Source organism: Scyliorhinus torazame, chromosome 6 (genome assembly GCF_047496885.1).
Source record: "Scyliorhinus torazame isolate Kashiwa2021f chromosome 6, sScyTor2.1, whole genome shotgun sequence".
Lineage (NCBI taxonomy): Eukaryota > Metazoa > Chordata > Chondrichthyes > Carcharhiniformes > Scyliorhinidae > Scyliorhinus > Scyliorhinus torazame.
The window spans coordinates 304,262,592-304,790,795 of NC_092712.1; the positions used below are offsets into that span (position 1 = coordinate 304,262,592).

Below are 528,204 nucleotides of genomic sequence, written 5' to 3' on the forward strand. Positions count from 1 at the left end.
ATGCTCAATGACCCTGCCTCTACTGTTCTGGAGTGGACAATTCCACAGATTCATGAGCCTCAAATACTCCTCATCTCTGCCTCAAATGGGAGACCCCTTATTTATAAAACATGTCCCCTCGTTCTGGTCTCCCCCACAAGGGGAAATGTCCTCTCAGCAACCTCTCTGCCAAGTCCCCTCAGTATCTTCTATGTTTCAACGAGATGACCTCTGACTCTCCGTCAGGACCAGTCTGTCACCACAGGACAGCAAAATGGCGGGATGCGTTTCAGAAGAATCGCTCACCATGATAGACAAAAGCATTCAGCAAAGTGTGCACGAATAAAAAGTATGTCGACCAGACACAGGTGGCCTGAACTTACAGAACGTAAACTGTTGCCTGTGTGAATCGTGTCAACGGAAGATCGGTTTCCAAGGTCAGCGATTCCCTTGTGCTCCTGGTGTTCCGTGCATGAGAATTTGCATCACGGTTTTCAAATATCCAGCCCCTGTCACACCACGTTTGACACGGACTTGCTGGAATGCGAGTTAAATTCCGGGCTGCTCAAAACCTCTTTTTGCACCATTCCACCAGCTACCTTCTCTTTGTTTAATGTGTTTTTAATTTAAGCTCCTGCTCTTTTCATTTAATTTGAAGTCTTTACACACTTGGACAAATGGTAACATATTCTCAACACACTTTAAGCAATGTGGCAAAATAACAGGTGACATTTGTCGTGTTGGGTGTTCTGGTCTACAAACAGGTCAACACGGCTGGAGATGGTGTAACTCTATTTTATTAACAACTCAACTGTAATAACATACTGTAAGCTCAGGTACGTGCATTACCAGCTGATCTGTGGACCCTGTCCTATCACTATCTAGGTGAGTCACTCAGCACATGGTGAATGGCTGAGAGGCAGGCTGTGAGCTCTGTGCCCTGAGCTGGCTGCTGCTAGAATGAGCGGGAACTCTGGTGTCCCCTGTCTTTATCGTGCGTGTGCTCTCACTGGTGATTGGCTGCGATGTTGTGTATGCTGGTTGGTCCTACTGTATGTCTATCAGTGTGTCGGTGTGTGTGTGATTGCACCATGATATGTTGATGTATATCATGACATCCCCCCTTTTCGCAAAGAATAGGTGCCTACATGAGAATAAATAAAGTGTAGTGAGTGTGTCTGATCATGTGTGTGCATTATTTACATCAATATGTACATGTGGCAATGCTATATACACGGGAAGGTGCCAGGTGCAGAGGAAAGCTATGTTACACCAAGAACGAAACACATGCTATTAACAAACGATGAAAAACTCTTAAACAGTACGGCAGAACAAGTCAGTGAGTCCAATAGTGCATGGTTTATAAATCAAGTCTTTGGGGTGGGCGACGAATTTGGGTTGACCGTCAGGGTAGCACACCACTCGTCGTCCGGATCAATGCTGAGCACCGACAGCGGCTGGTGCGTTCGCCTCGGGGGCAGCTTGTTCTTGTTGATGACAGCAATGCGGGAAGGCTCCCTGTCCTCAGTGTCACTGGTCTGTTTGATGTCAGGATCGGACTCGGTGAACGTGGGTAGAATTGCCCGAACATTTCTGCGAGGCTGGTTAAACTGTTGCTAGTTGGCAGGCTGAGGTGCTCGACAGCAGGCAGCATAGTGGCCAAGTCTGCCACAGCGTAGGCATTGTCGCGCTTTGGCCGGACATTGCCGCTTTAAATGGGCGGAGCCACAGTTGCCGCACGTCATGACATCAGTGCGTTCGTTGCTTCACCGCGCATGCGCAGTGCGGTCTTGCGTAGTGCGCTCCTGCGCATCTGTTCCTCCGCGTTAATGTCCGTTCTTTTGGCGCGTACAAGCGCGGGAGGCCTTGGAAAGCGCGCGAAACGGCCACCCTCCTCCGGGCTGCGGGCTGGGAGGTACTCGATCGTCTGGACCCGCTCAGCCTTGTGGGGCCCCTGCCGCGCCGTTTCAGCCGCCTGGATGTGTGAGTACCGGCTGGTGGCGTTCTCATGCAGGACGCAGGTCTCGATGTCCGTCACGAGGGTGAGTTGCTTGATTTTAAGGAGCTGCTGGCGCAGGGTGTCCGACATGACCCCGAAAACTATCTGGTCGCGTATCATGGAGTCAGAGGTGGGCCCATAGCCGCAGGACTGCACGAGGATGCGGAGGTGCGTTAAATAAGACTGGAAAGGCTCTTCCTTACCCTGCAGGCGCTGCTGGAACAGGTACCTTTTGAAGCTTTCGTTAACTTCAACGCTGAAGTGTTCATCAAATTTTAGGAGCGCCGTCTTTTATTTGGTTTTGTCCTCGCCGTCCACGAATGTAAGGGAGTTAAAGATGTGGATGGCGTGTTGCCCTGCCGTAGAGAAGAAGGGCAATTTTCCTGGTGTCCGATGCATTCTCCCTGTCTGTGGCCCTTAGGAAGAGCTGGAAGCGCTGATTAAAAAGCTTCCAATTCACCCCAAGATTGCCAGCGATGCATAGCGGCGGCGGCGGGTTGATGTTCTCCATGCTGCAGGATGGCGGATTGCTGATAAGTTGCAGGTCGGTCTCACAGGGACTAGTATGCGTCCACTCCTGGAACCATGTCGTGTTGGGTGTTCCGGTCTACAAACAGGTCAACACGGCTGGAGATGGTGTAACTCTATTTTATTAACAACTCAACTGTAATAACATACTGTAAGCTTGGGTACGTGCATTACCAGCTTATCTGTGGACCCTGTCCTATCACTATCTAGGTGAGGCACTCAGCACATGGTGAATGTCTGTGTTGCAGGCTGTGAGCTCTGTGCTCTGAGCTGGCTGCTGCTAGAATGAGCGGGAACTCTGGTGTCCCCTGTCTTTATAGTGCGTGTGCTCTCACTGGTGATTGGCTGCGATGTTGTGTATGCTGGTTGGTCCTACTGTATGTCCATCAGTGTGTCAGTGTGTGTGTGATTGCTGATGTATATCATGACAACATTTTTGGATGTCGCTGCGGCTGGTAAGGTCGCCACCTATTGCCCATCCCTCGTATTGGAGGAGGTGGTGATGAGTTGCTTTCTTGAACCATCGCACTCTGTGTTAAAGACACATCCACAATGCTGTTAGCCCCAGCTTTGAAGAAACGGCGATATCGCTCTAAGCCAAGAGTGTGTATGCGTGTTGGGGGGGGGGGGGGGGGGGCGTGTAGGTGGTGTTTCCATGTGCCTGCAGCTCTCATTTCATTCGTTTTCATTTCATTTCCTCTCATTTCATTCTTGTCCCATGTTACAGAAGGCTGTGAGCTTGGAAGAATCTGTCAAAGAAACCTTGGTGATTATAATAATCTTTATTAGTGTCACAAGGAGGCTTACATTAACACTGCAATGAAGTTACTGTGAAAACCCCCTAGTCACCGCACTCCGGGTGAATTCAGAATGTCCAATTCACCTAACAAACGGGTCTTTTGGGACTTGTGGGAGGAAACCGGAGTACCCGGAGGAAACCCAGGCCGACACAGGGAGAACGTGCAGACTCCGCACGGGCAGTGACCCAAGCCGGGAATCGAACCTGGGACCCTCGCACTGTGAAGCCACAGTGCTAACCATTGTGCTACCGTGCCGCCCATGAGTTGCTGCAGTGCCTCTTGAGGATGGTACACAGGGCAGACATGATAGAAGGGGTGGCTGTTAATGGTATCAGCAATGCTTCAGCCGTTTAATATTTAAAAGTGGAAATCCAAAGTAGTTTGAGACTTATTATTCTGTAGACTGCAATTCCCAAACTCTAGTGACTCAGGAGAAAGGGCAGCAACTCTGAAATATCAGCTTATTTATAAACAAAATCCAGCCTGAACTAAAAGCAACAGCACCTCCTAATGTAATGAAGTGACGTTGAAATCTAATCATATATCGAACTGCTTGCTGGTAAAATAATGCTCAGCTACTACAGCAGGTGATGGGGAACCTGTGGCCCGGATGGGTCACGTGTGGAAGAACTCCGAACCCACATTTATGTTGACCATTGCCTCCGTGTACAGTTGCCACATTCCACTGGTTTCTGTCGGCATACGTTTTGTTTTTGTTTTTACCATTGGAAGTTGATGACAGCTCTGTTAATATATATAGTACTGAACACGTTATCACTTCCACATGTTCATTTGGAGGTCCACTTTATTTTCATTGGGTAGGTAATGGCGGCACGGGTAGCACAGTGGTTAGCATTGCTGCCTCACGGCACCTCAGGTGACTACCTGTGTGGAGTTTGCACGTTTTCCCAGTGTCTGCATGGGTTGTGGGTGCTCCGGTTTCCTCCCACAGTCCAAAGATGTGCAGGTTAGGTGGACTGGCCATGCTAAATTGCCCCTTAGTGTCCAAAAAGGTTAGGTGGGGTTACGACGATAGGGTGGGGGAGTGGGCCTAGTTGGGCTGCTCCTTAGGAGGGTCAGTACAGACTCGGTGGGCCAAATGACCTCCTTCTGCACTTTAGGGATTCCACGATAAAACTACCACTTTCTATATTTTTGTAATGAAATAGTCGGTGTGCATTATTTTAAAAAAATGTTTTAATACCTTATTGTCACAAGTTGGCTTCAATGAAGTTACTGTGAGAAGCCCCTAGTCGCATTCCGGCGCCTATTCGGGGAGGCTGGAATGGGAATTAAACCCACGCTGCTTATTCTGCATTACAAGCCTGCTATCTTAGCCCACTGTGCTAAACCAGCCCCTATGTATTAAATGTATTTAATCTTATTCAAGGGTCATGGTTAGTGAACAAGCCCCGATTTCAATCTTGCGGCCTGATTTGTTATGTTGTAGGTGTAACATAAGCGGCATCCTTGTGGTGCACTTGACAAAGGAAGGTTCAGACGTGGAGATAACTTCAACACGTTTATTAAACTATTTACACATCTATTACTCGGGTTCGACACTACTGCTAATCCTACTATAGCTACCTAGACTGACTAACCAGTTGCTGCAATCCACGTGGTGGGAGTGATATTGAATCAACCCTGTGTCTCTACTCACTGACTGTCTCCACTGGAAAGAGGCAGATCATGTGTGCTGTGTCCTTTATATATGGGTTGGTGTAATGCCCTCCTGTGGTTGTGTCACCTCTGTATGTATCGTGAATGTCCATTGGTCGTGTCCTATCTAACTTATCTATTGGTTGAATGTGTGTGTGTGATGTCTTTGGTGCTCCCTCTAGTGACTAGCTAGCCTGCATGCATTTACATTGATGCACATCACCACATCCCCCCTTTTTTATATGTTACATATTTTCTGTACACTTTGAAAAAATTGAACAAAGAACAGGTAGATAAGGTAAGGTATATACAAGTCATGGGAACAGTGATTAAACAATAAATCCAAATCATTCGTGTGAGTCCAAAAACCATCAATCATCATGGTCAAATGTCTGTCTTGGTTATGAACGCCATCAACGTCCCTGTGCCACAGGAACCAAGAAGTGGTCAAATAACTTTGCTGTCTGATTTGGAGTCCCTTTCTTTTTCGATGTTCGTGATGGTGCTGTCGGATGGCATCTTGTAGCTGATGAGGTGTTGACGTTGAAGAGGTACCATCAACAGTATCATTCGAGGTCATGGATGTGCCATATGTTGAAGTTGAATAAGACTGTACATACTGGTTCTGGCCACGTGCTGTGCAGGAAGGGTGATCTCGCTGAGAACCGTTGAAGCTTGTCGAATTGGAAACAGAATTGCTGCTCGCATAAATACCTGGTGATGGTGTGAAAATAGAACCTTGTATCTGATAGGAATATGCCGTCTGGCCAGGCTGGGGTGCAGCAAATCCTGGGCTGTAACTAAGGCATCCAGACTGTAGTGCAGATTGCGCTTGCGGTAGCTCCTTCGATCGTGATTCCATTAGTGGGCAATCCGTAGTGCTGGCCTGTTTGAGAATATGCTGCATAGACTGCTGGCTGCTGCATGCCTGAATATTGGGTTTGTCCAGCATGAGCAGTCATTGGCTGCACTGCTGGTGTGGAAAAAATGTGTGGAGATAGCTGTGGTGAATATTGGTGTATTCCTTTTAGACTGTAGCCGCTGCTTTTTATTACTGACCCAGTGTAATTGTTAAGTGATCCATCTCCTGTCGTTGTGGCATCTGCTGTCACCCTGAGCATGCCATCACTGAGGTTGCGGCACTCCCTGTCTGGTGTAAAGTCCGGCTTACGTGAATCAGAGTCGGCGTTTGGTTGCTCCCCATCTGGAGTCTGGTCTGTTTTAATTGAGTCATTGTTGGTTTGTTGATGCTCCCCGTCTGGAGTCTTAGCAGGTTCACTGGAGTCAGCTGAGATTTCTTGAAGCTGCACGTCTGGAGTCGGAACATGCAGGAATGCATTGACTTGTGGAGAGGTTCGAGCGAATGAGGGTGGAAGTATCGTGGTGTCACCGGAGTCACCAGTGGTCTCACAGTGATCGTCGAGTGCCTCTGTACACACTAGCTGAGGTCTGTCACTTTGCACATCTTGCATGGGAAGTGGGATGCTGTCGTCACTCGTCTCACATACCGTGGGTAGAGCCTCAGTAGCTGCTTGTTGTTCTCTTGTGTTGGGTAAATTGTCAGAGTCTTCATCTGGTGGCGCAAACAATGTGGGTTGATTGTCATTGTCTTGCTGTTGTCCTTCATTTGGGCTTGGACTGGCATCGTCGCTTTGTTCTTCACTGTAGCATGATAGACCTTCATGATCGTCCTGCTGTGCACTGGAGCATGGTAGACTGTCATAGTCTTCTTGCTGTTTACTTGAGCATGGCAGACTTGCATTGTCTGCCGCTAGTTGGTCAGAGGAGGTTGCTAGACCCTTGTGGTCTTGTTCCTGCAAGGACTGCGCGTCGGAGTCTTGCATTGCTCCTATCGTGGAGCTGTCCACGAGCTCGCTGTGGAGGCTTGTGACACTGGAGTCACGTCTTGTGTGTACAAGGACTGCGCTCTGAAGTCTTGCGTTTCTTCAATCGTGGAGTCTGTCCATGAGCTCGCTGTGGAGGCTTGTGACACTGGAGTCACTTCTTGTTCATGCAAGGACTGCGGTGTGGAGTCTTGCGTGTCTTCTATCGTGGAGTCGGGAACCCTTAGCGGTGCGTTGACCACGCTCTGTGTGGCAGCAGGCCGCTCTCTGTGGGCTTGTACCGCTCTCTGTCTCTTGGTGTCAGGCCGCAGCATAATCCTGCACTCACAAGTCGGGATGCCATATCTGCTGGGCTGAAGATCCTCAAATCCAAATAATTCGTCAACGGGGTCGGCAATGTGCTGTTCGGATTTGGTACTGGGGTAGCCTCCCAAGGTGAAAGGTTTGTCTGAGTCATTGTCTTCCTAGACCATATCATCACTGTTTGCGTCGGAACTGGCATTGGGCTCGCGAGGTCCAGAGAAAATGTAAAGGTCGGTTTCGAAGTATTCAAGGGTGGAATCATCGGTTTGGGCGTAGGTAACTGCTTGTTGCAGGGTTCTTCGGAGGTTAATTTCATTTCCTGGTTCAATTTGAGGCATTGTGCTGCCATTCCAGGTGAAGGAAGGTTGTTTTACGGCTTTAAAAGATTTTTTCTTTGATTTGGAACGTTTCCCCTTTAAATGGGCGTGGTCCGGGGTCTCTGACATCATGACGCATGTGACATCATACGTAGAAAGCGTTTGCGCATGGGCAAATCGCTGTCCCTGTACCAGTGACCGTTTTCGCGATTGCGCATGCGTGGCATCTCGCGCTTGCGCATACAGACATTCCCGTTCTGTGCGCTTCTCGCGCAACTGCGCAAGTGTAGTCCCTTTAGAAAGATGGCCGCCGATCAAAATTGTTCTCTGCTCCGGGATCTTGGCCTCGTGGTGAGTACTGGCGCTTCTCTTACCTTTTCTTGCTGGTTGGAGTGTGTTTTCCTCACAGTATTTACCAAATTTGTTCAGGACTGCCTGGAAGTCACTCCTGTTTTGCCCCTTGGAGAACTTGAATTTTTAAAAGATTTCTCCTGCTCTGGCACCGGCGATGGTGAGCAGAAGCTCTGTCTTTTCAGCATCGGCCACTTCTTCCAGGTCGGGTGCTACCAGGAAGATTTCAAACTTTTGCCGGAATACACGACAGTTTTCGCGGAGATCGCCGTGGCACTGGAGCTGCTGCAGAACCTGGATCTCGAACATCTTGCCTGGGTATTGTTGGTTGTCACTGTACGCTGAGGTATGGCTATATGGATTGAAACAGTTCACTCCTGGTATCATGATTTGTTATGTTGTAGGTGTAACACAAGCGGCTTCCTTGTGGTGCACTTGACAAAGGAAGGTTCAGACGTGGAGATAACTTCAACACGTTTATTAAACTATTGACACTTCGATTACTCGGGTTCGACACTACTGCTAATCCTACTATAGTTACCCAGACTGACTAACCAGTTGCTGCAATCCACGTGGTGGGAGTGATATTGAATCAACCCTGTGTCTCTACTCACTGACTGTCTCCACTGGAAAGAGGCAGATCATGTGTGTGGTGTCCTTTATATATGGGTTGGTGTAATGCCCTCCTGTGGTTGTGTCACCTCTGTATGTATCGTGAATGTCCATTGGTCGTGTCCTATCTAACTGATCTATTGGTTGAGTGTGTGTGTGTGATGTCTTTGGTGCTCCCTCTAGTGACTAGCTAGCCTGCATGCATTTACATTGATGCACATCACCACATGACCCGCTGAGATGAAGGAGAGCCACTCCTGTGGCTCACCCACTACCCCAGGTTGTCCAGGTCTACATTGGACAGAATTGGCTTAGTCTGTTCTTATCCTGGGCAGAGTTGGGTAAAATGGAAAGACTCCGGCCTATCTTCTTCAACTTGTTGACAACTAGGTGCCACCACCACAGCAAGAAGATTTGCTCGTCTTGAAAGATAAAAATAGTATGTCTTTCATTTACATAGCCTTTCACAACCCCCACACCTCGCTTTACAGCCAGGGAAGTACATCTGAAGCGTAGCCACTGTTGTGATGTAGGAATCGTGACAGACTATTTCTGCACAGCAAGCTCCCACAAACAGCAAATGTGATAATGACCAGGTCATCTGTTTTTGTGATGTTGGTTGTGGGGTAAATATTGGGGTTGTAACGCCGGGGACAACCCCCCCCCCCTCCCTAAATAGCACCAGAATACCTTGTACACCTGAGAGGGCCTCAGTTTAATGTCTCTACTGAAAAGCGGCAGCTTTGACAGTGCTGCACTCCCTCAGTACTGCACCGGAGTGTCAGAATTCTGTGCTCAAGTCAGATTTGAAGCCCCTGCTTTGTGACTCAGCTGAGTGTGCTACCAACTGTGTTCTAAATATTCCATCCCATTATCTACTCGATGAGAATAAAGTGGGTCTCCAAACGAACATGTGGAGGTGCAAAACTATAATGTGTTCAGTACTTTGAGGACGTGTGGTGTCACATTTTCAATCTGAGATGTCCAGGTCCATTGGACGGGTGGGGTGAGGTTTCCAGGTGAACCCACAATGACCACTATCTGCTGTCCGCTAATAAATACGGTTTTGGTAAGTAAAGAGCGTTTTCCTTTTGGTGATGTAGATTGTCCTTTGAGATGTTTGACAGAGGGAATTATTCACTTTTTCAAAGCTTCACTACGTTGGAAGGATGTTGGTTATAGGACGGGGCTGGATTCTCCGGTCTCCCAGCTGCCTGTACCTCAGTCGCGCGCCGTTCGCTGGCGGGCGGATTCTATCTTCCCGCCGCTTGTCTATGGGATTTCCCACTGAAGCCACGTACGCCGTCAGGAAACCTGCAGACAGGGGTGCGCTGTCGGTGGGAAAAGGGAATCACAATGACCGGAGAATTCCGGCCAATGTCTCTTGAAGAAGTGTTTGTAGTCCCCAGTGTGTTAGCGGTAAGTCTTTATTAACAACTAGAACTATTTACACTAGTACAGGCGAGGAGCTAACTCCATGTTTACGTCTTTACGTATCCCTACTCAACACTGGCCCCTGGGTCTGGGTCATGTGCCTTCTTTCATCACTGTGTGGGCGGTACTGAAATCAGTCCCTCATTAACCCTGTAGGTACCAGACACCAATACTACACCTCCCCCCAAGTCTTTATCCAATGGATGTGGGTTTACACCAGTTTATTTCATGTCTTACATTGTTATCAGTCTCATGTATTTACATTGTTGTTACCTTGTTTTGCTATTACTGCGTTCTCATTATTACAACATTCTCACAACCCATCTTCCTCCTTCAAGCGCTTGAATTTACTGGTCTGCAGGCCTTATAACCCTTCCGCATTGTGGGAGCTGGAGGCTTCCAGTAGTAAACAAAAGGAGTTTATTGATGAAAGACGAAGGCAGTTAAGTAACAGGCACAGAACACATTTTAACAGGTCCTTTGACTTCAACTCCCTGGTCCACACTGCCCAGCGTCCTGCTCCCAGGGTCCTGTGCAAACTCCCCATTGGCTAGGAATCGCCCACTCCCACGCGACTGGTCCCGAGCTGGTCATGTGCTCAGTGGCGCTCAACCCCTTAAAGGGGCCACGCTACCACACACATCTCATTCACCGTTCTGTCAGGGGAGTGGTAGCTTCTGTTGGTTCAGGTTCTTTCTGTTGACCCGGAAGTTGGACCATCATTTGCTTTCATTCTTTTCTTCCATCCCTTCATGTTGAAACAATTCTGGTGGGCTCGGCCGTTGTGTTGATGGGTGGTTTCCGCTACTCTAAATCGCTTCTTGCGGGGTGGACGAACACTCGTCTCGGTGTCAGTTCTTGCTTTTCTTCTTTCTCCCTGAAGGCCGTCTCAATGCCCTCTGTGGCTGAGGAAGAGCGTTCCTGTGGCAAGATGAAGATTTAATGGTGCACGGACCTCTGTTTATTGGGTGGGAGACTGGTAAGCATGTTCCAGCGTCCCTGGTGGTCATGGCCCTGCTAGCTGGAGGCTGCAGTGTGTCCTCGGAAGTTGCAGTGTTGATCTGCTGCGCCAATGTTGTAGTTAGAGGTACAGGCTTCTCGGATTGCTGGTCACTCTCTTGTAGGACCTCCGCTGTATCATTATGATTATCTCCCAGGTGATGGGCTGGTCTGAACACAGGGGGGGTTTCAGGATCCTGCTATGAGAATGGGGGCCAACCTGCTCCTCAAAGAGAGAAGAGAGTTCAGAGCTGAAGTCCGAGTCTGAATACTCTTTAGTGTTTTAAGTATTCGGGACTGTGCCATTCTGGTTGGCTAACGATGGTGGCTGTCTTGGCATGCTCTGCCACCTGGCGGAGATCTACGCCAACGTAGGTATCTTTGTTCAGGAGAGAGAGAGGCTAGTTACAGATGTGTACATCCGCTCTAAGTTGTGTTTGCTGCCGTACCTCAGTGGTTCCAGGACCATGCCCTAGTTCAGGCTGTCTAACCACCTGCATTGCCTCGGTCATGGCTAGACCTTCTTTAGCTTGTGGGAGATCAGAGAGTGTACCGCCTGTTACACCCACCACCATTCTGTCCCTGCTGAGTCAGACTTTAAATTTGGATATTCACACCCCCCTGCTATCCTGTATGAAGGAATCAACAGGTTTCCCTGGCAGTTAACGCAGTTATTGAATTTAGCTCTCTCCAGTATTTTATTCCTCGCAAGTCAAAATACATTTCAGAAGATTTTAAAACCTCCTTGGGTTTGGCAGATGCCTCATTAATACTCTGGCTTGCAATGATATTGTCTGCAATTGGGCCTATTGAGTAAAGCGGTGTCTTCACCGTCTCTTCTATAAACCAGAGTGATGCTGTATTTTAAATGTATTTTCCTCCAAATACCCCAATTGTGTGACTGTTCTGGGCCTTGGGTTAGTCCAAAATGAGTTGGAAATGTTGAATTGTGATCCATGTTAAAAAAAATGTAAAGAGCAACTCTAAGAATTTAAAGGCTTTCAAGACTGTGTTGCTATTGACTCCGAGGCAAAGGGATTTTCTGTGCTTGCCAGTTTTGGTGGCATTGGGGTTCTTCTTGAAGAAGACTCTTAGCAATGGCTGATTGGATCGACTGTGTGCTGACTGCTTTCAATCTGCAGTTTACTATGCGGAGTATCGAGGCATTTAAATCTAAAATTATGCTTTCCATTTTCTGAGCTAGACAATTGATGTTCCTGAGAGCTTTAAGTAATTATCTTATCATAGAATCCTTACAATGTAGAAGGAGGCTATTTGGCCCATCGAATCTGCACCGACCCTCTGAAAGAGTACCATACCCCGCCCCCACCCTATCCCCGTAATCCCACCTAACCTTTTGGACACTAAGGGGCAATCCACCTAAGCTGAACATTGTTGGACTGTGGGAGGAAACCCTTGCACCCGGAGACAACCCATGCAGACACGGAGAGAATGTGCAAACTCCACCCAGACAATCACCTAAGGCTGGAATTGAAGCCGGGTCTCTGGTGCTGTGAGGTAGCAGTGCTAACCACTGTGCCACCGTGCTGCCCCTTATCTTAAAAATTCGGAGGCCGCGTGTTGGCGATATGACTGGGAAATCAGATTGTAGCGATGGACTTTCCTTCAAGAACGCCTCTGACACTGAATTAGGGAAAGCGTTCTCATGGCTAGTTGCAGCCTGGAACGTTAAAAGATTTAGCTCACCTTTGCAGGTTATGTGGACTATGTGATCTGAAGTTGGACTTCAAGGAAGATTCAATGGAGTCTTCTGCTGCAGCAAAAATCTCTGCCTTCAGCTTCCAGACCTTTTCAATGGAGTGTTTTATGGTGAAGATTCTCTGCATCATTAGCATCTGTTGGGTGCGTCTCTCAAGGTTAGAATTTTCATTGATTTTTATTGTGGTCTTCCTGCATCTTGGCTTGTTTCAGCATTTTAGCGTGGTTGAGGGTTTTTGATGCCCAGCTGCCACCATGTTGCGTGGGTGTTGGTTACAGATTGGTGTCTCTTAAATATGTTTCTGTAGTCTTCACTGGGTTAACTGTAATCATTTATGAACTACCAGAACGACTTACTCAAGTACAGTAAAGGATACAGACTAGGAGCTATCTCCACACCAAGGTCTTTATACGTCTCTACTCAATACCACACTGACCCCTGGGTTTGGGCCACCTACATCACTGTGGGGGTGGTACTGCACTCAGTCCCACATTAGCGCTGTGTGAGCCAGACCCTTAAACAACGCAGTATTAGTCAGTGGGGTGGAAATTAGTGTTGGCCTGTTGTCAGGTGTGATTCCAGCAATGTGTGCTAACCACATGGGCAGGAGTAGACGGGTAAATTAATTGGAAGCACTTGTTCTAACCAAATAGACAGGCTGACAGCATTAAGCCCCAGCTCACTATTTAAAGGCAGCCTGCACCATTTAAAGGGGTGGTATATTTTGGGCACAGGCAACTTGAAGGCCGGTAAGAGGATGGTAGATGAAGGTGATACTTCAAGGGCCCTTCGCCTTTCTGACATTGCGATGGATGTCCAGGTTGAGGAGGGTGTCCTCTTTCCACCAAGAGCCAAGGATATATTCCACTCTGCAGCTATGGGCCCTGGGATTGGAGGGTCAGCGTCCAGCGTATAAAACCGATGGTCTTGGCTCCAATATCGGAAGAGGTTCAATGGCCTGATCAGGCTCTGAGCAATCGCACGTTGCTGATTTAATGTCAATTTGAAGAGGTAGGAAAGGTTGGAAGATACACAGTGTGAATTTGCTTGATTTTGCTATCGGTTTTCATATTCTTAGTTATGTAGAGAGATGAGGACATTCAAATGGTGAGCAGAAACAATTTGTCGGAGCAACTGTCAGTGTGCTGGGAGATCATTTAGGAAACTCCTTCCTCAAGAACTTGTCGCCTTCCACCTCTGGCAGCAGATGGAAATGCTGTACCTTGGTTTCCCTCGCAATCTTCTTCCCCATCTTTGTGGTTATTACTCCTGTACTGCCTCCTCCCACAGTAGCTGAAGGGCTTGGCCCCCCCAAATGGTTTATTTGTATAGGATGCAGCGAACGATAAAAAATGTGGAGACTCGCTCAGGGTTCTATTGCAGGACTCCACGGAATCGGGTCAGGCGCTCTTTGCATGAAGACATCAATGGTTTGCCCAATGACAGATAATGGGCGGGATTCTCCGTTTCTCAGACTAAGTGTTGACGCTAACGCAGAATCCGTTAACGACAGAAAAGCCGGTGCCGCACCTGGACCGGTTCCGCTACCGTTGAGGGGCTGGCACCGGTGACCCGTGGAACACAATCTATTCAAATGACAAACGGTGCGGGATTCGCCGGGTCCGTGATTGACACTCGGGAGGCTGACGAGCTGCAGACGCAGAGACACATTACACGCCCCATACACACTCATCCCAACCACTGGTTGTGCTGGAGCACGCCCATCCAGTTGATGGGTCAGCTGGGGCCAGAGGGCACCCAGGGGGGATGCCCTGGAGGAACACCTGTACGACCTGGAGCAGTATGTTCACGGTGGCGCCAGTGGTTAGCACGGTTGCCTCACGGCGCCGAGGTCCCGGGTTCGATCCCGGCTCTGGGTCACTGTCCGTGTGGAGTTTGCTCATTCTCCCCGTGTTGGTGTGGGTTTCACCCCCACAACCCAAAGATGTGCAGGCTGGGTGGATTGGCCCCGCTAAATTGCTCCTTAATTGGAAAAAATGAATTGGATACTCTAAATTTATATTAAAAAAAACAACTGTCAGCAAACTATGGCAATGTTGGACACCTTCCGGACCCCCTCTCCCTCCCTCAGCAGCCACCACGCCGGTTTCACGATTTTTGAGAGCACAAGTGAACCGCGCCATCGGGAACTCTGCCCATCGGAGGAGGAGAATCACGGAGGCCCCGGAGATTACTGGGTCGGGCCCGCTAATGACATGCGAACGGTGTTTACTGTACGTGCATTCCGGACCGCACTGACGCCGCTGTCGAGGCCCTGGAGCGTTGCGGTTTGGCATCAAATCGGCGCCTGCCGCAATTTCGCTGTCGGAACCGATTCTCCGGCCAATCGCCTTTCCTGATTTCGGCGTCGGCTAACGGAGAATCCTGCGTGGGGTTTCTGATTGGCTCTGAATGCATCAACACTGAGAACGCCCGGGTTCCTTCCAACGGCCATCAGCCTGGCATGGAGAAGATAGCCAATCCCTCTCCAAGGAGTCAGCCTGATGCTTCTTGGTATGGTTAACAGCAGTGGGGATTGAGGGCGAAGGCATCAAGACTACTTCCAGAGTACCAGGCCCTGACCTGCATTATTTGCTGCCTCGGGTCTCAGCAAAACATTCAATGAACAAAAGCATCCTTGGGGTTACTATTGAGTGGAAACTAGACGATATAAGTACTATGATGGAGAGAAAATCAGATGCTGGGAATTTTGCAGTGTGCAACTCACCTCATGAACCTCCAAAGCTGTTCACGAGTGAAATATGCCCACTTTCCTGGAGGCATACAGCTCAAGACACCAGACATCATCCAAGCCAAAGCAGACTACATGATCGACACCCCATCCTCCATCTTTAAACATTCACTCCCACCATCACCAACACACCATGGCTGCTGTGTGTACCATCTACAAGGTGCACTGCAGCCACTGGCCAAATCTTTTTTTTTAACAAACAATTTTATTGAGGTATTTTAGGCATATAGAAAAAGTGACATTGTACAGTACAAAAAAAAGGAGTCAAGACACAAATTAAAGTCACGAAAACCATAATACCGTCCATCCCCACTATTGGGTCCGATACATATAACAGCAGATCATCTGCGTATAACAAGACTCTATGTTGCACTCTCCCCCGGACCAGCCCTTTCCAGCCCCTAGAAGCTCTCAGTGCAATTGCCAGCAGCTCTATGGCCAGTGCAAACAGCAGTGGGGAGAGAGGGCAGCCCTGTCTTGTCCCACGGTGCAGTTTAAAGTAGTCCGATGTCGTCCTGTTCATCCTAACACCCGCCTCAGGGGCCTGGTACAATAGCCTAACCCAGTCGATGAACCCCGCCCCGAACCCGAACTGTCCTAGTACCTCCCACAGATAATCCCACTCGACCCGGTCAAAAGCCTTTTCAGCATCCATGGCTACCACTATCTCTACCTTCCTACTCTTCGGGGGCATCATAATCACGTTGAGCAGCCTCCTTAGGTTGGCCACCAGCTGCCTCCCCTTTACAAACCTGGTTTGGTCCTCCACAATTACATCCGGTACACAGTCCTCAATTCTAGTCGGCAAGATCTTGACCAGTAACTTGGGGTCTACGTTGATCAAAGAGATCGGCCTGTGTGACCCACAAGCCTCCGGGTCCTTATCCCGTTTCAGAATAAGCGAGATGGTGGCCTGTGACATCGTCGGCAGTAAAGTCCCTCTGTCTCTTGCCTCGTTAAAGACCCTGACCAGCACCGGCCCCACTATCCCGGAATATTTTTTGTAAAACTCCACCGGATGCCCGTCGGGCCCCGGAGCTTTACCCGACTGCATGACCTTCAGGCCCCCCAATACGTCTTCGATCCTGACCAGGGCCCCCAGTCCGTCCACCAACCCCCTCCCCACTCTTGGAAGGACAGTCCGTCCAGGAATCGCCTCATCCCCCCGGGGGGTTCCGAAGTGTACAGCTTCCTATAAAAGTCCCTAAAGGCCTTGGGCGCAATTCTCCCATCGGGAGACTAAGTCCGGGCGCCGGAGTGAAAACCGGAGTGTTTCACTCCGGCGTCGGAGGCCGCTCCCTGTTCCCGGGGGGGGCTAGGAGCAGCGCCGCGTCATTTACGCGCGCTGGGCCTTGCTTTCGCGTAAAAGCGGCGACGCGTAAATGGCGTCACCCGCGCATGCACAGTTACCGCCCTCGCCGCGGCCACCCCGCAAGAAGATGTCGGATGGATCTTGCGGGGCGGAGAAAAGGAGGTCCTCCTTCAGAGAGGCCGGCGTGCCAATCGGTGGGCACCGCTCACGGGCCAGACCCCTTTTGAGTCCCCCCCCCGGTGCAGGAACCCCCCTCCCCCCCCCCCCCCACAGGCCGCCCCCCAGCGTTCCCGCGCTGTTCCCGCCGGCAGCGACCAGGTGTGGACGGCGCCGGTGGGAACCTGTCGTGTTGGGCAGGCCGCTCAGCCCATCCGGGCCGGGGAATCGCCGCTCGCCCGTTACCAACGCGGCGATTCTCCGAGCGCCGGTTTGGGGGGGGGGGTGGGAGAATCGTGTGCCGGGGCGGCGTGGCGGGACTCGCGTGGCGCCCCGGGGATTCTCCCACTCGGCATGGGGGGGTGGGAATTCCGCCTCTTGTTCAGCCTTGCCGGGTCACCCACTAGATTGCCCTCCCCATCCACTACCCTCCCTATTTCCCGAGCCGCTTCCCTCTTCCTCAGTTGCTGCGCAAGCATTCTACTGGCCTTCTCCCCATGCTCACAAATCGCGCCTTTTACCTTTCTAAGCTGCTCCACAGCCTTGCCTGTGGTCAGCACCCCAAATCCGGCCTGACGTGGGAATAGTACGAGAACTCCCTCGCCGTCGGCCAATTTCCATCCCCGTCAGCAGAACGACTCCCCCCCACCCCCACTCCCCTAGCAACACCATCCTATCACCTAACCCCTGCTCTAAACTAGCTATATGCACACCCTCCAGCTCGGCTTCCGTTGATTAGCCCCACTCAGCTAGCCTGGGGGCCGAATCTCCTTTTAACGGCAACTTCCAATACTGGCCTGCTCAGGGATGCCCATGAATGAATTAAGAAAGAATGAAATGCCAGCCTGTATTAAAAACTGGCTGTGTGATGGGCCCTGTGCGCAGTCAAATGTGACCGCGCACCTGGCAAAACGCAGCTACGTAAGACACCCAGAACTTTGTCCTGCTGATGAGCAGTCTGCATTGGGAAGGTGAATGATTGATGCCTTATGCCTATGTTGATGATGTCTATGTTGACATTGATGTTTATCGATGCCACTTACTTCAACCGAGAATAAGCCTGGGCCACAGAGAAGCCTTTGCGGTGATGTGCCTATGCACAGTTTTGTATATAGTTGTCCACTAATGCATCTAGTTAGCGATGCGACCTCCAACCAGCTGGTGCCGACAGAGATCTACCATGTGACTTGAGATATCCAGCAGTTGGTAGTAAGTCGTACAAGAGGATAGTCACACTATCCAGGAGAATTCACTGAATTAATTTATTCGTTACTGTTTGTATCACAATTTGTTAGTTATCTGTCTACGTGTTCATCTTGTGAATAAACCACCTTACTAGTCAAAGAAGTAGATGTTCCGTGTGCATCTGTACTACGGCCATAACACAGAACATAACAGCTTCACGGGAACAGGCTCTTGTCGTTTGCCACTTCCATCTTTACAGGACCTCGAGCAGCCAATGGAGTCAAATAGCACAATCAACAGTCCAAACTCTGACTATCGCCAAACATCACCAAAAACAGGCAGAATTATTCCCAGTAGGCAAAATAAACATCCCAACAACTTGGGCAGGATTCTTCGAAAACCGGCGGGGCGGGTCACTCCGGCAACGAGGAGTGGCGTGAACCACTCCGGCCGTCGGGCCGCCCCAAAGGTGCGGAATCCTCCGCACCTTCAGGGGCTAGGACGGCGGCAGAGTGGTTTGTGCCGTGCCGGCCGGCACGAAAGGGGTTGGCGCCGTGCCAACCGGCGCCGAAGGGCCTCCGCCGGCTGGCGCGAGTTGGCACATCATCCCAGCGTATGCGCAGTGGGGTTCATCTCCGAGTCGGCCATCGCGGGCTGTTCCAGCGGCCGACGCGGAGGAATAGAGTGCTCCCACGGCACAGGCCCGCCCGCGGATCGGTGGGCCCTGATCGCGGGCCAGGCCACCGTGGGGGCACCCCCCTGGGCCAGATCCCCCCCGAGGACCCTGGAGGCCGCCCGTGGAGCCAAGTCCCGCCGGTAAGTACCTACCTTAATTTACGCCGGCGGGACCGGCCTAAAACAGGTGGCCGATCGGCCCATCGCGGGCCGGAGAATTCGGGCGGCCCCAGGGCCCATTGCGCCACGCCGTCCTCCCCATTCTCCGAGGCGGGCAGCGCGATTCACATTGGGGGGGCCGGAGAATTTGGCGGCCGGCGGGGGCAGGATTCACGCTGACCCCCGACGATTCTCCGACTCGGCGGAGGGTCGGAGAATCCCGCCCTTTATCTTTAATGGAGATGAGGCCTCACTTCAAACAGCATTGCTTCAGGCGGCTTCCCAAGTGATGCTGGCATCAGGTTTTGTGGCTGGTGTTACAATCCCAGTTAGTGTTATAACTGAACGGGAAGATCCCAGAGTGGAACTCTAGCTCAAAAGACTGTAACTTTTACCTTTCTATTAGAAAACGTGGAGGAACAAATCACAGGACCGCTAATTGTTTTCAGCAACAATCAACTTTTTCTTTTAATAAACTTGAAAAGTTTGATTATGATATAATACTCCTTTACTCCCCCTGGGCTTCACAAATGCACACAGGTTAATGACACTATATTTCTTAGACTTGTCATGAGAATGGCGCTTTAAGAAATGTTTGGCTGCTCATGTGACTGCAGTGATGTCAGAGTGTGGGTGGAGCTGAGCTCAGGCTCCTGCTTTTTAGTTTCACTTTGAGAAAAGCTTGGGTGTTTTGCAGCTGAAGTCAGACAAAGCAGCTGTACTCCTGTTCTTTCTGCCATAAAGGACTATCTCTTAATCATTTGGTGAATTCAGAATTATAAATGTTTTCAGTATTGAATGTAAACGCTGATGTGCTTCTGTTTAAAGGTTTGTTAAGTCTTTTGGGTGTAAAAGGACAGCATACAGGTTACTTAGTGTTGTATTCTTTGGGGGTTATCTTTGAATTAATGGTTGCTAAGATATTCACTGTTTGTTTTAAAAAGGTTAACTTGAGTTAATAGAATAAACATTGTTTTGTTTTTAAAAATACTGGTCCATTTCTGCTGTACCATACCTGCAGCGTGAGCCGTGTGCTCCCCATACCACAATCTATTAAAAGTTGTGGGTCAGGTGAACTCCATGATACACTTTGGGATTCTCTAAACCCTGACCCATAACAGTCTATAATGGTCTCAATAACACACAATCCTTTTAGACACCCAAGATAGCTGTGGTCAGACACACCACACTGGACCCGAGTGAATTTCTGTGGATTTCTCCTCAAAATCCTCCCAGATAATTCTTGGACTGTGAGCCGCTTTTTCTCAATGAACTCTGATTTCAAATTCTGTCTTCACTTTCAAATCTCCTTTTAAATAATGCTTTCCCTGAACTGCTTCCATCAAAGTTTCACTTCCAGGTTTTACATCACCCCTTTCAGGATTCTTTTGGCTTGACTGTTACAGAAACTCTTCAGAATTGCTTTAACTATCGATTCCCAGACCATATTAAGATGGCACCAAACTTTTGATTTAGCTCTGAAGTCTGCTTCCCACTTTAAATCTGTCTTTTCAATTCCGAACACTTCATCTGCTTTTCCCTTGAATTCTCCTGAAAAGTACCTTGTTCAACTTCTTGTTCTCTGTTCCATTTAACTTCAGTCTCCTGAAGAAATTCCTTCTGTTGCAATTCCCTGGTTGTCTGGACAGTATCTGGTTCTTAGGGAAGTCTGCCTTTTTGCAGCCTTTCCAGCCTTGTGCTGTCCAGCTTTTCTTCTGGCAGATCTGAGAGATGTTCACTCCCGCTTCATATCTTCAACTGCTAATGAATTCAATTAAACTACAATCACGAAAGCCTCCCTACCCTAAAGGTGCCCCCGGTAGCTCAGCAATGACCTCTACTTCTGCAACTCATGTTTACTTTTCATGCTGTAGACCTCTCTAAGCACATCAGCACTTAAAACTACATTTGTTTTCCTGACAGTAGGTTTAAGGCAGCATAAATTACTGGCTTCTAATTAATACACAAGATTCCTATTAACTTTCTTTTAATTTTAAACTTTATTCCTTTCTTAGAGTTATAAAGCCAATGCGCAGGGTGGACAGGACAAGCCCTTAATCCATCTCCTTGCTTGCTCCAAAAACCAATTCAAATTCAATCCAATTCATGGTCTCCACAAGAGAGACATTCAAGATCCCAGCTGACAAAAACAGGCATTGCACCTGATCTCGGGATTGAGCCTACACTTGATCGTAGCCAAAAGGCCGAGAAGAAATTAACATGTTTTTATGAGACCTGTGTTAATTCCCTGTGGTCACCTGGGAGCCCTGCTATATGGTTGCAACAATACAGTGGCGGGCACACTTAAAGGAACGTCTGACGGCAGAATTTCTACATCCAATGCTGAAATTGTGTTTCAAACATTGGCAGTATGCAAAGGAATTTCTACCCAATAGTCGAGCGGCACGGTGGCACAGTGGTTGGCACTGCTGCCACACAGTGGCAGGGACTCAGGATCAATTACGGCCTTGGGTGACTTTGTGGAGTTTATGCATGCTCTCCGTGTCAGTGCGATTTTCCTCCGGGTGCTCCGGTTTCCACCCACAGTCCAAAATGTGCAGGTTAGGTGGATTGGCCAAGCTAAATTGCACCTTAGTGTCCAATGGCGCAGGTTAAGTGGGGTTACGGGGATAGGATGGGAGTGTGGACCGAGGAAGGGTGCGCTTTCAAAGGGTCGGTGCAGTCGAGATGGGCCAAATGGCCTCCTGTACTGTCGGGATTCTTTTGCAAGTGGCGGCAGGTGGGTGACAGATCCCTTTCCTCGTAGCTTTGTGCCAACATTCATATCAGTCCCCACATACTCCCTCTGTGTGTGTATCAGTCCCCACACACTCCTTCTGTGTGTGTGTATCAGTCTCCACATACTCCCTCTGTGTGTGTGTATCAGTCCCCACATACTCCCTCTGTGTGTGTATCAGTCCCCACATACTCCCTCTGTGTGTGTATCAGTCCCCACATACTCCCTCTGTGTGTGTGTATCAGTCTCCACATACTCCCTCTGTGTGTGTGTATCAGTCTCCACATACTCCCTCTGTGTGTGTATCAGTCCCCACATACTCCCTCTGTGTGTGTGTGTATCAGTCTCCACAAACTCCCTCTGTGTGTGTATCAGTCCCCACATACTCCCTCTGTGTGTGTGTATCAGTCTCCACATACTCGCTCTGTGTGTGTATCAGTCTCCACATACTCCCTCTGTGTGTGTATCAGTCCCCACGTACTCCCTCTGTGTGTGTGTATCAGTCCCCACATAGACCCACTGCGTGTGTAGCAGTCTCCACATACTCCCTCTGTGTGTGTGTATCAGTCCCCACATACTCCCTCTGTGTGTGTGTGTATCAGTCTCCACAAACTCCCTCTGTGTGTGTATCAGTCCCCACATACTCCCTCTGTGTTTGTGTATCAGTCTCCACATACTCCCTCTGTGTGGGTATCAGTCCCCACATACTCCCTCTGGGTGTATATCAGTCCCCACATACTCCCTCTGTGTGTGTGTATCAGTCTCCACATACTCCCTCTGTGTGTGTATCAGTCTCCACATACTCCCTCGGTGTGTGTATCAGTCCCCACATTCCCCCTCTGTGTGTATCAGTCCCCACATACTCACCCTGTGTGTGTATCAGTCTCCACATACTCCCTCTGTGTGTGTGTATCAATCCCCACATACTCCCTCTGTGTGTATATCAGCCCCACATACTCCCTCTGTGTGTGTGTATCCGTCTCCACATACTCCCTCTCTGTGTGTAGTAGTCCCCACATACTCCCTCTGTGTGTGTATCAGTCTCCACATACTCCCTCTGTGTGTGTATCAGTCCCCACACACTCCTTCTGTGTGTGTGTATCAGTCTCCACATACTCCCTCTGTGTGTGTGTATCAGTCCCCACATACTCCCTCTGTGTGTGTATCAGTCCCCACATACTCCCTCTGTGTGTGTATCAGTCCCCACATACTCCCTCTGTGTGTGTGTATCAGTCTCCACATACTCCCTCTGTGTGTGTGTATCAGTCTCCACATACTCCCTCTGTGTGTGTGTATCAGTCTCCACATACTCCCTCTGTGTGTGTATCAGTCCCCACATACTCCCTCTGTGTGTGTGTGTATCAGTCTCCACAAACTCCCTCTGTGTGTGTATCAGTCCCCACATACTCCCTCTGTGTGTGTGTATCAGTCTCCACATACTCGCTCTGTGTGTGTATCAGTCTCCACATACTCCCTCTGTGTGTGTATCAGTCCCCACGTACTCCCTCTGTGTGTGTGTATCAGTCCCCACATAGACCCACTGCGTGTGTAGCAGTCTCCACATACTCCCTCTGTGTGTGTGTATCAGTCCCCACATACTCCCTCTGTGTGTGTGTGTATCAGTCTCCACAAACTCCCTCTGTGTGTGTATCAGTCCCCACATACTCCCTCTGTGTTTGTGTATCAGTCTCCACATACTCCCTCTGTGTGGGTATCAGTCCCCACATACTCCCTCTGGGTGTATATCAGTCCCCACATACTCCCTCTGTGTGTGTGTATCAGTCTCCACATACTCCCTCTGTGTGTGTATCAGTCTCCACATACTCCCTCGGTGTGTGTATCAGTCCCCACATTCCCCCTCTGTGTGTATCAGTCCCCACATACTCACCCTGTGTGTGTATCAGTCTCCACATACTCCCTCTGTGTGTGTGTATCAATCCCCACATACTCCCTCTGTGTGTATATCAGCCCCACATACTCCCTCTGTGTGTGTGTATCCGTCTCCACATACTCCCTCTCTGTGTGTAGTAGTCCCCACATACTCCCTCTGTGTGTGTATCAGTCTCCACATACTCCCTCTGTGTGTGTATCAGTCCCCACACACTCCTTCTGTGTGTGTGTATCAGTCTCCACATACTCCCTCTGTGTGTGTGTATCAGTTCCCACATACTCCCTCTGTGTGTGTATCAGTCCCCACATACTCCCTCTGTGTGTGTATCAGTCCCCACATACTCCCTCTGTGTGTGTGTATCAGTCTCCACATACTCCCTCTGTGTGTGTGTATCAGTCTCCACATACTCCCTCTGTGTGTGTAACAGTCCCCACATACTTCCTCTGTGTGTGTGTATCAGTCTCCACATACCCCCTCTGTGTGTGTATCAGTCTCCACATACTCCCTCTGTGTGTGTATCAGTCCCCACGTACTCCCTCTGTGTGTGTGTATCAGTCTCCACATACTCCCTCTGTGTGGGTATCAGTCCCCACATACTCCCACTGTGTGTGTAGCAGTGTCCACATACTCCCTCTGTGTGTGTGTATCAGTCCCCACATACTCCCTCTGTGTGTGTGTGTATCAGTCTCCACATACTCCCTCTGTGTGTGTATCAGTCCCCACATACTCCCTCTGTGTGTGTGTATCAGTCTCCACATACTCCCTCTGTGTGGGTATCAGTCCCCACATACTCCCTCTGGGTGTATATCAGTCCCCACATACTCCCTCTCTGTGTGTGTATCAGTCTCCACATACTCCCTCCGTGTGTGTATCAGTCTCCACATAGTCCCTCTGTGTGTGTATCAGTCCCCACATACCCCCTCTGTGTGTATCAGTCCCCACATACTCACCCTGTGTGTATATCAGTCTCCACATACTCCCTCTGTGTGTGTGTATCAGTCCCCACATACACCCTCTGTGTGTATATCAGCCCCACATACTCCCTCTGTGTGTGTGTATCCGTCTCCACATACTCCCTCTCTGTGTGTAGCAGTCCCCACATACTCCCTCTGTGTGTGTATCAGTCTCCACATACTCCCTCTGTGTGTGTATCAGTCCCCACATACTCCCTCTGTGTGTGTATCGGTACCCACATACTCCCTCTGTGTGTGTGTATCGGTCTCCACATACTCCCCCTGTGTGTGTATCAGTCTCCACATACCCCCTCTGTGTGTGTATCAGTCCCCACATACTCCCTCTGTGTGTGTATCAGTCCCCACATACTCCCTCTGTGTGTGTGTATCAGTCCCCACATACTCCCCCTGTGTGTGTATCAGTCCCCACATACTCCCTCTAAGTGTATATCAGTCCCCACATACTCCCTCTGTGTGCGTATCAGTCCCCACATACTCCTTCTGTGTGTGTGTATCAGTCTCCACATACACCCTCTGTGTGTGTGTATCAGTCTCCACATACTCCCTCTGTGTGTGTATCAGTCCCCACATACTCCCTCTGTGTGTGTGTGTATCAGTCTCCACAAACTCCCTCTGTGTGTGTATCAGTCCCCACATACTCCCTCTGTGTGTGTGTATCAGTCTCCACATACTCGCTCTGTGTGTGTATCAGTCTCCACATACTCCCTCTGTGTGTGTATCAGTCCCCACGTACTCCCTCTGTGTGTGTGTATCAGTCCCCACATAGACCCACTGTGTGTGTAGCAGTCTCCACATACTCCCTCTGTGTGTGTGTATCAGTCCCCACATACTCCCTCTGTGTGTGTGTGTATCAGTCTCCACAAACTCCCTCTGTGTGTGTATCAGTCCCCACATACTCCCTCTGTGTTTGTGTATCAGTCTCCACATACTCCCTCTGTGTGGGTATCAGTCCCCACATACTCCCTTTGGGTGTATATCAGTCCCCACATACTCCCTCTGTGTGTGTGTATCAGTCTCCACATACTCCCTCTGTGTGTGTATCAGTCTCCACATACTCCCTCGGTGTGTGTATCAGTCCCCACATTCCCCCTCTGTGTGTATCAGTCCCCACATACTCACCCTGTGTGTGTATCAGTCTCCACATGCTCCCTCTGTGTGTGTGTATCAATCCCCACATACTCCCTCTGTGTGTATATCAGCCCCACATACTCCCTCTGTGTGTGTGTATCCGTCTCCACATACTCCCTCTCTGTGTGTAGTAGTCCCCACATACTCCCTCTGTGTGTGTATCAGTCTCCACATACTCACTCTGTGTGTGTATCAGTCCCCACACACTCCTTCTGTGTGTGTGTATCAGTCTCCACATACTCCCTCTGTGTGTGTGTATCAGTCCCCACATACTCCCTCTGTGTGTGTATCAGTCCCCACATACTCCCTCTGTGTGTGTATCAGTCCCCACATACTCCCTCTGTGTGTGTGTATCAGTCTCCACATACTCCCTCTGTGTGTGTGTATCAGTCTCCACATACTCCCTCTGTGTGTGTATCAGTCCCCACATACTTCCTCTGTGTGTGTGTATCAGTCTCCACATACCCCCTCTGTGTGTGTATCAGTCTCCACATACTCCCTCTGTGTGTGTATCAGTCCCCACGTACTCCCTCTGTGTGTGTGTATCAGTCTCCACATACTCCCTCTGTGTGGGTATCAGTCCCCACATACTCCCACTGTGTGTGTAGCAGTGTCCACATACTCCCTCTGTGTGTGTGTATCAGTCCCCACATACTCCCTCTGTGTGTGTGTGTATCAATCTCCACATACTCCCTCTGTGTGTGTATCAGTCCCCACATACTCCCTCTGTGTGTGTGTATCAGTCTCCACATACTCCCTCTGTGTGGGTATCAGTCCCCACATACTCCCTCTGGGTGTATATCAGTCCCCACATACTCCCTCTCTGTGTGTGTATCAGTCTCCACATACTCCCTCTGTGTGTGTATCAGTCTCCACATAGTCCCTCTGTGTGTGTATCAGTCCCCACATACCCCCTCTGTGTGTATCAGTCCCCACATACTCACCCTGTGTGTATATCAGTCTCCACATACTCCCTCTGTGTGTGTGTATCAGTCCCCACATACACCCTCTGTGTGTATATCAGCCCCACATACTCCCTCTGTGTGTGTGTATCCGTCTCCACATACTCCCTCTCTGTGTGTAGCAGTCCCCACATACTCCCTCTGTGTGTGTATCAGTCTCCACATACTCCCTCTGTGTGTGTATCAGTCCCCACATACTCCCTCTGTGTGTGTATCGGTACCCACATACTCCCTCTGTGTGTGTGTATCGGTCTCCACATACTCCCCCTGTGTGTGTATCAGTCTCCACATACCCCCTCTGTGTGTGTATCAGTCCCCACATACTCCCTCTGTGTGTGTATCAGTCCCCACATACTCCCTCTGTGTGTGTATCAGTCCCCACATACTCCCTCTGTGTGTGTATCAGTCTCCACATACTCCCCCTGTGTGTGTATCAGTCTCCACATACTCCCTCTGTGTGTGTATCAGTCCCCACATACTCCCTCTGTGTGTGTATCAGTCCCCACATACTCCCTGTGTGTGTGTATCAGTCCCCACATCATCCCTCTGTGTGTGTATCAGTCTCCACATACTCCCTCTTTGTGCGTATCAGTCCCCACATACTCCGTCTGTGTGTGTATCAGTCCCCACATACTCCCTGTGTGTGTATCAGTCTCCACATACTCCCTCTGTGTGTGTGTATCAGTCTCCACAAACTCCCTCTGTGTGTGTATCAGTCCCCACATACTCCCTCTGTGTGTGTATCAGTCCTCACATACTCCCTCTGTGTGTGTGTATCAGTCTCCACAGACTCCCTCTGTGTGTATATCAGTCCCCACATACTCCCTCTGTGTGTATGTATCAGTTTCCACATACTCCCTCTGTGTGTGGATCAGTCCCCACATACTCCCTCTGTGTGTGTGCATCAGTCTCCACATACTCCCTCTGTGTCTGTATCAGTCCCCACATACTCCCTCTCTGTGTGTGTATCAGTCTCCACATACTCCCTCTGTGTGTGTATCAGTCCCCACATACTCCCTCTGTGTGTGTGTATCAGTCCCCACATACTCCCCCTGTGTGTGTATCAGTCCCCACATACTCCCTCTAAGTGTATATCAGTCCCCACATACTCCCTCTGTGTGCGTATCAGTCCCCACATACTCCTTCTGTGTGTGTATCAGTCTCCACATACACCCTCTGTGTGTGTGTATCAGTCTCCACATACTCCGTCTGTGTGTGTATCAGTCTCCACATACTCCCTCTGTGTGTGTGTATCAGTCTCCACATACTCCCTCTGTGTGTATATCAGTCCCCACATACTCCCTCTGTGTGCGTATCAGTCCCAACATACTCCCTCTGTGTGTGTGTATCAGTCTCCACATACTCCCTCTGTGTGTGTATCAGTCCCCACATACTACCTCTGTGTGTGTGTATCAGTCTCCACATACTCCCTCTGTGTCTGTATCAGTCCCCACATACTCCCTCTGTGTGTGTATCAGTCCCCACATACTCCCTCTGTGTGTATATCAGTCCCCACATACTCCCTCTGTGTGCGTATCTGTCTCCACATACTCCCTCTGTGTGTGTGTATCAGACCCCACATACTCGCTCTGTGTGTATATCAGTCCCCACATACTCCCTCTGTGTGTGTGTATCAGACCCCACATACTCGCTCTGTGTGTATATCAATCCCCACATACGCGCTCTGTGTGTGTATCAGTCTCCACATACTCCCACTGTGTGTGTATCAGTCCCCACATACTTCCCCTGTCTGTGTATCAGTCTCCACATACACCCCCTGTGTGTGTAGCAGTCCCCACATACTCCCCCTGTCTGTGTATCAGTCCCCACATACTCCCTCTGTGTGCGTATCAGTCCCCACATACTCCCTCTGTGTGTGTATCAGTCCCCACATACTCCCTCTGTGTTTGTGTATCAGTCTCCACATACTCCCTCTGTGTGGGTATCAGTCCCCACATACTCCCTCTGGGTGTATATCAGTCCCCACATACTCCCTCTGTGTGTGTGTATCAGTCTCCACATACTCCCTCTGTGTGTGTATCAGTCTCCACATACTCCCTCGGTGTGTGTATCAGTCCCCACATTCCCCCTCTGTGTGTATCAGTCCCCACATACTCACCCTGTGTGTGTATCAGTCTCCACATACTCCCTCTGTGTGTGTGTATCAATCCCCACATACTCCCTCTGTGTGTATATCAGCCCCACATACTCCCTCTGTGTGTGTGTATCCGTCTCCACATACTCCCTCTCTGTGTGTAGTAGTCCCCACATACTCCCTCTGTGTGTGTATCAGTCTCCACATACTCCCTCTGTGTGTGTATCAGTCCCCACACACTCCTTCTGTGTGTGTGTATCAGTCTCCACATACTCCCTCTGTGTGTGTGTATCAGTTCCCACATACTCCCTCTGTGTGTGTATCAGTCCCCACATACTCCCTCTGTGTGTGTATCAGTCCCCACATACTCCCTCTGTGTGTGTGTATCAGTCTCCACATACTCCCTCTGTGTGTGTGTATCAGTCTCCACATACTCCCTCTGTGTGTGTAACAGTCCCCACATACTTCCTCTGTGTGTGTGTATCAGTCTCCACATACCCCCTCTGTGTGTGTATCAGTCTCCACATACTCCCTCTGTGTGTGTATCAGTCCCCACGTACTCCCTCTGTGTGTGTGTATCAGTCTCCACATACTCCCTCTGTGTGGGTATCAGTCCCCACATACTCCCACTGTGTGTGTAGCAGTGTCCACATACTCCCTCTGTGTGTGTGTATCAGTCCCCACATACTCCCTCTGTGTGTGTGTGTATCAGTCTCCACATACTCCCTCTGTGTGTGTATCAGTCCCCACATACTCCCTCTGTGTGTGTGTATCAGTCTCCACATACTCCCTCTGTGTGGGTATCAGTCCCCACATACTCCCTCTGGGTGTATATCAGTCCCCACATACTCCCTCTCTGTGTGTGTATCAGTCTCCACATACTCCCTCCGTGTGTGTATCAGTCTCCACATAGTCCCTCTGTGTGTGTATCAGTCCCCACATACCCCCTCTGTGTGTATCAGTCCCCACATACTCACCCTGTGTGTATATCAGTCTCCACATACTCCCTCTGTGTGTGTGTATCAGTCCCCACATACACCCTCTGTGTGTATATCAGCCCCACATACTCCCTCTGTGTGTGTGTATCCGTCTCCACATACTCCCTCTCTGTGTGTAGCAGTCCCCACATACTCCCTCTGTGTGTGTATCAGTCTCCACATACTCCCTCTGTGTGTGTATCAGTCCCCACATACTCCCTCTGTGTGTGTATCGGTACCCACATACTCCCTCTGTGTGTGTGTATCGGTCTCCACATACTCCCCCTGTGTGTGTATCAGTCTCCACATACCCCCTCTGTGTGTGTATCAGTCCCCACATACTCCCTCTGTGTGTGTATCAGTCCCCACATACTCCCTCTGTGTGTGTGTATCAGTCCCCACATACTCCCCCTGTGTGTGTATCAGTCCCCACATACTCCCTCTAAGTGTATATCAGTCCCCACATACTCCCTCTGTGTGCGTATCAGTCCCCACATACTCCTTCTGTGTGTGTATCAGTCTCCACATACACCCTCTGTGTGTGTGTATCAGTCTCCACATACTCCCTCTGTGTGTGTATCAGTCCCCACATACTCCCTCTGTGTGTGTGTGTATCAGTCTCCACAAACTCCCTCTGTGTGTGTATCAGTCCCCACATACTCCCTCTGTGTGTGTGTATCAGTCTCCACATACTCGCTCTGTGTGTGTATCAGTCTCCACATACTCCCTCTGTGTGTGTATCAGTCCCCACGTACTCCCTCTGTGTGTGTGTATCAGTCCCCACATAGACCCACTGTGTGTGTAGCAGTCTCCACATACTCCCTCTGTGTGTGTGTATCAGTCCCCACATACTCCCTCTGTGTGTGTGTGTATCAGTCTCCACAAACTCCCTCTGTGTGTGTATCAGTCCCCACATACTCCCTCTGTGTTTGTGTATCAGTCTCCACATACTCCCTCTGTGTGGGTATCAGTCCCCACATACTCCCTTTGGGTGTATATCAGTCCCCACATACTCCCTCTGTGTGTGTGTATCAGTCTCCACATACTCCCTCTGTGTGTGTATCAGTCTCCACATACTCCCTCGGTGTGTGTATCAGTCCCCACATTCCCCCTCTGTGTGTATCAGTCCCCACATACTCACCCTGTGTGTGTATCAGTCTCCACATGCTCCCTCTGTGTGTGTGTATCAATCCCCACATACTCCCTCTGTGTGTATATCAGCCCCACATACTCCCTCTGTGTGTGTGTATCCGTCTCCACATACTCCCTCTCTGTGTGTAGTAGTCCCCACATACTCCCTCTGTGTGTGTATCAGTCTCCACATACTCACTCTGTGTGTGTATCAGTCCCCACACACTCCTTCTGTGTGTGTGTATCAGTCTCCACATACTCCCTCTGTGTGTGTGTATCAGTCCCCACATACTCCCTCTGTGTGTGTATCAGTCCCCACATACTCCCTCTGTGTGTGTATCAGTCCCCACATACTCCCTCTGTGTGTGTGTATCAGTCTCCACATACTCCCTCTGTGTGTGTGTATCAGTCTCCACATACTCCCTCTGTGTGTGTATCAGTCCCCACATACTTCCTCTGTGTGTGTGTATCAGTCTCCACATACCCCCTCTGTGTGTGTATCAGTCTCCACATACTCCCTCTGTGTGTGTATCAGTCCCCACGTACTCCCTCTGTGTGTGTGTATCAGTCTCCACATACTCCCTCTGTGTGGGTATCAGTCCCCACATACTCCCACTGTGTGTGTAGCAGTGTCCACATACTCCCTCTGTGTGTGTGTATCAGTCCCCACATACTCCCTCTGTGTGTGTGTGTATCAATCTCCACATACTCCCTCTGTGTGTGTATCAGTCCCCACATACTCCCTCTGTGTGTGTGTATCAGTCTCCACATACTCCCTCTGTGTGGGTATCAGTCCCCACATACTCCCTCTGGGTGTATATCAGTCCCCACATACTCCCTCTCTGTGTGTGTATCAGTCTCCACATACTCCCTCTGTGTGTGTATCAGTCTCCACATAGTCCCTCTGTGTGTGTATCAGTCCCCACATACCCCCTCTGTGTGTATCAGTCCCCACATACTCACCCTGTGTGTATATCAGTCTCCACATACTCCCTCTGTGTGTGTGTATCAGTCCCCACATACACCCTCTGTGTGTATATCAGCCCCACATACTCCCTCTGTGTGTGTGTATCCGTCTCCACATACTCCCTCTCTGTGTGTAGCAGTCCCCACATACTCCCTCTGTGTGTGTATCAGTCTCCACATACTCCCTCTGTGTGTGTATCAGTCCCCACATACTCCCTCTGTGTGTGTATCGGTACCCACATACTCCCTCTGTGTGTGTGTATCGGTCTCCACATACTCCCCCTGTGTGTGTATCAGTCTCCACATACCCCCTCTGTGTGTGTATCAGTCCCCACATACTCCCTCTGTGTGTGTATCAGTCCCCACATACTCCCTCTGTGTGTGTATCAGTCCCCACATACTCCCTCTGTGTGTGTATCAGTCTCCACATACTCCCCCTGTGTGTGTATCAGTCTCCACATACTCCCTCTGTGTGTGTATCAGTCCCCACATACTCCCTCTGTGTGTGTATCAGTCCCCACATACTCCCTGTGTGTGTGTATCAGTCCCCACATCATCCCTCTGTGTGTGTATCAGTCTCCACATACTCCCTCTTTGTGCGTATCAGTCCCCACATACTCCGTCTGTGTGTGTATCAGTCCCCACATACTCCCTGTGTGTGTATCAGTCTCCACATACTCCCTCTGTGTGTGTGTATCAGTCTCCACAAACTCCCTCTGTGTGTGTATCAGTCCCCACATACTCCCTCTGTGTGTGTATCAGTCCTCACATACTCCCTCTGTGTGTGTGTATCAGTCTCCACAGACTCCCTCTGTGTGTATATCAGTCCCCACATACTCCCTCTGTGTGTATGTATCAGTTTCCACATACTCCCTCTGTGTGTGGATCAGTCCCCACATACTCCCTCTGTGTGTGTGCATCAGTCTCCACATACTCCCTCTGTGTCTGTATCAGTCCCCACATACTCCCTCTCTGTGTGTGTATCAGTCTCCACATACTCCCTCTGTGTGTGTATCAGTCCCCACATACTCCCTCTGTGTGTGTGTATCAGTCCCCACATACTCCCCCTGTGTGTGTATCAGTCCCCACATACTCCCTCTAAGTGTATATCAGTCCCCACATACTCCCTCTGTGTGCGTATCAGTCCCCACATACTCCTTCTGTGTGTGTATCAGTCTCCACATACACCCTCTGTGTGTGTGTATCAGTCTCCACATACTCCGTCTGTGTGTGTATCAGTCTCCACATACTCCCTCTGTGTGTGTGTATCAGTCTCCACATACTCCCTCTGTGTGTATATCAGTCCCCACATACTCCCTCTGTGTGCGTATCAGTCCCAACATACTCCCTCTGTGTGTGTGTATCAGTCTCCACATACTCCCTCTGTGTGTGTATCAGTCCCCACATACTACCTCTGTGTGTGTGTATCAGTCTCCACATACTCCCTCTGTGTCTGTATCAGTCCCCACATACTCCCTCTGTGTGTGTATCAGTCCCCACATACTCCCTCTGTGTGTATATCAGTCCCCACATACTCCCTCTGTGTGCGTATCTGTCTCCACATACTCCCTCTGTGTGTGTGTATCAGACCCCACATACTCGCTCTGTGTGTATATCAGTCCCCACATACTCCCTCTGTGTGTGTGTATCAGACCCCACATACTCGCTCTGTGTGTATATCAATCCCCACATACGCGCTCTGTGTGTGTATCAGTCTCCACATACTCCCACTGTGTGTGTATCAGTCCCCACATACTTCCCCTGTCTGTGTATCAGTCTCCACATACACCCCCTGTGTGTGTAGCAGTCCCCACATACTCCCCCTGTCTGTGTATCAGTCCCCACATACTCCCTCTGTGTGCGTATCAGTCCCCACATACTCCTTCTGTGTGTGTATCAGTCTCCACATACTCCCTCTGTGTGTGTGTATCAGTCTCCACATACTCCCTCTGTATGTGTATCAGTCTCCACATACTCCCTCTCTGTGTGTGTATCAGTCTCCACGTACTCCCCCTGTGTGTGTAGCAGACCCCACATACTCCCTGTGTGTGTGTGTATCAGTCCACACATACTCCCCCTGTGTGTGTGTATCAGTCTCCACATACTCCCTCTGTGTGCGTATCAGTCCCCACATACTCCCTCTGTGTGCGTATCAGTCTCCACATACTCCCCCTGTCTGTGTATCAGTCTCCACATACTCCCCCTGTGTGTGTAGCAGACCCCACATACTCCCTGTGTGTGTGTGTATCAGTCTCCACATACTCCCTCTGTGTGCGTATCAGTCCCCACATACTCCCTCTGTGTGTGTGTATCAGTCTCCACATACTCCCTCTGTGTGTGGATCAGTCCCCACATACTCCCTCTGTGTGTGTGCATCAGTCTCCACATAGTCCCTCTGTGTGTGTATCAGTCCCCACATCCTCCCTCTCTGTGTGTGTATCAGTTTCCACACACTCCCTCTGTATGTGTACCAGTCCCCACATACTCCCTCTGTGTGTGTGTATCAGTCCACACATACTCCGCCTGTGTGTGTATCAGTCCCCACATACTCCCTCTAAGTGTATATCAGTCCCCACATACTCCTTCTGTGTGTGTATCAGTCTCCACATACTCCCTCTGTGTGTGTGTATCAGTCTCCACATACTCCCTCTGTGTGTGTATCAGTCTCCACATACTCCCTCTGTGTGTGTGTATCAGTCTCCACATACTCCCTCTGTGTGTATATCAGTCCCCACATACTCCCTCTGTGTGCGTCTCAGTCCCCACATACTCCCTCTGTGTGTGTGTATCAGTCTCCACATACTCCCTCTGTGTGTGTGTATCAGTCCCCACATACTCCCTCTGTGTGTATATCAGTCCCCACATACTCCCTCTGTGTGCATATCTGTCTCCACATACTCCGTCTGTGTGCGTGTATCAGTCCCCACATAGTCCCTCTGTGTGTATATCAGTCCCTACATACTCGCTCTGTGTGCGTATCAGTCCCCACATGCTCCCTCTGTGTGGGTATCAGTCTCCACATACTCCCATTGTGTGTGTGTATCAGTCTCCACATACTCCCTCGGTGTGTGTATCAGTCCCCACATACTCCCCCTGTCCGTGTATCAGTCTCCACATACTCCCTCTGTGTGTGTATCAGTCACCACATACTCCCTCTGTGTGTATATCAGTCCACACATATTCACTCTGTGTGTGTGTATCAGTCACCACACACTCCCTCTGTGTGTGTATCAGTCTCCACATACTCCCCCTGTGTGTGTAGCAGTCCCCACATACTCCCTCTGTGTGTGTATCAGTCTCCACATACTCCCTCTGTGTGTGTATCAGCCTCCACATACTCCCACTGTGTGTGTATCAGTCCCCACATACTTCCCCTGTCTGTGTATCAATCTCCACATACTCCCCCTGTGTGTGTAGCAGTCCCCACATACTCCCCCTGTCTGTGTATCAGTCCCCACATACTCCCTCTGTGTGCGTATCAGTCCCCACATACTCCTTCTGTGTGTGTATCAGTCTCCCAATACTCCCTCTCTGTGTGTGTATCAGTCTCCACATACTCCCTCTGTGTGTGTATCAGTCTCCACATACTCCCTCTCTGTGTGTGTATCATTCTCCACATACTCCCTCTGTGTGTATATCAGTCCCCACATACTCCCTCTGTGTGCGTATCAGTCCCCACATACTCCCTCTGTGTGTGTGTATCAGTCTCCACATACTCCCTCTGTGTGTATATCAGACCCCACATACTCGCTCTGTGTGCGTATCAGTCCCCACATACTCCCTCTGTGTGTGTATCAGTCTCCACATACTCCCTCTGTGTGTGTGTCTCAGTCCCCACATACTCCCTCTGTGTGTATATCAGTCCCCACATACTCCCTCTGTGTGCGTATCAGTCCCCACATGCTCCCTCTGTGTGTGTATCAGTCTCCACATACTCCCTCTGTGTGTGTGTATCAGTCTCCACATACACCCTCGGTGTGTGTATCAGTCCCCACATACTCCCCCTGTCCGTGTATCAGTCTCCACATACTCCCTCTGTGTGTGTATCAGTCCCCAAATACTCCCTCTGTGTGTATATCAGTCCCCACATACTCCCTCTGTGTGTGTGTATCAGTCTCCACATACTACCTCTGTGTGTGTCTCAGTCCCCACATACACCCTCTGTGTGTGTGTATCAGTCTCCACATACTCCCCCTGTGTGTGTAGCAGTCCCCACATACTCCCTCTGTGTGTGTATCAGTCTCCACATACTCCCTCTGTGTGTGTATCAGTCTCCACATACTTCCTCTGTGTGTGTGTATCAGTCTCCACATACTCCCCCTGTGTGTATATCAGTCCCCACATACTCCCTCTGTGTGTATATCAGTCCCCACATACTCCCTCTGTGTGCGTATCAGTCGCCACATACTCCCTCTGTGTGTGTGTATCAGTCTCCACATACTCCCTCTGTGTCTGTGTATCAGTCTCCACAAACTCCCTCTGTGTGTATATCAGTCCCCACATACTCCCTCTGTGTGTGTGTATCAGTCTCCACATACTCCCTCTGTGTATGGATCAGTCCCTACATACTCCCTCTGTGTGTGTATCAGTCCCCACATCCTCCCTCTCTGTGTGTGTATCAGTTTCCACACACTCCCTCTGTATGTGTCTATCAGTCCCCACATACTCCCTCTGTGTGTGTATCAGTCCCCACATACTCCCTCTCTGTGTGTGTATCAGTCTCCACATATCCCTCTGTGTGTGTACCAGTCCCCACATACTCCCTCTGTGTGTGTGTATCAGTCCACACATACTCCGCCTGTGTGTGTATCAGTCCCCACATACTCCCTCTAAGTGTATATCAGTCCCCACATACTCCGTCTGTGTGCGTATCAGTCTCCACATACTCCTTCTGTGTGTGTATCAGTCTCCACATACTCCCTCTGTGTGTGTGTATCAGTCTCCACATACTCCCTCTGTGTGTGTATCAGTCTCCACATACTCCCTCTGTGTGTGTGTATCAGTCTCCACATACTCACTCTGTGTGTATATCAGTCCCCACATACTCCCTCTGTGTGCGTATCAGTCCCCACATACTCCCTCTGTGTGTGTATCAGTCTCCACATACTCCCTCTGTGTGTGTGTATCAGTCCCCACATACTCCCTCTGTGTGTATATCAGTCCCCACATACTCCCTCTGTGTGCATATCTGTCTCCACCTACTCCCTCTGTGTGCGTGTATCAGTCCCCACATAGTCCCTCTGTGTGTATATCAGTCCCTACATACTCGCTCTGTGTGCGTATCAGTCCCCACATGCTCCCTCTGTGTGGGTATCAGTCTCCACATACTCCTATTGTGTGTGTGTATCAGTCTCCACATACTCCCTCGGTGTGTGTATCAGTCCCCACATACTCCCCCTGTCCGTGTATCAGTCTCCACATACTCCCTCTGTGTGTGTATCAGTCACCACATACTCCGTCTGTGTGTATATCAGTCCACACATATTCACTCTGTGTGTGTGTATCAGTCTCCACACACTCCCTCTGTGTGTGTATCAGTCCCCACATGCTCCCTCTGTGTGTGTGTATCAGTCTCCACATACTCCCCCTGTGTGTGTAGCAGTCCCCACATACTCCCTCTGTGTGTGTATCAGTCTCCACATACTCCCTCTGTGTGTTTATCAGCCTCCACATACTCCCACTGTGTGTGTATCAGTCCCCACATACTTCCCCTGTCTGTGTATCAGTCCCCACATACTCCCCCTGTGTGTGTAGCAGTCCCCACATACTCCCTCTGTGTGTGTATCAGTCTCCACATACTCCCTCTGTGTGTGTGTCTCAGTCCCCACATACTCCCTCTGTGTGTATATCAGTCCCCACATACTCCCTCTGTGTGCGTATCAGTCCCCACATGCTCCCTCTGTGTGTGTATCAGTCTCCACATACTCCCTCTGTGTGTGTGTATCAGTCTCCACATACACCCTCGGTGTGTGTATCAGTCCCCACATACTCCCCCTGTCCGTGTATCAGTCTCCACATACTCCCTCTGTGTGTGTATCAGTCCCCAAATACTCCCTCTGTGTGTATATCAGTCCCCACATACTCCCTCTGTGTGTGTGTATCAGTCTCCACATACTACCTCTGTGTGTGTCTCAGTCCCCACATACACCCTCTGTGTGTGTGTATCAGTCTCCACATACTCCCCCTGTGTGTGTAGCAGTCCCCACATACTCCCTCTGTGTGTGTATCAGTCTCCACATACTCCCTCTGTGTGTGTATCAGTCTCCACATACTTCCTCTGTGTGTGTGTATCAGTCTCCACATACTCCCCCTGTGTGTATATCAGTCCCCACATACTCCCTCTGTGTGTATATCAGTCCCCACATACTCCCTCTGTGTGCGTATCAGTCGCCACATACTCCCTCTGTGTGTGTGTATCAGTCTCCACATACTCCCTCTGTGTCTGTGTATCAGTCTCCACAAACTCCCTCTGTGTGTATATCAGTCCCCACATACTCCCTCTGTGTGTGTGTATCAGTCTCCACATACTCCCTCTGTGTATGGATCAGTCCCCACATACTCCCTCTGTGTGTGTGCATCAGTCTCCACATACTCCCTCTGTGTGTGTATCAGTCCCCACATCCTCCCTCTCTGTGTGTGTATCAGTTTCCACACACTCCCTCTGTATGTGTCTATCAGTCCCCACATACTCCCTCTGTGTGTGTATCAGTCCCCACATACTCCCTCTCTGTGTGTGTATCAGTCTCCACATATCCCTCTGTGTGTGTACCAGTCCCCACATACTCCCTCTGTGTGTGTGTATCAGTCCACACATACTCCGCCTGTGTGTGTATCAGTCCCCACATACTCCCTCTAAGTGTATATCAGTCCCCACATACTCCGTCTGTGTGCGTATCAGTCTCCACATACTCCTTCTGTGTGTGTATCAGTCTCCACATACTCCCTCTGTGTGTGTGTATCAGTCTCCACATACTCCCTCTGTGTGTGTATCAGTCTCCACATACTCCCTCTGTGTGTGTGTATCAGTCTCCACATACTCACTCTGTGTGTATATCAGTCCCCACATACTCCCTCTGTGTGCGTATCAGTCCCCACATACTCCCTCTGTGTGTGTGTATCAGTCTCCACATACTCCCTCTGTGTGTGTGTATCAGTCCCCACATACTCCCTCTGTGTGTATATCAGTCCCCACATACTCCCTCTGTGTGCATATCTGTCTCCACCTACTCCCTCTGTGTGCGTGTATCAGTCCCCACATAGTCCCTCTGTGTGTATATCAGTCCCTACATACTCGCTCTGTGTGCGTATCAGTCCCCACATGCTCCCTCTGTGTGGGTATCAGTCTCCACATACTCCTATTGTGTGTGTGTATCAGTCTCCACATACTCCCTCGGTGTGTGTATCAGTCCCCACATACTCCCCCTGTCCGTGTATCAGTCTCCACATACTCCCTCTGTGTGTGTATCAGTCACCACATACTCCCTCTGTGTGTATATCAGTCCACACATATTCACTCTGTGTGTGTGTATCAGTCTCCACACACTCCCTCTGTGTGTGTATCAGTCCCCACATGCTCCCTCTGTGTGTGTGTATCAGTCTCCACATACTCCCCCTGTGTGTGTAGCAGTCCCCACATACTCCCTCTGTGTGTGTATCAGTCTCCACATACTCCCTCTGTGTGTTTATCAGCCTCCACATACTCCCACTGTGTGTGTATCAGTCCCCACATACTTCCCCTGTCTGTGTATCAGTCTCCACATACTCCCCCTGTGTGTGTAGCAGTCCCCACATACTCCCCCTGTCTGTGTATCAGTCCCCACAGACTCCCTCTGTGTGCGTATCAGTCCCCACATACTCCTTCTGTGTGTGTATCAGTCTCCACATACTCCCTCTGTGTGTGTGTATCAGTCTCCACATACTCCCTCTGTGTGTGTATCAGTCTCCACATACTCCCTCTCTGTGTGTGTATCATTCTCCACATACTCCCTCTGTGTGTATATCAGTCCCCACATACTCCCTCTGTGTGCGTATCAGTCCCCACATACTCCCTCTGTGTGTGTATCAGTCCCCACATACTCCCTCAGTATGTGTATCAGTCCCCACATACTCCCCCTGTCTGTGTATCAGTCCCCACATACTACCTCTGTGTGTGTATCAGTCCCCACATACTCCCTCTGTGTGTATATCAGTCCCCACATACTCCCTCTGTGTGCGTATCAGTCCCCACATACTCCCTCTGTGTGTGTATCAGTCCCCACATACTCCCTCAGTATGTGTATCAGTCCCCACATACTCCCCCTGTCTGTGTATCAGTCCCCACATACTACCTCTGTGTGTGTATCAGTCCCCACATACTCCCTCTGTGTGTGTATCAGTCCCCACAAACTCCCTCTGTGTGTATCAGTGCCCACATACTCCCCATGTATGTATCAGTCTCCACATGCTCCCCGTGTGTGTGTATCAGTCCCCGCATAATCCCACTCTGTGTGTATCAGTCCCCACATACTCCCCATGTGTGTATCAGTCCCCACATACTCCCCCTGTGTGTGTATCAGTCTCCACATACTCCCCCTGTCTGTGTATCAGTCCCCACATACTCCCTCCATGTGTGTATAAGTCCCCACATACTCCCTCTGTGTATCAGTCCCCACATACTCCCTCTGTTAAATACTGCCGACATTACATCAAAGCTACCTCCAGTGCCTGATGGAACAGTAGGTTTGAAAGTGTTCACAACCAAGTTCCCAAGTTTAGTGTTGAAAGAGCGTTAGTATATTTTGATTTAAAAGTCTGGTAATCGAATTGCGATGTCTGTATCACTTGGAGAAACACTCCTTGCATTTTTAATATTCGATTATTTCCAGCACTTGCAAGTTTTTATTAATCGAAATGATTTGTGCTTTACCAACCCCATCACGGGAATTAACCAAATTCGCCTGACTCAGACCAGTGGCACTGATGAGTTGTTCATCTGTCTTTTCAGATTGTGAGCTGTCCCAAAATTAATTTTCGCCGTTTCATTTCCTGATTTCTCCATTTCACTGAGACGGAACTTCGACCAACAGAAGCACCTTTCACCGGTTGATGATAATAATAACAATCGCTTATTGTCACAAGTAGGCTTCAATGAAATTACTGTGAAAAGCCCATAGTCGCCACATTCCGGCGCCTGTTCGGGGAGGCTGGTACGGGAATTGGACCAGCGCTGCTGCCTTGTTCTGCACTACAAGCCAGCTGTTTAGCCCACTGTGCTAAACCAGCCCCTGATGATTCTGAAGCAAGGCCAGTGTTTTGTTTTGGCATTCTGCGGCAGGAAGTCTGTCCTCTTCGGTCTAAATCCACCATTTCCCTCTCTGGGCTCTGCTCAGGATCTTTATCTTCATCCCGGGTCTCTCTGAGGCCTCGTCATATTGTCAGTGTGCTCCAGGCAGCACACTTCTGGGTACAGTTGGTGAAGTCCACATGTTGTCTTCAAATTGATTTAAAGGTTGTGTTCCCTGTGAGTGAGTTAAGGCTGGAAAGGCGGCAGTACCTCAATGAGCCGTCCGGTGGCTTCCTATACTGTGCCTCAGAGGGAACCAAGCTTTAGGCAGAGGAACAAAGATGGCAGTCTTGTGTACACGAAGAACCAGGGTGTGGGCTGTTGGTAGAAAAATGGGTTAACCTGGTCTCGTGCTAGGCATACAATGGAAAAGTACTGAGAATCCAGAACGATCTGCCATCGAGAGCTTGACACAGCTATTAATAATCTCCCACCAACACAGGTCATTTACATACTGCAAAACTGGACAGGTCTGGTTTAAATGAGGTTAGCCAAAAAGGGGCATGATGCTAGTTATAGGATAGAGTTGTGTGTTTTTTCACACAAGACCGCGACCCACCTTGGATATAAATTCCTCTGGCAGATATCCTACATGGCGAGTTTGTAGACATATTGCTTGCTTGTGGAAAATCTCTTAATGTTCGGCATCTCGCTCAAGTCTATCTGTCGTGTCCAAGCCTCTTATTATTTCAATCTAAATTAAAAAACCAAATGGGGTAGTACTTCTCCTCTTTTTAGTCTGGGGTATGGAGGTGGTGTCTAGTGGAGCGGCTTCCCTCTACAATGGAGGGAACAGTTGTTAGAAGCTCAGGAGAAGGTTGTGGTAGTCGGTATTAGGGGTATTACGGTACCCTGAATAATGCTGTAAGACCATTGGTGTGGGAGGTACCCGAGTCTGCTATTTTCATTGGTGAAGCCTGCCTGCTGGTTCCGCCCAGTAAGGCGGAGTACAAGAGCCCGTGTCTCCCCAGCAGCTGCATTCTGTACCTGCGCTGCTGGGGGGAAACATCTAGTGCAATAAAGTCTTCAATTGTCTCCAATCTCGTCTCAGGAGTTATTGATCGAGCATCAAAGGTCAAATTGACAACTTTAATGTCTATTAAAGCAGCTTGTGTTTTTTCCCTTTTGCCTGCCTGCAAATAAGACACATTAGAAATGAAAGGGGAAATATCCCTAAACGATGCATTCTTCATTAAGTATCCAGACCATTTTTCTTCAAAATTAATGTGCACATTCTCCCCGTGTCTGCAAGGTTTCACCCCAACCCAAAAATGTGGAGATTAGGTGGATTGGCCATGCTAAATTGCCCCTTGCATGGAAAAAAAAATAATTGGGCACTCTAAATTTATTTCTTTTTAAATTAAAGACCTTTTGTTGACAACACGAACCTGACCCCTTAAGACAAATATTGCTTGCCTTAACCAGTCGGTCAGGCAGTACCTTTTGGTACCTGACCTGATCATAGGAGTCAGTTTTGCAGACCCTTCAAACTTTCATTTGCATGCAGGTTATATTTTACTGTGAAGTTTGGGCAGTGAGGTGTCCGAATGCTTAAACGTGGAGTGCAGAACAAGGTAGATAATCGACAACCATTTTCCTTCACATTTCCAATAGGAAAGTCAGTTCGGACCAGCATACTTAGATCCCTGATTTTACTGGTGTTCCATTTTAAGGTATACAAGACAGGTTCAGACCAGTATACTTATATCCCCATTTTAAATGATTTGTCCTTCTGTGTTGGATCAATTTTGAGCCTGAGGACAATTTGTCCTTCGATTTTATTTAGCTTGTAGGTGGAAGTTAGTAGCAAGCTAATAGCTTCTTAAGTTGTTCTAAAATGCGGGGGGGGGGGGGGGGGGGGGGGGGGGGGGCAGAAGGTCCTCAGCCTGAACAAAGCTCTTTAAGACAGAAACAAAATGGCAACACGCATTGTTCGTGAAAACTGGGTGATACTCAGATTTACCAGTTCTGTTGCACCACAAATTTACATATTGGCTAAGTTTGAAGATCTGTCCTGCTACTGCTTGCCCACAGGTGCTCACGTGTTTGTCAGTCTCTAGCAGTCTACTCTAACATTGTGGTTTAATGAGCTACGCACTGAGAGAGCCATCAGTCCTGTGGCTGATAATTTAAATTAACCCAGCTCCACTCGCACACTCTGGACATCCTGCAATCAGTTCCCTGCAGTAGTTTTATTTGCCATTCTTGTCTCAATGACTAAAAGTTGTCATGCTTGACAGAGGAGTTCAATAAAGATCAAAACACTATGTGGTGTTGGGTTCTCTGGTGCACAGATGAGCCAACACAGTTGTATGTAGTACAACTCTATTTTATTTTAACTCTTATCTAGTTCGTTCTGGATACTCTGCACGTGCTGTCTCCCTGAGTGTGTCGTGTAGCAGGTCTGTCCTGGTCCTCCTCTCCAGCTATTACTGACCACCAGGTGTCGTGTTTGTGCTTTTATATCTTTCTGTGATTGGTTGCGGTGTTGTGTGTTCTGATTTGTCTGTTGGTGTGTCTATCATGATGTGTGTGTTTGAATATCATGACATCCCCCCTTTTTACAAAGGTATGTGCCTACGTGGTTATAAATATAATCGTGTCGTGAGTGCATCTAAGAGTGTGTGTGTGTGTTGTGTACAGCGTGTGTATATGATGTAACTATTTACATGGGGCGATGTCGGGTGCGTCACACTAACAAGGTTGTACCATAACAAAACATGAATGCGAGAGAAAAAAAAATTTGAACAGTGGTCCGGCCAGACGATATCTGGAACGATAAACAACAACAGGTTATAATACAGAAGTGTTTGACTTTTTGAACGTATGAACAGCGTTATAAGTCCAGTCTAATGGGTGACCGCCTCAAGAATAGGCTGGTCCTCAAGCCGGTTCAGCTGTGGAGATTTGGGTTCACACTGGTTCACCTTGGACTGTTGGAGGTGATGCTGCTGCCGAAGTCTCTACTTTTCCATTTGTTGTACTTCGTGCAGTGCTTGGTTTTTCATTCGTGCAAATATAACATTCAACATCTTTGTTAGTGTTGCCTTGGCTGTGGTTTGGTTCTGGTGGCGATGGAAGGGGCATGATCCGTGGCATCTCCACGAAGTCATCCTTGGGAACCAGTGGAGGATCCGGCGTGTGCGTACGGTTCAGTTGCGAGCATGGAAGGCGGCGCAAAGCTCGCTGATTGCGCCTACGCACCAATCCATCCGCCCTGCATGCCAGGAACAAGGTGGAGTCTTTTTTCTTTTTATGTTTGTGGTGGACGGCATCTTGTAGCCGATGGGTCGTTGCCATCGAAGAAGAACCATCACTAATATCATGCAAGGCGATGACTGTGCCAGATGTAGAAGTTGGCCGAGACCGTGTACGCTGGTTCCGGCCACCTGCTGTGCCGGAAGGGCGACTCCGCAGAGAAACGTCGAAGCATGTCGCCTTGGAGAGAGAATTGTTGCTCGCATCAACGTCTGGCGATGGCGCGAATTGGTGTGTCCGTCTTGGACCGCCGGTGCTGGTCGCCACTGCCGACCCAGTGGGGCTGCCACGCGATCCATTCCCTGTCGCCATGGCATCCGCCGTCACCCTGAGCATGCCACCACCGAGGCCGCGACACCGCCCGTCCGGAGCAAGGTCTGGCGTGCGCGAATCAGAGTTGGCGCTTGGCTGCTCCCCATCTGGAGTCCGGTCTGCCTTCCGTCGATGCTCCCCGTCCGGAGTCCCAACAGGTTCACTGGAGGCAGCCGAGCTTCCCTGAAGCTGCACTTCTGGAGTCCGAACATGCAGGAATGCACCGACCAGTGGAGAGGCTCGAGCCATCGAGGGTGGAAGCGGTGCGCCGCCACCGCAGTCGTCAGTGGTCCCAGCGTGATCGTCGAGTGCCTCGGTACGCACTAGGCGAGGTCTGTCACCTTGCACCTTTTGCATGGGAAGTGGGATGCTGTCGTCACTCGTCTCACATCCCGTGGATAGATCCTCATTAGCAGCTTGCTGTTCACTAGGGTTGGGTAAATTGTCAGAGTTTACATCTGGTGGTGCACACCATGTCGGTGGACTGTCATTGTCTTGCCATTGTCCTTCATTTGGGCTTTTCTTCTTTGGAATTTTAAATCTTCCCCCAGACATTGCAGAACCTTGTTTATTACCCCCAAATTCTCCCATATGTATGGTCTCGAATATAGGATCCAATGTTTCTATCGACATTGTACTATTTTCCAAAGAACATTCCGTTTCACTTTTCTTCTCAGGTACCTCATATGTATCTTTGTCTAATGTACATGCCTTCATGGTCTCTGGGTCTGATTTTGCTGGGACTGGCATGGTCACAGTCTCTCTTTTACTGTTCTCAATTGCCCACATTATACTCCCCATACATAACTGCTTAATCACTGGGGTTAGTGTGGTACAATGGATAATCGGGTCGACCTTATCTGCATCTTCACCATTAGTGGAAAGCACACTTGGTTCACTTGAAACTGCTGCGGGTTTTAAATTCGTTATCTGGCTACTCGATGTCGGTGTCCTCAGGATTCTTGCTCCAATGTTCTGCTCATTTATCAGTGGAGTGTGTATAGGTTCAATGCAATTAATGTTCCTCTCAAGGTTTGAAGAGTCATTACTGACTAACTGCTGGTCTCCGAAGTTGGGACTTTGCGGCGTTGTGTTGAAGGGAGACATTTGTCCCTGCTGTAGATATGATTCAGGTTGAGTTATTTCCATTACCTGAGGATCAATGTCTTGTCCATTTTTTCGATCCGTACTAAAACACTGGCAATTCTCAGTCTGCTCCTTGCAAGCTAAACATTCAATTAATTTCTTTAGCAAATCCTCAGCATCCTTCTGTGACCGTGCAGCATTATTAATCTCTGTTCGGCTATAATGATCCTGAAGGTCAGCGCATAAACCTTTTTTCTTCGGGCTTGGAAGAGGCGATTCCTTTGGCTTGTCTTCAGTTGGGCTGGAACAGTCTTCAGCGCTGTGCCCTTCATTGTAGCATGAGAGACCGTCATGGTCATGCTGCTGTGTAGTGGAGCATGGTAGGCTGTTATAGCCTTCTTGCTGTTCACGTGAGCATGGCAGACTTGCATCGTCTGCCGCTGGTTGGTCAGGAGAGGTTGCTAGACCCTCATGGTCTTGTTCCTGCAAGGACCGCACATTGGAGTCTTGTGTTGCTTCTATCGTGGAGGCTGTCCACGAGCTCTCTGTGGAGGCTTGTGACACTGGAGTCACTTCTTGTTCGTGCAAGGACTGCGCTCTGGAGTCTTGCGTTGCTTCTATCGTGGAGGCTGTCCACGAGCTCTCTGTGGAGGCTTGTGACACTGGAGTCACTTCTTGTTCGTGCAAGGACTGCGCTCTGGAGTCTTGCGTTTCTGCAATTGTGGAGTCTGTCCACGAGCTTGCTGTGGAGGCTTGTGACTCTGGAGTCACTTCTGGTTCATGCGAGGACTGCGCTCTGGAGTCTTGCATGTCTTCTTTCATAGAGTCGGGAACGTTGAGCGGGACGTGGACCACGCTCTGTGTGGCAGCAGGGCGCTCTCCGTGTGCTTGCACCACTCCCTGTCTGTTAATGTCAGGCTGCAGCATCATCCGGTACTGATAAGTTGGAACGTCATATCTGCTGGATTGAAGATCCTCAAATCCGAAAAATGAATCCGCATCTGCGTCGGATTCAATGTGGGGGCCGCCAATGTGCAACACGAAAGTCATAGTCGTATAGGACCACGGAGCTATCATTGGGCTCGCGAGGTCCGGAAACACTGTAAAGATCATCATCGAAGTATTCGAGGTCGGAATCATCGGCTTGTGCGTAGGTAACTGCTTGTCGGAGGGTTCTTCGGAGGTCAAATTCATCTCCTGGGTCAATTTGCGGCAATGTGCTGTCATTCCAGGTGAGGGAAGGTTGTTTTACAGCTTTAACAGATTTTTGTTTTTTTGATTTGGGACGTTTCCCCTTTAAATTGGTGCGGTCTGGGGCCTCTGACATCCTGACGCTCGGTATGTAGCACGTAGGAAGCGACTGCGCATGCTCAGATCGCTGTTCCTTTACCGATGGCCGTTTTCTTGACTGCGCATGCGCAGCATCTCGCGCATGCGCAAACGAAACTTCCAGTTCTGCGCACTGCTCGCGCAACTGTGCTAGCGTGATACCTTTAGCAAAATGGCCGCCGACCTCAACCCAGCCCTCTCTCAGGCCCGGGATTTCGGCCTCTGGGAATTCGGGCTCCGGGATCCCGGCCACGAGGTGAGTACTGCCACTTTTCTTACCTTTACTTGCCGATTGGATTGCGTTTTCTTCACAGTACTTGGAGAATTTGTCCAGGACTGCCTGGTAATGGTACCTTTGCTGCCTCCTGAAGAACCTGAACCATGTGAATATTTCTCTTGCCCTTGCACCGGCGATGGTGAGGAGAAATTCAATTTTTTCGCTATCATCCAGGTCTTGGAGTTCAGCTGCCACCAGGAACAATTCGAACACTTGCCGGAATCGCCGCCAGTTTTCGCAGAGATCGCCGTGGCACTGGAGCGGCTGCGGAACCGGGAGCTCTATCATTTTGCCTGGGCACTGCTGGTTGTCTGTGTACACTGAGGTATGCCGGCAGGTATCGATCCACTCCTGTACCATGTGGTGTTGGGTTCTCTGGTGCACAGATGAGCCAACACAGTTGTATGTAGTACAACTCTATTTTATTTTAACTCTTATCTACAGTTCGTTCTGGATACTCTGCACGCGCTGTCTCCCTGAGTGTGTCGTGTAGCAGGTCTGTCCTGGTCCTCCTCTCCCGCTAATACTGACCACCAGGTGTCGTGTTTGTGCTTTTATATCTTTCTGTGATTGGTTGTGGTGTTGTGTGTTCTGATTTGTCTGTTGGTGTGTCTATCATGATGTGTGTGTTTGAATATCATGACACACTACTTTCCAAATTCAGCAAATTTGCTCATCCAGTGTGGTTTTTTTAAATTAATAAGGTGGCGCAGTGGTAAGCACTGCTGCCTCACAGCTCCAGGGACCCGGGTTCAATTCCAGCCTCTGGTGACTGTGTGGAGTTTGCACGTTCTCCCCGTGTCTGCGAGCGTTTTCTCCGGGTGCTCGGTTTCCTCTTACAGTCCAAAAATGTGGAGGCTAGGTGGATTGGCCTTACTAAATTGCCCCTTACTATCCAAAAGGTTAGGTGGGGTTACTGGGTTACAAGGATAGGGTGGGGGAGTGGGCACAGGAAGGGTGCTCTTTCGGAGGGTCAGTGTAGACTCGATGGGGCGAATAGCCTCCCTCTGCACTGTAAGGATTCTAAAATGTTAGCAGGCAGTCGTGGATTACTGTTATTGTCTGAGACAGACGGTCCGGGCTTAAACCCACACCTCAAACCTGAGCACACTTAGGCTGATGTTTTAATGCAGTTTTGAGGGAGTGCCGCACTGTTGGAGGTGTTGCCTTTCAAATGTGATCTAAAAGATCCTGTGGTACTGTTGAAAAGAAGCGGGGTTCTCTTTCTCTTTCATATTGCATAACAAATCCAACTTGGGCATTTTAAGTAAAATCTTTGGGCTGAATTTGCCCATGGTTTCTGGGACCAGGCAGGGGTTCTAAGCCCACACGTGCAGGCATCAAAGTGTTCGCAGCAACTGATTGGGATGCAGCTTCCAAATTGATCACCTCTGAGCTGGCTGTTCAATTAAGGATGACGGGTGGGCTCTCGCTGCAGAGCCACGCGCTGCTCAGGCAAACCAGAGACCACAAGGGGTACCTCAACACGGTGCCCCCAATAGTCCGCAAAACAGTGCAGAAATTAACAGCATCAAGGCTGGAAGGTCCATTAGGTTGGCAGGGTGACCCTCCATTGGATTGGGATCAGCCGGGATTGTGGTCTACCATGCTCATGCCTACTGAGGTTGCATGCAGTGTCTGGCTCTGGGTCCTCCAACCTACCACAGAAAGCCCACTGCCACTGAGCTGGTGGCTTCCACATGCGGCATGGGGCCCCTCCACCAGCGGCAAAGTTCCAGGAAGGGCCACTAAATATCCCCTAATTGGGGCCTCAAGCACCTTGAATTAGCTGCCCAACTTCATGGTTCAGACAGCAGGCCGCCCAGGAACCAACCCCAGCAGTAATGCATTGGGAAGCAATCCCAACACGGCTTCTTTCTATTTTCGCGGTTCCACCTCATGGTCGGGAAAAAAATCCAGTCCTTTTAAGTCTGCAACTGGTCCAAAAAATGGGCGACAGGTAGCTGGGCCAATTAGTGGCAGATCCAGTTCAGTATGAACAAATGTAAACAAACGTCTTTGATGAATTGATACCCAACCCTCTACCCCTTACATATTTCTGATATGTAGATGACATGCTTGCTGTATTTGAATCCCAATGTATAATAAAGTTTGTTATGGGCTAGGGTTTAGAGAACACCAAAGTATATCACGGAGTTCACCTGACCCACAACTGTTTATAGATTTTGGTTATGAGAAGCACAAGGGCCTACTCTTCAGGTGTTATTCAATAGAGGCCTTCAGCACTTTAAATCAAAAACAAAACAAAGTTTATTCTACAAAGTCAGTTAACATTTTATAAACACATACATTAAGCATTTTATCAACTACACAAATAAACACCCCACACAGCTACAGTTCTCTATATTTAACCCTTAATAACTTTCCTTTACTGTTTCGCTCAAGTAACAACATCCATAAATCAGACAATCCCTTTTACCACAAAACAGTAGGTTTGAATTCCTTCCAGAACACAGGTATTACTTTGAAGTTATCAAGTGATCTGGAGACACCTTTTTAACATGCAGTGAGAGAGAGACTCCAAGATCCCTGTCTTCTGAATGCAGCTTCCAACTGTCTAAACCGAAAGTAAAACTCAAGAGCCACAAAACAGCTTCCAGCTCAAAACGACAGTAAAAACCAGAGCCACCGCCCAGCTCCACCCACACAACGGCATCACTGCAGCCATTTGAGAAGACAAACAATTCTAAAAGGGACATTCCCATGACAAGTTGAATTCATAAATATATTTGTGTTGAGAAAGGTAAAAATGGTTTCAATTAAATTTTGGTTTTGCTTATAAACCTTGGTGCCTGCGAGTCTGGATAGACTTGTGACCGAAGTTTCAGTTTGAGTTTGTTTGAACATAGACATTTTCAATGAGATCGTACAACCCCTGGAGTTAAAGAGATGGGTCAAAACAGGTTGAAAGTTCAGTGATTCTGGAGACAAAACACAAAGTACATAAGATTTATTGTTGCCTCGCAGCAGTGGTCCAGGGACACAGGCTAGATAAGAGTTGGAAGAGGAGGTGTTCAGAGTGCACATCAGAGAGGGAAGAAAATAACTTTTAACATTTTTGAGAAGAAAAACCACAAGGCTAGTGGGACAGTAGTTAACTGAATAATCAGTTATAGGGAGCGCAGATACTAATGGAAGACTGGGTTTAGGAACTCATCTGTTTGCTATGCAGTTGAAGAAACGGTGAGTTTAGTGCAGATTTTGGGTGTCTAGTGGACAGTGTGATGATCTGCATAAAGCAATTCTGTAGATATTATACACGACCTCCGACAACTAGGTGGCAGTGTGAACCCACCAGGTGACCCTGTGTCTGGGGAGTTGGAAGTGAGTCGTGTTGGAGGACAGACATATTTTGCAGTAGCTCTATAGTAGTTAATTAGTGTTAGTAGTTTATTATTTTATTTATCCTAATATCCCTTTATCATGCAGTTGTTTCATAAGAAATTATTTAAACTAGTTGTTCTGTCGTTCATCGTTCTTATCGGCCAGTCTACAGAACATTACAGACAGATTCAAGTTGGGTGTGAAGCATCAAGTGAATACTCAGGAGTTAACTGGAGGAAAACTGTTTGCAACTGTGCCAATCCCAAGCGTGAAGTCTCTGTGTCAAGCTAGGGGTAACTCTTCACTGGTTTGTGTGTTTGTAAAGACATTGCTGGGGTAAAGGAATCACGGGAATTTGAATCAGCTTCCGGTGTTTGCATTGAAATCTTTCTAACCTTTTTGTCTGGTGTAATATTGTTCACTTTAGTTTCAAGAAATATTTTATTCTTTGTATTAAAAGTTCATCAGCAGACTCCTGGGAATTTGCTCAGTGACTTTCCTCCCCGGTTTCTAAAACAATGTTAGGATCCATCAAGCCAAGTTTCACTTTGGGATCTAACTCGTCCAGTGGTAACATGAACTGGGATCATAACAATTCCTACACGCCATAATGGGCTCCACCCCTGTGCTCAAATTCACCTGAGCAATGAAGCAAATGAACTCCCTTTCCTCAACATACTAGTTGTGAAATCTGCCAATGGGTTCTCTGCTACTGTCTCTCACAAGCCTACTTTCACTGGTCAATATACACATTGGGATTCCTACAGTTCCACATGCTTTAAGATTGGCCCTATCACAAATAGGGCCCAAGCCATTTGCTTACTGTGCAATCTTAATGCTAAAATAGGTCGCATCAAAGCCATCCTATGGGATGATTACTCTGCGGCAAGTAACTCACCTCTTGACTCCCTAAAGCCTGCCCAACATCTACAAGGCACAAGTCAGAAATGTGTTGGAATGCTCTCTACTTGCCTGAATGAGTGCAGCTCCAACAACTCTCAAAGCTCAACACCATCCAGGACAAAGCAGCCCGCTTGAGTGGTACCCTTTCCACAAACATTCAATCCCTCTACCACCAATGAACAGTGGCAACTGTGTGTACCACCCACAAAATTCACTGCAGGAACTCACAAAGACTCCTTAGGCAGAACTGTACAAACCCACAACCACTACCATCTAGGACAAAGGCACCAGGTACCTGGGAACAACGCCACTTGGAAATTCCCCAAGTCACTCACCATCCTGACTTGGAAATTTATCCTTCCTTCATTGTTGCTGGGTCAAAATCCTGGAAGATCCTGAGAGCACTGTGGGTGTACCTCACCTCAGGGATTGCAGTGGTTCAAGGAGGCAGCTCACCACCACCTTCTTGAGGGAAACTAGAGATGGGCAATAAATGCCGGCCTAACCAGTGACGCCACATACCATAAATGAATAAAAATGATCAGACCACGGCTTGCTGTATATTGCGCAACTTCATGGTTGGCCCCAACACCACCACTTTCAGCCCTAAAAAAGGCCTATCTAATCAGATTACCCTGCAAGGGTAAGGTCATTGAGTCATATCGATCTACAGCTTGGAAAAGGCTCTTTGACCCAGTGTCTACGCCGGTCAAAAACAACCACCTAAGTATTCTAATCCCATTTTCCAGCACTTCATCCGTCCATAGCTCCTATGCTTTGGCATCGCAAGTACACATCTAAATACTTTTTAAATGTTATGAGGGTCTCTGCCTCCACCACGTTTTCAGGCAGCGAGTTTCAGACTCCCACCACTTTCTGGGTGAAAGACGTTTTCCTCACATCCCCTCGAAACCTCCTGCCCCTGACCTTAAATCTATGCCCCCTGGTCACTGATCCCTCCACCAAGGGAAAAGTTTCTTCCTGTCTACTTTATCTATGTGCCTCATAATTTTATCCATCTCAATCATGTCCCCCCTCAGTCTCCTCTGTTCCAAGGAAAACAATCCAAGTCTATCCAGTCTCTCTTCATAGCTAAACCCCTCCAGCCCAGGCAACATCCTGGTAAATCTCCTCTGCACCTTTTCCAGTGCTATCACATCCCTCCGAGAATGTGGATTCCAGAACTGCACACAATACTCTTGTTGTGGCCTAACCAACGTTTGATATGGTTCCAGTATAACCCTGCTCTGAAACTCTATGCCTCAGCTAATAAAGCCAAGGGGCTTGTTTAGCCCAGTCTAAACAGCTGGCTTGTAATGCAGAACAATGGCAGCAGCGCGGGTTCAGTTCCCGTACCGGCCTCCCCGAACAGGCACCAGAATGTGGTGACTAGGGGCTTTTCACAGTAACTTCATTGAAGCCCACTTGTGACAATAAATGATTATTATTACTATTATTAAAGGCGAGTATACCATATGCCTTCTTAACCACTGTATCCACCTGTCCTGCTACCTTAAGGGATTGGTGTACAAGCATAACAAGGTCCCTCAGATCTTTGGTGCTTCCAAGGGTCCTGCTGTTTATGTGTCACAAAGATTTGAGAAACCAGTGAAGCTAGCCATTGCAATAGCAACAGGAGTCTCCACTAACAGGATGCTGCATTCAAGCCAAAAAGACATTTTGCCCATCACACAAATGGGTAACGTGGTAAATGAATTTCAGTCCCGGTGTGATACCAGGTTTGTAATCTGTACGTCCCAATGACTGGTGGACAGTAACAGCACATCTCTTCAGCTGTTCATTACAGGCAAAGTACTGACTGTGCCCAACCAGCCTGTGCTTGCAAGACTCAAAATATAATGTCCAACATTAGATGTGATTTTGCAATTGGACAACACCCACTAAACAATCCTGACTGTGCTAAGAATTACACTGAAAGCCAATTTAAGATTATCAGTCAGACTCGCAGTGTGACTCGCTTACACTTGCTAGAAGCCACATATATTCCCACACAGCTGTCCTTCAGACAGGAGCCTATCCACACATTGAGCCTTTTCCAACTAAACAGAAGCTTGGGGGACAGCCATTCCCTGGTTCATTCCCCATGGCAATGCCTTGCCCGATTACAGCTGACCTGTATTTGAATAAAGGCTTGGCAGTTAACTGTTCTTGGCTGCATTCTTCACGGCAACACATCTACAAATCAGAGTCCACTTGCCAACCAATTAGCACTGTAGTCTTAAGACAGTATAAATTGTTGTTCCCTCGATGTTGCTATTTTTTAATTCATCTACAAGATGTGGGCGTCGCTGGTTCGGCCAGCATTTATTTCCCATCCCTAGTTGCCCTTCAGGTGGTGGACAGTTGCCTTCTTGAACTGCTGCAGTCACTTAGGTGTACGTACACCTACTGTGCTGTTAGAGAGGGAGTTCCAGGATTTTGCTTCAGCGACATTGAAGAAACACAATATATTTCCAAGCCAAGGTGGTGACTTGGAGAAGACCTCCAGGTAGTGGGGTTCCCAGGTATCTGCTGCTCTTGTCTTTCTAGATGATAGCGGTCGTGGGTTTGGAAGGTGCTGCCTAAGGAACCTTTGTGAGTTACTGCAGTGTATTTGGTAAATGGTGCACATGGTTGCCGCAGTTCGCCGGTGGGGGAGGGTTTGAATGTTTGTGGAAGGGGGAGCAATCAAGCGGGCTGTTTTGTTCTGAATAGTGTCGAGTTTGTTGAGTGTTGTTGGAGCTGCACTCATCCAGGCAAGTGGAGAGTATTTATCTTGTAAGCTGTCCTGATGAATGCATGATGAAAAGCTTTGTTAACATGTCTCTTTTATCAGTAAATATTCAAGTTCTGTACTATCAACGACTATTTAAATATAAAATAATTAGTATGGGAACAAGAGGCCAAAAGGAAGATTCCTCTGCATATAATAATTTAAACATATGCAACAATAATGTGTTAACTATTTCAATACATCAAACACGTATGCCTAAGAGTGCGTTAAATGGGACCAATTCTTCTTGGTCAGTTGGATGATTGATGTGCAATCTATTGTCTCGTATTGAGAAAGTGACCCAAATAAGAATGCTGCCTATGGACTACATTCTCTCTCCTCTGCAGACACCCTCCCTTACCTAACCCACCACACCTAGGCACAATCTGACAACTGGCAAGCTTTATAAACACTTGCGTTTCTGTCAGGGTTTTACCATCCAAAAAACACCCGCTTTAAAGCATCGAACACTTGCGCAGTGAGGAACACTATTGGGCCAATTGTTTTGCTGGGTTATCGGAAGCAGGATAGAATGTCACCTCCAAGTAACATGTCTGCATCTCCAGGTCCCACTGACAAACAAGGTCAATTTATCAACGATGCCCTGGAAAATTGTGAGCCTGCATGTTCAGAGATTAACACAACCAGGGTTCGTTACCTTGCCATCAGCTTTCCTGCGGCTAACTTGGTCCCTGCGAAAGCCTACTCATCGTCCCTCCCCTACTTCCAGGCAGGTCACTTTTTAAGTGCAACATGGCACAGCATGTTGAACAGATGAAATCCAGAGGTTACATCAGACAAGTCTCTGCTATTGTTGGCATGAGATTTAGCTGGAAAAAACCATGACAGCAGATATGGTGCTGATCTGCATTAACAAGTTACTGGAAGGGTAATTGAAGGGAGCAGGAATGATGGTTTGGAGTACCAAGTTTTAAGATGAAAGGGACTTTACAAAATTCAACTTAAAGCATGTCCAACAGTTTTGTAAATAGCAGCAATTATAAGATAATTCGGTGAGGAAATGTAAAGTGCAAAGAAAAGTCAGGGGATACTGGAAATTGCAATACGCTCTCTTGCAAGGCTATGGATTAAAGACGCAACTGGATGCATTTCAGTTGATAGTGGGATTGAAGAATGTGGTGAGTAGGCGGGAAAGTTGGGGGTTAGTTCTGAAATAGAAAGGGCCTATAAAGACCGTGCAAATCATTCTTTGTCCTGCTGGGGCAGACCTTGAAATGCAGACACAGGTTCATTATAATGCTCCATGCATCATTCCCAGCTTAAGCTCAGCATAGGAAACATTGTACCATGGAGACAACACAGCAGCCTGTCCTCAATTGCAGTAGGATAAGACACAATATTTCCTGCCGCTGATAATAACAACAAAGCAGCTTGTGAAATTCCTAACTTTTTAATATATGTTAAGCTTCATTGGTAAATCAAGATACAAATACTATTTAAAATCCAACTTTGAAATCACAAATATATCCATCAATTAGAGGTATCACTAATTGCTTTATCATAGCAAAATGCCTTAACTTTCAAAAAAGTAAATTAAATATACTGGTCCATAAACAAAGGCTTGCATGACCAATGTAAAAAGATCTAATAAAATCTCTCCAGCACCTATGGCTGTAATCTTACTAGAATTATTCAACATCCTACAAATTAATGTAAAGCAAAGGCAATGTGTTGATGTACGTTTTCAAACTTTGATATTTTAAGCAAGTTTTCTTTTTGTGAGGCAACTTCTGCAAAGTACAGTTATGTGCAAAAGCATTTAGATATTTCAATCAAAATGTAAATGGGCAGAATTTATATTGTGTAAAAGCAGATTATGTCCTATATTTAGATTAAGTACAGTGACAATATTGCATTGAGTCACTTTGCAGTGATAGGTTAATCAAGCCAAAGATTTTCTAATAAATTACAACCATGAAATCCCGACAGGTATTTGGGTGAAATTGTTGTGTTTACCTATATAAGAGAGACTGCATTTCAAAATACTCATTGGATGTGAGGGACATTAGGATGACCCCGAGAATGTGATGAGGTGCTGGGCAAAATTTAATAATGATCATCTTTATTGTCACAAGTAGGCTTACATTAACATTGCAATGAAGTTACTGTGAAAAGCTCCTAGTCGCCACATTCCGGTGCCTGTTCGGGTACACTGAGGGAGAATTCCGAATGTCCAATTTGCCTAACAAGCACATCTTTTGGGACTTATGGGAGGAAACGGGAGCACCCGGAGGAAACCCACGCAGGCACGGGGAGAACGTGCAGACTCCGTACAGACAATGAACCAAGCCGGGAATTGAACCTGGGACCCTGGCGCTGTGAAGCAACATTGCTAACCACTGTGCTAACGTGCCACCTTTCTTAATAGGTGTGTAATATGTACAGTGAGTTTACAATTGACGGAATAATGTGTTCTATTTTGGCTTAATGTCCATGTGATCTGTGGCAACAGAGAGGTGATCGCAGTGATGAATCATCATTGGCTGCCAATTTAATCGAGAAACCAAGGTGATTACAAGGAAATTAAACAAACAGAACATATTTTAAAGGAATGTAATATAATTTTAATTTAAATCAAAATGCTAAAAGAAACAATTCTAAATAAGATAACATAGTTCTCAGACAAGGAGATAATAAAGAATGTAACAAGTCCATTTCTGAAATTTCCTTTCTGGAGCAACTTGACAAAAGCCACATAATGTCCTTAGTCTTCTGCTTCATACCTAATACATTAAACACAAAGTCAGTGTTCAGCCTTCAGTATAAAGGAAAACTATGAAATTTAATTAAAGCAATTTTTAAAAACATTCTAAGAGACAAATTATCTTTGAGGAAATATTTGAAGACTTTCTAACATAGAGCCAGAGAAAAATACTCCCTTTTATGTGAAGTGCCTAAAATTTACAAATATGCATATTAAAATTAACAACATATAAAGAGAAACTGGTCTACCAAGTTTGCCTTATGAAAGAATCATCACTTAATGTGACAGTACCACCCTTTGTAATAACCATCTAATCTTCCAGAAGAGCCAGGAAAACAAGATTTTTTTTTAAACTAGGAAAAATTCAAGGAAAATGTATTGCAGAGAATTCCTTCCACATGTTCCTCAAGGCAATCAAAAATTAGTTCCAAGGAACAATGGTGAATGAGATACACCATCCAACAATTTTGTATACAGCCTTATCAGCATTCTTTGGCTACCCTTTTGATGGACTGCAGAAAATCTGCATCCACTATGAGCCAGCAACCTACTCCAGAGGACGACAAGCCTCTGTGAAAACAACACCCGCCTGACATCTAATACTGTCCTATGCTTATGCAACCTAAATAAATGTCCCCTCCTTCTCCCCCACTATTGTAATTCAAATAATCTGTCCAATTGTTCAAGTCTTTCCTGAACTATATACTTTTCTAGAGTTAAAAGATGCATCTCCCTGAGTGTATCGTGATAACTGAGGGTAGATATGAATCTAGTGGCACTCCTCTGACCTTTTCCAGGAGCTCCACATCTCCCACCATGTGATGGGCTCAGAAATGGAGATAGCGGGCTGGATTCTCCATTTTTGAAACTATGTCCCCCACGCCGGCGTCAAAGCGGCGGAGTTTTACTGTAAAAAAAGCGAATGAATTCATAGCCCTGCAGGGCCTAGCAGGGACCCGGAGTAAATCTCACAGCTTTAGATGCAGATACGGGCCCCCGCACTCCCGGGTCAGAAGCCGCGCTGTGCTCCATGGCGGACTCGGATCACAAAGGTAGATCCCCAAAGGAGAGCCCCCCATCAGACGCGCGCCCGACCCTCAAACTCCAGACATTAATTCCACGGCCGCTTATAAGGCCCCCCCCCCGGCCTCCGATTGTGCGCAGCCGCCACGTGAGCATCCCGACTGGTAATAGCAGGTTAGTTCCACGCCATCGGGAACTTGGCCGGTTGGGTCGGAGAATGTCGGAGCGGGCCTCTGGCAATGGCCCCCCGGCGAACTCCCCAGTGCCCGAGGAATCGCCAAACCGGCACCGGTCATGATTACGATGTCGAACTGGATTCTCCTCCCACGCGCCGGCCGCGATTTCGTTGTCGGGCTGCGGAGAATCCAGCCCAGCATTCCAGACGCGACTATCCAAAGACTTGTACGAGATGTGCTTTGTTTTACATGTAGTTGTCTTAGCTATACATTGTGATATGTTGCTAGCTTTCATTATACCTTTCAGGTGTGGGCTTAAGTGAGGTGCTCTTTCCAAGAGTTGGTGCAGACTCGATGTGCCGAATGGCCTCCTTCTGCACTGTAAATTCTATGTCAAGAAAACTCACTTTTTTCACCCAAAGAATGGTCAACATTTGCAATAGACGTCCAAAGAGGCAAATCCAATAATTTTTTTTTTTTGATTAGATGCTGAATGAGAGGGACTGTTGGGTATTTGTGGATGGAAGGATGAATAAAAACAGACTAAAATGGCCTTGTAATGATATTCTGAAATCAGGACTGGAATCTCTAATCTGGATTGACAGAAATGTGAACTTACTGTGAAAGGCGTTTGCGTAATTCCTTCACTTGCTCGTTCTTCTTTGTTAATATTTCTTTCATGTTGCGATAAGCAGCTGTTTCCTGGAACTTTTTCTCCAGCTCCTGTTGTTAGAATTAGTATTTCATTGAATATTTTGTAGCAGATAAAATGACAATCAATATCCATGACTGGGCAAGGCTTCCCTTCCGGTTGAACATATTTTATCTACAGAAGACCTGCAAGCTGTTCTGTTTTTCACTGGCTGGCTGCTTCTGTTATGACTTTTGGGCAGAACCTTCCACTTGGGCCTAGGCGCAAACCAGGTGGCAGCAGAGTGGCTGCCCATTGTAAACCTCGGTGGCCAATGCCCAACGGTGAAAGTCCTGCCCTTCTTGCAAAGGCCAACTTCAATAGCTTTTACCTTTGCCTCCAATTACAGGCAGCAGTGTGTTCTGCTTTCAGCAGGACAGTACTACGGAGGGAAAAAAGTGAAATTATTTACGACGTGAGGGGGCTGTAGGATTGTGATTTTTAAAAACATGCGTCAAAGAAACAATTGTGGTGAAGGTGGTGTTATTGTTTAACTTCGCCGTCATTGGGCTTCATTGTTCCAGGATGATTTTATATTATTCCCGTTTGCAGACAGCGGGTGTGGCCTGGAATTTTCTTGACACGTGTACTGAAACAACTGCACAAGGCGTAGTCACCTTTTTCACGCAAAATATTTCAGAAATTCATGCTTGACTTATGCTGATATTTATGTTGCACCTGAACCGCCTCCTCATTTAGAGATTCAACGATACCTTGATCGAAACCCGTGAGGCACGATCAATTGAACAAAGACTAGAGTTGGATACAACTGAGGCTTTATTGCTCTAAGATGTGTGGCCTCCCACAGCAGCTGGCAAAATGGCTGCTGAATGGAGGACACGCATATTTATACTCCGCCTACTGGGCGGAGCAAGCAGGCAGGGACTACCGGCGAACCTGTAGTACAAGTTCTACCTTACATCACCTAAAACAGGTGCAACAGTGGTTTACCACATTCACTCCCTGTTAAAATTGAGTCCGGCGGGGTGGTGGAGAATGTTCTATGTTCTATATACAGCAATGAATTTATATTTACAGTATTTGATCAGAAACAAAATGTCTTTTGAAGTCCGGTGCCAGTTAGAGATTTAACCGGTCTGGTGCCTTGATGCTCTGCTGGGACCGACACAGAGGTGGCGGCGATGTTGATGCTGGCCCGATGTCCGGTGACTCCGGGAGCGTGCCAAAATCCTCTTCATCCTCGGGCGTGGGCAGGGGCAGGACGGATGGTCCTGGTGGGGTTAATGCTGGGAGCGCCGGCGGAGGGAGGGTGACGCCGGGCCGGAGAGGTGTGTGTGTGGGGAACCTGCTGGTGCCAGGTCCCTGAGGGAGACAGTATCTTGGCAGACGTCGGGGTACGCCACATAGGCATACTGGGGGTTGGCATGGAGCAATTGCACCCTCTCCACCAACGGGTCCGCCTTTTGGAGGCGGACATGCCTACGTGCCTTCGTAATGCACAAATTGCCCGCAAGAAGTCAAAGAGTTTTGGGTAGCGGAGATATAGAACACAGAACAGTACAGCACAGAACAGGCCCTTCAGCCCTCGATGTTGTGCCGAGCTTTGTCCGAAACCAAGATCATGCTATCCCACTCCCTGTCATTCTGGTGTGCTCCATGTGCCTATCCAATAGCCGCTTGAAAGTTCCTAAAGTGTCCGACTCCACTATCACAGCAGGCAGTCCATTCCACACCCTAACCACTCTCTGAGTAAAGAACCTACCTCGGACATCCCTCCTTTTTCTCCCACCCTGAACCTTACAGTTATGCCCCCTTGTAACAGCTACATCCACCCGAGGAAATAGTCTCTGAACGTCCACGCTATCTATCCCCCTCATCATCTTATAAACCTCTATTAAAGTCGCCTCTCATCCTCCTTCGCTCCAATGAGAAAAGCCCTAGCTCCCTCAACCTTTCCTCATAAGACCTACCCCCCAATCCAGGCAGCATCCTGGTAAATCTCCTTTGCACCCTTTCCAATGCTTCCACATCCTTCCTATAATGAGGTGACCAGAACTGCACACAATACTCCAAATGTGGTCTCACCAGGGTCCTGTACAGTTGCAGCATAACCCCACGGCTCTTAAAACTCAAGCCCCCTGTTAATAAATGCTAACACACTATAGGCCTTCTTCACGGCTCTATCCACTTGAGTGACAACCTTCAGAGATCTGTGGACATGAACCCCAAGATCTCTCTGTTCCTCCACATTCCTCAGAACCCTGCCGTTGACCCTGTAATCCGCATTCAAATTTGTCCTACCAAAACGAATCACCTCGCAGTTATCAGGGTTAAACTCCATCTGCCATTTTTCGGCGGCACTTCCAAGGCACCATTCTCCCAATCCAGAAGGTCAAAAGGTTGCTGAGGTTTTTATGGACGGTGCTTTGTGGTCCTGAGCATGATTACAATGCCTCTACATCCTTGGCCCATGGCAGCTTTCTGACTGCAAGCGAGGGCTAGCATGTTTGGGAACAAATGGACTAAGGGAATATAATGTTCTAGATTATGTGAAAGCAGGACTATGTACACCTATCTGCTTTATTTCTGTTTAGGTAAGCATTAATGAGGTTCAAATACTCGAGAGTGAATATTACTTCCACTACGACTTTGTATAATCAAGCTGATTTTCCTCCTCCTGTACGCCATTCACATTGATCCGGATATTGGTTCACCGTCCATATTCTTGAACTAGTAGAATGCAGAGTATAAAGAGAAAGATGCTGCCAAGTTTGTTACCAGCTCAGCTGCGCCCAATTAACCTCATTTAAAAAGTCACTCCACTTTTCTCTAAAATATGAACTATATATGTTCAAGATAAGGAGTTTGGTGACGGGAATGGTGTCCTCACAGGGAGAAAACGGGAAGAAGTACTATCCAGTTTATTGAGAGAGTCGGTAGGTTTAAAGTAGACATCAGCAAAAGACCCAAAACCGGTGTGAGAGAGAGAGAGAGAGATGAGTCAACCGGAAAAATTACAGTTTGGTGTTCAGTAATGGGGCTGTGATAAGACCATAAAACATAGGAGCAGAATTAGGCCATTCGGCCCATCAGGCCTGCTCCGCCATTCAATCATGGCTGGTATGTTTCTCATCCCCATTCTCCTGCCTTTTCCCCATAACCCCGGATCCCCTTATTAATCAAGAGTCTATCTATCTCTGTCTTAAAGACACTCAGTGATTTGGCCTCCAACGTTTCTGCGGCAAAAAATTCCACAGATTGGCCACCCTCTGGCTGAAGATATTCCTCCTCATCTCAGTTTCAAAGGATCGTCCCTTTGGCCTGAGGCGGTGCCCTGGGGTTCAAGTTTTTCCGACTAGTGAAAACATCCTCTCCACATCCACTCTATCTAGGAATGTTGTCCAGCGGGTTGGTGCTCATATTCAGCAAGCTAGAGTTCCTTATGTCAGACAGAAAGAGCATCCCTTTGTCAACGAGTGTGATAATGACCATCAGGATTGGGCAGGAGAGAACGGTATACTGCAGGTGGAGAGGGAGCTTGACTAAGTGAGAGAATGGATAAAGCCAGCAAGACTGCATCTTTGAACCTTTCTCACTTTGAGTAGCTTTTTGTTTAAACTCCACTCATTCTTAGATAAAAAGGCGCCATGATATGAACCTGCTCGCATTTCAGCAATGCCAATCTAGTTATAAGGTATGTTGATTCGGCTTTGTCAGACTCAAGTCCCTCACTGACCTCTTTTTTTTCTTGACATGTCTCAAACAAAGAGCTCTTTGTTGTTCTTGACATTGAGGAAATGTCATTAATTCTGCATCACATTTTCACTCATCACTTATCTTTGCATGGCTCTTATTTCCTTCATGGGCTTTTCTTTATCTACAGCAATCAAGTTTTCCACTCCTGTCACCTATTACATGTCCACTGATTCCCAAATGCTGGGGAGTAACGCATTCATGCAGTGAGTTATGTGGATTTGTAATGCACTGCCTAAAAAGCTGGCGTCAGCAGACTTCGTAGTTATGTTCAAAAAGTGAACTGGATATATGCTTGAAAAGGAAACGATTTAGTGCTATGGGGAAAGAGTAAGGGAGTTGGACTAATTGAATAGTTCTTTCAAAGTCAAATGGTCTCACTTCTGTGCTTTCTGATTCTGTGATGTATAATTCATGTTACCCAGTGTAGTGTCAGCGAGGCTCCTCCAGGTGATCTGTGGACTGATCCAAAATGCAAGTCACTGACCCTGGTACTCGGCGAGAAAGGTTTCATAGACATTTGCCCCATGTACAGTCGGAGTATGCTGGACTCTTTGGCACAGCTTAGAAGCACTTGCTGTCATTCCCAACAACACATAATTACCAGATTGGATTTTGAACTTTGATGGGGCTGAAAACCAAGAGATGGAACTGGCTGAATGTGGACCCCAGCATAAGGCTGAGTCTCTCCAGCTTGGAACCAGACATGACCTCATTGGTGTCTCATCCAAAGCAGAGCCATTTTCCCCATCATTTCTACAGAGATGTTTTGTGGTGGCAAGTGAAAGGTGGTGGGGTAGGACTGGTGGGTGGGCTGTAAGGGCTTTTTGCCCCACCAAAGTGGTCTGCGGATGTGAAAGTTTGAGAACCACTGCTTTAAGCTAACTGTATTATATTACCTTTGTAAAAAATGTTCATTCTTGGACATTGTTGACTAGATTGGGATTTTGTTGTGCATCCTTAACTGCTCTGTTTTGTACAACCGAATAGCTTGCTAGATCACTTCAGAGGATAGTTTTTTTAAAAAAATATATTTTATTGAAATTTTTTTCCCTGAGCAACATTTTTCCCGCTTACAAAACAAGCGAAACGATAACAGTAACAAAACAGAAATTTTTTAACTTTTTAACAATAATAATAATAGTAGTAATAATATACAAGTAGCAAAACCTCGTACTCTATTGACCTATACTCAACTGCCTCCCCCCTCCCCCCCCCCCCCCCCCCCCTGGGTTGCTGCTGCTGGTCATCCGTCTTCCCTCTAACGTTCCCCTAGGTAGTCGAGAAATGGCTGCCACCGCCTGGTGAACCCTTGAGCCGATCCTCTCTGGGTAAACTTTATCTGCTCCAGTTTAATAAACCCCGCCATATCGTTTACCCAGGCCTCCAGTCCGGGGGGTTTCGCCTCCTTCCACATGAGTAGGATCCTGCGCCGGGCTACGAGGGACGCAAAGGCCACGACATCGGCCTCTTTCGCCTCCTGCACTCCCGGCTCTTCCGCAACTCCAAATAGAGCTAACCCCCAGCCTGGTTTGACCCGGGCCTTCACCACCTGCGAAATCACTCCCGTCACTCCCTTCCAATACCCTTCCAGTGCCGGGCACGCCCAAAACATATGTGCGTGGTTTGCCGGGCTCCCGCCACACCTCCCACATTTGTCCTCCACTCCAAAGAACCTGCTCAATCTTGCCCCCGTTATGTGTGCTCTATGTAGCACCTTAAATTGAATCAGGCTAAGCCTGGCGCATGAGGAAGAGGAATTTACCCAGCTTAGGGCATCAGCCCACATACCCTCCTCTATCTCCTCCCCTAATTCTTCTTCCCACTTTCTTTTTAGTTCGCCCACCGACTCCTCCCCCTCTTCCCTCATCTCTCTATAAATCTCTGACACCTTGCCCTCTCCGACCCACACCCCTGAAAGCACCCTGTCCTGTATCCCCTGTGTCGGGAGCCGCGGAAATTCCCTCACCTGTTGTCTAGTAAACGCCCTCACCTGCATATATCTCAAGAAATTCCCCCGGGGTAACTTATACTTTTCCTCCAGTGCTCCCAAGCTCGCAAAAGTCCCATCTATGAATAAATCTCCCACCTTCCTAATTCCCAACTGGTACCAGCTTTGAAATCCTCCATCCATTCTTCCTGGGGAGAACCTATGGTTGTTCCTGATAGGGGATCCCACCAGGGCTCCCCGCACCCCTCTCTGTCGCCTCCACTGTCCCCATATGTTCAGTGTTGCCGCCACCACCGGGTTCGTGGTGTACTTTTTCAGTGAGAACGGTAGCGGCGCCGTCACCAGCGCCTCTAGACTCGTCCCTTTACAGGACCTTCTCTCCAGCCTTTTCCACGCCGCTCCCTCACCCCCCATCATCCATCTACGTATCATTGCCACATTGGCGGCCCAATAATAATCTCCCAAGTTCGGTAGTGCCAGTCCTCCTCTGTCCCTACTGCGCTGAAGGAACCCCCTCCTTACTCTCGGAACTTTCCCTGCCCACACAAAGCTCGTAATGCTCCTATCTATTTTATTAAAAAAGGTCCTGGTGATTAAAATAGGGAGACATTGAAATACAAATAAGAACCTCGGGAGGACCATCATCTTAATTGCTTGCACCCTGCCCGCCAGCGATAAAGGCTGCATGTCCCACCTCTTAAAGTCCTCCTCCATTTGTTCTACCAGCCATGTCAGATTAAGTCTGTGCAAGGTTCCCCAGCTCCTAGCGATCTGAATCCCCAAGTATCGGAAGTTTCTTTCCACTTCCCTTAGCGGTGAGCCTTCCATCTCTCTACTCTGGTCCCCTGGATGTATCACATATAATTCACTCTTCCCCATGTTTAACCTATACCCCGAAAATTCCCCGAACCTCCTCAAGATTTGCATAACCTCTATCATCCCCCCCGCTGGGTCCGACACGTATAGCAATAGGTCATCCGCGTATAACGAGACTCGGTGTTCTTCTCCCCCTCTAGTCACCCCTCTCCATTTCCTGGAGTCTCTCAGCGCCATGGCCAGAGGTTCAATTGCCAGTGCAAACAACAATGGAGACAGCGGGCATCCCTGTCTTGTTCCCCTATATAATCGGAAATACTCCGATCTATGTCGACCTGTAACTACGCTTGCCGTCGGTGCCCCATAAAGTAGTCTAACCCAGCGAATAAATCCGTTCCCAACCCCAAACCTCCTTAACACTTCCCATAAATACTCCCACTCCACCCTATCAAATGCCTTCTCTGCGTCCATTGCCGCCACTATCTCTGCCTCCCCCTCCACTGAGGGCATCATTATCACCCCTAATAGCCGTCGCACGTTAACATTCAATTGTCTCCCTTTTACGAACCCTGTCTGGTCTTCGTGCACCACCCCTGGGACACAGTCCTCTATCCTCGATGCCAGCACCTTTGCTAGCAGTTTGGCGTCCACGTTCAATAGTGAAATAGGTCTATAGGACCCACACTGCATCGGATCTTTGTCCCTCTTCAAAATTAGCGATATCGTCGCCTCCGCCATTGTCAGGGGTAGTGTCCCCCCTTCCCTGGCCTCATTGAACGTCCTCGCCAACAACGGGGCCAACAAGTCCACATATTTTCTGTAGAATTTCACCGGGAACCCGTCTGGCCCCGGGGCCTTCCCTGCTTCCCAGTCCCTTAATAACCTCGTCCACCTCAATCGGCGCCCCCAGGCCTGCCACCGCCTGCTCCTCCACTTTCGGGAACCTCAACTGGTCCAGGAACTGCCGCATCCCCTCCTCTCCCTCTGGGGGCTAAGACCTATACAGTTCTTCATAAAAGGTCTTAAACACCTCATTTATCTTTCCTGCACTTCGCACGGTGTCTCCCCTTTCATCCCTAATTCCTCCTATCTCCCTCGCTGCTGCCCTCTTTCGCAGTTGGTGCACCAACAGGCGACTAGCCTTTTCTCCATATTCATACCTCCTCCCCTGTGCCTTCCTCCACAGTACATCCGCCTTTCTGGTGGTCAGAAGGTCAAACTCGGTCTGGAGTCGTCTCCTCTCCCTGTACAGCTCCTCCTCCGGGGTCTCTGCAAATTCCCTGTCCACCCTTAAAATCTCCCCCAGTAATCTATCCCTTTCCTTGGCCTCTGTTTTCCTTTTGTGGGCCCCAATAGAAATCAGCTCTCCTCTGACCACCGCTTTTAGTGCTTCCCAGACCACTCCCACAGGGACCTCACCGTCGTCATTGACCTCCAGGTATCTCTCGATGCACCCCCTCACTCTTGCACACACTCCCTCATCCGCCATCAGTCCCACATCTAATCGCCAGAGTGTTCTCTGCTCCCTGTCCTCTCCTACTTCCAGGTCCACCCAATGTGGGGCATGATCCGAAACCGCTATGGCTGAGTATTCAGCTTCTTCCACCCTAGAGATCAACGACCTTCCTAGAACAAAAAAATCTATCCGGGAGTACACTTTATGGACGTGGGAGAAGAAGGAATACTCCCTAGCCCTGGGTCTAAGAAATCGCCATGGATCCACTCCCCCCATTTGGTCCATAAACCCCTTAAGTACCTTGGCCGCTGCCGGCCTTCTTCCAGTCCTTGAGCTGGATCTATCTAGCCCCGGGTCCAGCACCGTATTGAAGTCCCCTCCTAAAATCAAATTTCCTGCCTCCAGGTCCGGAATACGCCCCAGCATCCGTCTCATGAACCCCGCATCGTCCCAATTTGGGGCATACACATTAACCAACACGACCTCCATTCCCTCCAGCCTACCACTCACCATTACATATCTACCTCCACTATCTGCTACGATGTTCTTTGCTTCAAATGCTACCCATTTCCCCACCAAAATGACCACCCCTCTGTTCTTTGCGTCCAGTCCTGAGTGGAACACCTGTCCCACCCATCCTTTCCTTAGCCTAACTTGGTCCGCCACCTTTAGGTGCGTCTCTTGGAGCATAACCACGTCTGCCCTTAGTCCTTTCAAATGCGCGAGCGTCGGGCCCTTTTTATCGGTCCGTTCAGGCCTCTCACGTTCCACGTGATCAGCCTCACTAGGGGGCTACCTGCCCCCCTCCCGTGTCGACTAGCCATTACCTTCTCTAGGCCAGTCCCATATCCCGCCTCCGCGCTCCCGCTCGCTCCCCCAGCGTCGCATTCCGCCCCCGACCACCTTCTCTTTAGCCATTTCCTTTTGGATTTCCGCAGCAGCAACCCAGTTGTCCCCTTCCCCCCTCCCCCCCCCCCCCCCCAGATCCCTATCTAGCTTGATTGCTCCCCCCATATCACTTCCGTAAGTCAGCTGACTTCAACTGACCCCGGCTGCTCCTGCTCGCTCCTCGGCCCCCCCGGTGTGAGGGAACTCCCATCCGCCTTGCGCCTGTTTTCCCGCCTTATTCTTTCTGGCGCGGGAACATCCCTTTACTTGTCCCGCCTCTTATGGCGCAGCTCCCTTTCCCCTCCCCCTCTCCTTCCCCATTCTCTGACTATGTCCCGCCTCTCCCCCCTCACCGGCGCCCACATTTCCCCAGTATCCCCCCCTTCCCTGTTTACTTCTCGCTTAACTTTCACCATCCCATTAACAAAAACAATAATAACAACAATAACAGTTCCCTGCAGCATCAGTCCCTCAGTTCCGGTCCAGTTTCTCTTCATTGAGGAAGGACCATGCTTCCTCCGCCGTCTCGAAATAATAGTGTCTCTCCTGATGCGTGACCCATAGTCTTGCCGGCTGCAGCATCCCAAACTTCACCTTCCTTTTGTGCAAAACCTCTTTGGCTCGGTTGAAGCTCGCCCTCCTTCTCGCCACCTCCGCACTCCAATCCTGGTAGATCCTTACCACCGCATTCTCCCATCTGCTACTCCGCACCTTTTTGGCCCATCTCAGGACCTCTTCTCTGTCCTTAAGGCGGTAGAATCGCACGATTATCGCCCTCGGTGGTTCTCCCGCTTTTGGTCTTCTCGCCGGGATCCGATTTGCCCACTCCACCTCCATGGGGCCTGCAGGGGCCTCAGCACCCATCAGTGAGCTCAGCATCTTACTTGCGTACGCTCCACAGTCCACTCCTTCCACACCCTCCGGGAGACCTAGTATCCTAAGGTTCTTCCTTCGCGCTCCATTTTCAAGGGCCTCAATCCTGTCAGCACACTTTTGATGAAGTGCCTCGTGCGTCTGAGTCTTGACCGCCAGGCCCAGGACCTCGTCCTCAATACCTGACACCTTCTGGTCCACCACGCGAAGTTCCGTCTCCTGGGTCTTTAGAGTCTCCTTAAGCCCCTCAATTGCCTGTAACAACGGGGTCATTACCTCCTTCTTCAGCAGGTCCACGCACCGTCTCACCACCTCGTCCTGCTCAGGCCCCCATGTCACCTGTGGTTTCTCCGCCGCCATTTTGTTTCACTCCCTCTCTCTCTCTCTCTCTGATCTTCTGGCTGCAGATTCTTCGGGCTGCAGCCGCCGCCGCCGGTTTTTCCCTCCGTCTTTCGGGGGGGACTCCCTTCCCTCGCGCCTCGCACCGGGTTTTACGGCCGTCCAAGTCCCTGGTGGGGCTCTTAAAAGAGCCCGAAGTTCCGTCGGAGCTGGAGCCGCCGAAACGTGCGGCTAGCTCATCCCTGCCGCAACCGGAAGTCTCACTTCAGAGGATAGTTAAGAGTGTACCACAATGACGTGGGATTGGAGTCACATATAGGTCAGGCCTGGTATAGGTGACAAGTTTATTTCCCACAAAGGATATTAGTGAACAAGTTAGGTTTCTGTGAAACCATTGTTGTCACACTTACAGAGGCTAGCTTTTTAAGTAAAGCGCAAATTTTCAGTTATTAATCCAGGCCTCTGGATGTCCCGTGCAGTAACATAACTGTTCTGCTCATCCCATTTCTGTACGTTTCGATTCAAACTGGCATCTTCCCCTCCACAAAGTTTGCTCCCTTCCCCACCTGCCCTTTTCCACTCACCAGCCTGATCATTCGACAGGCCACTTTCCGCCAATTCCCAACAAAATCACACCACCAAATAAATCTTCTCCTCCTCCATTCCCTCTGTGACACCCGGTTCATTTTCCACCTCTTCACTTTCCCTTGCAGGGACATAAAAATAATGGCATGTACTTCCTCCAGACTGGTATAATCTATTTGTTGCTCATGGTGTGATCTGCTCTACACCAGGGAGACCAAATTCAGATCAAATGGCTTGTGTGTGAAATAGAATCATAGAATTCCTACAGTGCAGAAGGAGGCCATTCAGCCCATCGAGTCTGCACCGACCCTCTGAAAGATAACCTTACCTTGGCCCACTCCCCCGCCCTATCTCCGTACGCTCATAACCCCACCTAACCTACACATCCTTGGACACCAAGGGCAATTTAGTATGGCCAAGCCACCTAAGCTGTACATCTTTGGGCTGTGGGAGGAAACCGGGGCACCCGGAGGAAACCCACGCAGACACGGAGAGAACGTACAAACTGTACACAGGCACTGTACACAGGCAGTCACCCAGGGCCGGAATTGAACCCGGGCCCTTGGCGCTGTGAGGCAGCAGTGCTAACCACTCTGCTACCGTGTTCTCTCCACATCTGTGACTTTGATCTCTCAGCCACTCCCACTACCCAACCCACATTGACCTCTCAACCTTTGACTCTCTGTATTGTTCCAATAAAGCTCAGTGCATGTTTCATACGCCTCAGACTTCTATTCAGCACAACCCAACCCTCTGGCGTCAATACCAATGTTAATCATTTCAGACCTAACCATAGATTTCACTTTATGTTTAGCAGCAAGTATTAGTTTGGGATGGGTGTGACACTATTTCAGGGGCGGAAGAGGGTGGCAGGAGAGACATTTGTGGTTTAGGGCGAGAACCCTCTAATGGAACACTGCGCTTGCAGAGTAATCTGCACTCTTGCTGCGGAATTGTTATTTAACCTTCCCCCCCTCGTGCTCCTGACCTGCTTTGCTTTGTCAGTTTTTCACACTTTTATTTAAACCACCCTTGTTCCTCTCGACCACTTCAGCTGTACACATTATGCCTTGTAAATGTCTTTAATGGACTTCCGGGTGCGGCGATGACCAGCTGAGTCGCACGTTTCGGCAGCTCCCTGTGAAACGGACTTTTGGGCTCTTGATAGGAGCCCCAACGGCAATTTTAACGGCTAAAAACACCGTGCGGTAAACCAGGAGGGTGTTCCCCCTGGACACGGATGGAAAAAGGAGAGGAAAGTGGCCGGATTGCAGCGGATCCTTTGGAACAACGGCAAGGAAGGCAAGCAAAAACCAAGATGGCGTCGGAAGGTGGCAGTTTCATATGGGGCCCTGAACAACAAGAGTTCTTGAAATGCTGCGTGGAGGAGATAAAAAAGGAAATGAAGAAAGAGTTGTTGGCCCCGATACTACAGGCGATCGAAGGGCTAAAGGAGGAACAAAAGACCCAGGAGCAGGAGCTTCGGGTCGTGAAGGCGAAAGCAGCCGAGAATGAGAACGATATACAGGGCCTGGTGGTGAAGTCGGAGATACAGGAGGCACACCAGAAACGATGTGTGGAGAGGTTGGAGGCACTGGAAAACAACGCAAGGAGGAACAACCTGAGGATTCTTGGCCTTCCTGAAGGTGTGGAGGGGGCGGACGTCGGGGCATATGTGAGCACGATGCTGCATTCGTTAATGGGAGCGGAGGCCCCGACGGGTCCGTTGGAGGTGGAGGGAGCGTACCGAGTTATGGTGCGAGGATCGAGAGCAGGAGAAACTCCCAGAGCCATAGTGGTGAGATTCCTCCGTTTTAAGGATAGAGAAATGGTCCTTAGATGGGCGAAGAAAACTCGGTGCAGTAAATGGGAGAACGCGGTGATCCGCGTTTATCAAGACTGGAGTGCGGAGGTGGCGAGAAGGAGGGCGAGCTTTAATCGGGCCAAGGCGGTACTTCACAAAAGGAAGATAAAATTTGGAATGCTGCAACCGGCAAGACTGTGGGTCACATATCAAGGGAGGCACCACTACTTTGAGACGGCGGATGAAGCGTGGACTTTTATTGTAGAAGAAAAACTGGAATGAGTGGATTATGAAAAAGAACGTTTGGACAAAGTGGTGGGGCGAATGGGGGGGGCGAAGAGGGGTTTTATGTTCTAATCCTGCGGTATGGTAACTTTTCTTTCTCCCACAGGTGGTGATGGGGGGAGGTGGGGAGGGAGAGGAGATGGGGCGTTGGCCATGGGAGGCGGGGCCGAGGGAGAGGCGCGGGCTTGGTTCCCGCGCTATGATAATTATGGCGGGAATAGAGAAGCAGGAAGGAGGGGGCGTCGCACGGTGCGAGCCGTGGTCACGGGGGGAAGCCGAGGTCAGCCAGAGTTTGCTGACTTCTGGGAGCAACATGGGGGGAGTAATTACGCTAGCGGGGGGTCTAGCGGGGGGGGGGTGGGAGGGGGGAATTACTGGGTTGCTGCTGCTGGGGAAAGGGGGGAGTGGGTACGGGAGAGGATGGGCGGGGGGGCACCGCCTGGGGGAGATACAGCTGCGTGGGAACTGGGTGAGAAGTTGGAAAAAGATGATGGCTAACCGGCAAGGGGGGGGGGTGGGAAGCCCCCCAACTCGGCTGATCACGTGGAACGTGAGAGGGCTCAACGGGCCGATAAAGAGGGCACGAGTACTCGCACACCTTAAGAAACTTAAAGCAGATGTGGTTATGTTACAGGAAACGCACCTGAAACTGATAGACCAGGTTAGGCTGCGTAAAGGATGGGTGGGGCAGGTGTTCCATTCGGGGCTGGATGCGAAAAACAGGGGGGTGGCTATATTAGTGGGGAAGCGGGTAATGTTCGAGGCAAAGACTATAGTGGTGGATAACGGGGGCAGATACGTGATGGTGAGTGGCAAATTACAGGGAGAGATGGTGGTTTTGGTAAACGTGTATGCCCCGAACTGGGATGATGCCAACTTAATGAGGCGAATGCTAGGACGCATCCCGGACCTAGAGACGGGAAAGCTGATAATGGGGGGAGACTTTAACACGGTGTTGGAACCAAGGCTGGATAGGTCGAAGTCCAGGACTGGTAGGAGGCCGGCAGCAGCCAAGGTGCTTAAGGATTTTATGGAGCAGATGGGAGGTGTGGACCCGTGGAGATTCAGTAGACCTAGGAGTAAGGAGTTCTCGTTTTTCTCCTATGTCCATAAAGTCTATTCGCGCATAGACTTTTTTGTGTTGGGTAGGGCATTGATCCCGAAGGTGAGGGGAACGGAATATACGGCTATAGCCATTTCAGATCATGCCCCACACTGGGTAGACTTGGAGATAGGGGAGGAAACAGGAGGGCGCCCACCCTGGAGAATGGACATGGGACTAATGGCGGATGATGGGGTGTGCCTAAGGGTGAGGGGATGTATTGAAAAGTACTTGGAACTCAATGACAATGGGGAGGTTCAGGTGGGAGTGGTCTGGGAGGGGTTGAAGGCGGTGGTTAGGGGGGAGCTGATATCAATAAGGACACATAAAGGGAAGCAGGAGAGTAAGGAACGGGAGCGGTTGCTGCAAGAACTTTTGAGGGTGGACAGACAATATGCGGAAGCACCGGAGGAGGGACTGTACAGGGAAAGGCAAAGGCTGCATGTGGAATTTGACTTGCTGACTACAGGCACTGCAGAGGCACAATGGAGGAAGGCGCAGGGTGTACAGTATGAATATGGGGAGAAGGCGAGCAGATTGCTGGCACACCAATTGAGGAAAAGGGGAGCAGCGAGGGAAATAGGGGGAGTGAGGGATGAGGAAGGAGAGATGGAGCGGGGGGCGGAGAGAGTGAATGAAGTGTTCAAGACATTTTATAAAAAATTGTATGAAGCTCAACCCCCGGATGGGAGGGAGAGAATGATGGATTTTTTGGATCGGCTGGAAATTCCCAAGGTGGAAGAGCAGGAAAGGGTGGGACTGGGAGCACAGATCACGGTAGAAGAAGTGGTGAAAGGAATTAGGAACATGCAGACGGGAAAGGCCCCGGGACCGGACGGATTCCCAGTTGAATTTTACAGAAAGTATTTGGACTTGCTCGCCCCGGTACTGACGAGGACCTTTAACGAGGCAAAGGAAAGGGGACAACTGCCCCCGACTATGTCTGAAGCAACGATATCGCTTCTCTTAAAGAAGGAAAAGGATCCGCTACAATGCGGGTCCTACAGACCAATTTCCCTCCTAAATGTGGATGCCAAGGTCCTGGCCAAGGTAATGGCAATGAGAATAGAGGAATGTGTCCCGGGGGTGGTTCACGAGGACCAAACTGGGTTTGTGAAGGGGAGACAGCTGAACACGAATATACGGAGGCTGTTAGGGGTAATGATGATGGCCCCACCAGAGGGTGAAACGGAGATAGTAGTGGCGATGGATGCCGAGAAAGCATTTGATAGAGTGGAATGGGATTATCTGTGGGAGGTGTTGAGGAGATTTGGTTTTGGAGAGGGGTATGTTAGATGGGTGCAGCTGTTGTATAGGGCCCCAGTGGCGAGTGTGGTCACGAATGGACGGGGATCGGCATATTTTCGGCTCCATAGAGGGACAAGGCAGGGATGTCCTCTGTCCCCATTACTGTTTGCACTGGCGATTGAGCCCCTGGCGATAGCGCTGAGAGGTTCCAAGAGATGGAGGGGAATACTTAGGGGAGGAGAAGAACACTTTATATGCGGATGATCTGCTACTATATGTGGCGGATCCGGCGGAGGGGATGCCAGAAATAATGCGGATACTTGGGGAGTTTGGGGATTTTTCAGGGTATAAATTGAACATGGGGAAGAGTGAGCTGTTTGTGGTGCATCCAGGGGAGCAGAGTAGAGAAATAGAAGACCTACCGTTGAGGAAGGTAACAAGAGACTTTCGTTACCTGGGGATCCAGATAGCTAAGAATTGGGGCACATTGCACAGGCTAAATTTAACGCGGTTGGTGGAACAGATGGAGGAAGATTTCAAGAGATGGGATATGGTAGCACTGTCAATGGCAGGGAGGGTGCAGGCGGTTAAGATGGTGGTCCTCCCGAGATTCCTCTTTGTGTTTCAGTGCCTCCCGGTGGTGATCACGAAGGCTTTTTTTAAAAGGATAGAAAAGAGCATCATGGGTTTTGTTTGGGCCGGGAAGACTCCGAGAGTGAGGAAGGGATTCTTACAGCGTAGTAGGGATAGGGGGGGGCTGGCATTACCGAGCCTAAGTGAGTATTATTGGGCCGCTAATATTTCAATGGTGAGTAAGTGGATGGGAGAGGAGGAGGGAGCGGCGTGGAAGAGATTAGAGAGGGCGTCCTGTAGGGGGACCAGCCTGCAGGCTATGGTGACAGCCCCATTGCCGTTCTCACCGAGGAACTACACCACGAGCCCGGTGGTGGTAGCTACATTGAAGATTTGGGGACAGTGGAGACGACATAGGGGAAAGACCGGAGCATTGGGGGGGGTCCCCGATAAGAAACAACCATAGGTTTGCCCCGGGGGGAATGGATGGGGGATATGGAATGTGGCAAAGAGCAGGAATAACGCAACTGAAAGATCTATTTGTGGACGGGAAGTTCGCAAGTCTGGGAGCGCTGACCGAGAAATATGGGTTGCCCCAAGGGAATGCATTCAGGTACATGCAATTGAGGGCTTTTGCGAGGCAACAGGTGAGGGAATTCCCGCAGCTCCCGACACAAGAGGTGCAGGACAGAGTCATCTCAAAGAAATGGGTGGGGGATGGTAAGGTGTCGGATATATATAGGGAAATGAGGGACGAAGGGGAGACTATGGTGGACGAACTAAAAGGGAAATGGGAAGAAGAGCTAGGGGAGGAGATCGAGGAGGGGCTGTGGGCAGATGCCCTAAACAGGGTAAACTCGTCGTCCTCGTGCGCCAGGCTAAGCCTGATTCAGTTTAAGGTATTACACAGAGCACATATGACTGGAACACGGCTCAGTAAATTTTTTGGGGTGGAGGATAGGTGTGCGAGGTGCTCGAGAAGCCCAGCGAATCATACCCATATGTTTTGGTCATGCCCGGCACTACAGGGGTTTTGGGTGGGGGTGACAAAGGCGCTTTCAAAAGTAGTAGGAGTCCGGGTCGAACCAAGCTGGGGGTTGGCTATATTTGGGGTTGCACAAGAGCCGGGAGTGCAGGAGGCGAGAGAGGCCGATGTTTTGGCCTTTGCGTCCCTAGTAGCCCGGCGCAGGATATTGCTAATGTGGAAAGAAGCCAAGCCCCCGGGGGTGGAGACCTGGATAAATGATATGGCGGGGTTCATAAAGCTAGAGCGGATTAAGTTCGTCCTAAGGGGGTCGGCTCAAGGGTTCACCAGGCGGTGGCAACCGTTCGTCGAATATCTTGCGGAAAGATAGATGGGGGAAAAAAGAAGGCAGCAGCAGCAGCCCAGGACTTGGGGGGGGGGGGGGGGGGGGATGGGGGGGGGGGGGGGGGTATAGCCTGTGACAAGGCAGTTGCCAATTAGGGCTAGTTTTCATTTTTGTTATTTAATATTTATTTATTTGTTGTTTTTTGTTTATATAAAAAAGGTCATTATTATCTGTATTGTTATAATGTTGTGTAAAGGATGCACAATGTACTGTGTTGGTTGACCAAAAATTTTCAATAAAATATTTATTAAAAAAAAAAGTAAATGTCTTTAATTTCTCTCTCATTATGTCTCTTATTGTTTCATGTTAATATCACCATTTAACCACTTCATGTTTTCTACTGAAGTTCTATGTCATTCTGTCTTTTTTTCCTCAGAGACGTGTGTGTGTGTTTCTGCTCCTTGTTTTTGCTTGTACTTTTTAAACTGCTGCTCATATCTTCCAATTCCCACACTTGAGCTGTGGATGTCGTCTACATGGACTTTAATAAGGCATTTGACAAGGTTCCTCCTGGCAGACTGGTACAAAAGGTAAAGTCGCATAGGATTCGGGGTGTGCTAGCTTTTTGGGTAAAGAACTGGCTTGGCAACAGGAGACAGAGTAACAGTGGAATGGAGTTTTCCAGAATGGAGATCTGTAACTAGTGGTGTTCCACAGGGATCGGTGCTTGGACCACCGCTGTTTGTAATATATATATAAATGATCTGGAGAAAAATGTAGATGGTCTGATTAGCAAATTTGCAGATGACACTAAGATAGGTGGAGCTGCAGATAGTGAAGGGAACCGTCAGAGAATACAGCAGAATATAGATAGATTGGAGAGTTGGGCAGAGAAATGGCAGATAAGGAGTTCAAATCGGACAAATGCGAGGTGATGCATTTTGGGAGGTCACATTCAGGTGTGAATTATACAGTAAATGGCAGAACCCTTAGGAGCATTGACATACAGAGGGATCTGGGCGTTCATGCCCATAGTTCCATGAAAGTGGCAATGCTGGTGGATAAAGAAGGCATGTTTGCCTTCATCGGCCGGGGCATCGAGTACAAGAGTTGGCAGGTCATGTTACAGTTGTATAAGACTATAGTTAGACCACATTCGGAATATTGCGTGCAGTTCTGGCCGCCACTATCAGATGCTTTGGAGAGAGTGCAAAGAAGGGTTACCAGGATGTTGCCTGGTCTGGAGGGTGTTAGCTATGAGGAGAGGTTGAATAAACTTGGATTGTTTTTGTTGGAAAGACGGAGGCTGAGGGGAGACCTGATTGAGGTCTACAGAATTGCGAGAGGTATAGATGGTGAATAGTCAGAAGCTTTTTCCCAGGTGAAAGACTCAATTACAAGGGGGCACAGGTTGAAGGTGAGAGGGGAAAGGGGAGATGTGCGGGGAAAGTTTCACACAGAGGATGGTGGGTGCCTGGAACACGTTGCCAGTGGAGGTGGTGGAGGCAGGCACGATAGCAACGTTTAAGATGTATCTTAATAGACACATGAACATGCGGGGAATGGAGGGATACAGATCGTATGGGGAATAAGTAGTAGGTTTAAATAAGGAATCTGGATCAGCACAGGCTTGATAGGCTTGATAGGCTTGAAGGGCCTGTTCCTGTGCTGTAATGTTCTTTGTGCTTATTCGTCATCTATCCTCCCCCAGCAACTGACCAATTTGATGACTGGTCCCGGTATTTTCTGTTGTTGAGCATTTCTCAATGACAGTTCATTCAGAAGTCAAGTTGAAAATAGCAGCAACGAGCTTCTAAACCACTTTTTCAACAATGGAGGATTAGCTTAGCAGAACAGTGATGTATCACCCTGAACAAACAGTACAAGGTTTCAATGAAAATCCATTCCCCATACAGATCAAGCAGCCTTTATCCCAAAACCCTTTGGGATAACTGCATTTTGGATTTCAGATAGGGCGCGACCTACTGGCTGTTCACACCGGCGGGATATACCGGTCCCACGTCGGGTTTCCCGGTGACAAGGGGTGCAGTCACGGAAAAATCCCGTTGCCGACGGCAGGGTCAGTAAATCCCGCCCAATACTTTGGTTTCCTGATATCTCTTATGAACTTATCTTGCAATAGCCTAAGCCTGGGCTAGCTATAGTTTAATGCACACTTGGCCAACCTTTTCGTGCGACGGGCCACATTTCAATTTTTTTCTCACTCAAGGGGCCAATGTGCAAATTTCGGAAGATAAGGGGCGTCATTCTCCGACCCCCCGCCGGGTTGGAGAATCGCCGGGGGCTGCCGTGAATCCCGCCCCCGCCGGTTGCCGAAGTCTCCGGTACCGGATATTCGGCGGGGGCGGGAATCGGGCCGCGCCGGTTGGCGGGACCCCCCGCTGGATTCTCCGGCCCGGATGGGCCGACGTCCCGCCGATAAATTGCCTGTCCCGCCGGGGTAAATTAAAGTACCTATTTACCGGCGGGACAAGGTGGCGTGGGCGGGCTCCGGGGTCCTGGGGGGGGCGCATGGCGATCTGACACCGGGGGGTGCCCCCACGGTGGCCTAGCCCGCGATCGGGGCCCACCGATCCGCGGGCAGGCCTGTGCCGTGGGGGCACTCTTTCCCTTCCGCCTCCGCAACGGTCTCCACCATGGCGGAGGCGGAAGAGACTCTCCCCACTGCGCATGCGTGGGAAACTGTCAGCAGCCGCTGACGCTCCCGCGCATGCGCCGCCCCGACATGTCATTTCCGCGCCAGCTGGCGGGGCAACAAAGGCCGTTTCCGCCAGCTGGCGGGGCGAAAATTCCTCCGGCGCCGGCCTAGCCCCTCAATGTTGGGGCTCGGCCCCCAAAGATGCGGAGCATTCCGCACCTTTGGGGCGGCGCGATGCCCGTCTGATTGACGCCGTTTTGGGCGCCAGTCGGCGGACATCGCGCCGTTTGGGGAGAATTTCGCCCAAGGTTTGGCAGATCATTAAACATGAATTTCAATAAAATGTCCAGATGGGAAGAAAATAAATAATTTGCGGATCCGAAGTGAAACACTGTCAAAGCAATAAATGAATAATTTCAAATAATGAATAATTAATAAAGATGACCATTAGAATGTGAGGGCCAGCACTCTCACTCATGCACACTCACTCACGTGCACGCGAGCACTCTCTCGCACATGTGCACTCTCACTCGCTCGCAACCACCTGCTTTCTTGCTCATGCATGTGCACGCACTCGCTCACTCGCTTGCACACTTGTGCACACTCTCTCGCTCGTGCGTGCACACTTTCGCTCACGCACTCTCACTCATGTGCACACTCACTCATGTGCACACACTCTCACGTGTGCACTCTCTTGCTCACACGTACTTTCTCCAGCTCACTCGCGCACACACAAACTCCCTTGCCCATGCGTACACACACACCTCCAGCACACTATAAAGTGTGTGCACTTGCTCATGCGCACACACACGCACTCTCGCTCACGCGCAGGCACACTCGCTCACATGCACATGGTCATGCGCATACATACTCTATTGCGCATGCACGCACTCTCGCTCACATGCACATACTCGCTCACGCGCGCACACACTCTATTGTTCATGTACGAACACACGCTCTCTATCGTTCATCCTCACACACAGACTTTTGCCCAAACACACTACCACTTACGCACACACACTCTCGCTCACAACCGCACACTCTCTCTCATTCACTCTTTCCCACACGTGGACGTGCGCAGTCTTGCTCGCATACTCTCACTCACATGCACTTTCTCCCGCTCACTCCCTCACTTACGCGTACACACACTCGCCACCCCCTCACTCATGTGTGCACACTTGCTCACAGGCGCGCACACACACTATTGCTCACTCGAGTGTGTGCGCACACTCTATCGCTCACGCGAACGCACGCGCACACTCTCTTGCTCACGTGGGCACATGCACATTCTCTTGCTCACGTGGGCAGGTGCGCACTCTCTCAGGCAGGCGTGCTTACTCTCGCTCATACGCACACACTCCTTCGCTCATGCGTGCACTCGATCTCACTCTCACATGCACAATCTCTCTCACGTGCTCACTCTCGCTCACACATGCTCCCTCGCGTTCATGAACACTCGCACACAATCTCTAGCTTACGCGTGCACGCACACACACACTGCTGACAGGCAAACAATCACTCAAAGGCATGCACGCTTTCTCACTTGTGCGTGCGCACGCTATCGCTCACACACGCGCACACTCTCTGCTGCTCACACACGCGCGCACATGCTCTCTGTCGCTCACACACGCGCACACGCTGTTACGCATACACGCACACTCTATGGCTCACACACACACGGTCACTCTGTCGCTCACACACACGCGCTCTCTGTCGCTCACACACACGCGCGCTCTCTATCGCTCACACGCACACGCGCTCTCTATCGCTCACACAGACACGCGCTCTCTATCGCTCACACACACGCACTCTCTATGGCTCACACACAAATGGTCACTCTATGGCTCTCACACACGCGCGCTCTCTATCGCTCTCACACACACGCGCTCTCTATCGCTCACACACACACACGCACTCTATGGCTCACACACACACGCACTCTATGGCTCACACACACACGCGCTCTGTCGCTCACACACACACGGTCACTGTCGCTCACACACATGCGCTCTCTATGGCTCACACACACACGGTCACTCTGTCGCTCACACACGCGCTCTCTATGGCTCACACACACACGCGGTCACTCTATGGCTCACACACACACGTGCTATCGCTCACACACGCGCACTCTGTGGCTCACACACACACGCGCACTGTCGCTCATACACACGCGCACTCTCTACGGCTCACACACACAGGGTCACTCTGTCGCTCACACACACACACACGCACTCTATGGCTCAGACACACACGATCACTCTGTCGCTCACACACACGCGCTCTCTATGGCTCACACACACACGCGCTCTCTATCGCTCACACACACACACGCACACTCTATGGCTCACACGCACACGCGGTCTCTATCGCTCACACACACAGGGTCACTCTGTCGCTCACACACACACGCTCTCTATCGCTCACACGCACACGCACTCTCTATCGCTCACACACACACACGCGCTCTCTATCGCTCACACACACACACGCGCTCTCTATGGCTCGCACACACACGCGCTCTCTATCGCTCACACACACACACACACGCACACTCTATGGCTCACACGCACACGCGGTCTCTATCGCTCACACACACAGGGTCACTCTGTCGCTCACACTCACGCGCTCTCTAGCGCTCACACACACACGCTCTCTATGGCTCACACACACACGCGCTCTCTATCGCTCACACACACACACACTCTATGGCTCACACGCACACGCGGTCTCTATCGCTCACACACACAGGGTCACTCTGTCGCTCACACACACACGCGCTATCGCTCACACGCACACGCACTCTCTATCGCTCACACACACACGCGCTATCGCTCACACACACACACGCACACTCTATGGCTCACACGCACACGCGGTCTCTATCGCTCACACACACAGGGTCACTGTCGCTCACACACACACGCTCGTTCACGCGCGCACTCTCTCTCGTTCACGCGCACATTCTCTCTCGTTCTCGCGCGCACCCTCTCTCGTTCTCGGGCGCTCTCATTCTCGCGCGCACTCTCTCTCGTTCTCGCGCGCACTCTCTCTCGTTCTCACGCGCCCTCTCTCTCGTTCTCGCGCGCCCTCTCTCGTTCTCGCGCGCACTCTTTCTTTCTCGGGCGCACTCTCTTTCTCGGGCGCACTCTCTCTCTTTCTTGGACGCACTCTCTCTCGGTCTCGCGCGCGCACTCTCTCTCGTTCACGCACATAGACCCTCTCTCGTTCACGCACACAACCTCTCTCGTTCATGCACACACTCTCTCGTTCACGCGCACGCACTCTCTCTTGTTCACGCGCACGCACTCTCTCTTGTTCACGCGCACGCACTCTCTCTCGTTCACGCGCACACACTCTCTCTCGTTCACGCGCACTCACTCTCTCTTGTTCATGCACATGCACGCTCTCTCGTTCACGCACACGCACTCTCCCTTGCTCAGCACACGCACTCTCCCTCGTTCACGCACACGCACTCTCTCTCGTTCACGTGGGCGCACTCTCTCTCGTTCACGCGCACGCTCTCTCTCGTTCACGCGCACGCACTCTCTCTCGTTCATGCACACGCACGCTCTCTCATTCACGCACACGCACTCTCCCTCGTTCACACACGCACTCTCCCTTGCTCACGTGCACACACTCTCTCTCGTTCACGCACACGCACACTCTCGTTCACGCACATGCACTCTCTCTCGTTCATGCACACACACACTCTCATTCACACACACAAGTCTCTCCACCACCTAGTATTCGCTCCCTACCCAGCCCCGCAGCAGCCACTCGGGCCCCGCCTGACAGCCTCTTTGGCTCTGCCCTGAAGCTACATTGACTCTTCCCCCACCCTGAATACCTCGCTTACTCCCTCGCCCACCCTGAATACCTTTCTCCCTCCCTCCCCCCCCCACCCTGAATACCTCGCTTACTCCCTCCCCCACCCTGAATACCTCGCTCCCTCCATCCCTCCCCCCCACCCTGGTTACCTCGCTCCCTACCCCCCACCCCGAGTACCTCGCTCCATCCCCCTGCATACCTCGCCCCCTCCCCCCACCCTAAATACCTCGCTCCCTCCCTCCCTCACCCTGAATACCTCGCTCCCACCCTCCCACCCTGAATACTTCGCTCCCTCCCTCCACCCTGAATACCTCGCTCCCTCCCTCCCTCCACCCTGAATATCTCGCTCCCTCCCTCCCCCCACCCTGAATACCTCTCTCCCTCCCCCACCCTGAATACCTCGCTCCCTCCCTCCCCCCCACCCTGAATACCTCGCTCCCTCCCTCCCCCACCCTGAATACCTCGCTCCCTCCCTCCCCCCACTCTGAATACCTCGCTCCCTCCCTCCCCCCACCCTGAATACCTCGCTCCCTCCCACCCTGAATACCTCGCTCCCTCCCACCCTGAATACCTCGCTCCCTCCCGCCCGCCTGCCCTGAATACCTCGCTCCCTCCCTCCCTCCCCCCCACCCTGAATACCTCACTCCCTCCCTCCCTCCCACCCTGAATACCTCGCTCCATCCCTCCCCCCCACCCTGAATACCTCGCTCCCTCCCTCCCCCCCACCCTGAATACCTCGCTCCCTCCCTCCCCCCCACCCTGAATACCTCGCTCCCTCCCAGCAGACCTACCGCAGCCACTGTGCCATATTTTCAACTCTCCGGTTGAAGGAGGCTGTTTCTCCAATCACAGACTGGCTCTCTCCCACATTTGCCTCTGATTGGCTCGCTGGCGATCCTAGCAACAGCAAATGTGGGAGGGAAGCAGCCCGTGATTGGAGGAACATACCTTTGAACAAAATTCAAATTCTCTTGCCGAAATTTTGAAAATGGGGTCTGCAGGCCGGATAGCGACGCCGGGGGGGGGGTAGGGGTTCACGGGCCACGAGTTGGACAAGCCTGATCTAAAAGTCAATAAAATGGCTACGATTTATCACTGAACAATAAACAGGGTACTTGAAAAAGTTTCTTTCTGACATGCTCACCACAAGAAGTGTAGACAACTAGATTTCTTCACACTCGAAAGGTGGCCGAGCTATCAAAATAAGTGTGGTGCTTGGACGTGTCCAGCCTTTTCGTATTTAAAGATAAAGCGTACTTGACCTGCATTTTATGTATCCAAATCGGAAAATTGTTTTTATTTACCACCATACGGAACACTTTCTCTGATACTTTCAATAGTTGAGGGGCATTTACCTACTTCTGCTTGATAACGAGGCTCCCAAAACAAACCTTTTCAGTCAATGAGAGATGTTCCTGTACTTTGAGCAGATCGTGTTTAGTGGAAACAAGATGATCCTGTAACGTCTTCTGCTTCTCAGTACTCATAGTCAGGTTCTTCTCAAAATCGGCTTTCAAAGCCGTCAACGTCTCCTCGAGAGCAGCAACTTCCTGTGTTTTTAATTTGGACTAATAAAAAGACGGAAAATTGTGGTAATTGTTGTACAAGAAAAACAATGAGTAATCAAATTCAGTTGGCTATTATGCACAATTTGTGGTCACACACAGGCATATATAAATCGCTGTGGCCTGTAAACAATACATACCAAAAGGAAGGCAGTCAGGGGGTTTGGGTCTTCCCAACCTGATGTATTATTACTGGGCGGCAAATGTGGAGAAGGTACTGAGCTGGCTCTGAGGGGCTGATTCCCAGTGGGCCAGAGTGGAGGAGAGCTGGTGTAGGAGGTCGGGATTGAAGGCACTAGCAACAGCGCCGCTCCCAACGGCACCGGGGAAATACTCAGGGAGTCCGGTAGTAATAGCTTCGCTGAGAATTTGGAGGCAGTTTCGCCAGCACTTCGGGTTGGGGGCAGGGTCAAGGGAAATGCCGATTTGGGGGAACCATAGATTTGAGCCAGGTACAGCTGGCCTCCACATTGCTGACGACAGGGGGACTGGAGAAGGGGGTAGTGTCGGCGGTTTATGGGGCTATTTTGGAAGAGGAGAAGGCACCGCTGGATGGGATCAAGGCAAAGTGGGAGGAAGAGCTGGGAGAGGGTATGGAGGAGGGCTTCTGGTGTGAGGTGCTCCGGAGGGTGAATGCCTCCACCTCGTGAGCTAAACCAGCCCCTGGGCTAAATCGCTGGCTTCTAAAGCAGACCAAGACAGGCCAGCAGCACAGTTCAATTCCCGTACCAGCCTCCCCGAACAGGCGTCGGAATGTGGTGACTAGGGGCTTTTCACAGTAACTTCATTGAAGCCTACTCGTGACAATAAGCGATTTTCATTTTCATTTCAGGTGGTGCATAGAGCGCACCTCACAAGGGCGAGGATAAGTTGGCTCTTTGAGGGGGTAGAAGATATGTGTGAGCGTTGTGGGGTAGGGGGAGGGGGCGCAAACGATGTTCATATGTTTTGGTCCTGTCCAAAACTGGAGGATTACTGGAAGGAGGTGTTTAGGGTAATCTCTAAAGTGGTGCACGTGAAACTGGACCCGGGCCCTCGGGAGGACATATTCGGGGTGTCGGACCAGCCGGGGTTGGAAACGGGTGTGGAGGTAGATGTTGTAGCCTTCGCCTCGCTGATCGCCCGAAGGCGGATCCTGTTTGGATGGAGAGCAACCTCTCCACCCTGTGCCCTGGTGTGGCGGGGGGACCTGCTGGAATTCTTGACTCTTGAGAAGGACAAATTTGAATTGAGGGGAAGGATGGAGGGGTTCTACAATTCATGGACATTATTCATTATGCACTTTCAAGAATTGTATTACATCGAACATTGGGGGGGTGGGTTGGGAGGGAACAGACTGTGTGTGTTAATGGTGACGATGGGTGATTCCTGATTCCTTTTTGTCATGTGTTTGTGTTAACATGCGAGATAATGTTTGGGGGTTTGGTGGGAGGATGGGATCGTTGTTATTGATATGGGGATTGACATTACATTTGTTACTGATTATTGTTTATTGTTGGTGGGTGTAAATTTGGGAGAAATTGTGAAAAAGGAGGAGAATAAAAATATTTTTTAAAAAAACAATACATACCAAAATGCCATTCAGGAAGGCAGTAGGGAGCAAGTAAATTTTAATTAAAATTTGGCTCTATACCAACATAGACAAAACTAACCAATTTGAACAAAGATTAGTTATTTGGTAACAAGTGGCTCGGAACACGTACTTCAAAATCTAAAACATCCGATGGGCCGGGGTATTCCGGTCCCGTCCTCCATCCCGTCCTCTATCCAAAGTCAGTGGGCCATTGACCGCTCCGTCAAATTTCCTGTCCCACCCACAACAGTTCCCACCATGGGCAGGATGGGGAAACTCCCAGCCACTATAGCAATCTTCAACATCCTGGGGTGAAGTTTGGACAGCAGATCTAACCCTTCAATAAGGACAAAGCTTTTATTTCCAAATTAGAAATTAGGGCTATTTTGTTCCACAACATCAGTGTCCATAATTTCAAAAATGGGAGTTGGGCTCGTATACCATTTCCAACCTTATACCCCACATACAGCATCCTTCCACTTGATCTATCCCGGCGTGCTGGTTGTTGGACACGTTGCTACTTATTAGCTGTGCTGAGAAATAAAGACATGTGTTTTAAAATATATATTGTTAACCCACTAATCAGGGGGGCACGAGTGGGTGGGACATGTTACTTCAGGCTAGGGGTACATCTGTCTGATTCGTGATAATTTGAATGGGACAAAGGGTAGATACTCTGTGGAATGCCTATGCTCTGAGCAGAACAGTGGGAAAGCCATGCTTAAAGCTTTTGCATCGAGAACAAGCAGTTCAAAGGCGGCCAGAGGCATCATTTTACTTCTGCTGCTCAGAATGTGGAAAGGATTTGGAGGAAAATAGGCAAATCCTTCTGAGAAAATACCTTGGTTAGTTTTGCACCTGCAAAGAGAGAGCCTGCATTTATAAAGCACAGTTCACATCCCTGAAGCGTCCCAAAGCACTTGACAACTAATGGCTTACTTTGGAAGTTGCAGTGTTGGCAAACACAGAGGCAGCCTTGAAAATTGACCTGAATATTCATTCTTCAGCACCACCTGCTGTTTGAAGTCATTTTTTTTCAAAACAAGGCCGGGCAACAAAGCAGCTCCATGTAAGAACATGATCATTAATTATATGCTGTCCACCCGAGCTACTGATTTAAACATTATTTTGGGTTAGAACAAAGTTCACGTCAGAACCCAAGATGACAGGAATAGAAGTGCCTGGTCGATTGTTATTACACATATATCACAACATGGAAATAGACTGTTATCGGGTGGCATCAGTGTTGTTTATCCTCCACTTCAACCATAATCCAAAATCTTTGTGCCTCCTATGTGCACACGCCCCTGCAAGCATCTATCCAACTGCTTCTTAAATATTTCGGTGGGGTAGACTTTCATTGGCATCACTAAAATGGTGGGGGGGGGGGGCAAAATATACCAGCTGTTAATGCCATGTGGTTCTAGTGTTCTCTGAAAATAGCCTCTGGAGTCCTTTTTACATTATAGGACACAGATTTAAAGCAGCATACAGTCTGACTCAGACTGGCATTCCTGCCTGCCAGCTATCCAAAGATACCCATCCCAATTTATCAACTTCAGGCAGCTGGACAGTGACCAGAGGCAGACTGTACGTCTTTTTAAATTATAATAATAATAATCTTCATCAGTGTCACAAGTAGGCTTACGTTAAATGAAATGAAAATTGTTTATTGTCACAAGTAGGCTTCAAATGAAGTTACTGTGAAAAGCCCCTAGTCGCCACATTCCGGCGCCTGTTCGGGGAGGCTGGTACGGGATGAACACTGCAATGAAGTTATTGTGAAAAGCCCCTCGCCGCCACACTGCAGCGTCTGTTTGGGTGCTCAGAGGGAGAATTCAGAATGTCCAATTCATCTAACAAGCACGTCTTTCGGGACTTGTGGGATGAAACCGGAGCGCCCAGAGGAAACCCATGTGGATACAGGGAGAACGTGCAGACTCCCCACAGACAGTGGCCCAAGCCAGGGTGCCGCCCATTGATGTCCTGTGACGTAGAAAGGATGCCGACTGTCACTTTATGGGGCTACTGAGAGCAGCACATGGTCTGCAAAGTATCAACTGGACAACTGGCTGAAGAAAAGTTATGCAAGGAAGTTTTAAGTTATTTTTGGAGGGCCCAGAAGAGGAGAAGTGTTCCGCTAAGTTCCACAGAAACAACCTGGGCTGTGACTGACCTGGGCCTTTCCACCTCCTTTCACCCACCAACAGACCTGCCACGGCTGTGAGTCGCAGACTACCTGCTATGCGCCCTCTTATCTGTGTGGACTATTGGGAGCCAGCTGATGTGCCCTGCTGTTTACCTGAAGTCTGCTTCAGGGTCTCTATTGCAATCACTAACTGCACTAATGCATTGCACAGCTGAACAACATATTTGCAATAAACTCTGTTCTCTTTGCTCTAAGTGTCTTAAATTTATGGACTTTTAAATTTCCCTTACCTTTTGGTCCTCTGGAACTTTTTTTAAGTCCTTCAGAAACTTTTCTAATTTGAGCTTTTCCTCCAGTGCACTTGTAGCCTGAAATCCCAGTGATTAAACATTGTCAGACACATATCAAGAAACTTGTGGTTTAATACAGGGAAAACATTTCCCAGTGCGTGAATGATCGTGTTATTACCTGAGTTTCTACAGTTCTGAGTCTGGCCTTTAGCTTGTCATTCTCATCTTGGAGTCTTGTAATTTCCTGTATGTATTAAATTGCAATAATAGTAAAACACATGTAGAGAACAATGGCTTACCTCAGCAATGTCACATATTAAATCAATTTGCAGCAGATTACAGAACAGTGTTTAGAATAGTATTTATTTATTTGAGAAGTTTGTAAAGCGATTCCAGAACAGAAGCTGATTAATCTTTTACAGCACCTGATCTGACTGGGAGAAGGATTCCCATAAAACATATTTGTGATTCCGAAGAGCTGAGTCTCTTCAGGACTGGACTTCACATTAAAGAGGATGATCCTCTTGGTTGAAGGCAACTGAACAAGCATTTCTATGGCCTTGCAGAGGCCCTTTGGCCTCTGTCACCTCCTTCAATCTCTCTCTTCCCCAAGCCCACCAGCCGCACCCAGCGACCTCACTTTCTCTGGCAAACCAGCTATGGCTCCGCTGGTAACATCCTCAGCGGAGTCAGAGGTGGTGCGTTCAAGCTCATGCCAGAGAATGTAGCACAAAAATCGAGGCTGACACTCCTGTCCAGTACCGAGGAAATGTTGTATTGGCGAAGGTGGTGTTAAACCGAGACCCCGTTTGCCCTCTCAGGCTAATGTAAAGGACTAATGGCTTTCAATACGAGAGGGTGAATTATCCCATGTCCTGGCCAATATTTATCTCTCAATTGACATCCCTGAAACAGCAACGTGATAATGACATGGGGAATTAGCTCTTCTAAAGCGCCTTGCATAAATTGGCTGTCACATTTAGTGCAATACAAAAGCACTTTGGGGCATCCGGAAGTCATGAAAGGCACTATACAAATCTTTCCTTATTTCCTCCTTTCCCCTCATCAACACACATCCCACCCACATTTCGGCTTCTCCTGAGAATTTAGCCAGTTTGGTACCTGAAATTTGATCCTCACATTGTGCAACAGAGTGTTTTAAACACTCTTTAGAACAAATGACTAGTTTCCAAGCTTAGTCCTGGGAAACAAAGGTGTGTGAGGGAGGACTATGCAGGCATTAGACTTGGTAAGCAGGCCAGAGTGGCGAGCAGACGAGTGGTCAAGTGTATAAGCAGGACGAGAACAGGTTAGCCCAGAGGTCAAGCAAAATCGAGGATGGACATGTAGCCAGAAGTCGGAGCGAGGGTCCTCGAAGAGAGTGGGCTGGTCAGAACAGGGGAATACGTGTAAAACTAAATACAATCGGGCTGAAGTAAAAGTTAATTGTCAGTGATGGGAAATGGTTACCTAAACAATTGACCCAACATTACAAATAAAGTTCACCTCTAGTGCCACCTTTAGGAAGGAAGCTGAGTGACAGAACATAAGAGAAGCCACCATGAGACTCATCATTGACAGGTCTGGAAAGAAACTACCTGTAACCTCTCCCTTACTGAGGCATGATAATATTGTGACTCAGGAATTGTGTGCAAGATTGTTAATAGAAAACATAAAAGAAATAAAGTAATTTCTTCTAAAACCAAAATGTATCCATACAACCCTCCTGTAATATAGTATTGTTTCTTTCCAAAGGCTATCAGTTTACATTGTTATCAAATTATCTTACTATTCATCACTTTATCCCCAATTCAGTTATCCTAACCCCCTAAAAACTGTTCTACCTATGGGTGAGCAGAATAGTAATAGCTTGAAATCAGTGTCTGGAACAGGGAACTTGTCATAGTTTGGGTTTAAGGACTAGAATTATGCTTGAGGTACATTTATTTTCAGTGTTCCAAAGTGCAGTTGTGCCTTTTTCCAGATGAAGAAAAGTTTGGTGAAAGCAAAATCTACTGAGGAATCTTGTTGACAATATCATTAGTTCTGCGGTCGTGATGGCATGCGCCTCGAGATACTTTAAATTCCACTGAACACTCGTAAATTCACGGGTTAGGTTTTATTCCCATTCAGGAATGTGCAGGGCAGGTGGCAGAATGCCATAAGGCTTACGGGAAACATAGTTGTATCGCTTACATGATGCTTCACAAACTTTTCCTGGTCTCATGTCACATGAGCCACAAAGAAAGTGGATGCTTTGAGAATACTTGGATTTTAAAAGGTGCCAAACAGATGCACAGTGGGCAACCCTGTCTCACTCCCCTGTTCTGAGAGTGAGGCTCAATTTCCCATTTAGATTTCCTTAGATCTTGGAGCCAGAGTACACACCCGGGACTAAATCCTAAATTTGACCCTGTATGTCATGCGTTCCAGAATTGCCCAACGCTTGCTGATCTGACGAATAATTGCAGCAGATATAATTAATTTATAAACTGCTCACCCAAGTAAATACCCAAAGAAAATGTGCAAGTTCAAACAGGTAGAGCTTTTCAGATCTAATTTGGAAGAAAAGAGTAACTAGAGCTAGGGAAGTGCATGACAAGGAATACTTGATCTCCTCACCATTCCTCCGACCTCCTCACACTTCTCTTATTTCAGGGGTTTACTGCAGATGAATGAATATTATTTTGCACCATAGAAATGTTTGTTCAGCTGCCTTCAATCAAGAGGATCATCCTCTTTAATGTGAAGTTTAGTCCAGAAGAGACACAGCTCTTCAGAATCACAAATATGTTTTGGGGAATCCTTCGCCCAGTCAGATCAGGTGCTGTGAAAGGTTAATCAGCTTCTGCTCTGGAATCGCTTTACAAACTGCTCAAATAAATAAATACTACTCTAAACACGGTTCTGTAATCCGCTGCAAACGTCATTTCCAGTTGCAGTATGGACCACTATCTGAATTAGACTTTTCTTTGGAGTTTCCACAAGATCGTGTCTCCAAGTCACGTCACTCTGCAGCTCCTCACTTCAAGAGTAGTAAACAGTTCCTGAAGGTGGGAATCAGGGAGAAGCATCCCCCCCCCCCCCCCCCCCCCCCATGTGATCATTTTCCTCTAAAGTCAATGTCATCAGCAACAGCACAAAGTAGTATCTGCTGGTTGGGGGCCCAGTTTGCATTGGATGAGTAGCATGCGATGACCCGAAGGACTCAAGGCCAACCCGAAATTGGGCCTCGGGCCTCATCAGCACCCTCTTGGCAAGCTGCCTGCGTCAGTTGCACATTCACGGTCTCCACAGATGAAATTAATTTTTGGCTGTCTGCAATAGCACTGGGCTAAATTCCAGAGTGGAATTTCATCTGGTAATGGGAGCGGGGTTTCAATCACCCTGATCATAAAGTATGGGTCAAGAAATTGGAGAGGGGGAAGGGGGTGAGCGACACTGTCGCTCCTCATGGTTTCACGTATATGCTTTTTCTTACCTTTTCTACCTGAAAACCTTGCGGAGGGAAAGCCACTGATTGGAAACAAATTTTGTTTAGGGATCTACCAGAGATGCCTAAAAATTGGTTCCCACAAATTTAATGCTGAGATCATACCTGCACAATACAGCACAGGGTATCACTACTAGGCAGGTTTGCTAAGCGGACAGCTTTCTTACATCAGAACCAAAAGATTATGGAGCTGAAACCTTAACTCCAGAGATGCTGCCGGACCTGCTGAGTGCTTCCAGCATTTCTTGTTTCTATCTCGGATTTCCCACATCTGCAGTATTTTGCTTTTGCGCAGAGATGCGGAGTACCCATTTTAGTGTCAGAAAAATGGCCAACAACATTTTAGAGATTGGATAAAATAAAATGGGGGCAGATTGGAAACATAATACTGTAGCTGCTGATTTGCAAATGGAGTCTGTACATCTGCAACATAACTGTACCCGCTTTCTGTTGCAGCCTTCGTGAGATATAAACCAACATTTGATTAGCCTTTTGAATTAATTGGGCTTTTTTACTTTTTGTATCTGGACGATTACTGAAACCTCCCCCCCCCCACCCCCGGCATATATGCTATTGATTTATTGTCACATGTACCGTAGCACAGTGAAACGTATTTTTCTGCGGCCAAGGGAATGTACACAGTAAACAAAAAGAATAATCAACAGAGTACATTGACAAATGGTACATCACAAACAGTGATTGGTTACAGTGCAGAACAATGGCCAAACAAAGCAAATACATGAGCAAGAGCAGCATAGGGCGTCGTGAATAGTGTTCTTACAGCCAGGGAACAGATCAGTCTGAGTGAGAGTCGTTGAGGAGTCTAGTAGCTATGGGGAAGAAGCTGTTCCTATGTCTGGATGTACGGGTCTTCAGACTTCTGTACCTTCTGCCTGATGGAAGGGTCTGGAAGAAGGCAAAGCCTGGGTGAGAGGGGTCTCTGATAATGCTGTCTGCCTTTTGGTCTGGCCTCAGGGAAACTCTCCACTCCTCCTCCCCCCCCCCCCTCCCGCCCCCCCGTGCGATGGGCTGCTTAGTTTGGGCCAGTGATGACACATTTTGATGGACTTGGCTGACATCAAATAAGCTGTTTTAAATTCCCGGGTCTTGACTAAGACTCAATGCTGATTGGTGCTGATCGTTCCAGAATGTTCCCCACTTTGTAAGACTGTGTGTTGGCTTTCATTTTTGTTTTGATCAAGCAGCTGGAAGGCCAGAGCTCCGACCTCTCTCTCTCTCTCCACCTGATGGATTATTTCTGAAGGTCCAGGATAAAGACCTTTCTTTCTACCGTCAGTTCAACCTGCAGCCGGATCCAGTCCAGCACCAGCTGCAGGCAGAGGAGCTTTTTTGAAAACCCTTTTAAAATTCTCACATGGAAAGTTCTAGTTTTATCTCTGTGAGGCTGATAGTTAATCTGGAGGAGGTGGGAGCAAGTTAGAATTAAACAGACTTTAGGGGGATCTTCTGTGTGAAGGCCCAGGTGAATACAAGTTAAAGTGACTCCCCAGAGAGGATTCCACAGCCTGAGAGTCCTGCCTGAATGCATATGCCACAAGATCTAACCGACTGGTGGTTTCAGTACTTCACGTCCCGGGAAAATTGCCAGCTACAACGATCTCAATATCAGTAACAAGGACACTTATCTCTCTTTCTTCTATTTTAATCCCTATCATTTTATCCCTTTCCCCTGAGTGTGTCTGTCTTGTGTGTGTTTAGGTAGAGGGTGGGACGGTAAAAGTGGGGGGGGGATTAGCATGCCGATATTCTATGATAATCATTGCATGTCTTATCTCTATTGATGTTACAAATAAACAGTTGTATTGGGGTTTCACTTACAAATCAGGGGAGGGATTCTCCGACCCCACGCCGGGTCGGAGAATCGCCGGGGGCTGGTGTGAATCCCGCCCCCGCCGTGTCCCGAAGTCTCCACCACCAGAGATTCGGCGGGGGCGGGAATCGCGCCGCGCCGGTCGGCGGGCCCACCCCCGCCGATTCTCCGGCCTGCGATGGGCCGAAGTCTCGCTGCTGGAATGCCTGTCCCGCCAGCGTGGATTAAACCACCTTTTGAACGGCGGGACAAGGCGGCGCGGGCAGGCTCTGGGGTCCTGGGGGGTGCGCGGGGCGGTCTGGCCTGGCCGGCGTTCGGGGCCCACCAATCTGCGGGCGGGCCTGTGCCGTGGGGGCACTCTTTTTCTTCCGCCTTCGCCATGGTCTTCACTATGGCAGAGGCGGAAGAGACCCCCTCCCCTGCGCATGCGCGGGGATGACGTCAGCAGCCGCTGACGCTCCCGCGCATGCGCCAACCCGCATCGCCTGGCGTAGACCTTTCGGCCCCGGCTGGCGTGGCGCCAAAGGCCTTTCCCACCAGCTGGTGGAGGGCAAACCACTCCGGCTCGGGCCTAGCCCCTCAAGGTGAGGGCTTGGTCCCTAAAGGGCGGCCCGACGCCGGAGTGGTTCCCGCCATTCCATTATGCCGGAACCCCCCGCCCCGCTGGGTAGGGGAGAATCCCGCCCCAGGTGTCCAAGTCATTGGAGCAGTCAAGGGTCAAAGATCTCAGAAACTATATACCGATTATTGGTTAATTCACTTATGTTGGGACTCCAGGGCCTGTGGAGCTGGAATGGACCGCGCACTAATGCAGAGTGTCAGAACACAGTTCACTAGCTTTTGGCAACTTCTGTACTTATGGCACCTAAATCTCTCTGCTCCTCCACAGTCTGAGCTCTTACTACTAGGAAAACACACTGATCCATCCTGGGTCCAATCTGGATGACTGCACACTTCCCCATATTTAATTCCACTGCCAAAGTTTTTCCCACTTAATCTATTTACCTCTCCAACTTTCTACTCCCATTGACACTATTCACTGTGTCACCCAACAGTCAAAAGCTCTTTATTATCTTCATCTAAGTCATCTATAAATATAGTAAATACAGAGTAGATAGGGAGAAACTGTTCCTCCTCGTAAAAGGATAAAGAAAGAGAGGGCACAGATTTAAGACGATTTGCAAAAGAAGAGGCATTCAAAAGGGCATCAGGAGCGGCACGGTGGTACAGTGGTTAGCACTGCTGCCTCACGGCGCTGAGAACCCGGGTTCAATCCCGGCCCCGGGTCACTGTCCATGTAGAGTTTGCACATCCCCCCCCCACCCCCGTGTCTGCGTGGATCTCACCCCCGCAACCCAAAGATGTGCAGGGTAGGTGGATTGGCCACGCTAAGTTGCCCCTTCATTGGAATTTTTTTATTTAGAAAAAGGGCACCAGATGATTATGTGAATAGAAAGAAATATGCTGGCGTATGAAAAAAGCAAGGGGGAAGGCCATGCTGCTCGTTTGGTGAGCCGGTGCAGACACGATGGGCCACACGGCTTCCTTGTGCGCCGTAACAATTCTGTGATTCTGTGACAGTGAAAATCTGAGGCACCAACATAAGTTCCTGGTGGATATCACTCGTCATATCCAGCCCATTTGAGTACGTACTCAATTTCCCTACTCTCAGTCTCTCACCTCCTAATCAGACCCAAGCCTCTCAGTTGCCTCCAATTCCATGCACTCTAGGTTAATAGTCTCTTTTGTCGATTCTTGTGAAATGCCTTCTGCAAGTTGATATGAATAACATCTTCAGACAATCACTTATCTACCACATTTGTTATCTCCTCAAAAATTTCAAAGCCAGGAAGACAATTCCTAAAGATAGAGCAGCTTGTTCCCAATTTCGACTGAAGTTAATGAAGTTGATCACACTGTATTGCTTTTGTTTCAGAATAGTCAAATATAATTATCTTAGCCTCATTTATAGAACCACATACCAATTTCAGCAAGTCTCACCTTACTCAAGAGTTCAGACACTCCTCCTTCATTTAATGGAGCAAGTTTGGGTTTAATGATTTCTGAGTTTACCTGCAGTAAAGGTCGGGAACAGAAATTAATAATAATAATCTTTGTTAGTGTCACAAGTAGGCTTACATTAACACTGCAATGAAGTTACTGTGAAAATCCCCTAGTCGTCACATTCCGGCACCTGTTCGGGTACACCGAGGGAGAATTCAGAATGTCCAATTCACCTAACAGCACATCTTTCGGGACTCGTGGGAGGAAACCGGAGCACCCGGAGGCATGACAGGAAAAGCTATCAGATGTAATCATGCTGGTTTATTGCTAATCTACATTTGACCATTTCTATATTATACCAGAACGTATCAAGGTAGATTTACAAATTTCTTGAGTTTTAAAAAAAATCCAGGGATGGGCTTGAAAGACTAGACTGAGTGAGACTCAATTAAGAAGAACTAGAGGCGAGACTTCCGGTGATGGTGGGGGGGGAGGCAGCCGCACATTGGAGGGCTCCCGCTTGGGAACGGCATTTTCGGGGTCTAACGCCCGGTCCCAGGGGTAACAGAGGCGGCAAAAGCAGGGAGAAGGCACAGTGAAGGAAGATGTCGAAAACAAGTAAAATAAAAACGGCCGTGAAAAAAACAGCTGAAAGTCCGTCGGGGAGTGGAAAGGTCACCGCGGGGACGGCAAGAAAAATGGAGGCTGGGGCACCAGGGGAGGCCGCATTGCCCACGGCTGAAGAAATGACTAAGGTGATGGCCACAGAATTCGAAAGGCAGTTCACAAAACACATGGAGGTGATGAGGAAGGAGATGGGGGTGGTATTGAAAGTGCTGGTGGAGGAGGCGATTGCCCCGGTGAGGGCGGCGGTATTGAACGCAGTGGCGGAGGTACGGGAGCAAGGCGAGGCACTGAAGGAAGTGGAAGAGACATTGTTACAGCACAGCGATCAATTTACCTCGATGGGGAAGGAGATGCGGAAGGTGATAGAGATCAACGAGGGTCTGCGAGCCAAAATGGACGACTTGGAAATCAGGTCCAGGCGACAGAATCTGAGGATTGTGGGTCTTCCCGAAGGAGTGGAAGGCCCGAGGCCAACTGAGTATTTTGCCACGATGTTGGCGATGCTATTGGGGGAGGGTGATGATCCCTCCCGATACGAACTGGATCAGGCTCATCGTTCATGGAGGCCTATACCAAAGGTGAGTGAGCTGTCAAGGGTAGTAACTGTGTGTATCCGTAGGTACAGCGTGAAGAAGAAGGTCCTGTGCTGGGCAAAGCAGAAGCGGGTGGTGCAGTGGGCTGGAGCTGGTATACGCATATATCAGGACTTTATGGTGGAACTGGCGAGGAGGCGGGCTGCCTTCAGCCGGGTGAAGAAGGCGCTGTACATCAGTAAGGTGCGGTGCGGCATAGTATACCCAGCTAAGTTGAGGGTGACCACAAATCCAAGGACTTTTATTTCGGGACGGCGAAAGCAGCGGAGGAGTTTGCGAAGGCAGAAGGACTGTGGCTGAATTGAGAAGTGGTCATGTACTGATGTAGCCTCATGTAACTATATTTTTTCACTGCGACGGGGTATGTGCTAAATGAGCCAACGTTGTTATATACTTGGACAAGGGAAGAGATGGGACTTTCACTTGCAATGATGGTTCTTTGGAGCTTGGGTGTGTATGTGGGGTTTGTGTGCTAAAGGGTATTTCTTGAATTTCCTGGGGCTGGGCAAGGGGGAAAGAGACCCGGGCGGGGGCCTCCACGCTGGCTGGTTTATGCCGGCCAGTGAACGGGAGTGAGGTGGGGGGAGGGGCTGCGGCCATCGGAGCCTGGCAGAATGGGTCCCGATGAGTCTAGCTGGGGTGGAAAGATGGGGGGAAGGAACGGAGGTTGGGGTGAGGATTTTTGTAAGAGGAAGTGGAGGGGAGGAGCTGGGGGGGGGGGGGGGGGCTTGCAATGCATGGGTGTCATCTATGGTACTCTTTCGGGGATTGGATAGCATTGAATGTTAGGGAAGGGGGGGTGGGAGGGACTCTATAGGTTAATGGTGATCATAGGCGATTATTAATTCTTTTCTCTTTTAGTTCTCCTTTGTTTGTGAGGTGGGTCATTGCTTGGGGTGGTGGGAGGATGGGATCATTGTTGTTGATAAGGAAATTGACTTTGTATTTGTTACCATTTACTGCTTGTGGGTGGGGTGTAAATTCTGGAGAAAATGTGGAAATGGAGAATAAAAATATTTTACAAAAAAAAAATGAACTAGAGGCAATAAAATGTCTCTCTTATAGGTACATCAGTAGTAACAAGAATCTGTAAAGGGAGATGGCGGGGAAACCAAAGCTCAACAGTAATTAAGCAAATATATATAATATATAAACAAACAATTACAGTAATTAATTAGATCTAAGGGATAAAATTAAAATTAACTGAATAGATAAAAACCACATTAAAAGTATCTGAATTGCATTTTTTAAAAATGGTATACAGAAATATTAAATAGGAGTAATATGTCCCGAAGATGTTTCTCTCACAATGTTTGCTGATTCTATTCATACGATGTGGAGATGCCGGCGTTGGACTGGGGTGAGCACAGTAAGAAGTCTTACATCACCAGGTTAAAGTCCAACAGGTTTGTTTCGATTCACTGGCTTTCGGAGCGCTGCTCCTTCATCAAGTGTGCTCCGAAAGCCAGTGAATCGAAACAAACCTGTTGGACTTTAACCTGGTGTTGTAAGACTTCTTACTCTATTCATATGGTTCATAATCCCTTTCGGTTCTGAAGCATCTCAACCCATAACATCTGTTCTCTCCAAGGTGCTGAATTATCTGCTGTGCATTTCCATTATTTTCTATTAAGTGTTCCAGTTTTCCATCAACTTACACTGTTTTGCCGTTTAATTACGTGGGGCGAGGGGAGGGGAGTTGGTGTCTACTCACTCGTGTTGCCCGGTGTAGATCGTTGACATTTCTTTGGTACGGGAGGCCAGCCCTCCTGGTCACACTCTCGGAGCTTACAGTCACCGCCATCTCATCCCAGGCAGCACTGGCTGCCCTGGGGCTCACCCTCCTGGACCCTCGGGGGAACAGAACATATCTCCTGCCCTCCACTGCATCTAGCAGCCTCCCCAGGTCCGTATCGCCGAATCTTGGGGCCGGTCTCCTCGGCGTCATTGTTGCGAGCTGGATGGAGTTGGCTGAGCCGGTCTCCTGGGCGCCATTGTTGCGAGCTGGCTGGGGTTGGCTGAGCCGGTCTCCTCGGCGCCATTGTTACGAGCTGGCTGTGGTTGGCTGAGCCGGTCTCCTTGGCGCCATTGTTACGAGCTGGCTGGGGTTGGCTGAGCCGGTCTCCTGGGCGCCATTGTTGCGATGTGGCTGGGGTTGGCTGAGCCGGTCTCCTCGACGTCATTGCTACGAGCTGGCTGGGGTTGGCTGAGCCGGTCTCCTCGACGCCATTGTTACGAGCTGGCTGGGGTTGGCTGAGCCGGTCTCCTGGGCGCCATTGTTACGAGCTGGCTGGGGTTGGCTGAGCCGGTCTCCTCGACGTCATTGCTACGAGCTGGCTGGGGTTGGCTGAGCCGGTCTCCTCGGCGCCATTGTTGCGAGCTGGCTGGGGTTGGCTGAGCCGGTCTCCTGGGCGCCATTGTTACGAGCTGGCTGGGGTTGGCTGAGCCGGTCTCCTCGACGCCATTGTTACGAGCTGGCTGGGGTTGGCTGAGCCAGTCTCCTCGGCACCATTGTTACGAGCTAGCTGGGGTTGGCTGAGCCGGTCTCCTCGACGCCATTGTTACGAGCTGGCTGGGGTTGGCTGAGCCGGTCTCCTCGACGTCATTGTTACGAGCTGGCTGGGGTTGGCTCAGCCGGTCTCCTCGGTGCCATTTTTGCGAGCTGGCTGGGATTGGCTGTGCCGGTCTCCTCGGCGCCATTGTTGCGAGCTGGTTGTGGTTGGCTGAGCCGGTCTCCTCTACACCATTGTTACGAGCTGGCTGGGGTTGGCTGTGCCGGTCTCCTCGGCGCCATTGTTGCGAGCTGGCTGAGGTTGGCTGTGCCGGTCTCCTTGGTGCCATTGTTGCGAGCTGGTTGTGGTTGGCTGAGCCGGTCTCCTCGGCGCCATTGTTGCGAGCTGGCTGAGGTTGGCTGTGCCGGTCTCCTCGGCGCCATTGTTGCGAGCTGGCTGAGGTTGGCTGTGCCGGTCTCCTTGGTGCCATTGTTGCGAGCTGGCTGGGATTGGCTGTGCCGGTCTCCTCGGCGCCATTGTTGCGAGCTGGCTGGGGTTGGCTGTGCCGGTCTCCTCGGCGCCATTGTTGCGAGCTGGCTGGGATTGGCTGTGCCGGTCTCCTCGGCACCATTGTTACGAGCTGGCTGGGGTTGGCTGTGCCGGTCTCCTCGGTGCCATTTTTGCGAGCTGGCTGGGATTGGCTGTGCCGGTCTCCTCGGCGCCATTGTTGCGAGCTGGTTGTGGTTGGCTGAGCCGGTCTCCTCTACACCATTGTTACGAGCTGGCTGGGGTTGGCTGTGCCGGTCTCCTCGGCGCCATTGTTGCGAGCTGGCTGAGGTTGGCTGTGCCGGTCTCCTTGGTGCCATTGTTGCGAGCTGGCTGGGGTTGGCTGTGCCGGTCTCCTCGGCGCCATTGTTACGAGCTGGCTGGGGTTGGCTGTGCCGGTCTCCTGGGCGCCATTGTTACTAGCTGGCTGGGGTTGGCTGAGCCGATCTCCTCGGCGCCATTGTTGCGAGCTGGCTGGGGTTGGCTGAGCCAGTCTCCTCGGCACCATTGTTACGAGCTGGCTGGGGTTGGCTGAGCCGGTCTCCTCGACGCCATTGTTACGAGCTGGCTGGGGTTGGCTCAGCCGGTCTCCTCGACGCCATTGTTACGAGCTGGCTGGGATTGGCTGTGCCGGTCTCCTCGGCGCCATTGTTACGAGCTGGCTGGGGTTGGCTGAGCCGGTCTCCTGGGCTCCATTGTTGCGAGCTGGCTGGGGTTGGCTCAGCCGGTCTCCTCGACGCCATTGTTACGAGCTGGCTGGGATTGGCTGTGCCGGTCTCCTCGGCGCCATTGTTACGAGCTGGCTGGGGTTGGCTGAGCCAGTCTCCTCGGCGCCATTGTTGCGAGCTGGCTGGGATTGGCTCAGCCGGTCTCCTCGACGCCATTGTTACGAGCTGGCTGGGATTGGCTGAGCCGGTCTCCTGGGCTCCATTGTTGCGAGCTGGCTGGGGTTGGCTGAGCCAGTCTCCTCGGCGCCATTGTTGCGAGCTGGCTGGGGTTGGCTGAGCCGGTCTCCTGGGCTCCATTGTTGCAAGCTGGCTGGGATTGGCTGAGCCGGTCTCCTCGGCGCCATTGTTACGTGCTGGCTGGGGCTGGCTGAGCCGATCTCCTCGACGCCATTGTTACGAGCTGGCTGGGGTTGGCTGAGCCGGTCTCCTCGGCGCCATTGTTACGAGCTGGCTGGGGCTGGCTGAGCCGATCTCCTCGGCGCCATTGTTTTTTTTTAATATATTTTATTCAAGATTTTTTGGCCACACATAACAGCACATAGCGTTTCCTTTACACAGCAATAAAACAATATAAATAACAATGGCCAGTTTTAAACAAGTAAATAAATAATATATGAACAAAATCAAAAATAAAACTAAATGGCAACTGCCTTGTCCAAGATAAATACTCTCCAAAAATACAATCCAACAATCCAATATACAATTACATATGCCAAATACCTATACATATACAATAACATCCCTGAGAGTCCTTCTGATTCCACCACCCCCCCCCCCCCCCCCCGGGTTGCTGCTGCTGTCTTCTTCTTTTCCATTCCCTCTATCTTTCTGTGAGGTATTCGACGAACGGTTGCCACCGCCTGGTGAACCCTTGAGCCGACCCCCTGAGAACGAACTTAATCCGTTCCAACTTTATGAACCCTGCCATGTCATTTATCCAGGTCTCCACACCCGGGGGCTTGGCTTCCTTCCACATTAACAATATCCTGCGCCGGGCTACTAGGGACGCAAAGGCCAAAACATCAGCCTCTCTCGCCTCCTGCACTCCCGGCTCTTCTGCAAACCCGAATATTGCCAACCCCCAGCTTGGTTCGACCTGGACCCCCACCACCCTCGAAAGCACCTTTGCCACCCCCACCCAAAACCCCTGTAGTTCCGGGCATGACCAGAACATGTGGGTATGATTCGCTGGGCTTCTCGAGCATCTCGCACACCTATCCTCTACTCCAAAAAATTTACTGAGCCGTGCTCCAGTCATATGCGCCCTGTGTAACACCTTAAATTGTATCAGGCTTAGCCTGGCACACGAGGGCGATGAGTTTACCCTACTTAGGGCATCAGCCCACAGCCCCTCCTCAATCTCCTCCCCCAGCTCTTCTTCCCATTTCCCTTTCAGCTCATCTACCATGATCTCCCCCTCGTCCCTCATTTCCCTATATATGTCTGACACCTTACCGTCCCCCACCCATGTCTCTGAGATCACTCTGTCCTGCACCTCCTGCGTCGGGAGCTGCGGGAATTCCCTCACCTGTTGCCTCGCAAAAGCCCTCAGTTGCATATACCGAAATGCATTCCCTTGGGGCAACCCATATTTTTCCGTCAGCGCTCCCAGACTCACAAACGTCCCATCTACGAACAGATCTCTCAATTGTGTTACCCCTGCTCTTTGCCATGCTCCAAATCCCCCATCCATTCTCCCCGGAACAAACATATGGTTATTTCTTATCGGGGACCGCACCGAGGCTCCAGTCTTTCCCCTATGCCGTCTCCACTGCCCCCAGATTTTCAGTGTAGCCACCACCACCGGGCTTGTGGTGTATTTCTTCGGTGAGAACGGCAACGGCGCCGTCACCATAGCTTGTAGGCTAGTCCCCCTGCAGGACGCCCTCTCCAATCTCTTCCACGCCGCTCCCTCCTCTTCTCCCATCCACTTACACACCATTGAGATATTGGCGACCTAGTAGTACTCACTTAGGCTCGGTAGTGCCAGCCCCCCCCTTGTCCCTACTACGCTGCAAAAATCCCCTCCTCACTCTCGGGGTCTTCCCGGCCCACACAAAACTCATAATACTCTTCTCAATTCTTTTGAAAAAAGCCTTCGTGACCACCACCGGGAGGCACTGAAACACAAAAAGGAATCTCGGGAGGACCACCATTTTAACCGCCTGCACCCTCCCTGCCAATGACAGGGACACCATGTCCCATCTCTTAAAGTCCTCCTCCATCTGTTCCACCAACCGCGTTAAATTTAGCCTATGCAATGTACCCCAATTCTTGGCTATCTGGATCCCCAAGTACCGAAAGTCCCTTGTTACCTTCCTCAACGGTAAGTCGTCTATTTCTCTGCTCTGCTCCCCTGAATGCACCACAAACAACTCACTTTTCCCCATGTTCAATTTATGCCCTGCGAAATCTCCAAACTCCCCCAGTATCCGCATTATCTCTGGCATCCCCTCCGCCGGGTCCGCCACGTATAACAACAAATCATCCGCATACAGAGATACCCGGTGTTCTTCTCCTCCCCTGAGTACTCCCCTCCACTTCCTGGAACCCCTCAATGCTATGGCCAGGGGTTCAATCGCCAGTGTAAACAATAATGGGGACAGAGGACATCCCTGCCTCGTCCCTCTATGGAGCCGAAAATATTCAGACCCCCGTCCATTCGTGACCACGCTCGCCATCGGGGCCCTATACAGCAGCTGTACCCATCTAATATACCCATCTCCAAAGCCAAATCTCCTCAGCACCTCCCACAAATAATCCCACTCCACTCTATCAAATGCTTTCTCGGCATCCATCGCCACCACTATCTCCGCTTCCCCCTCTGGTGGGGGCATCATCATTACCCCTAGCAGCCTCCGTATATTCGTATTCAGCTGTCTCCCCTTCACAAACCCAGTTTGGTCCTCATGGACCACCCCCGGGACACAATCCTCTATCCTCATTGCCATTACTTTGGCCAGAATCTTAGCGTCCACGTTCAGGGGGGAAATAGGCCTATAGGACCCGCATTGCAGCGGGTCTTTTTCCTTCTTTAGGAGGAGCGATATCGTTGCCTCTGACATAGTCGGGGGCAGCTGCCCCCTTTCCCTCGCCTCATTAAAGGTTCTCATCAGTAGCGGGGCCAGCAAGTCCACATATTTCCTATAAAATTCAACTGGGAATCCGTCTGGTCCCGGGGCCTTCCCCGCCTGCATGCTCCGAATTCCTTTCACTACTTCCTCCGTTTCAAACTGTGATCCCAGTCCCACCCTCTCCTGCTCCTCCACCTTAGGAAATTCCAGCTGGTCCAGGAAACACATCATTCTCTCCTTCCCATCCAGGGGCTGAGCTTCATATAATCTTTCATAGAATGCCTTGAACATTCCATTCACCCTCTCCGCTCCCCGCTCCATCTCTCCCTCCTCATCTCTCACTCCACCTATCTCCCTCGCTGCTCCCCTTTTCCTCAGTTGGTGGGCCAGCAACCTGCTCGCCTTCTCCCCATATTCGTACTGTACACCCTGTGCCTTCCTCCACTGTGCCTCCGCATTACCCGTGGTCAGCAAATCAAATTCTACATGCAGCCTTTGCCTTTCCCTGTACAGTCCCTCCTCCGGTGCCTCCGCATATTGCCTGTCCACCCTCAGAAGTTCTTTCAGCAACCGCTCCCGTTCCCTGCCCTCCTGCTTTCCTTTACGTGCCCTGATTGATATCAGCTCCCCTCTAACCACTGCCTTCAGCGCCTCCCAGACCACTCCCACCTGGACCTCCCAATTATCATTGAGTTCCAAGTACCTTTCAATACACCCCCTCACCCTTAGGCACACCCCCTCGTCCGCCAATAGTCCCATGTCCATTCTCCAGGGTGGACGCTGTTCTTTTTCCTCCCCTATCTCCAAGTCCACCCAATGTGGAGCGTGATCCGAAATAGCTATAGCCGTATATCCCGTCCCCGTCACCTTCGGGATCAGCGCCCTTCCCAAAACAAAAAAGTGTATCCGTGAATAAACTTTGTGAACATAGGAGAAAAACGAAAACTCCTTGCTCCTAGGTCTACTAAATCTCCAGGGGTCTACTCCTCCCATCTGCTCCATAAAGTCCTTAAGCACCCTAGCTGCTGCCGGCCTCCTTCCGGTCCTGGACCTCGATCTGTCCAGCCCTGGTTCCAGCACCGTGTTAAAATCTCCACCCATTACCAGCTTCCCCGCCTCTAGGTCCGGGATACGTCCTAGCATGCGCCTCATAAAGTTGGCATCATCCCAGTTCGGGGCATATACGTTCACTAAGACCACCGCCTCCCCTTGCAATTTGCCACTCACCATCACGTATCTGCCCCCACTATCCGCCACTATGGTCTTTGCCTCAAACATTACCCGCTTCCCCACTAGTATGGCCACCCATACTAGATGTTTTTTGCATCTAGCCCCGAATGAAACACCTGCCCCACCCATCCTTTGCGTCGTCTGACCTAGTCTATCAGTTTCAGATGCGTCTCCTGCAGCATAACCACATCTGCCTTAAGTTTCTTTAGGTGTGCGAGTACCCGTGCCCTCTTTATCGGCCCGTTCAGCCCTCTCACATTCCACGTGATCAGCCGGGTTGGGGGGCTCTTTACCCCCCCCCCCCCCGCCCCCTTGTCGACTAGCCATCCCCTTTTTTTATCCAGCTCCTCACCCGGTTCCCACGTAGCTGTGTCCCCCCCAGGCGGCGCCCCCCCGCCCCGCCCACCCACCCCATACCAGCTCCCCCTTCTCCCCAGCAGCAGCAACCCAGTTAACCGCCCCCCACCCCGCTAGATCCCTCACTAGCGTAATTGCACCCCCCATGTTGCTCCCAGAAGTCAGCAAACTCTGGCCGACCTCGGCTTCCCCCCGTGACCTCGGCTCGCACTGTGCGACGTCCCCTCCTTCCTGCTTCCCTGTTCCCGCCATAATTATCATAGCGCGGGAACAAAGCCCGCGCTGCCCTTTTGGCCCCGCCCCCCAATGGCCGACGCCCCCAGCTCCTCCACCTCCCTCCCCCATAACATGGGGAAGAGAGAAAAGATACAGGGTCGCAGGATTAACAACTTAAAAATCATCTCTCCCCCCTTTTCCCCCCTCTTCCCCCCCCATATTCGCCCCACCACTTTGTCTCAAACGTTCTTTTTTATAACCCACTTATTCCAATTTCTCTTCGACAATAAATGTCCATGCCTCATCTGCCGTTTCAAAGTGGTGGTGTCTCCCTTGATGTGTGACCCACAGTCTTGCCGGCTGCAGCATTCCAAATTTGACCTTCCTTTTATGAAGCACCGCCTTGGCCCGATTAAAGCTCGCCCTCCTTCTCGCCACCTCCGCACTCCAATCTTGATATACGCGGATCACCGCGTTCTCCCACCTACTGCTCCGAGTTTTCTTTGCCCATCTGAAGACCATCTCTCTGTCCTTATATCGGAGAAATCTCACCATCATGGCTCGGGGAATTTCTCCAGCCCTCGGTCTTCGCGCCATAACTCGATAGGCTCCCTCCACCTCCAACGGACCCGTCGGGGCCTCCGATCCCATTAACGAGTGCAGCATCGCGCTCACATATGCCCCGACGTCCGCCCCCTCTGCACCCTCGGGAAGACCAAGAATCCTTAAATTCTTCCTCCTCGCATTATTCTCCAGCACCTCCAGCCTTTCCACACACCTTTTATGGTGTGCCTCGTGCATCTCCATCTTCACCACCAGGCCTTGTATATAGTCCTCGTTCTCGGCAGCCTTTGCCTTCACGACCCGAAGCTCCTGCTCCTGGGTCTTTTGCTCATCCTTTAGCCCTTCAATCGCCTGTAATATCGGGGCCAACAGCTCCTTCTTCATCTTCTTTTTAAGTTCTTCCACGCAGCGCTTCAAGAACTCGTGTTGTTCAGGGCCCCATATTAAACTGCCACCTTCCGACGCCATCTTGGTTTGTGCTTGCCTTCCTTTCCACTGCTCTAAAGGATCCACCGCAATCCGGCCACTTTCCTCTCCTTTTTCCATCCGTGTCCGGGGGGGATTCCCTCCTGGTTTACCGCACAGTGTTTTCAGCCGTTAAAATTGCCGTTGGGGCTCCTATCAAGAGCCCAAAAGTGCGTTCCACCGGGAGCTGCCGAAACGTGCGACTTAGCTGGACATCGCCGCACCCGGAGGTCCTCGGCACCATTGTTACGAGCTGACTGGGGTTGGCTGAGCCGGTCTCCTGGGCGCCATTGTTACGAGCTGGCTGGGGTTGGCTGAGCCAGTCTCCTGGGCGCCATTGTTGCAAGCTGGCTGGGGTTGGCTGAGCCGGTCTCCTCGGCGCCATTGTTGCGAGCTGGCTGGGGTTGGCTGTGCCGGTCTCCTGGGCGCCATTGTTGCGAGCTGGCTGGGGTTGGCTGAGCCGGTCTCCTCGGCGCCATTGTTGCAAGCTGGCTGGGGTTGGCTGAGCCGGTCTCCTGGGCACCATTGTTATCAGCTGGCTGGGGTTGGCTGAGCCGGTCTCCTGGGCGCCATTGTTGCGAGCTGGCTGGGGTTGGCTGAGCCGGTCTCCTGGGCGCCATTGTTATCAGCTGGCTGGGGTTGGCTGAGCCGGTCTCCTGGGCACCATTGTTATCAGCTGGCTGGGGTTGGTTGAGCCGGTCTCCTGGGCACCATTGTTATCAGCTGGCTGGGGTTGGCTGAGCCGGTCTCCTGGGCGCCATTGTTGCGAGCTGGCTGGGGTTGGCTGAGCCGGTCTCCTGGGCGCCATTGTTATCAGCTGGCTGGGGTTGGCTGAGCCGGTCTCCTGGGCACCATTGTTATCAGCTGGCTGGGGTTGGTTGAGCCGGTCTCCTGGGCACCATTGTTATCAGCTGGCTGGGGTTGGCTGAGCCGGTCTCCTCGGCGCCATTGTTGCGAGCTGGCTGAGGTTGGCTGAGCCGGTCTCCTGGGCGCCATTGTTGCGAGCTGGCTGGGGTTGGCTGAGCCGATCTCCTCGACGCCATTGTTATCAGCTGGCTGGGGTTGGCTGAGCCGGTCTCCTGGGCGCCATTGTTGCGAGCTGGCTGAGGTTGGCTGAGCCGGTCTCCTGGGCGCCATTGTTACGAGCTGGCTGGGGTTGGCTGAGCCGGTCTCCTGGGCGCCATTGTTGCGAGCTGGCTGGGGTTGGCTGAGCCGGTCTCCTGGGCACCATTGTTATCAGCTAGCTGGGGTTGGCTGAGCCGGTCTCCTCGGCGCCATTGTTATCAGCTGGCTGGTGTTGGCTGAGCAAGTGCAGCTTAAGTGCTGCTCAACCTTGTTAGCCGGGGGGGGCTGGCGAGCGCAGTCCCGGCGAATCGGCTGGCGAGCCTTCATTTGCGGCGAGATGCCCGTGGGCCTTTGTTAAGCGGACCAATTAATGTTGAATAGTGTTGCCGGCCTCACTGGGCTGACGCCGGGAAGCATCGCGGCGATTCCCGCTCGCTACCACACTTAGAAATCTTTCCGGAGAATCGTGTCCTATGTCTTTACTTTGAAGGCTTGAAAATAAATCAGTCTTATGTACAAACTGGCTTCAGAATCATTATTTTCTCAACATACTGATATTGGATTTATCAATTCAGACCACTATTCTGGGTTGTCATCTTTTCACATGCCCTCTCTATATTCTGTGCTCTTGGAGAAATGCAACACTTTTATTCTGAACTATCCGGTGTAATCCTGACTCCATCTCATTTATAGGTCCATTACAACAGCCCGCGATTATTATTGATATGGGCAATAAATGCTGGCTTCGGGAAACAAGCTATCTGCCTTTACTCACTGAAATTAAACAGCACCTGGTATTATACTCTGGTTGGGGAATAATAGCTCAATTTTGACACACAAATCAAATAAATGAAACTTTATTTTGCCAAATTTAAATTAAACTCACTTTCCTTCCTGATGAAGTAAATTCCGTCTTTTCAAATTCTGCCACTTGCTCCAACAGTTCTCTGAAGTGAAATGATTGGGAAAGTACAAGTTAGCAATCAAAATTGTTCTTATAAGTGTGTTTTCAAATGGAGTAGCTGTACTTTTAACAAAAAAGTTATAGCTGATTATTTAAAAAGTCTTTGTATCAGCTTTCAAATATAAATACCTGCCACACACATACACTATGGGGACTAATGATTTACTTTCTTAAAGATAGATGGCTAATGGAACATGGTTTTGATTTTGGAGGATCCCCGGGGTGTAAATAATTTATGACAAATGGTGCTTAGTCCTGGATAAACAGGTCATGGGACATCTTAGTGGGAGGAGACTGAAGAATGCTTTATGATGTAATTAAGAGGTGGAGATAGGACTATCTGTAGTTTTGCAGTTTGCCGCAGGATTTTAGTCTGACATGACAGGGCTGACTCCTGAGAGGTTCTCTCCAAGGTCTTTGCACAAAGTAAAGCAAGTAAACCCAACTGTTAACTTTATTTATAAGTGGTCTTTGAACGAGATTGCTTTGCTCAGTTGGAATATGAAAATCGCTTATTGTCACGAGTAGGCTTCAATGAAGTTACTGTGAAAAGCCCTTAGTCGCCACATTCCGGCGCCTGTTCGGGGAGGCTGGTACGGGAATCGAACCGTGCTGCTGGCCTGCCTTGGCCTGCTTTAAAAGCCAGCGATTTAGCCCAGTGTGCTAAACCAGCCAGTTGCAGGTGTAGGGAGTAAGTTAAAGTTTTTCTTTCCTCACAGTTTTACAAATCGAAAATTGTTGGGTTTCTCGTCAGGGATCCTAAGTAGTTTACAGAGCTTTGATTTGCTATTAAAGTTACTTCTGCCTGAAACATGCAGTTCTCCAGCTGCCCATTGTTAGGATCCCAACTTTAATTTTAATGCATTTACAAATAGGTGGAGCCAGTATCAATCAGCCGAGCCAGCACTCTGGAACCCAAATGACCCCTCAGAAAACGGTGAAAGATTTTTCTACCACCTCTTCCCATTCTCCCAAATATTGGTCAGTCTTCCAGAATTTTCTCCTCTGAACATCATAAAGATCTACAAAAATGTCACAGTTCACAATCACATCATTTAATCTATAAAAGTGTGTTGCTGTTGTTGTTTTACTTCCCACACCTAGTGGTGCACAAGGCAAGCTTTTACCTGTTCCCATAGTAATTTCTGTTTGGACCAGGTCACTAGCCTGTCGCCAGAGGCTTATAGCCTGGGGGGGAGCCACTCTGCATCAAGCATGGCCGACCAGGAGTCTCTCCCCACTCTTACGGCCTGTCATTGGCATGTTGGAAGGGTTTTGAAGGTTGATATTCAACCTGTTTGGTTACGTTTTTGAACGCAACTTCCTTGGCCATCAAGTCCTGGGACGGGTCTCGAACCCGGAGCTTCTTGCTCAGAGATCCACTGCACCACAAGATCGCCTGATATAAATGCGTGTTTGTGCCTGCCGTTAATGATTTTGGGTGCGCAGCCTCAATCAAAAGCCTGAGCTTAAATTTGATGTCTTCCCCGGTATTATATTCTGTCAGCTGAAGGGGATGCCATAGTCTAGGCATATGTAATAAGCACCACTCCTCAGGTTGCTTACCAGGATCCTCAGAGCAATTGGAATAGTGCGATGCATAATGATTTAAAAGGGTTTCTGAGTTTGTTTGAAAGCAAGCTACAGAATTAATTTTTCAGTAAAAGTTTGACATCAACAACATCGTGTTAGTTCAGATAAAGAATATGTTAGTGGACAATTATTTGAAATCAAACAACAGAGTGAACATTTTAAGTCATTTCACGTCAACAATTGTTGAGGGACATAATCGAAACAAAGTCCATGTCCGAGAGAGTTAAACAGGCACATTAAATCAGTTATTCATTTACTGCAAAGCAGAGCCTTAATCAATCGAATCCCTTTCCTTTACTCAGAACCCTTTTGGGTCACCATCAAACAGAAATACAACTGAGCAAAATCTACCAATAAAAAAAACTCACTCAAAATGCTTCTTCAGTCTTCTTACCCAACCATTTTTGATCTATTACTATTTGCCTCGTGAAGCCTACATTCTGTCAGTTAGCTGGAGTTGACTTTCTGTCCCACCCGAATTACCATGTACTGCAGCCGCCCTGTTCCTGGCCAACACTGCTTAGCTCCAGTCCACATGCTCTCTGCCTCTCAAACCAGCATCGAGCGCGCAGGTATCGAAGCAAAGCATGCATTAAACTGTTCTGCTATAGTACTTTCACCACTAACCCAAAATTATACAGTTTCCCCTAAAGTATTTATACAATCCTTTTCTATTTCACTGTGGATATTTTTGCTACACCTGCTTAACTATCATTACATCTCTCTTTATTCCTATTTGCATATTATAGTATTTCTCTTATTATGTTTTGTGCCACTGGCTTTGTCATAGAATCCCCACAGTGCAGAAGGAAGCTATTCTGCCCATCAAGTCCACACTGACCCTCCGAAAGAGCACAACCTAACCTAAACATTTGTGGACACTAAAGAGCAATTTTATTAATTTTATAAATTAAGGGGCAATTTAGTGTGGCCAATCTAACTACCCTGCACATCTTTGGGTTGTGGGGGTGAGATTCACGCAGATACGGGGAGAATGTGCAAATTCCACACGGACAGTGACCCAGGTCCGGGATCGATCCCGGGCCTTCAGCATCGTGAGTATGCAGTGCTAACCACTCCGACACTATGTGGCCCAATCCACCTAACCTGCACATCTTTTGAACTGTGCGAGGAAATCAGAGAACCCGGAGGAAACCCACGCAAGCAGTGGGAGAAAGTGCAAACTCCACACAGTCACCCAAGGCCAGAATTGAACCTGGGTCCCTGGCACTGTGAGGCAGCAGTGCTAACCACTGTGCCACCGTGCCGTCCATTTAATTTGTCATACACATTTTCTGAGCTCATCCAATTGTCCATTCTTAAATTTGAATTACTTTTTTCACACCTATATTAATAGTCTTGCACTTTTGAGAAGTTTAAATGATTCACCTGTTTTCCAGATCAGATATGTCTGTTTGTAACTTCAGGTACCATTTCTCAGCCTGACAGAACAGTTGACGCAAAAGCAGCACATTTGTGTAAGCCGTGTTGATGAGCTCAGACTCCACCTCACTGTGCACCACAATCTTCAGTCCATCCAGCATCTCCGTCACTTCATCCACAGTGAAAGTGTCCTCAGTCAGTCTGGTAGTTACAAAAAAAATTAAGATTAGAATACAGAGTATTTCCAATTCATTAAACATTAAATCTGCTTTTAATTGTATTTTTCTTCTACAACAAAATGTATTTAATTTCCTACTACATTTTAGGACTCCTTCGTAACAATGATCATTATCCAGTTAAGATGATAGGAAAATAGGATGCTTAAAAAAAATATTTAGAGTGCCCAATTCATTTTATCCAATTAAGCGGCAATTTAGTGTGGCCAATGCACCTACTCTGCGCATCTTTGGGTTGTGGGGCTGAAACCCACGCACACACGGAGAGAATGTGAAAACTCCACACAGACAGTGACCCGGGGCAGGGAACAAACCCGGGTCCTCGGTGCGGTGAGGTAGCAGTGCTAACCACTACACCACCGAGCCGCCCATGGGAAAATAGGATGCTGACAGACGTTTTTCAACACCAAGTTTGAGACAGCTATTGGAATATTTGCAGACGCAGATTTGACTTGGTATTTTTGTGCAATAAGACTGAAATCTGGAACTTGCATAGAAGGGGAAATTGTAGTCCTCGGGGGAGGCTGTGCGCCCTGAAGAACCAACACAGGACATATGCACATCCACCATCAGCGTGGATACACACAACTTGGGTGGGGGGGTCTCAAAGGCACATAGCGATGTTGTCACATGGGGAACACACATCACAGTGAACAGGAGCAGGCATTGGCGATAGGAATTCAAAATCCCCGTTGGAAGGTGCCAGACACTCCAAGTTCTGCTAAGCTGGACAAAGCTGCTAAGCCACGGGGTGTCATCCACAAGGATGACAATTTTGGAGCAGCAACAACAAATGTTTAGGGCTCTGTCAGCACTTCCAGAAGCGCTGTTATGCTTGGAGAGAGATTGGAAGAGTCCATCTCTATTATGAGTGCCATGACAACTCAGGCCTTTGCACTGATATCCACCTTCATGCAAAGAATATCCACCTGCATGGAGTTTCAGACATGGCAAGTACATGCTCAAAGAATGCAGTGGAGGAAGGTCCTCACCTTCCTCCTCCTGCAGCCCCATGTTGTGTAAGGTGCAGTGGGCCACGAGACATGCACATCCTAGCTGATACACATCTTCAGGAACCCAATGGCTTGCTCAATGAGTGCTCGTGTTCATGTTGCAGTGGTTGTATGTTTCCTCGCATCCGTGGTAGGGCCCCTCACTAGTGTCAGAAGCTATGTCCTCAGAGGGTCGCTCTTGCCTCAAAGATTCACCACTGACTGAGTGCAGAGGTGTAAAGACCCATGGGCAATGTGAGCTCCAGGATATCTTGCACAGACTGGTGGTCACATACAGCCGCGCATTGATGGTGTGAACGTCCATCCGGTGCAAAAGACTGCTGGTTGATCTGAGGACACCTTGATTGTCACAAGTGTAAAGTCTGTGATTCTCTTGGCACAAAAATGTGCTTTATGGCAAATAATGATTTTTACTTCAGCGGCTGAAAACCCGAGTTGAACTTTTGTTACGACCCTCTGGGCTTGTGCGCGGTCAAATCAGTCCCCACTTGACTTGGAGTGGCAAAACAATTGAAATTAATAAATAATTCTTATCTGGACCCCGCTACGTCATAATCATAGATTTGTGCCGGGCAAGATAGACGGAGGGTTTCAAAGATGGCATAGGGTGGGCATGAAAAGGATGGGGGACCTGTTTATAGTTGGGACTTTTCCTAGCCTGAAGGCGCTAGAGGAGAAATTTAGTCTGCCCCCGGGGAATGCCTTTAGATACCTCCAAGTCTGCGCTTTTCTGAAGAAACAGGTGGTGGCATTCCCACTGCTATCCCCCCCCGCCGCCGCCGCAGGATACAGGACAGGGTGGGCTCTGGCATCTGGGTAGGGGAGGGGAAGGTGTCGGACATATACCAAGAACTGCAGGAGGCAGAGGATGTCTCGGCGGAAGAGCTGAAGGGGCAAGTGGGAGGAGGAGCTGGGCGAGGAGCTGGATGAGGGCCTGTGGGCGGACGCCCTGGGCAGGGTTAATTCCTCCTCATCTTGTGCCAGGCTTAGCCTAATTCAGTTTAAGGTGGTCCACCGGTCACACATGACGACAGTGAGAATGAGCAAGTTCTTTGGGGTGGAGGATTGGTGTGTGCGATGCTTAGGGAGCCCAGCAAACCATGTCCATATGTTCTGGGCATGCCCAGCACTTAAAGAATTCTGGCGAGGCGTTGCAAAGGCTATGTCCAAGGTCTTGGACGCTCGGGTAAAGCCGAGTCCGGTGATAGCGATATTTGGGGTGTCGGAAGATCCGGGAGTGCAGGAAGCGAAGGAGGCCGACGTCCTGGCCTTTCCCTGGTAGCCGGAGATGGATCTTGTTAATGTGGAGGGACTCGAAGCCCCTGAGTGTAGAGACCTGGGTTAGTGTGACATGGCTGGGTTTCTCAGTCTTGAGAGGATAAAGTTTGCCTTGAGAGGGTCCTTGCTGGGGTTCTCCAGGCGATGACAGCCGCTCCTTGACTTTCTGGCAAAACGTTGAAAGGTCAGCAGCAGCAATCCGGGGGGCGGGGGGGGTACTACAATGGAGCAAGAATGGAGTTGGGTCGATTAGACTGGAATGAAAGGTTGGCAGGAAAAGCTGTAGTTGAACAAAGGGCTACCTTCAAAACGGAAATGGTCCAGACACCATCAAGGTGCATTCCCTTAGGGGGCAGCATCGTGGCCCAAGTGGTTAGCCCGGTTGCCTCACGGCACCGAGGTCCCAGGTTTGATCCCAGCTCTGGGTCACTGTCCATGTGGAGTTTGCACATTCTCCCCGTGTTTGCGTGAGTTTCGCCCCCACAACCCAAAAGATGTGCAGGGTAGGTGGATTTGCCACGCTAAATTGCCCCTAATTTGACCCATTAAGGTGGGGGGTCGATGGGGAACTGTGTTTGGAATGTATACTCTTCTTTTGTAAATGGACTATAACCACCTGTTTGTTAAATTTTCTCCTTTTTGTTATTGATTATGTAAAATTTTGTTCAAGAAAAACTTGAATCAAAACAATTTTTAAAAAAAAAATAATAATTCTTAGAAAAACACCCAAAGTTGGACAGCACGGTGGCACAGTGGTTAGCACTGCTGCCTCACAGCTCTGAAACCCGGGTTCGATCCCGGCCCTGAGTCACTGTCGTGTGGAGTTTGCACATCATTCTTTCCCTGCTCAACCTAAAGATCTATGTCCATTGGCAGCACGGTGGTGCAGTGGGTTAGCCCTGTTGCCTCACGGCGCCGAGGTCCCAGGTTCAATCCCGGCTCTGGGTCACTGTCCGTGTGGAGTTTGCACATTCTCCGTGTGTTTGCGTGGGCTTCGCTTCCACAACCCAAAGATGTGCAGGCTAGGTGGATTGGCCATGCTAAATTGCCGTTTAATTGGAAAAAATGAATTGGGCACTCTAAATTTGTTTTTTGTTTTTTAAAAGATCTATGTCCATTGAGCATCCTTGGATCAAAATGATAACAGTGAAAGCAAAGAGGAAATAAGGGAATCAACTGGAAGGACCCCTAGACTTTTTTTTTTAAATGAGACTAACGATGATTTGAGCTCACAGCCAAAGATGGCTATCCAATTTGCATCACTGTATCTTCCACATTCCTATCCATTGAGATTGAGAGACCGCATCTGCAAAGACCAATGAAGGACAGTGACCACGGGAATATGAGGGAACCACATGACCTATTCCCATTAGTAAGGCATCAAGACAATCAATCGAGGTATTCAGCTTGCGATGAACCATTAAACCCAATTGCTTGAACAATGGGACTCTGGCGTTACTGTGAAAAGCCCCTCGTCGCCACACTCCGGCGCCTGTTTGGGTACACAGGGAGAATTCAGAATGTCCAATTCACCTAACAAGCACGTCTTTCGGGATTTGTGGGAGGAAACCGGAGCACCCGGGGAAACCCACGCAGACACGGGGAGAACATGCAGACTCCCACAGACAGTGACCCAAGCCGGGAATCGAACCTGGGACCCTTGCGCTGTGAAGCCACAGTGCTAACCATTGTGCTTCCGTGCCGCCCATGAGTTGCTGCAGTGCCTCTTGAGGATGGTACACAGGGCAGACATGATAGAAGGGGTGGCATATACATGATGTCAGATCATTAATTCACTCATTCTTCTTACCAGCAGCTGATAGAAGTGATACTCACCTACTGTCCTTCAGATCTTGAAAGCAGGAGTCGACAGTTTTCAGCCTTAGAGCCCTTTTTGAACGAGCAAAGCGCATGTAGTTGATGACTGCGTTCTGATGGTGTTCATTTAACCCCAGTTCAGCCTGAGAGAAAAATGCAGGCAATTAACTTAACCAAATTACCAAAGCAAATATTCATTCATTCCTTCTTTCAATGTCAAAATTGAAAACAGAGTTTCAAACCATCAGAAAGAATTATCAACCTGACCGGCAGTTTCCCATCAATGTTATTAATGTTAAGTCAGGAATCCCAATGGGAGCATAATGAATACTGACCGACTGTTTAGCAATTCTAGGAGTGCAAATGACTGAATTCCCTCATAACCATGGGCTCCAAAAATTCTTCTCCCAATTAACTTATCAGTGTTCGTTGTTTGAAAATGTCTTTTTCTAGATCAACAGAAATGGTAAAAGCCGAGTCTGATATTTGGTTTACAGGTTTTCTTTTTTTTTAAAAAAATAATTTTTATTAAAGGTTTTCATAAAATATCAATAACAAAATGAGAAAGAAAAAAGAACCCAACAGGGTTAAGTACAAAACACAATCTAAAAAAGCAACCCCCCAAACCCCTCCCCCTGTACCTAAATAATAAATTAACATTAACACCCCAACTTAAGACAACAGGTGTATACACCCCCTCAGACCCTTCCAGTGTAAATAACATAAACAAAAATAAAGTAAACCCCCCCCGCACCCCCCGAGCTGCTGCTGCCATTGACCAATGTCTATCGTTCTGCCAGAAAGTCTAAGAACGGTTGCCACCGCCTAAAGAGCCCTTGTACCGACCCTCTCAAGGCAAATTTCACCCTCTCCAATTTAATGAACCCTGCCATATCGCTGATCCAGGATTCCACGCTTGGGGGCCTCGCATCTTTCCACTGAAGGAGAATCCTTCGCCGGGCTACCAGGGACGCAAAGGCCAGAATTCCGGCCTCTTTCGCCTCCTGCACTCCCGGCTCCTCTGGATATTGTGAGCCCCCAGCCCGGTTTGACCCTGGATCCTACCACCCTCGACACCGTCCTCGCTACGCCCTTCCAAAATTCCTCCAGCGCTGGGCATGCCCAGAACATATGGGTGTGATTTGCTGGGCTCCCTGAACACCTAACACACCTGTCCTCACCCCCAAAGAACCTGCTCATCCTTGTCCCGGTCATTTGTGCCCTGTGCAGCACCTTAAACTGTATGAGGCTGAGCCTCGCGCATGAAGAGGAAGAGTTCACCCTCCCTAGTGCATCTGCCCATGTCCCCTCTTCGATCTCCTCTCCCAACTCCTCCTCCCACTTACCTTTCAACTCCACCACCAAGGCCTCCTCCTCCTCCTGCATCACCTGGTAAGTTTCCGAGATCTTCCCCACTCCAACCCCCCCCCCCCCCCCCGAGAGCACCCTGTCCTGTACTGTGTGTGGCAGTAGCCGTGGGAATTCCACCACCTGCCGTCTGGCAAACGCCCTTACCTGTAAGTACCTGAAGGTGTTCCCCGGGGGGAGCCCGTACTTCTCCTCCAGCTCACCCAAGCTCGCAAACTTCCCGTCCACAAACAGGTCCCCCAACTTTCGTATGCCAGCCCTGTGCCACCCCGAAAACCCTCCACCTGTTCTTCCTGGGGCGAACCAGTGGTTCCCCCGTAATGGGGTCCACGCCGAGGCCCTAATTTCCCCCCTATGCCGCCTCCACTGCTCCCAGATTTTGAGGGCCGCCACCACCACCGGGCTCGTGGTATACCTCCTTGGAGGGAACGGCAGCGGCGCCGTTGCCAGCGACCCCAGACTCGTACCCACACAGGACGCCGTCTCCAGCCTCTCCCATGCAGCCCCCTCCCCCTCCATCACCCACTTGCGCACCATTGTCGCATTGGCGGCCCAGTAGTACCCACAGAGGTTGGGCAGCGCCAGCCCCCCCCATCTCTACTCCGCTCCAGGAACACCCTTCTCACCCTCAGAGTCCCTCACGCCCACACAAACCCCATTATACTCCTGTTAACCCGCCTGAAAAAAGCCTTTGGGATAAACACGGGGAGGCACTGGAACAGGAACAAAAACCTTGGGAGCACCGTCATTTTGATTGACTGCACCCTACCCGCCAGGGACAGCGGCAACGCGTCCCACCTCTTGAACTCCTCCATTTGCTCCATCAGCCTTGTAAAGTTAAGCCTATGCAGGGCCCCCCAGTTCCTGGCCAACTGGACCCCCAAATGTCTGAAACTCCTCTCCGCCCTTTTTAGTGGGAGCTCGCCAATCCCCCTCTCCTGGTCCCCTAGCTGAACTACGAACAGCTCGCCCTTCCCCATATTGAGCTTGTACCCCGAAAAGTCCCCGAATTCCCTAAGCATCCTCATTACCTCTGGCATTCCTTCCACCGGGTCCGCCACATACAGCAGCAGGTCGTCCGCATAAAGCGACACCCTATGCTCCTCCCCACCGCGCACCAACCCCCTCCAGTTCCTCGACTCTCTCAGTGCCATAGCCAGGGTCTCAGTGCCATAGCCAGGGGTTCAATCACCAGTGCGAAGAGCAGGGGGGACAGGGGACACCCCTGTCTCGTCCCTCGGTGCAACCGAAGTTTACAGGTTTTCTTACCCCTTCGACACTCCTCTCTTCAACTCAGTTCTCAAAACTGAGCACATTGGAATCGGAGTTCATTGGAATTTCAGGAGCATCCCATAGCAAAGGCCAAATATGACCGATATTTGTCAGCATTAGCCATGCGATATCAAAATACATTCTAGTGGCCGCAATACAACCTATGGTGAGACTACTCAACCTGTTAGAGCACGAATCAAAACTGGCTCAGAACTACTGCACCATGAGGTAAAAAAGTAAAATCGTTAAGCTCCAACATTATTTACCTCACTGGGGGGCACGGTGGTGCAGTGGTTAGCACTGCTGCCTCACGGCGCCGAGGACCCTGGTTGAATCCCGGCCCTGGGTCACTGTCCGTGTGGAGTTTGCAAATTCTCCCAGTGTGTGCGTGGGTTTCACCCCCACAACCCAAAGATGTGCAGGTTAGGTGGATTGACATTGCTAAAATGCTCCTTAATTGGAAAAAAATAATTGGGTATTCTAAAATTTACATTAAAAAAAAATTATTTACCTCTCTGGTCACTTAACATAGTATAACACTGTTAATCATAGTGGTTTCTGGGAAAATAGACAACAAATTTGATCATTTATATATACACGTGTTAGTTTTAATCAATCTCATAACTACATTTAGAATGTTTTATTTTGAAATAGGTTTTATTGTTCAGAAATCTCTTTGCCACTTTTTGCCGAATGGAACATGGCCAGCTTTCCAATTGAAAAATGGTAGGTACATTTAACTATGTTAAAATTTATCTGACTTTCATTCATTAATCCATTGTCTCAACTGAATCTCATCAACCTTGGATATGATAGTTGTCTGGCAATATAGTTTAATGTAATTATCCATTTTTATATCAATTTAGCACAGGGCTAAATCGCTGGCTTTGAAAGCAGACCAAGGCAGGCCAGCAGCACGGTTCAATTCCCGTACCAGCCTCCCCGAACAGCCGCAGGAATGTGGCGACTAGGGGCTTTTCACAGTAACGTCATTTGAAGCCTACTTGTGACAATAAGCGATTTTCATTTCATTTCATTGTCATAATAGACAAACTCTCCTCTGAATGGTTCACGAAATAGTGAACAGGGGAAAACCAGGGCCAGCTCTGCCAGATCAACAATGGTCACTTCTGCCCAAAATCAACTGGTGTTTTATATTGCCTCTGCCCATCATCAAGAATTTTCAATACTCTGGCCAATTTTCTGCTAATGGCACACATTTAGAATTCTTCTTTAAAAGGCTGAAATGCATCATTTTGCAGGCTGCTTTCCAAATATCCAAATAAACTGCAACCACGGGACTGCCTTCATGGCTTCATCTAATAATGAATTAACAAGTTGGTCAAAATACATAGTATGGAAAAAGTGAAGTGATACAGTGACATGCCCATGTTTGCGTGGGTCTCAACCCCACTATTGTGTAGGCTAGGAGGATTGGCCAAGCTAAATTGCCTCTTAATTTGAAAAAAGAAATTGGGTACTCTAAATTTATATTTAAAAAATGGATACAGTGGCATGCAACTGGAGACCCTGTATCGGGAAGTGCAAAGAAAGCAAGGGTAACGTCTGTACAAAAGAATTAAACAGAGGGGAATGAGTAAAAACCCCAGGAAAGGGGAAAAGGACAGAAGCATTAAATGCTGTTACAAAGAGGCAGCTTTTGGGTTTAGGAGTTCATTCACTTTTTTTATAGTTAGGAAAAAGTAAAAAGAACCATAGGAAATGCAATAGTCATCTCGGGCAGGCTGTGAAATGGCAATGGGGGAAAATAAAGCAAGCAAAATAGATAATAGAAGAGAACAAAGTGGAACGCTAATGAGAGAAAAAAGAAACAAAAGGTTGAGATTAAGTTTGAAATAGCTAAAGGTTCAAATGAGAGTGCCACAGCATGACCAGGAGGGAAGCCAGACATTTTGACTTAGAATTTGCTGGAGAGGGACACGACGTTTGATTTATTTTCCCTCATCTTTCGGTTCCTAATAATTTTGTGCCGCAAACTGTTGCAAGTGTGAGCTGATCATAGGGAGGTTAATGGGGCTTCAGAAACCTTGATAAATATCATAAACACAAAGTCAACCACTCTAATCAAATGAAATTTAAGAATTGAGAATGAAACTAAGTGAAGAAGGCAATAAGTGAAATAGTGTCAAGTTATATGCAGAAAGCAAAGTAAAAAGAGTGGAAAAAAATGAGACAGAAATAAAAGGAAATGGGGATTTGGGAGGGGTGGGGTGTGGGGAGAATTTTTTTTTTAAACCCTAGGATCAATGTGAGGCCTGCAGGAGGGGGATTCCACAATTTCATTTTTTTAAATTCATTCTTGGAATGTGAGTATCACCGGTGTATGGGCAGCATGGTTACACAGTGGTTAGCACAGCTAACAGTGCTTCACAGCTCCAGGACCCCCGGTTCGATTCCCAGCTTGGGTCACTGTCTGTGCGGAGTCTGCACATTCTCTCCGTGTCTGCGTGGGTTTCCTCCGGGTCCTCCGGTTTCCTCCCACAATTCCCGAAAGATGTGCTGTTAGGTAATTTGGACATTCTGAATTCGCCCTCAGTGTACCCGAACAGGCGCCGGAATGTGGTGACTAGGGGCTTTTCACAGTAACTTCATTGCAGTGTTAATGTAAGCCTACTTGTGACAATAAAGATTATTATATAATGCCAGCATTTATTGCCCATCCTAACTATATTTGAGCAGGTGGTGGTGGTGAGGTACCTACGACGGAGTGGCTTGTTAGGCCATTTCGGGGGCAGTTAAAAGTCAATCACATTGACGCTGGTCCGGAGTCACATGTAGGCCTCATCAGGTAAGGATGGCAGATTTCCTCCCCTGAACGACATTAGTGAATCTTGCATTTGTTCCCTCTTTGGACCTAAAAGTTTGAATAGCATTGCAGGAACATTAAAGAACTCCTTCGGTCTTGAAGTAACAGCCCTAACATTCTGCTGCGAATCTAATGCATTTTTTGGTGAAAATCCAGCTTTTCATGATTAATTTGTGAAGATTCACAACTCACGGCATATCTCTTCCTCATCACAAATTGACGGCTTTCTTTTTTTTAAAACACACTAATAGTGAGCGGCTTTAACTCACCGTTATTTTACCAGCAAATCCTGGTTCAAACCAGCATGAGGGGCTGGTTTAGCACAGTGGGCTAAATTGCTGGCTTTTAAAACAGACCAAGGCAGGCCAGCAGCACGGTTCAATTCCCATACCAGCCTCCCCGAACAGGCGCCGGAATGTAGCAACTAGGGGCTTTTCACAGTAACTTCATTGGAGCCTATTTTGACAATAAGCAATTTTCATTTGGTGCAGCACGGTAGCATTGTGGATAGCACAATTGCTTCACAGCTCCAGGGTCCCAGGTTCGATTACGGCTTGGGTCACTGTCTGTGCGGAGTCTGCACATCCTCCCCGTGTGCGCGTGGGTTTCCTCCGGGTGCTCCGGTTTCCTCCCACAGTCCAAAGATGTGCAGGTTAGGTGGATTGACCATGATAAATTGCCCTTAGTGTCCAAAATTGCCCTTAGTGTTGGGTGGGGTTACTGGGATAGGGTGGAGGTGTTGACCTTGCGTAGCGTGCTCTTTCCAAGAGCCGGTGCAGATTCGATGGGCTGAATGGCCTCCTTCTGCACTGTAAATTCTATGATAATTTGAACTGAAATTTCAATTCAACTTAAGTGGAGAACATAGAAGCTCAAAAATATGCAGTTTCCTACGAGGAGAGGAGGAAAATTCGAAGTGGCAAGTCATAGGATGTCCAGTTCATGGTTGTGGACAAAAGGCAGCTGACTAATCTATATTTGGTCTTCTGATAAATAGGAAGATGCAGTGGGCAAATACTGATTGATTGGCAAAAAACATAAATGACTGTCCAACAAGGGACCATATTATAAAGAAAGAAACGTAATATTGGTTTTAAAGTTTTTTATGCTCGAAAAGGATTTGTTTTCATTGAGAACCTTGGTTAAGGCCCATCGACACAGTTGAGAAATATGGGAAACAAGTAGGTAAATTAAGTAGTAGTTAATTCTCAGAAAAGTTTAGGTTTAAAAAGTTTGCAAGTTGTAGGAGAAAACCCATGGGATTAAAGGAACATTGGTAACATGCACACAAAATTAGCTAAGAGACATAAAGTGATGTGAATTGAGTTTGTTCAGACTGGATTGTACCGTGGTGTCCCCCAGGGGTCAGTATTATGACTTTTTGATAGGGTGAAGCAAGTCTTAATTTCCATCACGAGCATTCAGAGAGGAAAAGGCAAATAGAAAACAAATGTCTGAATTTTAGGACCAAGAGAATACATTCACAGGACACGAGACTACATTATTATTGATAAAATAGATACAAAAAAGCACTAGAGTAGGAGTGGTTGGGTATCAGATAAAGGCGATCCATTATTCACACATCCCTTAAAACCATTTTCAAATTACATTTTCTTTTGTTTTCCAGCTCCGCTTCCTCATCTCTTCCTCATTTAGCTTAACAACTGTCATCGGGAAAATGTTAGAAGCCATTATTGAAGACAATGGGCGAAATTCTCCCCCAACGGCGCGATGTCCGCCGACTGGCGCCAAAAACGGCGCCAATCAGACGGGCATCGCGCCGGCCCAAAGGTGCGGAATGCTCCGCATCTTTGGTGGCCTAGCCCCAACATTGAGGGGCTAGGCCGACGCCGGAGGGATTTCCGCCCCGCCAGCTGGCGGAAATGGCGTTTGTTGCCCCACCAGCTGGCGCGGAAATGCGGCGCATGCGCGGGAGCGTCAGCAGCCGCTGACAGTTTCCCGGCACATGCGCGGGAGCGTCAGTGGCCGCTGAAAGTTTCCCGCACACGCGCAGTGGGGAGAGTCTCTTCTGCCTCCGCCATAGTGGAGGCCGTAGTGGAGGCGGAAGGGAAAGAGTGCCCCCACGGCACAGGCCCGCCCGCGGATCGGTGGGCCCCGATCGCGGGCCAGGCCACAGTGGGGGCACCCCCCGGGGTCAGATCACCCCGCGCCCCCCCCCCCCCCCCCCAAGACCCCGGAGCCCGCCCACGCCGCCTGGTCCCGCCGGTAAATACCAGGTTTGATTTACGCCGGCAGGACAGGCAATTTCTGGGCAGGACTTCGGCCCATCCGGGCCGGAGAATTGAACGGGGGGTCCCGCCAACCGGCGCGGCCCGATTCCCGCCCCCGCCTAATCTCCGGTACCGGAGACTTCGGCGGGGGCGGGATTCACGGCGGCCAACGGCCATTCTCCGACCCGGCGGGGGGTCGGAGAATGACGCCCAATATAGCAGGGCATTTGGAAAAATTCAGGCTAATCGTGAAGAGTCAACATGGTTTTGTGAAAGTGAAATCATGTTTAACCAATTTATTGGAGTTCTTTGAAGAAGCAACATATGCTGCAGATAAAGGGGAACTGGTGGATGTACCGTATTTAGGTTTCCAGAAGGCATTTCATGAGCTGCCAGATCAACGTCTATTGCAGAAAATAAAAGCTCATAAAATAGGGGTAACATATTGCCATGGATGGAAAAGGTTAAATGAGTGGGCAAAGACCTTGAAACTGGAGTATAATGTGAAGTTGTCCATTTTGGCAGGAAGAACAATAAGAAGCATATTATCTAAGTGGTGAGAGATTGCGGAGCTCTGAGATACAGAGGGATCTGGGTGTCCTAGTGCACGAATCACAAAAGGCTAGCATTCAGATACAGCAAATAATTAGGAAAGCTAATAGAATGTTAACATTTATCGTGAAGGAAATTGATTACAAAAGGAAAGAGGTTATGCTTCAGCTGTACATGATACTGGTGAGACCACATCTGGAGTACAGTATTGGTCTCTTATTTAAGCAAGGATGTAAATACATTAGAAGCAGTTCAGAGAAGGTTTTCTAGACTAATTCCAGGAATGGGTGGGTTGTTTTATGAGGAAAGGTTGGACAAGCTAGGTTTGCATCCACTGGAGTTTAGAAGGGTAAAAGGTGACTTGATTGAAACAAAATGATCCAAAGAGGTGTTGACAGGGTGGGTGTGGGGAGAATGTTTCCTCTTGTGGAAGAATCTAGTACAAGGGGCCATTGTTTAAAAATAAGGGTTCGCCCATTAGGGCAGAGATGAGGAGTCTCTGGAACTCTGTTCTTCTGTGGAAGCAGAGTCTTTGCATATTTTTAAGCAGAAGTAGATAGAATTTTGATAAGCAAAGGGGTGAAAGGTTATGGGGGGGGGGAGATGGGAATGTAGAGTTGAGTTAAAAATCAGGTCAGCCATGATCTCATAGAAAGGTGGAGCAGGCACAAAGGGCGAAGTGGCCTACTCCTGTTTCTAGTTCATACATTTATATGCATGTTCATGTGTATATTTGTATCTCACTCCTTTACTCCTGTCTAATTTTGTCTTTTCCTTCATTAATCATTGTTCTCCCATTTCCAGATTACTAGTTGGTTCTGGTGAATGACACAATTCAATGTATCTGTCCCCAATCGTGATTACTTCCATTAAATCAGTTAAATGTTCACCCTTGCCTTCCATTTGTCCTTGAGCTGATTCATTACAATTGGGCTAATTCATAATTGCCACACTCTGATTCCTTGCAGCCACCCTTAGGCTGCAGGTACGTTATTGTAGCGTCAGTACTTTATTCTGCATCAATGTGAAAGCAGAGTGTGCACACAAAATGCCGAATCTAGAGCCAGGCTTCAATCCAACACCACATTTGTGTTAAAAGATAAGGAGTCTCATTCTGCTTTGTGTCAAGAGTCAGGACAGGTTCTGATTTCAATTATACAGCTTGGAACTCCCTCTATGAACACAACCTGGACGTTACATCCAAAAATGCACTGTTCCTGCACCATGTGCCGATGCCAAATTTCCTGTGGAGCAGAGTCCAATGAAAACCCTAAACTCACAGCATATTTCTTCAAGTTTCAATTCATTTATCCATCATCTTTGTCCATTAGATACAACATGTAATAGGAGAAAGTGACTTCAAGGGCAGAATCAATTTAACTAGAGCTCAGGAACAAAAAGGGTGCAATTACATTGCTCGGTGTAGTCTATAGACCACCAACTAGTCAGAAGAATGTAGAACAAATCTTCAATGAGATTACAGCGAGATGCAAGCATTATAGAGCAGTTATAATGGAGGACTTTAATCACCCAAATGTGGACTGGGACCATGGTAGCGTCAAGGGCAAAGAGGAGCAAAAGTTTCTAGACTGTTCAAGAATATTTTCCACTGCAGTATGTCCAGTCCAACAAGGAAGGATGCACTGTTGGACCTGGTTGTTAGAAATCAGGTGGGATAAGTAGATCAAGTGTCAGTGGAGGAACATTTAGGAGACAGTCATAGTTGTATCATGAGCTTTTGGATGATGCTAGATGATGCTCGATCAATAACTCCAGAAACGAGATTGGATGACAATTGAAGGTTTTATTGGACTAGATGTTTCCCCCAGCAGCGCAGGTACAGAATGCGGCTGCTAGGGAGACACAGACTCTTATACTCCACCTTACTGGGCGGAACCAGCAGGCAGGCTTCACCAATGATCTTCATGTCTCAGGTACCTCCCACACCAATGGTCTTACAGCCTCAACCTCGGTACCGTAATACCCCGAATACAGACTACCACATTCACTCCCTGTTAAAAAAGAGTTCGGCGGGGGGGGGTGGTCTCGCTTCATACAGTGGTAGAGGTCATGGTGATAACCGTCGGTGGTACAGTGTTTTGCCTTATTACATGTCACAACTATTTATAGTATTCATTTTCCACGTACATGTCAGAATGAAGCAATTAGTCGATCGGGGGCCCTGGTCGTCCTCTGTGATCGTCGCAGTTTCGGCGGTGATGCAGGCGCCGGCTTGGGCATCCGTGACTCCGGGAGCGTGACTTTGGCTTCTTCGGTAGCTTCATCACCCCTGGGTGGGACCAGTGGAAGAACCGATCCATCTGGAAAGGGGGCAGCCTTGGGGTGCGCCGGTGGGAGGGAGGGTGGGGTTGGTGTGGGCGGGGATCCAGCAGGCACCAGGTCCCATAGGGAGACCGTATCCTGCCGTCCATCGGGGAACGCCACGTAGGCGTACTGAGGGTTAGCGTGAAGGAGGTGGATCCTCTCTACCAAGGGGTCCGACTTGTGCGCCTGCACCTGTTGCGGAGCAGAATGGGTCCAGGAGCTGCCAGCCATGTTGCGAGCGGGGTCCCGGAGGAGGACTTCCTAGGGAAGACAAGGAGACGTTCATGAGGTGTTTCGTTTGTCGTGGTGTACAGCAGTGATCGGATGGAGTGGAGTGCATCGGGAAGGACCTCCTGCCAGCGGAAGACTGGGAGATTCCTGGACCGTAGGGCCAGTAGGACGGTCTTCCAGACCGTTCCGTTCTCCCTCTCTACCTGTCCGTTTCCCCGGGGGTTATAACTGGTCATCCTGCTCGAGGCGATGCCCTTGCTGAGCAGGAATTGACGCAGTTTGTCGCTCATGGCTTTTATGTCAGTGGCTGCGGTCATGTCGGGGCAGAGGATGGCGAATGGGAACCGGGAGTATTCGTCAGGAAGTACGTGTTGTGGTCGGTGGAGGGGAGGGGCTCTTTGAAGTCCATACTGAGGCGTTCAAAGGGACGGGAAGCCTTTATCAGGTGCGCTTTCTCTGGCCTGTAGAAATGCGGCTTGCACTCCGCGTAGATTTGGCAATTCCTGGTGGCGGTTCTGACCTCGATGGAGTAGGGCAGGTTTCAGGTCTTAATGAAATGGAAGAATCGAATGACCCCCGGGTGGCAGAGGTCCTCATGGAGGGCCCGGAGTCGGTCTACTTGTGCGTTGGCACATGTGCCACGGGATAGGGCATCAGGAGGCTCATTTAGCTTCCCGGGACGATACAGAATCTCATAGTTGTAGGTGGAGAGCTCGATCCTCCACCATAAGATCTTATCGTTCTTTATCTTGCCCCGCTGTGCATTATCGAACATGAAAGCTACTGACCGTTGGTCAGTGAGAAGCATGAATCTCCTGCCGGCCAGGTAATGCCTCCAGTGCCGCACAGCTTCTACTATGGCCTGGGTCTCCTTTTCAATGGAGGAATGGCGGATTTATGAAGCATGGAAGGTACGGGAGAAGAAGGCCACGGGCCTGCCCGCTTGGTTGAGGGTGGCCGCCAGACCTACGTCGGACGCGTCGCTCTCGACTTGGAAGGGTAGGGATTCATCGATTGCGTGCATCGTGGACTTTGCGATGTCCGCCTTTATGCGGCTGAAGGCCTGGCAGGCCTCTGCCAACAGGGGGAAAACTGAGGATTGGATTAGTGGGTGGACATTGTCCGCATAATTGGGGACCCACTGGGGTAATATGAAAAAAATCCCAGGCAACGTTTCTGGGCCTTGGAGCATTGGGGGAGGGGAAACTCCATGAGGGGACGCATGCGTTCGGGATCTGGGCCTATGACTCCATCATGCACTACGGAGCCGAGGATGGCGAGACGGTCGGTGCTGAACACGCATTTGTCCTAGTTGTAGGTCAAGTTACGGGTTTTTACGGTATGGAGAAATTTGCGGAGGTTGGTGTTGTGGTCCTGCTGGTCCTGGTCGCAGATGGTGACATTGTCGAGGTACGGAAACGTGGCCCGCAAACCGTACTGGTCAACCATTCGGTCCATCTCCTGTTGGAAGACCAAGGCTCCATTTGTGACACCGAAGGGAACCCTTAGGAAGTGGTAGAGCCGCCCATCTGCTTCGAATGCAGTGTACTTGCGGTCGTCCGGGCGGATGGGGAGCTGGTGGTAGGCGGATTTGAGGTCCACCATGAAAAGATCTTGTATTGTGCAATCTGATTGACCAAATCAGATATGCGGGGGAGAGGGTACGCATCGAGCTGCATATACCTGTTGATGGTCTGACTATAATCGATGACCATCCTGTGCTTCTCCCCGGTCTTTACAACCACTACTTGAGCTCTCCAGGGGCTGTTGCTAGCCTCGATAACACCTTCCTTCAGTAGCCGCTGGACTTCCGACCTAATAAAGGTCCGGTCCTGGGCACTGTACCGTCTGCTCCCGGTGGCGACGGGTTTACAATCCGGGGTGAGGTTCGCAAAAAAGGGAAGGCGGGTCGACCTTGAGGGTCGCGAGGCTGCAGACAGTGAGGGGGGTATAGGGCTGCCGAATTTAAAAGTTAAGCTCTGGAGGTTGCATTGGAAGTCCAACCCCAGGAGCGCTGCAGTGCAGAGGTGAGGGAGGACGTAAAGTCGGAAATTTTTTAATTCACTTCCCTGGACCGAGAGGTTCGCTACGCAGAACCCCTTGATCTCTACAGAGTGAGACCTGGAGGCCAGGGAGATTTTTTGGTTAACTGGGTTTTTGGGAAGACAACAGCGCCTTACCGTGTTGGGGTGTATGAAGCTCTCTGTGCTCCCGGAGTCGATCAGGCAGGATGTTTTGCGTCCGTTGATGAGTACGGTCGTCGTCGCGGTCGAGTGTGTTCGGGGCCGAGACTGGTCCAGGATCACCGAGGCGAGTCGTGGTACAAATTGGCGATTTTCTTCGGGCGGTGTGTGGTCATCCGAATCGGGGTCCTGAGACTCCAGTCAAGATGGCGGCGCCCACGGGTCACACATGGCTGGGGGTGGGCAAGATGGCGGCACCCACGCATCGCACCTGGCTGGGGAAAAAGATGGCGGCGCCCGCGGCCCGAGTTGTGGTGGCGGCCCCGGTTCGCCCCCGGAGACAGCGGCGACCGCCCGGGCCTGGCATACTGCCACGAAATGGCTCTTTTTGCCACATTTGCAGGTGGAGGAGAGGGCCCTGCAGCGCTGCCGCGGGTGCTTGGTTGCCCGCAAAAATAACAGCGGGTCCCCCCGGAGTTGCCTGGTAGCCGCGCGGCACAAGCTTGTGGGGGGATGGGGGATGCATCGGGGTCGGCCGCGGGTGGGTTCCACCCTGCCCAAGGGGCTGCCGCGTGGTCGGGAACGTTCGCGCGGGCGTTTCGGGAGGCCACATCCAGGGAGCTAGCAAGGGCCCGTGCCTCCTTGAGGCCTAGTGTCTCTTTCTCCAGCAGCCGCTGACGGATTTGCGAAGACAGCATACCTGCAACGAATGCGTCCTGGATTAAAAGTTCTGTGTGGTCGCTGGCTGAAACTTGCGGGCAGTCACAGTTCCTACCTAGTACCAGGAGCGGGCGGTAGAATTCATCCAGCGATTCCACCGGGATTTGTCACCATGTCGCTAGCAGATGCCGGGCGTAAACCTGGTTTACTGGGCGAATGTCGTGTCCTTTCAACAGGGCCATCGTGGCCTCGAAATCGTCCGCATCCTCGATGAGGGTGTAGATTTCTTGGCTCACTCTCGAGTGGAGAACTTGTAGTTTCTAGTCCTCCGTGGGTGCAGTCATGGCCGTCTGAGGTACCCTTTGAAGCACGGCAGCCAGTGTTTGAAGGTTGCCGCTGAGTTTGCCGCGTGGGGGTTGAGTTGCAGACACTCCGGCTTGATTCGGAGTTCCATTCTTTAAAATCTAGTCCAATCATTTGTTGCTTGATCAATAACTCCAGAAGCGATATTGGATGACAATTGAAGGCTTTATTGGACTAGATGTTTCCCCCAGCAGCGCAGGTACAGAATGCGGCTGCTAGGGAGATACAGACTCGTATACTCCGCCTAACTGAGCGGAACCAGCAGGCAGGCTTCACCAATGATCTTCATGTCTCAGGTACCTCCCATACCAATGGTCTTACAGCCTCAACCTAGGTACCGTAATACCCCTAATACAGACTACCACACTAGAAAAGTATAATAGGCAATCCAGAGTAAGAATAATTAACTGGGGGGGGGGGGCGACTACAATGGAGCAAGAACGGAGTTGGGCCGGTTCGACTGGAACGAAAGGTTGACAGGAAAAGCTGTAGCTAATGAAAGGGCTACCTTCAAAACAGAAATGGTCCAGACACAATCAAGGTGCATTCCCTTAGGGGGCAGCACAGTGGCGCAAGTTGTTAGCACAGTTGCCTCACAGCACCGAGGTCCTAGGTTCGATCCCGGCTCTGGGTCACTGTCCGTATGGAGTTTGCACATTCTCCCCGTGTTTGCGTGGGTTTCGTCCCCACAACCCAAAAGATGTGCAGGGTAGGTGGATTTGCCACACTAAATTGCCCCTAAATTGACCCACAGACCACAATCAGTAAGAATAAACAACAACATCTCTTCCACATAGTCCTCAATACCGGGGCCCCGCAAGGCTGTGTACTTAGCCCCCTACTCTACTCCCTGTACACACACGACTGCGTGGCAAAATTTTATTCCAACTTCATCTACAAGTTTGCTGACGGTACGACCATAGTGGGCCAGATCTCGAATTACGACGAGTCAGAATACAGGAGGGAGATAGAGAACCTGGTGGAGTGGTGCAGCGACAACAATCTCTCCCTCAATGCCAGCAAAACTAAAGAGCTGGTCATTGACTTCAGGAAGCAAAGTACTGTACACATCCCTGTCAGGCCTCCGAGTTGGGGATGGTTAGAAGTTTCAAATTCCTAGGGATGCACATCTCCAAAAATCTGTCCTGGTCCACCCATGTCGACGCTACCACCAAGAAAGCTCAACAGCGCCTATACTTCCTCAGGAAACTAAGGAAATTCGGCATGTCCACATTAACTCTTACCAACTTTTACAGATGCACCATAGAAAGCATCCTATCTGGCTGCATTACAGCCTGGTATGGCAACTGCTCGGCCCAGGACCGCAAGAAACTTCAGAGAGTCGTGAACACAGCCCAGTCCATCACATAAACCTGCCTCCCATCCACTGACTCCATCTACATCTCCCGCTGTCTGGGGAAAGCGGGCAGCATAATCAAAGACCCCTCCCACCCGGCTTACTCACTTTTCCAACTTCTTCCATCAGACAGGAGATACAGAAGTCTGAGAACACACACGAACAGACTCAAAAACAGCTTTATCCCCGCTGTTACCAGACTTCTAAACAACCCTCTTATGGACTGACCTTATTAACACTACACCCCTGTATGCTTCACCCGTGCTGGTGTTATCTACTTACATTGTGTACCTTGTGTTGCCTTACTATGGATTTTCTTTTATTTCCTTTTCTTTTCATGTACTTAATGATCTGTTGAGCTGCTCGCAGAAAAATATTTTTCACTTTACTTCGGTACACCTGACAATAAACAAATCCAATCCAATTGGAAAAAATGAATTGGATACTCTAAATTTATATTTAAAAAAAGGTGTATTCCCCTAGAAGTGAGGCAAACAAATCTAGAGCCCCCTGGATGAGAAAGGAAATTAAGATCAGGAAGAAAAAGTGTATTTATGACATGCGTCAGGTAGAAAATACAGTTGCGAACCAAGAGGAATATAGAAAGTTCAGAGGGGAGTTGAAAAAACACATTAGAGAAACAAAGAGGGATTATGAAAAAAGACTGGCAGCCAACGTTAGCTTCAAGAAACAATTATGGAAAAATGTGGGTTTATTAGGAAGGGACAGCATGGATTTCTAAAGAGGAAATTATATTTAATTGAATTGCTGGAGTTGTCTCAGGATGTAACAGAAAGGGTCGATGAGGGTAGTGCTGTTGATGTGGTGTACATGGACTTTCAGAAAGCATTTGATACTGTGCCACATAACAGACTTGTGAGTCAAGTTACATCTCATGGAATAAAAGAGCAATAGTAATGTGGATACAAAATTGGCTGAATAATAGGAAACAGCAAGTAATGGTCAATGGATATTTTTCAGACTGGAGGAAGGTTTGTAGTGGTGTTCCCCAGAGGTCAGTATTGGGACCCTTGCTTTTCCTGATATAAATTAATGATCTAGATCTTGGTGTGCAAAGGACAATTTCAAAGTTTGCAGAAGACGCAAAATTTGCAAGTATCGTAAATTGTAAAGAGGACAGTGTAGAACCTCAAAAGGACATAGACAAGTGGTGGAGTGGGCAGATAAAGTTCAACACGAAGAAGGGTGAGGTGATGCATTTTGGAGGAAGAACATGGAGAGACAATATAAAATAAGGGATACAATTCTTAAAGAGGCTCAGGAGCAGAGAGATCTGGGTGTACATGTGCATAGATCATTTACGGTGAAAGGGCAGGTTATGAGAGCAGTTAATAAAGACTATAGTATTCCTTATTAATAGGGGCATAGTGTACAAGAGCAAAGAGGTTATGCTGAGCTTATACAAGATTTTTTAGTTAGGCCTCAGCTGGAATACTGTGTACAGTTCTGGGCGCCACACTATAGAGAGGATGTGAATGTATTGGGGAGAGTGCAGAAAAGGTTAACAAGAGTGTTCCAGGGATGAGAAGCTTTGGTTATGAGAATAGATTGGAGAATGTGGGATCGTTCTCCTTGGAGCGAAGAAGGTTAAAAGGAGATTTGATAAAGGTGTTCAAAATTATGAGGGGGCTGGAGGGAATGGATAGAGAGAAATTGTTCCCAATCATAAAAGGATCAAGAATGAGAGAGGGCAGATTTAAGTGATTTGCCAAAGAAGTAAATGTGATGTGAGAAAAAACATTTGCGCAGAACAAATGGTTCAGTCTGGAAAGCACTGCCTGGGAGTATAGTGGAGGCAGGTTCAATCGAGGCATTCAAGAGGCTATTAGATGATGATTTGAATAGAAACAAGGTGTAGGGGTACAGGGAAAAGGCAGGGGAATGGCACTAAGTAATGATGCTCATTTGGAGAGCCCTATACACCATGGGTCAAATGGTCTCCTGCTGCGTCGTAACAATTCTGTGATTCTGTGCGACTTACATTTCTGCCGTAAAGTGCTTTCAAATAGAAAGTGCAGTGTAGCTGTGAGGAAAATTGTTATTGAAAGCTAGCCTCAGTGATGGTGACCAAGGTGCTTGTTGTAAAAACCCAACTGGCTCACTAATGTCCTTCAGGGAAGGCTTTCTGCCATCCTTACCTGATCTGGCCTCTACGTGCACTGCAAAGTGGTTGACTCTTAAAATCCTCTGAAATAGCCTGGCAAGGCCTGTCATTGAAAAGCAATTTGACTGGTTTTAATTGAAGAGAGCAAGCGTAATCAAAGTATCAGGCTCTGTAAATTGGGGGTGGGGTCATATTATAGGCAAAATTACATTCAGGTTTCTAAAAGCTCAGGAGACCAAAGAAGGTAAATCCAAACAACGATTTATTTTCAGCCAAAAGAAAAGGCCGCAACGCGGCGTACAGCACATAGGTCCCAACCGGGACTACCTATCATGCCGGTCCCAATTCGGGCCGGCTTTTAAGAGGTGATTCTATCAGCCCCAGCAGATGGGTCTCTGCCGATTAACAGCGAGCCCATATACTATGAGCCCCATGGCGAGATCAATCGAGTCATCCCCGTGGGCCTCATGAGGGTAATTACATCCCTCCCTCCCCGAAGTCCGAAGGTCCCCCTGTTACTGGATGAGGAGGGGGTTTCCTTCACTGCTTTTCCCGTGGTTGTGCTTCTGACGGCTGCAGGGCTGGATCGGGGGACGTGTAATGCATTGGGGAGCGTCTTTTGTGTGCCAAACGCCATAGGGGTCCTGTCGGAGGTCAGTCTCTGACAATATTGTCCTCCGAAAGTATTAAGGATCCCGTACCCATGTCTGATGCAGAGTCTTCCATCTCCTGTTGACCTGGGAACAGGTCCTGAGAGATGTGCTCCTTGGCTAACAGATGATAGGTGGAGGGCGGGGGTGAGGGACTGATTCATCCGGTGTGGCTACCTCTGTAGGGGGCTTTGTGCCCCTCAAGTGGTCCACGTGCTTGCGTAGGGTCCGTTCTCTGGTCTTGACCATACAGGAGATTGCCCCCATTTTCCCCACTATGGTCCCCGATTTCCACCAGGCGCCATCCCCACAATTCCAGATGTAGACTGCGTCCCCTGGTTTGAATCCTCTGTCCTGCTTCCGGTGGTCATGACACCTCCTCTGGTGGTTTTGTTTCTTTTCCACCTTCCCGCCAAGGTTGGGAAATGTTAAATTTAGATCGGCCCAGAGCTGCCGACCCATCAGTAGCTCCCCCCGCACTACCCCGGTCGCAACATGTGACATGATTTGATAATTAAATTAAAAACCTGCGGGTTTTGTTTTAACTGACCCCCCCCCCCCTGGTTTTTTTCATGCCCTGCTTAAACGTTTGCACAGGCCATTCGAAGAAGGATGATATGGGATAGTTTGAATGTGTGTCACCCCATTAGTTTGTATAAACCTCTGAAATTCTTCACTTGTGAAAGGGGTATTGTTAACAGTGACAAGCATCTCTGGAACACCGTTGAAAGATTGGCGTAGCTTCTCCATGGTGACACGTATCTGGTGGACATCCATCCACTTTGAGTGGACATCAATCAGTAGCAGAAACATTGACCCCACGAAGGGCCCAGCGAACCTGATGTACAAACGCACTCAAGGGCGTCCTGGCCACTCCCACAGGTGGAGCAAGGCTGAGGGAGGGAGCTTCTGATGCTCTTGGCAAGTGCATACTGTTGTGCCATCTGCTCAATTTCGCCATCGATCCCTGGCCATCACATTTAGTGGCGAGCATTTTCATTTTGGAAACCCCATGATGTCCAATGTGCAAGTCCTGCAAAATGGTTTTCCTGCCTTGCCTCGCAACGACCACAGGAAGATACCGTCCTTTACACTGAGCTCCCACCACTTTGTTGTGAAGGCTCGCAACTCTTCTGGAGGTTTCCCTTGTAGTCCCCCATGTAAGGCGGCGTGACAGTTTTGCAAACATGGGGTCCTTCTGAGTATATGTATGGATTTGTGAGGCTGAGACAAGAAACATGTCCATGAAATTTAGTGCCAACATAACTTAGTTGGCCAACAGCAATGCCCATTGCTGAATCTTGGCCGAAGCTACTGATGGTATCATTTTATCCTCTTAGAAAAGGCTGAGTAAGGGCTTGTGGTCAGTGAGTATCAAAAAATGGTGTCCAGAGACATATTGATGAAACCTTTTAGACTGCAAACATCACGGCCAGTCTTTCCTTTTCAATTTCAGCGTAGCGGTACTCTACCTCAGCCAAGGTTCTCGATGCATAGACTATCGGCTGCTCTGTCCCATCACTCGATGGGACAACACTGTCCTAATGCCATATGCATCACACGTGAGGATGAATGGTTTTGACGGGTCATAATGCGTCAGTGGTCTGGAGGATAATAGCTGCTGCTTTACTCTGGCACATGTTTCTTGTTACTCCACCTTCCACACCCATTTTTGGTACTTCTTTAGGAGCGCTTGCAGAGACACCAATATGATAGCCAGATTGGGAATACATTTTCCATAATAATTGACAAGTACTAGGAATGAACTTAGCTCTGTCGTGTTCTCGGGTGTGGGGTCACGCTTGACAACTCAGACTTTCTCCTCTACCGGGTCCAACCAGTCTTTGTCACTCTGGTATCCCAGGTCCACAACTTCTTTTGCCTGAAAGATGCAACTTGCCTCTCTTCTGGCAGACACCTACTTCTGAGAATCAGGAAGGACTTCTTCCATATTTTCCAGGTGTTCCTTCTCAGTGGTTCCTGTAACGAGTACATCGTCCACGTAGACAGCTCCCCTGGGGTGCCCTAGAAGAATGTCTTCCATTGCCCGTTGGAAACTGCACATGCAGACGGCACCCGAATGGAAGTTGGCTGCACTCATGCAATCTCCTGTGAGTGTTAATGGTGACCTATTTTCTGGACGCCGCGTTTATCTCCAGCTGGAGGCATGGCTCATGTCCAGCTTTGTGAAAGAATGGCCCCCAGACAACAACTTTGTTTAGATCTTCCAAGTTTGGCATTGGGTACCTGTCCATGTGGGAGGCCATGTTGATTGTAATTTGATAGTCTCCACATAAGCAGACAGACTTGGCCTTCCTGGAAGACTTCCCCATATTTTCCCAGGACCTCACACAATCCACCTGTACCCATTCGAAAGATTAGTTGCCAATCCAGGCAGAGTCTCTGTAACCAGTCATGGCCCAGGAGGATGGGTTGGAACCTTGCACCACTACCAGTGGTAACCGGGGTCACCGTAATCCCAATAATTACCAATAATAATCGCTTATTGTCACAACTAGGCTTCAATGAAGTTTCTGTGAAAAGCCCCGAGTCGCCACATTCGGCGCCTGTTCGGGGAGGCTGGTACGGGAATTGAACCCGAGCTGCTGGCCTTGTTCTGCATTACAAGCCAGCTGTTTAGCCCACTGTGCTAAACCATCCCCAATGGCTCCCCGGTATATATATATATATATACATATCGATGATAGGTTCATGGTCACCATTACTGAGACTAGGTTCCAATTACAATAATTATTAAAAGGATATGTATAAGAACATATGAAATAGGGAACAGGCACAGGTCACACCGCATTCTCCATCAGTCAATTAAATCATGGCTGTCCAACCCCCAAATCCCTTAATTCCCTTGTACCCAAAAATCTATTAATCTCAGCCTTGAATATATTCAATGACTCCAGACTCACTGTCCTGCTAGGCCAGAGTTCCAACTATTCGCAACCTTGACAGTGAAGAAATTCCTCCCCCATCTCAGTCTTAAATGGTCACAAATATTCATCACCCTCCCTTTTCAAATACTGCCAAACATTCTCAGCTCTTTTTGGGTTTGAACTTTCAACCTCTGCTACATCATTATTTTCACCAAATCCATACACTTTGAATTCCAAAACAAATGCACACGTAACCTTCCTCCCCGATACCTGCTGGACTCTGTTCTCACAGGTTCGATCCTCATATTGCCATCAGATCTGCTGACAAGGGTGCTTCTGTCTGGTGAACCAGCCGTGACCTTGCAGAGGCCAAATGTCAACTGTGATACCTTCCCCTGCCTCCCACTGTACATGATCTCATCACCGAACATCAAGCCGTTGTATGCAGGTCTGTCACTGTCCTCACCTCCTTTGGAGTTCTTCCCTCCCCAGCCTCAGACTCATTAGTCCCCTAACCCTGGGCTGCACTCAGCTCAATTTTCCACCTTCCTCCCAAGCTGTTGAAATGGAGTTTGATGCCTCATCCATTGAGGAGGCATATTAACCAGACACATTAATTTTAACTATTTCAGGGCGTAATTTCTGCCCTACTTTGTTTCCAACTTCTTTGCAGGTTTCGGTTTTTGTTGCTCTTGCTTTTCAGAAGACAGTTGGTCACCATTCTGCCCATCCTCGAAACACATATTTTTGTTTCTTTACTTGTTCAATTACCGGTCCTTTGGCCTTACACCACAAACTCTTTGTAATTTAATCTCTCCTAATTCCACCCGATCACAGACCTTCCCTTTTTTCCTTCTGCCCCCCTCCTCTCCATCTCCCAACTTTCACTTCCTTAAAACATATTACATTTCTAACTTTTCCCCATTCTGATGAAACATTTGTGATACACACACACATCGACCTGAAACATTAATTCTGCTTCTCTCTCCACAGATGCTGCCTGACCTGAGTATGTCCAGCTCAGTTGCTAGCACTCACACCTCAATCCCAGGTTCAAGTCCCACTCCGGGACTTGAGCACACAAAATCAAGGCAGGCACTCCAGTGTAGTACTGAAGGAGTGCTGCACTGTCGGAGGAGGTGTTGTTTTACAGGTGAGCACAGTACGAAGTCTTACAACACCAGGTTAAAGTCCAACAGGTTTGTTTCGATGTCACGAGCTAATGTCACCGTTTTACAGGTGAGACACTAAATAGAGGTCCTATTCGTCTATTCAGGTGGATTGAAAGATCTCATGGCACTATTTCGAAGAAGAGCAGATGTGCTCTCTCTGGTGTCCTCCTGGCCAATATTTATCCCTCAGTCAACATCACAAAAACCAGATCATGCGGTCATTCACCATCACATCGCTGGTTGCGGGAGTTTGCTGTGCTCAATTCAGCATCACAACAGCAGCTAAACTTTAAAATTGAATCACTGGGTAGAAGGTGCTTTGACGCATGCACTGATCATGAAAAGAACTACATAAATGCAAGTCTTTTTTTCCACCCTGTTGCAGAATTTCTCTCTTGTTCCTTCACTCCGACCTTTCACTAATTTAAAAACCTTGAATTTTCCCAGTTCTGATGAAAGGACGTGAAGCTGAAAAGTTAACTTAGTTTCCCTCTTCATTGATACTGCCAGAGTATTTCCAGCACTTTCTCATTTGATATCAGATTTCTGCAGTATTTTGCTTTTTTTATATAGGGGTATGTGTGTATATATATATATATCACACACTTATACACATTTTATATACATATGTGTATATTTGTGTATGTGTATATAATAATAATCTTGATTGTCACAAGTAAGCTTACATTAACACTGCAATGAAGTTATTGTGAAAATCCCCTAGTCGCCGCATTCCGGCACCTGTTCGGGTACACGGAGGGAGAATTCAGAATGTCCAATTCACCTAACAGCATATCTTTCGGGACTTGTGGGAGGAAACCAGAGCACCCGGAGGAAACCCACCATGACGCAGGGAGAACGTGCAGACTCCACACAGCGCCTGGGACCCTGGCGCTGCGAAGCAATAGTGCTAACCACTGCACTACCCCAGATAGTGGTTAGCACTGCTGCCTCACAACCCCAGGGACCCGGGGTCGATTCTGACCTCGGGTGACTGTCTGCATGTTCACCCCGTGGTCTGCGTGGGTTTCCTGCGGGTGCCTCCCACAAGTCCAAAGATGCGCGGGTTAGGTGGACTGCTAAATTGCACCTTGGGGAGTTGTTGCAGGAATAGAGCCACGGATTGGGCCTGGGTAGGGTGGTCTTTCGATGGGCCGAACGGCCTCCTTCTGCACTGTAGGGATCCTATGCTCTCTGTCTATATATATACACACACACACACACACACATAATTGCATACAAATGTAAGCTTGCATTGTGCATTCCCAGGTGCCTGGAGTTGCTTCAGACAGCACCCACTGCCCTCATTGTAAACCGCAGCCTCCCCCAGGTCAATGGGGGCCTCCTGCAGCTGATCCTGGTCAGTGAGAGAGGCGCTCACGACTCAGACGCTGCGGCCTACACCATTGCCATGGCAGCAGCGCGACCCCGGGCTGTGTTACATGGCGGTGCACTCACCATGTCAGACAACCGTGCAGGCGCCTCTCTCTCCCCCCACGGTCTCCGTCTCCCTCCCGGCGCCGCGCACACGGATCCTCCTCCCGCCGCTTACCCGCCCGTCACCATGGAAACGGCTCTCGCCACTCAGCCCCGCCCGCTCTCTCTAGACCCACACACACACCCCCGTTGCCAACCCTCCCGGGATGGCCCGGGAGTATCCCAGGAATTGGAGGTCCAATCTCCAAAACCCGACTGTGGGCAACCCTGGGCAAAAATCATCGGGGCACATTTTCGTCACTAAGCAATGAGGAAATCAAGCCAAAAAATTTAGAGGCACTTAATGTTTTGCAGCTGACAATGGAATATAAAAGTCAGGAAGTTTTGCTACATTGGCATTGGTGGGACCACATCTGGAGTACTATGTACAGTTTTGGTCTCCTCACTTAAAGGATATAATTGCATTACTTAAAGGATATAAAAGCAGCTCAGAAAAGGTTCACTTGACTGATTCCTGGGAATAAAGAGGTTATCTTACGTGGAAAGGTTGGCGAGGTTGGATAGTATCCATTAGAATTTAGAAGCATGAGAAGTGATCAAACTGAAATATATAAGATTCTGAGGGGGCGTGACAGGGTGGATGCTCAGTAGATGTTTCCTTTTCTGAGAGAGAAGAACGAGAGAACCCTTTTAAAAATAATGGGGATCCCACTTAAGACGGAGATTTTTTAAATCTTATTTTCTATAAATATAGAGTGCCCAATTCTTTTTGTCCAATTAAACGATAGTTTAGCATGGCTAATTCACCTACTGATGCGACCATCAATTCACTCGTGCCAAGAGTAGAAATAAACTGTGGCTATAATCAACTAGACCAGTGCCTGCCTGCGACTGATCTAACACTGAGAACCGCCTACAGGTCGACTGCTCTTTATACCTCCCTTCAAGGGGAGGAGCCATGGGCGGAGCCCATACAGGCCCCAACATGTTCCCTTGTGGATAATGCCATACAATGGCCCATAGGTGGAGCCCACAAGGGCAACAGCATAGCACAGATACAAATACAAAGGCAACAGCATAGCACAGATACAATGGTGGATTATTGATATAACACATTCACCACACCTACCCTCCACATCTTAGGGTTGTGGGGGTAAGGCCCACGCAGACGCAGGGAGAAAGTCCACCCGGACGGTGACCCGGGGCCAGGATCGAACCCGGGTCCTCGGTGCCGTGAGGCAGCAGTGCCGATCACTGCGCCACCGTGCTGCCCTGACTTAAGATAGGGATGAGGAGAATCTTTTTCCCTGAGGAATTATCTTGGCCATTCATCCAATGCTGGCTTTTCCAAATACTACCCATTAGTGTTACCGACGCATGGCCAGCTCTCAAGAGTGGCTGGGCGACTGGATCAAGACCATAACATTTTAAAGTTTTAATTGCCCACTTCCATTCATACAAAAGAACAGAGCCATGCTATTGATATGCAACTAACCTCCCATTGACAGTCAAAGAGGCCATCAGACTCTGTAATGGGCTAATAGCATTAGCATTATTATACTCAGTGTTAGATCAGTCGCAGGCAGAATTAGCTAATTAGAATTAGCATGGGTTCATAAAGAGCAGGTCGTGCCTGACTAATTTAGTGGAATTCTTTGAGGACATTACCAGTGCGGTAGATAACGGAGAGCCAATGGATGTGGTATATCTGGATTTCCAGAAAGCCTTTGACAAGGTGCCACACAAAAGGTTGCTGCATAAGATAAAGATGCATGGCATTAAGGGGAAAGTAGTAGCAAGGATAGAGGATTGGTTAATTAATAGAAAGCAAAGAGTGGGGATTAATGGGTGTTACTCTGGTTGGCAATCAGTAGCTAGTGGTGTCCCTCAGGGATCAGTGTGGGGCCCACAATTGTTCACAATTTACATGGATGATTTTGAGTTGGGGACCAAGGGCAAAGTGTCCAAGTTTGCAGACGACACTAAGATGAGTGGGAAAGCAAAAAGTGCAGAGGATACTGGAAGTCTGCAGAGGGATTTGGATAGGCTAAGTGAATGGGCTAGGGTCTGGCAGATGGAGTACAATGTTGACAAATGTGAGGTTATCCATTTTGGTAGGAATAACAGCAAAAGGGATTATTATTTAAATGATAAAATATTAAAACATGCTGCTGTGCAGAGAGACCTGGGTGTGCTAGTGCATGAGTCACAAAAAGTTGGTTTACAGGTGCAACAGGTGATTAAGAAGGCAAATGGAATTTTGTCCTTCATTGCTAGAGGGATGGAGTTTAAGACTAGGCAGGTTATGCTGCAACTGTATAAGGTGTTAGTGAGGCCACACCTGGAGTATTGTGTTCAGGTTTGGTCTCCTTACTTGAGAAAGGACATACTGGCACTAGAGGGTGTGCAGAGGAGATTCACTAGGTTAATCCCAGAACTGAAGGGGTTGGATTAAGAGGAGAGGTTGAGTAGACTGGGACTGTACTCATTGGAATTTAGAAGGATGAGGGGGGATCTTATAGAAACATATAAAATTATGAAGGGAATAGATAGGATAGATGCGGGCAGGTTGATTCCACTGGCGGGTGAAAGCAGAACTAGGGGGCATAGCCTCAAAATAAGGGGAAGTAGATTTAGGACTGAGTTTAGGAGGAACTTCTTCACCCAAAGGGTTGTGAATCTATGGAATTCCTTGCCCAGTGAAGCAGTAGAGGCTCCTTCATTAATAAAGGGATTAAGGGTTATGGTGATCGGGCCGGAAAGTGGAGCTGAGGTTCACAAAAGATCAGCCATGGTCTCATTGAATGGCGGAGCAGGCTCGAGGGGCCAGATGGCCTACTCCTGCTCTTTGTTCTTATGTTCTTATAAGATGATGAGGGGGATAGATAGAGTGGACGTTCAGATACTATTTCCTTGGGTGGATGTAGCTGTTACAAGGGGGCATAACTATAAGGTTCGGGGTGGGAGATACAGGAGAGATGTCCGAGGTAGGTTCTTTATTCAGAGAGTGGTTAGGGTGTGGAATGGACTGCCTGCTGTGATAGTGGAGTCGGACACTTTAGGAACTTTCAAGCGGTTATTGGATAGGCACATGGAGCACACCAGAATGACAGGGAGTGGGATAGCTTGACTTTGTTTCTGACAAAGCTCGGCACAACGTCGAGGGCCGAAGGGCCTGTTCTGTGCTGTACTGTTCTATGTTCTAATAGTTGGTTAGACAGGAGTGTACCGAAGAAAAATGGACCCGGGGCATCCTGTGTATTCCCACTAAGTCTGACTAGGACAATGTAACTCAGCCAGGTGTGTGAGTAACCCCCTCAGTCTGTTTAACCCCGAAAGTGCCTGCTACATTGGGGTCTTCTTTCTGGACCAAGTTTCCCAATATGTCCGTCGTGTAACAATTAGTCCAACCCCTCCACTCTTTCCCTCTGATCATGCATTGTTTTTTCTTCCTTTCCAGTGTATACCCAATTTACTTTTGAAAGTTACTATTGAATCTGCGTCCACCACCATTTCAGGCAATGTATTCCAGATCCCAGAAACAGACAGTTACAAAGAGTCTCCTCTCTTTTTCTGCTGCTTTGACAATGATCAATAACAGTCTATCCGTGTCCTCTGGTTAGCAGCGATTCTTTCTTCTTACTGTATCAAAACAATTCATGATTGTGAACACCTATGTTGAATATCTCCTGCACTTTCTCCTTAATCTGCTTTCGGGAAAACAATCACAGTTTATCTAATTTCTCTCCATTGTTGCAATCTTGTAGGAGCCTTTAACTTTTCATAGATTATCTTAGAATTTACAGTGCAGAAGGAGGCTATTCGGCCCATCGAGTCTGCACCGGCTCTTGGAAAGAGCACCCCACCCAAGGTCAACACCTCCACCCCATCCCCACAACCCAGCAACCCCACCCAACACTAAGGGCAATTTTGGACAATAAGGGCAATTTATCACGGCCAATCCACCTAACCTGCACATCTTTGGACTGTGGGAGGAAACCAGAGCACCCGGAGGAAACCCACACACACACGGGGAGGATGTGCAGACTCCGCACAGACAGTGACCCAAGCCGTAATCGAACCTGGGACCCTGGAGCTGTGAAGCAATTGTGCTATCCACAATGCTACCGTGCTGCCTTTTTAGAAAGATATTTGAAAACTCAGTTACTGATGGGACAAGATCTCAAGTTTTGAGACTATTGCAATGACAAGCAGGATAAGATCAACTCTTCATAAGCACCATTCAGTAAGCAACTTATACTCTAATTTAAAGAAAAGGTCATCCATTTAACTTTTAAACTAACGGAAAACTTCCCGCCCCAATTATATTTCACTCTGGCCCTCAATCTCCAGGAACCAGGCCAAAGCTATTCTCAGCTCCCGATGGCTTGCTTTGTCTTTTCCCAGCTAGGTATATAAATATCCAAACTGACCTTTATGATGAAGGTTACCCAGCGATTCTCCCTCCTCGCCAATGCTAGGTGAATCTTCCAGCGTTGGTTTAACCCTTATGATCTTGGTCTCTTCAATCCAAGTGCAAGCTCCCACCTGTATTTTACTTGGTAAATAATAGAGACTGGCTGTCTCTACCTCTCTGCTCCCTCTCTCCCACATTCTTGCAGACGGACCATTTCGGTGAGATTCAGGATCTTTCAGGAAAATCCTGCAACCCATTCTACAATAGCTTCCAGTAGACTTCTCCCTTCCTAAAGCCCACCTCTAAGGCAATGCGAATCACACGGGCCTGGTATCCAGTTATTCTAATTAGTGATTTTCTAGGCGCCCAAATTAATTCTAACTTGGAATTAATTCAAAAGACAGTTTAAAGTAAAACTGTTTATAAAACCTGACATTCCTAACACTTCCATGGGACTTGGAGACTAACAGTCTATCCACTGTCAGCATAGCTGCCCTGCTCAGTATTTGAATATTTTGCAACTTCCTCCCAGCAAGATGACCTGGGACCCCTTTAACTACCAAACTTGATCTCTGTCACAATTCAGAACAGGTCACATGCCCCCTTTCCATTCCTGCAATTTTCCCTAAATTCAAGAGACAAAAACATAACAATCTTACAAACTTCATATTTGTAATCGTATCTCCCTCAGCATTTTGTCCTATTCTAGTGATTCTCCTCTTGACAGCTTTATTGCAGCATTGTTCCCAGAATTGGACACCATAGCCCAGCTAAGGCCTAATCAATGATTTATAAAAGTCAATCATAACTTCCTTTGTTCTGTACTCTTTGCTCTTATTTATAACACCCAGGGCTCTGGAAGAGCTTTTAAGCAGCCTTATTAGCTTGTCCTGCCACCTTCCGAGGGTTTGTATGTGAACTACAACAGCACAACACCAACCCCCAGCCCCGCCTCGACTGTCTCTCCATCCCTGAACCCCTTTAAAATTGTATCATTTCAGTAAATCGCCTCTTCTTATTCCTGCTGCCAAAATGCGTCACTTCACTGAGTTCAATTTCTGCTGTAATGTCTGCCCATTTCACCCATTAGCAATGTCCTCTTGAAGTCTGCTACAATCCTCCTCATCATTATTACGTTTCCAGGTGTTGTGCTATTTGTAACCTTTGAAATGAGGGTCTTGATGCCCAAGCCCAGCCGATTAACAAATATCAAAATGTGCAATGTCCCAAATGCCGATCCAAGGTGGACATCACTCAGCTCTTCTCTCCAGTATGAACATAAGAACTAGGAGCAGGACTAGGGAATTCAGCCCCTTCAGTCTGCTCTGCACCAGTACAATCATGGCTGACCTCATCTCGGCCTCATCTCCACCTTCCTGCCAGCTCCCCATAACTCTTCATCCTGCTACTAATTAAAAACCTATCTCCTCCTTAAATTTGTTTAGTGTTCCGGCCTCCACTGCACCATGAGGTAGAGAATTCCACAGATTTACAGCCATTTGAGTGAATGAATTCCTCCTCATTTCTGTTTTAAATCTGCCACCCCTTAGCTGAAAACTATGGCCTCTCATTCTGGACTTCCCAACAAGGGGAAACATCCTCTCGATGTCTACCCTGTCAATCTACTTTAGCATGTTATACACCTCAAGTAGATCTCCTCTCATTCTTCTAAACTCCAGCGAGCATAGGCCTAAACCGCTCAATCTCTCTTCGTAAGACAAGTCTTTCATCCCTGGGATCAATCTAGTGAACCTTCTCTGAACCACCTCTAATGTACTTATGTCCTTCCTCAAGTAAGGGGACCAAAACTGTGTGCAATACTCCAGATGCTGCACTATGCTGTCCGTCTCTTGGTCAATTTTGTATCTATGCCCCTTTGGTGTCAATTTTTACTTTTTCTGCAGGTGAAAAATGGTCAGAAAGTGGTCCCCTTCACACTCTGCCCAATCTTTCTTTATTTGGGTTTCAAAATGCTTAGAGATGTTCAAAAACCTGTGCTTTCTTTCAATGGAACATTTTATTTTATTTTATTTATTGTCACATGTACCGAAGTACAGTGAAAGGTATTTCTCTGTGGCCAAGGAAATGTACACAGTACATACATAGTAGACAAAAAAACAATAATCGACAGAGTACATTGACAAATGGTACATCACAAACAGTGATTGGTTACAGTGCGGAACAAGGGGCCAAACAAAGCAAATACAAGAGCAAGAGCAGCATAGGGCATCGTGAATAGTGTTCTTACAGGTAACAGATCAGTTCGAGGGAGAATCGTTGAGGAGTCTAGTAGCTGTGGGGAAGAAGCTGTTCCTATGTCTGGATGTGCGGGTCTTCAGACTTCTATATCTTCTGCCTGATGGAAAGGTCTAGAAGAAGGCAAAACCTGAGAAAAATAGGACATTAAAGGAAAATTTTGAGGCGGTAAATAGTGAAAGATAGTTCCTACTACTTGGCAAATCAATAACAATAGGGACATAGCCATAGAATCCCTACAGTGCAGATGGAGGCCATTTGTTCCATTGAGTCTGCACCAAACCTCTGAAAGAGAACTCTTTCAAGGCCCACTCCCCTGCCCTATCCCCGTAACCCCGCGCATTGATCATGGCCAATCCACCTAACCTGCACATCTTTGGACTGTGGGAGGAAACCGGAGCACCCGGAGGAAACCCCTGCAGACACGGGGGGAATGTGCAAACTCCACACAGACATAGATTCAGGATTATTACCAAACAGGAAAGACTTGCTTTTCCACACAGGGTTTATGAGAACATGTACACAGTACTTGGAAGTGCAGGGTCGGATTAGGACAAGTCAGCATGGATTTAGTAAGGGGAGGTCGTGCCTGACAAATCTGTTAGAGTTCTTTGAAGAGATAACAAATAGGTTAGACCAAGGAGAGCCAATGGATGTTATCTATCTTGACTTCCAAAAGGCCTTTGATAACGTGCCTCACGGGAGACTGCTGAGTAAAATAAGATCCCATGGTATTCGAGGCAAGGTACTAACATGGATTGACGATTGGCTGTCAGGCAGAAGGCAGAGAGTTGGGATAAAAGGTTCTTTTTCGGAATGGCAACCGGAGACGAGTGGTGTCCCGCAGGGTTCAGTGTTGGGGCCACAGCTGTTCTCTTTATATATTAACGATCTAGATGACGGGACTGGGGGCATTCTGGCTAAGTTTGCCGATGATACAAAGATAGGTGGAGGGGCAGGTAGTATGGAGGAGGTGGGGAGGCTGCAGAAAGATTGAGACAGTTTAGGAGAGTGGTCCAAGAAATGGCTGATGAAATTCAACGTGGGCAAGTGCGAGGTCTTGCACTTTGGAAAAAAGAATAGAGGCATGGACTATTTTCTAAACGGTGACAAAATTCACAATGCTGAAGTGCAAAGGGACTTGGGAGTCCTAGTCCAGGATTCTCTAAAGGTAAACTTGCAGGTTGAGTCCGTAATTAAGAAAGCAAATGCAATGTTGTCATTTATCTCAAGAGGCTTGGAATATAAAAGCAGGGATGTACTTCTGAAGCTTTATAAAGCATTAGTTAGGCCCCATTTAGAATACTGTGAGCAATTTTGGGCCCCACACCTCAGGAAGGACATACTGGCACTGGAGCGGATCCAGCGGAGATTCACGCAGATGATCCCAGGAATGGTAGGCCTAACATACGATGAACGTCTGAGGATCCTGGGATTATATTCATTGGAGTTTAGGAGGTTGAGGGGAGATCTAATAGAAACTTACAAGATAATGAATGGCTTAGATAGGGTGGACGTAGGGAAGTTGTTTCCATGAGCAGGAGAGACTAGGACCCGGGGGCACGTCCTTAGAATAAAAGGGAGTCATTTTAGAACAGAGATGAAGAGAAATTTCTTCAGCCAGAGAGTGGTGGGTCTGTGGAATTCATTGCCACAGAGGGCGGTGGAGGCCGGGACGTTGAGTGTCTTTAAGACAGAAGTTGATAAATTCTTGATTTCTCGAGGAATTAAGGGCTATGGAGAGAGAGCGGGTAAATGGAGTTGAAATCAGCCATGATTGAATGGTGGAGTGGACTCGATGGGCCGAATGGCCTTACTTCCACTCCTATGTCTTATGGTCTTATGGTCTTAACATCAAATGCTTTACAAAAAGTAACTATTGAGAATACGACAATAGCATCATAGGTAAAATGCAAAGAAATGAATGGAGCACTTGCATAGATGTAATGGGCCAAATGGCCTGAAGGGAGAGTAGTTTTATAACAAAGTAAATGTGTTGATTGGTTACAAAAATAAAATGCTGGAAATCTGAAATAAAAACAGAAAAAGGTGGAGATGCTCAGCTCCTGTTTGTAGCGGAGTTTCCCTCGGGTTGGGATTGGCACCTTTGCTTTTCCTGAAAGAGTAAACTTTGCAGTTGTGGCCTTTCTTCAGAACTGCTGTTGATTGACTACATGGTTTCACTGAAAACCTCCTCGGATTCTGGGAGCCCTGGATTGTGCTTTTGAAAGATGTGTGTGTGGATCGGCAATGGCGACTAATTGTTGCTTTCCTGGTTTAAACAGTCTCATACCTCTGTACAATTGGAGGGGACACCCACATCCACCGGGCTCCAGTACTGTTGCGGGAACACCAACCACTGTGGAGAACCAGTGCTGTGGTCACACTTGCTGGGGGGGGGCGGGGGGGGGGGGGGGGGGTGCGGAGGCCTCGGATTCAGCCCCTCTGAATCAGAGGTGGGAATATTCCCAATGGTCATTCCGGTTGTATGTGAATATCCAGTTAGCTGTCAACCCAGGACTTGCAAGGGTGGCATGGTGTCGCAGTAGTTAGCACTGCTGTCTCAAGGCACTTAGGACCCGGGTTCGATTCCTGCCCCAGGTCACTGCCCGTGTGGAGTTTAAACATTCTGCCTGTGTCTGGGTGGGTCTCACCCCCACAACCAAAGTTGTGGTTACCAGGTTCACCAGGTTAGGTGAATTATTCACGCTAAATTGCCCCCTAATTGGAAAAAAAGAATTGGGTACTCTAAATTTTTTTTAAAACAGGACTTGCAAACCCATAGTCTAGACTCCGCTCTGTTGGGAAGTGAAATAAAATTGTGGATGAAATAAAATAAAACTTGACAAAGTGGATGGTATGAAAATGGTTAATTGGAGCCACGCTGGGAATCCTAAATTGGGCCAATGAGAGTTCAGTACCAGTTCATTGCAATAGTATTGTTATGTTAATCCTCAGTAATTGACCATTAACATGATAATACTCTTCCATATGAAGGTGCATTAGGGCTGCACTGTAATTTTATGTGAAGAGAAACATTCAGAATATAAGCAGAATACTGTGGATGTTGGAGATCTGAGATAAAAATAGAAAAATAGAAATGGAATAATAATAATAATCGCTTATTGTCACAACTAGGCTTCAAATGAAGTTACTGTGAAAAGCCCCTAGTCGCCACATTCCGGCGCCTGTTCGGGGAGGCTGGTACGGGAATTGAACCCCCGCATGCTGTCATTGTTCTGCATTACAAGCCAGCTATTTAGCCCACTGTGCTAAACCAGCCCCAGTAAGCTCGGTGGGTGAAGAGGTGTCACATTGGATTTGATGTGTTCACTCTGTGTTTCTCTCTCACCAGATACTGGCAGACCCGCTGTGCGTTTCCAGCACTTCCTGTTTCTAGTTCGAACAAATAGTTTTCTCACCAAAATGAAGAGATAAGGAAAGAACGATAACAGGCGATTTGATACAGTAATCTCATGCAGTGTGGACAGGAACAGCTAGCATCAGATGGGGAAAGACTGGAGAAGGAACAGATTGCCAATCCTTGATCGTATTTGAGGCGGTTCATTTTGCACTCCCGGACAGGATATAACAAAAGCTTGACATGCACTTCCTGAAGAACAATGCAATTGGAAAGATTTCCTCTGGCTGTTATTTTCAGCAAAGTAACCCCCCCCCCACCCCCCGCCACCCCACACTCAACCAACCCCCAGCCCATTTGGCCTAGCCAGAACCATGTAATTGTAATATTATATTGAATTATATTGAAATATTAAAAGCACACTTAATCAAGCTAAAGCCTTTTTAATTTCATGTACAGTCTTACATATAGACATCCAAGTAACTATTCCAACAGAGGTAACAATGGGTTGGATTCTCCGTCCCGCCGGGCCACATTTCTGCCCCGACCGCCGGCGGGATTCTCCGTTCCGCCGGCCTGTCAATGGGATTTCCCATCGTGGGGCAGCCCCACGCCGTCGGGAAAACCCCCGAGCGCTGGCAAAACGGAGAATCCCGACGGCGGAGAATCCCGCCCAATATCTTAGCAGTTATGCGTCAGGCTAGTAATCTGGAGGCCTGCACAACTAATTACTTCCGAAAGACATTTCACACAGTGCCACACAACAGACTTGTGAGAAAAATTATAGCTCGTGGAATAAAAGGGACAGTGGCAATGTGGATACAGCCTTGGCTGAATGACAAGAAACAGAGGGTAATGGCTAATTGATATTTTTGGCCTGGAGGTAGGTTTTCACTGGAGTTCCCATTGATTGGTGTTGGGACCCTTGCTTTTCCTGAAAAATATTAATGATCTAGACCGTGGTGTGCAGGGAACAATTACAAAATTTGCAGATGTGACACAACTTGGAAGCATTTCAAACTATGAGGAGGTAAGTGTAGAACTTCAAAAGGACATAGACGAGAAATGCGAGGTGATATAGTTTGATAGGAAGAACATGGGGAGATAGTATAAAATAAAGGGTGTTTAATTACTAATCTAAAGGGGTGCAGGAGCAGATGGACCTAGGTATAAATGTGCATAGAACATTAAAGATTGCAGGACAGATTGAGAGAGGAGTTAATAACGTGTAACAATATCTTAGGCTTTATTCACAGGGGCATAGACTACAAGAACAAGGAGGTAATGTTTAACTTGTATAAGACACTAGTTGGACCTCGGCTGATGTATTGCATTCCATGGGCACTGCATTTCAGGAAGGATGTGAAGGCACCGGAGAAAGTATAGAAGAGGTTTACAAGAATGGTTCCAGGGATGAGAAACTTCAGTTTTTTAAATGTATTAATTTTTTTAATTTAAAGTACCCAATTCTTTTTTTTCCAATTAAGGGGCAATTTAGTGTGGCCAATCCGCCTACCCTGCACATCTTTGGGTTGTGGGGGTTGTCATAATATACACCAGTATATCATGGTGCAGACACACACTGATGGACACACAGTGGGACCAATCAACACACACAACACTGCAGCCAATCACCAGTTAGAGCACACTCACTATATAGACGGAGGGCATCAGAGTTCCTGCTCATTCGGGATGCAGCCTCCTCGAAGGACAGAGCTTACAGCACAGATCTTCACCATGTGCTGAGTGCATAGACTGGTTAGGACAGGCATGGGTCTTTAGTTTAATCGAACATCGTGTTAACCCACAGTGAAAGTATGTTCAACAGTTTCTAACTTAATAAAATAGTGTTGTACTATTTTAAGTGTTGGTGGCCTGTATGTGTTCCACGGATCCAGAGCACCCAACACGTCATGGTACCAGTAGTCGAGGGATGTTAGAACTTCTTAGATCTACCTGCAAGTGATCTGCCTTCCACCAGCATACAGCCATCCTGCAAAATGGACAGCGTCCGCCCGCCGCCGCCGCTCTGCATCACCGGTAACCTAGGGACCAACTGGAAGATATTCAAACAACGCTTCCAGCTCTACCTTGAAGCCACAGACCGGGAAGCTGCCTCAGACACCAGGAAGATCGCTCTCTTCCTATCCACGGCCGGGGAACATGCCATCCACATTTTCAATTCTCTCACCTTTGCTGATGGTGAAGATAAATCAAAATTCAAGACGGTCCTTCTTAAGTTTGACAGTCACTGCGTCATCGAGGTGAATGAAAGTTTTGAGTGCTATGTATTCCAACAGCGTTTGCAGGGTAAGGATGAACCTTTCCAGTCCTTTCTCACACACCTCCGCATCCTTGCGCAGTCCTGTAATTACGGGCCCACCTCCGACTCCATGATACGCGACCAGATCGTTTTCGGTGTTCAGTCGGACCCCCTATGCCAGCAGCTCCTCAAGGTAAAGCAGCTCACCCTAGCGATTGCCATCGAGACCTGCGTGCTACATGAACACACCACTAATCGGTATTCCCACATCCAAGCGGCTGAAACGGCGCGGCAGGGTCCCCACGAGGCAGAATGGGTCCAAGCAATCGAGCAACTCCAGGGCCTCAGCCTGGATGAGGGCGGCCATTTCGCGCGCTTTTCACGGACTCCCGCGCTTGTGCGCACTGAACGAGGGGACGCCGACGTCGACGAGCGTACTGCGCAGGCACGCACCACGTATGACCGCACCGCGCATGCGCGGTGGTGCTGCGAACGTACTGACACTACAACATGCGGCAACTGTGGCTCCGCCCACTTAAAGCGGCAATGTCCTGCCAAATCCCGACGATGCCTGCGATGTGGCAAACTTGGCCACTATGCTGCTTTATGCAGATCAGCTCAGCCTGCCAACTCTCGTCGCTCCAGCCAGCCTCGCAGGAATGTCCGGACCATTCAACCCACGGTCACCGAGTCCGATGCGGACCTGCTACCCGATATTGACACCGAGGACCCGAAGGCGCCTTTTCGAGTCGGTGTCATGACAAAAAATAGGGTGTCCCCGAAGCAAAGAATCCAGCCTCTGTCGGTATACAGCATCGATCCAGACGATGAGTGGTGTGCCACCCTGACGGTCAACCGGTCCCAAATACGATTCCGCCTGGACACTGGTGTCTCCGCCAATCTCATTGTACGGTCTGACCTCCAAAGCCTTCGGGTCAAACCAGGTATCCTGTCATCAGCCTGCCAGCTATTAGATTATAATGGCAATGCCATTGCTGCCAGCGGCTCATGCCAACTTGAAGTGATGCACAGGTCACGCAAAGCCATCCTTCCCTTTGAAATCGTGGGCTCCTCGAAAGCCTCCCTGCTTGGCGCGCAGGCATGCAAGCTGTTGAACCTGGTTCAGAGAGTTCACTCTCTCTCTCCTGCTGACGCGTCTGTCTTTCAGGACACTGACTTCAGGGCGCAGCTCGACGCCATTATCAACCAGTACCGTGACGTCTTCGAGGGCATGGGCACGCTCCCGTACACCTACAAGATTTTATTAAAACCGAATGCCATGCCTGTGGTGCATTCACCTCGCAGGGTCCCAGCACCCTTAAGGACCGCCTCAAGCAGCAGCTGCAGGGCCTCCAGAACCAAGGAGTGATTTCCAAAGTCACGGAACCGACCGACTGGGTCAGTTCCATGGTGTGTGTAAAAAAGCCTTCTGGCGAATTGAGAATTTGCATTGATCCCATGGATCTAAATTGCAATATTATGAGACAGCACTATCCAATTCCCAAGCGCGAAGAGCTCACATGTGAGATAGCTCGTGCCAAGCTCTTTACCAAACTCAACGTCTCAAAAGGATTCTGGCAAATCCAACTCGATAAATCCAGCAGGAAACTCTGCACATTTAACACCCCCTTTGGCAGATATTGTTACAACAGGATGCCGTTTGGGATCATCTCTGCATCAGAAGTGTTCCATAAGATTATGGAACAAATGATGGAAGGTATTGAAGGTGTTCGCGTCTATGTCGATGACATAATCATTTGGTCCACCACCCCGCAGGAGCATGTTAGTCGCCTCCAGCGCATATTCAGACGTATACATGAGCATGGCCTCCGCCTCAACAGGGCCAAATGCTCTTTTGGTCAGACAGAACTTAAGTTCCTCGTGGACCACATCTCCCAATTGGGTGTGCAGCCGGATGCGGACAAGGTAGCTGCCATCACAGCTATGAAAACACCAGAGAACAAGAAGGCGGTCCTCCAATTTCTGGGCATGGTCAATTTTTTAGGGAAATTCATCCCTAACCTCGCCTCTCATACCACGGCTCTCAGGAACCTGGTCAGGAAGACGACAGACTTCTAATGGCTCCCTGCCCACGAGCGCGAATGGAGAGAACTCAAGGCAAAACTGACCACGGCCTCGGTCTTAGCTTTCTTTGATCCAGCAAAGGAGACCAAGCTTTCGACCGATGCCAGTCAATCCAGCATTGGGGCAGTGCTCCTTCAACGTGATGAGGCCTCATCATGGGCCCCCGTTGCATATGCGTCACATGCGATGACCCCCACGGAACAGCGCTACGCGCAGATAGAGAAGGAGTGCCTGGGCCTTCTGACCGGTGTTGTTAAGTTTCACGATTATGTCTACGGACATCCTCAATTCACCGTCAAGACCGACCATCGCCCGCTGGTCAATATAATACAGAAAGACTTGAACGACATGACGCCTCGCCTCCAGCGTATTCTTCTCAAGCTCCGGCGATACGACTTCCAGCTGGTATACACCCCAGGCAAGGACCTCATCATTGCTGACACTCTCTCCAGGGCAGTCAACACTCCATGTGACCCAGCGGGATTTGTCTGCCAGGTTGACGCCCATGTGGCATTTGCGGCCTCCAATCTACCTGCCTCGGATGAACGCCTCGTCCAAATTCGCCGCGAGACGGCGGCTGACCCCTTGCTACAGCGTGTCATGCGCCACCTAACGGACGGGTGGCTCAAGGGCCAATGCCCTCAGTTCTATAATGTCAGAGATGATCTGGCGGTAGTAGACGGGGTTTTTCTAAAACTGGACCGCATTGTCATCCCGCATAGCATGCACCAGCTTGTCCTGGAACAAATACACGAGGGCCACCTTGGCGTGGAAAAGTGCCGCCGACGGGCCCGAGAGGCTGTGTACTGGCCCGGCATTAATGAGGACATAGCCAACACAGTGCCCAACTGCCCCACTTCCAGCCGGCCCAACCACGTGAGACCCTGCAGCCCCATGAGTTGGTCACGTCACCATGGACCAAGGTGGACATCGACCTGTTCCACGCGCTGGGTAGAGACTATGTCCTGATCGTGGATTACTTTTTGAATTACCCAGAGGTGATACGGTTGCACGACCTCACCTCGTCTGCAGTCATTCGTGCATGTAAAGAAACCTTTGCTCGACACGGCATCCCGCTCATGGTTATGTCAGACAATGGCCCCTGCTTCGCCAGCCAGGAATGGTCCAACTTTGACAGGTGGTACAATTTTTTTCAATTTTTAAAATATATTTATTAAAGTTTTTAACACAATTTTTCTCCCTTACAAACAATAACCCCCCCCCCCGTAACAAAAAAAAGAAACGTGAAATCACGCGGAGCAAGATATATACATGGCAAAATAGTATATTTACATAGCTTTGTACACTGGCTCTCTCCCGTACGTGCCAGTTTCCCCGACTCTTCATGTTATCTGTTGCTCATCCACCCCCCCAGGCAGCTCCCGCTCCCCCCTCCCCCCCTCCCCGGACTTCTCCCCCCCCCCCCCCCCCCCCCCCCCCCCCGCCCCCCCAAGGGTTGCTGCTGCTGCTGACCGACCTTCCTCTAACGCTCCGCGAGATAGTCTAGGAACGGTTGCCACCGCCTGTAGAACCCCTGCGCAGACCCTCTCAAGGCGAACTTAATCCTCTCCAACTTTATGAACCCAGCCATATCGTTTATCCAGGCCTCCAGGCTGGGGTGCTTCGCCTCCTTCCACATTAGCAAGATCCTTCGCCGGGCTACAAGGGATGCAAAGGCCAGAATGCCGGCCTCTTTCGCCTCCTGCACTCCCGGTTCGTCCACTACTCCAAACATTGCTAGCCCCCAGCTTGGCTTGACCCGGACTTTCACCACCTGAGATATTGCTCCCGCCACTCCTCTCCAGAACCCCTCCAGCGCCGGGCATGACCAAAGCATATGGACATGGTTCGCCGGGTTCCCTGAGCACCTTCCACATCTGTCCTCTACCCCAAAGAACCTACTCAACCTCGCCCCCGTCAAGTGCGCTCTGTGGACCACCTTAAATTGTATCAGGCTGAGCCTGGCACACGAGGAGGAGGAATTAACCCTACCTAGGGCATCCGCCCACAGACCTTCCTCGATCTCCTCCCCCAGCTCCTCCTCCCATTTACCCTTCAACTCTTCTACCAGCGCTTCCCCTTCTTCTTTCATCTCCTGGTGTATTTCCGACACCTTACCCTCCCCAACCCATGCGCCCGAGATCACCCTGTCTTGAATTTCTTGTGCCGGGAGCAACGGGAATTCCCTCACCTGTCGCCTTACAAAAGCCCTCACCTGCATATATCTAAAGGCATTTCCCGGGGGTAACTCAAACTTCTCCTCCAGTGCCCCTAGGCTCGCAAACATTCCGTCAATGAACAGGTCCCCCATTCTTCTAATCCCCGCCCGGTGCCAGCCCTGGAACCCCCCGTCCATCTTCCCCGGGACAAACCGGTGGTTACCCCTGATCGGGGACCACACCGATGCTCCCATTGCACCCCTGTGCCGTCTCCACTGGTCCCAGATCCTTAGTGTTGCTGCCACCACCGGGCTCGTGGTATACTTTGTCGGCGAGAGCGGCAGCGGTGCCGTCACCAACGCCCCCAGACTCGTTTGTTTGCAGGACGCCATCTCCATCCTCTTCCATGCCACCCCCTCTCCCTCCATAACCCACTTGCGGATCATCGACACATTTGCTGCCCAGAAGTAGCTCCCCAGGTTTGGCAGCGCCAACCCTCCTCGGTCCCTACTGCGTTCCAGGAGCCCTCTCCTTACCCTCGGGGTCTTATTCGCCCAATCAAACCCCATAATACCCCTGCCTACTCTCTTAAAAAAGGCCTTAGTGATCACGATGGGAAGGCACTGAAACACAAACAAAAACCTCGGAAGGACCACCATTTTGACCGACTGCACTCTACCCGCCAGCGAGAGCGGTAGCATGTTCCATCTTTTAAAATCCTCCTCCATTTGCTCCACCAACCTCGTCAGATTCAGTTTATGTAGGGTCCCTCAACTCCTGGCTATCTGGATCCCCAGATGCCGAAAGCTCCCCTCCGCCCTCCTCAGCGGTAGGTCCCCTATTCCTCTTTCTTGGTCCCCCGCCTGTAATACAAAGAGCTCACTCTTCCCTACATTGAGCTTATAGCCCGGAAACTCCCCAAACTCCCTCAGAGTCTGCATGACCTCCACCATCCCCTCCATTGGATCCGCCACGTACAGCAACAGGTCATCCGCATATAGCGACACCCGATGCTCTTCTCCCCCTCGGACCACCCCCCTCCATTTGTTAGACTCCCTCAATGACATGGCCAATGGTTTGATCGCCAATGCGAACAACAGGGGGGACAGGGGGCACTCCTGCCTGCCTCGTCCCTCGGTACAGCCGAAAGTACTCCGACCTCCGCCGGTTCGTCACTACACTCGCCACCGGGGCTCTGTAACTGATAAACCCTCCACCGAACCCAAACCTACGCAGCACCTCCCAGAGGTATTCCCACTCTACTCGGTCAAAGGCCTTCTCCGCGTCCATAGCTGCCACTATCTCCGCTTCTCCCTCCACCGATGGCATCATTATCACGTTTAAGAGCCACCGCACATTGGTGTTTAGCTGCCTACCCTTTACAAATCCTGTCTGGTCCTCATGAATTACCCCCGGGACACAGTCCTCGATCCTCGTGGCCAGCACTTTTGCCAGCAACTTTGCATCCACATTAAGGAGCGAGATCGGCCTGTACGATCCACATCTCAGTGGGTCCTTGTCCCGCTTTAGGATCAACGAAATTGTCGCTTCCGACATTGTTGGAGGTAGGGTCCCCTCCTCTCTTGCCTCGTTAAAGGTCCTCACTAATAGCGGGGCCAACAGGTCTACGTACTTCTTGTAGAGCTGCACCGGGAACCCGTCCGGCCCCGGGGCCTTCCCCGCCTGCATGCTCCCCAAACCCTTGCTCAGCTCCTCCAACCCAATTGGTGCCCCCAGACCAGCCACTTCTTGCTCCTCCACCCTCGGGAATAGGTGGTACAATTTTGCCCATGTGACGTCGAGTCCCCTGTCCCCCCAATCCAACGGCAAAGCAGAGAAGGGAGTACATATCGTCAAACGGCTCCTCTGCAAGGCTGCCGATGCTGGGTCTGATTTCTACCTCGCCCTGCTGGCCTATCGCTCCGCTCCACTGTCCACTGGCCTGTCGCCAGCCCAGTTACTCATGAGTCGCACCCTGAGGACGACGGTGCCGTCAATCCATGTGCCAGACCTCGACCAATTTACGGTCCTTCGCGGAGGCAGCTGTCTCGTGCACAGCACAAGGCGGCTCATGACTCCCGTGCAGCTGATCTCCCTGCTCTGGCTCCAGATGACAACGTCCGCGTCCATCTTCCGGATGGTGGCTGGTCTGCAACCGCTGTTGTCCTTCGGCAGGTGGCTCCCCGCTTGTTCCTGGTTCGTCTACCGGATGGCTCTATTCTGCGCCACAATCGATGCGCCCTTCGTCTCGTTCCACGCTCGCCACGTGATCCTCCAGTGTTGCCTCACCCTCCTGCTGACCCTGCCACGGACTATGCAGAGCTCCCTGTCACTCTGCCTCCCCCTGACTCTGACGCAGTCCAGCCCGCTCCTGAACCGGCGGCTCTCGACCCACCCTTGAGGCGGTCAACCAGAATTCGTCGCCCACCTCAGAGACTAAATTTATGAACTATTCGAATTTATGGACTTTCTGAATTGTTTCGTTGCTTTGTTTGATCATTTCCCTGGTTTGTATATAGTGTTGATCTTGTTACTCTTGTTGCATACTGCTTCTCTGCACCAGGCACCTTCCCATGTAAATAGCTTAGTTCTCATGTACGCCGTCCTGTAAATATGTCTTTGTACCCCACACGTAGTTAGGATCATTCTCACCACGCATTATTTATTGCCACACACATACATTTCTTTATAAAAGGCGGGATGTCATAATATACACCAGTATATCATGGTGCAGACACACTCCCTGATGGACACACAGCGGGACCAATCAACACACACAACACCGCAGCCAATCACCAGTTAGAGCACACGCACTATAAAGACAGGGGCATCAGAGTTCCTGCTCATTCGGGATGCAGCCTCTCAGAAGGACAGAACTTACAGCCTGCAGCACAGATCTTCACCATGTGCTGAGTGCATAGACTGGTTAGGACAGGCATGGGTCTTTAGTTTAATGTAACATCGTGTTAACCCACAGTGAAAGTATGTTCAACAGTTTCTAACTTAATAAAATAGTGTTGCCCTATTTTAAGTGTTGGTGGCCTATATGTGTTCCAAGGATCCAGAGCACCAAACACATCGGGCGGAATTCTCCGCCCCCACGCCGGGTGGGAGAACCCCCGTGTGCCGCGTGAGTCCCGCCACGCCGCCCTGACGCCCAAACGAAATTCTCCCACCCACCCCCCCCAAACTGGTGCGGCGCGAATCACGGCTGGCCGCTGGGAGAATCGCCGCTTGCCGTTGGTAATGGGCGAGCGGCCTGCCCAACACGACAGGTTCCCACCGGCGCCATCCACATCTGGTCACTGCCGGCGGGAACAGCGCGGGAACGCTATGGGGGCCGCCTGTGGGGGGGGCGAGGGGGGTTCCTGCACCGGGGGGGGGGGTGGGGGGGAGCTCAAAACGGGTCTGGCCTGCGATCGGTGCCCACCGATCGGCGGGCCGGCCTCTCTGAAGGAGAACCTCCTTTACTCCGCTGCCCCGCAAGATCCATCCGACATCTTCTTGCGGGGCGGCCGCGGGGAGGATGGCAACCGCGCATGCGCGGGTGACGTCCTTTATGCGGCGCCGGTCGCGTCATTTACGTGGTGCCGCTTTTACGCGCCGCCAAGGCCCGGCATGCAGAAATGACGCGGCGCCGCTCCTAGCCCCCCGTGGGCGGGAGAATAGGGTGCTGGGAACGGCCTCCGACGCCGGAGTGAAACACTCCGGTTTTCACTCCGGCGTCGGCACTTAGTTTCCCGATGGGAGAATTGTGCCCATCAGGGGTGACACCCACGCAGACACGGGGAGAATGTGCAAACTCCACCCGGGGCGTCCCTTTATCCACCTTGTTTCTACTTCCTCAGAAAACTGTAATAAATTTATAAAACATAATTTCCCTTTCATTAAGCCATGATTGACTTTGTCTGATTTTCCGATATACATAACCTACTTGATAATAAGAGCAGCATGGTGGTCCCGTGGTTAGCACTGCTGCCTCACGGCACCAAGGTCCCAGGTTCAATCCCGACCCTGGGTCACTGTCCGTGTGGAGTTTGCACATTCTCCCCGTGTTTGCGTGGGTTTCGCCCCCACAACCCAAAGATGTGCAGGGTAGGTGGATTGGCCATGCTAAATTGCCCCGAAATTGGAAAAAATGAATTGGGTAATCAAAATTTATTTTTAAAAACTTCCTTAATAATGGATTCCAGCAATTTCCCTATGACAGATGTTAGGCTAACTGGTCTGTAGTTTCTTGCTTTCTGTCTTCCTCCTTTATTACTAATAATTGTTATTGTCACAAGTAGACTTACATTAACACTGCAACGAAGTTGCTGTGAAAAGCCCCTAGGCGCCACATTCTGGCGCCTGTTCAGGTACACAGAGGGAGAATTTGAATGTCCAAATTGCCTAACAGCACACATTTCGGGACTTGTGGGAGGACTCAGTGGGGAGCCTTCTCCACAGAACAAAGAGGTGGGGGTGGGGGATCAGTTGGAGGAGCCTTTGGGTAGGAGTTGCCATGCTGGCAGGTAATGCTGGTGAGGTAGGGGAGAAGGCCGAGAGAGGTGGTTGTAAGGGTGGGGAGGAAAATACAACGTGGCGAGGTTGGAGAAGAAACGTGGTCAGGGGCAGCGAATGGGGCCATCTTGGATGGGCCAGGTACAGGGTGAAATGAAAGGGGTAGAGCTGAAAGGGTTGGACAGCAGAGGGGAATGGAGGCGTAAGCCCCTGGTACGACTGATAACATGGAATGTGCGAGGGCTCAATGGACCGCTGAAAAGATCTCGGTCTTTGCACACTTTTGGAGCTTGAAAGCGGAGGTGTTCTTTCTGCAGGAGAAGCAGCTCCACGTGAAGGACCAGGTTAGGCTAAGGAAGGGACGAGTGGGTCAGGTTTTCCACTCGGGGTTCGATTCAAGTCGTGGGGGGTGGCCATTTTGCTGAGAAAGAAAACGGGATTTGAGAGCACGCAGGAAGTGAGGGACCCGTGTGGGAGAGATGTGATTGTGAGTGGGGTATTAGAGGGGATACCGGTGGTACTGGTGTTTTGATTTGATTGATTGATTGATTGATTTTTTTCTATAAATTTAGAGTACCCAATTAATTTTTCCAATTAAGGGGCAATTTAGCGTGGCCAATCCACCTACCCTGCACATCTTTGGGTTGTGGGGGCGAAACCCTCGCAAACACGGGGAGAATGTGCAAACTCCACACGGACAGTGACTCCGAGCCGGGATCGAACCTGGGACCTCGGCACGTGGGGCTGCAGTGCTAATCACTGTGCCACCATGCTGCCCTTTGATTTGATTTATTATTGTCACATGTATTAGTATACAGTGAAAAGTATTGTTTCTTTCATGCTATGCAGACAACGCATGCCGTACACAGGGAAGGAAGAAGAGACTACAGAATGTAATGTTACAGTCAGAATGTAATGTTACAGTTGGTGAACTTGTATGCACCGAATTGGGATGATGTAGGATTTACGAGGGGGTTGCTGGCATCGATCCCGGACTTGGCCACGTACCAGTTGATTATGGGAGGAGATTTTAATTGTGTTCTAGAGCCGAGGGTGGATAGGTCGAGCCCCAGGTTAATGGGTAGGGTACGAATGGCAAAGGAGCTGGGCGGATTTATGGAAACGATGCTGGATCCTTGGCGCTTCAAGAACCCAGGGAGAAGGAAGTATTCCTTTTTCTCACATGTATACAGGGTGTATTCAAGTATCAACTTTTTTGTGGTGAGCCGGGAAGTTTTGGTTGGGGTGGAGGGGGCAGAGTACGCAGGGATAGTAATCTCGGACCATGCGCCAATGGCTGGAGATTCAGCTTAGATCGGGACGGGAGCAGAGCCCGGGTTGGAGGCTCGATTCGGGGTTGTTGGCAGATAGAGGGTTTTGCGATAAAGTGCGGGCTATGATTACGAGGAGCAAAAAATTACAAGGGCAATTTGATAGGTTGACGACGGGGAAGGTGGTAGGACAGCTGCGTTGGGCAAGGGGGTGCAGTACGAATACGGAGTGAAGGCGAGTCGAATGTTAATGCATCAGATACGGAGGCAGGCAGCATCCAGGGAAATATTGAAGAATCGGACTGGGGCAGGGGATGTGGTGTCAGAGCCGGGGAAGATAACCAAGATGTTTAGGGATTATTATAAGGATCTGTACAGGGCAAGAGAAGAGGAGGCACTAGAGAAGCCCTTGGGGTTGAGGGATGTATTGGACAGAATAAGGGGTATGAAGTCGGGGGAAGCCCCAGGGCCCGATGGTTATCCGGCGGAACTCTATAAGGAGTTTGCGACGGACCTGGCGCCACATCTCTTGGGGGCACGTAATTAAGCTTTCGAGAAGTGGGAGCTGCCGGAGGCAATGATGCAGGCAACAATCACATTAATACCAAAGAAGGGTAAAGACCCATTGGAATGTGGATCGTATTGGTCCATATCGCTGTTAAATACGGGTGTGAAAGTGCTGGCTAAGTTGGTGGTGGAAAGGATGGAAGGATATGTCCGGGATGGTTGCGGAGGACCAGACATGTTTCGTAAAGGGCAGGCAGCTTTCTAGGAATATAAGGAAGCTGTTAAATGGGGTCATGACCCCGTCGAGAGTTCAGGTGCCGCAGGTAGTGGCGTCCATGGACACAGAGAAGGCATTCGACCTGGTGGAGTGGCGGTACCTGTTTGAGACCCTGGGAAGGTTCGGGTTTGGCTGTAGTTTTTGGCATGGGTGCGCCTGTTATATGTGACACCGAAGGCGAGTGTGCAGATCAATTACATGGGCTCACTGAACTTTGAACTGCACAGGGAAACGTGGCAGGGGTGCCAGCTGCTGCTTACGCTAGTGATAGAGACTTTGGCAATGGCTCTTAGGGGGTCGACAGAGTGGTGAGGGACTATGAAGGAACAAAGGGAACATCAGGTGTCGCTATACGCGGACGACCTACTATTGTATATTTCGGACCCGCTGGAGGGCATGGAGAGGATCATGGGCCTGTTGGGGAAGTTTTGGGTGTTCTCGGGATATAAGCTAAACGTCGGGAAAAGTGAAGTGTTCCCGGTGAACGAGTTGGGTTGGCGAGCTAATTTAGGGGGGTTGCCATTCAAGGTGGCCAGAGACAGGTTTAGATACGTGGGGATTTAGGTGGCGAGGGAATGGGCGATACTGCAAAGCTGGTGGAGGAGGTTAGGGAGGATCTGAACAGGCGCTCTTGACTCTGGCAGGGAGGATCCAAGTGGTGAAGGTGAACATTCTGCCGAGGTTCCTGTTCATATTCCAGACACTTCTGATCTTTGTACCGAAGGCCTTCTTCAAAAACTGGACATGATTATCTCAGACTTTGTATTAAAAGGGGCTACGACGAGATGGATGTGATGATATGCCTGTAATCAATATTGTACATGGCTGGTGGTGTGACCTCCAACTAGCAAGTGGCGGTACAGACACACCACGCGGTCTCCAGCCAGGGGTCGTGTGACAAGGCACTCAGGTATAAGTGCGGACACATCCGGTAATCGGCAGATGGTTTTAAGACGCACAAGACAACAGTTGTGCCTAGGGGTAGTTCCAGGGGAGTACAAAGAAACTCCATGAAAACTTGCTCTGTAAAAGATCTGTGATTTAATAAAGATCCTGGTTTGGACAAGTCAAAAGTCGTTCAGTAGATTCCTTGCTTGACATCGAACACCAAACACAACAATGGAGAGGGTCATGCTATGAAAGGGGTCAGGACGTGTGGGAGAGAGGTCAGCGTCCAGGGGGTCAGTGTGAGGGAGGACCGTGTCATGGATAAGGGTGTCTGGGTGGCAAGGCTGTGAGACCCGTGACTAGGATGTAAGGGAGAAGGTATGTGTACTTTATAGGCACTGACAGTAGAAAACAGATAGCTTAACCAAACACATGCTGCAAGACACATGAAGGATTTATGCTGACACAGGAGACATCCTTGAGCAGTGCTGTTAGAAAAGGGAGATAAGATGGAAAGCTGAAACCAGGCAGCTTATAGTCAACCACAATGCAAGCTATAAAGAAAGAATAAGCAAAGATCAATGAGAATGAGTCCAAAATTTTAATGTAAGTAACACACAAATAGAAAGCAAAGAAACTTCAGAATAATGGAAAAAGACTGAGGGAAAAGCGTGAGCTCAGGCCAGCTGGATGCAGGCAACCTTGAGAACTACAGATATGAATGATCTTCAGTGACTGCTTTGAATTTGCAATGGAGGTGGGTAGAGAGCAGTGGAAGAAGGGGCAGGGGAGGGGGTAGAGAGAGAGCTGGAGGGGGCAGGGGAGGGGAGGGTGAGAGGGGGTAGGGATAGAGAGGCCAGGGGAGGGAGGTAGAGGGGGAAGAAGGGACAGCAGAAGGGGGCAAGAGGGGGTAGAGCAGGGGAGGGGATAGAGGGAGCAAGGGAGGGAAGTAGAGGGGGGAGAGGGAGCAGGGATAGGGGGCAAGTGGAGAGGGGGCAGGGAAAGTAGAAGGGGAGAGGGGCAGGGAAATGGATAGAGGGGGCAGGGAAGGGGTAGAGGGGCAGGCGAGGGGGATAGAGGGACAGATGAGGGTTTAGAGGGGGCAGGGGAAGGGATGGGGGGCAAGGGAGGGGAATAGAGAGGGGAAGGGAGGTGAGTAGAGGGGGCAGGGAAGGGGGTAGAGGATGCAGGGGAGGAGGGTGGCGGTGGCTGGGGTGGGTGCAGAGGAGGGATGGGGAGAGGGGATTGGGGGGGGGGGAGTAGGGATTGGGAGTGGGGATGCGGGGATAGGAGGATTGAGGATGGGGGGGGAAGTGAGGATGGGGCGTGAATGTGGATGGGGGGGGGAGTGGGGATTGCAGGGGAGTGGGGATGGGGATAGTAGGGGAGTGGGGGTGAGGATTAGGGGGAGTGGAGATTGGGGGGGAGCGGGGATTGGGGAGGGAGCGGGGATTGGGGGGGAGCGGGGATTGGGGGGGGAGCGGGGATTGGGGGGGCGCGGGGATTGGATGGGGGAGCGGGGATGGGGGGGGAGCGGTGATGGGGGGGGAGAGGGGATTGGGGGGGAGCGGGGATGGGGGGGAGCGGGGATTGGGGGGAGGGAGCGGGGATTGGGGGGGAGCGGGGATTGGGAGCGGGGATTGGGGGGAGGGAGCGGGGATTGGGAGCGGGGATTGGGGGGAGGGAGTGGGGATTGGGGGGAGGGAGCGGGGATTGGGGGGAGGAGAGCGGGGATTGGGGGGGGATGGGAGGGAGCGGGGATTGGGGGGAGGGAGCGGGGATTGGGGGGGAGCGGGGATTGGGGGGAGGGAGCGGGGATTGGGGGGGAGGCGGGGAATTGGGGGGGGGGGAGCGGGGATTGGGGGGGGTGGGAGGGAGCGGGGATTGGGGGGGGGGGTGGGAGGGAGCGGGGATTGAGGGGGAGCGGGGATTGGATGGGAGGGAGCGGGGATTGGGGGGGGGAGCGGGGATTGGGGGGGGATGGGAGGGAGCGGGGATTGGGGGGGGGATGGGAGGGAGCGGGGATTGGGGGGGGGGGGAGAGAGCGGGGATTGGGGGGGGATGGGAGGGAGCGGGGATTGGGGGGGGAGAGCGGGGATTGGGGGGGGGTGGGAGGGAGCGGGGATTGGGGGGGGGAGCGGGGGATTGGTGGGGAGGGAGCGGGGATTGGGGGGGATGGGAGGGAGCGGGGATTGGGGGGGGAGCGGGGATTGGGGGGGAGGGAGCGGGGATTGGGGGGAGGGAGCGGGGATTGGGGGGGGAGCGGGGATTGGGGGGGGAGAGCGGGGATTGGGGGGGGGAGAGCGGGGATTGGGGGGGGGGAGAGCGGGGATTGGGGGGGAGAGCGGGGATTGGGGGGGGGGGAGAGCGGGGATTGGGGGGGGGAGAGCGGGGATGGGGGGGGGGAGAGCGGGGATTGGGAGGGGGGGAGCGGGGATTGGGGGGGAGGGAGCGGGGATTGGGGGGGAGCGGGGATTGGGGGGTGAGAGCGGGGATTGGGGGGGAGGGAGCGGGGATTGGGAGGGAGGGAGCGGGGATTGGGGGGGAGGGAGCGGGGATTGGGGGGGGAGCGGGGATTGGGGGGTGAGAGCGGGGATTGGGGGGAGGGAGCGGGGATTGGGGGGGGAGCGGGGATTGGGGGGAAGGGAGCGGGGATTGGGGGGGGGAGGGAGCGGGGATTGGGGGGGGAGGGAGCGGGGATTGGGGGGGGAGCGGGAATTGGGGGGGTGAGAGCGGGGATTGGGGGGGAGGGAGCGGGGATTGGGGGGGGAGCGGGGATTGGGGGGGGGAGCGGGGATTGGGGGGGGGGAGCGGGGATTGGGGGGGGGAGCGGAATTGGGGGGGTGAGAGCGGGGATTGGGGGGGTGAGAGCGGGGATTGGGGGGAGGGAGCGGGGATTGGGGGGAGGGAGCGGGGATTGGGGGGGGAGCGGGGATTGGGGGGGAGGGAGCGGGGATTGGGGGGGGGGGAGAGCGGGGATTGGGGGGGGGGAGAGCGGGGGATTGGGGGGAGGGAGCGGGATTGGGGGGGGAGCGGGGATTGGGGGGGAGCGGGGATTGGGGGGGGGAGAGCGGGGATTGGGGGGGGGAGCGGGGATTGGGGGGGAGGGGAGCGGGGATTGGGGGGGGAGCGGGGATTGGGGGGGGAGAGCGGGGATTGGGGGGTGAGAGCGGGGATTGGGGGGGTGAGAGCGGGGATTGGGGGGGAGCGGGGATTGGGGGGGAGCGGGGATTGGGGGGGGGAGCGGGAATTGGGGGGTGAGAGCGGGGATTGGGGGGAGGGAGCGGGGATTGGGGGGGGGGGAGCGGGGGATTGGGGGGGGGGAGCGGGGATTGGGGGGGGAGCGGGGATTGGGGGGGAGGGAGCGGGGATTGGGGGGGAGGGAGCGGGGATTGGGGGGGGGGAGAGCGGGATGGGGGGGGGAGGGAGCGGGGATTGGGGGGGGGAGAGCGGGGATTGGGGGGGGAGGGAGCGGGGATTGGGGGGGGAGGGAGCGGGATTGGGGGGGGGAGAGCGGGGATTGGGGGGGGGGAGAGCGGGGATTGGGGGGGGAGGGAGAGCGGGGATTGGGGGGGAGGGAGCGGGGATTGGGGGGGGAGGGAGCGGGGATTGGGGGGGGGGGGAGCGGGGATTGGGGGCTTGTGTGGGGGCAGGGCCAGTCTCTGCTCTAATCAATGGTTCTCTCCTGCCCACCCCGGGCCCTGTCTCTCTGCCTCTGTCCCCCTCCCCGGGCCGCTGCCTCTCCCTCTGTCACCTCAGCCAAACCTTTTGGCGTGCGGCCCCGCCCCTTCCGTTCCCCGCGCAGGGGGTCACTCCACATAGGACGGCCGCCGATTGGCTGCGGGGGCCTGTCAGTCATTGCTGGGCGTGGTTTCCGGTTCCGCTTAGCACGTTCGGCTGCACCGAGTCGGCATGTGTGAGGCGTCCGGCCCCCTGGCTCCATCGCCATAGTCACCGCGGCGGGACCGAGCTCCATCCCCGCAGCCCTCAGCCCGCCTCCCACACGCGCCCCCACCCTCCCCGCGCACCGACATGGCCGAGCGGGGACGACAAGAGTCTCGACGACTTCTTCGCCAAGCGAGACAAGAAGAAGAAGAAAGACCGAACCAAGGTGGCCAAGGCGGCGCCTCCCGCCGGGCCGCCCAGAGCCGCGGTGCCGCCTGAGGCCCAGGCCCCCGCGCCGGCCCCCGCCCCGGCCCCGGCTCCCACACCGGCCCCCGCCCCCGCCCAGGCTCCCGCCGAGCCACCCCCGCCCGACGCCGATGCCGAAGCCGCCGCGGTCTCCCCCACGCCGGTAGCCGCCGCTCCCGCCGAAGCCGCGCTGCCGGTCACGGTCCCCGCAGCGGCCAGGAAGGTGAAGAAGGAGAAAGAGCGGATGGCCAAGAGCGACGGCCAGGATCCGCAACAGGAGCGGGGCAGGGTAAGAGGACGGACTGCGGGCGGGTGTGTGGAGGCCGGCCTGTGTAGGCCGCACTGACCGGGACCAAGGGTAGCGGGAGGGGCAGTGTCCGGCCCTCTGGGGAATGAGGGTCAGGATCCCCCGCCCTGGGGTGGGGCCGCCGCCCTCGAGGGGGGTGGGGTGGCCCTGGACTTCGGTTTAAGGTGGAGAATTACAGGGGGTGCCCTGGACTTTGGCGGAGGGCGGGGTGGGCTCCCTGGCTTCTGAGTTGAGGTTTCGAGCTCTGATATAATTAGGTTTAAGGTACAACCGGAGGCCCCTGGGCGTGGGGATGATTTGAAACGTCCCTGCTGTTGATGGGTTTTGGGGGTGAAGAAAAATTAAAGGGGGCCCCTGAGAATGAGCTGGGGTGGGGCTGGAGGGGTTAGCTTTGCTGTGGCAGGGTTGGGGAAATGTCCTCTTGGTCTGGGTGGGGGTGGGAAGCATGGTGGCTAGCACCAGGTTCAATTCCAGCCTTGGGTGACCGCCTGTGTGGAGGTGCACGTTTTCCCGTGTCTGCATGGCTTTCTTTCAGGTGCTCTGGTTTCCTCCTACAGTCCAAAGATGTACAGGGTTAGGTGGATTGGCCGTGCTAAAGGGCCCTAGTATTCAAAGATGTGCAGGGGAGTGGGCATGGTTGGGGTGCTCGTTCAAAGGGTCAGCACAGACTCGATAGCTGAATGGCCTCATTCTGCGCCGTAGTCATTCTATGGAACACAGTAGGAGCCACCAGTCTTGAAAAGTTGGGTGGTCATGAGGGAAATTAGACCATAGCACTTAATTTAAGGGGTGAGAAATAAGCAGGAGATCCCCTGGGCAGAGGAAGTGGAAAGTTCACTTGGGCGATGAGGCAGAAGACTGGGTTAGGATCATAGAATCCCTACATTCGGCCCATCGAGTCTGCACCGGCCCTTCGAGTTCACCTGCAACCCCACCCCAAGTGGCAATTTAACATTGGCCAATCAACCTAGCCTGCACATCTTTGGACTGTGGGAGGAAATCTGAACACCGAGGAAACCCACTCAGACATGGGACCCAGGTTTGACATTCTCCCCTTGTGCTGGGAGGTAGCAGTGCTAACCACTGTTGTCATGGGTTGTTGTAGGTGTGGGTCTTCCATCTGTTCTGTTCCCACATTCTGGCCTCATGTACACCCCTGTGTTGCTTCACTCATCTTTAGCAGCTATGCTTTAATTGTCTAGACCCTAGGGTCAATCTCTCCCTCCTTTATGCTGGCCCTAGTATTGGCAAGAACCTGAATAGGAGTAGGCTATGTGGTCCCTCAAAGCTGTCCAGTCAGGAGAACAACCATTCAGCATCTACCATGTCAGCCCACTCTGAATCTTCTAACTTACAATTCAACATTCTGGCAAGTGACCTGTTTGAGCCAACCTTTGGTCACCTGCCCTGTTATCTCCTTTGGAAACTTGGATCAATTTGTGCTGATAACACTTTTTTGAATCAGCTTGGACCGTTGACTATTAAAGGTCCAATATAAATGCTAGAATACAATTTGTTGCATTGAGCCTCTGAGCCGCACTGTTAGGTTTATGATCCTGTTTATTTAAGCAATTACTACTTTCCATCCTCATTTTAAAAAAAAAATTTTTAATGGTCAGAACGAATGATGAGTCGGAGGTGCAGGGTAAAAGGGAGATGTTGTCTTACATTGTTGTACTCTGGGTTTGATTTCTAATAATTGACTAATCTTGTATGTGTCATAAAGCATGTGTTGAATTTTCTCATTGTAGTCTTGCACATTGTGGGCACCTCCATGTAGAGTGATCTTACTGCAACACTAAATGGGATAATTTAGTAGCTGAAAACTCTCCACTCTGATATGCTGTGAGCCACCAAAAGCAGAATTGTTTCCATTATCTGTGGTCTGGATTATCACACACATTCCTCAGATACTGAGTAAGCTGGAAGACTGCTGGTTCAATATTGTAGAAGAATATGTCAGGAGCAGACCAGGCATCAATCCAGAGAATGTGTTGCACGGGAATACCTGCTAGTTTAAGGAACGCAAGCAGTCCCATGTTCAGTGGATTTGAGGAAAGTGCTGTCGCTGTACTATGGGGCCCCTGCATTGCTGTCTTAGGCCAGTATTTATTGCACATCCCTAATTTCCCTTGAGAAGGTGGTGGTGAGCTGCTGCCTTGAACCGCTGCAGTCCCTGAGGTGTAGGTGCACCCACAGTGCTGTTAGGGTGGGAGTCCCAGGATGTTGATACAGCAACAGGGAAGAACGGTGATATATTTCCAAGTCAATATGGTGAGTGATGTCTAGATGGGAGCAGCCGTGGGGTTGGAACGTGCTGTTTAAGGAGCTTTGGTAAGTTCTGGCAGTGCATTGTGGATGGTGCATACTGCTGTCACTGTAGATGTCGGAGGGAGGGACTGTTTGTGGATGAGGTGCACTCAAGCAGGTTGCTTTGTCCTGGGTAGTGTTGAGCTTGTGGTGTTGGAGCTGCACCCATTCAGGCAAGTGAAGCGTATTGCATTACACTTGCGCCTTGTAGATGGTGGACAGGCTTTAGGGAGTGATACCAAGCTTCTTGTCTGCTCTGGTAGCAACTGTATTTATGTAGCTAGTCCAGTCACGTTTCTGGTCAATGATAACACCCTGGATGAACAATATGCAATCATCAGCAAACATCCCCACTTCTGACCTTATGATGGAAAGGAAGGTCATTGATGAAGTAGCTGAAGAAGGTTGGGCCTCGGACTCTACCTTGAGGAACTCCTGCAGCAATGTCCTGGAATTGAGATGATTGACCTCCAACAACCACAATCGATTTCCTTTGTGCCAGGTATGACTCGCAACCAGTGGAGAGTTTTCCCCCTGATTTCCATTGACTCTAGTTTTGCTCGAGTGTAGCTTAAACTAACAGAGGCTTGCATTTACATGGTGCCTTGCATCACAATGAACATGACATAGAAAAAAGACCTCCGAAAATGCTGGAAATAGCCAGCTGGCCAGGCATTGTATTATTAGAGCTTGTCAGAATGTTGAATTGTAAGTTAGAAGATTCAGAGTGGGTCTGACATGGTAGATGCTGAATGGTTGTTCTCCTGACTGGACAGCTTTGAGGGACCACATAGCCTACTCTATTTAAGTTCTTGCCAATACTAGAAAAAGGCAGAGGTGTATAGAGACAGGCAAAGGTGGAGGAAGAACAAAATGGAGGGTCTGAGATAGGGTGAAGGGAGGGCTGATTAACAAATTTGAATGATACAGGAAATGAAACTGTATTGCTGGCAACACTCAGTGGGCCTGGCTGCATCTGTGGGCGAGAAACTGGGTTAATATTTCAGGTTACTGTTTCTTCAGAGTGGAGATGGGTCTTGAGGAACTGAGATGACGACAGCAGATGCATTGCCAACAGCTGCTGTCTGCAAAAATGGGAGCAGTTTTTATCTGAAAATGGTTGAACTTATGTTGTAGCCTGGGGACTAAGGTGTCTGGGAAAATGAGGTGCTACTGCTTCTTGAGCTTGTGTTGAGTGTATTAGAAAACTAGGAGATGAAAGGCAGAGATCAGAGTGGGTGGAGATTTAAAATGGGTGAACAGAAGTATTTTACAATTATACACTCCCTGACCTTTCCAGTGTTGAGCAGACCACCTTGAGCTGTGATTTCAATATGCCAAATTCAAATAACTGTACGTTTCACCTGGGGTGAGAAAGCAGGTGTTCTCCCTCCTGTTGTACAAGAAGAGGAGGGATTTTGGGGTTGATTGTAGAATGGGCCAGCCTGTGCCGGAGGGGATTTCCTTTACAGAATACCCAAGGTATGGCTATATTTGGTGGCATCAGCGGAGAGCTGGTTGAACTGTGGAAAAGGATTGTTGAATGTGGAGGCTGATCGCGTAGAGGATGAAGACAAAAGGAACTGAATCATGGTTCTTGAAGGGAGGGACGGGCAAGAATAGACAAGTGAGCCAGACACGGTTGTGAATCCTACCACCTACAGTGAAAAGGAATCCGTTGTTGAGGTAAAAGGAAGACTGCAGAAACATTGAATGGAAGGTGTCATTGTCTGAACAGATGGAAATGGGGCTGGTTTAGCACAGGGCTAAATCGCTGGCTTTTAAAGACGACCCAGGCAGGCCAGCAACACTGTTCAATTCCCGTACCAGCCTTCCCGAACAGGCGCCGGAATGTGACGACTAGGGGCTTTTCACAGTAACTCCATTGAAGCCTACTTGTGACAATAAGTGATTTCATTTAATTTCAAATTGAAAAACTGCAGGAATGGAACAAAATTCTTGCAATGAAATCAGGGTGTGGATGTGGTATAATGTCAGTGATATGCAAGTAAATTGGCAGCCATTTTCCACCAGCAATGTCCTGTCAACAGCATTGTGATAACTGACCAGTTAATCTTTTGCTCATAAGATTAAACAAGACTGGGGTGGCCCACTTGGAGTGAATAGCTTGTGTGTGCTGCAAATTCTATGTAATTCAGTCAATAATGGTGGACGGATGACTGGAGGATCCACATCCTCAACCAAAGTTAACCCATCACCTGAGTTTGAGATGTTTACAAGTGTCTTTCGCTATTGGTGTCAAGTTGACAATCCCAGCCGGCAGTCTCCTGTAGTTACAGATGTCTGGTCATGCTCATTTGGAGATTTTCAAAATGGCTTGATGCGTTTGATGTTGCAAAATCCATGCATTCTGACAGTGGCGTCAATAGCATACTTGCCAGTAATCTCATCTGTATTCAGCTTGGGGCCCTTGGTGCCCCCTTGATCCAGACTTTAATGTAATGCTGCATGTCTGGAGTGATGAGTAACTATCCTCATACAGACAGCATTTGACATAAGTATGAAACCAAGACACTTTAATAAAGTCAACAGGAGTTGGTATCTGATGGCTGGAGGTTTTCCTAACATGCAGGAAGATGGTTGTGGTTACTGGTGTTTAGTAACCACAGTCTTGGCACATATCTGTTCCTCAGGACAGTGTCTGCAAGCATCTTGAACTGCTTTTCTCTTGTCGCAGGGCAGGAGTTTGGAGTGTTTGACTCGTTCACAGTACCTAGAATGAGACCGCCAAAACCAGCTCATACAGCAGAACCTGAAGCAGTTGAGTTGATGGGTGGTAAGCAGCATTTGCCAGGTTTTGACCCTCTCTAACAAAGAAATGTCCAACCCCCATCTCTGCCTATCCTTCAGTAAATCACTGTCGTTGAGTACCTGACCATTTGAACATGGCGCTCCTATTGGAACCAGCCGCAAGAGCACGTCAAAGACTCTACCCTGTTCTGCAAAGGGTGGCTCAAGTCAGTGGTGTGATGGAATATTTGTCACTCAAGTTGTATGGATGTGACGACCATGCTGTCAACCCCTATATCCTTCACTGCTGCAATGTGTTTGCAGTATGAACATTCTCCAGGATGAACTATAGTGGCTTGCGTTTAAATTGACGACATGTAGGGCAGCACGGTGGCCCTGCTGCCTCGGCGCCGAGGTCCCAGATTCGACCTTGGCTCTGGGTCACTCCCCGTGTTTGCGTGGGTTTTGCCCCCACAACCCAAAGATGTGCATGGTAGGTGGATTGGTCACGCTGAATTGCCCCTTAATTGGAAAAAATGAATTGGGTACTCAATTTATAAAAATAAAAAAAATGACGACATGTGCCAACTCTACAACCTCTGATATAATGTCAGGATACACAATGACTTGCCTGTTGCACACCATCCAGATAATGCATACCGTCGCTATCAGGGCAAGTCTTTGAATTACTGATTTAATATAATTGTGGACGTACCATTGCCATAGAAACTGCAGCTGTTCACAAAGAATGCCTGTTGCCACCGTACAGAACAAATGGGGCATTAGCAGCATTGCCCTGAGGAAATATTCTAAACATTTCCGATGTGGTTGGTTTGATTTTCTTTTTTAAAAAAAATATATATATTTTTATTAGGGTATTTGCAAGTTTTTATAATAATAACAATAACAACGACATAAACATGGTATAATAAACATTTCCACCCCCCTCACAATCTTCACACCCCAACCATAACCCCCCCCCCCAAAGCGCTTTTACACACCCCAACCATAACCCCCCCCCCCCCAAAAGCGCTTTGGGATTCTGCATCTGCTGACACTTTAATTTTCCCTGAGAAAGTCGACGAACGGCTGCCACCTCCGGGTGAACCCTACCATTGACCCTCTTAAGGCGAACTTTATTTTCTCAAGACTGAGAAACCCAGCCATGTCACTAACCCAGGTCTCTACGCACTGGGACATCGAGTCCCTCCACATTAATAAGATCAGTCTCCGAGCTACCAGGGAGGCAAAGGCCAGGACATTGGCCTCTTTCGTGTTTTGAGTACCATGGAAATTGCCTTAGCGAAGCTCTGCCAGAACACTCTTGTGGACATGTTTGCTGGGCTTCCCGCGCACCTTGCACACTCTTACATCTCCACTGCCCCCAGATTCTCAGCCGCCGCCACCACCGGACTTGTGGAGTATCAGGCTGGCGAGAACGGAAGAGGTGCTGTTATCAGTGCTCCCAAACTTGTGTCTTTACATGACGCCGCCTCCATCCACTCTCATACCGACCCCTCACCCACTTCCTACTCATGGCTATATTAGCCGCCCAGTAGTAATTGCAAAAGTTCGGCAGCACCAATCCTCCCCCGACTGTGCTCCAGCAACACTTTATTCACTCGCCGGGTTTTACTTGTTCACACAAAGCCTGCAGTAACCTTATTCGCCCGCTTAGAAAAGGCCCTTGGGATGAAGATGGGGAGGCACTGAAAGACGAACTGAAATCTGGGGAGGACGGTCATTTTCGTGTCTGTACCCTCCCCGCCAGTGATAGCGGGGCATGACCCATCTCGTAAAGTCCTCTTGTTTGTTTTACAAGCCCGTATAGATTTAACTTGCAGTCCTCCCATTCCTGGGCCACTGGATTCCCAGATACCGAAAACTCTTTCTGACCATTCTAAGCGGCAGCTCTCCCAGTCTCTTCTGCTTTCTTGCCTGGTTCATGAACATCTCTCTTTCCCCTATGTTCAATTTATACCCCAAAAAATTACCAAATTCCCCGAGGATCCGCATAACTTCCCCCATCCCCTCCAATGAGTCTGAAACATACAAGAGCAGGTCATCTGTGTAAAGTGATATCCGGTGCTCCAAACCCCTGCCCCCGAACCAGCCCTTTCCAGTTCCTAGAGGCTCTTAATGCCATGGCTCTTTGGCCAAAGCAAACAGTAATGGGGAGAGGGGGCACCCTTGCCTCGACCCTCGTGTATTTTAAAATACCTCTGCCGGTTTGTGTACACTCGCTACTGGTGTCTGATAGAGCAACCGCACCCAGTCATGAAGCCCTCACCAAACCCAAACCATCCCAGCGCCTCCCACAGGTAATCCCACTCCACCCGATCAAAAGCCTTCTCCGCATCCATCGCTACCACCACCTCCATCTCTCCTCCTTCTGAGGGCATCATAATAACATTTAAAAGCCTTCGAACATTGACCTTTAGTTGCCTGCCCTTTACAAATCCTGTCTGGTCTTCCCCTATCACCCCCGGCACACAATCAGCAGTTTGGCGTCCACATTCAGTAGAGAAATGTGCACCTCAGTGGTTTGCATGATTTTCATGCTATGTTGTTGTCTAATACAAGGCCACCAAGGTGCCAAAATCAGTTTTGTTGTTACTTTGCAGGGCTTGAAAGTAATTTTTAAACTGACCATTCCTCCAAAGACCAATCCTTTTGTCAATAAGTGATCAGATAGTTCTATCCAATTGCAACATTCCAAACAATGTTAAAACATTAATTTCTTCTGTAGTTACAAATGAGAGGGGCGATATTGTTGGAGAGGACAGTGTGAAACAGGTTGGTAAGCTCGAGGAAATACTTGTTAGGAAGGAAGATGTGTTGGGCATTTTGAAAAACTTGAGGATAGACAAGTCCCCCGGGCCTGACGGGATATATCCAAGGATTCTATGGGAAGCAAGAGATGAAATTGCAGAGCCGTTGGCAATGATCTTTTCGTCCTCACTGTCAACAGGGGTGGTACCAGGGGATTGGAGAGTGGCGAATGTCGTGCCCCTGTTCAAAAAAGGGACTAGGGATAACCCTGGGAATTACAGGCCAGTTAGTCTTACTTCAGTAGTAGGCAAAGTAATGGAAAGGGTACTGAAGGATAGGATTTCTGAGCATCTGGAAAGACACTGCTTGATTAGGGATAGTCAGCACGGATTTGTGAGGGGTAGGTCTTGCCTTACAAATCTTATTGAATTCTTTGAGGAGGTGACCAAGCATGTGGATGAAGGTAAAGCAGTGGATGTAGTGTACATGGATTTTAGTAAGGCATTTGATAAAGTTCCCCATGGTAGGCTTATGCACAAAGTAAGGAGGCATGGGATAGTGGGAAATTTGGCCAGTTGGATAACGAACTGGCTAACTGATAGAAGTCAGAGAGTGGTGGTGGATGGCAAATATTCAGCCTGGATCCCAGTTACCAGTGGCGTACTGCAGGGATCAGTTCTGGGTCCTCTGCTGTTTGTGATTTTCATTAATGACTTGGATGAGGGAGTTGAAGGGTGGGTCAGTAAATTTGCAGACGATACGAAGATTGGTGGAGTTGTGGATAGTAAGGAGGGCTGTTGTCGGCTGCAAAGAGACATAGATAGGATGCAGAGCTGGGCTGAGAAGTGGCAGATGGAGTTTAACCCTGAAAAGTGTGAGGTTGTCCATTTTGGAAGGACAAATATGAATGCGGAATACAGGGTTAACGGTAGAGTTCTTGGCAATGTGGAGGAGCAGAGAGATCTTGGGGTCTATGTTCATACATCTTTGAAAGTTGCCACTCAAGTGGATAGAGCTGTGAAGAAGGCCTATGGTGTGCTCGCGTTCATTAACAGGGATTGAATTTAAGAGCTGTGAGGTGATGATGCAGCTGTACAAAACTTTGGTAAGGCCACATTTGGAGTATTGTGTACAGTTTTGGTCGCCTCATTTTAGGAAGGATGTGGAAGATTTGGAAAAGGTGCAAAGAAGATTTACCAGGATGTTGCCTGGAATGGAGAGTAGGTCTTACAAGGAAAGGTTGAGGGTGCTAGGCCTTTTCTCATTAGAACGGAGAAGGATGAGGGGCGACTTGATAGAGGTTTATAAGATGATCAGGGGAATAGATAGAGTAGACAGTCAGAGACTTTTTCCCCGGGTGGAACAAACCATTACAAGGGGACATAAATTTAAGGTGAAAGGTGGAAGATATAGGAGGGATATCAGAGGTAGGTTCTTTACCCAGAGAGTAGTGGGAGCATGGAATGCACTGCCTGTGGAAGTAGTTGAGTCGGAAACATTAGGGACCTTCAAGCAGCTATTGGATAGGTACATGGATTATGGTAAAATTATATAGTCTAGATTTATTTGTTCTCCAGGGCAGCACGGTAGCATTGTGGATAGCACAATTGCTTCACAGCTCCAGGGTCCCAGGTTCGATTCCGGCTTGGGTCGCTGTCTGTGCGGAGTCTGCACGTCCTCCCCGTGTCTGCGTGGGTTTCCTCCGGGTGCTCCGGTTTCCTCCCACAGTCCAAAGATGTGCAGGTTAGGTGAATTGGCCAATGATAAATTGCCCTTAATGTCCAAATTGCCCTTTGTGTTGGGTGGAGGTGTTGAGTTTGGGTAGGGTGCTCTTTCCAAGAGCCGGTGCAGACTCAAAGGGCTGAATGGCCTCCTGCACTGTAAATTCAATGATAATCTATGATTAATCTAGGACAAGGGTTCGGCACAACATCGTGGGCCGAAGGGCCTGTTCTGTGCTGTATTTTCTATGTAAAACAACTCCATTTTCAACGAGCCCTTTGTCAAACATCGTGGTTTAGATAATTGAAAATTATCTTGACGAATGATTGCGAAGACTGGTTTAGTTAATTTAGGGATGATGTCTGAATTTTTACCTGAACAGATTTTTCCTCCTTTAGAATTGTTTTGCATCCATATTGATATTTCACTGTTAATCATTCGACTACCAAGAACCTGATTTTTTTCAATTTATTTGGATTTGTGCCTCGTTACTGGCTTCCCAGAAGTGCAGTTTTTCCTGCATTACATTCTAATACCCAAGGTCAAAATCAGCAGAAGATCGAGTTGTAGATTTATACATTTATTGCATTTTCACACCAAAGATCACTAGTTGGGGAAACACCATGTCAACGTGCTGTGTTGAACATGAGAAACGGGGGGAAAAGACCATGTGGCCTGTCAAACCTGCTCCCCCATTTTATGTGAACCGATATGGCTGATCTTGGGTGTCATCTGCACTTTACTGCCTGCTCTCCATGTCCTTTGATTCCAAACAATTGTCTCACCTGTCAAATATAGCCACTATCCTTTTGGGGTAGAGAATTCCTTTAAGTGAAGAATTCTCATAGAATTTACAGTGCAGAAGGAGGCAATTCAGCCATCAAGTCTGCACCAGCCCTTGGGAAAGGGCACCCTCAGCCCCCACCCCCACCATATCCCCGTAACACAGTTACACCACCTAATCTTTTGGACACTAAAGGGGCAATTTATCAAGGCCAATCCACCTAAACAGTCCATCTTTGGACTGTGGGAGAAAACCAGAGCACCCGGAAAACCCACACATACACGGGGAGAACGTGCAGACTCCACACAGACAGTCACCCGAAGCCGGAAATAAACCCGGGTCCCTGGAGCTGAGGTAGCAGTGCTAACCACCGTGCCGCCCATTCCTTTCATCCCAGGTGCCAATCTAGTGAACCCTTGCTGCACTGCCTTCAATGCAGGTATATTCCTCCTTTTAAATATGGATACTCAATCGGAACAATATTCCAGATGCTGTCTCAAAAGTAGCAAGTACTCCAATGCCATTGCAATAAATTACTTGCTGTGCCTACCTGCATGCTAACTTTGTGTTCCATGTATGCATACACCTTCATCTTTTTCAACATTTACAAGTTTCACACCTCGCCATGTAACTCATCCCCCCTCAAAAAAAACCCAGTCATCATTCTGGTAAATTACTGCACTTGCCCCCAAGCTTTGATGTGCATTGTGAAGTGTAGTGCCCAGTGATTTATTAAGGTTGAGTATAACATCTTGCTTTGTATGGTATGCCTCTTTGTAAATCCCAGAATTCATAAGTTTTTCAACAGCCTCATCAATTCTGTCTGAATGCCTTCAAAAGAATTATGTGAACCACCAGGTCTCTCTCCTGCACCCCTGTTAAAATTTTACAATTTCATACTTATTGCCTTGCCAAATTGCATCACTTCACACATCTCGTGCATTAAACTTAATTTGCCTCCTGTTTGCCCATTTCATGTCTGACCTCCTGAGGTCTGTTACTATCTGCAGTGCATATGTGTTTTGAGTCATCTGCTAACTTTGAAATTATGCTCTTTATATCCAAGTCCAGGTCATTAATGTACAGCAAAAAGAGTCGTGGACCCATAGGTGCTTAGATCCAAGGGTAGGCGTGCATCTACACTTTGAACCAAGCTTAGTCTGGCTGAGTAATAGAAACAAGTTAGTTAGCCATCTGGGATTTTGGGTTCCAGAAGGGTGAGCTTTGGTAGGTTGAATGACTTTTATTTTGTTGCTAAATTTTATATGTTCTCACTTCAAAGCACAAGACAAAGCAGGAGAGCATAGCCATGGTAACTCAAAACATTCCTTTTGGCTCCTTTAGTTCTCTGCTGGCTTTATTTTTAAATAAGCATCGGCCTAGATTTTACTGTCAGCTGCAAAGTGATGTCGTGCGCCACTCCCCTCAAAGCTGCATGCAAAGACCTAGCAGTTTCTCTGGCTTGGGTTTCACCTTTCTCAACATTAATTTTGATCTTTATAGCGAAAGACTTCCCGACAAATCGGGTAGCTAGCAGAGTTCATCGTTCATTTAATGTTTCAGAAAATGAAATAAAGATTGATACATTTACAGGTGTTGCTATGGAATTGGAAATGTAAATATTTGAATATGGAAATTTTTAGCATGGAATGGAGAAATACGGCATCCCATTCAATATTCAATATAAAGTTACATTTTCAGGGCCAGAGAGGGTCTTGGATTGTGACTTGCGTGCTGTTGACTCAATTAAACCTCGTTCAATGTGAAAATTTTCAAAGCCTTTTACAGTAGGACATGAAAGTGAAAGTTCATGTCAAATCAGTGATTTTTACTTGAACTCTGTCAGCAGCAGACTCTGGAAGAAATGACTGATGTGGCCTCTGGATTTCTGCATTTAATGGCCAGTATGGGAAGCTGCTGTGTCAGTTACACAGGATAATGCTGAACGCTGACTGATTTTTGCCATCATTACTACTGCAAAATCTGGGCCGATTTCATTTTTAAGCTTTTACAGACATGTGCATTTTATGAAGGCTAGCTTTTCAATGTAATCAATTGCCTAAACTTAGTTTGAGTTTATTAATCTTGTGTATGTTTTTAGGAGGATGAAGAATGGAAGGAGTTTGAGCAAAAGGAAGTTGATTACAGTGGCTTGAGAATCCATGCCTTACAAATCAGGTGAGCACAATAATTGAAGGAGTGCTTTTATTAGATATGAGCCAATGATGTGGTTTCAGCTTTTTTGATTATTAAGTACATTTTGATTCTTGAAGGGTTAGTGTCAAACTTGTTTATTAAGCTCATTTTATATTGTAACCTAATCATAGAATAATGCATACAGGGAGATCATTCAGCCCTATTGTGTCTGGAGATACCAATGAATCCCACTCTTTCCCCATTTTGTTTGATTAAAGTCTGGGGCATTTTGTCTAGCGTCTTTGATAAGTCCATGTGCACCACATCCAAGTGCATTAGACTCATCAGCTCCTGCCTAATCAGTTTGACCATACTAGTCAAACACCATTTGCCTTAAATCACTCCATGCTGCTGCTTTTAATTTCTTCACTCTACTTCTCTGAATGCCACTTAATTTTGTCCCAGAATATTGTTCAAGTCTTTTCCTCACCTTTCAGCATTAGGCTGACTGGCTTCTTGTTTGTAGAAGAGACTTATCCCCTCCCTCTTTTTAAACATGGGTGGGGCATTTGTAATCTTGTAGCACTATCCCATACCCAGAGAGAGTTATTGACAGAACTTTTGTAATTTCTACCTGTGCCCTCAATAAATTTGGATGCATTTCATCCCGATAAAGTGACTTTTCTACCATTAGGACTGCTAATCCTTTTGAGTACCTCCAACATCTTTACTGCCTCCTTTCCTGCTACTTTGTCAGCATTTGATCCAACATGACTTGTGATGTTGGCCACATTCAGTAAAGAGTTACCTGGGGGTCCTGAGCTATTATTTTCGACTGTTCAACTATAGAGACGCTTATGATAAAGGAACCTCTGTGTAATTTTAGTCAGCCTATAGATTGGGCAAATCAAATTAGTCACAATACTGCAGAGGAGGGATTCCTGGAGTGTATACGGGATGGTTTTCTGGCCCAATATGTTAAGGAACCAAATAGAGAACAGGCCATCCAAGACTGGGTACTATGTAATAAGAATGGAATCATTGGCAATCTAGTTAAGACCCTTCGGGATGGGCGACCATAATATAACAGAATTTTTCATCTTAAGGTGGAAAGTGAAGTAGTTGATGCTGAGACTAGGGTCCTGAAACTTTATAAAGGAAACTACGATAGTATGTGTCATGGGTTGGCTATGTAATAATCTTTATTAGTGTCACAAGTAGGCTTACATTAACACTGCAATGAAGTTACGGTGAAAATCTCCTAGTCGCTACACTATGGCACCTGTTTGGGGGCATTGAGGGGGAATTGAGAATGTCCAGTTCACCCAACAAGCGTGACTTTCGGGACTTGTGGGAGGAAACTAGAGCACCCGGAGGAAACCCACGCAGACACTGGGAGAACGTGTAGACTCTGCACAGACTGACCCAAGCCGGGAATCAAACCTGGGTCCCTGGCGTTGTGAAGCAACAGTGCTAACCACTGTGTTACCATGCCACCACTGGAAAACATTACTTAAGAGGGATGACTGTGGCTAGACAATGGCAAACATTCAAGGAGTGCATGGGGAGCTGTAGCCATTGTTTATTCTGTGCGGCACAAAAGCAAAATGCAAAGGGTGACCAATCCATGGCTTAGATGGGAAATTAGTAGCATTCAATCCAAGGAAGAAGCATACAAATTGGCCAGGATAAACAGATCTAAGGATTGGGAGCAGTTTAGAATTCTGCAAAGAAGGACCAAGGGATTGATTAAGATGGGGAAAATGAGAGTAAGCTTGCAGGGAACATAAAAACTGACTAAAGGTTTCTGTAGTTATGTGAAGAGAAAAAGATTGGTGAAGTGAAATGTAGGTCCCTTACAGTCAAAAACGAGAATTTATGATGGGGAACAAAGAAATGGCTGAGCAACTGAATATATACTTTGGTTCTCCACAAAATGTGATCCCAGAAATGTTTGGGAATGCAGGGTTTAATGAGGGGGGTGAAAATGAATGAGATCAATATTAGTAAAGAAATGGTGTTGGGGAAATTGATGGGATTGAAGGCTGATCCCTAAGACCTGATAATCTACATCCCAGAGTACTTAAGGAAGTGGATCTAGAAATAGTGGATGCATTGTGGCCATCTTCCAGGATTCTATAGATTCTGGAACAGTTCATACAGATTGGAGGGCATCTAATGTAGCTCCACTATTTCATAAGGTGGTTGAGAGAAAACATGGAATAATAATCACTTATTGTCACAAGTAGGCTTCAATGAAGTTACTGTGAAAAGTCCCTAGTCTCCACATTCTGGCACCTGTTCAGGGAGGCCGGTATGGGAATGGAACCCGCGCTGCTGGCCTTGCTCTGCATTACAAGCCAGCTGTTTAGCCCACTGTGCTAAACCAGCCCCATTATAGGCCAGATGTCATTGTGGGGGAAATTCTAGAATACATTATCAAAGATTTTGATGTGGAGATGCCGGCGTTGGACTCTGGTCGGCATAGTAAGAAGTCTTGCATCACCAGGTTAAAGTGCAACAGGTTCGTTTTGAATCACTAGCTTTCGGAGCGCAGCTCCTTCAAGTCAATGAAGAGGTGGGTTCCACAAACACACATATAGACAAAGTCAATGATGCAAGATGATACTTTGAATGAGAGTCTTTGCAGGTAATCAAGTCTTTATAGGTCCAGACAGTCTGCCTGGAGAAAGGGATAATCATAGGTTAAAGAGGTGTGAATTGTCTCAGGCCAGGACAGTAGGTAGGATTTCACAAGGCCAGGCCAGATTGTGGGGGGGGTGGTAAATGTAATGCGACATGAATCCAAGGTCCCGGTCGAGGCCGTGCTCATGCGTGTGGAACTTGGCTATAAGTTTCTGCTCTGTGATTCTGCTGAAGTGTTCCCTGATTGGAACGGAACATTCCTGTCTGGCGATTGTGCTATGTCTGTTCATTTGTTGCCGCAGCTTCTGCATGTACCTGTAAAGATTTTATAGCAGAGCACTTAGAAAATAGTGGCAGGATCAGACTGAGTCAGCATGGATTTACAAAGGGGAAATCATACTTGACAAATCTACTAGAATTCTTTGACAAATCTACTGAAATTCTTTGAAGATGTAACTAGTAGAGTTGATAAGGGGGAGCCAGCGGATGTGGTTTATTTGAACTTTCGGAAGACTTTTGACAAAGGCCTGCGTAAGAGAGCCTGTAAACTTAAAGTGCATGGGATTAGGGCTAACTTATTGATATGGATAGAAAACTGGTCGACGGGAAGCAAAGAGTAGGAATTAACTGGTCTTTTTTAAATTGGCAGGCAATGACTGGTGGGGTACTGCAGAGATCAGTGCTGGGATCCCCAGCTATTCAAAATATATGTTAATGATTTAGATGAGGGAACAAAATGTAATATCTCCAAATTTGTACATGACACAAAGTTGGGTGGGAGGGTGAGCTGTGAGGAGAGATCCTTCAGTGTGATTTGGGCAAGTTGAGTGAGTGGGCAAATGAATGGCAAATGCAGTATAATTTAGATAAATGTGAGGTTATCCACTTTGGTAGTAAAAATGGGAAGGCAGATTATTATCTCAATGAGACCTGGGTGTCCTCGTGCACCAGTCACTGAAAGTAAGCATGGCAGGTGCAGCAGGTGGTAAAGAAGGCAAATGGTATGCTGGCCTTCATTGCGAGAGGATTTGAGTACAGGAGCAGGGATGTCTTGCTGCAATTATACAGGGCCTTGGTGAGGCCACACCTGGAATATTGTGTGTAGTTTTTGTTTCCTTATCAGAGGAAGGATGTTGCTATCGAAGGAGTGTGGCAAAGGTTTAGCAGACTGATCCTGGTATAGTGGGCTGGACGCATGAGGAGAGATTTGCTGGAGTTCAAAACGAGGGGAGGTGGGATCTCCTAGGAACCTATAAAATTCTAACGACTAGACAATGTAGATGCAGGAAGGATGTTCCTGATGGTGGGGGTGTCCAGAACCAGGGGTCACAGTCGACCATTTAGGACAGAGATGAGAAATTTCTTCACCCAGAGAGTGGTGAGCCTGTGGAATTCATTACCACAGGAAGTAGTTTAAAACATTGTTTTCAAGAAGCAGTTAGATATAGCACTTGGGGTGAAGGGGATCAAAGGATAATTGGGGGGGGGGGGGGGGGAAGGTGGGATTAGGCTACTGAGTTGGGTGATCAGCTATGATCATAATGAATGGTGGAGCGGGCTTGAAGGACCAAATGGCCTCCTCCTGCTTCTATTTTCTATGTTTCTATAACCCCGGGGCTGTGTTATTATAGTGAGCCTATTGTGTTGCGAAGCCCAAGTTACTTCCAATTAACCTGTTCTTGGTCTTCATTTACAAACTGACCCTATTTTACTCTAAATCTAACAAGAATGGACATCCTTGGGAGGGCTGTGTGCTGTTACTCTGGCACATTGGACTATATCTTGCTGCTTCACTAAATGGGTTCCATATTTTATCCTGTCCTCTGTAAACCTAAATTCCAGTGAGTATAGAAGATCGATCTGACCAATTTTGTTCAAGATGATAAAGGGATTTGATACATCGAAGCAATTTTCTCTGGGGGTGGGGTGAAATTGAAGAATGTGGAGTTGAGCATTAAGTTGGGAAATACTTTGTGCACAGGGTAGCAGCAGAAATCTGGAATTCTCTTCCTAAATGGATGCTAGGATGATTTGAGCTTTCAAATCGAGGTTGGTAGAATTTTGTTGGGCAAGGTTATCCAGGGATCTGGATTACAGCAGTTCCGGCACGATGGGCCGAAGAGCCTTTCCAGCACTTTATTTTTCTGCAATTGTGAGTTTTTAAAAATAAATTTAGTGTACCCAATTAATTTTTTCCAATTAAGGGGCAATTTAGTGTGGCCAATCCACCTACCCTGCACATCTTTGGGTTGTGGGGGCGAAACCCACGCAAACACTGGGAGAATGTGCAAACTCCACACGGACAGTGACCCAGAGCCGGGATCGAACCGAAGACCTGGGCGACGTGAGGCAGCAGGGCTAACCCACTGCACCACCGTGCTGCCCCTGTGATTGTGAGTTGAGGCAGCCGTGATTTAATTGAATAACGGAATGCACTCTGGGCCTGAATGTTTCTTATGGAAAGTAAAATACTCATCAGAAAAAAGTACTAATATCTAACTACTAGGAGTGCTGCAAGTTGCCCTCGAATACAATCTTGCTGCTAATTGGAGATTGGGCTATAGCTCGGGCAGAAAACTCCGATCTTCCTTGTGCAGCTGACATGAGGCAGGGTTGTCAGGCAGCAGCATGTTTGTGGGTTTCTGCCTTGAGGCGAGTGGAAGGATCGGTCAGTGGAACGGCTTTTCTCACGGCGTGTAGGGGCAGCAGGTTGGAACTCGTCATGTAATCCTGATGGCTCCTCACCCACAGCCACCATTCCATGGGGGCGTCCATGCATGACTCGTGCACCAGGGTGGCTTGCAGATGATCACCACGCGTTGCAAATGTGCAGTAATATGCGGGGCATTTCTTGGGGTTGCCTTTGCCTCTGTGGCCAGTTCTGGAAATTATACACACACTCGTTTCAATTGAGCTACCTGCATAACAGCAGTATGAGTTGAGTAGGTATGTGCCAATCCACCATGCTCTTTGTTTATCTCGATTGAACAATGCAAGCCTGTTATTTCAGCACAGAGATGCAGGACATTGTAGCAGATTTAAGATGTGTGCAACAAAATACAGAATCCTCCTCTTGGCTGTTAGAGAGTTCACTTCTCGACTGTTGATCAGGCAGAAGGTGCCAAGTGCTGGCCGTGCGCCAACAAAGGAAAAATCTGACTGATCCCAATCTGCTCTTGCATACATGTGTGAGGAGTGTGTTGAGGCAATTGCAAAGGGGTAAGGATTTTGGATAAAATTCTCGGCTGTCAAAACTGTTTCCATTCAAACGTCATTAAACATTTGTTCTGCCAACCTGTGAGAATAGCACCAGCTGAGGACAGTAAATGATCGCAGCCTATTGGGACCCATTGTACTTTCTATACATGTTAACCAATTTAAGAGCTGCTTGTGTCTTCTGAACAGAATATTGAGATTGTGTAATGATAGCTATTACTACCTGACAGTGACGAAAGAGAGGAAGAAGATGATGAGAAGAAAGAGGATCAAGGTGAAGATGGTGAGAATATCTTGTATAGAGAAGGAGACAAGACAGTCGGGCCCTGGAACAAGATAACGGCAGCACCAGCTCCTGTTGCCGTGGGTAAGTGTCAAGATTGCTTTGGACGTAGAGAATTTTAACAGATCCAAGAACACACTGAAGTTCACATATAGCCGCACAATTACTCCCAATTAACATTTTCTTAAATACTTTGTGGCAACAGTTTAGCATTTATTTGAAAGGGTGTTGTGGCATTATTTAGGGTGCCATGATAAAATTAGACCCAATTTTTAAAAGGCAGACTTTACCCCTATTTTTGAGCGGTGTGTTTTTGTACTACATCACTAGGGGGAGCACTACCTGCACATGCCGCCTCAGTGTCAGGCCCTTATTTTGAATGAAAGTTTTAAGAAAGAATGTCACCTAATGTGGGCTTAAAAATGAACCGAGGATTAAGATTCCCCAAATCTACCAACTGAGCTAACGGACCTCTGTTGGAACTCCCTGCACAAAAGTCCTAACTTTCTAATAAATCAAAAGAAAAATATTATTCAGCGGTTAAAGCTGCAGTGTTAAATTGGCCAAAAAGCAAAATGTCACGCAGCCACCATCTTGGGGGAGAATCCGTGCCTGTGACATGCGGCCAGAGTGTGGACTGAATGCACAGTGATGTTTTTCTGGTTGGGGGCAGGAGTTGGTGTTTAAGGTTTGAAGGACTTTCATACCGCTGCTATTAAATAATTGCCATGGCAAGCACAAACAATTTAACTGAAACCGTGCCTGTATTTATGCTGATCCTGACATGCTCAAAAGGTTGATGAAAGAGTCATCATGTGGAACACATTAATCTGCCCTTATGTGGGTGCGAAACAGGTGTAGTTTACTTCAGAATTGCGGAATGTGCTCGAAGTGGGAAAATCTAGCCCTGGCAATTTAAAGAACTGAAAGTTCCAGGTTTTCAACCATCAAGGAAAGTTTGTGGGCATGTGAAGGAAGTATTTGCAAAAGGTATTGGATGTTTTGCCTGGGCAATACCATTAATCTGCCCACACTGTTAGATATACTTCTCCCGTCCCTGCATTTTCTCCCTCCCCATTTTAGTTGTGCTGCTAATCATTCCCTCAGCAGCAAGGTAAGAATTATTTCATGGGGCTCAGCCTTGCTGATGGGAAGTGTCACCTTATTTTTCTTTTACTTCAGGGGAAAATGCCTGGATTCCTAAGCAGGACCCCATGGCGAGATCATACACTTAACCTATTGTCTAACCCTGCATGGATCATTTTGCTACCTTGGGTCATTGTTGTTTTTGTTCATGTAGAAACGTTTGCACTATTGTAGAAGTTACTACATTTGTCTAACACAAGTGTGCCTCCAGTTGCAGAGATCCCAGAACCAAAGCCATCTGGTGTTTATCGACCTCCTGCAGCCAGATTGGGTAATGTGAGAAGAACGCAATCACAAGGACCACCAGAAATTTACAATGATGCACAGTTTCCTTCCCTACAAGCTTCTGCAAAGCATGTAGAAACCAGAAAGTAAGGCCGGATGTGTTCACGTACGAACAATGATTTGCCACTGTTTTATTTCCACCGATGCGTGCCAGTTTTGACGGGGAGGGGATAAAAAAAAGTTTGTCCCTCTTTCTACGGAAAACGAACATGGCATTTTTCAGTAATTTCTTAAGTTCTTCATTATCAGTTTTTTTTAAAAAAACTCTGGCTCATAGACCTGCTGTTCCGCCATTGCCTCCTTTGTGAATCTTGCAGGAGTGGTACAATGTGCCTTTCAATTTGATATGAAGATGATGCCTGCTGTGTTTTCTCTTGGGCTCTTGGCAATCATATGATATGTAAAGTATTTGTCTAACACAAATGAAACTAAAAGTATTTTCAAAAATATGTAATGAAGTGAGTAATCTGCTGAAGGTTTTAGCAAACCTAAATCAGAAGTGCTCTGACCGGTCAGTGAGTAATATCCTACCTAGTGCAGGACAAGCCCATGCAGAGTAGGAGTTTCCTGCCATCATTCTTTGGCTTGTCCTGTTGAGGTGGGAGTCCTGAAGCTACCTCATTGAGCTGGGAGGGATAGTGAGTGTTCAGGGGGAAGAGGGAGAATCAGCTCCTAATTGGTTGTCTAATATGTTAATCTGAGAGTCGACATTAGTTGAAAACGGGACCGGGTGAAACTGCGATCTCCATATGAAAGTAGCTTACTGCTGCTTATTTAGGTACATGTTTGAAATGCCAACTTTGGAGAGATAGCAGAGGGCTGCAGCATCCACCACCCATGAAGATTCCGATGAATCGTTTGAGGTAGAGTGAGTGAAGAACTGAAAATGAAGAACCATACATTTTCTTGTATAGTAAATCCAATTAAAATCATTGTACATGTCAGACGCAGATATTTTGCAGTTTACTTAAATATTTATATTTTTCAGTTCATCTGACTTGCCTTCATTTGTACAATCTATTTGTTCAATCTCCACATACAAATTGGCTGCCATGGTTATATTGTTGTGTCGTCTGTCCGGAATTCCTTGTATTCACATATTACCTGTATCTGCTAGATAGCTGCTGTATCCATAGAATTTCTACAGTGCAGGAGGCTGCCATTTGGCCCATTGAGTCTGCACCAACCCACTGAAAAGAGCACCCTTCCAAGGCCGACGACTCCGCCCAATCCCCATAACCCCACCTAACCTGCACTTCTTTGGACTGTGGGAGGGAACTGGAGCACCCGGAGGAAACCCACGCAGACACTGGGAGAACATGCAAACTCCACACAGTCACCCAAGGCCGGAATCTAATCTAGGTCACTGGTGCTGAGGCAGCAGTGCTAACCACTGTGCCACCGTGCAGCCCCGGGTTTGGGTACTTTGGAAAATGATGCCCAACCAACTACAGGGCAATTGCAAATAGTCTGCAGTTGATGGACAATGTGAAAAATGAAAATCGCTTATTGTCACAAATAGGCTTCAAATGAAATTGCTGTGAAAAGCCCCTAGTCGCCACATTCCGGCACCTGTTTGGGGAGGCTGAAACGAGAATTGAACCCATGCTGCTGGCCTGCCTTGGTCTGCTTTACAAGCCAGATATTTAGCCCACTGTGCTAAACCAGCACCTGTATGGCAGAACCAACCTGTGAGAGGTGTATGGTCTGAAGCCCCAAAGAACCTTGATGAATAGCTGTGCTAAGCTCAAGGTTTTAAAAAAATAAAAGACCTAGATCTGCAGCTTTGAGAGCAAGGGAAGAGAGCTTCCAGAAGCACTGGCAGTTTCCTCGCAGTTCTCAGCATGGTTGGTCACATGGTGTGGATGCCCAACTATGAAAGGAAGGCGGGGTTTCCTTTGGGATGGATCTGGCCTCAAACCTGAAGGCAAGAGCAGGAAAGTGGAGGCAGAGCGTGCCTTCTGCTTGTGCTTGCGCCCCTGCACCTTGGTGGTGGTTTATTATGATTTTGCCCAAAACTGACAATTGCCAGTAGAGGCTATCTGACCATTTGTGAAAAAAATGGGGACCCATGTGGAGAATATCTGAGCAGGTTATACTCTGACCTGGATTGCTGCTTGTCTTAAAAGAGTAACCTTGGGACAGGCGTCTCTCAGCAATTAGCCGTTGGCCCTGGAGGTACAGAAACTGCCTCATTGCCTGGGTCAAGATCATCTGTCATTTTAATTCCTGGTATCTGAAGCCCAGAGCTCCTCAAAACTAAAAGAAATGAGGCACCTGGGAAACTGGTAGAACCTTTTTCTACACTTTTGTAGAAAAGCCAGACAGGACGTAAATCGGGTTTTTCCATTCAAACCCACAGTGCGTGATGTCTTTGACATTTCATGTCAAACACATCTGAACAAATTGGGTTATGCAAGTGCCTATTCATGACCATGTACAAGTGGTGATCCCATCGATTAGTTTTTTGCTGAAGGTTTGTTAGCTGAGAAATTTGCCTCTGAACCAGGGCAGGGTCAATGTGTTGGTTGCAGGCAGGTCTGGGTACTGCTACACTGGCAGTAAGGTTCCTTCAGCATTGCAGCCTGAATGCATGTGTGGGATTCTGCTATGCACAGGTCCTCCGATAGTCGCTGATGATGTTTGGTGCGGCATTCTATGCTAAAACATTCAGTAGATTGTAGCTGCTTTAGCTATGGTCCCATGATGCACTGCCAGGAGGCATGCTTGAACTTGTAATGACCTTGAGACAAAAGCAAACTAATAGTTTGTTGGCACTCGGTCACCTCTTATCATCTTAGCTACTTCCTGCTCAGTTGATGGGGCTGCTGGAAGTCACCACCTTGTCTTTGACGTGGAACTCCAGCTTTCCTGCCTTTACTCTGGTGGCGGGGGGTGGAATCGGCAGGGGGTTCCTTGTCAGCTCTCCGGTGGGCGAGGTCCCCTTGGGCTGGGCAAAATCCCGTCCATGGTGTGGAGACCAGCTAGAGCTTCCAAGAGATGTCGAGGAACTCTTCAGGAAATTGGCTGTGTCTCAGTCCTTTTTTTTACCTACCCAACAAGGGTATGGATTTGGTTCAAGAAGAGACTCCCCACCACTGGAGGGCAATTAGGGATGAGCAACAAAATCTGGCCCAGCCAGCGATGTCCACACCCCATGATTGAATAAAAATACTCCTTTGGCATTGATTATAAAAAATACTTTCACATGCCATCTCTATGTTGCCATGTGGGTGTCGAAGTTCAGTTGGCCGGACAGCTGGTTTGTGATGCAGAGCGAGGCCAGCAGTGCGGGTTCAATTCCCGTACTGGCTGAGGTTAATCATCAGGGCCCTGACTTCTCAACCTCGCTCCATGCCTGAGGTGTGGTGACTCAGTTTAAATCACCACCAGTCAGCTGTCCCCCTCAAAAGGGGAAAGCCGCCTATGGTCCTCTGGGACTATGGTGACTTTTACTTAGCTCAACAATTAACAGTCTGACTTGTACAGATGGATTTTACATCGAAAACCCAAATTCCTGGGGTGGTGTCAGTTGAAGATATCTCGTGACAATTTTTCAGAACTTTAAGCCAGAGTCATTCCCCCTGTCCCAAATCAAAGTTACTTCCTAAAAAGGAAAAAAATTATTTTTGATTGTTTGTCCTCATAGAATCATAAGAGTTTACCGTGCAGAAGGAGGCCATTCAGCCCGAGTCTGCATCGGCCCTTGGCGAGAGCACCTTGCTTAAGTCCATGCCTCCACCCTATCCCTGTAACCCCACCTAATATTTTGTTCACTATGGGGAAATTTAGCACGGCCAACCCACCTAACCTGCGCATCTTTGAACCGAGGAAACTGGAACACTCTAAGGAAACCCGTGCAGTCACGGGGAGAAAGTGCAAACTCCACACAGCAAGTCACCCGAGGCTGGAATTGAACCCGGGTCTTGGGAACTGAGGCAGCAGTGCTAGCCACTGTACCGCCATGCCACCCTTGCAGTTTGTTTATGGGATCTGAGTGATTGTAATCCCATTGACTTCCTTTCGGCCAAACAAGATATGATTCTGGGATCTATTGGGATTGAGTGTTTGGTCCATACTGGAGAGTTGGGGTGGGGCAACTGATCTTGTGCAGGCAGGATGCTTAAGACTAGGTGGGCTCCAGTCATCCTCCATTTGATTGCTCAACTCTGATCCAGTCTGACTGTTAAAGTTTTCTGCCATCAATTGCTTGTAGCATCAAAAAGTTAGGACTATCAAGTGGAAAGTGTCGGGGAAGCAGGAGTAAACCTCCAGAATTCTATAATTTACATTCCTGAGCAAATTTAAGCTGCATGTGGCAACATTGATCATCTATTGTTAAATTACAAGCTGGATAGGATCTGATACATTCGAGAATTGTGCAAATTGGTCGGGAGAATTGTGCAAATTGTTCGGGAAATTAATTTGTCTATTGCTCAGCCAAATCTGCCTGTTTTTCACAAACTAAAACACCAGCTCTGTGATCTCCAGTTCCTTGTATTTAAGTCATGGGAACCATTTGATCATCAACTCCAATATAGTAGTTTGAGTTTTTCTGGTAGTTTTTCCGCTCTGAATTCTTTGGTGAAAAAATTGGGCTGATTTGAAGGTTGTGCCAGAAAGTGGATTTACATTTACCTTGATTGTGGTGTCTAGTTTTATTTGCTGGTCGATGATTGTGGAAAGTTGGTGCTCAGTTTAGATGGGCCATCCAGTTTAGGTTGTTTAGAAGCATTATGTAATCGTTTGAATGAGATGTGGCCAGTTAAGTAGCAGAATCTATTATGATGTGTAGCCACTAGAGGTAGCGGTGCTGTTTGTGTCCATGCCAGTACTGATGCAACCATCTTGGCAGTGCATGAAACAATTGTGAACCCCCACTAACAAAGCCTTCAGTATAAAACGATAGGGCCTCCAGCTTGTGTTCTAATCAGAGTGGAACAGAAGCACATTAATTTGTTTGTGGAGGTTGAATGAAAGTGGAAATGTCAGATTACCTGCTGCAGGGTATAAGGTCTTTTGTTCCCTCAACGTAGTTCAACCTTCATATATAAAGCTTCAATTTCCCCCTCGGGGAATTTCTCTCTTTTCCCATTTAATTTCTTTGCTATTACCTTCCTGCATGCCCAGAACATGGGAGTTCTTCATTTCCGAGTGGAGAAAGCACCATATGATCTGGTAATGATGTGCTAAATTTTAAAAGGGGCAGTGTCCCTTTTTTCTCCCCCCTCCCGAGCCTGTTCATTTTGTATGTGGCGGTTGAACTACATAAAAGAATGAGGAAGACCGTGCCTCCTGTGGTAGGTAACCTAACACTACTTTGGTCACGTTTTCTAGTTTTGTGTTTGCGCACTTTTCGAGCTGATCATAAAAATTATTTTTTCCCAGAGATAAAGAAATGGAAAAGACCTTTGAGATGGTGAAATACAAAAACAGAGCCAGGGAGGATGGTTCTAAAAGTCAGTCCGTTCAGCTAGAACTTGGCAACCAGTTTGCTGTTCTTGGGGAGCAGTAAATGTTGGTGCATATTTTACAGACTGGTGCTCTGTATTCCATCCCAGGTAACTAATCTACATGGAACCCATCTGTCTTCACCCCACAATGCCAGAGAGATTTTTAATTGATCTGGTATAGACTTCTGCGGACAAATGAGGCATCTGCAAGGCATCATGGGAATTTAAAGCTTGAAGCACAATAGCTGCTGTCATCTACTATGGACTGGAACTGAAAGGGTTTGAATGAAGTGTCAGTCACTCTTGGAGCGATGTTTTTGGATAAAGATTAAAAATGCAGCCATTAAGTGGTCTATTTGTTTATAGTCCTGCTTCCATTTTGAATGTTGAGTCTCTCAAAGGTGACTACCTCAGTTTGACAGAAAACTGTGGACACCATTATGACTGTACCTCGTTTGCCATCTCCAGTTTGCTACCGTTTATTAAAAAAAAAAAGTATTACAACGTAGTTGAACTATTTCAGAATATTAAACCGCTAAATTCCTGGGGGCAGAAATAGAAACATTTCTTATCAGTCTGCAAATTGAATTTGAGACTGCACAACTTTTAAGTGACCTTACCTTTAAACTAAAAGAAAGTATGGCATCCTGTTAAATTGTCTGCTTTTAAGAGGCTGCATGCGATGGCTTGGACTGCAACGCTTTCCGCTTAAAATCATTCTCTGCGTGTGTATTTTGATGGCAGTGAGCTGTAATCCGCTTCCCACTACGGCTTCCTTCCCCAGATTTCCCTGATGTTAAGAGAACCATAGTCTAACATGAATCTAGGATGCACCTCATTCTTTGTAGCTTTCTGATTACTTTTTGTAAGTGGCATCACCAGTAAACCCCTCGGCCCTCAAATCTTCAACCTGCTATAAGAAGCGTAGAAAACAAAAGTATTTGCCAGCAGATAATAAACCGCCCTGGAAATGGAGATTGAAAAGAGGGTTTTGCAACAGTGTTCCTATTTAGAATTATTTGGGTAATCTCACCTGAACAATCAAACTAGTGCTTGTTACATGCAACCATTGATGATGACACTTGTCAGTGAACTGAGGTTGAATTTAATTCATCCAACTTTTTGTGTATTTATGTAATTAACTATTATGAAACCTTAGCTTCAGGATGGGGGAAATAACGTTTTACGGTTGCAGTTAAGAAAAATATAACAGCTGTACAACTATTTATGAAGACCTTACTGTACAGTATTTTCTTGCGGTTCTGGTTTCAAGACCACTTTAAAATTGGGCATAAATAAGTGTATCTTAAGGCCTTGTCCTGCAGCGCTTTCAAATTCCCTCCTTTTTGGCTTGCGATAAAATTAATTTTCTGTTCAAGAACTAACAGCAACACTTTACTCGGAGTAGACATTATTGGGTTGTTTTAAGATGCACATTTAGAATCTACTTTGTGCTTTACAAATAGAACAGCAACTATTGTCTGAACATGTTTGAATCCTGGGCATGTATTATGGCTGTACTGGAGAAACAACAAATGAAATAAATCAATAAAGCTGCAACATGTGAATATGTTTTGTTTCTTAAACAATTGGTTCAGCTACTACCTGCTCAGTTTTTTTTTTGGGGGGGGGGTCATACTGTAACTCAAATTACTGCATTAATTGGGATGGTGTTTTGTTTCAAAATGCATTTTGTTACAATGGATGATGCATCTGATGTTCTTTTTTAAAAAAAAAAAAAAAAAAAATACAGCTGCAATATAAAACCCTTTGCTATGTGCTGCATTGCCTGATTAATAATACACCTTAGTAGCAGAGGTTTGTATTGGACCAAGAACCTGACTCTTTACATCCATAACACAGCAGAGGCAAAATTAAAATGCGGGTTTGTATTCAAGTAAACTTATTTTGTGTTGCTTGTGAACTTATCAGGTACAAAACCTTGTTCTAAAATTTTAATGCTTTATGCCTCATACAATGCAGTGGGGGGGGGGAGGGTTCTGAAATAATCTAGTTGGAGAACTTATCCTATTGACCCATATCAGATTTTCTTTAGTCTCTTCCCCCTGTTGGGGAGAATGCATTGCCTTTGGGAAGTATTGAAAGGCTGGTTACTTTGTAAGCAAACATTGGGGATTTACCCTGGTTTTGTAACCATTATTCAACTTGGTCGTATCCTGTACTTGTCCTGAAGCTGATAAGTCCCAATCAATAGCATTTTAACACTGGTGTTTGAGTGGGACTAAGAATACACTCTACACACCAGAAACTAAATGCTGGAAATGCACAGCTAGTCGATCAGTCCTGTAGCAAATGGCAGTAAATCGAAAGGTAAAAGAAAAAGACAACTGACTCCCTCTGGCCAACCTCCAAAAGCAAGAGTCGTCGTTTTAACAATCAATCACTGCAGAGCAGTTCTTAATGGGTTACGGGACTGAAAACTAACGGGCTTCCTGGACACCCTTTTGATTGCAGTGTGTTACGGGCCAATTCACCTAGGCTGCACATCTTTGGGGGTGAGATCCATGCAGACACGGGGAGAATGTACAAACTCCACATGGACAGTGACCTGGGGCCTGGATCAAACCTGGGTCCTCAGCGCTGTGAGGCAGCAATGCTAACCACTGCAGTGCTGTGCTGCCCTAATGGCAGAGAGCTCTTAATGCGATGTCCACATGATGTACTGAATGACCATCTGTGAAGAAAGAAAACCTCCAGGGGTTTTGAGTTGGCTACAGAAGTCGATTAAATCTTTTGTTAAAAGCAAATTGATTGGTGTTCGCACAGGTATACAGTGGCTGGTTGTTAGATATTTATGCGGTTTCATGTGACATGCTGAAATAATGGTGTCTGCTAGGCAGAAAGAAGTCGGTAACCATTTATCAGGGCACTGAAATCATCACCAGAATTAGCAAGCCAGTCAGCACTCAATGATCTCACCTGCACTTTTACACCAGTTAACTAATAATGAAGCTCCATTGAAAGTATAAGAATGTTTTGCAAAGAACACTTGTTTATTTGTGCCATCACCACCCCATCCAGCATGTGGTTGGTTTTTGGGGGGGGGGGGGGGGGGGGGGGGGGGGGGGCGGTTCTTTGTCAGCCACGCACGCCTACTGAAGTATGAGAATTCTGCCTGTTTGCATAATTGGGCTGGTTTTAAATCCTTGACAAAAGGTTGACAATTAGGTTGTCACACACATTAAACTTGGAATCACCCAATACCATCTGAATCATCTTTAATTTTTAACATGCCCCTTTGTTCTTGATTTTCTCCCCAGAGGAAATAGCTTTTCTGTATTCACCCTATCACATCCTTTTAGATACTTCCGTTAGAACATGCAACCTCTCCATTCTGCATATGTTTGAACTAGAAAGCTGGCTGACGGTGAAAATATGTTGTTTGATCTTTATGGCACAAATGTAGCTCAAATCTGGGTGACCCTTCAAGCTATTCTCTTGTTCCTGGTATGCGCACTCTGCAGTTGGAAGATATGCTTTATAAGATCTTCCTTCAGTTTATTCATGTATATCAATGTAAAAGCAAGAGTTGCTGATATTTTCTCTCTGAAAAGTATCAAGTGAATTGTAATTCCACTTTATATATGTATGCCCATCTACTGACCTAAGAGCTCATCATTGCAAGAAGGAAGATTGTTTATGCCCTTCACACTCCTTGGGGCATCTCGAAGCACATCACTACTCGTGGATTAGTTTTGGAGCACTGTCATGTGGGCAAAACTGGCACTCACTCTGCTCTGCAAGGTTCCACAACTGCAGAGGTGAATGAATAATCGGTGTGGTGTTGGTTGAGGGATGAACAGTGGCCTGAACAATGAAATATGTTTGTCTTTAGAAAGTTGCTATCGGATCTTTTAAGTCGACCTCAGCAGGCCACCGCCTCGATTTTGAAATCTCATCTGGATAGAAGACATCTCTGGCAGTGGTGCATCCCTTAAAGACTGCACTGAAAACAACTTGGTGGAAAAGATCCCCCCCCCCCCCCCCCCCCAGCATTACTCAATCAGCTACATTACCATTCCTGCTTTGACTAGCGTTGAAGACTGAAGAATAATAGTCCCTGTCAATCTCTTCCTCTCATAAAACATCCCATATACAAAGCATTTAAGTTTCCACCTTGTATTAAGAATCTATTAAGTCTATCTGAGAGCTGCGATACATCATCCCTTGTGCAGCTGTGGTTTTCTCATCTTGACATGACTGCTAACCTCACTCTAGATTAAATGCAAGCTATTTTGTTTAAGAGGTTGATCGCAAAACTCCCCATATATATCAGTTTTAGACACCATGGTTACAGAAGCAATAAGGATTTCAAAACTCTACCACGCATCATAAAAACTTAATGAAAACTTGGATTAATCCTAATTCCAATGTTTTAAAATGCTTGCAATGATCTAATCTTGATGCTCAAATTGGTTCTGCATTTGAAATCATAGAATTTACAGTGCAGCAGGAGGCCATTCGGCCCATCGAGTCTGCACCAGTTCTTGGAAAGAGCATCCTGCCTACACCCTATCCCTGTAATCCCACCTGACCTTTTCGACACTAAGGGGCAATTTAGCATAGCCAATACACCTAACCTGCACATCTTTGGACTTTTTGAGGAAACCCACGCAGACATGGGGGAGAAACTGCAAACTCCAGTCACCCGAGGCCGGAATTGAACCCGGGCACGTGGAGCTGTGAGGCAGCAGTGCTAACCGCTGTGCTTGTCTATTATATCATTCTATCTTCCTGCTTACGTGCCTATGAGAAAGAAATGAACAATTCTGCTCAGAGGTCCCCTGGAGAAGAACAGAGTGCAGTAAATACGCCCCACACCCCCTCCCCTGTTTAGAGCTGGTTAACTTTTCAATTTAGACTTCCGGTTGCGGCTATGCGGAGCTAAGCCGCACGATTCGGCAGCTCCGGCTATCACGGACGTTCGGGCTCTTTAGAGGAGCCCCAACAGAATTTTTTTTGAAGACGACACATGGGGAAGGGAAGAGCGAGGTCCCCCTTCAACTTTTATGGACCGGACCAGAAGTGAAACGGCCAAAAAAGCGGCACTGGAGCAGCGGGAGAAGCGAGGGAAGACGAGCAAAATGGCGGCGGCCGGGGACAAAGCGGAGTGTGGGCCGGAGCTGCAGGAGTTCATCAAGCGCTGCTTTGAGGAGCTGGGGAAGGAGATGCTGGCGCCTATGTTGTCGGCGATTGAAGGACTAGGGCTGACCCAGAAGGCCCACGAGGTAAAGAGTCAGTGAGAATGAGGACGAGCTCTTGGGCCTGGCGGTGAGAGTGGAGCAGAACGAGGCGCTACACAAGAGGTGGGCGGGAAGACTCGAAGACCTGGAGAACAGGTCGAGGAGAAAGAATCTGCGGATCCTGGGTCTCCCTGAAGGAGTGGAGGGGGCCGATGCCGGGGCATACGTGAGCACGATGCTCGGGGCGATGATGGGCGCGGAGGCCCCTTCGAGGCCGCTGGAGCTGGACGGGGCACACCGGGTGCTGGCGAGGAGGCCCAAGGCAAACGAGCCGCCAAGGGTGATGGTGGTGAGATTTCACTCTTTCACGGACAGAGAGAGGGTCCTGAAATGGGCCAAGAAGGAGCGGAGCAGCAGGTGGGACAATGCGGAGATCCGAATATACCCAGACTGGAGCACGGAGGTTGCAAAGAGGAGAGCGGGTTTCAACCGGGCCAAGGCGGTGTTGCACCGGAAAGGAGTGAGATTCGGAATGCTGCAGCCAGCGCGATTGTGGGTCACACACAAGGATCAGCACCATTACTTCGAAACGCCTGAAGAGGCGTGGACCTTTATTCAAACCGAAAAGTTGGACTCAAACTGAGGGTTTGTGAGGGTGGGGGGGGATGTTTGATGTTTGTTGTATATAGGGGGTCAATCACGCTCAGGAAATGTTACATGGGCTGGGGGAGAGAGACAAGGCCGCGACAGGAGCTGCGCCAGACGGGGCGGGGTAGGCTTAGGAAAGCACGGGGTTTTTCCCGCGCTAGGGAAGAAAGGCGGGAGGGGGAATGGAGGAACGCACACGGATTGGGAGATTCCCACACGGGGAGGTCAATGGGACGTGGAACGTGAGGGGCCTGAACGGGCCGGTGAAGAGGGCCCAAGTGTTCGGGCGCTTAAAGGGACTGAAGGCAGACGTGGTCATGCTCCAAGAGACACATCTGAAGGTGGCGGACCAGGTCAGGTTAAGAAAGGGATGGGTAGGACAGGTATTCCATTCGGGGCTGGACGAAAAGAATAGAGGGGTGGCAATATTGGTGGGGAAGCGGGTGTCATTTGAGGCCAAGACTATCGTAGTGGATAATGGAGGGAGATATGTGATGGTGAGTGGTAAGTTACAGGGGACGTGGGTGGTGTTGGTAAATGTATACGCCCCAAACTGGGATGATGCCGGATTCATGAAGCGCATGTTGGGGCGCATTCCGGACCTGGAGGTAGGAGGCCTGATAATGGGTGGGGACTTCAATACGGTGTTGAACTGCTCCAGATCGAGGACTGGAAAGAGGCCGGCGGCGGCCAGGGTGCTTAGGGGGGTTTATGGATCAGATGGGGGGAGTGGACCCGTGGAGGTTTGCCAGGCCGCAGACCAGGGAATTTTCTTTTTTCTCCCACGTGCACAAAGCCTACTCCCGGATAGGTTTTTTTGTTCTGGGCAGGGCGCTCATCCCGAAAGTGGAGGGAACGGAGTATTCTGCCATAGCTGTTTTGGATCACGCCCCGCACTGGGTGGAACTGGAGCTGGGAGAGGAGAGGGACCAACGCCCGCTGTGGTGGCTGGATGTGGGACTGCTGGCAGATGAGGTGGTGTGTGGGAAGGTGAGGGGGTGCATCGAAAGGTACTTGGAGGCAAACGACAACGGGGAGGTGCGGGTGGGGGTGGTATGGGAGGCGGTGATCAGGGGAGAGCTAATCTCCATCAAGGCTCATAGGGAGAAGACGGAGGGCATGGAAAGGGAGAGGTTAGTGAGGGAGATTTTAAGAGTGGACAGGAGATACGCAGAGGCCCCTGAGGAGGGATTACTTGGGGAAAGACGACGTCTCCAGACGGAGTTTGATCTGTTGACCACAGGGAAGGCAGAGGCACAGTGGAGGAAGGCGCAGGGGGCGACCTACGAGTATGGAGAGAAGGCGAGTCGGATGCTGGCACACCAGCTCCGTCAGAGGATGGCAGCGAGGGAAATAGGGGGAGTCAAGGATGGAAGGGGAGCCACGGTGCGGAGTGCGACGAAAATAAACGAGGCATTCAAGGCCTTCTATGAGGAGCTGTACAGATCCCAGCCCCCAGCGGGGGGAAGAGGGGATGAGACGATTCCTAGACCAACTGAGATTCCTGAGGGTGGAGGAGCAAGAGGTGGCTGGTTTGGGGGCACCAATTGGGTTGGAGGAGCTGAGCAAGGGGTTGGGGGAGCATGCAGGCGGGGAAGGACCGGACGGGTTCCCTGTGGAGTTCTACAGGAAGTATGTAGACCTGTTGGCCCTGCTACTAGTGAGGACCTTTAATGAGGCAAGGGAGGAAGGGACCCTGCCCCCGACAATGTCGGAGGCGACGATTGCTTTGATCCTAAAGCGGGACAAGGACCCACTGCAATGTGGATCGTACAGGCCGATCTCGCTCCTCAATGTGGATGCTAAGTTGCTGGCAAAAGTGCTGGCTACGAGGAGAGGACTGTGTCCCGGGGGTGATCCACGAGGACCAGACGGGATTTGTAAAGGGCAGGCAACTAAACACCAATGTGCGGCGGCTCTTAAACGTGATAATGATGCCATCGGAGGAGGGAGAGGCGGAGATAGTGGCAGCTATGGACGCGGAGAAGGCCTTTGACCGAGTAGAGTGGGAGTACCTCTGGGGAGTGCTGCATGGGTTTGGGTTCGGGGGAGGGTTTATTAGGTGGGTTAAGCTCCTTTACAGCGCCCCGGTGGCAAGTGTGGTGACGAACCGGCGGAGGATGGAGTACTTTCGGCTGTACCGAGGGACGAGGCAGGGGTGCCACCTGTTGTTTGCATTGGCGATCGAACCCTTGGCCATGTCATTGAGGGAGTCTAGGAAATGGAGGGGGGTGGTCCGAGGGGGAGAAGAGCATCGGGTGTCGCTTTATACGGATGACCTGTTGCTGTATGTGGCGGATCCAGTGGAGGCGATGGTGGACGTCATGCAGACTCTAAGGGAGTTTGGGGATTTTTCGGGCTATGAGCTCAATGTAGGGAAGAGTGAGCTCTTTGTATTACAGGCGGGGGACCAAGAAAGGGGGATAAGGGGAGCTACCGCTGAGGAGGGCGGAGGGGAGTTTTAGGTACCTGGGGATCCAGATAGCCAGGAGTTGGGGGCCCCTACATAAACTGAATCTGACGAGGTTGGTGGAGCAGATGGAGGAGGACTTCAAAAGATGGGACATGTTACCGCTCTCGCTAGCGGCTCGAGTGCGGTCGGTCAAAATGGTGGTCCTTCCGAGGTTTCTTTTTGTGTTTCAGTGCCTTCCCATCGTGATCGCCAATGCCTTTTTTAAGAGAGTAGGTAGGAGTATTATGGGGTTTGTGTGGGCGAATAGGACCCCGAGGGTAAGGAGAGGGTTTCTGGAACGCAGTAGGTAGGGACCGAGGAGGGTTGGTGCTGCCGAACCTAGGGAGCTACTACTGGGCAGCAAATGTGGCTAAGGATCTGGGGCCAGTGGAGACGGCACAGGGGTGCAATGGGAGCTTCGGTGTGGTCCCCGATCAGGGGTAACCACCGGTTTGTCCTGGGGAGGATGGACGGGGGGTTTCAGAGCTGGCATCGGGCGGGGATTAGAAGAATGGGGGACCTGTTCATTGATGGGACGTTTGCGAGCCTAGGGGCACTAGAGGAGAAGTTTGAGTTACCCCCGGGAAATGCTTTTAGATACATGCAGGTGAGGGTGTTTGTGAGGCGGCAGGTGAGGGAGTTCCCGTTGCTCCCGGCACAGGAAATTTAAGACAGGGTGATCTCGGGTGTATGGGTCGGGGAGAGCAAGGTGTCGGCAATATACTAGGAGATGAAAGAAGAGGGGGAAGCACTGGTAGAGGAGCTGACGGGTAAATGGGAGGAAGAGATTGAGGAGGGGTTTTGGGCTGATGCCCTAGGTAAGGTTAATTCCTCCTCCTCGTGTGCCAGGCTCAGCCTGATACAATTTAAGGTGGTTCACAGAGCGCACTTGATGGGGGCGAGGTTGAGTAGGTTCTTTGGGGTAGAGGACAGATGTGGAAGGTGCTCAGGGAGTCCGGCGAACCATGTCCATATGTTTTGGTCATGCCCGGCACTGGAGGGGTTCTGGAGAGGAGTGGCGGGAGCAATATCTCAGGTGGTGAAAGTCCGGGTCAAGCCAAGCTGGGGGCTAGCAATATTTGGAGTAGTGGACGAGCAGGAGGCGAAAGAGGCCGGTATTCTGGCCTTTGCATCCCTAGTAGCCCGGCGAAGGATCTTGCTAATGTGGAAGGAGGCGAAGCCCCCCAGCCTGGATAAACGACATGGCTGGGTTCATTAAGCTGGAGAGGATAAAGTTTGCCTTGAAAGGGTCTGCGCAGGGGTTTTACAGGCGGTGGCAACCGTTCCTAGACTATCTCGCGGAGCGTTAGAAGAAGGTCGGTCAGCAGCAGCAGCAACCCGGGGAGGGGGGGGGGGGGGAAAGAGAGAGACGTCCTGTGGGGGGGGGAAGGGGGGCTTGCCTGGGGGGTGGTCGAGCAAGAGAACACATGAAGGATTTGGGAAACGGGCACGTGCGGGAGAGAGCCAGTGTACAAAGCTATGTAACATATCGTTTTACCATGTATATATCTTGCTATGTGCGATTTCTTGCTTTTTTGTTACGAGGAGGGGGGGTTTATTGTTTGTAAGGGTGAAAAATTGTGTTAAAAAACTTTAATAAATATATTTTAAAAAATAAAAATTTCAATTTAAAAAAAGATGCATTTCTTAAAGATTTGCACATTTCCCATTGCCTACATGGTTAAATGTCTGAAATTCAGCAAGAGCTGCCAGTGACCTGAGAGAACAGGAATCACAATCACTGATACACATGAAGCAACTTTCCATACTTGCCACCATGCGGTCCAAGCTTTCAAAATATTTGCTCGGAGGAGAAACTGGGACTAGATTGCAAGCAGAAGTAATAGACTGGTATTTATTACACCATAACCTAAATGAATGCAAGACTTTTGGTGTGTCACCATTGGTATCTATAGTTATTGGGGTTTGACTTTGATCGTTTTTTGTAAGCAGATACAATACTGTTTTTCATTTGAACAGTCTATAAATAGAAGAGCGTAATTTGCTAGAGCTTTTAAGAACTAGAACACAATATCATCTGCATCTTCCCAAGAGTCAGCCTTTAAGGAAAACCGACCCTGGTTGGATTTCTGCACTTCAATACAACAGTAGAATACTAGATTCAAACAACGCACTCAGGTTATTTGCTCATTACAAGTGATAACTATTCCTGCTTTATGGGTGCCTGGTCCAGGTGCCGAAATGTGTTTGGGGGGGGGGGGGGGGGGGGAATCTTACTCTTGTCTTTAGGGTTTAGAATTGAAAGGTCATCTCTGGGGAACTGGCAACAGCTTCTTCACCCAGTTGCCATTTTGATTGGCTGGCCTGTTACAGAGAAGGACTTTTTTTGTAGGTTCTAACTTTTGTTTCATGTGGAAAACAAATGCGCACATCAGGTAGCTGTAATGCGTTCAAAATTATTCTTTTAAAAGTTATTCCGGCACCTATAAAGTGCCCTACCCTTTGTGCCTTTGCACAGAATTCAGCAGCTTTTTAAATGTACTGAATTCTGTCATTTTGTTTATTTGACACAAACTCATAAAAACAACAGATGCCACGGCTGATTGAGAAAACGGATTAGCGGCCCAACCCGTGTGCCTGATGCAAGGACTAAAGAATCTATACCGGTTACATGGCCTGACTTACTTGTTTTTCCCTCCCTTTTTTTCATGCAACCTTTCCCAAATTGAGATTTTAGGCTAATACCGAAGTACGTGGAGGCATAATTTGAAGAACGGGAAAAAGACTGTACCGAGGTGGGTAATATTTCTATCTGGCGTCTTTAGATGCAGTAATTCCCGAATGAGGTCCACGGTGGGTTGTGATTTTTATATCAATACTTTATGGGAACAGCGACGGAATTATTTAAGATTTATAGACCCGGTGTCAATATTTGTTATAACATTTGGTGGATTGTGTGTACTAGCCAAATAGCTGCCATGTAAATATCTGATTTATATTTCATATCTAACCAAATATTGCTATAGCTGAATGTGATTTGACCAAAGTTGTTGTATTGTGCAATTTCAGAATCTTTGGGGGTTTATATTGTAGATGTTTTACTGAGAATGAAATTACTAAGCAGAAAAAAAAAACATGAATTACCCAAGGCCATTCAGGTTATGTTTGACTAACAATAACAAGGGCAGCACGGTAGCATTGTGGATAGCACAATTGCTTCACAGCTCTAGGGTACCAGGTTCGATTCCCGGCTTGGGACACTGTCTCGGAGTCTGCACATCCTCCCAGTGTGTGCGTGGGTTTCCTCCGGGTGCTCCAGTTTCCTCCCACAGTCTAAAGATGTGCCGGTTAGGTGGATTGGCCATGCTAAAATTGCCCTTAAGTGTTAGGTGGGGTTACTGGGTTATGGGGATAGGGTGGAGGTGTGGACCTTGGGTAGGGTGCTCTTTCCAAGAGCCGGTGCAGACTCAATGGGCCGAATGGCCTCCTTCTGCACTGTAAATTCTATGATAAATAACATTATTTAACAGGCAGCATGGTGGCGCAGTGGATAGCACTGCTGCCTCACGGCGCAGAGGTCCCAGGTTCGATCCTGGCTCTGGGTCACTGTCTGTGCGGAGTTTGCACATTCTCCCCTTGTTTGCGTGGGTTTCACCCTCACAACCAAAAAGATGTGCAGGGTAAGTGGATTGGCCACACTAAATTGCCTCTTTAAAAAAAAACAATAACATTATTTTAAATATACAATTCTTTGAACAATAGAGGATAGCCAAAATAAATGTGATGGTTTTAAAAATCCATACGAATCAAATCTATTTGTTAATGCACGATATTAGAGAATTAAGATCATAGGAGGAGGAATGATGGAGAATGTAGCAAGCAGAGAGATGGTTGGGGGGGGGGGGGGTGACGAGTGCTGTTTCACTGGAGCTGTCACCCAACAGGCTCCTAATGCAAACACAAAAATCTGAACTTAGGAGTTGAGGGAACCATATTGAAATTTGTTCACACTGAAGGATGTGCCTAATCGCAATGTAGATTATAATAGACTGTAGGATACAGCCAGACTAGTAGGATGGATAAATGGCAGATGCAGTTCACTGTAAAACTAAAAAGGATACAAGAACAGACAAAGGAAGAGTGGCACAGTGGTTAGCTCTGCTGCCTCACAGCGCCGAGGGCCCTGTTTCGATCCTGGCCCCAGGTCACTGTCCATGTGGAGTTTGCACATTCTCCCCGTGTTTGCGTGTGTTTCTCCCCTACAACCCAAAGATGTGCAGGTTAGGTGGATTGGCCACACTAAGTTGCCCCTTAAAGGGGGGGGGGGGGGGGGGGGGAGGGGGGAAAGAGAGAAACAAATTGGACACTTTGAATTTCGAAGAGAAATAAAATAAAAAAAATAGAACAGCCAAAGGAAATACACACATTGTAAAATATTGAATGGAATGGAGGTGGCTTGGTACATTTATATACAGGCTGTCACAGTGCAACAACAAATTTGCATTTAAAACATTCCAAGGTACTTCACAGACGACCAAACCAAATAGTACATCAAGCCTCATAAGGAGATATTCGGGCAGGTGATGATCAAGCACTTGGTCAAATGTTTTAAAGGGGCATCTTACTGTAGAGAATGCAGAGGCCTAGGGAGGGCATTCCAGGAAGCCTAAAGTGAAGCACTCGATGGTGAAGTAACAGAAAAAACTGGGATACGCAGGAGGCCAGAATTAGAACGCAGTTGGGGGCTGGAGATTACCAGACGTTAAGAGGGGCGAAACCATGAAGCGGGTTGAAAATATGAGAATTTAAAATTTGTCGGACTAGGTGCCAATGTAGGTCATCGAGCACAGTGCTGATGGGTGAATTGGGGATCGCTGCAAAGGTGGAAGAGTAACGGGCATGGTTGAAATAAAACATTGAACTAGTACAAGGCCTTTGTCATGCTATCGTACGAAGATTCAGGCTGAAGACCGGCATGTGCACAGTTGCTACAAAGTCACATTTACAACTGGAACATGTTAGCCGTCAGCATACCCGAATCTTGAGGACAGACCTACGAGAAGGAAATGTGAACATTGACTTTTTAAAAAAATAAATGGTAGACAGAGCTCATACTGCCTATAGTCAAACTAAAATAGGGCACAGGTGTGAGGTGATGCATTTATATTACAGGCTGTTCACTTAACAGAGTGAATGAAGTTCTTGGAAAAACATGAATTAATCAAGGTCATTCAGCAGTGGGCTCCAACATTTGACTCACATTGTAAAATTCTTTGAAGCATAAGGCCATAACTTGGAAAATAAGATTCTAAATGGGGTAAAGGTCTAGCACACAGGTACACAAATAATAAGATCATATTTAAACAAATAAAGCACTGGCATTCATTACAGAAATAGCATTGAAATGCAGAGGTTATGATACACATTGAAACTTGATTAGTCCCCACTTGAGTACTGTGCACAGTTCTGCTCTCCATTTAAAAAAAAAGTAGTAATCTTTATTGTCACAAGTAGGCTTACATTAACACTGCAATGAAGTTACTGTGAAAAGCCCCTAGTCGCCCCATTCCGGCACCTGTTCGGGTACACAGAGGGAGAATTCAGAATGTCCAAATTACCTAACAGCACGTCTTTCGGGACTTGCGGGAGGAAACCGGAGCGCCCGGAGGAAACCCACGCAGACACGGGTAGAACGTGCAGACTCCGCACAGCCAGTGACCCAAGCCGGGAATCGAATTTGGGACCCTGGAGCTGTGAAGCAACAGGCTAACCACTGTGCTACAAGGATATAGAAGCCCTGGAGAAAGTGCAAAAAAGATTTACAAGGATGGTACCAGAAACGAGGGGCTAAATTTGTCAAGAAAGACTGAACAGGCTGGGCTTTTTAAAACAGAAAAAACTGAGGTGGAGGGTGGGGGCAGAACCTGTGAATGAAAGGGTTTATAAGATCTTCAGTTCCTATTTTTAACATCATGTTTGATAGGGCAACAGTGAAAATGTTTCCAGTTGTGGGAAGTCTAAAACTAGGAGCCATAATTATAAGATGGTCACCAATAAATCCAATAGGGAATTTAGGAGAAAGTTCTTAAGCCAGAGATTGGCTAGAATGTCGAATGAGGCAACTGGCATTGCAACATTTAAACATAATTTTGATAAACACACAAGAAAAGAAAGGAATAGATTATACCAATGTTAAATGAAGGGCGAGAACTAGCTCATATGGAACATAAACATGCACAGCCAAGTTAAGCCAAATGACCTGTTTTTGGCAGTAAATTCTATGTAACTTGATAGCCACTTATGTCGACCAGTGGTACTGTTTAGCCCACCCTCAGGTCTCCTCTAATTCTAAATGCCACATCCCGCGGCAAATAAGACATACTACACCCCAATTAGTGTGCAAACGTCTGCTTAGGGTGGGGTTTAGGGTTTGGCTTCCCAATATTGCTAAACCTATGGAACGTAAACATGCTGTCAGGGCCTGAACACACTCTGCAGTGAAGTAGACTGTTGCTCCCGTTGCCAGTCTAGTTGCTGCTCACTCCACGAAGATCAAGCTCTTCAAACTATATTCACACTAACCTCAAGAGTTTCACATGAATGCTCCAACTATTGTTGATGCACTCCGATTAATAAAAAGGAGACAACTATTTTGCAACTCCGCAAGTCATCGGTGTATAAATCCGACTGATGTTGGTCTTCCCACTTATGTTGCTTCTGATGCTTGTGTGAAACATGTTGGGTTGTGGGAGTGGGGGAGGGAAGGGAACCCAAGCCTTGAGCAAATGTCAAAACTAGACACTTAAATTATCTCAACTTACCTGAAACTATCTTGTTGCAAAGCATTTGTGAACTGTATCAAACCATTAAATACATTTTCCGGTTTGCTTCTAAACATTAAATTCACTTGGAACATAACGGCTCAGTGGATATTATTCAGGACGGAATGAAAAGCTGGTTTGGAGGCAGGTAATATTCAGAAGTGCCGACCAAACATGACCACAGTCAGTTTTAACATCTGTACATTGTGACAGCACAAAAACCTGTCAGCATTAACAATGAAGTGGAATAGAAATCACACTGAAACCCCGATCTGGAAGTTTAATACCAAAACTGTTTTCCTCCGACACCAGCAGTATATTAAGGAGCCAGTGAAGAATTACATGGTTTAAATGTATCTGCCCCGAACACTTTGAAAGTGGCTTTTATTGTTCCTTCTCAGAATAGAACATAGTTGTACATTTCAAATGAGTTCAGTATTATAAACTAGCAGGAAAATTAGGACAATTTAAGAAATGGTTTGATCCGGTCCACAATAAGACGCCATCTAGCAATTTGCAGGTGAGGTACTTTAAGGAGTTTTTAAACTTTCTTTCAGAATGATGGCAGAAAATAAAAAAAACATTTTTTGCAAATTCATATTTAAACATATTCTGATAAAATATAGTTGTCATTTTTCTTATCTTTAAACCCATCCATTTTCATTCACTGTTTCTGACTTGAGATTCTCTCCTCCGATTCCCACTCTTGGCAGAACGTGAATGTATTTTTGGATTATGAGCCATCTGTTGCACGCTCTCCATATGACGCGTATTCTCCTCGATCCACCTTATCGGTGATTTAATTTGCTTTTATAATGATTCAGTATGTTGCCTAAGTCACAATTGTTTTCTCATATTTGCAGGCACTGCTACAAACTATGGAAGGTGCATTTGGATCCAGAGCTACTACATTCCAGTCTGTCAGTGTTGAAAACCTGATGAGAGCATGATACTGCTACCATATTTGTCCAAGCAGTGAAAAGCATCTGATGAATTCATGCATTGAATTATTTTACATGCAGCATAAGTCATCAATAAAGTTCTACAATAATTAAACTTCTGTAGTCTAGTCTGCTGCGATATTATTTTATTATGGAAGTAAAATGGGACAGGAGTTGTGAGTTAGTTCAGTAGAGCTATCCAGCTCAGTCCTTGAGATACTTAATTCATCGATGAGAAGTGATAGTTCTGGAGAAGTGTGTGATGCATGTGGCATGGCTTTGTAAAGAAGGGGGAATATTTTAGAAATAGGATAGCTCAGTAATGTTACTGGGGAGAGGGATAGTTCTGTAAACTGTTGTTTGTGTGTGTGTATGTGTGGAGAGTGGTGGTAGTTAGAAGGGGGGGGGTATTATTTTTAAAAATAAATTTAGAGTACTGTTGTTTTAACCCCACCACTATGGGCTGTAGTTAAATAACGAGGAGGGGGCAGCACGGTGGTGTAGTGGTTAGCACTGCTGCCGTACAGTACTGAGGTCCCAGGTTCGATCCCGGCTCCGGGTCACTGTCCGTGTGGAGTTTGCACATTCTCCCCGTGTTTGCGTGGGTTTTGCCCCCCCAACCCAAAGATGTGAAGGGTAGGTGGAGTGGCCAGGCTAAATTGGCCCTTGGAAAAAATGAATTGGGTAATCTAAATTTGTAAAAAAAAAACGAGGAGGGGCAGACAGTTCATTCAATTTGATAATGTAGCGCTACTGAAAGGATAGGCTAAATGTGTAAACAAAATCACCACAGTGAAGGGACAAATAGCCAAAGGCGATATTCATGCAGAAAGCACGTGATTAGTGAAGGAAAAATTGAAAGACTAAATCTAAATAGCTAAAAGTCTGGAGTAAAGGTAAGAGGTAGCAAGAGAAATTGTTGGGGGGAAAAGGACTAGTGCTAATAAAATGCAAGAGGGTGAAAATGTATGTATTCCATTGGGAGGAGGGGGAAGGAAAATAGTTAATTGGTATGTGTGTAATGTGAAATGGATGACTAGAAACATAGGACAAGACTGGTCCACACCAAGAGCAGTACAGAACTAGGTTGGGGCCAAAGATGGACAGTGTCCAGTGGTAGGAATGTGCTGGGGAGGTCCATTGGGACATGCATTCTCTCCTGACGTAAAGGTGAAAACAAATGAAGCACGGCCAGTAAGAAATGCTGGCTCGTTGTGTAGCAGTGATTTAAAAAACCCACTGCCATTCTGCCCATGGTAGTTGTCCATCAGCCAGAAAGCCTAGACTGCAGCCGCCCATCTTCCAAAGCCACCTGCAGTCCCATTAACTGAAGCTCTGCAGCCTTCCACCTCCCAAGCTTCAGAGACTTGGGAGCCAGCTTATATGACTTGCAGGATAGGGATAGGACCGTAAAAGGCAAGCAGCAAGGGGATGCACGAGTGATTTTGTTGAGCATTATTCAATGATTTATTTGCTAAATTTTGATGTGATTTTGTATTTACCTTTGGATCTATGTCTGCGTTCAAGTGAGGGAGATATCAATAAGCGTTGACAGAAAGATGATGGTTATGCAGAGAGGAAAGATATGTGGGACTGCTGGTGAATGGGGAAGTGCAGTCAAGATTAATGGAAGTGCTCCTCGGTGTGTTGATCTTAAGAGCCTGAAAGAAAGGCTTTCTGGGTTGCTACCTACCTTCCTCAACAATATGCATTTATATAGTGCCTTCAACATATTAAAACATTCATGGAACTCCTACAGTTGATCATTTGTAGGTAGTGGTATGGGCTGGTCTCTCATTACAGCAAGGTTGTGGAATATGCAGCAGAAGATCACACATTGAGAAACCCACTGGGCCGAGCAGTGCAGGAGGCATCCCTGAATGGTCAAGGCAGTGGAAGCATAATTTGAGGATGCCGACTTTGCCCAATGATGTGTCTTATCTCACTGTTCCTGCTGTGATTGACTCGAGTTACGAGCCATGTCGGGAGGGGAGTGCACCTGTCACCCTATAGACAGCCTCGAACTAGAAAAGCTGATTGGAATATAGGGGTCATAGAGGAGTCATGATTGTTGCTGGTGGTAGGATCACGGTTTAGCTGGAGCGAGACGACTTGGAGAAGAGGAGATTTACAGTACAAAAATGAAGGGGAAATCGATCCTGCAAAACATATTCAGTCTGAGACCAAGGTTTTCTAGGCAAATATATTTATTTAAAATGCAATTGACAAAGGTAGATGACTATTTATCTTCTGCTTTTATGGAAAGCCCATGAGGTTTGACAACTTTAAAGGTAGATTTTTTGTGTTTTATATTTTAATTGGCCCACACGCACCTTACGGTGCTGAAAAGAAGATGCCTGATTTTATAAATCTGACGTTATTTAGTATCAAAACACCTATTGACAAATATATTGAATTTACCACAGCATCTAAATGTGGGAACACAAAGTCCTATCCTTTTTCGGACAGTAATTTCTTGTGACTGAGCAATATTAGTGGTAAGTTGTCAGAAAAGGGAAGTACAGACTGGAAGAAACCTCAATTCTTTCTACACTTTCTTGGATCGGAATTATCTTCGGATGATTTCCGTTTGCGAGTTCCCATCCCAGACTCGTCAATAAGGTAGTAATTCTCAACCGGAGGAGGATGCTCCTGAAAAAAAGGGGGGGAAAAAGTATAATAAATGGACATTTTAGACTGTGTCCCCACATTAATAATCAGAATAACAGTACTCAATAACTTCCTTCCAGCTGGCATGGAACTTATTCAACCTGTGCGACTGGTTTTGAGATGAAATGCTGTACTACAATTATTAATATCCAAATACAAGGTTATGTCCCAACACCTTGGGCTACTGTGCGGTCAGTTTCAGCCCCACTTGACCCGGAGTCACAACACAAGTGAAATTAGATGTTATTTTAAAATACCCGAGGACCTTGGCTGAGCCCAATAAACTACAGTCATCAGGTTTGTAAAATTTAAACACAAGTAACCTTTCATTATGTACAGTATTACAATTAAATAGGCAAAAGATACAACTGATTATCTGACACACCTTCCCAGGGTGGCATGATGGTGCAGTGGTTAGCACTGCCACCTCACGGCACCGAGGACCCGGGTTCAATTCTGGCCCCAGGTCACTGTCCGTGTGGAGTTGGCATTCTCCCCGTGTCTGCGTGGGTCTCATCCCCACAACCAAAAAAAATGTGCAGGATAGGCGGATTGGTACGCTAAATTGCCCCTTAATTGGAATAAAAAAAATAACTGGATACTGTAATGGAAAATCGGAAGAATATGACATTTGAAACATGAAAGTAACACTGAGAATGCCTGAGACTTTTAATGAAAAGGAGAAGTCCCACAAAGTGTTAACAGCAGCAGCCTGTTTGAAAAGCAGACAGCCTCACAGACGGGGAGGAAAGCAGATAGGAACAATTCATTCTGATTTACAAGTTAAAAAAGTAATTTGATCGACTTAAATTCTTAAGTTATATGAAAGGGAACAGTATTTCACAATTCTTTAAGCAATGAATTATTTTATTGAACAATTAAGAAAAACAGCCAGAATCTAAAGTTTAAAATAAGGGACGACTGTTAAGTGTGAAAACTTGCTGACACCAGTAATAAGATGAGACAACTGATTTACAAATAAAGAAAACTAGAAGGTGACAAGGTTACACTATGACATACACCATTTTGACGTTAAAAGCTTTTAGAAAATGGCCGAGCCAGATAAGGATAGAGTCGAAGGGGGTAACCTGAACATGACATTAGTCTAAGCCAAAGATGATCCGGGTTGAGTCTGAAAAATCATTAAGAAAAGACATATATCTGAAAGAATACTGACAGAGACACAGACAAATTTATTACCTGTCAAGCAAAGCGAGCAAGTTCAAAGTAAGTAACGGCGAGCTGGTGGAATGAAGTCGTGCTGTTGCAAAGGAGCCACACTTCTAACCGATAAGAAACTAACCTTCAACTGTTGGGCGCAAATACCAGAAGGGTGTCATTTGTAAAAGTCAGGCTGCAAAAATTGCTATAAAAACTCTGAAAAGTGAGCAGAGAGACACTTCTTCCTCGGTGATGGGACAAGCAGCATCTGAAGACCGAGCAGCCCAGAGAAGCGAACAGAAGACCAAAAGTTAAAGAAAACTGATTGTCAAGAGAGACTTGAAAGTCTACAACTGGTCCGAACAAGAAAAGATCTTTTTTAACCTTTCTGTAAAAGTAGTTTTTACCTTTTTAAACTTGAAAATAAAGTTAGGTTTAAATTGCTAACCTGAAAGAGTGGTTATTATCTTTAGAAAGTTTACTTTCTTTACTTTAGAAAGCCGGACCAGTGTGGTAAGTAAATAGAATTCTTCTATGAAGATATGGGTTATGCCGGGGATAACTTGAAACACTAGTTTGACTCGAATAGCACCCACCCAAGTCTGCATAGGAGTCAGAATCCCTGTTCTCACCATTTAGAATACCTTGACCCTTTTTTGGTATAGGGGGAATTCTAAGAATAGTGCTGGGGTTAAAACAACTACTCTAAATTTATTTAAAAAAATAATACCCCCCCACCCCCCTTCTAACTACCACCACTCTCCACACATACACACACACAAACAACAGAAGGAAAAGGGAGGTTGAGTGGTAACGTAAATAAATGAAAATAAAAGGAAAAGGGATCTTTGAGGCACTGGGGTGGCCTCAAGGTTAGTGCGTTTCTGTGCTTCAGCTTTCGTTTCGGTACTTCTTCCTTCTAGGCTCAAGACGGTTTCACTGCAGACTCAGACATCAGGAAAGGTTGTCTACTTTCTCTGTAGATTCTGCATTATTTCAGGTTTATGGCAACACTGATTTTACAACAATAAAGCAGTTCTTTACTTCAGCACAGAGAGAGCAAGAGACAGAGACAGCATTCCTTTCACTTCCAAGCTCTAAACACTTCTGCCAAGTTCTCTCAAAAGACATCACACAGGAACCAATCTGACCTGGTGTTGGGCAGAACACGGTTCCTGGCCAACCTACCGGTTTCCAGCCAACCAAACAAACCAACTTCCTCCAAAGCTGGTCCCTAAGATTCACTCGGTGCCGGCGAGTCTGTTTCCCCTCTCCAAAATACAAACATGGAACACAATGTCCTGATGAGCAGGCTGCTTCAGCTAGAGTCCTCTGTTTAAATGTATATTCCGAATATGGGTCTACAGACAAAAAAATAATAAAAGAAAATATAATGGAAACAAAGGAAATAAAAGGTAGGACTCTTACAATTAAATCACCCAAAATGGCACGAAGTTATGTTATTAACTTCTAATTAACAGAAAGCCATCAGGTATCAATAAAACTGAGATCACAAGAAATTAAAATGATCTTTGCTAGAATGCTACTTTACCGAGACCTTCAGATATATTTCTGTGCAGTGCTGAATAATCCAAACAGACCTGCCAACTGCAATATATTTGGAACAGCAACTAGTTTTAAAACACCACCATAAGTGTTACCCCCAATACTGCTGTCACTTTATGGCTGTGCTAAGGTCTGAGAGCGGAATTTCTTTTCCTCTGGCAATAGATTCAAGGGGGAAAAACGAGGATTAAAATGAATACATATAAAAGTCGCTAGTTCTGAAATGCACACCCCAAAAGGATGGTGGAAGCAGATTCAATAGTAACTTTCAAAAGGAAATAGGATATATACTTGGAAAAGGAGGAATTTGTGCGGCCTTGGGGAATGGGCGGACAAATGGACCCTTTTAAAGAGCCATTTCAATCACGATGGGCCGAGTGGTTTTCTTCTGCGGGCCACGATTGTGTCAAGTGCCAAACAGACGCTGTATGTGCAAGGTCTCTGCACCTGCGATGAACAGGAAAATAGGCATTCATTCAAGACTTGCATATAGGCAAATGTGATCCAAATCACACAAATTTCTATTCCAGGTCCAACGGGGAAAAGGTGACCAAAACTCGCTGGTCACTGCTCCGAGTTGTTCACACCGCAGATTAGGATTGGTGAGGGAGACAGGGTTGGGTGACCAAAAGGCAGAGAAAGAGCAGGAAGGCAGTGCAGGTGTCCCCTGCAGTCATCTCCCTCCAAAACAGGTATACCGTTTTGGATACTGTTGGGGGAGATGACTCACCAGGGGAAGGCAGTAGTAACCAGCCTCATGGCACCGTGGCTGGCTCTGCTGCACAGAAGGGCGGGAAAAAGACTGGCAGGGCTATAGTCATTGGGGATTCAATCGTAAGGGGAGTAGACAGGCGTTTCTGTGGTCGAAAACGAGACTCCCGAATGGTATGTTGCCTCCCGGGTGCACGGGTCAGGAATGTCTCAGATCGGCTGCAGGACATACTGAAGGGGAAGGGTGAACAGCCAGTTGTCATGATGCACATAGGCACCAACGATATAGGTAAAAAACGGGTTGAGGTCCTACAATCAGAATTTAGGGAGTTAGGAGAAAAGTTAAAAAGTAGGACCTCAAAGGATGTAATCTCAGGATTGCTACCAGTGCTATGAGACAGTCAGAGTAGAAATTCAAGAATAGTCAGAATGAATACGTGGCTTGAGAGATGGTGCAGGAGGGAGGGGTTCAGATTTTTGGGACATTGGAAATGGTTCTGGGGGCGGTGGGACCATTACAAATCGGATGGTCTACACCTGGGCAGGACTGGAACCAATGTCCTAGGGGGTGCTTTTGCTAACACTGTTGGGGAGGCTTTAAACTAATGTGGCAGGGGGATGGGAACCAGATTAGGAAGTTAGAGATCAGTAAAGGGGCAGTAACTAAAGCCAATAAGGTACTAGATAATAAACTCAATGTGACTAAAGGGAAGAGTAGACAGGGGAGAGATGATGAACGCAAAGGGATAGGTGGTCTGAGGTGCATTTGTTTTAATGCGAGAAGTGTAGCAGGTAAGGCAGATGAATTGAGGGCTTGGATTAGTACCTGGGAATATGATGTTATTGGTATTACGGAGACTTGGTTAAGGGAAGGGCAAGATTGGCAACTAAATATCCCAGGGTATAGATGCTTCAGGAGGGATAGAGAGGGAGGTAAAAGGGGTGGAGGAGTTGCATTATTGGTCAGAGATGATACCACAGCTATGATTAAGGAGGGCACGATGGAGGATTCAAGCACTGAGGCAATATGGGTAGAGCTAAGAAATAGGAAGGGTGCAGTAACATTGTTGGGACTTTACTACAGGCCTCCCAAAAGCGAGCGTGAAGTAGAGGTACAAATATGTAGACAGATTATAGAAAAATGTAGGAGCAATAGGGTGGTCGTGATGGGAGATTTTAACTTCCCCATCATTGAATGGGACTCATGTAGTGTTGGAGGCGTAGATGGAGCAGAATTTGTAAGGAGCACCCAGGAGAGTTTTTTAGAGCAGTATGTAAATAGTCCGACTCGGGAAGGGGCCATATTGGACCTGGTATTGGGGAATGATCCCGGCCAGGTGGTTGAAGTTTCAGTCGGTGATTACTTTGGGAATAGCGATCACAATTCTGTAAGTTTTAGAATACTCATGGACAAGGACGAGAGTGGTCCTAAAGAAAGAGTGCTAAATTGGGGAATGGCCAAGTATAACAAACTTCGGCAGGAGCTAGGGAATGTGGATTGGGAGCAGCTCTTTAAGGGCAAATCCACATTTGAAATGTGGGAGTCTTTTAAGGAAAGGTTGATTAGAGTGCAGGACCGACATGTCCCTGTGAAAATGAGGGGTAGAAATGGCAAGATTAGGGAACCATGGATGATGGGTGGAATTGAGAGACTAGCTAAGATGAAAAAGGAAGCATACATAAGATCTAGGCGACTTAAATCTGATGAAGCTTTGGAGGAATATCAGGAAAGTATGACAAATCTCAAACGCGCAATAAAGAGGGCTAAAAGGGGTCATGAAATATCTTTGGCTAACAAGGTTAAGGAAAATCCCAAAGCCTTTTATTCGTATATAAGGAGCAAGAGGGTAACTAGAGAAAGGATTGGCCCACTCAAAGATAAAAGAGGGAATTTATGCGTGGAGTCAGAGGAAATGGGTGAGATTCTTAATGAGTACTTTGCATCGGTATTCACCAAGGAGAGGGACATGACGGATGTTGAGGCGAAGGATGGATGTTTAAATACTCTAGGTCACGCTGGGGGAGCGAGCGGGAGCGCGGAGGCGGGATATGGGACTGGCCTAGAGAAGGTAATGGCTAGTCGACACGGGAGGGGGGCAGGTAGCCCCCTAGTGAGGCTGATCACGTGGAACGTGAGAGGCCTGAACGGACCGATAAAAAGGGCCCGAGTGCTCGCGCATTTGAAAGGACTAAGGGCAGACGTGGTTATGCTCCAAGAGACGCACCTAAAGGTGGCGGACCAAGTTAGGCTAAGGAAAGGATGGGTGGGACAGGTGTTCCACTCAGGACTGGACGCAAAGAATAGAGGGGTGGCCATTTTGGTGGGGAAACAGGTCGCATTTGAAGCAAAGAACATCGTAGCAGATAGCGGAGGTAGATATGTAATGGTGAGTGGCAGGCTGGAGGGAATGGAGGTCGTGTTGGTTAACGTGTATGCCCCAAACTGGGACGATGCGGGATTTATGAGACGGATGCTGGGGCGTATACCGGACCTGGAGGTAGGAAACTTGATTTTAGGAGGGGACTTTAATACGGTGCTGGACCCGGGGCTAGATAGATCCAGCTCAAGGACCGGAAGAAGGCCGGCAGCGGCCAAGGTACTTAAGGGGTTTATGGACCAAATGGGGGGAGTGGATCCATGGCGATTTCTTAGACCTAGGGCTAGGGAGTATTCCTTCTTCTCCCATGTCCATAAAGTGTACTCCCGGATAGATTTTTTTGTTTTGGGAAGGTCGTTGATCTCTAGGGTGGAAGAAGCTGAGTACTCAGCCATAGCGGTTTCGGATCATGCCCCACATTGGGTGGACCTGGAATTAGGAGAGGAAAGGGAGCAGAGAACACTCTGGCGATTAGATGTGGGACTGATGGCGGATGAGGGAGTGTGTGCAAGAGTGCGGGGGTGTATTGAGAGATACCTGGAGGTCAATGACGACGGCGAGGTCCCTGTGGGAGTGGTATGGGAAGCACTAAAAGCGGTGGTCAGAGGAGAGCTGATCTCCATTGGGGCCCACAAAAGGAAAACAGAGGCCAAGGAAAGGGAAAGATTACTGGGGGAGATTTTAAGGGTGGATAGGGAATTTGCAGAGACCCCGGAGGAGGAATTGTACAGGGAGAGGAGACGACTCCAGACGGAATTTGACCTTCTGACCACCAGAAAGGCGGAGGTACTGTGGAGGAAGGCACAGGGGAGGAGGTATGAATATGGGGAAAAGGCGAGTCGCCTGTTGGCTCATCAATTGCGAAAGAGGGCAGCAGCGAGGGAAATAGGAGGAATTAGAGACGAAAGGGGAGACACGGTGCGAAGGGCAGGAAAGATAAATGAGGTGTTCAAGACCTTCTATGAGGAACTGTATAGGTCTCAACCCCCAGAGGGAGAGGAGGGGATGCGGCAGTTCCTGGACCAATTGAGGTTCCCGAAAGTGGAGGAGCGGGGGGTGGTAGGCCTGGGGGCACCGATTGGGGTGGACGAGGTTATTAAGGGACTGGGAAGCATGCAAGCAGGGAAGGCCCCAGGACCAGACGGGTTCCCGGTGGAGTATTACAGAAAATATGTGGACTTGTTGGCCCCGTTGATGGTGAGGACGTTCAATGAGGCCAGGAAAGGGGGGACTCTACCCCCGACGATGTCGGAGGCGACGATATCGTTAATTTTGAAGAGGGATAAAGATCCGTTGCAGTGCGGGTCCTATAGACCCATTTCATTGTTGAACGTGGACGCCAAATTGTTGGCAAAGGTACTGGCATCGAGGATAGAGGACTGTGTCCCGGGGGTGGTGCACGAAGACCAGACAGGGTTCGTAAAAGGGAGACAACTGAATGTTAACGTGCGACGACTATTAGGGGTGATAATGATGCCCCCAGTGGAGGGGGAGGCAGAGATAGTGGCGGCAATGGACGCAGAGAAGGCATTTGATAGGGTGGAGTGGGAGTATTTATGGGAAGTGTTAAGGAGGTTTGGGTTTGGGAACGGGTTTATTAGCTGGGTTAGACTTCTTTATGGGGCTCCAACGGCAAGCGTAGTTACAGGTCGACATAGATCGGAGTATTTCCGACTATATAGGGGAACAAGACAGGGATGCCCGCTGTCTCCATTGTTGTTCGCGTTGGCAATTGAACCTCTGGCCATGGCGTTGAGAGACTCCAGGAAATGGAGAGGGGTGATTAGAGGGGGAGAAGAACACAGAGTCTCGTTATATGCGGATGACCTATTGTTATACGTGTCGGACCCAGCGGGGGGAATGATAGAGGTTATGCGAATTTTGAGGGGGTTCGGGGATTTCTCGGGGTATAGGCTAAACATGGGGAAGAGTGAATTATTTGTGATACATCCAGGGGACCAGAGTAGAGAGATAGAAGGCTTGCCTCTAAGGAAAGTGGAAAGAAACTTCCGATACCTGGGGATTCAGATCGCTAGGAGCTGGGGAACCTTGCACAGACTTAATCTGACACGGTTGGTAGAACAAATGGAGGAGGACTTCAAGAGGTGGGACATGCAGCCTCTATCGCTGGCGGGCAGGGTGCAAGCAATTAAGATGATGGTCCTCCCGAGGTTCTTATTTGTATTTCAATGTCTCCCTATACTAATCACTAAGACCTTTTTTAATAAAATAGACAGGAGCATCACGAGCTTCGTGTGGGCAGGGAAAGTTCCGAGAGTAAGGAGGGGGTTCCTTCAGCGTAGTAGGGACAGAGGAGGATTGGCACTACCGAACTTGGGCGATTACTATTGGGCCGCCAATGTGGCAATGATACGTAAATGGATGATGGAGGGTGAGGGAGCGGCGTGGGAAAGACTGGAGAGAAAGTCCTGTAAAGGGACGAGTTTAGAGGCGCTGGTGACGGCGCCGCTACCGATCTCACCTAAAAAGTTTACCACGAACCCGGTGGTGGCGGCAACATTGAATATCTGGGGACAGTGGAGGCGACAGAGAGGGGTGCGGGGAGCCCTGGTGGGGTCCCCAATCAGGAACAACCATAGGTTCGCCCCAGGAAGAATGGATGGAGGATTTCAGAGCTGGTTCCAGTTGGGAATTAGGAGGGTGGGAGATTTATTTATAGATGGGACTTTTGCGAGCTTGGGAGCATTGGAGGAAAAGTATAAGTTGCCCCGGGGAAATTTCTTGAGATATATGCAGGTGAGGGCATTTACTAGACAACAGGTGAGGGAATTTCCATTGCTCCCGACACAGGGGATACAGGACAGGGTGCTTTCAGGGGTGTGGGTCGGAGAGGGCAAGGTGTCAGAGATTTACCGAGAGATGAGGGAAGAGGGGGAGGAGTCGGTGGGCGAACTAAAAGGAAAGTGGGAAGAAGAACTAGGGGAGGAGATAGAGGAGGGTATGTGGGCTGATGCCCTAAGCAGGGTAAATTCCTCTTCCTCATGCGCCAGGCTTAGCCTGATTCAATTTAAGGTGCTACATAGAGCACACATAACGGGAGCAAGATTGAGCAGGTTCTTTGGAGTGGAGGACAAATGTGGGAGGTGTGGCGGGAGCCCGGCAAACCACGCACATATGTTTTGGGCATGCCCGGCACTGGAAGGGTATTGGAAGGGAGTGACGGGAGTGATTTCGCGGGTGGTGAAGGCCCGGGTCAAACCAGGCTGGGGGTTAGCTCTATTTGGAGTTGCGGAAGAGTCGGGAGTGCAGGAGGCGAAAGAGGCCGACGTTGTGGCCTTTGCGTCCCTAGTAGCCCGGCGCAGGATCCTACTCATGTGGAAGGAGGCAAAACCCCCCGGACTGGAGGCCTGGGTAAATGATATGGCGGGGTTCATTAAACTGGAGCAGATAAAGTTTGCCCTGAGAGGATCGGCTCAAGGGTTCACCAGGCGGTGGCAGCCATTTCTCGACTACCTAGGGGAACGTTAGAGGGAAGACAGATGACCAGCAGCAGCAACCCAGGGGGAGGCGGGGGGGGGGGGGAGGGGGGGTTTAGTTTAGGTCAAAGATAAAGGGGTTTTGTTACTTGTGTATTGTTTAAAATTTCTGTATTGTTATTGTTGCGTTTGCTTTGTAAGAGGGGAAAAATTGTTGTTTGGGAAAAAAATTTCAATAAAACATTTATAAAAAAAAAAAAAAAAAAAAAAAAAAAAAAATAAATACTCTAGGTCAAGTCGGCATAAGGAAGGGGGAAGTTTTGGGTATTCTAAAAGGCATTAAGGTGGACAAGTCCCCAGATCCAAATGGGATCTATCCCAGGTTACTGAGGGAAGCGAGGGACGAAATAGCTGGGGCGTTAACTGATATCTTTGCAGCATCCTTGAGCACGGGTGAGGTGCCGGAGGACTGGAGAACTGCTAATGTTGTCCCTTTGTTTAAGAAGGGTAGCAGGGATAATCCAGGGAATTATAGATCTGTGAGCTTGACATCAGTGGTAGGCAAACTGTTGGAGAAGATACTGAGGGATAGGATCTATTCACATTTGGAAGAAAATAGACTTGTGTTGTGCAGGGACGGTCGTGTCTTACAAACCCAATAGAATTCTTTGAGGAAGTGACAATGTTAATTGATGAGGGAAGGGCTGTAGATGTCATATACATGGACTTCAGTAAGGCGTTTGATAAAGTTTCCCATGGCAGGTTAATGGAAAAAGTGAAGTCGTATGGGGTTCAGGGTGTACTAGCTAGATGGATAAAGAACTGGCTGAGCAACAGGAGACAGAGAGTAGTGGTGGAAGGGAGTGTCTCAAAATGGAGAAAGGTGACTAGTGGTGTTCCACAGGGATCTGTGCTCGGACCACTGTTGTTTGTGATATACATAAATGATCTGGACGAAGGTATAGGTGGTCTGATTAGCATGTTTGCAGATGATACTAAGATTGGTGGAGTTGCAGATAGCGAGGAGGACTGTCAGAGAATACAGCAAAATATAAATAGATTGGAGAGGTGGGCAGAGAAATGGCAGATGGCGTTTAATCCACGCAAATGCGAGGTGATGCATTTTGGAAGATCTAATTCAAGAGCGGACTATACGGTCAATGGAAGAGTCCTGGGGAAAATTAATGTACCGAGAGATCTGGGAATTCAGATCCATTGTACCCTGAAGGTGGTAATGCAGGTCGATAGAGTGGTCAAGAAGGCATACAGCATGCTTGCCTTCATCGGACAGGGTATTGTGTACAAGAGTCGACAGGTCATGTTACAGTTGTATAGGACTTTGGTTAGGCCACATTTGGAATACTGCGTGCAGTTCTGGTCGCCACATTACCAGAAGGATGTGGATGCTTTGGAGAGGGTGCAGAGGAGGTTCACCAGGATGTTGCCTGGTATGGAGGGTGCTAGCTATGAAGAAAGGTTGAGTAGATTAGGATTGTTTTCGTTGGAAAGACGGAGGTTGAGGGGGACCTGATTGAGGTCTACAAAATTAGGAGGTATGGACAGGGTGGATAGCAACAAGCTTTTTCCAAGAGTGGGGGTGTCAATTACAAGGGGTCACGATTTCAAGCTGAGAGGGGGAAAGTTTAAGGGAGATGTGCGTGGAAAGTTTTTAACGCAGAGGGTGGTGGGTGCCTGGAACGCTTTGCCAGCGGAGGTGGTAGAGGCGGGCACAATAGCATAATTTAAGATGCATCTAAACAGATATATGAACGGGCGGGGAACAGAGGGAAGTAGATCCTTGGAAAATAGGTGACAGGTTTAGATAAAGGATCTGGATCGGCGCAGGCTGGGAGGGCCAAAGGGCCTGTTCCTGTGCTGTAATTTTCTTTGTTCTTTGAGTTATATGCTCAAGTTTCCGTGTAAAATCATCGGCAAAGCTTTTCCTTCCGTTGGCTAAAGCACGTTACATGGTTCCACGGCCAGTTGCTGGCCCCCTTTGACCTGTTTGATAGGTGTCCTACTGTCAGATATCGCACTAAAATATGTGCCGGGCGAGGTTTCAGCCTAGAGGAGCTAAAGGCAGCAGGCATTAACAGGAGGGTGGCACGTACTATTGGCATTTCTGTTGATCACAGATTCTGCAACAAGTCAACTGAATCTATTCAGTGTAATCTCCAACTATCGTTCCAAGTGAATCATCTTCCCAAGAAAGGCTTAAGTGGCTAAGAAGACAGATTCTTCTGCTGAAGAAATTAAGGTGACAACCCAGCTAACTGGACCCGTCATGCCAGTCAATAATATATACAAAAGAGAAGGGGCCCGGGTGGTCTCAGGATGTGAAGAATTTTTAGGCCTTTGCAAGCAAGCCTCTGTCTGGCCCGTGCAAATGCACATTTGCTAAGAATCCCTGCTAAAAGAGCAAAGGAAGCAGCAGAGTAGGATCTTGAGGAAGAGAAATAAAATATAAACTATCTGCAACTATTCAATAAATAATTGATACTTCTTAAAAAGAAAAGGAAAATTGGCAAAAAGCTTGAACTTCAACTTTTCCAGGAATCAGCGTAATGTATTTGTGATTGTAACAGTAGTTGTAAAAAAGGCACTGATCAAGATTCTAAAGATCTATGATTCTATGAAGTCATCCGAAGACTCAGCAGTTTGGCACCAGCGCGGACCGTTCTCCCAGTGTGATTCTGGGCTGCAATGCATGTTCGGCATCTGCCATTAGTAGCACTCAGTGGGAAGATTTTGAGTGGAGGACATGCCTGGTGAGATTAGCCAGAAAGCAGACACAGAGTGGTAGCTACAACAGAGAATGGCTGAAGGAGCAGAGTGGAAGGAGGTCTCCGAGCTTCATCAAGGACAGCATGCTGGCCTTGTGTCAGAATCTGCAGACTACATATGCTGCAACATTGCAAGAGAACAATCTTTGAACATATTCCAACACTTGAATGATTATTTAAATTTAACATTTGCACTTTCTTAATGCTTACAATTTTCAAATATTTTTTGTATCAGTTCCAGGTTTAATTTTCTGAATAAATCTTCCCACTCTTTCTGTTTGAAAGTTTAAACACAATTATCAAAAGAAGTTCAGCATTTTCTGTTGCAAATGTAACATAAAACACTTAGCTACAATCTGTAATCTAACATTTTAAAAAAGTTTATTTTTCTCACATTAGTTCGAAATTTCAAATGTCGCAATAAATCGCTATAATCAGTGTTCATCATTTTCTGCTTGCTTATGGGAGTAGGGTTCATTGTGAAAATCTGAACAAGCCATGTTCTATCAGCCCTTGTGAACAGCAGCCTGCTTGGTTCTTGTTCCTATTACACTACATTCACATGGATGAGCTCCCGCCTGGTAATTTCAGGCTAATACCTTGTTCCAAGGCAAAACTGAATCCTGGCCACAATCTCTGGGGGAAAACTGAAGTACGCCTCCAGATTTGTACAAACTCCTGATGCAGCTCTTCAGCAACACAGTCACTGTCTCCACAAGCTGTTCGGTAACATATCTAACCCCTGCCTCAGCCTGTGAAGTGGCCTTATAAACCATATCAGCAGGTGGTAGGTGTTGTTGCCAATGAGCAAAAACCGTCAGTTCAATTACCCTTCCCCAAACATGTGGGCAATATCAAAATTTCTCCTGGTGACGGCTTCATGACATGAACCCGAGAATGGAGCACTGACAGGCGACACACACTATCTGCACATTAAAAGTGTGCAATTCCTGCCTGTTTATGAAGCTGTGATCAAGGGAATCTTTAATACCATTATGAGTAACAATGTCCCTCAGCTAATAGGACACATGTCCTCCCCCCAATTATCAGGTAGTATTGTGGGATTATGGGGCAAAGTCAGGGATTTGAAGCTAGGACCCAGATAAGCCATGATTTCATTGACTGGCACAACTGGCTCAAGGGACTACTCTCTCATTCCTATGTTTATTGTTGCTGACTGCAGGAAGGCTGAGATCACATGACAGAAGATGCATGTCCACCCAAGAGAATGCGCACAATGTGACAAACCTTCCCAAATGGCCATTCTGACCCCCTGGTGTCGCCAGTTTTGTAGGTGGGACTGCTCCTGGTGCAGCTAGCTTAAAGATCTCAGTAGTTATGGGTGTTGCTCATGTACATTAAGATTCTGCAATCTCTTGTGCCATTTCAGTCATTCCGCCCAGATTGCACAGGTATCTGGGTGGTAAGCCTGCAGAATCCTAAGGCCATCATTCAAAACTCCAGGGATGTCCCGGTGCTGGTCTCCGGACAAGCGTAAGTACCAGAATTTCCCCACTTGGGAAATTCGCTATGATGTGGATCGGATGAAAACTGCTGTCTTCCAGAGCATTAACGTTTTCCCCATCCAATCTCCCTCACCGTCTATTAAGCATTGTCCATGACAAATAAAATTCACCCACCCATGTCTTTTGTAACGTTTGAAAGCTCAATTAGTTAATATCGTATTTGAAGCTCTATACAAGTGTCTCTATATTTATTATCAGCTGAATTGTTTCTCAAAGTGTTGTAACAGGTCTATAAATCCACACATACAATTTTTTTTTTTACAGCCACAATTGGCTTTTGGCAATGAGAAAACAGCTCGAATCTGCCAAATCAGACTGAAATTTAAAAGGACAAAAATAATAAGCTTGCCCCGACAGCAGGTGAGAGAATCAAGTTACTTATGATGTTCCGCCTGAAAGGTAGTTACTTTCAGCTCAATGTATCATTGCAACAGCACATCACGCTTGGGACAGGAGAGGAGATAAAACCCGAGGCATCTGTCAAAGAATCACTGGATATGGGAAGGAAGTGAAAGATTTTAGTGTGAGCTGAAAGCAGCCTGCAGAATGGCTTTCAAAAGAGAATGGGATAAATACTTGAAAGTGAAAATCTACAGGGCTGTGGTCCAATTGGCTACCTTTATCAGAGCCAGCACAGGCTTGATGGGCCAAATGGCCTCTTTCAGTTATCCAAACTGCTCCATGCTGATGTTTATGCTCCAAGTGAGCCTCCCCCCACTCCTCTTCATCTAACCCCACCAGCACCTTTCTAGCTTCCTCTGCATCTAAGCTATACATTCACCAACTACCCACTCTTTGGGTAGAGACATTATTGGATTTATGGGTGACTGTCTTTGGCCCCTACTCTTCTTCAGTATTAGCTAGAACCCAATTTGCTGTTGGTCATGAATTTTAAAATTGTACTTCTGATTCTAGAGTCCAAATTAACTCTGTAAATTGTGAACAATGGCCCCAGCCCTAAACCCTGTGGAACACCAATTCCCACCTTCTCTCAGTCACAGTAACTACCTGTAAGTCCTAGCTCCCTTTTTCTTTTCTCTAGGCAGCTTGCAATATATTTTGCTACTCGTCCCCGACTTCACATGCTCTGACTTTAGTAATGAGTCGACCTCATCAAAGGCTTTTTGAAAATCCAAATGTATGACATCTATCGCATGACCCATTTCTAATCTTTTGTTACTCTTTCAAAGGATTCAATAATGTGAGTCAAGCTTGAGCTTTCCTCTTAAATCCATGCTAGCCACTTTGTATTATGGAACTCTTGCGTCTCAGCAGGAAGCAGTCCTGCCTCTGAGACAGGTGCTGGTGGTTCATGTCCCGCTCCAGGGCTTGTTGGCTGTGGATGGAGTGTTCCTGGCGTGGTCCTACCAGATTGTTAATCAGTCTGCTATTCCTTCCAACACGTACCCACTATTCCCCAAAGGGGAAAGAGTGCACAAGAAGATAAGAAACAAACTATTATGTCATTCCATGGTTGTACAATACGGAGTTGGACTAACTGTTTTTGTAAATAACTCTGGATAATGATTCAAAGACGCATGAGTGTTATTGCTGAATGAACCATCATGTGGGTAGACAAACTTTATAATTTAGAAAATAGTTGAAACAACTTGAGTATAAACTAAAACTGATTAGATGAAAGACCAAGTGAAACCATCCTCTTGTAATTGAAGACAACAAACAGAAGTAACTATATAAAAAATTAATTGAAATTGGTGAAAACTGTACATTAAAATAGAAATTTTAGAAAATAGCTGGCCTGTCAGAATCCGTAAAGCGCAAAATTAGGTTAATGCTTTGGGTGATAGATCAAGCTTTGACACAGGGTCAATGTCCAAAGCATTAGGCAGTTCTAGATCTGAAGGTTGTCCTAGTTGTTTTACGGATCCGTTAACAGGTTAATAATAATAATCTTTATTGTCACAAGTAGGCTTACATTAACACTGCAATGAAGTTACTGTGAAAAGCTCCTAGTCGCTATATTCCGGCGACTGTTCGGCGAGGCTGAGGGAGAATTCAGAATATCCAATTCACCTAACAAGCACGTCTTTCGTCACTTGTGGGAGGAAACCAGAGCACCCGGAGGAAACCCCCGCAGACACGGAGAGAACGTGCAGACTCTGCACAGACAGTGACCCAAGCCGGGAATCGAAACTGGGACCCTCGCGCTGTGAAGCAACAGGGATAACCACAAACCGTTACAAAAAAATAATTATTTTTATTTGCTGGACACTAGAGTCCAATACATTTATTAGTAAATACCTACACCACATAACTCCACAGAAGATTTAGAATGTAGGACAAACCTGTATGAGATAGTCTGCGATATACTCTGGTTTGAGACACAACACATTATGTTTAAGAGCCTCAGCCACATTCACTCTTGGATCCTCGGGTTTTAGTTTGCTAAAGTCAGCAAACAGATGCGTAGCTTCTTTGAATTCCAGTACTAAATGACTGGGAAGTACCTGAAGTATGAGAAAAGTTACACTATCAGTATTTAATACAGGATTATATTAAACCCAAGTCGGTCGACATCAATTTGAGATTACTTACTGTATTCTTTAAATTAAGTTTATGATTATATGTTCACTCTATCATGGGGCCAGGAGGCAAATGATTTTGCAGGTGGGAATGAGTCCGAGGGGACAGTCCCAAAATCTCCTGACCCACTTACAAGAAAATTTTAGAGTACCCAATTCTTTTTTTTTCTCAATTAAGGGACAATTTAGAGTGGCCAATTCACCTACCCTGCACATCTATTTGGTTTGTGGGGATGAGACCCACGTAGTTACGGGGAGAATGTGCAAACTCCACACGGACAGTGACCCGGGGCTGGGATCGACCCCACTGGGCCAATGTGCCCGGGTAAGTGTTACCCTTACTTTACGAGGCAGTTAAAATACATAATGTGTTCATTGATAGGAGTCCAATCCATGAGAGCCTCACTCGAGTCAGGCTGGCACTTCAGCCACTCAAGAAAACAACAGCGATAAAATAAGTTATTTTGAAAGTGGAGTACGGGATTTTTCTCAGGAACATGGAAATGGCAGAGCTTCGAAAAGTGGAGCCTGTGCAGAACCCGGGAGACAACAGCAGGAAAACCCAGTACAAGCATATTGCATGGAAAGGTCGAGAATGTTAGGACACATTTATAAGTCAAGTGATTTCTTTGAGAATTTTGTAAAACAGTTATGGTCAGTGGCTCGAATTGAAACATTCTGCCAGAACATTACATTAAATGTCTTTTGATCGAGTAGTTTCTCTTGTACTTGCCGGTTGTAAATAATAGCTATTTGATTATTTGGTTTTGCGCTGATTATTAACTGGTTCCTCAATCCTTGTGCTACGAGTATATTTGCTCATATTGAGTCAAGTGGATATATGATGTATGACCACAGAGCGAGTATCTCAGTTAATCTGAATACTGGGCCCATACAGATGCTTTTGAACACAGGATTTATGAAATGTTCTTCATGGACATGTGCCAGATGGAGGCCATTCAAATGGATGGACAAATTACCCATACAAGCAATACAAGATCTTTGGAAACTAAAAGAATCATTATAAAATAACTAACCTTAGCTCCACCTGAAAGCAGAAGGCGCCTGAAGCCTGCCTCCTTGGTTTGATCAAAATTTAAAATAACTTTCCAACCCGTAAATGCACCAATCTGCGGAGACAAAGGAGATGCTATTTAGTCAAATATTATGTATGTTCTGAATTAATTTCCCTGAAATAAAAAGGGTGGAGTATTTCTCTCTCTGTAATTCTACTTGAAGTTATTATTGCTTCAAAGGTTCACAGGGAAAGCTTAGAAATAATTTTTAAAAATAGATGCAAAGACATTTTGCCTTTGCTGTGCATTGTTTAATTGAGACAAAAAACATGTCTTCCTTTTCTCACTGCACTAGCTAAGTCTCCCTTCTTCACCTCTTGGAAATGCAAACACTTTGTTAGAATTCAATTGTGCAGATTCTGTCACTTTAAATAGTACCAGATGTCACTAAGACCAAAAGTGCAAGGGTGTTTCTTTTCAAGTTCCTCCATTGGGAGTAGAACCTCCTCGCCTGGCAGACTAAGGCGTGCGGCGTCAGGGAAGAGTGGAAGTTTAGGAATCGCTGTTTGCGAATTCAGTATAGAAACGTTAAAATCATTTTGGTTGAGTTTTCCCAGGTCCGCTCAATAACTTTATGTCCAGAAAATAACTCCTAATGTGTACCTGCTAAATAACAATGAGCGTAGTTCATCATGACAGTACCTCAGCACCAGCATCCTGTTGTCTCATCACCTCCAGGTTCTTCCTCCATCGCATGGCTGCAACTGCAAGCTTCTTCTGTTGTACACTAATTCCAGGCAACACGTCCAGGATGACTCTGCTACCCCATTCATAGTTCTCCTCCTGTAAAAGAAAGTGATTATAGTGCTCACAGTAAATATTCTTTGTTTGAAGCTCTACACCATAATATTGTGTAATGCTTCAAATCCATCTTGCCACCTGGTTATTGTACATATTCATCACAGTGAGGTATGAGATTCAGCCAGCAGGTTTCCTTGTCCATGTTTGATCCAATGCTAAGAAACTTCATGGGGTCTGAATTCAATGTTGAGGACTCCCAGGGCAACACCCTCCTGACTGTATACCCGTGTCTCCACTTATAGTGGGTATGTCCTGCCACTGGGACTGGACATACCCAGGGATGGCATGGATAGGATATGGAGATAGATTTTAGGCAAGTGTTTAAGCAAAAGGTAAAATATTTAAAAGTAAAGAAAGGGCTAGCAGTGCAGCATAAAGGGCTAAAGGATTGGGTGATGAAAGCAATGCCAATACATCTTCAGTTTCAAGGGGCGATTTACTCTAAGAAGAAAATTGGGTATGTTTTGGGATTAACCTCAATGTGAAATTTTCACTACTTTATCAACAATAAAGTAGTGAAAAATAAGGGTCTTTAGTAGTGAAGGACATAGCTAAGGGAAAGGGTGGGTAAAATGGGAAAGAGCAGGCTGGGGAAGAATTGAGTAGAAAGAATGTGGTGAACCAGAGGAGTGAGGCAGACAGAGGACAATACTGCTGCTACCAGTGAAATGCGCTGGAGGATATCTAGGCTGAAACAAAGTGATGTAGTGGGGTCAGCATAGGAGGATCAGGAGCAATAGGGCTATTCAGAGTGTCATGTGAGAGTACCTTTAAGAAATGGGTGTTTATAAATGGGTGTGTATATAAATATCTGTGGTGAGTATACCTTTAAGAAATGGGTGTTTATTACTGCAGTGATGTCAGAGAGTGAGTGGAGCTGGGCTGTCCGTCAGCTTTTTACTTTCGTTTTAGGCGGTTTGCTGCAGGGTGTGTTTTAGTTTCATTTTCAGAGCTGGATAGCTGCAGTCACAGCCAGAAGGTGTACGAGTCTCTCTCTCTGTAATCTAAAAAATGTAAATCGATCCTTTGATGATTTAAAACTAATAACTGCTCTCAGTAGTGACTTTAACCTGTTGTGCTTCTGTTTAAAGTTTTTTTTTTAAAGTCTTCTGGATGTAAAAAGGACAGCTTAAGAATTACTTAGTGTTGTATTCTTTGGGGGTTGTATTTGAATTGATGTTGCTAAGATGTTCACTGCAGTTTTAAAAAGATTAACTTGAGTTCATAGAAATAACATTGTTTTACTTTAAAAAGTACTTTTCCATTTCTGCTGTACCACACCTGTAGAGTGGGCCGTGTGCTCCCCATACCAATCTATTAAAAGTTGTGGGTCAGTGAACTCCATGATACACTTTGGGGTTCCCTAAACCCTGGCCCATAACAAGAGGTAGAAATAGCAGGTAGGGCTAAAGCAAAGATCAGGGGAAGATAAATGGGGAAAGAACAAGTGAATGATAGAAGATGGATAGGAAGGTGGTCACGATAGGTTCCTGGGCAACAGCTATTTCACACATTGCAGAGAAGGGGAAATTTTATAGAAACAGACGGAACATAGTAGGAAAGAGGACTCAACATCTTATTTTTATAGGCAAAAATATATCTTAGAGACATCAAGTCATATTTATATCTCCCTAGTGGGTTTATGAAGGAACACAAAACCAAATTTAGATTTTATATTATGAATGAGTTCTGCCAATAACAGTATATGTTTGAATGGGACAAAATCAGTTCTTGTGCATTGCTTTTAGTTGAAATAGTTTGCTGGGAATACATAACCTGGACAAATTTGGCAGCAGCTCTGCAGGCCTCCAGATAGGACCGATGAAGAACCCACTTTCCAGCTGCCATTGAAGCCAAGTATTTTTCATTACGCAATGGCTGTCCGACAATGATGTGCGTACAGGAAGGGTCAAAGCATTGTCTGTCCAGTACCACTGCACCTAAAAAATAAATCCAATCGCACATTTACTCAAGAACAGTCAAATCACTAACCTTGAAGATACATGTACTGCAAATGATGATATGATTGGTTCAGATTTTTACATCACAGAATTCCAGCAGAAAATATCTGTCTGGATTGCACTTCCTGTATCCAAGGTTTAATCAGTTGGATCTTTTATAAAGCTTTCCAGTAAGATTTCTGTTACTGTAAAATCTGTCATAATATACATCCATGTATACAATGGAGTGCAGACAGGCAGCGATTGACACACAGGATGACCAGTAAGCACACAGAACAGAGCAGCCAATCACCAGACAGGACACGACCACTATAAAGCCAGAGGGCACCAGTTTTCCTGCTCTCTCGGGACCCAGCCTCTGAGACAGTCAGAGCTCGTGAGCTAGCCAGTGCCTACACCATGTGGTAGCTAAGTTAGTCTGGTCAGGCTAGTGTCAGGTCTCCAGTCAAGTCAGCATAGTGTCAACCCACAGTTGAACATGTATAATAGTTTGGATGTTGAATAAAATTGTGTTGCATTTTATCAAGTGTTGGAGGTCTGTCTCTCGCTACACTGCATCAAGTGCAGTTCACCTCGACCCAGCCTACCCAACACATCAAAATCTTTTTTAAGTACCAATTTGGTTGGTCTATTCTCAACTCCACATCCGTGTCAACAATTTGCACGGGCTTCCAACTGTTTAATTCTGAGGCAAAAATTCCATCTAATTTATCTCAGTCTTTAGTCTAGATAAACAGACAATTTAAATTCATTTGGTGTTTATGAGTCCAAGAAATGTTGACTTTTAATCTAAATTCTAGGAGTAATTCCAGGAGTACATTTACTCCCAATTTGCCCAAGGTCAAGTTAATCTTTTTATCCGAAACATTTTTGAATTCCATTTGGTCAGAGATTGTAACATAGCCACAATTTTAATCGGTAATGCCTACACAACACCCGTGATCACCCTTTTCTGATTCTAATCGACTATCTCAAACAAGAGTTTATCAAGAATTAGTTAACTCAAATTTGTTCAACTTTCTTCCATAATGAACCTATGTTGTGGTGTGGAGATGCCGGCGTTGGACTGGGGTCAGCACAGTAAGACGTCTTACAGCACCAGGTTAAAGTCTAACAGGTTTGTTTCGAATCACTAGCTTTTGGAGCACAGCTCTGAGGTGCCCTGAGGAAGGAGCTGTGCTCTGAAAACTAGGTGATTCGAAACAAACCTATGTTGGATGTAGAAGAATTTGGGCTGGGATTTCCTCTGGTTCTGTTGGAGTCTCATTGTGCAAGGTCCCCACCGATTTTGGCATTTCGCAGGCAGCCTTATTAAGGGATGGAACATTTACTCATCCCTTATAAAGCCAATGACATAAAGAGGCGACCCCTCCCTAGATTGTGAACTCCCGTTTCACTCTCTAAGACAGGATTGCAAAGGATGGGTAACCAATATACAGAGTGTATAGGCCTCCTGGTGAGCGGAAATGGACACCATTTAAGAGAGTGGGGTAGGAAATAATGCAGATCTTCAAAATTACGTGCTATAAAAAATATTCACTGCACAGGGGATCAAAGGGAGTTAGAGAGAGAACTGGGCACTGGTTGGGCAATCTATCCAATCTATGGTAGCCAGGCATTGGATTTTCTGGCTGAATATTGATACCGTAGATTCGCCTGTAGTGATGCATGTGTCCACTGATCCAATGTAAACGAATTGCCCTCACGATGATTCTACAAACCCAAGTAGGCTCATACCCAAATATCACATAAGCACGATTACAAAGATTACATTAGGATTATAGCTGCTGGATTTTGGAGACTATTTAATTAAACAAACCATACTTTGTTGCCTCTGTTAATGATTTAACGCATCAATACCACACTCTTTATTTTATCACAGCAACCAGAATGGTAGTAATTGATAGCAGCAGGATCCCAGTTTCCATCCCCAGTCCGTGCTGCTCCCAAGCACGTAACCACAACTGGCTACAGACGTCCTGCCATCCGTGCCAGGTCAAAATTCAGTGTGCTACATTAGAAAGTGCTCAAGTACGTAAAGCGATTATCTCATTTGTGATGTCTTCACTCATTGTCACAGTAGGAAGAATGATCACACTGGCAGCTATGAGACAGAGAAAGGATGGAAGAAATTAATATATTAGGTGGAAAAATGCAGCTTCTGATTAAAGAGAATGCAAAGCTAGAGCTGTTGGCGCTGGCAGAGAATGGAAAGGATGCAGATATTAAAAGGGATTTCAACTACTTCAGGACTTGAAGGTGATCAGATAGTTGTAAAGTAAAAGTTTTCAAGTCATAGAATCATAGAATTTACAGTGCAGAAGGAGGCTAGTCGGCTCATCGAGTCTGCACCGGCCCTTGGAAAGAGCACCCTACCCAAGCCCACACCCTACCCAAGCCCACACACCCTACCCAAGCCCACACACCCTACCCAAGCCCACACACCCTACCCAAGCCCACACACCCTACCCAAACCCACACACCCTACCCAAGCCCACACACCCTACCCAAGCCCACACACCCTACCCAAGCCCACACACCCTACCCAAGCCCACACACCCTACCCAAGCCCACACACCCTACCCAAGCCCACACACCCTACCCAAGCCCACACACCCTACCCAAGCCCACACACCCTACCCAAGCCCACACACCCTACCCAAGCCCACACACCCTACCCAAGCCCACACCCTACCCAAGCCCACACACCCTACCCAAGCCCACACACCCTACCCAAGCCCACACACCCTACCCAAGCCCACACACCCTACCCAAGCCCACACACCCTACCCAAGCCCACACACCCTACCCAAGCCCACACACCCTACCCAAGCCCACACACCCTACCCAAGCCCACACACCCTACCCAAGCCCACACACCCTACCCAAGCCCACACACCCTACCCAAGCCCACACACCCTACCCAAGCCCACACACCTCCACCCCATCCCATAACCCAGTAACCCCACCAATGGCAGTGTGTTGCATGCACAGAATTAGAAACTCCCATGTGTGAGAAACTGGCGCAGACTGGCAGGTGGGCTGGAGGAGGATGGAACAGCCATCATTGGGGCAGCACCGCAGCACAGTGGTTAGCACTGCTGCCACAGCACCAGGGACCCGGGTTCGATTCTGACCTTGGGTGACTGTGTGGAGTTTTCACATTCTCCCCACGTCTCCATTGGTTTCCTCTGGGTGCTCTGGGTTTCCTCCCACAGTCCAAAGATGTGTCGGTTAGGTAGATGGACCAAACTAAGTATGGCCCTTGGTGTCCAAAGGTTAGGTGGGATTACGGGGATAAGGCGGGGGAGTGGGCCTGGGTGGGGTGCTCTTTCGAAGGGTTGGTGCAGACTCGATGGGCTGAATGGCCTCTTTTTGTACTGGAGGGATTCTAAGATCAGCGCTGAAGGCAGTAATAGAATCATAGAATTTACAGTGCAGGAGGCCATTCGGCCCATCAGGTCTGCACCGGCCCTTGGAAAGAGCACCCTACTTAAGCCCACACCTCCACTCTATCCCCGTAACCCAGTATTCCCACCTAATCTTTTTGGACACTAAGGGTAATTTATCATGGCCAATCCACTGAACCTGCACACATCTTTGGACTGTGGGAGGAAACCCATGCAGAGACGGGGTGCAGACTCCACGCAGAGCGTGACCCAAGCCGGGAATCGAACCTGGGACTGGGGAGCTCTGAAACACCAGTGCTAACCACTGTGCTACCATGCCACCCCCAGTAATGGGGTCGAAGAGGAGGAAGGAAAGGAAACCATAACAGAATGTAGCTTTTAACAGGTTGGAAACTGGATTAGAGGGATTTCGATAAAGAGAAGTGCAGGAGAGGTGGCAGTGAATGAATAGAAATGATTCAGTTGGCACTCTAGATGGGTCAGTTGGAGGTAAAACTGCTGAGGGGGAAATCAAACATGGGCTTTTTATGGAAGTTTTGAAACAAGTCGGGACAGCACCAGAAGACAAAGAGGGAGACGAGAAAGGGATATTGTCATAGAATTAGCCAAGAGGGAGAAGTTGGATAACCAGGAGCTGTGACAAGAGGGAATTAAGAAATTGGTTAATAGTGACTCAATGAGGATTCAAAGATTTCGAAGGAGAGGTGAAAAGAAACAAGGTGTTGAAATATGAAGAAATGCTGGAGGATGGAAATATGACTAGGTGAGAGCTGGAGATTAATACTTTGAAACTTCCTTCACAAAAGAAGAGGATGCTAACAATCCAACAGTAAAGGAATGGGGAGTAGATAAACTGGAGAGGATAAATATGAATAAAGACTGGTACTTCAAATGCTGGAATTGCTCAAAGCAGAGAAGTCACCGGTCTAACTGGAGGCATCCTAGTGTGCTGAGCAATACAAGGATGGAAACATTGGAGGCTCAGGCCACAAACTCCTTGAATATGGGAGTGGTGTCAGAGGACTGGAGGGTTATAATTGTTAAAGTCCTATTTAAAAAAGGGGATAGGGATAAACCTAGTCAGCCAGTTATCTATGCTGGTTGGGAAACTTCTAGAGACTGCAATCCAGACAAAATGAATTGTCACTTGGAAGAACATGGGTAAAATATGGCAGCTAGTATCGACTGTGAAAGACAAATTACGTCTGCTAAACTTGATCTGAGTTCTCAGGAGTCATAGATTCTTAACGCACAGGAGGCTGTTCAACTCATCATACCTGTGCCAGCTCCAGTTTCCTATGGTTACACTGTAGCCCTGTAAGTTTCTTCCTTTTCAGGTATATGTCCAATTACCTTTTGGAGGTTACTGTTGAATCAGCTTCCACCAACTTGTTGTGTTCCCAAAGAAAATCCCCACTATTCCAAGCACCTCACCACCGGGGTCTTTTGTTGTCACCCATCTTAAATCTGTGCCAACTGGTCACTGACCTCACTGCCAAATCATGCTAGCTGCTATACGAAAACCTTTCATAACTTTGAACATCTCTCTTAATTCTCCCTTTAACCTTCTCTGCTCTTTTGAAAATAGGTACAATAGCACAAATTACAAGAAAAACGCCACACCTAACTCCTCAATAAGGTGGCAGTAGTCAATCCGCTCCTGAGGGTTCAGTGAGGATAACTGGAACCTGCGCTGAATGCGCGCTTCTTTGGCATTGCTCTCACCCACAGCAACCTGGAAGTTACAAGCAAAACATCAGCAGATTCAGTTACTTCGATAACCTAAACAGAAATATAGCAAGGCATGCTTTATTTTTCATTGTTCCTGGGATTTTCAAATTGAGATGTCAAACGTCTCATGGTTTAGGCCTGCCTAGGGCTCAGCTTCTGATTTCAAGCTCTGGTGAACATGGAGTTGTTCAGTTTTGCAGTTTTCCTTTTTTGAGACAAGAGATAGACTGCATCACTTCAGGTACACGAGGCACCATTGATCAAACGAAGGCTAGATTTCGAGTGCCATAGTGGCACAGCATACTTGCACAAATTGATCCTTCTTTTGTGTGGGGGAGGGCAATTGAATGTGAATTCAAAGATATCCTTTTGAAGATTGAAAAGCTAGCAAAATAAACAGAAATGTCAAACTGCAAAAATGATGATGACCCTCTCGCCACAACAAAGCAAAAAAGAGTTCCAGTTTGCAAATACGTCCTGCAAAATGTACAGGAAAGCACTTCTAATAATTTAAATCTATTGAACAAATGCAACATCATGGAAGAGAAACTTCAACAAACCTTAAAACTAAAAACCACTTAAAGTTTAGATTCAGAAATTGATGCAGTAACATTCTTGCGGTCAGATGAATTTCAGTCTCTGGGTTTCACCCTTACTCACCACACCCTCCCCTCTCTCAACGTAACACATACATACAGTTTCCTGTACTGTTACAATAAATCCCATATGTTTTCCAGACCTGTTCTTTGGGTTGTGGTGCCACAGGAGGTTTTGCCAGTGGAAATGCTATACTGGGAGCCTGAGGTGTAGGGGTGAGGCGGTCATCCTTCATTGGAACGTCACCATTTGTTACAGTAAGACACTGTGGAATTTCTGATATAGAAGTAGAATTACTATCAGAGATTGTTGCACGTAAACACTGCAAAATGCACACTACACATACATTGCAACTTTCTTGTGTTGGTTTACTTTTTAAACTTACAACCTTGCTCAGTCTTTGATTACAGCTCTTTTACAATGCATACAAATAATATTGAAAACTAGGGGCCCATTTTGACCAGGTGCTCGACCCTCCCTCAGCCCTCACTGTAAGTAGGACCAAGCGTTATTTCTTTTCAAAAGAGAAAAAATTCAAATAGTGAGGAAATAGACACAGAATATAGGGTGAGCTCAGGGTTAGTTTGACATCCACCCATCTCGGGAGACAGTGGACTATTCCCAGGATAGAATAGAGTACATGCGCCTCAAAAACAGAGTTAACATTTCAGGTCTGTGACCTTAGTGAATGGTGACCATTCTAATGTATTTGTCTCTCTCCACAGATGCCGCCCGCCTGACCTGCTGTGTATTTCCAGCATCTGCAGTATTTTACTTTTATCCACTTAAAAGTAAAACTGGTTGAAAACTATTAACAAAGTTTTTTTTAACAAACAATTTTATTGAGGTATTTTTTTGGCATTGTAAACAGTTACAGCTAACAGAAATGTGCAAACATCAATATAAAACCACTACTTCAATCAATCCATACTGCACGTGCCCGCTCCTCTCCCCTAGACATTACACACCTATTTATCCCTCCTACTCTACCCTAATCTCCCCCCTCTGCTGACGTTCACTCTCCCGCGAAGAAGTCGATGAATGGTTGCCACCTTCGGGCGAACCCCAGTACAGATCCCCTCAAGGCGAACTTAATTTTTTCCATACCCAGAAAACTTGACATGTCCGAAAGCCATAGTTCGGTCTTCGGGGGTTTTGAGTCCCTCCATGCCAGCAGTATTCGCCGCCGGGCTATCAGGGAAGCAAAGGCCAGAACATCGGCCTCTTTCTCCCCCTGGACTCCCGGGTCTTCCGAAACTCGCCACCCCTGGACTCATCACCACTCTTGTTTTCAGCATCCGGGACATGATCCCCGCAAATCCCTCCCAGTACCCCCTAAGCTTAGGAAATGCCCAAAACATGTGAACATGGTTCGCTGGTCCTCCCGCGCATCGAGCGCACTTGTTCTCTACCCCAAAGAATTTGCTCATCCGAGCTACCGTCATGTGGGCCCGGTGAACGACCTTAAATTGAATCAGGCCGAGCCTGGCAAAGTATTAACAAAGTTAAGCAGCTCCAAGGATTTTCTATTCATTGGCATGTTTAAACAGTGGAGTACAGAAGTTATTTACTACCATGAGCCTACCCAATAACAATTTCAAAAAGCATTAAACTTCACGGAGAACCTGGGAAAAGGTGTTAGATGTTGCAGCACAAAAAGGATCAAAGTACATTTGGGAATAATTGAACATACCTATCGCAGCGATTTCTGAATCAGTTAAAGAGTCTTTGTGCTTTGTATTTCTTTCCTCCACTTGCTCTGTATTTTTCGGAAACTGCTCAGAGTATTGAGAAGGGCTGCCTGGCCACTGCAGGTTGTTGGCCAACTTGGCTCGCTCTTCCCTGGCTGTTGGATCATCCCAAATAATCTGTTCATTCTGTGATGGCTCTGTATTGACATCCACAACTGTTGAATGTGAACGCCTAAAAACAGAATTTTTGTAAAATTAAGTTGGAAGTCCAAATGCAATTTGTGCTTTTAAAATTACGTTTTTTGGCTCTACTTTAGTTACTGATACTGTGCATTCCACTAACAAAACCAAATAAGAATATTTTTCATCCAAGTAAAGTACTGTAGTCAAAAAATAGTTACTGAATGTTCTAAATGAATCTTTCAGGAATCTGTAGAAACATTTCTATACAAGGGACACGATCTAACCAAATGGGAACTATGTCCCATAGCAAGCACGTTTAGCCGCATGTTTCCCAGTTCTCACAGTCACTCTCTATCGTGACTCTGGTTAGATATGGCACCTCAGTGGGGAATGCCCGACGAGGCTGAACCTAGCCCTGTTTGCAGTACTGAAGAGCTCCACTCGACGGAACTCCTCAGTGTAGCGAGAGATCCGGGTGCCAATTTAAATGACGTCCCGATCTGTTGAGCCCCAACGCAACCGCCAACCCCTCCCCCACCAAACTCACTATAAGGGGGCAATGGATTTGATCACTGCGTTCCTCTGGTTTGTCTTCACAAAGATGGTTCTCGCTGGCAGTCTCTTCTTTCCTTCCTTCTCTGGTCTGGTCAAGAAATTTGGTGTATGTGCGTATAACGCCACTCGAGATGGACAACTGGGGTGGGCCCAGGTGACCTGTGAATCGGGCATCAATCGGATCATTGGACACTGAAACCCCCTCTCAATACCCCACTGGCAAAAGGCTACATGAAGTGGGAAAAAGGTGCAAAGCCAAGGGGGGATAAAATAGGCACTCCTTGGCAGCGAAGACTCGATGTGGGAGGTGACCTTGACCAGACCAGAGAAACACAGTGATCAAATCCATAGCCCTACGAAGCCACCTTTGCGGGTAGTACAAACTGATCTTGGGTACCTCTACAGTATATCTTGTGGGAAATTTACGGGTTAATTATGTGTTAAATAAATATTGTTGAACTTGAATTTGTGTTTGTTCTTGTTATTAAAGACACCTAGGTAAACCTTTTAATAAGTAAACTAGTCGAAGGTTTCTGAATTGGGCAGGTACAACAGACTGATCAAACAGGAACAATCTGTAAAGCTGGATTTCGACCATGTTTAAAAACATAATGAAAGAGAACAGAATTCCCACTGGCTAGGCATAAAGTACCATCTGAACAGAGTGCAGAAAGATCCCACCTCGTGTTACAGTTGGCAACATGGTAGGTCTGAATTTCCCTGATAAGGTTTCCCAAATTGCACAAAATTACGTTAAAAATGCTCTGATTTATAAATTTATCAAAAAAGGTTAATGCATTAAAACTTTAAAAACTTCAATTTAAAAAATGACCAAAAAGACCCATAGAACACCTGAGGGATTCCAGTGCTCTGCTACGTCCTGAACGAACGGTGCCATCAGCTGATGATGGGGAGTATTCCAGAACTCCTCTCGAAATGGCTCCACGGTGTGCTGCTGACCTCTCCAATCTTGTAGCAGACATTATTTCCTGTAACTGACGCTGAAAATTCTCTCTCATTTCAGAGGTTTCTGTCAAATCTGCAAGAAGTATTGAATATGTGAACCAAACCAAATCTGAAGTACTCCGTGGAGGAAATAGTTTCTTGCCCTCAAAAGGGGGGGGGGGGCACAGTGGTTAGCACTGCTGTCTCACAGCACCAGGGGCCTGGATTCAATTCCAGCCTTGGGTGACTGTGTGTGTGTGGAGTTTGCACATTCGCCCTGTGTGTGCGTGGGTTTCCTCCTAGTGCTCCGGTTTCCTCCCACAGTCCAAAGATTTGCAGCTTAGGTGGGGTTACGGGGATAGGGCCGGGGAGTGGGCCTATGTGGGGTTCTCTTTCAAAGGGTTGGTGCAGACGTGATGGGCCGAATGGCCTCCTTTTGCACGGTTGGGATTCTACGGAAAATAACATGTCAGAATACAAGGATAAACCCAGGTTACCAACAGAGAGAACTGGTAACTCATTCGTCTATTAAGATGTTTTAGGTTTTGTGTCTTGCCCTCAGCAGCACACTTTCTGGGATTTAAATGTCAGAGGTTTAGAATATTTATTTATCCTGTATGTTGCTGGCAATGCTGGTTGACAACAAGGCTCCGGGACCATAATGAATGTGGGAACCAAGGAGGGTTAAGGATTGAGAAAAAGATAAATGAACAATGGGGAAGGAGCATGAATTAGAGTGGATGAGTTAAAGAAAGAGAGAGAGAGAGAGAAAAACTGGGTTAAGAAAGAGAACAAAAAGAGACACACAAAAAGGAAGGAGGATCACTTCCGGTTGCGGCGATGCGGAGCTAAGCCGCACATTTCGGCAGCTCCCGCTAGAACGGACTTTTGGGCTCTCCGGAGGAGCCCCAACGGAAATGTTTTGACCGATTCCCGTGTGGGAAGGTGAGAGCAAGGTTCCTCTTCCGTTGTGTATGGAGGGGACTAGAAGTGGAGCGGCAGAAAAAGAGGCTTTGGAGCGGCGGCAGAAACGAGGGGGATTTCGAGCAGCATGGGGGCCGGACCAGCAGGAGTATATCAGGCACTGCGTGGAGGAGCTTAAAAAGGAGGTGCTGGCGCCAATGCTGATGGCGATCGAGGGGCTGAAGCAGACCCAGAAGGCCCAGGAAGTAGAGCTCCGCGAGGTGAGGGACAAAACTACCGAGAACGAGATCTTGGGCCTGGCGGTGAAGATGGAGGCGCACGAGGCGCTGCACAAGAGGTGGGACGAGAGATTCAAGGTCCTGGAGAACAGGTCGAGGATTCTGGGTCTCCCTGAAGGAGTGGAGGGGGCCGATGCCGGGGGGTATGTGAGCACGATGCTCCATTCGCTGGTGGGTGTGGAGGCTTCTCCGAACCCCCTGGAGCTAGAAGGGGCTCACTGGGTCCTGGCGAGGAGACCCAAGGCTGGCGAGCCGCCAAGGGCGATAGTGGCGAGGTTCCATCGTTTCGCGGACAGAGTGTCCTGAGATGGGCCAGGAAGGAGCGGAGCAGTAGATGGGAGAATGCGGTGATCCGAGTCTACCAGGACTGGAGCGCGGAGGTGGCAAAGAGGAGAGCTGGCTTCAACCGGGCCAAGGCGGTGCTGCATAAAAAAAGGGTGAGATTCGGAATGCTGCAGCCAGCGCGATTGTGGGTCACGTATCAGGATCGACACCACTATTTTGAAACGCCAGAAGAGGCTTGGACCTTTATCCAAATGGAAAAATTGGACTCGAACTGAGGGTCTGGGGTTTTGGGGGAGATGCTGACTGTATACAGGGTTGTAAATACGGGTAAAGAATGTTTCACGGGTGGGACGATGGATGGGGATGGGGGAAGAGTTTTGATGGGGAGACCGTGAGGAATGTGGGCGTCGGTGCTGGAGGGAGGCGAGACCCGGGATGGGGGAATTGGGATAAGGCCGCAATAGGAGCTGCGCCACAGGGGGCGGGGCTGGCTCAGGAAAGCACGGGCTTTTTCCCGCGTTAGGGAGGTGGGGGGGGGGGGGGGGAGAGAGAGAGAGAGAGAGATGGAGGAGCGCAAGGAGGAGGGATTTCCACACGGGTGGGGAGGTCAACGGGAAGGCGGGAGAAGCCGGGGTCAGCAGACTTACGGAAGTATTATGGGGGGAGCAAAAGAGCTAGATTTGGATCTAGCGGGGGGGAGAAATAGGGTTGCTGCTGCATTGGCCGAGGGGGAACTGAAAAGGGAAGAGGTGGTCGGGGCGGGGGTTCCCCGTCTGAGGGACTGGAGGGTGCGGGAGGCGCGGGCACGGGACTGGCCTAAAATAGGAGATGGCTAGTCGGCAGGGGGGTGGGGGTGGGTGGCCGCCCCCAATCCGGCTGATCACGTGGAATGTGAGAGGCCTAAATGAGCCGGTTAAGAGGGCCCGAGTGTTCGTGCACTTAAAGGGACTGAAGGCAGACGTGGTCATGCTTCAGGAGACACATCTGAAGGTGGCAGATCAGGTCAGGTTACGGAAGGGATGTGTAGGACAGGTATTCCATTCGGGGCTGGATGCGAAGAATAGAAGGGTGGCAATACTGGTAGGGAAGCGGGTGTCGTTTGAGGCCAAGAACATAGTAGAGGACAATGGAGGTCGATACGTGATGGTGAACGGTCGGTTGCAGGGGACGTGGGTGGTATTGGTGAATGTATACGCCCCAAATTGGGATGATGCTGGATTCATGAAACGTATGTTGGGGCGTATTCCGGACTTGGAGGTAGGAAGTTGGATAATGGGTGGGGATTTCAACACGGTGTTGGACCCAGCACTGGATCGCTCCAGATCTAGGACCGGAAAGAGGCCGGCTGCAGCCAAGGTGCTTAGGGGGTTTATGGACCAGATGGGGGGAGTGGATCCGTGGAGATTTGCCAGGCCTTTGGCCAGAGAATTTTCTTTTTTCTCCCATGTACACAAGGCCTACTCCGGACAGATTTCTTTGTTCTGGGCAGGGCATTGATCCCGAAAGTGGAGGGAACGGAGTATTCGGCCATAGCCATTTCAGACCACGCCCCGCACTGGGTGGAACTAGAGCTGGGGGAGGAGATGGACCAACGCCCGCTGTGGCGGTTGGATGTGGGACTGCTGGCAGACGAGGAAGTGTGCGGGAGTGCACTGAAAGGTATCTGGAGGCCAACGACAACGGGGAGATGCAGGTGGGAGTAGTATGGGAGGCGCTGAAGGCGGTGGTTAGGGGAGAGTTAATCTCCATCAGGGCTCATAGGGAGAAGAGAGAGGGCAGGGAAAGGGAGAGGTTAGTGGGGGAGATTTTAAGAGTGGACAGGAGATACGCAGAGGCCCCTGATGAGGCACTACTCAGGGAGAGGCGAAGTCTCCAGACGGAGTTCGACCTGTTGACCACAGGGAAGGCAGAGGCACAGTGGAGGAAGGCACAGGGGGCGATGTATGAGTATGGGGAGAAGGCGAGCCGGATGCTGGCACAACAGCTCCGTAAGAGGATGGTAGCGAGGGAGATAGGTGGAGTCAAGGATGGAAGGGGAACTACGGTGCAGAGTGCGGTGAAAGTAAATGAGGCATTCAAGGCCTTCTATGAGGAGCTGTACGGGTCCCAGCCCCCAGTGGGAAAAGAGGGGATGCGACGATTCTTGGACCAACTGAGGTTCCCGAGGGTGGAGGAGCAGGAGGTGGCTGGTTTGGGGGCACCAATTGGATTAGAGGACTGGGGAGCATGCAGGCAGGGAAGGCCCCGGGACCGGATGGTTTCCTGGTGGAGTTCTATAGGAAGTATGTAGACCTGTTAGCCCTGTTGCTAGTGAGGACTTTCAATGAGGCAAGGGAGGGGGGGGACCCTGCCCCCGACAATGTTGGAGGCGATGATCTCTTTGATCCTGAAGCGGGATAAGGACCCACTGCAATGTGGGTCGTACAGGCCGATCTCGCTCCTCAACGTAGATGCTAAGTTGCTGGCAAAAGTGTTGGCTACGAGGATTGAGGACTGTGTCCCGGGGGTGATTCACGAGGACCAGACGGGATTTGTAAAGGGCAGGCAGTTAAACACCAATGTGCGGAGGCTCCTAAATGTGATTATGATGCCATCGGTGGAGGGAGAGGCGGAGATAGTGGCAGCTATGGACACGGAGAAGGCCTTTGACCGAGTAGAGTGGGAGTATCTCTGGGAAGTGTTGCGGAGGTTTGGGTTCGGGGGAGGGTTTATTAGCTGGGTTAAGCTCCTATATAGAGCCCCGGTGGCGAGTGTGGTTACGAATCGGCGGAGGTCGGAGTACTTCCGGCTGTATCGAGGGATGAGGCAGGGGTGCCCCTTGTTGTTTGCATTAGCAATTGAGGCATTAAAGGAGTCAAGGAAATGGAGCGGGGTGGTCCGAGGGGGAGAGGAGCATCGAGTGTCGCTATATGCAGATGGCCTGTTGCTGTATGTGGCGGATCCAGTGGAGGGGATGGTGGAGGTCATGCAGATCCCAAGGAAGTTTGGGGACTTCTCGGGCTACAAGCTCAATGTAGGGAAGAGTGAGCTCTTTGTGGTGCACCCGGGGGATCAGGGAAGAGGGATAGACGACCTACCGTTGAGGAGGGCGGAAAGGAGCTTTCGATACTTGGGGATCCAGGTAGCTAGGAGCTGGGGGGCCCTGCACAAACTTAATTTGACGCGGCTGGTGGAGCAGATGGAGGAGGACTTCAAACGATGGGACATGTTGCCACTCTCGCTAGCGGGCAGAGTACAGTCGATTAAAATGGTGGTCCTCCCGAGGTTTCTTTTTGTATTCCAGTGCCTTCCAATTGTGATCACCAATGCCTTTTTTAAGAGGGTAGGCAGGAGCATTATGGGTTTTGTGTGGGCAAACAAGACCCCGAGGCTAAGGAGGGGGTTCCTGGAGCATAGTAGAGATAGAGGAGGGCTGGCGTTGCCGAATCTGGGTGGCTACTACTGGGCAGCCAACGTGGCGATGATCCGTAAGTGGGTGATGGAGGGAGAGGGGGCGGCATGGAAGAGGTTGGAGATGGCGTCCTGCAAAGGAACGAGCCTGGGGGCGCTGGTGCCGGCACCGCTGCCGCTCTCGCCGACAAGGTACACCATGATGGCGGCAACGCTAAAGATCTGCGGGCAGTGGAGACGACACAAGGGTGCGATGGGAGCCTCGGTGTGGTCCCCGATCAGAGATAACCATCGGTTTGTCCTAGGAAGGATGGACGGGGGGTTTCAGAGCTGGCATCGGGCAGGGATTAGAAGAATGGGGGACCTGTTCATTGATAGGACGTTTGCGAGCCTAGGGGCGCTGGAGGAGAAGTTTGGGCTACCCTCGGGAAATGCGTTCAGGTACATGCAAGTGAGGGCGTTTGTGAGGCGGCAGGTGAGGGAATTTCCGCTGCTCCCGGCACAGGGGATTCAAGACAGGGTGATTTTGGGCGTATGGGTCGGAGAGGGCAAGGTGTCGGCAATATACCAGGAGATGAAAGAAGAGGGGGAGGATTTGGTGGAGGAGGAGTTGGGGAAGGAGATTGAAGAGGGTCTGTGGGCAGATGCCCCAAGTAGGGTTAATTCCTCTTCCTCGCGTGCCAGGATTAGCCTGATACAATTTAAGGTTATTCACAGAGCGCATATGATGGGGGCGAGGCTGAGCAGGTTCTTTGGGGTGGAGGACAGATGTGGGAGGTGCTCAGGAAGCCCGGTGAACCATGCCCATACGTTTTGGTCGTGCCCGGCACTGAATGGGTTCTGGAGGGGAGTTGCGAGAACTATATCTAAGGTGGTGAAAGTCCAGGTCAAGCCAAGTTGAGGGCTAGCACTATTTGGAGTGGTGGACGAGCCGGGAGTGCAGGAGGCCGGCATTCTGGCCTTTGCGTCCCTGGTAGCCCGGCGAAGGATCTTGTTAAGTGTGGAAAGATGCGAAGCCCCCCCAGAGTGGAAGCCTGGATAAATTACACGGCAGGGTTTATCAAGTTGGAGAGGATAAAGTTTGCCTTGACATGGTCTGTGCAGGGGTTCTCCAGGCGATGGCAACCGTTCCTAGACTATCTCGCAGAGCGTTAGATGAAGTTCGGACGACAGTAGCAGCAACCCGGGGGGGGGGGGGGGGGGGACGGGACGACGGGACATCGCTTTCGGGGGGATATGTGGGGGGGGGGGGGGGGGGGGGGGGGGAGGTTTTTTTTTTTTTTCTGGGGGGCACTTGAGCACGAAAATACATAAATGATCCGGAAAGTTGATATGTACGGGAGGAATCCAATGTACAAAGTTCTGTATTATATTGATTTGCCATGTTTATGTCTTGCTATGCGACTTTTCTTTTCTTTTTGTTACGGGGGTTGGGGGGTTTGTATGGTTGAAAATTTTGTTGAAAAATTCTTAATAAACATATTTGTTTTTTAAAAAAGGAAGGAGGATAAAATAATTGAAATATTAGAAATCAGCAACAGTTGCTGTGGGAATGAGATTCAATGGTTTCAACCGTTCCCATTCTGGGATGGAAGGATTGATTGGCATTGCAGCAACATAAAGTTTCTCAGTACAAAAAAGTACTGTCAAGTACAAGCCCTGTGGTGAGTTTAATGGTATAATGGAAAAAAATAAAACTTCATGAAACTTGGGACAGGTTAATGGCGAGCTGTCATTTTCACGAGCCAAATGTTGCAAATCATCCAGGAACACGTGGCAATTTGCAATTCACTGGGTATCTCTTTCACATCATAAGTTACTGTACCAATTGTGAATAATGTGGAGTGCCATTAGGTTTGTCATTATTTTGGCAGCAGATTCTGGGCCTTAATTTTTATTTGCATCTCCCAATATCTACAAAACGTGTCTATGCACTCCAGAGTGAACATGTCAAGCCAATATTTAGATGTTTGCAAAGAGGCATCAGTATTTCCAATCCCCTCTATGCTGCCAGTCACACTGCAGCATTGATTTTTAATTCTCTCATGGCACGTGGGCGTCAGTGACAGCATTGTTGCCCATCCCTAATTGCCCTGGAGAAAGTTGGCAGTGAAGGAATACCACAACAATGCAGCTAAATCCGAGGATCATGGAATGCTCTTGCTGCCACAAGAAACCTCCAGCATTGTGACTCCACAGAATCTATGATATTCCACCATCTCTTCCCAGTTTTGCCAAATGTTACCTGTGTTGTATGTAATGGGCTCCATAGATGAAGTAAGGATAGATTGACATTGTCAATGTAAAATTGGACAGGTGTGAGGGATTCAATATTCTTTAAAAAAAAAAAAAAAAATTTAGAGTGCCCAATTCACTTTTCCAATTAAGGGGCAATTTAGCGTGGCCAATCCACCTACCCTGCATATCTTTGGGTTGCGGGGGCAAAACCTATGCAAACACGGAGAGAAGGTGCAAACTCAACATGGACATTGACCCAGAGTCGGGATCGAACCTGGGACCTCGGCGCCGTGAGGCAGCAATGCTAACCACTGTGCCACCGTTCTGCCCAGGATTCAATATTCAAAGTAGTAATAAAAATTTGGAAATTCATTCAAAGATTGTTTGACATAACACATATGCCATACTAGTGGTTATAATGAGGTCCTGGTTCGATCACTGCCCCGGGTCACTGTCTGCGTGAGTTTGCACATTCGCCGTGTCTGCGTGGGTCTCACCCCCACAACCCAAAAAGATGCAGCACGGTAGCATTGTGGATAGCACAATTGCTTCACAGCTCCAGGGTCGATTACGGCTTGGGTCACTGGCTGTGCGGAGTCTGCACATCCTTCCCGTGTGTGCGTGGGTTTCCTCTGGGTGCTCCGGTTTCCTCCCACAGTCCAAAGATGTGCAGGTTAGGTGGATTGGCCATGATAAATTGCCCTTATTGTCCAAAATTGCCATTAGTGTTGGGTGGGGTTACTGGGTTATGGGGATAGGGTGGACCCATGTGTTGACCTTGGGTAGGGTGCTCCTTCCAAGAGCCGGTTGCAGACTCGATGGGCCAAATGGCCTCCTTCTGCACTGTAAATTCTATGATCTACGTGCAGGCTAAGTGGATTGGCCACGCTAAATTGCCCCTTAATTGAAAAAAAGAGAATTGGGTACTTTAAATTTATATTTTTAAAAAATAGATGGTAGTTCTCAAGGCATGACCTATTCCCACTGAGGGACGGGACATTTAGAAACGGACAAATCCTGGTGGCACAATGTCATAAAAGCCAAAAGCCCCAGAATTACAATAGCCCCTGCTTTGAAGTACTATTTGTAGTCAAAGCACATAAAGGCTCAATAACATTCATATGGCGTTTCTGTATCCTATTTTAGTTCATAAGTTAGCCAATTTAAATTATATGGGTTAGCTCCTCGGTTCAAATAGGGAAGGCATTATACAAACATGCCAGGCTTACATTTTCAATTAATGGCACCACTAATTTCAAAGTTACAATGATGAATCACTAAATAATGAAAAATATTGTTTCACCTCTAAGTGACTGCAAATAGTCAGGTGAATAAATGTGCTGGCCGATAGTCAGCTGGTTTGTAATTACCTTGACCTCCTTCATTTTGATCCTCCTGCAAAGCTTTTTCATCCTTTGACTGTTCATCATTTTCACTTTCCAGTTCCTCGGCCACTGGCACAGCACAAGTCTGTCAAAAGTGACAGTAATCATTTGTTTGCATTGGAAAGCAGCTTTAAATAAAATCACATAACTTTTATCTCACAGCTTGGTTTTGTTTTGCTTTTAAATAAAACAAATGGTAAAAAGTCATGAGTCTGTTCATTCTTGTCAGCATGGGGCAAGCATGTTCAAATCCTGAAGAAATTCACATAAATCATGTTTTAAAATAATCGTTCAGTGATAGATTAATCTGATATTTGTGATACAATGTCAAGTTTTGAAAAGCCAGGGCAAAAATTGTTTCTATTAGGACAAATAATCCAGGAAGGTAGATACAACCAACAAATAAATATACAACATAAAACAGAACGACTGAATATATAACACTCCTCAAGGAAAAAATAAAATTGCATTCAAAGTAGTCTTACTCACTACTACACAGGAGAGTTGGCCTTTTTGTCTCAGTCACAGGAATTTGCTAACTTTTGATGGCGAATCAAAATCCAGAAAGACAGAGAAGCAACACAGAACAGTCTGCATCTGCTGGAGTTTAGGGGCTAGGGGTTTTTCACAGTAACTTCATTTGAAGCTTCCTTGTGACAATAAGCAATTTTCATTTCATTTAAGACAGGTAAGGGGATTTTCTTTTTCCCCCTCAGAGGGTGGTTGGTCTTTGGGATTCTCTCCACCCCCCCCCCCCACCCCCGAGAGCAGTAGAGGCAGGGCCATTGAGTAATTGTAAGGCTGAGTTGGGTAGATTGTTGAATAACAAGGGAGTCAAAAGATATAGGGGGCAGACAGGAAAGTAGAGTCGAGGCCAAAATCAGATCAGCCATGATCCTATCAAATGGGGGAACAGGTTGGAGGGACTGAATATCCCACTCCTGCTCATGATTGGTATGTTCATATTATGTTAGTACTGAGGGGTATACGTCCAAACTGGCAAGACGATGTGCTCAACTTGATAGGAACAAGACATGGTCATTCAAGCTCTAGAACCTATTCTGCCATTCAATTAGATCATAGCTGATCCATTTCTTAATTCCATCTACCTCCCTTCACGCGATAACCTGCAATACCATTATCTAATAGAAAACTAGCAATAGTTTCTATTACCCTTTTCACACTAACATGTGTATTCAGACAAATCAAGTAAGAGATCGCCTTCAACAATAACCCTACAACTTCACATCCTGTTCCTATATATGAGGGTATGTCCCATACTGAAATGCCAATTTGTTTTACCCAAAATCACATTTAAAAGTAATATGCTTTCCCTTCAATGCCGAAGGCAATCCCAGCTGGGAGCGTGGCAAGTTTTAGAGCTGATTAAAGAGATTGCCTTACCTAATAGCTAATTGGTTATTTCCATACAGATTGTACAGATATTCTGTGTACTGCAGCCTCAACTTGCTGCTTTGTCAAGGCACTGGGTAATCTCCTCCGACAACTCTAAACAGGCCGTGAGTGAAGTGACTTCTAGCTCCACAGCTCTCCATGTCTGATATATCCATGAGAGAAAAAACTCCCAATTAGACTGAGTGGCTGGAGATTTCTGACTTTAAGAATGGTCTAGTTTATCAGCAAACAAACTGTTCTTCTATATTATACATTTACTCATTGGCTGTTTTCAGGAAGATGGTGAAGATTCGAGGAGTAACCCCTTGGCCAAAGCTTCAATCAGGTGAACAAAAATAAGCCCAATTGGCCCAGAAGTATAATTTAACCAAATAACTGTGACAAAGGGGGCTTTTATGCAAATAAATTAGGTCAATACTATTTAGAATCAGAATGTCTGAAGAATGTGACTTCCAAGGCAGGATTATTACAAGCTTGCACAAGTTCCTAAACTACATTTTTGTAAAACATTCAGGAATCAGAAAGGAAAGAGATGGCTGGAAAGAACTGCTTGCATGAAAACAAGGAATACAGGAAGCTATTTCTGAGGGACACAAAAAAAAAACCACACTGCTCTTTGCTCGTATAAAGTGATCTTTCTCCAAATAAAAGTGATGAAATCTCCTAAGACTGCCTCAGCTTATTAGCCAAGTGTGTCACATCTAATATTTCAGTGTTGGATAATACAAAAGCAAAAAAACTGCTGATGCTGGAAATCTGAAATAAAAGCTAAAAATGCTGGAAATACTCAGGTCTGGCAGCATCTGTGGAGAGAAAGAGTTAGTGTTTCGGGCCGATGACTTTCTAGTCGAGGTTTGATGAAAGGTCATTGACCTTAAACATTAACTCATAGGAACTAGGAACAGATATAGGCAATTCAGCCCTTCAAGCCTGTTCCGACATTAAATCAGATCATGGCAGATCTCTTCCTGCTCTCAAATCCATCTCTCCACTCGTTCTCCATATTCCTTTAACGTCTTTTTAAAAATCTGTTTCTCTCCAAATGTGGTCTTTCCTGCCAAGCACTTCCAGAAACTCTTGTTTTTATTTACGAGTTGGCCATTATATTGGGCATAGCAGCTATAGTATGTACCAGATGGATGACACAGTCGCAGTGCAACATCCTTGAATTGCTATAGTGACTATTCATAGAGCTCTCGCGTTGGGACAAAAAATCCCGCAGAGGATAGATTTGATGTTTCTTCTGCTTCATCGCTCAAAATAAAAATCAATTTGTTTTCCATACATTATTTTAGTATCAAAAGGCATCTTGACAATTTAGTAGGCCCATGTATCTATAATCTAAAGTCGCTAAGCCTGGTTGCTATTGCATCAGAGGTTGGTCATGAACTAAATGTTGAAAGGTTAGGGAATGAATGATTCTGAGAATGGACAGTATTTGAGAAAACCCACAGCAGTGCAGATTCAACCCAGTGTATAGCATGGCGAACCATCCTAAACTGGACCACTCCTAGCCAAATGTCTTGGGCTGCAAATTAAGGAAGACATTTTCCAAGCTTGGAATCCACGTTGTAGCAACTGCACAGCTAACCACTTGAATACAGGGGCTGCAAACATGGTTTGGGAACCCTACCTTGCTGGCATAGTTGGCTGATGGCTTATGATTTGTGGGGAATAAAGGGAGGAAAACAATATTTTTGTTGTAACTGAGGGTGAAACAAAAAATTTAAGCATATGGTGGGGGAAACATGACATGAACAATTGGACTTAAAGGCAATTCACTAAATCCACTTTGAGCAGGAGTACAAAGCATATTTTAAAATATAAATGATTAAGAAGAGGTCTAGAGGGGCAGCAAGGTGGCGCAGTGGTTAGCATTGCTGCCTCACGGCACTGAGGTCCCAGGTTCGATCCTGGCTCTGGGTCACTGTCCGTGTGCAGTTTGCACATTCTCCCCGTGTTAGAACAACAAAGAACAAAGAAATGTACAGCACAGGAACAGGCCCTTCGGCCCTCTAAGCCCGTGCCGAGCATGCTGCCCGACTAAACTACAATCTTCTACACTTCCTGGGTCCGTATCCCTCTATTCCCATCCTATTCATGTATTTGTCAAGATGCCCCTTAAATGTCACTATCGTCCCTGCTTCCACCACCTCCTCCGGTAGCGAGTTCCAGGCACCCACTACCCTCTGTGTCAAAAACTTGCCTCGTACATCTATTCTAAACCTTGCCCCTCTCACCTTAAACCTATGCCCCCTAGTAATTGACCCCTCTACCCTGGGGAAAAGCTTCTGACTATCCACTCTGTCTATGCCCCTCATAATTTTGTAGACCTCCATCAGGTCGCCCCTCAACCTCCGTTGTTCCAGTGAGAACAAACCGAGTTTATTCAACCGCTCCTCATAGCTAATGCCCTCCATACCAGGCAACATTCTGGTAAATCTCTTCTGCACCCTCTCTAAAGCCTCCACATCCTTCTGGTAGTGTGGCGACCAGAATTGAACACTATACTCCAAGTGTGGCCTAACTAAGGTTCTATACAGCTGCAACATGACTTGCCAATTCTTATACTCAATGCCCCGGCAAATGAAGGCAAGCATGCCGTATGCCTTCTTGACTACCTTCTCCACCTGTGTTGCCCCTTTCAGTGACCTGTGGACCTGTACTCCTAGATCTCTCTGACTTTCAATACTCTAGAGTGGTTTGCGTGGGTTTCGCCCCCACAACCCGAAGGTGTGCAGGGTAGGTGGGCTGGCCACGCTAAATTGTCTCTTAATTGGAAAAAGTTAATTGGGTACTCAATTTATTTAAAAAAAGAAGAGGTCTAGAGAACAAGGGAAAAAGTATCCTTGTATCTGAAGCAAGCTTGTGAAGTGGCAGGTTCGTAAGATATACAAGTGCATCAATAGGATGTGCATTTTGTTTTAACCTTATGAGTCACATGTTGTTTCAATACATCTACAATATTACAATGATCATAGATTATCATAGAATTTACAGTGCAGAAGGAGGCCATTCAGCCCATCGAGTCTGCACCGGCTCTTGGAAAGAGCACCCTACCCAAGGTCAACACCTCCACCCTATCCCCATAACCCAGTAACCCCACCCAACACCAAGGGCAATTTTGGCCACTAAGGGCAATTTAGCATGGCCAATCCACCTAACCTGCACATCTTTGGACCGTGGGAGGAAACCAGAGCACCCGGAGGAAACCCACGCAGACACGGGGAGGATGTGCAGACTCCGCATAGACAGTGACCCAAGCCGGAATCGAACCTGGGACCCTGGAGCTGTGAAGCAATTGTGCTATCCACAATGCTACCGTGATAGTACTTCGGCTCCAGTGAAACCACTGTAAATATCAGTAACTTCACTTTTGGTCTCAAACAACTCTTAAGAAAAGACATGGGAGATCTGCCAGCAAACCTACTTTGAAATTTAAATAATTCCTGGATATTTACAGCTGAAACCATTGTTCTCATTGTGGAATGGAATAAATCAGTGCTGTTTGTAGCACTGACGCACAGAAATTCTGTATTCTTACAATACCTGATCATCTCTGTGTCTTGCATCAGATGGGCACATGCGAGTGGACACTCTGGTTTCTTGAACTGCACTGATATCCAGACTCATATTCGGATTGTACGTGTGAGGATAGAGAGATTCAGGCACCTTCTTTTGTTCATCAGCACACTGTGTATCAAAGAGTTCCAGACTTAGTAATCTAATTGGCAACTTATTCATAAAGTATAAAAACTGTTAATGGGCAGGGGGTTGGATAAAGAGGTTTGGGAGGAGGCTTGCGGAGGCTAAAGACCAGCAGGGACTTATAGGAACAAATGGTTTCGTTACAGCAGCAATCACACAATGTCTGATAGCTTTGGAGTAATAAATCAAGGACATTATTGTCTAAATGAGCAATACAAAATGAGCAAATTGTTGAATAGTCAAAGTTGAACTACTATCGCCAGATTTAGAATTCCAAGTTGATAACGTGCACTGTAAACCTGCCTGGTGTTTTCTATTTCTCACAAAGCAGTTTACGACAGAGCTAAGCCAAGATACTATAATGGGTTTTACATGTTTAACAACACCATTCATAATGTCATTTTCATTCAGAAAAGCAAACAATTGTATCAACAAATTACATTAGTAATGGATTACAACCCGAGGTTAACAGGAGTATTAATTATCTTTCTGAAAGAAAAACTAATTTGCTAAAAAATAGGAAGATAATTCAAATGCGCAGTAGTTAGCACTGCTGCCTACGCCGCCGAGGTCCCAGGTTCGATTCTGGCCCCAGGACACTGTCCGTGTGGTGTTTGCATTCTCCCAGTGTTTGCGTAGGTTTCACCCCCACAACCCAAAGATGTGCAGGTTAGGTGGATTGGTCACACTAAATTGCCCCTTAATTAGAAATAAATAATTGGGTACTCTAAATTTATTTTTAAAAAAAGATAATTCAAATACAATTAAATCCACTAAATGGGAAGCTGGTAATATTCCATAGGATTCCTACACTGCAGAAGGGGGCCATTCAGCCCATCCAGTCTGCATCAACCTTCTGAAAGAACACCCTACCTAGGACCACTGTCCCGCCTAACCCTATAACCCACCTAACCTACATATCCTTGGACACTAAGGGGCAATTTAGCATGGCCAATCCACCTAAACTGCACACCTTTGGTAACACGAGGGCATAGATGCAAGGCCATCAATAAGGCACATCAAAGCCATCCTGCAGGATAATGGCTCCCCTGATCCGATCATTGCTCACTGTATATCGTTCAAACTCATGAATAGGCCCCAAGGCGGTCACTTTCAGTCCTGAAAAATGCCTATTCAAAATCAGATTACCCTGGAAGGGGAAGATGTTTCAAACATGCAAGCATTCGCAACAAGAGTGGTTTTCTCTACTAACAGGATGCTGCGGTCAAGCCAAAGAAATGTTCTGCCTATCACACAAATGAGCTGGTATATGAATTTCTATGACAGTGTGATGCCAGGAATGTAGGCTGTACGTCCCAACGATTGGCAGATTATATCAAATAGCACTTCCCTTCTGCTGTCGCAACCAGCAAAGTACTGGCTATACCCAACCAGCCCGTGCTTGTGAAACTTAAAAACAGTGTCCAACATTAGATTTGATTTAGCAATTGGACAACATTCACTAAACAATCCGGATTTTGCTTAGAATTAGACTGAAAACCAATTTAAAATTGTCGGTCAGACTCGCAGTGTGATTTACGCATGCTAGAAGCCACATATATTCACACACAGGCCGCTGTCTGTGCAAACAGAAGAAACATGTGCACATATTGCGCCTTTTTCATCTAAACAAAAGCCGAGGGAACAGCGATTCCCTGGTTCATTCCCCAGGGCAGTGCCTTGACCAGAGTTGACCTGCCCGATTTGAATTGGAACAAAGCAGTACAGTTAACTACTCCATGCTGCATTCTCCATGGCAACACCTCCACCAATCAGAGTTCACTTGCTTTATATTTATACATATAAGATTGCTTGTGACTTGGATTTCCCTCATCAGGAAAAATGGTTGAAGCCAAAATCTATATTAGCTTTTAAAAGAGAAAAATAAAAAATTGAAAGGGTTTGGGGAACAGGCAGAGGATCAGGCCAGCAGCCAGTATCGGCTGTAAGATTTTATGATTCTAGCGATATAGTTGATCTTTCTAACAAGCAAAGAGAAAGCACTGTCTCTACTTAGATGATAATAAGGCTCTCATCGATTGCACCTGATCCATGCAATAAAATTGCACTGAAACATAAATGAAACGAAGAAAGTACATATGGAAGATCAATAATGTGTGATCAAGTTATTACAAGAACATGAGAAACAGCAGGGATAGGCCATTTGGTCTGTTGAACCTGCTATGCCCACTCAATACAATCTTGACGGATCTATCTCAATTCCACTGCTCCGTACTATCCCCACATTCCTAATTCCTTTAGCATCCAACAACTACAATGAATAGAAGTTTGGAAACTTTGAGCTGTCGGTCTCAAAAATAACTTTGTACCAGGCCCCAGACTGAGATTGAAGGGGAAACGATCATCTTACCGCAAATAGCCAGTACTCAGAGACAATGTGTATGCCCTTTTCTTTGACAGACTTGTATTCCCGATTGTTGTCATTCTGCCGCCCCTGATAGATGAAATGGGTTACCGTTTCATCATAACTCCACCTGGAAACACAAATGAAAAGCTAAGTTGCAGCACAAAGTTCATTTTAAGCTGATTGATGTGGGAAAAATCTATATTAGCAGCTGTAAATCAATACCTGTAGTCTGCTCCAAGGGAGGCTGCAATCGCATTCAAATCCCCCTGTTTCTTACCAAGCTTCTTACTCACACAAATTACTACATCAGCCAGGACTTTAGTTTCTTCCTGTCAAAGATTGAAAAACAAAACAATGTAAAGATGTAGTAAATGCATTTCTTTTGTATTGGCTAAATTTACAGGAGGGAATTACAAAGCACAAGAGATAAAAAGTCCTCCAATCTGTAGAAAATTCACTTGGTTTAAAACAGAACTCATTCAAATCCATATATCAAAGTACTGCACTGATAGAGATTTGTAACACTTCAGCATCAATAAGCAAAGGTACAAAACAAATTAGATATTTCAAGTATCCTCGCTTGCTGCTGCCCCAAAAGGTTTACCGTACTTGGCAAATCAGTTAATTTGCTTAACCCCCAAATAAATGGCTATACTTGTGCTTTAAAAAGGAAACATTGAAGAAAGAAGTCATTATACAAAACAATGACCAACAGGTGTAATTGTTTGAAAAAGAGGATTATTAAAGGGTATGGAAATCAAGCAGCAAGTGGGATTTTACTGGATGGTTCGATGGAGTATACCACCAGCGGGGATTCGATCGGTCAAATTTTTGTCCGGTCACATTCTGTGACTTGAAAATTCTTTGTCACAGAGAACAAACTTGACCTATTTTAATCAACATAAGAAGCAGAAGTATTGTCTGAACTAGCACGATAGAATTGAGAAGCTACAACTCCAGAGTGACATTGTTCCGTCTTTTCAGAGGTTGAGCCCCCCTCGGATCTTCGATCTGCAAGGCTTTCATTCATATCTCTGTGAAATTGATTTAACTAGGCTGTGATTGATAGCTTCCACACACAGCCAGCTACCTGGATTGTTTAATCTCATTTCCCAGCATGGTTGAGTGGATTTCAAGCAGTCAGCTGTGAAACTAACCACAATGTTTATAAACATCTAGCTTTCCTGGGTTTACAGCGATAGGTGAAGGACACAATGGAGAGAACGGGAAAATAACACTGCAAAGCTACAATACTTAAAATTTACGGTGTTACGATTAGAAATACAAAAGTGTTTTCTTTTCAGCTATCAGTTTTGCTTAAAAAATAAATGTCACTTCTATTTTACCGTTGCTGGTTTAGCTATATGAAGTTCTGGGCTGGCTGTTGATGTCATCGCCATATTCCGTGCACTATTAGCCAGAGCTACTTTTAGATTCCTGCCAATGACTTCTGACAACGGAGTACTCATCTTTCTGTTACGTTGCTCTGGATTCTTTGGAGTTTCCAGTGCTGCCAATGCATCCTGTGGGGAGAAGAATATGATTGGAAAACATCAGCTTAGGGAAGATACCGAGGAATGATTACAATAGAATACACCACCATCAATGTTTTCAGGTAACATCAACTGCAAGAGCAAAACTTACCTATTTGATAAAACATTCAGGGATCGGTAAGCCTTTAAGTCATCCAGTGTTAAATGTTAAACTCATGCTTTGTTACCATCTAGATTTTTCTGCTGGTGGTAAATGCCCACTGTAACATTACATAACCATTTATTCAAGTTGAGACACAAAATGTCAATGCCCAAGAACAAATTCTACAACCTATGTATCATTGCGAAACATTTAATTAGAGAATGGCCGGAAATCTCAGTTTGGGAAACATGTTCTCCCACCGGAGATGAATCGCCACTGATTTGCACCCCTGCTGGGAGCGAACCTCCAGAGGCAATTCCCTATTCCTTGCCATGAAAAGTTATGCATGGCAGAGATTGTGAGGGAATCCCTTGCGAATCCCACGATCGGGCCGCCATTTTATGCGGGCGCTCGAACCCCCGCCCCACATGACTTTCTGGGTCATCAGGTTAAGTGCCTTCTGCAGAGAAAAAGAGGACGTGAACTGTCTTTGATATGGTCCAAGAACTGTCAATCATAGCTGCAGGTTTATAAACATTGTGGTTAGTCTCACAGCTGACTCCTTGAAATCCATTTCACCGTTAAGGGACATGAGGTTAAACAATCCAGATAGCTGGCTGTGCGTGGAAGCCGTCAATCACAGCCTAGTAAAATCAATTTCACATAGATATGAATGAAAGCTTTGCAGATCAAAACATCTAGCATTAAACCTAGCTGTTGTGGTTTTCTCTTTGTAGGAATTTACAGGTGCTGCTTCTTCTGCCTGAGCCAGCAGGTATGTTGCACAGGTGAGTTTTAAAGCAGTGATCTTTTTAACTTTTTCTATCTGGGCTGCTCTCTAGCTACCAGGCTGGGGTCTCTGTAATGGGGGGGGGGGGGGGGGGGGTTCTGGCGGGGGAATCACGTCATGGGGGGGGGGGGGGGGGGGGGGGGGAGCGTGGTTCTGGTGGGGTCCTCTGTAGTGGGTGTGGTGTGGGGGTCTCTCCCTTAAGGGGTGGGGGGCTCTGGTACTGATGGGGTGGGCAGAATTTGCATTGTGTGTGTGTGTGTGTGTGTGTGTGGGGGGGGGAAAGAGTTGGCCTCCAATGGACTTTGGGGGCACTCCTTTAAAGAGTTGGCACACCAGAAAGTCCAGCATGTCAGGACCACGTTGGAAAATACCGGCACCAATTCTCACCCACGTGAATCCTGGCCCAGACGACCGGAGATTCTCGCGGGCTCGCTGGTGCGGGGCATGAACCCCGGTGCTGTCGCCAGCAGGGGATCGGAGCAGGATTGCCGCTGATCCTGTCTTTTGCCCAATGCCACATAGGGAACTCCACTACTGGCGGCAGAGGATCCAGCCCAATACAATTTGGTGTTTGCCATTTCCACTTACTGAAACCAATTTGTGATTTTTCAGTGATAACCTATGATTGTCGCATGCCATTTCATCAATATGGAGTTGGGAGCTCTCCATGTGCCCTCTCCATGTTCCTCTCTCAAGCAATACCACTAAAACAGATTACTTTGCCATTTATTTGTGTTGTTGGTGGAAACCTATTTGTCAACAGGATCTTAAACAGTGAATCAGGCAAGACCGGGAAGAAAAGGGCAAATAATAATAATGGGTATTAAGACAGGGTTGCGTCCTTTCACCATATTTATTCAAAATCCGAGCAGAAATAGTTATGAGACACTTGATGGATACAAAAGGTGGGATACCAATTGGCGGGCAGGGAGTTTCGAATCTTCAATATGCTACCAGAAGGATGTGGAGGCTTTAGAGAGGGTGCAGAAGAGATTTACCAGAATGTTGCCTGGTATGGAGGGCATAAGCTATGAGGAGCGATTGAATAAACTCGGTTTGTTCTCACTGGAACGAAGGAGGTTGAGGGGCGACCTGATAGAGGTATACAAAATTATGAGGGGCATAGACAGAGTGGATAGTCAGAGGCTTTTCCCCAGGGTAGAGGGGTCAATTACTAGGGGGCATAGGTTTAAGGTGAGAGGGGCAAAGTTTAGAGTAGATGTACGAGGCAAGTTTTTTACGCAGAGGGTAGTGGGTGCCTGGAACTCACTACCGGAGGAGGTAGTGGAGGCAGGGACGATAGGGACATTTAAGGGGCATCTTGACAAATATATGAATAGGATGGGAATAGAAGGATACGGACCCAGGGAGTGTAGAAGATTGTAGCTTAGTCGGGCAGTATGGTCGGCACGGGCTTGGAGGGCCGAAGGGCCTGTTCCTGTGCTGTACATTTCTTTGTTCTTTGTTTGACTGCATTTTGCTCACTAACTCAGTGGAGAAGCTACAGGAGTTGGTGGACTGGCTTGATCAAGTTAACCAGAAACAGTCTCCTAGTCAATGCTGACAAGACAAAGGTGATGGGGATGGGTGGAAAGACTGGCACAGTTCTGAGGAACTGATCGCAGCTTGAACAGGTTGGTACCTTCTGCTATCTTGAGTCACCCATCACAGAAGGGCCTACCAAAGAAATCGGGCTTGACTTAACATGGGTCATGGCGTTGCGATCTAATAAAAGAATATGAGTAGCCACAAGATCTCAATTCCAACAAAAAAACATTTTCTGGAAACCCATGTGTGGCTGGTGACAACGTATGGCCATGAAAGCCGGACCATCAATAAGAGTGAGGAGGCTCAAATAAGGGCATTTGTAATGAAAGGATTCACAATGGATACTGCATGCCTCATAGACAGTCGAGCGGACAAACAAAAAGAGGTAATGCAAGGCAAAACACATGAAAAAACCTACAAAGGACTCAAGGTGGCATGGATGGATAATGTCAGAACATGGATGGCTCTCTCAATAGGACAGGCAGTGAGGTCAGTGAAGAAAGATTCTTCATAGCGTGGCCAACCCTCTGAACAAGGATGGATGAAAGACAGATAGACCTACCTACTTGCCCAACTCCTCCCTCTCAGTTATTCACCTACTCTGTAGGTCCTTCATTTCACACAATATGGAGTCTAATGTCAATGTCAATTCTTTTTGGTTGTTGGGGTGGCACAGTGGTTAGCATTGGGTCTAGGTAGAGTGCTCTTTTGGAGGGTTGGTGCAGACTCGATGGGCCACATGGCCTCCTTCTATACTGTCGGAATTCTATAGATTGTCAATTCCAGCTCTCTGCTTAAGCGTTTTGCTTTACTATGCCTTTCACCTGCGTACATATTTTTCCTCTATTCCCTTGTTCTGTTCTTTTACAAGTTAGAACAAAGAATAAAGAAAAGTACAGTACAGAAACAGGCCCTTTGGCCCTCCGAGCCTGCGCTGATCACTCTGCCCGTCTAAACTAAAATCTTCCACACTTCCAGGGTCCGTATCCCTCTATTCCCATCCTATTCATGTATTTGTCAAGACGCGCCTTAAACGTCACAATCGTCCCTGCTTCCACCACCTCCTCCGGCAGCGAGTTCCAGGCATCCACTACCCTCGTGTAAAAAAAAAAAACTTACCTCGTACATCTCCTCTAAACCTTGCCCCTCGCACCTTAAACCTATGCCCTCTAGTAATTGACCCCTCTACCCTGGGAAAAAGCCTCTGACTATCCACTCTGTCTATGTCCCTCATAATTTTGTAGGCCTGTTGGAGATAAGTAATGACTTCTTATTGTGATCAAGGATCTAAATTTGCAATGTTGACACCCATGTTTTCCTGAAATGCATAACCTGTTATCCATTCCAAAGTGTGCTCATTACTAAGCGAACAATTGTAGCCTCTCCTTGTACTCAAACTGTTTATATATAAACATGATTAATCTGTCCTGGAAAAGAGAATATGTTACTACCTGAACATCAAATGATGGCTTGAAGAGCTTGTCCTTGCACAGGAATTTTGATGGTGTGTCAAGTAGCAGTTTGGCTTCTTTCTGTTGAAAGGGTGCTCCTACTTCTGCTGTGCCAGTTTTACTTTGCTGAGATAACACCAACTGGAAGGCTTTACTCTGGAACCTCTTTATATCCAACGGAGTCACAGCAGAATTCTGCCTGTTCGTTAGCCTGGATGAGGGATGCTCAAGTTTCTGTTCCAGCACTTTGCAAAAATCTGTGGCCGTAGCAGTCTTATCCACTTCAGCGACTTTAATTATGAAAAAAATATATATGTAAAAAGGAGTTTAATATATTTGAATGCAGCTGGGTATGGTTAGATGGCAACATGTTAGCTGAATTTGCAAGCAACACAGCACAATCTCCAAAACCCAATAGAAAGCCAATGAAACTGGGAACATGATCATTCACACCTTTAATTCTGCTCATTGCAAAGTTGTTTACTCTAAATGCTGCAATTTCTTGCCAAGATTACTGATTTTAAATATAAACATTGTTGTGTTAATCACCCTGGGGTAACACGGACTGCAACTGGATGCAGCTGTACTTGAAAGTAGACTCCAAACTGTGATGTTGGTTCAATAACTAACTAGACCAGACTAGCTCTGAGCCACGTGTAGAAGGTGCTGATATATACACCCTGACTGTCACTACAGTTGTCACCAGTGGAAAGAGGCAGAGTGTTGATGCTTCGTGTGTTTTATAGTGGGAGAACACCATCTAGTGTTCTGCCTCGTGATTGGTTGTGTTCTGTACTGTGTGTTGATTGGCTGTACTGGGTGTCTGTCACTGCCTGTCTGTATCTCATTATGTGCATGAGTGCATATCATGACAAACATGGTGTGTTAAGGCTACAAGGCACGACTGTGGAGTCCCTCCGGGCTAATTAGCAACAAATTGTTCATAAACCAACTCCAGGTCAATTCTGTATTTTTACTTTGTTTAAATAAAGAAAAGTGTTGCTCAAAGTCGATTAGAAGCTATTGTATTTTAGCAAGGAAGTTCTGAAGTACATTGGATCACCAGTTGTGGCTCAATTGGTTTCATTATTTTTTTTCATTCTTCCTTGGAATGTCGACATCACTGGCCAGGCCAGCATTTGTCACCCATCCCGAATTGCCCTCGGTGGTGAGCCGTCTTCATGAACCGCTGCAGTCGATGTGTTGTAGGACACACGCCCACAGTGCTGTCAGGGAGTTCCAGGATTCTGAGCCAGTGACAGTGAAGGGCATTATGAGAGTCAAAAGGTTATGGGTTCAAGTTCCACCTGGGACTTTAGCACAATACTCATTTTCATTCTGTTTTTTGAACTCCCTGATTGTCAGTTTTATTCTCTTTGTTACTTACCGATTGCATGCCCTCATTCATTTGCACCTGGAAGCCAAATTATGACCGTCGCATCCATTACATAACATTACAGACTGCATTTATACTAGATGACGAGGAAAGGGAAAGGCTTTTCCTTCAAACTTCTTCAAATTGTCTGTTCAAAAGGTAAAAAGGCACAGAATGCAACTCTTATTGCCCGAGATTGTGGCATACATGTCGACCTTTTTGAAGCCTCGAAAAATCCTTCCAAAAATGGGGATTGACATATGCCAAGTGTAAAGCGTTGGGGGGGGGGGGGGGGGGGGGGGGGAACACTTTGATAAATCAAATGAATCAATGTGGTGCGTGTTATGGAATTAATTTGTTCTACAAGTATACCTTTAACAACATCAAAACGTTTTTTTAAAAAAACAGCAAATTCATTGTCTTCAGCATCCAATGCAAAGAGTTAACTGAATTCACCCAGAGTCACTTTGGTTTTCGCATCACCATAAGGATTCCACCCTGCATCAGATTTGGCGCTTTTGGTTTCAGATTCATCCTCCCCAGAATGCCGAGTATAGATCTAAACATGATTCTTGGTACTGAGAAAATGTGATCTCTTATATCCTGGGCAGACTTATACCCCCATGATCTATGATAGGTACAACGGCCAACTGACAGAAGCAAACAAATGCGACACTCTTGCAGGCTACACAGAGAGAATGCCGGGGTAACCAAACTATCCATTTTGGGAGGAATAACAGCAGAATGGATTATTATTTAAACGGTAAGATGTTAAAACATGCTGCTGTGCAGAGGGACCTGGGTGTGCTGGTGCACGAGTCGCAAAAAGTTGGTGTGCAGGTGCAACAGGTGATTAAGAAGGCTAATCGAATTTTGTCTTTCATTGCTAGAGGGATGGAGTTCAAGACTAGGGAGGTTATGCTGCAATTGTATAAGGTGTTGGTGAGGCCACATCTGGAGTATTGTGTTCAGTTTTGGTCTCCTTACCTGAGAAAGGACATATTGGCACTGGAGGGAGTGCAGAGGAGATTCACTAGGTTGATCCCAGAGTTGAGGGGATTAGATTATGACGAGAGGTTGAGTAGACTGGGACTGTATTCATTGGAGTTTAGAAGGATGGGCGGGGGGGATCTTATTGAGACATATAAAATTATATAAGGGAATCATATAAGGGAATAGATAGGATAGATGCGGGCAGGTTGTTTACACTGGCGGGTGAAAGCAGAACTAGGGGGCATAGCCTCAAAATAAGGGGAAGTAGATTTAGGACCGAGTTTAGGAGGAACTTCTTCACCCAAAGGGTTGTGAATCTCTGGAATTCCTTGCCCAGTGAAGCAGTTGAGGCTCCTTCTTTAAACATTTTTAAGAAAAAGATAGATACCTTTCTAAAGAATAAAGGGATTCGGGGATATGGTGTACGGGCCGGAGAGTGGAGCTGAGTCCACAAAGATCAGCCATGATCTCATTAAATGGCGGAGCAGGCTTGAGGGGCCAGATGGCCTACTCCTGTTCCTAGTTCTTATGTGGTATTCGGATGATGTAGGAACAGAGCATTGCTTAATTTTTAACAGAAGCACTGCAATGACTTACTGAAATGAGCAAGGTCCATTCAACGTCAGTGTGGTAGAAAATGGAAAAATGCAACATGAGGGGCCTGCTTAATCTCAACTGGCATGTGTAATTTCATCACTTCCATCTTCAAGGGCCACAGATTGGCAAATGGGCTTAAGTACAATAGCTCATATACTTGCTGTTTCAACACTTACCAGGATTGATTATATTTTTTATGAGGAACTTGTTTTCATCAGCCTTTTTCCCTGATCCAGCAGTCTCCAACAACCAAGCGACAGTCACAGCTGGTAAATTCCATTTTTTTGCAGCTTCATACTTGGAGCCTTGTGGTTCCTTGAGGACCAAATGGGTGCTGGCAAGCATGCCTTTCTTCAAATTTGCTTTCCGAACAAAAAACTCCTGCACTCTTTACGCAAAACAAAAAAAGTGGTCACAACGCCTAGCTACGCGCATTTATGTTGACTGATTAAGTTCAAGTGCTTAGTTGAAGAAACAAAATCCATTTTGATTATCCTACACCCACAGCATACCCAGGCTGAGGGAAGACACAGCTTTCTACCAATGACGATTCAGAGGTGCAGGACGGGTATCTGCAGTGATTTTCCCTCTAATTTTCCCTCCACTTGGATAGGTTGGCTTTCCCCAACAGCACATAAGGTCAGGAATGAGGTGAAAAAATGAAAAGGGTGATCCCATGGCCAACCACCACTCTTCACAGTTTTGTACAAATTAAATAAAGGTTGCTTGTCCGTTTTTTTGATTTATCCCATTTCACCTTTTCTCCAGCCTACTTCCACATTCCAGTCTACTTCCATTATTTTACTTTCTGTTATTTAACTGGAAAGGAAATAACACGCACTGAAAATAAAGAGATATCTAGCCATCGTGATCAACAATACATTTATGCTATCACAACAGTGCTTCGTAGCAGTAAGTAAAGCCAAAGGGGTGTTGGGATGCATTAAAAGGTCAGCATGAGTTAACATAGTGAGCTATCCCTCCCACTTCATAATATCATTTACGCGACCGCTCTTGGAATACTGTGCACAGTTCTGGTCAGCACAGTACATAAAGGACATTGCAGCTATTGAAAGGATATAGAAGTGCGCAACCAAAATGATTGAGCGGATGAAGGGACTGGATTATGAAGAGGGATCAGGGCATTTGTTACTGGAAAAGAGAAGCTTGAGGTGATATTGCAGTTTTAAGAATTTTTTTTTAAAAAATTCCAATTAAGGGTTAATTTAGCGTGGCTAACCCACCTACCCTGCACATCTTCGGGTTGTGGGGGTGAGACCCACGCTGACATGGGAAGAATGTGCAAACTCCACACGGACAGTGACCTGGGGGCCAGGATCGAACATAGGTCCTCAGCGCCGTGAGGCAGCAGTGCTAACCACTGTGCCACCGTGCTGTTCTTGTTTTTAAGTTTGTAAAGGGCCCACATAGCATAGACCATGATGAAGTGTTTCACCTTTTCCAGAAGGGCATTACCAAATAACACAGGCTCTGCTGGAAAGAAGGGGAGGGGTGGTTGGGGGGCAGGGCGGGGCGAGTCATAAACAGAATCAGCAGGAACAGTTTCAGTGAGCAAGTAGCAAATCTATGAAAAAGGGTCCCTGGGGAAACAATGGAAGCAGACAACATTGGCTTATTCAAGTGCAAATGTCAAGACTAATTTGAGGTTGAAACCCACGCAGACGCGGGGAGAATGTGCAAACTCCACACGGACAGTGACCCAAGGCCAGGATCAAACCCAGGTCCACATTGCCGTAGGCATCAGTGCTAACCACTGGGCCACCGTGCCATCCTTACTATTTCATATTTTATATATATTTCAGCATGCTTTCATTTCCTTCAACAGGCAACTCTTTACCATGTTCGTTACCAAAGACTGAAGCCAGTTGAATGCGCTGCTGGGGGGTCCCAATGTCCATCTGAATAAGTCTCTCACCTGATGAAAAGCATCAATTTGTCACGTGTGCAGTCGAGTCACTACATGTGGCGAAGTGTATAGGACAACACTCTTCTAAGTGGACTGATTTTACACAACGTGTGCAGTACAAAGTCTGTGGGTTCATTGGCAGTTACCTTGCTCCAAGTAGTTCTGCTATGTTATGTAGAGCATCTCTTTCGACCCCGGTAAACTGGCTAACAGACAATACACAGTCAGTCAGTGGTGTGCTTCCTTCCACAATGGGGATAGGGGTAAATAAGTCATTGGAATCTGAGGCCAGTATACACTGTTGATCAATGCACATCGCCTGAAAGAAAACAACAGAATGATTGGAGCAGCAGCAGAACATTCCTTTAATTAGAATCATATAATCACTACAGTGCAGGAGACCATTCGGCCCATCGGGTCTGCACCGACCCTCTCATTGAACACCCCACCTAGGCCCACAACGCACCCTAATAAACCAATAATCCCACCTAACCTTCTGAATACAAAGGGATAATTTATCATGGTCAATCCACCTAACCTGCGCATCTTTGGACTGAGGGGAAACTGGAGCACCTGGAGGAAACCCACACAGACACAGGGAGAACACACAAACTCCACATAGTCAGTGACCCAAAGCAGGAATTGAACCTGGGACCCTGGCGCCGTGAGACAGCAGTGCTAACCACGGCGCCATGGTGCTGTCCTTTAAAAAAGAGACAATAATCAAATAATATCAAGACAGATTAAAGTACCTAGAGAACTCGCAAACATTTGGACAGCAGTCATTCCCAAAGAAATAAAACATTTAAAGACAGATTTAGATTTTAAAAGTATAAAATCATCAATGAACCATCAATTTATAATTATGACTAGAGTGCACAGATGGCGACAGGCTGGTGACCTGTTCCAGGAAGAATTAGCTGTGGGAACAAATAAAAGTATGCCTTGTGCAACACAAGGTGTCGGAAGTGAAACAACACAACCTATTCAAAGCCTTTATGAGTTGGATAGTTAACATTTGATTTGGCAGGATTCACATCAAAATAGCGTTTGAACAAACTGAAATAATCTGCATTTGATTTATCTAAGCAAACCAGGAAAGAAAGCACCACTAATGATTCCTAAAATTTAGTGACAAGTAAATTTTAATCACATGCTTTATCATGAAGAACTTCTTAATTTGATTATAAATGTTTGACAGAATCTTTCAGGCAGAGTAGACAAGGTAAATAAATTGGAACTATTCAAAATGCAGTTGGTAGGGAAGCTTAGGGTGCTACAGGTATAGAATGTAAAAGTCAAGAGATAATTATGAGCCTATACATAGGCTTAATCAAATCTCAGCACCTTGTGCCCCACTCTGTAGGAGGCATACTGAGGTAAGGGTTTAGAGAGGGTACAACACATTGCTAGGATGCTGCCAAGAGTGTGGAATTACAAGTACATGAAAGACTTAACATATCAAGGCTTTTCTTCATTTCAACAACACAGATTATGGACTAAGATTCCTTCACTGTCGCTGGGTCAAAATCCTGAAACTCCCTTTCTAACAGCACGGTGGGTGTTTCTGCCCCACATGAATTTCAGTTCAAGGAGGCAGCTCACCACCCACCCTCTCGAGGGTAATTAGAGTGGGCAATAAATGCTGGCCTAGCCAGCGATGCACAGATCTCTTGAATAAACAAAAATAAATTAAAATTATCAACGGCCAGGTTAGATACAAGCGGGCCGTTTCCCCACAGTTGAAAGCTCTAGAACAAAACTCAATATCAGATTTAGCAAAAGAGAATTCCCCCCCCCCCCCCAGAAACAGAGCTGTGAGGTTGTGGAAGTCACGCCGAAGGCGGAGGTAGAAACTGTCAGTGTTCAAACTTAGATTTTATAACGTGTATGAAGGAAAAGGGGATGGATGATGGGATATGGGAAAGAATATTTGTCCCCGTGTAGGGCAAGCACTAACACAAGCGGGCTGACTGAATGGTTTATTTCCATGCTGCAGAATCTTAATAAATAGGAGTAGGCCATTCGGCCCTTCGAGCCTGCTCCTCCATTCAATATGACAATGGCTCATCACCTATCTCAACACCATATTCCCGCACTCTCCGCGACTCCTTGAGAGCCTAGGGATCGATCTATTTCCTTCTTAAATATATCCAGTGATTTGGCCTCCACAGCCTTCTTTGGTAGAGAATTCCACAGTTCTAACTGCTATCGGTAGTAACTGGTACAAGGCTGCGGTGGTGTTGGGTCTGGGCCTAACCGAAGCTATTCTCTCGATTATGGAATAAATGCATTATGCGGACTGCAGCTCGAGGTTGTAGGTAAGCGGTTCCCATCACTAGCTTAGTTCTGAACTACTTCACATGCTTTAAATGAGAAACTTGATCTGCTCCAAGCAATATTTTGCAGATGTTCTGTTCACTTTGTCTCCTAACCTTAATTTGTTTGAAAAAGCAGCTGGCAGTGTTACATGATTGGTATGAAGTCCCAAAACGCCGCTGGTCATGACTTCACTTACCAGCCACGTGTTTGTAACCACTTCTGCTACAGTTGCGTCCACATCGGTCCCCAATAGGGGCACAATGGCATAGTCTGCAACAGCCCGACTGTGGGGCCGAAGCACCTTCCCACCATTACCCCGAATTAATTCAGCCATATAGGTTTCGTCTTCGTTCATGAAGCCAAATATGAGAAACTGCTTTTCCCAAAACATTCCCTCCTCAACGCACGATTCTGTTTGGTAGGTGGAGGTGTTTGCGGGTTGATCTTTTTCAAGCATGGCTTTATGGAGAGTGTCGTTGAAGTTACTTTCTGTTTGTTCATGATTTTCAGGTGCAACTATATGAACAGAAACACATTTGATTAACATTTAGCTTCATTGACAGACAAGGAAAGGAAAAAAAATGGGAGAGCAGAAAGTTTCAACAATCAAACTTAAGGGGCGGGATTCTCCACTCCCACGCCGAAGTGGCCGTGCCGTCGAGGTTCACGACAGCGCGGAACGGCCCCGGTCCCGACCGATTCAGGCCCTGACAATGGGCCAGGATCGGGGCCGCGTCATCTACACGCGCCAGGCCTTGCCGCCCGCGTAAAAGAGGCGCCGCATAGATGACGCGGCCGGCGACACATAACGGACATCATCCGCGCATGCGTGGTTGTCGTCCTCTCTAAATCCGCCCCGCAAGAAGATGGGGGACGGATGTTGCGGGGCCGCGGAAGGAAGGAGGTCCTCCTTCAGAGAGGACGGCCCGACGATCGGTGGGCACCGATCGCGGGCCACCCCACATTCCAGGTGAAGCCCGGTGCAGGTTCCCCTCTCGCCCCCCCACAGGCCGCCCCCCCCCCCAGTGTTCACGCACCGCCCACGACTGCAGCGACCAGGTGTGGACGGCGCCGGGGGGAACCCGCCGTTTTGGCCTGGCCGCTCGGCCCATCCGGGCCTCAGAATCGCGGGGGTGCCAGAGAATCGCCATTTTGGGTGTCTCCGGTGATTCTCCAGCCTGCGGCCCGTGAAACTCGACCGGGCCGTTCCCGCCGCTTGGGAGAATCGCGGGAGGGCATCGGACCAGCGTCCCCGGAAATTTTGGTGGCCCAGGCGATTCTCCCAACCAGCGTGGGAATGGAGAATCGCGCCCATGGTTACAGAAGAACAATCCAAATTGTAACTAAAGCTCACTTAGAGCATTGCTATACTGCCAGAGCACTTGATGGTATCGTTCGGGCAATAGCGCTTCATTTGTGAAGCTACAGCATCACGTCAAATATTGACCTGGTGACCTCTGTCACGGTCACGTTTATGTCAATACCCCCGAGCCCCAATAGGCGGAGAAAAATGCAAGAAATTCAATTTACTAAACAAAATGTTAGAAAAATAAAATGTGGAGATAGCATACAAGGTAAAAGCAAGGTGGAAGACAAACAACGATGAAGGTGCAGTAATTTTGCCATATTCAGAAAAAGGGTCAATACCCACCCTGTCACCCATTCCCTTTCTGACAGCTAAGATCCCATTACACAGGTCCAGCTAAACACAGAAAGGTAAAACAGAAAGGCCAAAAGTGGGGACTAATAGTGGAGTAGGTGAGCCACAATAAGGCAAGGGTCACACTTGCAGCCTGAATGGAGATGCTTGGCAGAGCAGTCAACTAGTCTGCATTTGGTTTCACAAACGATCATCAGAAATATTATACTGAATTGTGGGTACATATCAATTGCTGCTTTACACAGGAGTGTAGATAGTGGCGTAGGTACAGGCAAAATGGACAAGCATGACCTCTGCCGTGTTGCCACAGGGTGATGATAGGGAAAGGAGAGAAAGGGGGATGGTGATAGAACAAACAATATTACCACAGAGAGTGCCGCTGAAAGCAGAGAAAAAAAGGGGGGAAAGTGCACGGTGGTAGCATAATGCTTTAACATGCCATAAATAGTAGCAGGGGTGGCAAGGTGGCTCACACGGCTGCCTCACAGCGCCAGACACCCTGGTTCAATTCTAACCTTGGGTGACTGTGTGGAGTTTGCACTTTCTCCCCATGTCTGCGTGGGTTTCCTCCGGGTGCTCCGGTTCCCTCCCACAGTCCAAAGATGTGCAGGTTAGGTGGATTGGCCATGATAAATTGCCCCTAAGAGTCCAAAGGTTAGGTGGGGTTACAGGGATAGGGCAGGGATTGGATTGGTGTAGGGTCGTCTTTCAAACTGTCGGTGCAGACTTGGTGATAACTGAGAAGGGACAAGTTGTTTAATGCTGGCACCTTCTCTTCTGCTGGATTTTCAATGATAAATCCAGAGATGACAATACTGGTAAGTGCAAAGAACCAGACAAGTTTGGCAAGTGGTGGTCAGCCGTAGGATTACATTTTGCTCATCTCTCAGACAGCACAAGGACCTTGTTACACTTGGAAGTGCTACGGAAGTTGGACATCTCGGAGCTATCGATCAGCACATGTTAATTCAAGGCTTCACAATCAAAAAACATGACCTCAAACTGCTGGCATCAGCAGCTGGGAGTCAGCCAACATTAACCATTTCAACTGTAAACAATCAACAAGACCGAACAGAAAAAGGTTTTCGAGTTCAAAAAGGCTCCGACAATGATCAACGTTAAATAAGCAGTGTGAAGTACGTGGAAAGGTGTTTGAGGCTGGGGAACAGCAGGCTGCCATTCAGTGGGTGCACGGTTCTCTTGACGAGCATAAGAAAGGAATTTCATGTGGGTTAGTATCATCTGATGCATCAACCTCAGATACGTCAGAGGGGGAGTTTTATGGCAGTGACATGGGTCTCGGCTGCCAGCTGGGGAGCCGGCGAGAAATCCGCATCGTCACCTTTAGGGCAGGCTTGTCAAATTATGAGCCCACTCGGGCAATTAACAGACCATCGACACACCTTCCACAGGATCAAGACCTCCGGAGTAAGAAGCCCTACCCAGCGAAGGAAAGTGAATGACAACTCATTGTAACATGACTTGAAATGCCATCTGAAAAAAATAAAGATTCATCTCTAACCTACAGTTTTGTCGCTCTCCAGGTACTGCAACAGAAGATCATCGTCTGCTTGCTGTTGTCTGCCCGGGCTGGCTGAGGCGTTTCTTAGTGTCTTACTGCCATTTAAAGTCAAATTAGTTTGGTCGCTGGAACGTTCTGGTATTGCAACATCAGGTTGATAACTTGGATGGAAATACTGCTCCGCAGGAAGAAGGCACTTCTTGAAAAAGCAGTCCGCCAACCATTTTGCTGTAACCACATATGACCTAATGCAAATATTAATCCAGTAAATTAGTCATTTGAAAAGTAGCAGTGATCATTAATAAACTTCAAAATGTCTTTTAAAAAAATTATTTATAATCATTCTTTTGTATAGAGAGCATACAAGCGAACAAATTTGAACATGCGATAGACTGAGAAAGAGAGCGAGTGAGCAGAAGCAATGGGGAGGAGAGAAGAAACAAAAGGCAGAAGTAGAACTTCAGGGCCCAGAATATCATAAGTTTCTGGTGCAGGGGAATTGAAGAGGCTAAGAGGTAGTCTATGAGCCTTAAATCGAGTTGTGGACCACAAATCAGCACCTTGCTCGGTCTGTGTGATTTTGCTTCTTGGTTTTAATGCTACAGCTACTGAAGTAACTTATCCATTTTTGTGCTACTCCGGACCAGAGTTCCTGCATCTCTCAGAGCTGCTCTGTCCCCTACATATTGCATCTTCTCTTCTCTCAGGTTTGTGAATTACCCTCACCATTCCCTATCCAAAGCACCAAACCCTCAGTGATGTAACTATTTCGCCGAGCCAGCATTGTGATTGCTCTCTACTCCAACCTGGGTACCCTTTGCCATGTTCACAGCATTACATTGCTGGCCTAATCGAAGGCACCATCCAGGCAACTTCACCTGCCTCAACCAGTGAATAGTTCCAAATGTACATCTCAAATAGTAGTTGGTATTACACCTGCCTGCCCAAAGGTCAACTGGCATCCATTACTAGGTACCTCTTGTCACGCACATGATGCCCAATCCACAGGTCAACCTATGGTCCCTACGTCCTCTGATCCATGACCAGCCACCCTTACTGTAAAGTACAGAAGAGAATGTTAAAAAGAGGGGAAGAAAGGGGTGCAGGGAAAGGGAACAAAAAAATAAGATAGTGATAGAAAAAAATGTAAGTGTAACAGATCATAGAGAAGGAAGCAAAAGTGGAAAGGAAAGAATCATAACCAAAAGAGGTAAAGGGGGTGAAGCAGGAGCACAAAAGTAAAACAAATCAACAAAAGTAGGAGAGATAGATATCACAAATTGTACCCACTCATTGCCAAAGGACATGAGAGTATTAATTAACTATTTCATTCCCTGTGGAGTATGCAGTGACGGGCGGCCATGTGATCTGAGCGTGGGAATAACAGCTTTCCCACAGGCTTTGGCGCTAATCTTTTTATAATCCATCTTTTATCGTGTTCGCGTGACATATACTTGTCTAATCCATTGGTATGCAATATGTCCAGAGAAGATTTTTGGATGAGTGCTGGAGAAAAGATTCTGAGGAATCCCAAGAAATCCGGTGCTAAAGGGGAACAGCCGGATGCAACAGGGGTGTGTGTTCGCGGCGTGTGCTGTGGGGGAGGTGGAGCCGCCTTCTCAATATAGCGACTTGATCCTCGAGCAGGCTCTTGACCTGCCACTTTCTGAGGCACTGCAAACATTAAAAATATCAGAGTGCTCAACACCAAACTCAGCTTGTTCACAAAGAATCTAAGTGCTCATGAGACCGAGCTACAAAATACTAATAAAAGGCTCAGTCAAACAAAGGAAAGAATCCTAAACTTCTAAAATGTTTCTTCCTTGGGCGGCACGGTGGCGCAGTGGTTAGCACTGCTGCATCACGGCGCTGAGGACCCGGGTTCGATCCCGGCCCCGGGTCACAGTCCGTGTGGAGCTTACACATTCTCCCCATGTTTGCGTGGGTCTCACCCCCACAATCTAAAGATGTGCAGGGTAGGTGGATTGGCCATGCTAAATTGTCCCTTAATGGGAAAAAAAATAATTGGGTACTCTAAATTTATAAATTAAAAACATTTTATTTTGCTTCCTTGGCTGAAGCTCGCATTCAGTCCTGGGAAAACCAACTGGTGCTGTGTCAGAAATCCTGCAAGATTTGGAGAACCGGAGCTGCAGGAAGAATGTCCGGGTCGTCGGTCTGCCAGACAGAGTGGAGGGTAAGACTCCTGTTAAGTCTTTTTGAGAACTGGCTACCATGTTTCCTTAAGCTAGATGTGAAGGTTGGGCATTTTCAGTTGGAAAGGGCGCACCTTATCCGGTCTTTGAGGCCCAGGGACAATCAACACCCCAGCCCATTATCAATCACGTTCTTAACTTTAAAGATCGGCAGAAGGTTCTAGAGGCGGTGAGGCGTGGTGGGACCTGGCTCCAGGAGGGGCAAGGACCTCCTTTTTCCATGACTTCAAGGCTGCAACACAGCTGAAGCATCGAGGCTTTAAGTTTGGAAACAGCTCAAGGCAGCTGGAATGAATTATGTCCTGTGACCTTGAAGGCGTTATCTGACGACTCCATTAAGTCTTTCGACAATCTGGCTAGTGCCTGTAAAGTCTATAGGAGAGGACTTGGACTGACAATCTGCTGCACGTTGAAGTTTGAACTTTCTCCCTGTTACATTTTTTTCGTCAGATTTTATATAGTCATATATATTTATTATTGGGAGGTGTTAAAATTTGAGTACCACACTGAATGTCTTATCCTTGAGAACCTCAGCGACATTTATTTGTTGTAGCTGTGCCCCATGCCAATTATCCACTGTTCTGTCTTTTTATCCTTTTCTTTATGATGGTAATACTGGCTGTTTGATATCTTCTCTTTAATCATGGTAGAATTGAGTGGAGTCATGCAGAGAGGTGGGTGGAAGGTTTAGGTCTTCATGGGTGGGGTCCAAAATATGGGAAGGACATCTGGCTCCCATTCCCTTGTTGGCTTTTCTCTTCTCCTCTCTGTCGAGATGTCTCCTGATGGTAATGATAGCATACCTACAGTGTTAGCCATACGGGTCTTCACTGGTGTTGAGAAATGTCCCCTTCGAACTAATGTGGTCGGGATTTTTGTGTGTTTTTGTGTTGGGGTTAAGATGTTGACTGGATCCTGGAATGGTACAGCCAAGTCTATTATCCGAGAAAAGAATGTTGTACGGGCGTTATGGCCTCTGATGTAACTTGAGGTAGGTGGGTGCGTTTAGATGCAGGCCCAAATGTAGCGTGAAAATCCTATCCTATTTTTCTTCAGGTAGGCTGAGCAATGGCAGTAGCTAATTTTAAACTATGTTCCTGGAATGTACGGAGAATTCATCATATCAAAAGGAAAAAGGTCCTTTCTTTTCTTAAGGAGGAAAAAATTGACATAGCCTTGTTACAGGAGACTCATTTGGATAACAAGGAGAACTTTAAGGGGGAACGGGTTGTGGCATGTCTTTGTGCCTCATTTTCGACTGCAGCAGGGGAGTAACTGGTTGTGAGCGGAGACTAATTATCATTTGAATCCCTGTCATACTAGAACTGACTATTTCTTTGTGCCTACATTTGGTATCCTCTGGTTCTAGAGAAAGCACCGTGAACTCTGACAATGCTCCCAACGTCCTTGAGTTTTCACTCGAGGAGTTGCCTCCTCGATCTAGGTCATGGCGTTTCGATGAGTCTCTGCTTAGGGATAAATCCGTTACTACATATTTTAAAGAAAGAGTTTGAGCATTTTAATTCAGTCAATTCCCTTTTTGATGCTATCCCCATAAGTCTGTAGGAGGCCTACAAGGCTTATTGCTAGGGACCTAGTTATTTCTTACAGTTAACAAAAGGTGTAGAATGCTGGAAAGCCAGCACCATTTGGAGCTAGATTGGCCGAAGAAGAGGGAGAATATGGGAGGCATCCTAATCGGCATTGTTGAGCAGCTCAGGCGGCTCTGGATTCGCTACTGATCCAGCAGACTGAGTGGAGTCTTAAGTTTGAGAAGCAAAAATTGTATGAGTTCGGGAACAAGCTGAGTAAATCCTTGACTTCATTTTTATGCTGAACTGTACAAGTCGGGCCAGTCTGGAGAGCTTATTCTCTTCCCTCGAGGTTTGGAGGATCAACAATTGGTCCTTCATGTCCCTATCTCTGAAAGAGGTGTATCTGTGGCCATGAAGGAGCTCCAACAGGGCAAGGCCTCTGGGCTGGATGGTTTTGGGTGAGAGTTTTATAACGAATTTGAGGACCTGTTAATAGGTCCATTAAGTGGTATGTATTATCATTCATTTGAGGCAGGTCTGTTACCACAGACGCTCCAGGATTCAAATATTTCCCTGATTTTAAAGGCAGGCAAGACCCTCGGAGTGTGCCTCTTACAGGCCAATTTCTGAATGTTGATTTGAAGTTGTTTGAAGTGTTGGTTCGACAGTTGGAGGCAATCCTGCAGTTGATCATTCGGGGAGACCAGACTGCTAGAAAACCGAACCTTTATGAAACCAATGTTGGGAAGTTACTGAATGTGATCCAAGTGTTCCAAAAACAAGCATTGGATGTGTTAGTGATTTTCCTCGATAGAAAAAGCTTTTCATAGAATTTACAGATTATCATAGAATTTACAGTGCAGAAGGAGGCCATTCAGCCCATCGAGGCTGCACCGGCTCTTGGAAAGAGCACCCTACCCAAGGTCAACACCTCCACCCTATCCCCATAACCCAGTAACTCCACCCAACACTAAGGGCAATTTTGGACACTAAGGGCAATTTATCATGGCCAATCCACCCAACCTGCATATCTTTGGACTGTGGGAGGAAACCGGAGGACCCGGAGGAAACCCACGCACACACGGGGAAGATGTGCAGACTCCGCACAGACAGTGACCCAAAGCGGAATCGAACCTGGGACCCTGGAGCTGTGAAGCAATTGTGCTATCCACAATGCTACCGTGCTGCCCCGACAGAATGGAGTGGAATTTTTTGGTTTATACGTTCCAGAGATTTGGAGTGAGGAATATGTCAAGTGAATTTAGGTGTTATATCCTGGGCCGTTGGTGGCGAATGGTTATAAACCTCAGAACTTTGGCCTTCAGAGAGGGACGATTAGGCAGGGCTGCCACATAGTCCCCATGTTGTTTGCATTGGCCATAGAGCCTCTAGCAGAGGCTATTAAGTAAGGCCCATTGATATTTGGGCTGCACTGTGTGTGTGTGGGGGGGGGGGGGGGGGGGGGGGGGGGAGGAGAGAGAGAGAGAGGAGGAAGAGAAGAGAGAAGCAGTACAAGATCACACTTTACGCTGATGATGTGCTGCTCTACTCTTTCTGCCAAAGCCGGACATTTCAGTTCCCACTATTATCAACGTGGTTGATAGATTTAGTACCTTCTCCGGTGTCAAGATTAACGTTACTTAGTCTGAGTCTATGCCAGTGGGAGGGTTGAGAGGTAGACCAACTCCCCTGGCTAATTTCCCTTTAAGGTGGTCTCCGTCAGGGTTTACTTCTCTGGGTGTTGTAACTATTCCCTTTTTCAAACAACTATATGGGTATAATTTCTCTCAGTTGATTTTGTCAATCAGGTGAGATCTGACTCGTTGGTCCTCCCTGTTGTATGGTAGATGGGCAGGATTGTTATTTTATGGCAGCTTTAGGTCGGGTTCAGCTAGGTGCGAAAATCCTATTATTAATACTTTTAAGAGTGTGGAGGATGGTCTGTTAGTTAGGCGGGGGATCTAAACTGACTTCCGCTTTCTTCCCCATCCAGGGCAGCCCAGACTTCCTACCAGGACTTATGGACCACGGATTTGATATTTGGAGAGTTAGAGGCATTTGTAAGCTGAGTGATATGTTCGGTGATGCCTCCTTCTCATCCTTTGAGCAGCAATGCCAATAATTTCACATTCCAAGACACACCTTAAAAACATTTTTTTTTTTTTTTTAAAAAGTACCTACAATTTGGAGACTTCATCCTTAACAAGACAACTTTGCGTCTTGACTCTTCTATTCCCCTGGTAGAAACAAAATCCTGATTGCTGCAGAGCTTAAACAGTTAATTAGCAAGTTTTATGATACCATGTGTTCTTGATCCTGTGTTAGTACATTGGGTACCTTGCTGTCTTGGGAAAAGAGACTTGGCAACTAATATTGATGAGGAGACATGGGGCAGTATATGGGATCATGCCAATTAAATTTCTATATACAATCTAATTAATAATAATCTTTATTGTCACAAGTAGGCTTACACTGCAATGAAGTTACAGTGAAAAGCCCCTAGTCGCCACATCCCCACGCCTGTTCGGGTACACGGAGGGAGAATTCGGAATGTCCACATTACTTAACAGCACATCTTTCGGGACTTGTGGGAGGAAACCGGAGCACCCGGAGGAAACCCACAGAGACACAGGGAGAACGTGCAGACTCTGCACAGACAGTGACCCAAGCTGGGAATCGAACCTGGGACCCGGCGCTGTGAAGCAACAGTGCTAACCACTGTGCTACTGTGCCACCAGAAAGAGACTCGGATGAAGATACTGCAATGCATGTATATCGCACTGAGTTTGTTCCTGCTATATCCCTGATGTGCGTAATGTGCCTGGTAGTTGAGGGTGATTATATGTGTATGGACCTGTTTCAAGATTCGATCCTTTTGGTTTGGTGAGTTTAAGGTGTTTGACAGGATCTTTGGCAAGGACGTATTTGATCCCTTGTTCCCAATTCTGGATCTTTCCAGATAGGAGAATTATTGATGTGAATGAAAAATGCTGTATAATATTTTGCAGCTCGGAAAATATCTGCTCCTGGGTCAGTGATCCTTTGATTCAAAATTGGCATAAAGGTATATCCTTATGGAATTCCTGACATTTCAAAAGGTATTTTATTCCAAACATGTGTAACAACAAAGTACAAAGTCCATCAACTCAGTCCACAGCTTAGTATAATTTTTCCCTTTTATTCCCTCCCCACCAAAAAAACTCCACAAATACTGTCGTGAACAGCCTCCACTGCACCTCGAAGCCCTCCTCAACTCGAATTTAATCTTCCCCAGCCAGAGAAATTCGGACAGAACCATCAGCCAAGCTGCCATTCACATATCAAATCTCCAATTTAACAGGATCCTTCGCCGAGCAATCAGAGGGGTGAAGACCACGACATCGGGCCCCTTTCCCTCCAGAAGCTTCGGCACTTCCGTTACCCTAAGGATCACCACCAAAGGGTCCGCCCGGACTGTTCTGCACCCTCACTATCTTGGATAGTGTCCCAAATACCACCTCCCAATACCTCGCCAGCTTCTCAGCCCCAGAATATGTGAGCATGATTCGCTGGTCCCGCCCACACTTTTGACAACAGTCAGCCACCCCCTAGAAGAACCTTATCCTCGCCCGAGTCATATGTACCCTATACACCACCTTGAAATGAATCAAGCTCATCCGCACACAGGGGGTGGTTGATTCACCCGCCACATCGTCTTACACCACAACCCCCAACACCACTCAGCCGACCCCGAAGGGCCATCGCCCAAGGGTTCAATTGCCAGTGCAAATAACAATGGTGACAGCGGGCACCCTGCCTTGTTCCCCTGTGCAACCCAAACTCTGCTGAACTCATCTCATTCGTACACACGCTTGCCACGGGGGATACGTACAAAAGACGCACCAACATCACAAACGCCAGCCCAAATCGTCCCAGAATTTCGAACAAGGCTGTGACTAATTGCAATACAGATTGCATCCAGACTAGTAGGATGGACTGAGGCTGATAAATGGCAGATGCAGTTCACTGTAAAAACAAAAAGGATAGAAGAACAGCCAAAGGAAGGGCAGCATAGTGGTTAGCACTGTTGCCTCACAATGCCAGGGACCCAGGCTCATTCTGGTATTGGGTCACTATCTGTGTGGCGTATACATATTCTCACCATTACTGTGTGGGTTTCCTCTGGGGCTTCGGTTTCCTCCCACAGTCCAAAGATGTGCAGTTTAATAATAATATAATAATAATCGCTTATTGTCACAAGTAGGCTTCAATTAAGTTATTGTGAAAAGCCCCGAGTTGCCACATTCTGCGCATGTTCGGGGAGGCCGGTACGGGAATTGAACCCGCGCTGCTGACCTTGTTCTGCATTACCAGCCAGCTGTTTAGTCCACTGTGCTAAATCAGCCCCAAGGTGGATCAGCCATGCTAAATTGCCCCTTAATGTCCAAAAAGATGTGTAGGTTAGATTAAGGGGTCAATGGGATAGGGCGGGAGAGTGAACTTGGGTGAAGTATTCTTTCAGAGGGTCGGTGCAGACTCGATGGGTAAAATGGCCTCCTTCTGTACTGTAGTGATCTATGATGAAGTACCTCCACTCTACCCGGTCAAAGGCCTTCTCCGCATCCGTAAATACAATGACCTCCGGTGCCCGCCCCCCTGATGGAGTCATAACTACATTTAACAGCCTCTTTATGTTGCTGGAGAGCTGCCTACCCTTCATAAAACCGGTTTGATCCTCAGAGACCATCTCTGGCACACACCCCTCTATCCTACCCACCAATACCTTCGCCAGTACTTTCACATCTGGATTTAACAACGACACTCCAGTAACTCCTTCCCTTTTTTCGGGATCAGTGCAAACAACACCTGTGACAGTGTCGCTGGCAACTCCTCACTCTCCATTGCCTCACTAAACATCCCCAACAGATGGGGGCCAACACTGTCGCAAACAGTTTACAAAATTCCAGCCCCAGGGCCTTTTCCGACTGCATTCCCGATACTATATATCACCCCCCCCTCAGCCCCAGTGGCTTCACCAATGCCTGCCACTTTTCTTTATCCAACTCTGGGAACTCCAACCCGTCTAAGAATTGTCCCATAATCCCCTCCCTCTTCTCCAGCCAGCTTGGCCTTATACAACATCTTGTAATATCCCCAGGACACCTCATTTGTCCTTGCCGACTCCACCCGCATCGTCACATTTCCCTAGACGCTGCCTGCCGCCACTGCAACTGGTGGGCCAACATACAGCTCGCCTTCTCTCCATCTCTTTTTAAAAAAATGTATTTTATTACAAACATGTATCAAACCAGGTTACAGCAAATAAACACCCCGGGAAACATACTTCCCAACAATCAACTGTAGTCTGTCCAGATTTCCCCCCCTTTTCACCCCCCCCCCCCCCGCGACAAACAGCTCCTCAAACACTGTCACAAACATCCCCCACATTTTCTCAAACTCCCCTGCTGAGCCCCTCAACTCATACTTTATCTTCTCTAACCGCAGGAAGTCGTACAGGACACCAGCCATGTCGCTACCCCTGGTGGCGATGCCGACCATCACTCCAGCAAAACTTGTCGCCGTGCAATCAGAGGCGAAGGCTTCTTTCTCTCCATACTCATACTGCACCCCCCTCACCCTCTGTAGCTGCCCCACCGCTTTGCCCGTCGTCAACCTATCAAACTGCCCCTGCAATCTCTTCCTCTCCGCCAACAAATCCTTTGTGCCGCGCCCCCCGCCCAAGAGTATCACCTCTCCACCTCAACTATCTCGTCCAGCAGCCGCCTGTTCTCCTCCCTCCATCCCAGTGAGCCTTAAACAAAATATCTCCCCTCGAACCACTGCCTTCAACGCTTCCCAAAAAGTGGCTGCCGACACCTCCCCGTTCTGATGAAGTCTACATCATTCCCAATTGCCAGTCCCACCTTTCACAAAATGCCTTATCCGCCAAAAGACCAGAATTCAAACTTCACCCCGGCCTCTGCACCTGCCCTGAACTAAGCCTAAGCTGCAACCAATGTGGCGCATGGTCCGAAATCACAGTTCCTGCATACTCTGCCCCCACCACCCCCATCAGCATTGCCCGACTCACCACAAAATCGATTCTAGAGTACATCTTATACATGTGCATAAAGGAGTACTCCCTCCCTCCCGGATCCTGAACCTCCACGGATTTACCAACCCCATATACCCTCCCAGCTTCCTTGTCATCCTCGACCTTCCCATCGACTTGGGGCTCGACCTGTCCACCTTTGGCTCCACTACAGTTAAAATCTCCACCCATAATCAGTTGGTGTGCATCTAGGTCTGGAATCGCTCCCATTAACCCCTTCACAAGCCCTGCATCTAGGGGCTGTTTAGCACAGGGCTAAATCGTTGGCTTTTAAAGCAGACCAAGGCAGGCCAGCAGCACGGTTCAATTCCCGTAACAGCCTCCCCGAACAGGCGCCGGAATGTGGCGACTAGGGGCTTTTCACAGTAACTTCATTTGAAGCCTACTTGTGACAATAAGCGATTTTCATTTCATCATCCCAATTAGGCGCATATACACCGACTAATAGCCCCCCCCCCCCCCCCCCCCAGGTCTCACACTTCCCTGGCCCCCACAAACCATGATGTCTTGCTCAGTAAAATGGCCACACCCTCGACTTCAAATCAAACCCAGAGTGAAATACTTGCCCCACCCATTTCTTCCTCAGCCGAAACTGATCTTTCACTTGAAGATGCTCCTCCTGTAGAAAAATCACCTCCGCTCTCAAATACCTCAGGTACGCAAAAACCCAGGAGCTCGGAGTGGTCAATTCAGCGTCCGGATGTTCCACATCACGGCTGTTACCAGAGGCTTACACATCTATTCCTCTCTACCGTCCGCCACCATCCCCATTCTGATCTGTCTCACTTAATCCCACCCTGAACCAGGTCCATCCAAGATAGCCCCCCCTCACAACCTCTAAACCTGCCACGTCGCATTCCTCCCCCACCTCACCTCCATCCACACGCATTGCTTGTTAGTGTGGGAACTCCCACCCGAACCCCTTGCACACCCTCCCGCACCTCCCCCCCCCCCACCGGTCCCTTAGCCTGCACAACCAACCCCAGAACTCTTCCGAATTTCAACAAAACCATCTCACCCAAAGGACCCTGTCACACACACCCCTTACATGACAAAAATCACCAAAATTCACAAATAACCTCCTCCCAAAAACAAAACACAAGGTTGGGGAAGTGGGAAAAGAGGAGAGCTATCGGCCCCTCCCCACACAAACTTACAACTCCCAAAACCCCCGCTCCCCTTCGGCAACACACACCACCATAACATCCAACCTTTGTGGACTTAGCCCCTCCATCCCACACCACCTTTCACCTCTCCCCCAACTTATGGTCCCTTATAAAACCATTCGCCTCCTCTGGCATCTCAAAATAGTGCTCTTGGCCGTCAAAGGTTATCTAAAGTCTGGCCAGGTACGACACTCCAAAAGGAATCTTCCGTCTGTACAACACAGCCGTGGCTCTGTTGAATCCTGCACGCCTCTTCGCCAGCTCTGCGCCATAGGCCTGGTAAATCCGGACGAGATTAGCCTCCCATCCACATTCGCTTCGCCCTGGCCCACCTCAGGATCTTCTCCTCGTCGACGAACTTGCGCAACCGTACAATCACTGCCCGCGGCAGCTCCCCTACTCACAGCTTCTGCCTTAAGAATCTCTGGGGCATTGTCCAGTACCTTCTCCTCCACCAACCTGGCCAGCATCTTCAATGTTCTGCCGTCGGGACCTGTTCTCCTGCTCCTTCACCCGCAGCGACTTGCATAGATTCCCCCAGAATCCCCACCTCCAAAGACGCACACCACCTTCTCCACCTGACATATTATCGCCCCATACGCTTCCACCCAATCCAACGACCCTCGCAGAGATGCCACTGCTCACTCAGTCATCTTCGGCCAATCGCTATGCATCTCCTTCCTCTGCTAATGAAATTCCTCCTCGATGAAGCTCATCAGTAGCTCCATTTGAGGCTTTCCCACCCCCCTAGACAGTTACTCTTCCCCGCCTACCATTCTCGAAATTGGTGCTGTGCCACATGTCTCCTCCAATTCCTTCCCCGATCTTCTGCTGGGTCTGTTAGCCAGTAGACATGCCAATCCTGGGGATAACCTCTTCTCCTACACCTTTCGCTCCACTTTTATGCTGAAACTACCCGCTAACGGGCAAAAAGTGCCAAAAGCAGTGCCTTTGAGCAGGAGCTGCCGTGTGCGACCACTCACTCTATGGTCTCCACCGGGATTCCTGATATCGGTGCTCCGTTCCAGGTCTGATGCACTCCGTAAAGTGTGGGACTCCTATCTCAAATTTATAGGCTCTGCATTGTCTGACCTGCTCCTGGAAGGTTTCCCCTGAGCCATACGGCAAGTCACGATCTCGCTATACATAAAGATGTGCATCTGGACATGTCATCCTATCATGTTTATGTGGTCTATCCTCCCCCCCCCCCACAACCCCCCATTTTCTAATTGATCCAATAAATGGAGGCACTAGTTCTTAAGGATCGTTGTTCTTAATTTATCCTGTCTTTCTCAGTTCTTGCAGAAATGTTTGTTCTGCGCTGTACAATTTGTGTTTTGAAAATTTGTTGCGTTATCTATAAAAATAATAAAAATGTGTAATAAAAAAGGAACATGCAGTGACTATACCTGTTTGATATTTTGTTTAAACATTGTTTTAGATCCTTATCCTCTTCTCCCATGATTAAGTGAGTAACATCTTCACAGATTTGATTAAACCGAACACCACCTCCAAAGTTAATCATTCGCCTTAATTTATCCAACTTCTTGCCACTAAATCCAGTCAAATAGATCTGAGAGAGTGAGAGATATGTATGGGTGTACATTTAAACAATACAGCAACGTTTTGCAATAATTGTCCAGCAGTTTAGGAATTCACAAAAAATGTTTTATTTTGCAATTGAATGTGAACAAGCAAAAATAGCTCAGAAAAATTTAAATATTTTTTTCAAAAAACAAGCGTGAAGTCAAACATGGAACATTACAAGTTTATCTTTAGTTCATATCAACATAATTATCCACAGTGTTAGAAATGTTTGAACTAGTGACATATTGAGAGAGACAAACTAAACCAATTTCTTACTTTACATCCATCTAGCAAATCCTCGGGAACATCAGAAAAACTGAGATCCAGTGCTTCGAGATGGTCATCAGGAAGTTCCGGTTTAGCAACCATGGCAGAGGAGAACGCAGATTCATTTATGCAGCTTGTGCTAATATTGGAAATATGACTTACATCTGATAGAGGTCGGGCTAATAAGCGAAGGAAGAGAAAAGGTAAAATTAAATCTTTTGTATTCTTGGTTTATGCTCAGCATTGGTTCATCATCTAAATTAGATGCTAAATTTTAAAAACATGAGCTTTTTTATATAATAGTGCATTCTTGAAATACACAACGCACTCTAAAGAACTGTACAATGTCGGAAATCTTATTGTAATGGAGTTTGCGTCGTTGCGAGCACTGATGCAGTATTTCATTAGTGCAGCAGAAAATCACAAAGCTGTCTCCAACAGTACCAGATAAAATCTGGCAGCATTAAGTGTGCAACTATCCCTCTTCAAATACAAGAGGCAAAATAACTTTTCCGTTAAAACAGCTGTACGCCCATAGATGCTCAAACAATTCAACCAACGAATACCCATCGAAACAATTTAAGTGCTGGCGGTGTTGCTGATGGCAAGTCATGATGTATAGTTCTATAGTAGGAGGTTATATCATAAAATGAACAACGTACCATTAAACTGATTCCTGCAGCATTACTCTAACAAAAGTTAGAAAAAGAATGTTCTCACAACTCGCTTGTAAATGGGGGGAATTTACATTAGAAAATTTCCCAACTTGCTTTGCAATGGCATCATTAGAGGGACAGTTAGAAATGTGACTAATAGTTTGGTCGTAAAGTCGGGTTTTGAAAAGGTTTTTAAAGATGAAGGTTAGAATTGGAGAGGGGGGGCAAGGTTTTAGTGAGGGACTTCTAGGATTACAGCTGAGTTAGCTGCAGGCTCTGCCAGCAAGTGTGCAATGGGAGACCAGAAAGATAATGACCAAAGGGACAGAATCAGAGGACCAAAGTTTGTAGGATAGATTACATAAAGCTGGAGGAGATTACAGAGATAGGGCGCAGCAAGGAAATGCAAAATTTGAAAATGAGAAGGTTAAATTGGAATTCATTAGGACAGGAAACCAATGTCAATTAGAGAGGACAGAGCTGATTAGCAAAAGCAGCAGATAAGGACAGATTTACTTGCATCAGCAGGTCCAGGATGGTTCACTGGGCTGATTTCTGGGATGCAGAAGGGGTTATTTGTCCCACGAGGATAGGTTGAAATTTAGAAGAATGATAGATGATCTCACCGAAACACAAAGATATCGAAGGGGCTTGACAGGGTCGATGCGGAGAGAATGTTTCCTTCCCTGAGCAAATCTAGAACCCGGGGCACAAGTTTCAGAATAAGAGATCCCACGGAGGTGAGGGAGTTCTTTTCGGAGGGTTGTTAGTTTGTGGAATTCTCTTCCCCAGAGAGCAGTAGAGGATGGGTCATTGAATATGTTCATGGTCGAGTTCAACTGATTTGAAAGTGCCACAATCAGATCAGCCATGATCTTACTGAATAGCGAGAGGGGTCAATGGACCAAATGGCTTCCGTCTGCACCTATTTCTTACGATTTTAGAAATACAGACTGCTGAGGTGGCATCTGAGGAATGGACTGTGGAGGAAACTAAAAGCAGAATCTTTCATCTCTTTCTGAATCTACTCCTTCCCCCTGCCCCTTACACTTTCAACGTTTCTCTCCACCTAGGCCTCTCTCCCGTTGTTTTGGGCAATGTCTCATTTGCAATTGATACAAGACTTTTAAGTTATACAGGCAAGCCAGGAAGTGTAACCAATATAAAAATGACACTCCCCATTAATGATGTGAATGAAGCTCAATCTACAGGTGAGAATATTTTCCAGGAATTTATTGCTGTTGTGGGTCTTGAATGTTTTATAGCTTAAAAAAAATCTTGTCATCAAAGACAGGGTTCAGTTTCTAAATCGGAACTGTTAAGGCACAGGAGGCCATTCGTCCCATTGTGTCCTTGCCAGCTCCCAGGAACTAGTCTCATTCCTCTCTGTGCTTTCCCCATAGCCCTGCAAATTTTCTTTTGACGGCCCTGATTGAATATGCCTCCATCATACTCACAGGCAGAGCATTTCAAATCCTAACCAGGCATGGCATAAAAAAAAACCTTTATCCTCATATAATCTGAAGAGTCATATGGACTCGAAACTTTAACTCTTTTCTCTCTCCACAGATGCTGCCAGACCTGATGAGTTTGTCCAGAGTTATGCGTACTGTAGCCACCTGGGTTGGCCAACTCCCGATGTAAAATGGAGAACAGCAAAGGCTGCAGGGAAATTCAGCCAACAGAGGCAGAAACTAGCAGGTGCAAGTTACTGTGTATTAAACTCTGCAAAAGCCCAGACAGCATCGATACAAGCAGCCATCTGCATAATAATGTAGCAGCCACCTACATACTGATGAGCTATCCCCGGGAACAATCGCAACATTTGGGACAAACAAAGCTAAGCCAGACTCCCCGGCGCCATCAGGAGCCAACACAAAAGAGATTAACGGACACCTCAAGACCGTCTATCGATCAGGGAACCGCTCCAGTATTGGAGAAAATCGAACCAAGCGATTGGAACGAAGTCCAATCACTTGGAACCAGGTACAGGGTCCACCCCGAAAGACGGGAAGCCCCTGGGGACTATGAAGTTAAGCCCCCAAGTTCAAATCGTTCTTCTTGACCGGGTCACTCAGTAACGCGAACCAACCTTGACCGTGACCGGTTCAACTGCCGCCGATATCCAGTAAGTCTTAAGTCAACGCTCGCTACGAGATAGGCGCTCCTAGCTACCAATCCGTACCAACTTCGAATCCCGCAGACTCAGAACCCGAACGAAAGGCCATTTGTTCCCGACCTGTAGAATTTGTGCATGAGTAGCGATTACGGTGTATAATAAATGTGCTTTGATTTGAATCTTACTAATCGGTGCATTGAGTTATTGATCATTACTTGGACTTGAACCTTGTGGTGGTATCATAAAGATACCTGGCGACTCGAGAGCAACGGTTATAAAACAGAGCCAATTGAACCAACCAAAAGTTAGCAACAGTACGTTACTGTTGCTTCTTACGACAATAACCTTAAATCGATGTCCTATGGTTCCAGTGATTGACCCCTCCGCCAATGGAAAGTCTTTTTCTTATCTGCTCTGTGCAGAACCCTCATGATTTTGAAAATCTCTATCAAAACTCCTCAATCTTCCATTCCCCAAGGGGAACAGCCTCAGCTTCTCCATTCGATGCACGTGGTTCAGGTTCTTCATCTCCGGTACCATTCTTGTGAATCTTTTCTGCGTTCTCTCTAATGGTTTCACATCCTCCCTAGTGTGGTGCCCAGATATTGGACGCAAAGCCCAAGCAAAGGTGGACTAGTATTTTATACAGGTTTGTGATACATTTCTTGGTTGTGTACACCATGTCCCTATTAATAAAGCCCAGGATCCTTTTGTCTATACTAACTGCTTTCTCAACCTACCACGCTGCCATCAGTGATTTGTGCACAGATACCCCCAGGTCCCTCTGCTCCTACACCTCCGTTAGAATTATACCTTTCAGTTTATGTGGCCTCTCCTCGCTCTTCCTACTAAAATGATTTATTTTACACCAGTATAATAATCTACTGCGTAGTGGTGAAAAAGCATTCTTGGGACATTTAGTCGCAAGAGAAAATACATTATTGTGGCAGGGCTGCCATCGCTAATAACTCCTGTAGATAGAATCTATTTACTGTGAAAGTTCTCTTAGAAACAAGAGGTTAGACATGTCACTACAAATCAGTAGAAGTAAAATGGCGCAGGAAAGAAGGAAAGGAAGAAAGTAGTTCGCATATACCAAATTTGAGAAAAGGCATCAGAATCACCAATGTCCCACTTACAAGTCAGTGCATCCCCAATGTTTGTAGGAGTTGAAGTGCTTGGAGCCATTTCTGCAGATTTGGTTTCAGATTCAACTTTGTAATTGCTTTCATCTTGGCAAGCACCATGCTTGATAGAGTCAAAGAACCACTGGATCGACACGCAATATACATTCCACTTCTTTGCACATTCATACTTCTGGCCTATGCACACAGCAGATAAATATCAAAAACAAAACAGCAATTATTAGGTGGAATAATAATGAAGATATATATCAGAATGATAGAACTCACTGATTACATGGCCTTCTGTCTCCTATGCTCCTGCCTACCATGTAAGCTTAGCTGACTAACTGAATATGTAACTGCTGAACAGGTAACCAGTGAACAGGCAGTTCAGTTAACTAGGTGTCCATAGGCAACAAATCTAATGCGGGGATCAGCTAACCCAAGAATTAATTTTGGAACTACAGTACAGGGAAAATTTTACATGGTAGCATTAAATGGAGGTGATTTAGAACGGTCTCCTTACTTAAAGGGAGATAAATTTGCATTGGAGGCAGTCCAGAGAAGGTTCACTAAACTGATTACTGGGATGAAGAGAGGTTGCCTTATGAGAAAAGGTTGAGCAGAGCACACAATGGAGTTTGAGAAGAATGAGAGGTGATCTTACTGAAACATGTACGTTGCTGAGGGGCTGCTGGGAGAATATTTCCCTCATGGGGAAATCTAGAACTAGGGACGCAGTTTAAGAACAAGGGGTCTCCCACTTAAGATGCAGAGGAGGGAGAATTTCTTCTCGGAGGGTCATCGGCCTTTAGAGTTCCCTTACAGAGCAGCGAAGGCTGGGTCATTGAATATATTCAAGGATGAATTAGACACAGTTTTGATTGACAAGAGAGTAAAGGGTCATGGAAAGAATGGGCAGGAAAATGGAGTTACGTCCACAGTCAGATCAGCCATGATCTTATTGAATGGCGGAGCAGGCTTAGCGGGCCTAATGGCCCCTCCGGCTCCTTTTTTCAATGATCTGACAAAATGCTATCAAAGGAATCTGACCTCCCCTCTTCTTAGTGAAAATGTTGTCAAAATATAGGCAAAGATGCAAAAACGATTGAGGAATTCACGGTCAAGAATCTTATCTAAAACCTAGCAGAGGTTCAAACCACAATTTCAATTTGGCCTAATTGCCACACAGGCAGAGAAGAACAAGTGCAGTTTGCTTCATTCCTTGGTTCAGTAATGGCACAAGCTGAAATCATTGGACCCTGGATACGGGGTCATGCATGACTGAGGATAAACAGCCTTAATCCTGCAAATTGGAATAAGGAGCAAGCTGTGTGCAATAAAATACCAAAGCAATATTTCCACTGATTAAATGTATCAATAGTCATTATGATTTACAGCCAACCCAAGTTCAATCAAAGAACAAAGAAGAACAATGAAAAGTACAGCACAGGAATAGGCCCTTCAACCCTAAGCCGACCATGCTGCCCGTCTAAACTAAAATCTTCCACACTTCCGGGGTCTGTATCCCTCTATTCCATCCTGTTCATGTATTTGTCAAGATGCCCCTTAAACGTCACTATCGTCCCTGCTTCCACCACCTCCTCCAGCAGCGAGTTCCAGGCACCCACTAACCTCGGTGTAAAAAAAACAAAACTTGCCTCGTACATCTCCTCTAAACCTTGTTCCTCACACCTTAAACCTATGCCCCCTAGTAATTGACCCCTCTACCCTGGGAAAAAGTCTCTGACTATCCATACGGTCTATGCCCCATATAATTTTGTAGATCTCCATCAGGTCGCCCCTCAACCTTTTTCGTTCCAGTGAGAACAAACCAAGTTTATTCAATCTCTCCTCGTAGCTAATGCCCTCCATACCAGGCAACATCCTGGTAAATCTCTTCTGCACCCTCACCAAAGCCTCCACATCCTTCTGGTAGTGTGGCGACCAGAATTGAACACTATACTCCAAGTGTGGCCTAACTAAGGTTCTATACAGCTGCAACATGAATTGCCAATTTTATACTCAATGCCCTGGCCAATGAAGGCAAGCATGCCACATGCCTTCTTGACCACCTTCTCCACCTGTGTTGCCCCTTTCAGTGACCTGTGGACCTGTACACCAAGATCTATCTGACTGTCAATACTCTTGAGGGTTCTACCATTCACTGTATATTCCCTACTCGTATTAGACCTTCCAAAATGCATTACTTCACATTTGTCCGGATTAAACTCCATCTGTCATCTCTCCGCCCAAGTCTCCAAACGATCTAAATCCTGCTGTATCCTCTGATAGTCCTCAACGCTATCCGCAATTCCACCAACCTTTGTGTTGTCCGCAAATTTACTAATCAGACCAGTTACATTTTCCTCAAAATCATTGATATATACTACGAACAGCAACGGTCCCAGCACTGATCCCTGCGGAACACCACTAGTCACAGCCCATCAATCAGAAAAGCACCCTTCCATTGCTACCCTCTGCCTTCTATGACCTAGCCAGTTCTGTATCCATCTTGCCAGCTCACCTGTGATCCCGTGTGACTTCACCTTCTGTACAAGTCTGCCATGAGGGACCTTGTCAAAGGCCTTACTGAAGTCCATATAGACAACATCCACTGCCCTATCTGCATCAATCATCTTTTGAGACCTCCTCGAAAAACTCTATCAAGTTAGTGAGACATGACCTCCCCTTCACAAAACAGTGCTGCCTCTCGCTAATACGGTCCCTTGCTTCCAAATGGGAGTGGAATCAAACTCTCACTCTGCTGACCACTAAACCTTATTTTAAGAATTTTATAAATTTCACTAGTTTGTATTATTAAATTGCCATGCTGGTGTAAGAATTGTTGAAATGGCAATGGATGAAGATCAAGAAGAATTTAGTAGACTTGACACTCAGCATTATCCGAAACCTGCAGTCAAAGCGAAGGGGAAGCTGAGCTAAAGCCAAAAGCAAGTTAGAGGAAGTCATGCTTAAACCTCAGTGTACTTCAAACAGGGTACACTATGATTACAGTGTCTAGTTCCAACTCCAGAAACACAAGGGAGATATGCAAGCCCAAGAATGAGCCTGATCCCTACCATCAGAAGGCCTGAGCTACAAGAAAAGATTGCAGAAAATTGGTATTTTAAATCTGCAAAAGCAGGAACTGAGAAGTAATGCAATAATGCAAAACAGTAAATGGTCAAGAAAAAGTAAATCCAATATGCTACTTCAATCTAAATCACAGTAGGAAAAGGAGACACTTAATTGCATTTGATTCAAAATTTAAAATGCAAATTTGACCGTCAAAGTAAACAAATCTTTGGAATGGACTTCCAGGTACCAGAGGGAAAACCCTGACAATTTAACAATTCGATGATATGATAAAGGGATTGCAGAATAGCATTTTGCAATACATTAGCCACAAGTGGCTAAATGGGAATCCTGATGTGGTTACATTGAACAATGGCTAGTCAGGATAGGTGAGCAAAGATGGGTCAAAAGGGCAAGCAGAAAATAATTATTATGCAGTTTTATTCATCAAGAAAGAGAAATTAGATGTAGAAGAATTTGAGCAAGGAGGTAACATGAATATTTTGACGGATAAGTGCAGCATAGACAGAGGCTTTGCTTTACTAATTCTGTAAAGTTTGAAAATTGAATACATATATATATATTATCTGGTGCTTTTACCTTTAGCTTCTTGCACAATAAGATGGGTGCAGTCATTCATCTTCAACTGTCCTGTGTACTGACCCCCATTCTCCAAGGTACGTCGCTGTACTTCCTGTCTGTCCTGGCTACTCAGCCCAGTCACACAGATAGTGCAGCCAAGGAACGGAGGACAGAGGTGCTCCTCCATATTCACATCTGTAAGGTTAATCATGCTGTTTAAAAGAAAGCAAGAGTGAGTGGAATCAACATAAATAAGCACAGATAGTTATTTCATTTAATGTTCCTCTTCAGGACACCACAAGAAATGTGTTTCAAAAGGAACATAATGTATTTCCGAACATTGTATCACCTCCTCAGAACATCCCAAAGTGCTTTGTTTCTAATGAATTACTTTTCCCAAGTATAGTTAGTTATGTAGATAAATGCAGAAGCTGGTTTGCACTCATCATATAATACTTCAATGTATTAGCTAAAAGTCAGCAAAGCAAACATTACTAAAACAATATTCTTGGAGTTTTACTTGTACATCCTGCAAGTTCATTTATTACTTTTAAGACCTATCTAATATTGTCATGATTAATATCTCAAAATTGTTCCAGATGAAAACAATTAGCCATAGCAGCTGTACCGACTTTCTGAAAGAGCAATCCCGTCTCATTCCTTTCCCCAAAATCTATTATGTCCCTTTTCACATTTTTTCACTTTGTGTTTAAAAGTTATTCCTGTTTAAAAACTATTTATTTTTATTATTCATTCAAGGGATGCGGGTGTCGCTGGCAAGGCCAACATTCATCGCCCATCTCCAATTGCCCTTGAACAATTGGTGGTGAGCCTCCTTCTTCATCCGCTGCAGTCCATGTGGTGTAGGTAGACCAACAGTGCCGTTAGGGAGGGAGTTCCAGGATTTTGATCCAGCAACAGTGAAGGAACGACGACATATTTCCAAGTCAGAATGGTACGTGGCCTGGAGGGGACCTTCTAGGTTGGGACGTTCTCCATGTATATGTTCCCCGTGTCTTTTGAGATGGCAGTGGTCGTGAGTTTGGACGGTGTTGTCTTTGCAGCCTCGCTGAGTTCCTACAGTGCATCTGCATATTGATTCCATTTTTAGTGCTTTTTCTGCATCCCAAGTCTCATTAGCTCTCCGCATATAAAGAAAGCATATTGTTCTTTGATCTTTGGGTGAATGATTTTACATTTGCTCCATTTGGCCATCGATTCATTTGATGGAGGACTCTCATTGGGCAGCTGCTCATTACAGCCATTTCCCCACAAGTCAGAATAACAACACAGCTCAAGCATCTTGGTGTTGATACTGTTCACAAATGACAAACAATTAACATTCAAGTGGAATGGGAGATCAACGCTTTAATAAGGACACAGGGAATCCACACCAAGTAAAATAAATATGAAGTTTTATTTACACAAACGATATATCTACTGGGTTCCACTCTGGCCGATGCCTTACTTGCCCACCTTGTATACATTGGTTAATTGTGATGCCCCACCCCAAGTGGGAAAGCTCGTAGTCCACAAGGAGCACGGGGAAGACAGCATTCCCTCCACATAGGTTCTGAACAGGATATTACATCATAGAGCTGATGCACCGGATCAGTCAGTTATACCTCACTGTTGAACACGGTCTGCGGCAGGAACGTTGTGGCAGACGATTGTCAGGAGGCGAATGAACTACAGAGTTGGCATCCGAGACCTCCGAGGTCTACGTCTCCATTTCAGAGTCGGAAGACACCACGCTGGGCATGTCGGCACCAAGAGAGAGATTGAAGGCGTCACAGCAGGTTGGTTCAGCAATGGAGCCGGAGGATCCAGGACAGGCTTCCTACGAGGCACTTCATGAGGGAACAACCTCTGTGAGGTTGATCTAAGCGCCGTTTCATTAGTTGCTCCCGGACCCAAACATCTTAAGAGACCAGTCCCGTTTGACGGACTGCAATCCCAGATAGCCACCGAGCACCATTGTTGAAGTTACGAGTGAACACTGCTTCGGCAGGTGCAAAGTGTCGAGCTGGAATCCCCTTCAACAAAGTACGGGGACGTCTTGGCGGTCAACTCTTCACCCCGTCACAGTGGCATTCGGTCAGGGGTCACGGAGATACCACATGAAGGGTAGCATCCCAAAACGTTCACTCTCATTCCCTTGTATCTTTTGGACGCCGTGTTCCATGCTTTCTTGGAACAGGGAAATCTGCAGCGTCTGGTGAAAAGTTAGGGAGACTTTGCCCAAAGGCCTTTTCTGAGTTTCCATATTATTGATACCGCAGACCAAGCGAGCGCAGAGCATATTGGACAAAACTGTTCCATACTCACAAAACTCGGCCACCTTCCATAGCCGAGGTACGAACTCGGTGACAGACTCACTGGTGAATCTCTCTGCCGTACTAATCCGATATCTTTGAACGATTATCGATGGGGTTGGGTTAGAATTTGCCCCACAAATGTCACGAGCTGGTCGAATGTTTGTGCAACCAACATCACCGGGTACGTGAGACTCCGGATCACAGGCCATCAACAGTATGACCGGCTGTAACTCGTTCTCCATGACGCGGTTGGTCCGGAGTAAATGACGCATTCATTCAGCGTGTTGGTTCCAGTCTTCAACACGAGTGGCAAATGCATCTAACTGCCCAAGGCATGGCGAATCAAAGAAATCCAAACCTGGGTCCAGAAAATCGGGGAGGTGGCTCAGTTGAGTAGGTCGCAGCGTCAACATCAACCGGTTTGCTCCTCATCACCAGTTTAATAAGGACACGGGGAGTCCACACCAAGTAAAATAAGAACTAAATTGTATTCACACGAATGATATATACACTATCCGGTAGATCCCCAACGGGTTCCTCTCTCTCTGGTCAATGCCTTACTCCTGACCTTGTATACATTGGTTAATTGAGCTCGTATTCCGCAAGGAGCACTGGGAAGACAAGTATTCCCACCCCGTAGGTCCCGTGCGGGATATTATAAATGTGAATAGAAAATGGCAACCTTTTGTTTCTAATGTTATCAATGGGAGAAAGACTACTCCATCATTACATAAAATACTTTGTTATTTTGGTAAGAGTGAATGATTGCTCATCTTCATCCCATACATGTAATGTTATTTCCAAACATATTGCAGCATTAGATTCAATAGGAAAGTGACATACAGAAGTAGACTGAATTCCTAAACGAGACCTCGCGGTTGGCAGCATAATGGGCATCCAAAGCCTTTTCAGCACTAGAGTTCCCAACTTTAGTACTACAGAAAATTGAGTTTACATAGCACAGGGAGGCCATTCTGGGCTTTCACAAAATGGGGCCATGGAGTTTGGTAACGCGTAGAAACATTCAGCAGTTTGTCAACAGAGGTATTAATCCTGAAGCCTTGCAACACTGCAATGGAGATGATTGCGTTTGTCACTGCGATGAGGGATTTTGAGAACACTTGTGGTATGCGATGGGGCATGGTTAAGAGTTCCTGAAGGCTGGTGTAACTAGCATGGTGGTTCTGGAGTTTGGTTGTATTAGCATGGAGGAGGTTCTTGGGTCTTTGAATTACTGGGATGGGAATCTTCAATTTGGACGAATTGACTTTTCTCAGACCTTGTTTCAGGGGTTATTAGAATTTGGTTTATCCTGTTTGAATTTTGAGAGCCTGGAGAAATGAAAACTACACAGGTAGCTCTATGACCCCATTAATGGCCAAATCCTATAATACCGCAACTTAGACCCATTAGTAAACATTGTGCAGATTAATAAGAACATTAATTTACATGTAGTGACCTTCAGACACCAAATAACATAAAAACAAAAAGTCCGAATACTTCTGCGTTCTAGTCACAAAAATGCTCTGATCGTGCAGTATTTAATCGTAGTTTGATCAGGAAACTGTTCAAATCCAAATATATTCATAAGATTCAGACTCCTGCTCAGAAGATGAGCACTTTCGGACTAATAATGCTTTGTTGATAAGGATAGTATTAAATCACTGAAGACACAATATATTATAGTGACACTGTGAGTGTATGTCCATTTATCATGGGGGCAGTACAGGAGAACAGTGAGTAGCACTGTTGCCTCACAGCTCCAGGGTCCCAGGTTCGATTCCCGGCTTGGGTCACTGTCTTTGTGGAGTTCTCCCAGTGTCTGCGTGGGTTTCTTCCGGGTGCTCCGGTTTCCTCCCACAAGTCCCGAAAGACGTGCTGATAGGTAATTTGGACATTCGGAATTCTCCCCGTGTACCCGAACAGGCGCTAGAATGTGGCGACTAGGGGATTTTCACAGTAACTTCATTGCCGTGTTAATGCAAGCCTACTTGTGACAATAAAGATTATTATTTTTATTATTAAGGCAATAAAGTTTATACTTAACTTTTAACATTGAAAAGTTTCATAATAATACCAACTGAGAAACAAAAGACATTTTGATATTATGTTCTTGGGAGAGTTTTAAACTGTTTTTTTTTAAAAAGTCAGATAGCTTCCGCCTTTACTCTGGGGACCAAAGTCGACAGGGATTTGGTGTTACATCACTATTGCATACTTCTCACATGGAGCCATAGGAGTGATAGCCTATACACTATGGAGAGGCGCCTGCTGTCTTCTCACACGATGGCAGGAATGTCTGCTTCCTTTGCTACCGACTCCACCAGCTATCTTGCTGGTGCCCGCTGAGCCAGACAGCTGCAAGCCATGCCAAGATTGTGCAGACTGGCCCTCAAGATCCACAGCTGCTCGATCTTACCCAACACAGCCTAATTCCATCAACCAACGCCACGGAAACAGATCATCTAGCCAATTATCTCCTTGCTGTTTGTGGGGCCTTGGCGGGCTCAAACCGGCTTCTGTGTTTGCCAATATTATAACTGCGGCTACAATTGAAAAGTACTACCTTGGCTGTGAAGCATTTGGAACTCCCTGAAGTTAGGTTGCTGCTTTTAAAATAATGTGACAAACACTTACCAGGACTCCACCTCAACTTTTAAAAACTACCTGCGATGGCCACTTACCTCTTTTGAGCTTTCTCCCAGCAAGCCTTAACCCAGGACGGAAGTAAAATAGTTTTTTTCAGACTGGCAGCCACCAAATACTTCTTGCTTCCAACCTCTCCAGCTATCAGATGAGTTACTGAAATGTTGAAGTCTCGGAGGATCCTACCACCCATCAGCTGTACTTGTTTATGTACTTCATCCTATGGAGAAAATGTACAAACCATTCAACATCCAGGAAATTAATCATTGAAAGATAATGCCATGAGCCTTACTGAATAGTCAGGTTTATTTCAAAACTTTGGGCCTGTGTTCATATTATTACCAATGCTGGCGAGCAGACCTTTTAATAATGGATTTATAGTGTTTGCGCATCTGCGGGTTCTGAAGGCGGACATAGTCTTGCTGCAGGAGACGCACCCGAAAGTGGCAGACCAGGTTAGGTTAAGGAAGGGCTGGGTCAGTCAGGTCTTTCATTTGGGGCTTGATTCGAAGAGGGTGGGGTTGTGATCTTGATTAATAAAAGGGTACAATTTGAGGCGGAGGGCACAGTCGTGGATGGGGGTGTCAGGTTCGTTATGGTGAGGGGTGAGCTCGAAGGGGTGAGAGTAGTCCTGGTCAGTGTGTATGCCCCTAATTGGGACGATGTGGATTTTATTAGGAGGATGCTAGGGAAGATCCCCGACTTGGACTCGCGTAAGTTGATCATGGGCGGGGACTTTAATACATGAACCTGGATCGGTCATGTTCAAGAACGGGCAGGTTGCCAGCGATGGCAAAGTAACTGAGATGGCAACGGTGCATGGAGCAAACGGGGGGAGCAGATCCGTGGAGATTTAGCTGGCCGACGGCGAGGGAGTTCTCGTACTACTCCCACGTCCACAAGGTGTATTCTCGAATTGACTACTTTGTTGTGAGTCGGGACCTGCTGGCCGGAATGGTGGGGGCAGAATATTCGGCAATTGCCATATTGGACCATGCTCCGCACTGGGAAGACCTGCAGTTTTGTAAGGACAGCTTTCAGCGCCCACCTGGAGGCTGGAAGTTGGATTACTCGCAGACGAGGCGGTGTGTGAGAGGCTGAGGAAATGCATGCAGAATTACCTGCAGGTAAACGATACTGGAGAAGTCTCGGCAGCGATGCTCTGGGAGGCACTGAAGGCAGTGGTGAGAGGAGAGGTGATTTCAATCTGGGCGTACAGGGACAGGACAGATTGGGCAGACGGACCGACTGATTAAGGAAATTCTACGGACGGACCGACGTTACGCGGAATCCCCGAGGCCAGTTACTCAGGAAACGACAGAGGCTGCAGGCCGAATTTGGGGTGCTGACTACAGGCAAGGCTGTAGAGCAGCTTAGAAAGGTAAAAGGCGCGATTTATGAGCATGGGGAGAAGGCCAGTAGAATGCTTGATCAACACTTGAGGAAGAGGGAAGCAGCTAGGGAAATAGGGAGGGTAGTGGATGGGGAAGGTAATCTAGTGGGTGACCCGGCAGGGCTGAACAAGGTCTTTAGGGACTTTTATAGGAAGCTGTACACTTCGGAACCACCCGGGGGACCGGGGGAGATTTGAGGCAATTCCTGAACAGACTGACCTTCCCAAAAGTGGGGAGGGGGTTGGTGGACGGACTGGGGGCCCTGGTCAGGATCGAAGACGTATTGGGGGGCCTGAAGGTCATGCAGTCGGGTAAAGCTCCGGGGCCGGACGGGTATCCGGTGGAGTTTTACAAAAAATATTCCGGGATAATGGGGCCAGTGCTGGTCAGGGTCTTTAACGAGGCAAGAGACAGAGGGAGTTTATGTCGCAGGCCACCATCTCGCTTATTCTGAAATGGGATAAGGACCCGGAGGCTTGTGGGTCATACAGGCCGATCTCTTTGATCAACGTAGATGCCAAGTTACTGGTCAAGATCTTGGCGACTAGAATTGAGGACTGTGTACTGGATGTAATTGTGGAGGACCAAACTGGGTTTGTAAAGGGGAGGCAGCTGGTGGCCAACCTAAGAAGGCTGCTTAACGTGATTATGATGCCCCCGGAGACTAGGGAGGTAGATAGAGATAGTGGTAGCCATGGATGCTGAAAAGGCTTTTGACCGGGTCGAGTGGGATTATCTGTGGGAGGTACTAGGACGGTTCGGGTTTGGGGCGGAGTTCATAGACTGGGTTAGGTTTTTGTATCAGGCCCCAGAGGCGAGTGCAAGGATGAACAGGATGACATCGGACTACTTTAGACTGTACCGTGGGACAAGACAGGTCTGCCCTCTCTCCCCACTGCTGTTTGCGCTGGCCATAGAGCCGCTGGCAATTGCACTGAGAGCTTCTGGCGGCTGGAAAGGGCTGGTCCTGGGGGGAGTGGAACAGAGTCTCCTTATACGCAGATGATCTGCTGTTATATGTATCGGACCCAATGGTGGGGATGGGACGGTATTATGGCAACCCTGAGGGAATTTGGCCGGTTCTCCGGATACAAACTGAACATGGCTAAGAGCGAGCTGTTTGTAATTCAGGCGAGGCGGCAGGAGAGTGGGCTGAAGGGGTTGCCGTTCAGTGGGGGAGTTTCCGATATTTGGGGATTCAGGTGGCACAGGACTGGGGCAAGCTGCATAAGCTCAACCTGTTCCGATTGGTGGAACGAGTGAGGGAGGAGGCCCGGAGGTGGATGCGTTCCCGCTGTCATTGGCGGGGAGGGTGCAGACTGTTAAGATGACGATTCTCCCATGGTTCTCGTTTGTTTTTCAGTGTCTCCTCATCTTTATCCCGCGGTCCTTCTTTAAGAGGCTGAATAAAATTATTCTGGGATTTGTATGGGCAGGGAAGTCCCCGTGGGTGAAGAGGGTGATGCTTGAAAGGAACAGAGGAGAAGGGGGGCTGGCGTTGCCAAACTTCAGCAACTATTACTGGGCGACTAACATAGCGATGATAAGGAAATGGATGGTGGGTGCGGGGTCGATTTGGGAGCGGATGGATGCTGCTTCGTGCAGGGGCACTAGCTTAGCAGTCCTGGTCACGGCGCCTTTGCCACTTCCGCCAGCACGGTACTCCACCAGCCCGATAGTGGTGGCGGCTCTTCGGATCTGGGGCCAGTGGAGGAGGCATGTAAGAGCATCGGTGAGGACCCCAATCTGCGGCAACCACCGATTTGCCCCGGGGAACATGGACGCGGGGGGGGGGGGGGGGGGGAGTGGTATTGACTGTGGAGGAGGGCGGGGATTGTGAGGATGGGGGGGAATCTGTTCCTGGAAGGGAGCTTTCCGAGCACGAGGGTGCTGGAGGAGAGGTTTGGGCTGGCGAGAGGGAACGACTTTAGATATTTACAGGTGCGGGATTTTGTACGCAGACTGGTGCCGTCCTTCCCACGTCTCCCGCTGAAGGGGAGGCAGGACAGGGTAGTTTCTAGGGGAGAGGTGGGAGAGGGTAAGGTCGTACACCGGGCCCACATGACGGTGACCCGGATGTGGAAATTCTTTGGGCTGGAGGACAACTGTGCTATATGCGCTGGCCGGCCGGCTAACCATGTACACATGTTCTGGTCGTGCCCTAAACTCAGGGGGTACTGGCAGGGATTCGCAGATATCATGTCCCGGGTATTGAAAACTGGGGTGGTAATGAGCCCTGAGGTGGCAATCTTTGGGGTTTCGGAGGACCCGGGAGTCCAGGAAGAAAGGGAGGCCGATGTTCTGGCCTTTGCTTCCCTGGAAGCCCGGCGACGAATACTGTTAGCATGGAGGGACTCAAAGCCCCCCCGAGGGCTGAGGTATGGCTATCGGACATGGCGAGCTTTCTTGGCCTAGAGAAAGTCAAGTTCACCTCGAGAGGTTCGCTACTAGGGTTCGCCCGAAGGTGGCAGCCATTTACTGACTTCTTCGCAGAGGAGTAAGCGTCAGCAGGTTGGGGGGGGGGGGGGGGGGGGGTCGCTAGGGTAGAGTAGAGTAGGGGGATATTGAGGCAGGTCCGTGTGTGAACAGAGCCGTGGTTTGCACTGTGTTTAATTTGTGTCTTGACTTCTGTTTTTTTGTACTGTACAATGTCACTTTTCCTATATGCCTAAAATACCTCAATAAAATTGTTTGTTAAAAAAAAATAATGGATTTATAAGTGGTGTGGCTCAGTAAGCAGAGACTTGGACTGAAAAGAAAAAACACATTTATTTCTCTGAATGTAGGTCAGATCATAAATCATACTTCTCTTTGAGTTGTCATTAGAATTACATGCTCTCAGATAACATCTTATCACATGGAAACATCTTAAAGCACTTCATACAATGCATTAATTGAAACTGCATTTATTTTCACTAACATTCTTTACAGGAGCCTGCGCTCCCTCGAGTTTAAAAAATAAATTGCAACAGGCATTCACCCCAGGCTTTGAAACTCTGTGTGGAACCCCCCCTCTCCAGATCTGCAGGCAAGTAGCAATAATCAGATTTCTACATTCCTGTGAAATATGCATCGTGCAATGTGAGCTCAAGGGCATAGTCATCAACATCACTGAAAATTAGACCCAGCGTCCCAGTTATTACCACTGCCCTGAAATACATACCCTGGTTTTCTTCTCCAAGCTAGTGCATGAAACCACCACATCAGCCATGACCATACTGTAGACTGGATGTACAGCTTCAGGTACACTCTGTTGTTGTTGAAGACAAAATACAACCACTTGAGGGCCAACAATCCGACAACCAAGCTGAAAAAGAAACCCGACACATCAAAGATCAAAACAGCAATCGCTATCCCTGCAGCAAGATTGAGATGCTTTACAACCTCAAAGTTTCATGTTGTGTGTACCAGATGAGAACCCAAATAAGTTACTTTCAAATAAGAAACTTGCCTCACTGCCTCCTCCTCATATACAATATTAATTGCACCACCATTGGCATTCGTCCCTTCAGCTGATGAAGCCCTCATCTTTGGAATTGTCTCACTCAGTCTCTCTATCTTGAAAGCACCCCTTAAAACATAACTCATGTTTTTGGTCATATGATGTTTGTAAGAGCTTGCCGTGTACAAATTGGCTGTTGTGTTTTCTACTAGTTACAACTCACTGTTGTTTATTTATTCCCTTTCTTTTACTTTAACCGTTACATTTTTTTATCCATGGACAATTGATGGACATGTGTCTTTAGGGCTGCCTGTATCATTAATTGAAGCAGTAGAGAGCAATGGCCTGTGCCTTTAATTAAAGCAGAGGATTTCAGCAGCAGGAGAGACTACTGTGTTAGCCTGTGCTGTTTCAAATTGGATCTGTGGACTGTCCAGCACCAATGACAAAGATTGGCCAGGACTTGGTTTGATTGATTTGGCTGGTGGCCAATGAATGCCAGCGAGGGGAGGTGGTGGCATAGTGGTACTGTCACTGGACTAGTAAACCAGAGACTCAGAGTAATTCTCTGGGGAACCAGGTTCAAATCCCACCAGTGTAGATGGTGAAATTTTAATTTAAAAAATGTAATGATGACCATAAAACCATTGTCGTAAACATCTGCCGTCCTTACCTGGTTTGACCTACGTGTGACTTCAGATCCACAGCAAAATGCCTCTCTTAACTGCCTCTCAAAGGCAATTAGAGATGGGCAATGAATACTGGCCCAGCCTGTGACGCACACGTCCCATGAATTAATTTGTTTTTTAAAAATGGCCGAAAAGACTGTGCTCTGCCAGATAACAGGTGGTGATTGGATCTGATCCCACTGGACTGTTTTCAGAGTCACAAGGGTTCCAGTTTAGTTTCAGTTTTGATTCTGGGAGCCAGGATGAAGGCATCTAACTAACTCTCTCCAAAAAAGATCCAACTAATCCTGTTCAGCAGGCCACTGTGGGGCTAACGTTCTCTCTCTAGCAAGTCTAGGTGCCATTCTATTGAGACTGCAGGGGCTAAAGTCAAAGCAAGAGCTGCAAGCAAGGTTTGATGCAAAATAAAGTGACTCTCCAGAAAAGAATAGGCCTGAATGTGAACCTTACATTGAAGGCCCAGTTTGATAAGAACCAAAGTGTCTCTCCAGAAAGCCTGCTGCCTGTGAATACTGTATTCTCGCACATGCGGGGACCCGGAATGAATAATTCTGCAAAGAAGTCCATGTTGGGTTCTTTTTTGTTGAACACAGCATACAGATGGTAAAGATTGGTTACTGCCATCCACTCTGTAAACTACAGACAACATAGATTGCGTTCAGGTTTGCGGAAAGCACTGGAGTGTCTATGGCCATTTCCCTTAGACGGAGACCTATTTAACAGGGCGTTTAGTGGCTGGAACAGATCAATAGCTTTCTATTGAAGAAATCAAGTTAGTCCATTTAATTAGAAGAGCCCGGTGAATTACTGGGCATCTAATGCAGTTGAAAGAAATAGAGTTTACATTCCAGCTTATCATTAAAGAAATCTGGAGCATTTCGGAAAAGAGATGGAGTCTATCTGAAGTCAGAGCAGTTATAAGCAGCTGATTTGTGATTCTGATCTAATAGAAGGCCTTATAAGTAAAGGAACCGCCTTTCGATGATCAATTTAATGCTAACTGTTAGTGGAGAGTAACACTTGATATTTCAGAGTGAAGCTTATAATTACAATAAATATACTGTTTGCATCATTAGTTGCTCAGTAAACTTGCTTAGGAGTTCGCAATCTAAGCTGTGGTCTAACAGATTTTCTATCCCTCACCTACTGAATGGCACATGATAAATTCCAGCGTCTGGAGTATGGACACAATGGTTCCCTGCTTGGTCATTAAATCTTGCTACATTTATTGGGTGTCGATCTTAAAGACAAGTAACGAAAATGGCCACCATGGATAAAAAGGTTAGCCTGAGTTAGTTTAGACAGTTCAGTTGTGAAGACTAACAGACCTATGCCTGGCACAGTACAGAAAGGAGAAACTATCCTGGAGCAAGCCACACACGGTGAGATACGGTCAACAAAGCCAGAGAAATGCAGTTACGTTTATGGTTCATCAAAATGTAGACTAAATCACAAATAATAGATAAGGTTTTAATATATTATTTTGATAACATAATTAGCTGAAGATAAGCTAGTTTAGGGATAATGAAAAAAACAAATTGTGGAAATGGAAATATTGAGCTGTGTAGGGCAGTGCAAAAAGAGCTTTGAGAAGCAAAGATACGAATGAAGTCAAATGCTTTGCACTGAAACAGTTATGAAGACAAGAATCTGCCAAGAAAATTGGGTAGGGTCCAAGCGGCCTATGGGGAGAGTGAATAATTCTGAGGTGCAGCTCAGGGCACACTACAGGTTGCCTGCTTGTCAGTATAGAGACAATTGTGCTTGCCATCATTGATTAATTCTATTCTCAATAAAGTGTGAACACTGCGGAAACTAGATTTCCAAATCTATGGATGAACAAGATTGGCAGAAGTCAAAGTTCATATAGAGCAGGTAAAAACACTCCCTGGTCTGAAGGGATGCGGAACCTATTCGTGGGAATGGACAGTGATATTGAATTCAATGGACTACTTAGAGCAAAAATACAAAGAATGGCACCATTTTGGGAAGTGAGGTAATGATGGAAGAGCACCAATGATTTACTGACAACGAAATACAAGGAAGTCAATGCTATAGATTAAATGCAGACTGTGCATTTGAAACCAATTCCAAAAACAAATCAAATAAACTAAAAGTGTATTTCAACTGAAGGGGTTACTGTGCCGGACACTGCAAATTTCAAGATGTTGAGACTGTGTGAAGGTGGGGGTACATAGACACCTTAATAGTCACTGGCTATACACAAAATATTACAAATTAGCTATTACTACTGAAGCACTGGATGCACACATTTAAAGAACTTTCTGCAGTTATACTGGAGGAGATATGTAATGCGAAGTGTGGAACTACTTTTCTACTCCGATTAACCGGTTCTATATTCCCGGCTTTCTCTTCACCTGGACACCATTTGTTAAATCAGACAGTGGGCTTTATATGTGGGTTCGGTTTATACTTCTTCTAGCAAACTAAATGGAACAAAGCCATAAGTGGGAAACACAAAATAAGCACCTTTTCCAGATGATAGTAAGCGTCCCCCTCAAAGGGGTCACATATATAAAGTGAGCTGTCTTTTACTTTTAAACTAAATACTTCATCTTCATGTAGAATCTGCAGAAATTCTTCCGATTTAAATTCTTTAATAGCCTGAAAATCAGAAAAAGAAATTTAGGGTTGTTTGAAATGAATTCAGTTAAAAAAAAAGGTTAAGTTTAAAAAAGAAATGCCAACCTTATAAGCTCTTGTGAAATATTCAGAATCTTTGCCTTTTGTTTTTATAAATTTTACAAGAAACGGTTCTGGTTTTGCAGAGTTGGGCATTTTCACGATCTAAACAATGGAGCAAAAACATGTCACTTATTTAAAGTCTCTCTTATTGCTACAGGAAGCTTGCTTAGAATATCACTTATGACTACCTCATTGGCTGGAAACCACTTTGCGATGTCTGACAGACATGAAAGGATCTACATAAATGCAAGTCTTGCCTGTTTTCTTCCTTTCGATTTGGGGAGAGTCATGGTCATTGAATATTATTTCAGGATATGAAATTAGGAACATGGAAATTTTCAGAAGGTTTAAACGTCAGGAACCCATGAAAACTCTTGCATTATGCCCTGCGTGCAAGCCAAGATAATTCAGTATTTTCCCCTAGGTCCACGTGAAGCACGGACAGCACGGCAATGATTGCAGAACTGCTGGATGCCGCTGCAGCTCAAGTAATTCAATGCCTAGTGATAGCTCATCAGTGGAAATAGGACAAGTCTCAACAGTGGCAATTTTGGGCAAAACTTCAGTAAGCCAAATCTGTGTAATGTGTTAAAACCAAAAAATGCGGCAGATGTTGGAATTCTGAAATCAACTTCCTCACTCCACAGATACTGCCTGGCCTGAGTATTTCCAACATTTTCTGGGTAACTTAAAACTGTACTTAGAGGTGCAACTCATATACTAAAAATAACAGAGTGATTGTGGGATAATGCGGTTTCCAAAACATCTGACATACAAACTTTACACCTTTAAAGAAACATGCTGTGCACCAATTTTCTGTTTATCCTTCAAAGAAATGGCAGGGCACAGTCTACTTCTGTGTTGCCAACTGGCTTATTGACCTCAAAATTGATTCATAATTGTCTTTGCAAGATCATGTATAAAAAGGAGTTCTGCTTGAAGTACCTTCTGAGCAATGTCTTGTGTAAATATTCCCATTTGTAGCATTTTAAACCTCTATTTGCTCCCCCCCTCTCCTGAACACACTTATTTTAGTGTTGAAACTGCCCCGCAAATAATGCAGTATACTGTAATATATTCAATCATTGACATTCACCGTGAAACATTCGCACCAGTCAGTAACTGCAGAAGTGTAGTACAGTTGCAATCTGCAAACCTTTGGCGTCCACTTCTAAAAATGGTTACAAATGTGAGATAAAGTCAAATGAAATCAAGAGCATGTTTACGTATAAGCGGTCTGTTTAACTGAAAGAACAGAAGCCCCAACATCCCTTCACTGACCACACAATATTCACGTGTGTACCAGCTTTCAGCTTACACTTCAAAGCTCAATTATTTCTAGGCTTCCAATTTTTGTGGAACATCTGGAGTAACCAAGTTGGTGTTGGCCTCCCAACTAATTGAATTTCATCAAGCAAATATATCTATCCTTCTGAAGACAGTGTCTATAAAACTGTATCTATTAGTTCAGTTGGCTGGACGGCTGGTTCATAATGCAGACGCCAACAGCGCAGGTTCAATTCCTGTACTGGCTGAGGTTCTCCATGAAGACCCCACCTTCTCAACCTTTCCCCCGCCTGATGTGTGGTGACTCTCAGGTTGAATTACCAGTCAGCTCTCGCTCAAAGGGCCAAGAGCAGCCAATGGTCCTCGGGGGACTATGGCGACTTTCATTGTGTAAGCAGTGAAGAATATTTTACCAGAATCACTCACTCATCCGTCTGACATAATTGACTAAGGGCCCAAAATAGTAGTCGCACATTCAGTTGTTCATCACACGAAAGAAGACTGTCAGTCGTCACAGTACTTACAACTCACATTGTTTCGGACTTTTATGGAATTGGGGAAGGGAGAATTCCTTCAGTCACAAGCAGGCAATACAGCAAATAAAAAAAGTACCTCAGGTCCTCCAACAAGTTTAGCCGAAGATCTTTAAACATTGCATAATTTAGTTAGCCTTTCTAGTCTCTTTATACAGAAAAATATTCTGTCATATTATGAAATAGCTGATCAATACTGAATGTGACATTCAGTCAGTGAGTGATCCTACTATCTGTCTATCTTTTTACTCTGCTTTCTGTTTGCTAATGCAGGAGGCAAAGGTGGAAAAGCACAACTCCAGGCTCCGACAAAAGTGGTTAGATATTGATAAAAGCCAAAACAGTGTTAAAGATGCCAAAGGCAGCAATACTTGGGAGGTGTTGCCAGTTAAGAGGCGCCTGATCTTAGCACTGCTGCCTCACAGCGCCAGGGGCTCGGGTTCAATTCCAACCTTGGGTGTTGCCCGTGTGGAGTTTGTAAGATCCCCCCAGTTTCCTCCGGGTGCTGATTTCCTCCCACCATCCAAAGGGGGTAGATTGGCCATGCTAAATTGTCCCTTAGTGTCCAAAAAGGTTAGGTGGGGTGACAGGGATCGGGCGTGCACCTGGGTGGGGTGCTCCTTCGTAGGGTCAGTGAAGATTCAATGGGCTGAATGGCCTCATTCTGCACTCTAGGGATTCTATCACTGCCTGAAATACTGGCTGCTGTGAATGTGGCAAAAGAAAATGAGGCCTGTAGAAGAGGTACGATGAGGAAAGGTGGTTATACCATTCCTCACCTCCGGAGTCTTCTCGCCCACACCATCAACCAGTGTCAAGTTGAGGTTTCAGGTAATTTCACAGTGACACGTTCTACACAGCCTGGGAATGGATTGGTCACTTGGGGTTGCTTGCAACTACATAACACATTGCGGCCAATTAAATTGTTCTGGATTGCCACATCTGCAAGTAATGTCTCTGCTCCGGAGTCACGCTAAGTGTGAGTTAGAAGTATTTTGATGTCTGACGGGGTGAGTATCAGAGCAGTTTACTCCAGAAATCAGTCACACACTGCTTCAGAAAGTGGAAACCGATATGGGGAATTTAGTGAGAATAAGAAGTGGGGAAACTGGAGGGGGGGCGGAAGAGGATAAGTTTTTAATTCTGGCAAATCTGATAATTCGGGGGGTGGGAGGTGGACAGTATCCTACGCTATCAGAAGCCTCAAGGATGCGTTCCCTACCTTTTGTCAGGACAAGGAATATCTTCAAACAGCTGGAAAGGACCTTAGACAGGAAGCGGCTAAAAACACATTGGCATGTCTATGCTAGGTCCAATGTGGGATGGAAGTGGTCCCACTGAGGGGATATTGGCAGTTAGGAGATATTAATCAGGACCTCAAAATTAGAAATTAAAGTCTTGTCCTTCTGTTACCTCTTTCATGAGTTCAGGATATTCCCAAGTCTTTCACAATCCCCCAAGAAGCAATTTTGAGGTCCAACCATCAACTTCAGTTCCAAGACAGATCAGATCAATGTGGGGAAAGCTGCTGGGTACAAGTTGCAAAAAGGAGGATTGTGTTCCTCATGAATGTGGGAGACAAGAGGGCGATTCAACAGAGATGTTTATAGTTTGATAAGGTAAATGGGCAATTCTCGTCAGGTGAGGGTTATAGAACCTGAAATGGAGTCGGGATACAGAATGGGAATGGAGAGTTTACTCCTGTTCCCAACAGTTTTTAAACATAATAAAAAGGGGGGGGGGGGGGAATTGTTGGAGACCCCGGCCCCCCCCCCCCACCATTCACACCGGCTGTTCGGACCCACCTGCAGCGGCTGCTGGCAATGCGGGGAAGGCTCTGCGGGAAAGGCGGCATCAAAGCGGGGCCTCGGGCGGCAGGATGGCGGCCCGGACCGGTCTGTGTCTCTCCCCCGGGCCTCGGACTCTCCCCGGGTCTGTGTCTCTCCCCCGGGCCACGGACTCTCCCCCGGTCAGTGTCCCCCCCGGGCCTCGGACTCTCCCCGGGTCTGTGTCTGTCTCTCCCCCGGGCCTCGGACTCTCCCCGGGTCTGGGTCTGTCTCTCCCCCGGGCCTCGGACTCTCCCCGGGTCTGGGTCTGTCTCTCCCCACGGACCTCTGACTCTCCCCCGGGTCTGTGTCTCCCCCGGTCTGTGTCTCTCCCCGGGCCTCGGACTCTCCCCGGGTCTGTGTCTCTCCCCCGGGCCACGGACTCTCCCCCGGTCAGTGTCCCCCCACCCCCACGGACCTCTGACTCTCCCCCGGGTCTGTGTCTCTCCCCGGGTCTCGGTCTCTCTCCCCCGGTCTGTGTCTCTCCCCGGGTCTCGGTCTCTCTCCCCCGGTCTGTGTCTCTCCCCGGGTCTCGGTCTCTCTCTCCCCCGGTCTGTGTCTCTCCCCGGGTCTCGGTCTCTCTCTCCCCCGGTCTGTGTCTCTCCCCGGGTCTCGGTCTCTCTCTCCCCCGGTCAGTGTCCCCCCACCCCCACGGACCTCTGACTCTCCCCCGGGTCTGTGTCTCCCCCGGTCTGTGTCTCTCCCCGGGTCTCGGACTCTCCCCGGGTCTCGGACTCTCCCCCCCGGGCCTCGGACTCTCCCCGGGTCTGTGTCTCTCCCCCGGGCCACGGACTCTCCCCCGGTCAGTGTCCCCCCACCCCCACGGACCTCTGACTCTCCCCCGGGTCTGTGTCTCTCCCCGGGTCTCGGTCTCTCTCCCCCGGTCTGTGTCTCTCCCCGGGTCTCGGTCTCTCTCCCCCGGTCTGTGTCTCTCCCCGGGTCTCGGTCTCTCTCTCCCCCGGTCTGTGTCTCTCCCCGGGTCTCGGTCTCTCTCTCCCCCGGTCTGTGTCTCTCCCCGGGTCTCGGTCTCTCTCTCCCCCGGTCAGTGTCCCCCCACCCCCACGGACCTCTGACTCTCCCCCGGGTCTGTGTCTCCCCCGGTCTGTGTCTCTCCCCGGGTCTCGGACTCTCCCCGGGTCTCGGACTCTCCCCCCCGGGCCTCGGACTCTCCCCGGGTCTGTGTCTCTCCCCCGGGCCACGGACTCTCCCCCGGTCAGTGTCCCCCCACCCCCTCGGACCTCTGACTCTCCCCCGGGTCTGTGTCTCTCCCCGGGTCTCGGTCTCTCTCCCCCGGTCTGTGTCTCTCCCCGGGTCTCGGTCTCTCTCCCCCGGTCTGTGTCTCTCCCCGGGTCTCGGTCTCTCTCTCCCCCGGTCTGTGTCTCTCCCCGGGTCTCGGTCTCTCTCTCTCCCCCGGATCTCGGACTCTCCCCGTGCTGGACAATCACAGGCCCCGGTTACCAGGGGAACCGGCGGGACACCCGCGGGCGCGGCCCGTCTCCGCATCCCCCCCACATCTCCTCTTCACTAATCGGACCTTTCTCCTTTTTAAAAAAAAATAATAATAAATTGTTCGCTTCTTCCCCGCTCGCCGTGATGTCGGGAAATGTTGGAGGATCCTCAGGCGGTTTGTGGACACATATAAGCTTTTGGGGTCCTGAAGGAAAAGGCGGGAGATTGAAAAGAGCGGGATCACGTGATGCACGGGCGGCTCCAGCCAGGGGGCGAGGCTTCGCGGGTCAGAGGGCGGAGTCACAGACGTTCAGGGGCGGGGCCTCTGACATCCAGGGGCGGGGTTAGCTTGCACAGGATCTCAATAGACCACCTCTGGAGTATTGTGTGCAGAATTGGACACCTCATTGAACAGCATTAGCAGTTCAGAGAAGGTCCATTCAATGGATTCCTGATATAAAGGACATAGTTTATGAAGAAAGGCTGAGCCTGTATCCAGCAGAGTTTAGAAGAAAGGTGATCTCATTTAAACAGAAAAAATCCAGGACTTGTTCCAGTGCAGGAGGCCTTTGGGCTCAGTGACCACACAGGCTCTCTGAACTAACAATCCACTTGGTGCCATTCTCCCGCTGCCTTAACCCCATAACCCCACACTTATTTATTTTCCGATAAGGCCCTCTTAATTGCTTCAATTGAACCTGTTGGGTTCTTTGTCTTTGTTCTTTCCGGATGGTGAATGCTGTAGGCAGAACAGGCCAATTTATTACACTACACTGAATTAGATCCGAACACATTACCAAGGAATTAGTAGATTACACTACACAGCTACAACTATCAGTTAAGCTATCTCAACACCTACTCTGTCTCTACTTCTTGTGCTCTCTCTCAGAAGTCAAGGAGGCATGTGATATTTATATGGTTGCTCTATAGCACCATCTAGTGACTAGAGTAGCACAAGTGATTAGCACTGTGGCTTCACAGCGCCAGGGTCCCAGGTTCGATTCCCCGCTGGGTCACTGTCTGTGCGGAGTTTGCACGTTCTCCCCGTGTCCGCGTGGGTTTCCTCCGGGTGCTCCGGTTTCCTCCCACAGTCCAAAGACGTGCAGGTTAGGTGGATTGGCCATGCTAAATTACCCGTAGTGTCCATAAGGGTTGGGAGGGGTTATTGGGTTGCGGGGATAAGGTGGAAGTGAGGGATTAATGTGGGTCGGTGCAGACTCGATGGGCCGAATGGCCTCCTTCTGCACTGTATGTTCTATGTAATCTATGTAATTACATTAACCCTTTATGTACTCTGCAATATCCACATATTGTGACAGAACCTGCTTCCACCACACTCTCAGGCAGTGCTATCCAGACCTTAACCACATTGCCCAAGTACACATTGGGCAACACGGTAGCACAAGTGGCTAGCACTGGCTTCACAGCATCAGGGTCCCAGGTTCGATTCCCCGCTGGGTCACTGTCTGTGCGGAGTCTGCATGTTCTCCCCGAGTCTGCGTGGGTTTCCTCCGGGTGCTCTGGTTTCCTCCCAGTCAAAAGACGTGCAGGTTAGGTGGATTGGCTATGCTAAATTGCCCTTAAGTGTCCAAAAAAAAGGTTAGATGGGGTTATTGAGTTACAGGGATAGGGTGGAAGTGAAGGCTGAATGGCCTTTCTGCACTGTATGTTCTATGTCTAGACTTGACAGAGAGGTACCCCCATGCAGCTGGTGAATTGATCCATAGAATCTCTCCAGTCCAGAAGATCATTCGGCCCTTTGCAAGAGCACATGACCTCTGCCCACTCCACCACACTGGTTCAGTTAGTTGGAGCATGATTGCCGTGATTATGGCACTCCAGAATATACATTCCCATAGGAATTAAAACCTAACAGCAGGAATGGAGATGAAGGGGCAAAGCTACTGCCATCAAGCAGGGCTCCTGCCAGCAAGGAGGATCTAAGGTGTCACCGCAGAGTGCAACTAGAATCATTAAAATGATGCTGCACAAAGGAGGCCGTTCAACCCATCAAGGCAGTGCCATCTCTTTGTTAGCTATCCAATTCATCCCACTCTCCGTTTTCCATATATCCTTGTAAATATTCCCCTTCAAGTATTTATTCAATTCCCTTTTGAACGGTAATACCGAATCTGCTTCCACCACCCTCAGGTAGCGTATCCCCCATCACAACCTTTGTAAAAATGTTCTTAAATCAGTGTTCTCTGCCTATCTGCTGCAAACAATATCACAAACATGTTTCCATAGAATCCTAATGCAGGAGGCAATTCGCCCCATCGAGTAAGCACCGATCCACTGAAAGAGCACCCGACCTAGGCACACTACCCTTGTCCTATCCCCATGACCCCGCCGAATCTGTGCATCTTTGGGAGTGGAGCAGGACGGTGAGTGTTCACTGGTCCATAACGATGCCAAAGGCACTGTGCATGTGCTTAAGGCAGAGTGGGTACCGACTTGCTGTTCCAGGTGCACAATGATGACATCTGCACTGCCAACGTCCTGTTCCAGTGCAGTGGCAGGAGATAATGATCAGGGCTAGGGAAGTGGTTGGGCAGAGCACATGTATGTGTATACTATGTAATGGGCGACATGTTGGCACAGTGGTTAGCACTGCTGCCTACGGCACTGAAGACCCGTGTTCGATCCCGGCTCCAGGTCACTGTCCGTGTGGAGTTTGCACATTATCCCCGTGTCTGCGTGGGTCTCACCCCCACAACCCCAAAGATGTGCAGATTTGGTGGACTGGCCGCGCTAAATTGCCTCTTAATTGGAAAATAAAATAATTGGGTACTCTAAATTTATAATAAAAGTGTATACAGTCTAATGTAGCCTCCAGAAATATGTCCAGATGCAACTGACAACTCCAGTTACAAGACCAGCAACTGGCTAGCAGGAGAATAAGCAACATGGAACCCAGCTTGAATATTGGAAAGGCGAAGGAGGAAAAATACACCATGATCACAATGATGTTGTTTTCAACTATTGAAAGGGTGGGATCCAGTTGGCTGAAGAGATCAGAGTCAAAGGAAGTGTGGTTCTGGTCATACGGTTGGAGGAAATCAGAGGGGATTTAAGAAAGAGGATGTAGGGAGATGGGTTCCATGTGATGGGAGTGGCTGCTTTTTCACTAGCTGTGTCTTTACTTGTCTTTTAATCCTGTATTTTATCTTAATGCACATTCCATAATTATCTTTTTTGGGGATCTATGTCCCTGGTTGATCCTGGTCAGAGGAGCAGAGTTAAATCAGAGAGAATCCTCATTTGATTGAGGCGATCGGAGGTGGCTGAGGTGGGATCCAGCTTGCAGTGCCAATTTTGGTGAGGCAGTCGGAGGTGGCTGGTGCTGGGCCCAGGTGCAGTGCCTGTTTTGCTGGTGAGTGGGCCGACGCCTCAGCAGTGCTGACTGCATAGAGATGATGGCTGCCGTTGCAAATGATGAGCTCGGCCCTGTGGTGCAGGTTTCTGGTGTTTACTTTGATGACCTGTGAAATATCCTTGGGAGAATGGTGGAACCACAGAAGAGAATCCTGATATTGGATGGGGCAATTTCCCTTCTAGTCTGCTCTGCAGCAAGATCATGGCCAAACCTCTACATCACATCCATGTACCTTCATTTCCTTAATGCCCAAATCTATCTATCTCAGTGTTGAATATATTCACCAACGGTGCATTCACAAGCATCTGGGTCAGAGAAATCGGAAGATTCACAATGCCAAGTGAGGCAATTTCTCATCGAAGTCAGAAATTCTGAACTCTTCTCACCACATGGTCCACTCACTGGGCTTATTGTCAGTAACATAACCACTATTTGACTGCATTCGACCAACATTTTCAACCTGGAGTAAAAATCTGTTTCACATTTTTAGCATTTTGCTTGAAGACATAAAGCGCCTTGCACACAGAAATTCCATGTTTAAGGCCTAGTGTTATGAACACTGGAAATCGTAAATATTTTCCTATTTCTCATCGATATGCAGCTCCTCAGAACAGAGGCGGCACAATGACAGTGTTTAGCACTGCTCCCTCAGCACCAGGGACCAAGATTCGATTCTGACATTGGGTGACTGTGTGAAATTTGCATTCTCCGTGTCTGCGTGGGTTTCCTCCCAGTCCAAAGATGTGGTCAGGTGGATTGGCCATGATCAATTGCCCCTTGGGTATGGTTGCAGGAATTGGGCCTGGGTATGGTGGCCTTACAAAGGGTCAGCACTGACTTGATGGGCCTAATGGTCTCCTTCTGCACTGTAGGGATTCTATTCTATAATTGTTGAAGATATGCCATCGGGTTTCCTTCGCTTGCGGAGGGTAAACAGCTTTACCTCACCACCTCTCTCGACCCCAATGCTGTCTGATTTGTCATGCTCTTCATTCAGTTCTGAACAAGACATTTTCCAACAAAGATTAGGAAGTTGAAAATCATCGTCTTCAATCCCACCACAACTGTGTTCCCTATTCACCAACTCCAACCTTCTGCCCGGACACTGTTCAAGGGTCAACCCAACCGTTCGCCATTGGAATGTTATTTAATTGCATTTGGGTTTCTGGCCACGCAAGCGTTTCACTTCTAATACATAGTCAGTCTCAGCCCACGCCTCAGCTCATTTTGCAGCCGAAATCCTCATCCATGAATTGGACATTCCGAGTTCTCCCTCAGTGTACCTTGTTGCTCTTAATTTTAGCCTTAGTTTAATTGCTCTTGTTCTATCACCTTTGCTCTTGAGTCGCCAGGTTTCTTTCTGATACCGCCACGTGGTTCAAGTCCGAGTAATGATCAATAATCCAACACACCGCTTAGTAAGAGTTAAATCAACGCACATTTATTATATACAGTAATCAATACTTATGCATAAATTCTGCTTCTAAGCTACTTCCTACAACTAACAGGCCAATACTTAACTTTGGAAATGGCCCACCAGGTCAGGGAAACGAATAGCCTTTCGTTTGGGTTCTGAGCCTGCAGGATTCGAAGCTGGTACAGTTCGATAGCTAGGAGCGCCCGTCTCGTAGCGAGCGTTGAAGTAAGACTTACGATTTGAACGGTTGTTGCAGAAGGTCAGCAGAAGGTGGCAGGGGTTGCAGCAGGGTGAAGGGGGGTCGATTTGAACTTGGACTCTATTCTTATAGTCCCCAGGGGCTTCCCGCCTTTCGGGGCGGACCCTGTACCTGGTTCCAAGTGATTGGTCTTCGTCCCAATCACTTGGTTCGATATTCTCCAATGCTGGAGCGATTCCTTGATCGATGGACGGTTTTTTTGGGGGGGGGTCGTTCACCTCGCTTTGTGTAGGCTCCTGTTGGCACCGGAAAGTCTGGGTTGGCTTTGTGTGTCTAATTTGTTGCACATTGTTCCCGGGGATTGCTAATTAATATTCAGGTGGCTGGTGTTTTGTTGTGCTGATGGCTGCACGTATCGATCCTGTCTGGCCTCCCTAGAGGCGAATACACAGTATTACCTGCAGCTGCTTGTTTTAGTCCTGTTGGCTGATTTTCCCATCAGCCTTTTTCATTCGCCATTTTAAATCGGGGTTGGCCATTCTAAATCGGGAGTTAGCCATTTTAACTGGCTACAACCTGAACGGGTGCCGGAGTGTGGCGACTAGGGGATTTTCACAGTAACTTCATTGCAGTGTTAATGTTAGCTTACTTGTGAGAATAATAAAGATTAATATGTTCTTCAGGAATTAGCTATTCAAATGCTTTCCATCCAGCATCCTCCATGAAAAATTCATCCAAACTCAGATGCCTGCAGCATAACTCAAACCAAGTCCTTTTCGTCCGTCACCCTGTGCTTGCTGTCTCGCAACATCTATATCAAAATTCCTTTTGTGTTTTTGATATCGCTCTCTCTTTCTCCCCCCACACTCCCCCTTCAGCTGTCTGGGCCATAGCTCTGGCATTCCCTCCCTAAACCTCTACCTCATTTACAAAGATTGTTTGTCACCTCTCCTAATACGGCTGTCAAACTTTGTTCAATAACGCCGTGAAACATCTGGGAACATTTTAACGGTGCTGTATAAGTGCAAGCTACGTGAATAAGTACTTCGCTAGCCCAGCAGAAATGGAACTCTAACATAAAGGGTATTTCATTGCAACATGGATTCACACACTGGCTTCAAAATAAGTCGCAAAGCCAGATCAGTACCGTATAGATTCTAGTATTACACAATTGAGGATGCTAATTCCCTTTGTACTTTATTCTTAAAATTTTATGTACAAGCAGGACTGATTTACTAATGTACATTCAAATATAGAAAGTTTACACATTGGTATTGTATAGCACAGGTCACAATTACACTAAGTATTTATAATATGTGATGTCCAGGCTAGCATTTTTCCGAAGCTCTCTCTCCATCAGAAATAGAATGCAGTCATACAAATGCTTTACAATGATGTTGTATTAAGCAGGCTCATTAAAGATTAGCAAGCAGAATCAGCAGGGTGTCCATGGCCTGATCTAGGAAAGTGGTTCAGTGAATGGAAATATTGCTTCTCAGAAAATCTTTCCTCCCACCATGCCTTTATAATGGCAACCAGGATGTTGTGTAGTTGGACAGAGATTTTATCCTTCTGCTACCCTGTGGACACAAAACTGAAAACCACCAACTGCAAAATTAAGGGGGGGGGGGGGGGAAAGAGAGAAAAGAAATAATCCAGTATTTAGATTCACAGTCAGATATACCAAGTGCAAAGAGAAAGAAAATACTTGAGCTTTCTATCGGAGCCATACTATTTTTTTTTAATAGAACAAGTCTGATCACCTGTAAAAATTATCATTTTACAAATACAAATGAGAGAGCATTACATTTTGAAATGCACCAAGTGGGAAGAGAGTTCATTGTCTTTGTAATTGTGTACAACACTTTGTTCAGAGGGTTATAGTAAGAGCGAGTGGTTCATGACTGCGATTAGTTCAATCTTCCAAGGCGAGGAGTGTAGATCCTTTTTCATCTGGCCAGGTCAGCTACTTCATTATCTACAGGGGGCGGTCCACTTGGGATCACTGTTGACATTGCCCCCGAAGTAAGATAGCCAGCAATTCCAGGGCCTGGATTAAAAGGATGCAAGTTGAAAACATAGCATTACAACATATACAAAACAAGCTACAATTATAGTCAACGATTGGTAACTGGGAACACCAAATTTATACTGATTTAATTGGATTGAAAGCACTGACACTAGTTTACAGTGCAAAGGGCATTTTGATTAACCAAGTGTTATTACCCCAATTCTCTCCCAACTTTATTCATTCTTCTTTCATGCCATTGCCATCATTTAAAAAAAGTCAAGACCCCATTGAGCTCTCTTGACATTTAATATACCAATCCCAAGGTATACCTATCATCCAGGCTTCTTCATGAGCACCTCTCAAACCAGTGATTCTCACCTTTTAGAAGGACAAGGACAGCAGACGCGCATGGCACACCACCATCTTGTGTTCCCCCGCCATGTCATACACTAACCCGATTTGGGAATACATCACTGTCCCTTTACCGTCATCAGATCAAAATCCTGGGGGCTCCCTATCTAACAACATTGCGAGTGTATCTTCGCCACGTGGATTGCCAACGGTTCAAGGCGGCAGCTCACCACCACCACATTCTGGAGGGCAATTAAGGATGAGCAATAAAGTCGGACCTCGCAAGTGATGCCCACTTCTCGAAAATGAATAATTTTCTTTCAAAAATCCAAGTTCATATTGATAAATGTGAGGTTATCCATTTTGGTAGGAATAATAGCAAAAGGGATTATTTAAATGATAAAATATTAAAACATGCTGCTGTGCAGAGAGACCTGGGTGTGCTAGTGCATGAGTCGCAAAAAGTTGGTTTTCAGGTGCAACAGGTGATTAAGAAGGCAAATGGAATTTTGTCCTTCATTGCTAGAGGGATGGAGTTTAAGACTAGGGAGGTTCTGCTGCAATTGTATAAGGTGTTAGTGAGGCCACACCTGGAGTATTGTGTTCAGTTTTGGTCTCCTTACTTGAGAAAGGACGTACTGGCACTGGAGGGTGTGCAGAGGAGATTCACTAGGTTAATCCCAGAACTGAAGGGGTTGGATTACGAGGAGAGGTTGAGTAGACTGGGACTGTACTCGTTGGAATTTAGAAGGATGAGGGGGGGGATCTTATAGAAACATATAAGATTATGAAGGGAATAGATAGGATAGATGCGGGCAGGTTGTTTCCACTGGCGGGTGAAAGAAGAACTAGGGGGCATAGCCTCAAATTAGGGGAAGTAGATTTAGGACTGAGTTTAGGAGGAACTTCTTCACCCAAAGGGTTATGAATCAATGGAATTCCTTGCCCAGTGAAGCAGTAGAGGCTCCTTCATTAAATGTTTTTAAGATAAAGATAGATAGTTTTTTGAAGAATAAAGGGATTAAGGGTTATGGTGTTCGGGCCGGAAAGTGGAGCTGAGTCCACAAAAGATCAGCCATGATCTCATTGAATGGTGGAGCAGGCTCGAGGGGCCAGATGGCCTACTCCTGCTCCTAGTTCTTATGTTTATGTTCATAAAGAGGACAGACAATATTTTGAGTGAGTGGACTGAATACGGATTTATAGCATGCGGAACAATATTAGCTCGTACTCCAAACTAAACTGGGAATGGGGTGTGGGGAGAAGAGATGAACGTTCAAGAATCCCAATTTCATTTCTTTTGGTTGAAGGTTACGTCTTTCATTTTTCAACACTTGCAAGGCGGTTTGATGTTTTGGGACACTCTGGGTCCACACAAAGCGTTTTGACTCGCATAAGATTTTGGCCAACTATACAGTTGAGTTTCCAAACTTCAAAAACATGCACGGATGAAGAATATTATCTACCTGCTTCACAATTAAGAACTGAGCAATGTGCCTGCCAGAGAAGCCACTAAAGCCCACTTCTGAGATGAAGGGGACTAGTACCAGTAAGGAGGGAAGGTGAGGCACCTAGGGAAAAGAAAAGATATACAGGAAATGATAGAGGAAAGCAGAAAGAAAGGCATAAAGCTGTGTTAGGTAAGTAAATAAAAGCAGGAAAGCACACATTAAAACAGTTCATATTTTAGGTAGCTGTTGACTTTTTAAAATCATATTTATTCATGCAAATTCCCTCAACCGCGAAGGACTTGAACAAAATTCATCCTTAGTAAAATGTTATTCAGGGCAGTGCTGATTCTTGCCAAAGGTTGGTCAAGAATTCTCCAGATACCGTTCAGAATTGTGTAAATTTAAACGTGTAAAATTATTTTTTTTTAAAAAATCAATGGGCTGATAAGTGGCCACACAAGTGCCAGGCAAAAACCATCTCCCCTTAATATTCAACGGCAGTACCATCGCCGAAGATCCCTCCATCAACAGCCTGGGAGTTATCATTGACCAGAAATTGAAATGGACAAGCTATATAAATACTGTGGCTATAAGAGTATGTCAGAGGCTAGGAACTCACCTGCTGACTCCCCACTATCTACAAGGCACAAATCAGGAGTGTGATGGAATACTCACCACTTGCCTGGATGAGTGCAGCTCCAACTCTAAAAGCTCAACACCATCCAGGAAAAAGCAGCCAGCTTGATTGAAACCTCAGCCACCACCTTAAACATGCACTCCCTCCCCCACCAAGACACAGTGGCAACAGCTGTGCATCATCTATAAGATACAGTGCAGCAGCTCATCAAGCCTCCTTCGACAGCACCTTCCATACCTGCAACCTCTACCATTTAGAAGAACGCGGGCAGCAGACACACGAGAACATCACCCCCTCCAAGCCACACATCATCCTGGAAATATATCTCTTGTTCCTTCACCATCACTGGATCAATATCCTGGAACTCCCTCCCCAACAACACTGATGTACCTGCATTACATGAACTGTAGCGGTTCACCGCCACCTTCTCAAGGACAATTAGGCACGGGCAATAAATGACAGCCTAGCTAGTGACATCCATATTCTATGAAAGAATCAATAAAATATTCGGTGGCATTAACATCGCAGTCCTATTCAAAACTGGTGTTATGCCTGAGAAAAGTGAGATTTCTGTAAATTTCTGCTGCCCGTCAAAACTCTTCAGCAGCTCCAAAAATGGCTGGGCGCTCCTGCAGTCACCGTCATGCTGGTCTGGCTTTCTGCACAAGGGTATTAAACCCAAAATTAAAGGGATTCTGAACCTGCACAAAAGGTTAGTTGGACCACATGGTGGAATGTATATAATCACAGCCATCCCATTAGAGAAAGGATAGTGTGAAAAAACAATGGCAATGTAGATTCTATGGGATACACGTGGCATGAGGTCACGGGATCAGAGACGATTGTGAGAAAAGGTATTTCTTGGTTTCAGCCCCAAATGTCCCTGCTCTGGCTCACCATCATCTTGTCCATTAAATCCCTTCATTATGGTAAAACACCTCAATTAGATCATTCAACAGTCATTGGGAATAAGTCATACAACCTGTCCTCAATTTAACCTTCTAAACCACCATTCTGCTGAAATTGCACTGAATTTGCTCCAAAGCCAACATATTCATCCTGATGTTTGGTGTGCTGTACCCCAGATAGAATCTGACCAAAACCCAATACAACTGAAGCATGATTTCCTCCCCTCAACATTGCAGTGATAAAGGCCAACATTCCACTAGCTTTCCGATTACTGTCTCCACATGTGTACATGGACACCCAAATCCCAAGGTTCCTCCATAGTTCCTGGTCTCATGCCATTTCAAACACATTCCAATTTGCCTTTTTCCAAATAAAAACGTGATGGCTGTGTAACTCCTACCTTCTAATCAATTGTCAACCCACACATCAAATACCGCTGGAGGTTCATATAAACAACATCCATTGACATGCCCCTTGTAGTCCCAGCTAGATTAGACAGACATGGCCTGCCCTTCACAGAACTACGATGACTCTCATCGGCTTGTTCTTGTCCAAGTGCTCATTTGCTGTGTCTCTGATGACGAATTCCAGTAACTTCCCACAACTTTAGGCTGCAGTTTCTCCATTCCACTCTTCTTAAATAGTGGTGTGGCATTAATACATCCAATTTTTCATCACCTAATAAGAGTAATCTTTATTCTCACAAGTAGGCTTACATTAACACTGCAATGAAGTGACTGTGAAAAGCCCCTAGTCGCCACACTCCGGCACCTGTTCGGGTGCACTGAGGGAGAATTCAGAATGTCCAAATTACCTAACAGCACATCTTTCGGGACTTGTGGGAGGAAACCGGAGCACCCGGAGGAAACCCACGCAGGCACGGGGAGAACATGCAGACTTCGCACAGACAGTGACCCAAGCGGGAATCGAACCCGGGATCCTTGCACTGTGAAGCAACAGTGTTAACCACTGTGCTACCTCTACTTTATTTGGAACATTTATGGTATCCTTCTCACTTTTTGTACTCTGACCTTAGGTACTATTCACCTTTTCCTCATCTTTAGGTTACTATTATTTCCACTTTGCTTCTATAGGGTCGGAGGATAAATAGCAAAATAAATTCTACCCATCAGTGAATAATCAAAAAGGGACATAAATTTTGATTTAATATTGAAGACAATGCAGAGGTTAGGAGAAATGTTCTCACGTGAAAGATCCTTAGAATATATGGCCACAAACAGTTGGTTATAGTCAAGGTGGAATTAAACAGAATAAAAGGCAAGAGGGAAGAGCAGGGAAAATGGGATCAGAGGGATGGTACAGGTATAATACACCAAGTTTGGTACTGATTTCTAAAGATTTTATGATTCATGTACATGCAAACATACAAAATAGAAGTAGGCCATTCAGCCCCTTGCGCTTTCTCCACCATTCAGTAAGATCATGCTGATCTATGATATCTGTTTGTGTCGAGTTCCATATTGCCCAACAAGAATCTATTTACCTGCGCCTTTTTCAGTGATCTCTCTTCCACCACCTTCTGAGGCAGTGAGTAGCAAAGTCAAACAACCATCAGAACCTTTTTCCTCATCTCTGTCCTATTAGGGCAACTCCAAATTTAATGGTTCCTAGTTCTGCACTCACCCACAAGAGGAAACATCCTTTTCAACGTCCACCTAGTCGATATCATTCAGGATCTTGTGCACTTCAAACAACTCGCCCCTCACTCTTTTAAACTCTAGTGGAAACTAGCCCAGTGTTTCCAACCTATCCTCATAAGGCGACCTGCTAATTCCAGGTATTAATTTAGTAAATCTCCCTTGAACTCCCTCCAATTCATTTACATCTTTTCATAAATAAGGATACCAAAACTGCACACCGTACTGGAGTTGCGGTCTCACCAATGCCCTGTAAAGCTATAAGCACAACATCCTTACTTATGTTCAATTACTCCCGTAATAAAGGAGAGCATTCTGTTAGCCTTCTTGATTACATGCTGCTCCTGCCCTCATGCACGAGAACACCCAAATCCCTCTGCATCTCAGCATTCTGCAGTCACGCTCCATCAAAGTAATACTCTGCTTTTTTTTTTTTTTTAAATTCTTCCTGTCAAAGTGAACAACTTCACATTTTCCCAAATTATACTGCATCTGCCAGATTTTTGCCCATTCACGCAACTCATCTACATCCATCTGCAAACTCCGCATGTCTTCCCGCAACATCATCTTTGTGTCGCCTACAAATTTAGCTACAATGCCTTCATTCCTCTTATCAAAGTAATTGATGTAAATTGTAAAAGGTTGAGACCCCCTGCAGGACACTACTCATAACATCCGAACAATCAGACAAAGACCTATTTATGCACACTGTTTTCTACCAGCCAATCTTCTGTCCAGGCTAAAATGTTACCCCCTACACCATGGAGCTTTTTTTTGTTGTTGCAATAATCTTCAATGCGGCACCTTATCAAATCCTTTCTGGAAATCTAAATATAGTACTTCTACAAGCAACCCTTGATCCACAGCACGTTATTCCTTTGAAGAACTCCAGTAAATTGGTTAAACAGGATTTCCCTTTCATGAATCCATGCTGCGTCTTCCCAATTACCTTGAGCTTGTCTAAGTATCCAGCTATAACCTCTGATGATCAATTCTAGCACCTTCCCCAAGACAGATGTCAAGCTAACTGGTGTACCATTTCTTGTTTTCTGCCTCACTCTCTTCTTGAATACAGAGTTATATTTGCTACTTTCCAGTCTGATGGAACCTTTCCAGAATCCAACAAATTTCGGAAAATTAATACCAGCACATCTACTATTTCATTGGCCATCCCTTTTAAGACCCTAGGATGAAGTCCATCAGGACCCCGAGTCTCGTCAGCCGCAGCTCCCTAGTACAGCTTCCCCAGTGATTGCAAATTCACCAAGTTACTCTCTCCCCTCCACCTCCTGATTTACAACTATTATTGGAATGTTTCTTGTATCCTCTACAGTGAGTACAGAAACAAATTATCTGCTCATTCATCCACCATTTCTTTAATATCTACTATTAACTCTCCCATTCTCACTCTCCACGGGACCAACTCTCACTTTACTTTTATCTGTTTAAATACCTATAGAAGCTCTCATCTGTTTTACATTTCTAGCTAGCTTCCTCTCCTACACCAATTTATTTTCCTAATTAACCTTTTAGCCATTCTCTGCTTTATATTCTGACCAATCATCTGATCTGCCACTCATCTTTGTGCAGTTATATGTGTTTTCCTCAAGTTTAATGCTTTCCTAAATTTCTTTCGTTAACCGTGGATGGCGGCTCCTCCCTTTAGAATTTTTATTTTTAAAAACAGCATGAATATACTTATTCTGCGTATTCTGAAATAATCGCCTTAAATGTCTGTCACTGCTTCTCTATTGATCTCACCCCTAGCCTAGTAACCCAGTTCACTTCACCTAGCTCAGCTTGCATGACCACATAGTTGCCCTTAATTAAGTTTAGTCTTAAACCCACTCTTTTCCATCTAAAACTGGATATAATATTCAATCTTATTGCAGTCGCTGCTACCTAGGGATGCCTTCACTCGGAGGTCATTAATTAATCCTGTCACAACACACAATACCAATTCTAAAATAACCTGTTTTCTGGTTGGTTCCGGAACATGCTGCTCAAAGAAACTATCTTGCTAACATTCTAAAACCTCCGCATCCAGGCTACTACTGCCAATCGGATTTCCCCCCCAGTTTATATGTAGATTAAAGTCATCCATAATTATTGCCATTCCTTTATCACATGCACCCAATATTCCTTCTTGTATACTTTGCCCTACATTGTGGTTACTGTTAGGGAGCCTGCAGACCACTACCACCAGTAACCTATTTCCCCGGCTATTCCTCATCTCCGCCCAAACCAATTCCACATCCTGATCTCCTGAGCGAAAGTCACTTCTAACTATTGCACCAATGCCACCGTTTTTACCAATTGCTTTGGGTTGTAAATGAGGCTTTTCTCACGTTTATTACACACATACATTCCCCTTGCTCTTTTGCGTGATTTAATCAGCAATCAGTCTAACCCTGGTCTGTACTTTGCAGAGCCAAGATGGCCAGTTATGGCAGGGATATTTTATTTTTAAGCAGTAGCTGTATTTTCCACTTTTGGATCCAGAAACGGTCAGGTAACTAAGCAAGCCAAAAAAAGCAGTTATATTTTATTCTTTGAAAGTCATTGCTCAAATTAAAAATCTTTATCTTCTCCAAAACCAAATTCAAGTATTGAAGAAACTAAAACCAGCCACATAAACCACTGGGACTTAGCTGTCAGCTATGCACGTAACCAACATTTAAAGAGTAGCAAGTTGTTCTTTGTCCCCCCAGAACATTCCCCCAAACAATATTTATGATTCTGAATTTCATCTATATTCCAAATGGCAACAGAAGGTAAACTTTAAATGCAGCACAGAGAAGAGGATGGAGCACTTCCTTTAAACACTATGAATAAGTTGCTTACCTGTTAAACATTTGCCGCAGATTTCACAATTACCAGTTGTCTTGCACCTCAGTGAAACAATAGACTAGTCAGGGAGTTACTCACCTGTAAGATATCCCGCTGTTTGCGACTCAGAGATGAACAAATCATGCTTCTGGTCTTTAAAGGCACTCCACACAGAGGAACGAGACAGGATTTCATTCACCTAAACAAGACAGTTGCTTTAACACATTTTAGCCAGCTCCCCAGAATGCAATAAACTAAAACCATGCCATTTCTCTAAATTGAACAATGCCAGCAATACCAACTTGGAACTTTTAAAAGACAGAAACAGATAGTTAACACTTAAAAACCGATATTACTAGATCAAGAGCCTGAAGAGAATAATAAACTCAAAGAGATCAGGAGGAATTATTTTTCATGCACCATAGAGCAAATCGCACGTGACCAATTGAAACAGGATTTTCCCATCTGATCTTCAGTTCCTTGTCACCTCCTGCTATGAATGATCAAAACAAAATTGCTGGGAATGTACAAGTCAGAATCTTGTCAATTCAACAATTGGGCTGGGCTTTTCCAGAAACTGTTTTTATTTTAGATATCCAGTGGTTTAACTGTGTGTAGTGATGGGTCATTGGGTTTCCTCACCCATATTAGATTATTATTATACAAACAGAGGCAAAGTGTTACCTTCAGAGATCCACAGCATCACTACTCAAGCTGTTTGAAGCACAGCTCAATGGTGGGTTTTCAAGAATGTGAGGCCACTCAGCCCATCGAGTCTGCAATGACCCATGGAAAGAGCACCCTATATCTAGGCCCACGCCTCCACCCTATCCCCGTAACCCCACCTAACCTTCTGGATTCTATGGGCCAATTTATCCTGGCCAATCCACCTAACCTGCACATCTTTGGACTGTGGGAGGAAACTGGAGCACCCGGAGGAAACCCACGCACACACGGGGAGAAAGTGAAAACTCCACACAAAGTCACATGAAGCGGGAATTGAACCTGGGTCCCTGCCGCTGTGAGGCAATGCTAACCACTGTGTGCCTTGTATTACCTCTATTATCACTGTAATTCAAAATTATACTCTATCAGTTTCTTTGGCAACTGAATTAAAAAGAAAAACAGTCCGGGTCTAAAGAAACATTTAGTGATCCCGTCCTGTTCCATTAGATTAGTGCCACTTTCAAGTCTCTTCCCCCATTTGCTTTGGTTCTTCTAGGTCCCCAGGTATCCAAAGCAATGAGGACATTGCTTTTTCAACACTAGACCATACACTTGGTGCCTATGAATAAATGTGAAGAAATCTAACCTGTTCACCATACTGAAGACTCCTCGTCATCGATTTAAGAGCATTTACAATTTGGGCTTTCGTGGCAGCTTGGTTTTCAACCTTCTCAAGTCCTATTCCTTCTAATAGCCGCAGGAGATATGGCACCAACTCAACTTTCAGACCCTTGAGAAAACATGAAAAAGTTTAAATTTCACTACAGCAACCAGAAGGTAAACCATAAGACATAGGAGCAGAATTAGGCCACTTGGCTCAGCGAGTCTGCTCCGCCATTCAATCATGGCTGATATTTTTCTCATCCCCATTATCCTGCCTTTTCCCCATAACCGCTGATCTCCAGAGGTGTGCAAGTATGAACGTAGTGGTAAAATGTAAAAGGTAGATAATTGGCAAATGCTTAATTTCAAATTAATTGTAATCGAAGCACTGTTGCACTGCATTCCATTATACATCCATCAGTGAAAGGTAGAGATAAGGACCTAACAGTGAACCTTTAGAAATTCTGAGCAATTTTCTATTTGCAAAATAAGTTTGCTAAATGCTACCTCAATGACGAGGGTTCAGGACAGCTTCTGCGTGGTTTATAACACAGGAAAGTGTGGAGAGATGCACGGGGCAATTGGATGTATCGGTGTGAAGAGTGAAGTTATTGTCCCTTTTCCCCAACAACAAAAATTTGTACTTTTTCTCCCGATTCCACTCTCCTGCTCAGCCATCATCTCAGATTGTTTGCAATTGCAGCAGCCTACAAGATTCCCACCTGTTATTTTCTCCAAAGGTTTGTACTTTTCCGTAACATTATCTGCCTCCACCCCATGAAAGCTCACCTGCCAATAACATTCTCATCCACCGCTGAAACTCTCTTCCAATGCTCCCAGCTGGCCTTGCACACCTCCGGTAAAACCCAGGTAAGCCATAAATCTACTGACTATACTGCAACCTACCCAGTATCAGGTTCCACACCTTCAATACTGCTGTCCCTGCTGACGTGCACTCATCCAATGGCTCCAATTTGAAATTCTTACCCTCCTGTTTACGGCTTCACCCTTCCCAGCTCCACACCACTCGAGATGCCGTCTGTGGCCCCCCTCCTCCTTTTGCCCCATCACTGGAAACCAGACCTAAAGCTCCCACACTAGAATGCCCTTCACAACCACCCACACGTCCCTCAAACACTGTTTAAAAGGCATCATCTGGACTAAGCTTTTGTTCACACCAATAAGGCGTGGCATCTATTTTCACATCTGAAGGGCCTTGGGGCCTTTTCCTCCCACATTAAAAGGTGTTACATAGAACTTCCGGGTGCGGCGATGACCAGCTGAGTCGCACGTTTCGGCAGCTCCCTGTGAAACGGACTTTTGGGCTCTTGATAGGAGCCCCAACGGCAATTTTAACGGCTGAAAACACCGTGCGGTAAACCAGAAGGGTGTTCCCCCTGGACACGGATGGAAAAAGGAGAGGAAAGTGGCCGGATTGCAGCGGATCCTTTGGAACAACGGCAAGGAAGGCAAGCAGAAACCAAGATGGCGTCGGAAGGTGGCAGTTTCATATGGGGCCCTGAACAACAAGAGTTTTTGAAACGCTGCGTGGAGGAGATAAAAAAGGAAATGAAGAAAGTTGTTGGCCCCGATATTACAGGCGATTGAAGGGCTGAAAGAGGAACAAAAGACCCAGGAGCAGGAGCTTCGGGTCGTGAAGGCGAAAGCAGCAGAGAATGAAAACGACATACAGGGCCTGGTGGTGAAGTCGGAGATACAGGAGGCACACCAGAAACGATCTGTGGAGAGGTTGGAGGCACTGGAAAATAACGCAAGGAGGAACAACTTGAGGATTCTTGGCCTTCCTGAAGGTGTGGAGGGGGCGGACGTCGGGGCATATGTGAGCACGATGCTGCACTCGTTAATGGGAGTGGAGGCCCCGACGGGTCCGTTGGAGGTGGAGGGAGCATACCGAGTTATGGTGCGAGGACCGAGAGCAGGAGAAGCTCCCAGAGCCATAGTGGTGAGATTTCTCCGTTTTAAGGATAGAGAAATGGTCCTTAGATGGGCGAAGAAAACTCGGTGTAGTAAATGGGAGAACGCGGTGATCCGCGTCTATCAAGATTGGAGTGCGGAGGTGGTGAGAAGGAGGGCGAGCTTTAATCGGGCCAAAGCGGTACTTCACAAAAAAAAGATAAAGTTTGGAATGCTGCAACCGGCAAGACTGTGGGTCACATATCAAGGGAGGCACCACTACTTTGAGACGGCGGATGAAGCGTGGACTTTTATTGTAGAAGAAAAATTGGAATGATTGGACTACGAAAATGAACGTTTGGACAAAGTGGTGGGACGAGTGGGGGGGGGGGGGGGGGGGGGGGGGGTGGCGAAGAGGGATTGTATGATTAATCCTGCGGTATGGTAACTTTTCTTTCTCCCACAGGTGGTGATGGGGGGAGGTGGGGAGGGAGAGGAGATGGGGCGTTGGCCATGGGAGGCGGGGCCGAGGGAGAGGCGCGGGCTTGGTTCCCGCGCTATGATAATTATGGAGGGAATAGAGAAGCAGGAAGGAGGGGGCGCCGCACGGGGCGAGCCGTGATCACGGGGGGAAGCCGAGGTCAGCCAGAGTTTGCTGACTTCTGGGAGCAACATGGGGGGAGTAATTACGCTAGCGGGGGGTCTAGGGGGGGGGGGGGGGAGAATTACTGGGTTGCTGCTGCTGGGGAAAGGGGGGAGTGGGTGCGGGAAAGGATGGGCGGGGGGGCACCGTCTGGGAGAAATACAGCCGCGTGGGAACTGGGCGAGAAGCTGGAAAAAGATGATGGCTAACCGGCAAGGGGGGGGGGGGTGGGAAGCCCCCCAACTCGGCTGATCACGTGGAACGTGAGGGGGCTTAACGGGCCGATAAAGAGGGCACGAGTACTCGCACACCTTAAGAAACTTAAAGCAGATGTGGTCATGTTACAGGAAACGCACCTGAAACTGATAGATCAGGTTAGGTTGCGCAAAGGATGGGTAGGGCAGGTGTTCCATTCGGGGCTGGATGCGAAAAACAGGGGGGTGGCTATATTAGTGGGGAAGCGGGTAATGTTCGAGGCAAAGACTATAGTGGCGGATAACGGGGGCAGATACGTGATGGTGAGTGGCAAATTACAGGGAGAGATGGTGGTGTTGGTAAACGTGTATGCCCCGAATTGGGACGATGCCAATTTTATGAGGCGAATGCTAGGACGCATCCCAGACCTAGAGACCGGAAAGCTGATAATGGGGGGAGACTTTAACACGGTGTTGGAACCAAGGCTGGATAGGTCGAAGTCCAGGACTGGTAGGAGGCCGGCAGCAGCCAAGGTGCTTAAGGATTTTATGGAGCAGATGGGAGGGGTGGACCCGTGGAGATTCAGTAGACCTAGGAGTAAGGAGTTCTCGTTTTTCTCCTATGTCCATAAAGTCTATTCACGCATAGACTTTTTTGTGTTGGGTAGGGCATTGATCCCGAGGGTGAGGGGAACGGAATATACGGCTATAGCCATTTCGGATCATGCCCCACACTGGGTAGACTTGGAGATAGGGGAGGAAACAAGAGGGCGTCCACCCTGGAGAATGGATATGGGACTAATGGCGGATGAGGGGGTGTGCTTAAGGGTGAGGGGATGCATTGAAAAGTACTTGGAACTCAATGACAATGGGGAGGTTCAGGTGGGAGTGGTCTGGGAGGCGTTGAAGGCGGTGGTTAGGGGGGAGCTGATATCAATAAGGACACATAAAGGGAAGCAGGAGAGTAAGGAACGGGAGCGGTTGTTGCAAGAACTTTTGAGGGTGGACAGACAGTATGCGGAAGCACCGGAGGAGGGACTGTATAGGGAAAGGCAAAGGCTGCATGTGGAAGAGGCACTGCAGAGGCACAATGGAGGAAGGCGCAGGGTGTACAGTATGAATATGGAGAGAAGGCGAGCAGATTGCTGGCACACCAATTGAGGAAAAGGGGAGCAGCGAGGGAAATAGGGGGGGGTGAGAGACGAAGATGGAGAGACGGAGCGGGGAGCGGAGAGAGTGAATGAAGTGTTTAAGACATTTTATAAAAAATTGTATGAAGCTCAACCCCCGGATGGGAGGGAGAGAATGATGGAGTTTTTGGATCGGCTGGAAATTCCCACGGTGGAAGAGCAGGAAAGGATGGGATTGGGAGCACAGATCACGGTAGAAGAAGTGGTGAAAGGAATTAGGAACATGCAGACGGGAAAGGCCCCGGGACCGGACGGATTCCCAGTTGAATTTTACAGAAAATATTTGGACTTGCTCGCCCCGCTACTGACGAGGACCTTCAACGAGGCAAAGGAAAGGGGACAACTGCCCCCGACTATGTCAGAAGCAATGATATCGCTTCTTTTAAAGAAGGAAAAGGATCCGCTACAATGCGGGTCCTACAGACCAATCTCCCTCCTCAATGTAGATGCCAAGGTCTTGGCCAAGGTAATGGCAATGAGAATAGAGGAATGTGTCCCGGGGGTGGTTCATGAGGACCAAACTGGGTTTGTGAAGGGGAGACAGCTGAACACGAACATACGGAGGTTGTTAGGGGTAATGATGATGGCCCCACCAGAGGGTGAAACGGAGATAGTAGTGGCGATGGATGCCGAGAAAGCATTTGATAGAGTGGAGTGGGATTATCTGTGGGAGGTGTTGAGGAGATTTGGGTTCGGAGAGGGGTATGTTAGATGGGTGCAGCTGTTGTATAGGGCCCCAGTGGCGAGTGTGGTCACGAGTGGACGGGGATCGGCATATTTTCGGCTCCATAGAGGGACAAGGCAGGGATGTCCTCTGTCCCCATTACTGTTTGCACTGGCGATTGAGCCCCTGGCGATAGCGCTGAGAGGTTCCAAGGGATGGAGGGGAATACATAGGGGAGGAGAAGAACACCGGGTATCTTTATATGCGGATGATCTGCTACTATATGTGGCGGATCCAGCGGAGGGGATGACAGAAATAATGCGGATACTTGGGGAGTTTGGGGATTTTTCAGGGTATAAATTGAACATGGGAAAGAGTGAGCTGTTTGTGGTGCATCCAGGGGAGCAGAGTAGAGAAATAGAAGACCTACCGTTGAGGAAGGTAACAAGAGACTTTCGTTACCTGGGGATCCAGATAGCTAAGAATTGGGGCACATTGCACAGGCTAAATTTGACGCGGTTGGTGGAACAGATGGAGGAAGATTTCAAGAGATGGGATATGGTAGCATTGTCAATGGCAGGGAGGGTGCAGGCAGTTAAGATGGTGGTCCTCCCGAGATTCCTTTTTGTGTTTCAGTGTCTCCCGGTGGTGATCACGAAGGCTTTTTTCAAAAGGATAGAAAAGAGTATCATGGGTTTTGTTTGGGCCGGGAAGACTCCGAGAGTGAGGAAGGGATTCTTACAGCGTAGTAGGGATAGGGGGGGGCTGGCACTACCGAGCCTAAGTGAGTATTATTGGGCCGCTAATATTTCAATGGTGAGTAAGTGGATGGGAGAGGAGGAAGGAGCGGCGTGGAAGAGATTAGAGAGGGCGTCCTGTAGGGGGACCAGCCTGCAGGCTATGGTGACAGCCCCATTGCCGTTCTCACCAAGGAACTATACCACGAGTCCGGTGGTGGTAGCTACACTGAAGATTTGGGGACAGTGGAGACGACATAGGGGAAAGACCGGAGCACTGGGGGGGTCCCCGATAAGAAACAACCATAGGTTTGCCCCGGGGGGAATGGATGGGGGATATGGAATGTGGCAAAGAGCAGGTATAACGCAATTGAAAGATCTATTTGTGGATGGGAAGTTTGCGAGTCTGGGAGCGCTGACCGAGAAATATGGGTTGCCCCAAGGGAATGCATTCAGGTACATGCAATTGAGGGCTTTTGCGAGGCAGCAGGTGAGGGAATTCCCGCAGCTCCCGACACAAGAGGTGCAGGACAGAGTCATCTCAAAGAAATGGGTGGGGGACGGTAAGGTGTCGGATATATATAGGGAAATGAGAGACGAAGGGGAGACTATGATGGACGAACTAAAAGGGAAATGGGAAGAAGAGCTAGGGGAGGAGATTGAGGAGGGGATGTGGGCAGATGCCCTAAACAGGGTAAACTCGTCGTCCTCGTGCGCCAGGCTAAGCCTGATTCAGTTTAAGGTATTACACAGGGCACATATGACTGGAACACGGCTCAGTAAATTTTTTGGGTTGGAGGATAGGTGTGCGAGGTGCTCGAGAAGCCCAGCGAATCATACCCATATGTTTTGGTCATGCCCGGCACTACAGGGGTTTTGGATGGGGGTGACAAAGGTGCTTTCGAAAGTAGTAGGAGTCCGGGTCGAACCAAGCTGGGGGTTGGCTATATTTGGGGTTGCACAAGAGCCGGGAGTGCAGGAGGCGAAAGAGGCCGATGTTTTGGCCTTTGCGTCCCTAGTAGCCCGGCGCAGAATATTGCTAATGTGGAAAGAAGCCAAGCCCCCGGGGGTGGAGACCTGGATAAATGATATGGCGGGGTTCATAAAGTTAGAGCGGATTAAGTTCGTCCTAAGGGGGTCGGCTCAAGGGTTTACTAGGCGGTGGCAACCGTTCGTCGAATATCTTGCGGAAAAATAGATAGGGGAGAACAAAGAAGGCAGCAGCAGCGGCCCAGGACTTTGGGGGGGGGGGGGGGGGGGAGGGATGGGGGGGGGGGGTGGTGGCCTGAGACAAGGCAGTTGCCAATTAGGGCTAGTTTTTATTTTTTGTTATTTAATATTTATTTATTTGTTGTTGTTTTTGTTTAAATTTAAAAAAGGTCATTATTATCTGTATTGTTACAATGTTGTGTAAAGGATGCACAATGTACTGTGTTGGTTGACCAAAAATTTTCAATAAAATATTATTTAAAAAAAAAAAGGTGTTACATAAATGAAAGGTGTTAATAATTTGCACCAGGTTTGCTCCTCAACAATAAACATCTGCTCTGGGAGTTAGAGGGATATTGGTGACCGGGAACCATATGCCAGCAGAGATCTTCGGGGGGGGGGGGGGGGGGGGGGATTGAATAGGAGAAAAATCATTGCGCTGCAAGATGTGCTCATAATCTGAGTCGTCACTAAACCAGGCATTACAGCAATAGCTGGTGCAAGACATATCCAAAAATGGAGAATGATTATATCCACGAGCGAGTGTTAATATCTATAGGAATGAATTAGTAAGTGACATCTAGGAGACGTACAATAACTAATCCAACAAATGGCGACTCCTATTGATGAAATTCTCAAACAAAGGGTTACCCACCTGCGCTACCAGGTCGGTCTGCTCCTTCTGGAACATTCGATTCAGAGATTCAGAGGCGAGGCCTACCATATCTGATCGCACCTTCATTCCGTTCATCAAAGGCCCGATAGTTTCTAGCATTGCCATGGCTCGGACGCACAGCTTAAGAAAAGAAAGGATTATTAGACTACGAGTAAAGTTGCATTTCATTATCGCTCAAATTCTAATACCAATACCAAGGGGAATTCAGGACTAAATAATGGGCACCGACCGATCAGTGTCACTGGAATACTTTAGACAGCTTCAATTATGAATCACTTCTTTATCTGCCTGAATTAATGCATACAAACTGATGTTGACTTTGACAATTTGCACCAGTAATCAATTGACAAGAGTCACTTGCACATGGGCAGTGTCTACTTTCCGATTTTCCTCCTTCTTGCTACTGATTGATGCCACCAGACTGCTGTATTTGATCTTGTCCAATGAGTACAATATACTTGCTCCCTGTGAGGACAAGGAGAAAGTCTGTGGGAAGGGTAACGGTGTGAATGTATGCCCATGGGGATAATCAACCCCACATGCTAATTGGCATAGGGACAAACAGATCCAAAAAAAAAAAAAAAAAAGCCAGTGTGGTTGAAGGATTTACTTGGGAAAGACCGGTTCAATTTCATGGGACCAGTACTGGAACAGGAAGGAACTGCACCACTAGGATACATCTGAACTAGGCTGGAACTGGGGTCTTGGCTGAAAATGACAAATAATGACTTTTACACCAATACAGGGGGCTGAGTGGGGGAATGGGGGTGCTCAGATGGAATAAAAATAAGTGAAAAAAGCCAAAAAGATGAAGTGAAGAATCCAGATCATAAAAGTGTTAAAGACAAATACTTCAAGTTCAGAAACAAAACAGGAAATAACTGATAAAAATGTTAAGCAAGTCATTAAAAAAACAAGCGTGATAAGGCAAAAGGTGTGAGAAAAACAACATGAGGGAAGACAGGCAAGGTAGCACATTGCTCCAATAAGATTTCCAGACAGAAAATGAACACAGGACAAGGAGTAAAACCAGCAGATTTGAAGTACAACTTCATTTTAAAGGGAATGACAGTGGCCATCACTAGCTGGCTGTGACTGGCAAAATAAATTCTTTTAAAATAATGGGAATTGGAAAATCTAGTCATATTGATCAAATAAATTAGTGTTGGACAGGATCTCAGTTAAGAGTGAGCTGGAGGCAGAAATTCCATTAATTCCTCAGGTCAACTAAAAGATGCAAGATTGGTGGGTGTTGTCTACAGACCCAACAGCTGTGATAAAGTAGTGTGATGCCGAAATATTGAGATATGCAAAAACAGTGGTTACAACAGGAGATCAATTGTCATAGACTCTCAGAAGCAAAACAACTGATACCTTAATTTATGTGCAGAACGAACACTTCCATTGGAATTAGTTGTGGGAGGAAGTCAGCTCATTTCTGATTAAATGGATTTTAAAAACTTTATTTGAAAAATGGTTGAAGGTCATGGAGGAGTTCAAATTGCATCAAATTGTCCAATCCAATAAACACACATCAACACCCCAGAGGGAACATTTCACCGCTATGGATTTACTGGTTATAAACATTTGCATTGTTTATAGGCAATTTTCTTTGACAGACTGGTCTTCAAAATTCTCAAAACAATTTAATGAATACCTGAAAAGTCAGCTTGCTTCACATGTAAACAATTGAGTTTGTCTTGGTGAAGCATCTCGCTATAAAATTGGGCTCAGTTTGTCTAATTTGTACAAAGATTGGTGTTTCTTTGCGAGATATTCAATCTCAAATTCTGGGCACTGTATTCGACCATTTAGCACTGCACTATCAAGCTTACTTCTGTAAATGCTTACATAAATAAACCCGAGATGGTTTTGTTGGTTAGAAAAAAGTACCCAAGGGCAGCATGGTGGTGCAGTGGTTAGCACTGCTGCCTCACGTCGCCAAGATCCCAGGTTCGATCCCGGCTCTGGGTCACTGTTCGTGTGGAGTTTGCACATTCTCAGTGTCTGCATGGGTTTCACCCCCGCAACCCAAAGATGTGCTAGGTGGATTGGCCACGCTAAATTGCCCCTTAATTGGAAAAAGTGAATTGGATACTCAACAGGGCAGATATTATTCATCTTCTGCAGTGATATGAAATGAGTGGTACTCATCCAGCTGCAGGTTATAGAAGAGAGGGGAGTATGTGCCCTGCTGTATTCTGTATGCTAAGGATTGCTTACTCGTGTCATGCAATACACCATATACGAAACACACATTTCAGATAAAAGGGAGCTTGACAATGGAAGCCACCTTGCAGCACAAATAATAAATTGCATCAGTGGCAATGCAAAATCATAAATTGACAAGTGAGGGTGAATAAGCACGTTATTTAAATGACATGAAACAAATATAACAAATGCGGTGAAGATTTCTAAAACGGATTCATTTTCCGAATCCAACGATTAAAAGCATTAAAAATTGAAAGCTAAAATTAAAATCGATATTTAAAGAGCGAACTAAAATAAATCTTTACCTCGTTGTCAGAAAGAGCATGAATGACCCGGATTGCTGACTTGGGGATGACATTGTTTTTGTGGTTCAGAGCCTGAATAACTTTAGGAAGGTGGCCTAATGGAGGTACCTGGTCTGCTAGCTGCGGCTGGGACTGAAAGAGGCAGACTGTTGCTGTGGTAACCGTTTCTAAGGTTTCACCCTGTGCAAAAAAAAAACACATCAATTACTAACATGCGCAATACACGGGCTTTCCCTTCTCACTGAGCTTAGAAAATGTAACCTGTTGAGACAAGAAATCAACAGAAAAGTAAAAGACGGACTAACAAGCCATTAACTCAACCAGGCTGCCCGTTCCATGCAATCTCCCTACAGAAAGTTTAAATAACTCTTTATATCAGATGCATAATGAAGCTAATCCATTTCAGCTTTGTTGTGGCTACAATATATGAGATAGAATTTTATGATATTACATAGACTTTTATAGCTCAGAAATTAGCCATTTCGCCCAAGAGGTTTATGCTGATTTGTTGTTTTAAATAGATGAGTGTCCTTCCACCTCATCAATATATTCCTCTTTTTCTTATATTGGCCTATCTAGCTTAAATGCATCCATACTATTTGCCTCAAGCATTTCCTGCATTCGCAAGTCCCACTCTCGAGTAAAAAAGTTTCACCCGCGTACCCGGTTAGATATATTAGTGACTACCTTGCATGATATGTTTGGAGTTTTAGACTCCTGACACCACCCATCCCACCCAAAATTGGATGCATCCTCGCCATCGACCTCCTTCATAATATTGAAGACCTCCATCAGGCTACCTCTCAGTCTCAACTTAAAAAGTCTTCAATAAAGCCCCAAGCCCGATCAGTCTTTCCTGTTAGATGTACCCACTTAGTACAGAAATGAGGGGCATAGACAGACAGGAAGAAACTTTTCCCCTTGGTGGAGGGATCAATGACCAGGAGGCATAGATTTAAGAGGAATGAGTTTTAGAGGGGATGTGAGGAAAAACAATTTCACCCAGAGTGATGGGACTCATTGCATGAAAAGGGTCGTGGAGGCAGAGACCGTCATAACCTTTAAGTAGTATTTAGAAGTGCACTTGCAATGCCACGGCGTACATGGGCAAAGTGGTGGAAAAAGGATTAAAATAGTTAGGCAGGAGCAGCACGGTGGCGCAGTGGTTAGCACTGCTGCCTCACAGCGCTGAGGTCCCAGGTTCGATCCCGGCTCTGTGTCACGGTCCGTGTGGAGTTTGCACATTCTCCCCTTGTTTGCGTGGGTTTCGCCCCCACAACCCAAAGATGTGCAGGCTAGGTGGATTGGCAACGCTAAATTGCCCCTTAATTAGAAAAAATGAATTGGATGCTCTAAATTATTATTTTTTTTTTTTAAAGTTAGACGGTTGTTTTTGACCGGTGCAGATGGGATGGGCTGAAGGGCCTTTTCTGTGCTGACGACATCTTTGACTCTATAATTTACATGGTGGAGGCCAGAACTTACACACAGTGCTATATCTTTTGTAAGACGGAGTCCAGAACAATGCACAGTTCCAAGTGTGGTGCAACGGAGGTTCGATAGACGTTTAACATGAGTTCAAAAGCAAATAATTAATTTCTACAACAATAAACCCCAGGGGTTTGCTTGCATTTATGTCTGTTTTACCTGCACAGCTACTTTTAAATGATGTATGAATAATCACCCCCTAAGCCCCCTTTGCACCTCTGCCCAATTTAGACTTTTATTTTCCCCAAGGAGCCCATTCATTCCAACAAAATACACCTCACACTTGAAATTAATTTCCCATTTATCTGCCCATTCTGCAATCTTGTTAATGTCTTGGATTTTGGCACAATCTTTTTTCATTATTAATTGTTATTTTGATGTCGTATTTGATAGCCTGGTGCAGGAAGTGCGGGAAGTGATACAAATTAATTAAGTTATTTTTAATGCAAACAATTCCTAAAGATTCAAAAGTGGTTTTCAAATTACTGCACATTCACGACTACTGACATTAAATGTTGTTTTCACGGTTATGCTTACATGAGGATTATTTGTTTCTAGCAGTTCTGTGAGTTTCTCCAGCACTGCAACAAGGAATTCCCGAGGCTTACGAAGAACCCAACCAGGTTGTGCAATAAAGATCTTCAAGAAGACGCCCCCTACTGACAGTTCGCCTCCAGTGTCACTGTAGGCGACTGCAAAGTCTTCAGGTAACTGCAGAGGGTAGACAGAAAACATTAGTTTTACACAATCAAGAACATTTTCTCCCCTTTGCACCCCCCCCCCCCCCCAACTCAAACAAGCCATACGCTATCCCATATTCCCTGATTCAGAGTAGGAAATTTATTTTACAACTTATTCCTACTTGTAATAATGTACTAGATGTGCAGTCGGCTGGGTCAATTTCTACTTTACTGGGGGGGGGGGGGGGGGGGTCCTACTTTACTGGGGTGGGGAAGAAGGAGACATCAAGCCTCCAACTGCAACTAGTCCTGATATCATTGGCAACATTGTAATCTTGATTGCAAACTTGTCGCCTAAAATGTGTGACTAGAACTTCAGGGCAATTGTGTGCAGACCACTATTCACAGAACTACTGTTGTTTAAAAACAATATGGAAAAATGTTAGGTTTTTCTTGTCCACACAGATAATCTGCAGTCAAATATGATAGACATATACCACTGTAATTATGTTTTTCTCCCAATAAAATACTGTAGTGATGTGCATCAATGTAAATGCATGTAGGCTAGCTAGACACTAGAGGGAGCACCAGAAATATCTCACACACACACACAACCAATAGATCAGTTAGATGGGACACGACCAATGGACATTCACGATACACACAGAGGTGACACCACCACAAGAGGGCATTACACCAACCCATAGAGAAAGGACACCACACACATGATCTGCCTGTTTCCAATGGAGACAGTCAGTGAGTAGAGACACAGGGTTGATTTTAATATTACACCCACCACATGGATTGCAGCAACTGGTTAGTCAGTCTGGGTAGCTATAGTAGAATTAGCAGTAGTGTAGAACCCGAGTAATAGAAGTGTAAATAGTTTAATAAATGTGTTGAAGTTATCTCCATGTCTGAACCTTCCTTTGTCAAATGCACCACAAGGATGCCGCTTATGTTACACCTACAACATTATAAATCAAATACGATGTCCATTTGAAGCAAAGCTTTCTTCCTATGGCACACAAGACATTGTTTTATCTATGTTTTATGACCATGGATAGATAAATGTTTAGCTAACTATAACTGAAGATCTTCCTTGCCCAGTTACAGGGAGTGGCCAACACACTTCCACTCACATTTAGTGTATGCTTCTGAATTTGTTGGTTCCACCATATGTACTAAAACTAGGTTAACGTTGACTAGGTGGATAGGCAGCCCTTTTGAAGTTCCCCTGTATGCAAGTAGTGGGGTAGATGTCCCAGTTTTGTTTTGGCAAGGAGAGGCCGGGTTTCTTGCATGCACAATCAGAGAGATCTGCGGTGACTTAAAATCTGGTGCCAGGGAGCAATGACACCGCAGTCATCTGCAAACTGAAGATCATCTGTTTCACGGACGGCCAGTTTAGTTTTGGCATGGAGGCGAGGGCGATTCAGGAGCTTTCCATCGAGGCATTATTTAATGCTGACACTAGAGGGCAGTTGATCTTTAGAGGTGAATAGACATTGTTCGGTGGATTGTAAATAGTATGAGGCCATCAGACAGCTTTGCTTGACAAAACAGTCCAGATTTTGAAGGCATCAGATCTCCCTCGCAAGACACTTGCAGTTATGTCACCATGAAGTAAATGCAGGATTGTGATGAGGTTTTTTTGGGATATCCAAAGCTTGGAGCACAATCCATCGAGCCTCAGAATGTGCCGATTCAAATGCGTTGGTCAGGTCGATGAAAGCAATGAAGAGCTCCTGGCAACGAGGACCACGTCGGAGGGTTCTTTACAAGGTCTAAAGCCAAACTATCTGGGAGGATTTCCTCAGCCACAGGAAGGCAGCAATCAGCCTGTCCTTGAATATTGTCAAAACAAAACTCATATCAACCCCTACATAGTCAGCCAATTATTGCACCTTGCCAGTCACCTCTCTCAAAAGGCCACCAGTGACAAGCAGATCCAACACCGGACCAGCTCTGCCAGCTCAGCCTTTTACAGACTACAGCACCAAGTGTTTGACAACTCGTGGTTGGCCTCTGCAAGCTAACTAAAGTCCTAATGTACAGAGCAGCTGTCATCTTGTACTACAGCAAGGCCTAGACAGTGTATTAGTGAAACAAAACCTTCAGAGAAATTCACCAGCAAAGCCTCTGCTAAATCCTTTTGATTCATTGGGAGGACTGTCGAACTAATATTAGTGTCCTTGAAGGCTCCACTAACATGCAGGCAATCTACTGCAAAATGTGCAGGTTAGGTGAATTGGCCATGCTAAATTGCCCCTCAAGCGTCCAGGGACATGCAGGTTAGGTTATGGGGTTACAGGATAGGATGGGGTGGCTGGGGTAATGGACCTGGGTAACATTCTCTTTCGGAGGATCGGTGCAGACTCAATGGGCCGAATGGCTTCCTGCTGCACTGTTGGGTTTCTATGAAAATCAACATTGATGAACAGGACAGTGTCTGGATGGTCGAAAAGTGTCACACCCACCAGGTCCTGTTTTCTCAACTCTCAAACGGCCAACATTCCAGGGGAGGACAAAGGAAATCCTTCAAATACACTCTGAAGCTCTGCTCGAAGCTTGGATGGATTGCCATTAATGACTGGGAGGAGCTCGTTTACCGACTGTTTAAAACGGCGACTTGCCCATTAAGCTAAAACACACTGAGTCACGACATCTTAAATGATGAGAGAGCGACAGCACGGAAAAACCAAAAAGGAAGCAAATCCTGCACTTCAGATCCCACTACCTGTCCCACGCGCCTACATACCTGCGGGTCAAGAATCGGCCGGTTCAGTCACGTGAAGATCCACGGCAGAAATGCGAATCAAGGGACAGCCGATGACGCAAATAGACAAATTACTGCGAACATACCTTGAAAGCTTTGTTCAGCATAAATACTCTGCTTTGGCTGCTCATTTCAAGTAGCTTGTAAAATTGAACTCCACATGTTTATTTTAAATAAATTTAAGAGTGCCCAATTCATTTTTTCCAGTTAAGGGGCAATTTATCATGACCAATCCATCTAACCTGCACATCTTTGTGCTGTGGGGCTGAAACCCCCACGGACACGGGGAGAATGTGCAAACTCCACATGGACAGTGACCCAGAGTCGTGATTGAACCTGGGACTTTGGCGCCGTGAGACAGCAGTGCTAACCACTGCGCCACCATGCTAAATTCCATGTGGTTGACCCTAGGAATGACTTGGCTAACATAAATCAGCATATTAGGAAATCTACAAAGATCTCATCCACAGGTCTTAATTTGCTGACTGTGGAAGAAATACATTCTGAAGGAAGATTTTTTTTTTGTTATCCCATGCAAAATCATTTTTTCCCCCTGTATTTTTTGAAGTACATGTGCCACATGTAACTTTCTAGTTCTTACCACTTCCATGCATTATTTCCTTCATAAATTAATTTTAGCCCTAATGTATAGGAGTGTGCATGGTAATGAATAGAATGTGGAAAGGATGCATAGCTGCAGTAGGAGGGTGCCAAGGATGAGAAACAATGGTTTATTTAGAGAGACACAAGGCGCACTGGCTACTCCCACAGGAGCAGAGAGGAAATTTTTATAAATGTTTTAATAATTGTGAAAATTGTGCACGTATAAAGACCGTTTTGTGTATAAGCGATTTTCATTTTATTTCATTTATTTCATGGGATGTGTGCGTCGCTGGCAAGGCCAGCTTTTGTTGCTCATCACTAATTGCCCTCGACCGGAGTGGCTTGCTCGACCATATCAGAGGGCAGTTAAGAGTTAACCATGTTGGTCTGGAGTCAATTGTGGGCCAGCCCAGGCAAGGAGAGCAGATTTCAAACCAGGTTATGACAATCTGATAGGGCCATTACTTGAGACAAGCTTTATATTCCAAATTTATCATCAGTTGAATTTATTGAATTTTTTCCAATTAAGGGGCAATTTAGCCACCTACCCTGCACATCTTTGGGTTGTGGGGGTGAGACCAACGCAGGCACGGCAAGAATGTGCAAACTCCATGCAGACAGTCACCCAGGGCCAGGATGGAACCTGGGTCCACAGCACCGTGAGGCAGCAGTGCTAACCACTGTGCCACAGTGCCGGCCTTTATTAGTGGAATTTTAATTGCACTAGCTGCAGTGGTGGGATACGACCAGCCAGGTCTCTGGATTACTACATTGGTGACATCAACACTGCATCATCACCTTCCTTCCCCCCCCCCCCCCTTTACATGACTGCTTCAGACAGCAATCCATTTACAGGCTAATTGTCCTATCCGAAGAGCACTGAAGACTGAACAAACTTAAGATAATGCATCTTGTAAAATTAAATTTCTTAACACAGTCAGGCATGACTCAGGAAAATGCGGCAGAAAATGGTTCGTCACTGAGAAAAGTTACTGAAATTTGTTTTCAAGTTGAGCTTTTTTTTCCCTTTGTGGAATTGTTTCTTCACAGAAAACTCGCTTGATATTAATGGCTGTTTATGGGCTTAGCTTCAAAGTATTTTTTCGCACTCCAGTTGCAAAAGTTAGCAAAACGGTTCGGAACAGGCAAAGCCAAATTACAAACAGAACAAAAATGAGCTTGAGCAAAAACAGGACTCAATCAAAATCCCATAGCCTACGAGTGATGTTGTGATCCAGGAACTAAGCTGGGCTAATCCAGTAAACCAATGTGCAATTTATTGCAGCGAGGGTAGTCCTATTTATATTTGCTTTTCTTCTTGAAGTTCAATCATTCTCACCACCCTTCTTTTTTTTAAAAAATGAGCATAGGATGTTCCTGGTGAAAAGGATAAATGCCCAGTGCGGTGAGAATCCATCACACATCAAACGTTGATGCACAGTGAAGTGCACCAGAAAGGGCATGAAATGGGTCTCCAGTGCCTTGCAAAGCCCACATCAAACTTCATTCTTTGATAAAGGGGGAAGCAAAAAAAGGTTATGTTCAACAACCAATATGCTGCTACCCTCATTACTCTTTCTTTCCCTTTGCTTACAAGAAAGAAAGAGGTTTGGCAAGACCTCGTTCAACTAACAAGTGAACACACTTAGGGCGGCACAATGGTTAGCACTGCTGCATCATAGCGCCAGAGACCCGGGTTCAATTCCGGCCTCAAGTGGAGCTTGAACTTTCTCCCTGCGTGTCTGCCTGAGTTTCCTCCAGGTGCTCCAGTTTCCTCCCACAGTCCAAAGATGTTCAGGTTAGGCAAGGTTACGGGGATAGGCCATGGGAATGAGCCTTGGTAGGGTGCTCTGTCGGAGGATAAGTGCAGACTTGATGGGTCGAAATGGCTTCCTTCTGCACGGTTATTCCGGTTAACATTACCGTTACCATTAGTTGTTTGAAAGAAACATTTTCTGGCCCTTCAAAAGGTGTTTCAGGCGGTTATTCGAACTGAGTCAATCAGGCCCCCTCAGTCAAAGTCAATGTTACAGGAGAATACATAATTGTGTACTACCGTTTCAAAAACCTATTATTTATACAATCGCCGCATACCTTCCAATTCACATCTGGATTGTCACGCTGTTGCTTGAAGTGGCTTGAAAAGAAAGAACAAATGGAGTTTAATTGAGAAGTCTCAGTAAAGCAGCATTACACTCCATTTTGCATGGGTGAATCTTTGGAATTTATTGGTGGCACTGGGGAATGGAATGCTTGCAATTTTAAAGTCAGTGCCCTGCAAACCCAATTTATTTTTTCCAGATGTACAATACCGGTTCCCTGGCCTTCTTGCTGGCCCTTTGATAAGGATTACATTCCAACAATTATACTCCATACAGAACTAGACATTTTGTTTTCCCATCCCACAGCAGCCTTTTGTGGTTTGAGTGAAGGTTGCAGATTGGAGAGAGAAAAGTCTGTCGACAGTACCCTGGGTACAAAATCGACATTTAACACACTGTACCGCCCAGTTTGACAACATTAAACACCAATGGATAACACATGGTCTTGAAATTAAGCTACATCAGAATGCATCTAAAACAGGGCAGCACGGTGGCGCAGTGGTTAGCATTGGTGCCTCACAGCGCCGAGGTCCCAGGTCCGATACCGGCTCTGTGTCACAGTTCATGTGGAGTTTGCACATTTGCGTGTCTGCGTGGGTTTCGCCCCCACAACCCAAAGATGTGCAGAGTAGGTGGATTGGCCACGCTAAATTGCCCCTTATTTGGAAAAAAATTGGGTACTCTAAATTTATGGGAAAAAAGAATGCATCTAAAACAAAACTACTACCCTTGCTTCCCTCTCCACCAATTTGAGACTCTATTTAATAGTTTCGCCAAGCCTCCCTCTCGCATCTACCTTGCTCTGTTAATGCCACTGCTATGCTGAAGGCAACTTCAGCACCAATTGAGGTGGGGAAAGATGAGCTCCAGTTGCTTCAAGGGTGTAAGAAAACCAAACCATAGGCAAAAGGAAGCTTTATATATGGAAAACTAAATTATATTTCAAAAAGGAATACACAAGGTAAACAATCATGAAGTCACGATTTGAGTGATTTCCACATAGAAACATACATCAAGAATACACAAGAAATAATTTGGAAACTCTCTTTAAAGCCAACTTGGAACACCCGACTACCCTACCTTAAACTGTCAGTCAGACAACTGTTTTGCAAAATGCATCTACCCTGCAGAATAAACAGTCAGCTCCCAGGTTTTAGCCAATTAATAGTGGTACTGATCAGGAGAAGGTGCCTTAGTTCCGAATAGAAACAGAAAATGGTTACAGATATTTTGGGTTGGCAATCACTGAAGCATTGTCTGTTTGCCCAACAAGTGAAACGAGTTACGAAAGATTCAGCGATTAGCTGTAGATAATTCCTTCTTGCTCTGCTGCTTGTGAGCAGACCCTGACCAACCAGTCAAATATACTGTTTTTTTACTTTCCTCAAAATGCCACGAAAGCACACAAGGCATCATGAATATTGCTCTGATCTTGTTGTGAAACATGTGATATTGACAAAGCAGTAAATTGTGGGAAATGGCTTTTCAGCAGCAGAGAAAACCATAGCGGCAGGAAGCTTTAAACAATGAAAAGGTTTCTCACTGTTGCAAAAATACTGTCCATCTCTCGGGTCTGTATGGCCTTCAGCTTTCCCTTCAGTACCTTATCGATTGACAAATTTTACCCCAAGTATCCGCTGGCCTGAGTTTGTATGGGTGTCTCATGGTAATTTACAAAGTCTTTGCAAGTCTAGAGAACCCAAGATTATACGGTTTTCTTGTATATTTGTGGTATTGGGACCCTTGCATTTTTAAGTGACTTGGATGACCGCATTTAAGCAGGATTGCAAAATTTGTAGATTATAGCAAATTAGAGGCAGTGAAAATGATTAGAAATGCAACTAAGGTGTGAAGGATTAATGTGTCAGGTGTAAATTATTGCCAAGAAATACAACCTTAGCGTAAGGAAAGTGAATCAAGGGTGCCCACAAATTGGACGAGTTGTGCAATGTGATCAAATGAGCCCTCTCTAAGCATAACAGAATCACAATTGGAACGTAACCAACTCCTGCGCGCACACACAAACACCTTTGTCCAGCATGGACAACTATAGGTTTTACCCTTCCAGGCACTGAAACATTAAACACACTTAAAGCGAACCTTTATTTCTAATGTTTACCAATACAAATCTAATTCCCTTAAAACTATCTTTGTTTGCCGAACAATTGCCACTAATGGGAAGTCCAGGACAAGGACAAAATCTTAAAATCAAAGTCCGATCAGTCAGGAGAGAATTTAGAAACAGTTCCTTCGTTGGAAGGATGGTATGAAATGTGGAACCCTCTCCTGCAAAAAGCATCAGATGCTAGCTCAATTAATAATTTTAAATCAGATATTACGGTATAGAGACGAGGTGGGTAAATAGACTGATATAGATTGTCCATGATCTTATCGAATGACAAACACATTCAAGGAGCTGAATGGCCTATGGTTCCTTTGTCCATTGCCTTTTCCTCTTTAAATAATTCTTCCATAGGGCACATGCCTTTTGAATGATTTCAAGTATGTACTGCACTGAAATGGATTTAAACCCTGTATTTTCTGAGACTTCATCTCTTTGAAATAAAAATCTGGTCCATGTTTCTGGGGGAAGGGGTTTGCAAATTGCATTTCCTAGCTGCTACATCAAACCTTTGAAAAATGAGGTTGTGCGGGAAACAGAAGCTTCTGGGAAGGATAAACAACGCTAAGGAACTGGATTTCACCTGGTGGTCAGAACAAGACTGTGACTGTGCAACAGCCAGCTGAAAAGACTGGAACCTAAAAATCTGTGCACGCAGTCCAGACAAAATGAAGAGCCGGGTGGTTTTTTTTTTTTAAAAAAAAACCAGAGCCTACAATACGGTGTACTGAGGTGTTATTGAGTGGTCAGATGAAGGTGACTCTGGGAAAGTTATATGTTCAGGACTGTTGTGAAATGAGTGAAGGAGGTTCTACAGAAGTGCATCTTTTTGGTGATAATAGTTTCTGTGAAATACGGACAGAGTAACACAGTTGGTGGAAATCCTGCATGTCGAAGAGTGGGTGAACTCTACTGGAGGAAAATAGAGCTGTGAAAGACTTTGGGGTGGCATGTGGTGCCATATGTGCACTAAGAGGGCTATCTGAGAAATACCCCTTCGTTGTGTCAGCTGTTTGAAGAGTAATTTAGAGTCTCGACTGAGCATATTTTGCCTGTTAATTCATTTATTTTTTGTTGATTTTTAGTTTGATTATTATGGTAAAAGTTTTGAAAGTCAAATCTTGTCCACTGATTTCTTCCATTCGGGCTGTTTGCTTCTTCATTGCAAAATATGCACACTAAAGCCATTTACACATTTTTTTAAACTACAAGCAATAGCTTGGGTAGCATTCTTGTCAATGTATTCCAAATTGTAGAAAATAATGAAATACATTGCATGTTACAAGAAATCTTCTATTAAAGCCTCAAGTTATTCAATGTGCGCTGGGTGCCTCTGCATTCAAAATTAAAAACTTCCCGTAAACATCAATAGGAACAGACAAGATCATTCTATAAATACATAGAATCCCTACAGTGCAGAAGGAGGCCATTCAGCCCATCGGCTTGCACCGACCCTCTGAAAGAGCACCCTACCTTGGTCCAATCCCCCACCCTATCCCCATAACCCTATCTAGGGGCATTTTAACATAGCCAAACTACCTAACCGGCACATCTTTAGACTGTGGGAAGAAACCGGAGCACCTGGAACTCGCGCAGTCACGGGACGAATGTGAAAACTCCACACAGGGAATCACCCAAGGCCGGATTTGAACCCGGGTCCCTAGCGCTGTGGGGCAGCAGTGCTAACCACTGTTACCGTGCCGCCCTAGGAAAGTCAGAAATCAATGTTAAGATTAGCTTACGTACTCGAGCATCATTTGTCGGATGGTTGTGGACACCTTCTCCCTGGAGTTGTCATTCCATATCAGCTCTGGGTTTTCATGCGTTCCCTCAAATATGTGCACAGATGCTTCAGGATTGTCCCTCATGGCATCCATGAAGACACTCGGCAAAAATTTGGTCAACGTGATTCTTACCTAAATTGGGAGTGGTAGATTTATTGAAACAGTTTGAGAATGCTTCATATCAAGAGCATTAAAATAACGACCATTGAAAACAGGCAAGATCTTCACTGGATACCAAATCCCCAACAGCATTCTATGAAACAGTTTTTCTTCCCTGGCAGATAGCTGGAAAGAGGTAGTAATGTGGCTTGTTCATGATAGCAGGTGTGAATTGGAGAAATGAAACTTTGGCTTCTCCTGAAACTGCTCATCAAGCTGCATTATTTTTGCCAATTGAACAAGTGGTCCCTTGTCTTCAAACTCTATGTCCTGTTACGAATCACCAGGAAGAGAGTCTAGAGCTTTAGGAGAATGTGAAAACAGGTTGAACCCTTTGGGTAAAATAGAACAAACCAACAGATGCCTTAATGGCAAGGACAAAAAGAATAGGATTTGTCGGGCTGGATAGAATGAGCAAACAGTATCACGAAAACAAGTTCAACTTAAAAACACAAACCTCTCCAAGCTTAGCAAAGTCTTCAAAGCTGCAGTGGCTCCAGACAACAAACAAAACTAGTTCTGGATAGAGATCAATTAACACTAACAAAATGGTAATAAGGCCAGAGATTTCACCGCTTTCTCACACGAAACATCAAGCTAATCTGCTGTTCCTGTTATTGAAGAATATTTGGTTCAAATGGTTTGCCGGTTTACAAAACCAACTGTGAGCTTAAACACTTACACACCTTTGGTCCAATAAGTTTGTCTGTAATCATTTTGGCAAAGAGCTCCGCAGTCTGGGCTCGAACCTGAGGATGAGTTGAATTACAAAACAAGTCTAGTAGATATACAAGGGCACCTGCAAAGAAGCAGAACAGTAAATAATTTCAAATTTGCTGCTCAAAGGTAAAGAGTCTGAAAACAAAATATGTACAATTGCAAAATATAAAATATTGAACTAAATTTCAGGAGCATGTTAATCTCTCAATTCAAAACAGAATCCCATCATTAAGAAAACAATCGAGATTAAACAGATTACCCCGATAAGCATCTGACATGCACATTCAGCCCAACTGAGGCTATTGAAAGTTTGAACACAATGAGGAATCATTGTGCTAATGTTTGACATGTACAATTTAATACAGCAGAAAGCTCCCTCTACTCTGCCGAGGTAGAGCACCTGCTATATTAATTTTACCATTTCTTTCACTGGCAATCCAACCAAGTATATACACGCTTACGCAATAATTAAATTAATAGTTGCAGAATAAACTGGTGATAAAATGAGATAATCCGGGAATCGAACCTGGGACAGCTCCAGGGTCCCAGGTTCAATTCCCGGCTTGGGTCATTGTCAGTGTGGAGTCTGCACGTTCTCCCTGTGTCAGCATGGGTTTCCGCTGGAATGTGGCAACTAGGGGCTTTTCACAGTAACTTTGTGCAGTGTTAATGTAATCCTAGTGATAATAAAGATTATTATGCAACATTCTCTAAACAGTGTGCATTACAACTTAATATCATTAATTTATAGTTTGCTAAATGTAAACTTAATGTATGACCAGCAGCATAGATTGGCAGAAAAGAGGTTACTTCATTACCTATTGAAAATAATCTTGGTGAAAACACCCATTTTTCTCAAAACCAAAACGGTCAGGAAACTACATCAGTCATCTGTTACTTCAAATCTCTTTTTATTAATTTGATTGTCATATTTCAGCTACCGACAACTACCATTGCGAAATTACTCAGACATACAAGCTTGCATCATATTACATACAAGCATTCACAGCTTGCTGCAGAAATTTGGAGAAGTATATTTCAGCGAGATTACATAATGGATGGTAGGCAGCCACCGGCTCTGCTCACCTTCAAGTATAACAATGTATAAGAGTGCACATTTATACTCCGGAGTCAAATCGAGCCATCTCCCATATACAGATAAAATACATTGAAAAGGAACAAACACTGCTTTACCTTTCCCCATGGCTTCTTTTATGATCTTTGTATTTGATGTCAATGCATAAAGGGTTTCAAGGACAAGCTGTCGACCTAAGAACAGTAACATTGAAACTTTTCTTACAATTTTCAAATTATGGATTTGAAAACCTGCACGGTAAAGGACACTTTTAAAAACTGCTGTTGAAGCCAATCTATCATTGTTCAGTCTCCCTGGCTGACAAATAGACTGTAATTTCCTAACGCAATGAGTGTGTCATCTTGTTTTTTTCTACCCTTTCACTCAATGCCTTTTAAAATGCTGTTCACCTGCAATATTTTCCAGTTTCAATCTGTATTTGTTGCTTTTTCCAACTCTCCACGCCTATGTTCCACACGCTATGGTTTCTACATGATTTTCTCATTATTCTGTCCTGTTGTTAGGGTCTTTTCCTCGTTCTGCTAATCCATCTCTCCTCAATATCCTAGTTCGCTCTCGTGTGTTCTTCTGCAGGTATTCTCAATTTTTAGGTCTTACTTTCAAGACCAGGGCTGTCATCAGGATGGCAAATCAGGTTAGAGTGAGGTCAGCACGGTGGCGCAGTGATTAGCACTGGGACTGCGGTGCTGAGGACCTGGGTTCGATCCCGGCCCTTGGTCACTGTCCGTGTGGAGTTTGCACATTCTCCCTGTGTCTGCGTGGGTTTCACCCCCATAACCCAGAAGATATGCAGGTTAGGTGGATTGGTCAGGCTAAATTGCCCCTTAATTGGGGGAAAAATAATTGGGTACTCTAAATTTATAAAAAAAGAAAAAATCAGGTTAGAGCTAGGAATGGGATTGATTACTTATGGGCTACAACAGACTGGGGCTGGAGATTCAGGTGGCAGCGTGGAGGCAGCTGGGCATGAGAGAGTAGTTAGCCTGAGCTTAGGATGGAATCGAGAAACAGAAGAAATCAGTTGAAAATCAAAGGGGTCTAGCGAATATAGCCGGTGCCGGAAGTGGTCCTTTGCTTTTTTTTTTTCCGTTGCCATTTTTCTCTATAATTTTCCCCTCCCAGCTCTCTTGGTTTTGAAGGCACGCATTTTGGCTGCAGCAAATGTCATTGGGACAAAAGGCAAAAAGGCTGCAGTTGCCAGAAGTGTAAAGGGAAAATCTTGAGCAGGTTAGGTAGCGTTTGTGGAGTAATGTTTCATACAATCCCTACAGTGCAGAAGGAGGCCATTCAGCCCATCCCGTCTGCACCGACCCTCCAAAAGAGCACCCTACCAAGGTCCACACCCCCGCCCTATCCCCGTAACCCCACCTAACCTTTTCCAGTCTCACAACCGAGGGGGACACAACATATGAAATGCAAATACGATCATCCTCTGTCCACAGTTGTTTGACCTGCAAAGTGTTTCCAGCATTTCCTGTTGTTTTCATTTCGAAGGGGCTGGTGACCTTCTGATCTGATCAGAAACGAAGCGTAGACAAGCTAGTAGACTAAACATTAAACCCAAATTGGATTCTGCCTTCAACCAACACGTGTGCATTTTCCAGCATTGGGTACTGCATGATAAATCTGTAGCAAGAACCCTGGCTGATTTTCCAACCCAAGCCCAGGGCACTCTCTCTACTAAATCCAACTAAAATCAGCCAACTCAACAGAGACTGAACTGGTTCTTACCTGGTCGAGGTGGCTCCATTTATAAAGTGCTCCTATCAATCGAGCCATCAGGTGAACAACCTTTGCTCAAACATTTACCACCCCCAGCTAAAAACATTAAATTTCCTTGCTGAAACAAAGGCTCCTGAAGCTAAATCATATTTTAAAGTTCACGTCCAACAGTTATTGAAGGGATACTTACTGGATGGCAATGAATGCAGCAGAACTAGGAGGTTAGAAAGGACCAGTGATTCAGCAATGTTATTTACACATTCTTGGTTAGCCGTCACTATGTTCACTACCTGTGGCATAACAGTAAAATATTCAGAAACATTTCTCGCGACTTCATGCATCAACACAAAAGACAGATTTCCAGTCACTGGCTTTTTATAAGTTCGCCCTAAAGAAGTGGCAATGTTAAAGTTTAATCGCTTCTTTAAAAAGAAGAAAGAAAATTGGATAATCCTGTGTTAAGTTCAACACGGTTGCAAACAGCTCTGGACGCACCCTCATTATAACCAGATTGCTACAAATCCAACTGCTGCAATCCGTGCTATTCCCAGTGGTGGGACACAGATTCTTGTCTGCTCCATCACCAGTTTGGTGGCCTAGGGTCATGTTGTTCGACTATTTCATGGTGCAAGCAGTCTGCAGCCTCGAAGGATCAAAATGGAAAATAAAAAACTGGGAAGCCAACTTACAGCACCAACAAATCATAACCTACCTCCAAGGCAAGCTGTTGAACCTGACCAGCTCCATGCACTCGTAAAAGAGAAAATATCAATTTAAAATGCCCAACGCATTCAGTCTCAGCACCTGCAACAAAATTCAAAATGTAGACCAGCAGCTGCAAACTGGACCCAGTATAAATACATGGCATAGATTTGGCATAGAACATGAACTTAAAATGGTTGAGTCCAAGAACTAAAGCATTTTCTCCAGAGTTTGCCTAACTATTGCTATTCAACCTCTCCACCAAAATGGGAAACCAGCTGGGCAATATTCCCCTGGCAAACAAATTTCTTCCAATTAAATATTGGGAAGAGCAAAGCCATTTTCTTTGGTTACTGTTACAGGCACATGGTGGGTGGCATGGTAGCATGGTGGTTATCACAGTTGCTTCACTGCTCTAGGGTCCCAGGTTCGATTCCCGGCTTGGGTCACTGTCTCTGCGGAGTCTGCACGTTCGCCCCGTGTCTGCGGGGGTTTCCTCCTGGTGCTCCGGTTTCCTCCCACATTGTGCAGGTTAGGTGGATTGGCCATGCTAAATTGCCCTTAGTGTCCATAAAGGTTGGCTGGGATAGGGTGGCGGTGTGGGATTAGGTAGGGTGCCCATTCCAGGGGCCGGTTCAGACTCGATGGGCCGAGACGGAAGGAGAGGAGAAGGGCGTGGGAGACAGATTCCAACATGCACCAAAAATTGTAAAATTCTGTAATATGGACAACAAGCTGCAAACAACGAGCAGGGTTATTTATACCCAAGGCAGATAATCAAATATCAGTCAAACAGTTCAGTCTGAAGCTTTCCAACTTGTAATTTCAATAGGTAGATTTCACCCCCCTCCCCCGCACAGTTTACCATCCGAGTAAGACATTGAAGTTTGTGCAAAATACTATTCAGTTTTCAAGTAGCAATATTTACTGCACAATGGTGAACTTGTATTTCATAAACCATGGAAAAATTTAGATCTCTGAATGAAATTCCTTCACCATAAATTAGTAATAGGCTGCAGTAGCCATTGGCAACTACGTTTAAACAATGAGCTTGATGCCGTTCAAGTCAGTATTAACCACCATCCCTTCCCCAACTGCATATTCCAAATGCCAATGTATTTTCTATCGAACAGCAAGATTAGGCTGTTCAAAAATCAGTCAACACGTAGCATTAAGGAACAGATGAATGGATGAGAGACCGGCAGCATGAATTTCCAAATGGCAAATCACGTCTAACTAACCTAGCTAAACGTATTGAGAAGGTTCTTCTCGCATATCGTAGATCACATCCATTACTTTGGAACCCAGGTTCTTGTACAGAAGGCGCGCAAGGTCCCACGGGTAATAACTAGTTAAATTGATTTTGAGGATATGGGTTAGAGGAGGAGTGTTGGCCACAATACAAGAACTCCTTGCCTCTCTTCAAAAAGTGGCACAAGGCTTTATTTTTAAAAAATATCCAGTCGAGCTGGCAAATGAAGCCTTCATTTCGCAACTCAAAACTCAGCAAATAATGCAGCACTCCCACAGTGCTGAGCTAGAGTGTCAGTTTATATTATGCGCTCAAGTTGCACCAACCTGGATTGTTTTTGATGACATTACGTAACGCCTCTAGGGCCATTTCAGCTCGCCTCAACCGGTCTTCATGCTGATCAGATTCCACTTTCCCAGTCTGCGTGATGGCCATCAGAGTGTGTAGATATTGTGCTTGTGATCCAACGTAATCAAGGAGGCTGGCTGCGAACACCTTCGGAAGCTAGGATAGGCAAATCAAGTTCAAGCTATGGTACTTGTCTTACAGGAAATATTGAGGCAAGCCCTTTTAGATTCCATCTTTTCTTTCTACAGAGCAATTTCTAACCCTGTCTCTTAAGGGAATAGAGCCATCAGTTTAATAAACATTCCTGAATTTCATGCAGGAAAATTGCTTCGCTGATCAACTGATTCTCCAACTCAGCATAGACCCATGGATAGCACAAGGTGAGCGAGCACTACAAAAAAAACAACTGAGTAATTCATACCCAGCAGCAGTGACATCCACGCGATCATAACAGATGCGGACAAGATCAGACATTTGAGGTAACGCAGAGAAAGGTCACGAGGGTGATCCCAAGCGTCAGGAAAACTGAATGTGGGAAGAATAAACTATTTTCAGCCTTGGATGGAGACCCAAGAGGTGAGTCTATTAGAAGCAAAACTAGTTTAAAAAAATGTGGGAAATTACTTTAAAGTAAATTACATGAATAGGAGGGAATACAGATAGGAGCGAATGTAAAGCAAATTTAGAACTGGTATCCACATGTCCTTGGCACAACTTGATCAATATATGAAAGTAGAAGTGAAAATACTAAAATAATTTAAGATAAAACGTAATGCATCAATGCGAGGTGATTTTCTAGATGGGCAAAATACCTCACTCATCGAGCAATTGTTTGAAGCAGGTCCCAAATTGGAAAGAGCAGCACTGCTAGCAAAAAGAATGTACGCCCTGTGAACTCCCAACAGCTGGCACCATTACCAGCAGAGAGAAAGGCCAGCACCGTGTACTTCCAGCGAGTTCTGGAAGAAGACAAGTCAGCTCATTCCTATTCTGAACCTGTCTAAATTATCCCTCACCCAATGTACAGCTATCTGCAAGCAAGTTCCTAATCAGACAGCGCTTTTCCTTAGTTTTATATGTAGGTCTGTGCTGGAGCAGAAGGGGTGGCCGTTAGGGCTTGGGTGGTCCACCTTGCAGCCTGTGACACAGCTAAATCAGATGCTATAAAAGTTCCTCCAACATTGTTAATCTTCAATTACAACTGCTCCTCGGACTGCACACCACCAAAGGCCAACCGGCACTCTTCACCCTCTACTGAAAGCTTAAACAGACCCGTGCTTTTATTCCTGGACACTGTGACTAATGTTGGTGTGTTTTAGACTTAAGAACATAAGAAATAGAAGCTGCAGTAGACCACACAGCCCTTCGGGAATGCGCCGCCATTCAAAATAATCATGGCTGATCTTGGGATTCAGTTCCAGTTTCTTACCCACTCCCCATAACCCAGAATTCTCTGAGACACCAAAATCTGTCTATCCCAGCTTTTAACGTATTCAACGATGCAGCATCCACAACCCCTAGGGGTAGAGAATTCCAAAGATTCACAAGCCTTTGAGTGAAGAAATTTCTCCTCACCTCAGGCCTAAATGATCGGCACCATATCCTGAGACTTTGTCTGTGGTTTAGAATCCTCGACTAGGGGAAACAATCTCTCAGCATCCACCCGATCAAGCCCCTTCAGAATTTTATAGATTTCAACAAAGATTGTCTATCATTCTTCTAAATTTCAGAGAACGTAAGCTCAAGTTACTCATGCTCTCCTCGGACAATCCACAGTTCAAGGGACCAATTTAGTGAAGTTTCACTGTACATCCTCCAATACAAGTATATCTTTTCTTAAACATGGAGACCAAAACTGTGCACAGTATTCCAGATGTGGTCACATCAAAACCCTGTACAACTGTAGCAACACCTCTGTATTCTTGTACTCAAAACCCTTCACAATAAAATCCAACAGGTCATTTGCCTTCCTCACTGCTTGCCGCACTTGCATGCTAACTTTCTGCATTCCTTGTACCAGCATATCCAAGTCACTTTGAACATCAATACTTTGAACATCAATACTTCAATAAGTTTCTCACTTTTTAAAAAGTCTTCTTTTTTATTCTCATGACCAAAGTGAAAAACTTTACATTTCCCTATATCATACGCCATTTGTTATGTTGTTGCCACTCACTTAACCGGTCCATGGGCTCGAATAAAGTCTGAACAGCATGACTCTCTTTGTCATCCCTCTCTTTGTGGCCTCTCTTTGTCCCTTCGCAGCTTAGCTTTCCACCTAGTTTGGTATCATCAGCAAACTTCGATTACTCCCCGCCTCTTACTCAAAGTAATTCATGTACACTGTAAATAGCGGCGGTCTCAGCATGAGCTGAGAAAGCAGAGCGAGAGAACGGGAGCAGTTAAAGCCAACAGCAAGCAAAGAGGTAGAGCAAAGAAAGCCAAAAGAACTACATTTGAAGACTCCCAGGCAATACAAAATATATAGGTAGTTAAAACATGGTTGTGCAGATAATTATGGAAATTGGACACTATTCAAACAATCTGGCTCATCTCATCACAGAAGGCTGCAATTCCTCCCTCACAGGTTATAGCTTCCTCTTAAATGAATCCAGAGCTTTAGTCCGCATTCCCCTAATAGAAACCATGGTATGCATTGACCAGTGAAGTGCTTCCTGACACCAGTCTTGACTTTCCCTTTAACCAGTGTGTGCCTTGTTCTGCAGCCATGGTTTAATTTGAAATTGCCGAATTATTTTTTCAATTCCACTCAATATGTAAAAAACTCTTGAAGGCCCACCCATTTTATTTGCCTCATTTCAACATTGAAGAGTTCACCATCAATTGAGGTGGATTGCAGAAGACTCTACTAATTCACTGGACAGTGCGACTTTCCTCCTGTCCTTCTCCAGGAAAGCTTTGCATCTTAAAACATCCCCTATTCCTGGTGATGTACTGCATGTAGTTAACAAAATATCAGGTTGATAACACAGTAGAGGCTAAAACGGAAGACAGAAGAAAGCTGGAAAAGTAAATCAAGGGCTGATATTTGAGAAAAGATTAGTGAGCAGCATAAAAAGAGAACCTTAAAATCTAACAGCCAGAGAGAGTAAAAGGGTAGGCAATGGAGAAGGTGAAACAAAATCTATGGAGGCAGAGGGTATGGTAGAGGTACTAAATGAGCACTTTGCATGTGTGTTTCCAAAACAGGATGGGCGTTGCCAATGTTACAGGAAAAGGAGGGGTGTTGGAAATTATCGGTAGTTTTAACGAATTTATATTTGTATTGGCAAACATTAGAAGTAAGGTATAGTTTTAAGTGGGTGTAATTTAATGTTTGTGCCTGGAAGGGTCAAACCTACAATTAGAATCATGCTGGGCAAAGATGTCTGTACGTGTGGGGGTTGGTTTCAATTCCAACTGTGTTTCTTCTGTGCTTAGAGAGGGCTACAGCATGAAGAGTAAATAAACCGGCAATGGTTGCTTAGCAACTGGGACCTTGTACGTTGGAGAAGCTTTTAAGTTGCAATTTAGCTACTTTTATTGCAGTTGGCGATAGGTAGGGAGAGAGAAGCCAGCTCGCACAGCTCTGTTAGAAGCAATTGGTTTTAGAAGGCGAAGGAGGGAACATTTCTCTCAGTCTTGCTAGAAGAAATGGCTAAGAGAACAGATGCTAGAAATCCAAAGTGCAGCTCGTTAAGGAGACTAGAGAAATGAAGGGGAGTTTCCAGAAGTCTGGAGATAATGGTACAGAGAAAACTGTGAACAAGAGCAGATTACTATTCAATAAAGTCAGAGTTGGAAAGGCATTGGATATGGAGAGCCTGAAAGATATCTTTAATAGTCCTAAGGTTTAAGGCAGCACGGTGGCGCAGTGGTTAGCACTGCTGCCTCACAGCACCAAGGTCCCAGGTTCGATCCCGGCTCTGGGTCACTGTCCGTGTGGAGTTTGCACATTCTCCCCGTTTCTGCGTGGGTTTCACCCCCACAACCCAAAGATGTGCAGGGTAGGGGGATGGGCCACACTAAATTGGGAAAAATGAATTGGGTACTCAAAAACATTTTATTTTTATTTTTTTTAAATAGTGCTAAGGTTTGAGAGAAGAAATATTATTTGAAATAATTGTGTAAATAGGTGGCTAGAGCTCAGGGTTTATGTGAAAACCTTTAAGACAAAGAAAACCTGAAAAGCAAGGTGTAAAAGTTGAAAGCGAAACCATGATGGAAGCAGCGGAGGGAAAGCATACCTTAAAATATTTTAAAATGTGACTTTTGAAAGCGTAATTTGAAATCACTCGTGTGGAAGCCAGAATTCAGAGACAGGGCGGCCGGGGGGGGGGGGGGGGGGGGGGGGGAGGAGATAGTATACAGGTCAGAATCAAAAATGTTTTTTGAAATTGCTACAACGTTCCTAAAAATGGAAAGTGTAACTGACTAGTTTACAGAAAGGAATCAAGAGTCAGTTAACCTGATTTGGAAGGTAAACTGGATTTGGGATACCTGCAGGGCAAGGAAAGCAGAGACTATTGAAAGCATGACAAAATATTGAAAATTACAGGAGCTGTCAGATAGAGCAAGTTCTCAAAAAGCAATGCAGTGAATTAGCTAAAGATAGTTTTTTAAAAAATGGTTGATTGTGTTCAAAATAGAAAAGTCACCCAGTCCCGGTTTCCTATTATCCAGATATTGGCGCATCTCCAACTCTGTCTCAGCTCATAGAATCCCTACAGTGCAGGAGACCACTTGGCCCATCGAGTCTACATCCAGCCTCTGAAAGAGCACCCGACCTCAGCCCACAATTTAGCATGGAAATCCATCTAATCTGCACATCTTTGGACTGTGGGAGGAAACTGGAGCACCCGGAGGAAACCCACACAGGCATGGGGAGAACGCACAAACTCCAGAGAGAGTCACCCAAGGCCAGAATTGAACCCAGGACCCTGGCGCTGAGGCAGCAGTGCTAGCCACTGTGCCACCGTGCTGCCCCTGCTGTTTAAATGCTTATACGTACCTTTGGTACCTCAAGACTTAACTCATTGCTCTCCCGATCAGCCTCTCACTTTGTAGTCTTTCTGAACGAACTGTTTCCAAAACTTCGCTGCCCTGTTCTATTTACCCATTAATCTTGCAATCACAGAGTTGCCCTCATTTCCCACTGCAACACTTGGTTTTAAAAATTATTTGTTTAAAAATGACTCCGGAGCCCCCCCATCTCTTGGTAGGTTATACACGGAAGATGTTGTATATTAACCATTAAATCTACCCGATTACCCCTGTAGAGTTGACCAATGGGAATTTAGTAGCACTAGAATCATAGAAGCACTACAATGCAGGCCATTCGGCCCATCGAGTCTGCACCAGCCGTCGAGCACACTGCTTAGGCCCACAACTCCCCCCATCCCCGTAACCCACCACTGCTAGTAATAGCCAAAATATATCAATGTTCTGCGCAGTATTAATTTTCAACTGCAAAATACAAATGGCAACCCATATTGTATTATATTGTCAGTCAGTGGTGCCCAACCTGTGGTCCACAAGAATACTGCAAGTGGTCCGTGAACAAAAAAATTTAATTACATGTATCTCGTTTGTATCATAATGGATGTTATAATGTTTGCAATGTAATTTGCTTCACAAACATCCTTGTGTAATATAATCTGCAATGTATTTGAGAGTGCGCATCAGAAACAATTAGAAATAGTTGCATTTTTAAATACCTATTGATGTACAAGTTTAACTTCAGTCAGCTGTAAGCGATGTAGAAAATAATGTTTAAAACGGCTCGCATGTGTTTAAGGTCTACAAAAACTTTTGATGACGATCTATGGTCCACGTAAAAGGAAAACAGTCGGGAACTGCTGTTGTAAATGATGCAAGATCTTTTGCTATTTGTGCATGAGAGCTCGGAGGCCGCAGTAAAATGGCCATCACGTTTCTGTGGAATTAACCGTCTTTTTGCAATCTTACCTCCAATGGGAATGTTGGCTGTTCATTGTAGACCCTGACAAATACTTCGCCAACGATGAGCTCTTTAGCATGCTCGCTGAACACAAACTCAGCACCATAATCTTTGTCACAATCCCCCTTGAAAAAAAGAGAAAATATTGACAATTACATGCAGTATTAGACAGAGGTAAACAAAACTTTCAACAAAAAGTCGAACTAGTTTTGAAATTAACTTAAGATTTGGGCAATCCATTGATAAAACAATAAAACTGATCCAAGGATCTTCAGAATATCAGCAATGTCAGATATTCCCAAATATGGCATCTACTAGTTTAGATACATCATTTACAAAATAACAAGCATGATTTGAAAGTTTGTCATTTTCGAAAGAAAAGCGGAATTGCAGCAAGAGGTTGTTCTATTAGATGACTTTGGTGTTTAATAAAATTGCAACAAAATCATATCCAATGTTTAATTTCCTTATCCCAGCTTTAAATTTGGCATTGAAGTCACAAATAATGCCTTTCCAGGATATATATGCATGTTCATTTTATAAAAACGCAAGTGTTCTTTCAAATAGGTGCAATTTTTAACTATCAACTACACCTCACCACCACCTGTCGCAATTCGATGTTAGGATACTGAAGTCATTGTTTTCGATCCAAACCACGTATTCTGTATCCTAGCCACAGATTCCACCCCTTTCCACTGTGCGAGGCTGAGGTAGACCGTATGCAACCTCGGCCTGGAGCTAAACTTACACAACTCACACAACCTCGCCATCGCTATGACCATCAACTGCCATCACTATAACATAACCCATGTCCAACTTAGCTTCAACTGATCCACTGTCTAAATCCTTATCCATGCCTTTGGTACCTCCCGCTCACTTTTAATTCTCTCCCAATCAGGCTCCCACCTTGCAGCCTTGATACCCTTGATCCAAAACTTCGCTGTCCTGTTTTATTTATCCATCAAGCTTGCGATTACTGACTTATCCTCCACAGCAACACTTGGGGTAAACAAAAATTCTCGTTTGTTTTCAAATCCCCTCGAGGGACTCTCCCATCTCTTGGTTGGTTATACACAAAAGATGCTGCGTATTAACCATTATATCTGCCCGATTGTTCCTGTTGAGTTGGATCAATGGGAATTTAGTAGCACTACTACTAGTAATAGCCAAGATACATCATGTTTTTCTATAGAAGTCCTACAGAGCAGAAGCAGGCCATTTGGCTCATCGAGTCTGCAGCAACCCTTCAAACGAGCTCTCTACCCATTCCCACTTCCCCCCCCTATTCCAATAACCCCATCACCTAACCTGCACATCACTGGACGCTAAGGGACAATTTAGCATTGCCAAATCACCCAACTTGCACATCTTTTGTGCAGTACTAATTTCCAACTGAGGGGACAAATGGCAATCCATATTGTATCATACTGCAAGTGATGCAAGATGTTTTGCTATGTTAAATGTGCTACACAAATATAAGCAGTCAATGTTCAAACCATGACTTTACAGGAGTAAAAGACTTACCCTTTTTACCATACTTTCCTGCTGCCCTTCGAGAAACTCGAGCAGCTCAGCCCGAGTTCCATTGCTCCAGATTAAATATGGATTCTCAGTGTTACTGTTGAGCATCTTTAGAATCTGAAACACAAAAAATGTTCTTACATAACAAAAACGTAATCTGATATTTCAATCCACGTATAACTCAAGTCTTTAATAGACCAAGGATTGACTGGATATAAAAATCCCCTTGGGGATATTCAAGTGATTGTGCAGTTCCAGACAAATTTGCACATTTGAATATGCTGTGCAATAAAGAAGATGGGTAACATTACCTCTGCTGGACTATCTTGAGAAAGCCTTCTGGAGACAAAAGGCGATAACAAAGCTGCCAAACATTTCCTTATCGTCGGGTTCTCTGGCGTTGCCTTTTCGCCTGGCAAATAGCCACCTAACCGACTCAGCGCAGTTACACAGAGCTTCGCAAGACTATTTGAAACTTCCTGTTTAAACAAAGTCAGAACTTAGCAACTGATTTCACAAACAGACCATTTTCACGTTTACTTCTTTAGGACCAAATTAGGCCATGAGCAAATATTGAGGTAGATTAAAATTAATTGAAACTCTCATCAAAAACAAATTATTCTAGTCTGACAGCAGCACAAACCAATTCTAGTCAATACCTGCTGGTTGGTTTCTTCGCACTTTTGAATTCCACTTTCTTCCAGTGTATAATCATAGCTGAAGAGGTAGACTAGGAGGTGCCACAGAATACCAGCTTGAAACAAGTGCGTCTGTAACCAGTAATCCATAGCAAAGGAACCAACACATTCAACTGCCAGCATGGCCGTCCGTGGTAAACTCTGTGCACAAAGACAGAGATAGAATGCAAGCTTAAAAGCTGTTATTTTACTGTAGTTCAGAGCATCCCTTGTCCACAAATCCAAAAACCGAACCAAAAGAATCGGGTACTCTAAATTTAAAAGAAAAATACCTCGCAAACCCTCTCCCATAAGCAGAATCGTAGATGGCCCCCATAAGTGGGAACACACGACAGGTACCCTGTATTTATTATTCCCTGGTACATCTAATTTTTCTAGACATATTTTAATGTAGACTAGGCTTTGCCCATTGTAATGCCAGTAGGCCAAAGCCAACATATTGCATTCGAAAACCAAAATTATCTGAAATTCAAAATGGAATCGAACCCAAGGGTTTCAGATAAAGGATGCTCAAACTGTAGGTGCATTGGAAACAATCAAAATGAGATTATTCAAAGCACTGTGTGCAATATTGTACTTCAGAACAAATTCTGTTCATTTTTCATTCGTGGAGAACACAAATTTAAAGAAAGTTTATGCATCTGAATATATGAAATAGAAGCAGGCCATTCGGCCCCTCAAGCCTGCACTGATACTCGATAAGATCAGAGCTGGTCTGTTTTTGTTTGAAGTCCTACATTCCCATCCACCCCCGATAACCTTAAGACTCTTGTTAGCAAGGGAATCCGTCGACCTGCGCCCTAAAAATATTAAATGATCACGCCTCCACCACCTTCTGTGGCAGTGTTCCATTCCTTAGCCCTCAGAAATATAATTCTCCTCATCTCTGCCCTAAAAGGTAGACCGCGACCTTAAAATCTGCAACGCTCTGACAGTACCTTCACAATCATAGATAGAAAATTGTCCCGTTTTGTCTCTAACACAAGCCTTTGTTCTGTTTTTTTTTTTTACATAGAATTTACAGTGCAGAAGGAGGCCATTCGGCCCATCGAGTCTGCACCGGCTCTTGGAAAGAGCACCCTACCCAAGGTCAACACCTCCACCCTATCCCCATAACCCAGTAACCCCACCCAACATTAAGGGCAATTTTGGACACTAAGGGCAATTTATCATGGCCAATCCACCTAACCTGCACATCTTTGGACTGTGGGAGGAAACCGGAGCACCCGGAGGAAACTCATGCATACACGGGGAGGATGTGCAGACTCCGCACAGACAGTGTCCCAAGCCGGAATCGAACCTGGGACCCTGGAGCTGTGAAGCAACTGTGCTACCCACAATGCTACCGTGCTGCCACATGTTCGCTGCAAAAGAAAATACCTACTTTGCCATAATACAGCAACCTGCAGAGGTCTCTTATGATGTTGGGCATTTCTGTTATTTTTTCCCTGCACTCCTCAAACTGAGCTGCAACGCTGTAGCATTTACAGATATGGCCACACACCTACAAGGAAGAGAGATAGCGTATTAATGCCACTCCATCGGCTTAGTGGAGAATTTCACCCACACTCCCAATGTTATCAATTTTACCTCCACCGCCATGTCACCCTTTTTGCTCGAGTTTGTTAATACTGCAACACAACGTGCAAAGCCATCTTGTAGTACCTGAAAAAAATGAGTGCCAACCATTTATTGGATTACTGGAGGTCTACTTGCACTGCAAAATTGGAAGCTGATAAATCCTAAAGCAGCCATCGCATTAAAACTACACCTCGACCTGGGTGGAAATGGAGACTGTAAAGCCTCAGCTACATGAGGCGACATGAACATTACTGTACAAGTAGATTTAATGAAACATTTCCAGCATGGGCTTTTACCAACTAATCCTCTCCATTGACCACGTTGATTCAATTTCAAAATTTACGAGCGCACATGATGATGAGAATCTTCGAGCAATAGTTTTCATCCTTATTTTCCTAAACATGTCATACACGGCAAGTTACCTCTATTCCATTCTCTCTACGAAGCTCCTCAGCATTTAATGCTGAACAATTGACAGTATGAAAAGCCAATTCAGTGGCAGCTGGCAACAAGGACACCTTGCTAAACAGCTGATCATCTGAAATTTCCATGGTAATGGTCTTGATTAACATCGGATATCCTGCGTATTTATAGGGTTCTAGATCTACAAGAGTAAAAAAAAAAAGAAAGTTTAGGAAACAGACAGATCAGAACTTCAAAACTCTCTGCATTTGAGAGAGATTTATAAAATTGCAAAGAATTACATTTTCTCTCCGGAATATTTTGATAACTTGAAATGCACAAAAAGCTAACAGCTGCTCGAGCGCCGCCGACAACATAAAAATGGTACAATTGGAAAAACTACCCTAAAGGCCCTTGAGCTGGCTACGGTCTCACGGTGGCTTGAATTAGTGAAGGGATTATTGCACTGCTCCTCAGGAGCATTAGTGTTTTAGGATCAACTGCTCAATGCAGGCTGTTTTTTTTCAGGAAAACTGAAACCCAATAGCCTCAAAAATATTTATAATGAAAGCACAATGCCATGAACTAACTACAAGTATAACCAATAACCAAACAGTATGGGCAGGTGGGTGAAGAGCAGAGGGTAACTAGAAGATGCCAAGTATGTTGGATTAAGAAAATTAAGTTGGCATGTGAATTTGGATGATGCGCAATGGCTTTTCCTGGTGGGGATGGGAGTATTCACAGGAAATCTTGATATCTGACCCTGCTGGCACTTGTCCCAGCATTGTACTATTATTCAGTAATGAATGGGAGACGGAGACACAGCCCAGTGGCACTGAGAGGTACTCATTGCATAGTCCAATTTAGGGGCAAGTGAATTTGCCAGGCATCTTTCCTTGCAATCCTCCCATATTCAAAAACTCAGGACTGTAGCAAATATTCACCTGAAACGAGTGGTACAAAATCAGCTCCAGCAGCTCAAAAGAAAAGCTATTCAAAGAATTGTTAAATTACACATCAATTAAAGACCAGAGAACAACATCATCAAAACAACTTGATACAGACTGGGAGAACAGGGAAAGTGCCTATTGCTTTGCATGTGCTACTCAATTAGTCTCAATCACTTGTTGTTTCCCCACAACACTGCAAATTTATCCAAATGCTTTTTGCAAGTTATTACTGAATATGTTTCCACCACCCTTTCAGGCAGTGCATTCCAACCATAACTCACTTCATAAAGAAATCCTCATCTTGCCTCTGATTTCCTTTGTCAATTTCCTTGTGGTGTCCTCTGGTTCCGGACTATTCTGCCACTGGAATAGTTTCCCCTTACTCTAGTGGCATAGTGGTAATGTCACTGGACTCGTAATCCAGAGGTCCAGGCCAATTATCTGGGGACATGCGTTCAAATCTCACCAAGGCAGCTGATGCATTTTAAATTTAATTAACAAGATACCTGGAATTGAAAGCCTGTCTTATGAAATGATGACCACGAAATTATCGTGGATTGTTGTAAAAACCCATCTGGTTCACCATGTCCTCTGAGGAAGGAAATCTGCTGTCTTTGCCTGGTCTGGCCTACATGCAACTCCAGATCAACAGCGTGGTTGATTCTTAAATAACCTCTGAAATGGCCGAAGCCACTCTGTTCAAGGGAAATTAATGATGGGAAACAAATGCTGGTCTTGCCAATGATGCCCACATCCCATAATAGAATTTAAAAATATTCAAAACCAGTCATGATTTTGAATGTCTGTGAAATCTGCCATTAACCTTCTCTGCCCAACAACAACCCCAAATTCTCTCGATACTTCACATGGCTGAGCCTATACAGTATCTCCTTCAATCCTCTCCATTACTTCAAGGAACTCAAGTTAAACACGATTTGCTTTTTTAAACATATCCTTACTGACTCATTTATTAACCCATACTTTCCAGGTGAATTAATGCCATGTTGGATTATTGCCTTCAAAAGCTGCTCCACCACCAGCATTTGGCTGACTAGCCTGGAGTTGCCAGGTTTATCTCTGGAGCAGAACTGTAACATTTGCAATCATCCAGTTTTCCGATACTCCTCCTGCATGGAAGGACAATTGGAGGATGGTGACCAGGGCCGCCGCTGCATTCACCCTCTTCCCCCAGTGACCCCCCACTTTACCCCATTCAGAATGGATTACTTAAGCACTGCCGACCTTTTAACCACTTCCTCTTCATCCATTTTTCTCCATATCTTATTTCTTTACTGTTTTCTTAAAGTAACTCAAATTGGTTATTGAATGCAACTGCAAAGTTATCTTTTGAGTAGAATAAGTATGGTTTGAAATTAACAACCAAAGACATTTCCAATGTCGTAAAAGAATGACATTTGCCAAATTACAACAAAATATGTCAGCATTCCTCATGGAAGATGATCTCACCATTTTTGTATCTGTTGAAGAGGATGCTCTGTGTTTTCAGGATGAGAATAATATTCTCTGGATCAGGTCCATCCAACACTCTGATTGACTTTGTACACAAGTATTCATAAGCTTTATTCACCCTTTCAAAGATATCCTGGAAAGAAAAAATGAACGCAAAATATATTTAATATTAAAGAAAAGTTCAAAGCCTACAACATAGTTTGCAGCAACCAAGGCCTCTAGAGCAGGAATTCTCTCTCTCAACCTCTCCACCTCTGTTCCCCCCCTTTTAAGACACTGCTTAAAACCTACTGATTTGGGAGACGGGGCTTAGGGGTAGGCCCTTTGAGTCTACTCCTTGAATAAGACTATGGCTGATCAAGTTGCGGTCTCACAACCACCTTCCTGTTTCCCCCCCCCCCCAAATAACCCTCAACACTCTGCCTGGCTTTCTGGGGAAAGAGAACTCCACATACAAACAATCCACAGAAAAAAAAATCATCTGCATCTTAAATGAGAGACCTCTTATTCTTAAATAAAAGCAAATTACTGCAGATGCTGGAATCCAATACAAAAACAGAAAATGCTGGAAAACCTCAGCAGGTCTGACAGCATCTGTGAAGAGAGAACAGAACTAGTCATCCAGGCACGAAATGTTAGCACTGCTCTTATTCCTAACTTTGTCCCCTAGCTCTAGTCTCCCGCACACAAGCAGCAGCATCCTCCACGGATCCACCCTCTTAAATCCCCTCAGGATCTTGAATCTTTCAATAAGAATTCTTCCAAACTCCAATGGGTATATAACAATAATAATAATCTTTATTGTCACAATAAAGTAGGCTTACATTTACACTGCAATGAAGTTACTGTGAAAATACGCTAGTCGCCACATTCCGGCACCTGTTCGGGTACACTGAGGGAGAATTCAGAATATCCAATTCACCTAACAGCACGTCTTTCTTTCTGGACTTGTGGGAGGAAACTGGAGCACCCGGAGGAAACCCACGCAGACAGGGGGAAAACATGCAGACTCCACTCAGACAGTGACCCAAGCCGGGAATCGAACCTGGGACCCTGGAGCAGTGAAGCAACAATGCTACCCACGATACTACCGTGCTGCCCCTATGGAATCCTTACTGTGCAGATGGAGGCCCTTCAGCCCATCAAGACTGCACCAACCATCCGAAAGAGCACCTACCATTTGCCTTTCTAATCACTTGCTCTAGCTGTATACTAATTTTCTTTGATTCATGTTCCAAGAAACTACAATTCCTCTGTACCAAGATCGGCAATCTGTGTTTAAACAGCATACCGTTTTTCTATTCTTTCTGCCAGTGAACAACCTCACATTTTCCCACATTATACACCATCTACCAAATTTCTACCCACTCACTTGAGCTGTCTATATCCCTTTGCAGACACTCGACCTCCGCTGGACAACTTACTTTCCTATTTATCTTGTGGTCATCAGCAAATAGCTACCATTCATTCGCTTCCTTTGACCGAGCTTTTGGTCACCTGCCCTAACATTTCATGTGTTTCGGCGTCAGATTTTGTTTGATTGTGCTCCCGGGAAGACTCTTGGTGCATTTAACTACTTTAAAGGCATGACATAAGTGTGTGTGGTCGTGGTAGTGGTTTACTTCTATTGAATGTCCTTTTACAAATAAAAAAAGTAGGTGCCATCGAAACAGGAATATAGTGATCAAAGGCACAGCTTCCGATCAGCATGTAAAAAGTCACTCGACGTAGTAGGTAGTCCTCTTAAGACCTCTGAGGGAGTCACATGACCCACTAGTCCAATCTTTGATGGAGTTGGGAATTCACTAAGACGTGTTTAGACTTGTCCTAGCAGTTGGACCCAAGAGCAGAGTCTGTGAAGACTGTTTTAAAGCACTCTGCAAATAGTTGATTATAGATGCAATAAATCATTTGCATCTCAAGCTAACTGGTGGAGTCAATTCTTTAAGTTATTACACTTAACTTCATTGCAGTGTTAAATAAATTACCAACTCCAGATTTTTATTACACATCTTACAACAGGACTGCTGCTGTAACTATCCTTTCAAGGTCATCCAGGGCATACATTATATTATTCACAATTATGGTGTTCAGAAAACTTACCCTGCCTTCGGGATTCTTGTCAGGATGATATTTCTGTGCAAGTCTGAAGTAGGCTTTCCTGATCTTACTCTCATCATGCCTAGCGAGAAAATTAATAGCACAACAAATTACTTGTGGCTAATATTCAAGATCATAAAGAACCTCAACTCAGTCTTCTAAAATAGCTCCCTTTTTAAAAAGAAAAATTCACTCCGCCACGTCTCCAAGCCGAGCTAACATGAGATGTTAGGGCAGGTGACCAAAAATAGCTACTGAAAAAAACCACACAGCTCAGAAACGGTGCCTAAGGATACTCCAAAAGTGTCACCATTTGCCCGAATGTGTAACTTAATTAGAAAGCCAGTTAGTTAAATGAAAGTGGTATAATTGGTTTTGATCCAATGCTTTGCCCAAGGTTAGAACTACAAGTGAGCAATGACTTCCATACAAACCAACTCAATTGGTCCAATTCTTCCGCCCCGTCTGCCGGAAGATCACTACGGGGGGGTTGCGGACCATGTAAAAGTTCCATTGACCTCGGGTGGGATTGAAAGCTCTCCATTTTTTTTTTAAAGAGGTAGTGGTAACCCAGTTTAACCCCAGGCTTTTGAGATAGGCTGAAAACAACACTAAAGACTTGAAGGAAAATATTAAACAGAATTTCAAGTTTAATCGTGCTATTTTGCAACGTGCATTTGTAAAAATAAATTTAAAGTGCTTAATTTTATTTTGACATTAGAAACATCACACGACAGAGACCAAGATGGCAGATTTTCAGCAATCTGAATGGTCGACACAATTTGGACATAGGAATTTACGACAGGAAAAGTTTGCAAGTGTAGCCAGTCAAACGAAAAGTCAGGTTTTCACTTAAAAAGGTGCTTGCTGGCTAGATTAAAAGCATGTATTATATTAAGAAATCAAATCACTTTTGGCTGAAACATCTGGGTACTAAAGAAAGAAAGCATGGAGTTGCTGCTTTGGAATTTACTCTGCAAAATAGGCAATGTCACAATTCATTTAATATCTGTATCGTTGACAGGTTTGCCTCATGTGGAATTATTTCTATATTCAGTGGCCCCCAAGAAAGGGTGCTCTTCACACACTAACATACTTACAACTGCAGCTCATTTCACAAGCGCAAGGAGAATCAAAGCTGAGTTATGCACCTTCCCTGCACTGAAAACCAGCAATTTGTGCGATTTGACCATCCGCTTAGCAAATGGGTCTGTTGACAAAATTAATTTTCTGATCTAATGAAAGTTTCATCAACTACCGACCATAAATACTCACATTCCTTGACCCTTTGGAAGGTTTAAAACCTCGTATGCTTCATCGATTGACATTGAAGGCGGCTTCTTTTCCACTTCCCTTTTCCAAGCATCGAGAGTGTCTTTAAGCAGTTTTACCTGAATAGAGGCAAACACAAATGTTAACAATTCCCATATCTTGATATCAGTTTAAACCCACATACTCACTGAACTGAGACTTGTCCTACTATCAGTGTAGTGTTAAAACGATGGTACATTGATAGTTGAAAAGTACATTAGTATTTAGATCTTATAAATTTAATTATCCAAAGTAGAAAATCTCCTGCTGCAGCTATTTTTCTCTTAGGCAGCAGAGTACATAGTGTATTATTAACTAGAAAATGCAGGGCCATTGATTTTAGGTATTCAGTAATTTCAGGAAAGCACTGCAAATATTTAATAGCCGAAATCTGGATACGCCAATCCATCCAGAGCAATTTATTTTTCGCTCAATTTAAGTAACGGAGCCTCTATGTATCAAAATGTTGGGCGCTATTCAGCGGCCTCATTGTGCCAGACTTGGTGTCGGACAAGGCCTCTCACAAAATTTGCAATGCTTGAAATGACTCGCGAGATTGAATCTCGCAAGACGCCGAGATCTGGATCTCGCTCTCACTAGGCGTGGTCCAGATCAGCATATTTAAATAAGCCTGGGACTCAACAACCATGCAAAGAAGGGCATGCCACGCCACTGTTTAGTACTGGTCCACATAAACAAGGAACAGTCGTAACACCAACTGGGGGAGTCGCCCAAGCCATAGGAGACCTCCGGGTGGTCTGGGACAGGGCAGAAAGGCACCCTGGATCTCCTTCTGGCACCCGAGCACCGTGGCGCTGCCAGTCTGGCACCCCGGCAGTGCCACCCTGGTGCTGCCAGGGTGTCCAGCTGTCAGGTTGGCAGTGCCACAGAGTCAGACCAGGAAGGGGGCAGCCTCCCCAAGATGGGGGGAGGAAGGAGGAGGAGTTTGAGACAGCCTTCCAAAACAGAGCCTTTCCTGCTGACAAGTTGAAATCCCTCTAACTGCAGCCTCGGTGGAGAGAATCTCCCCGAGGCCAAAAGAAAACGGCAAAGTGCAGTTGAATAGGGAGATGTTTCTCGGCGTACCCCGCTGAACGTGCCATTCAGTGGACCTTAACTCAAGTCCACTGAATCGTGCCATTGTATTTAAGTTAATACATGGAGCAAAACTGTACCAAATCTTCCAAGTGCCATGTCTCTCAATTTCTGGTCCATCTGACCGATTTTACTTGCTCCTGTCCATACAAGCGGCATTCGATTTAACATGGATACATTAAATAACTCGGATATATTTAATTATACTTTGATTGCGGCACCTGCTCCATGGATTACTGATGTTTCACCCAACCAAACAAATAATTAGTACATTATTTGGAGGTGTAATCTATTGAACTACAAAAATGTTCCCATGGGCAGATACCATTGCCAACATCAGACTGCAGTTAATGGGCTGCAGCGTGCATCATCCTTTGCAAACCAGATGCTCGATTGGTCTTACTGGATCGGACTCTAGACTGCAGTCGGTACATGGCTAAAATTTGTTTCAACATTACAGGGAGCAGTTGAAGCTGAAAATTTGAAGTTATCTGGGATCGCAGGAGTTCACATTGATTAGAAAAAGGGAAATGGTTCAGAAATAGAATGGCTCCAAAACCTAGTGGACAAAGAACACAAGACTACTTTTCATCTTCTCATCCTGTCAATTTTCTCAACTGGAACATGCACCATTGAAGTGGTTGACCAGCAACCCCATCAGTAGTGTACTAAGATAGAAATGGGCAACATACCCCATGGGACCTTTGAAGACAATGCAGATCTCGCATGGTTTCTGTTACTATCACAGTTTCTGGAAGAGGCAAGGGACTTATCTCTAATGATTGGCAGTGAGGTCAACTATTACAAAGATTATTATTAGCACACAAGCGCTCTACACATTAATGGGCAACTTACTGTTCAGAGAGTTTGTTCATTTTTCCAACTTTGTCCAAAAAAAGAGCTTTATTTTTTAAAATAAATTTAGAGGACCCAATTATTTGTTTCCAATTAAGGGGCAATTTAGCATGGCCCCTAGGGTTGTGCTTGTACAATTGAAATTAGACAATGTGGGTCCACTACAAGGAATGTGCAATATCTAAAGTAGACTTGTAAGTTGTAACAAGTTCCTTAAATGCCAGCACCAGCAGTTAGGAAGAGGAAGTCTTCAATGTTAAATCAGCCGATCTATGCTGTTTCAGGAATGTTTACATGATCACATGGAAGCCCATTAAAAGGCTTGACTGGGAATAAAATTTCACAGTAGTTCTGGAAATTTGATCAGTCATAACAAGGCCAAAGTAGGAAGTTGCTTCAATTAAAGTTAATTGGCTTGGTCACCTGAAAAGCATTTGGTGTTATAGTGCAATTAGAATTACGTGCTGCTCTCAAATACAAGACTACCAGGCATAAGAATGAATTGCACCTCTCAAACCCACAAACTCCACTAGTGTAAAGGGGAAAGGGACCAACAGTATGGAATACCATTATCACCACCACACACCATCCTGTTTTTAACACAAATTGCTGTTCGAGTCATAATCCTCATGTCCCTAAAGCATTGTGGGAGCATAGTCACAACCTAGACTGTTCTAGGTGACAGCTTATCACATCCTGAGAATGGAAACGGGATCATTCAAATCCAATGTAGCTGTAAAGTATTTTCCATTTGCAAATATGCTATGGAGAAAGATTTACAGTCACGGTCTTGTACAATTATGCATAAAGAAAATTGTCCCGTAAGCTACACAGTATTACGTGGTCTGCTATACAAGTTATCAGAAAAGCTTACTGGATCTTTAATAGGCCAGTCAAGGAAATGGATTTCATCACAGAGATGCTTCAGATAGTAGATGTTACAGAAGAGCTCATTCTCTAGTTGGGGGTAGCTGATGGCAGGAATAGGGCAATATTGGTACAGTGCTCTTGTGTTACTTTGCAGGCGCGGAGTAAAGTCTGCTAAATGTGCAGCAATCTTCTCGATCGTTAAACGCCTATAGAAGAAAAAAAACCATGGGTTAATTCTACGACAGCTGAATTTTCATCCAAATAATCTCTTCCACAGTTAAATCAGGTTGACCAACTCACATCTACATTCTAAAAAAAACGTGACATGTGGAGCATCCGAAACAAAAACGAAACGCATTGGCAAGGAAAAATGTTAGCTCAAGGGTTATGCCTAAAAAAAGGTCAGCGTTTGTCCTTTCTTTACAGTTGCTGCCTGACTTTTTCAGCATTGTTTGTTTTTGTTTAACATTTCACATTCTATAAACTTTTAGCATATTTTCAGAACTTTTATAAATTACGGGCACTATTTGAGAGACTCTGGTACCATGTAATGCCACACATCTCATTTGACGCAGCCAAAACAACGTCAAACATTCCCACATCAGGCATAGTTTAGTTACTTTTAAACTTCCTCTACCATGCTGAGCATCAAGCTTAGAAGAGCAGCTCAATTGCAATGGCTTGACACCACTCTCATTTCAGCAATCATAGGTCTTCATACTACATTTTTTGTTTTTAAAAAGTACCGAATTAGAGGGTTTTGCATTGTAGATTGGTGTCAATGGGATTTGTGTAAAAGTGCCAAAACAGACTTCAGATCGAACCCTTTTGAACAGCAGACACATATATGTACCAACTGATAAACCCTATTTGAATTCAAGCCCAGGGGTAAAATACACTGCATTACGCACTTTTAGAGTTTACAACTCATCGTCATTCTGAATGGTTTCTTCCTTCGTAGAACAAGTTAAATATTTTAATGGTGATCTGACAAAAACAGAACGGCTCAAGAGTCTGTGGCGTTCTGGACTGCACGGCATTCCCCTGCCTCAGTGATTATTTCAAGTACTCTCATTTTGAAAAATAAAATGCGTCTGGAAATTATAGGTTTGGGAGGTGTTAAAATAAAATAACTTAACACACCAACATGGTGGCAGATATTTCATGCTTTATCGGAAGTTAGCTCAAGTTGAAACTCAATCGAGCGGTCATGGCAACACAAGAGGGCATTTCTGTTGTTGGGAAACAGAAACCTTTATTAAGACAAGGCAGAACATAAACAAATTGTGTGGCAATTTAGCATGGTAAAGCAGGGCTATGCCTGCCATTAACCAGAAGTTGGAGCGAGTAATAGTCATTCTCCGACCGATCTTGCCAACTTCTGGGTTGATGGGCGTGATTGGAGGTTTGTTAGATTTGACATGATGAAATGAACCTCCTGCTCATGCAAGAGGAACAGATTAGTCGAAGAATGGGGGATGTATATACCCAGATAAAACTAGAAGAACAATTAATAATAAGCAAGTTACGATGTGGACAACAACTGAAGAAAAGCAAGTGAATGCTGCTCAGAACCAAGAAATGTGTCCTTTTAAATCACAGTTTAGAAAGGTTTCAGTTGACTTTAGCTAGCTTCCCATCACAAGTAGGCTAGAGGATAACGGGTGACATGACATAGATGGATTACAGAGTAATAAAGAGGGACAACATCTTATTTAACTACACAGCTGGGACTTGGGACATTAAAGATCACCCTCTGCAGGTCTACAGTTCCACCCAGAGAGCTGACAAGCTATACTGGCTCATAGTGCTCATGTGTTTTTATGTGATTGACAGATCAATAGAAGCTATAAAAGGATTTCTTGAAAGTGTTGGAAGTTGCTGATAGACAAATTAGAACCGTGGGCATATTAATCAAGAGTGTTTAAAATCTGACACAATTAATTTGTCTCACCCTGATGGGACTGCATCAGACACATTTGATATTTGACCTTCTTACTTGGAAAATATGTTTTTTTTTGTCCCAAGCACTGGCTTCTAACATTCATTTTCAAAGCTTAAAATCTGCAACAACATTTACAAGTTGAACATACTGATAATAGACAGATTAGTAAAACATAGATTAGACATCCGGGAAGTTCAGCCACTACCTCATTTCATTGCTCCAAATTGCTTCTGGGGTGTCAAATTCACCTAGGAAAATCTCCGAAAATTTTTCTGGCTCATAATTTTCCAGGTAACAAACCATTGCTTCAGGTAAAATGTGTCCCAGGACGCTCCGTTGTACTAGGTCTTGTCCTTTTGCCTGCATACAATGGAGATAGAATGATGGAATGTTGCATTTGCCTTTTTCTGCAATGCTTCTCACCTGGTTTATACCTTGAATTGTGTGAAATATTAGAACATCTCAAGTTGGATTAACTCATTCATTTACAAATTGTACTGGAATACGCAACCTCCATAATAAATGGGTGAATGGGTGTAATCATTTACTGCCACGACCAATACCATGTTTGTATCTTTTCAAATTTGCCATATTAAGATTTACGATCAAATAATAGAGTTTAATATTCCCGACTGCATTAAACAGAAAATACCGAGCCAAATTAGGAACGCACCCAAACTTGACCAAAGTGTGTCCCAGGACACTCCACTATACTACATTTGGCCTGGGAATATAGCTTTTGGAGTCATTATGACACAATGTGTCTTCAGGGTGGGGAACTGGCAAATGTGTTAAGAAGTGTCTCCAACTGCTTGAGAGCTCAGGATTCCCACACACGGGGGGCAGCTGGAGTGACAATGGAGGATCGGGGGGGGGGGGGGGGGAAAGAGTTAAATGGGTGACCATCATGAATAGTAGAAAGAAGTCAGAAGTGCAGGGGTCTTCAGAGGGGTGGTCCAGTTTCAAACCAGGACTTGGCAAAGGATACAGCCAAGAGTGACGACACTTTAAAACTGGGTGCAGTCCAGACCACAGCACTAGTGGGCAAGGTGAAAGAATAGCAAAGCACAGAAATACAGTTGTTCAAGGGGAATTCAATAGTTACGGGACAGATGGGCATTTCAGCAACCATCATGATATACAGTATATTGTTTCTATGGTGCCAGATTAAAGGACATCACAGAGAGGGTGAATACGAAGAATGCATAGACAGGTTTCAAATGCATTCTGCAGTGAGCAAGGTTGGTGAGCTGCAAGCACAAATAAACGTGTGGTCACATGATGTAGTGGCAATAATGGAAACCTGGCTTTAAAATGGTTTGAGGACTCGTGGAGATCCACAGCTTGACACAAAGCAAGTTCAGCTTTGGTGTGCAGTAGAAACTGGTATTCAAGTCACTAGTTTAAATTAGCCTTGATGGTTTTATTTAGGCTGGTAAAAGTGCACACAAATGTTATTTCCACCAATGCAAGTTCATTATTTAATACATGCATTCTTTTCTTTCTACTATTTATTGGGTTGATCTTAAAAGGAAAGAGAACATATAGTACACATCATTAGGATCCAACTACACTGAGGCACAAAGGCGAAAAAATTAGGGAAGCTGAGCTTCCAAAGCTCTTATTTTCCCTCATAACGGACTATGGGAGGCATGGTGGCACAGTGGGTAGCACTGTTGCTTCACAGCTCCAGGGTCCTAGGTTTGATTCCCGGCTTGGGCCACTGTCTGTGTGGAGTCTGCACGTTCTCCGTGTCTGTATGGGTTTCCTCAGTGTGCTCCAGTTTCCTCCCACAAGTCCCGAAAGATGTGCTGTTAGGTAATTTGGACATTCGGAATTCTCCCTGTGTGTACCCAAACAGGTGCCAGAACAGGGCTTTTCACAGTAACTTCATTGCAGTGTTAATGTAAACCTACTTGTGACAATAAAAGATTATAAAAAATTGTTGATATCTTGAAACATGGAGATTAAACACGCCCAGACAAAAGGACATACAGATGAAAGAGATGTTATTCAGTAAGTTATTAAAAATGGGAGAGAAAAGTTGCTCAAAACTTTAGCTGAACCACAAATGCAAGGGGCGGGATTCTCCGCTGGCGGGATTCTCAGTTTTGCCAGCGCAAGGGGGTTTCCCGACGGCGAGGGGCTTCCCCACGATGGGAAACCCCATTGACCGGCCGGCATAACGGAGAATCCCGCCGGCGGGTCGAGGCAGAAATGTGGCGGGGCAGAGAATCCAGCTCAAGGTTTCGGTTTCTTGGTCAATGTTTGTAATTTATTTTATACTGACCTCTTCCGATCTGAATGCCTGTTTCAGGTGAGTATACTTCAAAAACCTAGGAGAAGAACACAAATTTCATAGTTTTGTAAACCAGATGAAAAATGTACGTATAGGCCAATTTATTTTCCCCTAGAGGAATGCTTGTTGATGTTCTTACCTTGCAATAGGAAGTACATTGGAACCTGTATACATCATTATGAAGAAAAACACACCAGTCAGGTAAAGGCGAGGTAACTGTGGGTTGTCTTGCATCACATGGTACAACAAGTTGGCAACTTTCTCAACCAGAATGGGATCAAAAGTTACTAACAGCTAAAACAAAAAAGAAGATAGTGATCTGATGTGAATCAACAGTTTAAGAGCAAACTTAGTTTGTCACTTTGTTCATCTCAAATCGGAAATAAAGTAGAAAATTACGGGTTTGTTGTCAAAGGGTCTGTGTACCTGAACAATGTGTGAGAGGCAGGTATTGTCTGTAAGCAGCCGCTTAATTCTGGGTAAGGGTCTGATGATTGCATTTCCCTGATCCCTGAAATATGGAAACATTTTCAAAATTCAAAGTATAAAACAGGGTCAGCACAGATGTAATAGTCTGGAACGGTTTGTTTACAGCAACACTTAAAAATTGAAAATTAAAGCCTAAAATGTGCCTTCAAAGACATTGAACGAGAAATATTAAAGTTCCTCAGCTCTCTTTTGTCATGTCCATCTTTGGTTTTCAACCCTTGGTGACACCCAGGAGTAGATGCCTATTTCTACAAGTATTCATTGGTAAATAAATGGCTATTTAATTTTCCCACCGCTGGTGGTGCCTGTGTCAATGCCTGGCTGCATTATCTTTTCCTGACACCACACTAGCAACAGAGCTGAAGATATTTATTGCTAATTTATAATTCGGTTCAGTTTGGTTTCATTTTTCTGCCCTGGCATTCATTGACCTCGCCCCACACCTCCCAATTCTGCCTGATGGCAGTCGCTCTATTCCTCTTCCCTTGCATGCAGGATTTAATCATTGTGCCTCCTTCGCAACTTCCCTTATCCTCCTCAAAATGTTATGTACCCTCCACACTGCAGAGGAGTTTCTGCTCATAGACACTTGTCAAACCTGACCTAGTTCAACCCAATGATTTTTTTTTAAAAACAGGGGAGGAAACCACATAAAAAGAAAACACACCATTCAAAATGAAACCTAGTTTCCAGCCATTAAGAACAACCTTCCCTAGATCTCAAAATAATGTACTGTAAGGTCCAGAAAAGGAGGCATACTGGTCACCAATCAAAGGGAATCCACATAACACAGATAAAAAGACACTCGAGGTGGATTTAGGGTGGTGGTAGGCAATATCACAGAAGGTTGGTCACATTTTATCCCAATAAGGAGACACTGAGGGTACCAGGGCAACGTTTAAGTACAACTTAAAAACCAACAGGGCACAATAATCAAACACCATGAAAACATGTTACTCAGATGCTTTCAGCATACAGGTCCAAAAACAATTTCAGAGCTACATCTGCTAGTATTTTATGAATATGCATCAGTCCCAGACAAACAGATCATAGACATTAAGCCCAGAAAGACATTCAACCCATCACTTAGCCTTTAACCAGGAAGCGTCCTCTCCAATTGCATTTTCATGCTATAACAGCATTTGAAAGGAAATTGGATAAGTGTTTGGAAAGGAATGATGCAACCTTAATAGCCAATTTAAGCATCTTGCATTTCAACAAACCAAGATCTCTTTCCTTTATTCTGCTGCCGATAATCTTCAGACTTAAAACGCCTGCATTAGCCGTGGCTCAATGGCAGCACACTCATCTCTGAGTCAGACGTTTCTGGGTTCAAGCTCCACTCTAGTATTTGGAATACATTCCAGTGCAGTACTGAGGGAGCGCTGCACACAGTAGGTATTGTGGCCCTATAGTGAGACTTTCAGGAGTTGGGTAGGAAGTTAAAAATTAGATTACTCCCAGTGCGACATGGTAGCACGAGTAGAAATAGGAAGGATTAACGTGTGGGTTGAGATGCAGTGCAGGAGGAGGACCTCAAGTTTCTTGGGGGATTGGGCAGGGAGCACCTATTCAAAAGTGGCAGGTTACACCTCAATAGGACGGAAATCAATGTCCCTTTTTTGATTAGACATCAACCTTCTCAAGTGGATTAAAAGGTCCCATTGTATTATTTGCAGAGCAGTGGAGTTATCCCCGATGTCCTGGCCAATATTTATCCCTCAATTAACATAACAAATACAGATTATCTGACATATCACACGGCTTGTGGGAGTTTGCAGTATGCAAATTGGCTGTTGGGTTTCCTTCAACAGCAACAACATAACAAAAGCATTTCATTAGCTGTAAAGAGCTTTGGGATGTCTGGCGGGCACGAAAGTCACAGTATAAACTAAAGTCTTTCTTTTCAATGATTACTGAAATACCGTTTCAATGGTTTGACCAATTGCCACCTCAAAAACATGTAGTACTTTAAAAAATCTCTATTAGGTCCCATTAACCTGTGAAAAGCCAACAACCTTAAAAACTTTTCTGCATAGCTGTAATATCTCATTCATGGTTAAATTCTAATGAATCTGCAACCCTTTTCACAGCTTAGTACCTTGCCCAGTGTCGTACTTAGAACAGCATTTCATACAAAAACGTTCCAGTTGTATCAATTCAACATCACTTCCTCCCTTTTATATTTAAATCCATTATGTGCAAACCCAAAAATATAATGCATCTTGATGGACTTTTCAATTTATACCCTTGTTTATCTACAACCAGATCTCTGCTCCATCACTCAAATATCATTTTAGGATATATTTATGTCACTATTACTGTATATTTCACAGCACTGAATTATCTTTCCCCTTCATTTATGCCCTCCTTCATTCTTAAATCGGTTTATCATTTTGCTCGCTAAATTTGATATCATGCAACTACCATAATCATTCCTTATAGGTCAACAGCTATTTATATAAACTACTTTGATAACCAGTCCCGTGCTCTTGTAAACAAATTGTTTTAAAATAAATGTTGAATGGAAGACACCTTGGTACCTGCTGGGGTAATATTCACACATGGCAATCAGCATGTTAAGAATTAGAGTAGCAAGGTCAGTCTCATTCAGCACAGCCTGTCCATGGGCTAACAAACACCATTTCAGCTGCGGAATTGCCTGCAGTACCCGCCAACCATCCATGCCCTGTGCCCAGCAACGAGTCTTTGGCGTCAATACACCCATTTTCCAGAATTCTTGCATCTAAGGGGGAAAAGAAATGTACTTTAAACCTATGGTAACACAAATGACGAACGTCAATGAGCACCGACTTAACTTTAGGTTTATTTACTTTGAAAAATAAGCAATACATCTATATGTCCAGTTGCATGAATAATTCAGGTAGCAGGGGGCATGTGGAACAATTGTCTTCACAAGAATTGTTTGATCACTTCAACCGATTTGGTACGGATTCCTCATGTTAGTTTCCTTGGCAGTTGATGTTGTCTAAAGATGACAGTCAAGTCCTTTAGGAGGTAGCCAGACCAGTAATCAACCAAACCTAAAGCCGATATCAAGAAGTTTAAATGGCTAATCAAACAGCAAGCTATACAGTACTGGATGCGATTATGAGGTCTTTGGCATAACTTGGCTGACTCATCTAATTTACCCCAAAATGAGGGTGAAATGAGGTCAAGTGAGAAAGCGGCAAAACATTAAAAGTGAAATCTAAGGGGCAGCACTGCAGTCTCACGGCGCCAAGGTCCCAGGTTCGATCCCGGCTCTGGGTCACTGTCTGTGTGGAGTTTGCACATTCTCCCCGTGTTTGCGTGGGTTTCATGTGAGGGCATAAATGTGTAAGGTAGGTGGATTGAACAGGCTAAATTGCCCCTTAATTGTTCAAAATGAATTGGGTACTCTAATTTTTTTTTTTTTTTTTAAAGTGAAATCTATTCGCTTCTACTGAACTCCGTTATTTCCTTCAAGTATGTTCATATTGCATTTCAGGAAACATCTATGGGAATTGATGAGACCGAGTACAAGACAACTTATTTCTCAGCTAGTTAGATTTTGTTGCAGCTAGCATAGAGGCGAGACAGGTCCTCCTGGTCACACGAGGCTAGGCTGGGAATCGACTCGCTTTCAAAATCAGCGCAGCAACATTTATTTTAGCAAGTACTGAGAATACGCAAAGCTGCTATACATCGCTGCATGTTGATGAAGGTGTAAAGAATAGTGTTAAGTTTAGCGAATTGCTACAACACGGCTCATGTTAACCAAGAGATCATTTCACTGAAACGTACCTCTTCAAAACTGTAAGGACCAAGTCTCTCCTTGTCCGCATTTCCGAAGTACCATTCTTTTTCACTTTCTCTCTTCATATCAGGCGCTGCTTCAATAACATTGCTCTGAAATTAAGCATAACTGGCATGATTTCTCCAATATTTCAAACATTCTCAAATCAGATTTGCAAAAGAGCCAATCAAACATACCTGCAATGGAACAGTAGCTCTGCTGGTATGGAGGTGTGCCAGAGTAAGCAAATCCACAAGGATTCTCACTCCAGTGGAATCCATGATCTCCTTGACATTTTTCTGAAACAAATTGTAGGTTCCGAGTATTCAATTTAATGATTTGGATTACGCTGAATATCCAGTTCAGTTATAAGACCTCACATTAGTTAGGGTTTCTCGTAACTCGCAAAAAGAACAGTTTCCAGGTGCTTTTCTTTTTTTACATAATGAGCCGAGTATCATCTTTGAAATTTAAATACTTTCTCACCTTGTTAAGAATCAGCTTGTTTAGAAAAATAATTAGTCTGTCTCTCTCCAGTTTGTCTGTACACTGCAAAACACAAGATCAATGGTGGCTGTGACTTGGTTGAAATCTTGATCACAATGGTGAAATAAAGCCTAATTGAAGGATTAAGTCTGAATAATTACTTTGGATAAAGCATCAGAGTGTTTAAAATGGTTGCTTCTTTAAATAGTTTTGTTAAATCACTTAATTTAGAAGTAGATTGTGACTTTCCCATACAGACTATTCACAAACTAAGCAAAATGAGCTCAGGTAAATTCAAGAAAATATCCCTCAGCCAAACTGGAATTGGCTAGTTTAGTCTCAAGCTAATTTAAGTGTCACTGGACGAGTAATCCAGAGACCCAGGGTAATGTTCTGGGGACCCAGGGTAAATTCTCACCATGACAGATGGTAAAATTTGAATTTAAATTCAATAAAATCTGGAATTGAAAGTCTAATGACGACCCTGAAACCATTGTCAATTGCTGTAAAACCCCATCTGGTTCGACAATGTCCTTTAGGGGAGGAAATCTGCAATTCTTACTTGGTCTGCCCTACATGTGACTGTACAGAAACGGGAATGATTTTTAAATTGCCCTCTGAAATGCACTCCGTTCAAAGGAAGTTAGGGGCGGACAATAAATGCTGGCCAAGCCAGCAACACCCAAGTCCCATGAATGAATGGGGGGGAAAAATTGTATACTCTATTAGAAGGATGGTCAATGGTAAGAAAAGTTTGGGGACAATTAGGACATGATATATACACCTATTGTAACAAAAAACTTCACGAACATATCAAAGGCCTATAATTTTGTGGCAATAATGTAATTAATGCACTAACCAGAACAAATGCAGGATTGGGGGCAGGGTTAGTGTACGTCAAGGTTTTATATACATATTCATGCATACAGAATTCCTGTATGAGAAAAGAGATATCTTTGGCCTGGTTTCCTCGGCACTGATCTTTGGTATAACAAGGAAGAGCAGGCCAGCATAACGGAAGTCAGGAAATTGAGATACAAGCTAAAGTTCAACTTTCTGGTCTTGCATAACTGAAGCTCAACAGCAACATGGCAAAATGTGCCCAGATAATTTCATCTGCTTAATTAAGTTTTAGTTTAACCAGATGAGAGGTCCATCCTGAAGATACACTTCTCATATTTAATCCAAATGTGGAAACTCAGTAACAAAGATGCCATAAGCTGACAGTAGAATGCATGCCAAGAACTATTTGATGATCTGAGGCTGTTAGCAATAGCCATGTGATCCCAGGGTGCACAATTCTCCGAAATGCCAGCCAGCAAACCCCTGCAGGGCTCAAGGAAAGGCTGGGCATTTCAGCCAGATTCCACTTGACAAATGCTTGAATTACAGAGTGCTGCTTGAGATTTGCAGTCCACTGTCTGCAGTAGTCAAGAGGGTGATCTTGATACGGTGATGGGAAGGGAATAAGCCATTGCTGCACCGATGTTACAAACCCAGAGTCACACCCCTAATTGAAGATAACAATTATCTACACTCATCTCTTCCTTCAAACTCGCCCCCCCCTCCTGTTTTGCACTCTTCCTTGAGAGAAAGAGGCTGCATGCTATGTAACAAATACATTTACAAGTGGTGCAAAATAAAGTATTTGCTGTGGGTAATTCTTCATGCACTTAGCACTGGGGTCACCAGCCTGACATTACAAGTTAGCGAATCAGTTCAGTACAAGTTTCAACTCAGAATCTGGGCTTTCAGAGGTGAAACGGCTCAATTTGAAAAAAAAATCTAAATAAATCCCAAAGGAATCGGGATGCATGATTTTCCTCCCACTCCTGAAAGCATGGATTTTTCATGTCACTTCAAATTCACAATTTAACTCACTAGGGAGAGCTGCACCTCACTGGTGTTAGTGGGTGAGAGTGATGCTGGGAAGCGGTCTGTCTGAAACAGTGCCGTTGAAATACAACAAGCTCAAATGTACTATCACTGGCTCAGTTCATCTTCTGATGAAGACATCATTCATCCTTTTACCTCTGGACTCGGTTATTCTATAGCTGGTCTCTCACATTCTACATCCTGCAGACTTGTGGACTCTACTGCCCATCCTAACTCGCACGTCCTGTTCCACTATCACACCCATGATTGCGGACCTAACATTAGCTTCCACTTAAGCTAAGTTTTGATTTTAAAATTATCAAATCACTCCAAGACCTGACCCCTCTAATCCTACCCAGCCCCACAACCCTCCGATATCTGCGCTCCACCAATTCTGGCCTCGTGAATCCCTGATTTTTAAATCATTCCACCAATGGTGGTCCCATGCCTTCAAGTTGCCTAGGTCCCCAAGCACTGGAATTCCCTCCCTCTGACTTTTCCCCCTCCTTACTCACGCTTTCCTCCTTTTATCATACTCATTAAATCCCATGTCTTTGACCAAGCTTTTAGTCATCTGACCAAATGGTTCAGCATCATATTTGGTTTATTATGTTCCTGTGGAGGCATTTAATTACGTTAAAGGTGCTACAGAAATAAAAGTTATTGAATATAAGCCCACCATCGCACTAGCCAAGGCGGAACCTGCATCAATCTCACCATGCGAGGCAATAATACAAACAGAAAATGCTGGACACAGTCAGCAGGTCAGGCAGCAAATTGTGGAGACTTGTGCAAATTGTTGACCTTTCATAAGAATGGGAAGATGTCTGAGATTTCACAGCTTTTAAGCAAGAAAGAGCCAGGAAAACAATAGGCAGAGATCTGTGATGGGGTGGAGGGCAAGTGTGATTGATTATGATGCAAAAAAGATAGTAACGAGGTGAGTACAGAAGCGAAGGTCCCACTTCCATGCTGACCACCATTGTTGATCTCTAATACTATTCCAATAAAACCCTCTTGAGGCTAAAGAAACAGCAACTCTTCTCTCTTCGGAGCACTTTACAGCCTTCCGGCCCGAACACTGAATTTTGCAGCTTTAACCCCCATTTTCACTCGGACAGCAGCTACTGATATTGTAGATTAGTGTCATCAGATCCAGGTGTAGGCAGGTGTTAGGGCTGGCTCAAACCCCCCAGGGCTCCACTTGCCCTTTAGTCACATTCCCATCCATGGTTGCCTTCCCAGGAATGCCAGACTTTTCAGATTTCTCTCCTTTTGTTATTGTTACATCTCCTGCAGACCCATCTTTAGTTCCCAGACTCTATTTGCTGAAAAGCTGTTCATCCTGAGCATCTTCCAGTTCTGATGAAAGGTCATTGGCCTGAAATGCTCGTTTCTCTCTCCGCAGGAGCTGCCTCCCCGAACAGGCACCGGAATGTGGTGACTAGGGGCTTTTCACAGTAACTTCATTGAAGCCTACTCGTGACAATAAGCGATTATTATTATTATTATTAACTTGATGAGTATTTAAAGCATTTTCTGTTTTTATTTCAGATTTTCATGGCCATAGTATCGTTTAAGTTTGCTTTAGTATTTAAAGTACAAATATTGATCAACTTTATTTTTGCAATAGCCATCAGCAAGACGAAGATTGTCACAATTTTACGATGCAGGGCTTAGTGCCTGCATTATAACTATTGCCATTCTAGGATGTGATATTCAATAAGGCTTCAACTAAATTGCATTGCACTAATATGGACTCTGAACAGTAGTGGACAGTGTTGGACCAATTGCGACACAAGTTAAATGGCTCAAGATCAAATCTTCCACCTTGGCTTTAGCGAACATGGAATATGACCTCAAGTACCTGAGAGCAGAAGGCATAGGAGACAACAGCCATATGGCCCTTCGAGCCTGCTCTGCCAGGAAACAGGAACATCTTTTATCTCAAATGCATCTTCATACCTCTTAATTCCTTTAGTACACAAAAATCTGACTTGAACATACTCACCAACTGAGCATCCAGATCCAGTAAATTACAAATTCATAACACTTTGCTTGAAGATTTTGTTCCTCATCTTAGTTCTAAACGGCCAACACCTAATTCTCAGCCTGTGACACTCCCAGGACAAACATGGGCGGCATGGTAGCACAGTGGTTAGCACGGTTGCTTCACAGCGCCAGGTTCGATTCCTGCTTGGGTCACAGTCTGTGCGGAGTCTGCACGTTCTCCCCGTATCTGCGTGGGTTTCCTCCGGGTGCTCCGGTATTCCTCCACAAGCCCCGAAAGACGTGCTGTTAGGTAATTTGGACATTCTGAATTCTCCCTCGGTGTACCCGAAAAGGAAGCCGGAATGTGGCGACTACGGGATTTTCACAGTAACTTCATTGCAGTGTTAATGTAAGCCTACTTGCGACAATAATAAAGATTATTTTGTCAGCATCTACCCTGTCAGGACCTTTAAGAATTTTATGTGCGTCATTAATTACAGCAGCCTTCCATCTCCTAAGGTGATGGTTTGGGCCATGGTGGTCAACTGTTGAGCATCACCCTGGTGCGGTTCAGGAACCCCATTCTGGCATGGCAATCTCGGCCGCTTTTCCTGCAGAGGAAGACAAGTTCATTCTTGTAAACCCAAGGGAACATCAGCCAAATTTTCTCAATCTGCCCGAATAGAACAATCCTCTCATACCAGGATCCAGCTTAGCGAACCTTCGACTGAACTAATGCTGTCACTTTGGAACATTCCAATGAATTCTTAATTTTCTAGCCAAAACGGGTGTGTACTTTGTGTACTAAAGGAACTAACAGGCAGGAAACTTCTGCCTCTTGAAGAACCTCAAGTGTCTCTGCTGCAATTAATCATCCTATTCCATTCAGGACAGTGGATGCTCATGAGTTTGGTATCCTAACCTGCAAACGGTTGTGCGCATCAGGACACTGCTTGGTGCACACAATACAAAGTCATGGAGGATTTCATTTACTCCACGAAATTCACAGTAAGGCATGAAATTCTTGCAACCGTATGACCAGTGCAATGAATCAGTCTACGTCAAAATCAGCAAGTTTAAAACAAGGAAAAGCAACAAAGTTGGAAACACCAAAATGCAAGATTCGGGACAAGGTTGTGTTTCGGATACACCACATGACAGTTTTACCCCAGTACAACAAAGCTGTTAAAAAGGGACCTAATGCTTAATGTATTTGGATGATATCTTATTTGCATGCAACAGATAACAATTTCCTTGATAGTGCCATTGGTTTAATTCCTGGATTCCAATTCCTTAAGCATAAACTCCGCAGCTTCCTAGCTGCAGGTGTTGCTAAAATGGATATTTCCAAGTACTGCCCTGAAGGAAAAATATAGTTAGGATAGATTTAACCTTTTGCACAAAGAATCTAATAAGACAGGAACAGAGAAGAAGCACGGTTTTAAAAAAAGCAACTCCTTTCATTCCAAAATATCCTGTTTATAAACTGAATATTTGAATGATTTTGAGTGACAGATTAGGAGCCAAGGTCTAGTTGCAAACCAAGGTGTTGTATGTTGACGAAAGGTCTGCAAAGAGTCAGACCACGTAGTGATTGAGAATCTAGAAGCAACCATCATGTCAAAAAGCATAGTGAAGGGACAGTCTTTACAACATACACATGAGCAACCCCACCATGTTACAGGGTAAAAGAAGAATAGATTCCTTAATGATACAGCTAAAATTGCCCTGTTCGGGGGGAAAAAATGTTTCAATTACATTTTGCAAAGTACAATAATACAAGCTAGCAATTTTTAAAAATTAATTTTTGTTTACAATGTCCTAATATAATGAAATACAAAATGGGTCCAATTTAGCCCTCAGCTACACAGTTTTGGCAGGGAGAAAATTAGGTAAGAGAGAAATGCCAAGACTAGCACAACTGTGACTTTAATGCTACTGCAATGAAAACACAGTTTTCTGAATGGTACCAATTCTAAGTTCCACGTGCAGCTTGTCTAAAAGATGTGCTAAGCTAACAAGAACAAAGTTCAAAAGATTTGTTGTGCTCACCCTGTCCAGCATTCCAACAATGTATTTAGTATCACTGAATGGTCCTATCTCCTCATAGCATTTGCCGTAAACAATGGTCAAAGCTTGCAAACATAAACACTTCATATTCACTTTAGGGGTAAGCAAGAAGCGATGATACAACTCATTGAAAAATTCATACCTGCAATAAATGCACACATTGAAACAAGGTACATGGGGGGAAAATATAATTAGACAAAGAAATCTGTTACACGGATTCAGGCTTACGATCTCTTGATTGTACTACTTTCTTCATTTTCACCTTCTTCCAACAACAAGCGTAGATAATAATCTCCAATTTTGATTTCATCCGCAAGGCACTCATACCTAACCTGAACAATAAAGTAAAATAATAGGCATCAGTGCTGAAAATTCCCTGGTATCAATTAAAAGCAGTAGTGCCATATGCAATAGTGGATAAACCAGATATTAAATAAACCACTCTCCTAGCAGAAACACGACAAAACAAACATGAGCAAAATCAAATACAAAACGGGCAACAGCATAACACCCTATCGTTCAGACGAAAATCTTTGGCCATTTTCGTCATTTTTTTTTAAGCTTGGTCAATGTTATATGTTTTGAGTTTCGCTGAAAAAAGACATTTCAAAGCTTTGTATCTTGCACTCATCAGGACATCTGCAAGAATACCAAATGTAAAGAGAGCAACAACTTATACTTCATGATTATAGACTGCTGATTGGGTGGCAAGCCGACCCTGATTGGTAGAGGTGTTGCCATGGTGAATGCACCAGTTAACTGATGACTGACAGTTAACTACCAAGCTTTGCTACCAAGCAGATAGGTCAAGGTACTGGCCTGGGGAATGAACCAGAGAACGGCAGTCACCTATTTTGTTCAGTTGGAACAGGCGCAATGTGTGCATATGCTCTGTCTGTCTGCAAAGAATAGGGCTGTGTGTGTTAATAAATGTAGCTTTCAGCATGTATGAACATACTTGGCTTCTAGCATGCATAAGCGAGCCACACTGCGAGCCCGACTGATAATCTTAAATCAGTTGGCAGCATAATTCTTAGCAAGTACTGTCCAATCACAGACTCACACGCAATGTTGGACACCATTGGTAATTTTGCAAGCACGGGCTGGTTGGGTACGGTCACTACCTTGTCCGTTGTGAACAGTTGTTTGATATGACCAGTCAGTCTTTGGGACGCAAGGCACATACTGAGCATCACATGGCATTCAAATTCTTGCATCACATTACTCATTTCTGTGACAGAGAATGGCTTTTTGGTTTGACAGCAGTATCCTGCTAGTGGCAAACACACCTGTGTTGCTGAATTTTGTTAAAAGTGATAAAACACAATTGTTTGTTTTATTGTAGTCTAACAGCTTCAACTACAGAAAGTAACTTTCTCTTACTTCAAATTCCTGATGATTCCAAGAGATAACACTAGCAATGCCCAGCTCTTTGTCGATGTTAAAAGCCCTCATTTCTGCCTCAAATGCATCTCTTAATTCTTCTCTTGTTTTGTAATTCCAGATTAAGTTAGATTTGGCATGATCGATCTGAAATCTGCGAGGATCGAAAAAAAGCTTTTATTTCAATTTGTTTGATATTAGAGACTTAGAGTATGTAATAACTATATTTAAGCATAATTTCCAACAACGAACTTTTCAAAAAATAAGCTATCTACAGAAATGATATACACTCCGCTCCATTTATAGTACAATAAGTGAAAGTTCTTCAATACATGAGGAAACCCAAGTTCCTATGGGTCCCCGAAGCATCTTGAAAGCACCATGCAATACAGGTCACACAAAAAAATGCTCTAGAGGAAAAAGGTTTCTAATGAAGTTTACAATTTCTCCATTGGCAGTACACGCAGTGTGTCATGTGGTCCACAGACAAACAAGTTGATATTACTCAGGCAAACCACCAATTCAACAAGGCAGCCGTGAGCATATTGTATTAGTCACAGCTTTACAGGCAAGTGCCTAGCGTAGGGAGAACAGCAGGCGCTTCAACTATTTCTCACCCCTAATTTGAAGGAAGGAACATAACAGTTCAAAATGCCAAAAAAAAATCTTACTTGTAATAGAAGAGGTCCCAGTTTGCTTCTATTTTAATCCTTTGTCGCCTTTTTCTTAAAACAACTGGTTTTTGGTTGGGATTCTATGAATCAAAGAAAAAAATCTGCTCTAATATTGCATTGATGCAAATACTATTGACACTGAACAAAGTTACAACTATTTGTGGAAGTAGATTACAGAACATAAGAAAGCTCTAATACTGCAATTTTGGATGTTTCCCAGTAAAAGTATCACGATCAACCGATCATAAACTTGGAGAGTTGTGAAATTCAGGATATGGAACCTGAAAATAATTATGTCTGAAACATGTATAATCAAATACTTTGAATAAGTCAAAATAATTTGACATCTTAGCCCATTTACATTTTAGTTAGATTTAGTACCCATGTGGTCAGGCCTTCACCATCCGGAATGCAGAAGGAACCGGTTCTGAATCACAACTTTTCCTTGATTAAAGAACAAACAGCTAAAAGAGTGCAGCTGAGTACTTAAGGAAAATATGAGCTAATTATAGATAGCTAACATGGGACATAAAGGATCAATCGCATCCAGTTAAATTTTGAGGTGGTAACAGATGATAATGAAGTGTCTACGAATGTTATTTTCATGGACCTCCAGAAGGCATTTGGTAAGGCTCCACACAAGGTACCAAACAAAAATGAGCATGCAAGGAATTCAAAGCAACCTATTGACATGGAAAAGAAATTGGTTAAGAGATAGGAGACAGGGAATGGATAACAGGTATATACACAAACTGGCAGGTTGTGATTAGTGGTGAACCCCAGGGATCTGTACTGGAGCTTCAGCTTTCCAGTATATTTATAAAGTGCTTAAATGAAAGAGTAGAGTCAAATATCGAAGTTTGCTGACGATACTAAGTGAAGTAAAAAGTCGATGGATGTAGAAAGTTGCACAGGGCCAACAATACATTGAGTAGGTAAAACTGTGGGAGCTGAGGGTCAAAGTGGGGAATGAGAGAGATCATTCAGTTTGGCTTTAAGACAGGATTTTTTTTTTTTTTTTTTTTTAAAAAGAGAACTGTGAAGGAGCAGACAGATTTAGGGCTTTCAAGTACAAAAATCACTAAAAGATGTAGTATAGACTAAAAGTAAATAAAAGGCTTATGGAAAATTGGCCTTTTGTTGAGAGGGGGACGTCAAGACAAAGAAGAGGAAGTTACATTATAGCTAAGCGAAGCTCTGGTCGAGTCCAACTGAACCACTGCATTCAGTTCTGGATACTGCAAACCCAGAAGGATATACTGAATTGTATGGAGAACGTTCACCATAGTGAAACCTTGTTTGAGGATAGGTTACACAGAATAAGCTTGTATTCCCTGGAGAACAGAGGAGTATGGGGTGATCTAAAGTAGTTAGGATGATTAAAGCAATCGAAGAGACAAACTATTTCCTCAGTAAGGTTAAGTCCAGAACAAGGGACATAACCTTGAAATTAGTGTGGTGAATGTAAATACAGTTAATTCACCAGTTATGTTCTATGTTATTAACCCTGTGGGTTTTATCTGTGGGCCATTGTATGGCTTCACCCACAGGGGGAGATGTTGGAGGATGTTGGAGCATGTATGGGCTCAGCCCATGGCTCCGCCCCTTTGAAGGAGCCTAAGAGCAGCTGGCCTGTGGGATTGTCCTCCGTTTGCACCAGTCGCAGGCAGGCAAAGTTGATAGTTAATTAAAACCACTGTTTTACTCCGACGAGTCCTTGAGTGAATTGATGGTCGCATCAATTTAATTAACTATCTGAACAAAAACGATTATGGAGTCAGCCCTCAAACCTGACAGACTGGAGCTCGATCCACAGGCCGTGGAGGCGAAGGAAACTTTTTCACACTGGCTGCGGTGTTTCAAGGCCTACCTTGCCGCGTCGTTGACGCCATCCGTCACGGACTAACAAAAATTGAGTCTCCTTCACGCACGGGTGAGTCACCGCATTTCTGTGCAACTCGAAGAAGCCACCTCATCTCCCAGTCCTCGAGCGCATCTACGTGCGGCCTGTGAACGAGGTCTATGCGCGACATATTCTCACTACTCAACGCCAGCGCCCCGGGGAGTCACTCGACAACTATCTGTGCGACCTCAAAGCCCTCGCGCGCAACTGCAACGATCAGGCCGTTACGGCCACTCAGCACATGGAGCTCACCGTCCGAGACGTCTACGTTGCAGGGGTCAGATCAAATTACGTGCGGCAGCGACTGCTCAAGAAAGGGGCCCAAGACCTGGACGAGACGGTGAAACTGGCGACTTCACTGGAGGTCGCTTTCCAGAGCCTCACTGCATTTCCGGCCGAACACTCGACCCCCCTCGTGGGCTCCCGACCAGAGACTACCCCAGGCCTGTGCTGCGCGCCCACCTGCTCATCATGGGGGTTGCCTTGTTATTTTTGTGGCCAGCCTCAACATCCTCGACAGCACTGCCCGGCCTGCAGCGCGCATGCAACAGTTGCAGCCGAAAAGGGCACTTCGCCAAGGTCTGCCTCGCCAAGCCTAAGCACGCAAATTCAGACCCGGACTACCGACTCAGGCCCGCAGACCTCGCTATGTGGCAGCGTGCCTGCAGACTCCGACTCCGCACAGCACGTGCGACTTACGGGGGCCGCCATTTTGGCCATCCTCCCCCACGCGGCTGGCCACATGCAACCCATGGGGGCGCCATCTTGGACGCCATCTTCCTCGACGCCCACCACGCTTGATCAACGGGGGCCGCCATCTTGGACGCCATCTGCTACGCCACTCGACGCGTACGACCTGCTCGGACAGTCACCGGGGGGCTGCCCCAGCACAGCCGACCACGCCGCCGGTTACCCTCAACTCAGCGCAGTCACTTTGGACCAGTCGCGACCCAAGCACCTCAAGAGCTCAATGATGGCCGTCCGGGTTAACGGGTACGAGACACCTTGTCTGTTCGACTCCGGGAGCACCGAGAGTTTCATCCACCTGGAACTGGTAAGCTGCTGCTCGCTCCCGATATTCCCGGCGCAACAAACAATTTCCCTCGCCTCCGGGTCGCACTCGGTACAAATCCGAGGGTGCACTACGGTAACCTTAGCGGTACAGGGCACTGAGTACACTAATTTCCAGCTGTACGTGCTCCCAGACCTCTGTGCCCCCCTCCTTTTAGGGCTCGATTTTCAATGTAATCTCAAGAGCCTGACACTTAGCTTTGGCGGACCCCTGCCCCCACTCAGTGTGTGCAGCCTAGCCACCCTGAAAGTCGGCCCTCCTTCCCTCTTCGCTAATCTCACCGCTGATTGCAAGCCAGTAGCCACTCGCAGCAGGCAATATAGCATGCAGGACAGAATATTTATTAGGTCTGAGGTCCTGCGTCTCTTGCGGGAAGGAGTCAAAGAGGCCAGCAATAGCCCCTGGAGAGCTCAGGTGATGGTCTTCAAGACCGGGGAGAAGCTCCGGATGGTGGTTGATTACAGCCAGACCATTAACCGGTTTATGCAACTTGATGCGTAGCCCCATCCCCGGATTGCAGACATGGTCAATCAGATCGCTCACTACCGAGTGTTCTCCATGGTGGATCTGAAGTCTGCATACCACCAGCTCCCAATCCGTCCGGAGGATCACCACTACACGGTGTTTGAGACAGACGGCCGCCTTTTTCATTTCCTCCGGGGCCCTTTTGGCACCACGAACGGGGTTTCGGTGTTCCAACGAGCAATGGACCGAATGGTGGACCAGTAGGGGCTGCAGGCCACGTTTCCGTACTTGGACGACGTCACCATCTGCGGCCGTGATCAGCAGGACCACCACGCCAATCTCCACCGATTTCTCCAACCGCCCAAAAACTTAATCTCACCTATAATAAGGAGAAATGCGTTTTCCGCACCACCAGGCTAGCCATTCTCGGCTACGTCGTGGAAAACGGAGTCCTAGGGCCCGACCCTGACCGTCTGCGCCCCCTCCTGCAACTCCCTCTCCCTCACTGTCCCAAGGCCCTCAAGAGGTGTCTTGAGGTGGCAGCATGGTAGCATTGTGGATAGCACAATTGTTTCACAGCTCCAGGGTCCCAGGTCCAATTCCCGGCTTGGGTCACTGGCTGTGCGGAGTCTGCACATTCTCCCCGTGTGTGCGTGGGTTTCCTCCGGGTGCTCCGGTTTCCTCCCACAGTCCAAAGATGTGCGGGTTAGGTGGATTGGCCATGCTAAATTGCCCTTAGTGTCCAAAATTGCCCTTGGTGTTGGGTGGGGTTACTGGGTTATGGGGATTAGGTGGGGTTATTGGGTTGCGGGGATAGGGTAGAGGTGTGGACCTTGGATAGGATGCTCTTTCCAAGAGCTGGTGCAGACTCGATGGGCCGAATGGCCTCCTTCTGCACTGTAAATTCTATGTAATCTATGTATTTTTTTCCTACTACGCACAGTTGGTCCCCCAGTATGCAGACAAAGCCCGCCCACTTTTTAAGACCAGCCTTTTCCCTCTGGCAGCCGAGGCCCGCCAAGCCTTCAACTGCATCAAAGCGGACATCGACAAAGCCGCGATGCGCGCGGTGGACGTATCCGTCCCCTTTCCAGGTGGAGAGCGACGCATCAGAGGTCGCTCTTGCCGCCACTGTCAATCAAGCAGGCAGACCGGTTGCGTTTTTTGCACGCACCCTCACCGCCTCTGAACTTCGACACTCCTCGGTCGAAAAAGAGGCTCAAGCCATCGTGGAAGCCGTGCGGCACTGGAGGCACTAACTCGCTGGTAGGAGGTCACCCACCAACGATCGATAGCCTTCATGTTTGACAATATGCAGCGGGACAAAATCAAGGCCTGCAACCTGCCCTACTCCAACGAGGAGGTCAAAGCTGTAACCAGGGACTGCCAAATCTGTGCGGAGTGTAAACCGCACTTCTATCGACCAGATAAGGCCCACCTGGTGAAGGCATCCCGGCCCTTTGAACGCCTCAGTATCGATGTCAAAGGGCCCCTCCCCTCGAATAATCGCAATACCTACTTTCTCAATATTATTGATGAGTTCTCCCGTTTGCCATCCCGTGCCCCGATATGAACACCCCCACTGTTATCACAGCCCTGCACAGTGTCTTCACCCGGTTTGGTTTCCCCAACTACGTCCACAGCGACAGGGGCTTGTCGTTCATGAGCGACGAACCGCGTCAGTACCTGCTCAGTAAAGGCATCGCCTCGAGCAGGACTACCAGTTACAACCCCCGGGGAAACGGACATGTGGAGAGGGAGAACGCGCCGGTCTGGAAGACCGTCCTACTGACCCTACGGTCCAGGAATCTCCCGGTTTTCCACTGGCAGGAAGTCCTCCCCGATGCGCTCCATGCTATTAGGTCCCTCCGTTGCACGGCCACAAACCAGTCTCATGACCGCTTGTTTATTTTCCCGAGGGGGGACTACCTCAGGGGCCTCGCTCCCACCCTGGCTGATGACACCGGGTCCAGTTCTCCTCTGGAAACACATTCGGACCCATAAGACCGATCCCCTGGTAGAGAGGGTCCAGCTCCTGCACTCAAACCCACACTACGCATATGTTGAGCACCCCGATGGTCGACAGGATACAGTCTCCCTCCGAGACCTTGCACCCGCAGGCTCCGCCACCACTACGTCCACAGTACCTCCCGCGCTGTACCCCGCTCTTCCTCCCATGCCCAGCAGCCCCGGGGGCATTTGGCTCCCGTACTCCCTTCCACCCGGCACACCAGTCCGCAGGAATGAAGCTCAGGAAGAGCCGCTTCCGGAGTCCACCCCTGGGGCTGCACCGGACCCACTTCCCCAGCCACCTGGGCTGCAACACCAGTGCTTCGGCGGTCGCAGCGTACGATCCGGGTGCCGGACCGGCTGAACTTGTGACCCACCATCCCCGCCAGACTTTATTTTTTTTACTGGGGGTGAATGTGGTGAACAGTTATGTTCTATGTTTGTAAATACAGTTAATTCACCAGTTATGTTCTATGTTATTAACCCTGTGGGATTTATCTGTGGGCCATTGTGTGGCTTCACCCACAGGGGAGATGTTGGAGGATGCTGAAGCATGTATGGGTGCAGCCCATGGCCCCGCCCCTTTGAAGGAGTATAAGAGTAGCTGGCCTGTGGGACTGTCCTCAGTGTGTACCAGTCGCAGGCAGGCAACGTTGATAGTTAATTAAAACCACTGTTTTACTCCAACGAGTCCTTGAGTGAATTGATGGTCGCATCAATTAGACCCATGTCAGAGAAATGGTGGCCATTAAGGAAATCCAGGTGGGTAGACAAGAGCCAAGATTCAGGACAAGCATGACCTAACCGAATGGTCAAACAAGTTCAAGGAGCTAAATGGTCTGTTCTTACACTAAGAAATTACAGAATTCAAGGGTCAATTGAGAAATGAAAAAAAACATGGTTCATCATTCAAGCTCTGGGTACAACCACACTACAAGGTTTTTTGGAGAGCGAACAAGCACCAGGAGCACAGCAAAGTGTACTTTATCTTACATTGTCCATGACTGACAAAGGTAGGCAAACAATTGAGTTAAGAATGTTCACTCTGTTGCACTGGATTATTTGACACAAAAGGGCTAAAAGTCATTATCCAGATTACCAATCGTATCCAAAGCAGAAACTCTCTCCTTGGATTTGACACTGTCCTTAGGCAAAGGCAGGTCAGATTCCAACATGATTGAAGAGTAGATGCCCAATTCAACAGTTATGCAAAATTGATGCAACAATGCTGATTGGTGTGTGAAGAGAATGTCACACTGCAAAAATAAGGGGCGCCTAAATGCCCTACTAATGGTAAGAGTAAAAGATCAAAGTGGTTAGGCACAGTAGACCAGTGTCAAACGTGGGGCAGATAAGGGCATTGGGTTGAAAGGTTGCAGATGTAAGATGGAGCTAGGCCATGTAGCAGTTTATAAAGTACTTCGAAGTAACAAAAGTTAAATACAACAATTGTGGCAACACCTGCCACATCCTGTTGAAAAATTAAGCATTAAAAGTTACAATTATGTTGATGAATTGCTGGACAAACTAAATAGAGTGATGCTTTACAGTAAGAACCTGTCGGAATGCAACAGCAATTTGCGGAATCTAGATACAAGTCAGAACATCGGTCCTGTGAAGCCACAAAATTAATTAGAAAGTGTATATTCAAGTCAGCTCAAATAACTAGTTTAAAAAGGTCTGCAAATAGCTAGTTAAAAGGTCTTGAAGCGAGAGTGAAAAATCACTATTTGCAAACTTCCACAACACCAACTGCTGGACACTACAAGAAACAATGGGCTGGATTTTACCTTCTGGCTTGTTGCAGGTTAACAGCACTCGGATGCAAAATTTTTCAGATTGCCCTCCTGGAACATATGCACTTATTGGACCGATATAGAATCTGAAGTGTACGTCAGGAAATTTGTCTAGCGTGTAGGGTCATTTTTGTTTTGCATATTCCCAAAACAAACTCAGAAAACATGCCTCAAATTCTGTGTGTCAGGATTCACAATGCATCTGATGCACATGGTTCCTATCCATCAGTCTAACTAGTCTTGTCTTGAATGAGGGGTTGTGTTTGGTCCCTTGTACTTTAAATGAACTCACCAAACACGTCTATCACTCCAAACCAAGATCCTTTTATTGTATCTTTGTGGTGGAATGGCAATCTGATACAGACCACGTTATCATGGAGTCTTGTTACTCCTCTGGAACTTACACCTTCTGCTGATCTGTTACATGTACATCTTATTACCCTCTACCTCGTGTTCCTCTTGAGATGGCCGGATGAGCCTCTCTTTATATACAGGTCCCCAGGTCATGTGATCTTGGTCTTGAGACCACATGGTGTGTCGGTACCACCACCTGCTGGTTGGAGGTCTCACACCATCCAATTATGATATGGCCCATAGGCATATCACCACGAGGGAAACACATCTGTCCGTGATAATTTCCTCTCAAAGTTTTATCAAGATCAGTATTTTTACCATCGTATCCTCTTAGTCCCCAGAAGCAGTTTTCGACACATCACGTTTTTACATGGAGAACAGCTTCTTTAAAATCATTGCCAACAGGTTAACAAAAAAGCCACATCTGATCATCCAGCTTAACCTTTAGCAAAACCCAGCCCAATGTACAAAAAGCAACCACACCAAGTGCAGACAGGTTAAGTCAACATGCATGACCATAAGCCAACAAAAATCAACTCTTACTTACCAGATTGTTCCTGTCCTGCTTTTGAATCAATAGCAATAACAATGGGGAGGGAAAAAAAATAAATTTTAAAAGCACGAGGAAACTAAATGGTCAGTGCTTGTTAATATAAATTGGAGAAAAACAACTCATTGAATATATGAACAATGCAACAGAATACAACAGTAATCCATTTTCTGGGAAGCACTCAAAATATGTCCACCCCCACATTATTACGATCATAGGCCAGATCCCAACAGTGGCTCGGATAGTGGACCGAAACACCAATATTTTATTTATTTATAAGACAGTGTGGAAAGAATGATTCACTCCAGGAGCGATTGCATGAAGAAAGAGGGCTTGAGTATTTTTAAAACAAAAAACTTCATTCTGATTACAATATTAACTTTACCTTTCTACACAAAAAGAAGTTTATAATTACCCCTTAACCATTACTATTCAATTTCCTGTTAAACAATCTATCTTACTGTGGGAGAATTGTGGACTCAGCATCAGGCAGATCAGAATTCAACTCCTCTCTCCAAAGTTTCCTCTCGCCTCTCTCCAAAGCTTCTCTAAAGCTTTTCAAAATGTGTATCTGCCTGCCTTGGCTCCACTCAGCAATGACCTAATTTCCCCCACCCCCCCATCTACCCCCACTCAGCAATGACCTAATTCCCCCCACCCACCCTCAAGCTAAAACAAAATCATCTTTGCAGGCTAAAAAACACATTAACTCACTAGGGACTTTCCCAGTCAAACCACAGTCCATTCTGAAAAACACATTCCTATGTCAATTTCATCTTCTGGCTGCTAAAAGCACCCAGGCCCTGCAAAACAGGATTCTTTTTAAACCAGCATTTTCTGGGAGAACTCAAAATATATCCATCCCCAAACTGCTACGGTCAAACACACACTAACTCGGTCAAACACACGCTAATCCCAGGCTTTTAACCCTTAAATTGCCCAATACTTAGAATTCAATACTCCTACAGTCTTCCAGTCATCACAATACAAACCTGCCAAATAAAACGCCAGGTCAAATCATTCATACCGCAATTCTGAAATGCACTTAGAATAAAATGGCCCACAAAGGATTTCATTAAATCTCAGTTTAAGCCACAGCAGTTTTCATCTCGTTACCTGCTCACATGAAGTCCCTATCCAGAACAATATTTGAGCTCAAATATGCCACAAATGTCAATGTACAGCAAGTGGCTATTCACCCCATTAAGTCTTTGAAAGAGCAATGTAATTAGTACCACTACCCTGCACTTTCCTCATATCCTTGAAATTCTTTTCTTTTCAAATATTTATTAATTAATCTGCATTTACCATCCTTTTTGGCAGTACATTCCAGATCATTCCAATCCAATAAATGAAAAAATTTACCTGGTCTTCCCTTTGATTTTTTAAAAACCAATTGCATCAAATCTGTCCTCTGATTGCAGTTCCCGTTTCCTTCAACCACTGGACACAATTTCTCCTTATTTATTTTATCAAAACCATTCATTACTTTAAATCTTGCCTTAACTTTGTCAGTTGTAAAGAGTACAATCCCAGATTCTCTAGTCCCCCCCATTAGAACAGACTAGGTGGGTTTGTCACACTAAGTTTCTTTAACTAAAAGTTTACTAATTCTTTGGACCTTTTGGCAAATCATTAACAATTTTGAAGAATATTAAAGAGCACAACAGATAATTTTGGGGAAATGTAAGTGCATCACATTTCCGAAAAGGTTAAACTGCATGTATCATTATATATCTTAAAACTTACAAACTCGATGAGTAACTTTAATTAGTACAGTTTCTGAAGTCAAACAAAATTTGAGTGCAGATCACAGTTCATCATTCCTACTCCTTTCACTGAAGCAAATGTTCAGATGCACTGTAGATAAACTCTACACAATTTGTCAATTACAAAAATTAAGTCAGACCAAATATCAGTATTAGGAGCAATAAGAAACTGATCTTTAAAGTGCAGCGATTCAAGAGGACAGTACAGCAGGTAATTTCATACATGGATTAGCCCAGAGGTAAACTGGAACAGTATATTAAATCTCAGCTAGACTCTCGGGCGCAATGAAATGAAATGAAAATCGCTTATTGTCACAAGTAGGCTTCAAATGAAGTTACTGTGAAAAGCCCCTAGTCGCCACATTCCTGCGCCTGTTCGGGGAGGCTGGTACGGGAATTGAACCGTGCTGCTGGCCTGCCTTGGTCGGCTTTCAAAGCCAGTGATTTAGCCCTGTGCTAAACAGCCCCAATGACATATTTATGAGGTGGGGTAAATCTGAGGTCACAATATGGGGGTGGGGATAGGGAAGAGGGAACGAGAAAGCCCGAAGAGTACGGTGATAAAATCATAAGAGCACGGAAAGAGGCCACTTGTCCCATTGAGGCTGTGCCAACTCCATTGAAAACCAATCCAGTTAGTCCCACTCCACCTCTTTCCCCATTTCCCTGCAATTTGTTTCTCCTTCCAAGTAGATATGCAATTTCCCTTTGAAAGCTAGAATTGAATCTGCTTCCATGACCCTACCAGCCAGCACCTAGCAATAAACTTGCGTCTGTCTGCACTTTTTTCCTGTTACAAACGACTTCTCCCAAATTTCTAATGAAATGTCTGATAGTAGTATTCTCTCAATGCTCCCAAGTTGAGTTGCTGTGGCACCACCGTAGATAGAAGAGGATAAATTACTGCATGACAAGTTTACATAGATTCCATTATAAATCTGGACATGGAGATGTATAATAACGCAGAAAAATAAGGGTTAATAGGGAGGAGATCTGGAGAACTAGTCAACGGAATACTGCATACACATTGAAATCTTGAACTCATGACCAGTGAAGCAAGTGCTACTACTTGAGCCATAAAATACATTAACCAATATTTTGAGAATATAATTCTACAATTCGGGTCATTTCTTGTCCCGAGTATTTAATTGCATGTAGCAGTTAGATTAATAAGTTGTTTTTAAAACTGGTTATAGAGCATAAAATTTAGCATAAAATAGCATTAAAAATTAGTAAGCAATAAATAGTTTTTAAAAAATCTTTTTTAAATTGGTCAAGTGCATTCAGCTAGATTTTCATTTTTCAAAAGTATTTGATAATAATTAAACTCTTACCTCCTTTTGAACAATGCCCATTCTGTCCCTCCAGTGTAATAAAAGTAAATCAACCTTTTCTTTGGCAAATTTTTCTACCTCTTTAGCAGCTCTGCCAGCCCGTCGTTGCCATTCTGGAACCTTACTAAATTTACCGTATTGATCCTGTAGAAATTTAAATAAACCATTGAGAAATGCACAACATATGAAAAACAGAAAATACTGGCAGGAAATTTGTTTATAAAACTGCATTTTTCAAATGTTACTTAAAAGAACCCACAGCTCAGCTGAGAGGGAACCATTAAAACAATGGTTACAAAACTTATGTTGGGTTTAAACTAGTGTGCCTCGAGGAATGAGATTTTCAATGGTGTAGAGAAGGGTCTGTCGTAGACTTGTATTTCATTGCACTCAACTCCTGATTCAACCGTTGTGGCATAAGGTGCCACAGTAGAGCACGGTAGCACAGTGGTTAGCACTGTTGCTTCACAGCGCCAGGGTCCCAGGTCCGGTATTCCCGGCTTGAGTCACTGTCTGCGTGGAGTTTGCACGTTCTCCTGCCTCTGCGTGGGTTTCCTCCAGGCGCTCCGGTTTCCTCCCACCAGTCCCGAAAGACGTGCTGTTCGGTGAATTGGACATTCTGAATTCTCGCTCTGTGTACCCAAACAGGCGCCGGAATGTGGCGACTAGGGGCTTATCACAGTAACTTCATTGCACTGTTAGTGTAAGCCTACTTGTGACAATAAAGATTTTTATTCAAAGGAGGGAGGGAAACAAATTGGGAGGTTGTTCCTGGTGACCAGCTACAGGACGGTCACTTGCCACCTTAGCTGTGGTCAAGACAAGCATGTTTAAAAAAAAAAGGAACACTCGCCACATTAGTTGCAAATTCCCCTTTAAACTCACTTGTGGGATTTTTGCATCGTTGGGCAAGGCTGACCTTTATTGTCCATTTCTAGTTGCTCAGAGAAGGTTGTGGCTGACCTTCTTGAATGTTGATACTACTGAGTGGCTTACTGGGCCACTTTATTAAGCAGCGTCGAGTGTGGCAATGCATTCCCATTTAGGACACACTAGTCAAGGACGGCCGGCTTCCTTTGTTAAAAAGGATATTAATGAATATTTGGGGTTTAAATGACAATCCAACCAATTCATGGTCATGTTTATCGGTCAGATTTAAAAAGAATTACATTTCTCAAACTGCCATGGAGCAATGTGAACTCACATTTTCTCCAATATTACATAGAAACATACTTAGAAAATAGAAGTAGGAGGAGGCCATTTGGCCCTTCGAGCCTGTCCCGCCATTCATCATGGCCGACCATCAAGTCTAATACCCTGATCCCGCCTCACTCCTGTATATTTCTTGATCCCTTACCCAAAGAGCTATATCTAATTTGTTCTTGAAATTACACAACATTTTGGCCTCACCTACTTTGTGGGAGTGAATTCCACAGATTCACCACTCAGGGTGAAGAAATTTCTCCTCACCTCAGTCCTTACCCTTTATCCTCAAACTATGACCTCCTAGTTCTGGACTCCCCCACCATCGGGAGCATCCTGTCGAATCTACCCTGCCCCGTGGCCAGCACAGTAGCATTGCGGTTAGCACAATTGCTTCACAGCTTCAGGGTCCCAGGTTCGATTCCCGGCTTGGGTCACTGTCTTTGCGGAGTCTGCACGTTCTCCTCGTGTGCGCATGGGTTTCCTCCGGGTGCTCCGGTTTCCTCCCACAGTCCAAAGATGTGCAGGTTAGGTGGATTGGCCATGCTAAATTGCCCTTAGCGTTGGGTGGGGTTACTGGGTAATGGGGATAGGGTGGAGGTGTGGGCTTGGGTAGGGTGCTCTTTCAAAGAGCCGGTGCACTCGATGGGCCAAATGGCCTCCTTCTGCACTGTAAATTCGATGATTCTATGAATGCGGTTATAATTTTATAAGTTTCTTTGAGATCCCTCCTCACTCTTCTGAACTCCATTGAATATAATCCTAACCAACTTAGTCTCTCCTCCTGGGCGGCATGGTAGCACAGTGGTTAGCACTGTTACTTCACAAAGCCAGAGACCGGGTTCGATTCCCGATTCGGGTCACTGTCTGTACGGAGTCTGCACATTCTCCTAGTGTCTGCGTGGGTTTCCCCAGGGGGTTCCAGTTTCCTCCCATAGTCCAAAAATGTGCAGGTCCGGTGGGTCGGTCACGCTGAAGGTGGGGTTGCTGGGTTACGGGGGAGGGGGGGGGGGGGGGGGGGTAGAGTGGAGGTGTGGGTACTGTTTCAGGGGCCAGTGTAGACTCGATGGGCCGAATGACCTTCTTCTGCACTTGTAAATTTGATGATTCATACGACAGTCCCACCATCCCAATAATTAGCCTGGTAAACCTTCGCTGTGCACACCCTCCATAGCAAGAACATCCTTCCTCAGATAAGGACACCAAAACTGCACACAATACTCCAGATGTGGCCTCACCAATGCTCTATACAAATGATCTCTGAATTACCAATCCAGGAACAATCACTACACTATCTTTTGAGCAAAGTAATTCAGCTCCTTCCTCATTGCCCCAGATCTCTGCTCCGCCTACCCCCTGCTGCTAAGTCCTATGTTCCTATTTTGGTGACACATTTTTGAAATTAAGTCCTGATTTTCAGTACTTACTGTTGCAATTTTTACATTGTCTCTGATGTGCATTCTGTCAATGTCTTTCTCTGGTACTTGGTCAGTGCTATCAAGGAATGCTAGTAAGCCCGTCGGCTGAAAATAATGAAAAAATATTTGTCAGCATAAATATCAAATGTTTGGAAGTTATTAAAATTGAAGTCTGCAGATTAATAACGAAGAATATAAAGAAGCACACCATTGAGGACAGAAATAGGCTATAATGAATACTGAAACACCAATGTGATGTGCAATCCTGAATCACCTAATCCTGTTAAAAAGAGCCACAAAACCCGAACAAAATATTATTGATCATCATTGAATTACTGACATACATTTATAAAGGTTCTATTAAGGGTCTAAAATGTTGGAAATGACTTCAATCTTTAAAATTTAATATACATTAAACATGTACAAAAGCCATACACAAGACCCAATTATGGATGCAATATTTCAGGTCGGGTGCAGACACAGGTTATTTGGTTGTGATTCAATCCATTATTTTTTGTCAGCATACAAAGCTGGATAAGCAATACAATCCAACGAGGAGTTCAACTACATCATCCAAGATGGTCGCTGGATTGGCCAGGTTGTGTCGAGTTAAATAATTTCAACCAGGGCAGAAATTAGGAGTGCTACAATTGACTTCAGCAATCTTGGAGCAGGGAGGCAAGGGGAAAAAGTGGCGGCCAGGGTTTGCGCTCCTGATCACAATTCAGCAAGTGTGCATGTCTGACGCAAGATCCGCCTGAACAATGAAGCTACACTTGAATATATTAAGATCATATCTCTTGTGTCAGATGAACAATAAGCAAAGTGGGGCATGGTACAAGAAGATAACTTTGCCCATAAAACTTCACCAAAGCAAGGAGTCACCTCATACAGGACATGAAAAAACTGGAGAAAAGAAATGTACTCTCTCCGCTGAGCCCCAAACATTTAATGCCACCACGGGCCTTGCAGTTATTAAAATAAGTTTGTTGATTTTGCAACTCCTTACTTCCTTTTATTTTTCCGATGACTGACCCTCTCGAGGCAAGGTATTTCAATATTTTGCTATCAATCGTCTGGACAAAGACTGACAGGTTACCAATGGAGTCCAAAATCACAGGGATGTTTCCTACACAGCACTGCTTTCACCCGCTTCATTCAAAGGAAAATCGAAGGAGACTTGTGTGCAGAGAATGCTTGGTTTTCCTTAATAGCTCAACATGCTCTTCAATCCAGTGAAATCCCAATAAACCTTCAATTTGCATTATCCACCCCATGGAGGGGCCAGGGATCCTCACACCATTATGGCAAGCTATGGAGGGCCCTTTACTTGGTAATGTATTTCGCCCCCAACTGCATTATCAGAGTCCTGTTGGTCCTCTTGTCATCAAGCCATCTGCACAAGGTGATCTTAAACCAAGAATAATAAAGGACTTAAAATATAGCAGTTGAACCCAGTCTGCTACCGGTGATCACAGATCTTAAATTGCTCAGCCAAAAGTAGCCCAGATTAAGACAAAACTAAATTCAGCCCAGTGTGAGTGGCTGAAGAAAACATGGTTGTGACGAAAACCGATCAAAAGAGACAGATATTTTTTGTGATTCCCTTGGTCAGTTCTCACAAGATATGCCAAATATTTAGCACAAATAATACAAAAAAGTTTGGGAAAACAATTATTTAAGTTACTTACCAAAATGCGTTTCAGCAAATTCAACGCGGTTGGATTTTCTGCTGTCCAAAGACCCACCAAATGTCTACTCAATTGCCTGAAAGAACAATTTTTCCCTTAAGTTTTTACTGAAGAAATGAGAAGCTTAGTAAACAATACCTTGATTTATTAAAAAAATATACATACCTATTAGTCAACATGCGCTGATCTGTACTAACTGTAAACATCGATGTATGCAAATGGCAGGGTAGGGCACCTTCACTTAGGGCAAGTTCCTGCATCTTTGTAGCTATTTCCTTGTCACCTTCCTTGTTGGGTAAAAAATAAATTTGGTTGGGAATATGTTTTCAGCAAACCGAAACGCAACCATGTTGAGAAATAGAGATTTTCTTTCTCTCCCCCCTCCCCCCCCCCCCACCCTCGATATCAACCATTCGATGATAAAGATAAACGCTATTTGAATTTGTGAATTATATTGTCACAATCACTTCCAAAAGCACTGAAGTTCATACATACACTCTACCATTCAAAGCTAATTTGACTAGAGAATAAACCGGTTTTAATTTCAGCCAGGGTAGGTATTCGTTTAGACAAGTTTACCCACGTTTCACAATTCTGACATTACATCACAAGATTAAAAAACAAACATTTGTTGATAAAGAAACGAAAGTCAGACTTTTCCCCATTCTAAGAGCTAGTTAATACATCATCTTAAACTGATCATACAATTCAGAGGCCGTGCAGGGCATGAAGCTCTGCATGTTTGAACAAAACATTACAAGCCACCGTGCCCAGGAGAGCGAGCTGCGATTTTCAGGGCAAGGCCCAAGTGGGGGGCCGTCAGAGTCACTGAGTTACTATTCACAGCTGGATATGTACGCCAGGTGCATCAATCACAAGTTAACAATGTACTGGGCAACAGTTATGGAAAAAGCACTTTACTTCCAAGCTTGCTGACTAGTGGGATAGATGACTAGAATTATTTTCTGCCTCTAGGAGGTATTCATTGTTGCACATTGCTGGGCCTGCAAAAAATCTCAAACCAGAGCTTTATTCTATCCTCATCATCGGTACGCTGGACAATTTAAAACACAGGGGTGATCAGTGAACAGGACAAGAGTTAGGATGTGGGCAGCAGAGTTTTGGAAAAGCCCAATCTGAGCAGGAGAGGATTGGAATATTCAGTCTGGAGTTAGCAAAAGCATGCACGAGAGTTTCAGCAGTTGTTGCAACAAAGGCAGTCAGGCGGAGGAAGTCCACGTAGAGAAGATAGAAGGTTAGAGGCTCAGCGCAAGGTCAAACGTGATCACAGAATTTGCAGTGCAGAAGGAGGCCATTCAGCCCATCGAGTCTGCACAGGCCCTTAGAAAGAGCACCCTATCTAAGCCCACACCTCCACCCCAGCCCCATAACCCCACTCAACATTTTGCAACACTAAGGGTAATTTAGCACGGCCAATCCACCTAACCTGCACATCTTTGGACTGTGGGAGGAAACCGGAGCACCCGGAGGAAACCAATGCAGGCATGGGGAGAACGTGCAGATTCCGCACAGACAGTGAACCAAGCCGAGAATCGAACCTGGGAACCTGTGCTAACCACTGTGCTACCATGCCACCCTAGTGATTCGTTCCCTTCTGGATTTTCGATCAAGGTTGTAAGCATTCTGTCCAGGCTGACACCGTGTCCGGGGAGTCAGTAGCTATACCTGAGGAAAGTTCTGCTCATTCAACACTCAGACAAGCCTTGTGTCCACTCAGAGATCATGGCAAGATCAAGAGAGGTGGCAATGGTGAGGTGCAGCTTAGTTATTTTTCTATTGAAACTCTCACCTCTATAATAGCTTTCATGACTAATCCAGCGCCTTTCACAATAGCCATGGAAGGGTGCTAAGAATGAAAAGGAAAAGAAAACCGATCACTAAATACCATCTTTAAACATAGACACAAGCAATTCACAAAAAATGAATACCGCTTAATAGGGTGCAAATAATATACATACACTTAAACCAATTACTTAAGGTACAAGCCATGATTCTTGAATAAAAATTTCCAAGTAGGAAATCTTGCTCCAAATTCTCTATATGTTCAAGTAACGTAATCAGTGGTTTTCAACACCGTAAAGCTTGCAGTATTTCAATATTGCAATCTCAACAATATTTCTGGTACCAATGTGGCCCTCTCAGTTGAATGGCCACCTGCAAGGCGGGTAGCACCAATCAGTCAACGCCAAATAGTTATATGCCGTCCATACACATAACTATAATGAGGCGGCTCTGAATATATTTATAGTTTAGTTATTTCCGATCGATAAGGCCAGGCAGTCCTCAAGCCTTGAAAAACCAACGTTTCAATCCAGTGGATTATCCAAATCCTATTCAGTAAAAGATGTTAAGAGATAAAATTTTACACGCAATCTTTACACAATGAAAGACATACCTGGAAAAGTTGGAACAAGGTTCTTCCAACTTCTGCTACCATTTCTAACAACATATCAAACTGCTGTCCTTCTGTTGTCTCACTGTATGGAGCACAGAGTGCAAAGGTAAGAAAATCCAGAAGGGAGCTAATCACTAGTGCACCTGTCCCATGGTCCTGCAGAAAGAAACAATTACACAGCCTGAGAACAGCAGCGGACTGACATCACTGGTAGGCGAACAAGCTCCAATGTCTCATTCAATCAATAACTTGTCACGTGTGGGACTGAACAACGAGCCAGGAAAATTCCAAATTCAAACCCCACTCAGATCAGATGTATGAAAGCAATGGTGCTGTAACTGACCACAGCGTTCTTAGGCCAAGGAGACAATAATATATATATATATTTTTTTTTTAAAAGAGACCTCATTCTTAATTCAAAGTAGGTCTGCTGACTTTTGAATGTCAAAACAATCAGATAACGACCGCCTTGAAGTCACACAGAAATGGTCACTTGGGCATGGGACCAGGGAAGTGGGTAACACGTGGAATAGCATCCGAACGTGGACCAGTGCCTCAAGTAGAAACAACAGCCAGTTTTTCCATTCAGTTGCTTTCCCCATCATATAACTTGAAAGCAGAATTTAAAATAAATTGGATTTCAGCATCAGTGGCTCATTTAAAAATTAATGGAAAAACAGGCATGTCCCCACTATAATGACATTAATATAATGAGCACATGGGCACAGGAATATTAGGTACTTGTGTGCACACAAGAATGCTGTGCAAGGATTTAACAAACCCAATGAGAGACTCAAATTACAAAGGTTTTACAAGAACTTTATTAAAAGGTTAATATTCGGCATTGCCTCAGATTTCACAAGCATTTCTCCTCTTTAGCTTTGTCACTACCCCACCTACTTCTGTCCAAGTTTTTTTTGGGAGTGTTTATCACGTGACAAATGTAGGAATTTCAGATATATTGTATTGTAAGAATTTGGTGCACTAAAGGGTTAAAAGCCTGGTTTACTGTGTGTATGACTGCTGCAGTGGTGTTTATGAAAATCCTGGTTTGCAAGTCAGCTAGACCTTTTGGACCCAGAAGTGCATTTAAAGCATTGCAAAAGTTTGGGCTAATGGGCTTGCATTTAGATTAAGAGGACTCCCTGCAGAGTAGTTAATTAGAAACAGTGCGTTGTTTAGTAAGGTGATCTTGTTAATAGGAGGATCAAGAGCTGACGCAGTCAGGTGTTGCGGTTTTAGTTTGTGGGTGGCAGGCAAGCGGAGAAGAAGGTTCTGAAGAAATACAGCCAGAGATTCTGCATTGCTCTGAAGGAGTCAGGTTTATCATTTAAATCTCTCTTTTTTTTTTAAATAAATTAATTTTTTTCCAATTAAGGGACAATTTGACATGGCCAATTCACCTACCCTGCACATCTTTGGGTTGTGAGGGCGGGACCCATGCAGACACGGGGGGGGGGGGGGTTGTGCAAACTCCACACGGACAGTGACCCGGGGCCGGGATCGAACCTGGGTCCTCAGCGCCGTGAGGCAGCAGTGCTAACCACTGAGCCACCATGCCGCCCCTACCTTTGCAGTCTCAAAGGACATAACTTTACAGCAAGTATTCCTGAATCTGCTAACTGTGTTTAAAAGTGGATTGTAACCTGAAATGGCTCTGTTGTCTGAGTGGAAGTAAAGATAGCAGTTAAGGGTTATTGTGCCACTGTATTGATCAGCATTGTTTAAGCGGTAATTGTAAGAGAAGATATTTTAATACTGTTAGTAATAAAGTTTGTTTCAATACATAAATCCCTATTTTGTGTGAAATCACTCTTGGAGCGAAGTATCCTTTCCTCACAGTCTTAGAAAATTAAACGAAAGTATTGGAGTTTCTGTCCAGTGTCCTAACCACTGTTGGGATCTGGTCCAGGATCGTTCATAATACTCAAGTTTCCCTATTCAACTCTCATCACTTCCTTGTCATGGCCTCCTTTCAAGTTGTGGTTCAGCTAGTGGGTGCAGGGGAACCAATAAACAGTCTTATGGATGGATGTGAAGTGAGGCTACTTTTGTAAAATGGCACCGAACCCAGAGCTTGCAGAGCTTTTCACTGGCATGGCATTCTTGAGAATCATTTGATCCCCTGTCCCTCACCTCCCTTTGGCCCCAAAACACAATCCGTGGGCTTTGGAACCCCAGGACCCAGTTTACATGATTTCTGTCAATATTGACTAAATTATCAAAACAGCATTTTCAGGCACGCTGATTTCTGTCAATCCAGCACATGCCCCACAAACTTTTGTACTTCTAAAACAAGCCATCTTAAAAAGGTGCCCTGTGAAAAATAATCTTTACTGTCACAAATAGGCTTACATTAACACTGCAATGAAGTTACTGTGAAAAGCTGCTAATTGCCAGGTAATTACCAAATCAGGTAATTACCAAAATTACAATGTTTCCCCCTAAAATGTGAAACAGACTTACCACATGGGCATTGAATTTATCAAGTAAATTTTCTAAAAACTTCTTTGAAGAGAGAAGTGATGCTTTGTTCAGCTGCTCTTGTCTCAGGTCATAATCATCGTGCATAGGCTAAATTAGATAACATTGAAAAAGTCTTTATTACAGGAATAATTAATTTTCAAAACTACTATTGACTTCAAGAATTAAAGCATTCATGGCAATAAACCCAAGTATCATTTTATTCTCACAAAGAATGCATATATGGAATACTCGGGAAAGATATCCCTATCCTACACGCTCCCTCAGACTTTCCTCAAGTGCAATTCTAACATTATCAGCTTCACATCCCAGAGTTGTGATATTTTAAGTGGCGACTTTCACTCAATGCTCAGGAGCAAAGCACAATGAATAGGAATATATTGAGAGAGAATTTGAGGACGTTATGAACAGTATACTTAAGGGGAAAATTAGTGGATGTGGTGTGTTTGAACCGTCAGAAGACTTTCAATAAGGTCCCCTGCACTAGGAAGATCGTAAACAAAATTAGAACAAATGGCAACGGTCTGGATAAAGTAGACATGGAGCTGATGCTTCCTCTTGTGGGGCATTCTAAAATGAGAGGTCATAGTCTTAGAATAAGAGGTAGCAAATTTAAAACAGATTTGAGAAAAAACTACTTCTCCCAAAGGGTTGTGAATCTGGAATTCGCTGCACCAGGGTGCGGTGGATGCAGGGACTGAGTAAATTTAAGGAGTTAGACAGATTTTTAATTGGTAATGGGTTGGTTATGGAAAACAGGTAAGACGGTGGAGTTGAGGCCAGAATATGATCAGCCATGATCACGTTGAGAGTGTTAAGCTTGGGAGGCTCAATTGCCTACTCCTGCTCCTAGGTCATGTGTTCTAGGGGGGAGATGCTCTGGCTGATTTCACAGTCCAGCTCTTGGTCTGTAACATTGTAGGTAGCAGATGAGGAACATATCAGCCATGACAGAATGGCGGAGCAGACTCGATGGGCCGAATGGCCTAACTCTGCTCCTATATCTTATGAATTTATGTAACATTATGGCACGGATTAAGAACTTAGAACGACAGGTTTATTCCTCCTGTTTTCTGTATATTAACTAAGTTTGGCAGGCTGCAGGGAGAAGTACTTGGCCCCCAGCTGTTCACAATCTATCAACAATTTGGATGTGGGGAGTAAATGTAATATTTTCAAATTTGCAGCTGACAAAGCTAAGTGGGAACGTGAGGAGTATATAAGGAGGATTTGAGGCAATTCAGATAGGCTTAGTGAGTGGGCAAGAACATGGCAATTGTAATATAATGTGGATAAGTGTGAGGTTATTCACTTTGGCAGGAGGAACGGAGGTACAGAGTGCTTAAATGGTGAGAGATTGGAAAGTGTTGATGTCCAAAGGGACCGGGGTGCCTTTGTTCATACGTCACTGAAAGCTAACATGCCAACCAGCAAGCAATTCAGAAGGCTAATGGTAGTTTGGCCATTTGCAATAGGATTGGATTCAGGAACAATGATGTCCCATTTCAATTGTATAGCACCTGCAGTATTGTGCACAGGTTTGGTTCCCTTACCCAAGGAAAGATATACTTGACAGAGAGGGACAATAGCAAAGGTTCACCAGATTAATCCCTGGGATGACACAACTGTCCTGAGGAGGGATGGAGGACACTGTGCCTGTATTCTATATAGAGTTTCAAAGAATAAAACTTGCAAATTTCTTAAAGGGCTAGTTAGGGTAGATGCGGAAAGGATGTTCCTCCAGCTGGGGGATCTTGAGCGAGCGGACACAGTCTCAGAATAAAGGGCAAGCTATTTAGGACTGAGGCGAGAAGAAATTTCTTCATTCAGAATGGTGAATTCTAGGGCGGCACGATAGCGCAGTGGTTAGCAGCACTGCCTCATGGCAGCGAGGACCTGGGTTCGATCCTAGCCCCGGGTCACTGTCCGTGTGGAGTTTGCACATTCTCCCCAGGTCTGTGTAGGTCTCACCCCCACAACCCAAAGATGTGCCTGGTAGGTGAATTCGCCATGCTAAATTTGCCCCTTAATTGGAAGAAAAAAAAAAGAATTGGGTATCCTAAACTTATTTAAAAAAAAGAAAGTGGTGAATTCTCAGCCCCAGAGGACTGTGAAAGCTCAGTCAATGAGTATGCTCAAGACAGAGATCAATAGATTTCTAGATACGAATGATATAAAGGAATATGCCAATATTGCAGTAAAGTGGCGATGAGGTAATGATCAGCCATAACCTAGTTGAATGGCAGGGCAGGGTCCAGTGGCTAAATGGCCCACTCCTGCTCCTATGTTCCACATAGGAAGAAGAATAAAGAGCAAAGAGAAAGGATGGGACAATGTTGTGGACAGATCTGGAAGAGAACTAGGATTGTACAATCATTCCAGTGGAACATGGGAACCGGTTTAAATTGGTAAATGGGGCTGGGAAATAAGTTAGCCATTCTTGAGTGAGTTGTAATTTTCAGAGACAGGAGGTTTAGCTGGAGAAACAAGTCCAGCCTCGGGGCAAGAAAGCGGAGAGATATTCTGATCGAGTAGACACTTTTAATGAACTGCACCCACTGAAATCGAAGATGAGAATAGTGGCAGGCTTCAAGAGGACAGAGCTTAGTCAAATGAACAGATACATGTCATATAGAATTTAAAGCCGAGAAGTGCAAAGTGATGCATTTAAAAGGAAGGAGAAGGAGAAGCAATATAAACTAAGTGGTGCAATTTTAAGTGGGTGCAGAACTTGGGTTCACATACATGGATCTTTGAAGTTGGCAGGACCAGTCAATAAGGCCGTTGTAACAGGGTGCTTTGTTTTATAGACAAGAGGATTAAGATCACAAAAGGAAGTCATGCTAAACTTTTATTTAAAAGAAAAACAAATCAGTTAGAGCATGGTGTCCAATTCTGGGCACTGCACTTCCGGAAGTCGAGGCGACTTACTAAAATGGTAGCATAGATGAAGGATTCCAGTTATGTTAGAAACTAGAGTAGCTGCGATTGCTCTTGGAGGAGAGATGGTTCAGGGAGATTTATTAGAGGTGCTCAGAATTTTGATGAGAAGATAAATGAGGAGAGGTTGCTTCCCTCAGCAGAGGAAACAGATTTACAGCAATTGGTGAAAGCGGCAGAGGGGGAGATGAGAATCGTTTTTTTTTCTTTAAAATGCAGGTTATGGTCTGGAATTCACTACCTGACAGACTGACACAAGCAAGTTCATATTATGTTTGTAGGGAAACGGAAGAAATAATTGAAAAGACGACATTCTCAGGATGTGGGGCAGCACGGTAGCACAGTGGTTAGCACTGTGGCATCACAGCACCAGGGTCCCAGGTTCGATTCCCCGCTGGGTCACCGTCTGTGCGGAGTCTGCATGTTCTCCTCGTGTCTGCGTGGGTTTCCTTCGGGTGCTCCGGTTTCCTCCCACAGTCCAAAGACGTGCAGGTCAGGTGGATTGGCCATGCCAAATTGCCCTTAGTGTCCAAAAGGGTTGGGAGGGATTGTTGGGTTACGGGGATGGGGTGGAAGTGAGGGCTTAATGTGGGTCGGTGCAGACTCGATGGGCCGAATGGCCTCCTTCTGCACTGTATGTTCTATGTTCTAATTGAATAGCTCTTGCAAAGAGACAGTACAAGCATGATAGGCTGAATGATCACCTTCTATGCTGCACGATTCAATGACTGCTTAAGCTGAAAGCATCTGTAATGCTGGGGGGTTTTAATCCACTTTATTTGCTCAAAAAAAACAATATACTGATTTTGCTTCATGTTTTAATTTTTTTATGCACAAAAGGGTTATTGGATCCGATTCGGAGGGGACAGTGAATAAAATGTAGCAGTATATTGCGCTTACACACATCAGGGCACACAACATGTCAATGGCAGCATGGGTAACACCATCATGGTTTCTTTTTAAAGCCTTCACCGTCTTCACACCAAGCCTCTCCCGAAATCTAAATGTACAAAAGGGGGAAAGAAAATGTTTCACATTGCAAACAGTGGCACAAAACCTACAGAAACACTAAATATTTGCAAACTAAATGTTGGACTGCCAGCATAAGTCAGCTGGAAGCACAGAGCAATCTGCATCAATTGCATGTTGAGAGTGTTCTCGCCAGGACTTCCGGTTGCAGCTATGCAGAGCTACGTCGCGCGTTTGGAAGCTCCCGCTTGGAACGGACTTTTGGGCTCTTTTCAGGGCCCGCAACGGCACTTTTTCGACATTTCCCGGTGTGGGAAGAAGACTGCAACATTCCCCCAACAGTGTATGGCTTGGACCAGGAGCGGGGCGACTAAAAAAGTGGTGGTGAAGCCAAAGAAAGTGCGAAGGAAGCAGAGCAAGATGGTGGCGGGCGGGGACCAGGCAGCGTGGATGCAGTGGGCGCAAGAGCAGCAGGAGGTTATCCAGCGCTGCTTCAGGGAGCTCAAAGCGGACCTGCTGGAGCCGATGAAGGCTTCTATTGATAAGCTGCTGGAGACCCAGATGGCCCAGGGGGTGGCGATCCGCGAAGTCCGACAAAAGATCTCAGATAACGAGTACGAGATCTTGGGCCTAGCGGTAAAGATGGAGGCGCACGAGGCGCTCCACAAGAAATGGCAGGAACGGTTTGAGGAGATGGAGAATCAGTCGAGGCGGAAGAATCTGCGGACCCTGGGCCTCCCGGAGGGGTCGGACATGGGGGCCTATGTGGTCACCATGTTAAACTCGCTGATGGGAGCGGGGTCCTTCCAGGGGCCCCTGGAGCTGGAAGGGGCCCATAGAGTGCTGGCGAGGAGGCCCAAGGCTAACGAGCTGCCGCGGGCGGTGTTGGTGCGGTTTCATCGGTTCGCTGATCGGGACTGCGTACTCAGGTGGGCCAAGAAAGAGCAGCAGGTGGGAGAATGCGGAGGTTCGAATATATCAGGACTGGAGCAGGGAGGTGGCGAAGAAGAGGGCCGGGTACAACCGGGCGAATGCGGTGAAGTTTGGCATGCTGCAGCCAGCGCGTCTGTGGGTCACCCACAAGGACCAGCACCATTATTTTGAGTCCCCGGAGGAAGCGTGGGCCTTTGTTCAGGCCGAGAAACTGGACACAAACTGAGGGTCGGGATGGGGGGGGCGGGGTTGGACGTGGGGATGGTCGGGGATTGTTGTTGTTGTGTTACATTTTGAGGGGGGGGTTCTTTGTTCTTGTTTAGTTTTGACTCAGTGTGGGTGGTTAGGGTGGGTTGGGCACTGTTTTGGTTGGGTCTGTCGGGTGGGCTCTTGGAGGGGGGCAAGTAAACGGAGTAGGGGGTGGATGGCCGGTAGAGGGGGGGGGGGGATGGCGCCCCGCGGGGGAGGCCCAAGTCGGGGGTGAGGGGACTGGGTCTGTAAAAGGAGCTGCGACAGAGGAGGCGGGGCCGGGCAGGTGGAAAGCGTGGACTTTTACCCGCGCTGAAGGCTGGAGGGGGCGGGGCTGGGGAAGCGCAGGTTTTTCCCCGCGCTTGGGATGGAAGGGGGAGGCGGAGAGCCTGCTGGTGGGTAATGGAGGAGGAGGGGAAGTCCCACAATGGGAGGAGTCGAAGGAGAGGCGGGAGCAGCCGGGGTCAGCAGGAGTCAGCTGATTTGCGGGAGTGCAATGCGGGGAGCAATGCAGCTAAGGAGGGGTCCTAGCTGGGGGGTGGGGGAACCGGGTTGCTGCTGGTATGGTCAAGGAGGAGCTGGAACGAGTAGAGGGGTTGGGACGGGGGTCTGCCGCCGTGGGGAACGGGCCGGGCATGGGGCGCCGACGCGTGGCTGGCCGAGGAGGGGTTATGGCTAGTCGGCGGGGGAGGGTAGCCCCCTGATCCGGCTGATAACCTGGAGCGCAAGGGGGCTGAACGGGCCGGTTAAGCGGGCCCGGGTGTTCGTACACCCGAAGGGGCTGAAGGCGGATGTGGTCATGCTCCAGGAGACACACCTGAAGGTGGCTGACCAGGTAAGATTCAGGAAGGGGTGGGTAGGCCAGGTGTTTCATTCGGGGCTGGATGCCAAAAATCGGGGGGGGGGGGGGCGATCTTGGTGGGAAAGAGGGTGTCGTTCCAGGCGTCGAGCATTGTGACAGACAATGGCGGCAGGTACGTAATGGTAAGTGGTAAGCTGCAAGGGGAACGGTGGTGCTGGTCAACGTGTATGCCCGAACTGGGACGATGCGGGTTTTATGCGGCGCATGTTGGGCCGGATCCCAGACTTGGAAGTGGGGGGCCTGATAATGGGGGGGTGGGGACTTAAACACGGTGTTGGATCCGGCACTGGATCGCTCCAGGTCTAGGACGGGAAGGAGGCCGGCAGCGGCTAAAGTGCTGAGGGGGTTTATGGACCAGATGGGAGAGGTGGACCCTTGGAGATTTGCAAGGCCGGGGGCTAGGGAATTTTCATTCTTCCCGCACGTTCATAAGGCCTATTCCCGGATCGACTTTTTTGTTATGAGCAGGGCGCTGATTGCAAGAGTAGAGGATACAGAGTACTCAGCGATAGCCATTTCGGATCACGCCCCACATTGGGTAGACCTGGAGCTGGGGTAGGAGAGGGACCAGTACCCATTGTGGCGCTTGGAGGTGGGGCTGTTGGCAGACGAGGATGTGAGCGAGCGGGTCCGAAGAAGCATAGAGAGATATCTGGAGGCCAACGATAAAGGGGAGGTCCGAGTGGGGATGGTCTGGGAGGCGCTAAAGGCGGTGGTTAGGGGAGAGCTGATCTCCATTAGGGCCCACAAGGAGAGGAGAGAGTAGAGGGAGGGAGAGGCTGGTGGGGGAAATGGTGAGGGTAGACAGGAGGTATGCGGAGGTGCCGGCGGAGGGACTGTTGAGGGAGAGGCGTAGCCTCCAGGCCGAATTCGACCTGTTGACCACCAGGAAGGCGGAGGCAGGCCCAGGGGGCGATTTATGAATATGGGGAAAAGGCAAGTCGGATGCTGGCGCATCAGCTTCAGGAGCGGGACGTAGTTAGGGAGGTTGGGGGAGTTAAGAATGGGGGGGGGGGAGGGGGGGGAAAGAGGAGGAGTGTGGTGCGGAGTGGGGTTGGCATCAATGGGGTCTTCGGGGACTTTTATGAGGAACTGTATCGGTCCGAGCCCCCACTAGAGGGAGGGAGGGATGGGCCGCTTTCTGGACCAACTGAAGTTCCCGAAGGTGGAGGAGGGACTGGTGGCGGGATTAGGGGCCCCGATTGGGCTGGAGGAGCTGATCAAAGGGATAGGGAGCATGCAGGCGGGGAAGGCACCGGGGCCGGACGGTTTCCCGGTCTAATTTTACAAAAAATATGTGGACCTGTTGGACCCATTGCTGGTTAGGACCTTCAATGAGGTGAGGGAGGTGGGGCGTTGCCCCCGACGATGTCCCGGGCACTGATCTCCTTAATCCTGAAGCGGGACAAGGATCCCCTGCAGTGTGGGTCTTACAGGCCGATTCCATTGTTAAATGTAGATGACAAGGTGCTGGCAAAGGTCTTAGCCACGAGAATTGAGGATTGTGTGCCGCATGTCATCCACGAACGTTATGATGCCGGCGAGGGAGGGGGAGGCGGAGATAGTGGCGGCGATGGACGCTGAGAAGGCCTTTGATAGGGTAGAGTGGGGGTACTTGTAGGAGGTGCCGAAGAGGTTCGGGTTTGAGGGGGGGTTCGTCAGGTAGGTTAGACAAGGTCCCGATGGCAAGTGTGGCCACGAACAAGGAGGTCTGAGTACTTTCGGTTGAACCGAGGGACGAGGCAGGCGTGTCACTTGCCCCCACCCCTGCTCTTCACGCTGGCGATTGAACCGCTGGCTATGGCACTGAGGGAGTCGAGGAACTGGAGGGAGTTGGTGCGGGGTGGGGAGGAGCATAGGGTGTCACTCTATGCGGAAGACTTGCTGTTATATGTGGCGGACCCAGTGGGGGGAATGCCGGAGGTAATGAGGAACCTCAGGGAGTTCGGGGATTTCTCAGGGTACAAGCTCAACATGGGGAAGGGCGAGTTGTTTGTGGTTCACCCAGGGGACCAGGAGAGGGGATTGGTGAGCTCCCACTAAAAAGGGCGGAGAGGAGCTTCAGGTATTTGGGGGTCCAGGTGGCCAGGATCTGGGTGGCCCTACATAGACTTAATTTCACGAGGCTGGTGGAGCAAATGGAGGAGGAGTTTAAGAGGTGGGACGCGTTGCCGCTGTCCCTGGCGGGTAGGGTGCAGTCAGTCAAGATGACGGTGCTCCCAAGGTTTTTGTTCCTGTTCCAGTGCCTCCCCATTCTTATCCCGAAGGCCTTCTTTAGGCGGGTCAACAGGAGCATAACGGGGTTTGTGTGGGCGCAAGGGACTCCGAGGGTAAGAAGGGTGTTCCTGGAGCGGAGTAGGGATGGGGGGGCTGGTACTGCCCAACCTCTGTGGGTACTACTGGGCCACCAATGCGGCGATGGTGCGCAGGTGGATGATGGAGGGGGAGGGGGCGGCATGGAAGAGGCTGGAGATGGCGTCTTGTGAGGGTACGAGTCTGGAGGCGCTGGCAACGGCGCCACTGATGCTCCCTCCAATGAGGTATACCATGAGCCCGGTGGTGGCGGCTGCCCTCAAAATTTGGGGGTAATGGAACCGGCACAGGGGGAAGTGGGGGCCTCGGTGTGGACCCAGATATGGGGGAACCACCGGTTTGTCCCAGGGAGAATAGATGGAGGATTTTCGGGGTGGCACAGGGCAGGGATAAGAAGGTTGGGGGACCTGTTTGTGGATGGGAAGTGCGAGAGCCTGGGTGAACTGGAGAAGTACGGGCTCCCCCCGGGAAACGCCTTTAGGTATCTACAGGTAAGGGCGTTTGCCAGGCGACAAGTGGTGGAATTCCCGCTGCTGCCGCCACGTACGGTACAGGACAGGGTGCTCTCGGGGGCGTGGGTTGGAGAGGGGAAGATCTCGGCAACATACCAGGTGATGCAGGAGGAGGAGAAGGCCTCGATGAAGGTGCTGAAAGGTAAGTGGGAGGAGGAGTTGGGGGAGGGGATCGAGGAGGGGACGTGGGCAGATGCCCTAGGGAGGGTGAACTCTTCCTCTTCGTGCGAGAGGCTCAGCCTCATACAGTTTAAGGTGCTGCACAGGGCACACATGACCGGGACAAGGATGAGCCGGTTTTTTGGGGGTGAGGACAGGTGTGTTAGGTGCTCAGGGAGCTCAGCAAACCACACCCATATGTTCTGGGCATGCCCAGCACTGGAAGAATTTTGGAAGGGCATAGCGAGGACGGTGTCGAGGGTGGTAGTATCCAGGGTCAAACCGGGCTGGGGGCTCGCAGTATTTGGGATTGCAGAGGAGCCGGAAGTGCAGGAGGCGAAAGAGGCTGATATTCTGGCCTTTGCGTCCCTGGTAGCCCGGCGAAGGATTCTTCTTCAGTGGAAGGATGCGAGGCCCCCAAGCGTGGAATCATAGATCAACGATATGGCGGGTCTATTAAATTGGAGAGGGTGAAATTTGCCTTGAGGGAATCGGTGCAAGGGTTCTTCAGGCGGTGGCAACCGTTCTTGGACTTTCTGGCAGACAATGGTCAGCAGCGGGGGGGGGGGGGGGGGGGTACATTTTGTTGTTCATATTTTGTGAAAACTTTAATAAAAATTATTTATATAAAAAAAAGTGTTCTCACCACAGAGATAGTCAGATCTCTCAACAAGGAGAACAGTTAGGATCATTGCTTTGTCAGGGACCCCAAACTGTGGGCCAGTGTATTACCACCAAGACTGCACCAATTGCTGAAGGTGGCTGCAATCCTTTGTTCTTGGCCAAACTGCTAATGAGAGAAGCATATTCTCTAAAAAAAAAAAATAGCCACGCAATATATTATGGTTTTATACACTACTAGCCTATTTATTTTACTTGGTGGCATCAGTTTTGCTTTTCCCAATTCAGAGCAACCTGCACCTTGATGCAGCTACCATGGCTGTGTCTATACCATACACGCTTACGCTGTGCACTACTCAGACTCTTTATAAAAAGCATTGCACATTAGCTCAGTTTGATCAACGTGACTCTGTTTGCATTAAACCTTCATTAGTGAAGAAGACCTCATTAAGAGAAAGAGGCATGTCAATGGGGCAACAAGCAAAAGAACCAATAAAACATACAAGACTGAAAGGAAATGTCAAACCAGTTGCGGGTACTGGCAGTATTCATGGAGGAGAGATAAAAGGCAAGTCACTGAATAGAATAAGGTAGGCGAAGAGTTATTACATTTCACACAGCATCAACAATCCTAACTTGCACCATCTTGAGAGTTCCAACCAAATTCAAGGGGTAGTGGTAATGTCACTGGACTAGCAATGCAGAGACCTGGGGTAATATTCTGGGGACCCAGGTTCGAATGCCACCACAACAAATGGAGAGATTGGAATTCAATAAATATCTGGACATAAAAGTCGAATGATGACCATGAAACCATTGTCAATTGTGGTAAAAACCCACCTGGTTCACTAATGCCCTTAAGGGAAGAAAATCTCCCATCCTGATCCGGTCTGGCCCACAGGGCTCCAGATCCACAGCAATGTGGTTGACTGTTAAATGTACTCTAAAATGGCCCAGCTAGTTCAAGGGCAATTAGGGAGGGGCAATAAATGCTGGCCCGGCCAGCGATACCCACATCTGCTGAACAAATTTTTTTTTAAAGTTCCAGATTTGCTGATAATGGGTTTGGCACACTTGGGTGGTCAATGATTCAGCCCTGGCGACATTTGGTTCCAATCTACTACTCAAATGTTGGTTCGCTGCAGAGAATTTGTTACATTTTATGGAGGAATCCTTTAAATATATATTTTTTAAAACAACTTGATTGAGCATCCCAATTCACAGTCAAGTGAGTCAGGAAACCCCCAACATAATAAATAGATTCCTTACTTGGGAAGTTTTGTAAACGCTTGAAAGCCAGCCTTCGAAGCAACCAGTCGTCTCACAGCCTGAAACTGACCCTCCAGTTCTGCATTGTTTGCGGTCTGATCTCCTTCTTGAGACAGTAATGCTATGATAGCATTATTAATAAGTTTCTCCTTGTTCTCAGAAAAGAGACCCTACAGAAAAATAGACAATTCTCTTTCAAGCTTAGTGCCTCGAGCATAAGATAGACATTCGAAAGACTTGCAAGGCTTTTGAAGGAAAATCATTCTTACATCTTGAGTCACTGCATGCAGAACTCCACTGTACGAGATGTTAGCATTAAACCGGAACACTGCATCGGAAAAGCTGCCGTCTGAAATGCAACATGGAATTAAACTAGAGTACAATAGAACGTTCCATCAAAACCATCACATACTGCAAAGTTGTCTTCAATTGTGTTCATCTTTAGTCAAATTTAATCACAGTTCATGCTTTTGGCAACTACTAGACTATTTATCAGTCATTTTAAAGCCAGGTCTGCTGCAAATGTGAAGTGTCAATATCTTTCCAATATGCCAGAAAATGCAACTTTACCCCGTGCATTCAATGAAGCAGCTTTGAAAAACATTTGTCGGTGGAATGCATACCCAAGGGACAACTACAGCTGACAAAGTACAAAGAATGGTAACTATAAATTGAATTTTACATTAATCTGAACATTCAAAGCAATGGCAAATACCCACAATGTGAAGCAGCAAAGACATACCAGGAACAATCTTGCTGGTTAAACAAAGCAACGCACTTACTTGGAGGTGAATTTAGAAACCTAAGATGAAGACTTTCTACTTCTTCATCCACTGGCATACTCAGTAGCCCCCATCTCTGCCCTTTCAGAGTTGGTATCATCCTCACACACACATCTCTGTTACCAGAAGCTCTCACCCCATCTAGCAAACTAGCCATTAAGGAGTCTCTGTGAAAGGGAAGATAAAGAAGCTGTTTAGTGTAACTACATTGGTAGAAGATTTCAGTTACAATATTATATTCACCACTGTAAAATTTCAATTAAACAAATCCCTTAACAATCAGGTCTCAAAAGTGGTCAACCAAACAGAGCAAAACAATCCCATACAATCCTGTACATTCCTATGCTACAAATCATCACATATAGAAACTTCTAATTCATCTAAGGCGAGCAATGGATAAATCATAACATGAGCACTTAGACTTGCTTCTGAAAGGGTATTTTTGGAACCTGTTCTTTCAAGCTCAAGTGTTTCCAGGATGATGTTTATCCTGGAACTGTGACACGAAAAAAGGAATTAACTTGATATCCTGGATTAATAGGGTAATTACTTGGCAAAAGAGCATAATCTGGTTAAAGTATGCACACAAACGAAGTACGACTCAGGTACAATGAAATTACATAGAGACTAATTTGGGGTCAACAACCAGGGGAACAAACAGCGGGCATGATGCAAAAGACGGAGGTAAATAGTTAAATTTTGATCATGTTCCAACAGTGGGGGGGTGGCTCCTGTTGTTGCATCAAATTCTCAGAGATAAACTCTGCACTTTAAGGACACAGGCTGCTAACAATAAACTACAAAACAAGATTAACAAAGAGACAGCTGCTAAGGGAAACCATGACACGGCAATTGAAAGGAAAACAGAAGAACATTGATAGTTGATCTGCCCAGTAACAGGCTTCGGGAGAGTTGAAAATAAAGCTCTACAGGGTTGCAATGATTGTTAGTAAATCACAACCAGTTTAAAGATGAAAACGTGACAACTCATCTCCCAAAACTGAATCGATCATGCTGAGCTTTTAGAAATACACTCCCAGCTAAGATGGTGTGGCATCTTTATCCAGAAAGTTTTTGCAGCCAATAAAATTATTTAGAGACTTGCCTTTCATACCCTAAAGCATCAAAGAACTCTACAACATTAATTGCCCAGTTTCACACGTCAGCAACTTTAAACACAGCTCCAGATTATAACATTTCTAAACATTTTGGTTCCCTAATGACACAGTCCAAAGATGTGCAGGTTAGGTGGATTGGCCAATGCTAAAATGCCCCTTCGTGATCAGGGAAGTACAAGCTAGGTTACGGGGATAGGGCAGGGGAGTGAACCTCGGCAGAGTACTCTTTTGGAGGGTCAGTGCAGACTCGCTGGGCCAAATGGCCTCCTTCCGCAAATGTAGGGATTCTATGACAGTTTAGATGCAGTAGCTTTAAAAAAAGATTGAACTCAAATCAAGACAGAGTCCTTCGGTTGCTGACCTAAGCCCAGAGTATCATGTGTCAAGGAAAACACAAGTTAGTCAATGAGAGAGAGAGAGAGAGAGAGAGAGAGAGAGAGAGACTGGCAAGGAAAATAAAATATTTTCTGTTGCCATTCCTCAGAAAATTCAATAATCATTCCTCAAAGATAAAAGAGGCTACCTTAAGAAGGCTGGCAATTTAAGAAGCTATGCTCCTCCTGCATCACCAATAGGAGAGGACATGACAAACGTTGGAACAATTATGAATTTTATATTGCTAGAACTGTTCTAAATAAACTAGGTTTTATACTGTTGAATACATTACATATAAACATAATCAAGATGCTAGCAATATAGTCTAATGTAGCTCCTGAGAAGTTTAATCGCTGATCCGATGACTACAATACAATTCTCAATCTTTTGAAGTTTCCATCTTAATCTTATAACTGAAGACTTAATTTTTTTTGGTTTTGTTTAGGATAAAGGAACCTGGAAAGAGGGGGAGGAGATAAAAAATATTTCAACTGTCTGGGAATTCCCATTTCACTAATAAAATCGCCTCAAATGCTCAGCTGCTTGAGACAGCTCAGTTTTTCTGCAGTGATTTGCTAATCCAGCCCGTTAAGAAAAAAAGCAAACAGAAAACTTTCATTGAGTAAACTGCTCCTCCTACAACATGGAGCTGGTGCAAGAGAGCAAAGGTGTTCTCAGGCAAGGTGACTCTGCAGTGAATACACGGAAGATAGGGGAATCTACTCAGATGGGCAGGCATTTTACAATACTCGGATAGATTACACTTAGAAGAAGAGCGTCACAGCATACCAACCTTGGAAACAGAGCTGGGAGAAGTTTAACAAGTAGCTATGTTTAAAGTATACAAAATTGATGACCTGGACTTGGACATAGGGGCATAATTTCACAGTTTGCAAATGTAGTAAAGTGAGGATAGTACGACTTGAGAGAAATGGAATGCTGAAATGGGCCGACAGCTGGCAGATGACAATTAATGCAGAGAAGGAACAAAAAAAAGGAAGATGGGCGCGATAAATGGTATGATTTGAACAGGAGTACAGTAACAGAACACAGAATTCACATACACATCTTTGAAGGCGGCGGCAAGACAAGTTAAATCAGGTTGGCTAAAAGCTCAACGGGAGCTCTAGCTTTTACAAATACAGACAGAACAAAGAAAAGTCATTGCAATTATTTATAACAGAAAGTCTCACAACACCAGATTAAAATCTAACGGGTTTATTTGAAATAACAAGTTTTCGGAGTGCTGCTCCTTCACACTTCACCTGTGTGCTCCGAAAGTTTGTGATTTCAAATAACTTGTTGGACTTTAACCTGGCTGTGTGAGACCTCTTACCGTGCCCACCCCAGTGATTTCAAACAAACCTGTTGGACTTTAACCTGGCTGTGAGAGACTTCTTACTGTGCTCACCCCAGTTCAACGCCAGCATCTCCACATCATAAATATTTTTAAAATCACTGGTTAGACTTCAGCTAGAACATGGGAGAGCAATTCTGTGAACTACACTTTAGGTGGGATGTCAAGACTTTACAGGTTGGAAGAGGAGATTTACACAATGGTGTCAGGGACGAAGGACTTCAGTTATATGGCAACTAGAGAAGCTAGAATTATTTTCCTTCGAGAAGGTCAAGGGAGAATTTAATAGTTGTTCAAAATTACGAGGTGCTTTTAATGAAATAGGTAGGGAGAAACAGTTTCAACTGACAGAAGGTCAGTAACAGAGAAACAGATTGAAAGACTGAAAATAATTGGCAGCAAAACTGAGACGGTGGGGGAGACGAGATGAGAAGTATAATCTGGAATGCATTGCTTAAAAGAACAATGGAACAGGAGTAGGCCATTCAGCCCAGAGCCTTTTCCGCCATTAAGTTGAATCATGGTTGATCGCATCAACTCGTTCCAGCTGCTGGATTCGATCCCGGCCACAAATCACTGCCCATATGGAGTTTGCACATTCTCCCCATGTCTGCGTGGGTCCCACCCCCACAATCCAAAGATGTGTAAGGTAGGTGGATTGGTTGCACTAAATTGCCCCTTAATTGGGGAAAAAAAATAAATCACAGAATTTACAGTGCAGGAGGCCATTCAGTCCATCGAGTCAGCACTGGTTCTTGGAAAGAGCACCCTACCCAAGCCCACACCTCCATCCCATGCCCGTAACCCCACTTAACCTTTTTGGACACCAAGGGTAATTTAGCATGGCCAATCCACCTAACCCGCACATCTTTGGACTGTGGGAGGAAACCGGAGCACCCGGAGGAAACCCACACAGACACGGGGAGAACATGTCGACTCCGCACAGACAGTGACCCAAGCCGGGAATCGAACCCGAGACCCAGGAGCTGTGAAGCAACTGTGCTAACCACTGGGCTACTGTGCTGCCCAATTGGGTACTCTTTTTTTTTTAAATGTAAAATCCTTCCAGCTGCCTTTGTTCCATGACCTCTCAACTCTCTAAAATAAACCTATTTACCTCAGTTTCAACATTAATTGAGCTAGCCTCATCGTTTTGTTTTTTTTTTTTTTTAAAAAGGAAGTGTTCCAGAATTACGACTTTTGTATGAAAAAAAGGTTCCTGTCGTCATCCCCAAATGGTCGAGCTTGAATTTCAGCGACGTTCTGGACTACACGCCTAGTTTACGCAACTTATCATAATTGAACATTCTTAACCCCAGGCATCATTCTGGTAAATGCACACCACACCCCCACCAGAACCAATACATCCTCCCTGGAGTGCAGTGCCCAGGCCTGAACGCAGTACTCTAAATGGGTCTAACCAGAACTTCATATGATGGAATGTAACATCCATCCCTTTCTATTCTTGTCCCTTGGAACGCAACGTCAGGTGTGTTCCTCTTCCTGCCACCCAAACGTAATCTGAATTACAAGAGCATAGAGAGAAATCTCATACCTTTCTGTTGAGGAGTACTTGTAGACCTGTCCTTTAATATATTCGATAGTAAACCACTGAGGATTTTCAGAATCAAGCACTAGAGCAAATATCTGCAGGGGTAGGAATGAAATTTGTTGTAATTGAATGTTTGACAGTCCATTTTAAATATTTCACCATCATAGGAAAACAGTATTCAGAAGGGATTTTTTTTAAAAACCACACACACCAAACTGCTCTGTACAACATAAGGCAACTGCAAACAAAATCCATAAACCATTCTCTAGATAACTCCAATTACAGATCGATGTTGCTAAAGGACATCTTCCAAATCAAGTTCAAGTCCAGATTTCCATACTGCAACACACAGGGCATCAATAGTTTGTATTGATCTAGGCAATCGCTCAAATTTTCTTCATTTTCAAGTTGGATATTCTACTTTTTATTGTCTAATAGTTCACCAAGATACTGGTCTAAAATTGCCCCCTATAAACAAGTCACTGAAATACTCAATCCCGACCTGCCACCACCAAAACCTTGCGTCCAGCCCCGCCAGCACAAACCTATGGTTGTCGCAAATCGGCACCCACAACGACAGGCACTCAGCCAAAAAGTTGTCTGCATTGCCCCCACACCGTTAACATCGACACCACCACTGGGCTCCTGGAGTACCTGGCTGGCAAGAACGGCGGAGGTGCCAGCAACAAAGCCCTCAGGGTGGCACGGCAGTGCAGTGGTTAGCACTACTGCCTCACAGCGCCTAGGATCCAGGTTCAATCCACGCCCCGGATCACTGTGTATGGAGTTTGCACACATTCTCCCCGTGTTTGCGTGGGTCTCACCCTCCACAACTCAAAAGATGTGCTGGGTAGGTGCATTGGTCACGCTAAATTCCCCCTTAATTGGAAAAATTAAAACAACAAAGCCCTCAAACCCGTTCCCCTACATGATGCCGCCTCCACCCTCCCCCAGACCGACCTCTTCTCCACAGCCCATTTCCCCACCATCGCGATGTTCGCCGCCCAATAATATTAAATTCAGCAACGCCAGACCACCGCCCCCAAAATACCCACCTCACCCACAGGCCTTCCCCTCCCACACAGACCCCAAAATTATCCCACTGATTGTCAAAAAAAAGAATTATGGACAAAGGTCGGGAGGTTCTAGAACCAAACAGAAACCTGGGCAGCAGTGTCATTTTCACTGGCTGCACATGTCCAGCCAGCGTTAGCGGCAACACATCCCACCTCTTAAAATTAACCTTCATAACTCTTCACCAATCAAGCCAAATTTAATCTGTGTAGCTGGGCCAAGCTCCGTGCATCCCCACCACCCTAATCAGCAAGTCCCCTAATCTACTTTCTTGCCCTCTGGCATTGATCAGAAACATCTCACTCTTTCCCATGTTCAATATATATCCCGAAAACCAAAATCTCCATAAACCCTCCAATGCTGTTCATTGAGTCCGAGACATAGAATACAAATCATTCACATACAGCAAAACCATATGCTCGGCACCTCCCTCCCCACCCAATCTCCTTCAACACCCGAAGCACCATTGCGAATGGCTCTATCGCCAAGGCAAAAAGAAATGGAGTGCGTGGGGGAGAGCAGGCACCCATCTTGTCCCACGACGTAGGCCAAATTACCCCAAACTCACTCATTAGTACGAACACTCGCCGCCGGCGCCTTGTACAGCAGCCGGACCCAATCCTCAAACTCCTGTCTAAGCCCAAATTGCCCCTGCACCTCAAACAAATACGCCCACTCCACCCGATCAAAAGCCTTCACCACATCCATCACCATCTCCTGCCCCACCGAGGGTAAAATAATCGCATTAAGTACCCACCGCACATTTGCCAACAACTGCCTCCCCTTCACAAATCCCGTCAGGTCCTCCCCTATCACCTGGCACACAGTCCTTAATTCTTGATGCAAGCACCTTCGCCAACAACTTCTCATTAGCTATCATCAACTATATCGGCGGTACGAACCAGACTGCTCCAGGTCCTTATCCTTCTTTACATTTTATAAAACTCTACTGGGAACCAGTCCTGCCCCGGGGTCTACCCTGCCTGCATTGTCCCTATACCATCCATCACCTCCCTCAGCCCAATCGGGTCCCCAGGCCCAGAATCCACTCGTCCTCCACCTTGGGGAACTCCAACCCATCCAGGAACCACCGCATCCCCTCTTCCCTCTTTGGGGGCTCCGACTCATACAATTATAAACCATTTTTGATAAGAAACTGCAGGGACAGATTGGCTGATTGATAGACAATAGGGAAGGTGGTGGGTTAGCTTCGCCATTCACGGGACATTCAGTGCGAGTATGGGGAGAAGGCTAGTCGGCTGCTAGCCCATCAGAGGAGGTGGCAGGCAACTGCATGGGAGATTGCATAGGTGAGGGAGGTGCTGGTGCCGGGAAAATATTAATGACGCACTGAGGCAGGAGATAACGGAGTGTGTGGGGTCGGTGCAATTGGGGGAAGGCACCAGGGCCAGATTGCTATCCGGTAGAATGTGTGTGTGTCAGACTTGGCGCCCCATTGCCTGGATATGTATAACGAATCGTTGGCATTGGGGGAGATGCCAGCCACACTTGCACAGGCTTCTATTTCTTTGATCCCAAAGAAACAAGGTGGGGCTTGTTAAGGGGTGGCAATTGTCAAGCAACATCTGGAGGCTGTTGAATGTAGTAATGACCCCTCACGGGGTAGAGTGCCAGAGGTTATCAAATCAATGAATGCGGAGAAGGCCTTTGAAGGGGAGAATGGTGGAAAACTGTTCGAGGAGCTGCCCTCATTCCCTCAGCTGCCAAAGCATACGATGTTCAGCTTCGGAAGCGGGACGCAGCTAGGGAGATTGGGGGAGTGAAGGAAAGGGGAGGGAGCGTGGTGCGGAGTGGGGTTGGCATCAATGGGGTCTTCAGGGACTTCTACGAGGAATTGCACCGATCCGAGCCCCCACGGGAGGAGGGAGGGATGGGCCGTTTCCTGGACCAATTGAGGTTTCCAAAGGTGGAAGAGGGACTGGTGGCCATGATTGGGCTGGAGGAGCTGATCAAAGGGATAGGAAGCATGCAGGCAGGGAAGGCACCGGGGCCGGACGGTTTCCCGGTCGAGTTCTATAAAAAATATATGGACCTGTTGGGCCCGCTGTTAGTTAGGACATTTAATGAGGCAAGGGAGGGGGTGGCTTTACCCCCGATGATGTCCCGGGCACTGATCTCCTTGATCCTGAAGCGGGACAAGGATCCCCTGCAATGTGGGTCTTACAGACCGATTTCCTTGCTAAATGTAGATGCCAAGGTGCTGGCGAAGGTCTTAGCCACGAGGATTGTGTGCCGCAGATCATCCATGAAGACCAGACGGAGAGACAGTTGAACGCGAATGTGCAGAGGCTTTTGAACGTTATCATGATGCCGGCGAGGGAGGGGGAGGCGGAGATAGTGGTGGCGATGGACGCTGAGAAAGCCTTCGATAGGGTAGAGTGGGGGTACCTGTGGGAGGTGCTGAAGAGGTTCGGGTTTGGGGAGGGGTTTGTCAGGTGGTTTAGGCTGTCGTATGAGGTCCCGATGGCGAGTGTGGCCACAAATAGGAGGAGGTCCGAGTACTTTCGGTTGCACCGAGGGACGAGACAGGGGTGTCCCCTGTCCCCCCCCCTGCTCTTCGCACTGGCGATTAAACCCCTGGCTATGGCACTGAGAGAGTCGAGGAACTGGAGGGGGTTGGTGCGGGGTGGGGAGGAGCATAGGGTGTCACTTTATGCGGACGACCTGCTGCTGTATGTGGCGGACCCGGTGGGAGGAATGCCAGAGGTAATGAGGATCCTTAGGGAATTCGGGGACTTTTCGGGGTACAAGCTCAATATGGGGAAGAGCGAGCTGTTCGTAGTTCAGCTAGGAGACCAGGAGAGTGGGCAGCACAGTAGCATTGTGGATAGCACAATTGCTTCACAGCTCCAGGGTCCCAGGTTCGATTCCGGCTTGGGTCACTGTCTGTGCGGAGTCTGCACATCCTCCCCGTGTGCGCGTGGGTTTCCTCCGGGTGCTCCGGTTTCCTCCCACAGTCCAAAGATGTGCAGGTTAGGTGGATTGGCCATGATGAATTGCCCTTAGTGTCCAAAATTGCCCTTAGTGTTGGGTGGAGTTACTGGGTTATGGGGATAGGGTGGAGGTGTTGACCGTGGGTAGGGTGCTCTTTCCAAGAGCCGGTACAGACTTGATGGGCTGAATGGCCTCCTCCTGCACTGTTAATTCTATGAAATCTATGAGAGGGAGATTGGCGAGCTCCCACTAAAAAGGGCAGAGAGGAGCTTCAGATATTTGGGTGTCCAGGTGGCCAGGAGCTGGGGGGCCCTGCATAGGCTTAACTTTACAAGGCTGGTGAAGCAAATGAAAATGAAATGAAATGGAGGAGGAGTTCAAGAGGTGGGACGCGTTGCCGCTGTCCTTGGCGGGTAGGGTGCAGTCAATCAAAATGACGGTGGCTCCCAAGGTTTTTGTTCCTGTTCCAGTGCCTCCCCGTGTTTATCCCGAAGGCTTTTTCCAGACGGATTAACAGGAGTATAATGGGGTTTGTTTGGGCGCGAGGGATTCAGAGGGTGAGAAGAGTGTTCCTGGAGCGGAGTAGAGATGGGGGGGCTGGCGCTGCCCAACCTCTGTGGGTACTACTGGGCCGCCAATGCGACGATGGTGCACAAGTGGGTGATGGAAGGGGAGGGGACTGCATGGAAGAGGCTGGAGACGGCGTCCTGTGTGGGTACGAGTCTGGGGGCGCTGGCAACGGCGCCGCTGCCACTCCCTCCAAGGAGGTATACCACGAGCCCGGTGGTGGTGGCGGCCCTCAAAATTTGGGGGCAGTGGAGGCGGCATAGGGGGGAAGTTGGGGCCTCAGCGTGGACCCCATTACGGGGGAACCACCGGTTCGCCCCAGGAAGAACAGGTGGAGGGTTTTCGGGGTGGCACAGGGCAAGGATACGAAAGTTGGGGGACCTGTTTGTGGATGGGAAGTTCGCGAGCTTGGGTGAGCTGGAGGAGAAGTACAGGCTCCCCCCCCGGAGAACACCTTCAGGCACTTACAGGTAAGGGCGTTTGCTAGACAGCAGGTGATGGAATTCCAGCGGCTACTGCCACACACAGTACAGAACAGGGTGCTCTCGGGGGGGGTGGGTGGGAGTGGGGAAGATCTCAGAAACTTACCAGGTGCTGCAGGAGGAGGAGGAGGAGGCCTCGGTGGTGGAGTTGAAAGGTAAGTGGGAGGAGGAGTTGGGAGAGGAGATCGAAGAGGGGACGTGGGCAGATGCCCTAGGGAGGGTGAATTCTTCCTCTTCGTGCGCGAGGCTCAGCCTCATACAGTTTAAGGTGCTGCACAGGGCATACATGACCAGGACAAGGATGAGCCGGTTCTTTGGGGGTGAGGACAGGTGGGGCTGAGGACAGGTGTGTTAGGTGCTCAGGGAGCCCAGCAAATCACACCCATATGTTCTGGGCATGCCCAGCGCTGGAGGAATTTTGGAAGGGCACAGCGAGGACGGTGTCGAGGGTGGTAGGATCCAGGGTCAGACCGGGCTGGGGGCTCGCAATATTTGGGGTGGCAGACGAGCCGGGAGTGCAGGAGGCGAAAGAGGCCGGAATTCTGGCCTTTGCGTCTCTGGTAGCCCGGCGAAGGATTCTCCTTCAGTGGAAAGATGCGAGGCCCCCAAGCGTGGAATCCTGGATCAGCGATATGGCAGGGTTCATTAAATTGGAGAGGGTGAAATTCGCCTTGAGAGGGTCGGTACAAGGGTTCTTTAGGCGGTGGCAATCGTTCTTAGACTTTCTGGCAGAACGATAGACATTGGGCAATGGCAGCAGCAGCTCGGGGGGGGGGTTACTTTATTTTTGTTTATGTTATTTACACTGGAGGGTCTGAGGGGGTGTATACACCTGTTGTGTTAAGTCGGGGTGTTAATGTTAATTTATTATTTATGTACGGGGGGGGGGGATTGCTTTTTTAGATTGTGTTTTGTACTGAACCCTGTTGGGTTCTTTTTTCTTTCTCATTTTGTTATTGATATTTTATGAAAACCTTTAATAAAAATTGTTTTTTTTTAAAAAGCATACGATGTTAGATATGTTGTTAACGTTGGATGAACTGGGGTGGATTGTGGATATTTACGGGTGGCTTGTGGAGACAAAGGCGGCACCAGTGGAGGGGATTAAAGCAGAAATGGGAGGAGGAATTGTGGATTGGGGGGTGTAGAGTGAAATAATGCATCAGATCAATTAAACCTCATCCTTTGCGAGGATGAGCCTTATAAAGTTCACGGTGGTGCATAGGGCACATATGACTCAGGCCTATATGAGTGGACTCTTGAGGATATATGCAGGTAATGTGGGAAGGGGCCAGCGAACCACAGTTTTTTTGGGGGTGTTTCTGAGCAGTGATTTTCGAGATTCTGTCAGAGATAGTGGGGGGTGCGGATGTTGCAGCATCAATTGGTGGCGATTTTTGGCATTTCAAATATGCAGGAGCTTCTGGAGGGGAAGGGCGCCGATGTTGGGGCCTTCGCCTCTGATTGCCCGGCGGTTTGAGGTCGGCAGTGCTGCCAGGGATCTCGGTGTGGTTGAGGGATTTGTATGAATTTTTAACACTGGAGAAGATAAAGATCGCTCTCAGGGAGTCGGGTTTAGAGGAGAAAAATAGAAAATTGACAAACTGTTTGAATCATGTTTATATTGGGTTGTTGGATGTGTATGTTACTGATTGTGTTTGGAAGAAAATATATATATATTTTTTAAAACACTTGATATCTCAAACAATCTCAAGCAATCTCAAGCAAGGGGCCTTTAAGAATAACATTTTTCAATCGCATTTCAAACACCACTCGTATCTCAAGCTTATTTATTCTTGCCTATACAATGATCACTGCATTTCAAACTAACTGAAGTACGTGAAACGTTTTGGGTCTGACGGACATTAAAAGTGCTTTGTAGATGCTTCTTCAATGTGGCAATTTAGCAGGCTAAAATATTGGTGTTACAATACTAGTTACCTTTTTGAAATTCCTACACAAGTTGCCAAAAAAAAGAAAATCAGACAGTGAGACATGACATTTTGTCTCACAGTAACTAGAAAGCAGAGGCAGACACTCGAGTCACTTTCCTGCACTGGACTACCTTAAAAAGGGAAGATGCATCGATTAATATATTGATTGAAAAATGATACAAAACCTCTCCCAAAGGCTTTAATGTTGCAATATTGTAGGTGGCTGGATCACGTTCCACTAAACAAGTTTCTGTAAGCGCTAATACTCTCTTTACTGGATCCTAGGGAAAAAAAAGAAATGTAGGCAGAAATGAAACAAGCTGTATTTCCCATGTATGCAAGTAAGGAAGTGATATTTGTGGTTCTCAGCAATAACTTTAAAACCACAAGCCAGAGAAGTGAGAGGGACTACAGCTCTAAGTTGAAGAAAATCTACATTTTCAACAAAATATTCCTGGGCTGCAAACATTGCTCTGGCAGTTTACAATCAACTCCTCCACCTGGTGTCTTAAAAGTATCTTACCCGATGCCTATTTGCAATCTTCTGCACAATGAATTCTGCTAGCGAGGTAATGGATTCATCGTTGCTGTATTTTCCAAAGCGGTGATTCTGGTACAAATCAAACTCAAATGGTTCTTTCCGGATGCGCAGAGATATACCAATAAAGTTGCCTGCATGATCGATTGCACTTTTGATGATCTCGTCCTTTTGCTCAGATGCGAAAAGGTGCTGGAATTTCAACGGGAGACACTGACTCAGAAGGAATCAACTATACAGCAAACGTAACCTCTTGCAAGGGTATCAACAACTTACAATCCTGTAATCCCCTTAACTGCAGAGCAACCCAAGGTACGTCATAAGGACGTTATCAGATAAAATTTGACACCAAGCTATAAATGATATAAAAAGGACAGACGGTTAAAACTTGGTCACAGCGATAGCTTCTAAGATAAAAAGGCAGAGAGATTTTAGGGAGGAATCCTAATGTTTAGGGCCTAGATGGCAGAAAGAGCTGCCACCAACATAAGGAAAAGGAAAATAGAGATGACAAAAGACTAGAATTGTAGGTGGCTCTTGGAGGGATGCAGAATTTGGAGGTTACAGAGATAGAGGGGGGTCAAGAACATTTGAGGGATTTGAAAACGAGCTTGAGCATTTTAAATTCAAGGCCTTGCTAGACCAGTAGTCAATGTAGGTCAGCAACACAGGGGTTATTGGAAAACAGGAACTGGTCCAGGTTAGGATACGGCCAGAGTTTTTGTATGCTCAACCTTTGTCTCCAAACTGAACTATTCCAATGATTGCAAAGGTATGAACGAGGGTTTCAGCAGCTGATGGGCTGAAGTAATGGGTGGAGACAGATTATATTATGGAGGAGGAAGGATGGGGTCTTGGTCACGGAGAGGCTATAGAGTCGAGAGCCAAGTTCAGGGTCAGTTATGGTGAGATTCAGCTTCAGATAGCGGCCAGTGAATCAATGGCGATGAAACGGAGTTGGTGGTGTGCGCCTAAAATAATGGATTTGTATTTCCCAATTTATAAATGGAGGGCAACACTGGATGGCAGTGAAGTGATCAACAGAGGTGGTATTGCAGAACTGGGCTTCAACACACGTGCAATTTGACATGCACTTTTAGATCATGTCACCAAGGGTCAGAGCGGAGGAGGGTGGATCTACATGTGAATCCAGAGATAAGTGTAGAAATAGGAGACTGCATTGCAGTGAATTCTCTGGCTGGGGAATTGATAAGAATGCAATCACGAGGGCTGTCCAACTTAACTGGACAGCAGACAAGGATGGTGTGGTCAACCATGCCAAAGGCCGCAGATTGGATAAAGAGGGACCATGTACCACTGTCAATCGGGACTTTGATATGGGTGATTTTAGCATGGTGGGTGGGATGGAAACCTGCGGCACTAACATGTTGTATCAAAGATAAACATGAAATATAGACACAGATTTAGGATACCAGAAAGGGGAGCTACATTGTCTATTCTAAATCTCACTAAATTGCTGACAAAGGAGGTGGTGATAATATAAACAAAATTAACTCATAGAGCACATCATGGGGGATAGGAGAGAGATGAGAAGCCAGAAGGAGGGCAATGAGGTACCTTAGGGAATTGTGGTTTGGTGGACTGAGTGAAGGGAGGAATGCAGCAGATGCAGCTAAAGGAATAATCACAATTTTAGAAGTCACCCATGAGGCTCTTTGGACTTGCTGTTTTAGTTGAGGGTGGAGAGGACATGGCGTTAAGACATTAGTTAGGGTGAAAAATAACCTGGGGGTGTTGCTAATTCAGAGTAGTGATTCAGAGCTGCTTCAACTAGGGTGTGGGACCAGATAGTGATTTATGTGGTCCAGCCTGATCAGGCAATGAATGCCAAAACCAATTGCCCACCGTAAACGTACACAATAGTGTCCTTTAGACCTGGGGGAGTGGAGATGGGGCTATACCATGTGGAAAAAACCCCGGATGGGACAAAGACATCAAAGCTAGAGGTGAGAATTCAACTGAACAGATTGGTGCCCACACAAGTATTGAGCAGAGTGTCTAGGGACAGGCAGCTGGGGAATTTGAAAGTTGTGTTGTCAGTAACTGGTGTTGTCAGTAACTTGGGGGAAGATTATTTTCCAGAGAAAACGCAGCAGGAAGTGGGGTTGAGCAGGGAAAAGGATACAAGTGAAGAGAGTTACAAAAAAGTGATCAGGTGCCATCTGATGCGTGATTGAGAATGGAGAGAATACATGAGGTGGTAAAGTCAAACGACCACAACCAGGACTGGATTGGATTGGTTTATTGTCACATGTACCGAGGTGCAGTGAAAAGTATTGTTCTGCGTGCAGCTCAGACAGATCATTCGTGTATGAATAAAAATACACAATGTGCATAAAATACACAATGTACATTAAAACACAACGCAAATACATAGACACAGGCATCGGGTGAAGCATACAGGAGCATAGTACTACTCAGTAGCCAGGGTCATTTAGGTGTCTGATAAGAGCAGTGAAGAAGCTGTTTTTGAATCTGTTGGTTTGTGTTCTCAGACCTTTGTATCTCCTGCCAGGTGGAAGAAGTTGGAAGAGTGAATAAGCTGTTGGGAGGGGCCTTTGATTATGCTAGAATTATGACTAGCAGAGGGAGCGGTTTAAGGGAGGACAGGGAAGAGTGAACTCAGAAAAGGAAGGCAGGGGTGATTTGAGATTGAAGTTGAAATCACAGAGGATGGAAAATGACTAATCACAGAAGTTGAAAATTGAAGCCAAGAAAACAGTGGATGCTCCAAGTGGTCAGATACTCAACCAGTTACTATATATGCATAGTTTCCATTTCCAGCATAATATTAAATTGCCCCCAAAATAACATTTTCATTGCTAAAGAAACCACTTCTCCAAAAATTGAGATTAGACAGCTTAATTTATAAATAAGCACTTTAATGCAAATACAAGCAAATTTATTTAAAACTGACCAAATTGGAAAAAAACTTACCAATCGACTAAATCCTCCGTGAATTATACAAAATCCTCCCTGATAATCGGAGAGTTCCGCAAATCCTTCAATGTTTTTGTAGTCATAGGAACAGAGAATTTTATTAGTTGAAGGATCAATCTGATCTATCCCTCCGGGTGTAACTTCAAGGACCACCGACTTTCTAGTATCAGTCCAATGATGCTTGTAACAGTTAAAGCGCTAAAAAGAAACAAAGAAATGTAAAAAAAAAATCTTGATTTTAATAAAATTGTAATTAACCATTCACTAATATCATGCACAGGACATCAGGATATATGCAATGATACCAAATCTTTGAAAGAAATCAAAGCAGCCATTCGTGTGTTGCTAGTTTAACAGATAGTATGACAGTAAATGTTCAATGCATTGTATATGTACCTGTAGGGCATGCAACTTCATCATACCTAGACTGCAAACAGTAACAATTCTATTTTGCACACTTATCCATCTTTATTTCCTCAAGAGCCCAAAGAGTGTCAATTTGTTAAGCAGTTCACAACATGGATTTTACTACAAAGAAACAAATCATCAATAGGACAAAGGCATATAGGCCAGTCTTTTTACACCATCAATCGAGCCAGACTCAGATCCAGACACGAGATAGAACATAGCGTGCAGAAGGAGGCCATTCGGCCCATCGAATCTGCACCGACCCACTTAAACCTTCACTTCCGCCCTATCCCCGTAACCCAATAGCTCCTCCTAACCTTTTTGGACACATGGCCAATCCACCTAATCTGCACATCTTTGGCCTGTGGGAGGAAACCGGAGCACCCGGAGGAAACCCACGCAGACACAGGGAGAACATGCAGACTCCGCACAGTGATCCAGCGGGGAATCGATCCTGGGACCCTGGCGCTGTAAAGCCACAGTGCTATCCACTTGTGCTACCATGCTGCCCACAAATGAGATGAAAGGGGTGTATCCAATACACTGCATTTCCCAAGTGCGCATGAGTGACACCAGCCCACTGCACCAGGCAGCAATGTTGGAGATCAGGTCAGGTTACGGGAGAAGGGAGGGATCAATGGTAATAGAGGAAGGAGATAACATTTAGGGTAGTTAAGCAATTTCAGATGTTAATTGAGCTACTCTGTATTTCCAGTATTTACTGCTTTTATTTTATTCGCTCTGGTACAAGTTCAGACAAAAGTACTTTAAAACAGCCCAAACTTAGCCGTAAAAGCAGAAAGCGCTCGAAATATTCAGCAGCATTTATGGAGAGAGGAACAGATCTCATGTGTCCAGTCGAATAGGACTCTCCTTCAGAACCCAGAAAAAATATATTAATGACAAGTTTAGATTTCAGAGTGAAAGATCTGGTGACCTAGAAGGTTGAACCAACACTTCAGAATCTTCTTTCAAATTAAAGTTTCTGTTTATGATTTTGCTCATGGTATTTTACAATGATGTTCAACTATACTAGAAACCATTAAAAATTCATAGCAGGTTAAGATTTCTGAATGAGAACATGTCTGGCAACTGACCTTTCCAGTGATTTTCCCCTCCGAAAACTCCGTTCTGAAGCGCTGTGTAATGAAAACAATGTTGCATAACTTGTTTGGCAAAAGAAATATAGTAGGCAATTTTTCACCAAGGCTAAATAAAATATCTGCATCAATATGGCATTCTAGTGTTAATATTTACATTTTAGTAGCTTAGCAAATATATCAAGTGACACAGCAGACCGATCCCATGTTTAACCAGCAGATCTGGCAGCATCTACGGGGAGAAAAACAGAGTTAACATTTCAGATCAATGAAAGGTCATCAACCTGAAACATTTAACACGGTTTCTCTCTCCAGAGATGCTACCAGACCAGCTGAACATTGCAGCACTTGCAGTGTCTTTATTTCAAGATTCCCAGCATCTGCAGCTTTTATTTTTGTCCCAGGTCTGTGCCAAATAAGCTGATCAGTGATTGAACACGGCAATTGGTGTGAGCATCTGACAAGGTGCGTGCAAAGAACACAATAAACAGAGCTCGTATTCCTGATCACTAAACCGGAAGTCTCCTAGAAGTCCACATTTGTGGATCAAGAACGAAAAACGGATCATGTTTCATTCAGGTAATAGCTGCCACATTTTGATGCATATTTTTGGAGTAAGATTATGTACCAATATTCTCCTATTTTTCAAAATGAATAAAATATCTCCCCTGCTTTGCCAACCCTTCATTTGTTTTAGAAGTAGAGCATCTTTAAATGGCAGCCAGATTTACTGCAAGTCAGTTCCCAAGACTCTATCAGGCAATAAAACCTGATAATGACATCATCTCAAAACCTTTTACCATCTGGTTAGGCCCCAGCTGGAATACTGTGTGCAGTTCTGGTCACAACACTACAGAAAGGAAGTGATTACACTGGAGAGGGTGCAGAGGAGATTCGCCAGGATGTTGCCTGGGCTGGATAGTTTCAGCTATCAAGAGAGACTGGATAGGCTGGGGTAGTTTTCCTTGGAGCAAAGGTGGCTGAGGGGTGACCTGATTGAGGTGTATAAAATTATGAGGAACACAGATAGGGTGGATAAGAGATACTTTTTCCCCTTAGTGGAGGGGTCAATAACCAAGTGACATAGATTTAAGGTACAAAGAACAAAGAAAAGTACAGCATAGGAACAGGCCCTTCAGCCCTCCAAGCCTGTGCCGACCATACTGTCCGTCTAAACTAAAATCTTCTACACTGCCGGAGTCCGCCGGAGTCCGTATCCCTCTATTCCCATCCTATTCATGTATTTGTCAATATGCCCCTTAAACGTCACTATCGTCCCTGCTTCCACCACCTCCTCCGGCAGCGAGTTCCAGACACACACTACCTCCTGTGAAAAACTTATCTCGTACATCTACTCTAAACCTTGCCCCTCGCACCTTAAACCTATGCCCCCTAGTAATTGATCCCTCTACCCTTGGAAAAAGCCTCTGACTATCCACTCTGTCTATGCCCCTCATAATTTTGTAGACCTCTATCAGGTCGCCCCTCAACCTCCGTCGTTCCAGTGAGAGCAAACAGAGTTTATTCAACCTCTCCTCATAGCTAATGCCCTCCATACCAGGCAACATCCTGGTAAATCTCTTCTGCACCCTCTTGAAAGCCTCCACATCCTTCTGGTAGTGTGGCACCCAGAATTGAACACTATACTCCAAGTGTGGCCTAACTAAGGTTCTATACAACTGCAACATGACTTGCCAATTCTTATACTCAATGCCCCAGCCAATGAAGGCAAGCATGCCGTATGCCTTCTTGACTACCTTCTCCACCTGTGTTGCCCCTTTCAGTGACCTGTGGACCTGTACTCCTAGATCTCTTTGACTTTCAATACTCTTGAGGGTTCTACCATTCACTGTATATTTCCTACCTGCATTAGACCTTCCAAAATGCATTACCTCACATTTGTCCGGATTAAACTCCATCTGCCATCTCTCCGCCCAAGTCTCCAAACGGTCTAAATCCTGCTGTATCCTCTGACAGTCCTCATCACTATCCGCAATTCCACCAACCTTTGTGTCGTCTGCAAACTTACTAATCAGACCAGTTATATTTTCCTCCAAATCATTTATATACACTACGACCAGCAAAGGTCCCAGCACTAATTCCTGCGGAACACCACTAGTCATAGATTATCATAGAATTTACAGTGCAGAAGGAGGACATTCGGCCCATCGAGTCTGCACCGGCTCTTGGAAAGAGCACCCCACCCAAGGTCAACACCGCCACCCTATCCCCATAACCCAGTAACCCGACCCAACACTAAGGGCAATTTATTATGGCCAATCCACCTAACCTGCACATCTTTGGACTGTGGGAGGAAACCGGAGCACCCGGAGGAAACCCACGCACACACGGGGAGGATGTGCAGACTCCGCACAGACAGTGACCCAAGCCGGAATCGAACCTGGGACCCTGGAGCTGTGAAGCAATTGTGCTATCCACAAGGCTACCGTGCTGCCCTCCACAGCCCCCCCAATCAGAAAAGCCCCCTTCCATTGCTACTCTCCGCCTTCTCTGACCTAGCCAGTTCTGTACCCACCTTGCCAGCTCAGCCCTGATCCTTTGTGACTTCATCTTTTGTATCAGTCTGCCATGAGGGACCTTGTCAAAGGCCTTACTGAAGTCAATATAGACAACATCCACTACCCTATCTGCATCAATCATCTTTGTGACCTCCTCGAAAAACTCTATCAAGTTAGTGAGACACGACCTCCTCTTCACAAAAACATACTGCCTCTCACTAATACGTTCATTTGCTTCCAAATGGGAGTAGATCCTGTCTCGAAGAATTCTCTCCAGTAATTTCCCTACCACTGACGTAAGGCTCAACGACCTGTAGTTCCCTGGATTATCCTTGCTACCCTTCTTAAACAGAGGAACAACATTGGCTATTCTCCAGTCCTCCAGGACATTACCTGAAGACACTGAGGATCCAAAGATTTCTGTCAAGGCTGCAGCAATTTCCTCTCAAGCCTCCTTCAGTATTCTGGGGTAGATCCCATCAGGCCCTGGGGACTTATCTACCTTAATATTTTTCAAGACACCCAACACCTCGTCTTTTTGATCTCAACGTGGCCCAGGCTATCTACACACTCTTCTCCAGACTCAACATCCACCAATTCCTTCTCTTTGGTGAATACTGATGCAAAGTATTCATTTAGTACCTCGCCCATTTCCTCTGGCTCCACACATAGATTCCCTCGCCTGTCCTTCAGTGGGCCAACCCTTTCCCTGGCTACTCTCTTGCTTTTTATGTACGTGTAAAAAGCCTTGGGATTTTCCTTAACCCTATTTACCAACACCATTTTGTGGCCCTTTTTAGCCCTCCTGACTCCTTGCTTAAGTTCCTTCCTACTTTCCTCATATTCCACACAGGCTTTGTCTGTTCCCAGCCTTCTAGCCCTGACAAATGCCTCCTTTTCCTTTTTGACGAGGCCTACAATATCTCTCGTTATCCAAGGTTCCTGAAATTTGCCGTATTTATCTTTCTTCTGCACAGGAACATGCCGGTCCTGAATTCCTTTCAACTGACACTTGAAAGCCTCCCGCATGTCAGATGTTGATTTACCCTCAAACATCCTGCCCCAATCTAGGTTCTTCAGTTCCCGCCTAATATTGTTATAATTAGCCTTCCCCCAATTTAGCACATTCACCCTAGGACCACTCTTATCCTTGTCCACCAGCACTTCAAAACTTACTGACTTGTGGTCACTGTTCCCGAAATGTTCCCCGACTGAAACTTCTACCACCTAGTCAGGCTCATTCCCCAATACCAGGTCCAGTACAGCCCCTTCCCTAGTTAGACTATCTACATAATGGGCAGGAGGTTTAGAGGAGATGAGGGGGAAAACCATTTCACCCAGAGGGTGGTTGGAATCTGGAATGCATTGCCTGAGAAAGGGAACTTTAACTTAGATCAGCACTTGAAATGCCATTGCATAAAACACTACGGACCAAGTACTGGAAAATGGGGGTAGAATAGTTAGGTGCTTGATGGTCAGCTCGGGCGCAATGGGCCACAGGACCCCTTTTCCGTGCTGTAAAACTATGATAGGGCAGCACGGTGGCACAGTGACTTCACAGCTCCAGGGTTCCAGATTCAATTCCCAGCTTGGGTCACTGTCTGTGCAGAGTCTGCATGTTCTCCCAGTGTCTGCGTGGGTTTCCTCCCACAGTCCCAAGGATGTGCAGGTTAGGTGGATTGGCCATATCTTTTTTATTAAAACTGTAAATAATATGTACAAGGCCAAACGGTACAAACACAAATTTTGTGTTGGAGAAACAGGGTACCCTCCCCTCAGTACAGGGGAGGGAGGGGGCGGATACTCTGATTATTAAAACAGTTCACAACACTTTTCTACAGAAAACACATGGTACAAGCACTAAACTTTGCGATGGAGAGACCAGATACCCTCGCCTCTGTACCAACAGAAGGGAAAGGAAGGGGGTTGGTGGGGAGAGAGGGGAAAGGAGGATGGTGGGGAGGGAGGGAGTCAGGGTGTTGGTGGAAGGGGGCCCCAATAGGACAATGCCTGAACTATCTACGGAGGCAGAAAAACCCTCCAAAAGAACCTTCAATTACGATGTGCCAGATTCCAGGCGTTCCCCAGAGGTGAGGGGCGACAGTGTCAGGCACGAGTGATCCCTGCACCCCATTGCAGAGAGCCTCATGTGCACCCTGCACTCCCGACACTGGGCGCCTGTCCTAAATTGCCCCTTAATTGGCAAAAATTAATTGGGTACTCTTAAAATTTTTTATTTTTTTAAAATCTGGGTCACTGTCTGTGTGGAGTTTGCACATTCTCCCCGTGTTTGCGTGGGTTTCTCCCCCACAATCCAAAAATGTGCAGGCTAGGTGGATTGGCCACGCTAAATTGCCCCTTAATTGGAAAAAATGAATTGGGCACTCTAAATTTTAAAAACAAAAATAAATATGCTGTAATTAGTGGCACATGAATACAGCTGTTAAAGTGGAGCCTCAACCTACTCATTGGTCACAATTTAAAACTCATTAGCATTCTTGGTGCTCTACAAAATGTTATAAAATCAAGTTACAGCTACACGGTTAAGATCCAGAACTCGAACAGAAAAGATTTTGTCTTCGCTGAAACTAAAGACAGTTTTCCCCGAACATGGCCAAATAACCTGCGCGTAGTAATTATCTGCTGGATTTAGCTTGTAGTTTATATAATATTGGATTTTCTTTGGGAACAAATGGGTACCGAGTTCAGTAAATGTAGGTAGTTGGGAACCAATGGGTAACTTCATGTGTGGGTATCGCCATCAGTGCAATTAAGCGTTGTAGTTCTTCTTGTTGTATGTTTCTTTATTTTTAAGCTAATAAATATTCTTCATTAATTGTTCACACAACAACTGGACTATTCCTCCCTGATTCGCGTACCTTTTCTCAGTGTAGCAAATTGAAAATATACACAACTTAAGAACCAGGGTTCCAAGTTACCCTTCTGGGTTTTGGGATGCTCTTGCATTTAACATCTGTGGGGTTAACATATCCCAATGGGTTTAACTGAAGAGGGGTGGGAGGAGGCTTGTATGAGGCATAAACACAAACAATACTGATCCAGCACGAGTCATTCCCTCTTCTCTAACACCTTCTGGTCTCATATGATCTTCAACATAATACAATTTTTCTGTTGGATCAATTCTCCACATCTCCTGGCTTTTCTCCATGGAAATACCTTCAGCAATACATTTCCGATATTCTATCCTTCAAATACATTCTGAACTCACCTCACCCGCTCCTCTCCCATTCCCCCAGATACCTGTTGCCAAACCAGATGTTCCAAGCTGATTCCACCTGTTCTACGGCAACTTCTTGATCCCATCGTAGAATCTCTTGACTATAATTATAGACTCACTCCTAAAATCTCCTCCCCATTCCCGGTTTATTACCAGGACATATCTATCCTAATCTTACTCTGTACCCATTCCCATTCAAGTTGAATTTGTGCATCCATTTGTCTGTGCATGTTGGCTGTTGCTTCAAACCCAGAGTCCATCACCTCAATTTCCCTTCTCTTTATCTCCTCTTGTCATCATACCTTTCACTTCATCACTTCAGGCACCCTGCTCTCAAAAATCCCTACCCCAATCTTTGACCACCCTGCCCAGCCCCAAGCCCCGAAATTCCTGCCCTAGACCTCTCTCTTTTAAGACGCTACTTTAAACCGTCCTCTGACTTAAGCATTTCACCTGCCTCAACATCTCCTTACGTGGCTCCCAATTTGAGTGTTTGGGACATTTTTAATGTAGTTAAAATGCTATATTAATGCAAGTTGTTGTTCTTTCTAGCACAAGAAAGCATTTGAACAAAACTTTAGGTAGTGTTTATTTAAAAAATTGTTCGACCTAATGCTTCAAAACACAGTTCAAGAGATGCTCTCAATATTGGTTAAGGGCTCTAAATATTAGTCTTAAATTCACCATCATAAATACAACTTTCTCCGTGCTGAAAGACCTAGGTGAAGAAACCACTAGCAGGGCTGAAGATAATAGAAAAGAACGCAAGCATAAATCAGATAAGATCAGGAGGATTGCAGAAAATAGTACTGATCATCTAGATTTCAAGACAGCGCAAGAAGAAAGAACGTGTACAATATACGAGCTCAGAAAGGATCTGGAATTAACTGATATAGCTTTTGCCCCCGACTCAAGAGTCTCTGACTGATAGATACTAGTGATTTACCTGCAGTTAAATAGCAGATACAGTACATTCTACTGTTACTTCAAAGTTACAGTTGCTCAATTATCTATTTTGACTGAAGACATTTTTAAAGCAAATGCACAGCACAATACCACAGGAACACGAAAAACAAAGCAACTGATTACAAATGAATGTACTGCACAATGTTCGATTGTGCCGGTGCAGACTCAAAGGGCCGAATGGCCTCCTTCTGCACTGTAAATTCAATGTTAATCTATGATTAATCTAGGACAAAGGTTCGGCACAACATCGTGGGCCGAAGGGCCTGTTCTGTGCTGTATTTTTCTATGTTCTATGTTCGCAACACCGCTTTCTCAACAATTGCATAAAACCGGACGCCTGGACAGTGAAGTCACTAATCTTCTCAGCTTCGGTAAAACGTCTACCTGAAAGCGGTGACCCAGCTACCAAGTCAGGAGGAAAATTTTGTGTTACACCAACTTTAGCACACACGTCTGCGCCGCAGCAAATCAACATCACAAAGCCACAAGCAAAGATACATGGGTTCCAGGCATTGTAGGCGAAGTGGAATAATGTGATTGGGTTGTTACATCGCCGACCCTGATCCCACTCTTTTCAGGTGATTAGACACCCACAGGAAGAAAGTTATGCTTGTAGTATGCCGCTCGGGTTCCAACTACCTCAATCTGGATCGAACTGCAATGTTACTTGGAGGCATGAGTCGGGGCTCAGTGACCGAATCCCTGACCGGCAGACCTGCAAGAAGCTAGATTGTGGCCAAGCAGCTCTGTTCCTAATCATCAGACATCAATTAAGAGCATACAGCTTTTTCTTTATCAGTGGTTGCATTCTGGCAAACCTCAATTTTTATTCGAGATGATGCAGTAACAGACATACACCTAATTCAACAAGTCAATGCACACTAGGTCTTGCTTAACCATCCAATTATGAGACCCAATTACTCAGAAAATCCTGGATTGCAATTTCCACTTGTGACAATGGCCAAAACATTCATCTTCTGGAATTATAGCATCTTAAAGAAATTGTGTTCCTCCAAAGTGGGACAGCTTTAAGCACTTTTATTTAAGCTAAATCAAAGATTGCTTCGGTTCCTGCTGGCGATTATAACTCAAGGGCATTCCCAAACACGTCCTTCTATAGAATGTTTGTGTGTAGATCATTGGTGAACCTTAACTTCTAAAGCTGGCGCATCAGCAGAGATCCATGAAGCTGAAGGGGTTTAAGGTAACTCAGCATGCAAAGGCCCAATTTCTGTGATGCAGACAGTCACAGACATTTTGGTCAAGCCTCGCAACATAAACAACAGTCTTCCCTCTCTTCTGTAAGCGTCAGGGGCTTCCAACTAAAGAATATCTCCCTATTAATAGAATCTTCCCTTTTCTAACTCCTATTATCCTTATGGACCGCACAATGTTTTACCCCATTGATCAGGCCTGCTTCAAGTAGCAATTTTAGATACGCTCTGGTCAATTGCACACTTTTCTACTCCAGGCCACAGACGGCCGCGCAAGCAAGTGCAACAGCGTCTAAGATCTTGCACAGAAGCTCAAGTAAGACTTACCAGTGCCTCTGTTAGTAACTCTGTTCTGTGTTCAGTAGAAAATTTCAGGGTTTCAGATTTTTTCCCACTCCCTTTACGAAAGGTTAAGTTGAATTCGGTTCCTTGGCCTTTCCCAACAGGACCAATGCTGCAGATATCACCATAAGGCCACTACAAGGAAATGGAGTTTACCACAATTTTAAAACATTTTCTAGAACCTGGACACAAGTTAAATGATGTACTTGTAAGATTGTAAACTGCAGTTGCCCTCATGCTCAAAATAACAGCTAGAACGTCATTCAAGAAAGAGCTTTATACTTAGAACGGGTTACGGCATTTGGAAATAAAAGTTCAGCCGCCATGTGGTTCCATTAGAGTCAAGTGCTTTCAAGTGCTTTCCAAGGAAAGGATTTTAACAATATTATATTTCAGATTTTGCCTGTTGTAAGCTTCTGTTGAAGAATGAAAATGTAATACAGGTCGCCTTAATTTTGGATAAATGTGTTTTAATGAAGCTCAGTTTAGTCAGTCAATGTGGATTAAAATAATTATTGGTCACAACAGTCTTGAGCCGATAAGAAAGTACAAAACTGCTGCCTCCCGCTACCTGACATCAAAACGGCACCAGACTGAAAAACTCCACAGATCTGAAAATTAGGAACCAAAAGTCAAATTAAGGGAGTATGATCAGTGTTGAATGATGAATATAGATTGGGTGGAATGTAGAAACATGTAAATTCACATGTAGGAAGGTTTTACAAGTGCAAGTTATTGGACAGGTTTTGGAATTCGATGAGGCCTGAAAAACCTTGAAGCCCGAGAATTGTAATGCATTTGAATACTCCAGTTAACTCTCAAAGCTGGCCCCAGTTACACAAGTAAATTGTCAGTATAGTTATCACTGAATGTTTAATATTCTGATCATCAATAGATGTGCTTGAACTCTATTAAGTAACTTGGAAACATGTGATTAAGGATAACTACCCAGAAAGAGATTCTACTGCTAACCCTGCTCAAATTCACATGCGAGCTTACACAGAAAGAATATCCACTTATGTCTTTGCAACTGTAACCTGGTTCAAGCCATGGCCAAGGCCAACAGTTTGTGGCAGATAATCTCACAATAGGATGCCATTGTGAAAAAAACAAAGCCAGGACTCCTGGTATGTTTTTTTTTTTTTTAAACGTTTATGCAGAAGATCATCAATTAGAAACATGGCAGAGCTGCACGGTAGCACAGTGGTTAGCACTGTTGCTTCACAGTACCAGGGACCTGGGTTCGATTCCCGGCTTGGGTCACTCTGTGCGGAGTCTGCACGTTCTCCCCGTATCTGCATGGGTTTCCTCTGGGTGCTCCGGTTTCCTCCCACAAGTCCCGAAAGACGTGCTTGTTAGACATTCAGAATTGGACATTCTGAATTCTCCCTCAGTGTACCCGAACAGGCGCCGGAGTGTGACGACTAGGGGCTTTTCACAGTAACTTCATTGCAGTGTTAATGTAAACCTACTTGTGACACTAATAAAGATTATTACACACAGAGCGTGAATAAATGTTGAAAAATTGGAGGGGTGGGGCAATGTACTCAACAGCAAAGGGCAAGGAGGAATGAGAGATTATACCCTACTTACTTTTTCTGGACAAATTTTAAATCATTCATTACCTGATGGTTTTTTCTGGACAAATTTTAAATCATTCATTACCTGATTGGTAACTTCTAGAGTACTGGGATTGTATGTGGTTACAGCATGCGTACCAACTGAAAAGACTCGCTTGTATCTAAAAGGGAAAAATAGAACAAAAGGACATGGTCAGTTCAGTAGCAATACACAGCAACCATTATTCTTTATACAAAAACAGAAATGAGTTTGGTTTCATTTCCAGTGAATAGTTACTGCAGTCGTTGGGTGACATTCTTTAAAATAAAACATTCAATGGATTCAATTTTAAGCTCTGAAGGTGCACCCAAGGGGGTGGGGGAGAATCAAACTTAATACATCATCATTTCCACATGGTATAAGCAGCAGCTAAGTTAGGAATACAGATAAAGGAATACTAGTCCTGCAAATCCCAAATGATCCTCAAATAATTTAATCAGTCAGCAGCTGAAAGTAAAAAAAGCCAATTTGACATTTCAGATCAGATCCTGTGCTCGGTGCAGCACCTTGCATTCAGAAATCATTCATTCAGATCGTCCAGATAAGGTCTTTTGCAACACCACGTTTTCACTGCCTCTACATCCATCCTTATAACATAGAGACTGTTCAGTGTGGTTTAACCAAAGTTCTATTACTTTTAACATTTTTTTCCTGCTTTTTTATTATATCCCTCTAGAAACGAACCTCAGCACTTTGGTTAAAAATATATCTGACAGCCTTACCAACCTATACAAGGGCAATGTAACCGATGAGATGTAGCTGTGCCCTTGGATCTCTTTGCTCCCATATACGATTTAGATTTATTTTGAGAATTATACAGCTGCCTATTCACCCTAACACAATGCATATCTCTCACTTATCTACATTGAAAGTCATTTGCTCATTAATCGCACATTCTTCACTTATTAATACAGTACATTTTGTCACAGACTCTCACTATTAACTATAACCCCCAGTTTGGCATCATCCTCAAATTTTGAAATTGTACTTCTGATTTCAGATTTCCAATCATTTGTAATCAATGAACAATGGTCCCAGCACTTGATCCCTGTGGAATACCACCTCCCACCTTTGCCAGCCTGAGCAACTACCCTGCCCCAAACAGGCGCCAGAGTGTGGAGACTAGGGGATTTTCACAGTAACATCACTGCAGTGTTAATGTAAGCCTACTTGTGACAATAATAAAGATTATTAAATTATTATTAATCCCTCATTCAGTTTTGAATTCTGTAGACAGATTGTTACCCATTCTGATGCTGGTCACAGCTCCACATATTGAAATTAGTTCGGAATCTACCTTAGATTACAACTACTTTATTATCCACAGCCTGAGTGAGACACATCCAGAGTGGGAATTTGGAACTTGATAATTTGGTGCAGTGAGGTAATCAGGAAAGGCAAGTGGTAAGTCTAATTCTGATGTTTTTCAGTCAAAAGTGCAGTGTGTAGATTAGTGTCTGATTGGCTGAAGCTGCCCCCACCCTAATTGCTGAGAGGCAGTTATCTGTCAGTCACCTGAGGCCTGTTTAGGGGCACAAAGGTGCACATTGTATTCTTCTCTTTGAAATTTAAGTAGTGAGAGTCACCCTGGTCAGCTGAAGTCTGTATAAAAGACAGACAGAAAGCGCACCCAGTAACCTTCGCGCAGGTCAAAGAGACACAGCCTGAGTGGGAATTTGGAACTTGGTAATTTGGTACAGTGAGGTAATTCGGTGCAGAGTGGCAGAAGTTTATTTTTCCCTACTGTTTTGTTCTCTCTCTTTCGTCTGGCCTGTAACTTTTAATCTGCAGGGAGATAATCAGAGAGCATCTGAGACCCTCGGAAGGTAAGTGATTTTTATTCATTTTTACTTTTATTACCGTTTCAAATTGTGGGGGGGGGACGGGACTGAAGTGACATCACAGAAAAGCTGTGACCTGATTGGCTGGTTGGGAATCTATGCTAAATTAAAATTAAGTATTGGTAAACTAATTAAACATAATTACTTAATTGTAACTTAGAGGGGTATCTAAGCCAGAGATCGGAGAGTACTGTATTTAGCTTTCACATTTATAGTAGAAATCTAGTGCTAGGAAACAGATAGTTAACAGTAACTTTTTTTTAAAAAAACTTTTAAATTTAGTTTACTAATTAATTGACGCAATGTCAATTAGAGGGGTGCAGTGCTCTGACTGAGATGAGGCAGGTCCGGGAGGCTTCCAGCGTCCCGGATGGCTTCATCTGCAGAAAGTGCACCCAACTGGAGCTCCTCACAGACCGCATGGTTCGGTTGGAGCAGCAGTTGGATGCACTGAGGAGCATGCGGGCGGCAGAAAGCGTCATAGATAGCAGTTATATAAATGTGGTCACACCCAATGTGCAGGCAGAGAAATGGGTGACCACCAGAAAGGGCAGGCAGTCAGTGCAGGAATCCCCTGTGGTTGTCCCCCTCTCGAACAGGTATACACCCCTTTGGATACTGTCGGGGGGGTAGCCTATCAGGGGAAAACAGCAGCAGCCAGAGCAGTGGCACCACGGCTGGCTCTGATGTTCAGAAGTAGGGTCAAAGCGCAGAAGAGCAATAGTCACAGGGGACTCTATAGTCAGGGGCACAGATAGGCGCTTCTGTGGACGTGAAAGAGACTCCAGGATGGTATGTTGCCTCCCTTGTGCCAGGGTCCAGAATGTCTCCAAACGGGTAGAGGGCATCCTGAAGGGGGAGGGCAAACAGGCAGAGATCGTTATTGGTACTAACGACATAGGCAGGAAGGGGCATGAGGTCCTGCAGCAGGAGTTCAGGGAGCTAGGCAGAAAGTTAAAAGCCAGGACCTCTAGGGTTGTAATCTCGGGATTACTCCCTGTGCCACGTGCCAGTGAGGCTAGAAATAGGAAGATAGAGCAGCTAAACACGTGGCTAAACAGCTGGTGAAGGAGGGAGGGTTTCTATTATCTGGAGCACTGGGAGCTCTTCCGGGGCAGGTGTGACCTATATAAGGGCGGGTTGCATCTAAACTGGAAAGGCATAAATATCCTGGCCGCGAGGTTTGCTAGTGTCACACGGGAGGGTTTAAACTAGTATGGCAGGGGGGTGGGCGCGGGAGCAATAGATCAGAAGGTGAGAGCATTGAGGGAGAACTAGGGAATAGGGACAGTATGGCTCTGTGGCAGAGCAGACAGGGAGAAGTTGCTGAACACAGCGGGTCTGGTGGCCTAAAGTGCATATGTTTTAATGCAAGAAGTATTACGGGTAAGGCAGATGAACTTAGAGCTTGGATTAGTATTTGGAACTATGATGTTTTTGCCATTACAGAGACCTGGTTGAGGAAAGGGCAGGATTGGCAGCTAAACGTTCCAGGATTTAGATGTTTCAGGCGGGATAGAGGGAGATGTAAAAGGGGAGGCGGAGTTGCGCTACTGGTTAGGGAGAATATCACAGCTGTACTGCGGGAGGACACCTCAGAGGGCAGTGAGGCTTTATGGGTAGAGATCAGGAATAAGAAGGGTGCAGTCACAATGTTGGGGGTTTACTACAGGCCTCCCAACAGCCAGCGGGAGATAGAGGAGCAGATAGGTAGACAGATTTTGGAAAAGAGTAAAAACAACAGGGTTGTGGTGATGGGAGACTTCAACTTCCCCAATATTGACTGGGACTCACTTAGTGCCAGGGGCTTAAACGGGGCGGAGTTTGTAAGGAGCATCCAGGAGGGCTTCTTAAAACAATATGTAGACAGTCCAACTAGGGAAGGGGCGGTACTGGACCAGGTATTGGGGAATGAGCCCGGCCAGGTGGTAGATGTTTCAGTAGGGGAGCATTTTGGTAACAGTGACCACAATTCAGTAAGTTTTAAAGTACTGGTGGACAAGGATAAGAGTGGTCCTAGGATGAATGTGCTAAATTGGGGGAAGGCTAATTATAACAATATTAGGCGGGAACTGAAGAACATAGATTGGGGGCGGATGTTTGAGGGCAAATCAACATCTGACATGTGGGAGGCTTTCAAGTGTCAGTTGAAAGGAATTCAGGACCGGCATGTTCCTGTGAGGAATAAGGATAAATATGGCAATTTTCGGGAACCTTGGATAACGAGAGATATTGTAGGCCTCGTCAAAAAGAAAAAAGGAGGCATTTGTCAGGGCTAAAAGGCTGGGAACAGACGAAGCCTGCGTGGAATATAAGGAAAGTAGGAAGGAACTTAAGCAAGGAGTCAGGAGGGCTAGAAGGGGTCACGAAATGTCATTGGCAAATAGGATTAAGGAAAATCCGCAGGCTTTTTACACGTCCATAAAAAGCAAGAGGGTAGCCAGGGAAAGGGTTGGCCCACTGAAGGATAGGCAAGGGAATCTATGTGTGGAGCCAGAGGAAATGGGCGAGGTACTAAATGACTACTTTGCATCAGTATTCACCAAAGAGAAGGAATTGGTAGATGTTGAGTCTGGAGAAGGGGGTGTAGATAGCCTGGGTCACATTGAGATCCAAAAAGACGAGGTGTTGGGTGACTTAAAAAATATTAAGGTAGATAAGTCCCCAGGGCCTGATGGGATCTACCCCAGAATACTGAAGAAGGCTGGAGAGGAAATTGCTGAGGCCTTGACAGAAATCTTTGGATCCTCACTGTCTTCAGGGGATGTCCCAGAGGGCTGGAGAATAGCCAATGTTGTTCCTCTGTTTAAGAAGAGTAGCAAGGATAATCCAGGGAACTACAGGCCGGTGAGCCTTACTTCAGTGGTAGGGAAATTACTGGAGAGAATTCTTCGAGACAGGATCTACTCCCATTTGGAAGCAAATGGACGTATTAGTGAGAGGCAGCATGGTTTTGTGAAGGGGAGGTTGTGTCTCACTAACTTGATAGAGTTTTTCAAGGAGGTCACCAAGATGATTGATGCAGGTAGGGCAGTGGATGTTGTCTATATGGACTTCAGTAAGGCCTTTGACAAGGTCCATCATGGTAGACTAGTACAAAAGGTGAAGTCACACGGGATCAGGGGTGAGCTGGCAAGGTGGATACAGAACTGGCTAGGTCATAGAAGGCAGAGTAGCAGCAATGGAAGGATGCTTTTCTAATTGGAGGGCTGTGACCAGTGGTGTTCCACAGGGATCAGTGCTGGGACCTTTGCTGTTTGTAGTATATATATATATATAAATGATTTGGAGGAAAATGTAACTGGTCTGATTAGTAAGTTTGCAGACGACACCAAGGTTGGTGGAATTGCGGATGAGGATTGTCAAAGGATTCACCAGGATTTAGATTGTTTGGAGACTTGGGTGGAGAGATGGCAGATGGAGTTTAATCCGGACAAATGTGAGGTAATGCATTTTGGGAGGTCTAATGCAGGTAGGGAATATACAGTGAATGGTAGAACCCTCAAGAGTATTGAAAGTCAAAGAGATCTAGGAGTACAGGTCCACAGGTCACTGAAAGGGGCAACACAGGTGGAGAAGGTAGTCAAGAAGGCATACGGCATGCTTGCCTTCATTGGCCGGGGCATTGAGTATAAGAATTGGCAAGTCATGTTGCAGCTGTATAGAACCTTAGTTAGGCCACACTTGGAGTATAGCGTTCAATTCTGGTCACTACACTACCAGAAGGATGTGGAGGCTTTCAAGAGGGTGAAGAGATTTACCAGGATGTTGCCTGGTATGGAGGGCATTAGCTATGAGGAGCAGTTAAATAAACTCGGTTTGTTCTCACTGGAACGAAGGAGGTTGAGGGGCATAGAGTGGATAGTCAGAGGCTTTTCCCTGGGGTAGAGGGGTCAATTACTAGGGGGCATAGGTTTGAGGTGAGAGGGGCAAGGTTTAGAGTAGATGTACGAGGCAAGTTTTTTTACGCAGAGGGTAGTGGGTGCCTGGAACTCGCTACCGGAGGTGGTGGTGGAAGCAGGGAAGATAGTGACATTCAAGAGGCATCTTCACAAATACATGAATAGGATGGGAAGAGAGGGATACGGACCCAGGAAGTGTAGAAGATTGTAGTTTTAGTCGGGCAGCATGGTCGGCACGGGCTTGGAGGGCCTGTTCCTGTGCTGTACATTTCTTTGTTCTTTGTTCTTTGTACCAACACTTATTTTACCTGCACGACAATAACATTGCTTAATTGCCACACAGACACACCACGGTCGTGTTTCTGCAAAAATTGATGAATTATGTTTCCTTTTCCTTTCCTCACTGTTATCCAGAAGGGCTTTTCAACATAATCACGGTGGAATAAAAGCACAAAAGCAGTAAATACCTACAAAGATCACAAGGTAAGGCAAATGTGCGGGACTGTAATCAGCACAGACGAACCAGACTTCCTGTGCTAAAGGTCTACGCCGGCTCGGGTAACAGACTTTCCACGCAAAAAAAGTGTGAGGTTCGCATTGTCTCCCGTTTGGGTCCATTAAAAAAAAACACTAATTTATTGGATGTACAGATAAAGGATATTTGACTGCAGAACATCTGATTTTAGACCAGCTCAATAACTCTTTCACTGGGTATTGACATCAAGATGCAAGAAGTCCTGTTCCACATTAAACTATGCAATTATGACCTCTGACACAAAAGTTTGAGCATAAGTGAGTATGTTGCTCTGCAGTCATGTCACCAATTCAAGAACATGTGCTATTTTGGGGATGGGGGGGGGGGGAAGAGAGAGAGAGAGAGAGGGGACAAATCTCAAATTCTGGCCAACTTAATGCTTCAGCAGTTCTGGACACAATGCTAAATTTCTGCCCCCTAACATATCCATCAACAAGTTTACATTTGCATGATCTCCAACTGCATCAACAATACTTATATATCCATTGTGCACTGGCTTATTCAATCAACAACGACTTAAACAAGGTTCATAAACACTTCCTGTAATCACAAAAACTGCTTTCAGCTATGTGAAAAACACCATACAAACTAAAATAAAAACAAAAATAGTGCAGATTCTGGAAATCTGAAATGAAAACAAAGTGCTGGAAAAACTCCAGCAGGTCTAGCAGTACCTGTGGAGAAAGAAACAGGGTTACCGTTGAGTTGGATCTGACTCGGTTATTATTTGGGCAGAAACCATACTGCCCAAATGTCACTCAGAATCGGAGTTTAGCAGCAAAGATAATGGCCATTTAGCCCATTCCAGTCTGTGCTGGCTCTTTGAAAGAGTTGGTCAAATTAGTAGCAAACCCCAGCTTCATCCCCATAACCCTGCAAGTTAGTCCTCTTCAAGAACACGTCAAGCTGCCTTAAACGTTGCTTTAGAAATCTGCTTTCACCATCATTTCAGGTAGGTTAATCTCCCTCAACTGTCTATGTTCCAAGGTCAGCAATCCCAGCTTCCCCAATCTCTCCACAGAACAGAAGTCAGCCTTCCCAGTAAACCACTTCTGCACCTTTTTCCACACTTTGACATCCTACTTCAACTCTGCTATCCAATACGGCAACCAGGAGCTTAACCTGTGACTTGTAGCGGTTTACCTAACTTCCTTATTGTTGTACCCAACGTTCCTTTTCAAAGTCAAGTATTCCCATACACTTTCTGAACTGTCTCATCAAGTTGTCCTGCCACAAAGATTTGTGTATATCTACCGCCGGGTCACTCTGCTCACATCTTCCTCATAACAGTATTTAGAATTTGCTGCCTTTCCAAATTGTTCCTCCCAAACTGCACCATTTCACATTTGTACGCATTAAAATTGCACCTACCCAGTGTCTGCCCATTTCACCACCTGTTTAAGCCTTGCTGCTGGCAAGAATCATTAATTGCAATGAAAATATCAAAGAGAACTAAAAATAGAAATGAGGATAGGTATTATCACACTTGAGCACTGAAGGACACAGTTGCCAGGCAGTGAAGGAATCAACACAAGAAAGTAATCTAGTCAAACTCATCCTCATGACAGCCCATGGGAGCATTGGCAGGAGTGACCACTGCCCATTTCTGAAGACAATTCATGTGGTATGGCACAAATATGCGAAATGGGACAAAGTGTAGCCACCTGGGTTGGCCAAGTCCCGATTTAAAATGGAGAACAGCAAAGGCTGCAGGGAAATTCAGCCAACACAGGCAGAAACCAGCAGGTGAAAGTTACTATGTATTAAACTCTGCAAAAGCCCAGACAGCATCGATACAAGCAGCCATCTGCATAATAATGTAGCAGCCATCTACATACTAATGAGCGATCCCCGGTAACAATCGCAACATTTGGGACAAACAAAGCTAAGCCAGACTCCCCGGCGCCAGCAGGAGCCAACACAGAAGAGGTTAACGGACACCTCAAGACCGCCCATCGATCAAGGAACCGCTCCAGTATTGGAGAATTCGAACCAAGCGATTGGAACGAAGTCCAATCACCTAGAACCAGGTACGGGGTCCGCCCCGAAAGGCGGGAAGCCTCTGGGGACTATAGAGTTAAGCCCCCAAGCTCAAATCGTTCTTCTTGACAGGGTCACTCAGCAAAGCAAACCAACCCTCGAGAGTGAACTGTCCAAGCTGCCGCATCACTGAAGTAAGTCTCAAGTCGACGCTCGCTACAAGATAGGCGCTCCTAGCTACCAGTCCATACCAGCTTTGAATCCCACAGTTTCAGAATCCGAACAAAAGGCCATTTGTTCCCCTGACCTGGTGGGCCAGTCCGAAGCTAAGTGTAGGCCTGTTAGTTGTAGAAGTAGCTTAGAAGTAGAATTTATGCATGAGTAGCGATTTACTGTGTATAATAAATGTGCTTTGATTTGAATCTTACTAATTGGTGTATTGAGTTATTGATCATTACTTGAACCTCGTGGCGGTATCATAAAGATACCTGGCGACTCGAGAGCAAAAGTTATAAAACAGAGCCAATTGAACCAACCAAAAGTTAGCAACAAAAGGCCCCAAAATTAGGCATCTATACGGCAGTGTGGACCACCAGAAACAGAACCACAACCTGTAACTGATGGGTTGGCACATCCTTCACCCAAATCATTGTCAGCCAGGTGGTCAATTCTATTTCAAAGGGAAATAGGATTGTAGAAGAGCAAATCAGGAGTAGCACCAGGTGTACCTTAACATGCTAATTAGCAATCTAGTTAAGACTACTACACAGATCACACATGGTGAAACATGCTACAGGTATAAGATTCCCATAATGGACCCGAGCAAAATGCTCCTGAACCACCCTCAACTGTGGAGGAACCCAATATACAAGAGACAAGGCTGAAGTATGTGTATCTTTAGTCAAAGTATTAAATGGATGATCCTACACTGCTTCCACTGGAGGTCTTTACCATTACATATGCCAGTATCCAGTCAATTAGATTCACCCCACATGACATTAAACCACTGCTGAGGGTGTGGCACAGTAAAGACTATGGACAAATGTTTCAATTCTACTGCTGAAGGTATATGCATTTTGCACCAGAGCTAGATGCCACCACACTCTAACTACCCAGTTCAGATGACACAGGTATCTATCCAACTGCTGAGAAAGGTTACATACATCTACAAAATAAAAATACGATCAATCTAGCCCAGGCAATTACTACCCACCAGTGTACTCTGAAATACAAGTGATGGAAGGAGATAACACAATGAAGGGCAAGTTAGGCTAGTGGGTGGGCCGCATGAGTGGACCTCCATCGCGGTGTGCCACAAGACTAAACTTGGGCATGTTTAAAGAGCCCAAAGTCTGTTTTGTCTATTTGCAGGAAACCCAATTGCGCAACAAAGATCAGAATCAGGGTACGCAAGGGTTGGGTAAGTTTTTCATTCCAGTTTCAATGCCAGGGAAACGGGTATAGCAATTTTAATTAATAAAGGAGTCCTGATCTCTTCTCAGATTATGGCTGACCCCAATGGTCGATAGGTTATTGTTTGTGGCTGCCTGTCGAACATCCAAGTAACCCTGGTCAATGTTTATCCTCCAAACCGGGATGTTACTAATTTCATTAACTCTGTTAGCTTCCTTCCCCCAACCTCGACTCACACCAGCATATTCCGGAGGCGACCCTAACTGTATTTTGGACCCTAAATTGGATTGTTCTAAACCTAAATCTTCTGACTCATCAGGGATAACCAGGGCTTTGTCTTCTTTTATGGCTCAGATGGGGTTCACCCAAGAGACCGGATACTACTTTGCTGTCAGCTAAAACATTTTGCGAGCGGCTGTCCTGCTCAATTGACGATTACACCAAATTAAATAGGTCCGACTCAATCTCCATGTTGTGGGAAGCTCTCAAGGCCATCCATAGGGCGGGGAAATTATTTCTTATAGAGCATACACGCTGAGGATGAAGACGTTGGAGCAGCAAAGGCTGGTGCACTCCATTTTAGAGGTGGATCATAAGCACGCGCTCAATCCTACTCCAGAGCAATCTATTCGCAAGCAAAATTAAGTTGCAGACACAGTTTGAGCTACTGTCCACTAACAAAGCTGTACATCAGTTACAGCACTCCAGGATTACATTTTAAAGTACGGGGATAAAGGCCAGTCATCTTCTGGCTCACCAACCAACTCAAACATCAAGCAGCCCCCCCCCCCCGGAGATTCCCCAAGATACTTAATCCGGACGACAACCTCGTTTCCGCCTCTCTCCAGGTCAATGGGGCTTTTAAATCCCATTACTGGGACCTGTATGAATTGGAGCCCCTACCCAGACATAATAATAATAATAATTGCTGATTGTCACAAGTAGGCTTCAATGAAATTACTGTGAAAAGCCCCTAGTCGCCACATTCCGGCGCCTGTTCGGGGGGGGGGGCGCGGTACGGGAATGGAATGCTGCTGGCATTGTTCTGCAATACAAGCCAGCTGTTTAGCCCATTGTTGCCGGTCATGTCTGATTTTCTGACTATCCTACCCATCCCAGCTGTCGAAGCTGATAGGATCTGTGAGTTGGACTCCCCGCTACGCCCTGACGAGATTTTAAAATATATTGGGCTGGTGCAGTCTGGCAAGGCCCTGCAGATGGCTTTCTGATAGAATTTTTAAGATGCCCTCAGAACAGCTCGCTTATGTTATTAGATATGTTTAATGACTCCCTTTCCAGTGGTTCATTGCCTCCGACCGTCACTCAAGCCTCTATTTCCTTCTGCCTCAAGAGGGACAAGGTCCGAACAGAGCACATCATGCCATGCTTTTAAACACAGATGTTAAGCTGCTCACCAAGATTCTGGCGCTCCGGTTGGAGCCTTTCCTTCCCAGTATAAATTCGGAGAATCAAACAGGCTTTGTAAATGGTCGGCAATTATCAGCCAATATACATCGCCTTTTAAATGTTATTCTTTCCCCCTCCTCTGCATCCAAGCCGGAGGTGATAGTTTCTCTTGATGCTGAGAAAGCATTTGACAGGGTAAAGTAGGAATATTTATTTGGATTCGGTCATAAATTTGTCTCTTGGATCTGTTGGTTATATAATGCCCCTACGGCCAGCATTCACAAAAACACTATCTCATTACTTCCGCTTGAATAGGGACTTTCTCCACTCTTACTCGCTCTGACAATAGAGCTGCTCTCTATAGCCTTGAGGGCATCTAATCAATGGAGGGGTATGAGTGGTGACAGCATGGAACATCAGGTATCTCAATGCAGATGAGCTACTTCTATATATTACAGACCAACTACTTCCATCAACGGCATAATGAAGACACTTAAAACAGACCTACAGAGGTGGAACAACTTTCCTCTATCTTTGGTGGGTAGGATTCAAACAATAAAAATCAACGTACTCCCTAGGTTTTGATTTTTCTTTCAATGTCTCCCCATTTTTCTGCCCAAATTCTGTTTTATTATGGTAAATAAGTTGATATCTGCTTTCATTTGAGCAGGTAAGAATCCCAGAATCCGCAGGGAGACACGAACAGGGGGCTTGGCCCTCCCAAATTTGTTTTATTACTTGGCCCCAATTCTATTTGGCGTCAAATGGAAGACCTCTCTTGTACAACTTCTACTCTCCTTGCCATAGTTCCTGTACCATTGCCCTTTTCTCCTGCTAGATTTTCCTCGAACCCAGTGTTGGTCTCTTAGGGTTAGGAAACAGTTGACAACAGTTTAAACTGCTTTCCCCGTCTTCACTGGCCTCTATCTGTAATAATCACCTTTTCTTACCTTCTGGATTGGACCCAACATTTTAACCATAAAAAGTGAGGGGAATTGAGCATTTTGGTGACCTGTTTGTGGAGGGATGATTTGCCAGTTGTTTTTTTTTGAGAGTTGGCGGACAACTTTCAGCTACCCAATTCTAGCCGCCTTCATTATTTTGAAGTTTGCAGTTTCTCTCATACAGCTTTCCTTCCTTTCTTCTAGCTCCACTATGCTGAAGAGTATTTTATCCTTGGCTCAGCCTGGCAAGGGGTCTATCTCAGACCTATATGACCATATTCTCTCGTCTGATCCCCGATTCTCTGCCACCCCCCCCCCCCCCCCCCCAAATCACCACTAAGCGGGGCAAGTGCAAAATGGGAGAGTGAGCTGGGTCCTATACTTTCTACCGAGGTTTGGAGGGAGGTTTTTTTTTTAATAAACAGGGTCAACTCCACATCCTCGTGCGCCAGGATGAGCCTAATTAAGTTCAAGATGCTGTACAGGGCACACTTGACCAAGGCGAGGATGAATGGATTTTTTCCCCCCAAGCGTGGAGTACAGATGCGATTACTGTTCGCTTTCCCCCAGTGACCATACGTATTGTTTTGGTCCTGCCCCAAACTCGCCAGCTTATGGGCTTCGCTTTCACAGAATGTCGGAAATACTCCGTTTGAAATTAATCCCATGTTCGCTGATGGCCATATTTGGCGTTTCAGATTCACCGGCGGTCCACTCTGGGATAGAGGTGGACATTGTCACCTTTGCATCGCTGATAGCTCAGAGGCGGATAGTCCTTGGTTGGAGGTCTCCCGTTCCACCCAGTGCCTCTGGCTAGTTGGGAGACTTAATGTCCCTCTTAGACTTTGAGAAAATTAAATTCACCATAACGGGGTCAGTGGAGAAATTCGACTCGACATGGCAACCATTTTCTTCCTTTAAGGATCTAGACATAGTCAGCTGTTTGGGGTTTTAGGTATAGTGTTTCAGTCAATTGTTTCTTTTTTGTTGTTTGTAAATTTTGCATTCTTGTGTTTTAATTGGTTGTTTATTATGTAAAAAAACCACTTAAAAAAAATCAGGCATGTTCATTAACTATCACCGTTGAATAAGACAGAATACATAATATAATCTGAATATTTAATAAGTTACAGGAAATGCTTAATCATTCATATTAATAGAACTGTCATAAGGCAGCACGGTAGCATTGTGGATAGCACAATTGCTTCACAGCTCCAGGGTCCCAGGTTCGATTCCGGCTTGGGTCACTGTTTGTGCGCAGTCTGCACATCCTCCCAGTGTGTGCGTGGGTTTCCTCCCACAGTCCAAAGATGTGCAGGTTAGGTGGATTGGCCATGATAAATTGCCCTTGGTGTTCAAAATTGCCCTTAGTGTTGGGTAGGGTTACTGGGTTATGGGGATAGGGGGGAGGTGTTGCCCTTGGGTAGGGTGCTCTTTCCAAGAGCCGGTGCACTCTCGATGGGCCAAATGGCCTCCTTCTGCACTGTAAATTCTATGATAATCTATGAAAGCCTCAAGCGGTAAAAACAAATTATATTGATTGGATGCAATCAGCACATACCTCACTTCACTTGCTGGCTCTTTACCTGCTCACCACTTCAGCCATACCAGTAGGAAAAAACTACATAGATGGAAACCAGCGGGATGTGCGTGTCAACAAAATGTCTCGTGGGCCACACACACAACACTCACCGGCCGCATGGTGCCCACCACAGTGAACAAATGCCAAGTGTCACAGATAACCTACCCACAGACCCTCAGATTGCATTTCACCAGAGGCCTGCCTGGCTACAGACTTCATTGCAGTCTTGATCCATATGTGGCAGAGGGCTAAATGCTAGTGGAGAGGTGAACATACTGCCCAGCAATAAGGCAACATTTGACCAATCTGACTAACCCGAGTAAAGCTGAAATCAATGGAGAGTCAAAACATCATTGGGGTTGAGTGTTCACCGGGAAGATGTTTGTTCCCGGTAATACGCGGTTTGTTTTTAATGCCGGGTATCTAGTTAGACAATTGCATACGGGGTAGCACAGTGGTTAGCACTGCTGCCTCAGCACAGAGGACCCGGGTTTGATTCATGCACCAACCGGGTCACTGTCCGTGTGGAGTTTGCACATTCTCCCAGTGTCTGCGAGGGTCTCATCCCCACAACCCAAAGATTGGCCACACTAAATCGCTCCTTAATTGGAAAAATTTACAAAGAATTTTTTTTTAATTTTTTTTTTTAAAAAGACATTTCTGGCAATAACAGCACTCCTGTTGTCTTTATGGGATTCCAGGATGTTACATATACCACATGGACTTATCTATCTATTTGGAAGCTGAATAAGCATAATTCGAAGCACAAAAACAATTATTCCAGATAGAATAAACAAAATACAGTTTTCCAGAAAGACACCCATTTCCTACAGCTCTTCATTGATCAAAATATAACAACTTTGATGTAAAGTTCCAATTGTAGCACTGGTCTATCTATTCAGCTATGTTGGGATATTCAGTGAAAACCCATTCCATACATCAGACAAAGCATTAATCAGCATCCCAAAACTAATGAGAACGCAAACGTAAACAACTGATATTTAGTACAATCTTGTCAGGAAAATCAGCATTTTATTTCTGCAATATCACTGTCATATACTGGGAAACAAGCCTATGGGAATGTGACCGATTTAATTGAATTGGAGAGTGCAAAGGTCAAACATCAAGAGGTGCAAAGACAAGTGCTTTGATATGGTGATGAACGGAGAGCTTGAATAAAAATTGACATCAGGCAAAACAAATAATTGGTTTGAAGTTGGCTGTTGCGTTTTGAAAGTGAACAAAAGGGAGGTTTGCTAGTATGGTACGGGTGGGATTAAATTAATGTGGCAGGAGGTGGGAATCAGAACAGTAAGCCAGCAAGTGTAGAGACTGGGGATGAGCATGGTACAAGGGCCAGGCTGGCTAAGAGGAAGGGTAGGCTGGGGAAGTCGAACTCAGTGGGCCTGGAGGTCTGGAGTGTATCTGCTTCAATGCACAGAGTATAACAGGGAAGACAGGTGAACGTAAAGCCTTGATTCATGCGTGGAACTTGGATGTGGTTGCTGTAACGGAGACTTGTTTAAAAAAGGGACAGGACTGGCAGCTAAATATTCCAGGATATAGGTGTTTTAGGCGAGACAGGGAGGAAGGTAAAAGAGGTGGGGGAATTGCAATACTGATTTGAGAACGTATCAGTGCTGTACCATGGGAGGACACCTTGGAAGAAACAAGTAACGAGGCACTGTGGGTAGAACTCAGAAACAGGAAGGGGGCAATCATTATGATGGGGGTGTACTACAGGCCTCCCAACAGCCCACGGGACGTTGAAGAACAGATATGTAAGCAGATTCTTGTAGAAATAATAGGGTTGTTGTAGTGGGAGACTTTAATTTTCTTCATATTGACTGGAAATCCCTTGGGGCTAGGGGTCTGGATGGTGAGGAATTTGTTAAGTGTGTCCAAGAAGGTTTTTTGGAACAATATGTGGATAGTCTGACTAGAGAGGGGGCTATACTGGATCTAGTACTAGGGAACAAGCCCGGCCAGGTCAAAGTTGCAGTGGGGGAACATGTGGCGAACAGTGTTCACAATTCCGTAAGCTTTCGGATACTCATGGAAAAGGACGAGTGTTGTCCTAGGGTTCAGGTGCTAAATTGGGGGAAGGCTAATTACAACCAGGTTAGGCAGGATTTGGAGGCTGATGTTTGGGAGAGGCTGTTTGAGGGCAAATCCACATTTAGCATGTGGGAGTCTTTTAAGGAGCAGTTGATGGGAGTGCAGGGCAGGCATGTGCCGGTAAAAAGGAAGGCCAGGATTCAGGAACCATGGATGACCAGGGAAATTGAGAGTCTTGTCAAAAGAAAATAGATGCATACGTGAGGTACAGGCAACTAAAAACAGATGACGCACTTGATGAATACAAGGAAAGTAAAAAAGAGCTCAAGCAGGGAGTTAGGAGGGCAAAAAGGGGTCACGAAATGTCCTTGGCAGGCAGGATTAAGGAGAATCCTAAAGCATTTTATCAGGAACAAGAGGGTAGCTAGAGAAAGAGTTGGTCCACTCAAAGACAAAGGACGGAAATTATATGTAGAACCAATGGAAGTAGGTGATATCCTTAATGAGTATTTTGCATCGGTATTCACAAAGGAGAGAGACACGTTGATTTGTGGTGTCTCAGAGGATGTGTAAACACTTTAGAACAGGTCGTTCTTCCGAGAGAGGAAGTGTTAGGCGTGTTAAAAAGCATTAAGGTAGACAAATCCCCAGGGCCAGATGGCATCTACCCCAGATTACTGCGTGAGACAAGAGATGAAATCACTGGGCCTCTTAACAAGAAATATTTGTGTCCTCATTGGCCACAGGTGAGATCCCAGAGGATTGGGGGATAGCCAATGTTGTACCATTATTTAAGAAGGGTTGCAAGGATAACCCGGGCAATTATAGGCCAGTGAACTTGACGTCAGTGATAGTGAAATTGTTGGGAAAGATTCTCAAGAGATAGGATCTATGCACATTTAGAAGTGAATGGTCTTATTCGCAACAGGCATGGTTTTATAAGAGGGAGGTCGTGTCACACTAATTTAATTGAGTTTTTTGAGGAGGTGACAAAAATGATTGATGAGGGAAGGGCTGTGGATGTTGTCTGCATGGACTTTAGTAAAGCATTTGATAAGGTCCCTTATGGTGGAGATTAAAAGATTAAATCACACAGGGTTATATTTGCACATTCTCTCCATGTTTGCGTGGGTTTCGTCCCCACAACCCAAAGTTGTGCAGGGTAGGTGGATTGCACACACTAAATTGCCTCTTAATTGGAAAAAATTAATTGGGTATTCTAAGTTTATTTTTTAAAAGATTCTGATCACCGCACTACCAGAAGGGCGTGGAGCCTTTTGAGAGAATACAGTAAAGGTTTACCAGGATGTTGCCTGATATGGAAGGTATTAGCTATGAGGAGAGATTGAATAAACTGGGATTGTTCTCCCTAGAGAGACGGAGACTGAGGGGCGACCTGATAGAAGTTTATAAAATTATTAGGGGTATAGATAGGGTGAACAGTTGGAGGCTTTTTCCCAGGGCGGAATTGAAAATTACAAGGGGGCACAAGTTCAAGGTGAGAGGGGATAGGATCAGTGGAGATGTGCGAGGGATTTTTTTTTTTTAAATTAAAAATACAGAGGGTGGTGGTGGCCTCGAATGCACTGCGAAGTGAGGTGGCTGAGGCAGATACGTTAGTGATCTTTAAGACTTATCTGGATAGGCACATGTACAGACAGGTAACTAGGACACGTGATCGGCCAGGCTTGGTGGGTCGAAGGGCCTGTTCCTGTTCTGTACTGGTCTTTGTTTTTATATACAATTGGAAGATTACAAATAGATGAGGCAAAATATTATAGCCATAAGTATAAAAGGGGTTAATCAATTCTAGGAAAATGAGCATCTGAAGGATTGTAGAGTACAATAGAGTGTTAAGATCAATGGGGGGGAAAAATGATTTACGGCAACATTAAAGACCGTCTATGTGGTGACTGGTGGGATTTTGAACAAGAATGTGGGTGAAGCCAAACCTGTGAGCACCAGCTTGTTGTCACCCGCAGTACACCCTAGAGCAACAGAGCATTGTATGGTAAAGTTACTGGAATTTGAGATCAGTATGTATCTAAGGGCTGTTGCCACCAAAAGAGGGTTTAGCTCAGAGTTTATTTAAGCCAAAAACTTTTCAGAAATGTTTGAAAGTACTGTTAACTGTGCAACGGTGTTCTTGTGTTTTAGGTGCTATTTTATTCTTTCCCCTCTTTATTCTAAATAAATGTTTAACTTTAACATATAATATCAGAACAATTGGACCAAGAGTTACTTCTGGACTTCAAAACACTCCTCATAATACAAAAATTGCAAATCATTCTGACAGCTGTTTTAAGTTTCCCTTTGGGATCTGGACATCCTGGCACTTCCCATCTGCCATGCCACAACATTCAGAACTGTCACGATAAATATGCAAAGTCCCAAAATGTCACATCTAGATAACAGTAATTGCATTTAAAGAGTAACTAATCTTTAGTGAAAACCTTTGAATCAGAGGAAGTGATAAGACGTTGTACAGATAGAACATTCTTCTCCATGAACAGCATGATTATCTTCAATTGCTGCTGGAAACCAGTGAAGTCACTTAAAAAGCTCCATAGCAATTAAACCTTTTAAAGTGTGTAACTAACCCAAATCAAAAAAGGAACTCACTTTCCCCTCCATGAGTGTTTTGTTGTGTAGAAACAGGCCAAATCCTTGTTTTCTTTGATGATATTCATTTTGAAGTGAACTGAAAAATAAAATATTGCATACAAATGAGAAAATAAACTGAACATATTACAAATTGTTTGGAAGTATACCACAGGGGCTCACATGGTATTAGTGAAAAACAAAGGACAAAAGCAATAAACCGTTTTGCCATGTGTACAGATGTGTGCAATGTAACCGGTCTCCTTAATGCCACAAAGTTTTACTGTTGTACACATTCACATCCAAATGTCAGAGGGTCTTTTCCATTGGTGAAAGGTTTCTCTGAAGCCAACAGGAAATTACTGACTTTGATAGTGAAATCGATAGAAATGTCTCAGTTCATTTATGTGGATTCCAGTGGACCGTCTATGGCATTACAACAGTCTATTGGGCAGGAACTGATTCTGGCAGCGCCAACCACAGGTTTCCACTGGCCATGCACGACGCCACCTTTAAGAGGTGGAGACAGGACGGGGGGGCACTGACGATTAGGGACTTCCATGCAGGGGACAGACTAGCGACCTTAGAGGAACTGACGGAGAGACTGGAACGACCGAACGGGAACGAACTCCAACATCTGCAGGTCAAAAACTGTCCCTGCGTTTCAGCTATTTGGGGGTCCAGGTGGCCAGGAGCTGGGGGGCCCTGCATAGGCTTAACTTTACAAGGCTGGTGGAGCAAATGGAGGAGGAGTTCAAGAGGTGGGACGCGTTGCCACTATCCCTGGCGGGTAGGGTGCAGTTAATCAAAATGACGGTGCTCCCAAAGGTTTGTGTTCCTGTTCCAGTGCCTCCCCGTGTTTATCCCGAAGGCTTTTTTCAGGCGGGTTAACAGGAGTATAATGGGGTTTGTGTGGGCGCGAGGGACTCCGAGGGTGAGAAGGGTGTTCCTGGAGCGGAGTAGAGATAGGGGGGGGGCTGGCGCTGCCCAACCTGTGGGTACTACTGGGCCGCCAATGCGACAATGGTGCGCAAGTGGGTGATGGAGGGGGAGGGGGCTGCATGGAAGAGGCTGGAGACGGCGTCCTGTGTGGGTACGAGAATGGGGGCGCTGGCAACTGCGCCGCTGCCGCTCCATCCAAGGAGGTATACCACGAGCCCGGTGGTGGTGGCGGCCCTCAAAATTTGGGGGCAGTGGAGGCGGCATTGGGGGGGGGGGGTTAGGGCCTCGGCCTGGACCCATTACGGGGGAACCACCGGTTCGCCCCAGGAAGAACAGGTGGAGGGTTTTCGGGGTGGCACAGGGCAGCCATACGAAAGTTGGGGGACCTGTTTGTGGACGGGAAGTTCGCGAGCTTGGGTTAGCTGGAGGAGAAGTACGGGCTCCATCGGGGAACACCTTCAGGTACTTACAGGTAAGGGCGTTTGCCAGACGGCAGGTGGTGGAATTCCCACGGCTACTGCCACACACAGTACAGGACAGGGTGCTCTCGGGGGGGGGGGGGGGGGGGGGGGGGGGGGGGGATCTCGGAAACTTACCAGGTGATGCAGGAGGAGGAGGAGGCCTCGGTGGTGGAGTTGAAAGGTAAGTGGGAGGAGGAGTTGGGAGAGGAGATCGAAGAGGGGACGTGGGCAGATGCCCTAGGGAGGGTGAACTCTACCTCTTCATGCGCGAGGCTCAGCCTCATACAGTTTAAGGTGCTGCACAGGGCACACATGACCGGGACAAGGATGAGCAGGTTCTTTGGGGGCGAGGACAGGTGTGTTAGGTGCTCAGGGAGCCCAGCAAATCACACCCACATGTTCTGGGCATGCCCAGCGCTGGAGGAATTTTGGAAGGGCGTAGCGAGGACGGTGTCGAGGGTGGTAGGATCCAGGGTCAAACCGGGCTGGGGGCTCGCAATATTTGGGGTGGCAGAGGAGCCGGGAGTGCAGGAGGCGAAAGAGGCCAGAATTCTGGCCTTTGCGTCCCTGGTAGCCCGGCGAAGGATTCTCCTTCAGTGGAAAAATATGAGGCCCCCAAGCGTGGAATCCTGGATCAGCGATATGGCAGGGTTCATTAAATTGGAGAGGGCGAGATTCGCCTTGAGAGGGTCGGTACAAGGGTTCTTTAGGCGGTGGCAACTGTTCTTAGACTTTCTGGCAGAACGATAGACATTGGTCAATGGCAGCAGCTGCTCGGGGGGTGGGTTTACTTTATTTTTGTTTATGTTATTTACACTGGAAGGGTCTGAGGGGGTGTATACACTTGTTGTCTTAAGTCGGGGTGTTAATGTTAATTTATTATTTAGGTACGGGGGGAGGGGTTTGGGGGGTTGATTTTTTAGATTGTGTTTTGTACTTAACCCTGTTGGGTTCTTTTTTCTTTCTCATTTTATTGATATTTTATGAAAACCTTTAATAAAAATTTTTTTTTTTTTTTTTTAAACTGTCCCTGCAAGCAGACGACAATGTACCCAAGGATCCCGAGAAACACAACGTTACAGGAGTTACTGGACGCGGACAGTCAGGAAATGGGAACTGGGGGGACCTGTATGGACAACTTTTAGAAAGGACACACTCCCCACCGAACGAAACAAGAGAAAAATGGGAGGAAGAGCTAGGGACGGAAATAGGTTGGGGACTTTGGAGTGAAGCACTGAACAGGCCCAACTCCACTCCTCCTGCACAAGGCAAAGCCTCATGCAGCAAAAAGTGGTGCACAGAACACACCTGACAAGGACCCAGAGGTGGAGGATCAGGTTCTGTCTTCCCGGAGGTGGAGGATAAATGTGAACGGTGCCAGTGAGGCGCAGCCAACCATGCCCAAATGTTCTGGGCCTTCTCCAGACTTGTCGGGTTGTGGACAGCCTTCTTTGAAGCAATGACCAAGGTTGTGGGGCTGAGGGTGGAGCCGTGCCCGAGCGTGGTAATCTTCGGACTATCGGACCAGCCAGAACTACACATGGGAAAAGGGTCGACACCCTTACTTCCCTAATCGCCCGCCGGAGAATCCTGCTTGGCTGGCGATCAGGAGCACCACCCACAGCTGCAGACTGGCTGGCAGACCTGTTGGAAATTCTCCACCTGGAGGAGAGGGCTTCCACAAAATGTGGAGACCATTCACCAACTTGTTCCAAGGCCTGTTCAAAGCCAATGGGATCACAGGGAACAGACAGAAATGGGAGTGGGGGAAAACACGGGGGTGAAACCAGAGGACACAATGGGGTGGCCAGAAAGCGGCCGACATAGTGACCAAAGTGCCCAACACAAGGTCACACGAAAGAGAACCCTCAAAAGCTGGCCGACAACTGGATGGCAAAAGAGAAGGGAGGGGAGGCCAATTGAGAGGGAGAGGGAAGGGAGAAGGAGGGCACTGCCCACAGATAAACACCAGACAACTACCCACGGTGAAGTAAATGGCCAAGGAAAAAGGATCCCAAACCAGTGAAAGAAGGGAAATTGGTGGTGATTGTGTGTGTGTGTGTGTGTGTGTGTGTGTGTGTGTGTGTGTGTGGGGGGGGGGGGGGGGGGGGGGGGGGGGCACAACACCGAAAAGGAACAACCTGTAAATTGTAACCATCGTATACGGTGTATAAAATGCAAAAACTTTATTTTCTTTGTCCCAGTACAGATAAAGAAATGCCCCCAGAATCATACAGCAGAGGAGATCATTCAACCCAATGTGCCCAGTAATGTTATTTCTGACAGGTGTTTCAGGAGTTACCACTTCACCTTGCTTTATACTTTCAAGCAATACCAGACACTGTTAGAATAATAATTTCCTCATTCTTTTTCCACCCTCCCTTCACTCATTTATCAGTGGGCAGGGATAAAGAGCATGAGCTCACAAACAGGAAGCCTTGGTACAAGCTGTGGTGGAGACACCTGTTTTAAAAAAAAGGCTAACTAATGAAAATTCAGTGCATCAATGAGCACCATCTTTGTTCAAAACTTTTATCATCCCAAGGGATACTTTCACATTTGAAGAATTTTCACTCCCATTACTCAGATGCTGGGATTGTGTCCAGAATGCTAGACAGAGGTCAATTAGAAGCTGTTATTTGGTTGTCTGCTTTCAACTATTGTGGCCAATCCACCTACCCTGCACATCTTTGGGTTGTGGGGGTGAGATTCGAGCACATACGGGGAGAATGTGCAAACTCCACACGGACAGTGACCTGGGATCAAACCTGGGTCTTTGGCGTGTGAGGAAGCAGTGCTAACCACTGCGCCGCATGCCACCCGTCAGTAAGTTTATCTATAGCTTGCAAGAGGATGCTCCCCTACCACAAAGATTGACTTACGGCTGATTCAGTATCGAGAACAGCACGATAAAATGATCCATTTTTAGTAACAGATGCTGTGTAATTCAAATGTAAGGACAAGAGAAATGTTTTTTTTTTTTTAAAGATGCGCTGGTTGGCATTAAACTGGGTAACCACAAACACCTTAGAAGACACTGCACAATTTGCTTTCGCTGCTGATAGATGCAAAGAACTTGGTAATGAACAAGTCTGGTTTTCACAGCATGTCACAACAATCCTGCAACAATAAGTAGTGGCTAACACCACATTGCAACTTGAACACACACTGAACATTAACATACACTGAAACGACAACTCTGTGCTCCATAGGCAGAATCTTTATGGTTGGTATGCCAGGCAAAGATTTTGAAGGTATAAGTGTAGCTCACTCTTCTACTGATTTTGAGTAAATAGCCAACTGTCAGTCACATTTCCAAAGATCACGGGGTGTATTCCAGCATGGAATATAGTGCTCAAATTCCACCAGTTTGTATGGCTTTCAGTACAAAGTCCAGGACACTTTTGCAGCACAACAAGAATCTGCCTTTGCAGAACTGAATTTTCTGATAAGCAGGGCAGTTTCCCTGGAATTATTCAAAGTTTCACAAAAGATACTAATTTAACAATAAAGGGTCAACATCTCTCTTTCTCTCTCCCCCCTCCCCACCTCCCCCACCCCACGCCCACTTAGCAAAGCAAATTGCAACATCAGAACAAGGTCTTGCATGATAAAGATTCAGGGAAGGAGCTGTATTTGCATGGTTCTTGTGAAAGACCAGAATGTTTAAACAGGAACAGGGCCCTCGGATATTCTGGGCGTGGGTGTTGAAAAATGTGCAATAAACCAAACCTAAACTAAGGGGACTTTAAAGAAGTGCCCAGAAGAGTGAAGATTTTTTTTAAAATCATGCATGTTTCACCAGTGCTTGTGTTTGGAGGAATGATTAGAAATATGTTAATGTAGTCCTGGTCACCGAGTTACAAGTTGCATCACTTTCATACTGCACTGCACTCATCCCTATTATAGATCAAAGGCACAAAAACATGTCAATTTAGTGCTCTTCAAATATGCAACATGTAGATAGCTCTGAAGTAGGTGACATGTAAACTTTGGTTAAAAGTTAGTAAAAAGGATTGCAAGTTTTGCTTAGGAATCAAAACCCTAACGCACTCCATAGATTTGAAACGGTGACAAAACCGGGCCACAAGCCCTGCAAACGTCTTCTTCTTGCTTGTTTTGTTTAACTACTCATTTAGGTCTAGGAGCCCATCGATTGAAGAGACCCAAGTGGCAACAGCATTTAAAAAGGTAAACAGAATCATAGAATCCCCTCAGTGCAGGGGCCCATCAAGTCTGCACCGGCCCTTGGAAATAGCACCTTACTTCAGCTTTCACTTAATAGGTCGAAACCAGGAACTTACAGGCCCATCAGTTTGACCAGTATGAGGCAAAAGAGATCATTGGAGATAACCTCCATGACCACCCTAACAGAGGAAAGGCTTGTTACAGAATCTCAACAGGTCATGCTTCAAAGGAGAAAATGGGGCAAATATTCAGAATCGAAGCCAACGGCACAAATCAACGTTTCGGTTACAAACGAAAAACAAAATACCGTGGATGAGGAACTGAAATAAAGGTTCTGAAGGAGTTATATTGGTCTGGAAACGAACTGCATTTCGCTCTGACAGACAGATGCTGCTAGACCAGCGGAGTTTTTCCAGCACTTGCTTGCATTTGATTTCAGTAACAAAGGTCCAAGGAAGGATTTCATCCCAGAGTGTAGAATCACATTCTCTTGACAGATACCACCTGACATTCCGGGTGTTTGCAGGACTTTGGTTTTTGTTTCAGATTTTAAGCAACTGAACTGTTTGTTATGTTTTCTGTTCATGCCTCACCAACCTCGATCAATGTCTTGGAGGAGGTTGCTAAGATGGGAGACTGTGAGTTCGATAAAAATTGCATATCTTGGCTTTCAACAGCATTTCGACCATGTGCCACACATAGATTCATAGAATTTACAGTGCAGAAGATGGCCATTTGGCCCTTGGAAAGAGCACCCCACTTAAGCCCCACACTTCCACCCTATCCCCTTTATCCCCGTAACCCCACCTAACCTTTTTGAATACCAAGGGCAATTTAGAATGGCCAATCCACCTAACCTGCACATCTTTGGACTGTGGGAGGAAACCGGAGCACCCAGAGGAAACCCACACAGACACAGGGAGAACGTGCAGACTCTGCACAGACAGTGACCCAAGCCGAGAATCGAACCTGGGACCCTGGAGCTGTGAAGCAACTGTGCTAACCACTGTTCTACCGTACTGTCCACGAATGAAACTGACTCTAGTGGATTCAGGGGATAGATTGTCTCTCCTTCCTGCACAGCTACTTCCTGACCTGCCGACTGCTTTCCAATATTTTCTTCTTTTTTTTTTTAAAATCGGGCAGATTTTGGGCTGGGCAAGGAATTTGGCGGATTCTCTTAAAGATAGCTTTACCCCCGAGAAACTCGCTTCATCCCCGAACTGCAGAATCAAATTGACTTGGCAGATATTGCCTAGTGAGTTGAGTTTGTGCAAGATTTCAGATTCCACCTCCTTAGGGAGCAGTTATCAATGGAGTCCCACAGGGGTTCAGTGTTCGGACTGTTGTTCTTCACCTTTTATTGATGACCCGAGTCAAGGCGTTAGGGGAAAGTGTGCCCAAGCTCGGAATTGATGGATCTACAGAGGTGGGACAGCTTCCCTCTAGCATTGGCACGCCCGGTTCAATCGGTAAAGATGAATATTTTAACTTCCGGGTGCGGCGATGACCAGCTAAGTCGCATGTTTCGGCAGCTCCCGGTGGAAAGGACTTTTGGGCTCTTGATAGGAGCCCCAACGGCAATTTTAACGGCTAAATACACTGTGCGGTAAACCAGAAGGGAATCCCCCCTGGACACGGATGGAAAAAGGAGGAAAGTGGCCGGATTGCGGTGGATCCTCTAGAGCAGCGGCCAGGAAGGCAGGCACAAAGCAAGATGGTGTCGGAAGGAGGCAGTTTAATATGGGGCCCTGACCAACAAGAGTTCCTGCGGCGTTGCGTGGAAGAACTTAAAAAGGAGATGAAGAAGGAGCTGTTGGCCCCGATATTACAGGCGATTGAAGGGCTAAAGGAGGAGCAAAAGACCCAGGAGCAGGGGCTTCGGGTCATGAAGGCAAAGGCTGCTGAGAATGAGGACGACATACAGGGCCTGGTGGTGAAGACAGAGATGCACGAGGCACAACACAAAAGGTGTGTGGAAAGGCTGGAGGTGCTGGAGAATAATGCGAGGAGGAAGAATTTAAGGATTCTTGGTCTTCCCGAAGGTGCAGAAGGGGCGACGTCGGGGCATATGTGAGCACGATGCTGCACTCGTTAATGGGATCGGAGGCCCCGACGGGCCCATTGGAGGTGGAGGGAGCCTATCGAGTTATGGCGCGAAGACCGAGGGCTGGAGAAATTCCTCGAGCCATAGTGGTGAGATTTCTCCGATATAAGGACAGAGAGACGGTCCTCAGATGGGCAAAGAAAACTCGGAGCAGTAGGTGGGAGAACGCGGTGATCCGCGTATATCAAGATTGGAGTGCGGAGGTGGCGAGGAGGACAAGCTTTAATCGGGCCAAGGCGGTGCTGCACAAAAGGAAGGTTAAATTTGGAATGCTGCAGCCGGCAAGACTGTGGGTCACACATCAAGGGAAACACCACTACTTTGAAACGGCAGAAGAGGAGTGGACATTTATTGTCGAGGAGAAACTGGAATAAGCGGACTAGAAAAAGAACGTTTGGGACAAAGTGGTGGGGTGAATATGTGGGGTGAAGGGGGGGAAAAGGGGGAAGAGATGATTTCCCAAGTTGTTAATCCTGCGACCCTGTAACTTTTCTCTCTTCCCCACGTCGTTTGGGGGGGGGGGGGGGGGGGGGGGGCGCGCCGGCCATTGGGGGCGGGGCCAAATGGGAAGCGCGGGCTTTGTTCCCGCGCTATGGTAATCATGGCGGGAACAGGGAAGCAGGGGGCCTCGCACAGTGGGAGCCGAGGTCACGGGGGAAGCCGAGGTCGGCCAGAGTTTGCTGACTTCTGGGAGCAACATGGGGGGTGCAATTACCAGTGAGGGATCTAGCAGGGGGGGGGGGGGGGGTTTAACTGGGTTGCTGCTGCTGGGGAGAAGGGGGAGCTGGTATGGGGTGGGGTGGTCGGGCGCCGTTGGGGGGAGATACGGCTACATGGGAACCGGGTGAGCTGGATTGAAAAAGGAGATGGCTAGTCGACAGGGGGGGGGGGGGGGGGGGGGGGGGGGGGGGTAAAGAGCCCCCCAACCCGGCTGATCACGTGGAATGTGAGAGGGCTGAACGGGCCGATTAAGAGGGCACGGGTACTCGCACACCTAAAGAAACTTAAGGCAGGTGTGGTTATGCTCCAGGAGACGCATCTGAAACTGATAGACCAGGTTAGACTACACAAAGGGCAGGTGTTTCATTCGGGGCTAGACGCAAAAAATAGGGGGGTGGCTATACTAGTGGGGAAGCGGGTAATGTTTGAGGCAAAGACCATAGTGGCAGATAGTGGGGGCAGATACGTGATGGTGAGTGGCAAATTGCAAGGGGAGGCGGTGGTCTTAGTGAATGTTTATGCCCCGAACTGGGATGATGCCAACTTTATGAGGCGTATGTTAGGACGTATCCCGGACCTAGAGGTGGGGAAGTTGGTAATGGGTGGAGATTTTAATACGGTGCTGGACCCAGGGCTGGACAGATCGAGGTCCAGGACCGGAAGGAGGCCGGCTGCAGCTAGGGTGCTTAAGGACTTTATGGAGCAGATGGGAGGAGTAGACCCCTGGCGATTTAGTAGACCTAGAAGTAAGGAGTTTTTGTTTTTCTCCTATGTCCACAAAGTTTATTCACGAATAGACTTTTTTGTTTTGGGAAGGGCACTGATCCCGAAGGTGACGGGGACGGAGTACACGGCAATAGCTATTTCGGATCACGCTCCACATTGGGTGGACCTGGAGATAGGGGAGGAAAAACAAACAGCATCCACCCTGGAGAATGGACATGGGATTATTGGCAGATGAGGGTGTGTGTTTAAGGGTGAGGGGGTGTATTGAAAGGTACATGGAACTCAATGATAATGGGGAGGTTCAGGTGGGAGTGGTCTGGGAGGCGCTGAAGGCAGTGGTTAGAGGGGAGCTGATATCTATTAGGGCACATAAAGGAAAGCAGGAGGGTAGGGAAAGGGAGCGGTTGTTGAAAGAACTTCTGAGGGTGGACAGACAATATGCGGAGGCACCGGAGGAGGGACTGTACAGGGAAAGACAAAGGCTACATGTAGAATTTGACTTGTTGACTACGGGTAATGCAGAGGCACAATGGAGGAAGGCACAGGGTGTACAGTACGAATATGGGGAGAAGGCGAGCAGCTTGCTGGCCCAGCAACTGAGGAAAAGGGGAGCAGCGAGGGAGATAGGGGGGGGGTGAGAGATGAGGAGGGAGGGATGGAGAGGGGAGCGGAGAGAGTGAATGGAGTGTTCAAGGCATTCTACGAAAGATTATATGAAGCTCAGCCCCCGGATGGGAAGGAGAGAATGATGTGCTTTCTGGATCAGCTGGAATTTCCTAAGGTGGAGGAGCAGGGGAGGGCGGGACTGGGAGCACAGATTGAGATGGAGGAAGTAGTGAAAGGGATTGGGAGCATGCAGGCGGGGAAGGCCCCGGGACCAGACGGATTCCCAGTTGAATTCTACAGGAAATATATGGACTTGCTGGCCCCGCTACTGATGAGAACGTTCAATGAGGCGAGGGAAAGGGGGCAGCTGCCGCCGACTATGTCAGAGGCAACGATATCGCTCCTCCTAAAGAAGGAAAAAGACCCGCTGCAATGCGGGTCCTATAGGCCCATTTCCCTCCTGAATGTGGACGCTAAGATTCTGGCCAAGGTAATGGCAATGAGGATAGAGGAGTGTGTGCCGGGGGTGGTTCATGAGGACCAAACTGGGTTTGTGAAGGGGAGACAGCTGAATACAAATATACGGAGGCTGCTAGGGGTAACGATGATGCCCCCACCAGAGGGAGAAGCGGAGATAGTGGTAGCGATGGATGTCGAGAAAGCATTTGATAGAGTGGAGTGGGATTATTTGTGGGAGGTGTTGAGGAGATTTGGCTTTGGAGATGGGTATATCAGATGGGTACAGTTGCTGTATAGGGCCCCGATGGCGAGCGTGGTCACGAATGGACGGCGGTCTGATTATTTTCGGCTCCATAGAGGGACGAGGCAGGGATGTCCTCTGTGCCCGTTATTGTTTGCATTGGCGATTGAACCCCTGGCCATAGCATTGAGGAGCATTCAGGGGAGCAGAGCAGAGAAATAGAGGACTTACCGTTGAGGAAGGTAACAAGGGACTTCCGGTACTTGGGGATCCAGATAGCCAAGAATTGGAGTACATTACATAGGCTTAATTTAACGCGGTTGGTGGAACAGATGGAGGAGGACTTTAAGAGATGGGACATGGTGTCCCTGTCACTGGCAGGTTGGGTGCAGGCAGTTAAAATGGTGGTCCTCCCGAGATTCCTTTTTGTGTTTCATTGCCTCCCGGTGGTGGTCACGAAGGCTTTTTTCAATAGAATAGAGAAGAGTATTATGAGTTGCGTGTGGGCCGGGAAGACCCCGAGAGTGAGGAGGGGATTTTTGCAGCGTAGTAGGGACCGGGGGGGGGGGGCTGGCACTACCGAGCCCAAGTGAGTACTACTGGGCCGCCAATATTTCAATGGTGTGTAAGTGGATGGGAGAAGGGGAGGGAGCGGCGTGGAAGAGATGGGAGAGGGCGTCCTGCAGGGGGACTAGCCTACAAGCAATGGTGACGACACCGTTGCCGTTCTCACCAAAGAAATACACCACAAGCCCGGTGGTGGTGGCTACATTGAAAATTTGGGGGCAGTGGAGACGGCATAGGGGAAAGACGGGAGCCTCGGTGCGGTCCCCGATAAGAAATAACCATAGGTTTGTTCCGGGGAGAATGGATGGGGGATTTGGAGCATGGCAAAGAGCAGGGGTAGCACAATTGAGAGATCTGTTCGTAGATGGGACGTTTGCGAGTCTGGGAGCGCTGACGGAAAAATATGGGTTGCCCCAAGGGAATGCATTTCGGTATATGCAACTGAGGGCTTTTGCGAGGCAACAGGTGAGGGAATTCCCACAGCTCCCGACGCAGGAGGTGCAGGATAGAGTAATCTCAGAGACATGGGTGGGGGATGGTAAGGTGTCGGACATATATAGGGAAATGAGGGACGAGGGGGAGATCATGGTAGATGAGCTGAAAAGGAAATGGGAAGAGCTGGGGGAGGAGTTTGAGGAGGGGCTGTGGGCTGATGCCCTACATAGGGCAAACTCATCGTCCTCGTGTGCCAGGCTAAGCCTGATACAATTTAAGGTGTTACACAGGGCGCATATGACTGGAGCACGGCTCAGTAAATTTTTTGGGGTAGAGGATAGGTGTGCGAGATGCTCGAGAAGCCCAGCGAATCACACCCACATGTTCTGGTCATGCCCGGCACTACAGGGGTTTTGGGTGGGGGTGGCAAAGGTGCTTTCGAAGGTGGTGGGGGTCCAGGTCGAACCAAGCTGGGGGTTGGCTATATTTGGGGTTGCAGTAGAGCCGGGCGTGCAGGAGGCGAGAGAGGCTGATGTTTTGGCCTTTGCGTCCCTAGTAGCCCGGCGCAGGATATTGTTAATGTGGAAGGAAGCCAAACCCCCGGGTGTGGAGACCTGGATAAACGACATGGCAGGGTTTATAAAGTTAGAACGGATTAAGTTCGTGTTAAGGGGTTCGGCTCAAGGGTTCACCAGGCGGTGGCAACCGTTCGTCGACTACCTCACAGAAAGATAGAGGGAATGGAAAAGAAGAAGACAACAGCAGCAACCGGGGGGGGGGGGGGGGGGGGGGGAAGAAATCGGACGGACTCTCAGGAATGTTATTGTATATGTATAGGCATTTGTTTTAGGTAATGTATATTGGACTGTTGGATTGTATCTTTGGAGAGTATTTATTTTTGACAAGGCAGTTGCCATTTAGTTTTGTTTTTGTTTCCGTTCATATATTATTTATTTATTTGGTTAAAACTGGCCACTGTTATTTATATTGCTTTATTGTTGTGTAAAAGAAACACTACGTACGGTTATGTTTGGCCAAAAAATCTTGAATAAAATATATATATTTTTTAAAAAGATTAATATTTTATCACAGTTGCTATTTTTATTCCAATGCCTGCCAGTTATTTTGCCGAAAGCATTCTTTCTGGGGTGAAGCAGTTGATGACTGTTTATTTTGGTGGGCAAGTTAGCCAGAATTCGGAAAACGGTGCTTCAGAAAGGTCAACAGTCGGGGAGTTTGGCGCTGCTGAATTTGATTTCTTACAACTGGGCAGCGAATGCCAAGGAGATGCTGTGCTGGTGTGAGGATCAGGAAGAAATTGTGAGTAAAGATGGAGTTGGGCTCATGCACGGGGGCAGGGTTGTGGGTGCTGGTAATGACCCCACTTCGGTTCTCCCCAGGGAAATACTCGGGCAATCTGGTCGTGGTAGCTACACTAATTTGGAGGCAATTTCGGCAGCATTTTAAACTAGGTGCGGTGTCGAAGATGACACCAATCTGTGCAAACCACCTGTTTGAATCGGCTAGATTAGATGCCAGGTTCCAGGGCTAGGAGGACAAGGGGGTGGTAGGGATGAGGGATTTGTTTCTGGAGGGACGGTTCACGAGTTAGGAGGAGTTGACCGAGAAGTTTGGAATCCCACGGTCAGTGACGTTCCGGTACCAACAGGTGCAGGATTTCGCAAGGAAGGTCTTTCTGATGTTCCCGGTGATGCCGCCCTCCTCACTGTCAGAGTGCTGTCGGTGGTGGGTATGGAGGAGAGGGTACCTCAGGGATCTATGGGAGGATTCTGGAGGATATGGGAGCAGTGGAGGGGGTTAAGGCTAAGTGGGAGGAGGAGTTGGGAATGGCACTGGAAGAGGGGTGCAGTGTGAAGTGCTGCGTAGGGTTAACGCCACAGCATCATGTGCGAGACTAGCGTTAATTCAATGAAAGGTGCCGTAGAGGGCACATCTACCGAGGTCTAGGATGAGTCTTTTTTTGTGGGAATGGAGGACACTGTGAGCAGCGTGGGAGGGGTCTGGCCAATCATGTTCATATGAGTAGCACGATAGCACAGTGGTGAGCTGCACGGCAGCAGTGGTTAGCACAGTTGCTTCACAGCTCCAAGGTCCCAGGTTCAATTCCCGACTTGGGTCACTGTCTGTGTAGAGTCCGCACGTTCTCCCAGTGTCTGCGTGGGTTTCCTCCGGGTGCTTCGGTTCCTCCCACAGTCCGGATGTGCAGGTTAGGTGGATTGGCCATGATAAATTGCCCTCAATGTCCAAAAAGGTGGGGTACGGTTACTGAGTTACGGGGATATGGTAGAGGTGTGGGCTTGGGTAGGGTGCTCTTTCCAAGGGCCGGTGCAGACACGATGCGCCGAATGGCCTCCTTCTGGACTGTAAATTCTATGATTCTATGTTCGGGTCTTGCTCGGAGCTGGGAGGTTTTGGGGCTCTTGCTTCAGCACCACGTTGGCAATCCCGCAAAGGGATTTGGAGCTCAATGCCCTAGGGTCCATATTTGAGTCATTCAACCTGCCGGAGGGACAGGGACGGATGTTTTAGCTTTCACCTCTCTGATTGCCCGCAGGCAGGTTCTGTTGGGGTGGAGGTCAGCTTCTCCACCCTGTGCCTCAGTGTGGCTGAGGGACTTAATGGAATTCCTATACCTTGCAAGTTAAGTTAATCTTGAGAGGTGCAATCGAAGGGTTCAATAAAAGATGGCGCCCATTCAGTCTGTACTTCAAAGAGTTGGTCGTTGGTCACCGTCAGCTGTGGGTGTGGGTGTGGGGGGGGATTGTTTTCTCTTTTTACAAGTATTGTTTAGTGTGTTCTCTTTGTTATGTATAAAATGTTGTAATCTTAATAAAAATACTTTTTTTAAAAACACTCGCAAATGATACAAAGATGCGTCAAAAGCTTCACTGAAAATCATAATCAACCCCATAATCCCAGTCAAACTCTTATCCAAACTCCAAAACCTAGGACTTGGCTCCTCCCTCTGTAATTGGATCCTTAGCTTCCTGACCCATAGACCACAATCAGTAAGGATAAACTACCACACACACACTACACACACGGATTTCGAACAACAATGAGTCGGAGTACAGAAGGGAGATAGAGAACCTCGTGGCATGGTGCAATGACAACAATCTCTCCCTCAATGTCAGCAAAACTAAGGAGTTGGTTATTGACTTCAGGAAGCAAAGTATTGTACACACCCCTGTCTGCATCAATGATGCAGAGGTGGAGATGGTTGACAGCTTCAAATTCCGAGGTGCACACATCAACAATCTGTCCTGGTCCACCCACATCAACGCTATGACCAAGAAAGCAGAGCAGCATCTATACTTCCTCAGGAAAGTAAGGAAATTCAGCATGCCAACATTGACTCTTACCAATTTTTACAGAGGCACCATAGAAAGTATCCTATCTGGCTCCATCACAGTTTGGTATGGCAACTGCTCGGTCCAAGACAGTAAGACACCTCAGTACACATGACAATAAATCTAAATTAAAAGATCTAGATGTAATGAAGAAAATGGGTCCACATTTAGCAACTGTTATTTAATATAAATAAACAGTACTATTAAAGGTGGTAGGAACACCCATCACTAGGTACATATGCACTACCTAGGGCTGTATGCTCAAGCACAGTGAACTGAAAAACCTGGATTTTAGTACATGAAGCTTTGATGGCCCATGACCAGCAAGCAGAGTGTCAAGATGATCAGATACAAATAAACATGTCCCGTTTTAGCCCTCTCATTTGGTGGGTGTTAGGTGCTCTCGTGAAGGATCACCAGCTTCTTACCCAACTCAAGGGTTAGGGGTGGCCAAGCTCACAGAACCCAACAGCAAACATCTGACAATCTTCAGATGTTTAAGAGTTGCAGGACATGAACAAACTTTACATAGGCCAAATACCGTTAGTAGCAATCTTCTGGGTCCCCATCCTGGCAGCAAGTCTTTGAAAACCCAAACTGATATGTTGCCAAGAACTGTGCAAAGGAGCTCTGTCAGGCTTTGATATTGTCAAGAACTGTGCAAAGGAGCTCTGTCAGGCTTTGATTTGTAAGGATCACAATGCTTTGACTTTACAAACTTCATTATAGAGTATAATGTTTCACAGCAGTATGTTGCACCGAAAATTGAAATGAGTCGCACACTAGTAACCAGAGACCATCGAAATAAGGTAGTCACCAAGAAATCCAACAGGGAATTCAGAAGACACTTCTTTACCCATAGAATGGTGAGGTTGAAGCAAATAGATGTATTGAGGGGAAGCTAGACAATCACAATGAGGGAGAAGGGAACAGATGGTTACGTTGGTGAATTTTCAGAATTACAGCATTGTTACAGCACCGGAGACCATTCAGCCAGTTGTAGCTGCGCCAGCTCTCCAAAGGAGCAATCACCAAGTGTAATTCCTCCACCTTAGCCCCATAGCCCCGCACATTCTTCCTTTTCAAATGATAATCCAATTCCCTCTCGAACACCTCGATGAGAAAAGATGGGAATAGGTTAGAGTGGAACATAACATCGGCATGGACAATTTGGGCCAAATGGGCTGAGTCGGTGCTGTATATCCTGTGTAAGCGCATGTACAATAATAGGTTTATAGCATGGAAAAAGACAAGCAGAGTACAGAAAGTGCAGAGAAGAATGGAAAAAATAAAGAAGAGGGGCAAAGCAAGTGTGAGGCAAGTGGGTGACATAAAAGCAATCCTGGTATAAGGTTAATCAAAGAAAGGATGATGGTGATCAGCAACCAAAAAGGAGATCTGCTTGTGGAAGGCAGAGGACGTGTGGCTGAGGTACTAAATAAGATTTGGCATCTTATGCTTTATGACTATGCTATCGACATTACACGTAAGTGATACCATTAGGATCAATGATCTGCACTTAACAGATACAGACTAAACCAATCTTACGTCAAACACACAAATAAGCAAAATTATATAACGGTTAAGGTTCGCATCTTTCCGGTTACAATAAAAAGCAGAACCAAAATAACTTAATGCTTCAAGTTGTTTGGAACATTACATTAGTTTCAAATTTGATTTATTTTGGATCTTTAGGATGACAATTTCTCAAATTCAAAGGATGTTTCACCACGACACAGGAATTTGACATTTTGTGGATGTAAATTGCAAATTTTAAATAAAACTGAAAAATTAAAGTTAATGAACCTATTTTCCACTTTTCACACACTAGACAACAATGAAGGGCACTTCATACATTGGCTGAGCATCAAAACTGATGCCCTATTTAACCTATTAAAAGTTTCCAACATAGGCCTGCACTTACTTTTACAACCCATTGTCTGTATGAAGTCAACACTACGAAGCTAACTATAAAAAGCTCTTTCAAACCTCTGGCAAGGAAACAAAGTTTAAATCAATGTTCCATTGGTCTCCACATATTATAGCATGGACACCACCAAAACCCGGGGCTCGGAAATAGATTTGGCTAAAAAGGCAAAAATGTAAACAGCCTGTTTCAAACATTCTAATTACAAAGTCAATTAATTACAGCAAAACCAAAAAAAATACAGCGTAATCCTTACAGAATCAGAGCGGAGAAGGAATCCATTCAGCTCACTGAGGCTTTGCTCTTTGAAACATCTGATTAGTATCAGTCCGTTGCTCTTTCCCCATTGCCCTAGGTTTTTTCTTTTCAATTATATCATCCAATTCTCTTTTGAAAGTGACTATTGATTCTGCTTCAACCACCTTTTTAGGAATTGAGTTTCGGATTGCAACAACTTGCTGCAGAAGGAAAGATCTAATTTCCCTCCCTGGCATTTTTTCAAAAAATTTTAAACGCTGTGCCCTCTGGTTACTGATCCAACTGCCAGAGGAACGTTTCCCCTTATCTACTCGATTCTTGTCAAAAGCCATCATCAATTTGAACACTTAAATCTCCTCTTAACCCACTCCCGCGCAGGAGTAAAGTCCAGGTTTCTCCAGCCTCTCCACATAATTGATGTCCTTCCACCTTGGTACCTCTGCATCCCCTCACCAAAGGTTTGGTATCCCTCTTGAAATGTGCTGCTCAGAATCCAACAATATTGTATTCTATTTAGAGCCTAACCAGTGATTTATAAAGGTTTACCACAACTTCCTTGCTTTGTATTCTATGCCTATTTATAAAGCTACGGATCACATCTGCTTTTATAAAGAAAACAGCCGCATCAACTTGTCCCGTCACCTTCAAAGATTTATGTACATCAACCCCCTAGGTCTCTTGCGGCACCCCCTTAAAAATTGCACCATTTAATTTATTTCACCTCTCTGCATTCTTCCTTCCAAAATGCATTACTTCACACCTCTGGATTATATTGCATTCATCATTTACTGCTCTTTTCACCTGTCTGATGACACCCTCCTGTCGAGGTCTGCCGGTATCCTCCTCACTGTTTGCATTTTCAACTTTTGTCATCCACAGATTGAATCAACATCCCCGATAAGCCTGTTCTTTACCATATTAAAATTCAAACTCATTCAACGTTGTAAACACCAAATTCACCCTTCCCTGCACATTCCAAAAAACAGCTGACATTCATTCAATCGGCTATCTCTCAATACTTTGCATCACAGGAAACTCATCCACATTTGCCATCGATCCATAAATTCTTCCACCTTCCTAACACAGTCTTTCCGTTTCTCTTCAGTAATATTTTCAACTCTCCTTCTTTCCGCTTTCCTCTTTTGGCCTAGAGGGGTTCTCTGCTTTCAAAAGGTCGAGGAGTTTTTACATCCATAAAATGTACTGCAGAAACAAATGACTGCCACCAACTGAGTTTAATTGCAACTATCAAAGACAAAAATACTCCTGGCTATTTGGTCCAGTAATATATTAAAATAGAACCACACCACAAATATTAATTCTATATTAAATCTAGCTCGCCCATCACCCCATACTTCCAATCCTCACCTTTTAGCTCCCAACAGATGGGGAAAATATGCATTTTGAAATCAGTAAGCTTTTTCTCAGCCCCATACATAAGCAGTGCTGGAATCTGGGACCAAACAAAATTGGCTAACATAACAGTTTCACCTGACCAGTGACGTCCTTTGCCTAATGCTGCCAGGTTGGTTGAGCAGAAGAGGAAAACCAATGTCAGGCTGGGAAATGCAACAGATGTCAGAGGCTGCAAAGTGACAGAAACACAGGTGGCTCCCAGATTCCAGCCTGCTTAAGAGTAAAGACTCGCTTTCTTCCAGCCAAGTCCTCCACTTGTTGTCTTCCTCCTCTGCTTACTCTTCCTTAATCATGCTTTTAGTAGCTATGAAAACCCCATGGGAGGCAAGAGAGCATGACATGCAGAAATTGGGAGGAAGACATTACGATGTTGAGTTAGAAACAGGATAGAGGCATGGAAAGAGGAGGGAAATGAAAAGTTAAGCCAAGTTTAAGCAGAGAAAAATAAAAGTGGAAAACAAGAAATACACAGTTGCTTCATCTTTCGCCACAGAAAGCCAAAGACGATAGTGTAGATCGTCCAGCTTTCATCTTCATGAGTCCTATATAATCGTTATATTATGTTAAATAGAAGTCCCTGTCTCGAAGACAGAAGGTTGCAGGATCAAGCCCCACTCTACAAATTCGGGCAAACAATCTCGGCTGACTGCACACCGTCAAATCAAGGCCGCACTTGCATGGCCCCCCCCCAGGCGGACGCCAAAATCCCATGGCACCACCCGGAGGGCAGAAAGTTCCCCTGGTGCCCTAGCAAACATTCCTCTCAGCCGACAGCACCAAAAATAGATCATCCCTTCAACTCATCTCCTGGCTGCTTACGGGAGGCCTCGCTGGAGTACAACTGGACTACGCGCAGTCTGCCGACAAAAGTTTTCAACACTTTGAACTGCCTGCCCCGGGTGGGGGGGGAGAAGACTTAGAACTGCACGAAAATTAACGCACGTCTTTCTAAATTCGTGGGCTCCTCTGTTTCCTCATTCCCTCACATTGCGGGCACCGGCGTTCTGGTTCCCATCTCAAGCAGCGAGGGGAGGGGGGGGGGACGGTTGGAAATCTCCAGCACACAGAACTGGAGAGGAGAGAGAGGACAGGAGTGAGAAAGAGGAACATAGAGGGGAAGGTGGGTGCACATCTGGGCTCAGATTGGAGTTGCTGTGTGAAGTGGTCACCCACCCATTTATAGCCCGGAACCGGAGTGGGGAGAGCTCGCCAAAGGATGGACCCGGGCTGTTGACCCAACCCCAGGGGGTGAAGGCGGGGCCGGAGCCGCTGTCACCACCATCACCTCCTCCTCTAAACAAACTACTCAGGATGTAAAACCAAACCGGGACACGACACAACCCCTTGTCCCCATGGTTACCTGGCTAATGGGTGGGAGTGGCGGTGGAAGAGAGAAGCCGGGCCTCACGGTCTGTGTGAGGCGGTCAGAGAGAGAGAGAGTCCGCTCCGGCTCCGGCTCCGCTCGCTCGCCCGCCCTCGCCTAGGAAGCTGCCATTTTCAGACGGCCGGCACCGCGCATGCGCCCCTTCTCCGCCGCCGGCACGGGTCCTGGTCACGGGACACGCGCCTGACCGCACCGGAAGTCGCTGCAGCAGGCCGCGGCCGGACGTTGCGTCGTCTGAACGCGCGCGGGTCAATCGGGGTCACGGCCCGGGGACTTTAACAGGGTCCAAACTCTGGTTCTGGGGAAAGCAGAAGAGCTCTCAGTCCGGGTGTCAATATGGACCCAGGAATATCAATAAGGCCGGGCTTGTACTCGTTAATAATCATGACATAGGAACTGTGTTGCCTCCTGCATTGAAAAGGCAGTTCTAGAGTGCTATTCAAGTTATAAACGCTCCATTAGATAGGTTGGGGTTATTTTGTTTGGAACAAAGCGGGCTGAGGGGTGACTTGACTGAGGTGTACAAAATTATGAGGGGAAGAGATCGAGTGAACAGGATCAATTTGTACCCCCTGGTTGAGAATGCTGGAACCAGGGACGTCGATTTGTGATAAGTGGTAGAGATTATATAGAATTTACAGTGCAGAAGGAGGCCATTCGGCCCATTGAGTCTGCACTGAACCTTGGAAAGAGCACCCTACCCAAGCCTACACCTCCACCCTATCCCCGTAACTCAGTAACCCCACCAACCTTTTTGGACACGAAGGGCAATTTATCACGGCCAATCCATCTAACCTGCGCATCTTGGTTCCAAGATGGCGCCGGAGCGAGGCGACTGCGAGCTCTCCCAAACAGATGAACATTTTACTTAACCTATACTCGTTCTAATCTTTTAAAAATTAACTCTAAAACTAACATTACTAACCTCTCTCTCTTATCTTCTACATTGTATATGTTGTGTTGCCCCATTATGTATTTTCTTTTATTCCCTTTTCTTCTCATGTACTTAATGATCTGTTGAGCTGCTCGCAGAAAAATACTTTTCACTGTACCTCGGCACACGTGACAATAAACAAATCCAATCCAATCTTTGGACTGTGGGAAGAAGCCGGAGCACCCGGAGGAAACCCATGCAGACACGTGGAGAACGTGCAGACTCCGCACTGACAGTGACCCAAGCTGGGAATCGAACCTGGGACCCTGGAGCTGTGAAGCAACTGTGCTACCGTGAAAACCTTTTTACGCAGAGAGTAGTGGGAGTCTGGAATTCACTGCCGGAGTTGGTGGTCGAGGCAGAGACCCTAAACTCTTTTTTAAAAAGTGCCTGGATCTGCACCTTAATTAATAATCATAATCTTTATTATTGTCACAAGTAGGCTTACATTTACATTGCAATGAAGTTCCTGTGAAAATCCCCTAGTCTCCACACTCCGTCATCTGTCCGGGTACACAGGGAGAATTCAGAATGTCCAATTCACCTGACAAGCACATCTTTTGGGACTTGTGGGAGGAAACCAGAGTGCCTGGAGAAAACCCACGCAGACACTGGGAGAACGTGCAGACTCCACACAGACAGTGACCCAAGCAGGAATTCAACCCAGGACCCTGGTGCTGTGAAGCAACAGTGCTAACCACTGTGCTACCATGTCACCCAAGTACTGGAAACTACAGGGCTATGGACTGGGTGCAGGAAGGTGAGATTAGAAAGGGCACCTGGGTATCCTCAGGCTGGCCTGGTCAAGATGGGCTGAATGGCCTTCTGTGCTGGAACCTTTCTATGATTTCCTTGAAATTTGCCTGTTTTAATTTCAATATCATTGAAAAGAACAACTTCCTAACTGAACAATCCTATTGCACGACAAAGTCCTTTAGGATTCAACTTTTGTAGCAACATTATAATTGCACCTTCTATTATGGGCCAGGGTTTAGAGAACACCAAAGTGTATCATGGAGTTCACGTGATCCGCAACCTTTAATAGATTATGGTATGGGGAGCACACGGCCCACTCTACAGGTGTGGCACAGCAGAAATGGAAAAGTATTTTTTAAAGCAAAACAATGTTTATTCTATGAACTCAAGTTAACCTTTTTGAAGCATGCAGTGAACATCTTAGCAACCATCAATTCAAATACAACCCCCAAAGAATACAACACTAAGTAATCCTTAATAACTTCCCAAACAACATCCAGAAGAAACACCTTTTAACAGAAGCACATTAGGTTTACATTCACTACTGAGAACATTTATAATTCTGAATTCACCAAATGATCAAGAGATAGTCTTTTCATGGCAGAGAGAGCAACAGTGCACCTGCTCTGCCTGGCTTCAGCTCCAACACTGAAAACGAAACTAAAACACACCTTGCAGCAAACAGCCTAAAACGAAAGTATGATGCTGACAGACAGCCCAGCTCCACCCACATTCTGACATCACTGATAAACATCTATTTCTTAAAGGTACATTTCTTCAGCACTTATTTCTTAAAGGTACTCTCACTACAGATATTTCTATACACACCCATTTACAAACACCCATTTCTTAAAGGTACTCTCACATGACACTTCCTTCAGTTCAAGTTTGAGTGGTGTGATGTTCACTGGAGTTAGATGGGTACAATCTCTGGAGGGTATAGACTATTACTGTATTCCGTCTTTTCACCCTGTGCCTCCCATCCCCTGACGTTCCCTCATGCCATCTCTAGCCCCAACCCTGTTATCAATCCCATTCACAATTCCACACGGAATCATTCGACAGCCAGGCTACCTTTATTGTTGGGCTCCCCTATTTTCTGCTGTTTTGTTCTCCCACAATGCCAACCCTACTCCGCTACCACTGTCAACAGTTGGCAGCTGCTTGTTCATTAAATGCCCCAGTCCTCTGCATGTGCTGGGCACCACCCACCAAATAAACGCATCAATATATGCACCCATTAAACTGACCGGTTAAAACAATCCAGACAGGCAAGAACTAAGTATTAAAATAAACGCGGAAAATGCTGAAAATACACAACCTGCAAGGTCATGGACTTTAAACATTATCTCTCCACAGATGCTGCCAGACCTGCTGAATCTTGCCAGAATTTCATGCCAGAATTTCATTTTTCCAGCATCCACAGTGTTTTGGGTTTGGATTATTATCATAATAGATGCCTGTATAAAGTTCCCCTGCATTTCTTCCTAGTTTTAATTAAAATCAGGAAAAGTGCGCAGGAATCTCTGATGGGGTTCAGTAGAGCCACAACCAATCTCTCCGTAACCAAGTGCTGCATTCTCTAATTGGTTCCCTAAATGGTGCCGTCAAAATAAAACTTTTCAGAATTTTCTGCACTCCTTTCAAATGCCGCCCCTCTTCCAACTGTTCATGTATAGCTGGAGGGTCTAGGAGTTCTGGCAATTAAATACAATTTAAAAATGGTTAATCCTGGTTAATTGTAACCATTTGTTTCAGGGTGACGCCATTTCCATGATCAGTGATCATCAGCTGTGCCCTGGAGTGACAGAATGGTTCAAGCATCTTGACACCATGGCTTCGTCTCTGGATTAGGGTTGCCAACTGTGATTAAATGCATTACTGGATGTTTCATCACATGATTGCCTGCCCCCCCCCCCCCCCCCCCAATGCTCCAGCCATTAATTGGCTATCACATCCATCGTTGTGACACAGACTTGCTACATCAATTGAAAAACAAAAAGACCCATTACCCAATTGGGTAATTAATTGGCTGTCAGCCAGACAGCCTTCTTTTCCATTTTCAATATTTTTATATCTGGTAAAGAAAATATCCAAAAATATCTGTTTTCATTTACCGATGATTTTTCTCCAGATTGAACACAGCAGTGTCGTAGAGATTGACCTTCAATTCTTGGAGACACCAGGCCAATCTTGAAGGGTTGACAACTCTAATTTGTGTGGTCACCTCAAGTGTTCATGGCCAATGTGCAACAATGATGGGAACCACACATTACGGGCATCTAGCTGACACGTGACTGAAACTGAAAATGCAGTGGCTGGGAGAGGGGGTATACACAACATCATTGCACCATGCATTAGAGAAAACAAAGCTGTAAGTACCAACAACTATGTATCCAAGAATAAACACTGTTTTTTCAATAGAAGTGCTATAATTGGTGCGCACTTCAGTATTGGGTGTTGCAATATTTCTTCCATGCTCAACATGGAAATTAATTTTCTTCTACTTTAAAATTTCCTTTAGAACATAGACTATTATTGAAAGAAAAAAGTTTATTTTTTAATTGGAGATTTATATCTGGCCAGGACTGTGGGCACTACAGTTCACAGTTCATTTTCCTGAATAACCCTCTTATGCACTGAACTGATTTCTTCACACATCTTCTCTACTGAATAGTACTACGGTCTGTGTGCTTACCCGGCGCCTGAGCCTATGTATTTACATTGTGTATTTGTGTATGCACAATGTTTTCTCATGTATGGAATGATCTGTCTGGATTGTATGCAGAACACTACTTTTCACTCTACACGTGACAATAAATCAAATCAAATGTCGCCCCTCTCCCAACTGTTTATCTATTGCTAGGGATCCTGGAGTTCTGGAGAATGAACCAAAATTAAAAATTGGATATTCTGATTAATTTTAAACATTTATTTCACAATTTAAAATGAATGACATTCGGTTGATTCACTCCAACTATTAATAAATAATAAAAACAGAAACTGCTGGAAAACACCCAGCAGATCTGGCAGCATCCGTGGAGAGAGAAACAAGTTTCAAGTCCAAAGTAACTCTTCTTATTGAGTGTTCCCAGTTCTCTTCTGCACCTCACCTTGCACAGAGCTTACAAAGACACTCTCCCCTCCAAACCCTCCCCAGTTGACAATGATGTTCTTCCCCATTCTTCTTTTTCCATTCTCAATTTAGAACAACATTGTCCCTTCCAACACCCTCACAGACATTGGGCTGGATTCTCTGCACTGCGACGCCGAAATCGCGTCCAGGCGCCGGGGCGGAGAATTCATTTCCACGCATGGGATCGGGACCGGTGCAGTTTCCTCGATTCTCCGGCCCCCGAAAAGTGGCGTACCCAGGAAGTACGCCACACCACGTATCACCCACCTGCGGCCATTGCCAGAGACCCGCCCCGATATTCTCCGCCCCCCAACCGGCCGAAGTCCTGACAGCGCGGGTCTAATCTGGTCCTGCCGTACGGGATACTCGCGTGGTCGGGGGCGGGCTGATTGGAGGGCAGAGAGGGGCCTCATATGGTACCAGGCGGTCCGGGTCGGGCGCGCGGTCAATTGGGGGCACTATTTACGCGGTCCAGCTCTGTGGTCTGAGCCCGCCATGGAGCACGGCGCGGCTGCTGGAGGCCGCCGCTTTACGCTTGCGTGGCCTCTAACCCAGAAGTGCGGGGGCCCATATATGCAGCTGGAGCTGCGAGTTTCATGACGCGGCCCTGCTAGTCCCCTGCAGGGCTGTGAATATGTGGCCTTTAGACGCCAGTTTTTCTGGCATGGGGACATAGTCCCTGAAACGGACAATCCAGCCCCTAATGTTTCCTCCAGCAAACCTCCCCAATTCACAATGTTACTTTCCTTCTACAGAAACAATTCTCCTTCCAAATACCCCAGAAGATCGAAGTAGCAGTCGGCCTCCTACACCTTGCCTCAACTCAGCAAGATTGCCTTCTCAATTTACAATAATATTCTCTCTCTCTAAAAGAAGCACTTGCTGCCTACAAATTCTCCCCAACCACACACTGACTCTGACTTCCCACTATTAACCATTAGCTCCCCAGGTACTCTCCAACTCTATAACACCCCACTAACACCTATTACCTTTCCAGATACTCTCTTACATGGACTTCCCACTATTAACTCCCCAAGCACTCTCTGATTCTAACTTCCCACTATTACCTCCCCAAGCACTTACTGTTTCTAACTTCCCACTATTAACTCCCCAAGAACTCTCTGATTCTAACTCCCCAAGCACTCTCTGCCTCTAACTCCTCACTATTAAGGCACTGTCCGCTCTGGCAATCAGAATCTTTTCATAGTATTTTCACACTGCAGAAGGAAGCCACTCATCCCATTGTATCTGCACTGGCTCTCCAAATGAGTTATTTAATTAGTCTCATTCCCTTGCCTTCTCCCCATGATCCTGAACAATTCTTCCTTTTTGATTGAACCTGCCTAGACCACACTCTAATTGAACCTTGTCCCCGGGAAAGGAGCGTCCCCTGCCCATCAGAGAGTAAGGGACTGGATCTGACACTTGTCTCCGGGAAAGGACAGTGCATTCCAGATCTTAACTACTCACTGCGTGAAAATGTTTTTCCTCAGGTCACTCCTGCTTCTTTTGCCAATTAATTTAAATCTGTGCCCTCTCATTCTCGATTCTTTATCGAGTGGGAGCAGTTTCTCCCCATCTACTTTGTCCAGACTCCTCATAATTGTGAATACTTCTATCATTCAATCCACAGTAACTCTGGTCAAAAATCACCTCATGTGCTGTTCCTCAGGCAGCTAACTGATTTATATTGGAGGGACAGAACTTGAGAAGATAACTCTCACCAACAATGAAATCCATGCGCTGTGTATCTTTTGGAACTGGGCCGCTGAGTTATACAACTAGACAGTCCTGTCAATGGAAGTGAAAGTGCAATAACTTTCAAAACCACTTGGTCATCTAAGCAATTGCAAAAGATGCCATTGTGATTCGACTGTATGGAGTTCACCATATTGTTAATGGTTCTCTTTCCTCAGGTATTGCCACTCTCTTCAAATCAGTTGTCCATCAGACCTCTCTTCAAAAAAAACCTTGATCCTTCTGTCTTTGTATATTTTCACCCCACCCCCAAACTACGCTTCCTCTCCAAAACCCTTGAAGATGTTGTTATCTCTCAAATCCACGCACACCTTTTCCAGAACTCCAGATTTGAATTCCTCCGACCAGGTTTCCATCTGTACTACAACTGCTCTTATCAGAGAGAAACCTGGAAATGGCGCAGAGAAGATACTGAGAACCAAGGAAAATAGAAAGTTTCAAATTTGCAAAAAAATGCTGTAAAGAACAAAGGAAAACACAGAGGCTATATAAGTGTGACACAGCTCAGAAAGGCACACAGAAATATACAAATCTGCAGAAAGCTACTAAAATACTGCGTGAGTGAACACAATAAACTTTGTAAAATTTTAAACTTCCAGTCGAAATGAGCACTAATAGGTCGCAGAATTGGCAGTTTTTCCATTTACTATTTACTAATCAGAACTATGAGATTGCAACAACCCTGAACTGATAAAAGTAGCCACACTGTTATCACTGCTGGAGAAGGGCTGCTACAAAGTGTATACCACTCTAAATCTAACAGACGAGCAAAGAAAAAAAAGATAACGAGATTTTCAAAGCTTTGGATGCACAATTTAAACCCAAGTGAATGTTGGATATGAATGGTATGTATTCAACACTAGAATTCAGAGTGAAAACAAGACCATTGAACAATACGTCACAGCAGTAATGTAGCTGGGAGAATCATGTGAATTCGGATAGCTGAATGATTACCTTGATTGAAGATAGATCAGTCACAAGCGTGCAAGACCCCTCGATGAGAGGAAGTCTGCTGAAAGATGAGAAACTGAAGAAGAGTGATAAATGTGTGTTGAAATGCAGAACTTCTGAAACAACAGTTGGAGCATATGTATGGCAGAATGGATCAGGATACACATTATGCTGAGAGACAGTCCAAGCCAAAGCAGTGAAGCAATCGCAGAGAAAGGGTAGGATGCAAAAACAGCAGACACCATGCGCAAGATAAGACCGATTGTCCAGTATGGGGAAGCAATGTTTTAACTGCAAGAAGCAGAACCATTCCGCACACAAGTGTTTTGTGAGACAAAAAAAACAAGCCTATACAGATGGGCACTGGAGCGATATCAACAGACGAGTCTGATGAAGAACTATACATGAGACAACAGGTTGGTTCAGTAAAGTCAGTTGATGACAACTGGTTTGTGGCTCTTTACCTTGATGGCCGGAAAGGGAAAATATCAAATGAATAAGAAATGCCTTATCGACACCAGTGCGTCATTGCAACATGATGATCTGGATCTGTGCAAAGTGGCTCAACATGGTGATCAGAAAATGAAGCACTCGGAAGTAAGATTGAGGCGTTAACATTGAACCCCTGTAGTGCAGAAGGAGGCCATTCAGCCCATCGAGTCTGCGCCAACCCTCTGAAAGAACACTCTACCGTAGCCCACTCCCACCCTATCCCTGTAATCCCACCTCACCTTTGGACACTTAACGGGCAATTAGCAAGGCAAATCCACTTAATCTGCACATCTTTGGACTGAGAGGAAACCCATGTAGACACGGAGAGAATGTGCAAACACCACACAGTCACCTGAGGTCGGAATCAAACCCGGGTCCCTGGTGCTGTGAGGCATCAGTACTAGCCACTGTGTCGCCCAAGACTCATACTGAAAGGATAAATTAGACAGCCCAATGCAATGGCAAGAAGGAAGATCTCGAGGTTTAGATCATGAATGGGACACAACGGCCAATTGTCTCAGCTGAAGCAAGCCTAAAGTTTGGGCTGGTAACCCTGATGTGCCAACAGAGAAAGGGCAACAAAAACTCGAAACAGGGAGACAATATTCAAGTAAATTGCAAGACGGTTGTTGACCCCGTCAGTGCGATGAAATGCACAAGCAAAGGTAAATGAAGCAGTTTGGCAGAAAAATATACCTATCCAGAAACGCCACGTGCAAACTACTCTTCCAATATCAGAAAAACTACTGAAACCAGAGGTAGTAACAGGCGTGAGTGAAAAGATTGACAGAATGACAGAAAGTCAATTTCATTTTGACAAGAACCATTACCAAAGCTGAGCATTGGAGAGCCAGTCAGGGTGCAAACCTTCAATGCTCTCAGCAGGAGTCAGCCCATGTGTAAATTTGATGCATGCGTAGAGCAATTGTCACCTCGATCATACGCAGCGGAAGTGAATGACCAAATATACCGGTGCAAACACAGGCATATCCGAACAGCTAGCGAAGCTGTTCCTTCACGACAGCTGGCCAGTCGGGGAGAAGAGATCTCACCAGCTGTACTGAATGCAGAACTACCGCAGCCCCAGAGGTTCATGAGTCCCCAACAACCACAATGGAACACTTGCGATGACAAGGCACACAATGCTGTGGGCCAAGTATTGGAAAATGGAATTAGAATAATTAGGTAGTTGATTTTGACCAGCACAAACGCAATGGGCCAAAATGCCTTTTCTGTGCTGTAGAACTCTATGACTCTATGAAGCAACAAGCACGATGGGGGACAACACTCTTATGGGCAAAAAACATCATCCAGCCAAACAGCCAATATCAACGTGTGCTTATACCATGAAGAGGCCTACACAGATGTGAGCAATGCATGTGCAGAGTCTGACTAGTAGAACAAATGGTTGGTAATACAGTGGGTGCATAGTAGGTAACTTTATGTGCGAGGAAAAGGGGGGACGTTTGGGTTTTGTAAATGTAATCTTACTAAATGTACTGCCAGTGCACTAATGGCTTGTCATAGGCATGTGACTCTTGCCATTTCCAGCCAATTTAATAAAGACCATCACTCAGATTAACACTAATGAAGACTGCTGTCCCTATAGATGTAACAAGAGAGTATATTGGAAAGGAGCCACAGCGGCACACAACGGAAACAGTGAAAACGTCTCAGCAACCTTCTGATTTCAATATTTAACCGCGCATGTTCAGACATCAGAAGTTGCAGTCAGATTTACCTGTAATTCCAAACTACTACTAATAGCCTAACTACTACTGAAGCACAATCTGGAGTGATAAATTTTAGCTTCAAACTGTGAAGTCTTTTATTTTTAAAAAAAAATTAAAGTGCCCAATTCATTTTTTTTTCAATTAAGGGGCAATTTAGCATGCTTATACCGTTTTGTCTTTTTTACAATTGTGCTGTGAACTGTTTTAATAATCAGAGTATCCTACCCCCCCCCCCCCTCCCTGTACATTGGTACTGAGGGGAGGGTACCCTGTTTCTCCAACACAAAATTTGTATTTGTACCATTTGGCCTTGTATATATTATTTACAGTTTTAATAAAAAGATATGACTAATCCACCCAACCTGCACATCTTTTTGGGTAATGGGAATGAGACCCACGTAGACACGGGGAGAATGTGCAAACTCCACACGGACAGTGACCCAGGACCGAACCCGGGACCTTAGCGCTGTGAGGCAACAGTGCTAACCACAGTGGCACTGCAAAGTCTTTTCCTATTGGAAGACTGCATAGAGATGTCAGTTTCATTTCTAGTGTCATGTGAGAGTACCTTTAAGAAATGGGTGTTTAAGAAATGATCCTTTAAGAAATGGGTGTTTAAGAAATGTACCTTTAAGAAATGGGTGTTGATCAGTGATGTCAGAGTGTGGGTGGAGCTGGGCTGTCCATCAGCTTTTTACTTTCATTTTAGGCTGTTTGCTGCAGGGTGTGTTTTAGTTTCGTTTTCAGTGTTGGAGCTGAAGCCAGACAGAGCAGGTGCACTGTTGATCTCTCTGCCATGAAAAGACTATCTCTTGATCATTTGGTAAATTCAGAATTATAAATGTTCTCAGTAGTGAATGTAAACTTAATGTGCTTCTGTTAAAAGGTGTTTCTTTTGTCTTCTGGATATTGTTTGGGAAGATATTAAGGATTACTTAGTGTTTTATTCTTTGGGGGTTGTATTTGAATTGATGGTTGCTAAGATGTTCACTGTATGTTTTAAAGAGATTAACTTGAGTTCATAGAATAAACATTGTTTTGCTTTTAAAAATACTTTTCCATTTCTGCTGTACCACACCTGTAGAGTGGGCCATGTGCTCCCCATACCTCAATCTATTAAAAGTTGTGGGTCAGGTGAAGTCCATGATACACTTTGGGGTTCTCTAAACCCTGGCCCATAACAAATTGGGGGCTCGTCCGGGAAAAAAGTCTATCTATTGGATTGGCTTTGTGAACTTAAAGATAGTGAGGTGTGAGCATATTGTGGTTGCTTTTCAGGTGTGGTATTTCAGTTAAGTAGGGAGTGTGTTGTGGACAATGGCTCTTTCAGAGGCTCTGATGTTTTTGGGGGTGGAGACGGTCATACGCAGTACCTTACGGACAGAGACTAAAAGCAGACTGTTAGATTTGGCAAAAACATTGCAGTTAACATTACCTAACAAAATGCGAAAAGATGAGGTAATTCTGGCGGTGGCTAAGCATTTAAAGTTGCCTGAGATACAGTCTGACTTATTAGAAATGGCAATGATCCAGTTGCAGATGAAGCAACTTGAACATGAGAAAGAATTAAAGCAGCTTGAATATGAAAGGGAGGAAATAGAAAGAGAGAGAGCAAAAAGAGAAAAAGATAGAGAGGAAAAAGAAAAGGAGAGAGAAGAAAGGAGAAAAGAAAGAATAGCCCGAGCAGAACAAAAAGAAAGAGAAAGGGAGATACAGATCAGGGGAAAAGATAAAGAGGGAGAGTTTGAACTTCAGAAAATGGCCATGAAACATGACAGTCAGTTAAATTTGGCAGGCATAAAGGGAAACGTACAGTTGGATGATAGTGATGAGGATAGTGAGAAAGAGTGTCATAGTTGAAGGCTTGGTGGGGATCTATTTAAATATGTCCAAGTATTGCCAAGGTTTGACGAGAAGGAAGTGGAAGCCTTTTTCTTTTCATTTGAGAAGGTAGCTAAACAAATGAAATGGTCACAGGACATGTGGGTATTACTGATTCAAACAAAGTTGATAGGTAGGGCTAGTGAAGTGTTTGCATCACTACCGGAGGAGGTATCTGGGACGTATGAGGAGGTGAAAAAAATCCATCTTAGGTGCATATGAACTAGTGCCTGAAGCTTACAGACAAAGGTTTAGAAATTTAAGGAAAGAATTTGGTCAAACATACGGCAGTTTGAAAGGATCAAACAGAGTAATTTTGATAGGTGGATAAGGGTTTTGAAAATAGACCAAACGTATGAAGCTCTCAGAGAAATTATACTTTGGAGGAGTTTAAAAATTCAATTCCTGATGTAGTGAGAACTCATGTGGAAGAGCAGAGGGTTAAAACTGTGAGGTTAGCAGCAGAAATGGCAGATGATTATGAATTAGTTCATCAATCAAAGTTTGGTTTCCGACATCAGTTTCAGTCTGTGAGGGATAGAAACTGGGGACATGAGAAATACTCAAATGGTAAAAGTAAAGCTGATCTGATGGGAGATAATAAGGAGAGTGTACCTCAGACTAAAAAAGAAATCCAGGACGGTGAAAAAGAAATGAAAAGTTTCAAATGTTTTCACTGTAATAAACTAGGCCATGTAAAGTCACAGTGTTGGTGGTTGAAGAAAAGCACTGGGATGGCTGATGTGGTAAAACAGGATAAGCCAGTGGGGTTTGTTAAAGTGGTAAAGGAAAGCCCAAATGAAGGGAAGGAGGTGCAAAAGATTGTACAGCCTGATCAAGAGGTGATTGATAAGAAGGTGCCAGATCTCTTTAAAGAATTTACTTGTGTGGGTAAAGTTTACTCAGGTGTATCAGAAGGAGTACGTAAAGAAGTCACAATTTTAAGAGATACGGGAGCTAGTCAATCTTTAATGGTAAGAGGTGAGGAGTTATCTAGTTTGGGAAGAATGTTGCCAGAAAAGGTGGTAATATGTGGAATTCAGGGTGAGAAGAGCAGTGTTCAGTTATATAAGGTAAGGTTGGAAAGTCCAATGAAGAGTGGTGAAATGGTAGTAGGAGTAATAGAGAAACTATCTTGTCCAGGAATACAGTTTATCTTGAGTAATGATATAGCTGGATTGCAGGTGGGAGTGATGCCTACTGTGGTTGATAAGCCAGTGGAAAATCAGACAACTGAAGTGTTGAAGGACGAATATCCTGGGATTTTTCCGGATTGTGTAGTAACAAGGTCGCAAAGTCACAGGTTAAGACAAGAGGAGAAATCAAAGAGTGAAGATGAAGTTGAAGTGCAATTATCAGAAATGATTTTTGATCAGATGGTTGAAAAAGAACAAGAACAGGTGGAGGATGAGGCGGATATTTTTAGTTCAGGAAAATTGGCGGAGTTACAACAGAAAGATACAGAAATAAAACGGATGTATCAGAAAGCATACACGGAAGAGGAATCTGAGAGTATCCCAGTGTGTTATTACCGTAAAAGTGATATCTTGATGAGAAAATGGAGATCTTTACATATGCAGGTGGATGAAAAGTAGGCAGAAGTTCATCAAGTAGTATTGCCGGTAGGGTATAGAAAGGAGGTGTTGCAAGTTGCACATGAGGTACCAGTGGGAGGTCATTTGGGAATAAGGAAAACTCAAGCTAAAATACAAAAACATTTTTATTGGCCAGGACTACATAAAGATATAGTTAAATTTTGTCGATCATGTCACACATGTCAAGTGGTAGGGAAACCTCAAGCAGTGATAAAACCAGCACCCTTAATACCCATTCCAGCATTTGAGGAACCTTTTACAAGGGTCATAATTGATTGTGTCGGACCACTTCCTTAGACAAAAAGTGGGAATCAATATCTTTTGACTAGAATGGATGCGTCTCCTAGGTTTCCAGAGGCCATTCCAGTACGTAATATTACAGCTAAAAATATTGTGGAGGAGTTACTTAAATTCTTTACTAGATATGGACTACCCACAGAAATACAATCGGATCAAGGATCAAATTTTACCTCAAGTTTATTCAAAGAAGTTCTGGATAGCTTAGGAATAAAACAATTTAAATCAACTGCGTACTATCCAGAATCGCAGGGAGCGTTAGAAAGGTGGCATCAGACATTAAAGACAATGTTGAGGGCTTATTGTCATGATTATCCAGAGGATTGGGATAAAGGAATTCCATTCATACTGTTTGCAATTAGGGATGCACCTAATGAGTCAACCAAATTCAGTCCTTTTGAACTAATGTTTGGTCATGTGGTAAGAAGACCACTTAAATTGATTGAGGAAAAATTAGTGAGTGAGAAATTGGAAATTACATTATTGGATTATGTGTCAAATTTTAGGAAACGATTAAATAGAGCAGGTGAATTGGCTAGACAACATTTAAAAGTTGCACAAAATGTGATGAAACGGGTCGCGGACAAGGAATCCAAAGTTCGTAGTTTTGCCAGTGGAGATAAAGTTTTAGTGTTGTTACCAGTGGTAGGGGAGCCTTTAAAAGCTACGTTTTCTGGACCTTGTCAGATTGAAAGGAAATTAAGTGAGGTGAATTATGTGGTAAAAACACCAGATAGAAGGAAGACTCACTGAGTGTGTCATGTGAATATGCTTAAAAGGTACTTTGAAAGCGAAGGAGAGAAAAAGGAGGAGGTTTTAATGATTCTAACTCAAAGTGACGAACCAAATCCAGATGACTGTGAATTTGACATACCTCAAATTAAATTTGTAAACGAGGATGGTCTTAAAAATTGGGATAAATTGTTGAGTTTCCTTCCAGAGGAAAAACGAACTGACCTGAAAGAGTTGTTGATATCACATGGGCAAGTTTGTGGAGATAAATTGGGAAGTACTAAAATGGCTACACTTGAGGTAGATGTGGGAAATGCTGTTCCAATCAAACAACATCCATATAGACTTAACCCTTTAAAATTGGCACAGGTTAACAAAGGGATTGAGAGTATGCTTAAAAATGGCATAATTGAAGTGGGTTGCAGCCAATGGAACTAGTGATGGTACCTAAACCAGACAGTACCCAACGGTTGTGTGTGGACTATAGAAAGGTTAATGCAGTTACAAGAATGGACTCTTATCCTATCCCACGTTTGGAGGATTGCATTGAGAAAGTGGGACAATCAGCTTTTATTTCTAAACTGGATTTACTTCAAGGTTACTGGCAGGTACCTTTATCCGAAAGGGCAAAGGAGATTTCAACTTTTGTGATTCCAGATGGTTATATACCAATTCAAAGTTATGCCATTTGGCATGAAAAACGCCCCAGCCACATTTCAACGGTTAACAAACAAAGTTGTTTCAGGATTTCCCAATTATGCGGTATACATCGACGATCTGGTAATTTTCAGCCAGACATGGAAAGAACATTTAAAACATCTGATAGAGTTATTCGATCGACTTCAGGAGGCGGGTCTGGTGATAAACCTAGCCAAAATTTAATTTGGAAAAGCCCAGGCCACTTTCCTCGCCCATACAATCGGACAGGGTCAAATGGTCACACGGGATGTGAAACCAACAGTTATTGAGAAGTTTCCAATACCCTCAAGACGAAGGGAAATAATGCGATTTCTTGGTATGAGTGGATTTGATCGAACATTTGTGCAAACTTTTAGTAGCGTGGTTGTTCCACTGATGGACTTGCTAAAGACATGTCAAATATTTCAGTGGACAGCGGACTTTCAACAGGCATTTGACTGCCTGAAAGCTGTGATCACCAATGCTCGTGTGTTGGAGAATTATAAGGGTCTCTGATCAGATTGAACTAAAGTATCTGACTTTAAAGAGAAATGCAAAGGCATAGAGAAATGGATGGATCATGCAGAGACCTTCTTGTTCAAAGAGACTGTCAATCGGGAAGGATTTCAGTTGGAGGAAGAACAACAAAAATGGACTATATTATTATATCTGTTTGCGTGTGTTGTTTTTTTGAAACAAAAAAGTATATTTGCCGTGTGCATTTCTTAAAGGATGGTGAAAAGGTGAAAAATGAAACCATCTTGAAGTTGATGGTTTATTTATTTTTCTTGGGGGGAGGTGCCATGTGAGAGTACGTTTAAGAAATGGGTGTTTAAGAAATGTACCTTTAAGAAATGGGTGTTGATCAGTGATGTCAGAGTGTGGGTGGAGCTGGGCTGTCTGTCAGCTTTTTACTTTCGTTTTAGGCTGTTTGCTGCAGGGTGTGTTTTAGTTTAGTTTTCAGTGTTGGAGCTGAAGCCAGACAAAGCAGATGTACTGTTGATCTCTCTGCCATGAAAAGACTAACTCTTGATCATTTGGTGAATTCAGAATTATAAATGTTCTCAGTAGTGAATGTAAACCAAATGTGCTTCTGTTAAAAGGTGTTTCTTTTGTCTTCTGGATGTTGTTTGGGAAGTTATTAAGGATTACTTAGTGTTCTATTTGAATTGATGGTTGCTAAGATGTTCACTGTATGTCTTAAAAAGGTTAACTTGAGTTCATAGAATAAACATTGTTTTGCTTTAAAAAATACTTTTCCATTTCTGCAGTGCCACACCTGTAGAGTGGGTCGTGTGCTCCCCATACCACAATCTATGAAAAGTTGTGGGTCAGGTGAACTCCATGATACACATAAACCCTGGCCCATAATACTAATGAAATGGAAGCACAAAGATATTGGCTGTGATTTTAACTCACTCAATACCCATTCAGCTGGATAGAGTTAAAATCACACCCAGTGCTTCAGCCGATAAGGTGATTAAGCAAAGACCATGAATTGTTATTGCTCACTAGATCTCTCAGCAATGAGACCTCCATGGAAAGGCTTTAACCATCAAGCTGAGAAGCTGTTGCTTCAGATAGTAACTCCTCCCAGGCCAGCTGTGTAACATCCTTGTAGAATTGGCAATTGTCTCCAGTTAAACTACATGATTGACACTTCAGTCAAAGGGAAGGCTTATGGGGGAGTGATTCCTGTTAAAACTATTGCAATTAATTTAACGAGGTGATGTAAAAACATCCAGAGTTTGAATGGAAGTGAAGCTTAAAAGGTGGGTGATTAAATTAGATATCCAGAATTAGGAATGGCTGATCAGCAATTAACCCTTCAAGCTCAAAAATCTGCAACACAATAAATCGTATTATTGTAAGTGTTATCATAAGGAGATGTGCAATAGTTATTAATAATAATTATTGTAGCCTAATTTATGTGAAATCCAATACATGCCTTTGAATCCTCTTATCTTGAGGAATGCCGAAACACCTTGTCAAAATTTACAGTAGTGAGGCATGGACAACTTACGCAAACCAAGAAAAGTGGCTGAACAACTTCCACCTTCGATATCTCAGTTGAATATTGCGCATCTCCTGGTAAGATGGAGTGCCGAATATGGAAGTACACCAGTGGGCAGTGATCCCCAGTACGTTTGCTCTCTTGAGTTAGTGGCAACTCTATTGGCTGGCTCACGTGAGCCGAATGGATGATGCTGTAAGCCCAAAGACATGTTCAAAGCGAATTTACAACTCACATGAAACCAACAGGTCACCCACCGTCTGTGATACAAGGATGTCTGCAAGCGAGACTTTAAGCTGAGGGGGATCGGAGTTGATGACAAGCAGTCAGCGAGAGCATGGAAAAAGCAGATGACTAAAGAAATGTCCAGGCGGTGGAAAAGAGAGCCCACAGGAAGGGAAAAGACATCAGTCGATCTCAGGTCAACACTATTCATCGGTGGCAGCTGCGGAAGAGACTGTCATTCATGAATCAGCCTCGACAGCCACAAGAAATGATGTTCAATACGATTCACCCTGGGTGCAATCCATCATTTCCTGAGGTGGAAGGCTGCCAATATTATAGTAAAAATTGGAAATCAAAGAAGTGCTCAAATGTATTTGCCAGAATGTATATGTGGTTAAAGTAACACGGTGGCAAGTTAAATGAAGCACTTTTATATGCACAAAGACTTTGTAAAAAAGACATGTAGGTGAGGTTGGAGATCTAATACAATTGTTATAATAATAATCTTTATTCCTGTCACAAGTAGGCTTACATTAACACTGCAATGAAGTTACTGTGAAAGTCCCCTAGTTGCCACATTCGGCGTCTGTTCATGTACACAGAGGGAGAATTCAGAATGTCCAATTCACCTGGGCAGCACGGTAGCACAGTGGTTAGTACTGTGGCGTCACAGCACCAGGGTTCCAGGTTCAATTTCCCGCTGGGTCACTGTCTGTGCGGAGTCTGCACCTTATCCCTGTGTCTGCGTGGGTTTCCTCCAGATGCTCCGGTTTCCACCCACAGTCCAAAGACGTGTAGGTTAGGTGGATTGGAAATGCTAAATTGCCCTTAGTGTCCAAAAAGGTTAGGAGGGATTATTGGGTTACGGGGATAGGATGGAAGTGAGGTTGGTGCAGACTCAGTGGGCCGAATGGCCTCCTTCTGCACTGTATGTTCTATGTAAACCTAACAAACACGTCTTTTGGGACTTGTAGGAGGAAACCGGAGCACTCAGAGGAAACCGGAACACCCGGAGGAAACCCATGCAGACACGGGGAGAACGTGCAGACTCCGCACAGACAGTGACCCAAGCCAGGAATCGAACCCGGGACCCTGGCGCTGTGAAGCAACAGTGCTAACCACTGTGCTACCGTGCTGCCCATATTGGAAATCTGCATGTGTCTGCTGGCAGACGCTGCCTGAGTTTGCCTTTCTTCACTACAGAGAAGTTAACACTGTAACTGGCAATGGGTTATTTTTACTAGTATCAGATTAAGTCTACCTGTACAGTGACGGAGCAGCAATTTATGCATTGTTGAATATGGTTGTCAGAATTGAAGTTCCTTAATATGAATGGATATTGATCGATGGTGATAAAAAGAAATCAAGAAATCAAAAATGAGTGTTATGTAATTAACCCATTGGACTTCAAGCCTCAATGAATATTTGATTTTACTTGAACTGGTCAGTGGGCTTTTGGGACCCTGACAGTACTGTTGGCACAGCATTACTTGGAGTAGTGTTTTGGTATCAAATTGACTCCACAAAATTACGGAACAGCCTTACTAGAAATGCATTGGTGCAAGGTGAAGGTGCATTGTCATTAAGAATTTGTGATCTAATCTGCAAACATGAGAAACCCATTGATTGTCCTTTATTATCCTCCAAGACAGGAGGCGAGATACGGGAGTTACCACCAAAACGAATTGCAAGCACCTGCATCTCTGCTGTAAAACCACCAACCCTGGCCACCATTTGTTTCTGAAACCAAAATTGATGAGATTATTGATACGAGCTACAGTTCCAGTACCCAGAAAGGGAAAATTTACCTGAAAGGTAACAGCATGGCGGAGGGGCGAACCTCTGGTTTGTCGACCCAGCAGTCTATGGAGCAGCTGATGCAAGTCATCCAGGAGGGCTTTGCTACGCTGAAACGGGACTGCTTGGACCCGATAAAAGCGTTGATGGAGCGGTTGGAGCTCAGGTTGGACGCCCAGGATCGGGCGATCCAGAAGGTGGAGAAGGCGATGGCTGAGCAGGAGGGGCATCAGGCCGCGGTGGAGCTGGAGGTGGGGTTGCTGAGGGACCAGCAAAAGAAGCTTCTGGAGAAGGTGGAAGACCTAGAGAAAAGGTCCCGCCGGCAGAACCTAAGAATTGTCGGGCTCCCGGAGGAGTCCGAAGGAACGGCTGCTGGGGCATACGTAGCAGGCATGTTTGATAAGCTGCTGGGGGGGTGGGGCATTCTCCCGGCCCTTGGAGGTGGACAGGGCTCACAGAACACCTGCGAAGAAGCCGCAAATGGGAGACTCCCCGAGGACAATGGTGGTGAGATTCCACAGGTTCTCGGATAAGGAGTGTATTCTGCAGTGGGCCAAGCAGACATGGAGCTGTAAGTGGGACAATAGCATCCTGCGGGTTTACCAAGACCTGAGCGTGGAGGTGGCCAGGAGGAGAGCAGGCTTCAATCATATCAGGGCATTCCTTTTCAAGAAAAAGGTGAAGTTTGGACTGTTATACCCAGCCCATCTCTGAGTCATGCATGAGGATCAGCACTTTTACTTTGAGTCGCCTGAGAACGTGTTGGACTTTGCAAGAAAGAAAGGGCTGACAAAGGACTGAGAACTTTTGAATTTGGCTGCAGCCTTCGTGTTTCTGTTTTCTCTGTTTTGTTTCAATGTTTTTGTAAAAAGTTTCTCGTTTTGCTTAGAACCAGCAGTAGAGCTGAGTGAGTTTAAGTTTTCATTTGCACTGTTGGGGGATGGAGGTGTGTTAGTTTTGATCTTGGTGTTTTTCGTTTGGGCAATTGTGTGGGGATTGTTTGATGTTGGAGATTGTTTGCATGAGCGCGGGGGGTGGCTGGGGAGGGAACAATAGGTGGGAGACTATCTAGCGCCGGGTTGGGGGCCACCAAGCTAGCTGGGTGAGCTAGCACTCGGAAGCGCAGTGTGGGGTGTACATATGTTTGATTTAGGAAAGGGATTGGGTTACAGGGTGTTGTTGCTAGGGGGGGGAGAGGGGGTGAATGTTCTGCTGACGAGGGAGGGACTTGGGCTGAGGGACAGAGAGGAAGTCGGGGGCGGGGTTGCCTGGGGTTGGACCGGTGGAGGCGTGGATCACGGGCTGGTGGCGGGCCTAAAAAAAGGGGACGACTGATCGGCGGAGGGGGCAATGAGCCCCCAACTAGGCGATCGCCTGGAATGTTCGAAGGTTAAATGGGCCGGTCAAAAGGGCACGTGTGTTCGCGCATCTTAGGGGATTGAAGGCGGACCTGGTAATGTTGCAGGAGACGCACCTTAAGGTATCAGACCAGGTTAGACTGAGGAAAGGCTGGGTCAGTCAGGTGTTTCATTCGGGATTAGATTCAAAGACTAGTGGGGTCGCAATCCTGATCAATAAGCGGGTGGTGTTTGAGGCGGGTAAAATAGTCTCGGACGTGGGAGGTCGGTATATTATGGTCAGTGGGAAATTGGAGGGGGTGCAGGTGGTATTAGTGAATGTATATGCGCCAAATTGGGATGATGTGGATTTCATAAAGAGGATGCTGGGGAAGATACAGGACCTGGACTCGCACAGGTTGGTCATGGGAGGGGCCTTCAATACAGTTATGGACCCGGGCTTAGACTGGTCAAGCTCGAAAACGGGCAGGGTGCCAGCAATGGCAAAGGAACTAAGAGGGTTCATGGAGCTGATGGGGGGGGTGGATCCATGGAGGTTCGGGCAGCCAGGGGCGAAGGAGTTCTCCTTCTCCTCACACGTGCATAAAGTGTACTCCCGGATTGATTTCTTTATTTTGAGCAGGGTCTTTCTGGCTGGGGTAGTGGACACTGGGTATTTAGCGATTACAATCTCAGACCATGCTCCGCACTGGGTTGACCTGCAGGTTAGTAAAGACAGTAACCAGCGCCCGCACTGAAGGTTGGATGTGGGACTTTTGGCGGATGAAGGGGTGTGCGAGCGGCTGAGGAAATGTATTCAGAGTTACCTGCGGGTCAACAACACGGGGGAAATTTCAGCAGCGGTGGTTTGGGAAGCACTGAAGGCAGTGGTCAGAGGGGAGCTGATCTCGATCTGGGCTCATAGGGAGAAGGTTGACAGGGCAGAGACGGACCTACTGGTAAAGGAGATATTACAGGTCGATAGGAGGTGTGCGGAGACTCCAGAGGCAGGGCTCCTGAGGGAATAGCGGAGGCTGCAGGCGGAGTTTAGCTTGCTGACCACAGGGAGGACGGTAGAGCAGCTGAGAAAGGCGAGGGGGGCGATTTATGAACACGGGGAGAAGGCCAGCAGAATGTTTGCACAGCAGCTTAGAAAGATGGAGGCAGCCAGGGAGATAGGGAAAGTAAAGGACGATGAGGGGAACCTGGTTGGTGATTCGGTAGGGGTGAATAAGGCGTTTAGAGATTTTTACAGCAGGCTGTCTAGGTCGGAACTCCCTACGGGGCCGGAGGGGATGAGGCACTTCTTGGAGGGGCTGAATTTCCCAATGGTGGACGGAGAGCGGGTGGAAGGGCTGGGGGCCCCAATTGGGCTGGAAGAGATAGTGGAGGGCTTGAAGGCCATGCAGGCGGGTAAGGCCCCGGGTCGGATGGGTACCCAGTGGAGTTTTATAAAACGTTCTCGGGGATACTGGGGGCAGTGTTGTTGAGGATGTTCAATGAGGCAAGGAAAATAGGGGTGCTGCCCCCGACAATGTCACTGGCAACGATTTCGCTGATTCTTAAGCGGGACAAAAACCCGGAGCTCTGTGGGTCCTACAGGCCGATCTCCCTGCTGAATGTGGATGCCAAGTTGCTGGCCAAAACCTTGTCCCCCAGGATTGAGGATTGTGTTCCGGACCTTATTGGGGAGGACCAGACGGGGTTTGTTAAGGGTAGGCAGTTGGTGGCCAATGTAAGAAGGCTGTTAAATGTGATCATGATGCCCCCGGAAGGTAGGGAGGTTGAGGTAGTGGTCGCAATGGACGCAGGAAAGGCTTTTGATCGGGTAGAATGGGAATATCTGTGGGAGGTACTGAGACGGTTCGGATTTGGGCGGGGCTTTATTGACTGGGTCAGGTTACTGTATCAGGCTCCTGTGGCAAGTGTGTGGATGATCAGGACACCTTCGGGCAATTTTAGACTGTACCGGGGGACGAGACAGGGATGCCCCCTCTCCCCACTGTTGTTTGCGCTGGCTATAGAGCCGCTGGCAATTGCTCTGAGAGCTTCAAGGGGCTGGAGAGGACTGGTCCGGGGGGGGGGGGGGGGCGGATGCGGATGGGGGTGGGTGGGGGGGGGCTGGAGAACAGGGTTTCGCTCTATGCGGATGACCTGCTTCTGTACGTTTTGGACCCAGTAGAGGGGGTGGAGGAAATCATGAAGATTTTACGGGAATTTGGCCGGTTTACGGGGTATAAGCTAAACATGGATGAGAGTGAGATGTTTGTGGTTCAGGCGAGGGGACAGGAGGGGTGACTGGGGGATCTGCCATTTAGGTGAGCAGGGGGTAGTTTTAGATACTTGGGCATCCAAGTGGCGTGGGAATGGGACCGGCTGCATAAATAGATTCTGGCCAGGCTAGTGGACCAAATGAAGGACGATATCTGGAGATGGGACGTGCTCCTGTTGTCTCTGGCTGGGCGAGATTCCTATTTGTATTTCAATGTCTCCCCATTTTTATTCCGCGGTCCTTTTTTAAGCGGGTCAACAGAGTGATCACGGGCTTCGTCTAGGCGGGCAAGACCCGGCGGGTAAGGAAGGTAATGTTCGAGCGGAGCCAGGGAGAGGGCGGGCTGGCGCAGCCAAATTTTAGCAATTATTGCTGGGCGGTGAATATAGCCCTGATTAGGAAGTGCGTGGTGGGGGAGGGGTCGGCGTGGGTGCGTAAGGAGGCGGCTTCTTGTAAGGGCACCAGTCTGGGGGCGTTGGTAACTGCGCCTCTGCCGCTCCCGCCGGCGTGGTATTCCACCAGCCCCGTGGTGGTGGCGGCCCTGAGAGTTTGGGGCCATTGGAGGCGGCATGTGGGAGCAGTGGGAGCATTGGTCTGAGCTCCAATTTGTGATAACCACCGGTTTGCCCTGGGGAGTATGGACGGGGAGTTCCGGGTATGGCGGAGAGCTGGGATTGAGATGATGGGGGATATGTTTATAGAAGGGAGCTTTCCGAGTATGAGGGCGCTGGAGGAAAAGTTTGGGTTGGCGAGGGGAAACAAATTCAGATATCTGCAGGTGTGGGACTTCCTCCATAAACAGGTGGCAGCCTTCCCGCTCCTACCGCTGAGGGGGATTCAGGATAGGGTAATTTCCAGAATGTGGGTAGGGGAGGGACACAGACCGAGGAACTGAAGCGTAAGTGGGAGGAGGAGTTGGGAGGGGAGATAGAGGATGGATTATGGGCAGACGCGTTGAGTAGAGTCAACGCGTCCGCAACATGTGCCAGGCTCAGCCTGTTACAATTCAAGGTTGTGCACCGCTCACATTACAGTGGCCCGGATGAGCAGATTCTTTGGGGTGGAAGACAGGTGCGCAAAATGCACGGGAGGACCAGCGAACCATGTCCACATGTTCTGGGCATGTCCGAAGCTTCGGGGATTTTGGCAGGGGTTTGCGGACGTCATGTCCACGGTGTTAAAAACAAGGGTGGGGCTGAGTCCAGAGGTGGCGATTTTTGGGGTGTCGGAAGATCCTGGACTCCAGGAGGAGAAAGAGTCTGACGTTCTGGTCTTTGCTTCCCTGGTAGCCCGGAGACGGATACTATTGGCATGGAGGGACTCAAAGCCCCCGAAGTCGGAGACCTGGCTATCGGACATGGCTAGCTTTCTCTGTGTGGAGAAAATTAAGTTCGCCTTGAGAGGCTCACTGTTAGGGTTCACCGGGAGGTGGCAACCGTTCGGTGACTTCCTTGCGGAACATTAATCGTCAGCAGACGGGTGGGGGGGGGGGGGGGTAGTTTAGATTAAAGTAGGGGGATAATAAGGGTGGGACCTGTACGAAAGGTAAAATGGTTTTTGCACTAAGTTTATGGTTTCGTGTATCTTGTCTATTTTGTTGTTGTTTCTGTACCAAAAGTACCTCAATAAAATGTTTATTGGACTTCCGGGTGCGGCAATGACCAGCTAAGTCGCACGTTTCGGCACCTCCCGTTGGAACGGACTTTTGGGCTCTTGATAGGAGCCCCAACGGCAATTTAATCGGCCAAAATCACTGTGCGGTAAACCAGAAGGGAATCCCCCGGACACACATGGAAAAAGGAGAGGATAGCGGCCGGATTGCAGAAGATCCTCTGGAGCAGCGGCAAGGAAGGGAAGCTCGAAGCAAGATGGCGTCGGAAGGTGGCCATTTGTTATGGGGCCCGGAGCCACAAGAGTTCCTGCGGCGCTGTGTGGAAGAGCTGAAGAAGGAGTTGAAGAAGGAAGTGTTGGCCCCGATATTACAGGCAATTGAAGGGCTAAAGGAGGAGCAGAGGACCCAGGAGCTGGAGCTTCGGGTCGTGAAGGCAAAGACTGCTGAAAACGAAGATGAAATACAGGGCCTGGTGGTGAAGGCAGAGACGCACGAGGCACAGCACAAAAGGTGTGTGGAGAGGTTGGAAGCACTGGAGAATAATTCGAGGAGGAAGAATTTAAAAGTCCTGGGTCTTCCCGAAGGCGCAGAGGGGGCGGACGTCGGGGCATATGTGAGCACAATGCTTCACTCGCTAATGGGATCGGAGGCCCCGACGGGCCCTTTGGAGGTGGAGGGAGCCTATCGAGTTCTGGCGCGAAGACCAAAGGCTGGAGAAATACCTCGAGCTATAGTGGTGAGGTTTCTCCGCTACAATGACAGAGAGACGGTCCTCAGATGGGCGAAGAAAACTCGGAGCTGTAGGTGGGAGAACGCGGTGATCCGCGTATACCAGGATTGGAGTGCGGAGGTGGCGAGAAGGAGGGCAAGTTTCAATCGGGCTAAGGCGGTGCTTCACAAAAGGAAGGTTCATTTTGGAATGTTGCAACCGGCGAGACTGTGGGTCACATACCAAGGGAAGCACCACTACTTTGAGACGGCAGAAGAGGCGTGGACATTCATTGTGGACGAGAAGCTGGAATAGTCTGGCGAGAGAAAGAGCTTCTGGGACAAAGTGGTGGGGTGATTATGTGGGGTGAGGAAGGGGAAGGGGGAGGGGGATGATTTTTCAATTTGTTAATTCTTTGATCCTGTAACTTTTCTCTCTTCCCCATGTTGGGGGGGGGGGGGGGGGGGGAGTATGAGGAACTGTGGGCGCCGGTGGGAAGGAAAGGGGAAGGAGAAGGGAAATGCGCCATTAGGGGCGGGGCCGAGTGGGAAACGCGGGCTTTGCTCCCGCGATATGGTAATTGTGGCGGGAACAGGGACGCAGGAAGGAGGGGGCCTCGCACAGTGGGGGCCGAGGGCAAGGGGGGAAGCCGCGGTCAGCCAGAGTTCGCTGACTTCTGGGAGCAACATGGGGGGTGCAACTACGCTAGAAAGGGATCTAGCGGAGGGGGGGGGGGGCTTAACTGGGTTGCTGCTGCTAAGGAGAAGGGGGAGCTGTTATGGGACGGGGTGGTCGAGATGGGGGGGCACCGTCGGTGGGATATACAGGTACGTGGGAACCGGGTGAGGAGCTGGGTTAAAAAAGAGGATGGCTAGTCGACAAGGGGGGGGGGGTAAAGAGCCCCCCAACCCGGCTGATCACGTGGAACGTGAGAGGGCTGAACGGGCCGATTAAAAGGGCACGGGTACTCGCACACCTAAAGAAATTAAAGGCAGATGTGGTTATGTTGCAGGAGACGCACCTGAAACTGATAGACCAGACCAGGCTACGTAAAGGATGGGTGGGGCAGGTGTTTCATTCGGGTTTAGATGCGAAGAATAGGGGGGTGGCTATCTTGGTGGGGAAACGGGTACTGTTTGAGGCAAAGACCATAGTGGCGGATAGTGGGGGTAGATATGTGATGGTGAGTGGCAGATTGCAAGGGGAGGCGGTGGTTCTGGTGAACGTATACGCCCCGAACTGGGATGATGCAAATTTTATGAGGCGTATGTTGGGGCGTATCCCGGACTTGGAGGTGGGAAAGTTGGTAATGGGGAGAGATTTCAATACGGTGCTTGATCCAGGGCTGGACCGGTCGAGGTCCAGACCGGGAGGAGGCCGGCAGCGGCCAGGGTGCTCAAGGACTTCATGGAGCAGATGGGAGGAGTAGACCCCTGGAGATTTATTAGGCCTAGGAGTAAGGAGTTCTCATTTTTCTCCCATGTCCACAAAGTATATTCACGGATAGACTTTTTTGTCTTGGGAAGGGCACTGATTCCGAAGGTGACAGGGACGGAGTATACGGCCATAGCCATTTCGGACCACGCTCCACATTGGGTAGGCCTGGAGGTAGGAGAGGAAAAAGAACAGCACCCACTCTGGAGAATGGATATGGGCTTATTGGCGGATGAGGGGATATGTCTAAGGGTGAGGGGGTGTATCGAAAGGTACTTGGAGCTTAATGACAACGGAGAGGTTCAGGTGGGAGTGGTCTGGGAGGCGTTAAAGGCGGTGGTCAGAGGGGAACTGATATCCATAAGGGCACATAAAGGGAAGCAAGAGGGTAAAGAAAGGGAGCGATTGTTGAGAGAACTTCTGAGGGTGGACAGGCAATATGCAGAGGCACCGGAGGAGGGACTGTACAGGGAAAGACAAAGGTTACATGTGGAATTTGACCTGCTGACCACGGGTAAGGCAGAGGCACAGTGGAGGAGGGCACAGGGTGTACAGTATGAGTATGGAGAGAAGGCGAGTCGGCTACTGGCCCACCAATTGAGGAAGAGGGGAGCGGCGAGGGAGATAGGTGGGGTGAGAGATGAGGAGGGAGAGATGGAACGGGGAGCGGAGAGAGTGAACGGGATGTTCAAGGCATTCTATGAGAGGTTATATAAGGCTCAGCCCTCGGAAGGGAAGGAGGGAATTATGTGTTTCCTGGATCAGCTGGAATTCCCGAAGGTGGAGGAGCAGGAGAGGGCGGGACTGGGAGCACAGATTGAGATGGAGGAGGTGGTAAAGGGGATTGGGAGCATGCAGGCGGGGAAGGCCCCAGGACCGGATGGATTCCCGGTGGGATTTTATAGGAAATATATGGACCTACTGGCCCCGCTTTTGACGAGAACCTTTAATGAGGCCAGGGAAAGGGGGAAGTTGCCCCCGACTATGTCGGAGGCGACGATATCGCTACTTTTGAAGAAGGAAAAAGACCCGCTGCAGTGTGGGTCCTACAGGCCCATTTCCCTTTTAAACGTAGATGCTAAGCTCCTGGCCAAGGTGATGGCGACGAGGATAGAGGACTGTGTCCCGGGGGTGGTCCACGAGGATCAAACTGGGTTCGTTAAGGGGAGACAGCTGAACACGAACATACGGAGGCTGCTAGGGGTGATGATGATGCCCCCACCAGAGGGTGAGGCGGAGATAGTGGTGGCGATGGACGCCGAGAAAGCATTCGACAGAGTGGAGTGGGACTATCTGTGGGAAGTGTTGAGGAGATTTGGTTTTGGAGAAGGGTTTATTGGATGGGCACAGCTGCTATATAGGGCCCCGGTGGCAAGTGTGATCACGAACAGGCAGAGGTCTGACTACTTCCGTCTTTATAGAGGGACGAGGCAGGGGTGTCCCCTGTCTCCGTTACTGTTTGCATTGGCAATTGAGCTCCTGGCCATAGCACTGAGGGGCTCCAGGAAGTGGAGGGGAGTACTCAGGGGAGGAGAAGAACACCGGGTATCATTGTATGCAGATGATTTATTGCTGTATGTTGCGGACCCAGTGGAGGGGATGCCTGAGATAATGCAGACACTCAGGGAGTTTGGGGAATTCTCGGGGTACAAATTGAATTTGGGGAAGAGTGAGTTGTTTGTGGTGCATCCGGGGGAGCAGAGCAGGGGAATAGATGATTTACCGCTGAGGAAGGTAACAAGAGATTTCAGGTACTTAGGGATTCAGATAGCCAGGAGTTGGGGAACCTTACATAGGCTTAATCTAACACGATTGGTGGAACAGATGGAGGAGGATTTTAAGAGATGGGACATGGTGCCCCTGTCACTGGTGGGTAGGGTGCAGGCGGTCAAAATGGTAGTCCTCCCGAGATTCCTTTTTGTGTTTCAGTGCCTCCCGGTGATGGTCACGAAGGCTTTTTTCAAGAAAATCGAGAAAAGTGTAATGAGTTTTGTGTGGGCTGGGAAGACCCCGAGAGTGAGGAGGGGGTTTTTGCAGCGTAGCAGGGATAGGGGGGGACTGGCACTACCGAGCTTAAGTGAGTACTACTGGGCCGCCAATGTCTCAATGGTGTGTAAGTGGATGGGAGAAGGGGAGGGAGAGGCGTGGAAGAGATTGGAGATGGCGTCCTGCAAAGGAACCAGCCTACAAGCACTGGCGACGCCGCCGTTGCCGTTCTCCCCGAAGAAATACACCACAGGTCCAGTGGTGGTGGCAACACTGAAAATTTGGGGGCAGTGGAGACGGCATAGGGGAAGGACGGGAGCCTCGGTGCGGTCCCCGATAAGAAATAATCATAGGTTTGTCCCGGGGAGAATAGATGGGGGATTTGGAGCATGGCAGAGAGCTGGGATTGTGCAACTGAGAGATCTGTTCTTAGACGGGACGTTTGCGAGTCTGGGAGCGCTGACAGAAAAATATGGGTTGCCCCAAGGGAATGCATTTCGGTACATGCAACTGAGGGCTTTTGCGAGGCAACAGGTGAGGGAATTCCCGCAGCTCCCGACGCAGGAGATTCAGGATAGAGTGATCTCAGGGACATGGGTGGGGGATGGTAGGGTGTCGGATATATACAGGGAAATGAGGGACGAGGGGGAGATCATGGTGGATGAGCTGAAGGGAAAATGGGAAGAAGAGCTGGGGGAAGAGTTTGAAGAGGGGCTGTGGGCAGATGCCGTACGTAGGGTAAACTCTTCGTCCTCGTGCGCCAGGCTAAGCCTGATACAATTCAAGGTTTTGCACAGGGCGCATATGACCGGAGCACGGCTCAGTAAATTTTTCGGGGTAGAGGATAGGTGTGGGAGATGCTTGAGAAGCCCAGCAAACCACACCCACATGTTTTGGTCATGCCCGGCACTCGGGTGGGTCCTCAGGGGTGTTTTTGTATAGATATTTGTATTTGGTTAAGTATATTGGATTGTTTGATTTTATTATCTGGGAGAGTTATTATTTTTGTTATGGCAGTTGCCATTTAGTTTATATATTATTTATTTATTTGTTAAAAACGGTCACTGTTATTTATATTGTTTTATTGTTGTAAAAAGGGAAAAACCTTTGTACTGTTTTGTTTGGCCGAAAAAGTTGAATAAAATATATTTTTTTTAAATAATAAAATGTTTATTAAAAAAAAAGAAGAGTTCAGTTAAGATAGTTCTTCCCCATTTCTGTCAAAAATCCTGACATTTTTTGACCGTGATTTATCCATGATTCTACCTTCTTCATGTCCCGGTGGAGAAGTCTTTATCCCGGTGGCAGCCTCGTACTCAGTTGTTATCCTGGACTTCACCCTCTGATAATCCATGTTGTTGATTGTTGATGTCAGTATATTTGCTTGAAGGGAAGTGAATAATTTGGGTGTGATGTCCTGTTGTGTATCCTGATTTACACCATAGACATAGATTAACATAGAATTTACAGTGCAGAAGGAGGCCATTCGGCCCATCGAGACTGCACCGGCTCTTGGAAAGAGCACCGTACCCAAGGTCAACACCTCCACCCGATCCCCATAACCCAGTAACCCCACCCAACATTAAGGGCAATTTTGGACACTAAGGTTAGTTTAGAATGGCCAATCCACCTAACCTGCACATCTTTGGACTGTGGGAGGAAACCGGAGCACCCGGAGGAAACCAACGCACACACGGGGAGGGTGTGCAGACTCCGCACAGACAGTGACCCAAGCCGGAATCGAACCTGGGACCCTGGAGCTGTGAAGCAATAGTGCTATCCACAATTCTACCGTGCTGCCCCTAATGTTATGCTATATGTCGCGTTCGGGATGTGCGCACAGTCTCTTTATCCTAATTTACCTTGGTGGGAGAATGCGCAGAGCTGGAGTGGGATGAGGGGTCGAGGGGTTGATGGAATTAGTTTTGTCCTCACTATGTTCGAGGAAGGTCCCTTCAGTGTGAGTTAGTTTCTTAGTTTTGTTTAGCACCTTTTCTTTCTCAGGCCCAGGCGGACGGTGTGTTCTCTGTTCTGGCCTGGGCCTGGAGAAGAGAAGAGTGAAGTTTGCGCTGTTGAGTGTTAGTCAATTTCCCCTTTAGCTCTGGCGTTCTCAGGATATTGTCATTTTTCCTTCTGGTATGTTGTTTTGTAGCTATGGATGTGCTGGAGGTTTGTTGTGTTGCCTGTATTGTGTTGCTGTATCTGTTGTACATTGATACCCAATGTTATCTTTTGTTTTTGGGAGGAGTTACCTGTTGTTGACTTTATCCTACTCTGGTACAGACAAGTCTTTGATATGTGAAAGGAGCAGTCTGGGAAGACTTTGCTGCCCGTGGTGCAAACCTGGGTTGGAGGAGAGGGGAAATGGCGCGCGCCCAATTGTGGAGCAAAAATCCAGTCTTATTTTTCTTTTTGTGGCCTAATCAGTGGCAGCAGTTTGCAATACCTTGGGGTTTGCGACTTGAATTGATATGCTTCTGTATTCGTATAATCCTATCTTCTTTCCCCGCTCACTATGTTGACTTGTTCCAGCATTTAATCTTGGGACCCTGGTCCATCAAATGTTCTGTTCTGAATTTACTCTGTGCTGTGTTGCTTGCATTTATAGAATCACTGCAGTTCATAAGGAGGCCATTTGGCCCTTTCAGTCTGCACCAGCTCTCTGAAAGGGTACCCTACCTTGGGTCAGGCCCCCACCCGATCCCCTTAACCCAGTAACCTCACCTAACCTAACGTTTTGGACACTAAGGGATAATTGATCATGGTCAATCCACCTAACCTGCACATCTTTGGACTGTGGGAGGAAACTAGAGCACCCGGAGGAAACCCACGCAGTCACGGGAAGAAAGTGCAAACTCCACACAGACTGTCACCCGAGGCTGGAATTGAACCTGGGTTCCTGGAGCTGTGAGGCAGCAGTGTGAACCATTTATGCCAGCAATAACTCTTGTTCCACACTGTACCTGTTCTGCACCAATTTTTCTGTTACCATGTTGCATTTTTGTTAAAAAATGGGAAAATACCTAATCAAGAATATATTTTTAAAAACCTTTATAAAGGTATGACGTTCCTTAGGGGCTTCAACTTCAGCTTGCTGTTATGGGCCAGGGTTTAGACAACCCCAAAGAGTATCATGGAGTTTACCTGACCCACAACTTTTAATAGATTGTGGTATGGGGAGCACACGGCCCACTCTACAGGTGTGGTACAGCAGAAATGGAAAAGTATTTTTTAAAGCAAAACAATGTTTATTCTATGAACTCAAGTCAACCTTTATAAAACACACAGTGAATATCTTAGCAACCATCAATTCAAATACAACCCCCAAAGAATACAACACTAAGTAATCCTTAATAACTTCCCAAACAACATCCAGAAAACAAAAGAAACACCTTTTAACAGAAGCACCTTAGGTTTATATTCACTACTGAGAACATTTATAATTGTGAATTCACGAAATGATCAAGAGATAGTCTTTTCATGGCAGAGATATCAACAGCACACCTGCTCTGTCTGGCTTCAGCTCCAACACTGAAAATGAAACTAAAACACACCCTGCAGCCTTCTCAAAAATGAAAGTAAAAAGCTGACAAGACAGCCCAGCTCCACCCACACTCTGACATCACTGATAAACACCCATTTCTTAAAGACCTATTTCTTAAAGGTACTCTCACATGACATTGCCGACATCCTAATGTGTCCTTCGCGTGTGAGACTATCAGTACCAGTCTCAGGGGCATGGCATATAAGTGCCTGTGTTGTGTGATTGAGCTGATAACTGAAGAGTAATAGCCATGTGTCTTTTGTTTCTATGTCCTCTAATTTGGAATTAGAAGTAAGGAATATCCTAGAATTCCACAATGTAAAGGGCAAAGTATATAAGACAGCATGCAACAGAAATCCAATATTAATGGTGACCGCAGTAATAATTGAACATTTGATTGTCTGATTTGGTGACGGGTCACCTCTAAGTTAAGCACACCTGTTGCATAGCAGATATAGAAAATACGGAGGCTCTGGGCGAAAATATATAGATGTGAGCTCAGCGCATTATAATGGGACTACTTTTTTACAATGTTCTCAACCCTTTGGAAGTTTCCCAATGTGAGGAATTCCTATCCTGAACTGATATGAACGCCAGACACCTGTGTGAGCTGTTGTCAATATTTCCTAATTTTAAACATAATTATTTGCCACCTTTCCTCTGCGGCTCATCACCAGCTGCTGTTATGTGCTTGCATTCACAGAGAACCTCATCCTGTCTGATGTCAGGCGGGAAGGGTAGATAGTGGGGAAACGGGGGTGGGGGGGCTGGGAGGGGAGCAGGAGACTCCCAGGAGACAAACCAGGAGAGGTTTGGGAGAGAGAGGGAATGGGAGCTGGGGAGGGGAGACTCAGGAATGTGGACTTGTGGGAAGAGGGAATGGGGCTCGCAGGATAGTGGGTCAGGAATGTGAGCTCGGCAAAGAGAGGCCAAGAGGTGGGAATGGAGTTCAAGGTTGGAGATGGGGATGAGGGAATAGGGGATCAGGAAAAGGGAAAACTGGTAAAGAAGGTTTTTGGGGATAGAAGGTAATGAGAATGGAGTTTATGGAGGAGGGGTGTGGATAGGGGGAAACTGGGAGGGAGACACTGGGAATGTGTGAGGGTGTAGATCGGTAATATCTTTCACGAGACGCACAGGGGTGACCCAATTGATCTCCCTGTGGGGCTTGTGGAATATGAGCTTCTCTGTTGAGGGTGGAGGCCTAGCAGCTGGAGCGTGTGAACCAGGTACTTAAAAGCCGGCTCCAATTGGGACCGGCGTGATCAATAGTCCGGGTTGGGATCTATGTGCTGTGTGCTGGGTTGCGGACGTTACTTTTGTTTGCCTAAATAAACCTTTGTTGTTTAACCTTCTCGGGACACCTAAAGTTATTAAGAGATCCAAATATTTCTATCAGAACCTAGAGTAGCCACCTGAAGTCCTCAAAGTGGGAAAATAGTGAAAGATTATTTATTTTGGTCAGTGAATGAAAAACAAGGAAATGGAAGCAAATGACTCTCAGTGGAGGGAGGAGGTTTCTTGAACTGAGGGCCATTGTGGGATCCTTCACCACATGTGGCTATTGAGATAGACACTAAATCTGAATGGGATAACACAGATCATGCACCTCACTGTTAGGTGTTAATTTGTTTGAATGTCAAGTGCAAATTGATGACCCAAAAACGGTCAGTAAAATACAGATGGGAGCTTCCGATTGCGGCTTTGCAGAGCGAAGTCGCACGTTCGGCAGCTCCCGCTTGGAACGGACTTTTGGGCTCTTTTTAGGGCCCCCAACCGCATTTTTGCGACATTTCCCGGTGTGGGAAGAAGACTGCAACATTCCCCCGACAGTGTATGTCTTGGACCAGGTGCGGGGCGACTAAAAAAAGTGGTGTTGAAGCCAAAGAAAGTGCGAGGGAAGAAGAGCAAGATGGCGGCGGGCGGGGACCAGGCAGCGTGGATGCAGTGGGCGCCGGAGCAGCAGGAGGTTGTCCAGCGCTGCTTCAGGGAGCTCAAAGTGGACCTGCTGGAGCCGATGAAGGCTTCTATTGATAAGCTGCTGGAGACCCAGATGGCCCAGGGGGTGGCGATCCGCGAAGTCCGACAAAAGATCTCAGATAACGAGGACGAGATCTTGGGCCTAGCGGTAAAGGTGGAGGCGCACAAGGCGCTCCATAAGAAATGGCAGGAACGCGTCGAGGAAATGGAGAATCGGTCGAGGCAGAAGAATCTGCGGACCCTGGGCCTCCCGGAGGGGCTGGAGGGGCCGGACGTGGGGGCCTATGTGGTCACCATGTTAAACTCGCTGATGGGAGAGGGGTCCTTCCAGGGGCCCCTGGAGCTGGAAGGGGCCCATAGAGTGCTGGCGAGGAGGCCCAAGGCTAACGTGCTGCCGCGGGCGGTGTTGGTGCGGTTTCATCGGTTCGCTGATCGGGAGTGCGTACTCAGGTGGGCCAAGAAAGAGAGGAGCAGCAGGTGGGAGAATGCGGAGGTTCGAGTATATCAGGACTGGAGCGTGGAGGTGGCGAAGAAGAGGGCCCGGTACAACGGGGCGAAGGCAGTGCTGCACAGGAAAGGGGTGAAGTTTGGCACGCTGCAGGCGGCACGTCTGTGGGTCACCTACAAGGACCGACACCATTATTTTGAGTCCCCGGAGGAGGCGTGGGCCTTTGTTCAGGCCGAGAAGCTGGACACAAACTGAGGGTCAGGATGGGGGGTCGGGCGTGGGGATGGTCGGGGATTGTTGTTGTTGTGTTACATTTTGAGGGGGGGTTCTTTGTTCTTGTTCAGTTTTGATTCGGTGTGGGTGGTTAGGGTGGGTTGGGCACTGTTTTGGTTGGGTCTGTCGGGAGGGGGCTCTTGGAGGGGGGCAAGTAAACGGAGTAGGGGGTGGATGGCCGGTAGGGGGGATGGGGCCCGGCGGGGAAGGGTGAGGCCCGGGTCGGGGGTGAGGGGTCTGGGCCTGTAAAAGGAGCTGCGACAGAGGAGGCGGGGCCGGGCAGGTGGAAAGCGCGGGTTTCTTCCCGCACAGAAGGCTGGAGGGGGCGGGGCCGGGGTGGGGCAGCGCGGATTTTTTCCCGCGCTTGGGATGGAAGGGGGAGGCGGAGAGCCTGCTGGTTGGTAATGGAGGGGGACAGGAAGTCCCACAATGGGAGGAGTCGAAGGAGAGGCGGGAGCGGCCGGGGTCAGCAGGAGTCAGCTGATTTGTGGGAGTGCAATGGGGGGAGCAATGCAGCTAGGAGGGGTCCTAGTTGGGGGGGGTGGCGGTGGGGGTGGGGTGGAACCGGGTTGCTGCTGGTATGGTCAAGGGGGAGCTGGAGCGAGTAGAGGGGGTTGGGACGGGGGTCTGCCGCCATGGGGAACAGGCCGGGCATGTGGCGCGGGCGCGTGGCTGGCCGAGGAGGGGTTATGGCTAGTCGGCGGGGGAGGGGGGTGGGTAGCCCCCTGATCCGGCTGATAACCTGTAACGTAAGGGGGCTGAACGGGCCGGTTAAGCGGGCCCGGGTGTTCGCACGCTTGAGGGGGCTGAAGGAGGATGTGGTCATGCTCCAGGAAACACACCTGAAGGTGGCAGACCAGGTAAGATTGAGGAAGGGGTGGATAGGCCAGGTGTTTCATTCGGGGCTGGATGCCAAAAATCGGGGGGGGTGGCGATCTTGGTGGGAAAGAGGGTGTCGTTCGAGGCGTCGAGCATTGTGACAGACAATGGCGGCAGGTACGTAATGGTAAGTGGTAAGCTGTAAGGGGAGAGGGTGGTGCTGGTCAACGTGTACGCCCCGAACTGGGACGATGCGGGTTTTATGTGGTGCATGTTGGGTTGGATCCCGGACTTGGAAGTGGGGGGCCTGATAATGGGGGGGGGCTTTAACACGGTGTTGGATCCGGCACTGGATCGCTCCAGGTCTAGGACGGGTAGGAGGCCGCTGGCGGCTAAAGTGCTGAGGGGGTTTATGGACCAGATGGGAGGGGTGGACCCTTGGAGATTTGCCAGGCCGGGGGCTAGGGAATTTTCATTCTTCTCGCACGTTCATAAGGCCTATGCCCGGATCAACATTTTTGTTATGAGCAGGGCACTGATTGCGAGAGTAGAGGATACCGAGTACTCAACGATAGCCATTTCAGATCACGCCCCGCATTGGGTGGACTTAGAGCTGGGGGAGGAGAGGGACCAGCGCCCGTTGTGGCGCTTGGAGGTGGGGCTGTTGGCGGACGAGGAGGTGAGCGAGCGGGTCCGAAGAAGCATAGAGAGATACCTGGAGGCCAACGATAACAGGGAGGTCCGAGTGGGGATGGTCTGGGAGGCGCTGAAGGTGTGGTTAGGGGAGAGCTGATGTCCATTAGGGCCCACAAGGAGAGGAGAGAGCAGATGGAGAGGGCGAGGCTGGTGGGGGAGATGGTGAGGGTAGACAGGAGGTACGCGGAGGTGTCGGAGGAGGGACTGTTGAGGGAGAGGCGTAGCCTCCAGGCCGAATTTGACCTGTTGAACACCAGGAAGGCAGAGGCGCAGTGGAGGAAGGCCCAGGGGGCAATTTATGAATATGGGGAAAAGGCAAGTCGGATGCTGGCGCATCAGCTTCGGAAGCAGGACGCAGCTAGGGAAATTGGGGGAGTTAAGGATGGGGGGGTGGGGGGAGTGTGGTGCGGAGTGGGGTTGGCATCAATGGGGTCTTCAGGGACTTTTATGAGGAACTGTATCGGTCCGAGCCCCCATTGGAGGAGGGAGGAATGGGCCGCTTTCTGGACCAACTGAAGTTCCCGAAGGTGGAGGAGGGACTGGTGGCGGGATTGGGGCCCCGATTGGGCTGGAAGAGCTGACCAAAGGGATAGGGAGCATGCAGGGGGAAGGCACCGGGGCCGGACGGTTTCCTGGTCGAATTTTACAAAAAATATGTGGACCTGTTGGGCCCGTTGCTGGTTAGGACCTTCAATGAGGCAAGGGAGGGGGTGCTTTGCCCCGACGATGTCCCGGGCACTGATCTCCTTGATCCTGAAGCGGGTCAAGGATTCCCTGCAGTGTGGGTCTTACAGGCTGATTTCATTGTTAAATGTAGATGACAAGGTGCTGGCGAAGGTCTTAGCCACGAGAATTGAGGATTGTGTGCCGCAGGTCATCCACGAAGACCAGACGGGGTTCGTGAAGGGGAGGCAGTGGAACGCAAATTTGCGGAGGCTCCTGAACGTTATTATGATGCCGGCGAGGAAGGGGGAGGCGGAGATAGTGACGGCGATGGACGCTGAGAAGGCCTTCGATAGGGTAGAGTGGGGGTACTTGTGGGAGGTGCTGAAGAGGTTCGGGTTTGGGGAGGGGTTCGTCAGGTGGGCTACGCTGTTGTACGAGGTCCCGATGGCAAGTGTGGCCACGAACAAGAGGATGTCTGAGTACTTTCGGTTGCATCGAGGGACGAGGCAGGGGTGTCCCTTGTCCCCCCTGCTCTTCGCACTGGCGATTGAACCCCTGGCTATGGCACTGAGGGAGTCGAGGAACTGGAGGGGGTTGGTGCGGGGTGGAGAGAAGCATAGGGTGTCGCTCTATGCGGACGACTTGCTGCTATATGTGGCGGACCCGGTGGGGGGAATGCCGGAGGTGATGAGGATCCTCAGGGAGTTCGGGGATTTCTTAGGGTACAAGCTCAACATGGGGAAGAGCGAGTTGTTTGTGGTTCACCCAGGGGACCAGGAAAGGGGGATTGGCGAGCTCCCACTAAAAAGTTCGGAGAGGAGCTTCAAGTATTTGGGGGTCCAGTTGGCCAGGAACTGAGGGGCCCTGCATAGACTTAATTTCACGAGGCTGGTGGAGCAAATGGAGGAGGAGTATAAGAGGTGGGACGCGTTGCCGCTGTCCCTGGCGGGTAGGGTGCAGTCAGTCAAGATGACGGTGCTCCCATGGTTTTTGTTCCTGTTCCAGTGCCTCCCCATTCTTATCCCGAAGGCCTTCTTTAGGCGGGTCAACAGGAGCATAACGGGGTTTGTGTAGGCGCAAGAGACTCCGAGGGTGAGAAGGGTTTCCTGGAGCGGAGTAGGGATGGGGGGGGCTGGTACTGCCCAACATCTGTGGGTACTACTGGGCCGCCAATGCGGCGATGGTGCGCAGGTGGATGATGGAGGGGGAGGGGGCGGCTTGGAAGAGGCTGGAGATGGCGTCTTGTGAGAGTACGAGTCTGGAGGCGCTGGCAACGGCACCGCTGCCGCTCCCTCCAATGAGGTATACCACGAGCCCGGTGGTGGCGGCTGCCCTCAAAATCTGGGGGCAATGGAGGTGGCACAGGGGGGAAATGGCGGCCTCGGTGTGGACCCCGATACGGGGGAACCACCGGTTTGTCCCAGGGAGAATAGATGGAGGGTTTTCGGGGTGGCACAGGACAGGGATATGAAGGTTGGGGGACCTGTTTGTGGATGGGAAGTTCGTGAGCCTGGGTGAGCTGGAGGAGAAGTACGGGCTTCCCCCGGGAAACGCTTTAGGTATCTACAGGTAAGGGCGTTTGCCAGGCGGCAAGTGGTGGAATTCCTGCTGCTGCCGCCACGCATGGTACAGGACAGGGTGCTCTCGGGGGCGTGGGTTGGAGAGGGGAAGATCTCGGCAACATACCAGGTGATGCAGGAGGAGGAGGAGGCCTTGGTGGAGGTACTGAAAGGTAAGTGGGAGGAGGAGTTGGGGGAGGAGATCGAGGAGGGGATGTGGGCAGATGCCCTAGGGAGGGTGAACTCTTACTCTTCATGCGCGAGGCTCAGACTCATACAGTTTAAGGTGCTGCACAGGGCACACATGACCGGGACAAGGATGAGCCGGTTTTTTGGGGGTGAGGAAAGGTGTGTTAGGTGCTCAGGGAGCCCAGCAAACCACACCCATATGTTCCGGGCATGCCCAGCGCTGGAGGAATTTTGGAAGGTCGTAGCGAGGACGGTGTCGAGGGTGGTAGGATCCAGGGTCAAACCGAGCTGGGGGCTCGCAATATTTGGGGTTGCAGGGGAGCCGGGAGTGCAGGAGGCGAACGAGGCCGGAATTCTGGCCTTTGTGTCCCTGGTACTTTAAACTGAGGGGTAATAGATATAGGACAGAGGTCAGAGGTAGGTTCTTTACGCAAAGAGTAGTGAGGCCGTGGAATGCCCTACCTGCTACAGTAGTGAACTCGCCAACATTGAGGGCATTTAAAAGTTTATTGGATAAACATATGGATGATAATGGTATAGTGTAGGTTAGATGGCTTTTGTTTCGGTGCAACATCGTGGGCCGAAGGGCCTGTACTGCGCTGTATTGTTCTATGTTCTATGTTCTATGGTAGCCCGCGAAGGATTCTTCTCCAGTGGAAGGATGCGAGGCCCCCAAGCGTGGAATCCTGGATCAATGATATGGCGGGGTTTATTAAATTGGACAAGGTGAAATTTGCCTTAAGGGGATCGGTGCAAGGGTTCTTCAGGCGGTGGCAACCGTTCTTGGACTTCCTGGCAGAACGATAGACAATGGTCAGCAGCAGCAGCAACCCCCGGGCCGGGGGGGGGGTGTCTATTTTATTTTTGTTTATCTATACTGGGGGATCTGAGGGGGTGTATATGTTTGCTATGTGTTTCGGCGGGTGTTAATATATTATTTATGTATAGGGGGAGGGGGGGCACTGGGTTGTTTTGTTTGGTTTTGTATTTAATTTTATTGGGCTCCTTTTACATTTTGTTGTTGATATTTTGTGAAAACTTTAATAAAAATTATTTTTTTTAAAAAGTAAAATAAAGATGGCTGGAAGCTATGGGCAGGCTAAAATGGACCATGTTAGTTCAATTGACGTGCCTGTGACGGGAAGTTATCATAAATGGACAGAAATATGTAAGAGAAGTGGCAAGAATTGGCGGAGAATCAGGCGCGCAGAATAATACAGATTCTACTGATTACCTAAACATAGGAAGAGAAGTAACTGAAGCAAGAGAAGACATATCATCATCGAATTTACAGTGCAGAAGGAGGCCATTCGGCCCATGAAGTCTGCACTGGCCCTTGGAAAGAGCACCCCACTTAAGCCCACACTTGCGTACTCATCCCCGTAGCCCCACCTAACCTTTTTTTTTTGGACACCAAGAGCAATTTAGCATGGCCAATCCACCTAACCTGCACATCTTTGGACTGTGGGAGGAAACCGGAGCACCCGGAGGAAACCCACACTGGCATGGGGAGAACGTGCAGACTCCGCACAGACAGTGACCCAAGCCGGAATCGAACGTGGGACCCCGGAGCTGTGAAGCAACTGAGCTAACCACTGTGCTGCCCTGTGATGAGGAAATGTTTCAAATCTGTAGTTGTGCTGGGGGTTGGTGAAAAATGTTGGCAGCTGAACAGCGCGACTGTCAGCACAGATCAGGAGATGAGCAACATCGAGGGCAGAATTTTCTGGCCGGTCCCACTGACGGGATCTTCCTGCCCTGCTGACAGTGAACTCCCGCCATTGGTTTTCTGGCAGCGGTGGGTGCATACAACGTAAAACATGCTGTGGGGAGCGTGCAGAAAATCCCGTCCACTGTGTTCCAACCATAATTTTAGGTAGCTTTATAATGCCTGATACGGTGGAGGAAACAGATTGAACAGTAGCTTTCAAAAGCGAATTGGACAACAGGAGAGAGGGATAATCACAGGTTAGCGAGGTGTGAATCATACCTCAGTTGCTCCATCTGGACCTGTAAAGACTTAATTACCTTCCAAGACTCGCATTCAAAGTATTGTCTTGCATCTTCGACTTTGTTCATAGATGTTTCTGGAACCTCTAAATTCACCTGAGGAAGGAGCTGTGCTCCGAAAGCTAGTGATTCGAAACAAACCTGTTGGACTTTAACCTGGTGTTGTAAGACTTCTTACTGTACTCACCTCAGTCCAACGCCGGCATCTCCACATCATGATCAAAAATAGCATTGATGCAGGATAGACATTGACATGTGAATGTTTTGTCGAAGATACCTGCAGTCTTAACGAAATTGTCGCCCAGCACCAACAACAAGTTTCACGTTAAATATATAACACAAATATTATATTAACATTGATGTTTAATTGTGCAACTTATTTTTATACAGAAAAAAAATCAATTTTGTCTCACGGGGAGCTGTGGAATTTTCCCAACACAGGAAGGATTGTGTTCGGAGCAGAAAGGTTGAGAAGACCTCTCTAACCCATTCTCAACCATACCCTATCCTGCAGCAGCTCATTTCGTACCAGTGGAACTTATATCCACCTCAATCCTCCTAAAGAGCAGCACCAGTATTGTGATACTGTCCATGATCCATGGAAAGAATTGCTGTTGAATTGTGCTCACTGCACCCTGAAGGAAGTAGCTTCTCTTTTAAAT

General features: G+C 46.7%; 4 protein-coding genes and 2 pseudogenes across 11 annotated transcripts; 2 read left to right on the forward strand and 4 right to left on the reverse strand.

Moving 5' to 3' along the window:
- Positions 1–20,774: 20,774 nt before the first annotated feature.
- LOC140425891 (U2 spliceosomal RNA) lies at positions 20,775–21,000 on the reverse strand (annotated as a pseudogene).
- Positions 21,001–56,812: 35,812 nt separating this feature from the next.
- Positions 56,813–139,221, reverse strand: lztfl1 (leucine zipper transcription factor-like 1). The gene is made up of 10 exons (XM_072509969.1): positions 139,109–139,221; positions 115,465–115,589; positions 111,108–111,302; positions 108,048–108,108; positions 95,202–95,273; positions 88,055–88,120; positions 87,877–87,954; positions 83,691–83,867; positions 58,794–58,897; positions 56,813–56,994 (listed from the first exon to the last, which is right to left on the reverse strand). Exons 1-10 carry the CDS (start codon positions 139,109–139,111, stop codon positions 56,976–56,978), a joined length of 900 nt encoding a protein of 299 aa, XP_072366070.1. The 5' UTR covers positions 139,112–139,221; the 3' UTR covers positions 56,813–56,975.
- Positions 139,222–167,300: 28,079 nt separating this feature from the next.
- On the forward strand, positions 167,301–209,158 carry cdv3 (carnitine deficiency-associated gene expressed in ventricle 3). Of its 3 annotated transcripts, XM_072509975.1 has the most exons (6): positions 167,303–167,494; positions 179,953–180,029; positions 186,080–186,216; positions 187,490–187,649; positions 204,019–204,076; positions 208,966–209,158. In XM_072509975.1, exons 1-5 carry the CDS (start codon positions 167,450–167,452, stop codon positions 204,044–204,046), a joined length of 447 nt encoding a protein of 148 aa, XP_072366076.1. In that variant the 5' UTR covers positions 167,303–167,449; the 3' UTR covers positions 204,047–204,076; positions 208,966–209,158. The 3 variants fall into 3 exon arrangements, with proteins under 3 accessions (XP_072366075.1, XP_072366076.1, XP_072366073.1); XM_072509974.1 differs by lacking the exon at positions 204,019–204,076 and having other exon boundaries at positions 167,301–167,494; XM_072509972.1 differs by lacking the exons at positions 204,019–204,076; positions 208,966–209,158 and adding an exon at positions 192,952–194,584 and having other exon boundaries at positions 167,306–167,494.
- Positions 209,159–211,232: 2,074 nt separating this feature from the next.
- topbp1 (DNA topoisomerase II binding protein 1) lies at positions 211,233–310,121 on the reverse strand. Of its 3 annotated transcripts, XR_011947884.1 has the most exons (30): positions 309,822–310,121; positions 309,430–309,541; positions 306,200–306,298; positions 305,981–306,115; positions 302,523–302,666; positions 298,004–298,185; positions 293,020–293,213; positions 289,357–289,539; positions 285,452–285,621; positions 284,998–285,161; positions 272,581–272,825; positions 269,595–269,914; positions 267,223–267,395; positions 265,326–265,537; positions 262,185–262,474; positions 258,107–258,283; positions 256,983–257,089; positions 256,764–256,887; positions 254,234–254,377; positions 249,254–249,353; positions 240,676–240,862; positions 239,088–239,317; positions 237,537–237,670; positions 236,690–236,801; positions 231,472–231,635; positions 229,537–229,677; positions 228,856–228,948; positions 227,582–227,743; positions 214,063–214,235; positions 211,558–211,695 (listed from the first exon to the last, which is right to left on the reverse strand). XR_011947884.1 is itself a non-coding variant. In XM_072509970.1 (29 exons), exons 2-29 carry the CDS (start codon positions 309,436–309,438, stop codon positions 211,582–211,584), a joined length of 4,509 nt encoding a protein of 1,502 aa, XP_072366071.1. In that variant the 5' UTR covers positions 309,439–309,541; positions 309,822–310,119; the 3' UTR covers positions 211,233–211,581. The 3 variants fall into 3 exon arrangements, 2 of the variants coding, with proteins under 2 accessions (XP_072366071.1, XP_072366072.1); XM_072509970.1 differs by lacking the exon at positions 214,063–214,235 and having other exon boundaries at positions 211,233–211,695; positions 309,822–310,119; XM_072509971.1 differs by lacking the exons at positions 214,063–214,235; positions 309,430–309,541 and having other exon boundaries at positions 211,233–211,695; positions 309,822–310,119.
- On the forward strand, positions 214,268–223,426 carry LOC140425661 (large ribosomal subunit protein eL13 pseudogene; annotated as a pseudogene).
- A 7,333-nt stretch (positions 310,122–317,454) lies between the features above and the next one.
- Positions 317,455–487,175, reverse strand: LOC140425555 (dnaJ homolog subfamily C member 13). Of its 4 annotated transcripts, XM_072509979.1 has the most exons (58): positions 487,006–487,175; positions 467,243–467,321; positions 449,004–449,079; positions 447,324–447,473; positions 439,057–439,098; positions 437,549–437,749; positions 434,576–434,782; positions 434,238–434,333; positions 427,044–427,135; positions 422,639–422,805; positions 422,126–422,205; positions 421,857–422,026; positions 414,870–414,969; positions 411,012–411,119; positions 408,546–408,701; positions 407,940–407,996; positions 406,295–406,416; positions 406,130–406,205; positions 404,448–404,543; positions 401,818–401,961; positions 398,712–398,729; positions 390,562–390,644; positions 389,891–390,044; positions 388,736–388,839; positions 388,490–388,649; positions 382,571–382,633; positions 382,282–382,383; positions 382,093–382,197; positions 380,850–381,052; positions 378,244–378,328; positions 377,957–378,111; positions 377,809–377,854; positions 375,724–375,878; positions 373,578–373,779; positions 370,718–370,833; positions 369,446–369,524; positions 367,340–367,475; positions 364,940–365,121; positions 364,527–364,601; positions 364,321–364,440; positions 362,898–363,077; positions 362,550–362,717; positions 362,242–362,355; positions 360,726–360,842; positions 354,737–354,914; positions 353,165–353,260; positions 352,647–352,742; positions 350,833–350,907; positions 349,605–349,717; positions 348,722–348,891; positions 344,846–344,888; positions 339,227–339,400; positions 337,202–337,381; positions 334,665–334,805; positions 327,442–327,585; positions 326,229–326,328; positions 320,112–320,216; positions 317,455–318,333 (listed from the first exon to the last, which is right to left on the reverse strand). In XM_072509979.1, exons 2-57 carry the CDS (start codon positions 467,308–467,310, stop codon positions 320,158–320,160), a joined length of 6,699 nt encoding a protein of 2,232 aa, XP_072366080.1. In that variant the 5' UTR covers positions 467,311–467,321; positions 487,006–487,175; the 3' UTR covers positions 317,455–318,333; positions 320,112–320,157. The 4 variants fall into 4 exon arrangements, with proteins under 4 accessions (XP_072366080.1, XP_072366078.1, XP_072366077.1 ...); XM_072509977.1 differs by lacking the exon at positions 320,112–320,216 and having other exon boundaries at positions 398,712–398,726; XM_072509976.1 differs by lacking the exon at positions 320,112–320,216.
- Between the last annotated feature and the right edge of the window lie 41,029 nt (positions 487,176–528,204).

Excerpts from the sequence above, each read along its gene's own strand:
- lztfl1 (XM_072509969.1), bottom strand. Across the intron at positions 111,303-115,464 it reads CAAGATCTGAAGGACAGTAG|ACTGACTGAGGACACTTTCA; the intron begins GTGAGTATCACT and ends TGTAACTACCAG. Across the intron at positions 108,109-111,107 it reads ATATCTGATCTGGAAAACAG|AGAACTGTTGGAGCAAGTGG; the intron begins GTGAATCATTTA and ends ATTTCACTTCAG.
- cdv3 (XM_072509972.1), top strand. The coding sequence starts at position 167,450 with ATGGCCAAGAGCGACGGCCAGGATCCGCAACAGGAGCGGGGCAGG. Across the intron at positions 180,030-186,079 it reads ATCCATGCCTTACAAATCAG|TGACGAAAGAGAGGAAGAAG; the intron begins GTGAGCACAATA and ends ACTACCTGACAG. Across the intron at positions 186,217-187,489 it reads ACCAGCTCCTGTTGCCGTGG|TTGCAGAGATCCCAGAACCA; the intron begins GTAAGTGTCAAG and ends GTGTGCCTCCAG.
- topbp1 (XM_072509970.1), bottom strand. Across the intron at positions 298,186-302,522 it reads GCTTGGAGAAGAAAACCAGG|GATGAAGTACATAAACAAGT; the intron begins GTATGTATTTCA and ends TTTTCTCCATAG. Across the intron at positions 257,090-258,106 it reads ATATAGCTAAACCAGCAACG|GAAGAAACTAAAGTCCTGGC; the intron begins GTAAAATAGAAG and ends AATCTTTGACAG.
- LOC140425555 (XM_072509976.1), bottom strand. The coding sequence starts at position 467,310 with ATGAATATCATCAAAGAAAACAAGGATTTGGCCTGTTTCTACACAACA. Across the intron at positions 382,198-382,281 it reads GAGCTACTGTTCCATTGCAG|AGCAATGTTATTGAAGCAGC; the intron begins GTATGTTTGATT and ends GCTTAATTTCAG. Across the intron at positions 326,329-327,441 it reads GTCTTCAGTATGGTGAACAG|GTGAATGAAATCCTGTCTCG; the intron begins GTTAGATTTCTT and ends TGTCTTGTTTAG.